General features: G+C 45.7%; 4 protein-coding genes across 9 annotated transcripts; 1 reads left to right on the top strand and 3 right to left on the bottom strand.

Moving 5' to 3' along the window:
- Positions 1-60,418: 60,418 nt before the first annotated feature.
- On the bottom strand, positions 60,419-69,180 carry LOC119977752 (homeobox protein CDX-1-like). 2 transcript variants are annotated; one of them, XM_038818961.1, is made up of 4 exons: positions 68,547-69,180; positions 67,863-67,943; positions 63,129-63,274; positions 60,419-61,892 (listed from the first exon to the last, which is right to left on the bottom strand). In XM_038818961.1, the coding sequence occupies exons 1-4, from the start codon at positions 68,971-68,973 to the stop codon at positions 61,695-61,697; spliced, it is 852 nt and encodes a 283-aa protein (XP_038674889.1). In that variant the 5' UTR covers positions 68,974-69,180; the 3' UTR covers positions 60,419-61,694. The 2 variants fall into 2 exon arrangements, with proteins under 2 accessions (XP_038674889.1, XP_038674890.1); XM_038818962.1 differs by lacking the exon at positions 67,863-67,943.
- A 12,689-nt stretch (positions 69,181-81,869) lies between these two features.
- On the bottom strand, positions 81,870-140,606 carry urad (ureidoimidazoline (2-oxo-4-hydroxy-4-carboxy-5-) decarboxylase). Of its 2 annotated transcripts, XM_038818679.1 has the most exons (3): positions 140,535-140,606; positions 131,863-131,949; positions 81,870-82,378 (listed from the first exon to the last, which is right to left on the bottom strand). In XM_038818679.1, the coding sequence occupies exons 1-3, from the start codon at positions 140,542-140,544 to the stop codon at positions 82,062-82,064; spliced, it is 414 nt and encodes a 137-aa protein (XP_038674607.1). In that variant the 5' UTR covers positions 140,545-140,606; the 3' UTR covers positions 81,870-82,061. The 2 variants fall into 2 exon arrangements, with proteins under 2 accessions (XP_038674607.1, XP_038674606.1); XM_038818678.1 differs by lacking the exon at positions 140,535-140,606 and having other exon boundaries at positions 131,863-132,232.
- A 19,298-nt stretch (positions 140,607-159,904) lies between these two features.
- On the bottom strand, positions 159,905-278,921 carry flt3 (fms related receptor tyrosine kinase 3). 3 transcript variants are annotated; one of them, XM_038819015.1, is made up of 25 exons: positions 278,127-278,921; positions 231,326-231,450; positions 228,775-228,862; positions 226,636-226,783; positions 221,481-221,596; positions 220,421-220,535; positions 215,817-215,953; positions 208,206-208,357; positions 207,957-208,107; positions 202,887-203,052; positions 193,445-193,551; positions 191,855-191,957; positions 184,691-184,875; positions 183,344-183,441; positions 181,339-181,471; positions 180,463-180,567; positions 178,464-178,574; positions 178,211-178,364; positions 175,712-175,851; positions 174,590-174,711; positions 174,380-174,502; positions 163,558-163,669; positions 163,367-163,466; positions 161,723-161,828; positions 159,905-160,351 (listed from the first exon to the last, which is right to left on the bottom strand). In XM_038819015.1, the coding sequence occupies exons 1-25, from the start codon at positions 278,176-278,178 to the stop codon at positions 160,286-160,288; spliced, it is 3,015 nt and encodes a 1,004-aa protein (XP_038674943.1). In that variant the 5' UTR covers positions 278,179-278,921; the 3' UTR covers positions 159,905-160,285. The 3 variants fall into 3 exon arrangements, with proteins under 3 accessions (XP_038674943.1, XP_038674941.1, XP_038674942.1); XM_038819013.1 differs by lacking the exon at positions 159,905-160,351 and having other exon boundaries at positions 161,165-161,828; XM_038819014.1 differs by lacking the exon at positions 159,905-160,351 and having other exon boundaries at positions 161,165-161,828; positions 175,712-175,848.
- A 59,115-nt stretch (positions 278,922-338,036) lies between these two features.
- pan3 (poly(A) specific ribonuclease subunit PAN3) lies at positions 338,037-576,266 on the top strand. 2 transcript variants are annotated; one of them, XM_038818382.1, is made up of 18 exons: positions 338,040-338,825; positions 349,720-349,838; positions 392,202-392,274; positions 419,861-419,928; positions 446,329-446,479; positions 484,149-484,396; positions 484,702-484,806; positions 499,182-499,239; positions 506,263-506,421; positions 506,871-506,987; positions 516,066-516,167; positions 520,938-521,103; positions 521,966-522,053; positions 534,083-534,222; positions 542,879-543,008; positions 552,327-552,391; positions 572,865-573,003; positions 573,228-576,266. In XM_038818382.1, the coding sequence occupies exons 1-18, from the start codon at positions 338,483-338,485 to the stop codon at positions 573,366-573,368; spliced, it is 2,412 nt and encodes an 803-aa protein (XP_038674310.1). In that variant the 5' UTR covers positions 338,040-338,482; the 3' UTR covers positions 573,369-576,266. The 2 variants fall into 2 exon arrangements, 1 of the variants encoding a protein (XP_038674310.1); XR_005463200.1 differs by lacking the exon at positions 552,327-552,391 and having other exon boundaries at positions 338,037-338,825.
- The last annotated feature ends 450 nt before the right edge of the window (positions 576,267-576,716 follow it).

Raw genomic sequence — 576,716 nt, 5'->3', positions numbered from 1 at the left:
GCATTTATTGCCTGTCCCTAATTGCCCTTGAGAAGTTGATGCTGAGCTGCCTACATAAACTGCTGCAGTCCATCCAATGCTTGTATATAAACTCACAGTGCTGCTGGCAAAGGGTGTTTCAGCATTTTGAACAATGAAGGAACAGTGATGCAGTTCCACATCAGGATGGGGTGTGCAACTCAGAGACGATGATATTCCCATGTCTCTGCTGCCCTTGTCCTTCTAAGTGGTGGAGGTCACAACTCTGAAAAGTGCTGTTGAGGGGTTCTGCTGATGGACATCTTATATATAGTATATACTGTCAGAACAATTAAAAAGTTTGTTATTTGACCAAACAAGTTGATGCAACGGTAGCATAGTGGTTAGCACTGTTGCTTCACAGCATCAGGGACCCAGGTTCGATTCCCTCTTGGATCTTGCTCGTTTTCCCCGTGTCACCATGGGTCTCCTCCAGGTGCTCCGGTTTCTTTCCACAAATCCTGAAAGATGTGCTTGTTAGGTGAATTGGACATTCTGAATTCTCCTTCTGTGTACCCGAACAGGCACTGGAGTGTGGCGACTAGGGTATTTCACAGTAACTTAATTGCAATGTTAAGGTAAGCCTACTTGTGACAATAATTACGATTATTATATATTATTATTAACATGGGAATGAATGTTTATGTGGTGGATGGGTGCCGATCTAGCGGGCTGCTTTGAGCTGCATTTATTGCCCATCCCTGAGGGGCATTGATGAGGGAAGGGCTGTAGATGTCATATACATGGACTTCAGTAAGGCATTTGATAAAGTTTCCCATGGCAGGTTGATGGAAAAAAGTGAAGTCGGATAGGGTTCAGGGTGTACTAGCTAGATGGATCAATCAACAGGAGACAGAGAGTAGTGGTGGAAGGGAGTGACTCAAAATGGAGAAAGGTGACTAGTGGTGTTCCACAGGGATCCGTGCTCGGACCACTGTTGTTTGTGATATACATAAATGATCTGGATGAAGGTATAGGTGGTCTGATGAGCAAGTTTTCAGATGATACTAAGATTGGTGGAGTTGCAGAAAGCGAGGAGGACTGTCAGAGAATACAGCAAAATATAGATAGATTAGAAGAGAGTTGGGCAGAGAAATGGCAGATGGATTTTAATCCAGGAAAATGCGAGGTGATGCATTTTGGAAGATCAAATTCAAGAGCGGACTATATGGTCAATGGTAGAGTCCTTGGTAAAATTGATGTACAGAAAGTTCTGGGAGTTCAGGTCCATTGCACCCTGAAGGTGGCAACGCAGGTCGATAGAGTGGTCAAGAAGGCATACGCATGCTTGCCTTCATCAGACGGGGTATTGAGTACAAGAGTCGACAGGTCATGTTACAGTTGTATAGGACTTTGGTTAGGCCACATTTGGAATACTGCGTGCAGTTCTGATCGCCATATTACCAGAAGGATGTGGATGCTTTAGAGAGGGTGCAGAGGAGGTTCACCAGGATGTCGCCTGGTATGGAGGGTACTAGCTATGAAGAAAGGTTGAGTAGATTAGGATTGTTTTCGTTGGAAAGATGGAGGTTGAGGGGGGACCTGATTGAAGTCTACAAAATTATGAGAGGTATGGACAGGGTGGATAGCAATAAGCTTTTTCCAAGAGTGGGGGTGTCAATTACAAGGGGTCACGATTTCAAGGTGAGAGGGGGAAAGTTTAAGGGAGATGTGCGTGGAACGTTTTTTACGCAGAGGGTGGTGGGTGCCTGGAATGCTTTGCCAGCGGAGGTGGTAGAGGCGGGCATGATAGCATAATTTAAGATGCATCTGGACAGATATATGAACGGGAGGGGAACAGAGGGAAGTAGACCTTGGAAAATAGGAGACAGGTTTAGATAAAGGATCTGGATCGGCGCAGGCTGGGAGGGCCGAAGGGCCTATTCCTGTGCTGTAATTTTCTTTGTTCTTTGTTCTTCTTTTGACATTAAGAGTTGACCACATTGCTGTGGATCTTAAGTTACATATAGATCTGGCCAGATAAAGACATCACATTTTCTTCCTCAAAGAACATTAGCGAACCAGATAGGTTTTTACAATAATCGACAATGGTTTCATGGTCATCATTAGACTTTTAATTCCAGATATTCATTGAATTCGAATTTCACCATCTGCAATGGTGGTATCCTAACGCAGGTCCCCAGAGTATTACCCTGGGTCTCTGAATTACTAGTCCAGTGACAGTACCACTACGCCACTGAGGTGGTACAGTTCAGTTTCTGGTCAATTGTACCCTCCAGGCTCTTAATAATCGGAGATTCCGTGATGGTAATGCCATCGGTTGTCAAAGGAAGATGGTTAGATTCTCTCTTGTTGGAGATGGTCATTCCCTGGCACTTGTATGGTGTAAATGTTACTTGCCACTTGTCAGCCCAAGCCTGATTGTTTCCAGATCTTGATGCATATTCATAGACTGCTTCAATATCTGAGGAGTTGTGAATGGTGCAGAATATTGTACAATCAGTCGCAAACATCCCCACTTCTGACCTTACAATAGAAGGAAGGCAATTAATGAATAGCTGAAGAAGATTGGACCAAGGCCATTGTCCTGAGGAACTCCCGCATCAAAAACTTGGGGCTGAGTGGATTGGACTCCAACAACCACAGCCATCTTCCTTTATGTTATTACTCCAACCAGTGGAGAGTTTTCCCCACGATTCCCATTGACTTCAATTTGTCACAGCTCCTTAATGACATATTCAGTCAAACGCTGCCTTGGTGTCAATGGCAGTCAAACTCACCATCTCTCTCAAGTTCAGCTTTTTTGTCCATGTTTGAACCAAGGCTTTAATGAGGTCAGGAGCTGAGTGGCCCTGGAAAAACTGCATCAGTGAGTAGGTTGTTGCTGTATAAGTGTCACTTATTCGCACTGCCAATGAAATCTCCCAACACTTTGCTGATGATCGAGAGGGGGCTGATGGGGTGGTAATTGGCTGGATTGGATTTATCCTTTTATTCCAGAAATGAAATGAAATGAAATGAAAATCACTTATTGTCACGAGTAGGCTTCAATGAAGTTACTGTGAAAAGCCCCTAGTCGCCACATTCCGGCGCCTGTCCGGGGAGGCTGGTACGGGAATCGAACCGTGCTGCTGGCCTGCTTGGTCTGCTTTAAAAGCCAGCGATTTAGCCTTGTGAGCTAAACCAGCCCCTCTCTGACCAGAGAGGCCATAGCTGGGCAATTTCCCACTCGTTGGGTAAATGCCAGTTTACCTGTACTGGAACAGCTAGGCTTGATGTTCAGCTATCCCTGGGACACAAGTCTTCAGTGCAATTGTGGCAATGGTGTCAGGGTCCATAGCCTTTGCAGTATCCAGTGCCTTCAGTATATCTTGATATCGCAGGAAGTGAATCAAATTGTCTGAAGACTAGTATCAGTGATGCTGGGGACCTCCAGGAAGAGGCCAAGATGGAATCTGCAATTGTGACTAAATTAGGCACTTTTGCACTGCTGTGCTGTTCACTCCCATCATTGAGGATAGTAAGAAGTCTGACAACACCAGGTTAAAGTCCAACAGGTTTGTTTCAAACACTAGCTTTCGGAGCACTGCTCCTTCCTCAGGTGAATTCCTTCATCTGAGGAAGGAGCAGTGCTCCGAAAGCTCGTGTCTGAAACAAACCTGTTGGACTTTAACCTGGTGTTGTCAGACTTCTTACTGTGCTCACCCCAGTCCAACGCCGGCATCTCCACATCATCATTGAGGATGTGGATGTTTGTGGAACATCCTCCGTCTCCTCCACCTATTAACTAAATAACTAAATATTAGTTATTTAATTGTCCACCGCCATTCACAACTGGATGTAGCAGGACTACAGAGTTTTGACTTGATCATTTGGTTGTGGGATGGCTTAGTTCTATCTTTCACATGACGCTCCTGCAGCTTGGCAAAAAAGGCAATCCTGTTTGTAGCTTCACCAAGTGGGCACCTCACCTTTAGTGGTTTTGCTCCTTGTATGTACTCCTACAGTCTTTTTTGAATCATAGAATTATAGAATTTACAGTGCAGGAGGCCATTCGGCCCATCAAGTCTGCACTGGACACTGTAAAGAGCACCCTACTTAAGCCCTCACCTCCATCCCATCCCTGTAGCCCAGTAACCCTACCTAACCTTTTGGACACTAACGGCAACTTAAAATGGCAAGTCCACCTAACTTTGGACTGTGGGAGGAGACCGGAGCACCCAGAGCAAACCCACACAGACCCAGGGAGAACGTGCAGACTCCACACAGTGACCCAAGCAGGGAAATTAACCTGAGACCCTGGTGCGGTGAAGCAACAGTGCTAACCAATGTGCTGCCATGCCGCCCATGGATCCCTTGGTTCGATGATAATCTTTAATCTTTTTTTTATTGTCGCAAGTAGGCTTACATTAACACTGCAATGAAGTTACTGTAATGATAGATTAAGGTATATATCACTGCATGAAGTTAGAGATTGTGTTTGAATAGCGTTCTGGCGCCTCACGGGTGACCTGGGGCTGGATTATCCAGTTCGCTAGCCCTGTGCTGCTCAGCGGCACGCTATTTGCTGGTAGCGGGATTTTGTCTTCCCAACACTTGTCAGTGGAATTTCCCATTGTAGCCACCCCATGCTGCTGGGAAACCCATGGGTGGGGATGCTCTGCGCGCGGGGAAAATGAATCAGAATGGCCAGGGAATTCCATCCCAGATTTTCAAAATTCAAAACCAGGGCATGTTGAAAAGGCTTGGCCCCATCATGGTGCATGTCATGGCAACCAATGACAGGAATCTGGGTTTGGAAAGTGGAAGGTAGAAAGTCATGTGATGACATCTCCTGGCATCTGTCCAGCTAAAGATGGCAACCCTATTAGGACATCCTTCTCAAATGTCTTCATGCACGGTCCCAAGAAGGTTATTTAAATTCATTGTAAGAATAATTTTCCACACCACATCACCTCATCACTTCCTTTTGAAGTAGACACTGGTGACAAAGATGTGCCGGAATCTCTGGCTTGTAGCCGCAAACGCTTTTCCACCAGTGATTTCTGGCTGAGAAATCACAGCGTTTAACCCATTTTGTATGTGGTGTGCAGCATGAGGATTCAGTGTGGGGATGAATATTTAGTATGATCCTGGAGTATTTGGTTAAACTCATGAGTCATTGAGTGGAATACTGGAATTCAATACCCTTCCTCCTGGAGCTGGGCTCTGAGGCGGGTAGAGGGGGTGACCTTTGTTTGATTGGGCAGGCCAGATGGGGACCCCTGGGTGAAATAGGAACAGTATTCACCAACATGACTTCACAGGCTGAGACACCAATTATAACCCAATATACTGTATGTCACCAGCCCCACCACCACTGCCCTCGCCTCACACTCTTCTTGTCACTTTTCTTCCAGAATGCCTCAACCCATTGTTAACTTCAGTACTTTAGCCAAGTGACTATTCACAAGTGACATTCAATTAGGTAGTGTTACTGGGCCATTAAGGTGTAGGATTGCCACATCCAACTATATCCTGTCTTTATCACCCTCCACTTACTGGAGGATCTTAAACTATGGTCAGTGAGTGGTTAGCATTGCTGCCTACGGCGCTGAGGACCTGGGTTCAAATTGGGTTTGCACATTCCTGGGTTTGCACATTCTCCCGTGTCTGCGTGGGTTTCGCCCCACAACCCAAAGATGTGCAGGTTAGGTGAATTGGCCACGCTAAATTGGCCCTTAATTGGAAAAATAATTGGGTACTCTAAATTTAAAAAAAAAAAAATAAATAAATAATAAAAACTATGGTCAGTGGTTCAATTGCCAAAACAAACAGAAGATGAGATAATGGACATCCCTGCTTCATACACTTATTCAATGGAAAATCCCGAACCTCAACGTATTATTGTGAACACTAGCAGTGGGGCCCTATACAGCAAACAAATCCAAGAAATTAACTTTTGCCAAAACCCAAACCTCCCAAGGATCTGAAACAGATATCCCCACTCCACCCTATCAAACACTTTTTCGGCATGGACACAATCACCTCTGGTTCGGGAACAAGAGAGGGGGAAAGAACGATATTTAACAGCCAATATATACATTGGCTGACACCTACGATCATCAACATAGCTGTCTGGTTTTCCGTGATCACCCCTGGAAGGCAGGGATCCACCGCAGTGCCATCACCTTTGCGAGCAATTTAACATCTGTATTCAGAAGTGAAGTGGGTTAAAACAACCCAAGTCCTTGTCCTTTATCAGATAAACAGAGGCCTGCATCAGTGTAGTGGGCAATGAGCCCCAGGACAAAGAGTCTTTGAACATGTCCAATTTTAACGGGATCAACTGACCTGCAAACGTCATGTAAAACCTAATGGGGAATCCACCAGGGCCGGGAGTTTTACAGATCCGCATTAACCCAATACTTTTCATAATTTCCTCTGAAGGCAACGGGAATTCCAACTCCTTCCACCTCTCCCTCTCCTCCAATGGGAAGGATAACCCATCCAAAACTCCGCCATGGTCAAACCCTCCTTGGATTGATTGGATTGGATTTTGTTTGTTGTCACGTGTACCGAGGTACAGTGAAAAGTATTTTTCTGTGAGCAGCTCAATAGATCATTAAGTACATGGAAAAAAAGGAAATAAAAGAAAATACATAATAGGCAACACAAGGTACATAATGTAACTAGATAACACCGGCATCGGGTGAAGCATAGAGGGGCATAGTGTTAATCAGGTCAGTCCACAAGAGGGTTGTTTAGGACTCTGGTAACAGTAGGGTAGAAGCTGTTTTGAGTCTGTTCTCAGACTTCTCAGACTTTTCTTCTCCTCCCCCTCCTCCAGGGCTCCGATCTATAGTGATCCCTATAGAATTTTTCGAAAGCTGCATTGACTTTATACAGGGCGGAAACCAAATACCGCCCAAGTCCTTTATCTGTGCAATCTCTTGGGAAACAGCCTGACATCTTAGTTGATGAGCTATGTCCTCCCCATGTTCATAAAATTCCCCCCTCCAGCATCGCAGCTGGCTCACTGCCTTATCTGTTGATAGCAAATCAAATTGCGTCTGTAAATTGTTTCTATTCGCAAGTACGTCCGAGGTAGGGGCAAGCGAGTACTGAGGTTCACTTCAAGGATGGAGTCCACCAGTCTCTGCGCTCCACCCTCACAGTCCTTTCCACATGTGCTTTGAAAGAAATTATCTCCCCCCCACCCCCCCCCCCCCCCCCCATATTACCACCTTAAGGGCTTCCCACAGCGTAGAAGGTGAGATATACTCACTTTTATTAAATTTGATATCCTCCCCAATGGCAGAGGATATACATCCGCTAAATTGTTTGTCTGCCAACAGCGCCATATCCACCCTCCATGGCAGCATTGAGAGGGACCTGACTCTTGGGCCAAATCCACAAAATGTAGCGCATGGTCTGAAATCACACTCGCCGACTACCCTGCCTTCTTCACCCAGGGAAGGAGAGACCTTCCCATCACAAAAAAGTCAATCCGTGAGTAAACTGTAACATGGAAAAACAAGAAAAATCTTTATGTCTTGGGTGCAAAAGCTACCACGGATCTGCCCCCCCCCCCCCCCCCCCCCCCCCCCATCCCACCATCTGCTTCATAAAAGCTACAACTGAGGGCGGCACGTGGCGCAATGGTTAGCACTGGGACTACAGCGCTGAGGACCCGGGTACAAATCCCGGCCATGGGTCACTGTCTGTGTGGAGTTTGCACATTTCGATTTGATTTGATTTGATTTATTATTGTCACATTGTATTAGTATACAGTGCAAAGTATTGTTTCTTGTATGCTGTACAAACAATGCATACCGTACATAGGGGAGGACTGCAGAATATAATGTTACAGTTATAGCAAGGTGTAGAGAAAAGATCAACTTAATACGAGGTAGGTCCATTCAAAAGTCTGACGGCAGCAGGGAAGAAGCTGTTCTTGAGTCGGTTGTTTATGTGACCTCAAAATTTGGTATCTTTTTCCTGACAGAAGAAGGTGGAAGAGAGTATGTCCGGGGTGCTTGGGGTCCTTAATTATGCTGGCTGCCTTTCCGAGGCAGCGGGATTATAGCTGGTGTCAATGGATTGGAGACTGGTTTGCGTGATGGACTGGGCTACATTCACAACCTTTTGTCATTTCCTGCGGTCTTGGGCAGAGCAGGCTCCATACCAAGCTGTGATACAACCAGAAAGAATGCTTTCTATGGGCATTCTACATAGGGCAGCACGGTAGCATGGTGGTTAGCATAAATGCTTCACAGTTCCAGGGTCCCAGGTTCGATTCCCGGCTGGGTCACTGTCTGTGTGGAGTCTGCACGTCCTCCCCGTGTGTGCGTGGGTTTCCTCCGGGTGCTCCGGTTTCCTCCCACAGTCCAAAGATGTGCGGGTTAGGTGGATTGGCCATGATAAATTGCCCGTAGTGTCCTAAAAAGTAAGGTTAAGGGGGGGGGGGGGGGTGGTTGTTGGGTTACGGGTATAGGGTGGATACGTGGGTTTGAGTAGGGTGATCATTGCTCGGCACAACATCGAGGGCCGAAGGGCCTGTTCTGTGCTGTACTGTTCTATGTAACTCTATCTATGGTGCATCTGTAGAAGTTGGTGAGAGTCGTAGCTGACATGCCATATTTCCTTGCTCTTCTGAGAAAGTAGAATTGTTGGTGGGCTTTCTTAACTATAGTGTTGGCATGGGGGACCAGGACAGGTTGTTGGTGATCTATACACCTAAAAACCTGAAGCTCTCGACCGTTTCTACTTTATTCCCATTGATGTAGACAGGGGCATGTTCTCCACTACGCTTCCTGAAGTCGATGACAATCTCCTTCGTTTTGTTGACATTGAGGGAGAGACTATTGTTGTCGCACCAGTTCACCAGATTCTCTATCTCATCCCTGTACTCTGTCTCGTCCTTGTTTGAAATCCGATCCACTACGGTGGTGTCATCAGCAAATTTGAAAATCGAGTTGGAGGGGAATTTGGCCACACAGTCATAGGTGTATAAGGAGTATAGTAGGGGACTGAGGACACAGCCTTGTGGGGCACCGTGTTGAGGACAATCGTGGAGGAGGTGTGGTTGCCTATCCTTACTGATTGTGGCCTGTGGGTTAGAAAGTTCAGGATCCAGTCGCAGAGGGAGGAGCCGAGGCCAAGGCCACGGAGTTTGGAGATGAGTTTCGTAGGAATGATGGTGTTGAAGGCTGACCTATAGTTGATAAATAGGAGTCTGACATAGGTGTCTTTGTTATCTAGGTGTTCCAGGGTAAAGTGCAGGGCCATGGAGATGGCGTCTCCTCTGGACCTGTTGGAGCCATAGGCAAAATTTGATGTTGGGGTTGGGTTTCAGGTTGCGGGGAGTTTTTGGGGTCTCTTGTAATCACGGACATTCTCCCCGTGTGATGCGCCCAAAGATGTGCAGGTTAGGTGGATTGACCATGCTAAGTTGTCCCTTAATTGGAAAAAAAAATAATTGGGTACTCTAAATTTAAAAAAATAACACCTTTGCCCCTGATGAAGCCAGCGACTTGGGCCTCGATTGATCCACATTAGGATTTAGGACACATTTTAATTCCCCCCTCAAGATTAGGTGATACGAGTCTAAGTCAGGAATGGAGGCCAGCAACTTGCTAATGAAACCCCAATTTGACACATAGACATTAACCAGGATCACCAAGGTGCCTGCCAAGGGCCCACTAACAAGTATATATCTACCATTAAGACCTGCCAAGATCTTAGTGACCAAAAATTTAACCCTTTTATTAATCAGAATTGCTGCCCCCTTGGCCCTACCAGCGAAACCCAAATTAAATACTTGTCTCACTCACCCCTTCTGCAACCTTGTTTGGTCCCTACCTGCAAATGAGTCTCCTGCAGCAACACCATATCAGCACTCAAACTTTTCAGGTGAGCAAATACTCTCGACTTTTTCACTGGGCCATTCAGCCCCCTTATGTTCTAAATGACCAGCCAATTTGGAAGCCTACCAACCCACCCTCGATCCAGTCAGCCATTTCCACCAAAATGGGTCAACCACAACTATTTAGGGAGCACAGGCACCAGCCCCATCCCAAGGTGCTACCAATCCAGCAGCAAGACAAAAGAAAGAAAAATCTGTAATCACCAAAACAAAATAAAACATGAAGCTCATTATCCAAATGTAAACTAAGATAATGAGCTGCAACTACCCCACCTCTCCGCTCTCGTTAACTTGCTTAAAATTGGGCTAGCGGGCGGCCACCCGCCCAGAGTGAAGAAAATACAGATAACAAAAAAACCACACAAAGTAGAACAAAACCCATTACAACAATGTTCTCCAACATGAGCCATATATTTCCCATAACAATGATAGCACAAAGAACAACGCCCCCATAACTTTGAGCCCCCTACCCAAATCATCCTTTGAAATTGTCATCCTACCCAAGAACAAAGACACCCCAAAAACTCCCCGCAATCTCAAACTCACCCAAACATCAAATACTTCACATAAACCCCAATCAACTCACACCCAGCCCATGATTTCTTACAAGAGTCTCAGCATCCTCTGGTGCATCAAAAAAGCTGTCTTTTGAGTCAAAAGTCACTCTGAGCTTCGCTGGGTAAACCACCCCAAATTGAACTCAACTCTTATACACGATGGCCTTGGCTTTATTAAATACTGCCCGCTTCTTCGCCAGCTCCATGACAACGTCTTGATACATCCTGATGGCGTTGACTTCCCCCTTATAATCACAATGATGTTTAGCCCATCTTGGGACAGTTCCCTTTCCTGAAAGCTATGGAATTTTACGATCACAGCTCATGGTAGTTTGTTGGGATGGGGCTTCTGCTGAAGTATCTAGTGCGCTCCATCCAGATTAGGAGGGGACATAAATCCACCCTCCCCCACATCGTCCCAAACATCATTGAAAAGTGTCCCATGGGAGTTGAGCCTTCCACTCCCTCTGACAACCTCACGATTCTGATATTCTGCCTTCTAGAATAATTTTCCAGATCGTCAACTTTCGCCTTCAGTGCTTCATTCACACTGGCCATATGCAACATCTCAGCTTCCAGAGAGGTAACCTGGTCACTATACCTCGAGAGAGAGCCACCTCCACTCCCTTCATCACTGCGCCATGTGTTTTTACCAACTCATTGGTCTTCTCCAACACCGATCGAATGGGAGCCAGGGCCTCTTCTAATGATCATCTTTTCTTCACAAATTCCCCTGCCAAGGTGCCAGTAAGCATTTCAGCAGTTAGTGGAGTGGACGGAGTCGCGGCAGCATACTCCGCCAGTTTCTCCAGCAAAGTGTCTTGAGGAGTCTCTGATTCCGACAATGAATTGTGTTCTTCAAATCTCTTTGCCCTGGGCTTTCTGCGCATTTCCCTTCTGTGGGCACCTGAGACCATCGATCAGGTGGAATTTTAACCAAAAGTACCCCCAGAAACTGGGCAAAAATGTAATACTCTGGTGGGCGCCACCTCATGTGCATCTTCCCTCTACATACCACCACCGGAAGTTGGGAGGAGATCAGACATGTTTGTATTTAATGGCAGAGTGAGCTCAAGAGGCTGAATTGCCTACTCCTGCTCCTAGTTCTTACATTCCTATGATGCGGAGATGCTGGTGTTAGACTGGGGTGGGCATATTAAGAAGTCTTACAACACCAGGTTAAAGTCCAACAAGTTTGTTTCGAATCACTTGCTTTCAGAGATCAGCTCATTCCACAGGTGAGTGAAGAGGTGGGTTCCCAGGAATCAGAAATCACCCATGGTCATCATTAACACACACAGTCCTCCTTCCATCAACCCCCCAGCCACCCCCCCCAACTAATGTTCGATGTTATCCAGTTCTTGAAAGTGCATAATGAATAATGCCCATGACTTGTAGAGCCCCTCCATCTTTCCCCTCGGTTCAAACTTAACCGTCTCAAGAGTCAGGAATTCCAACAGGTCCCCCACCACGCCAGGGCACAGGGTGGTGAGGCTGCTCTCCATCCCAACAGGATCTGCCTTCGGGCGATCAACGAGGCGAAGGCTACAACATCTGCCCCCGCACCCATTTCCAACCCAGGCTGGTCTGACACCCTAAATATGGCCTCTTGGGTGCCCGGGTCTAGTTTCAAGTGCACCACTTTAGAGATTTCCCCAAAAACTCCTTCCAGTAATCCTCCATCTTTGGACAGGACCAAAACATATGAACGTGATGTTGCTCATTATGCTCTCTCCTTAATTGGCTCTGTTTATGACGGTTAATATGGTTGCCGTCCTTAATTCTAAATATGCTTGCTCAAGAGTCACCAGGTATCTTTTCGGTACCGCCACAAGGTTCAAAACCGAATACTGATCAAAGACTCGATACACCAGTTAGTAAGTTCAAAATCAATATTCATTTATTTACACACAGTCAATTATACTCATGCACAAACTCTACTAACTAAACTATCACTACTGTACTACTAAAAGCCTATACTTAGCTTCGAGTGGCCCACTCAGTCAGAGGAACAATGGCCGTTGTCTGGTTCTGAGGCTGCTGGCATCGAACTTGTATAGAATAGTAGCTAGGAGCGTCTATCTCGTAGCGTGCGCTGACTTTGGACTTACTTGTCTGGTGCAGCTGCTAGGCAGGTCTCTCGCCGCTGAGAGCCAAGGCCAAGAATCTGGGCTGGTCTCTCGCCGCTGAGAGCCAAGGCCAAGAAGAACGATTCTTGCTAGGGGGCTTCCTTTATACCCCAAAGGGGCTTCGCGTGCTTTTGGGCGGGCCTTGAATTTGGCCCCAATTAATTGGACCATATCCTAATCATCGGTATTGATTTTCTCCAATAAAGGGGTGGCTGCCTGATCGCTGGGCGGGCCCTAAGTGACCGTTGGCCTGCTTTTGCTTTAGTCTCCTTTGGTGCCGGGGTGTCTGCTTTGGTATCGTTTGCTTAAATGTTTCTCTTTTGTCCCCGGAGATAGCTCATTAGTATGCTAATGTCTTTGCAGTATCGGTCTTGTCTGGGAGCTGCAAACTTCAATCCACAGACAAACCTTGCACCTACTTGCTTTCTTAGCATTGTCCAATTTTCCCTTCATTCTCTGCAAGTGTCCATTTTGTAATCGGAATGTGGCCACCCCAGGTGGCTACAGTGATTAGCGCCCCCCCCGCAACGGTCCCACACATCTTCTACTCCTTCAAAGAATGGGCTCATCCTCGCCCTCATTAGTGATCTATATACCACTTACAGCTGTATCAGCCCCAACCTCGCAAACGAGGTGGAGGCGTTCACTCTCCGGAGCACCTCACACCAGAACCCCTCCTCCATATCCTCTCCCAACTCTTCCTCTCACTTTGCTTTGATCCCTTCCAGTGGTGCCTTCTTCTCTTCCAAAATAGCTCCTTAAACCGCTGATACTACCCCCTTCTCCAGTCCCTCTGTCGTCAGCACCTCCTCCAGCTATGTGGAGGCCGACTCCACCGGGAAGCTCTGTACCTCCTTTCTGGCAAAATCTCGAACCTACATGTATCTAAACATTTCCCCCTGCTCCAGCCTATACTTGGTTTCCAGCTCCTTCAATCCTGCAAACCAACCCCTAAGAAACAAATCTTTTAGTGTCTTAATCCCTTTCTCCTCCCATTTCTGAAAATTTCCATCCAACTTCCCTGGCTCAAATCTGTGGTTCCCCCGAATCGGCATTTCCCATGACCCTGCCCCCAACCCGAAGTGTTGTCAAAACTGCCTCCAAATTCTCAATGAAGCTATTACTACCAGACTCCTTGAGTATTTCCCCGGGGCCATTGGGAGCGGCGCTGTTGCTAGTGCCCTCAGTCACGACTCCCTGCACAAACTCTCCTCAATTCTGACCCAGTGGGAATCAACCCCTCTGACCCAGCTCCGCACCTTCTCCACATTCACCGCCCAGTAATAATACATCAGGTTCAGAAGACCCAAACCCCCTGCCTGCCTTCCCCTCTATAGCAGCACCTTTCTAACTCTGGCCACCTTCCCTCCCCATATGAACAAAGTAATCATTCCTTCAATCTTTCTGAAAAATGCCTTTGGCAGGAAAATTGGCAGGCATTGGAAAATCAACAGAAATCACGTCAACACGTTCATTTTAACCGCCTGTACCCGACCCGCCAGTGACAGGGAGACCATCCCACCTTGCCAGATCAGCTTTCACTCTCTCCACCAAACTAGAAATGTTGTACCTACGGAGCCTCCCCCACTCCCGGGCAACCTGCACCCCCAGATACCTAAAGTGAGTCCCTGCCCTACGGAATGGCAGCCCCCCCTGCCTGACCCCCATCCCCGGCCGAGACATCACAAAATACTCACTCTTGCCTAGGTTTAGTTTGTACCCTGAGAAAGACCCAAACACCAGAAGCGGCTCCAATACTCCCCCTATCGACACACTCAGTTCCGACGTATAACAGCAAGTCATCGGCATATAAGGACACCCTATGCTCTATCCCCCCCCCCCCCCCCCCCCCCCCCGCCAGCACTATTCCTTTCTATACCCGCAAACATCTTAATGTGATGGTCAATGGCTCAATCGCGAGTGCAAACAGCGGGGGGGGGGGGCACATAGGACATCCCTGCCTATGCCCACGGTGGAGAGAAAAGTATCTCGAGCTGATGTTATTTGTGCGGACACTCGCCCTCGGCTCCTTATATAGTAGCTTTACCCAGTTCACAAATCTTGTCCAATCCCAAATCATTCCAGAACTGCCATCAAATACCCACATTCTACACGGTCAAACACCTTCTCAGCGTCCAATGCCAGAACCACCTCTGTTTCCTTCCCCTATGCCGGTGCCATAACCACATTCATAACCCTTCTAACGTTTGAAAAGAGCTGCCTCCTTCTCACGAACCCCATCTGATCTTCACTTGTCACCTTCGGGAGGCACTTCTCCAGCCTACCCGCCAGTACCTTTCGCCAATACTTTTGCGTCTACGTTTAAAAGTGATATGGGCCTATTCGACCCACACTCCAACGGATCCTTATCTTTTTTTTAGCAACAGGGAAATCGATGCCTGCCCCAAGGTTTGTGGCAACACCCCCTTCCCTATCACCTCTTCAAACATCCCCACCATCAGGGGTGCCAGCGTATCCTTGAATTTTTTATAATATTCCACCGGAAACCCATCCGGCTCCGCCACCTTCCCCGACTGCATCCTCCCAATCGCATCCTTTATCTCCTGCTCCACTATTGCTCCTTCTAATGTAGCCGTGTCTCCCTCCCCTAGCCTCGGATACTCCAGCCCATCTGGAAATTCCTGCATCTCCCAGTCTCCCCCAAATGGCTCTGACCTGTACAACCTCTCATAAAATTCCTCAAAGACCTTGTTAATCAGATCTGGAGCCACCACCAACTTCCCTGTCCTGTCCCTCACCTGAACAATTTACATTCTTATGCTATTGTAGATTTCTAAAAGATAGGTTGTGCTTGATTAATTTGATTGAATTTTTTGAGGAAGATGAAATACAATTCTGACAGATTGTCAGAAATTATTTAGATGCCGTATAAAATGCTTGTTTGTCTTATGTTCCCTGCCTGCCTTTAATTCATATGGTCGTATTACATATCATACCTTAAAAAAAATTCAGATTGGAAGGGTATGGCAGTGATGTTTCATGTGTCTGTTTTAGGACCTCTTTTCTAATCATGCAAATGATTATACACAGGCACACAAGGAAGAATATCAAAGTTTGCTAATTATACCAGATTAGGCAGACCAAATTAGGGAATTTGGTAAAACACGAGGAAGAATAAAGGAGATGACAAAAGACATTGGCAGACATTGGAGTGGTAGATGTAAATCGAGTTCAACGCAGAGAAATGTAAAGTAGAGTGAAGGAAAGCAGACTCGAAATGATATGATTCTTCACAGAATAAAGAAAAAAGTGGATTCAGATGTGCAGATTAGTGCAGATACAACAGATTATGAACGGGTCAGGTAGAGGTAAAGTCATCAGAGTCTCAGATAACCATTGGCTGCTTTCCCCATTGAGGAAGAGAGCTGACTGGTGGTGATTTAACCTGAGATCACCACACCTCAAGTGAGGGACAAGGTTGAGAAGGCGGGGCCTTCATGAATATAGGGTGCTTGAGGACAATTCTGTCCAGACCAAGGGCTGGATTCTCCGTCAGCGGGATCCTCCGCTTCGACGGCAGCGCACTCACGCCCGTGGATTTCCTGATGGTGAGGGGGTGCCCACAATAGGAAACCCCATTGGCCAGCTGCTGGGATGGAGGATCCCACTGCCGGCGGGGGTGCACCGCACCAGAAAACAGGTGCAGCGGGATGAAGAATCCCGCCCCAAATTTATTTGTCATCCATAGTTGCCCTGCGAAGGTGGAGAGGAAGCAGGAACTTGAAGCACTGCAGTCCTGGTGGTAATGGTGCTTTCATGGTGGTATTAAACACAGAGTGCAAGATTCAGCAATGACAAGCAATGGTGACACATATTTTTGGGAGGCTCTTAAGACAGCAAGAGAGATAGTAATGTTCTGAAGTAGAGTCAGATTGGACTCGAAATGTTAACTCTGTTTCTCTCTCCACAGGTGCTGAGTTTTGGTTTCAGACTTCCAGCATCCGCAGTACTTTGTTTTTATTATTGAGATAGCAAGCTAAACTGTTTGGTTAATGCTGTACATGATTGTACTGACTCACTTAGTGCTAGAGGCTTGGATGGGGCAGAGATTGTAAGGAGCATCCAGGAGGGCTTCTTGAAACAATATGTCGATAGTCCAACTAGGGAAGGGGCCGTACTGGACCTGGTATTGGGGAATGAGCCCGGCCAGGTGGTAGAAGTTTCAAAAGGGAAGCATTTCAGGAACAGTGATCAGGGGCGAAATTCTCCGACCTCCAGCAGGGTCGGAGAATCGCCTGGGGCCACCTAGAATCCCGCCCCCGCCGTGGCAGCGATTCTCCGCCACCCGGGAAGTGGAGGCGGCGGAATCTCGCCACTCCGATCGGAGAGGCCCCTGCGGTGATTCTCCGGCCCGGATGAGAAGTCCCGCCACTGGGAGGCCTCTCCCGCCGCCGAGGTTTAAACCACCTCTGGAACGGCGGGATCAGCGGAGCGAGCAGGCCCCCGGGGTCCTGGGGGGGCGGGGGGGTGATCGAACCCCGGGGGGTGACCCCACGGCGGCCTGGCCCGCGATCGGGACCCCTGCTCAGACTCCGGGCCAGTGCCCTGGCTGCACTATTTTCCTCCGCGTCCGCCACGGCCTCCACCATGGCGGAAGCGGAAGAGAACCCCACATTGCGCATGCGCCGGCAGTTTGGCGTCACTGCCGGCGCATGCGCGGACCGGCGAAAGCCTTTCGGCCAGCCCCGCTGCCGGGGGCGCCGGTTTTTTGCGCCGGTCTTCTGGTGGCAACCGCTCCGGTCGGGGCTGCCCCCAAAGGTGGGGAGAATTCCCCACCTTTGGGGAGGCGCGACCCCTGAGTGGTTGGCGCCACTCCCCTACTCCGGGACCCTCCGTCACGCCGGGTAGGGGAGAATGGCACCCCAGGTTTTTAAGGAATTCAGGACCTGTATGATCCTGTGAGGAATAATGATAAGTACGGCAAGTTTTGGGAACCTTGGATAACGAGGGATATTGTGAGCCGAGTCAAAAAAAAGGAAAGTATTTGTAAGGGCCAGAAGGCTGGGAGCAGATGAAGTCCATGAGGAATATAAGGAAAGTAGCATGGAACGCAAGGAGTCAGGAGGGCGAAAAGGGGTCATGAAAAGTCATTAGCAAACAAATTAAGGAAAATTCAAGGCTTTTTATGCATATATAAAGAGCAAGTGGGTAGCCAGGGAAAGGGTTGGCCCACTCAAGGACAGGGGAGGGAATCTATGCATGGAATCACAGGAAATGGCGAAGTACTAAATTAATACTTTGCACCAGTATTCACCAAAGAGAAGGACTTAGTGGATGATGAGTCTGGGGAAGGGTGTGTAGATAGTCTGGGTCACATTGAGATCAAAAAGGAGGTGTTGGGCACCTTGAAAAACATTAAGGTAGATAAGACCCCAGGGCCTGATGGGATTTACCCCAGAATACTGAAGGAGGCTAGAGAGGAAATTATTGAGGCCTTGACAGAAATGTTTGTTTCCTCACAGGCTGCAGGCGAGGTCCCAGAGGACTGGAGAATAGCTAATGTTGTTCCTTTGTTTAAGAAGGGAGCAAGGATAATGCAGGAAATTACAGGCTGATGAGCCTTACGTCAGTGGTAGGAAAATTATTGGATAGGATTTTTTGAGACAGGATTTACTCCCATTTGGAAGCAACTGGACATATTAGCGAGAGGCAGCATGGTTTTGTGAAGGGGAGGTCGTGTCTCACTAACTTGAACGAGTTTTTCGATGAAATGACGAAGATGATTGATGAAGATAGGGCAGTGGATGTTGTCTACATGGCCTTCAGTAAGGCCTTTGACAAGGTAACTCATGACAGACTGGTACAGAAGGTGAAGTCACACTTGATCAGATGTGAGCTGGCAAGATGGATACAGAACTGGTTCAGTCATAGAGAACAGAGGGTAGGGGTGGAAGGGTGTTTTTCTGATTGGAGGGCTGTGGCTAGTGGTGTTCGGCAGGGATCAGTGCTGGGTCCTTTGCTGTTTGCAGTATGTATAAATGATTTGGAGGAAAATGTAGCTGGCCTGATTAGTAAGTTTGCGGACGACACAAAGGTTGGTGGAATTGCAGTTAACAATGAGAACTGTCAGAGGATACAGGATACAGATTGGTTGGAGACTTCGGTTGAGAGATGGCAGATGGAGTTTAATCTCGACAAATGTGAGGTGATGCATTTTGGAAGGTCTAATACAGGTGGGAAATATGCAGTAAATGGCAGAACCCTGAAGAGTATTGACAGGCAAGGGTGGCACGTGGCACAGTGGTTAGCACTGCGGCCTATGGCGCTGAGGATCGGGGTTCAAACCCTGACCCTGTCCATGTGGCATTTGCACATTCTCCCCGTGTCTGCGTGGGTTTCACCCCCACAACCCAAAGATGTATAGCTTAGGTGGATTGGCCACGCTAAATTGGCCTAAATTTTTAAAAATAGAGTATTGACAGGCAGAGGGATCTGGATATACAGGTCCACTGGTCACTGAAAGTGGCAGTGCAGGTGGAGAAGGTAGTCAAGAAGGCATACGACATGTTTGCCTTCATTGGCCGGGGCATTGAGTATAAAAATTGGCAAGTTATGTTGCAGCTGTATAGAACCTTCGTTAGGCCACACTTGAAATATAGGGCGGGATTCTCCGACTCCCCGCCGGGTCAGAGAATCGGCGGGGGGGGGTTCGGCGGGGGCGGGAGTCGCACCGCGCCGGTTGGATGCCGCTCGCAGCGGCCCCCGGCGATTCTCCAAACCGCGATGGGTCGAAGTCCAACCCGTTCTTTGCCAATTCCGCCAGCGTAAATTAGACTAAGTCCCTTACCGGCGGGAACTGGCGGCGCAGGCGGGCTCCGGGATCCTGAGGGGGGGGGGGCGTGGGGCGATCTGGCGGTCGGGGCCCACTGATCCGTGGGTGGGCCTGTGCTGTGGGGGCACTCTTTTCCTATGCACCGGCCGTGTGGTCCTCAGCGATGGCTAGCGCGAAGGTGAATCCCCCCTGCGCATGTGCAGGGATGACGTCAGCAGCCACTGATGCTCCCGTACATGTGCGGACCCGCGTCAGCCGGCGGAGTCCCTTCGGCCCCAGCTGGTGCGGTGCCAAAGGCCTTCCACGCCAGCCGGCGGGGCGCAAACCACTCCGGCGCCAGCCTAGCCCCCGCTAGGATTCCGCACCTTTGGGGCGAGCCGATGCCGGAGTGGTTCACGCAACTCCGTCCCGCCTGGACCCCCCGCCCCACCGGGTACGGGAGAATCCTGCCCATAGTGTTCAATTCTGGTCGCCACAATACCAGAAGAATGTGGAGGCTTTGGAGAGGGTACATAAGAGGTTTACCAGGATGTTGCCTGGAATGAAGGGAATTAGCTATGATGAGAGGTTGAATAAGCTCAGTTTGCTCTCACTGAAGCGACGGAGGTTGAGGGGCGACTTGATAGAAGGTTACAAAATTATGAGGGGCATAGACAGAGTGGATAGTCAGAAGCTTTTTTCCAGGGTGGGAGAGTCAATTATTAGATGACATAGGTTTATGGTGCAAGTTGCAAAATTTAGAGGAGGTGTGCGAGGGAGGTTTTTTACACAGAGGGTAGTGGGTGCCTGGAACTTGCTGCTGGAGGAGGTGGTGGAAGCAGGTACAATAGTGACATATAAGGGGCATCTTGAAAAATGGATGGGAATGGAGGGATACGGACCCCGGAAGTGTAGAAGGTTTTAGGTTCGACGGATGGCATTGGCGGCGCAGGCTTGGAGGGCGGAAGGGCCTGTTCCTGTGCTGTACTTTTCTTTGTTCTTTGTTCTTTGCATGCCAAGGAATGTGATGTCCCCTTTAACCCCCCACAATAAGGTATAGGAATTAACAAGGATGGCAGGTGCTGATGCTCATGACGTTGGAGAGGTGCTCAGTGAACCTGGCTTGGATCATTCTAATCATATATTCTATATGTTGCACCATTTATTCCACTCATGTGTCCATTTATACTGATTTTGCACACCTGCTTCATAGATCATACAAAAGAATCAAATTCTCTCTCCACATGCTGAAAGACTATGGGCTGGATTCTCCCCTACCCAACCCGGCCGGTTATACCCCAGCCCTATATGTCACACAATACAGTTCAAGCTAAATCTGTCAACTTGGTTACAAGACATAAATTGGGAGAGAAGCAAAAGTGACACAGCAGAGCAAAATATAGCCCAGAGCAACAAACTATTTAATAATGATTGGTAAATACGTAAATACTGTGAAGTTGTTCAGTCCTTTTAAGTATTTTTATGGCGAGGAAGTCTTGTGATGCAGTGGGTAGCATCCCTGCCTCTGAGCCAGACCTTCCAGTTTCAGGTCACACCCCAAGACTTAAAGGCCAGTGAAGGTGTGTTCATAATGTGGCCAAACAGTTTGATTCTCAATCCTCCCAACATGTGACTAGGTGACAGATGGTAACAGTAGGAGAGATTCCTGGTCAGCTACCTGTAGAAAGCAGTAGGAACCCACTGCAGAACCTTGTCAAGCATAACCATGGACTAACATATGGAAGTCCGTGATTGGCAATGCCCTCTTAGGGAATGGTATCTGGAGAGATCACTTACAATGGGAGCAGTACACGACAGAGAAAACTAGCTTCAATTTACCTGTCACAGGTACCTTCCCACATCAGGGTATTTCCTGCAGGGTCAAATGTAAATGTCACCATAGCCCCAGATGACCATCGGCTGATTTCCCCTTTGAGGGGGAGAGCTGACTGGGGGCATTTTAACCAGACGGTCACCACACCTCAGGCGAGGGGCACGGTTGAGAAGGTGGGGCCTTCATGAATAACCCCAGTCGGTACAGGAATTGAAGCCGCGCTGTTGACGTCTCTTCACATCACAAAGCAGCCGTCCAGCCAACTGAGCTAAACCAAATATATATCTATGTCAGCCTTGCTACATTTCACTGTTTTTTTTCTTTTCTTACTGTCCTTGTTTCTCTTTCCCTTGTCACCTTGCTTAGGTTCCCATCCTTCTGCCGGTCTAGTTTAAACCCTCCCCAATCACACTAACAAATACTTTCTCTGGGACATCTGACCCAGTCCTGCTCAGATATAAATCATCCAGTTTGTACTGGTCCCCCTCCCGCAGAACTGGTCCCAATGTCCCAGGAATTTGAAGCCCCTCCCCTCTCGCATCTCTTCAGCTATACATGTATTTACCCAATATATCCTGCTATTTCTACTTTCACTAGCATTTGACTTGTGGATGACACCAAGGTTGGTGGAGTGGCAGATAGTTTTAAGGGTTGTCAGAGGATACAGCAGGACATAGATAGGTTGGAGACTTGGGCAGATAAATGGCAAATGGAGTTTAATCCAGACAAATGTGAAGTAATGCATTTTGGTATGTCTAACATAGAGGGGAAATATACCGTAAATGGCAAAACTCTTAGGAATATAGAAAGTCAGAGAGATCTGGGCGTGCAGGTCCACAGATCTTTGAAGGTGACAACACAAGTGGACAAGGTAGTCAAGAAATGCTTGCCTTCATTAGACGGGGCATCGGGTATAGAAACTGGCAAGTCATGCTACAGTTGTATAAAACCTTGGTAAGGCTGCACTTGGAATATTTTGCACAATTCTGGTCGCCACACTATCAGAAGGATGAGGTGCAGAGGAGGTTTACCAAGGTGTTGCCTGGTCTGGAGGGTGTTAGCTATGTGGAGAGGCTGAATAGACTCGGCCTGTTTTCATTAGAAAGACGGAGGTTGAGGGGTGATCTGATAGAGGTCTACAAGATTATAAGGGGCATGGATAGAGTGGATGGGCAGGCACTCTTTCCCAGGGTGAAGAGGGTCAGTCACCAGGGGACATAGGTTTAAGGTCCGTGGGGCAAAGTTTAGAGGAGACGTGCGAGGCAAGTGTTTTACGCAGAGGTGATGAGTGCCTGGAATGTGTTGCGAGGAGAGGTTGTGGAAGCAGATATATTAACTGTGTTCAAACGGCATCTTGACAAACACATGAATAGGATGGGTATAGAGGGATACAGCACAAGGAAGTGCTGAGGATTTTGGCAAAGGTTGGTATCATGACCAGAACTGGCTTGGAGGGCCGAATGGCCTGCCCCTGTGCTGTATTATTCTTTGTTCTTTGTGGAGCTGGTAGTAATCCTGAGACTTTGAAGTCCTACTTTTCAACTTACTTTCTAACTCCCTCTATTCTGCTTTTAAGACCTCATCTTTTTTATTAACCTATGTTATTTATTTATTTATTTTAAAAATGTTTTTAAATACCTGTCATTTATACCAATGTGTACCATGGCCACTGGCTATTTGCCTTCCCCCTCCAAAATGTCCCGTAACTGTTCTAAGACATCCTTGACACTAGCATGATACCATGCTGGAGTCTCGTTTGCAGCCACAGAAATTACCTTAATTTATTCCTTTTACAGTTGAATCCCCTATAACTATTGTATTCTCCCACTTTTTATTCCACCCCTGTGCAACAGAGACAACCATGGTGCAACAAAGCGGATGTTGCTGCTTTCCCTGAGAGGCCATTGCCCACAACAGTATCCAAAGTGTTCTATCTGTTTTGCAGGGGAATGGCCACAGGAGGTTCCTGCACTGCCTGCCAGCTCTTTTGCTCTGCCTGCAACACTTTTAGCTTGCTAGCCTCTGAAGGAAGTTTGATTGTGGAGTCACATGAAACCATAACTCATGCATTTAATGTAAGCCTACTTGTGACACTAATAAAGTTAATTATGAATTACCCATTTCTTTCCCATTCTCCCTTTATTGTATGAATGCAAAAGGGGAGGAGGTGTATAGTAAACCAAGCCTCTTATTTTACCTGATCTCGAGTTTACTGTGGAGTTATTGGATCACTTCAAAGTGAAGGGTTGGGGGAAATATGCCAGCACTTATAAAGGGGGAAATCCGAAATCAAAAACACCTTCCTGTCTACAGATGGGTAGTGAGAGGAGAAATCAGGGCTTTTTAAATTAATCCCCCTCCTGTCTACAACAGAAAGTACAAATAATCATTGCACTTTGTATTGTGCCTTTCATTACAAAAAAAATCAAAATGCTGCACCGAATAATTTACATTTTATAAGTGTTTCTTTTCAGGCAAAACTAACCATTTTTAGAAAATGAGCAGTTTTCTGATTAGTCTGGTGGAGAATTATAGGAATCAGAAGCAATATGAATTGAGACCACCACACACTTGCCCCCCTCCCCCTGGCCATTTGCTGCTGTCTCTTGAGCACTATTATTACTTTGCTCTTCCTTGTCTTACTTAGCCCTTTATACAGGTGAGGGCTCTACCCAGGTCAGTATTATACAACATACTACCACAATTTGACCTCCACTCATTAATATTTCCAAATGATTAAAGCATTGAGTTAACCCCCAAATATTTGCTTAGCTATCATACTTGTACATCACCCGTATCTGATGTATCTGATCTTTGCTGGTACATGCGCGTTATGCAAAATTACCTCTGCCATGGTTCTATCACGTTATCCATGCATTTCAACACAAACCCCACATAGCATTACAGCCCCCCTTCTCCAAACAGCTGTGCCACATTCTGCCTCTAAGAATGAGAATATCAAACTTGCAACTTTTTACTTTATTTTCTGGTCGTCATCATATGCCATGTTCTTACTGATAAAACAATATTCCCTCCTATTTATATATGCACAATGGTGCCACAGGGAGAGTCAATGCTGTTATTTTCCTCGAGGATATTGTTAAATTGTATCTGCTTTTGCTGCTATTGTTTGCCGTATCTACTGATGCGTTTGGTGAAACCGAAGGTCTGAATTCCCATAGGGATTCTCCCACTGGTCTGCCAGAATTTTAGAAATAAATCCATAAAATCCAAAAAGCAGCATAAAGACCTCAGAGTTTTTATTGCCTCCTTAATGCAGCAATAGATGATACACGGACATCCCATGATGCCCCTGTGGCTACTTGTAATTATCTTGCAACATAAAAGTAGGGAATAACGGTGACGGCACTGACAGCCGACCTTGAAGATCATTGAACATATGGGTCACAGCCTCCATACATTAATCCTCCATGAGATCAGGACAGTTGCTTGCAGAGTAGTAAGTAGTTCTGTGATTAGATTAATGTATTAATCATAAGATGTGAGGAGCAGCGGTTTGGGTGACCTCAAGTTTATGGAGGGTAAAATGTGGGAGACCAGCCGGAGTGCACTAGAATAGCCAAGTCCAGAGGTAATGAAGACATGGAAGAGGGTGTCAACAGCAGACCATGTCAAAGATTGCAGACAGATTGTGAAGGATGGGAAGGAACAATATATGTCAGTCAAAATCACAGAGGATGCTATTTGTGACTCCATTAGAGCTGTTTCAATATTGTAGTGGGGGGGAACCTTGATTAGCAGAATTCAATCATGGCATTCTGGGAAAGATAGGTATAGTTTTGGGAGGAAACAACGGGCACGATTCTCCGACCCCCACGTCGGGTGGGAGAATCGCGGGAGTGCCGGGCGAATCATGCCACGCCGCCCTGGCACCCCCCACCCTAAAATGGAGTGTCGCGTTTTGCGACAGGCCACTCGGAGAATCGGCGCTCGCCGTTTCTAACGGCGACCGGCGATTCTCCGGCCTGGATGGGCCGAGCGGCCTGCCGAACCCAACCGGTTCACGCCTTCGGCAACCACACCTGGTCGCTGCCGGCGTGAACATCGCGCTACCGCTGCAAGTGGGGCCTGTGGGGGGCGGAGGGAGGATCGAGCACCACTGGCGGCTCAGGAAGTGTCTGGCCCGCGATCGGTGCCCACCGATCGTCAGGCCGGCGTCTCTATAAGACGCACTCTTTTCCCTCCGCCGCCCTGCAAGATCAAGCCGCCATGTCTCGCAGGGCAGCAGAGGGGAAGACGGCAACCGTGCATGCGCGGGTTGGCGCCGGCCAACCTGCGCATGTGCGGGTGACATCACTTAGGCGCCGCCGGCCGCGTCATTCCGGCCGCGCCGCTTTGACACAAGCGTCAAGGCCCGGTGCGTAAATTTTGCGCACCGCCGCTCCTAGCCGTCCAGCGGGGGAGAATAGGAGGTGAGGAGCGGCCTCCGATGCCGGAGTGAAACACTCCGGGTTTCACTCCGGCGTCGGCTGTTTGTCTCCCTTTGGGAGAATTTCGCCCACCTTGTTCAAGAACTTGGGGGTTTTAAGGAAAGTTGGAGATGCAAGGACAGTGGGTCAAGGATTAGTTTTGTGAGGGGAATGGTGATGACGGAAATTTGGAAGGGAGGGGGGCATTTTCTGTCACATTATCAGCTTACATGGCAGACAAGAAGGGAAGTTGGGGGGTCAAAGTTTAGTGGAAATAATGTTGAAGGAACAGAGAGTGTATCTCATGGTCATGATCATGATCGGTGATCTTTTAATTCCGGTATCCCTAGTATCCCTGATTTTAATTGCTACATCACGTGTGACCATGCCTTCAGGTGTCAAGGCCCTACGCTCTGGAATTCACTCCTGAAGTCTTTCTGACTCTCCCTCTGTTTCCTCTTGTGAGATGCGATTTTTGTCTCCTTGTCACTGTCCGTGTGGAGTTTGCACATTCTCCTCGTGTTTGTGTGGGTCTCACCCCCACAACCCAAAGATGTGCAGGGTAGGTGGATTGGCCACGCTAAATTTCTGCTTAATTAGAAAAAAAAATTGGGTACTCTAATATTTTAAAAAAGCAAGGCTCTAATGGTCCTTATCAAAAGGAGTTTTGGGTTGTCTAAATTTCAGTACAGACGCAGGGCAGCAATAGATGTGGAAGAAAGGCCCTTATTACATTCTGACAATTTGACTTTATTTTTGCTTATCTTTTGAAAATGAACAGATAAAATATGCCTTTTCACTCCTCCAATGAATATCATCTGAGTATGGAGATTATATTTTATTGCATAATATTCCAATACAATTGAGAATAACTGAGTGGAACTGAACAAAATTGTAAACTCAAAGAGAATTATTATTGAGAGGAAATATACAATAATCACATCAGTTGTCAGACTCGCCAACTGAAAAAGGCTGTGGGGATGAGATGTTCTCATTGCACTCTTCTCCCATTAACTTTCTAACTCCTATAATTCTTCTTTGTTTGGATCGACAGCTGCTACATCTGGGGGAGACCAGATGTTGGAGAGGTGATTGTCCATCAAATGCCTTCTTCAAGAAATGCAATTGAGATCAGAAACTCAATAGTGGGAAAATAAACATAGCGATGTGTGTTTACACTGATTTACATGTTACATTCAGACTGACACACCTTCTACTTTCTCTTTCTGCAGCTAGTGTTGCACTAACGCAGTCTTTAATAAGTTTCCATAGGTGGTTATTCCTGGAACAGTTTGCCAGTCTGTCTCCAAAGATTTATAGCTTGAGGGGTGTAAATCTGCATCAACCATGGCTGATGAGGAGGCTCTTACCCCCTGCCATTGGTGTGTTGGAAGGGTTTTGCCTGTTTCACCACATTGGGAACACACCTTCCTTAGCCATCAAATCCTGAGATGGGACTTGAATCCCAGAGCATCTGGTTCAGAGGCAGGGAGATTACCTACTGCACCACAAGACCTCCAGACTGACAGGTGCAGTATGCATTACATTATTGTTTATATTGGCACGCGTAATATGTTTAGATTGACTTGTATCACATAATTTATAGCAACGTGTTTTGTAGGCCGGAATTCACCGGCCGTTGGGATTCTCAATTTCCTTTGGCAGCGCACCCTGGCCTGTGGAATCTCCGGCTGTGTGGGGTGGCTTTAATGGGAAATCCCATTTACAAACAGCGGGAAGAGAGAATCCTGCTGCCAGCGAACGGCGCACCACCGAGAAATATGCGCCTGGGGGACGGGAAAATCCGCACATAGTGCAGAATTGGAGTATTGTTGAAAACATGGAGATATGCTGTCAAAGTACTTTGTTTTGCACTCATCAGGTCAGATGCATGAATGCCAAATTTTGAAACGGAACAACAATTTATACTACATGAGAAGAGGGTGCTGATTAGTTGGCAAGTGGACTCTGATTGGTAGAGGCGTTACCATGTACAATGCACCAGGAAACAGTTAGCTACCAATCATGTTTAAATACAAACCAGGCAGGTCAACACTAATTACAAGGCCTTGCCAAGGGAATCATAGAATTTACAGTGCAGAAGGAGGCCATTCGGCCCCTCGAGCCTACACCGGAAAGAGCATTAAACTCACACCTCCACTCTATCCCCACAACCCAGTAACCCCACCTAACCTGTTTTAAACACTAAGGGCATGGCCAATCCACTTAACCTAGACATCTTTGGACTGTGGGAGGAAACTGGAGCACCCGAAGGAAACCCACACAGACAGGGGGAGAACGTTCAGACTCCGCACAGACAGTGACCCAAGCCGGGAATCGAACCTGAGACCTGGAGCTATAAAGCAACAGCGCTAACCACTGTGCTACTGTGCCGCCCCTTGGTTGTCAGTGAAAATCTTAACACAATTGGGATTATTTAGTAAACATTGTCCAATTGCAGAGTCACATTTAATCTAGGACACCAGGTTCTGAGTTTTGCAAGCGTGGGCTGCTTAAGTACACCCTTTGTGAACTGCCGAAGAGACGTGCTTAACTAGATACAGAGAAGATAGGAGTAGGAGGAGGGATTTTAGCCCTTTGAGCCTGCTCTGCCATTCATCACGATCATGGCTGATCATCCAACTCAATAGCCTAATCCTGCTTTCTCCCCAGAGCCTTTGATCTCATTCTCCCCAAGTGCTATATCCAGCCGCCTCTTGAATATATTCAAAGTTTTGGCATCAACTACTTCCTGTGGTAATTCCACAGGCTCACCACTCTTTGTGTGAAGAAATGTCTCCTTATATCTGTCCGAAATGGTTTACCCTGAATCCTCAGACTGTGGCCCTTGGTTCTGGACACACCCATCATTGGTAACATTGTCCCTGCATCTACCCTGTCTAGCCCCTTAAAATTTTATAAATCCCTATGAGATCGGCCCTCATTATTCTGAAGTCCACCGAGAACAATCCCAACCTAGTCAATCTCTCCTCATATGACAGTCCCTGGAATCAGTCTTGTAAACCTTCGCTACACTCCCACAAGAGCAAGAACATCCTTCCTCAGAGGAGACTAAAACTGCACACAATACTCCAGGTGTGGCCTCACCAAGGCCCTGTACAATTGCAGCAACACATTGCTGCTTCTATACTCAAAACCTCTCGCAATGAAGGCCACCATACCATGAGCCTTCTTTACCGCCTGCTGCACCTGCATGCTTACCTTCAGCGACTGCTGCACAAGGATACCCAGGTCCTGCTGCACACTGCCCTCTCCCAATTTACAACCATTCAGCTAGTAATCTGCCTTCCTGTTTTTGCTTCAAAGTGAATAGCCTCACACTTATCCAAATTATTCTGCATCTGTCATTGATTTGCCCACTCGCCCAACCTGTCCAGATCTTGCTGTAGGATCCTTGCATCCTCGTCACAATTCACCCTCCCGACTAACTTGGTATCATCTGCAAACTTTGAGATGTTACATTTTGTTCCCTCATCCAAATCATTAATATATATTGTGAATAGCTGGGATCCCAGCACCAATCCCTGTGGTACCCCACTAGTTACTGCCTGCCAATTTGAAAAGGACCCATTAATCCCTACTCAGGGGCTGGTTTAGCACAGTGGGCCGAATAGCTGGCTTGCAATGCAGAACAATGCTAGCAGTGCGGGTTCAATTCCCGTACTAGCGTCCCCGAACAGATGCCAGAATGTGGCGACTAGGGGCTTTTCACAGTAACTTCATTGAAGCCTACTTGTGACAATAAGCGATTATTATTATTATCTTTGTTTCCTCTCTGCCAACCAGTTTTCTATCCACCTCAATACATTTCCCCCAATCCCATGCGCTTTAATTTTGCATAATAATCTCTTATGCGGGACTTTGTCAAACGCCTTCTGAAAGTCCAAATATACCACATCAACTGGCTCCCCCTTGTCAACTGTACTGGTTACATCTTTAAAGAATTCCAACACATTTGTCAAGCATGATTTTCCCTTCATAAATCCATGCTGACTCTGACTGATCCTGCCACTGCTTTCTAAATGTTCCGCTATAAAGTCCTTGATAATGGATGCAAGCATTTCCCCCACTACCAATGTTAGGCTTACTGGTCTATAATTCCCTGCTTTCTCTCTACCTCCCTTTTTGAATATCAGAGTGACGTGAGTTACCCCCCAATCTGCAGGGACATTTTCAGAGTCTATAGAATCCCTGAAGATGACCACCAATGCATCCACTATTTCCAGAGCCACCTCCTTAAGCACTCTGGGATGCAGATTCTCAGGCCCTGGGGATTTATCCGCCTTCAATCCCATCAATTTTCCCAGCACCATTTCTCTACTAATGTTGATCTCCCTCAGTTCTTCCCTCTCACTAAACCTTTCATTCGCCAGCATTTCTGGTATCGGATTTGTTTCCTCTTTTGTGAAGACAGAACCAAAGTATCTATTCAATTGCTCAGCCATTTCTTTGTCCCTTATTATGCATTCCCCTGTTTCTGTCTGTAGGGGGGCTACATTTCTCTTTACCAATCTCTTTCTCTTCATATATCTGTAGAAACTTTTAGTGTCAGCTTTTATGCTCTCTGCAAGCTTTCTTTCATACTGTACTTTCCCCTTCTTAATCAATCCCTTTGTCCTTCTTTGCTGAATTCTAAACTGCTCCCAGTCCTCAGACCTATTGGGCGCGATTCTCCCAAAACGGGAGAAATCGTAAGGCTGGCGTCAAACCCGAGCGGGTTTGACGCCAGCGCGCCCCTTCCCGACCGGGAACCGATTCTGGTCCCCGGTCGGGGCTAGCAGCCCGACGCCGCAAGCTCCGGCATCACGGGCTTAACGAATTTCGTTAAGCCCGCTTGCCGGAGTTAGCGCCGGCTGACGCGTCATATGACGTCAGCCGCGCATGCGCGGATTGGAAGACTCCAACCCGCGCATGCGCGGATGACGTCATCGCATATTTGCGCGAAACCCACGCATGCGCGGGCCGGGATGCCCCTCAGCCGCCCCGCGAATGGATACTGCGGGGCGGCGGAAGGACAAATAGTGCGCGGGCATCGGGCCCATGGCACCCTTGTCACGGCCGTGGTACTGCCGTGCCAATTGGTGCCATGGTTATAAAAAGTGAGTTGTTCCCGCCGTTTTTACGAACGGCCAGACCAGGTCTGTTTGCCATTCGTAAAGACAGCGTAAAGGGCTGGGACTTCGGCCCATCGAACAGCTGTGAATCGCTGCCGGCCGTAAAAAAACGGCGGCAGCGATTCGTGTCGGGAGTTGGGCGGGGGGGGGGGGGGAGAATAGCGGGAGGGCGGGGAAAATGTCGGGAAGGCCCTCCCGCTAGTCTCCGACCCGTCATGGGGGTTGGAGAATTTTGCCCATTATTTTTCTTGGCCAATCTGTATGCTTCTTCCTTGGAATGGATCCTATTTCTAATTTCCTTTGTAAGCCATGGATTGGCCCTCTTATCCCCTTTGCTTTTCTGACAGATAGGAATGATGAGTTGCTGTAGTTCCACCATACTTTCCTTGAATGTTTGCCATTGTCTATCCACTGTCATCCCTTTAAGTAACTCTCCCCAATCTACTAAGATGTTGGCGTTGGACTGGGGTGAGCACAATTGAAGTTTTACAACACCAGGTTACATTCACCTGAGGAAGGAGCAGTGCTCCGAAAGCTAGTGTTTAAAACAAACCTGTTGGACTTTAACCTGGTGTTGTAAGACTTCTTACTGCAATCTACTAAGGCCAACTCATGCCTCATATCCTCATAGTTCACTTTATTAAGATTCAGCACCCTAGTCTCTGAATCAACTACTTCACTCTCCATCTTGATAAAATAATTCTCCCATGTTATGGTCACTTATCCCCAACGGGTCTCGTATTCCCAGATTGGCAATGATTCCCTTCTCATTACACAGTACCCAGTCTAAGATGGCCTGCTTTCTAGTTGGTTCCTCCACATATTGGTCAAGAAAACCATCCCGTATACACTCCAGGAATTCCTCCTCTACAGCATTGTGGCTAATTTGATTTGTCCAATCTATGTGAAGATTAAAATCACCCATGATCACCAATATTCCCTTATTACATGCATCTCTAATTTTGTGTTTAATGCCATTCCCAACCTCACCACTGCAGTTTTGGGGGTCTCTATATGACACCCACTAATGTTTTTTGTCCCTTGGTATTTCTCAACTCTATCTATACAGATTCCACATTGTCAGAGCTAATATCCTTTCTCATTACTGTGTTAATTTCCTCTTTAACTAGCAGTGCCACACCACCACCTTTTCTTTTATGCCTGTCCTTCCTAAATACTGAAAACCCTGGGACATTCTGATTGATATGATCCACCAGTCTTCGGGATGTGCGGCCTACATACCTGGCATCATGCCAACACTGAAATTCATACACTGCATTATTCATTTCTATGGTCGGCAAAACATATTTTTAGGCTTGATGGCAGGATCTTGTTGAGAATTGCACTTGTGTGGCTACTGCATTGTGGCAGTGCAAAAGGGGTAGCTTTTGCTGTTGCTCAACCAGTACGTGCTTGCAAACCTCAGAACATAGTGTCCTACATTAGATGTGATTCCATGATTGGATAACGTTTGTTAAACAACCTTGATTATGCTAAGAATTACACTAACAGCCAATTTAAGATTATCAGTCGGGCTTACGGTGTAGTTCATTTACATGCGCTATGGCCTACATATATTCAGACACAGGGCACTGTCCTTTGAAAACAGAAGGAACATGCCCTTGCATTGGGCCTTTTCAACTAAACTAAACTTTGGGGAAGGAAGGCAGCCATTCCCAGGTTCATTCCCCTTGGCAATGCTTTAACTAATCAGAATTGAGTTGCCCAGTTTGAATTTGAACAAGATTGGTAATTAACTGTTCCCTGCTGTATTCTGCATGGCATCACCTCTACAAGTATTTGCCAAACAATCAGCACCCTCTTCTCATGCAATATAAATTGTTGTTCCCTTTGAGATTTGGTGTCCTTCCATTTGTCTTGATGAGTGCAAGATGAAAAACTTCAACAGTGTCTCTTTTTTGAGGAGTACTCAATATGACTTACATTGCTACAGTGAATTATATGATTTATATTAACTTGAACTCTTATGTTTAGACAGAAATATACAGTAACAACAAAAGCGAAATAGTGTGGATGCTAAAAATCTGAAATAAAAACAGAAAATGTTGGAAAAACACAGCAGCCTGGATACACCTGTGGGGAGTGAAGCAGAGCCAATGCGATAAATTGTCTAGTCCTGCCCACCGTGGGGATTGTCACATGTGGAACAGACAATTTGACAGACCGTTAAAAGATCAGGCAGCAATTTCCAGTCTTGAGGCAGGAACAAACGTAAAATCCCACCCAATGTTTTGAAGAAAGGTCCATGAACTGAATTGTTTACACTGGGCACGATTAAGCGGACTTCAAATTATGTACAATTTTCAATGTGTGTGGCAGGTGTGCTTCTTGGCAGCTGCAGTGCTGTGATTTACCTCACAATTCACCGGCACTTTCCCGGGTTTTTGGGTCTTACGGAGTTTCTCCCTGCCAAGGCCAGGGTGACAGACTGGCAGTGCCAAAGTGCCCAGGTGCCAGGGAAAGTGTTAGGGTACTACCCTGCCCTGTTCCCAACCACCCAGGGGTCTCTAGTGGCCTCCAACGTCCCCTGAGGTGCCATTACGTCTGGTCTGCCTCTGTTGGAACCAGTGCTAAACGGCACCTGTTGAGGTTAGCTACAGCCGTTGACTCCTGGGTGAAACGGTGTCTACCCAAACAGCTGGACAGGGCCTTTGTTTACCAATCCCATCGAAAGCATACCACCTCTGATAGTGTAGCACTCCTTCTGGTCTGAAGTTTTGTACTCAAACTTTGAAGTGCGACTTGAACCTAGAACTTGTAACTCATAGAATCATAGAATCCCTACAGTCCATAAGGAGGCCATTAGGTCCATCGAGTCTGCACTGAACCTTTGAAAGAGAACACTACCTACCAAACACCCACCCTATCCCCGTAGCCCCACCTTTGGACACTTAGGAGAAATTTAACATGGCCAATCCACCTAACCTGCACATCTTTGGACTGTGGGAGGAAAGCAGAGCACCTGGAGGAAACCCACACAGACATAGGTAGAAAGTGCAAACTCCACACAGACATCACCCAAGGTTGGAATCGAACCCGGGACCCTGGTGCTGTGAGGCCACAGTGTTATATACTGACCCACTGTGCTGCCCCTAACAAATGGATCTCTGGGATCTTTTTCCTATTGTTTATTTATTTGTGCACTGGGTCATTTGCTAAAATAATCTAGAATTCCTACAATGCCGAAGGAGGCCATTCGGCCTAACAAGGCTGCACCGACCCTCTGAAAGAGCACTCCACCCAAGCCCATTCTCCTGCCCTATCCCAATAACCCCTTAACCTAACCTACACATCTTTTTTGGACACGCGGCAATTTGGTATGGCTGATTTACCTAACCTCCACATCTTTGGGCTGTGGAAGGAAACCAGAGCACCCAGAGGAAACCCACGCAGACATGGGGAGAATTTGCACACTCCACACAGACAGTGACCGAAGGCTGGAATTGAGGCAACAGTGCTAACCACTGTGCCACCGTGCCGTCGGAGAAGCAACTGAGCTGCAGCTGACACGAAAGGGAGCGGGGGAAGAAAGGAATAGAAGGGTCTGCTGATAATATAATAATAATCTTTATTCATGTTACAAATAGGTTTACATTAATACTGCAATGAGGTTACTGTGAAAATGGAGGGGAGGTTGGGGAACACCTGTTTCTGTGCTGTGAGCTCCATTTTAAAATGTTTACCATGGCCTACATTGTAAGTTTTGATTGATTTATAAATTTTAAATTGACTTGCATTGTACGTTTTTAAACTTGTGTTGTTTTATGTTTAGTTTGACCGGTATCTTCTATTTAAATTGTTGTGTATTTTACGCTTATACTGCTTTGTCCAGCAAGTTTAGATTGTCATGTACTGTGTATTTGCACTGACTTGTACTACGTGCTTACATTGAATTGTATTGTACATTTGTTCAGCATTGATAAGGCGAGGTAAATGTTTACTCCACATCCAAATGGAATTTGAAATACGCAAATGGTTTGTGGGAGGTGTTTCAATTATGGTGGAAACAAACTGCAATGATGATTTTTCCAATAGCATCCTTGCAAAATGAAGGTCAATTTCAGAAGCTCATTAATCATATGTCTTTCACAAAGTCTAGTCCATCACATGACCTGCCTCCCATTCATTGACTCCATCTAAACCCCCCGTTTCCTGGGGAAAGCGGGCAGCATAATCAAAAATCCCTCCCATCCGGCTTACTCACTCTTCCAACTTCTTCCATCGGTTAGGAGATACAAAAGTCTGAGAACACGCATGAACAGACTCAGAAACAGATTCTTTCCTGCTGTTACCAGACTCCTAAAATACCCTCTTATGGACGGACCTCATTAATACTACACCCTGTATGCTTCACCCGATACCGGTGTTATGTAGTTACATTGTGTACCATGTGTCGCCCTATTATGTATTTTATTTTCTTTTATTTTCATGTACTTAATGATCTGTTGAGCTGCTTGTAGAAAAATACTTTCACTGTACCTCGGTACACGTGACAATAAACAAACAAAACGTTCATTTTTAATTAGACCTAAAAGAAATGCATTTGGTATGTGAATACAATGAATTACAGTAAGCTTTAAGTTATGGTAAGAAAGCAAATGTAAAAAACTATTTTCTTCAGCACAAGCTTCCCGTACCAGCCTCCCCGGACAGGTGCCGGAATGTGGTGACTAGGGGCTTTTCACAGTAACTTTTTAAAAAAAATTTATAGTACCCAATTATTTTTTCCAATTAAGGGGCAATTTAGCTTGGCCAATCCGCCTATCCTGCACATCTTTGGGTTGTGGGGGCGAAACCCACGCAGACAAGGGGAGAATGTGCAAACTCCACACGGACAGTGACCCAGGGCCGGGATTCGAACCCAGGTCCTCAGCGCCGTAGGCAGCAATGCTAACCACTGTGCCACCATGCTGCCCTTTTTCACAGCAACTTAAGTGAAGCCGACTCGTGACAATAAGCGATTTTCATTTCATTTTTACATTTCATTTCAAGCTTACTCATGGAACCACTTGAGCTGGAGAGTTTCCTGTGGTTATTGGCACAGATGAAACATCAAGAACGGGAAAATGTTACAAGTGCATTTTTTTTTAAAAGTATTTTTATTAAGGTTTTGCAGAATTTTTCATAATAAAACAGTTGTAACAAAACAAACTAGAGTGAACATTAACATAGTGCAAAAAGAGAATATACAATAACAATTAAATAGACATTACCCCACGCGACCCAGTCTTCCCACACCATCCCAATGAAGCACTCCCCTGCCCCCCCCCCCACAGATTGCTACTGCTGCTGACATTTTAATTTTCCCCGAGAAAGTCGACAAACGGCTGTCACCTCTGAGAGAACCCTAGCGTAGACGGTCTCAAGGCAAACTATTATTTCTCGAGGCTGAGGAACCCAGCCATGGCTTTAACCCAAGTCTCTACACTCGGAGGCTTCGAGTCCCTCCACATTGATAAAATTTGTCTCAGGGCTACTAGGGAGGCAAAGGCCAAGACATCGGCCTCTTTCGCCTCCTGAACTCCCGGGTCTTCTGACACTCCAAAGATCGCTTTCTCTGGACTCGGCACCACCCGTGTGTTAAGCACCTTGGACATTGCCCTCACGAACCCTTGCCAGAACTCTCTAAGCTCCGGGCATGCCTAAAACATGTGGACATGGTTTGCAGGGCTGCCCTTGCAGCTCATACAACTGTCTTCTACCCCAGAAAACGTGCTCATTCTCGCTGCCGTCATGTGTGCCCGGTGGATCACCTTAAATTGAATTAGACTGAGCCTGGCACATGATGAGGAGGAATTAACCCTGCCCAGGACCTCTGCCCACAGACCCGCTTCCAACTCCTCACCTAGCTCCTCCTCCTACTTGCCCTTCAGCTCCTCCACGGGGTTTTCCTCCTCCTCCTGTAGTTCCTGGTAGATATCCAACACCTTCCCCTCCCCCACCCAGGTGCCGGAGACCACCCTGTCCTGTATCCTCAGTGGCAGCAGCATTGGAAAAGTCACTACCTGTTTTTCAGGAAGGCTCGTACTCGCAGATATTTAAAAGCGTTTCCTGGCGGCAGATTAAATTTGTCCTCTCGCGCCTTCAAACTGGAATAGCTTCTGTCTATGAACAGATCTCCCATCCTTCTGATGCCTGCCCTCTGCCAGCTCTGTCTGGAACCAACCATCCATCCTACCCGGGACAAACCTGTGATTGTTACATATCGGGGTCCAGACCGACACTCCCTCCACCTTCTTGTACCTCATCCACTGTCCCCAGATCCGCAGTGTTGCCACCACCACCAGACTTGTAGAGTAACGGGTCGGCGAGAACGGCAACGGAGCTGTTATCAAAGCTCCCAGACTAGTACCTTTACATGACGCTGCCACCAGCTGCTCCCACGCCACCCCCCACCCCCCCATTGCCCACTTCCTAATCATTGCTATATTGGCCGCCCAGTAGTAGTTGCGAAAGTTCGGCAGCGCCAACCCACTCTCCCCCTCCCCCCCCCCCCCCCCCCCACCCCACTGACTGCACTCCAACAGCGATCTCCTTACTCGCGGGGTCTTATTCGCCCACACAAAGCCCAAAATGATCCTACTCACCCACTTAAAGAAGGCCTTAGGGATGAAGATGGGGAGGCACTGAAAGACAAACAAAAATCTGGCGAGGACAGTCATTTTCACAGTCTGCACCCTCCCTGCCAGTGACAGCTGGAGCTTGTCCGTGGGCAGCACGGTAGCATTGTGGATAGCACAATCGCTTCACAGCTCCAGGGTCCCAGGTTCGATTCCGGCTTGGGTCACTGTCTGTGTGGAGTCTGCACATCCTCCCCGTGTGTGCGCGGGTTTCCTCCGGGTGCTCCGGTTTCCTCCCACGGAGATGGGACGTTTCGGCGTGGCCCATTCGGCGTAACCCTTTCGGCGGAGGAATTTTTCGGCGGCGGGACAGGCTTCAGAAAGACAGGTTAGTGCAATGAGCAGACATTTAATATTGGTCTTGCTCTTGCACATGAGCAGTGGGTGACTCCGGAAGGAGCCGGCGAGGTGAAGCGGACAGGCGGCCCAGTTCAGGGGGACAGCAGCCGGTGAGGTGAAGCGGACAGGCGCCCAGTTGAGGGGGACACCTCGCCGGCTGCTGTCCCCCTGAACTGGGCCGCCTGTCCGCTTCACCTCGCCGGCTACTGTCCCCCTGAACTGGGCCGCCTGTCCGCTTCACCTCGCCGGCTGCTGTCCCCCTGAACCAGGCCGCCTGTCCGCTTCACCTCGCCGGCTGCTGTCCCCCTGAACCAGGCCGCCTGTCCGCTTCACCTCGCCGGCTGCTGTCCCCCTGAACTGGGCCGCCTGTCCGCTTCACCTCGCCGGCTACTGTCCCCCTGAACTGGGCCGCCTGTCCGCTTCACCTCGCCGGCTGCTGTCCCCCTGAACCAGGCCGCCTGTCCGCTTCACCTCGCCTGCTGCTGTTCCCCTGAACTGGGCCGCCTGTCCGCTTCACCTCGCCGGCTGCTGTCCCCCTGAACTGGGCCGCCTGTCTGCTTCACCTCGCCGGCTGCTGTCCCCCTGAACTGGGCCGCCTGTCCGCTTCACCTCGCCGGCTGCTGTCCCCCTGAACCAGGCCGCCTGTCCGCTTCACCCCCACCCCCAAGGTTTAAAAGGTTTATTCAAAACCTTGGAACCATTTCACCTTTGCTCCTGAGAGGGGAATGGGACGTTTCGGCGTGGCCAATTCGGCGTTTTAATGAAGGTTTTTTAACTAGGTTTTTAAAATATTTTTAAAAGTGACGCCGAAATGTCCTGACGCCTAAACGGCCACGCCGAATCAGCCAATTATTTCCCTGACGCCGAATCGGCCACGCCGAATCAGCCAATTATTTCCCTGACGCCGAATCGGCCACGCCGAATCAGTCAATTATTTCCCTGACGCCGAATCGGCCACGCCGAATGGGCTACGCCGAAACGTACCAAACCCCCTCCCACAGTCCAAAGATGTGCGGGTTAGGTGGATTGGCCATGATAAATTGCCCTTAGTGTCCAAAATTGCCCTTAGCCCTTAGTGTTAGGTGGGGTTACTCAGTATGGGGATAGGGTGTTGATCTTGGGTAGGGTGCTCTTTCCAAGAGCCAGTGCAGACTTGATGGGCCGAATGGCCTCCTTCTGCACTGTAAATTCTATGTAATCTATGTCCCACCTTTTAAGGTCCCCTTCCATTTGCTCCACCAATCGGGTACAGTACTGTGCAGGGCATCCCATTTCCTGGCCACCTGCATACCCAGGTAACGAAAACTTTTCTCTACCATCCTGAGCGGCAGCTCTTTCAGTCTCTCCTCCTGCCCCTTGGCCTGGATCACAAAGAACTCGCTCTTTCCCATGTTCAGTTTGTACCCTGAAAAACTACCAAAATCCCTCAGGATCCGCAGAACCTCCCCCATCCCCTCCACAGGGTCCGAAATATACAGGAGCAAATCATCCGTGTATACCGAGACCCGATGTTTCACCCCGCCCCAGAACCAGTCCCCAGTCCCCGCCAATTCCTCTAGGCTCTCAGCGCCACAGCTAGCGGTTCTATAGCTAGGGCCTCACGGTAGCATGGTGGTTAGCATCAATGCTTCACAGCTCCAGGGTCCCAGGTTCGATTCGATTCTAATAGTAACGGGGAGAGGGGACACCCCTGCCTTGTTCCCCGGTGAAGCTTGAAGTACCCCAACCTCAGCCGGTTTGTACATACACTTGCTACAGGCACCTGGTCCAGTAATTTCACCCAGCCAATAAAGCCCTCACCAAACCCGAATCTCCCCAGCGTTTCCCAGAGATACTCCCACTCCACCCAGTCAAAGGCTTTCTCTGCGTCCATTTCTGTTACCACCTCCGCCTCCCCTCCCTCTGAGGGCATCATAATAATATTCAAACGTCTCCGGACATTGATGTTGAGTTGTCTGCCTTTAACAAACCCAGTCTGGTCTTCCTCTATCACCCCTGGGATGCAATCCTCAGTTCTTGTGGCCAGAATCTTAGCTAGCAATTTGGCATCCACGTTTAAAAGCGAAATCAGCCTGTATGACCCGCAATGTTCCGGATCCCTCCCTCGTTTAAGAATGAGTGAGATCAAAGCCTGTGACATTGTTGGGGGGAGGGTTCATTTCTCTCTACCCTCATTGAAAGTCCTCATCAGGAGTGGGCTCAATATTTCCGAAAATTTCTTATAGAATTCTACCTGGTAACCATCCGGCTCCGGGGCTTTACCCGATTGCATGCCCTCTATACCCTTGACAATCTCCTCCAATTCAATCGGGGCCCCCAGCCCCTCCACCAGTTCCTCTTCCACCTTTGGAAACCTCAACTGGTCCAAAAATTGCTTCATCCCTTCCGCTCCCGTCGGGGGCTCCGACTCATATAGTTTACTATAGAACTCCTTAAAGACTCCGTTCACCCCCCCTGGATCCAAGACCGTGTTACCCTCCTTATCCTTTACTCCCCCGATTTCTCTGGTTGCCTCCCTCTTTCGCAGTTGGTGTGCCAGCATTCTACTCGCTTTCTCCTCATACTCATAAACTGCCCCCCTTGCCTTCCTCTGCTATGCTATCACTTTCCCTGTGGTCAGCAGTTCAAACTATGCCTGCAGACTCCGCCGCTCCCTCAGTAGCCCCGCCTCGGGGGCCTCCACGTATCTCCTGTCCACTTGGAGTATCTCCTCCACTAGTCTCTCCCTCTCCGCTCTTTCTCTCTTTTCCCTATGGGATTGAATTGAGATGAACTCCCTTCTGACAACTGCCTTCAGAGCCTCCCAGACCGTTGCTGCTGCTACCTCACCCGTATCGTTTGTTTCCAGGTAATCTTAGATGTTCCTGCTAATCCACCCGCAAATATCTTCGTCCGCCAGCAGCCCCACATCCAGACTCCAGAGTGGACGCTGCCCTCTCTCCTCACTAAGCCGCAGGTCCACCCTGTGCGGGGCATGATCCGAGACTGTGATTGCTGAGTATTCTGTTCCCGCCATCTTTGGGATTAACGCCCTGCTCAAGACAAAGAAGTTTATGCAGGAATAAACCTTATGAACGTGGGAGAAGAAAGAGAACTCCTTCGCTCTCGGCCGCGCGAACCTCCAGGGATCCAGCCTCCCCCCGCCCCCATCTGCTCCATAAAACCCTTCAGTTCCTTAACCACTGCCGGTCGCTTCGCTGTCCTGGACTTCGACCGGTTATGCTCGAGGTCAATGACTGTGTTAAAGTTTCCCCCCATGATCAGGTTGTGTGACTCTAAGTCCGGGATTTTGCCTAGCACGCGTCTCATAAATTCCACATCACCCCAATTTGGAGCGCAGACGTTCACAAACACCACCCGACCCCCTCCCACTTTCCACTCACCATTATATACCTGCCCCCCTTATCTGCCATAAATTCTCCCAGCCTCGAATGCCACACCCTTACTGATCAGAATTGCTATCCCCCTGGTCTTCGAATCCAGCCCTGAATGGAACACCTGGCCAACAAATCCCTTTCTCAATCTCTTACGACCTGCAAGCTTTAAATGTGTCTCCTGAAGCATTGCTACGTCTGCCTTTCACCCCTTTAGATGCGTGAACACATGCGCTCTTTTGACTGGCCCATTCAAACCCCTCACATTCCACGTGATCAGCCTGGACGGGGGGGGGGCTAACCTCTCCCCCCCAGCCCCTCTCCCCCCACCTCTCCAGCCGACTAGCCATCGCCCTTTCTTGGCCAACCTCGAGCCCGTGCCATTTGCTTCCCTGAGCACCCCCACAGGAAGCAACCACCCCGACCCTCAATTGGTACCCTGAAATGGATACCTCCTCTGTCAGCAAAGCACCAGCCCCACGACCCAAAACTCTGCGCCAAGCACCAGCTGAGCACTTGCTCATCCCCCACTACGCTCCCGAGAGTCAGCTGGCCTATGCTGACCCCGGCAGCTCCCGCCCCTGGCGCCAATCAGGCTGTCGCCTCATTGTCCGGACCCTTCTCCCCACGTGAATAAACCAATTAAACTATCTCTCCAGCCCCAGTGAGTAAATAGTAATACGAAACGAAAAATAAACAGAAGACACTAAAATTGCCCCGCGAGGAGACACTTGTTGAACCAAGGCTCCAACTTCCCGAAAAATCGCACGAAGTACAGGGCCCCCTCCCCCCTCTGTATCTCAACTTTGCCGAAAACACTGCACCCTCCAGCCACGCAGCCACTGCCACAGCCCTTACACACACCCAACATTGTATACAATCTTATATTAGAAATGGTACCGTGTTACCCAGCCCCATCGCTGCATTCAACCAAAGTATAACTGTCCTTTAATTCGAGTCCAGTTTTTCTTGTTTGACGAATGACCACGCCTCGTCCGGCGTCTCAAAATAGTGATGCTGTTCCTTGTACGTGACCCATAGCCTCGCTGGGTGTACCATCCCAAATTTCACCCCCTTGCTGAAGAGGGTCGCCTTCACCCGGTTGAATCCAGCACACCTCTTGGCCAGCTCCACACTCACGTCCTGGTGGATGCGTATCACGCTCTTCTCCCATCTGCTGCTCCGTTCCTTTTTTGCCCACCACAAGTCAAGTTCCTTGTCCGAGCCCCCCCTTTCCCTTGTGTCGCCTGAGTTGCGATCATTTGGTCTATTGATGCCTTCATCGGGGCCAGCATGTCCTTTTAAAGATCAGCAAAGCAGCCCCTAAGGAACTCCTGTTGCACCTGTGCCCACTGCGCCCATGCACCCTGGTCTATACCGGCTGCCATGCCATGCCTCGGCGCCCGCTCTGCACACTTCTGTCTGCTGGGACTTAAACGCTTCACCCGGCCACTCCTGGTCCAGCTATCCATACAACAGAGAGGGAATCCTTTCAGCAGTGTTCGCTTCAGCAACCTGTCCCACAAGGTCCGTGAAAACTCCTGAAAAAAAGGTGCGTTCCAGACGGGAGCTGCCGAATGCCCGGCCTACTCCTCCATGGCCACCACCGGAAGTCTACAAGCGCCTATGAAAAATGTTGGAAGAACTGTATCAATTGGCACATTTATTTTCAACTCGTTGAGCTAGAACCACCCTAGCCTTAGTCAGAGATTATGGCGTAGAGTTTCTGCTTATTTCTACTGGTAATAACATGACAACCCAAGCAGAAGCAGCTAATCTTATGCAAAAGATTGGAGACTTTTAAAGATAAACAATTTACATTCAAAATCACTCGTGTTTGTGTTTTCCACAATATTTTGCATTTGCTCTGGATTCAATGGCCCAGATCTTTTGACCAGACAAAACAATCTCCACTTAACAAGTCATGTTTTTTCAGGCGACACTTCCGATTGTGGCCTCTCACACCACCCACACACCCTACCCCTCCAGGATCCTCGAACACAACAATGGAGGAAGGCCTCTATTGCAGCAATGCAGGAAGGCCTCAAGCACAGCAATGCAGGAAGGCCTCCAGTGCAACAAATGCAGGAAACTCTCCAGTGCAATAATGCAGGATTGCTTCTAGTACAGCAATGCAGGAAGGCCTCAATTGGAGCAATGCAGGAAGATCTCTAATGCTGCAATGCGGGAAGACCTCCAATGCCTTTGTAGGAAGATCTGTAATGCTGCAATGCGGGAAGACCTCCAATGCTGCAATGCGGGAAGACCTCCAATGCCTTTGTAGGAAGATCTCTAATGCTGCAATGCGGGAAGACCTCCAATGCCTTTGTAGGAAGATCTCTAATGCTGCAATGCGGGGAAACCTCCAATGCTGCAATGCGGGAAAACCTCCAATGCCTTTGTAGGAAGATCTGTAATGCTGCAATGCGGGAAGACCTCCAATGCTGCAATGCGGGAAGACCTCCAATGCAGCAATGCAGGAAGACCTCCAATGCTGCAATGCGGGAAGACCTCCAATGCTGCAATGCGGGAAGACCTCCAATGCTGCAATGCGGGGAAACCTCCAATGCTGCAATGCGGGAAGACCTCCAATGCTGCAATGCGGGAAGACCTCCAATGCTGCAATGCGGGGAAACCTCCAATGCCTTTGTAGGAAGATCTCTAATGCTGCAATGCGGGAAGATCTCCAATGCTGCAATGCGGGAAGATCTCCAATGCTGCAATGCGGGAAGACCTCCAATGCTGCAATGCGGGAAGACCTCCAATGCTGCAATGCGGGAAGACCTCCAATGCTCCAATGCGGGAAGACCTCCAATGCCTTTGTAGGAAGACCTCCAATGCTGCAATGCGGGAAGACCTCCAATGCTGCAATGCGGGAAGACCTCCAATGCTGCAATGCGGGAAGACCTCCAATGCTGCAATGCGGGGAAACCTCCAATGCCTTTGTAGGAAGACCTCCAATGCTGCAATGCGGGAAGACCTCCAATGCTGCAATGCAGGAAGACCTCCAATGCTGCAATGCGGGAAGACCTCCAATGCTGCAATGCAGGAAGACCTCCAATGCTGCAATGCGGGAAGACCTCCAATGCCTTTGTAGGAAGATCTCTAATGCTGCAATGCGGGAAGATCTCCAATGCTGCAATGCGGGAAACCCTCCAATGCTGCAATGCGGGAAGACCTCCAATGCTGCAATGCAGGAAGACCTCCAATGCCTTTGAAGGAAGACATCTAATGCTGCAATGCGGGAAGACCTCCAATGCTGCAATGTGGGAAAACCTCCAATGCTGCAATGCGGGAAGACCTCCAATGACTTTGTAGGAAGATCTCTAATGCTGCAATGTGGGAAGACCTCCAATGCTGCAATGCGGGAAGACCTCCAATGCTGCAATGCGGGAAGACCTCCAATGCTGCAATGAGGGAAGACCTCCAATGCTGCAATGCGGGAAGACCTCCAATGCTGCAATGCGGGAAGACCTCCAATGCTGCAATGCGGGAAGACCTCCAATGCTGCAATGCGGGAAGACCTCCAATGCTGCAATGCGGGAAGACGTCCAATGCTGCAATGCGGGAAGATCTCTAATGCTGCAATGCAGGAAGACCTCCAATGCTGCAATGTGGGAAGACCTCCAATGCTGCAATGCGGGAAGACCTCCAATGCTCCAATGCGGGAAGACCTCCAATGCCTTTGTAGGAAGACCTCCAATGCTGCAATGCGGGAAGACCTCCAATGCTGCAATGCGGGAAGACCTCCAATGCTGCAATGCGGGAAGACCTACAATGCTGCAATGCGGGGAAACCTCCAATGCCTTTGTAGGAAGACCTCCAATGCTGCAATGCGGGAAGACCTCCAATGCTGCAATGCAGGAAGACCTCCAATGCTGCAATGCGGGAAGACCTCCAATGCTGCAATGCAGGAAGACCTCCAATGCTGCAATGTGGGAAAACCTCCAATGCCTTTGTAGGAAGATCTCTAATGCTGCAATGCGGGAAGATCTCCAATGCTGCAATGCGGGAAACCCTCCAATGCTGCAATGCGGGAAGACCTCCAATGCTGCAATGCAGGAAGACCTCCAATGCCTTTGAAGGAAGACATCTAATGCTGCAATGCGGGAAGACCTCCAATGCTGCAATGTGGGAAAACCTCCAATGCTGCAATGCGGGAAGACCTCCAATGACTTTGTAGGAAGATCTCTAATGCTGCAATGTGGGAAGACCTCCAATGCTGCAATGTGGGAAGACCTCCAACGCTGCAATGCGGGAAGACCTCCAATGCTGCAATGCGGGAAGACCTCCAATGCTGCAATGCGGGAAGACCTCCAATGCTGCAATGCGGGAAGACCTCCAATGCTGCAATGCGGGAAGACCTCCAATGCTGCAATGCGGGAAGACCTCCAATGCTGCAATGCGGGAAGACCTCCAATGCTGCAATGCGGGAAGATCTCTAATGCTGCAATGCAGGAAGACCTCCAATGCTGCAATGCGGGAAGACCTCCAATGCTGCAATGCGGGAAGACCTCCAATGCTGCAATGCGGGAAGACGTCCAATGCTGCAATGCGGGAAGACGTCCAATGCAGCTTTCTTTCTTCCGGTGGATTTGCAGGTGACCATGGACACATCAGATGGTGATGAAGGTGTAGCACCTGAGCATCCAGAAAGGGGTTATGTGGGAGAGACAGTGTTGAATGCCTTACACCATGACGATATGGCAGCTGCAGTGGAGGAGAAAGTAGAGTGCCAAAACATGGAGGAGGAGAGGGAAATTTGAAGGTAATTGTGGTGTTGCCAAAACTTCTGTATTTTTTTAAAATCCATTTTGACAGGATGTGGGCTTCACTGGAGAGGCCAGCATTTGTTGTCCATCCCTAATTGCCCTTCAGAAGGTGGCGTTGAACTGCCTTCTTGAACCCTGCAGTCTATGAGGTGTAGGTACACCTTCTGTGCTGTTCGGGAAGAAGATCCAGGATGTTGCCCCAGTGACACTGAAGGAATAGCGATACATTTCCAAGTCAGGATGGTGAGTAACTTAGAGGGAAACCTCCAGGTGGTGGGGTTCCCACGTATCTGTTGCCCTTGTACCTCTAGATGGTAGTGGTCATGAGTTTGGAAGGTACTGCCTGAGGAGCCTTGGTGAGTTACTGCAGTGCACCCTGTAGATGGTGTACACAGCTGCTGTAGTGCACCAGTGATGGAGGGAGTGAATGTTTATGGCAGGAATATCAATCAAGCAGATTCTTTTGTCCTGGATGGTGTTGAGCTTCTTGAATGTTGATGGAGCTGCACTCATCCAGGCAAATGGAGAGTATACCATTGCACTGCTGACTTGTGCCTTGTAGATGGTGGGCAGGAGGTGAGTTACTTGCCACAGGATTCCTAGCCTCTGACCTGCTCTTTTGGCCACAATATTTCTATAGCTAGTCCAGTTTAGTTTCTGTCAATGGGAACTTCCAGGATGTGGATGGTGAGGGAAATCTAACCCCCGTTGCTGCTGCTGCTGACATTTTGCTGCTCTCCTAGAAAGTCAAGGAAAGGTTGCCACCGCCGGGAGAACCCCAGCAAGGACCCTCTCAAGGCAGACTTTATTCACTCCAGGCTGAGGAACCCCGCCATATCTCTAACCCAGGTCTCCACGCTCGGGGGTTTCGAGTCCCTCCACATTAACAAGATCCGTCTCCGGGCTACCAGGGAGGCAAAGGCCAACACTTCGGCCTCTTTCGCTTCCTGCACTCCCGGATCCTCCGACACCCCAAAGATCGCTATTCCTGGACTCGGCTTCACCCGCGTGTCCACAATCCTGGACATAGTCCTCGCAAAGCCCTGCCAGAATTCTTTAAGCGCCGGGCATGCCCAAAACATATGGACATGGTTCGTTGGACTCCCTGCACATCTCACGCACCTGTCCTCCACCCCAAAAAACTTGCTCATTCTCGCCGTCGTCATGTGAGCCCGGTTCACCACCTTAAACTGAATTAAACTGAGCCTGGCACATGATGCGGACGAATTCACCCTGCCCAAGGCATCAGCCCACAGGCCCTCCTCTAGTACCTTACCTAGCTCCTCCTCCCACTTGCCCTTCAGCTTCTCCACTGGGGCTTCCTCCGCCTCATGCAGCTCCTGATATATGTGAAAAAAAAATGAAAATCACTTATTGTCATGAGTAGGCTTCAATGAAGTTACTGTGAAAAGCCCCTAGTCGCCACATTCCGGCGCCTGTCTGGGGAGGCTGGTATGGGAATCGAACCGTGCTGCTGGCCTGCTTGGTCTGCTTTAAAAGCCAGCGTTTAGCCCTGTGAGCTAAACCAGCCCCTACCAGCCCTGTCCGACACCTTCCCCTCTCCTACCCAGATGCCAGACACAATCCTGTCCTGTATCCTTTGAGGGGGTGGCAGTGGAAATGTCCCCACCTGTTTCTTGAGAAAGTCCCGGACCTGGAGGTATCTGAATGCATTTCCCGGGGGCAGGCTGAACTTCTCCTCCAGCGCCTGCACGCTGGGGAAAGTCCCGTCTATAAACAGATCCCCCATCCTTCTAATGCCTGCCCTATACCAGCCTTGAAGCCCCCCGTCTATCCTGCCTGGAGCAAATCTATGGTTGTTCCGTATCGGGGTACAAACTGAGGCCCCCTCCTCCTTCCTGTGTCTTCTCCACTGACCCCATACCCTCAGTGCCGCCGCCACTACCGGGCTTGTGGTGTATCGTGCCGACGAGAACGGCAGCGGTGCCGTAACTAGTGCCCCTAGACTGGTGCCTTTGCATTACACCACCTCTAGCTGCCCCCGCGCCAGCCCCTCCTCCATTATCCATTTCCTTATCATGGCCACATTAGCCGCCCAGTAGTAGCTACAGAAGTTCGGCAGTTCCAATCCCCCCCCTGGCTTTGCTCCAAGAATAGTCTTTTACTCGCGGGGTTTTATTTGCCCACACAAACCCCGTGATAATCCTGTTCACCTGCTTGTAAAAGGATTTGGGGATGAAAATGGGGAAGCACTGAAAAACGAACAGGAACTGGGAAGAACGGTCATCTTCACAGTCTGCACTCTTCCTGCCAGAGAAAGCGGGAGCATGTCCCACCTTTTAAAGCCTCCCTCCATCTGCTCTATAAGCCGAGATAGGTTGAGCCTGTCTAAGGCATCCCAGTTCCTAGCCACCTGTATACCTAAATATCGAAAGCTCCTCTCCACTATCTTGAGCGGGAGCTCCCCCAGTCTCTCCTCCTGACCCCTCGCATGGATTACAAACAACTCACTTTACCCCACGTTCAACTTGTACCCTGAGAAGCTCCCAAAGTCCCTCAGGATCCGCATAACCTCCCCCATCCCCTCTCGCAGGTCCAAAATATACAACAGCAGGTCATCCGCGTAGAGGAAAACCCGGTGCTCCCCCCCCCCCGAACCAGCTCCCTCCAGTTCCTTAAAGTCCTAAGCACTATGGCCAATGGCTCAATTGCCAGGGCAAATAGTAACGGGGACAGGGGGCACCCCTGCCTCGTCCCTTGGTGTTATAATATACACCAGTATATCATGGTGCAGACACACACACTGATGGACATACAATAGGACCAATCAACATGCATAACACCGCAGCCAATCACCAGTTAGAGCACACTCACTATAAAGACAGAGGGCATCAGTTTTCCCGCTCATTCGGGATGCAGCCTTTCAGAAGCACAAGAGCTTATAGTTTACAGCACAGATTCTCACCATGTGCTGAGTGATTAGACTGGTTAGGATAGGCACAGGTCTTTAGGTTAACATTGTATTAACCCACAGTAATAGTATGTTCAGCAGTTCACAGTTTAATAAATTAGTGTTGTACTATTTTAAGTGTTGGTGGCCTGTATGTGTTTCACGGATCCAGAGCACCCAACACATCACTTGGTGCAACTTGAAATACTCCGACCTCAGCCGGTTCATGGACACACTCGCTACGGGGTCCTGATACAGTAGCTTGACCCACCCTATGAATCCCCCCCAAAATCCAAACCTACCTAACACTTCCCACAGGTACTCCCACTCCACCCTGTCAAAGGCCTTCTCCGCATCCATTGCAGCCACTACTTCTGCATCCCCTCCCTCCGAGGGCATCATAATGATATTCAGGAGTCTCCTCACATTTGTGTTCAGTTGCCTCCCCTTGACGAAACCCGCCTGGTCTTCCACGATCACTCCCGGGACACAGTCCTCTACTCTGGTGGCCAGAACTTTTGCCAGCAATTTGGCATCTACATTCAGGAGCGATATCGACCTGTAGAACCCACATTGAAGGGGATCCTTCTCCCTCTTCAAAATTAGTGGGATGAATGCCTGCGACATCGTCGGTGGGAGGGTTCTTCTCCTTTGCCTTGTTAAAGGTCCTTAGCAGGAGCGGGCCCAGTAGCTCCGAGAACTTCTGATACAATTCTATAGGAAAGCCGTCCGGACCCGGGGCCTTGCCTGACTGCATACTTGTCAGTCCCTTAACTATCTCCTCCAACTCAATCGGGGCCCCCAGTCCCTCCACCCGCTCCTCGTCCTCCCTTGGGAACCTCAATCGATCCAAAAATTGCTTCATCCCTTCACCTTCCCTCAGGGGTTCTGACTCGTACAGCTTCCCATAAAACTCCTTGAAGACTTCATTGATCCTCTCTGGGCTCAACACCGTATTACCCTCCTTATCCCTCACTCCCCCGACCTCCTTGGCCGCCTCCCTCCTGCAAAGTTGGAGCGCCAGCATCCTACTGGCTTTCTCCCCATACTCGTAGACTGCCCCTTTCACTTTCTTCAACTGTGCCTCCGCCTTCCCCGTGGTCAACAAATCAAACTCCGCCTGCAATCTCCGGCGCTCCTTTAGCAGCCCCCCCTCAGGGGCCTCCGCGTACTTCCTGTCTACCCTAAGTAACTCTCCCACCAGCCTCTCCCTCTTCTCTCTGTGGGACCTAATAGAGATTAACTCTCCCCTGATGGCCGCCTTCATAGCCTCCCAAACCGTTGCCACTGTTACCTCCCTCTGTGTCATTCGTTGTCACATAGTTCTGAATGCTCCTCCTTATCCATCCACACACCTCTTCATCCGCCAGCAGCCACACATCCAGTCACCAGAGAGGGCGCTGCCCCCGCTCCGCCCCCAGTCTCAGGTCCACCCAATGCGGGGCATGATCCGAGACCTCAATGGCCGAATACTCAACTCCCTCCACCCTGGGGATTAACGCCCTGCTCAACACAAAGAAGTCAATTCGCGAGTAGACTTTATGGACATGGGAGAAAAAGAAGAACTCCTTCGCCCTTGGCCACGAGAATCTCCACGGGTCCACGCCCCCCATCTGATCCATGAACTCCCACAGGGCCCTGGCCACCGCCAGCCTCTTTCCCGACCTGGACTTAGACCGGTCCAGCGCCGGATTCAAGACCGTTTTAAAGTCCCCCGCCCATAATCAAGTACTTGTCTCCAAGTCCAGGATTTTACCCAACATGCGCCTCATGAATTCCGCATCATCCCAGTTCGGGGCATACACGTTCACCAGCACCACCCGGGTCCGCTGTAGCTTGCCACTCACCATTATGTACCTGCTCCCCCCTTGTCCGCCACGATGCTCCCTGCTACAAACGCCACTGTTTACTAACCAGAATTGCCACCCCTCTGGTCTTCGAGTCTAGCCCCGAGTGGAACACCTGGCCCACCAATTCCCTCCTTAACCTCGTTTGGCAGCGAGTTTTAAGTGCGTCTCCTGTAGCATGGCCACGTCTGCCTTTAATCCTTTTAAGTGCGAGAACACGCAGGGCCTCTTGACCAGCCCATTCAGGCCCCTCACATTCCACGTGATCAGCCTGGACGGGGGGGGTTATCCTCCCCCCTCCTGCCGACTAGCCATCTCCCTTTATTGGCCAGCCACGTACCCGCGCCCCCCGCTCGCTCCAGCACTCCCGCCGGAGGCCCCCCAGCCGACTCTCCATCCATCCCCAACAACTGGCTCCCCTTCAGTCAGCAAAGCACCTTCAGGGAGGCCCAGGAACCCCTTCCCCCCCCCCCCCCCCAGCCCCCCGCTCCCTTCCCCCCCCTGCCAAGCACCCGCTTAGCACTGATTTCCCCCCCATTGTGCTTCCATAAGTCAGCTGACCCATGCTGACCCCGGCCGCTCCTGCCTCTATCTCCAAACCTACTATCGTCTCCTCCTTCGGGCCCCCCAGCACCCCCCTCCCCCACAGGGTAACAGGGCAAGCGCCATCCGGATCCTTCCCGTGCACTGGACAACACAACCCGGGGGTTACCCCGCCCTCTCAAACAAAAAAACAGGAAAAGAGCAAACAAACTTAAATTCTATACACAATCTTACACCAGGCCAACCCCCAATTACACATCTCCGCCAGCGTGTTTCATCCACGTGCAGCTGCCCCTTAGTTCACGTCCAGCTTTTCGTGCCGAATGAATGTCCACACCTCGTCCGGCGTATCAAAATAATGGTGCCTGTCCTGGTACGTTACCCAAAGCCTCGCCGGATGCAGGAGCCCAAACTTCATCCTTTGCTGTGGAGGGCTGCCTTAGCCCAGTTGAAACCTGCACACCTCCTCGCCAGCTCAGCTCCCAAGTCCTGGTATATGCGAATCTCACCGTTCTCCCACTTACTGCTCCGCTCCTTCTTTGCCCAACGCAGGACACGCTCCCTGTCTGTAAAGCGGTGGAACCTTATCACCATCGCCCTCGATGGTTCGTTCACTCTTAGCTTCCTGGCTAGGACCCTTTGCGCTCCGTCCAATTCCAAGGGCCGCGGGAAGGCCCCCGCGCCCATCAGCATCCCCAGCATTGCAGTCACATAGATGCTTGCGTCCACCCCCTCCGCACCTTCAGGGAGGCCCAGGATCCGCAGGTTGCGACTCCGAGACCTACATTCGAGATCATCCAGTCTCTCCTGCCATCTCTTGTGTAGGGCCTCGTGCGCCTCCACCCTGACCGCCAGGCCCAGGATCTCGTCCTCATTCTCAGACACCTTCCTCTCCACCTCCTTGATCGCCTTCTCCTGTACCTTCTGTACCTCCACCATCTTTTCCATGGAGGCCTTCATAGGGGCCAGCATTCCGTTTTTAGTTCTGCGAAGCAGCTACTCAAAAAGTCCTGTTGCTCTGTGGCCCACTGGGCCCACGCTTCTCAATCCGCGCTGACCGCCATTTTGTCCTCCCGGACCCGGTCTGCCTTCTTCCCGACAATTGCTCGTTTGACGGCCCCGATCCTGGTTCCCTCCATACAGCACGGGTGGGGGGGGAACCTCTCCAGCGTCCGTTCCCACATCGGACCCACGCTTCAAGTGCCGCTGCTGCCCCGTTTACGGCCCAAAACCCTGATCCCGGCAGGAGCTGCCGTGTATGCGATCTAGCTGGTCATGGCCCCTACCGGAAGTCATTTGAATAACATGTTATTTATTAACCCATAGAATCCCTGCAGTGCAGAAGGAGGCCATTTGGCCCATCAAGTCTACGCCCATCCTCTGAAACAGAACCCTTACTCAGCCCTATCCCTGTAACCCCACCTGACCTGCACATCCTTGAACACTAAGGGACAATTTAGCGTGGCCAATCCACCTAAACTGCACATCTTATGGCTGTGTGAGGAAAACGGTGCACCCGGAGTAAACCCATGGATACACAGGAAGAATGTACAAACTCAACACAAACAGTCACCCCAAAGCTGGAATCGAACCCCGGTCCCTGGCACTGTGAAGCAGCAGTACTAGCCACTGTGCCATCCTTAAAAGCTGACCACACATTCGCTGCGGGCAGGGTTCGAACCTGTGCAGGAAAACCCCACTCAGCCATCATAGCTGCTGCATCGTAGTTCTATTTATATTATATTTAAGCATTTATTGTTCTGATGCTGGAGTCATACATTAATGGTAGTTTTTTATAAAGTGCCCTATTTGTTTTTACATGAAATCAATGAAAAGTGTTATAAAATGTTAAATATTTGAAAAAAAATTTTGTATACCTTTTACCTTAATAGCAGACATTTGCCTTCTTTAAGCAGTAACTACCTCAAAAGATTTTCAAATGTTTGGTACTGAAATAAAGTCATTATTTTAAGTAACAATTCTGTTGTCTTACTTCTGGAGGGAGGGAGAGAGGGAGGGAGGAAGGGAGAGAGGGAGGGAGGGAGAGAGGGAGGGAGGGAGGGAGAGAGGGAGGAAGGGAGGGAGAGAGGGTGTGAGGGAGGGAGTGAGAGGGTATTTGCAATTCTCAATGTTGAAAAGCAGCAGTGGCAAAATGATTTCTGGCTACTCTGGTGTAAACTCCAACCGAGGCCTCCTCATATGCTGCAGGAGGCATCTGGATCCATGTGGCGCTTCTCCATCTCTTCCATTTTTAACATTAACTTGTCTTTGCGGTGTAGGTCCAATCCTTCCTGGAGGGCAATGAAGAACATGCTAGCATCATCTTCAATACTTTCACTGGAAAATACTGCAATATATCCTATGACCTGTCCAGGCAATGGAAACATGGCCTCAGCGTCCCTATTGTCATATCCGCCACCTGTCGTGTTGAAATTTGTGCCCAATTGTATCTTTCCTGCAATGCGCTGCTGCTGCCAGGGTGAGGTGACATCAGCCATATTCTCAACAGTAAAACATATCACTCTTTAACCATCCTGGAATCTCCATTGATGCACTCATTGTTTAGTGTAGTCTTATGTTCACCAGGATGACCGAATCATGAGCATTTCCCCAGTTATCTGCATTTACAGTGACGATCTTCAGTTGGACATCGCAAACAATTATGCAATTAAAAGAATGGAAGCCATTCCTGTTGATAAATGATAGAGGCTCATATTTTGCTGCCTTCAGTGGAAGATGTGTTCTATCTCTAGTGATAAGCACTTTTGGGAAACCAGCAATCCTGTGAAATGCTTTGGACTGTTCCCTCATTTCACAGGGGACAGGTTGAAGTTAGAAAAGTTAGATAAAGGGGAGCCAGTAGATGCAATATACTAAGATGTCCAAAAGGTGTTTGATAAGGTACCGCACAAAAGGCTACTTAATAAGATAAGGTTTTGGGGGTAGTATATTAGTATGGATAGAGGATCGGCTAACATATAGAAGACAGGGAGTTGGAATAAGAGGCATTTTCAGGATGGCAACCTGTAACTAGTGGAGTGCCACTCAACTACTATGAACACATTTACATTGACAACCTATGTCTCCTTGAAAAGGGAATGGGGCTGGAGGAGGGGCCAGGAGAGATAAGTGGTGTCATTAAGTGCACAAGTCAGATTTGGAGTTGGTCTCCTGGCGTGCTGTGAATTTCAGCAACTTTGATCCCCACTCCCCGCACCTGCTCTCAAACTAACTTGCTTCCTGACTATAATTTATCACATTCCTCCCTTTCTTTGGTACTCATGATGTGGAGATGCCGGCGTTGGACTGGGGTGAGCACAGTAAGAAGTCTTACAACACCAGGTTAAAGTCCAACAGGTTTGTTTCAAACACGAGCTTTCGGAGCACGGCTCCTTCTTCAGGTGAATGGAAAGGCTTGTTCCAGAAATGTTTATATAGACACAGTCAGAGATGCCCCGGAATGCGAGCACCTGCAGGCAATCAAATCATCAAAGATGCAGAGAGAGAGGTAACTCCAGGTTAAAGAGGTGTGAATTGTCCCAAGCCAGTTCAGTCGGTAGGCCTCTGCAAGTCCAGGCTTGTTGGTGGGGGCCGAATGTAATGCGACATGAATCCCAGATCCCGGTTTAGTCAAGGACATTCAACCTCTGATCTCCGGGTCAGCATTCTACAAGGAGGCCTTCAGGAGACGCGACAACGCAGAATTACTGAGCAAAAACTTATAGCTAAGTTCCGCACGCATGAATGCGGACTCAACCGGGATCTGGGATTCATGTCGCATTACATTCGGCCCCCACCAACAAGCCTGGACTTGCAGAGGCCTACCGACTGAACTGGCTTGGGACAATTCACACCTCTTTAACCTGGAGTTACCTCTCTCTCTGCATCTTTGATGATTTGATTGCCTGCAGGTGCTCGCATTCCGGGGCATCTCTGACTGTGTCTATATAAACATTTCTGGAACAAGCCTTTCCATTCACCTGAAGAAGGAGCCGTGCTCCGAAAGCTCGTGTTTGAAACAAACCTGTTGGACTTTAACCTGGTGTTGTAAGACTTCTTACTGTTCTTTGGTACTGTCAGAGGGTAATTCCGGTTTCTCCTTCCACAGATGCTGCCAGGCCCACTGAGTTTATCCAGCATTTTCTGTTTTCATTTCAGATGCCATGGAACTGAAGTGGAAGCAAGTCATCCACAATCATGACGAACAGCCTAATGCCAAGCAGTAGGAAACACAACAAGCAATGTGACAATGACCAGCTAATCTTGTGTTTAGTGATATTGATTGAAGTTAGATTATTGATAGTGGTATTGATTATTAATGGCTCTGGACAATGGGTTCAATTCCCCTGCTCTGCTTAAAAACACTGCTGCTGAATTTTTTATATTCAACTGAGAGAGCACATGGGACTTCGGGTTAATGTTTAATCTAAAAGACCTTAGTACTGTCCCAGAATGTTAGCTGAGATTTCTGTGCTTAATACTCTGGACTGGGACTCGAACCCACTGCTGTTTGATTGACAAGGCAGAGTGGCACCAAACGAGCCACAACCAACACCAAATCCCCAAATTGGTGAGATGGCCAACATAAATTCACTGTTTGGCAAGAAACAACACCGAACATTTAGGTGAACTGGTGTTAATAATTATCCAGGAATTACGGATAAGCAAAGATCTACCTCACCCCGGGAGGCCCACGAGATAAATACGATGCCACACTGCCACCTGTTGGGTAGAACTGACGCAGACAACTGATGGCCGGAGAGGTTTCCACCTGGGTTTAGATTAGAAAATAACGCAAACATTCAGAAGAATGTACCGCAGGTATGGAAGGGGTCCACCAAAGGAGTTGACTGAATGACCTTTTCAAACATTCCTGATGCAATCTGAACCAATATTTGTACGCTTGAATTTTATAATAATCAATACTTGAAAATTGATTACGACGCGCCCGCACCCGAAATCTTCCATGGTCCGTTAAAGTTGCATTGTAAATAATGCTTATTCCCAGGAAAGTACACAGAGAACGTTGCTGTACTGACTGTAATGCAATATTAATGAGTGTAACAGGAAGAGCAATAACTTAACGGGCTGCTGCCTTTTAAATCCTTAATGAGCCAGCTCATACTCAGTGTCATATTAACAAGTGAACCTAGATGACATTCCTGTTTCACTGAAATGAATTCTGGCACACACAAAAAATGGAAACTGTTTAAGATCTTAGCGGTCCTGTGATAAGCAACGGAATCAATATTTCCCAAAAGGAATTTGCTTCTGCGAAAAGGTCAGCAGCTTAATGTCAGGTTTAGCAAATTGTGGCATATTTCGGCCAAATAATGTCACCAGAAAGGCTCACTTACAAGCAGCTGGAAATAATGAGGTGGTGTCATTAGACAGGAGGATATTATTCGGAAAGAGCCCAAGGCCATTCATTTCCCAAAACTGCCTGGCTGGCCACGTGGTTACTGTTTTCAAGTGACCCATTACCGGAAGTAAGTTGATGCGAATGGAAGTAGGCCAAAGGGAAGCCAGACTGGAAGTTATAGTTAGGATGTTATAGTGTAACAAACAGAACATGAATTTAGATAAAAAGCAAATTACTGCGGATTCTGGAATCTGAAACAAAAACAGAAAATACTGGACAATCTCAGCAGGTCTGACAGAGTCTGGGGGGGGGTAAGAGAGCTAATGTTTTGAGTCTGGATGGCTCTTTGTCAAAACTGAATTTAGATGCATTTCGATATATCCAAACCGCACAGGGGTTTGAGAATTCTGGCCTATGCTTCCATCCCTGTCAGAAGAGCCTTCTGTGACATGGAGGCATTTTCAACACTTTGAGGAAGCCATTAGATTACTCCTGGTGTGGTTTAAAAGTGATTGTGGCATGAACCAATTTGAATAGCTAGTGAATAATCTCTCCCGTGGGCAGCACGGTGGCGCAGTGGGTTAGCCCTGCTGCCTCATGGCACCGAGGTCCCAGGTTCGATCCTGGCTCTGAGTCACTGCCCATGCGGAGTTTGCACGTCCTCCCTGTGTTTCCATGGGGTTCACCCCCACAACCCAAAGATGTGCAGGCTAGATGGATTGGCCATGCTAAATTACCCCTTAATTGGAAAATATGAATTGGGTACTCTCCATTTATAAAAAAAATATAATCTCTTCCGTGCTGGGTTAGATGAGAATACATTTTCAGCAGTCTTTATTGTTCTCTAATTCATGTCACTGAAATCTAATTTATTTACAAATCTCAATTGTGCTCACTTGCACTCCAATTCACTTCCTCCTCTCTTGCCAGGGCTTTAGTTATTCACTTTGATATTATGGTCTACAAACCTCAAACGTCAAATAGTCTGAAATGTTCCTCACGTCTATCAGAAAATGACTATGTAAACAAATCAAGTTCCAGCTGCAAATTTATTTTGTTTAGTTTAGAATAAAACTACCAAAAATTAAAAATTACAAAGGATTGCAATTGCTAATAAACAATTCAAGATTTATATACAAATACAGGAAATGCTCGATTAACTCAGCAGATCTGGCAACATCTGTGAGAGAGAAACATAGTTAATGTTTTAGATCCAAATGATCCTTCTACAGAATTTTCTGACAACAATTATATTTTAAATGCCAATATTTTGCTGACAACTTTATTTTACAAATTATTTCAAAGAAGTGGCCTCTTCAGTCGAGCCATGTCTTTATTTTCATTCATTTCCCATTTATCCTCTCTGTTCCAGTATTCTTACATTTCCCGGAAGCTGTAGAAGGATAATTTAAATCCAAAATATTAACTTTATTTATCTCCACAGATGATACCAGACGTGCTGACTTCATCCAGCATTTTCTGTTTTTATTTCAGATTTCCAGCATCTGCAGTATTCTGCTTTTTTATTCATGTACATGATTCATCCCAAGTGACAGCGTTGGCAAAGTCCACATTTGTACTTGGGAAAGTAGTACAGTAGTGAGTTGCCTTCTTGGACCACTGTAGTCCACGGATGTACAGAACCCAGTGACAATGAAGGAGGAACTATGATAAAGTTCAGAGTCAGGATGGTGGTGACCTGGAGGGGCACTTACTGCTGGTGGTATTCCCATGTGCATGTTGTCCTTGTTCTTCTAAGGGATAGAAGCGATGGGGTTAGAAGGTGCCGGCGAAGATACAATGGCAAGTTGCTGCATCTCTATATGTGAAACACATTGAGCCTGCTCTATGTCGGTGGTGGAGGCAGTTAATGTTTAAAGTAGTGGATGGTGGGGAGGGGCAATCAAACAGGTTGCTTTGTCCTGGATGGTGTTGAGCTTCTTGAGCATGTCTGGAGCTGTACTCATCCAGGCAAGTGGAGAGTATTCCAACACACTACTGACTTGCTCCTAGTAGATGGTGGACAGGCTTTGGGGAGTCAAGGAGAGCCATACTCCACAGAATATCCAGCTTCTTCGTCTGAGTATTTGGGCAGCTTATCCTGTCAGGTTTCTGGCCAATGTGACTGTTCGGGTGTTGATGGTGGACGATTTGGTGATGGCAATACCATTGAATGTCAGGGAGAGGTGCTTATATCAGCTCTCCTCAGGGATGGTGATAGCCTGGCATTGACGTGAATGAATGTCATTACCACTTAGCAGCCCAAGCTTGAATGTTTTGCTGTGTGTGGGTGGGAGAGGCAGCTATTTGATTGGGAAGCGATTGCTGCGTGAGCTATGTCAATATTTAGGGCACTTTCCCTTTATCAATTATATTTCAAATCCTAGTATTTAGCCACCATTACTTTATTATACAAATTATTCCAAACAGGTGACGTTTTGAGTAAAGCATTGTCTTTCTTTTCATTCATTTCCAGCTTGTCCTTTATGTTCCAGCATTCTTACATTTCCCTGAACTACCTTCTGACTGCAAAACTCTTAACTTTTCTGTTTCTCCGCATGGCTGGTCCTGCCTTTCAGATTTGGGATCCGCTGGATTGCTCTGTGCTATATCACTTCCGATTTTTAAAAAATCCTTTCCAGTCCCTGGCGTGTGTTGCCCAAAACTGAGCACAGGATCCTGAGGTTGTATTTGCTGGAGCTCCTAGTGAATTATAAATCTCTGCTCTCCGGGAGCAGCCAACTAACTACCCCACTTACATATATTGCCTCGCTTTTGCCTGGCTGGAACTTTCACAACTGCTCGTGGCTGGGAGAGATGTCTGTGCATGTGTGCATATTTGCAGGTGCAGAGTACCATCCCAAGAGGTGAATGTTTGGAAATGACAAGGTTCCCAAAGACTCCTACAGCGCGTTGCCGCTGAGTCAGGACGCAAACAACAAATGAACTTGCAATGCAAACGGAAGGAGCTCTTCCCATCGCCCGTGGGGGGTGGGAGGGTATTTATGCTTCTGCATTTGTGCTTCAGTATATCGCTACATTTTCTGGGTTATTTGACCAAGTTGGCAGGCCACTGAGAGTAGTGTGCCTATCATTCACTACTTTCATGCCAGGGTGTGTAAATTAATTTATTTCATCTCGCAGTATGAATCTCTTTTAATCCGTGTGAAGTTAATTTGGTGAAGCGGTTGGAATGTGTAAGGACTATAAAATGACGTTTCGTTTGGATGGAAGTGTAAAATTGGCGAAGAGCCCCGACTGACTGAATCCAGGGCCAGGTCACGTAGCCCCTCATAAACATTGAACAGGTTATCAATGGGGCAAAGGAAATGCGCTTTTTCCCCTACAGAAAAGTCTGATTTTGTTTTTAAATTTCTGGATTATTCCAATGTTTCTCAGGCGCATTCGATAAGTGGCAACAATTAGTTTTAGAAGACAAATTTGTTTAGAATTTGGTGCTTTTGAATAACATGTTTAGCTCCCAAGAACTTTTCACTGATATTTTTCAAATGTGCTGGTCTTGTATGATTACATGTATGTTCCTACATCCCGCCGTCGCACCGTATCAATTCCATTGCTTTCACTGAGGGTGCCATTTTATTTCTTCTGAATTGATCAGTAAGCGTCTCATTACTTGAGAAGAGCTCATGTTCCGCTTTATATTTCACGCTGCTGGTCTTCCAAGTACAGAAGCAGGAGTTTCACTGGCGCATATATTGTTGCCTGACTCTTTTGCAAACTTTTAATCTTCCCCAGCAGAACAATGCTGACTTTTGCCCTGTAGCCGTTGTACAAACAACCCTCTTGCTCAGGTTTGCCACCAAACACAGTTTATGGTATACCGTTTCACAGCAACGCATAGCAACGCCAGGCAACTCATCGGCAATAAGATCAATTATCTACCTCTATTTATTCGATAGCAAGTAGGAAGTATCAAAGTACGTTTTCCAGTACAATGAACAATGTGATAGGGTGACCAATTCGACCCTTGCAAACACTCACACCAATAGGCATAAAGGTTAAAGACTCAACGTGTCAATTTGTATCAAATTAAATTTTTATCCAAATCTGTATTATTAATTTATCATGAAACAATGGAAACACAAGCTAAATGCAGACTTGCAGGTTGTTGGACAAAATAACAGTTATTGTATTTATAACACAGGTGTACCGTTCATCTTTGGTATTCAATGAAAATTAAGGTTGGAGTGTAATGCTGCCAAATAATATGACAACTGGCAGGGAGGCCTCCCACATTCTACACACAGGGCTAATTGCCAGGGCATTATAACTGCAATTTTCGAAAAAGCTTCAACGCTATGGATATTTTTATGCAGTACAGATGCAGCATTAGCAGATCGTTAAGCAATTGTGGGTGAGCTCACTACTGTAAAAAAAACAATCCATTAACTTCTGTGAAAGTGCTTTTCTCTCTTTCCAAATGCGGCCAAAATGGATGATTTACTGCATCAATACCCTAGAGCCATCACAACAAGAATGTGACCACCCCACCCCCGTATAAAACAGTACTGCAAAATTACAATTAACTTCCCAACATCTCGTAAAATAAATCAGATTCTGTAATTCGGAATTCAAACGTTGAAATCTACATCGCAATAAACTAATCTGTTTCGCACTAGTGTATTAGATTTACAAAAGTGTCTTTGATAAGGAAAATATGGAATTTATATACATAGAAAGCTGGAGAGAGAAAAAAACTATTGAAACAAGGACAATCCCATTCGGGAGCATGTCTGGGGAGGAAGGGGGTTCACATTTGAAATACCGAAATATAACTGCTAGTGTTTCTGTGACCCAATAACCCAACAGTTGACAACTATGTTGAACAAAGCGTGTCTCTGTTTTATGGCCTAAAACACTCAGGGGTAAAATATCCAAGTTACAATCGGTTCACATTGTCGGTATACCCGTGGCAAATCTTCAGAATCTCATAGCTGCTTGTTGAAGTCTGGAATAAAATGTCCAAACGTTGTCAGATATTTCAAAAAAAAATGTCCAATGTTTCCATAATGTATCCTTGGAGTGCTGTAAAAAAAAGTCTTCTCCCGCACTGATGAATCCTGGAGCTCGGCGCTTGACCGGTTCACACACCCCACAACCCACCCCCTGTCTCTTTCTGCATCGGAAAGTCTGAAGGGTGATCATTGAGGGACCGTGCCGGGTAGCACCCCTCCGCTGGCAGTCAGCACACCGCCGCTGGTGACCGACAGAGAAGCGGCTGTCCCGGGAGGAACTGGGCTGAGTTGGGCTGGCCCTTGCTGAGGCTGCTGCTGCTGCTGTAACTTCTTCTTCGTCAGTTTTCGCTCTTTTGCTCTTCTGTTCTGAAACCAGATCTTCACCTGAACGAGTCAAATGAAAAATAACTCAGTTACAGTACCGTAAACTCAGTTCCCCTTCACACTGTCCCGCGGGTATACACAGGCATTAGGACGACAGAAATGACAAAAGGAACACCAACTAAATAAATGTTCCTAATTTGAAGAGCATTGTTATGTTTATGCAAATTATAATTTCTGATGTTTTTTATGACTGAACTCTTTACCTTAATAATCGAATAACGAATTAACCTTAATTTGAACCGGTCTTTATTTTTATTCGCCCAGAGAAACCTGCGCATACAATTATATTTAGTTACCTATGCTTTCTAATACTTAAATTTGAAATTGCTGTACACTTCTATAGGATAGTTTGCCCCTGATTAAATGATCCATGGGAAAGTGCACAGATCAGGGAAGTCATCGCTGAAGAAATGACACAGCGGGTGGTTGTTGCGCTCTGAAGGAATCAGGCAGTTTGGGTTTGGAAGTCAAGTGGTGTCAAAAACAAGGTGGGGAAGCAAGGACAACTGCTAGAAGTGTGATGGAATTAGATCATTTCTATTAGTTGATGCACCTCACTGGAATCTGATGGACTGTGATTCATATTTTGTTATGGATTGTATTTCTATTGGTAATGTGGCCCAGGTGTTCCCTGACACCACATTACATTTGACCAGTGACATTGCGGAATTAATCTTCGGTTGACTAAATTAGCTTTTTTAAAAAAATACTAATTGTGAAATCACAAGGGCAAATTAAAACTCGCCAGATGTGCTAGTCATGTATGACACAGGGTCTGTGATGGCAGACACTCTTTGCTGTTGATCTCCCTAAACCTTAGTGCTGGGCCCACTATGTGAAATCTCAAACACTGGCTGCCCTGATCGAGATGAAATTTACTCCCTCTTGCTGTAACTCCAAAGTTTGAAAGGGCATCCTCTGACTAACTGCCACCTGCTAAAGAAAACCGCACTTCAAGGTGTATTCGGAGACATTACAGGGCTGGACCCACCAATGAGCGTCACACTACATATTTATCATCGGAGGACATTGGTTTGGAAGAGCTCATTTTCAGACTTTCCCGCGGTTTACGGATTCATCCATCCTCTCGATCAGAAATGGAAAAGATGTGGGCCTAGATATTACTGCCACGGTGAAATATGCAAGGCACTCTGAAAATGCTGTGAACGCGACTAAGTGGTAGCTCCTTGACTTGATGCCGGGTGAAGGGGCGCGGTTTTAACTCTTGTGACTGACCTGTCTCTCAGACAGCCCCAGATTGGCTGCCAGCTCCGCTTTGCGCCGGATAGTGATGTAGCGGCTGTAATGAAACTCCTTCTCCAGCTCCAGTCTCTGGTGATCTGTATACACCACCCGATATTTGTCCTTTGTTCTCGTTTTATCTGCAAGATAAAAGGAGTAAGAAGCCCGTGTAATAAACGCTAAATAAATTATATATTACTGTGATGTCGATTCTTTCGGATTGGTGAAACAATTGGGCTGTTAATGAGGTCTAAAATAGAATACTTATTGCAGTTAATTAGGTGGTTCAGCATCAGATAAATATTATTGAAAGTGCAGTAATTTAGTTTCTCATGTTGACTTGATGACCAGCTCATCCGAAAACAATTTCCGACAAACATTGATAGCTACATGAATGTCTTCCGAAATAACTGGGTCCGTGATATTAGCATATACCACATGTAGGCTTAAATGTTTATTTTCAGAGATGCTGCATATAAAGGCGATTAATTTGAAAAGGCTCAAAAACAAAACACAAAAGAAAAAAAAACACGTCCTTGCAAATTAGATTAAAAGGTTACATGAGGTCAATCGATAGCTGAACCAAATGCATAACCAGGGCAGAAAATGCAGGAGCCGCCCCGTTTGACCTACAGAGTGCTATAAAGTTGCGAATCGCCAGGGGCCAGACCATATTCAAAGTGTGCCTGTCTGGTTTAATTGTGCAACTGAAATTATAATTCTTTTTTTCTGTCGCCTTGTGCGTCTTTACTCAACTATATTCTACTGCCCAGCACCCACTTTCTAATATGTCTACTTGAAATTGCCTTGCCCTGTATTTCTAGATCATATTTTGTCCCTGATCAAATTATCCTTAGCAGTGAAGCTATTGCATCAAATGACACCCGCCTCATTTTCTCGCAGACTTGGAAGGTGTTTAGTTCCCTGAAATCAGGACAGTTTCTAGTTAGAGATGGATCTCGACAATTTACCCCCTAGGTGCATCTTCCGGCCTGGACTTTTCCGGTTACTTGCTGGACCCTCTGACATGGTCCCTCCTTGCTTTAAAATGAAGGATATCACACCGACGGAAAACGTCGGAAAATCCCGAGTCACCATGATTAAAGGGTCTGAGGCAAGATTGGAAAGACCTTCCCCCGCTCCCCCCTCCAAATTTAAAGTATTTAAAGTCACTCAGATTGATGTATTTCACAAGTGACCATGCGATTTGACGCTCTTATTCATAAACCGACAGCGAAAGTGGAACACCACACAGGGCCAAACCTCAGCTTGAGATTTCATAGCAGAAACTGCTTGTGTTAATCAATAATCTCTGCGTGGGGGGTATGAATCCCATGTGCTTTAGGTCAAAGTCAGGCTAGTTTGAAGTAATATCAAGACCTATGTGAAAGAACTGATCAGCCAACAGCCAAGGGAAATAACGCCAAAGGTTGCCAATAATCTAGTTCATTGGTTTCATAGCAGCACGTTCATAGAATCACCCCTAAATTGCAGAAGGAGGCCATTCGGCCCATCGAGTCTGCACCGACCCTTTGGATGAGCACTTGACTATGTTCACTCCCCGTCCACCCAGCCCTATACCCGTAGCCAAACCTGCACATCCTGGGACACTAAGGGGCAATTTATCATGGCCAATCCACCTAACCTGCGCATCTTTGAACTGTGGGAGGAAACCGGAGTACCCGGAGGAAACCCATGCAGACACGGGGAGAACGTGCAGACTCCACACAGTGACCCAAGGCCGGAATTGAACCCTGCTTCCTGGCGCTGTGAGGCAACAGTGCCACCGTGCCGCCCTGTGTGTGTGGGGGGGGGGGGGGGGGGGGGTGGGGGGGGCATTGGTTCGTATGCATTTTGGTTAAATATACAAACATGTTCAAAGAAAGTAAATGCTCCTTAATCTCAACATTAAGGGAACTCCCAAAACAAAATTCTCTGCGGGAAAGGAGGCATTTGGGCCTTCGGGGAATGTTCACCTCTTGCAAAAAGCAAGTGACAGCGAGACCGCCTTCCTGAGACCTAAGGCAAGGTTCCTAACATCGAATCTTCCCAATGGCAATCCCAGTACAAGTCAAACAGGTGAACTGCTTGAGGCGCAGCAGTGCTGGTGTGTCAGGGTGGAAATTATTTAACAACACTATATAGATGCAAGTTGTTGCATTGGCGGATTACAACTAGGATTTAATAATTATGTGGGTTTATTTCTTTTGGCTGTGATTGGAGTCCGGCATCATTCCGGCTCGGTCTCTTTTCCCCCCTGTGGTTAGATGTTCACTGCTGGCAGGCTGTGGCTTTGTTCAGGTAACACGCTGCAAACCACAACAAAAGCACCCCGCAAAGAAACATGTCTGATCTGGGGAATCTGTATACAGCTGTTTAAAGGGGAACACGGCTGAAACAATGCACTACAAGGCGATCTTATCAAAGAGAATTTTTCACTGATGGAATAACAAACCCATTCTGTTTGAATTACCACTCTTGAGCAAATGGCGGCAAAAAGCTTTCATCAGCAGCCTCAGTACATTTACATTTAAAACCCCGTTCTTAAAAGAATGCTGAAGAATTTCAATGGGAACCCTTCATCAAAGATCAAGATTGGGTACTGGGGCGGGGGCGCGCATGCAGGCATTTTCAGAATGCAAAAAAAAAATGATCTGACAAATGTACTTTTAAAAAGACACATTAATCATCTAAAAACACATGACTTATCTCGGAGAGCAAGAACTACGCCAATATTCCCTAGGTACTGAATGGAAGGATCACAGAAGCCATTGGGAACTGCACCGGCTTCTGGATTATATTTTTCTTTGCCTTTTCCCAAAACTTAATTCTGTATAAACTTGATAAAAGTAAAATTTTAAAAACACACTTTAAAATATACACTATTTGGAGCTTGAACAAGTTCCAAGTTCTAAATGTGCATTGCGGGTAAGGAGGAACCTTATTCTTAGCATTTATTTTATTTTACTCAGAAGTACTTAGTAAATTGAAGACAATCTTCAATTCAAACTGTTGGAGTTTCGAAATTTTAATACCGAGTTGTGTGTCTTTTCAGAACGATTATTCTGAATTTGGATCACGAACATCTACTGGGAAATGAACAGGCACGGGATTAACAGGAGTTTGATGTGTGGATGAGGATGTGCACTCACTGACCGATTATTTTAAATAGTTTTTGATACATTTTAATTAAAGGTTAGACCTCTGTAATAGGGCAATGTTCTTTATCATTATTACTCATGCATATGTAAGTTTTAAATGAACGAGTGATGTACCCGAAATTATTACCCTGTGGACAATAAAGAGAAATTGAATTGAATTTATACCATGATTTCATAGAAATTAGGGTTTGTTTTGGAGCTCATTGACACATATGTATGTCACGGATAACACTTCGTTAGTCGGAATGAGTAACATTTATTGTTCTGTGATGGCCTGGGAACTAAATGGGGATCATGCAGAAATGTCAAAATTCTTTATTTGCTGTGAAACCCGCCACCCTTTTCCGGGAGCTGGACGGGAACAATGGGCTGGGACTGACAGAGAAAGGTGTATATCAAAGCACTCAACTTTGAAAGGCCCTGTCACATAAGAGATCAACCATCAGCCTGCAGTCTGAAGAAAGGGAAGCAGCATAAATAAATTAAAAGAGACCTGGGCTCCATGCAAGTCTTCAGGCTAAAATAAATCTACATTACAACTAAGAGCGGCGCCTGGTCGTGTCTCCTTTTACCATTTCAGTTTTCGCATTTGACCTATTCCAAGAGCCGACATCTTTCTCTTTTCCTCGACCAAGGAGACTGGGGACATTGCAAACCAAAGGTGCAATAGGCCTTCACTTCTAACCGTCGAAAATAGAGCTCGGGAAACAGCTGGCTTTGAGAAATATGGATTTTGCAATCAGTAATTTTTCTCAGAATCTATCTCGAGGTTAAATCAATGCTGTTAAATCCTCCTGCAAAGTCAGATAACTCGAATTGGACCCGCTTGGGTACTGGTTGGAGAGTTAATAAGAGCGAAGTCATTACTTTAATGTTGGTACACAAGCCGGGATAAGCGAAAACTTCGTTGATTCCGAGAGTGGCTTATAGAAATTATTTTGTGAAAATTAATGTTAATTCTTGGTGAGCGGGAGGGCTGGGCTGGGGGTGGGGAAGGCTGTGGTGCTGAGGCGGTGCAGAACCCATTCTAAATTACAGTACACTATACCAGTGGTAACTAGTGTTCAGGTCAGCTATTCATAAAAGTATACAGTTGTTTAATGCTTGAAAAATAGCGGGCACTAATAAAAGTATTTGCTTAATGACACAGAAACAATTGTCAGACGACACTACTCAGTGATTTATATGGCCGAAATTGGTTATAAAATCTTCGAATGTCGATAACAGGGTTTGGAATTATTGCAATTGAAGCATGTCTCCACATTTTAAGACCGTTATCAGGATTGTTAATGAATGAATTAAGGTGAAAGAAAGCAGACGGAATGGCAGCCACAAAACTGCGTTACAAATGTACTGTCATTCATTTCTACATTAATAATGATGCTATTACACTGATCTGTTACAACCAGTGTCCACACGAGAACGATAAGAAATGCTGCAGCACAATGCATACATGGGACTGCTCTTTCACACAGCATTATGGAAAGCATTCTAACAAGGTATCGCCTCCTCATTTATTAGTGTTTAAGCGGAATTCCCTGACACTTTGACAGCGAATAATACATACTATAAATAGATGATTGGTACATATTGTTGGTACATTGGCTGTCGACATCTGGGTCCCCTTTACGGTTCTGATGGGTGTTTCCTTAAAGGTAAGAAGGTTGTGTTTAAAACAGAATACTGCTTATTATACAAAGAATTTTAACAAGGGACGGGTTGTCTACTCTTCCCGAGTTTTACAATGAAATTGTTTCACTTGCTGAGCTTCAAAATGAAATTATTTTCCATTATTTTTGGGAATGAACCCAGAGTCAGTAATATTTATTTGTACATGTCTGTAAAAAGTAAAGAGCAATCAATTTCTCAAGACGCGGTTGAGTTTGCGGCAGTGGGGATTTTACAAGCACATTTTACCTCCGATTTCCCTCTGCACAATATAAATTAGAAGAATAATCAGACCGTCTTCCTTCATATTTTGTGTATAGAAAACAAAATGCAATATGATGACAATTCCGGAGCTAACTCTCCGTGGCCTTTGCTCTAAGGATTGGGCTATTCTCAACAACGGCAGCAAACTTAACTTCAGCTGCAAGTGAATCTTGGCAGCAGAAACGCATGCAAGCCCCGCTTTTCGCACCGTTACGCTATGGGGAGAGGTGAAGCGAGTAGGGCCGTGAAATGAACCAACTTGGCAGCACTCCCTCTATCAGCTCCAGCTTTGGGGTGGCTTTAGGACACACAATCTTACCCGTAGCTGATAGCTGTTGGTTTGGTTTCCTCATCCACTGGTAAGGGTTGCGCCTTTGGCTGTTGGGAGAATGCGGTTCCAAAAGGTTATTGTTTAAAGGCTGTATGGCAGCAGATGCCTGGGCCTGTACCGAGTTATAATCTGTAGGGGTGTAAGTCATAGTCCCCGGTGAAGTGTTGATGGCGTGGACCGAGTTGGTAGGTGCCGCGTAAGCACCCCAGTCCTCCCGGGAAGGGCCATAAGGAGAAGGCCAGGATCCTGAAGATTGCGGATGGCTGTCCAAGTTCACCCCGGGTACATGGTAACCAGTATAGTCCGCGTATTGGGGCGGGCTGACGAAATTCTGAGCCGCCAGGTTGATGCCAGAATGCCTGACGGATCCGGAGTACATGCTCATATCCTTATCCAAAAGATAGCTCACGTACATGTTGGCGGCAGGGCTCAATCGGCATACTGCTTTGGAAGAATCCAGATTTTTACTTTCTTTTTCCTGGTTTGCCCTTTAGCAGTGACTCTCCAAAGCGATCAGGACGATCCGCCCGTGTCCCACATGATTAACGATTGTTTACAACTTGTATTAGTAATGGCAAACTAAAGGCAGGTGACGTCAACTAATTCGTACTGCCAAAGATTTGCATTTAAAAAGATAAGGAGACAGGAGCGACCCGATCGAGAGCTGCATATTCAACCAAGTATTGTTTGAGAAGCTTTCTCCCCTCTATCCCAACCTTCCCGCACTTTAACCTCAATGCTCCTGATACCAAAATCATTAATCACATTCAGAAACTTTTTAAAAAAACAGCTTTTGGAAGGTTAACTGGTTCCGCAGAAATGACTCAGACAGGAATCGTGGAAGACACCTAGTCACACAAGGTTCAAAAGGCGGCAGATTTGTCCACTTACAGATACATCACAGATCTATTAAGTATCCATTTTAAACTATATCAGAGTGAGAGAGAGCAAATGATTGGCCTCAGGATCAAATCGGCCTGAACACTTTACACTAGCTTAACATTTCATTGGAAAGTATAGTCAGCTGTTTTAATGTTATATTTGTGCTGGTCAGTGTGTGTGTGGCGGGGGGGGGGGGGGGGGGGGGGGGGGGGGGTCAAAATATGGCTCAAATACCAATACAATATATTCGTGTCTTTGGAAGGAGCTGCAATCTGGAATACTAACTAATCTGCGTTGTGACATTCCAGAGTTGAGGACCATAAATTCAATGCCTCACAGGAGGACAGTACAAGAAAAATAAATGATGTTGGTAACCAGTGAATTTTCGTCAGAAATTTGCTTTAAAAAAAAGGGTGGAAATGTTACATTAATTTGCAATGTGCGCATTCCCTTTGGTAGGACAGGGAGGGGTGAATATTATTGGACAAATGAGTAATTTGAGATTGCAGGTTCGCAGGTGCCAGTTAAAGTGTCCAGCGTCCACGATTCTAATGAGGGGACGTTCATCACCCCCGTTTTACTGGAACTGAAGTAGATTTAACACACGATAATTTTAAACTACCAAATTATCGAGAGAGAGAAAAACACTTCAGAGGTGAAATTAAGATTCGGAAATGCTGGTAAGATTCTGAGCAAACGGCGAGAATGTGAGTAAAATACAGTTTGATCAGAGGGAAGGTGATCACTATTTTTTTTAGAAATATGATTTCGAGATTTTCGAGTCTTCAGTAAAATTTTATTTAGAAAGTTATGATTGCAAACACATGACAAGGGGTTGAATGTGTACTTGTGTATCTGATGCCATTTATTAAACGATTGAGGAGACAGTTTGATTACAAAAGGAATAAAAACACACGAGAACTCTCGGAAGCATTTTGCCCCAGAAACGCCTCAGTATAAACCCGACGTTTTGGTGACTTGTGCACGTTGAAACCCAGGAGTCGACGACTTTTAGAAAACTAATCGCGCCACATTGCTACATACAAGTTCAATACTTGTTATGTTTAAAACTGACCTCTCCATTTGACGCTGAATATACTCAGCAGTTACCTGCATTAGTATATAACCTCCAACTTTGAAAATGCCACCATCCAAATTATTTTTTGCGTTTTCAACCCCAAAACGTGTTTCAGCATCAGTAAACTGAGCCAATCGGTTAGGATCTCGATCGTTGTTCAAATATACTTTATAGTCTTACATACATGTGACAGCGTGAAAAGTGGATCTTCTCTCCTGATGCACTGTGCTTCGTGTCTTAACCTGTGAAAACAAATCTGAAGTATCATTCAGTGACGGACTGCAACTTCTCAATTAGGACAGCGGGAAGAAAATAAAAATAAATATATCGGTGACATAATATGTGGTATCACATGAGCTCCCACACAATTTAATGATGTGGATTATATTATTCAAATGATCATGATTTATGTTACCAACAATCGGTGTGCACCATAGTAAACTTGACGATACCAATGCTGCCAGTCCCATGATTTAAATCATGTGCAATATTATTTTCACGTCAAGCCGAATGAGGGTATCTCCACGGAGTAAGATAATACTATATAGCCTGCATTTATATATAGACCTTTGCCATGTGTAACCACAGTAGCAAATTATTTGCAAGCGTATTTTACCTTCTGGTGCAGGTTTTGACATCTTACCGCCAAAATCTCGGGGACCATAAGTACAATTTATTGACAATTAGCATCCCTAACAGTTCGATGTAGTTCTGGCAACGCCATCGAAATATTTGTACGCATGCTGATATTTTAATTACCCCAGTGACAACCGGGAACTTTTCGGTGACAATGATTGGTATATTTTTGGAACAACCAAAACTAATTTACTCGACCGAAATGAGTCAGTCCTTCGGAAGTTCTTTCACCATTAACATCTCTCCCAAAGTTATTTTGCAAAGAGTCCATCTATTCTCCAGAATTTCATTGACTTTCATTTTTGGGTCTGAGCAACCGACTTACCTTCTTTATTGTTTTTTAAGTGTAAAAGTGTCCCAAATCCAGGTCCCCACTTCCCACCCGGCCGCCGAAGTTAATGGCTAATTTTAAATCGAATTTGATGAAGCACTCAACTCAAATACAATTTTAAAAGGCGATAAAACAGACAGAAGTTGTTGTCACTTGAATTATATTGCGTGAGTGTGCTTCATAAAATTAGCTCGGAGTTGTCTGCTCTGTCTGTGAACACCATTCAGATCCTGTAATCTCAAAGTAATAAATGACCATTAACCTGGCGAGTTATGATCATGGTTATTTGTTAGTATCTCAAGTGACTCTGATCTTTGCAGCATTATCTGCTGCAATTTATTCGGTCAAAACGATGCGCTCAGTTCTTTTTCTATCCAAAACACAATTAGAACCGTACTTCTGGAATTGTGACCTTCTGGGTTTGATTTTAGCCGCCGCTTCAATCGGATTTTACTTCTGGGAGTTGAGTGGAGATTTCAGAATTCAGCGTCTGACCAAATGCAAAGATGTTTATTGTTTGGTGGGGTGAACGCTGGGGCGCGTTATATTCAATAAACAATAACCACCCACGGAAAGAAAACAAGTATTCTTACAGCAGATAAATTACTGGACATGAAGTACAAATGTGTCTATTTTATTTTGAGTGTAAAACCAAGTGAAGTCGAACAAACAAAATGATTACTAAAAATAAAAGCAGAGAACGCTGGCAGAACTCAACAGCTCTGGCAACATCTGTGCAGAGACACAGACGTTTCAATTTCAATCACCTTCTTCAGAGTCCAGTGATTGCTCGTCTCGCTGCATTTATTAGCCTCCTAAAGCGATACATTCAATTTGTGATGTTGCATTCAACATTCTACTCCAGGTTTGCACATTTCATTTAAAGAGTGATTCTGTACGAAGCATTTAATTCACTGAGCTGAGATCTCTGGCCTGGGGCGAGGCTGGTTAAACCGGCTCGGCTCTGCTCTCCCTGGGAATCGGATCTTTCCTGACCAGGCGGGGATGTCATTGCAGGATTCCTTCATTCCCTTTACGATGACAAGAGGAATCGACAGTTTCACAATAGACGTTTTAAATGTGACGAGTTTATTTTGGACATTAGTGTCAACCTTTATTTGTTTCGCCTTTCTTGCAGGTGAAATAACCAAAGACCATTGCCACCGACAAGTAAATGATGGGGTTACTGATATTTCTGAATTTATCAATTTACATATTTAATCTCGAGGAAAAAGACAACGATTGAAGCAGCTGGAACTCACAACACTTAAAAAAAGATAGATTAGAATGCGTCTTAAATGGCAAGAAGCTGGGAAATGTAAAGCAGTGAGTAGCAGCGAGACTAGTTGGCCGGAGAGAGCTTTAACCGAGTATTCAACCCAGGAATTTGGTGAGGGAAGCGATCTGTTTGCAAGACCGAGAGAGGTGAAAGAACGGGAGACAGCAAGACCTGAGGGCTGTGAGGTCCAGCGGCATTACTTAGCAGTGAGTTCCGGCAGCATTACTTTGCAGTGAGGTCCAGTGCCAATTCTTTGCAGTGAGGTCCAATGCCATTACTTTGCAGTGAGGTCCAGTGCCATTACTTTGCAGTGAGGTCCAGTGCCATTACTTTGCAGTGAGGTCCAGTGCCAATTCTTTGCAGTGAGGTCCAGTGCCATTACTTTGCAGTGAGGTCCAGTGCCATTACTTTGCAGTGAGGTCCAGTGCCATTACTTTGCAGTGAGGTCCAGTGCCATTACTTTGCAGTGAGGTCCAGTGCCATTACTTTGCAGTGAGGTCCAGTGCCAATTCTTTGCAGTGAGGTCCAATGCCATTACTTTGCAGTGAGGTCCAGTGCCAATTCTTTGCAGTGAGGTCCAATGCCATTACTTTGCAGTGAGGTCCAGTGCCATTACTTTGCAGTGAGGTCCAGTGCCAATTCTTTGCAGTGAGGTCCAGTGCCATTACTTTGCAGTGAGGTCCAGTGCCATTACTTTGCAGTGAGGTCCAGTGCCATTACTTTGCAGTGAGGTCCAGTGCCAATTCTTTGCAGTGAGGTCCAGTGCCATTACTTTGCAGTGAGGTCCAGTGCCATTACTTTGCAGTGAGGTCCAGTGCCAATTCTTTGCAGTGAGGTCCAATGCCATTACTTTGCAGTGAGGTCCAATGCCATTACTTTGCAGTGAGGTCCAGTGGCATTACTTAACAGTGCGGGTGCTGATTGATTGCTGGGTTTTATGGTTTTCTTTCCTTAAACTGGGGCTGTAGTTTCAACTAGGACTGGGGAGATACAAACACTACTTTAAATGTGTACCTTAACTAATTGGGCTATTTAATATAACTAGAAATAATCACTAAGTGACATTTCAAAACTTGAAATCCTTGTTAGTGAAACAAAATACAACAAAGGTAGGGCAGGTGAAGTGTTGCAGCTGTAGTATGTGGGACTGGTGGATGCAGGTATGATCCACAGAAACCACATGTGTAGTAAGTGGCTGCAGTTGTCACTACAGAGGATACAAAGAATTGCCCTCGACCAAGTGTTGCAGACTGGCACATTCCATTATCCGAACGACATGCTGAGGAACGCATTCAAACTTGGAGCAGCTGCTGCCAGTGTGCAATGGGGAAAGGCCAGTATGCAAGGTCTTTCTGCCAATATATACTGAGGGGCAGGTAACCATGTAAAATCCCTCAAACTGTATGCTTCATACTAACTGTATTGAAGCAGCTCAGTGTGCAACAAGACTTATGTACATGGTTGAACTGAATTTTACTCTCTGTAATAAAAACATTGACATGTCTGTAATGTTCTCATCACTGAATTGAAGCACCTCAGAGTGTATCTTGATCTCTGGAGAAAATGTGAATATCATTGCACTTTACTGTTATAACAATTTGAAATGTTTTGGAATTCTCTTTCAGATATTTTATGAATAAAGTATATTTTTGAAAAAAAGTTCCTGTAGTTCAAGGGACTTCAGCCCAGAAATGATGATCTGAAGTCTAAGCTTCACATTCTGTGATGCATCAAGGAGGGAGAAAGTTGACTGGGCATTTTATTGCCGGAAGAATTCACACCCTTTAAGTTACATACTTCATATTTGATCTGCGGTCTTGGACAAGAGGGTGTGACTATGAGTGAGGCAGGTAAGGGGAGCCAAAAGATAACACTGAAGGTGCCTCAGCCTTTGCACATGTCCATCATCGTGTTCCACAAGGGTACCAGAGGCAAAGGTAAGACTAAGAAAGAAGTTCTTCTAAGGGAGTATGAGTAGTTAGGCGCTAAATCAAAAAGCAATACCACAAAGGTAATAATCTCTGGATTACTACCTGTACTGTCAGCAAATTGCATAGGCTAAGTAAGGTCAGAGTTGAATGTGTGTTTCGGCATGGTAGCATAGTGGTTAGCACCATTGCTTCACAGTTACAGGTTCTCAGGTTCGATTCCCGATTTGGGTCATTATCTTTGCTGAGTCTGCACGTTGTCCCTGTGTCTGTGTGGGTTTCCTCCGGGTGCTCCAATTTCCTCCCACAGTCCAAAGATGTACAGTTTAGGTGGATTGGCCACGCTAAATTGCTCTTACTGTCAAAAAAAGTTTGTTGGGGTTACTGGGTTACGGGGATAAGGTGGAGGTATGGGCTTAAGAAAAGTGTCTTTCCAAGGGCTGGTGCAGACTCGATGGGCTGAATGGGTTCTTCAGCACTGTAAATTCTATAATTCTATGAATTGTGTGGGACAAATGGAATTTGATTTACGGAGCTTTGGCACCAGAACTGTGGAAATAATGGACTGTTCCATTGTTTTGGATTTTACTTGAACACTGCTGGAGCCAGTTTCCTGGTGAATTGAATAACTAAGTCTGTAGAGAGACCTATAAATTAAAGAAAAAGGAGGGGATTCACGTTAATGCGAGCAGAGAAGAAATTAGTGCAGGTTAACCACTCAGACAGTAATAACCAGTCTGTGATAGGAATGGACTGAGCAAAGAAACATTAGCGTGCACCAACAAAAATGGTCATGGAAAGAGAATATTGTAAAAGAACAGAATTCTTTATTTGAATGGAAGGTTCATTCATAACAAGGAAGATGAATTGATGGCACAAATAGAAATACATGTGATATAATAGCCATTATAGAGACAAGGTTGCAAGGTAATCAAAAGCTGGGAATTGAATATTCAGGGGCTTTGACATTTAGAAAGGACAGAAAGAAAGGAAAAGGAGGCAGGGCCAGGTTAATAAAGGATGGCATCGGTATAATGGTGAGAAATGATCCTGTCTCACAAGATCAAGGTGCAGAAGTAGTTTGGGTGGGGATAAGAAACAGCAAGGTAAAGCAGTGGGAACAGATTATAGGCCTCCGGACAATAGCCACACAATAGTGCAGAGTATAACACAGGGAATAATGGGAGCTGTAAATAAGGGTACTGCAATAATTGTGGGTGAGTCAGATTGGACAAATCAAATTGGCAAAGGTAGCCTTGAGAATGAGTTCACAACGTGTATCTGGGACCATTTCAAAGAAAAATGCATTGAACCAGGGAACAAGCTTTTTCTTTGTTCCTTCATGGGATGTGGGTGTTGCTGACAAGGTCAGCATTTGCCCCCCCCCCCCCCCATCCCTAATTGCCCTTGAACTGAGTGGCTTGCTCCGCTTCATCAGAAAGCACATCAGAGTCAGCCATATTGCAGTCACATGTTGGCCAAGCCAGGTAAGGACAGCAGATTTCCTTCCCTAAAGGACATTAGTGAAGAAGATGGGTTGTTTCTTCAGCTTTATATTCCAGATTTATTACTTCAATTTAAATTCCACCAGCTGCTGTGGTGGGATTTGAACCCTTGCCCCAGATCACTAGCCTGGGCCTCTGAATTATTAGTCCAGTGACATTAAGCCACCATCTCCCCATAAAAACTATTACCCAATGTCGGACTTGAAACAATGCCTTTGAGAGATGCAGGTTATTTTTGACATAGGAACGTGCTGTGAGAGAGGATGAATAAATGATCCAACTGAGAATGATCCATTAGACAAGAGTGAATATAACATAATCACATTTCACATTCAGTTTAAGGGTGACAAACTTGGTTTTAAAATTAATGTCTTAAACTTAAGTGAAGACAACTATAAAGTTATGGAAGCTGATTTGGCTGGAGCAGACTGGGAAAATATGTTAATAGGTAGAACAGCAGAAAGCAGTGGCAGTCATTTAAGGAGATATTTCATAATTCCCAATAAAGATATATTCCATTGAGAAAGAAAGTATCTCTGAAAAGGATAAACCATCTGCACCAACCTAAGGACATAAAAATGGTATCAAATAGAAGGAAAAAGCATACAAAGGCATGAAGGTTTTCCCAGAAGATTGGGAAAAGTTTAGAAACCAATGAAGGTTGTCAAAAATAATAAAGTACAGTAAGAAGTCTTACAACGCCAGGTTAAAGTCCAACAGGTGTGTTTCAAATCACTAGCTTTCGGAGCACTGCTCCTTCCTCAGGTAAAAGAAGAGGTGTGAATTGTCTCAAGCCAGGACAGTTGGTAGGATTTTGCAAGCCCAGGCCAGATGGTGGGGGATGAATGTAATGCAACATGAATCCAAAGTCCTGGTTGAGGCCGTACTCATGTGTGCGGAACTTGGCTATAAGTTTCTGCTTGGCGATTCTGCGTTGTCGCGCGTCCTGAAGGCTGCCTTGGAGAACGCTTACCTGAAGATCAAAGGCTGAATGCCCTTGACTATTGAAGTGCTCCCCGACTGGAATGGAACATTCCTGCCTGGCGATGTCCGTTCATCCGCTGTCGCAACGTCTGCATGTCTCGCCAATGTACCATGCTTCGGGTCATCCTTTCTTGCAGCGTATGAGGTAGACACCGTTGGCCGAGTCGCACGAGTATGTACCGTGTACCTGGTGGGTAGTGTTCTCACATGTATTGGTGGGACCCATGTCAATGATCTGGCACGTCTTGCAGAGATTGCCATGGCAGGGCTGTGTGGTGTTGTGGTCGCTGTTCTGAAGGCTGGGTAGTTTGCTGCAAGCAATGGTTTGTTTGAGGTTGCGCGGTTGGTTGAAGGTATCAAGGCATCCCAGAAATAAATGTTTCTGGAACCTACCTCTTCATTCACCTGAGGAAGGAGCAGTGCTCCGAAAGCTAGTGATTTGAAACAAACCTGTTGGGCTTTAACCTGGTGTTGTAAGACTTCTTACTGTGCTCACCCCAGTCCAATGCTGGCATCTCCACATCAAAAATGATAAAGAGGGAGAAACTAGGATTTGAGAGTAAACCAGCAAGAAATATGACAAGAGCCAGCATGAACGTCTACAAGTAAATCGATAAATAAATATTGGTTCTTTAGAGGATGTGACTGGAGGATTACCAATGGAAACAAAGGGAAAAGCAAAGACTGAATGTATTTAATATCTGTCTTCATGGTAGAAGACACTAAATGCATGGCAAGAATAGTAGATAATCAAGGGGCAGAAGGAAGGGAGGATCTTAAAACAATCACTATGACTGGAGCAAAAGAGACAATGAATGGGACTAAATGTTGACCAGTCCACTGGACCTGACAGCCTAACAACTAGGTTCTTAAAAGAAGTGGCTGCAGAGACAATGGACGCATCGTCTGTAATTGTCCAAAATTCCCTTGGCTCTTGGAAGAGCGCAGTGGTTTGGATAGCCAGAAATGGACCAACCCTGTTGAAGGAAGGAGGGCGGCAAAATCACCAACTTTATCAGCCAACTAATCGAACATCTTGACTTTGGGATAATGCTGGAGTCCATTATTAAGGAAGTAGTGGCAGGACATTTGTGAATCATAACACAATCTAGCAGAGTTGACATGGTTTTATGAAAGGCAAATTTTGTTTCACAAGTGTGTTAGAGGTAATAAGCAGGTTAAAGGGAAACCTTTGGATTTGGATTTCCAAGAGGCACTTAATGAAGTGCCCCATTAAAGTTACTACACAAGATAAGAATTCATGGTGTTGGGGTGACATAATGATATGGATGGAGGATTGGCCAACTAACAGAAAACAAGAGTCGGGATAAATGTGTAATTTTCGGGTCGGCAAACTGTAACAAGTGGGGTTAGTGCTGGGGCCTCATTTATTTAATCCAGATTAATGACTTGGATGAAGGAATTGAATGTATTGTAGCCACATTTTCTGATGATACAATAACAAACTATGGGGTGGACAAAAAGGATGTGCAGAGGGATACAGATAGGTTAACCAAGTGATCAAAAATTTGGTAGATGGGAGTATGACGTGGGAAAACATGAGGTTGTCCACTTTGACAGGAAAAATAGAGAAGCAGAATTTTATTTAAATGGAGAAAGAGTACAGAATGCTTCAGGACAGAGGGGTGTGATTGTCCCGACGCATATAACATAAAAAGTCAGCATGCAGGTACAGGTAATTAAGAAGGCAAATGGAGTGTTGGCTTTACTGCATAGAGGAATAGAGAGTGTATAGATGGTGAAATCTTGCTGGGATTACGCAGGGTTTTGCTGAGACCACACCTCGACTACTGTCTACAGTTTTGGTCTACTTATTTAAGGGGGTCAGTTTAACCTAAGGATCACCACACCTTAGGGGATTGGGCAGTTTAGCTCACTTGGCTAGACAGTGTCACTTGGATGCAGAGCAAGGCCAGCAGCATGGGTTTAATTCCTATACCGGCTGAGATTATTCATGAAAGCCCTGCCTTCTCAACCTTGCCCCTCACTTGAGGTGTGGCGAACCTCAGGTTAAATCTCCACCAGTCAGGTCTTCTCCTCAAAGGGAAAAGCTGCCTCTGGTCATTGGGACTATAGTGACTTTACCTAACTTGCAAACCTTTAAGAAGGGACATACTTACATTGGATGCAGTACAAAGAATGTGCACTAGGTTGATTCCTGGAATGAAAGGGTTGCCTTATGAGGAATTCATTGGAGTTCAGAAGAATGAGATGTGATCCTACTGATACATATAAGATTCTATGAGGGTCTTATAGGTGAATGCTGGATTTTTCCCCTTATAGGGGAATCTAGAACTGGAGGATACAGTTTCAGAATAAATTATCTCTCATTAAGGGGGAGATGAGGAGGAAGTTCTTCACTTAGAGAGTTTCTCATCTTTGAAATTCTCTAGGCCAAATATCATTGAAGGTTGAGTCATTAATGATATTCAAGGCCGTGTTAGACATAGCTTTGATTGACAAGACACTCAAGGGTTATAGGGGCAGGAGGGAAAGTGGAGTTGAGGCTTTGATCAGATCAGCACGATACTACTAGATGGCAGTGCAGGCTCAACGGTCCAAAAGGTTGCTTCTGCTCCAATTTTTATGGTCTTAGATTCTCATCAGGAGAGGTGTTTAGGAATCCCTGTATATAAACCATTAAAGTAATAGATAGATTTTGGGGCAGCAGGGTAGCATGGTGGTTAGCATAAATGCTTCACAGCTCCAGGGTCCCAGGTTCGATTCCCGGCTGGGTCACTGTCTGTGTGGAGTCTGCACGTCCTCCCCCTGTGTGCGTGGGTTTCCTCCGGGTGCTCCGGTTTCCTCCCACAGTCCAAAGATGTGCGGGTTAGGTGGATTGGCCATGCTAAATTGCCCGTAGTGTCCTAATAAAAGTAAGGTTAAGGGGGGGGGTTGTTGGGTTACGGGTATAGGGTGGATACGTGGGTTTGAGTAGGGTGATCATGGCTCGGCACAACATTGAGGGCCGAAGGGCCTGTTCTGTGCTGTACTGTTCTATGTTCTATGTTCTAGATGCATACATTATGGAATGTTGCATTTTATCACAAAGGGACTGGGTTACGTAGGTTTGTAAGTTATACTACAGTTGTATAAAACTTTGGTTAGTCCATATCTGGAGCAATTAATTCAGTTTGGGGACATTGCATCTCAGGAAACATAAATTGGTCCTGAAGTGGGTACATCACAGATTCACCATTTCGATACCAGGATCAAAAGGGTTAACTATGATGACTCAGCTTGTGGCCCCTGGAGAATAGAAGGCAAAAGGACAATCTAACTGAGGAGTGGACAATAATTAAAGAAATCCAGAACCTTAAAATTAGAGACAGGTCATTGAGGGGCGATGTGAAAATGCACCTCTTCAAGTGAATGGAAATATGAGGAGAAAATGAAAGATGTCTACAACCTCAGGGCATTCTAATACACTATTGGGATGCAGTGGTATAGTGGTGCTATCACTAGACTAATGACCCAGGGTAATGTTCTGGGGATCCGGATTCAGATCCCACCATGGCAGATGGTGGAATTTGAATTCAATAAAATTATGGAATTAAAAGGCTAACGATGCCCATGAAGCCACTGTCCTTTCACAAAAAACATCTGGTCCACTTAGGGAAGTGGAAATCTGCCGCCCTTGCCGAGTCTACATGTGACTCCAGGTCCACTGTAATCAAATGCCCTCTGAAATGGCCTAGCAAGTCACTCAGTTCAAGGGCAATTAGGAATGGGCAATCATTGGGGCAGCACGGTAGCATTGTGGATAGCACAATTGCTTCACAGCTCCAGGGTCCCAGGTTCGATTCCGGCTTGGGTCACTGTCTGTGCGGAGTCTGCACATCCTCCCCGTGTGTGCGTGGGTTTCCTCCGGGTGCTCCTGTTTCCTCCCACAGTCCAAAGATGTGCAGGATAGGTGGATTGGCCATGCTAAATTGCCCTTAGTGTCCAAAATTGCCCTTAGTGTTGGGTGGGGTTACTGGGTTATGGGGATAGGGTGGAGGTGTTGACCTTGGGTAGGGTGCTCTTTCCAAGAGAAGGTGCAGACTCGATGGGCTGAATGGCCTCCTTCTGCACTGTAAATTCTATGATTGCTGCCCCAGCCAGTGACTCCCACATCCAATGAATTAAAACAAACATTGTAGTCAATGAAATACACTTTTGAAGTGTAGTTACTCTTGTGATGTAGGGACACAGCAGCCATACGGTCCCACACACAATGTGAACCTGTCCAGAATCATTTTTTGATGTTAGTTGAGAATCATGTATTGGTTAGGACAGCCGGAGAATTCACCTATTGTTGTCATTCCATACCCAGCTGTAATGAAGAAAGGGCATCTCACTTGATCTCTAAAACGATGGCACTGGACAGCCAGCACAGATATCCATATTTGAAACTCAGGAGTAGGGTTTCAACTCGTAATCTTCTGATGCAGAAACATGAAAGACACCCAGTGAGACACAGGCAGCTGGTTTAGGGCTTGGCTTTCTGCATTTTGTACAGTCAGACCAAGGGCATCTTTGGGGACGATACGTTCATTAAATAATACCCATCCACACAAATAAAATGAGGCTGTAATATTTAGGGAAGGGTTGGAAATAATGTGCAAGAATGTTTCAATTCTTACGGGTGTCAGACAAATGAAGCTCAACAAACAGAATAAATTTTAGTTTCGCTCAATTTACTAGCCTCTTAAAGCGATACATTCAATTTGTGATGTCACATTCTACATTCTACTCGAAGTTTGCACATTTCATTTTGAGAGTGACACGCTGATTCTCCACATCATTTATTCTCTCTTGTTATTTTGAACCTCTCTGACAGGCAGCCCTTCTTAGTAAAGCTTGGTGGCCTGGGCTACTCAGCTGGAGATGTCCATAAGGCGCAGGTGGCACATTTTTTTAACCTCCTGGATAGCGATCTGGAGCTCCTGCTCCGGGCTGTTGTGGATCCTGCTGCCGAGCTGTTGGATTATAGTTTCCTTGTCACTCATCCGGACACAGATCACGAACGGGAAATTAAATCTACCCTTGTAAGAAGCATTTAATTCACTGAGCTGAGATCTCTGGCCTGCAGTGAGGCTGGTTAAGCCGGCTTGGCTCCGCTCTCGCTGGGATTCGGGTGACAGTGTTCCTCTCCCAACAAGGTCGGGGATGCACCGCAGCATTCCCTCTTTCCCTTTACAAAGACAAAGCAAGCTTTAATTACACCATAGTTATGGAACTTGTGATCAACTTTATTCGACTCTTAACACATTGGCGTTAAGGAAAACAACACATATCACTGACACTGATAATTCTTTCACAGCTATTTCTGAAATCTACACGGTCACATTGAATCTTAACATTCAATCAAGGTAGAGAAAGGGACAAGATGCAGCGAATTTCTGTGATTGAGTGAAATGTAAAAATACTACCTTTTTTGAAGTTTTCATTTCAACAAAATCTATCATGGGATGTTGACAAGGCCAGAAATTGCTGCCCATCCCTAATTGCCTTTGTGTTGAGGAGCTTGCTAGGTCATTTCAGGAGGCAGTTAGGAGTGAACCACATTGCTGTGGGCCAGACCAGCTCAGGTAGCATTGTGGATAGCACAATTGCTTCACAGCTTCAGGGTCCCAGGTTTGATTCCCGGCTTGGGTCACTGTCTGTGCGGAGTCTGCACATCCTCCCCGTGTGTGCGTGGGTTTCCTCCCGGTGCTCCGGTTTCCTCCCACAGTCCAAAGATGTTCAGGTTAGGTGGATTGGCCATGCTAAATTGCCCTTAGTGTCCAAAATTGCCCTTAGTGTTGGGTGGGGTTACTGGGTTATGGGGATAGGGTGGAGGTGTGGACCTTGGGTAGGGTGCTCTTTCCAAGAGCCGGTGCCGGCTCGATGGGCCGAATGGCCTCCTTCTGCACTGTAAATTCTATGATCTAGGCCGGCAGATTTCCTTCACCGAAGGGCATTAGTGAACCAGATGAGTTTTTCCAACAATCAATGATAGTTACCATGGCTTTATAATCCCAATTTTATTTATTTATTGAATATCTATTTTGTACCCATGATCCCCAGAGCATCTGCCTGGGCCTCTGGATTACGAGTCCAATGAATAGTCCATCACTACTATTTCTATGCATTCACATATATATAATAGATAACAACGATTTGCATTGATATAGCACCTTTAATGTTTAAAATATTTCAAGACATTTAACAGGATCAGTTATCAAATAAAATTTGACATCAAACCACATAAATGTGTCAGGATAGCTGACCAGAAGCTAGTTGAAAGAAGTGTTTTGAAGGAGAACAGAGAGCTGGAGAGGTGTGGAGGTCCAGGATGGAAATTCCAGAATTTGGGACCTAGGCAGCTGAAGCCATGGTGAAGAAAATTGGGGATGCACAAGAGACCAAAATTGGCGGAGCACAGAGATTTCAAAGTTGCAAACAATATTACCATTAAATTGTGTGAGCACATGGCTGCCCACACAAATTAAAGGGACCACATTCTGAAAATTCTTGAGGCACAACAATAAACTTGAACACGGACATTGGCTGTAGGGATGAGGGCAGAGAGTGGGGTTTACAGTGATAGGGAGCACAAAGACCACAGGGGAACTTGGAAACAAGGAGAGCTTTGGATTAGTCCAGCCTCGAGTTAATCAAGGAGTGAATGAGGATTTCAATGCAGGTGAAGTGAAGCAGTGGTGGAGACTCCTTGAGCTACAGAGGTGAAAGTAAAGGGATTTAGTGATTGAGAGGATTAAGGGATTACTATTTAAGGATAATATACATCAGGCTGAAATAGGATACCAATGTTGTGACGAGTCTAGTTAAGCCCTAACAGTGTCCAGGGAGAGGGATGGAGTCAGGAACTCGGGAATAAAGTTTGTGGTGAGAACCAATGGGTTTGTTAAAATGTAACTGGAGAAAATGTCTGCTCATTCAACACTGGATGTCCCACGAGCAGCAAATCAGAGACAATACTGGGATTGAGAGACAATGCAGTAATCCACAGAAATCCCCAAACACATTAAATCGGAAATTTGATACAACGCACAATAACTACCAGCCACACATCTCTTGAGGTGAATGCTAAAAAATAATAGTAATTAACTAGGGCAGCACGGTAGCATTGTGGATAGCACAATTACTTCACATTTCCAGGGTCCCAGGTTTGATTCCGACTTGGGTCACTGTCTGCGCGGAGTCTGCACATCTTCCCCGTGTGTGCGTGGGTTTCCTCCGGGAGCTCCGGTTTCCTCCCACAGTCCAAAGCTGTGCAGATTAGGTGAATTCGCCATGCTAAATTGCCGTTAGTGTCCAAAATTGCCCTTAGTGTTGGGTGGGGTTACTGGGTTATGGGGATAGGGTGTTGACTTTGGGTAGGTGCTCTTTCCAAGAGTCGGTGCAGACTTGATGGGCCGAATGGCCTCCTTCTGCACTGTAAAGCCTATTTAACTCTAGTTTAACTATAAACTCTAGTTTAACTAGAGTTATTAGAATAACATTCAGGTTTGCTTGTAAATATAACATTGAACAGCCTCAAAAGTTTTCCCAACTCCAGGCTGCAATAACACAGAGTTAAAATCCATGACATGCGTCAACTAAATTAGACAATGAGTGAAATCTTTATTGACAATCTATAGTATCCAACACCACTCATTCCAACCCAACATGCTTGCCCCTCATTTGAAAACAATGTGTGATATACTCCTCCAGGCTGAAATAAATGTCTGGTCCTCGCTACTTATTGGATCATTAGTTTAGTTGGTGAAATCAAAATAGGATGCATTCCCGGTGATTACATACATAGCATTGCTGACTGGAAAGGGATGTCGAATTAAGGAGATTCGCAGCGGTTTAATTTTCTTTTTGTTTCCTGTGCGAACGAAGAACAGAAGAACAGAAGACCGCCTCCAGCCGCAACTGAGTCCCGAAATCCAATCCTGCACTGCCACCTGGCGCTTGATCAGGATCACTGCCTCAACCCAAGGGAAGGGGCGGCTTTCTCAACCTCGAGACTCCAGCGTCAGTTAGAATGGTGAATTAACAGAGGGTCCAGCTTGACAGTCACAGCAGACCAGCAGCTTGAAATTCATTTCCCAGAGAGTCAATTTTAAAGGTCTGAGGACTTGGAGAGGAGGTTCTGCATTTTCAGCAGACACCGCCTCAACGTTGTATTTGCATAACCCCTTTAAGGAATAAAACTTCCTAAAACACTTCACAGATGCATTTGAAAATAAAGTATGGCACCAAGCCACACAATGAAATATTCGGGCAGATGATTGAAAGTTTGGTCAAAGAAGTAGGTGCTAATAAGAGTCTCAAAGGGGGAAATTGTGACACAGAGGGGGGAAAGTGCAGGAGAGGGATAGTTATAGGGGACTCTACAGTAAGGGGCCCAGATAGGCCTTTCTGTGGAAATGGAAGAGACTCCAGGATGGTATGTTGTCTCCCTGGTGCCAGGGTTCAGGATGTCTCTGAATGAACACAGGAGATCCCAAAGTGGGAGGGTGAACAGCCAGAGGTCATAGTGCACATAGGTACTAACGACAGAGGCAGGAAGAGTGACGAGGTCCTGCAGAAGGAGTTCAGGGAGCATTATGCTAAAATGCAGGACCTCTAGGTTGTAATCTCAGGATTACTCCCTGTGCCACATGGCAGTGAGGCTAGAAGAAAAAGACCCTGATGGGAGTTATGTACAGGCCCCCCTAGCAGTAGTCAAGATGTGGGGCAGAAAATAAATCAGGAGATAGAGAAAGCATGTACAAAAGGCAATATCACAATAATCATGGGGGACTTCAATATGCATGTGAACTGAGAAAACCAGGTTGGTAGCGGATCCCAAGAAAAGGAATTTGTGGAATGTTTAAGAGATTTTTTTTGGAGCAGCTTGTGGTAGAGCCCACTGGGGAACAGGCAATTCTGGATTTAGTGATGTGTAATGAGGCAGACTTGATTAGGGAGCTTAAGGTAAAGGAAGCCTTAGGGAGCAGTGACCACAATATGATAGAATTTACCCTGCAGTTTGAGAGGGAGAAGCTGCAATCAGATGAAACGGTATTACAATTAAATAAGGGTAACTGCAAAGACAATGAGGGAGGAGCTGGCCAGAGTTGATTAGAAAAGGAGTCTCACAAGGAAGATAGTGGAACAGCAATGGCAGGAGCTTTTGGGGGTTATTTGGGGGGCACAACAGAAATTCATCCCAAGGAGGAGGAAACATGCTAAGGGGAGGACAAGGCAGCCATGGCTGACAAGGGAAGTCAAGGACAGCATAAAAGCAAATGAAAAAGCATACAAAGTGGTGAGGATTAGTAAGAAGCCAGAGGATTGGGAAGGCTATAAAGTAAGCAGAAGACAACTAAAAAAAGCAAAAAGGGGAGAGAAGATGAAATATGAGTGCAAGCTAGCTAGTAACATAAAAGAAGTTAGGAAGAGATTTTTTTCAATGAAAGGTAAGAGAGAGGCAAAAATAGACATTGGACAACTGGAAAACATGACTAGAGAAGTAATAATAGGAAACAAAGAAGTGGCAGATGAACTGAATTGTTACTTTGTATCAGTCCTCGTGGTGGAAGACACCAGTGGGATGCCAGAGCTCCAGGTGAATCAGGGGGCAGAGGTGAATGCAGTGACCATTACTAAGGAGAAGTTTCTGGGGAAACTGAAAGATCTGAAGGCGGATAAGTCACCTGGACCGAGGGACTACACCCCAGGGTTCTAAAAGAGATAGCTGAGGAGATTGTGGAGGCATTAGTGATGATCTTTCAGGAATCACTGGAGGCAGGAAGGGTCCCAGAGGACTGGAAAGTGGCTAATGTAACACCACTGTTTAAGAAGGGAGGCAGGCAGAAGACGGGAAATTATAGGTAGGTTAGCCTGACTTTGGTCATTGGTAAGATTTAAGAGTCTGTTATTAAAGATGAGATCATGGAGTGCTTGGAAGTGCATGGTAAAATAGGACTGAGTCAGCACGGTTTTGTCAAAGGGAGGTCGTGTCTGACAAACCTGTTAGAATTCTTTGAGGAGGTAACAAGGATGTTAGACAAAGGAGAACCAGTGGACGTGATTTATTTAGATTTCCAGAAGACCTTTGACAAGGTGCCACATAGGAGATTGTTAAATAAGTTAAGAGCCCATGGTGTTAAGGGTAAGATCCTGGCATGAATAGAGGATTGGCTGACTGGCAGAAGGCAGAGAGTGGGATAAAGGGGTCTTTTTCAGGATGGCAGCTGGTGACTAGTGGTGTGCCTCAGAGGTCGGTGCTGGGACCACACTTTTCACAATATACATTAATGATCTGGAAGAAGGTACTGAAGGCACTGTTGCTAAGTTTGCAGATGATACAAAGATCTGTAGAGGGACAGGTAGTATCGAGGAAGCAAGGGGGCTGCAGAAGGATTTGGACAGGCTAGGAGAGTGGGCAATGAAGTGACAGACAAAATACAATGTGGAAAAGTGTGAGGTTATGCACTTTGGAAGGAGGAATTTAGGCATAGACTATTTTCTAAATGGGGAAATGTTTAGGAAATCAGAAGCACAAAGGGACATGGGAGTCCTTGTTCACGATTTTCTTAAGGTTGACGTGCAGGTTCAGTCAGCATTCATGTCAAGAGGGCTAGAATACAAGACCAGGGATGTACTTCTGAGGCTGTATAAAGCTCTTGTCAGACCCCATTTAAGGGGGCTGGTTTTGGAGTATTGTGAGCAGTTTTGGGCCCCGTATCTAAGGAAGGATGTGCTGGCCTTGGAAAGGGTCTAGAGGAGGTTCACAAGAATGATCCCTGGAATGAACAGCTTGTCATATGAAGAACAGTTGAGGACTCTGGGTCTGTACTCGTTGGAGTTTAGAAGGATGAGGGGGATCTTACTGAAATTTACAGGATACTGCGTGGCCTGGATAGATTGCACGTGGAGAGGATGTTTCCACTTGTAGGAAAAGCTAGAACCAGAGGACACAATCTCAGACTAATCCTTTAAAATAGAGATGAGGAGGAATTTCTTCAGCCAGAGGGTGGTGAATCTGTGGAACTCTTTGCCGCAGAAGGCTGTGGAGGCCAAATCACTGAGTGTCTTTAAGACAGAGGTAGATAGGTTCTTGATTAATAAGGGGATCAGGAGTAATGGGGAGAAGGCAGGAGAATGGGGATGAGAAAAATATCAGCCATGGTTGAATGGCGGAGCTGACTCGATGGGCCGTGTGGCCTAATTCTGCCTCTACGCCTTACGGTCATATGGTCTTATGGGGGAAGAGATTTAGTGAGGGTTTACCAGGGTTTAGGAACTTGGGCGCTGGAGGCATGGTCGCTAATGGAGAAGCAATTAAAATAGGGATGCCCGAAGTCCAACATTAGAGGTGCACAGATATCTCAGAGGGTTGCAGAGCTGAAGCAGAGGAGTGTAGAGATAGAGAGGGGCCAGTCCATAGAATAATTTGAGAGCAAGGGTGAGACATTTAAAATCAAAGTGTTTCCAAAAGTTAACACGATAACCTTCAAACCACTTTCCTTCCTCTGCAAGTGTTCTTCACACAGACTAACATGAGGAAATGTAGTAGAAATAAACTCATAATGGTCACTTTCGGAGACGACCATGGGGTGAATGGTTGCACATTTGGCACCTCCTACTTGTGGAGATGTTTTTGAACTTTATTCCCGATTAACGGGTGGCTGTTTTGATGGAAAAAGGTGCAGTAGTGGTCAGGGAAGAGTTTATTCCACCGGTGGATAAATTTGTGTACCAGGCAGTGTTTTAGGTGATAGGAGGTGTCGGAGCAAGAAGCTTTTCCTGTGACACAGGGAAAGATGGCGGAGGGTTCTACCATCTCAGTGGTCTATGGAGCAGCTGGTGGACTTCTTGTCTGAGAAGTTCACCCAACAGAGAAAGGAATCTCTGGAGGACCTGGCGAGAACGGTCGATCCGCTTAAGGCGGGGTTGACCGCGTGGAGCTGAGGTTGGAGACTCAAAGTCTGGAGATCCAGAAGGTGGAAGAGGCAGCTGCATAAGGAGCAGCTTGCTTCATTAGCAGCCAAGATGGGGGTGATGCGAGATGCCCAGACGCGGCTTGAGTAGAAGGTGGAAGATCTGGAGAACCGCTCCCGGAGACAGAATCTGAGGATTGTGGGGTTGCCAGAGGGCATTGAGGGAGCAGATGCTGGCTCTCATGTAGCGAAAATACTGGAGGCGATGCTGGGAGAGGGGGGGTCTTCAAATGGCCCCTGGAGGTGGATCGGGTCAGTGGGCGCTGATGAGGAAGCTGCAGGGTAACGAGCTGACGAGGGTCATGATGGTACGGTTGAAAATGAAATGAAAATCGCTTATTGTCCCAAATAGCTTCAAATAAAGTTACTGTGAAAAGCCCCTAGTTGCCACTTTCCGGCGCCTGTTCGGGGAGGCCGTGCTGCTGGCCTTCCTTTGTCTGCTTTCGATTTAGCCCTGTGCTTTGCACCGGTTCCTTAATAAAGAGCAGATCTTGAGGTGCGTCAGGCAGACGTGGCGATGTACCTGGGAGGGCAATGAGCTTCGGTGTACCAGGACCTGGGTGCGGAGCTGGCCAAGAGGAGAGCGGGCTTGAACAGAGTGAAGGCTGCTCTCTTTAAGAAGGGGATGATGTTCGGAATACTGTACCCGGCTCGCCTCTGGGTGACCTACAGTGGCCGGGAATATTATTTTGGGACACTGGAGGAAGCGATGGAGTTGGTGAGAGGCAATGAACTGGCAGGAGAAGGAAGGCATTGAACTTTGGAGGAGGTGTTTGGGGAGGTTGGTTCTCAGTGTCCCCCTTGCCGGGGAGGTTGGGGTTTGGGGGTGTTTCCCCCATTTTTTTTTCCTGAGGGGGGGTGGTTTGTTTGTTTTCTTTTCTTATGTGAATGTTATGGATGTACCATTCTTGCCTCCCTGTGGGTGGGAGGGTGGGGGGGGGGGGGTGATAGGGGATGTACAGACAGGGTTTGTAAGGGGAAGGCATCTGTTGGCTAACATCAGGCGGTTGTTAAATGTTCTAATGATGGAGCGACGAAGTGTGGAGGTGGTGGTCGCCATGGATGCAGAGAATGCCTTTGACCGGGTAGAGTGGGACTATTTCTGGGAGGTGCTGGACAGTTTGCGTTCGGCCTGGGGTTTGTGGATTAGGTCCGGCCGTTATATCGGGTGCCGACAGAATGAACGGGGTGAGCCCAGAGTATTTCAGGTTGCACTGTGGGACGGGGCAGGGCTGTCCACTCTCCCCATTGCTTTTTGCCTTGGTGATAGAGCCATTAGCAATGGCACTTAGAGCCTCAAGGGACTGGCAGGGGATAGTGTGGGGGGGGGGGGAGATGCGGCGTGGAGCATAGGGTCTCGCTGTAGGCTGACGATTTACGGCTCTATATACCAAACCCTTTGGAAGTTATTGGGGGAGCTATAGGCTTATTGGAAGAATCTGGTCAGTTCTCGTGGTACAAATTGAATATGGCAATGAGTGAGATTTTCCAATTCAACGAGGGAGCAGGAGAGGAGGTTAGGGAGTTGCCATTTAGAGTAGTGGAGGCGAGCTTGAGGTATTTGGGTATTCGGGTGGCGCGGAGGTGGGAGCAGCTGCACAAGCTGAATCTGGCTTGGTGGGTGGAGCAAATGAAGGGGGACTTTTGGATGTGGGATGTGCCCCCACTGTCGCTGGCGGGACGGGTGCAGTCGGTGAAGATGACGGTTCTCCCAAGGTTCTGATTCCCGATATTCATTCCAAAGAGGAAGGTGAATACACTGATATCGGGGTTTGTTGGGCGGGTAAAGTCCCACGGGTGAAAAAGGTGCTGCTGGAGCGGAGTTGAGATGGAGGTGGGTTGCCTCTTCCAAACTTGATGAATTATTATAGGGAGGCGAGTACAGCCATGGTTAGGAAGTGGGTGGTGGGGGAGGGGTTGGTATGGGAGCTGATGGAGGCAGCCTCTTGTAAGAACTCAAGTTTGGAGGCACTGTTGACGGTACCCGTGATGTTCTCGCCAGCCAGGTACTCCACAAGCCAGATAGTGGTGATGGCCCTGAGGGTGTGGGACAGTGGTGGCAGCACATGGGGCTGGAGGGGGAAGCTAGACAGGGATTTTAGGGGTGGCGGAGGGCTGGGATTGAGCATTTAGGGATCTATTCATTATGGGCAGCTTCTCGAGCTTGGAGGGGTTGGTGGAGGAATTTGAGTTGCCCGCCGGGAATGGGTTCCGGTATTTGCAGGTGAGGGATTTTGTCAGGAAACAGGTACCGTCCTTTCCCCACCTGCCACACCAGGGGCTGCAGGACAGGGTGGTGTCAAAAACAGGGGAAGGTGAGGGTCAGAAATTTACAAAGAGTTAATGGACTGGGAGGGATGCGTAAATAGGAGGAAGAGTCAGGGAGGGAGGTGGCTCTGAGGGTGGTGAATGCATTCCCTTCATGTACCTGGCCTTAATCAGTTTAAAGGGCACATATGACTGTGGCTAGGATGAGCAGATGTTTTGAGGGGTGGAGGATAGGTGTGGGTAGTGCGCAGGTGGGCCCGTGAATCATGTCCACATGTTTTGGGCTATTCAAAGCTGGAGGGATTCTAGCGGGGGTTTGCTGATGTTATGTCGGAGGTCTTGAAGGTGAAGGTGGTCCCGAGTCCAGAAGCGACGATATTTAGAGTGTCAGAAGACCAGGGAGTCCAGGGGGCGAGAGAGGCCGATGTCTTGGCCATTGCCTCCCTGGTAGTCCAGAGACAGATCTTATAGGAATGGTGGGACTCAGGACCACCGAGGCCGGGAGTTTGGGTGAGTGACCCAGCAGAGTTCCTCAGGCTGGAGAAGATAACGTTCGCCCTAAGAGGGTCTCTGCAGGGGTTTCCCTGAGATGGTAGCTGTTCATCGACATCTTCAAAAACAGTTAAAATGTCAGCAGTGGGGTGGGGAGGGGAGGGGGTGTACAAAAGGTGATAGGGGAGCCGGAGGTGGGACGGTGGGGTGTCAGATATTTATTTATTTGGATTACATGCATTCTGTTTACTTTCTTTTTTATGGCTGCGTTCAATGTATATATATAAATGCCTCAATAAAATATTTTTCAAAAACAAAGAAATAAACTCATAATGTTTGCATATCCTGAAAATGTTAACACACATTATAGTTCAGATACTGACCCCTGGGTAGGATTATTTATGACGGCAAAAAAAAAGCCTTTTACATTGTGTGATTTCTTCTCTGAGGAAGACTAGATCCCTGGTCAGTGACAGAGAACTGCTACAAATGGTAGAAATCCACCTCCAGCTTGCTGCTCTATGTGTGGAGTGAGCCTTGGACACCCTCTGTAGGCATAATGTGGGACACGGTAGGTGGAAGGAGAAGTGGCAGCCGTTTTTATCGATTCACTTTCTAAAGGCTTTTTAGCTTCTGCAAAATACATAATTTATCATTACATTTACTACAAATTCTTTCCTTGTTAGTGAAAGTTAAATTACCAATGCTTTGATAATATATCCATGCTTATCGGTCAGCTTCAGCTATTTGGCAGCAACAAACAGAGAAAAACAAGCAAAGTGATCCTGGCTCCTCTGCTCCCAGATATTCTGGCAACTGTTCACGTATTCACCGACCACCATCTTTTCCACACATTCAGCCAGCTGAGGAAAGGGATTAATAGAGAGACTATTGAATGTGCTGCAGATAATGGCTTATTTGGAGGATTAAATCATCTGCCATTACTGCTCCAGTATGAATATGTGTAAGTGCCTCACTACAATCCACCCTCAAGCCTGTGGTAACCTCCACAATGACCTGCAATGGAGGCTTCTGCATCAGAAGAAATATCTTCAGGTCAGGAAGGTGTGGATGTTACCATGGAGTCACTGACACTTTGGGGCTTGAGTGGAGTGGGTTTTCTTTCTACACTCTGTGTGTGGGTACAAAGTATATTCAAGTATCTCTTAGGGTTTCAAAGATCATGCAGGCATCTTTCTCATTACTGGCCATCTGGAACCAAGTTCCAGAATTGGTTGTCTGACATATATGTAGTTCCATGATATTATGGCCATGAACCCTCCTCTCTACCTCCCCCGGTATCTGCCAGAAAATACAGGATGTCTTTGAAGACAAGATGCAACTTGCAACAGATAGATTCAGTGAGCAGGGCCCAGAGCCCAAGACCCCTCAGCCTGAAAAGGCACTTGTGAAAAGTAACAGCCAGGAACGTCACACCCAACCATCAACAAAGGAGCACTGAGGAGAGGAGATGTAACAGCTCTGAGAGGAGATGGTACAGCTACTCCATGCAAACGCGTAACCTGATAGATGCCAAGACACAGTCTCCCTCAGGGACCTAGCACCAGCTGGTTCCCCACCCCCCAAATCTGCCCCGGCGCCACCCATCCTCCCCCCAGCGCACCTCACCACAGCCCCCGCTCCAGGACGATCCGTCCTCCCCTTGGTCCCACCCAATGAAGATGAGGTCTACACGCTCCCGGAGTTACCGGCGACCGAGCCGACGCCTGCATCGCCACCACTGCGGCGCTCACAACGGAGGATCAAGGCAACCGATCGGCTAAATTTGTTAACTTTCGCCAAAATGTTCACTTGAAAATACTCACATATATGTAATTAGTTTTTCCACCGCCCCCGCTGGACTCTTTTTTCAACAGGGGGTGAATGTGGTAGTCACCACTGTTTGTATATATCACATACATGAGATGTAATACGGTAAGGCTCCTGTACTACAGGTACGGGGATAGATCCCTGCCTGCTGGCTCCGCCCAGTAGGTAGAGTATAAATGTGTGTGCTCACCGAGCTGCAGCCATTTCAGCAGCAGCTGCAGGAGGCTACACATCTCTGCTTAATAAAGCCTCGATTACTCTCTACTCTCGTCTCGTTGTAATTGGTAGTGCATCACAGATAGAAATAAGAAATACCAGGCACTCTCAGCTCTTCCCCTCCACACACTGAAAAAGATTGCAAAATATTCCCCCAAAACCCCCATCATAACCACACCTTTTTAATTATTTTCTATTTTATTTTCCCCCTATCAAACCTCCAAACAAACAAGAGACCCCAAAAAGGAAACATTTGGGGAAACCACGAAAAAGAACAAGAGAAACACATCGCAATCAAGATATATCAACCTAAATAGGTCAAAAAAACGAAAAGAACGGATCCAAGTAAGCAGGCATCTCTCAAAGCGAGAGAGAAACAAAATAGACTTAAAAGATCTACCATGAGTCCAAGAGTCCTCAGCTCAGAGCCAGCCCTTGCTTCTTAACAAAGTCCATCGCCTCCTCAGGTTCCTCGAAATCGTGGCGCTGACTCTCATACGTAACCCACAGTCGCGCCAGAAAAGGCAGCCCGAATTTCACCTTGTTCTTGTACAAAATCTCCTTCACCTGCCTGTAGCCTCCCCTCCTCCTGGCCACCACAGTGCTCAGGTCTTGGCAAACACGCAGGGTTTGTCCCAGGTACAGCTTTGTGTGCTCTTGGCCCATTGCAGAACCCGCTCCTTGTCCAGGTACCTGTAGAACCGGACTACCATTGCTCGTGTGGGACCCCCTCATCGTGGCTGCCTCACCTGCACTCTGTGTGCCCTGTCCACCACCGGCGGGCTAGGGAACACCTCGTTCCCCAGCAGCTTCTGAAACATACCCTCCACATACGCGGTGGCATCCAGCCCCTCAGCTCCCTCCGGGAGGCCAACAATTCTTACATTCTGCCGGCGAGATCTGTTGTCCAGGTCCTCCAGCCTTTCCAGGAGCATTTTTTGCTGATCCCTCAGCCTCCGAATCTCCACGTCCGCCACCGTTTGAAAGTCTGCCTTCTCCTCCGCTGTCTTCTCCAACTGCTGGAGCTTCTCAGCCTGATCATCCAGCCTTTTTTCCAATCGACCAATCGACTTCTGGAGTGGCTCCAAATTATCGCGCTTCAGAGCTAAAAAGTCCTCCTCATGGCCTGTAGCAGCTGCTCCATTGTAGGCTGGGCTGTCAGCGCCTTGCTCTGGACACCGGCCATATTGGTCTCTCTCACAGCCTCCACCGTGCCCTTGTTTGACCACTTCTTCTGCTGTTTATGGTCCCTCCGGCTTCTTAAGCCCATACAACTCTGTATGGGTTCAGTGCCTGAGTACTATTGCTGTCCAGTTCCGCGCTCAAAAGCGCAAAAAAGTCGGGGAAAAGGTCCAAAAGTCTGACCGAAACGGGAGCCACCAAATGTGTGACCTACTCACTCATAGTCGCCATCAGAAGTCCCGATCAGAGCCTGTTTTAATGCTAAAAATGCATCCTGAGTATTTTTGGTCCATGGTAAGGGTTTAGGTTGTCATGGCACTGAGAGGTCTAAGAGTGGTCTGGCCAGCTCGGTGTAGTTAACTATTCACTGTCGACAGTAGCCTGCCAATATGAGGAAATGTTTCATTTCTTTTAGTCGCTGGCAATGGGGCTGAGCATACAGCTTCAATCCTGTCTTTGGACAATTGACAAGTGTCACAGAAGAGCTCATAGCCTAGATATCGACCCCTTTCGGCTACAAACTGTAAATTTGCTTTTGATACTTTGTGTCCCTTTTTGGCAAGGGCATGTAATAGCACTAATGAGTCTGTCTCGCAGGCCTTTTTACTGGGCGGTGCGAGGAGCAGATCATCGACATATTGGATTAGGGTGGACCCTACGGGTAATACTATGGGCGCGATTCTCCCAGAGGGGGAGAAATCGTAAGGCTGGCGTCAAATCCGGGCGGGTTTGACGCCAGCTCCCCCCTCCCCGACCGGGAACCGATTCTGGTCCCCGGTCGGGGCTAGCATGCCGCCGCCGTAAACTCCGGCATCGCGGGCTTAACGAATTTCGTCAAGCCCGCTTGCCAGAGTTTGCGCCGGCTGACGCGTCATATGACGTCAGCCGCGCATGCGCGGATTGGAAGACTCCAACCCGCGCATGCGCGGATGGCGTCATCGCGCATTTGCGCGAAACCCGCGCATGCGCGGGCCGGGATGCCCCTCAGCCGCCCCGCGAAGTGATACAGCGGGGCGGCGGAGGGACAAAGAGTGCGCGGGCATCGGACCCGCTGCCCGCGATCGGTGCCCACCGATCGCGGGCCCATGGCACTCTTGGCACGGCCGTGGTACTGCCGTGCCAATCGGTGCCATGGTTTTAAAAATCGGGACTTTATGGCCGTTTTTACGAACGGCCAGACCAGGTGTGTTTGCCGTTCGTAAAAACAGCCGTAAAGGGCTGGGAACTCGGCCCATCGGACAGCTGAGAATCGTTGCTGGCCGTAAAAAAACGGCGGCAGCGATTCGTATAGGGAGTCGGGCGTGGGGGGGGGGGGGAGAATAGCGGGAGGGGGTCGGACTAGCGTGGCCGTAAAATTTTACGAGCTACGCTATTCTCCACACCGTCGTGAGTGCGGAGAATTGCGCCCATATATCTTCCAAGTCTCTTTTTAGGCATTGGGAGAATATTGTAGGGCTCTCTGTGTATCTTGTGGTAATCTGGTCCAAGTGTACTGTAGGCCATGAAGGCAAACAGGAATTGTGAGTCCTGGTGTATGAGGACAGAGAAAAATGCCGAACATAAATCTATGACCGTGCACTAGAGTGATACCACGAGGTTGCTGGTAAGGATGGTTGCTGGGTTGGGCACTGCCAGGTAGACCAGGAATACTGATTCATGAACGACACAAAGGCCTTGTACAAGCCGCCATATGTCATTGCCGGGCTTTTGGACAGGCAGTATAAGAGTATTACATGGGCTATTCGTTGGTATTATGATGCCTTGTTCAAGCAGTGGCTTTATCACCAGTGCAATTCCTTGGTCCGCAGCCTGGGAGATTGGATGGTGTGACCTCCTTGGTAGAAGATGAGAGAGGTTAAGAGTGAGCTTCTGGGGAGGTGCAGTCAACATCTTTCCCACTTCATTGGGATGGCTGGAACACAGAGTGGATGGTATTTGGGACAGGGGATCAGTGGGGTCCTCGGGGACTGCTGGGGCCTGGAGATGCACTCGGCCTCTTTCAAATGTTCCCATGCAACTAATACATTGCTTCAACAGGACCCCATATTCCTGGTCATCTGCGAACTGCATGATTGTGTTACCCCCAGGTCTTCCATATTCAGCCTGAGGTTGTAAGCACTCAATCCTTTAAATCATTGGTCCTAAGTCCGTTGGAGTATGTCCCTTTGATACGGTTTTGGTGATGTGGGGTTTGCTTTCCTTCTCTAGGAATGAGGATTGTGCCTGTTGGAATAGTGAGACAGTCGCAGCAATGCCTTCTGGGCCCATAAAGATCTTTCTAATTTTCAACAATTATTTAGCATGTCGGTAGGGCATGTAATATTCGGATTTGGCTTGATCATTTCCTGTTTCGCCAAAGAAGGCGGTACAATGTAATTTCTCTTTCCAGGGACCGAGATGCAATTTACTCTGATAGTCTACTATGTCCTGGGGGATGCACTGAAATGGCCCTATGATACAAGTGAGTCGTGAACTAAGGCTGGCCTCAAAATTTTCCCAAGCGTACAAAATGGGATGGTTTCTGGAGTGCAGAGAGTAGATGTCACATCGATCTGCCGGGACTTGTACTTTTATACCCTCTGCTGAACATATAATTGTAGCTTTCATTTTACACAATAGATCTCTTCCACATAATAATAATAATTGCTTATTGTCACAAGTTGACGGGGGGTTCTTTGGATAGTAAAAATGTTTGTACTTCACTGTGCCCATTAATTACAACAGGCAGGGGAGCTGAAAGGGGCAGTTGTTGTGGTGTTCTGGAGACACCAGTCACTGTTATATAGTTCTTGATATATGATTTACCTACTGAATGTTCATTGCTTCACATGGAGAAGGTGGCTCCTCTGTCCACACAAAGGGAACTTCTTGATTATTGACTTTAATCATCAGGGTTGGCTCATTGTATGCATTTGTTGATACTCGGGGCATTTGATTTGGGGTGGGCCCATTTTGAGCTGTTCCTAGTCATGGATGGTATGGTCTTTCTGAACGTTGGTCCTGACTTCCCACGGGTCTCGAACCGAGTAATTGGCCTGCTGCCGTTGGACTCTTTTGTGGTAACGCTTGGGTGCTCCTTCCCCGTCCCCTCTCATTCTGCTGGTTCCAGTCTCATTGATATTGGGGTCGGGGTTGCGGGCAATCCCTTACCCAATGGCCTAGTTGTCCGCAGTTATAGCAACCTTTGTTGCCTGGTCTTCTTGATCCCCCATAACCTCTATTTCTTCCTCCAGAGCTCCTCATGTCATGGTGGTTGGTCCTGCCCCTGTGCCCTCACGGGAAACGTGGCCTCCAGGTCCTTAAAATGACACTTTAACCAAGCTTTAATGAATATTTCGCTGTGTAGGATACTTGCCTCATGGCATAGGACAATGGTCTTCAATTGATCCATTGCTTTTTCTAATTCATTTTCTGGGTTTCCCATCTCCTCAACCATCAGCCCTAATTCTGCATTGGTCCAAGGTCTATGGACTGGCATATGGTCCTCCTGGGAAATATCTCAAGGAGAACCGGCCACTTTCAGACCTCCCGTAGGGTTGTCCTGACCTGGTTGCACTTGGTTGGAGATCATTGCCACCCACTGCATTATTTATTTAATCATTTTGTTGGCCATCATCCACCATGGGGGAAGGAAGTAAGGGTAGTGGTGGGCAGAGGTCTGTGGGTGGCGGGGTTGGTGGTAGCGCAACATATGGCGGGGGAAATTCAGACCAGCTTTGTCCCGCCTCTTCCTCCTCATCTTTTGTCCATCGTGGCGCGGTTGAACTGTTTGCGATATCATTTCAGTAGGTTCCCTCGGCCTCCGTTTACCTTCCTGACAGTTTGTGATAACCAGATGTCTGGTTTGTTTGTCCCGTTGATATAATTAAAGTCGGGGTTAACACAGTTAAGAGGTCTGCTTCATTTCTGGCTGCATACTCACTTTAACGAGGTCAAAGCGTTTTGCACAAGGCCTGTGGTTTAAGATGTCAATTTATGTTTAACTGATACAGCAAATATGTTTTTCAAATGGATTGTTTCTTATTCTTGCCCTGGCAGTAGTTTTGTGGGGACATTATAATCATGGCCAAGCATCCCATCATGGATTGGCTATATTAGCCCGAAACCTACATTTCCACAGTATCTTCGCTCTTTTTCACACTCTTATGCCGTGACAGCATGCAACTATGAGGAACCTCGTCAAGGGTCAACAGTGTGGAGCATACATCCTGATAGATGGATGGCAAGAGGGAAAGTGAATAGAATAATGAGCATGCCATTGTTCATTATTCATCAAACCACTAAGTCTTGGCAGCTAACAACATGACCGCATAATATCTGCACCAGATAGTGGTGGCAAGATGAAGCCAACTCCATTGTTGTGTTTCAAAAATCCACTCCATGCTCTCAGTGGTTCTATGGAGTACACTTTGGATAGGCAGCAACAATGACAATACTTCCAAAGGGAAAGCATATGATGGACCATCCGTTCTAGGATCAGCTAACAGTTGGACAATATTTACAGCTTTGACACTCCCCTGGGGAGGCAATGGGGTCCCCTCCAAAGCACAGGGACTTCACCATTGATGATCTACCTCTAAAATGGTCCTTTCTGATGATTACACAATGATATAGACACAGATACATAGATACATAGAAGATAGGAGCAGGAGGAGGCCTTTTGGCCCTTCGAGCCTGCTCCGCCATTCATCACGGTCATGGTTGATCATCCAACTCAATAGCCTAATCCTGCTTTCTCCCCATAGCCTTTGATCCCATTCTCCCCAAGTGCTATATCTAGTCGCCTCCTGAATATATTCAATGTTTCAGCATCAACTACTTCCTGTGGTAATGACTTCCACAGGCTCACCATTCTTTGGGTGAAGAAATGTCTCCTTATATCTGTCCGAAATGGTTTACCCTGAATCCTCAGGCTGTGACCCCTGGTCCTGGACACACCCATCATTGGTAATGTCTTCCCTGCATCTACCCTGTCTAGTTCCGTTAAAATTTTAGAAATCTCTTTAAAACCCCCCCCCATCTCATTCTTCTGAACTCCAACGGGAACAATCCCAACCTAGTCAATTTCTCCTCATATGACAGTCCCGCCATCCCTGGAATCATTCCTGTAAACCTTCGCTGCACTTCCTTGAGAGCAAGAACATTCTTCCTCAGATAATGAGACCAAAACTGCTCACAATACTCCAGGTGTGGCCTCACCAAGGCCCTGTATAATTGCAGCAACACATCCCTGCTCTATACTCGAAGCCTCGTGCAATGAAGGCCAACATACCATGAGCCTTCTTTACCGCCTGCTGCACCTGCATGCTTACCTTCAGCGACTGGTGCACAAGGATACCCAGGTCCTGCTGCACACTGCCCTCTCCCAATTTACAACCACTCAGCTAGTAATCTGCCTTCCTGTTTTTGCTTCAAAGTGAATAACCTCACACTTATCCAAATTAATCTGCATCTGTCATTGATTTGCCCACTCGCCCAACCTGTCCAGATCATGCTGTAGGATCCCTGCATCCTCGTCACAATTCACCCTCCCGACTAACTTGGTATCATCTTCAAACTTTGAGATGTTACATTTTGTTCCCTCATCCAAATCATTAATATATATTGTGAATAGCTGGGATCCCAGCACTGATCCCTTTGGTACCCCACTAGTTACTGCCTGCCAATTTGAAAAGGACCCATTAATCCCTACTCTTTGTTTCCTCTCTGCCAACCAGTTTTCTATCCACCTTAATATATTTTTCCCAATCCTATGCGCTTTAATTTTGCACAATAATCTCTTATGCGGGACTTTATCAAACATGAGAACAGAAGAACTAGGAGCAGGAGTAGGCCATCTGGCCCCTCGAGCCTGCTCCGCCATTCAATGAGATCATGACTGATCTATTGTGGACTCAGCTCCACTTTCCGGCCGAACACCATAACCCTTAATCCCTTTACTCTTCAAAAAACTATCAATATCTTAAAAACATTTAATGAAGAGGCCTCAACTGCTTCACTGGGCAAGGAATTCCATAGATTCACAACCTTTTGGGTGAAGAAGTTCCTCCTAAACCCGGTCCTAAATCTACTTCCCCTTATTTTGAGGCTATGCCCCATAGTTCTGCTTTCACCCGCCAGTGGAAACAACCTGCCCGCATCTATCCAATCTATTCCCTTCATAATTTTATATGTTTCTATAAGATCCCCCTCATCCTTCTAAATTCCAACGAGTACAGTCCCAGTCTACTCAACCTCTCCTCGTAATCCAATCCCTTCAGATCTGGGATTAACCTAGTGAATCTCCTCTGCACACCCTCCAGTGCCAGTACGTCCTTTCTCAGGTAAGGAGACCAAAACTGAACACAATACCCCAGATGTGGCCTCACTAACACCTTATACAATTGCAGCATAACCTCCCTAGCCTTAAACTCCATCCATCTAGCAATGAAGGACAAAGTTCTATTTGCCTTCTTAATCACCTGTTGCACCTGTAAACCAACTTTTTGTGACTCATGCACTAGCACACCCAGGTCTCCCTGCACAGTAGCATGTTTTAAAATTTTATCATTTAAATAATAATCCCTTTTGCTGTTATTCCTACCAAAATGGATAACCTCACATTTGTCAACATTGTATTCCATCTGCCAGACCCTAGCCCATTCACTTAACCTATCCAAATCCCTCTGCAGACTTCCGGTATCCTCTACACTTTTTGCTTTACCACTCATCTTAGTGTCGTCTGCAAACTTGGACGCATTGCACTTGGTACCCAACTCCAAATCATCTATGTAAATTGTGAACAATTGTGGGCCCAACACTGATCCCTGAGGGACACCACTAGCTACCGATTGCCAACCAGAGAAACACCAATTAATCCCCACTCTTTGCTTTCTATTAATTAACCAATCCTCTATCCATGCTACTACTTTACCCTTAATGCCATGCATCTTTATCTTATGCAGCAACCTTTTGTGTGGCACCTTGTCAAAGGCTTTCTGAAAATCCAGATATACCACATCCATTGGCTCCCCATTATCTACTGCACTGGTAATGTTTTCAAAACATTCCACTAAATTAGTTAGGCACGACCTGCCCTTTATGAACCCATGCTGCATCTGCCCAATGGGACAATTTCCATTCAGATGCCTTGCTATTTCTTCCTTGATGATAGATTCCAGCCTCTTCCCTACTACTGAAGTTAAGCTCACTGGCCTATAATTACCTGCTTTCTGCCTACCTCCTTTTTTAAACAGTGGTGTCACGTTTGCCAATTTCCAATCTGCCGGGACCACCCCAGAGTCTAGTGAATTTTGGTAAATTATCACTAGTGCATTTGCAATTTCCCTAGCCATCTCTTTTAGCACTCTGGGATGCATTCCATCAGGGCCAGGAGACTTGTCTACCTTTAGTCCCATATCAAGGTCCTCACCTGTCATAGCCTCATTTCTATCAGTCACTGGTATGTTATTTGTGTCTTCCACTGTGAAGACCGACCCAAAATACCTGTTCAGTTCCACAGCCATTTCCTCATCTCCCATAATTAAATCTCCCTTCTCATCCTCTAAAGGACCAATATTTACCTTAGCCACTCTTTTTTGTTTTATATATTTGTGGAAACCTTTACTATCTATTTTTATATTCTGAGAAAGTTTACTCTCATAATCTATCTTACTCTTCTTTATAGCTTTTTTAGTAGCTTTCTGTTGCCCCCTAAATATTTCCCAGTCCTCTAGTCTCCCACTCCCACTAATCTTTGCCACTTTGTATGCTTTTTCCTTCAATTTGATACTCTCCCTTATTTCCTTAGATATACACGGTCGATTTTCCCTCTTTCTACCGTCCTTCCTTTTTATTGGTATAAATCTTTGCTGAGCACTGTGAAAAATCGCTTGGCAGGTTCTCCACTGTTCCTCAACTGTTTCACCAGAAAGTCTTTGCTCCCAGTCTAGCTTTGCCAACTCTTCTCTCATTCTATTGTAATCTCCTTTGTTTAAGCACAAAACACTCGTGTTTGATTTTACCTTCTCACCTTCCATCTATATTTTAAATTCCACCATATTGTGATCGCTCCTTCCGAGACGATCCCTAACTATGAGATCATTAATCAATCCTGTCTCAATCCACAGTACCAGATCTAGGACCGCTTGTTCCCTCGTAGGTTCCATTACATACTGTTCTAGGAAACTATAAACTCATCCTCAAGGTTGCCTTGACCGACCTGGTTAAACCAATCGACATGTAGATTAAAATCCCCCATGATATCTGCTGGACCATTTCTACATGCATCAGTTATTTCTTTGTTTATTGCCTGCCCCACCATAATGTTACTATTTGGTGGCCTATAGACTACTCCTATCAGTGACTTTTTCACCTTACTATTCCTGATTTCCACCCAAATGGATTCAACCTTATCCTCCATAGCACCGATGTCATCACTCACTATTGCCCGGATGTCATCCTTAAATAACAGAGCTACACCACCTCCCTTACCATCTACTCTGTCCTTCTGAATAGTTTGATGCCCTCGGATATTTAACTCCCAGTCTTGACCATCCTTTAACCATGTTTCAGTAATGGCCACTAAATCATAGTCATTCACAATGATTTGTGCCATCAACTCATTTACCTTATTTCGAATATTACGAGCATTCAGGTAAAGTACACTTATGTTGGCTTTTATACCTCTGTTTTGAATCTTAACACCTCGATCAGTAACCTCTCCTAAGTTATATTTCCTCTTAACATTTCTCCTAATTTTCCTTGTCGTTGAACCCATATCTTCGTGTAACAACCTGCAGCATCGCTTACCATTTACGTTTTTACTTCCCATTTTATTCCTTTTAGTATTACTGGGCCTATTCACTGAGCTCCCCTCAGTCACTGTACCTTGTACTGTTGCCCTTTTTGATTTTTGACTATTGCTTCTCTGCCTTACACTTTCCCCCTTACTGCCTTTTGTTTCTGTCCCTGTTTTGCTACCTTCCGACTTCCTGCATTGGTTCCCATCCCCCTGCCTTCTGAAAGTCCAAATATACCACATCGACTGGCTCCCCCTTGTCAACTGTGCTGGTTACATCTTCAAAGAATTCCAACAGATTTGTCAAGCATGATTTTCCCTTCATGAATTCATGCTGACTGCCTGCTCCTGCCACTGCTTTCTAAATGTTCTGCTATAAAGTCCTTGATAATGGATTCAAGTATTTTCCCCACTACCGATGTTAGGCTTACTGGTCTATAATTCCCTGCCTTCTCTCTCCCTCCCTTTATGAATATTGGAGTAACGTGAGCTACCCACCAATCTGCCGGGACAGTACCAGAGTCTATAGAATCCCGGAAGTTGACTCCCAATGCATCCACTATTTCCAGAGCCACCTCCTAAGCACCTGGGATGCAGATTCTCAGGCCTGGGGATTTATCCGCCTTCAATCCCATCAATATTCCCAGCACCATTTCTCTACTAATGTTGATCTCCCTCAGTTATTCCCTCTCACTAAACCTTTTATTCACCAATATGTCTGGTGTCTGATTTGTGTCCTCTTTTGTGAAGACAGAACCAAAGTATGTTTTCAATTGCTCAGCCATTTCTTTGTCCCTTATTATGCATTCCCCTGTTTCTGTCTGTATGGGGCCTACATTTCTCTTTACCAATCTCTTTCTCTTCACATATCTATAGAAACACTTAGCGTCAGTCTTCATGTTCCATGCAAGCTTCCTTACATACTGTACTGTCCCCTTCTTAATCAATTCCTTCGTCCTTCTTTGCTGAATTCTAAACTGCTCCCAATCCTCAGACTTATTATTTTATTGGCCAATCTGTATGCTTCTTCCTTGGATTGGATACTATTTCTAATTTCCTTTGTAAGCCATGGATTGACCCTCTTACCCCCTTTGCTTTTGTGCTAGACATGAATGAACAGTTGCTGTAGTTTCCCTATGCATTCCTTGAATGTTTGCCATTGTCTATCCACTGTCATCCCTTAAGTAATTCTCCCCAATCTATCAAGGCCAACTCACCCCTCATATCCTCATAGTTCGCTTTATTAAGATTTAGCACCCTAGTCTCCGAATCAACTACTTCACTCTCCACCTTGATAAAAAAATCATGTTATGGTTGCTTATCCCCAAGGGGTCTCATACTGCCAGATTGGCAATAATTCCCTTCTCATTACATAGTACCCAGTCTAAGGTGGCCGACCTGCTCTCTAGTTGGCTTCCTCCACATATTAGTCAAGAAAACCATCCCGTATGCACTCCAGGAATTCCTCCTCTACGTCATTGTGGCTAATTTGATATGCCCAATCTATGTGAAGATTAAAATCACCCATGATCACCAATATTCCCTTATTACATGCATCTCTAATTTCATGTTTAATGCCATTCCCAACATCAGCACTGCAGTTTGGGGATCTCTATATGACACCAACTAGTGTTTTTTGCCCCTTGGTATTTCTCAACTCAACCCACACAGATTCCACATTGTCAGAGCGAATATCTTTTCTCACTATTGTGTTAATTTCCTCTTTAACCAGCAGTGCCACGCCACCACCTTTTCTTTTATGCCTGTCCTTCCGAAACACTGAAAACCCTGGGGAATTCAGTTCCCATCCCTGGTCACCCTGCAGCCATGTCTCCGTAATCCCAATTATATCGTACCCATTTATATCTATCTGTGCGATTAGTTCATCTACTTTATTGTAAATGCTCCGTGCATTAAGGCACAGAGCCTTTATGTTTGTCTTTTTCACATTGTTTGTCTTGCTCTCAATATTTTTCTCTATTGCCCTGTTTGAATTTGCCTTTGGTTTCTCCACCTAAGACTTTTCTTATTCACTTTTCTAACTTTTGTTTTTGTCCTTGCTCCTCTTTCTCTGACTTCTTGCATAGGTTCCCACCACCCTGCCATATTAGTTTAAACCCTCCCCAACTGCTCTAGCAAATAGCCCCCTTAGGACATCAGTTCCAGTCCTGCCCAGGTCTAACCCGTCCAGTTTGTACAGACGGGCTGGTTAGATGGGGAGAATAGTGACAAATGGAATTTAACCCTGATCGGTGTGAGGTAATGCATTTTGGGAGGATTCACATGGCACGGGGATATTCAATGAATATTAGGACCTGAGGAAGTACAAATGATCTGATGACCTTGGTGCGCATGTCCGTATATCACCAAAGACACCAGGTCAGGTAGAATTTGGTGAGAGAAGAGACCTGTTTTCAAGAGAAGAGGGGTCCAAGAGAGGAAACAGGAAACAGGAAACAGCAAAACCTGAGGGCTGAGTGAGGTCCAGCGGCATTACTTAGCAGTGAGGTCCAGCTGCATTACTTAGCAGTGAGGTCCAGCGGCATTACTTAGCAGTGAGGTCCAGCGGCATTACTTAGCAGTGAGGTGCAGCGGCATTACTTAGCAGTGAGGTTCAGTGGCATTACTTAGCAGTGAGGTCCAGTGGCATTACTTAGCAGTGAGATCCAGTGGCATTACCTAGCAGTGAGGTCCAGCGGAATTACTTAGCAGTGTGAGCCAGTGGCATTACTTAGCAGTGAGGTCCAGTGGCATTACCTAGCAGTGAGGTCTAGCGGCATTACTTAGCAGTGAGGGCCAGCGGCATTACTTAGCAGTGAGGTCCAGTGGCATTACTTAGCAGTGAAGTCCAGCGGCCTTACTTAGCAGTGAAGTCCAGCGGCATTACCTAGCAGTGAGGTCCAGTGGAATTACTTAGCAGTGAGGTCCAGCGGCATTACTTAGCAGTGAGGTCCAGCGGCCTTACTTAGCAGTGAGGTCCAGCGGCCTTACTTAGCAGTGAGGTCCAGTGGAATTACTTAGCAGTGAGGTCCAGCGGCATTACTTAGCAGTGAGGTCCAGCGGCCTTACTTAGCAGTGAGGTCCAGCGGCATTACTTAGCAGTGAGGTCCAGCGGCATTACTTAGCAGTAAAGTCCAGCGGCATTACTTAGCAGTGAGAGCCAGTGGCATTACTTAGCAGTGAGGTCCAGTGGAATTACTTAGCAGTGAGAGCCAGTGGCATTACGTAGCAGTAAAGTCCAGCGGCATTACTTAGCAGTGAGGTCCAGTGGCATTAATTAGCAGTGAGGTCCAGCGGCATTACCTAGCAGTGAGGTCCAGTAGCATTACTTAGCAGTGAGGTCCAGCGACATTACTTAGCAGTGAGGTGCAGCGGCATTACTTAGCAGTGAGGTCCAGCAGCATTACTTAGCAGTGAGGTCCAGCGACATTACTTAGCAGTGAGGTCCAGCGACCTTACTTAGCAGTGAGGTCCAGCGGAATTACTTAGCAGTGAGGTCCAGCGGCCTTACTTAGCAGTGAGAGCCAGTGGCATTACTTAGCAGTGAGAGCCAGTGGCATTACCTAACAGTGAGGTCCAGCGGCATTACCTAGCAGTGAGGTCCAGCAGCATTACTTAGCAGTGAGGTCCAGCGGCATTACTTAGCAGTGAGAGCCAGCGGCATTACTTAGCAGTGAGGTCCAGCGGCATTACTTAGCAGTGAGGTCCAGCGGCATTACCTAGCAGTGAGAGCCAGTGGCCTTACTTAGCAGTGAGGTCCAGCAGCATTACTTAGCAGTGAGAGCCAGCGGCATTACTTAGCAGTGAGGTCCAGCGGCATTACTTAGCAGTGAGGTCCAGCGGCATTACCTAGCAGTGAGAGCCAATGGCCTTACTTAGCAGTGCGAGCCAGTGGCATTACCTAGCAGTGAGGTCCAGTGGCATTACTTAGCAGTGAGGTCCAGCGGCATTACTTAGCAGTGAGGTCCAGCGGCATTACCTAGCAGTGAGGTCCAGCGGCATTACTTAGCAGTGAGGTCCAGCGGCCTTACTTAGCAGTGAGAGCCAGTGGCATTACTTAGCAGCGAGGTCCAGTGGCATTACTGATCTGTGAGGTCCAGCGGCATTGCTTAGCAGTGTGAGCCAGTGGCATTACTTAGCAGTGAGGTCCAGCGGCATTACTTAGTAGTGAGGTCCAGCGGCATTACTTAGCAGTGAGGTCCAGCGGCATTACTTAGCAGTGAGGCCCAGCGGCATTACTTAGCAGTGAGGTCCAGAGGCATTACTTAGCAGTGAGAGCCAGTGGCATTACCTAGCAGTGAGAGCCAGTGGCATTACTTAGCAGTGAGGTACAGCGGAGTTACTTGGCAGTGAGGTCCAGCGGCATTACTTAGCAGTGAGAGCCAGTGGCATTACCTAGCAGTGAGAGCCAGTGGCATTACTTAGCAGTGAGGTCCAGCGGCATTACTTAGCAGTGAGGTCCAGTGACATTACTTAGCAGTGAGGTCCAGCGGAATTACTTAGCAGTGAGAGCCAGTGGCATTACTTAGCAGCGAGAGCCAGTGGCGTTACTTAGCAGTGAGAGCCAGTGGCATTACTTAGCCGTGAGGTCCAGTGGCATTACTTAGCAGTGAGGTCCAGCGGCATTGCTTAGCAGTGAGGTCCAGCGGCATTACTTAGCAGTGAGGTCCAGCGGCATTACTTAGCAGTGAGGTCCAGCGGCATTACTTAGCAGTGAGGTCCAGCGGCATTACTTAGCAGTGAGGTCCAGCGGCATTACCTAGTAGTGAGGTCCAGCGGCATTACTTAGCAGTGAGGTCCAGCGGCATTACTTAGCAGTGAGGTCCAGCGACCTTACTAAGCAGTGAGAGCCAGTGGCATTACTTAGCAGTGAGGTCCAGTGGCATTACTCATCTGTGAGGTCCAGCGGCAATACTTAGCAGTGAGAGCCAGTGGCATTACTTAGCAGTGAGGTCCAGCGGCAATACTTAGCAGTGAGAGCCAGTGGCATTACTTAGCAGTGAGGTCCAGCGGCATTACCTAGCAGTGAGGTCCAGCGGCATTACCTAGCAGTGAGGTCCAGCGGCATTACTTAGCAGTGAGGTCCAGCGGCATTACTTAGCAGTGAGGTCCAGCGACCTTACTTAGCAGTGAGAGCCAGTGGCATTACTTAGCAGTGAGGTCCAGTGGCATTACTTAGCAGTGAGGTCCAGCGGCATTACCTAGCAGTGAGGTCCAGCGGCATTACCTAGCAGTGAGGTCCAGCGGCATTACTTAGCAGTGAGGTCCAGCGGCATTACTTAGCAGTGAGGTTCAGCGGCATTACCTAGCAGTGAGGTCCAGCGGCCTTACTTAGCAGTGAGGTCCAGTGGCATTACTTAGCAGTGAGGTCCAGCGGCATTACCTAGCAGTGAGGTCCAGCGGCATTACCTAGCAGTGAGGTCCAGCGGCATTACTTAGCAGTGTGAGCCAGTGGCATTACTTAGCAGTGAGATCCAGTGACATTACCTAGCAGTGTGAGCCAGTGGCATTACCTAGCAGTGAGGTCCAGCGGCATTACTTAGCAGTGTGAGCCAGTGGCATTACTTAGCAGTGAGATCCAGTGGCATTACTTAGCAGTGAGGTCCAGCGGCATTACTTAGCAGTGAGGTCCAGCGGCATTACCTAGCAATGAGGCCCAGCGGCATTACTTAGCAGTGTGAGCCAGTGACATTACCTAGCAGTGAGGTCCAGCGGCATTACTTAGCAGTGTGGGTGCTGATTGATTGCTGCGTTTTATGGGTTGCGTTCTCTAAACTGGTTTTAACCCGGAATGGGGAGATACAAACACTGCATTAAAGTTATAGCTTAACTAATTTGGCTATTTAATATAACTAGAAATACTGTAGTCAGTGAGTGGCATTTCAAAACTTGAAACCCTTGATAGTTAAATAAAATACAACAAAGGAAGGGCCGGTGAGATGTTGCAGCCATAGTATGTGGGACTGGCGGATGCAGGTGTGACCTGTGGTAAGTGACTGCAGTTGTCACTACAGAGAGTACAAAGAATTACCCTCAACCGAGTGTTGCAGACTGGCACATTCTATTATTCAGACTATGTGCTGAGGAACGCATTCAAACTTGGGGCAGCTGCCAGCAGTGCTCAATGGGGAAAGGCCAGTATGCAAGGTCTTTCTGCCAAACTGTACTGAGGGGCTGGTAACCATGTAAAACCTCTCGGACTGTGTACTTAACACTAACTATATATAATTGTATTGAAGAAGCACTGTGTGCTACAAGACTGACCTATATAGTTTGAACTGAATTTTACTCTCTGTAGTAAAAACATTGACATGTCGTAATGTTCTCATCACTGAATTGAAGCACCTCAGATTGTATCTTGATCTCTGGAGAAAATGTGAATATCATTGCACTTTACTGGGGCGAAATTCTCCGACCCCCAGCAGGGTCGGAGAATCGCCTGGGGCTGCCGAAAATCCCGCCCCCGCCGTGGCAGAGATTCTCCGCCACCCGGGAAGTGGCGGTGGCTGGAATCTCGCCACTCCGATCGGAGAGGCCCCTGCGGTGATTCTCCGGCCCGGATGGGCTGAAGTCCCACCGCTGGGAGGCCTCTCCCGCCGCCGAGGTTTGAACCACCTCTGGAACGGCGGGATCAGCGGCGCGAGCGGGCCCCGGGGTCCTGGAGGGGGCGGGGGGGCGATCGAACCCCGGGGGGTGCCCCCACGGTGGCCTGGCCCGCGATCGGGGGCCCCCGCTCAGACTCCGGGCCAATGTCCTGGGTGCACTATTTTCCTCTGCGGCCGCCACGGCCTTCGCCATGGCGGTAGGGGAAGAGAACCCCACATCGCGCATGCGCCGGCAGTGACATCAGCGGCCAGCTGCCGCTGATGTCACTGCCGGCGCATGCGCCGACCGGCGAAAACCTTTCGGCCAGCCCCGCTGCCAGGGGCGTGGTTTTTTGCGCCAGTCTTCTGGTGCAAACCGCTCTGGCGCGGGGCTGGCCCCCAAAGGTGGGGAGAATTCCCCACCTTTGGGGAGGCGCGACCCCTGAGTGGTTGGCGCCACTCCCCTACTCCGGGACCCTCCGTCACGCCGGGTGGGGGAGAATGCCGCCCCTGTTATGACAATTTGAAATGTTTTGGAATTCTCTTTCAGATATTTTATGAATGAAGTATTTTGTTTTTACATTCCTGTAGTTCAAGGAAGGGACTGAACCAAGAAACATAAGAGTGTTCCAACAAAAATGGTATGGAAAGAAAACATTGTAAAAAGACAGAATTCGTATTTTGAATGGAAAGCTCATTCATAACAAGGAAGATTTGAGGGCAGCAGGGTAGCATGGTGGTTAGCATAAATGCTTCACAGCTCCAGGGTCCCAGGTTCGATTCCCAGCTGGGTCACTGTCTGTGTGGAGTCTGCACGTCCTCCCCCTGTGTGCGTGGGTTTCCTCCGGGTGCTCCGGTTTCCTCCCACAGTCCAAAGATGTGCGGGTTAGGTGGATTGGCCATGCTAAATTGCCCGTAGTGTCCTAATAAAAGTAAGGTTGGGGGGGGGTTGTTGGGTTACGGGTATAGGGTGGATACGTGGGTTTGAGTAGGGTGATCATGGCTCGGCACAACATTGAGGGCCGAAGGGCCTGTTCTGTGCTGTACTGTTCTATGTTCTAAGATGAATCGTTGGCAGATATAGAAATAAACATGATATAATAGCCATTATAGAGACAAGGTTGCAAGGTAATCAAAAGCTGGGAATTGAATATTCAGGGGCTTTGACATTTAGAAAGGACAGAAAGAAAGGAAAAGGAGGCAGGGCCAGGTTAATAAAGGATGGCATCGGTATAATGGTGAGAAATGATCCTGTCTCACAAGATCAAGGTGCAGAAGTAGTTTGGGTGGGGATAAGAAACAGCAAGGTAAAGCAGTGGGAACAGTTTATAGGCCCCCGAACAGTAGCCACACAATAGTGCAGAGTATAACACAGGGAATAATGGGAGCTGTAAATAAGGGTACTGCAATAATTGTGGGTGAGTCAGATTGGACAAATCAAATTGGCAAAGGTAGCCTTGAGAATGAGTTCACAACGTGTATCTGGGACCATTTCGAAGAAAAATGCATTGAACCAGGGAACAAGCTTTTTCTTTGTTCCTTCACGGGATGTGGGTGTTGCTTACAAGGTCAGCATTTGCCCCCCCCCCCCCCCATCCCTAATTGCCCTTGAACTGAGTGGCTTGCTCCGCTTCATCAGAAAGCACATCAGAGTCAGCTATATTGCAGTCACATGTTGGCCAAGCCAGGTAAGGACTGCAGATTTCCTTCCCTAAAGGACATTAGTGAAGAAGATGGGTTGTTTCTTCAGCTTTATATTCCAGATTTATTACTTCAATTTAAATTCCACCAGCTGCTGTGGTGGGATTTGAACCCTTGCCCCAGATCACTAGCCTGGGCCTCTGAATTATTAGTCCAGTGACATTAAGCCACCATCTCCCCATAAAAAACTATTACCCAATGTGGGACTTGAAACAATGCCTTTGAGAGATGCAGGTTATTTTTGACATAGGAACGTGCTGTGAGAGAGGATGAATAAATGATGCAACTGAGAATGATCCATTAGACAAGAGTGAATGTAACATGATAGCATTTCACATTCAGTTTAAGGGTGACAAACTTGGTTTTAAAATGAATGTCTTAAACTTTAGTGAAGACAATTATAAAGTTATGGAGGCTGATTTGGCTGGAGCAGACTGGGAAAATAAGTTAATCGGGAGAACAGCAGAAAAGCAGTGGCAGACATTTAAGGAGATATTTCATAATTCCCAATAAAGATATATTCCTTTGAGAAGGAAAGTATCTCTGAAAAGGATAAACCATCTGCGCCAACCTAAGGACATAAGAAATGGTATCAAATAGAAGGAAAAGGCATACAAAGGCATGAAGATTTTCCTGGAAGATTGGGAAAAGTTTAGAAACCATTGAAGGCTGACCAAAATAATAAAGAGGAAGAAATTAGGATTTGAGAGTAAACCAGCAAGAAATATGACAAGAGACAGAAAGAACTTCTACAAGTAAATCAATAAAGTAAATATTGGTCCATTAGAGGCTGTGACTGGAGGATTACCAATGTGAAACAAAGGGAAAAGCAAAGACTTTGAATGTATTTAATATCTGTCTTCATGGTAGAAGACACTAAAAACATCCCAAGAATAGCAGATAATCAAAGGGCAAAAGGAAGTGAGGAACTTAAAACAATCACTATCACTGGAGAAAAAGAGACAATGAATGGGACTAAATGTTGACGCGTCCCCTGGACCTGACAGCCTGACAATTAAGTTCTTAAAAGAAGTGGCTGCAGAGACAATGGACGCATCGTCTGTAATTGTCAAAAATTCCCTTGACTCTTGGAAGAGCGCAGTGGTTTGGATAGCCAGAAATGGACCAACCCCGTTGAAGGAAGGAGGGCGGCAAAATCACCAACTTATCAGACAACTAATCGAACATCTGGCATTGGGATAATGCTGGAGTCCTTTATTAAGGAAGTAGTGGCAGGACATTTGTGAATTATAACACAATCTAGCAGAGTTGACATGGTTTTATGAAAGGGAAAAGCAACCTATGATCATTGGGACTATGGTGACTTTACCTTACTTACAAACCTTTAAGAAGGGACGTACTTGAATTGGATGGGCTACAGAAAAGGCGCACTTGGTTGATTCCTGGAATGAAACGGTTGCCTTATGAGGAATCCATTGGAGTTCAGAGGAATGAGAAGTGATCCTATTGATACATATAAGATTCTACGAGGGCTTTACAGGTGAACATTGCATGTTTTCCCTTGTAGGGGAATCTAGAACCAGAGGACAGTTTCAGAATAAGTTATCTCTCATTAAGTGGGAGATGAGGAGGAATTTCTTCCCTCAGAGAGTTGCTAATCTTTGAAATTCTGTAGCTGAAGTATCATTGAAGGTTGCGTCATTAAATATATTCAAGGCTGTGTGAGACTGCTTTTTGATTGACAAGAGACTCAAGGGTTATGGGGGCAGGCAGGAAAGTGGAGTTGAGGCTTTGATCTGTAGCCATCTGGAATGGCCACTTTCAGAACACAAAATGGACGCTCACAGAGACTTTAGGGAAATGTGGACAATACTAAACAACAAGCAGGCACAGAGCCTGATTGTATATTTGGGAAGCAGTTACCAGATGGAATAGAAACTCTGGGTCGATTAGCATATTGATGGCCCATCGCCAAAGAACAAAGGACTAACACTCGGGTAGTTGATGCTGTCGCAGACATCCCGGCGCCAGTACCCCAACCGAAAGACACAAACAAAGCAAGGCCAACAGCCACCTAAGACACGCCCAGCCATCAGGGCACCCACCCCTTTATTGGTTTAGATCAATGACAATGATCGAGAAGCTGCCCAATTAATTGGGATAAAGTTTAAGGCCCGCCTAAAAGCACACAAAGACCCTCCAAGTATAAGAAGGAACCCCCACAAGAGATTCGCTCTCTTGGATTTGGCTCTCAAGCGGAGAGACCCATCCACCAGCATCACCAGAAGCAGTAAGTTCAAGGTCAACGCTCGCTACCAGACGGACGATCTTAGCTGTTCTCCTGTATCTCTTCGAACCCAACAGCCTCAGATCCGAACAACAGCCATTGTTCCTCTGACTAAGTGCGCACCCGAAGTTAAGTATAGGCATTAGCGTTAGAGATAGTTTAGTTTGTAGTACTGTTGTGCATCAGTAGATCTTACTGTGTGTGTAAATAAATAGTATTGACTTTGAACTAACTATAATAATGTGATGTATATAAAACAATTTAGGTAAAAGTTCCAATCCCTAGGACAGAGTAGAGTAGAGCCTGTCCTTGATTACGGGTGCTCGACTTAGGCAGAGAACAAAGAAGACTCAGTAATATGATCCTTCACGCTTCGTGTTGAGGATCACAAGGACCTCTCTTTGATCACCGCTCTTTGATCGGTATTTGGTTTGAAACTTGTTGCGGTATCGAGAGATACCTGGCGACTCTGAAAGTAAACATAATTAGGATTAAGGAAGGCGACCATATCGACCGCCATATTTATAGCAAGTAAACAGGGCAACAGATCAAATCAGCACAATACCACTGGATGGCAGTGCAGGCTAAAGGTTGCTTCTGCTCCAATTTTTATATTCTTTAGTTCCCATGAGTAGAAAATCGTCCTGCATTTGGTCCACCAGACAGGCCAGATTAAGTTTGTGTAACCACGCCACTTGGATGCCTAGATACCTAAAACTTCCCCCTACCACTCTAAACAGCAATTCCCCCAATCGCCTCTCCTGTCCCCTCACCTGGATCGCGAACATCTCGCTTTTCCCCATATTTAGTTTGTACCCCGAAAACCGGCCAAATTCCCCCAGAATCCTCCTGATTTCTTCCATCCCCCCTCCCCACTGGGTCCAACACATACAAGAGCAGGTCGTCTGCGTAAAGTGGGACTCTGTGTTCCACTCCCTCCCCCCCCCCCCCCCCCCCCGGACCAGCCCCTTCCAGCCCCTTGAGGCTCTCCGCGCAATTGCCAGTGGCTCTATAGCTAGTGCGAACAGCAGTGGGGAGAGGGGACATCCCTGCCTCGTCCCCCGGTATAGTGTAAAATAGTCCGATGTTGTCCTATTCATCCGTAAGCTCACCCCTCTGTATCTTATTTTCCCCCTTTAAAACTCTTATCAGTACCTATTTCGTTGATCAACCTTTTGATCATCTGCCCTAATGTCTCATTGTGTTTCTTGGTGCCATACTTTATTTTCAAATGCATCTGGTAAGTTTTATTCCTTAAAGGGGCTATGCAAATACAACGTTGAGGTGGTGTCTGCTGAAAATGCAGAACCTCCTCTCCAAGTCCTCAGACCTTTAAAATTGACTCTCTGGGACATGAATTTCAAGCTGCTGGTCTGCTGTGACTGTCAAGCTGGATCCTCTGTTAATTCACCATTCTAACTGACGCTGCAGTCTCGAGGTTGAGAAAGCCGCTCCTTCCCTTGGGTTGAGGCAGGAGCCTGATACAGCAACCTGACCCAGTCAATAAAGCCCCGCCCAAATCCAAACCGTCCCAGCACCTCCCAAAAATATTCCCATTCTATTCGATCAAAAGACTTCTCTGCATCCATTGCAACCACTACCTCCACCTCCCTACCTTCTGGGGGCATCATGATTGCATTTAGCAACCTTCTTACATTGGACACCACTACCTTCCCTTAACGAACCCTGTCTGGTCCTCATCAATCACGCCCGGAACACAATCTTCAATCCTAGAGGACAAAATCTGGCCAGCAGTTTGGCATCCACATTCAATAGGGATATCGGCCTGTGGGACCCAAACAGCTCCGGATCCTTATCCTGCTTCAGAATCAGCGAGATCGTGGCCTGTGACATCGTCGGGGGCAGCACCCCTCTTTCCCTTGCCTCATTGAATGTCCTCATCAACAACGGCCCCAATATCCCACAGAACCTTTTGTAGAACTCTGCTGGGTACCCATCCGGCCCCGGGGTTTTACCCGACTGCATGGCTTTCAGACCCTCCACTATCTCTTCCAATCCTGATCGGGCCCCCCAGCCCTCCTACCAGCTCCCCGTCCACCTTCGGGCAATTCAGCCCCCCGAGGAAGTGCCTCATCCCCTCTGGCCCCGGTGGGGGTTCCGACCCATACAGCCTACTATAAAAATCTTTCAACGCCTTATTCACCCCCTGCTGAGTCTCTCACCAAGTTCCTGTCTCCATCCTTTACTTTCCCTAGCTGCCTGGCTGCCTCCCTCTTTCTAAGCTGCTGTGCAAGCATTCTGTAGGCCTTCTCTCCATGCTCATAGATCGCCCCCCTCGCCTTTCTCAGCTGCTCAACCACCCTCCCTGAGGTTAACAAGCCAAACTCCGCCTGTAGCCTCCGCCTCTCCCTTAGAAGCCCTGCCTCTGGGGTCTCCGCATACCTCCTGTCGACCCGGAGTATCTCCTTTACCAGTCGGTCCGTCTCTGCCCTGTCCACCTTCTCCCTATGGGCCCGTATCGAGATCAGCTCCCCTCTAACCACTGCCTTCAATGCTTCCCAGACCACCGCTGCTGAAACTTCCCCCGTTTCATTGACCTCCAGGTAGATCTGAATACATTTCCTCAACCGCCCGCACACCTCCTCGTCCGCTAAGAGCCCCATGTCTATCCTCCAGTGCGGGCGCTGGTTACTGTCTTTACTAACCTGTAGGTCAACCCAGTGCGCGGCATGGTCTGTGATTGTGATTGCCGAGTGCCCCATGTCCACCACACCCGTCAATAAAGCCCTACTGAGAATGAAGAAATCGATCCGGGAGTACACTTTATGCATGTGTGAGTAGAAGGAGAACTCCTTTACTCTTGACTGCCCAAATCTCCATGAGTCCACCCCCCCCCCCCACCCCCCCCACCCCCACCCCCCCCACCCCCCCCCACCCCCACCCCCCCCCCCCCCCAAAACATCTGCTCCATGAACCCTTATAGTTCCTTAGCCATTGCTGGCACCTTGCCCGTTTTCGAGCTTGACCGGTCTAAACCAGGGTCAATAACTATTGAAGCCCCTCCCATGACCAGCTTTTGCGAATCCAGGTCCGGTATCTTCCCCAGCATCCTCTTTATAAACTCCACATCGTCCCAGTTTGGCACGTATACTTTACTAATACCACTTGCACCCCCTCCAATTTCACACTGACCATAATGTACCAGCCTTCCCCATCTGAAACTATTCTACCCGCCTCAAACACCACCCGCTTGTTGATTAGGATCGCGACCCCTCTGGTTTTTGAGTCCAGTCCCGAGTGGAAAACCTGTCTGACCCAACCTTTCCTTAACCTAATCTGGTCAGCTACTCTATGGTGCGTCTCCTGCAGCATTACCACGTCCGCCTTCAGTCCCCTCAGATGCTCGAACATGCGTGCCCTCTTGACCGGCCCATTCAGCCCTCTTACATTCCAGGTGATCAGCCTAGTTGGGGAGCTCATCGCCCTCCCCCCCCCCCAACCCTTCACCGATCAGCCATCCCCTCTCCGGCCAGTCACCAGCCTGCGCCCCGCGCCTCCAACGGCCCGCCTCCAGGCAGCCTCCGTCCCCGACCTCTCTGTCCCTCAGCAACAGTCCCTCCCTCATCAGTGGAACATTTTTCCCCCTCCCCCCCCTCCCAGTAACAGCACTAAATAAATCAACCCGTTTGATAAGCCTAACATCTGTTCACCCCCCACTGCGCTTCCGTAAGCGAGCCCGCCCAGCTAGCTTGTTGGCCCTCGCCCCTGGCGCCAGACAATCTCCCACCCATTGTCCCTTCCCACCCTCCCCCCACTCATATTCATACATATTCAAATGAAAAACAATCCCAACACAATTGACACCGGATATGAAAAAAAACACTAGTTGAGCTCAAACAATGGAAAAAGGTCAAGCAAAAGATCCAGCATCTGAACATGCGCACCTCCATCCCCCAACAATGCAGATACAAACTTTTACCTCACTCAGCTCTGCAGCTGGTCCCAGATCCATACAGCAGGCATTACGCATAATGTCCAGAAAAAAAAAGCACAAGAAATAAGAAACTTTTTCTTTGCAAAACATAAATGCTACAGGCAAATTCCAAGTTCAAAGTTCTCAGTCCGACACCAGTCTTTTCCTTTTTGCAAAGTCCAACACTTCCTCTGGCGACTTGAAATAGAAATGTTGTTCCTCGCATGTGACCCAGAGGCGGGCTGGTTGCAACAGCCCGAACTTCACCTTTTTCGTGAAAAGGGTCGACCTGATCTGATTGAATCCCACTTTTCTCCTGGCCACCTCCGCTCTCAGGTCTTGATAGATCCGTAGGATACTGTTGTCCCACTTGCAGCTCCGTGCCTACTTGGCCCACTGTAAAACACGGTCCTTATCCAGATATCTGTGGTATCTCACCACCATTGCTCAGGGGGTCTCCCATTCATGGCTTCCTCGCAAGTGCTCTGTGAGCCCTGTCCACCTCCAAGGGCCGGAAGAAGGCCCCATCCCCCAGCAGCTTCTCGAACATGTCTGCGATGTATGCCCCAGCGTCCGCTCCTTCGGATCCCTCTGGCAGCCCAACGATTCTCAGGTTCTGCCGGCGGGACCTGTTCTCTAGGTCCTCCACCTTCTCCAGGAGCCTTTTCTGCTGGTCTCTCAGCAACCCTACCTCCAACTCCACCGCAGTTTGCTATTCCTCCTGATCAGCCAGCGCCTTCTCTACTTTCTGGATCGCCCGATCTTGGCATCCAATCTAAGTTCCAGCCGCGAAATTGCCTCTTTAATCGGGTCCAAGCAGTCCCGTTTCTGCTTAGCGAAGCCTTCCTGGATAACTTGCATCAGCTGCTCCGTTGACCGCTGGGTCGACAAACCAGAGGTCCGGTCCTCCTCCATGCTGTCTCCCGCTGCAGCTTCAGCCCAAGCCTTCTCTGTCTTTCTGTGTCTGCCTTTACGAGCACTTCTAGTCCTTCTCTCCATGCACCAATGTGGGAATTCAGTACACAATTGTCTCTGTCATCAATTTTTCAAATCAAGTCAGGTACAAAATCGGGGGAAAGGGTCCAAAAGTCCAACCCAAGCGGGAGGCACCAAATGTGCAACTTACTCCTTCATAGCTGCCACCGGAAGTCCATCAGGCACCATTTTTAAATGTCGCCCTGATCTCCCCGATCTCTGGACCCCCTTGAACTCCGCACTGTGGCGTCTGGACTCCTCCAATGCCCAATCTACCTGTTATGGGGACCTCGAACCACCTCTTACCCACCTCATAAGGGCAGGGCACCCCTGGGCCCAATCTGTGGCAGTGCCAGGGTGCCTGGGTGGCAGTGCCAATGGCAATGTGCAAGACTGGAGGTTCACAGGTGCCAGGGGTGCCAGGGTACCATCCTGCCGAGAGCCCGACCACCTGATAGCCTCTGTTAGCCTGGGCGACACCCCAGATGGTCGCCATCTGTCTGTACCAGTGCTAAACAGCACGATGGCGAGGTCTTCCAGGAGCAGGCGTTCGATCCCGGGCCCTGAGAGAATCCAGCGCAGGCATAATTAAGTGAGCCTAACTGCTCATTTAAATATGCAAATCCAGATCCCGCCCAGTGAGGGCGAGATCCAGATCGCAATGTCTATATTAGTTTAACTAAAACTTCTGTGCTTCTCAATTCTAGCCTTCTGGAATTGAACATCAGGGTTAGCTTGCTTTTATGTGACCTTATTAAACTGTGTCACTGCTTTCGATGATCTGTGGGCCTGTACCTAACCCCCCTGATCCCTTCGTTCCTCTACTCCATTTTGACACATTTTACCAGGAGCATATTGAAGCCGTACATTGAAGCCTACGGCAGCACAGTGGCACAGTGGAGACTCTGCTGCTCACAGCGCCAGTGACCGGCGTTTGATTCTGACCTTGGGTAACTGTGTATGTGGAGTTTGCACATCCTCCCCGTGTCTGCGTGGGCTTCCTCCGACAGTCCAAAGATGTGCAAGTCGGGTGGATGGGTCACGCTAAATTGCCCCTTGGTGTCCAAAGGTCAGGTGGGGTTATGGGGATGGGGCAAGGGAGTGGGCCTGGGTAGGGTGCTCTTTCAGAGGGTCGATGCAGACTCAATGGGCAGAATGGTCTCCTTCTGTACTTTGGTATTCTATGATTCTATACGGTTTCCTTATTCTTGCTATTAAATGACACTTACATTATATACTCATACTTACTTTACCCCATACTTACAATACCGAAGTTAATTTGTCAATTACATGACAATTCTGCAATTTTAATAATGCCTTTGTGTGTTTTGTTGCAGTCCTCCTCTCTATCAACTGCATACTGAATTTGGCAGAAATTGTACTTGCAATTCAAATGTCCAAATAATTTACACTGGGAAGTCTGACTCTTCAATTAAAATTTCCCCTGATAAATGCAAGGTAATTGTGGTCAGTAATGATGTTGAAACACATACTATTTGAGATGGAACAATATTTTTTGTTTCAATTTAAGAAGCATTGCTTTCTTTCCACAATGAAACAGGAACAAATTTAAATGAGAATAAAATTAATACCTGATGCAAGTAACATTGGATTTCAAAGATAGGAGTCACCCAGCTCCTCAGCTCATTGCAGCCTTGGTCCAAACATGGGCAAAAGAACTGGATCTGTCATTACATTTACTACAAATTCTTTCCTTGTTAGTGAAAGTGAAATTACCAATGCTTTAATAATATATCCATGCTTATCGGTCAGCTCAGCTATTTGGCAGCAACAAACAGAGAAAAACAAGCAAAGTAATCCTGGCTCCTCTGCTCCCAGATATTCTGGCAACTGTCCACATATGGGGCAACACGGTAGCACAGTGGTTAGCACAGTTGCTTCTTTACTCCAGGTTCGCGGCTTGGGTCACTGTTTGTGTGGAGTCTGCACATTCTTCCCATGTCTGCGTGGGTTTCCTCCGGGTGCTCTGGTTTCCTCCCACAGGCCAAAGATGTCCGGGCTAAGTGGATTGGCCATGTTAAGTTGCCCTTAGTGTCCAAAAAGGTTAAGTGGGGTTACTGGGTTATGGGGATAGGGTGGATGCATGGGATTGAGTAGGATTCTCTTTCCAAGTGCCAGTGCAGACTCGATGGGCTGAATGGCCTCCTTCAGCACTGTAAATTCTATGAAATTCACTGACTACCACCTTTTCCACATCTTCAGCCAGCTTGGGAAAGAGGTCAGTAGGGAGGCTATTGAATGTGCTGCAGATAATGGCTTATTTGGAGGATTAAATCATCTGCCATTACTGCTCCAGTATGAATATATGTGTAAGTGCATCACTACAATCCACCCTCAAGCACGTGGTAACCTCCACAATGACCTGCAATGGAGGCTTCTGCATCAGAAGAAATATCTTCAGGTCAGGAAGGTGTGGATGTTACCATGGAGTCACTGACACTTTGGAGGCTCAAGTGGAGTGGGTTTTCTTTCTACACTCTGTGTGTGGGTACAAAGTATATTCAAGTATCTCTCAGGGTTTCAAAGATCAACTCATGTGGAATCATTCAGGCATCTTTCTCATTACTGGCCATCTGGAACCAAGTTCCAGAATTGGTTGTCTGACATATATGCAGTTCCATGATGTTATGGCCATGAACCCTCCTGTCAGCACCCCCAGGTATCTGCTTATGTATAGAAAATACAGGATGTCTTTGAAAACAAGATGCAACTTGCAACAGATACAGTTAGTGAGCAGGGCCCATAGACAAAGACCCCTCAGCCTGAAAAAGCACTTGTGAAATGTAACAGCCAGGAACATCACACCCAACCATCAACAAAGGAGCACTGAGGAGAGGGGATGTAAGGGCTTGAAATGGTACAAAACTTTAAACATCAAGGGAGCAACCTGGGGAGAAGAAAGAGAAGTGAGCTACATAGATAGCTCAACAATAGAGGTTTGGTTGAAATACATGTTATGTGCAGATGTTGGAGCTTTTGAGTTGAACCCTGGCCAACTGAGAGACATAGAAGCTAACTGTTATACTGGTTACAGTCTGTAGATGAATGTATTGTGGGTTGAGAAAGTAATGACATGGATAAAATTGTTTTGCAGTGGCAGATATGGTAGTATGAGAACTATTAAATGAGCTTGAGTATCTTTTACTTTCATCTCATACAAAGACACTGAGAGTAATGTATGTCATGAGGAGGACACAAAGAAGCTACAAAGAACATAGGAACAGGAATAGGCCATTCAGCCCATCAAGCCTGTCCTGCCATTCAATGAGATCATGGCTGATCTATGACCTAACTCCATATATCTGCCTTTGGCCCATATCCCTTAATGTTTTAACAACTAAAATCTATCGATCTCAGAATTAAAATTAACAATTGTTATAGCTTCAACTGGTGTCTGTGAGAGAGAGTTCCAAATCTCTACCACCCTTTGAGTGGAGGTTCTTCCTAACATCTTTCCTGAATGGTCCGGCCCTAATTTTTAGTCTATACTATCTTCAAGCAGTGGAAATAGTTCATCTTTATCTATCCTGTTTTTCCTTGTTAATATCTTGAATACTTTGATCAGATCACCCCTTAGCCTTCGAAAGTCTAGCAAAAACAGGTCTAATTTGAGTAATCTCTTCTTGTAACTCAATCCCTGTAATCCAGGTATAATTTTTGTAAACCTATGCTGCACTCTCTCCAAGGCCAAAATATCCTTCCCAAGGTGTGGTGCCCAGAACTGCTCACAGTACTCCAAGTGGGGTCTAACTGGGGTTTTGTATAGCTGCAGCATAACCTCTGTATATTTATATTCCAATCCTCTAGAATAAAGGCTAACATTCCATTAGCCGTTTAGATTATTTTCTGCACTTGTTCCTGGCATTTTAAGGACATTTGCACCTGAACCCCCAAGTCTCTTTGGACCTCCACTTACCTAACCTCTTTCCATTTAGAAAGTACTCTACTCTGTAGAGTAAAGTGGATAACCTGACACTTGCTTATATTAAATTCCACATGCCACAATTTTGCCCATTCACCCAGTCTGTCAATATCTCCTTGCAATTTTATGCATTTTAGGCTGTCTACAATGCCACCTAACTTTTTCTCCGTAGTAAATTTAGATATATGACTTTCTATAGCATCATCTAAATCATTAATGAACAGTGTGAATAATTGAGGCCCCAACAAGGTCCCTGTAATGCACCACTAGTCACCCGCTACCAATATGAGTAATTACCCATTGTCCCCACTCTCTGTCGCCTGACACTCAACCAGTTTCCTCACCATGTCAATAATTTGCCTTCAACTCCATGGGTTTCGACCTTATTTAACAGTCTCCTGTGTGGGATTTTATCACATGCCTTTTGGAAGTCCATATAAATAACATCCATAGACATTTCCCTGTCCACTACCTTATGTCACCTCGCAAGAGATTCAACAAGATTAGTCAGGCATGACCTTCCCTTCATGAATCCATGCTGGCTGTCCCTGATCAGCCTAAATTTTTCAAGGCGTTCAGTTACCCGATCCCTGATTATAGACTCCAGCAATTTCTCCAGGGCAGACATTAGGATAACTGGTCTGTAATTCCCTGGTTTCCCCCTTTCACCCTTCTTAAAAAGTGGAGTGGCATATGCAATTTTCCAATCCAGAGGGACTACTCCTGAATCTAGGGACTCTGGAAAGTTATAGCTAAGGCATCTACAATGAGCTCCCCTACTTCCTTTAACGTCCTCTGATGGAAACCGTCAAGTCCTGGGGATTTGCCACTCTTTAGTTCAATTAATTTCCTAGTTAGTGATGCTGTACTTACATTAATTGTTGTAGACAGGTTAAATGAACAGCCAACAAATAGCATATTGGTGTATAACGTGGGGAAGTGTGAAGCTATTCACTTTGCTGGTTAGAATAATAAAATAGAATATGTTTTTGAAGTTGTGAAACTTAAATGTTGATGTTCAGAGAGACTTGAGTCTACTCATACAAGGAGCACAGAGTTAGCATACAGGTATATCAAGCAATAGGAAGGCAATTGGTACGTTGACATTTACTACAGGAGATTGGAGTGCAAGACTAAGGAGGTTTTGCTGCAATTCTATAAGACTTTGGTGAAATAACACCTGGAGTTCTTACTGGAGTTTTGATCTCCATATTTAAGGAAGGATGTGCTTGCCTTGAGCACGTATTGCTAATATTCACTGGACTGGTTTCTGGGATGACAGACTTGTCCTTTGATGAGAGGCTGAATAAATTGGGCCCATACTCTTTGCAGTCTAGAAGGGTGAGGAGAGTTCTCATTGAATCATATCAAAATCTGAAGGGGGGTGACCATAGTAGACTCCGAGTAGTTGTTTCCCCTGGCTGGCGATAAAAGTATTGATCATTTAGGACAGAGATTAGGTGCAAGTTCTTCACTCAGTAGTTTGTGAGTCTTTGGAATTATTTACTACAGAAGATTGTGTTTGCTCCATCATTGAGCATATTCAAGGTTGGGAAAGACAGATTTTTCATCTCTTCAAAGGGCGGGATATAGGGGGCAGGTAGGAAAGTGGAGCTGAGGCAAAAGATTAGCCACGATGTACTAAATAGTGCAGCAGGTTCAATGGGCTGAATAGTCCACTCCTGCTCCTATTCCTTACATCCTTATGTTCAAAAGGATATTCTCAATGATTTCCATCTTTATTCTTTTGAAAGCCTTTCCTAATGATTTGATACAGCTGAGATGCTTGATAGGACTTTTCATGAGGGCATTTAAGTCTCAAGCACATGTGTCTGGAGTTACATGTAGTGCACAATGTGTAAGAACAGTACATTTCTAAAACTTCCGGTGGCAGCTATGAGGGAGTAAGTCGCGCATTTGGTGGCTCTCGTTCCGGTTAGACTTTTACACCTTTTCCCCTGACTTTTTGAGCTTTTGAGCGCTGGAGTGGAAAACAACAGCACTATAGATCGGGATCCATACACAGTTGTATGGAATTAAGGAGCAGAAGGGAGCAAAAAGAGGCGAAGAAGGGGCTGAACAAAGGTGGTGTGGAAGTTCAAGTGGGAGGAAAGATGGCCGACGAACGGACCACGGAACAGACGGTCCAGACAGCACTGGACAACATGCTGCAGGTCATGAAAGAGACCTTCGCAGCACTGATGCGGGATAATTTGGAACCGCTTCAGAAAGCAGTGGAGCGACTTGACCAGAGGTTGGATGCTCAGGATAAGAAGGTTCAGGCACTGGCGAAGACAGTGGAAGAGCAGGAGGATTTCCAAACGGTAGCGGATGTGGAAATTAGAAAGTTGAAGGAACAACAATCAAGGCTGATGGACAGGCTGGAGGACCTGGAAAACAGGTCTCGCCGACAGAATCTGAAAATCATTGGGCTCCCGGAGGGGACCGAGGGAGTGGATGCCACGGCATTTGTGGCAGACATGCTGCAGAAGCTGGAGGGGGATGATTTCTTCCAACGGCTGTTGGAGCTGGACAGGGCACACAGAGTGTAGGCGAGGCAGGAGCGGGTTGTACAGTGGGCCAAGTGCACGAAGAGCTGCTCATGGAACAACAGTGTCCTGCGCATCTACCAGGATCTGAGCCAGGAGGTGGCCAGAAGGAGGGCAGCCTGCAGACAAATTAAAGAGATCCTGTTCAAAAAGAAGGTCAAGTTTGGGCTACTTTTCCCGGCGCGACTTTGGGTCACATACCGGGAACAGCAACATTATTTTGACGACCCGGCGGAAGCGATGGACTTCGCTAAGGGGCATGGACTGGTGCCGAACTGAGGACCCATGGACTCAAGTTAGAGTGTATTAAGGGATGTTTGCATTTGTTCGTGGATTGCCCTTCGTGTTAGTGATGGTCAGCACGTTCTTTTATTTAAAATTTGGGGTGTTTTTGTTTTTGTCTGTTTTAAAGTTAAAGTTAAAGGGCGAGATTCTCGGCAAATGCGGAGAGTCGTAAAGGCTGCCGTGAAACTGGCCGTGTTTCACGGCAGCCTTCACGCCCATTCCCGGGACCCGATTCTCCCCCCCATCGAGGCTAGGAGCGGGACCACGGGAATCACAGTGTCGCGGCCTTAACGACCGTCGTTAAGGCTGCGCGCCAAGGTGACGCGCAGCTGGCGTCTGTATCTGGCGCATGCGCGTGTGATGTCATCACGCCATTGACGGAACCCGCGCATGCGCGGCTCCACATTTCTCCACTGCTGCCTGACTAGATGTGGCGGCTTGATCTTGTCGGGCGGCGGAGGGGAAATAGTGCGCCCCCTTTGGACGCAGGCCCGACGATCGGTGGGCACCGATCACGGGCCTGTCCCCTCCCGAGCACAACGGTGGTGCTCCCGCCCCAAACGGGCCTCTGGAGGCCCCAAACGGGTATCCAGCACCCGATTTTACGACGGCAGCAAGCAGGTGTGTTTGCTGCCGTGAAAAAATGGGTGTAAAGGCCCGGCCGCTCGGCCCATCGGCCGCGGAGAATTGTCGCTCGCCGTAAAAAACGGCGAGCGGCGATTCGCAACGTGGGTCGGGCGAGGGGGGGGAAGAATAGCGGGAGGGTGCAAAAAATGTCGGGAGGCCCTCCTGCTATTCTGCCAACCGCCGTGGGCAGTGGAGAATCGCGCCAATTTAAGTTGTTGGGTGCTGGGGAGCTGTTCGGGTTCTTTTTGCTATTTTTCTGGGAATGTTGGGAGGGGGGGTGGGTGGAAGCACCCACCTCATTACACAGATTGAATTGCACTATTGTGGGGGCGAGCTTTGTTCTTTGTTTGTTTTCTCTCTGTTTTGGTCCCAGAGCGATTGCTCGAACAGGGCTGTTCTGGGGAGGTGGTGTTGATGGGCGGGGAGGGGGCGGGGGGAGGGAGCGGGGGGACAATAGGTGGGAGACATGGTGGCGCCAGAGTTGAAAGTCACCAGGCTAGCTGGTTTGAGCTAGTCAACAGGAGCGAGGTGGGGGGTGTGCATACTGCCAGTTTATGGCAGGGGTTAGGTTACAGAGGGTTGTTTCCCGTGGGGGGAAGGGGGGAAGATGATCTGCTGACGAGGGAGGGAACTGAACCAGGTAACAGGGAAGGGGTCGGAGGTGGGAGCTGCCAAGAGGCTGACCAGGGGAGGCGCGATACATGGGCGGGGGGGTGGGCCCAAGAAGGGGGATGTCTGATTGGCGTATGGGAGGGGGGCAGGGTGCCCCCCAACCAGGCTGATCACCTGGAATGTTCAAAGGTTAAACGGGCCGGTCAAGAGGACACGTGTGTTCGCACACTTACGGGCTCTGAAGGCGGATGTAATGTTGCTGCAGGAGACACATTTGAAAGTGGTGGACCAGATTAGATTACAGAAGGGCTGGGTTAGCCAGGTCTTCCATCTGGGGCTTGACACTAAGACCAGAGGGTCGCGATCATGATTAACAAACGGGTCCAATTTAAGGCGGACAGCACAGTTACAGATGGGGGTGGCAGATTTCTCATGGTCCGGGGTAAGCTTGAGGGAATGAAGGTGGCCCTAGTGAATGTTTACGCTCCAAACTGGGATGATGTAGATTTCATCAAAAGGCTGCTGGGGAAAATTCACAACTTGGATTCGCACAAGCTGATTATGGGTGGGGACTTTAATACAGTCCTCGACCCCGACCTGGTCCGGTCGTGCTCCAGAACGGGCAGGGTCCCGGCAATGGCAAGAGAACTGAGAAGGTTCACAAAACAAATGGAAGGGGGGTAGAACCTGGAGAGTCAGTCGGCCGACGGGGAAGGAGTTCTCGTCCTATTCACATGTTCACAAGGTTTATTTTCGAATTGACTTCTTTATTATAAGCAGGGATTTTCTGGAGGGGGAGAAGGATGCAGAATACTCGGCGATCACTATTTCAGACGATACTCCACATTGGGTCGACCTGCTGGTCTGCAAAGAAAGTTACCAGCGCCCACAATGGAGGTTAGAGGTGGGATTGTTGGCAGAGGAGAGGGTGTGTGAGTGTGTGGGAAATGCATGCAGGACTACCTGCAGGTCAACGATACAGGGGAAGCCTCAGCAGCGGTGCTCTGGGAGGCGCTGAAGGCGGTGGTGAGAGGGGAACTGATCTCAATCCGAGCCCATAGGGACAGAACGGACAGGGCGGAGATGGACAGACTGGTGCAGGAGATGATACGGACAGATAGGGTATATGCAGAGTCCCTGAGGGCAGAGCTACTTAGGGAAGGACGGGGACTGCAGGCGGAGCTGGAGGCGCTATCCACTGGGAAGGCCGTAGAGCAGCTCAGAAAGGCCAGGGGCACGGTGTATGAGTATGGGGAGAAAGCCAGCAGAATGCTTGCACAGCAACTTAGGAAGAAGGAGGCGGCCAGAAAAATAGGGACTGTAGTGGACAGGGAAGGGAAACGGGTTGGAGACCAGGCAGGACTGAACAAGATATTCAGGGACTTTTACAGCAAGCTGTATACCTCGGAACCTCCCCCCCCCCCGCCCCCCTTCTTAGATGGGCTGACCTTCCCAAAGGTGGGCGGGGAATGGTAGAGGGGCTGGGGGCCCCGATTAGAGCTGAAGTAGTAATGGGGGGCCTGAAGGCTATGCAGTCGGGTAAAGCCCCGGGGCCGGACGGGTATCCAGTGGAGTTGTACAAAAACATTCTCGGGTATAGTGGGGCCGGTGCTGGTTAGGGTGTTTAACGAGGCGAGGGACAATGGGGTGCTACCCCCGACAATATCGCAAGCCAACATCTCGCTGATATTAAAACGGGATAAGGATCCGGAAGCTTGTGGGTCCTATAGGCCAATCTCCTTGATTAATGTTGACGCTAAACTGCTGGCCAAGGTACTGGCGTCCAGAATCGAAGACTGTGTACCGGACATGATTGTGGAGGACCAAACGGGGTTTGTTAAGGGCAGGCAGCTGGTAGCCAATCTAAGAAGGCTACTCAATGTGATTATGATGCCCCCGGAGGGCGGAGAGGTGGAAGTAGTGGTGGCAATGGATGCCGAGAAGGCTTTTGACCGGTTTGAGTGGGACTATTTATGGGAGGTGCTGGGATGGTTTGGGTTTGGAGAGGGCTTTGTGGACTGGGTTAAACTGCTAAATCAGGCCCCGGAGGCTAGTGTAAGGATGAACAGGACGACAATCTGAGTATTTTAGACTACACTGCGGGACAAGACAGGGATGCCCCCTCTCTCCACTGCTGTTTGCGTTGGCCATAGAATCGCTGGCAATTGCTCTGAGAGCGGAAGGGGATGGAAGGGAATGGTCGGGGGGGATAGAACACAGGGTCTCGCTCTACGCGGATGACCTACTTTTGTATGTGTCGGATCCAGTGGCAGGGATGGACGGGATTATGGAAATCCTAGGGGAATTTGGCCGGTTTTCAGGGTACAAGTTGAACATGGCAAAAAGCGAGATGTTTGTGGTGCAGGCGAGGGGTCAGGAGAATAGGCTGAGGGAGCTACCGTTTAGGCGGGTTGGGGAAAGTTTTAGGTATCTAGGGATACAAGTGGCACGTGACTGGGGTCAGATGCAGAAGTTGAACTTGTCCAGACTGGTTGAGCAAATGAGGAGCGAGTTTCGGAGATGGGATGCGCTCCCGCTGTCTCTAGCGGAGAGAGTGAAGATGGTGAAGATGACGATCCTCCCGAGATTCCTGTTTGTTTTTCAGTGTCTCCCTATTTTCATTCCATGGTCCTTCTTTAAAAGGATAAATAAAATCATCCTGGGATTTGTTTGGGCGGGGAAGTCCCCGCGGGTAAAGAGGGGGATGCTGGAACGGAACCGTAGCGAGGGGGGACTGGCGTTGCCGAACCTCAGCAACTACTACTGGGCGGCCAACATAGCCATGATAAGGAAATGGATGGTGGGTACGGGGTCGGTTTGGGAGCAGGTGGAGGCTGCTTCGTGCAGGGGCACCAGCTTGGCAGCCCTGGTCACGGCTCCTCTGCCGTTCCCGCCGGCCAGGTACTCCACCAGCCCTATAGTGGTGGCGGCTCTGCGGATTTGGGGCCAATGGAGGAAGCAAGCGGGAGAAGTAGGAGTGTCGGTCTGGTCCCCAATATGTGACAATCACCGATTTGTCCCGGGGAAAATGGACGGCGGGTTTCGAGCGTGGCAGAGGGCGGGGGTGGGAAGGATGAGCGACTTGTTCCTGGAGGGGGGCTTCTTGAGCATGAGGGCGCTGGAGGAGAAGTTCGGGCTGGCGAGGGGGAATGACTTTCGGTACTTGCAGGTGCGGGATTTCGTACGTAGACGGGTCCCGTCCTTCCCACGCCTTCCACCAAGGGGGATCCAGGACAGGGTAGTTTCCAGGGGAGAGGTAGGGAAGGGGGGAGTCTTGGATATTTATAAAGAGCTTATGGGAGCGGAGGACACAGGGACCGGGGAACTGAAACTCAAGTGGGAGTAGGAGCTTGGTGCTGAGTTGGAGGGAGGTGTATCGGCAGACGCTCTGAGGAGGGTAAATGCAATCGCAAAATGTACCAGGCTCAGCCTGATTCAGTTCAAGGTAGTTCACCGGGCCCACATGACGGTGGCCCGGATGAGTAAATTCTTTGGGCTGGAGGACAAGTGTGCTAGATGTGCGGGAGGACCAGGGAACCATGTCCACATGTTCTGGGCGTGTCCACAACTCAGAGGATACTGGCAGGGATTTGAGGACGTCATATCCCGGGTACTGAAAACAAGGGTGGCAATGAGTCCAGAGGTGGCAATTTTTGGGGTGTCGGAGGACCCGGGAGTCCAGGAGGGGATAGAGGCCGACGTTGTGGCCTTTGCATCCCTGATAGCCCAGCGACAAATACTGTTGGCCTGGAGGGACTCAAAGCCAGCAAAGACCAAAGTATGGCTGTCGGGCATGGCAAGCTTTCTCGGCTTGGAAAAAGTCAAGTTCGCCTAATGAGGATCACAATCGGGGTTTGCCCGGAGGAGGCAACCATTCATCGACTTCTTCGCGGAGAATTAATCGTCAGCGGGGGGTGAAGAGGGGTGCGTGTGGGAGGAGGAGATAGAATAGTGTAGAGTAGGGGAAAGAATAGGTGGGTCGATTTGCGAGAGCGGAGCTGTTATTTGCACTATGTTCTTGTAATTGATACTTGCACACTAATGTATATTGTTACTGTTTACAACGCCAAAAAAAACCTCAATAAAATTGTTTGTTAAAAAAAAAGAACGGTACATTTCTTTCCCCAAAAGGACATTAGTGAAGCAGTTGGGTTTGACTGCAATTCCAGGTCTATGAGATCACCATTACTGGTGCTAGCTTTTACATTAATTTGCCTAACTGATTTAAATCCCCCAGCTACCCTGGTGGGATTTGAGCTGACAATGTGTTGTGAAACAGAGTCTTCGGTTTCTGAATCATCATGTTCCAATTCACTGGGTTACAGTCCAGTAACATTCAGAAGAAAAAAGACGGGCTATCAGACTGGTTGTCCAACTGAAGATTATGCACATTTCAACTTAGTCTAAGCTGATAGTTGCTTGTTGAAATCGAGTTTTCAAATGTGTGCCAGCATATTTGTTTTCCTTACCTGACCGAGGCAGGGAATCGAGAAAATCCCCAATGTTTTTCTCCAAGGCGCTCAAACTTGAAAAGGGGCGCCCTGCCCAAACTGCAGCTGCAACGAGGGGACAGTTCTCAATCACATTCCCAAACACATCGAGAAACTGTTCACAATTCATTGAGTTAACAGTTTGCATTTCCATGATTGTTTACGGCTGTTGCAGAGAGCAGAATGTAAGGTCGGGTGGGAGGCGAGTTCTTTGGTATTTATGCTTCGTGACACAGAACGCTGGGGTCAGTGCACCTGCGTGTTAGAAACACCCCAGGCTCTGTGGCTGCAAATGTCGGTGTGGTGAATGTATTTCACCTAATGCATGAGCTGTCTATACTGTCTGTATAATGATGTGACCCATGACCTGGAAGTGATGATACGGGCTACTTCCGGGGACTGTACTGCCTCTGGCTCCACCCTCACCAGGGCCATATATAGTTTGGCCACCTGTGCATGGCACTCATTTGTACAGCCTACTCTGGCAGGCGAGTTCATGGATATAAAAGCCTAATATTCACTCGTTCTGACAGTCTCACAGTGAATTGATGGTATGACAGTCAGGCAGACAACAATTCGTGCAGCTTTTTGGGTGGGAATGGGGGATACAGGTCATCTGATTTATGTAATCGGTGGTCCCCTGGAGAGGGTGGGGGAGGGCGAAACCAGAGCTGCTGCTCTGGCTGGGTAGTGCCAAGCAGATTTTGGACTGGGCACCGTGCAGCCAGTCACCTGAAGTTTCTACCAGCTGATTTCCCAATCTTTTTCCATAACATCAACTGAATTTGTGGAGAATCACCATAAAGTATGGGAGCGGGACGGTAGCACAGTTGATTCACAGCATCAGGGTCCCAGGTTCGATTCCTGGCTTGGGTCACTGTCTGTGCGGAGTCTGCACGTTCTCCCCGTGTCTGCGTGGGTGCTCCGGTTTTCTCCTCCAAGTCGTGAAAGACGTGCTTGTTAGGTGAATTGGACATTCCGAATTCTCCCTTTGTTTTTTCTGAACAGACGCCGGAATGTGGCGATGAAGGGCATTTCACAGTAACTTCATTGCAATGTTAATGTAAGCCTACTTGTGACAATAAAGATTATTATTAAAAACAACTTGCATTCATGTAGCAGATCATACACAATTAAATGTGCCATGGTTCTCCACAGTAGCGCTGCTATCAAACAAATGTTGATACCAAGCTACTTGTGGAGGACTGTTGGAGGTAAGTTTATGAGAGAAAAAGGCTAGAAGTTATCCTTGAAGGAACAGAGACTTTAGAGGATTATTGGGCTGGGTATCGATGCAGGAAGGAGCGAGAACATGGCCGATCTTCCAAACAAATATGAAAATGATCAAATCTAGACATAGTGGGACTGAATCCAATCTGAGCACAGGGACAATGAAAGCCTGGAGCCGAGGAAGTGAAAACAGTTGTTTGCGTCAGCTCGTCAGAGCTTCCACTCTTCCGCTGTCCTTGTTACACCGTCAAAGCAGAGAATGCTCAGAGTGACACAACATGGATTTAAAAGCCTTTAAACGCTGAGAGGAGTATATGTTGTAGCATCCATGTAGGTAAGGTGGCCGCACGTTTGGTGCAGGGGTTAGCACTGCTGCCTCACGGCACCGAGGTCCCAGGTTCGATCCCGGCCCCGGGTCATTGACCGTGTAGAGTTTGCACATCCTCCCTGTGTTTTGCCCCCATAACCCAAAGGTGTGCAGGGTAGGTGGATTGGCCACGCTGGATTGCCCCTCGATTGGAAAAATGAATTGGGTACTCTAAATTTCAAAAATATACATGTAGATTAGGCATCTCACCCTTGTTGAGACCATGGGCGGCATTCTCCCCTACCCGGCGTGACGGAGGGTGCCGGAGTAGGGGAGTGGCGCCAACCATTCCGGGGTCGCGCCTCCCCAAAGGTGGGGAATTCTCCCCACCTTTGGGGCCAGCCCCGCGCCGGAGCGGTTTGCACCAGAAGACTGGCGCAAACACACGGCACCCCCGGCCGCAGGGCTGGCCGAAAGGCTTTCGCCGGTTGGCGCATGCGCCGGCAGTGACGTCAGCGACAGCTGGCCGCTGACGTCACTGCCAGCGCATGCGCGATGTGGTGATCCCTTCCGCCTCCGCCATGGTGGAGGCCGTGGCAGTCGCGGAGGAACATAGTGCACCCAGGGCACTGGCCCGGCCCCTGATCGGGGGGCCCCAATCGCGGGCCAGGCCACTGTGGGGCATCCCCTGGGGTCCGATCGCCCCCGCCCCCCCCAGGACCCCGGGGGCCTGCTCGCGCCGCTGAGCCCGCCGTTCCAGAGGTGGTTTAAACCTCGGCGGCGGGAGAGGCCTCCCAGCGGCGGGACCTCGGCCCATCCAGGCCGGAGAATCGGCGTGGGGGTCTCTCGACGGGGCGAGATTCCTGCCCCCGCCACTTCCCGTGTGGCGGAAAATCTCTGCCACGGCGGGGGCGGGATTTTAGGCACCCCCAAGCGATTCTCCGACCCTGCTGGGGGTCGGAGAATTTCGCCCCATTACTTTCCAACTGATCTACTTGCATCCATTCTGGCCAATAGTCCTGTTTCTGACGTGGGTGCCACATTCCTGACCTCCATATACTCCTGCTTACTGTTCACAGCACATCCTGTGACACTTGGAATGCAAATGTGCCAAAATAGCGGGCACAGGAGATCACCAATATTACCTGGACAATCGATGGACTTTCAAGCAGCACGGTAGCATGGTGGTTAGCATAAATGCTTCACAGCTCCAGGGTCCCAGGTTCGATTCCCGGCTGGGTTACTGTCTGTGCGGAGTCTGCACGTCCTCCCCGTGTGTGCGTGGGTTTCCTCCGGGTGCTCCGGTTTCCTCCCACAGTCCAAAGATGTGCAGGTTAGGTGGATTGGCCATGCTAAATTGCCCTTAGTGTCCTAAAAAATAAGGTTAATGGGGGTGTTGTTGGGATACTGGAATAGGATGTATACGTTGGCTTGTAGGGTGATCATTGCTCGGCACAACATCAAGGGCCGAAGGGCCTGTTCTGTGTTGTACTGTTCTATAATACCACTGAAACAGAATTGATTTTTAGGGCAGCACGGTAGCATGGTGGTTAGCATAAATGCTTCACAGCTCCAGGGTCCCAGGTTCGATTCCCGGCTGGGTCACTGTCTGTGTGGAGTCTGCACGTCCTCCCCGTGTGTGCGTGGGTTTCCTCCGGGTGCTCCGGTTTCCTCCCACAGTCCAAAGATGTGCGGGTTAGGTGGATTGGCCATGCTAAATTGCCCGTAGTGTCCTAAAGAGTAAGGTTAAGGGGGGGTTGTTGGGTTATGGGTATAGGGTGGATACGTGGGTTTGAGTAGGGTGATCATTGCTCGGCACAACATCGAGGGCCGAAGGGCCTGTTCTGTGCTGTACTGTTCTATGTTCTATGTTCTAATACCTACATCTAGGTCACTTTGTAACACTGCAGTGCAGATGAATGCCTTTCCCCCATCATTCATGCTCGAGATGTACCTGCTGCCCAGTATCACCTCATCGAGTCTGGTCATTGAGCCTCCCTTAAAGCCGAGCTTCGATGGGCAATCAAAGATACAAGGAGCATCTCAGTGCTTGAGCCTTTGAACTCTGGATTCTTATATGATAGAGCAGAGAAGGAAGTAGTCCTCTAAAGCATCACAAGTCAGCCAATAACATTGATCCTGTCGCTAGTATGTCAAGATGGACCTCAGCATGCCACCCTCATTATTACTGGTAAGAACCACCTTCATATTGTTCCCATTCCTTTTGAGCTGCCGAGTGTAAAAACACACACTGAGTTATGTACATGTGCAAGTAAATGCAGTAACCATTTTCACAATATCAGCAATGATTACGTAAGGTTTGGTGGGAAAATAAGCCAGGAATTGCTAGGAATTCACACCAGTAGAGTGCTGGCCAATTTGCATGTCCTGACTCGCTTATCGAATTACGTCTCTAACGAGAACACGGATCACACGCAATTCAATTCTGGCAGCAACACTTAAATGCCCAAACTGAGGATTTTGGCCATTGTCTGCAGACAGCTTCCTCATGTTCATTAACCCAGTTCTAGAACAGAACCACCACCTCTGTGCAATCAGACTGCCTGTCCAGAAAAGCAAAACATAGCCACTTGCATTTATATTCTGCTTCCCACAACATCTGAACATCCCATTTTACAGACAATTAAGTATTTTTGAAGTGCCATCATTCTTGTAAGGGAACAGAAATGTACTGGAAAGATCCCACAAACAGCAATGTAAGAATGACCAAATCATCTATTTTGATTAGGTTGAGGTATAAATTTTGGCTAGGACACCAGGGAGAAGTCCTCTTCAAGATAAGGCATGTGATCTTTCGCATCCACCTGAAGGGTCACGTTGTCTGTAACATCAGACACTTTTGAACAGTTTATACTAAAACACCTTTACTCCAGGCGCTCCTACTCATGAGATCAACAAAGCGCAAGAGTCGATTTCTGGTACAACCTGATATTATTAAGACCATAAGAAATAGGAGCAGAATTAGGCCATTCGGCCCATCAGGTCTGATCCACCATTCAATTATGGCTGATATGCTTCTCATCCCCATTCTCCTGCCTTCCCCCTTTAACCCCTGATCCCCTTATTATAATAAAGAACCTTATTATCAAAACACGATTTTAAAAATAACTCTTAACCCTTAATAGAACGTATTAACACACTGTACTGTCTATCTGAGACTCTGTTACTATCCATACAGTTGAAATTGGCCAGGCTGCTCCCGGGTTCGACTCTTTGTCTTTGCTGATCTCTGTTGATTCAGATGATCTTGCCTTTGAACTCAGAGTCTTTGGTTGGTCTCACACACCCTCTCCTGTCATCGCCGTGTCTTTGCTAGGTGGTTGAACCTTCTGGGGGATGGCCTTCAGATGTCTCACCTTATACCCCCTCTTCACCCACTTCTGGAAGGTTTTCTGGCTTCTGGCCAATGAGGATACTGGGCCGGGAGCGTCGCAGCACCTAATGGGATTGCTGATTCCAAACATGGAAAATGCAAGGAGCACCCTCGATGTCCATCCTCAGATGCACAGAGAGCACATAGCCCTTTGAATAAATGGTCACTGAGGTGCCAGTGAGTCTGGCCAATATATGTCCTCATTTGGTCAATGGCGAGCACCTCCGATCCCAGCTTCCAGAACAAGTCCAGACTTGCCCTTACTCGTGGCTGACCTGTGTCTGTGTCCATATTTAAACTTGGCCTGTCCAAATCCCCATCAGGCCTGGCTGCTCAAGTTGTTGGACAATTTAGATTGTCCAATTCTGTATCTGGCCTGGCATTTCAGGCCGTTGACCACTTGGCCTCAGTCATCTGAGGTTTCAGTTTAATGTCGCATCCAAAATAAGGCACCACTGGCAGTGCAGCATTCCGTCAGTATTGTACTGAAGGTTTAGCCAAGACTTTGTGTGGGATCCCTGGAGTTGGACTTAAAACGAAAAGCATCTGTGTCAGAAGTGAGGATGCTATCCACTGAGCCTTTAAATAAAAGGATCTGTGGTACAGATTCACAAAATGCTAAAAGCAGCTAGGTTAATAAGCCCATTATAAAAACAAAGAGAACACTGGGGTTCATTTCAAGAGGAATAGAATTGAAAAGCAGAGTAGTTATGTTAAACTTGTACAGAACCTTGGTTAGACCACACATGAAGTACTGTGGATTGTTCTGGTCTTCAGGTTATGGAAAAGAACAAAAGACAAGCAGTGGAGAAAATTCAAAAGAAGATGTACAAGGATACCAGAACTGACAGGTTATTGTTTTCTGTCGAAAGCAGAGTCTGAGGGTGACCTCAGACAGGTTTTAAGATTATGAAAGGGTCTTGATAGGGTAGATGTAGAGAAGATGTTTCCACTTGCTGGGAAGACTAGAACTATAAATATAAGATGGTAACCCATAAATCTTCCTGAGAGTTCAGGATAATCTTCATTACCCAAAGAGTGATTAGACTGTCTAACTCACTGCCACAAGAGAGTAGTTGAGACAGATGCGTTGAATGCGTTTAAGGGGAAGTTAGATAAACACAAGGAGGAGAAAGAAATAGAATGATATATTGATAGGGTTAGCTGAAGTGAGGTGAGCTGGGCTGATGGATATCGGCATGGACGAATTGGGCTGAGTGGCCTGTTTCTGTGTGGACATTCTATGTAATTCTGGCTTCAGTAGGTTTCAGAATTGTTTGATTTATTCATTTACAGAATTTGGGAGCTGCAATCTAGGCTAGGATTTATTGTCCATCCCTACTTGCCCCTGAGAAGGTGGTGGTGAGCTGCCATCTTGCACTGTTGCATGTGGTATAGGTACATTCACAATGCTGTTATGGAGGGAGTTCCAATATTTGACCCAGTGACAGTGAAGGAACGACGATATATTTCCAAGTCAGGATGGTGCGTGGTTTGGACGAGAACTTCCGAGTGGTGGTGTTCCTATGTGTGTGCTGCTCTTGTCCTGCTAAATGGTAACAGTCGTGGGTTTGGAAGGTGCTGCCTAAGGAGCCTTGGTGAATTCTTGCAGTGGATCTTGTTGATGGTGCATATGGCTGCCACTGTGCATCGGTGTTGGAGGGAGTGAATGTTTGTGGATAGGGTGTGAATCAAGTGGACTCCTTCATCTTGGCTGGTGTCAAGCTCCTTGAGTGTTTTTGGAGCTGCACTCATCTAGGTAAATGGAGAGTATTCCATTACACTTCTGACGTATGCCTTCTAAATGGTGGGCAGGCTTTGGGAAGTCAGGAGGTGAGTTAATCAGACCTGCTATTGTAGCCACAATATTTATATGGCTAGTCCAGTTCAGCTTCTGGTCAATGGTAAGCCCCCAGGTTGTTGATGGTGGGGGATTCAGTGATGGTGATGCCATTGAATGTCAAGGGCCAATGGTTAAATTCTCTCTTGTTGGAGATTGTCATTGCCTGGTGTTGCACAAATGATACTTGCCTTCTCCATGATTCCATTGACTCCAGTTTTTCTAGAGCTTCTTGATGCCACAATCAAATACTGCCTTGATGTCAAGGGCAGTCACTCTCACCTCGCCTTATGGAGAAGCCTAAGTGCAGGGTATCCTGTTCTACCAATCAGATGTGGCAATGCCCCATTGGGGCTGGTTTAGCACAGTGGGCAAAACAGCTGGCTTGTAATGCAGAGCAATGCCAGCAGCGCGGGTTCAATTCCCGTATCGGCCTCCCCGAACAGGCACCAGAATGTGGCGACTAGGGGCTTTTCACTGTAACTTTATTGAAGTCTACTTGTGACAATAAGTGATTATTATTAGTATTGTAGCAGCATGGCATAGGTTATTGTGTTGTGTTTCAGGACATCAACACATCCAGATTCTCTGTGTAGAAAGAACACAGGATTAGGCAGCACACGCATATTGGTATTTGGATAGAAAATACTTGGGAGGGCAACTTCAAATCCTTTTTGACAATATTTTGACTTTGCTGGTTGCGAATTGTGAATCCAACTGTGCAATTTAAGATAGTGTAGGGTATATACAAAAAAAAACCCAAATTTGTGTAAAATTGGTTTCAATTGGGCTTACCTTTGCCACGCTGCTTCCCTGTCCTTTAGGGAAGGAAATCTGTCGTCCTACCTGGTCTGGCCTACATGTGACTCCAGATCCACAGCAATGTGGTTGACCTTTAATTACCCTCTGATATGTCCCAGCAAGCCACTAGGTTAATAAGGGGTAATTAGTGATGTGCAACACATGCTGACCAGGTCAGTGACATCCACATTCCGTTGAATAATATGGGCATGATTTATCGCCCAAAAAATAGAGTCCGGTTTTGGGCACCTATAGCGGGTGTAGAACAACCCCGCTATTAAACGGGACTCTGTTGCTTTTTTTGGCCTCAGCTCGTCAGTGCAGGAAGAGATCAGGGCGCCATTTTTGAATGCCACCCCGATCTCCCTCCCCCACTTTGGACTCCCCATCGCGGCCTCTAACCCCCCTCCAAACACCCCACGTTACTTCTCACGGGGTCCTCGAGGCCCCCACTCACCCACCCCTTAAGGGTAGTGCACACCGGGCCCGATATGTGGCACAGGCAATCTGGCACCTAGGCCCTGCCAGCCTGGTGGCACTGCCAGGATGCCCAGGTGGCAGTGCCAAGGTGCCTGGGTGGCAGCAGGAGTGCCAGGGTACCAACCTGCCCAGGGCCTGATTATACTGGGAGCTCGGGTGGTCTGGGAGACTCCCCGCAGGTGCCGTTACGCCTGGTCCACGTTTATGTGGACCAGTGCTAAATGGCTCAATGGAAAAGCCAATCAGGCACGGATGTTCCACGCATTGCAAATTTCGTGAAAGTCGGGTACGACAAGGCCATTCGATCATGCCCTATATTCTTTTAAAGGTGGCATAAAGTGGAAGCCATTCACCTTCCTGCCACAGGCACTGAAACCAGAGGAAAGCTGTCTTCAAGCCACTGTCTGTTTACTCCGGGTGGCTATCTCAGAATGGCATCCATAATCAGTCCATTGCCCAGGAGGTGAAGGAAAATAATTAAATGCATTCAGAACTTTAAAAAAGTAAAATAAGTTATTAGTTCAGTATGATTAATAAGTACTGAAATTTGCTTCGGCAAAAGTGCAGAATGTACTTCTGTATATTCCTTTTTGACATACCTCTATCCATCACTCCCAGGTGTTTCCTCAGAATAATTTCTTACAACCCTCCTCGATTTAGCTGGTTACCAGAAACCTTAGTAAGTTCCTTCTTTATGTTCTCACTTTCCTCCTCAGATTTCCTCATATGCTCATGCTAACCTTTTATGAGTCACATGAATCCACCACATCCTATTGTTACAGTTCCTGACTGTCCTCTGCTATTTTAATTGTCAGCTTTTAACCTGGTTGTATTTAGCAAATCATTCACCCAGGTCTGGTAACTGTAAAGAACTCTCTTTTCCCATTCCTTTCTCTGGCATCAGTGCCTCAATTATTAGCTTTCTATGTGGATAACAACCAGCAGTCAGGGGAGTTGTAATGTGTCTTGGCTTTCCATTGGACTGAATTTAAACATTAATGGAGCAGTTTTAAATATTAATGCTGCACATCTGGGGATAAGAGACACGCTGGTGCAAAGTTTAATCTTGCTATCATCTGAAAACAGAGTGCCTGTGGGAACAAAATCACTTGCCGACTTACTGCTAGTTGAGTGTCCGTTCCAATTTTAAGATGGACACCACATTTTCAAGTTCCCCTCCAAGCACACACCATCTGACTTGGAATTATATCACCATTCTTTCACTGTCACTGGGTAGAAACCCTGGAACTCCCCACTAAATAGCACTGGGGCTGTACCTGTCGCAGATGGATTGCAGCGGTTGAAGAAGACAGTCCTCCACTACCACCTTCCCAAGGGCAATTGGGAATGGGCAATAAATGCTGGCCTAGTTAGTGAAGCTAACATCCCAGGAACAAATTAAGCCCTCACTGCCCAAACAAGAAAACCTTGGGATATATTTCTTCTGTTATATTGCAGTTCCTCGCTACTCAGACTATTTTAGCGTGCTGGCTATGGCTGTACAGGAGGATGGTTTGCTCAGTTGGCTTACATGTGGATTAGATTAATGCCAACAGCATGGAGTTCGATCCTCATTCCGACCGAGGTAAATCTGAGGCCTGCCTCAACGTCCTACCCATAGTAAAAATCACAGAACTTAGCCATAGTTCAGTGAATAAATATCAAGGACCAAAGAAGCAACTCTACAATGGTCTGAACTCTTAAAGGGCCTCAAGTATTTCTTTCTTTGTGAATTCCAATTCCACTTTGGTGAGTGGACAAGGAGCTGTGAAGCAGCAGGAGAATAAAATGAAGAGACCTACAGCTGCACAAAGACCAAATAAGAGATTTGGGGTGTGATTTAATGCAAATAAAACAGAGTCCTGTTTTGGACCCGTTTAGCGTGGCATTTCCCGGAATTTGCAGCATTGAGATCGACCCCATCATTGAATGGGACTCTGCTTCATTTTCAGGCCTTGGCAAGGAACGCCCACCAAGGCCACATTTAGATCCATTTTCTGCAAATGGTGCCCTTATCCCATGACCCCACACCACGGCCTCTGGATGGCCTTAAACGCCCTAACAGAGGCAGGGTAGGACACAAAGGCAGGACACCCTGGGCGCGATCCCCAGGATGATCAAGATGCCAGCCTGACAGTGCCACCTGGGCATCCTGACACTGCCAGGGAGGCACCCAGGTGTTACTGCCAGGGTGCCCAGGTGGCACTGCCAGGTTACCACAGTGCCTGGCTGGCATGGTATGTGTCAGGGTAACACCCTGCCCAGAAACCGACCTCTTGGGGTCCCCCAACTGCCTGGGAGACCCCCAAGTGCCATTATGCCTGGTCCATGTTTGTGGAGACCAGCGCTAAACGGCACCTAGTCAAGGCCTCTAAGGCAAGGCTGTTCATTCCCATGCATTGAGTAACTCCACGGCCGACATATTCAAGTGTGTCTATCTACTGATTTGAATATGCAAAACTGGTTCAGTACTGGTTCACATCCAGTGAGGGCACGTTCCAGATCCTGATGCCTCATGAGATCTCATTAGATCTCACGAAGCATAACAAGCGTCAGAACTCTTGTGAGATTTAACGGCCTCATCACTTCCCGAGTCAGGTATAATAACAAGGCCGTTAGATCACGCCTGTTATGTTTGCAAGAATGCTTACCCTGTGAACAGAGCTATGAGGATGCATTTCTCAGAGGAGCAGTGCTTAAGGAGGCTGCATTTCTATAGGGAGGTTGGCATAGAGTTTTCCAACTTCTGCAGTAATCTGTAACCAACCGCATGGCAAGTATTGCAGTGCCTGTAGTAGTGAAACATACTACATTGTTTCAATGGGCTGATGCCATTTCAGATCAGGCACATTCATCACTTCCCTATGAACATATGATGCAGCAGGATAAGACTCCAGACAAGGACACATAGAGGAGAATTAACGCACAATGGTGACAGTAAGCAGTAGCAGCTGAGTGGTTGGCAGCACAGTTGAGCTTCAGGTTGCCATTGTGTGTGTGTGCTTGTGTGAGAGTTAAGTACAAAGCATAAAAAGAAGCAAAAAATGCATAAATGTTCTCCTGAATTTGGCATTCAACATGGCCACATCTAATACAGTGTGCCCTTTCTCTGCCAATGATATTGATGATGTGGAAATGCCGGCGTTGGACTGGGGTGAGCACAGTAAGAAGTTTTACAACACCAGGTTAAAGTCCAACAGGTTTGTTTCAGACACTAGCATTCGGAGCACTGCTCCTTCCTCAGGTGCATTCACCAGGGAAAGGAGCAGTGTTCCGAAAGCTAGTGATTTGAAACAAACCTGTTGGACTTTAACCTGGTGTTGTAAAACTTCATACAATGATATCGATGGCTGCATCCTCCAAAGTTTGTAATGTAACTTGCTCCATTCTTGAAATCTCCAATTATATTGGAGCCAGCTTGTCCTGTAAGAAGTGAAGTGGTTTAGTGTGTGCCATACTGAAAGGTTTTGAAGATATGTTAAATAATACAACACAACATGCATGATGAAAGAGACACTGTAAGTATGTCCTCGGGACATGAACTTGGGGACAGTAGCCTCCAATCAGAGACCTGGCAGCTTAGCAGCTTTGGCAGCGTCACTGTTAGAGGTGTCCATTGCTGAGGTTGCAGGAAGGAGGGCACCTCCAAGCCAAAGACAAGGTACGTTATTTTCCTTGTCATGCTGGGGCCAGGGAGGCAGACTCAGTGAAACGCAACTTTGAGCAAATGTGACGTAGCCACGGTGTATCAGTTGTCACAGGGGCTCCTCCATGTAGCATATAGCAGCCATAAATGAGGGCTTCCTCACCCATCCCCACTTGGGTACCTGCTGGGATGCTACCAGGGTTTACCTGGCTGTCTCCCTCAAATGGAATTAGCCTCTCTTGATGGCAGCAAAATGCCAGTGGGGGCAGGAGGTGACCCTCAGTTGCCCATGTAACAGCCACAATTGGCTGCCTGGTGAATTGCCATGCGCGAACGTTCCTATCATTGGTAATATGCATCGGAGGTGGGAAGATATTGAGCTCCCATCCCATCGATTTGCCACCATTTTGATAGTTCCCTCAGCTTCCAGCCCACTGTATTTTATTGCCCATTGCACACTACATAATCCCTCCTTCAGGTGCATTATTTAAACATGTGAATTGTGCATTCAATAGTGCTGGGAAATGATCAATATCTTTCCATCAGCTTTAAACTCCAGGCATATGATTTCTACACCTAGCAATATCAAGAGGTTGATTGACACAGAGAAATATTAGTGTACACGTTCCTCAACCCACACTGTAATCTTCATTTGATAATGACAATTACTGTTGAGGAAGATAATAAAGCCCATCTTAATGCATCAATTCAAGGAAATCCCAAGCTGTCCAGTTTAGTATTAAATAGAGTCCTTTGCGCAACAGTGGGCAGCCCCCCTCATTCTTCCTACCCATCTATTCTCCAAAAGGCAGACTTGATTAGGGATCTTAAGGTGAAGGAACCCTTAGAGAGCAGTGACCACAATATGATGGAATTTAACCTGCAGTTTTGAGAGGGAAAAGCTGCAATCAGATGTAATGGCTTTACAATTAAATAAAGGTAACAACAAAGATACAAGGGAGAAGGTGGCCAGAGTTGATTGGAAGGGGAGCCTATCAGGGAAGACAGTGGAACAGCAATGGCAGGGGTTTTGCAGGATTATTTGGGAGGCAGAACAGAATTCATCCCAAGGAAGGGGGAACATGCTAAGGGGAGGACGAGGCATCCATGGCTGATGAGGAAAGTCAAGGACAGCAAAAAAGCTAAAGAAAAAGCATACAAAATGGTGAGGGTTAGGGGGAAGCCAGAGGATTGGGAAGCCTTTAAAAGCAAACAGAGGACAACTAAAAAAGCAGTAAGAGGGGAGAAGATGAAATATGAGTGTAAGCTAGCTAGTAATATAAAAGAAGATAGCAAGAGATTTTTTTCAATACATAGGAGTTAAGAGAGAGGCATGAATAGACATTGGACCACTGGAAAATGTGGCTGGAGAAACAAAGAAACTGAATAATTACTTTTCATCAGTCTTCACGGTGGAAGACACTAGTGGGATACCAGAACTTCAGGAGAATTGGGGGCAGAGGTGAGTGCAGTGGCCATCATTAAGGAGAAAGTTTTGGGGAAACTGATGGTGGATAAATCACATGGACCGGATGGACTACACCTCAGGATTCTAAACGAGATAGCTGAGGAGGTTGTGGAGGCATTGGTGGTGATCCTTCTAGGAATCACTGGAGGCAGGGTGAGTCTCAGAGGACTGGAAAATAGGCAACATAACACCCCTGTTTAAGAAGGGAAGGAGGCAGGAGATGAGAAATTATAGGCCGGTTAGCCTAACTTCCATCATTGGTAAGAGTTTAGAGTCCATTATTGCAGAGTACTTGGAAGTGCATGACAAAATAGGACTGTGTCAGCACGGCTTCATCAAGGGGAGGTCACGTCTGAAAAATCTGTTAGAGTTCTTTGAGGAAGTAACAAGGAAGTTAGACAAAGGAGAACCAGTGGACGTAATTTATTTAGATTTCCAGAAGGCCTTTGACAAGGTGCCGCATAGGAGTTGTTAAATAAGTTAAGAGCCCATGGTGGTAATGATAAGATCCTGGCATGGATAGAGGATTGGCTGACTGGCAGAAGGCGGGATGAAGGGGTCTTTTTCAGGATGGCAGCTAGTGACTAGTGGACTGTCTCGGGGTCTGTGCTGGGACCACAACTTTTCACAATATACATTAATGACCTGGAAGAACGAACTGAGGGTGCTGTTGCTAAGTTTTCAGATGATACAAAGATCTGTAAAGGGACAGGTAGTATTGAGGAAGCAGGGGGGCTGCAGAAGGGCTTGTCAGGCTAGGAGAGTGGGCAATGAAGTGACAGATGAAATACAATGTGGAAAAGTGTGAGGTTTGAAGGTAGGTAGAATAGGGGCATGGACTAGTTTCTAAATGGGCAAAGGCTTATGAAATCAGAAGCACAAAGGGACTTAGGAGTCCTAGTTCAAGATTTTCTTAAGATTAACGTATAGGTTCAGTCAGCAGTTAAGAAGGCAAAAGTAATGTTAGCATTCATGTCGAAAGGACTAGAATACAAGAGCAGGAATGTACTTCTTAGGCTGCATAAGGCTCTGGGATTAATAATAATAATTTTTATTATTGTCACAAATAGGCTTACATTTACACTGCAATAAAGTTATGTGAAAATTCCTTCATCGCCACACTACGGCGCCTTTTCGGGTGCACTGAGGGAGAATTTAGAATGTCCAATTCGCCTAACAAGCACGTCTTACGGGACTTGTGGGAGGAAATCGCAGCGACCGGAGGAAACCCACACAGACACGGGGAGAACTTGCAGACTCCGCACAGACAGTGACCCAAGCCTGGAATCAAACCTGGGACCCTGGCGCTGTGAAGCATCGGTGATAACCACTGTGCTACCGTCAGACCCCATTTGGAGTATTGTGAATAGTTTTGGGCCCTATATCTAAGGAATATAAGGGCAGCACAGTAGCACAGTGGTTCGCACAGTTGCTTCATAGCTCCAGGGTCCCAGGTTCGATTCCCGGCTTGGCTCACTCTCTGTGTGGAATCTGCATATTCTCCCCGTGTCTGCGTGGGTTTCCTCCGGGTGCTCCAGTTTCCTCCCACAGTCCAAAAATGTGCAGGTTAGGTGGATTGGCCATGATAAATTGCCCTTAGTGTCCAAAAGGTTTGGATGGGGTTACCGTGTTACGGGTTGGAATGGAGGCGTGGCCTTAATTGGGATGCTCTTTCTAAGGGCCGGTGCAGACTCGATAGGCCAAATGGTCTCCTTTTGCACTGTAAATTCTATGATGATTCTATGAATGATGAATGATTCCTGGAATTAACAGCTTGTTGCATGAGGAACGGTTGAGGACTCTGGGTCTGTACTCATTGGTGTTTAGAAGGATGAGGGGGGATATTATTGAAATATACAGGATACTGAGAGGCCGAGATAGGGTAAACATAAAGCCATAAGACATAGACCATAAGACCATAAGACATAGGAGCAGAATTAGGTCACTCGGCCCATCGAGTCTGCTCCGCCATTCAATCATGGTTGATCATTTTCCTCATCCTCATTCTCCTGCCTTCTCCCCATAACCCCTGATCCCCTTATTAATCAAGAGCGGATGTTTCCAATAGTAGGAAAAACTAGAACCAAAGGGCACAACCTCAGACTGAAGGGACAATCCTTTAAAACTGAAATGAGGAGGAATTTCTTCAGCCAGATGGTGGTGAATCTTGTGACTCTTTTCTGCAGAAGGCTGTGGAGGCCAAATGACTGAGTGTTTTTAATACAGAGATAGATAGGTTCATGATTAATAAGGGGATCAGGGGTTATGGGGAAAAAGCAGGAGAATGGGTATGAGAAATGTATCAGCCATGATTGAATGGCGGAGCAGACTCGATGGACCAAGTGGCCTAATTCTGCTCCTATGTTTTCTTATGGTTTTAAATCCATCGCACTCAACCCCCATTCCTTTCCCTAAGCTTGCCAGACCCTCCCCACCCAATACCCCAGACTTATATTACTCCAGAATCCTTTGGGCCTTCTTCACGGAACTGGTTGCAGTCCCACAGCACCTACTAATGAGCTTTTTGGCACTGCTTGAGTTGCCAACCAATCAAATCAGCCAACTCCTGAGGGCAGGCCTTCCTGTCCAGTGAGGGGTGGAAGCCCCACAACTATTGAATGGCGGGAGTAGGCTCCAGGGGCCGAACCGTCTACTCCTGTTCTTATTTTCTCCGCCAATGTAGCCCACCTGCCATGTGCTCTGGCTGCAGCGTGGGCTGATGTGCAGCGTGAAGTGAGCAGTCCGCACCCCCCATAAAACCACAGCACAATAAAGTTTCTATTCTACTGGTACCTCCTTATTGTTCAGTGACTCCCTCTCATTACAAGTCTATTTCACATTGGGATAAATATACTGTATCAATCTAGATTCATTGGTTTTGAGCTTACTCATTTGTCTCGCTCATTTGTTGTGGGTGACTGGACAAGGTCTTCATTCAGAATACTTACTATTTAATATTCATCTTCAATCTCAAGACCATTTGCGCCTTCTGCAGTTTCCATCTTCCAAATGAGTGTATTCTTACTTTGGAGTACTGAAGGACTGTTTTCATGGCTGTGCTTAACTTAGTACTTTCTCCCCAGGTTTATTTTTGAACCCCATCCCCCACCTTGGATTCCTTTAAAATGATCTTGTATTTCATTATATTCATCCCATTAAGACATTTCTCCTTCTGCTTGTGCCATTTTTCCTCCTTAAGTCAAATGTTAATTTGCGTTATCTATCTACGTGTGCTTATCCTGAATTTGGGTAGTGGGGATGTCTTTGTCCTGCATGATCAACATTGAGGGAGAAGTTCTGTAACATTCCCCCAATCTCCCTCTATAAATACGATGGAAGATCAGTAAAGATGGGTTTTAACCATTTACAACAGTTTTCTCTGAGTGACACCAATCTTTCAGCGGAGAATAACTGAATAAATGCATTAAGCTTGTTGAAAATGCTCAATATGACTTCCGGTTGCGGCTATGACCAGCTAAGTCGCACATTTGGCAGCTCCTGCGACAAAGGTGTTTAAGGGCCGATTGGAGGGCCCCGACGGTACTGTAAAGACGAATCCCGGTGGGGGAAGGCTCCCTGAGGAGAGTGAGACCAACTTTATGGTCGGTACTCGGAGTGGGGCGACAAAAAAAGCGGCAGCAGCTCCCCGAAAAAAGCGGGGGAAGAGGACCAAAATGGCGGCCGGTGGCGCACTAGAAGATTGGAGAAAATGGGCGGAGGAGCAGCAGGCCGCTCTCCTCCGGTGTTTTACGGAGCTGAAAGTGGAACTCTTAGAGTCTATGAACGCGACGACCACAAGGCTGATGGGGGCCCAGGCGACCCAAGAGGCGTCGATAAGAGAGCTGCAGCAGGAGATGACTGCAAGGGAGGAGGAGGCCACGGTCCTCGTGGGAAAGGTGGAGGTGCACGAGGCACTCCACCTGAAATGGCAGAGCCGCTTTGAGGAGCTGGACACTCGAATGAGGCGGAAGAACTTGAGGATCCTGGGCCTAGCAGAAGGCCTGGAGGGGCCTGATCTCCCGAAATATGTAGCGGAGATGCTGAGCTCCCTGATGGGAGAGGGGGCCGGTCCATCGCCCCTGGAGCTGGAAGAAGCATATCGGGTCATGGCTAGGCGGCCTAGGGCGAACGAGCCCCCGAGGGCGGTGCTGGTGCGATTCCAGCGTTTCTGTGATCGGGAGAAAGTGCTGAGGTGGGCCAAGAGGGAGAAAAGCAGCAAATGGGAGAATTCGACGGTGCGGATATATCAGGACTGGAGTGCGGAGGTGGCAAAGCGGCGGGCCCGGTTTAACCGGACGAAGGCGGTGCTGCACGCAAAGAGGATCAAGTTCGGAATGCTGCAGCCAGCGCGTTTGTGGGTCACCTACAAGGACCAGCACCATTACTTTGAGACCCCAGAGGAGGCATGGACTTTTGTTCGGGAGGAAAAGCTGGACCTGAACTAGAACTTGGGAACGCCGGCGGTCGAGGCCGCCCGAGTACCCTTGACTGATCAAGTGGCCCATGTCTTTCTTAGGCCAGGTCGGAACTTGGTTAAAGTTGATGGATCGTTTGGTTCCTTTGAAACTTGTGTTATGGGGGGTTTCTTTGTTCCTTTCTGTGTGTCTCTTCCCGTTGCCAACTTCCCTTAATTATTGTTGTTGTAGGGGGGGCTTTTTTACTGTTTTTTGATCTGTTCTTTAAGGGTTATGGTTACTGTTCTGTTCGATGGAGGGTGATGGTTAAATACGTTATTATTGGGTAGTTATTTAGTTATGCAGGCATAGTTATGTATTTATGTATTTATTTGAGATTTGTTATTTATATTGTTATATTGTTAAGTTGGGGAGGCGGGACGGGGGGGGTGCAAGTTGGTTATGCGTGTTTTCTTTTTCTCTTTTTCTTCCTCTCGTTTTAAGGGGGCTTTTTTATGGGCTTGGATGGGGACGGGGGTGGAATTGAAGATGGCGGGGTAGGGTGTGGCCGGGCGAAAGCGCGGGCTTTCCCCTGTTTCCCGCGCGCGGGACGGAGGAAGGGGGAGGAGAGAAGAGTGGGGTGTGGCCAGCAATGGCGGCTTTTCCCGCGCTGAAGCGGGGTCAGAGAGGGATGGCAAGGGGGGGGGGAGGCCCCTCCCCCCCCCACATCGGGAGGAGTTGGAGTGTGGCAGGGGCAGCCGGGTCAGCGAAAACCAGCTGACTCTCGGGAGTACGATGGTGGATACACCGCGGCTAGGAGGGGTCCTAGCCAGGGGGGGGGGGTGGGGAAGGGGGGTTAGGGGGGGATACCGGGTTGCTGCTGGAAAGGCCGAGGACGGGAAGGGAAGAACGGGAGGAGAGAGGGGGAGGGGCCATCGCCATGGGGAACGGGTCAGAAGGGGAGGGTCGACCCGGGGCGAACAGGGGACAGGACATGGCTAATAGACAGGGGAAAGGGACGGGTCGCTCCGCGACCCGGTTGATTACTTGGAACGTAAGGGGGCTGAATGGGCCGGTCAAGAGATCAAGGGTTTTTTCACACCTAAAGGGACTGCAGGCGGATGTGGCAATGTTGCAGGAGACTCACTTGAGAGTAGTAGACCAGGTACGCCTGAGAAGGGGGTGGGTGGGACAGGTGTTCCACTCAGGCTTGGACGCAAAGAACCGGGGGGTGGCGATTTTGGTGGGAAAGAGGGTGTCGTTCGTGGCGGCGCAGGTGGTAGCAGATAAGGAGGGTAGGTACGTGATGGTGAAGGGTAGGCTGCAGGGAGAGAATGTGGTGCTGGTGAATGTGTATGCCCCGAATTGGGATGACGCGGGTTTTATGAGGCGCCTGTTGGGCCTCATTCCGGGTCTGGAGGCAGGGGGCCTGATCATGGGGGGGGACTTCAATACAGTGCTCGACCCTGGGCTGGACAGATCGAGTTCCAGGACGAATAGGAGGCCGGCAGCGGCAGAGGTGCTAAGGGGGTTCATGGAGCAGATGGGGGGGGTAGACCCTTGGAGATTTGGCAGGCCAAGGGCGAGGGAGTATTCTTTTTTCTCCCACGTCCACAGGGTGTACTCCAGAATAGACTTTTTTGTACTGAGCAGGGGGCTGATTTCGAGAGTGCAGGACACGGAGTACTCGGCCATTGCGATTTCGGACCATGCACCACACTGGGTAGAGGTAGAACTGGGGGAAGCACGGGACCAGCGCCCGTTGTGGCGCCTGGATGTGGGGCTGCTGGCGGACGATGAGGTGTGCGGAAGGGTCCGGAAGGGCATTGAGAGATATCTGGGCACGAACGACACGGGCGAGGTGAAGGTGGGGATAGTCTGGGAGGCCCTGAAAGCAGTGATCAGAGGAGAGCTGATCTCCATAAGGGCACACAGAAACAGGAAGGAGAGGCAGGAGAGGGAGAGACTGGTGGGGGAACTTATAGAAGTGGACAGGAGATATGCGGAGACACCAGAGGAGGGGCTGTTGAGGGAGCGGCGCAGTTTACAGGCCCAGTTTGACCTACTGACCACTAGGAAGGCGGAGACGCAATGGAGAAGGGCACAGGGCGCGGTCTATGAGTACGGGGAAAAGGCGAGCAGGATGCTGGCACACCAGCTGCGCAAGCGAGATGCAGCCAGAGAGATTGGGGGAGTGAGAGAGAAGGGAGGGAACGTAGTGCAGAAGGGGCAAGAGGTGAACGGGGTCTTCAGGGATTTCTACAGGGAATTGTACCGGTCTGAGCCGCCCAGGAGGAGGGGGGGAATGGAGAACTTCCTCGATAGATTGAGGTTCCCAAAGGTCCAGGAGGAACGGGTGGAGGGGCTGGGGGCGCCGATAGAGCTGCAGGAGCTAGTTAAAGGGATAGGCCAGATGCAGGCGGGGAAGGCGCCGGGGCCGGATGGGTTCCCGGTGGAATTTTATAAGAAGTATGTGGACCTGGTGGGTCCAGTGCTGGTGCGAGCCTTCAATGAGGCGCGAGAGGGGGGGGTTCTGCCCCCGACAATGTCACAGGCCCTGATCTCCTTGATCCTGAAGCGGGACAAAGACCCTGTACAGTGCGGGTCCTACAGGCCTATCTCCCTCTTGAATGTAGATGCCAAACTGTTGGCAAGGTCCTGGCAACCAGAATAGAGGATTGTGTGCCAGGGGTAATCCATGAGGACCAGACGGGGTTCCTAAAGGGACGACAACTTAACACAAATGTCCGGAGACTGTTGAATGTGATTATGATGCCAGCAGTGGAGGGGGAGGCTGAGATAGTGGTAGCACTGGATGCAGAGAAGGCATTCGATAGGGTGGAGTGGGAATACCTGTGGGAGACGCTGGAACAGTTTGGGTTTGGGGAGGGATTTATCAAGTGGGTGAAGCTGCTGTATTCGGCCCCGATGGCGAGTGTGGTTACAAACGGGAGGAGGTCAGAGTATTTTGGGCTCCATCGAGGTACCAGGCAGGGATGCCCCCTATCCCCCTTACTATTTGCATTAGCGATCGAACCGTTGGCGATGGCACTGAGGGGTTCAGGGGGGGTGGAGAGGACTGACAAGGGGAGGGGAGGAACATCGGGTATCACTCTATGCGGATGATTTGTTGTTGTATGTGGCAGACCCGGAAGGGGGAATGCCGGAGGTAATGGAAATACTAGCGGAGTTTGGGGACTTTTCGGGATATAAATTAAATGTGGGTAAAAGTGAGGTCTTTGTGATACACCCGGGAGATCAGGGGGAGGGAATTGGGCGGCTCCCCTTTAAGAGAGCAGTAAAGAGCTTCAGGTACTTAGGGGTGCAGGTGGCAAGGAACTGGGGGACCCTCCACAAGCTGAACTTTTCAAGGCTGGTGGAGCAGATGGAGGAGGAGTTCAAGAGGTGGGACATGGTACCGCTGTCGCTAGCAGGGAGGGTGCAGTCAGTCAAAATGACGGTCCTCCCGAGGTTCTTGTTTCTGTTCCAGTGCTTGCCCATCTTTCTCCCCAGGGCCTTCTTCAAGAAGGTAACTAGCAGCATTATGGGCTATGTGTGGGCACATGGCACCCCTAGAGTGAGAAGGATTTTCTTGGAACGGAGTAGGGACAGTGGAGGATTAGCGCTACCCAATCTTTCCGGATACTACTGGGCGGCGAACGCATCGATGGTGCGCAAGTGGGTGATGGAGGGGGAGGGGGCAGCTTGGAAACGTATGGAGAGGGCGTCCTGCGGCAATACAAGCCTGGGGGCGCTAGTAACGGCACCATGGCCGCTCCCCCCCACAAGGTATACCACGAGTCCGGTAGTGGCGGCCACCCTTAAAATCTGGGGGCAGTGGAGGCGACACAGGGGGGAAGTGGGGGGTCTGATGGCGGCGCCACTGAGAGGGAACCACAGATTTGTCCCGGGGAACACTGGCGGGGGATTCCAGAGCTGGCACAGGGCGGGCATCAGGCAACTGAGGGACATGTTCATAGAGGGGAGGTTTGCGAGCCTGGGAGAGCTGGAGGAGAAATTTGAGCTCCCCCCGGGGAACACGTTTAGATACCTGCAGGTGAAGGCATTTGCCAGACGACAGGTGGAAGGATTTCCCTTGCTTCCCGATAGAGGGGTGAGTGATAGGGTGCTGTCAGGGGTCTGGGTCGGAGAAGGGAAGGTCTCGGACATCTATAAAATAATGCAGGAGGTGGAGGAGGTATCGATAGAGGAGCTGAAAGACAAGTGGGAAGCGGAGCTGGGAGAGCAGATAGAAGATGGGACATGGGCGGATGCCTTAGAGAGGGTCAATTCGTCGTCGTCGTGCGCAAGGTTGGGCCTCATCCAATTTAAGGTGCTGCACAGAGCCCATATGACGGGGACTAGGATGAGTCGGTTCTTCGGGGGTGAGGACAGGTGTGTTAGGTGTTCGGGAAGCCCTGCGAACCATGTACATATGTTCTGGATGTGCCCGGCACTGGAAGAGTTCTGGGAGGGGGTGGCGGGGACGGTATCGAGAGTGGTGGGAACCAGGGTCAAACCAGGGTGGGGGCTAGCGATTTTTGGGGTTGGGGTGGAGCCAGGAGTACAGGAGGCAGGGGAGGCCGGAATATTGGCCTTTGCGTCCTTGGTAGCTCGGAGAAGGATCTTGATTCAGTGGAGGGACACAAGGCCACCAAGTGTTAACACCTGGTTAAACGACATGGCAAGCTTCATCCAATTGGAAAGAATCAAATTCGCCCTGAGAGGGTCGGTACAGGGGTTCTTCCGGCGGTGGCAGCCCTTCCTTGACTTTCTGGATCAGAGATAGGAACTGGAGGCCGAAACAGCAGCAACCCGGGGAGAAAGGGGGGGGGGGGGGGGGGGGGGGGGGGGGGGGGAAGGGAGGGGGGGGGGGGGGGGATAGCAACGAAGGGAGCACGTCAGCGGGGGGTCGCGGGCAATGACTGCCCGAGGCCATCGGCAGAAAGGGAAAAACGGTTTGGTTGCTAGACTGGTAGCGCGGGGGGGGGGGGGGGGGGAGGGGGGGGGGGGGGAGGGTGGGGGGGTGCGCGCGGGGGGAGGGCGTGGGGAGGATATTCCAGGGGGGATTTGTTGTGTTATAATTTAAAATGTAGTAGGGGTAAATGTTTGTATCGAAAAATTTCAATAAAAATTATTAAAAAAAAAAAAGAAAATGCTCAATATGTTCCCTGTCTTCTACTGAAGCATTTGCCGCGATTCTCTGGAAAAAATTCCAAGTGTGGTAGCGAGCGGGAATTACTGCAAACAAAATATGTGAAGGGCAGGATGAAGAAAAATGACTATTAATTTATATTCAGTATCTTGATGGCAGGATTGTCCTTTGAGGAGAGAGTGGGTTGACTATGCCTGTATTCACTGGTGTTTCGAAGAAAGAGAGGGGATCTCATTGAAATGTATAAAATTCTGACAGGGCTGACAGACTGTATGCAGGGTTGTTGTTTCCTCTGGTTGGGGGTCAAAAACAAGGGGTCACAGTCTCAGGATATGGGGTAGACCATTGCGGACTGAGATGAGGAGAAACCTCTTCACTCAGAGTGCGGTGAACCTGTGGAATTCTCTACCACAGAAGATTGTGGAGGCTAAGACACTGAATATATTTAAGAGAGAAATAGATAGATTTCTAGACACTAAAGGTGTCAAAGGGTGTGGGGGGAGCATGGGAGCACGGCATTGAGATGGAGGATCAGCCAAGATCATAGTGAATGGTGGAGCAGGCTCGAAGGGCCGAATGTTCCTATTTTCTATGTTTCTGTGCCTTAGTATTTTGTTCACAATGGTAGCTTTGCCTCAGCAGTTGAATCATTACTTACATAGCACACTTAAAATGCTTCACACAGATAAATGCTTAACACGGATACATTCAGTCATAAAATCGCATCACAGGTTGCCATTGCATTTTTCATACAAAATTGCACTGACAAAAATAAGCTTAAAAAAGGTGTATTTAAATATGTGCTCATTAATGGTTCCTTAAAAGGTGTTTACTTTCTCTGAAGATTATAAATAAAACAAATGCATTTTACAACAGGGGCAAGACGTTTAACTTCAAATTTTATTCACTTGCAATAAAAAAGGAAGTACACTAGCAAAAATTGCAGCTTTCGGTGTCATCTCATTAGTATAAATATTATCCAGAACAATATAGGAAGGTGAAAAAACAAAGTCATGAAAAGTTACTTCTATGATATAATAGCAGTAAACACATCATGTTGCAGCATTCTAATAATTCTTGCAGCTATAATTTGTAAATAAGTATGCTTTTTACCTATCAACTAAGGAACAATTGATTAATTATTGCCCCTCTGCACACTCAGTGACAACAGCATGACATATTCCCTTAAAAGTGTGGCACAGATCAACTGCAATGTCAATGTCACTCCCTGTAATTCCAACAATGCAATCCTTCTATCTCAGTGTCCGCCCTATACCGTGCATCATTCACAGCTAAAAGGGCAACTGAGCTTCCTCTTCACAGCCACACACTAACCTGCTGTGAGAAAGTGCACGGAAGCAGCATAGGTTTGGTCTCCCTCTTTCCTTCCCCTTTCCACAGAAGAGTACTTGTTTTACACATGGCATTATTCCCCATGAACTTGCCATGTAGTTCACCAAATTAAAAATGAGGAAGTAAAAATAAGGGAAACCAGATAGAATGCTTTGCTAATCAGGATGAAGGACTAGTGGATCTAGGCTATCAGGGAACTTAATTGAAATAAATTTTGCACATGGAGCGACAACACAATTCTGGAAAGGGGTTTGAAGTTTATGGTGAGAGAGAAGGTAGAGTTTAGATCTATCAAAAAGGGAAAACATTTTGAACTTGATGGTCTTTTGCTCTTTGTATCTTTGATATTTTTAATGTAAGGGAGTCAGATGTATAAACCTGTGTCCATCGACATAACACTGCAATGTTGCTCGGCAATATACTTTCATCCCAACTGCAGAGGGACACTTGACCTGTTATCGTTTACCATTTCCGTTTTTCTAAGTTCTTCAGAATTAATAAATTAGTGACCAGCTTGGTAAAATATTGGGCTGTACAGATGATTCACATGACCCCCAACTCATTTCTAGCTGGACCATTTCGCATTCAACCCAATAATGTTTTAATTCTGTCTGCACTTATTTCTGTGCCACACTCTCACCATGTAACTGTGCATGCTGATTGACACTAGTGACATGCTACATACATGACTGGACCGGCTAAGCCCTTACATTGACGTTATCATCAAACCAGTAATATAAATACAATCTTAACCAATACAAAAATGTGGAAGCATAAATCCAAAAATTAAGAATATTGATAAATATAGCAATATTTGTTGCAGCAATGAAATATTTGTAACCAAGCATGTAATAGGCGCACTTCTGAGAAATACTATATGCTGGAGTTGATGCACTGATACAATGCTCATTTGAAGATATAAATAGCTTTTCCCAAATCACACAACAGAACTGAAAGTAGCTTTTGGAAGAGCAGCATGGTGATTATGTGCATTGATGTCCTGGAATGACAGATTGCTGTTTCACCCACTTGATTCTCCGCACAGTGCAATTCTGAAAGTAGTTGCATTATTAGATAAAGGTGCTGACTGATGTATTCCTCACAAGAAAAATGGGTAACTAGCAGGAAATAACTCTGGGATCCCTCTACCTCTCAAACTCACACAATAGCAGAGGCCTGTTCACCTGCCTGCCTTGTTAGCTCATCAATGGTAAATAGTGTCAGAAGGAGAAAAAGGTGAAAAGAGTTTACATTTTAAGGAAGTAGCCATCAAACGTAATTGATCAACATATTTTATCTTGATTTATCAAAGGCTTGAAACATCAGAATTTTGCCTTTCCCATCACTGAAGTATTATCTCAGAAAGCTTGCCAAATAAGCAGCATTCTTTCCCAGGATCACACATTATAGAGAGTTGCATTACACCAACTCTGAATGTAATCACCTGGATTAACCTGTTGCCCCCACAGTTCAGCAGCCAAACTGTTCTTGTCTGAGTGTTGCTTTTTACAAATAGACTGGTGATGAATACTTCAACATGTCTATATGTACATGTCAAGTGAACTTTTAAAAAATAAATTTAGAGTACCCAATTCATTTTTTCCAATTAAGGGGCAATTTAGTGTGTTCAATCCACGTACCTTGCACATCTTTGGGTTGTGGGGGTGAAACCCACGCAAATACGGGGAGAATGTGCAAACTCCACACGGACAGTGACCCAGAGCCAGGATCGAACCTGGGACCTTGGCGCCATGAAATGAAATGAAATGAAAATCGCTTATTGTCATAAGTAGGCTTCAAATGAAGTTACCGTGAAAAGCCCCTAGTCGCCACATTCTGGCGCCTGTTTGAGGAGGCTGGTACGGGAATTGAACCGTGCTGCTGGCCTGCCTTGGTCTGCTTTTAAAAGCCAGCTCTTTAGCCGTGTGCTAAACCAGCCCCTAGAGACTGCAGTGCTACAACTGCGCCATCGTGCTGCCCTGTCAAGTGAATTTTTAAGCTTATAGGAATATAGGGACAAGGGTAGATAATGTAAAGCCCTTCGGCCTGTTCCCCATTTAATGATATCATGGCTAATATGCGACAACTCCATATACCCACCTTCGCCCCGTGTCTGTAGAATCCCTAAAGAATCTATAGAATCCTGACAGAGCAGAAGGAGCCATTGAGCCCATAGAGTCTGAACTGACCCTCCGAAAGAGCACTTCACCTAGGCCCACTCCCCTGCCTTATCCCCGTAACCCCTTTGACCATGGCCAATTCACCTAATCTGCACATCTTTGGTTAACTTAAAATCTATCAACCTCATATTGAAAATTTTAAATTGATCTAGTATCAATTGCAATTTGTGAAAGAAATTTCCAAACTTCGACCACCCTTTGCATGTAGAAGTGTTTTCGAATTTCACTCCTGGAAGCTTTCATTTTTATGCTCCATGATCCTAGATTTTTGGACATGTTTCTATCTAACCTAAATGTTTTTCTTAATATCTTTAAAACATGGATCAAACCAACCTTAATCTGCTAAATTCCAGGGAACTCAACTGCTGTTTGTGCAATTTGTTCTTGTAATTTAAATCTTAGAGACCAGGGTATCATTCTGGTAAGTCTACATTGTACTCTTACCAAGGTAATTATAACCTTCCAAATGTGTGGTGCCCAAAACTGCTCACAGTATTCCAGATGATATAGCCAGAGCTGAAGCATGGCTCTTACTCCTGTATTCAAGTCCTCTGATATAAAGGTCAGCATGCCATTAGTCTTTTTCATTATTTTCTCCCCGAACAGGTGCCGGGATGTGGTGACTAGGGGCTTTTCACAGTAACTTCATTTGAAGCCTACTTGTGACAATAAGTGATTTTCATTTTTCATTTCAACTGTTTGTAGCATTTTGACGATCTATGTATCTGGACCCCAGGGGTCTTTGGAGCTCCACTGTTTCTGAAATCCCCATCGAGAAAATATCCTATTCTATACCTTTTATGTTCACAGTGGATGAACTCACGTGTGCCGACACTGAAATTCATTTGCCAGTTTTTCCCATTTTCAGTCATGCCATCAAAAGTAAAAGACAAGCAGGTGCACATCCTTTTCACAGTGTGGAGAAGGGAAATTTGAAGACGCATTCTGGGATTCTCCGTTGCGAGTCCGTCCCGCTAATGCTGCTAGCGAAGACAGAGAATCTGGCGCACAGCCAAATTTCTCATTCACTGCAGTGGGACCGGAGAATCTCGCTGCCGTGAATGGCTGGAGAATCCTGCCGATAATCTCCCAGAGCTACACATTGACACAACCCAGGGGTTGGCTCAGATGACTCTGTGAGTGACTGAAATTTGTCATCCTCTATGCAGTTGGAGAAGACAACTTCTTAAATTGAGCAGATACAAAAACCTGTGAGACAGCTAGACTTCACATTCCATACTTTTGTCATATTAGACATATATTAACAGTTATAAAAATGGATACTTTGCCGTGAGGTAATAACATAAGAACATTATTGGCGGCACGCTGGCACAGTGGTTAGCACTGTTGCATCACAACGCAAGGGACATGGGTTTGATTACGACTCGGGTGACTGTGTGGAGTGAGCACTTTCTCCCTGTATTTGTGTGGGTTTCTCTGGGTGCTCTGGTTTCCTCCCACAGTCCAAAGATGTGCAGATTAGGTCGAATGGCTATGCTAAATTGGCCCCAGGTGGAGTTATGGGGATAGTGTGGGATTTGAGCCTAGATAGGGTGCTCTTTCAGAGGGTTAGTGAAGAACATTAGTGAACCAGACAAGTTTGTTTTATGGCAATCCAGTGCTCACATAATCATTATTCTCTGTGCTACAAGTGGCAAAATCCTCCTGTTCTCAATTGTTGCTTGAGCCCACTAACTCTATACTCAAAATGCAAATTAAATATGCTGTTTACATTTGCATCATCCATTTTATAAAACAGGCTCTCCTTTTTTATTATAATTTTCAACACTTTTGAGCTGTTAACTCTCATAGTGAAGCAAATGGCTTAATTTCTGTACGGTTTTTAATCTACCACTTTTGAATACTCTGCATAATACAAAGGGGAAAATGTAAATTTGCGACAGCCCAGTCTTTCAGCAATGACTGAACTACAACAGAAGAAAAATCAAACTGTTTCAATTAATTGCAACCCTTTTTTTATGTTAGCAGCTTAGACAGTCATTGATTAGCTTAGTGGTGAAAAGAAAACATTCAGGGTCCAATGAGACCACTGCCTTGATGGTCAATACAGCAGAAAAATTACATTTGCACATCTTCATTCTTTGGAATACTTTCCTCCAGTGATGATACGGCAGAATGGATGCTGCTACGCTCCTAAGATCGAATACGTAGGTTTTTATAGTTTGAATTGTTTTTGCACACCTTAAAGTTATGATAAAGCTAAGTAAAAACAGAATAAAACAACAAATTAGTGATCTGTCATATATCGGAATGAGTCTCAGAGTAAGGATATATATAAAACTATATGATTATAATATATCACAGCTTGTAAATGAAAACTAAAATGTTGCTCTTGCAGAAGTGTAAAACAGAACAAGTAGTAACAGGGTGAGGTATTAGCCATGAAGTGACAGCAGTGGCTTGGTTGGTAGCCCTCTTGCCTCTGAGACAGAAATTTAGAGGTTCCACTCCAGAGGCTTTGTATTTAAACATTGCAGGGGCAGCACAGTAGCATTGTGGATAGCACAATTGCTTCACAGCTCCAGGTTCCCAGGTTCAATTCCGGCTTGGGTCACTGTCTGTGCGGAGTCTGCACATCCTCCCCGTGTATGCGTGGGTATCCTCCAGGTGCTCCGGTTTCCTCCCACAGTCCAAAGATGTGCAGGTTAGGTGGATTGGCCATGATAAATTGCCCTTAGTGTCCAAAATTGCCCTTAGTGTTGGGTGGGGTTTCCAAGAGCCGGTGCAGACTCGATAGGCCGAATGGCCTCCTTCTGCACTGTAAATTCTACGACTGGAGGCCAAAATCCAGGCTGATACTCCGATGCAGCACTGAGAAAGCACAGCGCTGTTTGCCGTCTTTCAGATGAGATGTGAAATCAGCTTCCTCAAGTGGACACAAAGAATTATATGGCATGAATTAAAGCACAAGAATTATGCCCAATGTTGTGGCCAATATTTACCCCTCGTTTGTGGGAGTTTCGTGTGCGTAGAGTGGCTGCTGTAGAAAAGACTAGTTCAAAATGAATTAATCGAGCGAGGTAATGATCAATCCATTTGTCAGATAATTGTAGCAATTTTTATAAAGTAAGTTCTTGCATCTGGACGCAATATTGTCAGCTTTGCACCTGAATCAGAAAGTTGTGTGTTCAGTTGTCACAGCACGGTTTGAGCAGGTTAATTTAGACTGACACTTCAGTAAAGGATTATGGGAGTTGTTGGAGGGTTCCTCTTACTGCCTGTGCGAATGGGCATTAAAAATCCCACTGAGCTTTTTGAAAAATTGGCAAGTGAGTTCTCTTGGTTCTCTGCTTAATATTTATCCAATATAGCTAAAAACAGGTTAACTGATGACTTATCTTATTTACTTCACGTGCGACTTTGCTGTGCACAAATTGATTGCCATGTTTGGCTACATAACAATAGTGACTCTACTCAAAAAGACACTCATTGGTTGTGAAGTGCTTTCAGATGTCTCAAAGATATAAAGAATGCTGTAAGAGATACATTCTTCCATTTCTGGACAAAAACCTTTATATCAAGCACAGTAATTATGTTATCAGTTCTTCCAGTAAGACTATGTTCACTTACAGCTACTTCAGCATCTGCAAGCTGCTTTTCAAAAATAGAGACTAGGTCTGAAAATACGAGTCTTTTTCCTGGATCAAGAGCCCAGCAGGACTGTATCACATTGTATCTGTGAAAATATAGAAATGTATATGAGGAAGTAAGAACAGTAAATAACAGAACTGCAATGAATGTTTTAGAAATAAATTCAAAAGTTCCAGATGCTTTGAAAATGATTATACATTATTGTCTGTGAATGACGACTAAGGAAGAGTGAATTAATGGGCACATAGAATCGAAAGTGTTAACATCAAACACATTTCTTCATTTCAAAGTATTTTTTTAACGTTTTGCAGGTGATTCCTGCAGCATACACCAGATCTCGCTGACAGTCAAGTCATAGACTTCTGCCACTGCAGCTGTTAATCAGATACGAGACTCACTTGGACAGCTCAACCTCTTAAATCTCCTCCTCCAAAGAATACCAGCTTCCATTTTGCACCAACCCATAGAATTTATAGTGCAGAAGGAGGCCATTCGGCCAATCGAGTCTGCACCAGCCCTTGGAAAGAGCACCCTACCTCAGCGCACACCTCCACCCGATCCCCATAACCCAGTAACACCACCTAACCTTTTTTGGACACTAAAGGCAATTTATCATGGCCAATCCACTTAACCTGCACATCTTTGGACAGTGGGAGGACACCGGAGCACCCGGAGGAAACCCATGCAGACACGGGGAGAACATGCAGACTCCACACAGACAGTGGACCAAGCCAGGAATCGAACCTGGGACCCTGGAGCTGTGAAGCAAGTGTGCTAACCACTGTGCTATCGTGCTGATTGACAACTTGCCAGAAACATCGTATGAATCCATGCCCTCCTACCAGACCGGGGACATCATATATCGGTGACTTTATTCAATTGCGTTTTGATTATTTTCTTCAGAAGATAAGTCCAAGAGCAGGTGAAATGTATATCAACAGAGTAAAACTTGCTCAATGGTTCAACCTCAGCTTTCTGGAGGAACGCAAACTGGAGGAACAACATCTCATCTTCCAGTTAGGCACGCTACAGCCTTCTGGCCTGAACATCGAATTCAACAACTTCAGATGATCAGCCCCTCCTCGACCCATTTGTTTTCATTTCATTTTAACTGTCTTTTACCATTTCTTTCTTTCTTAATATACATTTAACTTTCCCCCCCAATCTTATCCACCTTTCCTACACCTTTCTCCTCTTTGCTTCCCCCTTCCCCTCCCCCCACACCTCCAGTTCATCCTCTGATATTAGTTTCCCTGCTGTTTGACCTTTCACATCTTTTGTCCTGTCTGGGGACTGCCATTAGCGCTCTTTCCCCTTGGTTTCTGTGGCCATTAGCACCCGGTGTCCCTGGGTTTCTGTGGCTATGACTCATCTTTCATTCTCACGCCACAGTATAAATATTTCCCACTTTCTCTGTCTGTTAGCTTTGACAAAGAGTCATCGGACTCGAAACGTTAGCTCTTTTCTCTCCCTACAGACGCTGCCAGACTTGCTGAGATTTTCCAGCATTTTCTCTTTAGTTTCAGATTCCAGCATCCGGAGTAATTTGCTTTTAACCTCAGCTTTTTTTTCTTCCCCCCTCATCTTAAATTCAGACGTCAAATTGAAAGCCAGGAAACTTACATTTCTTCAGTAGCATAAAATGGCTGATCCATTTTAAATCCACTCCGAATTAGCTTGTAGAAGTTTGTATCTACTTGAATTCCAGGATATGGATTGACACCTGAGCCGATATTGAAAATATGACATTAGGCATGCAACAGAGTAGAATTAAAGGGGCAATATTTGAATTGTCATGAAAAATTAACCATTACCAAGTGAAAATATTTCCCATAATAAGATTCCATATGACCAGACATCACTACGAATTGTGTAACTGCCTTCAAACAAGCTTTCAGGTGCCATCCACTTGACAGGCAGTCGTGCCTAAATTTTATTGGGAACAAAAGTTAATAATTAAAATATATTACTTATGTATAGACTACTCTCAGTAATGTATTCTCAGTATAATGAGAGGCACTATAATGATTTTTTTCTGTGGCAGCAAATGGGAAGCTTGCCAAAGTCAATAGCCTGAATTTTCACTGTGTAAGGATGGCTTGGGTGTCCATTCCTGGCCTTTCTGATTGTCAAGAGTGCCTTTAAAGGTTGCGGGCTGGTTCCTGTTAAATGCCCGCATTCGACACTCTCGACCTGGCCGACTCCATTGTGGGGATAGGCAGCATTTCCACGATTTTCACGTAATCGGGGCAGATTTTTAAAGAGTTGTGGTTGACAACTCCTGAAGGGCCATGAACCACATCTCTTTGAAAACCTGGCCCGCTCAATGAAAATTGTGGCCCCCTCAGAGGAGTTGTGAACCTTAGTCTGCATGAGGGGACTTTTTAAAAGGCAAGTTCATAAGGTCCTCCTCATGCCCCCTATGCCAAGTTACAAATTTCAAATTAACTCGCATGGGCCCTCATACCCACCCCATGCCGAGCTCTGCCCTTCCATACACACCCTAATTCCTCTCATGCCTCCTTTGCCAAGGTATGGCACTTCCATGCCCATTAATTCACTGTACATTTTCTAGGACCATGAACTTTATGGTGTATAGTGGTATTTGTGAAAGGAAGCTTTGGAAAACGTAATTGATTCTTTTCTCCTATGTTAAAAAAGTCTGCAGTACAGCCTAACAGAAAAGGCCCTTGAAAGTTTCAAAAACCACAATCCTTTGCAACCACCTATCTGGGGTAAACAAACATTGTGAAATTGAGAGAAGAAATCACAGAGCCTAAGTTCTCAATCAAACAATATTTCCACTGGGGAGGAGGTGTATTGGTATTCTAATAGTTGTCTGGCCTCTCAGTCAAGCATGCATAATGAACTTGCAACATAGAACAAGGGAGGACAATTGTGGTAAGGCTGGGGGAGGGGGGGAAGAGTTGTTGGTGGAATTCTACAGTCAGGGTAATGGCAGTAATATTTGAAGCGTGACTGGGAGTCCTTAATGCTTACCTGGCATTAAAGATGAAGGTCAACACAGAAGTGATAGAAAATCTTCTGTTATTGGAAAAAGAGCAGCTCCAAGAAATGGTATGGATTAAAACTGACATAGAGGGTGGGGTTCTCTAACCCGCCAGTCCCGCTTTCTGGCACAGCATCTCCCTGCTGGCAGCAGGATCCATTCCAGCAACCAGCCAATGGGATCCTCCATTCCGGCAGCCAGCCAATGGGATCCTCCATTCCGGCAGCCAGCCAATGGGATCCTCCATTCCGGCAGCCAGCCAATGGGATCCTCCATTCCGGCAGCCAGCCAATGGGATCCTCCATTCTGGCAACCAGCCAATGGGATCCTCCATTCCGGCAACCAGCCAATGGGATCCTCCATTCCGGCAACCAGCCAATGGGACCCTCCATTCCGGCAGCCAGCCAATGGGGTTTCCCATTGTGGCCATCCCATGCCGTCGGGAAACCCGCGGGGTGGGTGTACTGCCGGCAAAACGGATGATCCCGCCGATGGAGAAATCCGCAACAAGTATTTTCGAGGTAGTGCAGAAAGAATTTCAAGTATTAGACACTAAATTGCAAAACAAGATCTTAAGAAAGTAATCACAATGGAACTTTTTATAATCTTGGCCAACATTCCTCCCTTTGACAACACTGCCAAAAATATTCATTGGTCACTAATTACATGACTATTTATGGGATCTTGTGTGCAAAATCAATGCTGCATTTTCCTACGTAGTATCAGTCAATGCACTTCAATGTAATCAATGGTAAACAAAATTCTTTGAAGCATCCCTGAGTGACATACTACACTACATAATTACAAGTCTTGTTTTCTACCTATAGAAGCAACGGATAATCCAGCAGAAGCGATTTGGATCAGATAACCATTCCTGTTAAGTTACATGGGGTATTTACCGTATCCTAGGAAATCAGAAGGTGATGTAAAGAGCAGAATAAGCTAAAGGACTATTGTAACGGAAGTATGGACTGGATTAATAACAAAGCTTGTGATCTGAAATTACATAAGTAATGTTATTCTCATGTTTATCCAGTAAGTGCTTCAGCATTTTGCCAGGAAGGTAAGGAAGCTATGTGCAAAGTCTGAAACTCTAACAGAAAATCAGATTCTATCCTAATCTTACTTGGAAGATGCGACAAAGTACCACTTACAAAGGAGCTGGAAGAAGCAATAAACTAAGTTAAGATGTACCTCAGGTTGAGTTTAAGAGGTCAAAATGGCTGTATAAACACCAAAAGGCAGAAAGATCCCGTTTGAGAATTACTTTTAAAAAAAGAATTAATTAAGGCTAAAGCAGACTTTGATAAACCAACTTTAGAGTTGAGAGGATAACAAGAGTGAATGTTGGACTGAGAAGGTAACTATGAAACTGAACTTAACAACGTGGACTTGTACCTCCTGGAGAGATGCAAACTTAGGGGAAATTTGGTTCAAGTTTTGAGAACCGTCAAAAAGCATGATAATCATGAAAAATAGTAGCATGTTGAACATGGTGACGTCTATTAAAAATAGAGGACACCAATGAAAACTTTGGAAGGGGAAACTAAGGTCAGATACCTGGAAGTTTTGCTTTATCTAGGGTGAGATTTGGCGACCCCCATTGCACACGGCCCGAACCAGGACGTAATAGGTGAATTGTGTGAGAGCCCCAAATTGGGCTCCGCGCTGGGACCGGGCTGATTGCGGATCACCTGACTTGCTCCTCCCGGCATGATATGGATCTCACCCTCGCTGGGCGAGATCCGGATCTACATATTTAAATGAGCTGAACAGCTCATTTAAATACCCGGACACCGGATTCACCCGGCACCCTGGACTGAACGGTCATACCTGCAAAACCTCGCATGTGCGCCATTTACTACTGGTTCACACAGAACCTTGGGGGAGGTTGCAGGCCATTGGAGACCGCCAAATGGCAGGAAACAGCACCCTAGCAGGCCCCCTGGTACTGGGTCACCTTGGTGCTGTCAGCCGAGCGCCCTGCAGTGCCACCCAGGCATCCTGGCAGAAATCGCTCTAAGTTTGGCCTTAGCGAGGAGGAAACCCCTAAGGCCAGAAAAAACAGCAAAGTGCTGTTGAATAGTGGGTTGTTTCCCAGTGCTGCAGTCATCGAGAAATACCCCACTAAACACGCCCAAAATGGAGGGTGCGATTCTGCCCCAAAATTTCTAAGTTGATTTATGGCGGGTTTTACTGGAGTTTCCTGCCGGGTCTGCTGCCGGGTTTCCCACTGCTATCCAATGACACTTTGTCACTTTTCTGGGCCCAGGGGAGTTTCTCACCGGTTTAATCCACACTTAGAATTTTTTTTAGCACTGGGGAGCTGAACTCCGGGATCGGGCTGCCAATTTGATTTCTAAGTGAGCTTGTGTGTCCCCCACTCCCCCTACCCATGCACAATATCACCCCCCACACATATGGGCACTACCCCACATTCCCCTAGTGAGGGCACCATGCTATGGGGTCCCTGGGGGGCCCCCTCTTCTGGACCCCCAAGCCCCTTACAGCATCCCCTCCCTTCTAGGACCCCCTCGCATCACCCTCCAAATCTCCTGGAGGTCCTACTTACCTGCCTTGCACTCGCCCACCCTTCAAACCCACCTTCCACCCTTGTTTCATGTACATGGCACCATTGCCCCCTGACCCTTGACAGTGCCACCCTGACACATGGGCACCCTTACACTGTGACCCTGGCACCCAGGCAGTGCTCCTGCCAGCTTGGCAGTCCCACTTGGGCACCTTGGCAGTTCCAGGGTGGCAGGGCCAAGGTGCCCACGTTCCAAGGGGGCAGGGGGCCAACCTGCACTTACCCTGACCACCCAGGGATCTCCGGTGGCCCGGGAGACCCCCCCCCCCGGGTGCTGTTCAGCCTGATCCACAGTTGTGTGGACCAACAGTGATCAGTGCCCGACTGCAGCCTCCCTGGGGAGGCCAGGGAATCGAGGGAGGCTGATAGATGCTGGGCAAATAGATCATAAGTAGGTTTACGACCTTCGTTCGTGAGCATCATTCGGACCCACCCATTTGGGGCACGGTTCTGACTCCGACTTCTCGCAGAACTCTGGATTTCCCAGGGAATTGGAGGCCCACAGGTGCATGCCTTTGAGGCAGGGTCGTACCCTGGCACTGCTGGTGCCACCCAGGCAAACTGGCACTGCCAGTCTGGTGCCCTGACAGTGCCAGCTGGGTGCCAGCCTTGCACTGATAAGGTGCTCAGATGACACTGCCAGTTGACAGAGGCACTGCCAGTGTGCCAGGTTGGCACTGCCAATGTGCCAAGCTGGCATTTTTTGTGTGCTGCCGATTGGGCTGGAGGTGTCCTGCACAGGTGTGGGGAGGTGCAGGGGTGACCGGGGCCCTCCCATAGTGCGTTGGGGCTTGAGGGGCGGTTGGGGTCGCCTCGGAGATCGGGACGCCATTTTAAAATGCCATGTGGTGCTCTCGGTGCGTTATATGGGCTATGTGCGGCCTTGGCTACGCGTTCCCCGCTGAGGCCTTTTATCTAATGCAGGTGGCATTTTGTAGCCGTGTTTCTCGGCGGGGCGAGCACTGTGAAACTCGCGGCTAAATGTGCTCGCTTTGGGACTTTGCTCCCGTATAGTTACATTGCGCGCTGTATCACTGTTAAGTCTTCCTTTACATATCCTGGCAAAAATCTGGAATTCCCCATGTGAAAAACTGTCAATACATGTTTGTGTCACACTTCTGTATTGGTAAACTAAGCCGAAAGTAATAGGTTAACAGAATAGGAACTGCTCACTATTCTCTCAGTATTACATGCTTCAAACTAGACACTGAGAGAGTGAGACATGCTTTCCTGAACATTATTTATGAGTTTGGTAACCCAAGGATTCCTAGACTTTCTTGAAGTACAAGGTGTTTCCATGTCTGCAAATTGATTACCAAATTCATCTTTACAAACTCTGTAACATTTCTATTGATAAAATTGAATACCATGTGATTTATAAAAGTGTTTGCGACATGTATAAGAATAACTGAAGTGATATTTTTCTTATTGCACCATAAATGACAGATGTAATACTTTAAAAATGGAGACTGAATTATGTCTATCTCTACCTTTCAACTGAGGTGCCTTCTCTTCCTATGTGCACTGCAGATTAACTAACATATAAAAATCTTTACAGCTTCCTATTTTTCACACCTATTACCAGTTGCCATGAATACGTTATGCTTTTGTGACATTTAATAAGATTGTGCTTGGATTCTCCACTTTGCGATGCCGGAACACAAATCACGTGCAGAGAATCACGGCGTTTCAGAAAATCGCGATTTGCACCCGGCACCGATTCCAATGCCATGCTCTGGTCCCACCCTGGGGAAGAGGATGTCCTTCCTCTCCGCACTCACATGGAGCTGACATCCACCTCGGGCTCCTGAACCGGGGTGAGGGGGTAGGTCTTCTGTGAGCCATCTTCATGGCTGCGGTGACTGTGTGATAACTGGTGCACTTAAAAACAGGTCCAGCTGTCAGGCTTTTAGACATGAATTCTGGTCCCAGTGGTTAGAATTCATGCCGGCAGAGTGCTGTCCCATTAGCATGTCCTGACTCACTTACCAAATAGCACCCCCAATGAAAGTGCGAATTGCACGATATTCAGTCCTGGCAGCAACACTTAGGGCGTGATTCAGTGGATAAATGTTAAAGTCCGCTTTGGGGCATGTTTGGCGGGGTGTTTCTCCTGGTGGTGCAGAGCCAAGAATCACCCCACTATTCAATGAAAGTTTGCATTTTGTTTGGCCTGAGCTCGCCAGCAGAAACGGCTCCTCATAGATCGGGGTGCCAATTGGAACGGCAGCTCCGATCTCCACCCTCCCCTTTCAGGCCCCCCCCCCCCCCCCCACTATATTGACTCCCACTTTACCACCCCCTCCCCCAACCTTGTTGAGGCCCCTGCAGCCCCACTAAAATGGGCAAGGCCCACCCCGGGTCCGATCCCTGGCAGTGCCACCAGGCACCTGGCACTGCCAGCTTGGCCTGGGGCAGTGCTCCAGGCACCCCAGCAGTGCCACCCTGGCCCAGCGAGGGTGGAGCGAGTCAGGTGACTTAGGAGCGGCCCGGCATTTTAAGGAGGTCCACCTTCTTTCTTCAATAGTGGGCCAGTGATGTTGAGTGCCTTTTCAGTGTGGCGCCCAGATATTATGGGTGACTATACACCATCCGGCCTGCCCATCATGGAATACTGTGCAAAATAGCAAAAAATTTTACTAAATGGCTTAGAGGTGAAACCTTAACAAATTCTGCTAAATTAAAAGTTTTCAACCAATTTTCCTGAAAACAAAATTGCACATGAACTTTAGTAACCTGTGAGATTGTCACTAGAGGTGGGAAAATGAAAAACAGGCATTATGGTAATATGCCCGCTTTGGGGCTCTGCTGGGATTCGCCCGGTGTGCCCAAATCTGTGTCGGGCACGACTTGATCGCTGATGCACGCCCTTAGTCTCCCAAACAGATATTCCAGCCATTGCTTTCTCTGAACGTTCTAAATAATTACCATAATGCCTGTTTTTCATTTTCCCACCTCTAGTGACAATCCGGGCAACATGACGGAGCCCTACAGGGGCCCGGCGCTGAGGAACATAGGCCACCCCCAGAATGAGCGCACTCGACGATCGGTAGCCCCCGATTGCGGCCTGGCCACCGTGGAGGCCCCCCCCTCCCGGAGTCGGCTCCCCCACAGCCAGAACACCGAGGCCCCGCCAGGTAGGACCATACATGAATGACGCCGGCGGGACTCGGCAGAACTCGTTGGGCACTTGGCCCGTCGAGCACGGAGAATCGCCGTGTGGACCGCTTTCAATGGCCCCCGACCGGCGCCACGGTGACTGCGCCGGCGCGATTGCAGCCAATTCTCCGGTCACCGGAGAATCGGCGGCCCAGCTTCGGAGCAGACGACTTGGCGCGGGCTCGGAGAATACCACCCAAGACATTTTCAAAGAGAGAGACGGGAAGGTCAGAGAAAGGGAAACATGGGACAGATGGAGGAAAGATTAGGATGTCGGAGAATGGGGGAGCAACATGCAGAAGGGGAGATGGAAAAATAAACAGCAACATATGAGTGAGGAGCATTATGGGAGAGACTGATTTGTGAAAGACATCGCAGAGATGGGGCAGAAGGACATTTAGACAAAGAAAAACATATATAGAGTGTAGAGAATGATATCAGAGATATGATGGACAGTGAGGGACATACATTCATGTATTCAGGATGTCTCGAAGCACTTCACAGCCCATGAAGCACTTTTGAAGTACAATCACTGTTGTAGTGCATGGAAACATGGTGGCTAATTTGAACACAAAAATCAATGTGAAAAATTGATTAATGACATGTGATAGCTGAGGGATGAACTTTGGATTCTGTGATAAATCTTCCGCTCTTGTTATATGTGCCCCTAAATGGATAGGTGAGAACAGTTTTAAAGACGCTGAGAGATAAGGGTAGTACATTAAGGGTGATACAAATCAGTGAAAGAGGCAAGAGAGCTATAAACAGCTATGTGGTTAAGAAAGAGCAATCAATGCAAAGAAAGAGAAATCAGAGAACAGGGATCAACAATATCAGAAACAATAGATCAAGTAGATAAACCACGAGGAAACAGAGACATTGAGGCAGAGGCCAAAAGATCTAGTAGAGGGAAATAAAAAGAGGAAAAAAGGGAGAGAGACAGATATATCAGAGACAGACATACCTGAGAGACAGATATATCAGAGACAGACATACCTGAGAGGCAGAGACAGACACATCTGAGAGACAGAGACAGACGTACCTGAGAGACAGAGTCAGACATACCTGAGAGACAGAGACAGACATACCTGAGAGACAGAGACAGACATACCTGAGAGACAGAGACAGACATACCTGAGAGACAGAAACAGACATACCTGAGAGACAGAAACAGATATATCTGAGAGACAGAGACAGACATACCTGAGAGACAGAAACAGATATACCTGAGAGACAGAGACAGACACATCTGAGAGACAGAGACAGACGTACCTGAGAGACAGAGACAGACATACCTGAGAGACAGAAACAGACATACCTGAGAGACAGAGACAGACATACCTGAGAGACAGAGACAGGTAGATTAGAGAAACAGATATAGCAGAGAGACAGATACAGATATACCTGAGAGTCAGAGACAGATATACCTGAGAGACAGAGACAGACGTACCTGAGAGACAGAGACAGACATACCTGAGAGACAGAAACAGACATACCTGAGAGACAGAGACAGGTAGATTAGAGAAACAGATATAGCAGAGAGACAGAGACAGGTATACCTGAGAGACAGAGACAGACATACCTGAGAGACAGAAACAGACATACCTGAGAGACAGAGACAGACATACCTGAGAGACAGAGACAGACATACCTGAGAGACAGAGACAGACATACCTGAGAGACAGAGACAGACATACCTGAGAGACAGAACAGATATATCAGAGAGTCATAGACAGACATACCAGAGAGACAGAGATATATATTAGAGAGATAGAGACAGAGATATATATTAGAGAGATAGAGACAGACATATCAGAGAGACAGAGATATATATTAGCGAGATAGAGACAGACATATCAGAGAGACAGAGAGATATATTAGAGAGATAGAGACAGACATATCAGAGAGACAGATACAGGTATATCAGAGAGTCATAGACAGACATATCAGAGAGACAGAGATATATATTAGAGAGATAGAGACAGACATATCAGAGAGACAGGGATATATATTAGAGAGATAGAGACAGATATATCAAAGAGACAGAGAGATATATTAGAGGGATAGAGACAGACATATCAGAGAGACAGAGAGAGATATCAGAGCAATAGAGACAGACATATCAAAGAGACAGAGACAGACATATCAGAGAGACAGAGAGATATATCAGAGCAATAGAGACAGACATATCAGAGAGTCATAGACAGACATATCAGAGAGACAGAGAGATATATTAGAGAGATAGAGACAGACATATCAGAGAGACAGAGAGATATATCAGAGCAATAGAGACAGACATATCTGACAGGCAGGGACAGACATATTAGAGAGATAGAGACAGACATATCAGAGAGATATATCAGAGCAATAGAGACTGACATATCAGAGAATCATAGACAGACATATCAGAGAGACAGAGAGAGATATCAGAGCAATAGAGACAGACATATCAGAGAATCATAGACAGACATATCAGAGAGACAGAGAGAGATATCAGAGCAATAGAGACAGACATATCAGAGAGACCGAGAGATATATTAGAGAGATAGAGACAGACATATCAGAGAGACAGAGACAGACATATCAGAGAATCATAGACAGACATATCAGAGAGACAGAGACAGACATATAAGAGAGACAGAGAGATATATCAGAGCAATAGAGACAGACATATCAGACAGGCAGAGACAGACATATTAGAGAGATAGAGACAGACATATCAGAGAATCATAGACAGACATATCAGAGAGACAGAGAGATATACCAGAGCAATAGAGACAGACATATCAGAGAGGCAGAGACAGACATATCAGAGAGATATATCACAGAAATAGAGACAGACATATCAGAGAGACAGTGTGAGAAACATGCAAGGGACATGGGGCAGAAAAGTCACACGTCTATGAGTAATAAAGTAAACTGTGTTCACGGCAACCATAGGTGTTTTCCTCAGCTCTGTTACCTTGAAGAGCAATTTGTTTATTTCCTTGAAAACTTGTTGACGGGTCATATTAGCAATATTATCCTGCATTTCCTTTTAGTTACTAACAGACATATTATGCATTTCCAGCAGTTTCAGTTTTTATTTCGGATTACCAACATTTATGTACTTTTTTAAAAATGTTCAATAAGAACATGTATTTGCCTTGATATATCCAGTGATCTTACCGGTCCATAGCTGGGCAAATCAGAGAGGCCAAAGATTTAAACTTCAGTTTGTGCTGAATTTGTTAATCTTAACGGAGTCAGTGACAATGATTCAATGTTACTGTTGGATTAGGGAATAGATAACTAGGGTTCCTACTTCTGATTGCTAGCCAGCAACCATTAATGGAAGGGTGTGCAAACAATTATAACCAGGGCAATAGCAGATTAGTCTGTTAAATACTTCTCCCAATTTACTTTGTCACAGTAGCATTGTGGATAGCACAATTGCTTCACAGCTCCAGGGTCCCAGGTTTGATTCCTGGCTTGGGTCACTGACTGTGTAGAGTTTGCACATCCTCCCCGTGTGTGCGTGGGTTTCCTCCGGGTGCTCGGGTTTCCTCCCACAGTCCAAAGATGTGCAGGTTAGGTGGATTGGTCATGATAAATTGCCCTTAGTGTCCAAAATTGCCCTCAGTGTTGGGTGGGGTTACTGGGTTATGGGGATAGGGTGGAGGTGTGGACCTTGGGTAGGGTGCTCTTTGCAAGAGCCGGTGCAGACTCGGGCCGGGTGGCCTCCTTCTGCACTGTAAATTCTATGAAAACAGAAAGGAGAATTGCAAGTGTTGTATAATGGATGGCTGATCTACCATTATCCATATTATGTTCAAATTACTCACAATATGTGTGGATAAATCTAGAAGGAGGTGGCAAAACATGTACATGGACTTACATTGCCTCTGACGACGTAGTTAGAGTCTTGCATGATGTCCCTGGCCAATCCAAAATCACATATTTTTGCTACTTTCCCATGTGTCACTAACACATTCCTAGCTGCCAGATCTCTGTGAATACACTAGCAAAGATCAATGATTAACTTGCATCAGTAATACAAAGCCACAACTTTGAATATTTGGTCCAAAGACTTTTCAGGTAAGCTTACACTTTGTGAAGTGAGGAATTCCATCCCTTTGGCAACTTGATAGGAAAAGCTGAGAAGATCATCAAATGTAAGAACGTGTATATCTTCATCTTCGTATCTCCTGGTATTCTGATAGTTAATTTCTATAGAAAGGTCCAAAATGAGTCATCACAGGTATCCGACATTCATGAAACCTCTTATAAAGTCCTCTATAGGTAATAATCTGCACTTTATGTTTTATTGGAATCTTTATATCGTAAGTGTTAATGGCCACAGCTATTTGTATTGAAGAGGCAAAGTTGGAGGATTACCCTGTATTAGATCATTGGATTTTTGCTTTATATTTGAACTAGAGTTAGATGATTAAGTTTGCAAATGTTAAAAAAAATGAGTATCTACAAAATAAATATCAACCTTTTGAAATGTTCTCATTGTTAGTGTAAATTTTCTGGGGTAATAAAATAAAGTAAGTAAAGTCACCGTAGTCCCAGATGGCCATAGGCTGCTTTCCTCTTTGAAGGGGAGAGCTGATTGGTGGTGATTTAACCTCAGGTGAGGGAGAAGGTTGAGGAGGCGGGGCCTTCATGAATAACCTCAGCCGGTCTGGGAATATGAACCCGCGCTATTGGCCACGTTCTGCATCACATACCAGCTGTCCAGCCAACTTAGCTAAACCGGCCCCAACAGTGACTCTATACTCGGAAATAATCTGCATATATCACTGTTTTACACCAATTATTCTCTGTGCCAGCTTTCCGAGCTCGTTTCACATATCAGTGCATCTACCTACATCTCAGACATGGAAGAAACAGCCTGATATAATGCTTCTCCCTGGTCAGTTGATATATCTGAATTGTAAATCATTACATAAAGCACGCAGATATAACATCAGATATCACATTGAGCAATAGTGGTGGCTCCCTCCTGAACTGCATAATATGCCAGAATTAACTCGCTATATTTGCAGCATACAGAGTACTAACCTCACCTATGTTTTTTTTTCCTATATGCCCAAGTAAACAAAAGATCAGTTACTATACAGTTTCTAATCACATTTGCTCTGTTTCTCAATATTTATTATTACAGTAACAGAGAATCTGTGGCTCAAGAATTGCTCTGTTTCCTGCATACAAAACTTCTCACCTGAGGTTAATGGGCATGTTAGTTCACCCTCACAGAACAGCAAATCGCAATCACTCTTTTCTGATAACATCCCAGCATCAGGCTCTCTATTCATTGGTACATAAGTTTCATTTTGCAGAAAGTTTTTAGTTTTGTAGCTGCTTTGAGAGAACAAAGATACAAAGATAACAGGTTCAATTCCCACTTTAAAAGCTTTTCCTTATAAAAATAAATATTTACATATTTATATCAGGTGACAGACTAAACATTTATTATTGCTTGTGATTATTTTTCACAATTGAGCAGTAAATCTGAAAATAAGGATGATCTTGTATGATACTGATTTAAATGTTCTGTTTCATTGACTGGTTAAAGCAGTAAATAGCTGAGTTGGACAGAAGGGGCAACAATTACAACACTATAATTGGCCTCAGCCTTTGGACATAGAGGAGAAAAAGGCCGGAATTCTCCAGCCATTGGGATTCCCTTTTTCCCATAGGCAGCGCACCCCTGCCCGTGGGTTTCCCGGCGGCATGGAGTGGGTACAATGGGAAATCCCATTGACAAGAGGCGGGAATAGAGAATCCCACCATCTGCAAACAGTGCATCACAGAGAAACGCAAGGCTAAGGACCGGAGAATCCCGCACAGGATTCCCGTTCCTGATCGCTTTCCAGAAAATTTTGCTGCAAGTGTATGTGAGTAGACATCGAGAGAGGAGATGATCAGCTGACCATGATTATTACGTCGCCTCTACACGTCTGTGTTGTAATTTCCCGCTGACACTCACAGTATAGGCTCATGTGTTAATAATTGGCAATTGGTTAAGACACACAGAGAGACAGCTGTGGTAACTTACTATAGGGTGAATACCTCCAGGAGAGAAAAGGGGAGGAGAGAAAATTGGTGGAACAGGACACGAGCAGACCCATAACACCAAGTTCCTGTCCGTTTTGCACTCAGTATTCATCTGCTCGAGTAGGTAACTAGTCAGCAACATCTTGATGACTTCCGTGGCATTTTCTAGGTATACCATCCAATGGATGTCTGTCCTGAAGACCATCAAGAGAATGCTGCAAAAAGCAGACTTCATGCCAAAGCATCACTGAGGATTTCTCCTGCTACAGGCCTCCATGACCTGCAGCAGTGCACAATTGACCACCCCAATTTGCTATGAGCATCAGTTCCCAGATGGTGTTCATTCAATATATTCAAAAGTTCTAACCCAAAAATATGAGTGGGTTCAATGAAGTTCAAGTTTGATTTGTGCAAAATGCTCACTATCTAGCTTATGCTGAGGCAAGGTGAATACCAAAAGCAGCATCTGTATGAGGGCTTATTTTGGAAAAAATAACTTTCTTGGCTTGTATTAAGCAATTTGTTTGTAATGACAAGGGATAAGTCATTCTTTCAGCTTCACTAATTATAGAAGAATATTCTTTTCAAGGCCATGATTATTGCTTTTCATTATAAATGCAAAACCTTTGTGAATCACAACTGAATGATTTTCAGCAAAATCAAACTGCATCTACTGATAACTAAAAGGTAGATCCTGAATTTATATGTTTCATGTTCTGATGATACGTTAGAGTGCTTTTGAACAGTGAAAATGAAAGTTGAACACTTGATTTTCTGACTTAGGCAAGGATTAAGACTGAACCATACCAACACTTACAAAATTTTAGTGGAAAATTTGAATCAATTAGATTATGGGCGAAATCTACCGACTGTGCTGCGCCCAACAGATTCGCTAGATCTGACTAGATCTCACAAAACGTCATGATCCGAATCCCGCCCACAATTAGCGGGACCCACTCATGCAGAGTTAAGTAAGTTTTAACGGTCACTTAACTCTACTGACGCCAGATTAAACGGCCACTCGGCATCTACCAGTCTCACTGAGGAGACAACAGTAGACAGTCATTTATCACTGGTCCCCACAAACAGGGAGCAGACGGAACGGCACTTGGGGTCTCCCAGGCGATCAGAGGCTCGACCTCCAGACAGGGTGACACCCTGGCACTGCTGGTGCCATGCGGGCACCCTAGCACTGTCAACCTGGTATTGCCACCAAGTGCCACCCTGGCACTGCCAGGGTGCCAGGCAAGCTGTAAGGGGCATTGCCAGGATGGCAGGCTGGCAGTGCCAAGGTGGCCAGGTGGCATTTTATCTGTGCTGGGGATCGGGCCTGGGGTTATGAGGGATGCCAGGATCCCCCAACAGGTGGGTTGGGATGTTGGGAAGGTCCGGGTGTCGCATTGGGAGGTCTTTCGGACCTCCTCAGTGGAGGAAACGCGACTGAGTGCAGCCTCGGTGGGGTGCTTCCCGCCAGGCCTCAAAAAAGAAACAATTTATTTTTGGTTAGATCACTCCCTATATATTGGTGAGTTTGGAAATTGGAAATAAAACATTTTGGTCATTACATCCTTATATTTGTTGATAACAAACATGATAGAAATCATAAGGACGCTGAAAAGTAATGAAAAAGACCAGTAAAATATTGGGTAAAAATATATTTTACCTGCATCGTTCATCATTGTAAAGATTATGATAGAAGCTAAAGTTGTTGTGTGCAAAGATGTCTGTCAGTGTCTTATGAAATTTCTCCCGGTTATTTCTTAAGTAATTAAGAAGATCTCCATAGCAACAATATTCAAAGATTAAGTACACTGGACCTAAAATAGTACATAATTAAAACTTTGAGTTAGCAAATGTAAATGACATGATTTAGTATTGAAGATATGTGAACAAAGGTTTAGGACATCGTTTCTTACCAGAAATTGTACAAGCTCCTAAAAGGTTCACAATATTTTCATGGCGCCCCATGTGAATCATCATTTTCAGTTCAGACATTAAGGCATCTTTTTCAGAGGGTTCATATTTTTCTGTTAAGTGGATAATAAAAGATACTAAAATCCATGTTTATTTAATTTAAATTATTATTCAAGACACGTTTTGACACTGTTAACTTGCTGAAATATTTTGTGCAGCCAGTTTAAGTTTTGGAACTCATTCTTAGGATATGGAGTTGCCCAGAGAAAGTGATGGCAACTGAGTAGCTTTCTGGACCACTTCAGAAGGCAGTTAAGAGTCAACCATTATTTGAATAAAATATGGAAAAATTACATTGCACAATGTCCATTATGTGACTATTACACAGACACCAGGTGCCAAAATAGCGGACATAAAGCATGCACCAGAATTGCATTGCCCAATATGGTGACCTCTTTTACCCATACCTGAAGTAGGTGTTAGGTATTTGCATAGAATTGTTCAAAGCACCCTAGACCAGCGGCTCCCAACCTGTGGCCCGTGAGAGTACTGCAGGCGGGCCGTGGAAAAATAATACAATTACGTGCATCTCGTAAGTATCATAATCCATGTTACATTATTATTATTCGCGAACATCCTTGTGCAATATAATTTGCAGTGTATTTGTGAGTGTGCATTATAAATCATTAGAAATAGCTGCATTTTTACATGCATTGTTATATAAATTTGACTCATGTCAGCCATAGGCTATGTAAAAAATTCTGTTTAAAAAAGCTTGCATACATTGTGGTCCGCAAAATCTTTTGATGACAAACTCTGGTCGGCAAAAAGGGAAAGGTTGGGAACCAATGCCCTAGACCTTACTGAGAATGGGCACACCCAAATTTCGAGGCAGTCGAGTTAAATTTTCAAGATGATTATTTAGTTCTAGAAATAAGGCATGGATATCCTTAAGACAGAAGATTTAACACCAGACAGTAATTCTGTCAATTAATGCAGCTTCTCAGATAGTTAAGAAATTATACTAATTAATTGAAATCATTCTTTTAGCATATTTAGTTATCATATTCTTCTGAAATTCCTGTGTTCTACTTTACTAAAGTAATTAATCTGTTTATTTAAAATGAGTTTAGACTCCGCATGCTTAAGTTGCATTTTTAGATATCCTCTCTTCCATGCTGCCAAAAGGTAGATGTTAAGATGGTTATAGTGTTGGTATCTTTCATGTTGATCTAATTTGATCCATGCTGCTTTGATGCCATGCTGTTTCCTCCACGTCCACCGTACCATTTTCATTCATCTTGGAAAATATCCTTTCCAAAATTCCAATAGTCAAATCTATGGGATGGTGCCTCATAAAAGGAATGAGTGATCGCAGAAGAAGTGAGGCTTCTTATCCTCTATTATTATCTACCTATTGTAGCCGCTAACTATCAAAGTTTCAACACTCTAACTTTGCCATTTATGAATTATCCAATCAGTTGGGCTTATTTATGCAAGCTTGAGATTGCCCTATTATTACCTAATCAATGATATCAGAATATAAGTCACAACCATTTTTTGTGTCTTATTTAAATTATCTTTTATTCCTGGTTTCTTCTGAGCACCAGTTAAAATTAGAGCTGCCATATTGAACTAAATCCATTTAGAAGTTGCAGGACCTATTCAACATACAGGCAAGGCTAATTCTGCTAATTCTGCTGAACTAAATAATAGTCTGGAAATAAAAATAATAAAAACTTGCCACGAGCAAAGCTCTATAAGAATGATTGCTGAGTTGCAGCTTTTATTTGTTATAGTAAAGCTAACAAATGAGAACTAAAATACAATTAGTAATAAATTGATTCCCTTTATAATAATTCAACTAAGTACACAATTGTATTAAAACATTGAAAAAAGCATCATTCATATTTGAATGGTTACACAAGTGTGAGTCAATATTTGCACAAAATTGGACATAAACATTCTACTTAAGATTAGTGTGGCATAAGTTGCACATACCCTTCAACATCTTCACAGCTACTTGGACAGGGACGTCTGCTTTACTAATTCCATATGCTGTAGCTTCCATTACTTTCCCAAATGCACCAGAGCCAAGTACATTCCCTGCAGTATACAAACAATTAACCACTAATAATACTAAATGTAACTACAATTTATGCACATATAGAACAAGGTTATCAAATAAGGAATTGTATCTTATTGTGGATTAAAAGGACATTTTTTAAAAATGGGATTAAATGCCAGTTACATTAATACCTAAAATGTCATTACTCATTTTCTCTTTATAGTTGATAATTGGCCTGCTGTATATTTCCAGCATTTTATGTTTTTATTTTTGATGATGCAGTCTTCAGCTTTAAGGGTAAACAATGTTTCAAAGAAAAATTAGTATTTGTGAATTATTGGGAAAGCTGATTGGTCTTCCTTTTCTTAGAAACCATTTTCCGATTAAGAAAGACTAAATACAGACCTGCATCACTCAAACTCATTTATTCAACTCTTACTCAATTGACTGTGCAGTCTCAATGGAAGAACCCATTGGTCTTTGATCATTAATCCTGTGCCATTATTTAGTGTACAAGAGACAGTACTGAATTCTCAAGTGATAATGTCAGCATTTTTGAATAATAATATTTTGAAATAAGTTGTTATTTCATTTTAATGCACTTCCTTGAAAATATCACAAAATTAATTGTGTCCCTTTAAGCACATCAGATGCAAAAAGTTAATCAGGGGCTGAGTAGCCTGTCTTATTTTGTCACTTTAGGCTCATTCATGCTATTTAGTGGAAATATTTATTCTGCATTTTCACAGTAACTTCATTGAAGCCTACTTGTGACAATAAGCGATTATTATTATTATTAGATCACCTACCCAATTCCAAGTTTTCTCGAGGAAATTCCCATTTTATGTCATAATCAATGTGGGTAAAATCGACGTAAATGTAGTCGTTCTCAGATGATCCAACCACCTGTATCATGTGGAGCTGCCTTTCATAGCCAGGTTGCTTAAATGAACACCGCAATGAAATTGGACATTAATCAACGTGAACATTTCTTATTTGCCAATAATTACAGTGCGTCATATTATAAACAACTGTACTGAAGGAGAATATGTTTGATTATTGAATCAAAAAAAATGCAGTTGGGTAACTAAGCCACAGTTAAGTCCCCGTTAGAGCTATCTGGTCTAATTCCATTTCTCATTTTACAAAGGGCACTACCTGAAAAGACATTAACATTTTAGTTTATCTCTCTTTCTTGTTTGCTGTGGCTCATGCACAACTGTATGCAATGGAAGAGATGATCTGTTCCCTACTGATGGAGCTATGAAACAGAGACTTGCAAATATATGAGAGCAAAGAGGTAATGACTGCTTGCTGATTCTTCTTTTCCCAATGTTAAGCAACATGTATATCTCCCTATCTCCAGTAACACAACTGAGATTTTACTAGGGTAGGGATCACAAAGAGTAAACTCAGATCTCACCATTCTCTCACTGCAAATCTCTGTGCTACTGTATTAAACAGACAAGTTATTGTTAAATATTAACAAGCTTTTAATGCACATATTGCATTAATTCTCCTGTTGGGTGTTTCATAGCACTATAGGATGCTGGGTCGCACACAGTTTCCCTCATATTGAGTTATTGGTTGAGTCCTCAGGGGAAATGCTGAATGGAAAACAGAAAGAAGATGAGGAAGATGGAAAGGAGGATGCTGTTGAGCAATAGACTGCCTGAGATCACAATGCCAAGAGTGATCTTCTGAATGTCCCGGACTAGAAGGGCAGTCCAGGCACGGTACCCCATCCCAGGGGAGGGCCCAGGGTCAACCCCTCACCCACAGCTCAAGACCACCCAACTCCCAGGACCGCTGAAAGACCCGCCCCCCCCCCTCCCCTTTCCAGCTGGTCGTGGCAGATTGGCACATTAGCAATGGAATAAGACTCTTGGTGCCTCCTTTTGGCTCCACCGCAAAGTGACAGTAGGGTGTCACTGCCAGGTTATAGGTGCCATGTGCCAGGGAACAGAGCACCATTGGCAGTGCCAGGGGGTAGACCTAAAGGGTGGGCTTCAGGTCATCCTTATGTGTGCATGCTGTGGGGCTGGGGGGGGGGGGGTGCCATTCCTTGATGAGGGGTTGGGTGTGCCCTCCTTGTCAGCAGGGGGGAGTGTGGTCACGGTATGCCTTGTAGGAGGGAGGGGGCCTGCCGCTGGATGCTGGGATCAGGCCCCCTGCTCAAAATGGTGGCCCGATACCAACATTTGGATAGAATCTGGTGTGCCCTCCACCACGCATAAATTTTCATGGCTAAGGACTGTGACTCGTACTTGGGCATTGCTCCTAGCACCAGTGGAGACCAGACCCAATTCTCCTCTGGTGGGAGCACTTCGGCTCCAGAATGGAGCCCAACCTATATCTATCCATTAGAGACTCAAGGGCTTTTCATTATGAACCCTCTTATCCGAATAGTTTGGAAGAAAAAAAGGGAAGGGACGACAGCTGAGACACTGGAACTTCAAAGACCACTGGGTGTGATTGAAGTTAAAATAATGCTGCCGTAGTACGAAAAATAGCAAGAAACACATAGAAATATTACGGCAAAATAGTCTCTGGAAGGTTTGAAAGTGCAGCAATTTTTCACCATTAAAAAGTTGCTTTCAAAAACAGATTTGAATAGTTGATTTAAAACATATTTCCTTTTCCAGTATATTAATAAAAAATAATAAACCAATTAATGTTAACTGAAACAAACGGTCGGTCAACCAGATTTGAGCCATTTGTGATCTGAGTAACCATTGTCAAGTGCAGGCAGGAACACATTTTTTGGCTTAGTCATGTTACATACAATAGTCATAAGGAAAGGTACTTATTTACCCTTTGATACTTGTAGAATATGAAAACTATTAACAGGAAGGTAACTGGAACAAAGATTCCAACTGTCATGTATAAAATAAATTTCCGGAATGATGTACCTGGATTAATAAAAAAAGTATATATGTGTGAAAATAACAGTGCCACCATTCTACAACCATTATGTTACAGTACCCTGGGCTAGGACACAGTCAATTCCAGCCCCACTTGACCCGGAGTCACAACACAATTTGCAACAATTAATTCTGAGGAAATAACCGCAGTCTTTGTTCTATGGCCACCCAATAACTATTGCCATCGGGGTTGTAAATTTAAACACAATTATTTTTTATTAATAGCAATAACTATAATTAAATATTCAACAAATACAACTGGTTAATTATTATCTCATTCCTATAGTTCTGTTCAGGCGGGATCAACGAGAGGAGAGGGAGGGACTGGGGAATTGTGTGTATAAGGCACGTTGGCTGGGTATGGTTGTTGGTTGGGAGGGTGTAATGCACTGATTTATATTTGTATTTTTTGTTATTATAAAATCATAAATGCCTGAATAAAATGTTTTTTAAAAACGTTGTCCCATTCCTAACCCCCTCCCCCCTTCCCCCCAGCCTCTATCCATAAATTCACAAGGCAGACAAATACACAGGGGGAAAAGGGGCATAAAGAAAGAAATAATATGAAAAACAAAAGGGGTAAAAGTCTCTTTTTAGATGTATGTCTTCCAGTACACCTTTCTTCAGTCTGGACCTTAAGTTGGAGGTTTTTGCTTTTAGTCTGTAATGGTTTTCACTGTAGATTTATTCAGGTCTCAAAATATCTCTGCAAGTTCAGAAAACAGTAGATAGGCAGCATTTCTGGAGGAACAGAGAGAGAGAGACAACACCTCACAGCTTCTTCTCTCAGCATCCAGGACATAACTGTCCCTTCCTGGGTTCTCTGAAAACCATCTAACATCGATCGTACCCAATCATCGCCTGTCGCCGGGTAGAATACTGCCTTTGGCCAATTCATTGGCTTTCAGCCAACCAATCGAACCAAATACCTCCAATTTATTGAGTGCCAGAAAGTCCCTGAGCTTTTCGGTTCAGAAGCTATACCTTAGCTCCATAGCATAGTGTAGCATTTCACAACTTTTGAGTTCCTCACTTCCTCTGTTTGACTTAAAGGTACATGTCCATTAAATATCTATTGATCAAAATGGCAACAAAGTAAAAGAAATGGGAACAAGGGAATCAACAGGAAGAGCCCTTAGAATATGCATTCCATTTCACACTACCGATCCTTGCATTATAATCAGTTCAGAATGTTGCCGCTAATGAAGTTTCAATAATTATACAACATTGACATTACCTTGCTCTGGAAGGTAGGTTTTCTTGCAGACTGAGCCTACTGCATTCCCTGCACAGCACTCTATTGAAAACCCACCCGTCATGTCGGTTGTGTCCAGCAAACTCATTACATTTTTGGATCCAAATTCTTTTCCATCTGACACGATAGTTTGAATGCCCTCAGTTACATTTTCACTTTCAACACAGCTTCATGACAACAACAAAAAAAAGGACACATTAAAAATCTGTATTTCTGATTCTCACCTGTATCAACTTCACACAACTGTTTGAGTTAAGTGGACAAATGTCATCCAATTAATATTTATTCTTGAAAACTCCCGTTATTATTTTGTTTGCTGCAGCATTTTGTTTAAAGTCTTGAGAATGTTGATAAAATTAGCTAATATTAAAAAAATTGTGCTGCAGAGGGAACCTCGGGTTGTATTTGCAATCATTTGCTTTACCCACTTATTAAAAACAGAGCAAAAGTATCAAAATACTTCACATGATTGTGCAAATATTCATTAAAAATTACATAATATTTTACGAAAACTAGCTTTCAATACAGAAGAGCATCAATATATTTGATCAATACCACGAACATTTTTCTAAGATTTATGGGCAGCACAGTAGCATAGTGGTTAGCATAGTTGCTTCACAGCTCCAGGTTCGATTCCCGGCTTGGGTCATGGTCTGTGTGGAGTCTGCGTGTTCTCTCCGTGTCTCTGTGAGTTTCCTCCGGGTGCTCTGGTTTCCAATCCACCTAATCTGCACATATTTGGACTGTGGGAGGAAACCAGAGAACGCAGAGGAAACCCTCGCAGACACAGGGAGAACATGCAGACTCCACACAGACAAGACCAGAATTGAACCCTGGTGCTGTGAGGCAGCAGTGCTAACCACTATGCTGCCCCTTCTGTTTACTCAAAGTATTCTTTGACATTTTTCAGAGTGGTAATTTGGTGCAGTTCTGTTGATACAGCCGAAAGTGGATTTATTACAAGAAGTAAGCATTATTAATGAGATTGTCTAGCTCTCCAAGTGTGAGTAACCTGACCTTTAATCACTGAAGATGGAACTATTTACTTCTGTCACTGGTGCGCACCACATGGTTTAGTAGTACATTCAATATTTTTTGATATAACATTTTTTAAAGCTTGCTTATTGGTGGGAAATTGATGTTTTTTGTAAAGCATTTTTATTGAAGTTTTTCATTGTTAACAAATAACGTCACAAAATCATAGAAATGGTACAGTTCAGCACAAAAGATAGCCTCAACACAGAGGAGAACGGGAGAACAGCAATATAATTGGCTCAGTACAATCATTAGTCTCAACTTGGTGCCTCTGTACGCACCACCAGAGAATAAGGGAGAGAAGAAATGACCATGAAAGCATGGTAAAATGATGCACACCTTCCCACACGGCGATTGCTCGCAATGACCATGTGAGTTCAGGATAAATGCTTTGCTCCGTGTTTGGCCACGCATTAGAGCATATCTCCCTCAGCTCCAGCAACACCACAGGCACCAATGACATACTGTCACCCCCTCCCTCTGGATTCCAACCCCATCTGTACTCCAGCAGGAGTAAATCACAGATTCTCAAACCCCACCATAACAGGAATAGAAAAATATAAAGAAAATATATAAGAAGCCCAATTCTAGAAGAATGTTTCACATACCACACAATTCCACATAATTCCAACTTCAGGCACAGTACATAACTATCACATTTCACATATTCACACCGAGAGGACCAGCAGCTATACATTTTGATTATGGTCAGTGTAGTCAGCGCTTTCTAACATATTAAACAAGACAGGATAAAAATGGTGTGTGTGGTAGTATGACTAGGGGTATTACGGTACCTGGAAGTGTGAGCTGCCATTGGTGCAGAGGACTCGCTGCCCATTGGCCCAGGTATGTCATGTGCCTCTCAGCCGATTGGCTGAGAGGTAGGTAGCTCCGCCTACGAGGCAGGGTATAAGAACCTGTGTTCCCCAGCAGTCTGCCATTCTTCTGTGTGTCTGCTGCCGGGTCCACTTCTTGTGTTTTAAAGCCTATTGTTCGGACTTTATCTACGTTTCGTGTCCATTGATTGTGCATCAGTGTGCTACCAGGAACAAAAGTTCTCAGGATAAAGATAACTGAGATACAACCATGAGACGGTGTTCCTCCAGACTAGCACTGTATGCCCTTGTAAGAAGGATATTAGGGGATAGGGCAGCTGTGCCTCAAAAGATACAAAACCACTGCCTCCCCATGGAAGATCTCACCATAATGAGGAGAATGTTTAGTAAAAGTAATATGTAAGACCACCGGAGGAGGGCGCCTAACTCTCCCATCAAGCCACCTCAAACCGAAGAAGGGTTCCAACAACGGCGAGACGTAGCATACAGACTCTCACTTCAACTATTCGAGCAGGGATAAACTGACCACACCCAGTATGCTCCATCACTCATTTCCCCCCATCCTAATAGCCCTAAAAACGCCAACCACAAAAAAGAATTGGAAGGAACCTAGGATACATGGATCTGCACAGGCCATCGAAGGAGACAAGTACAGATTCTCAAAATTCAAAGCAGCAACAAAAAAAAAAGCAAAATGAAAACCCAATACAATTAGCTCTAACTGCAGCTATCCTCAATCCAAGCGTCCACTAATGTAGCCCTTCTACCCACCACTACACCAACTACCCACCCATCACACGGCTGTAACTCCACTCATCTTCTCTATAAATGAGATAAGGGGTGTCTAAAATACACTCCCATCCCATGGATGCAAGGATTACAGCACAAAAAAAGACATGAAATCAACAGCATAATCACCAGGGAATGAAGCGTAGGTTATTGAAGAACTGCAGGATAGTAACTGTCTATAAATAACATTAATGTCATTTGGAAAGGCCAAGGCCATGACAGGAACATTGAATACTTGGGATGTCTCAAAGGTACCTTCAAACAAAGTGTCCAAGTCACCAGAAACCCAAGCCCTAGCCAGGGGCGATGACTCGACATGGCCAGCCGCCGCGAAACCCTCATGTCAAGCATCATGGACAAGACAGCAAAAGACCAATGGTCAGGGTCTCAACCTGACCCCAGGCCTCAAAGACCCAATACAGTGTACCCTGTTAACATTTCTCGCAAGGATACTTTGCAGTTCAAAGTGAACACCATATACCTGCACCACCGAGCTGAGATCATCATCCAGAGCATCATTTGCAATGGCAGTCATCATCCTGCTGCACACAGCACCGCCAAGGCAAAATCCCGCTCACCAGCAAAACCACCAGCGTAAGCTGGGCTCCAATCCAGCCATCTCCAACCACCCCAATCAAACAAGGATTCTCTCGGATTCAACTTTGCTCTTCACCACCAAACCCCAACCAGGATCATACAGGGACATTGCACAAGACATATAGCCTAATATATCCTCAAACTTGACAAGGGACAAAGAACATGTCGCCATTAGTGGTGATGTAAGACATCAAAGTTAAACAATTACTGGTTCAGAACCACCCAACTACCTTGCCATTAAAATTATCAGCTCCGTTCTCTAACTTCAAAGTCCTTTTTGTGCAAAGAAGAACAAGTATTAAAACATTAAGCCTTGTGCATTAAATTAGCGCAGTTTAACTTGTGATGTTTAAGCGAAGTGACTTTATTTGGCACAGTGTAACTATCTTTGAATTTGTACATTTAGAATTAAATTCTGTAATGAGCTTTTGTAACTCTGTAGTTCTTTTAAAATTTAATTTTTGTTATTGTATGTGCTGTGTTATGTTCAGCTGACCAATCACTTTCAAGCACCGATGGTATTTTATAAAGACTTAGTGTAACTTCGGTAACTTTGTAAGTTTACAGAACTATTCTCTAAGTTTAACTGGCTTATACCAAGCACTGAGAGCTATAACAAAAACATATATAGCAAAAACACATTGATATGTACTTGTTTTAATGAAGTCCCATAGATCAATTAGACATCCAATGAATCCATGTTATTAGACATCGCATGCTGTCTTATCTCAAGTAAAAGCAGACATGAAGGATATGATCTAACAGCCGCGTTGCGTCTGGCACAGACCCATGCGAGCTGGTTAGATCGCTGGAGAGGCCAAAATCAGGATCTGCGCCAGGCTCCAATCACTTTTTGATCTAACAGTCCCACTCCCGTTGGCGGGTTCTGAATTTCTCCACAACCTGCAGCATGGCAGCACAGTGGTTAGCACAGTTGCTTCGCAGCTCCAGGGTCCCAGGTTTGATTCTCGGCTTGGGTCACTGTCTGTGCGGAGTCTGCATGTTCTCCCAGTGTCTGCGTGGGTTACCTCCGGGTGCTACGGTTTCCTCCCACAGTCCAAAGATGTGCAATTTAGGTGGATTGGCCAGGCTAAATTGCACTTAGGTTATATGGGATTAGTGGGTTATGGGGATAGGGTGGAGGTGTGAGCTTACGTAGGGTGCTCTTTCCAAGAGCCGGTGCTGACTCAATCGGCCAAATGGCCTCCTTCTGTACTGTAAATTTGATGATTCTATGACCCTGGCACAGTAGTGAGACGATGTGCGGAAGACAGAGGAGGCGGGTCATGAGGCCTCGTCTGAGTAGTAGGACGAGAAAAGGCTGGACCAGGAGGGGCTGGAGGATGGGCCCGGGGAGGACTTGAAGGAGCAACCGGTCGATGGAGGGCAGGCAGCAGCGGAGAGAGACCAGCATGCCCAGAGTACCAGGGAGGTCCACATCCTTGGCCTGCTTCTCATAGAACGGGGCTTTGTCTGTCACCTTACCCCCTCTCCCCTTCCCACCCAGCCCACCTCCCCTTACCTAACCACTCCCTCACCCGTCCACCCATTCCCATTTCACTACCCCCAACTACCTTGTTCCACCCTCCCAGGGTCAGTGTAACATCACTCCAGTGCGAGGGGCCTGTTTTGGCACTGTCAACGGGTCAATATACAAGGCACGAGGGTGATGATAACCTGCTCTAGGGGCCACCTTGGGACAGAATGGCAGCTGGAGTGAGCTCCAGAGTGAGCATCATCTGGCTCTGCCAGCCCTGGTGGCTCCCCATTGTCTGTACCGTGGTGCTGACACCCTCAGCGATGTTTCTGTGCGATTGGGCCATGCTCTGGAGTGCCTCAGCATTGTCCACCTGTGCTTGGGACACATTCCTCAGCAACTGGGACACGCTTTGCAGTGCCTCTGCAATGCATACCTGAGACTGGGGCATGTTCCCCAGTGCCTTGGCAAGGTCCACCTGTGTCTGGGACAAGCTGTCGAGGGGCTCAGCCATGGCTGTCACAGACTGAGCCATGTCTTGGATACCACCACCCATGATGCTGACATTGTGCTGCAGGCTCTCTATTGTCAGCCATGGCTGCCTTGCCTTCCCCTTAGCATCTTTCCTCCTCCTTGGGATGAACCTCTGTTGTGCCTCCCATTTAACCCCTAAAACCTCCTGCCTTTGCTGTTCCACCATCTTCCCTGCCAGGCTCCTTTACCAATCAACTCTCCCTTTTTGCTCATTCAGAATTAGCATCAACTCATTTAGGCCACTTAGAATGCAATAACATCACTGATCACACTGTGGGTTGTGGCTTGGAATGAGTTAATAAGCAGAAGCTTTCACTGAACAAATTGTGCAGCAAGTGACGGAAGCAGAAGTTATAGAGAGTGAAGAGAGATCGAGTGTCAACTTCTGCCCAAGACGAAACCGGAAAGCAATAGCCTTAGTACACTATTCAAGTCCCACCCTGCCTTTAGTAGGTGTCGACAACTTATTCCCTGAAAGATTCCCTGAGTTACTTCACCAAACTGTCTCCTTTTGCCTAAATGGTTAAAACCTCAATGAACATGATTAAAATTTAAGTCCAAATAATACCTGGAGCTTACACTATTAGTACCTGGCAGAAATTTGCAATGTCACCATTGGGGCCGCTGGCCATTTCTGTCTGTGGGGCCTAATCCAAGCAAACCCAATATTGAACCAGCGTATAAGATGACAAATAATGTAGAACATGTAGTTTTGGAGGTAAATCACTTATTTTTTCACTTCACCAATCCTTTGTCCTGACTCACCCATTCTGACTTAAATGGCACAATATCACTGGAGAGGAGTGGAATTCTACCCCGTGACCCCCAATTTGAGGAAAAATATCTCCAAAATTCCTCTCCAATCCAAATGTATATTTCTCAGATAAAAATGAAGATGTGGTAAAAGTCAAACTCAAGTGGTTTAACGGGTAGATTTGTAAGGTAAATAACCACAAAAAAGAAGAATTCACCAGGGATAAAGGAACCAGCCATCAATAGCAGAGAGCCAGGTACACAACTGAACTTAGAATAACTAAAACCATGATTAAGAGTGTTAATAAAAAGTATTGCAGATGGTAGAAGCAATAATAGCATTCTTTAAAATTATGTCAGGTGATACGATGGGGGGTAAAATTCAACTTGGCAGGGCTGCAAAATAGACACTAGTGGATTGGCCCAATAAATTTACTTTAGTTGACTTGGAAAGTGCAAACAGACAGCTGATCAGTTGCCATCCAGGGCCCCTAATCTGAAATTGACTTTTACCCCTAATATGATCATGGGCTAGTTAGGTCCATTGGTAGAGTTTGCAGGGCAGGTTAGTTTATTGATCAATGTAAGGAAAGAATACTAAATGGGGTGTTTTACATTTGCTTTTACTATTGCAAATGGCCTCAAGGTTTTAAATGTGCCAAAAAGGAGTGTTCCTAAAGTCAATTCCATAGAAGTAAATGACAGAATATTTTTGCCTTGAGTTAAATCACTTGGAATTGATTGGGCTGCTGCACCAGAAAACAAATGTTCATAATCAATGGGGGGGGGGGGGGGGGGGGGGGGGGTAGGAAATCACTCCATTACAGTTATAGCAGAATCTTGTTGCTTGTTTGTTTTACTTATGATTTTCTGGGGGGTGGCACGGCGGTGCAGTGGTTAGCAATGCTGCCTGTAGCACTGAGGACCCGGGTTCAATCCCGGCCCTTGGTCACTGTCAGTGTGGACTTTGCACATTCTCACCATGTCTGCGTGGGTTTCACCCCCACAACCCAAATAAATGCATGGTAGGTGGATTGGCCACGCTAAATTGCCCCTTAATTGGGAAAAAAAATAATTGGGTACTCTAAATTTTAAAAAATAATATAAAAATAAAAAATTACTTACGAATTTCCATTGCATTTTTTCCAAGTCACTGTGGCTGATGGATGGCTTGTGGACTTGCACAAGATATTATTTTTCCTCAATGCTAGCTCTAGTGATGGTTTTTCTGTAGAAAGTACAGTTTGCAAATTTAATAGATAGTCCTCTTTGAGGCTATATGAAGAGGCAATCAGGTTCATCTAAGCTGCTAAGGCAATAAAAACAGCAATTCCACAGATGTAACTCATGTTCCCTGTATTTCAACCAGTTAATTCCAGAAATGGTCGTTTCTTACATGTGTGACTAAGTGCTCCAGCCAGCGAGAAAACGAGGGTGGTACCCTCGGAACGACCCCAACGTGCCATTGATCCTATGGCATTTGGAAATAGTTTTTTGCAGAATCGGCTTTTCCATGCCATTCTGTGGTACACCGGGGTCCACGCTGTAACTGAGAGGACAGCACCTAATCACTCTGACAGGTCCCCCACCTCTGAGATCAGAGCGCCCTTTTTAAAGGGCACTCTGATCTTAAATAGCTGCTGCAGCCCCCCCACCGGATCCCTGGCGGGGGCATCCACATCCAACCCTAATCACTGGCAAGGGCTCCCCACCCTCAGTGCGCCCCTTCAATTCCCACAGACCCCCCCACATTCCTCCCCTCATCCTCCCACACTTAACACCCCCACCTCAAAGGTTTCCACCGCTTTAAAGGGATAACTTTCACCTTGTTCTAACAGACCTTTACATTTGGCATACTATCAGACTTTAAAGAGTTCAGGGGTACAGATGAGAGCGCTTTCACTTTATTATGAGAAAACCTTACTTTTTACATACTGGCTGACTGTTTAAGGGGCTTAAAGGCTGCAGATGAGGAGAACAGCCAAATGAGCCCCATCTCAGTGAAGTCATCTAACTTGAGGCGATCCAGCCCAGCTCAAGTGCCCCTGATCCCCACGTCCCAAGAAGGACTCCCCTTGGCATCCTGGTGGCAATTGCTGGGGGTGGGGGTACTGACTGCCTTGCCACCCCTCGGACTGCAAGCCACCAGGATTAATGTTTCTCAATATTTGCACCAATTCAAGCCAGCGAGACTTTCAGCTGGGGGGGAAGCCGAGCATCCCAGCTGGCTAGTGAACGATGCATCCTGTCCTTCAATGACATGTAAAGTAGCTCTAATAAGCTGTTTGCATGGTCCTGCTGGGTTGGTGCGGGAAGCCTGACTGGGATATCAGGAAACCTGCTATTTCCTGCTATGGCCAGCGGGATGGGCATGGAGATTTGTGACGGGTCTCCTTCCGGGTGCGAATCCTGATTTTGTCTCGACGCAGGATTCTTCAGGCCATCACAGATCCTGTGTCTTGCAGGTGGTTCCAGAGGATCCCTGCCTTTCAATGGACATTCTACACCAAGGAAACCACAAGATTGTGGCTGTGTCAAATTCTGTAATCCGGAATCATTGTCCACTTAGACCTTTGGCATTCAAATTACACATTGTATTATTTTCATGAAACTTGAATAATTAACTGCACCATTTTTCTTCTCTAAGTAGAAAGTAAATTCAAATTAAATGTGCTCCTGGAAGTTTATATACTAAACTCAGTAATTCGGACTTACTTTTTATATATATAGTAACAAATCTCTGAAATTCTGTCTCCTCATTTTCTGCAAAAAATTCATAGATTCCTGGTTCATGATTATTACCACACAATGAGGCAGAATACCTAGGAAACAGCAGAAAGAATAAGAATTAGATTATTATGTAATAAACAATAAATCGTATCCTTAGCAGGGAAAATGTTGCCATGAAAACATTTAAGGCAAATTAAATGCATCAAGTACAACTTATAAATGGAATCTGAGTGTGGACTTCTTTGATCTTTCCAGGTACAATTTAGAAGTTTTCTTCTGCGTCACTCTGCCAGTGCTAAAATCAGTCCTAATATCTGACTTTACACAGAGGCAGAAGGGCTCTGCACCTGAGGCAAAATGGAACCCTGATTCAGGAGGTCCCTCCCCTGAATGTAGAATCCACTATTTTCACCAGAAGCGGATAACGGATGGTTTGAACTTCACACATCCATGGTTCACAGAGACAGCTGCACATGCAAAATGCCTTCAAACTGATCCAATTTTAATTATTGTGATTTCCAAAAAATGACTGTTGCTCTATAATAATGTTGGTGAATCACAAGCCTTCGCTTATATTGATCAAATGACCACACAACAAGTTAGTTACTTCAAAAGATGGTTTATTTACATATACAAGAGCTATCTCGACATGCAAACACAATATCTTCTACGAATTAAACAACACCTATCAGCTACAATAATCTATACTTAACCTCAGGGTGACTGGCACTGTGCAAATGGATAAGGCCTTTATCTGGGTTTCACTTGGCTGGTTCGAAGAAAGTGGCTCGGTCTCTGCTGGGCTCATCCGTCAGGTAGCGATCGTTGGTCTTAACTTGGCTGGCTGTTCCTGCTACGATTGGGTTGGCACAAGCCAGATCCAAAAGAGACAGAACACATGGCTTTGTCCTTTTTTATCCCTCTTTGGGGCGGTCCTTAACCTTGGAGCCTATAGTTCAACAGGGCTCTGATCACTGTCTTCGATTTTGGCCAATAAAGGGGCGGGTGCCTTGGTGGCTAGGCGGGTCCTAAGCGCTCATTGACCTTGGCAGTTGTGCTTTCTGAGTAAGGGGAGTGGCGCCGATCAGTCTGTGGCTGTACTGGGTGCTTGATTGGAGTTCTATTGTCCTGGGAAAATGGGCCATTAAGATGCAAACAAACGGGGGTTTCGAACAGGTCTGTTTACCTGTGTTTCAGGTACATATAGGCTCTGTATCTGTCTGAGTCCTGGGTTTGCCATAATTCCCATGGTCCTTTGCAGGTGGCCATCTTAGAGTCTACATGACTCTTGGATTTCAGACGTTTGAAAGAAAGGTGTGGTATTTGGGCAGGTAAGATCCTCTTTTAGAGAGGTAAGGTGCCCTTTGGGACAGGTCTGGTGCCCTTTGGGTGAGATCAGTTACCCTTTTGGGATTGCTAAGAGTATGCATAATAAGTGAGCATGCATAAAAAGTGGATAAGGTCTGTGGAACTGTTAAGGTGTCAAATTATTTAAACCCTTAAACCCTTTGAATTTTGAGTGGTAAAATACAGCCTGCAGTCGAAAACAAAAATGTCATTGCTGTTTCACTATTTGTTGGTGTCATAATTAGTGTTGCTTGACTGTTTCCACAACCTATCATGATCAAGTGGAGGGCCTGTACATTCACAGTTTGATTGACCTCCAAGTAGCTATAAAGGAATAGCTGTCTTTGATGTGGGGCTATGAATAGAATTGTGTCTTCAATTGGGATTAAGCACTTGAAAAATATGTTTGTTTAATTAAGGATGAAGTACTTGAAGGAATTTAAATGTTATCACTGAGAGTGTATTCTATAACATAGTGAAGTCTGCAACAAAATACCATGGTGGATACTGGGTGAATTGCATGGAGAGCATTAAGGCAGAAAATGGTGAATGGGGAGCATAGGTTTACATACGTTGCCATTATGTTGATGTAGGGACTATTAAGTGTGATGGGAAAGAGTAGGGGTCATGGGTTGGCATGGGTCTGGCACAAAGTTGGAATAGGGGCTATAAATGGCCATGGAGGGTTCGTAGAGAGGCAAAGGTTGGCATAAAGGGTGAGAGGCCACTGGGAGTGGGCAGAGAGGCAAAGGTATTGTAGAGGGCATGACTAACCTTTGGTGTGGATAGAGGGACATGGTTGGCATAAGTTGGCATAGATAGAGCATAAGGAATGTGTAGGGGATGAGGGAGTGAGAGTTAAAGAGCTGGGGGGGTCATTGTTTTTTTCTAACTAGGACAAAGACCCTGAGCACTGATGCAGGTATTTTAAACAGTCTGCACTGGCAGCTCTTGAGACAGCTTCCGAACACAGCCTGGGGGTGTCAGATCTGATTCTTGGTTGCAACTGCCAACCTGTAATTAAAATCTGAAAATTTGGGGTGCTTTCTCCTGACCCAGGTTTGTGGAATCAAGAAATTTCCCAAAGCTGCACTCCTGAATTGGGTACAAAAGTTGACCGTATTTTTGTTCACTACTATTTTCTCCTCCTATTTTTTCCCAAGACTTCATATACCTTATGCCACAACCAGGTAGGTAACCAACTTGCTTAAGTCTCTACCAATATCATGAGGTAACCAAAGGCTTATTGGCAATGGCTTGGGATGACATACGCCCTCTCACTTTCACTCTGTGCCATTACCTGATGGTGCAGCCTGAACCACTGACATTAACTTGTGTTCTGGGATAACTTGGTGCACTGTACCTGACGTCCTGCACCTTGATACTTAATACAATTCCAGTTTGTTAGAGGTGAACCTTTAAATTAGTCACCATTTTCTGCGTTAATTTTATGTATTCCTGTTCATGCAAATAAGAAATGGTTTACAATGGCAAACATTAACTTCGGAGATCTTGGGTGTATTATTAATAGCCAGTAAATTTATTGTTTCATCTGCCTGCAGCAGTTCTGCGGCCAAGGTAATTTTAACCGCCAAGCATCATTAACGTGCCACTGGTAAACTGCTCCCTGCAGGCAGTTGCCAGCCTTGAGAATATCAGCCAGACAAGAGCTGCCTGCCAGCACTCAGGTAAGTATGAAGTTCCGGTGTCGGGAGAGGAGGAGTATCCTCAGGCCTCAGAGACCTAGACGTTTTTGTGGGACTCAGAAGAGCACATCTGTCTCCTCCTGGCCTCAAAACAGAATGTTATAAAAACTTACCTGGAGAACTGTTCCAGCTTCCTGATCCGCTTCATTCTGTTCTTTATCTGGCAAGAAATCCACAATGGCTTTCCCACTCAGATCAAAGTTAAAATCGCTATCAGGGCCCTATGCCATGATTGGATCTAGATTAGCATTTGTGAATCATAACTCCACTGGAATTGGCTTGGCAGTTATTTTCCCTGTTGGGATATATCTGATGAAATTGGAATCAAAATGTCCAGGAGGGGGTTTTTGAACAGGTAAGTGACCAGGAGTATTTTATTTCCCTGCCTGTCTAGTCTCCATTGGACAGAAAGGGTAAAGTCCAACTTATCTTGATATTTCATGCACATTAAGTGGAATATATAGTACTTAATAAAGATAATTGTAAATATTTCACTGGACATCTCAGCATCATAATGGCAGTTAATGCTGTGCGTGTCCAAGGATATGCTCTCTCCAGTCAGTTTATGTGAGTATGAACTTCATTTTATCTACATTCAAACACAATTTGCCCACTTTAGGCAGTTATGTCACATAATAGGGTGGCACGGTAGCACAATGGTTAACACTGTTGCCTCACAGCGCCAGGGATACGGGTTTGATTCCCAGCTTAGGTCACTGTCTGTATGGAGTCTGCACGTTCTCCCAGTGTCTGCGTGGGTTTCCTCCGGGTGCTCCGGTTTCCTCCCATAAGTCCCAAACCCAAAAGAAGCATGTTAGGTGAATTGGACATTCTGAATTCTCCCTCAGTGTACCTGAACAGGTGCCATAGTGTGGCGACTAGGGGAGTTCCACAGTAATTTCATTGTAGTGTTAATGTAGGCCTACTTCTGACACTAATAAAGATTATACCAAAAATGGTATGTCAAGTGATGTCCCAGGAGTGTTGGAACAGTAGCAGGCCATTCAGCCCTTGAGCATGTTCCACCATTCTTTTTATCAGGGTCTTGGTTCTATAACCCTTAGTATCCATGCCTAAAGTTTCACCCTGAGAAATAAAAAGTTCACCCCTATTAAGTCAATATATTTTTTAAATGCCAAAAAGGATATCACTGAAATACATATGTTATGTTTTTTTAAAGAATCTCCAATTTATATTTACTTTCTGGATTAAAGTTTACAGCACATTATACTTCAGCAGGCACAGTGCAGCAATAAATAAACAGATGTAACAAATAACGTAAATGATGAACAACTCAAGAGAATTGCCATTTAAAATTTTTATAGTTGTAAACATTTTACATTTTTGCACAATATCATTTTATCAGCTGTTAGGAAAATAATGGTAGTTTAAGTGATTTATATTTGCATTGGTAAACATTAGAAATAAGGCATAGTTTTAAGTGGTTTTAGTTTAATGTTTCTGTGCCTGGAAGGGTAAAATCTATAGTTAGATTCATGCCGGATGAGGCTGCTTGTATATGTGGGGGTTGGTTTCAATTCCAACTGTGATTCTATTGTGCTTAGAGAAGGCTACGGTGTGAAGAGCAAATAAACCATCAGTGGTAGCTTAGCAACTGGGGCCATATAAGGTAGAGAACCTTTACATATTTAGTTCAGCTAATTTTATTGCAGTTGGATTCTCCGCTCCCCAACGCCAAAATCTCGTTCGACGACGGACTGAGAATCTGTTTTGACGACAGTATCGGGAGTGGTACCATTTTTGTATTCTCCACCTCCTGAAAAGCGGCATACTCTAGGAGTACGCCACACCGATTATCCACGCCATTGTCTGAGACCCGCCATATGATGCTCCGTCCCTGACTGGGAACCTCGCATGGCAGCTGCGGACTCAGTCCGGGGCCCCCACAGTCGGGAAAGGGCCGATTCGTGGGCAGGGGGCTTCATTTGGAGTTGGGGGCTCTTTGGGCTGGCGTTCCCGGGCGCGCGAGCGGCCGAACGGGGGCACTATTTTTATGGTCCGGGTCCGTGGGTTAAGTCCGCCAGGAAGCACGGCATGGCCGCGGCAGGCCACCGCCATGCGCATGCACGGCCACGGTACCAGAAGTGCTCAGGGCCGTATTGGCAGCTATGCTGCCTCCCTGCTAGCCCTCAGCAAAACAGAAATTGTTGGCCATTTTGCGCCAGATTTCCTGGCGTAAACAACCATCGTTTTAACGCTGGCATGGGGACTTAGTCTCCAAAATGGAGAATCCAGCCCAGGTATTGAGAGAGAAGGCAGCTCTCACAGCTCTGCAAGAAGCAGGTGGTTTTAGAAGGCTAAAGAGGGAACATCGGTCAGCTTTGCTAGAAGAAAGGCCATACTATAAATAAATAAATATAAATAAATAATCTTTACTGTTACAAGTAGGCTTACATTAACACTGCAATGAAATTACTATGAAAAGCCGCTAGTCACCACATTCCGGCGCCTATTCAGGTACACAGAGGGAGAATTCAGAATGTCCAAATTACCTAACAGCACGTCTTTTGGGATCTGAGGGAGGAAACTGGAGCATCCGGAGGAAACCCACGCAGACACAGGGAGAACGTGCAGACTTTGCACAGTGACCCAAGCCGGGAATCGAACCTGGGATCCCGGAGCTGTGAAGTAACAGTGCTAGCACCTTGCCGCCTGTAATGGTTAAGGAAACAAATGCCAGAAACCTTCTCCGAACCCCCCCCCCCCCCCCCCCCCCCCCCCCGGCCGGGTCGGAGAATCCCCAGGGAGCGGCGCGAATCCTGCCCCGCCACTCTGAAGCCGGTTGCCGTATTCTCCGGTGCCGGTTTTTGGGCGGGGGTGGGTTCATGCCACGCAGGTCAGGGTCTGTTGGAAGCGGCCCCTCCAGCAATTCTCCAGGCCCCGATGGGCCGAGCAGCCGTCGGTTTTTGGCCAGTCCCGCCAGCGTGGATTAGACATGGTCCCACACGGCGGGACCTGGCAGGTAAGTCGGCTGGGGCGGTCCTCTTGGGGGCACGGGGGGATCCGACCCCGGGGGGTCCCCACGGTGGCCTGGCCCACGATCGGGGCCCACCAATCTGCGGGCGGACCTGTGCCGTGGGGGCACTTCTTCCTTTCGCGTCGGCCCCTGTAGGGCTCCTCCATGGCCAGCGCGGAGAAGACACCCCCCTGCGCATGCGCCAGAAAACGCCAGTGGTTCCGCGCATGCACGGGATCACGCCTGCCCTCTGGCGCATGCGCAGACTCGTGCAGTCCCTTTGGCGCCAGCTGGCATGGCGCCAACCACTCCGGCGTCCACCTAGCCCCCGGAAGTGCAGAGAATTTCGCTATGCCGGAGTGGTTCGCGCCGTTTTTGACGCCGGCGTTGGGCCATCGCGCCTGTTTCGGAGAATCCCACTGCTGAAGTCCAACTAGTTAAGGAAACTAAACAAATGAAGAGAATTTACCATAAAGTCTGGAGTTAATGGACAGAGGAAACAAAACAGATTGCTGTACGGTAAAGTCACAGAGAATTGAAAAGGCATTGGATTGTGAGAGGTCCGAAAGATACCTGCAGTAGTGCTAAGGTTGTGAGAAAGTATGGTTTGGGAGACATTATTTGAAATAATTGTGGAAATTGGTGGATGGACCCCGGAGTCTGTGTAAAAGCCTTTAAGACAAAGGAAATCTCAAGGGAGAGATGTAAAATCTGAAAGTGAAACCTTGATGGAAGCAATGGAGGGGAAGTATAATTTAAAAGAAAATTTGAAAGTATGATTTTTGGAAACAGAATTCTTGTGAGGAAGCAGGACTTCAGTGAGACAAGACGGGTTCACAGTATACCAATCATCTGGGGAGTATCTGAGGAGAAAACCAGAGGTACTTGGCCTCAGAGTGGAGTGTGTGTATGAGCAGAGAATGGGCGGGATTCTCCAGCTGCGCCCACCCGGCGACCCGGAAATTCCCGCCCAAGGTCAATGGACTTTTACATGGTGCTCATCCCGCCTGTGGTGATCTTGCGGTAGGCGGAGTAGAAGAATCCAGCTATATGTGTATTTGATCACAGCCAATCTGTGTGCTTAAAAGGAGCTTTGTGTTAAAGGGACCACTGTAGCTTAAGATGTGCTTTGTAATCCATATTGATCTTAAAATCTTTCTGTATTTGTTAAGATAAGGTGGGAGGGGGGGGGGGGATTAAAGGAATATTGTATTATAATCCACATTTTGCATGTTTACTGATTTTTAAAAATCTTGTTGTTAAAACTAATTAGCGGTCCTGTGACTATGTTCCTCCATGTTTTATAAAAAAGCAAAAATTAAGCCAGAGTTCCACCCTGGAATCTTCCCGTCCAGTTATAACACCAACTGGGAAGGTAACACAGCATTTTAGGGAATATTTCTAAAATTCTGATATGAAAGGAAGATTTTTGATTGGATTCAAAATTAACAGGGAATTTCAGTCAGATTTTGAAACCCCATAACTAGGTTGCTTAAAAATTCTAGGTATAGTTGCAACATTTAATTCAAATTCAGATTCAATATTCGTTTGATAACTCTTTATGCCACTGGTACATTTAATGGCGTTTTCAGAGAATCATTCTAAACAGAAAATGCAATTAAAACAAATATTTTATATCACATCTGAAATGTGCTGCTGCTCAAGGTGACCTCAGGCATTAGGCTGATGATGTCTAATCTGATGAACTTTAAAAACTGGATATATGTGATTACATGCTTTAGTTTAATTTTATTTCAGCTTATTGATTACATTAATAGTTCAGTATTATTGCAGCAAATGGGAAGTGCAATGGTACCTTGGAATTTTGTGGTTGGGTCATGTGTACGTGTGAGGTCAACTGCACTCCATTTTAACTTTTTTGATTTGATTTGACAGGCACACACAGCTCACTGCATATAAGTGAGCTAATGGCGTAATGGTAGTGTTCCTACATCTGTCAGAGGAAGAGGCAAAGAGTTCATGCCCTGCTCCAAATGGCCTTTGTCAGTGGAGATTTTGTTTTCTTTCACACAATGTAGATTTTTTTTTCCTTTTTAATAAATTTAGAGTAACCAATTTTTTTCCCAATTAAGGGGCAATTTAATGTGGCCTATCCTGCCCATCTTTTTGGGTTGTTGAGGTGAGGCCCACGCAGACACGGGCAGAATGTGCAAACTTCACACAGGCAGTGACCTGGGACCAGGATCAAACATGGGTCCTCGGCGCCGTGAGGCAACAGTGCTAACCACTTTGCCACTGTACTGCCCTTTCACAAGATGTAGATATCACTGGCAAAGTCAGCATTCATTGCCCACCCAAATAAAATGAAAAATGAAAATGAAATGAAAATCGCTTATTGTCACAAGTAGGCTTCAAATGAAGTTACTGTGAAAAGCCCCTAGTCGCCGCCTTCCGGCACCTGTTCGGGGAGGCTAGTACGGGAATTGAACCACGCTGCTTGCTTGCCTTGGGCTGCTTTCAAAGCCAGCGATTTAGCCCTGTGCTAAACCAGCCCCTCCACCACCAATGGTGGTGGTCCCCTGTTTGTACGGAGTGGCTTGTAGGGTCATTTTACACGTGTCCAGCACATTAGTAAGTAAAGTTGCCATAGTCCCAGATGACCATAGGCTGCTCTCCCCTTTGAGGGGGAGAGCTGACTGGTGGTGATTGAACCTGAGGATCACCATGCATCAGGCAAGGGGCAAGGTTGAAAAGGCGGGGCCTTCATGAATAACCTCAGCCGGTACAGGAATTGAACCCATGGTGTTGGCCTTGCTGCGCATCACAAATCACTGTCCAGTCAACTGAGCTAAACCTACCCCCATAAATGGCATTACAGTAGGGCAGGAGTCACAGAGTAAGGACCACAGATTTCCTTCTCTAAAGGACATTCATGAACGAAATGAGTTTGTACAACAATTGATGATAGTTTCATGGTCAACATTAGAGATTAGTTTTCAATTCCAGGTTATTAATTAATCAAAGCAGCTGCTTTGGTGGGATTTGAACATGTGCCCCAAGGGCATTAGCCTGGGCCTTTGGATTACTACGTCTATTGACAATACCACTATGCCACAGTTTATTCCCTATCAGATCTTGCTTACAATTAATATTCATGACACCCATCGAAAGAGTTCGAGGGCTGTTTTAGCATTGATTACAGCTCATTTGGAAGAACTTATTTTGAAAATTAAAACTGTGAGATAGACAACAGGAAACTATCCCAATTATTCTTCCCCACTATGTGGCACAAGAGTCCAACTTGTAAGATTTGAGTTCAAGGGCAGAACATGACATGCAGTAAGGATATGGTTATAAACTCCTCTTGAAGTATTACCTTTTGCAAAAGGTTTTACATTTGTGAACTGTCCAGTAAATGCAATTCAAAAACCTGTACCTGTTTTCAGATAATTCTTTAAGCGAACAGGCCAAAGCTTTGCGGGAAAAATACCACTGGCATCTTACAAGTGGAAATGCCTTCAGTTCAACTTCAAAGCAAAAGTTCTCTGCTTCACCAATAGTATTGGTGCTGTTTGTAGTTGTTGAATTTATAAATCCTTCCTCTGTAAAAAAAAGAGTAGAGTATCATTTTACTGTAATGTTTCACCATAGCACAGTGGTTAGCACTGTTGCTTCACAGCTCCAGGATCCCAGGTTCGATTCCCTGCTGGGTCACTGTCTGCGCAGAGTCTGTACGTTCTCCCAGTGTCTGCGTGGGTTTCCTCTGGGTTCTCCGGTTTCCTCCCTCAGTCCAAAGATGTGCAGGTTAGGTGGCTTGGCCATGCTAAATCGCCCTGAGAGTCCAAAAAGATTAGGGGGGGGGGGGTTACGGGATGGGGTGGGGTGGAGGCATGGGCTTAGGGGGATGCTCTTTCCAAGGGCCGGTATAGACTTGATGAGCCGAATGATGGCCTCCTTTTGCACTGTAAATTCCACATACTACTTTAGAATGTCTCTACATTTATTCACAAATACAAACTGCATTAAATCAAATGTATCCTTTCTTTTTTAAGATTAGTAACAAATATTATATAATTCAAGTGTCCATAAATATGCACCATTCTACTTCGAGAAGAATATATTGCCCAAGCCTGGATTATTAAATTTGGTTTGAGGAAATTGTTTAAATGTTCTCGGCCCTGACTGCCATCCCTGACTGCCATCCAGTAACCACTGCTGTGCAAAGCTGTGCGCAGCTAATGGGCAGCAAGGTAGCATTGTGGATAGCACAATCGCTTCACAGCTCCAGGGTCCCAGGTTCGATTCCGGCTTGGGTCACTGTCTGTGCGGAGTCTGCACATCCTCCCCGTGTGTGCGTGGGTTTCCTCCGGGTGCTCCGGTTTCCTCCCACAGTCCAAAGATGTGCAGGTTAGGTGGATTGGCCATGATAAATTGCCCTTAGTGTCCAAAATTGCCCTTAGTGTTGGGAGGGGTTACTGGGTTATGGGGTTAGGGTGGAGGTGTTAACCTTGGGTAGGGTGCTCTTTCCAGGAGCCGGTGCAGACTCGATGGGCCGAATGGCCTCCTTCTGCACTGTAAATTCTATGTAAAAAAAAAGCCACTTGGTCCCTCAAGCTGATTCCTCTCTATATCTGTGTCAGCTTGGATGAGTGGTAGCAGTCCCGCATGAGCCAGAAATGCATGGGTTCAAGCACAACTCCAGCGATTGAATCACATAACCTAAGCTGCTATAGCACCAAAGGACTTGAAGTGTCATTCCCATCTGCCTGTTTTGGTGAAAGGAACGGATCCAATGAAAGTATTAGGAAACGAGCTGGCTAAGTTATCCTGTCAAATATTCATCCAGTATCCAACACTGCTGAAATGGATTGGCTGGTCAATTATCTCTTTACTGTGTGTGGGATCTTGCTGTGTACTAATTATTTGCCTGCAAAACAACAGTGGCTACGGGCGCGATTCAACAGAAAAAGGTTAAGGGGCTGGATTCTCCTGCCCCGCCCGCTGCAAGAAGGCCACGGTCATTGAGCAGGCGTGAATAACCGCCCTATTCAGTGGCACTTTGCCATTTCTTTTGGACTCGGAGAGCTTCTCCGCGTCGAGGCTGCACTGGCGAGCAAAGCTTGGACATTTGAAGAAAAAAAAGTTTGAAAATGTCTTCATGACCCTCTCATTCTCCCAACCACCTTGGGAAAGGATGTGAGGTGGGGGAGGTGTTTATGGTCCCTATCCTTTAGTGCTCAAAGGCCACATATTGGCCCTCCTGATTGAAAATGACCTTCGAGGTACGGGCACAGCATATGTCCCAGTTGCTGACTAGCATTTCCTGCTTCCAGTGGAATCGGGAACCGGGAACGAAAATTTTCACTGCCTCAGAATGACCATCAAGCTGTGGTAGCAGATGCAGCTCAGCATCTACAGAAACATGCTCCAGTATCCAGTTTTTAGATCCCTTCTTGGAAAGGAAGAACAGTAAATGGAGGAAATATCTATTTAAATTAGAAATCCAATGTAGACTGATGCACTATCAATTACCACAAAGACGAGAGTAGTGGAATAATCGAGGCTTTATTGAGCAAGATGTGGTGCCTCCTGTAGCTGGAACCAGAATGGCTGCAGCACCGGCGAGCACACACATTTATACGCTGCCTACTGGGCGGAGCCAGCAGGCAGGGATTTACCCATGTACCTCTACTATGCGGGCAGTACCGCAATACATGTAATATACCAGAAGTGGAGGCTACCACAGTCACTCCCGTTAAAAAAAGAGTCCAGTGGGATGGTGGAAAACCAGTTAAGTCTGTCGGCGGCCTTGACCCTCTGCGATCGCCTCAGTCCTGGTGGTGATGTGGGCACTGACTTGGTCACCTGCGACTCTGGGAGCGTGTTGTCCTCGTCTTCGTCACCCCTGAGTGGAACCAGCAGGAGGACGGATCCTACTGGGGCGGGGGCTACGGTGAGGTTCGCTGGAGGGAGGGTGAGTGGCGCAGGGGTGAATGAGGCAACCGGGGGGGGGGGGGGGGGGGGCGGTGTCAGGTCGGGGGCCGTGAGTGGAGATCCAGCGGGTGCCAGGTCCCGAAGGGAGACTGTGTCCTGGCGCCCGTCGGGGTGTGCCACGTAGGCGTACTGCAGGTTTGCATGTAGGAGGTGGACTCTTTCGACCAAGGGATCTGACTTATGTGTCCGCACACGCTTGCGAAGGAGGACGGGTCCAGGAACTGTCAGCCATGTTGAGAGCGAGACCCCAGAGGTGGACTTCCTGGGGAAGGCAAACACATGTGTATGAGGGGTCTCGTTAGTCGCGGTGCAGAGGAGCGATCAGATAGAGTGGAGCACGTCGGGGAGGACCTCCTGCCAGCGGGAGACCGGGAGATTTTTAGACCGCAGGGCCAGCAGGATGGCCTTCCAGACTGTCCTGTTCTCCCTCTCCACCTGCCCGTTTCCCCGGGGCTTCTTGCTGGTTGTCCTGCTCGAGGCAATGCCCTTGCTGAGCAGGAACTGATGCAGCTCATCGCTCATAACAGAGGATCCCTGATCGCTGTGGATATAGGTGGTGGGGAAACCGAACAAATTGAAGATGCTGTGGATGGCTTTAATAACCATGGCAGAAGTCATATCGGGGCATGGGATGGCGATAGGCAGCGGCAGACGATGAACAGCCAGACGAGCAGGGGTCCTGAGGCGCCGTCCAAAATGGCGCCGAAGATGGCGGCGCCCACAGGATGCACATGGCGGGCGGTGAAGAAGATGGCGGTGCCCACGGGCCGCATGTGTCTTGCGAAAGGGAAAATAGCGGTGTCCCTGGGTCGCACGTGGGGGGTGTAGGAACGCCGGGTCTGGAAACAGAGGCGACCGACCGGGCCTGGCAGACAGAAACAAAATGCCCCTTCTTCCCACAGCCGTTGCAGGTCGGGCCCTGCGCCGGGCAACGCTGCCTGGGGTGTTTGCTTTGCCCGCAAAAATAGCACTTGGGACCCCCAGAGTTGGCTGGCTGCCGCGTGGCGCAGGCTTGCGGTGAGCTGGAGTCGGCACTGGTGGGGCCCACGAGGGTGGCGCGTGGTCGGGGGTGTAGGATTGAGCGTTACGTGAGGCCACTTCAAATGAGTTAGCGAGCTGCCTCGTTCCCGCAAGATCAAGCGTACCTCCTTCCAGTAGCCGCTGGCGGACGTACACAGACTTCACGCCCGTAACGTAAGCATCTCGAATTTAAATTTTGGTGTGCTGGACTACCGAAACTGCCTGACAGTCACAGTTCCTACATAGGATTTGCAGGGCTCGCCAGAAATCGTCCAGAGACTCCCCGGGGAGTTGCTGTCTCGTGGTCAGGAGGTGCCTGGCGTATACTTGATTGACTGGTCTAACGTAATGTCCCTTCAGGAGCTCCATAACTTCGGAGTAGGAGGGCGCATCCCGGATGAGAGGAAAAATGTCAGGACTCACCCGTGAATAGAGGACTTGGGCCTTCTGGGAGTCTGAGGGTTCCTCTGTGGATGTTCGGAGGAAGTTTTCGAAGCAGGCTAGCCAGTGGTCGAAGGTGGACGTAGCGTTGGCTGCTTAAGGGCTCAGCTGCAGGCGATCAGACTTGATGCGGAGATCCATCGTTTTAAAAAATCTTGCTCAATAATTTGATGCACTATCAATTACCACAAAGATGAGAGTAATGGAATAATCGAGGCTTTATTGAGCAAGATGTTGTGCCTCCTGTAGCTGGAACCAGAATGGCTGCAGCACCGGTGAGCACACACATTTATACGCTGCCTACTGGGCGGAGCCAGCAGGCAGGGATTTACACATGTACCTCTACTATATGGACAGTGCCGTAATACATGTAATACGCTACAAGTGGTGACTACCACATAGGCTAAATAAGGATGAGACAGTTCAAACTTTAAGAGAGTTTAACCATGGAAATAGGGCTACTGATTTGATTATTAGCCTTTGTGGAGTTTACCTGGAACAATGAGCTGAATTTCCATTAAAGATCGTGCAGTCTGCACCCCATTTTGCAGACTACACAAACCTGTATGAAAGTTTGGTTTATGCGCAAAGGAATGTCAAATTAGGTGCAATGACTTTATTTCAAAGACTGGACAATATCACATAGACAAGAATTGAAAATATGCTTATTTAAAAAAATACATTTAAAGTACCCAGTCATTTATTTTCCAATTAAGGGGCAATGTAGCGTGCCCAATCCACCTACCCTGCACATCTTTGGGTTGTGGGGGTGAGACCCCCGCAGACACAGAGAGAATGTGCAATCTCCACATGGACAGTGACCCGGGGCCAGGATCGAGCCCGGGTCAACAGCGCCATGAGGCAGCAGTGCTAATCACTGTGCCACCGTGCCACCTTAAAAATATGATTACCACAAAACTTGGATCCATTGGTCTGTCAGGAAGAGTAAACAGGTACATATTTAGTTTTTGTATTTGAATCAAACACAAGGGAAAAATCATCTTTATGTCCCTAATTAAAAGAATGTTCAATTGTTGAAGCATAAACTTACCAAGTACTTCTAATTTGACTGTCTTGTTTGGATGGGATGTCGAACCACATGTATATGATCCACTGTGTTCCAAATGTACTGAACTAATAAACAAGAGCTTGACCCTTGTAAACTTGTTTGGAGAAATGCTTGATGCTTCATCTTCCAGGACCTGTATCATTGTTGAAACAACAAGAATTGTGTGGAAGCATATTAAGCAAAACTTAATTATCCACTTAGGTAATATGCAATCTCAAGTCAGTGCCATACCTCTGTGATATTTCCTGCCTTTGTGTCATTGATCCAGTTTATTCGAAATCTGTACGTTTCACATGAAGCAACACATCTTAACAGAAATGGATCACCAACTTTCAGAAAAACATTCCTGACTGAGCTCTCTTTGCTCGATTCAATATCAAGATCTACATCAAAAGAGAAAAATGATGTAAAATGACATGGAGTGTGCTTAATTGCAATAACTACACAATAAACAATAACAAGTAAATGAATTAATTTCAGCTTCAAGCAGAGAAATACTTTTTGCTGATTAATTTTCAGAGAAAAATGTTTGGATTGAAATTGTTAAAATATTTATGGGCAGCACGGTAGCATTGTGGATAGCACAATTGCTTCACAGCTCCAGGGTTCCAGGTTCGATTCCGGCTTGGGTCACTGTCTGTGCGGAGTCTGCACATCCTCCCCGTGTCTGCGTGGGTTTCCTCCGGGGGCTCCGGTTTCCTCCCACAGTTCAAAGATGTGCAGGTTAGGTGGATTGGTCATGATAAATTGCCCTTAGTGCCCAAAATTTCCCTTAGTGTTGGGTGGGGTTACTGGGGATAGGGTGGAGGTGTTGACCTTGGGTAGGGTGCCCTTTCCAAGAGCCGGTGCAGACTCGATGACCCAAATGGCCTCCTTCTGCACTGTAAAATCTATGATAATCCATGATAATTGCCTGAATCCGATTGGCTGGGGACTATTGGTTCTCCCATGACTCTTGGGGAGTATGAGCCCCCCCCCCCCCCCCCCCCCCCCCCCCCCCAATATGTTTGAATCTACAAACACATGCTGGATTCTTTGGGGCCCTCACAAAAGAAACAAAGTATCCTTTGTGGTGGATGTGTTGATGTCCATAAGATCAGTTCTTCACTGGTGGTTACAGTTGTAGCAGGATGAAATTGTAGGAGGCAGGCACGACTGAGGAGTAACGTGCGTGAAGTCTCACAAGGAACAGCTGAGTTGATCTCAGGAAGGGAAGCAGCGGTGTCCTTTGAGAGAGAAGTGGAGACCGTATAAGCAAAGAGAAGTGGTGGCAAGATTGCAGAGCAGCAGAGGTGATTTCACAGAGGGAAGTGATTGTGGCCTCAGAGAAGGAAGTGACGGGAAAGTTGTAGGTGGTACAGGGAAAGGGCATACAGAAGATGAGCAGGAACAGGAACTATAATCTAATTATTATGGGCTCATATGGACACTTTAAGTTAATTGTGAGCTGAACAGTAATGTAACTGTTTGAATAAAATTATAAGTTACACATCGCACTAAATTATCCTGATAAGATGGTAATTCCTTTCTATGACCAGAAGAAATGGTTTTGAGGATAAAAATTTCTGCGTGGAACAGTGTGATGTTGCGTCCCTATGTTCATTTGTTTATAATTGAGTGGTGATTTGACTTTGTATTAAATGAACTTCGGTACAACAAGGGCTTGCATAGGCCCCTTAATTTAGAATTAACTTTTCCAAATCTAATTATAGAATCATAGAATCAACAGTGCAGAAGGAGGCTACTCAGCCCATCTGGTCTGCACCGGCCCTTGGAAAGAGCACCCTATCTAAGCCCACACCCGCACCCTATCCTAGTAACCCAACCTAACCCAACCCATTTGGACACCAAGGGCAATTTAGCATGGCCAATCCACCTAAGCAGCACATTTTTGGACTGTGGGAGGAAACCGGAGCACCCGGAGGAAACCCACGCAGACACTGGGGGAACGTGCAGACTCTGCACAGTGACCGAAGCCAGGAATCGAACCTGGGACCCTGGAGCTGTGAAGCAACAGTGCTAACCACTATTCTGACCACTATGCTACCGTGCCCTCCTTATCTTTTCAGTAATATCACAGCCCAACTGTTTCTTTGGTTTTAATACAAGGGAAAAATGACTAAGGGTGCTAATGTCCGGTTTTGAAGTGATTCTGCCTGTGGAGAATCGGGACTGTGTCCCACTAGTGCTAGGAGCATTGCCGAGGAGGGAGTCTCATTGTGCACAGCGGCAAGCACACCGGTCTCCCTGCACTTACCGATCTTGGGCCGCCACTTTGAACAGGTGCCTCAATCCAGGCATCCCCCCCCCCCCCCCCTTCTCCCAACCCCCACCCACCTGGCTCCTACATTGCAAATATTGACACCTGCTGACAAGGGAAGCATCCGTAACCTCTCATCAAGGAGGGGCATCATGGGAATAATGGGTCACCCCCACACCATGCACACATGTGGGTGACCCAACCCCTCCAGGCAGCTCTCCCCCCACCCACCCCTAAGCTAAGTGTTTTCTGCAGTTAGAGGAGTGCAAGGGAAATCACTTTGCATTTTGAAGCGGCTAGCAGTTGTCAATCAGTACAAGGACATTTATAAACATTGGAGTTAAGATCAATGAGGGGTACTTAAGATGAATTAAAGTATGAAGGGGAAGATAAATAAATCAACCTCCTGTCTGCTGTGTTTTAACCATTAAGCTGTCAGCCAAAGGCTAGTTACGTGTACTGCACTGTGAAATTGAATTAATGCAAAGCATTTCAAATGATCTGAGGGGATTCAAAGCTTTTCAAGTGATATGGGCTTTCTGGGAAGGCTCAGACGCTTCAAAAAGCAGCAGTGTTACAAGCATAGGGCTACGGGAGCAGGTGTGAGGAAAGGCCAAGTCTTTGCAGCTTCCTGGCGTGCATCTTCAATTAACTGTCTGAACTGCTCATCGGTCGTCAAGAAGAGCAGTCCAGACACCTGACCCATATCCCTGGGGATGTTCCCAGGGTCAGCCCCTTATCCACAGCCCAAACCCACCCAACCCTTTTGGGGGGGCCTCCCTCAGCAGCCTTGCAGTGGGGTACATACAAAATGGATTTACATTCATGAAGCCCCCCCCCCCCCCCCCCCCCGGGGTTCATCATGCCAGGACATTTCTTGTCAATACTTGCAGCAAAGCCCAGCCGGAGGAGTTCCCTCTGCAGAGATCAGAGAATAATGGGAGATGTGGAGATTTGGGTTTCCAGCCTGGTAATTGCATTCAGATGAATGCATATCAACTGTTTGCATGTTCTCACTGGCACGGATGGGATGCCCACTATGGCTGGCTGGGTGAGGCATGACCAGAGACTGGGGATGGTCTGGCGCCCACTGCTGATCTTGTTTCTGGGCCAACGCGAAATTCTCTGCCCAATCGATACACCTGATTTTAGCGGGCAGGAGCGGAGAACCCCCCTTAAGTGTAATTTCAGTCGGGAAAACCAGTAAGGATCCCGCCAGCTGTTCTGCACAATTCCAATTGCAATTCACCCACCTGTAGCCCAAAATTCTCCGGTTGTTCATGCCAGCGGGATTCTCTGGTCCTGCGTGGGTTTCCCGGCAGTGTGGGGTGGCTTCAATGGGAATTCCCAATGGGAATTCCCATTCAAAGTCAAGTTAAGTTGAAGGTCCCCCACACACACCAACATCGCGACCTTCCACAGGCATGGGCAATATTCCCAACCCTTGATCCTGGAGGGCAAACTCCATCCCCCACGCGCATGAGTAAATGTCCACACCTGCATGCCACAGCAAAAGGCATGAGGGTGATCTGGCACCCCCCATGCATTTTCACCAGAATCACCAGAATTGCAAGTGACTGATGTCCAGCTATGGGATCACCGAGATCCCCCATTTAAGGTCCCCCCATATCATCGCTCCCTTCAGGTCCCGCCCTTCATGTCGCCCTTCAGCCCTTCCCCCCCCTCCATGCGCCTCCTCAATTCCTCCCCCCCCCCCCTTTCATGGCTATGAACCCTCTGAGGCCCCACCATTAGGTTTGGTTTCTATTTTTGGAAGCCAGTACCGTGTCAAGCCAGCCTCAGGCTGTGCTGTGAGGCCGGTGAATCCTAGAATCCGGGAGACTCCAGTTTCGAATGGGCTGAGCATATTCACATGAGCTTAAAGACTCATTTAAATATGCGAGTCTGGGGCGGCATTCTCTCCTACCCGGCGTGACGGAGGGTCCCGGAGTAGGGGAGTGGCGCCAACCACTCGGGTCGCGCATCCCCAAAGGTGGGGATTCTCCCCACCTTTGGGGGCCAGCCCCGCGCCGGATCGGTTGCCACCAGAAGACCGGCGCAAAAAACCGGCGTCCCCGGCAGCGGGGCTGGCCGAAAGGCTTTCGCCGGTCCGCACATGCGCTGGCCGCTGGCCGCTGACGTCACTGTCGGTGCATGCGCAATGTGGGGTTCTCTTCCGCCTCCGCCATGGCGGAGGCCGCGGCGGACGCGGAAGAAAATAGAGCACCCAGGGCACTGGCCCGGACTCTGGGGGGGGGCCCGATCGCGGGCCAGGCCACCGTGGGGGCACCCCCCGGGGATCGATCGCTCCCTGCCCCCCCCCCCCCAGGACCCTGGGGCCCGCTCACGCCGCTGAGCCCGCCGTTCCAGAGGTGGTTTAAACCTCGGCGGTGGGAGAGGCCTCCCAGCGGCGGGACTTCGGCCCATCCGGGCCGGAGAATCGCCGCAGGGGTCTCTCCGATCGGAGTGGCGAGATTCCTGCCCCCGCCACTTCCCGGGTGGCGGAGAATCTCTGCCACGGCGGGGGCGGGATTTTAGGCGCCCCCAGGCGATTCTCCGACCCTGCTGGGGGTCGGAGCATTTCGCCCCTGGTTCATACACAGCGAGGGCGTAGACCAAATCTCATTGGGTGCCGCAGGCCAGGGGAATTGCGTTCCATCCAGCGCCCAGTGTGAACTCCATTTAGGGGCTCTCCCACAATTCTCTGGGAATAGTGGGAGGTGTGCCCGGCACAACGAGGGGTTAGAATCACACCCCAGATTTTTATTTATATCAAAAGTGAAAAGGGGTTCATTTTAATTACTGATTTGTTAACCTGTGTTTTGAGAGTGGTGGATTTAAAGGAGAAGAGATTCTCTAAGTACAATTTGTCGTGAAACCATAGATTTTCCCTGTGGGCTTCTGAGCCTTGTTACCAGGCTGTAATGTGGGTCAGAGGCCTGCAACCTGCAGAGGCCAATTAATAGTCTGAAACCACAAAATGAGACACCTTGGGCGGGATTCTCCGTTGGCCAATGCCGAAATCGGGATTGGCGATTGGGCGGAGAATAGCTCCCGACGCCAAAATCGCAGCAAGAGCTGGTTTGACGCCGAATCGCGATGCTTCGTCCCCTCCAAAACGGCGTCATCGCGATGCACGCCATGTGCAGTCGCAACCCCGTTCGTATCTCATTAGTGGGCCCATCCACGATGCTCCTCCTCCAATGGGCCGAGTTCCTGACGGCGTAGTCCACGTGTGCTCTCAACAATCGTGTACCTGGAGTGGTGGCTGCTGAGAGAGAGACAGGGCATATGGGCAGTGTCCAGCACTGTTATACTTTGCTGAAAGTTATACCACTGGCCGGGGGGCTTCTGCCAGGGCTGGGGGGGAGCACTGGGGGGGATGGCCAGGAGGTGGGTTGTGGGGTCGGGATGGACATGTATGCTGAACAATCACCGCAGCCGTCAAGGCAGCCATACGTTTGCGCATTCTGCTGACAGCCTGCTAGAAATCAGTGCCCTTGGTCGTATAGGTGACCCCCAATGGGCATCCCCTGGGTGTCCACTGCCCCCAGCTGACCCATCAGCTGTATGGGTGGTCCAGTGCAACGTAGCCATCCTTTCGGCCCCGATCAGTGTGTGTGTGTGTAGGGTGTATCATGGACCCGGCGATTCCCCCACCGTTTTTCGTGTGTTCTACTGGTGTTCCACGCAGCGCCGGTGCTAGCCCCTCACCAATAGCGGAATTGGTGCGGATGTGGCACCGATTCCTGTGACATGGAACTCCTCCATTGGCGTCAGCACTTAGACTCAGGAATGGAGAATCCAGCCCTTTGTCTCTGGAAAATGTAACTGATTCATTCTGAGATTACCTCAATCCTAGTAAGGTTTGGGACCTTCAGAAGGCTTCAAAGGGACTGCTAGGCCCAAATTTCTAATACAACGTAGAGACTCTCCATTGTGTCAGAAGTCCCAGAAATGACTCAAAATCTGAAGTGATGCCCCCAAACACAGCATTTACTATTCTACCAGGAGTGGGACTGGAATTGGACTAGAGTTTGTGCATGAGCAGTTTACGAAGGCAGCCAGCCATATAAATCACCATCTGCTCCTCTGAAGTGGGATTTTGATAGGCCAGGAGTGTGAAGCCCAAAGTGTGCAGATTAGACCAGATAAGGGGAGGATTGAATTTGACATATTTGTTTGGTTGGCCCGGGTACCCCTTTGGAGAGGTCTGGTTCCCCTCTGTGTAAGGTTCCGTGACACCTTTGAGGGAGATAAGACACCTTTAGGAGAAGTAAGGCACAGGTTTGGAAAGGCAAGGCACCCTTTGGGAGTGGTAAGGCACCTTCGGGTTTTTTAAGAGTAAACATGATTGTGCGTAAAAAGTTCATAAACTCATTGGAACTGTCAAGCTTTTGAAGAATTGTCAAGCTGTCAGAGAACTATCAAAGTTGTCAACCTGTCAAAAAAAGCTGGCACAGAACTGTCAACCCTGTAAAAGCTGTCCAGGAACTCTCAAAGGATACCGGGTGAGGTGGCACGGAGGGCTGGAAGGTATGGGTGGGCATGCAGGGACACTAAGTTCACAAATGATCTATAAAGGGACATGTGGATGTGGAGGCATAGGAAATATAAGAGGCTGTGAGAGTGGGTAGAGGGGCATGGGTTGGCATAGGGGTATGAGGGACCATGGGTGTGTGGGTGGGAGGAATGACAAAACATAGATTGGCATAGATGGGGTATGAAGGGTGTGTGGGAGTGTTTTTCGTTTTGATCTTTTTAAAATGACCTAAACATCGTTCCGGAGCACAGAGGCAGGCCTTTCACACAGTTCAGATCTGCACTTGTTCTGGGGGTAGTGACAGTGACAGGAATGCCACCGGTAGTTGGGATTTTCCATCCGGGAGAGGGTGGGCTCGATTAGGAGTTGGGCCCACCACCCAACTCCTAATCCAGCCCACCCTCTCCCGGATGGAAAATCCCAATTACTGGTGGCCATCCTGTCACTGTTCACCTGACCTAGGAGTACAAATCTAGGCCTTAGTATGCATGGATTTTAATGAAGCATTCTCATAACATAAAAGGTGGACTTTTCAGGCTATCACAGGAAGTCACCCTGACAAACCCCTTGATGTGGAGGTGGGGGTAGAAGATTTGTCCATGTTCCTCTCTCCTCACCCCTGTCAGAATGTAAAAGGCCAGAGTATATGGGATTGCATTCCAGCATAACCGGATTCCATTCCAACTTCCAGATTCATCCATTGCAGGAATCAGGCTCTCTGGGCATCTCCAGTCCAAAGAATATGAGAGACACAGCCAGAATATTAAAAACACAGAAAGCAAGTCATAGTCCGTGCACTACAATTCTACCATGTTTTATGACACTACCTGAATTCCAACATGGAATTACTCATTTAAAAGCACTTTTTAATATCTGCTACAGATGTTGGCTTCTGATTTAGGAAATAGGAGATAGGAGCAGGAATAGGCAACCCCGCCCCTGAATCCTACTTCGCCATGGCTTATGTTCCAGCTCAATGCCATTTTCCCACACTGGCCTAATACCCCTTGGTATCGACATAATCTAGAATTGTAATTACCTTGAGTGTAAAGGCTTGAACACTCTGATCCGAGAATATTACGAGCACAGCAACATTCATTACAGTGATGGCATTTCATCTCAGAAAGGGTTCTCCTCATTCCAACAGTTACAGTGGGCTCAGCCTGACACACAGAGCTGTAATCTCAAAATATATCGTTATTGCAGCAAACTATCAAATTCTTCCAAGTTTAATTGCAGCATTTTTAAAAAACATATTAGAAAAATAAATTGTTACAATTGTGTTGCAACATTTTGCCTTTTGTAATTTCCCTCAAATGTTTATTGAACAAACACCTACACATAGCAGTAATATATATTTTGAATCACGTTATAACTCTGAGAGCCACCATGGTTCAGTTTCTGTAAGGAGAGATCCATTCAACTGGGAGGAGCAAAAAGGAATGTGTAGTGATGGCGAGTGTATGAAAGTCTCCATAGACCCAAAGGACCATAGGCTGCTCCCCCCTTTTGAAAGAGAGCTGACTGGTGGTGATTTAACCTGAGGGTCACCGCACCTCAGGCGAGGGGCAAGTTTGAGAAAGTGTGGTCTTCCTGGATAACATCAGCAGGTATAGGAAGTGCATATATTCAAAGAAATAGATACTAATCTCCTTGGCCATAACAAAGGGTGTTCTGGGGCAAAAGAGCTTCGATAAAGAGTCATTCAGGTTCAAAACATTAACTTTGTTCTCTCTCCACAGATGCTGTCAGATCTGCTGAGATTGTCCAGCATTTACTGTTTTTGTTTCTGATTCCAGCATCCGCAGTAATTTGCTTTTGTGTCAGGGTGTTCTGGGGGTTGTGTTGCCTGCTTGGTGCCAGGGTGAAAGACATATCCATGCAGCTGAAGAGAGGTTCACAGTGAAGTGCGAAGAATCCAGTTGTTGTGATCCACGTGGGAACTAATAACATGGGTAGAACTAGGAATGATGTTCCCTGGAGAGGCTTCAAGGGGTTAAGGCCCAAAGTAAAATGTAGACCATGCGTCAATTGGCAGAGGGGGCCATATTCTCCACTGGGGAGACTATGGGCTAGTTTCTCTGTGAGGCTAAGCGCCGGCACGAATGGAGAATCCGCGGGAGTTTCACGACAGGAAAATCAACGCAAACCTCACACAGATTCCGGGACCAGTGAGGGGCTAGTGCCGACATCTCGTGAAATGCCCGCGGATCGCACCAAAAATGGCCAGAGAATTGGCAGGTCCTGTTCCGTGCATGCGCAGGGCTGATAATCTGCACCGGTCGCGCAGGAAAACATGGCGCCGGCTGTGCTCGAACCCTAACATGCCAGCCGCGGCCCCACAGCCCACCCCTTGACCACTCTCCACCACTCCCCCAGCCCTAGCAGAAGCCCCACCGGCCAGCGGCACGGATCCCGGACGAGTGTGGCAGTGCTGGACACTGTCCACAGCCAGCACGCCGGGTTCCTGACTGCTGGGACCACACGTGGCCTGTGCCATTGGGAACTCGGCCCATTGGGGACAGCGCTTCGTAGTTGGGCCAGCCGATGACGTGCTAATGGCGTTGCAACGGAACGCATCCCAATGACGCCGGTTTGGAGGGGGCGGAGCATGGAAGACCATCTTCAAGGCACAAGTCAGGAATGTAATGGAATACTCTGCACTTGCCTATATAATTGCAGCTCCAATAACACTCAAGAAGCTTGACACCGTCCAGGACAAAGCAGCCTGCTTGATTGCTCCCCCTTCCACAAACATTCAAACCCTCCACTACCGACGAACAGTGGCAGCCGTGTGCACCATCTACAAGATGCACTGCAGTAACACACCAAGGTTCATTTGACAGCACCTACCAAACCCACGACCACTACCATCTAGAAGGACAAGAGCATCAAATACCTGGGGACTCCACCCCCTGAAGGTTCCCCTCCAAGTCACCCACCACCCTGGAAATATATCACCGTTCCTTCACTGTCGCTAGGGCATCATCTTGGAACTCCCTCTCTAACAGTACTGTGGGAGCACCTACACCTCAAGGACTGCAGTGGTTCAAGAAGACAACTCACCACCACCTTCTGAAGGGCAACTAGGGATGGGCAATAAATGCTGGTCTAACCAGTGATGCCCACATCCCGTAAATTAATTTTTAAAAAGATGTGAAGTCGTAAGAAAGAGTGCAGAAGAGATTCATGAGACTGGTTCCAAGGGATAAGAATTTCTGCTACATAGACAGATTGAGCAATTGGGAGTGTTTTCCTTGGAGAGGAGGGTGTTGAGAGACCATTTGGCAGAGGTATTTAAAATCATGAGGGGCCTGGGCAGAGTAGTGGGAAAAACTGTCCCCACTGGTGGAAGGATTAAAAATGGGAGCGCACAAATTTAAAGTAATTGGCAAAAGAAGAAATGGGGGCATGAGGCGAATTCTTTTCCCACAGTGAGTGGTTAGGATCTGGAATGCTCTCCCTGAGAGTGTGTTGGAGGTAGGTTCAATGAAGGCTGTTATGGTGACCATGAGGGACATGGGGATTATCAATAGATCACAGAATCATAGAATGTACAGTGCAGAAGGAGGCCATTCAGCCCATTGAGTCTGCACCGGCTCTTGGAAAGAGCACCCTACCCAAGCCCACACCGCCCTATCCCCATAACCCAGTAACCCCACACTAAGGGCAATTTTGGACACTAAGGGCAATTTATCATGGCCAATCCACCTAACCTGCACATCTTTGGACTGTGGGAGGAAACCGGAGCACCCGGAGGAAACCCACGCACACACAGGGAGAACGTGCAGACTCCGCACAGTCAGTGACCCAAGCCGGGAATCGAACCTGGGACCCTGGAGCTGTGAAGCAATTGTGCTAACCACTATGCTACCGTGCTGCCCTCCCAGATATCCCTGTGGGCTTCATGGAGTATGAACCTCCCTACTGACGGCTTGGTGAGATTATTACAAAGGCATTCAAGAGGAATTGGATTATTATCAGAAAAGGAAGAATGTGCAGGATTACAAGGAGGAGGTGGGGGAACGGCACTAAGTAAATTATTCATTTGGAGAGCCAGAGCAGACACGGCAGGCTGAATAGCCTCCGCCCGTGCTGTAACAATTCTCTGATTATAATCTTTAAATCTAATTCTCTTACTAAATTTGCTGTTAAGGCGTCGGTAGTAGCAAGTCTGAGGATTAGGAGAAACCAATGGAAGAGAGGCCAAAATATTGATAGAAAGGGGAGAAAATAGAATTAGAATAAATTAGCCAGGAATGTAAAAACAGAGTGTATGAACTTTTACATTTGTATAAAAGGGAGGAAAATAGCGAAAGTAAGTGTAGGTCCCTGAGAAATAGAGGGCGGGATTCTCCGACGCCCCCGCTGGGTTGGAGAATCTCCGGCAACGGAGATTCGGCGGGGGGGGGGGGGGGGGGGGGGGGGGGGGGAATTGCGCTGCGCCGGTCGGTTGTCGCTTGCAGCGCCCCCCCCCCCCCCCCAGGGTGATTCTCCGACCCGTAATGGGCCGAAGTCCCGCTGGTTCTTTGCAAGTCCCGCCGGCGTAGATTAGACTAGGTCCCTTACTGGCGAGACCAGGCGGCGCGGGCGGACTCCGCCCCTGGGGGAGGCGTGGGCCGATCTGGCCCCGGGGGATGCCCCCACGGTGGCCTGACGCACGATCAGGGCCCACCGATCCGCGGGCGGGCCTGTGCCATGATGGCACTCTTTTCCTATGCGTCGGCCGTGTCAGCCTCCGCGATGGCCGACACGTAGGTGAACCCTCCCTGCACATGCACGGGGATGATGTCAGCAGCCGCTGACGCTCCCGTGCATGCGCGGACACGTGCCGGCCGACGGAGTCCCTTCGGCCCCAGCTGGCGTGGCGCCAAAGGCCTTCCACTCCAGCCAGCAGGGCGCAAACCACTCCAGCGCCGGCCTAGCCCATGAAGGTGCGGAGGATTCTCTGTTCCGCCGGGATCCCCCACCCCGCCGGGTCCGGGAGAATCCCGCCCAGAGAGAGAAGAAATTATCATTGGGAATGAAGAAACGGCAGATAGGTTGAACAGATGTTTTGTGCCTGTTTGAACAGATCTTTTGTACCTGTCTTCAGAGTAGAAAATAGAAGTTAAATGCAGAAATAAAGGGTTAACAAGGGTGAGAAATAAGGGTGATTATATTGTGGAAGGCAAATGAGAGATTACATGGAACTATATCCCACCGCACTTGACTAAAACAAATTGAAAACTTATACAAACATAGAGTCCCTACAGTGCAGAAGGAGGCAATTCAGCCCATCAAGTCTGCAACGGCCCTTGGAACGAGCACCCTACTTAAGCCCATATGCCTCCACCCAACCCGTAACGCAACCTAACCTTTTGGACACGAAGGGCAATTTATTATGGCCAATCCACCTAACTTGCACTTCTTAGGACTGTAGGACGAAACCTGAGGACCCGGAGGAAAACTACGCAGACACGGGGAGACTGTACAGACTCCACACAGACAGTCACCCGAGGCAGGAATTGAACCTAGGTCCCTGGAGCTGTGAGGTGCCAGTGCTAACCACAGTGCCACCTTTCTAAAGCTGAGAAATAACACATGCCACAAGGAGATAAATGGAGGTGACAATTTGTAAAACCATAAAAATGGGAAGCATACCTTGAGCAATTAGTTAGCCAAGTTAACTCAGGAGCAGGGTAACTTTCTACTGAGCATTCAAATGATGTCGTATTTCCCTCTTTCTTCATAATCATTTTTGGTTTCTTGGGTTTTGCTGCCAAATGGAATTACGGAATATCACAGTGTTGGAAGAATTCACTCGAGTAGAAGAAACATGTAACACTGAACAGATCATATTAATGAAGTAAGTGTGCAGTTACCACTAACAATGGTTTGTGAGAGTGCCTCGTTCACTCAAATTCAAAAGCAATTTAATCTGAGCAGTGTTAAGGGATTCTAATAGTTTCTAATAATCTTAAATAGCTCTACTTTCCAGTTTTATGGAATCTAATTCTGATGTAAGCCTAATGTCAAACTTGGTTTTCTCACTTTAAAGATGAAAGAACTTGTATTGATTTAAAACTGTTCATGTCCTCACGATGTATCAACATTAATGACATAACTACTGGGTATGCAAATGCCACAATCAATTTACTGTAGCGATGTACCACATAGTTACATAGAAGATAGGAGCAGGAAGAGGACCTTTGGCCCTTCGAGCCCGCTGAACCATTTATAACAAACATGGCTGATCATCCAACTCAATAGCCTAATCTGCTTTCTCCCCACATAGTCAAACTATATAAATGACCAGTTAATCTGTTTTTTGGTGATATTTATTGATGGATATACATTGACAAGAACACTAGAAGAACTCACTGCTCTGGTTTAGATGCTGACCTTTTACATTTTAGCGAAGCACATTGAGCTTTGATTTAACATCTCACCCGAAGCCAGCACCCCTGAAAATGTAGGACTCCCTTAGTACTGCACTGAAGTCTCAGCTGAGCTTACAAATTTGAGTCCTGCTGTGGGTTCCCACAGCCTCTTTGTACAGATATTTTAGTGTGTGTGCCAGTTTGATGATATATTCTGTCACTAATGTACCCACAAATCAGGAAACAATGAGAAGAGGAACACTGTAGATGTGGGTATGTAGACAAACAGAAGCCAGTAGCTTCTCATGGACTGAAAGTTATTCTTTATTTTTAGTACTTACCTCTAACAAAAATTGGAAAGCTAATTGTATAGTTAGTGTTTTCACTTTCAACTGTGAGGGTATATATTCCAGAATGCATTTCTCTCATCCGGGAAATTGTGAAAGTAATGACTTGACTGAAAAAATGAATAAGAATCAGGTTATCAAGATATAATAAGCGCATTTCATATTAATAGTGTGATTTGTTGCTGCATTGTTCTTTATTGTTGCATTATTAATGCTTTAATCTATTTCCATTTCCATGATTGAAGTTAAGGTAAATTCAGAAAATAAGTGACATTTGATTGAAAAAGCACAATAAGCAGTACAATTGTGAATGTGGTTGACCAAGCTAGTTTACCCTTCATACTTCATAAAGGGAAGTGAAGGAACCACATATGAAATGAATATGAACCACCAAATCTGGTAAGATTAAATAAACCTAAAAGACAATAATATTATCATTGAATAAAAAGCTAATTGAACATAATCACCATAATCAGAAATTAGATTGTTTCATATCAATTGTGATATATGACAAGCTAATAAATATTGTAGCCTTTCCAAACTACACGAGCTTGCACAAGTTAAATCCTTTCCGTTTTAGAGTGGGATTTCATTTTGCATTCCTGGCACATGCTTGGTCCATGTGTCTGAAGATTGAGCTCAGAGGTTTCAATTTACACCTGCTTTTCTTTCCATTGAGTGGAAAATTAGGAAGGTTGCTTTGTGGTGCGTTATCCTCCTGTCTAATATTCTGATTTGAATTCTTAAGGGAAGAGGATGGTTTGCACCAGGAATACAATAATGGGAATTTAGCCTACTAAAACAAAATAGTTGACCAAATGAGATATTGTAAGGGGTGGGAAGAGCTAGAACAAGGGATCACAGTCTCAGGATACAGGGCAGGCTATTTAGGACTGAGATGAGGAGAAATCTCTTCATTGGGAGGGTGCTGAACCTGTAGAATTCTCTACCACAGAAGGCTGTGGAGGTCAAATCACTTATTATTTTTAAGAAGTGTTAGGAGACCGGACTAGACATTTGTTAGGATACCAGACAAGAACGGCAAACAATTTTAAAAAATTTGTTAAACTGGGTTGGCATGGTGGCACAATGGTTAGTGCTGGTGTCTCACATGCAAGGGCCCTGGGTTCAATTCTGGCCCTGGGTAACTGTGTGGAGTTTGCACTTTCTCTGCGTGGGTTTCCTCCGGGTGCTCCGGTTTCCTCGCACATTCCAAAGATGTGCAGGTTAGGTGGATTGGCCATGATAAATTGCCCCTTTGTGTTCAAACATGTGCAGATTAACTGGGATTACGGGGATAGGGCAGGGTAGTGGGTTTGCGATCTCAGACCATGCGTCGCACTGGATAGATGTGAGGTTTTGTTCAGGACAGGTACAGAGACCAGGGTGGAGGTTAGACTCGGAACTTTACGCTGATAGGTTTTGTGGGAAGGTGAGAGTGGTAATTAAGAACCATGTGGAGCTCAACCAGAATAATGAGGTGCCAGCAGCTACATTTTGGGAGGCCTTTAAGGCGGTGTCTGAGGGAAAAAATTTTGGTCAAGGCCCATAGAAATAGGATGAGGAGGGAGGAGCCCCAGCAATTATTGGATGAGATAGTTGAGGTTGACAGAAGATACTCAGTGGCCACCACAAACAAGCTGTTGGCAGAGAGGAAGAAGTTTCAAGGCAGTTTGATCGGTTGACAACGGGTAAGGTGGTGGGGCAGCTGCGGAGGGTGAGGGTGTGCAGTATGAGTATGGGGAAAAGGTGCGTCGTATGTTGGCCCACCAATTGTGGCGTCAGGCTGTGTACAAGGAAATTCTGCAGGTGAGGGCGAAAAAGAGTGAAGTGGTGTCGAAGCCGGAGAGGATAAATGAGGTGTTTAAGGTTTCCTATGAGGGGTTGTGTAGGGCTGAACCGATAGGGGAGGCACAGGATATTGGTCATTTTCTGGATGGGTTGGGGTTCCTCGAGCTGGAGGAGGGGAAGGGCAGGCATTGGAGGAGCCGTTGGGGTTAAGGGAGATGATGGAGTATATTAGTAGGGTGCAGTCGGGGAAGGGCCTGGGGCCAGATGGCTTTCCTGCGGAGTTTTACAAGCTCAGAGATGCCCCCCTCCCCCACCTGGTGGGTAGGTTTAGTGAGGCAGTGGAAAAGGGGGAGTTATGGTTATGTTAGCGCAGGCATCGATTTTGCTGATCCGGAAAAAGTGGAAGGACCATTTTGTTGCCAAACATGGACGTGAAAATCCTGGCAAAGGTGTTGCCGTGTGGATTGGAGGGGTGCACTTCAACTATCTCATCCAATAATCAGCAGTGCTCCTCCCTCATCATCCTATCCCTATGGGCCTTGAACAAAATAATTTCCCCTCGGAAACCACCTTCAAGGCCTCCCAAAATGTAGCTGATGGTTTATGAGGACCAAACGTTTTTTTTGAAGCGGAGGCAGTTCTCTAGTAACATTAGAAGGTTGCTGAATGTAAGTATGACACTCGAAAGGGACGGGGGGCAGAGGTGTTCTTGGGCGCGGAGAAGGCATTTGACCGGGTGGAGTGGAGGTCCTGTTTGAAGTTCCGGAAAGGCTTGGGAATGGATCGAAATTTGTGGCGTGGGTTCACTCGTTGTATGCATCCCCCATGACTATGTTCAAACAAATGAGATGAGTTAGGGATATTTTGGGTTGCATAGGCGGATGAAACAGGGGGCCCGCTGTTGCCGTTGATATTTTGTTATCAATTGAGCTGAGTGGCGAGGGATTATGAGGGGGGTAGGGAACACCGGGTATCACTGTATGCGGACAACCTGTTGTTGTTTGTGTTGGACCATGGATAGAGTGGACGTTTCCACTAGTAGGAAAAAACTAGAACCCAAGGGCACGGCCTCAGACTGAAGGAACGATCCTCTAAAACAGAGATGAGGAGGAATTTCTTCAGCCAGAGGGTGGTGAATCTGTGGGACGCTTTGCCGCAGAAGGCTGTAGAGGCCAAATCACTGAGGGTCTTTAAGACAGACATAGATAGGTTCATGATTAATAAGGGGATCAAGGGTTAATAGGAAAAGGCAGGAGAATTCGGATGATAAATATCAACCATGATTGAATGGCAGAGCAGTCTCGATGGGCTGAATGGCCAAATTCTGCTCCTATGTCTTATGGTCTTATGGATCCGTTGGAAAGTATGGGTAGAATTATCGGCTTGTTGAAGAGATTTGGGGATTTTTACGGCTATAAATTGAATGTAGGGAAGAGCGCGCGGTGTTCCCGGTGAATACGGTGGGGCAGTGAGCAAACCTGGAGGTTTCATAGAACGTACAGTGGAGAAGGAGACCATTCGGCCCATCGAATCTGCACCGACCCACTTAAGCCCTCACTTCCACCCTATCCCCATAACCCAATAACCCCTCCTAACCTTTTTTTTTGGTCATTAAGGGCCAAATCCATGGCCAATCCACACGGGAAGAACGTGCAGACACCGCACAGACAGTGACCCAAGCCGGGAATCGAACCTGGGAGGTGGAGGGAGGAGGGTTTGGAGCAGGTCAGCGATATGTTCTCGGAAGGAAAATTCGCTGGGTTCGATGAGCTGGGGGGGAATGAGGTTAGGTACTGGCAGGTGTGGGACTTAGTGAGTAAGGAGCTGCTGCCAACTACTGGAGAAACGCTGCTGGAGAAATTGCTGCTCCCAGATGAGATGGGGGAGGGCAGGATCGGGGACAGGTGGTTGGGAGAGCAGGGTAAGACGCTGGTGGAAAGCATTAAGCAGAAGTGAGAGAGGGAGTTGGGTAGGAAGATAGGATGAAGGCTCTGGTATGAGGCGATGTGATGAGTGAACTCAACTTCCTCCTGTGCTAGAATGAGCTTGATTCAGTTTAAAGTGGTACACGGTGCACATGACTTAGGCTCGGATGGGTGGATTCTTCCCGGGGGTAACAGATGGATGTGAGAAGTGTGGGTGGGAGCCAATGAATCATATTCACATGTTTTGGGGTTGAGAGATATAGGAGAGCTTCTTGAAGGCAGCATTTGGGACCTTATCAAGGATAGTGGGGGCTGAGGGGAAGCCGGACCCCACAGTGGTGGTCTTTGGGGTTTTGGAGGTACCGGAGCTGCTGAAGGGGAAGGGGACCAATGTTGCGGCCTTCACCTCTCTGATTGCCTGGCGACAGATGCTTTTGAATTGGAGTTTGGATACGCCATCGGGGATTGTGACTTGGCTAGGAGACCTGTACGGGTTCCCCAGGTCGGTAAAGGTTAGGTTTGACTTAACGTTTGGGCGGCACTTAGCACAGTGGTTAGCACTGTAGCTTCGCAGTGCCAGGGTCCCAGGTTCGATTCCTGCTTGGGTCATTGTCTGTGTGAAGTCTGCCAATTCTACCCGTGTCTCCGTGGGTTTCCTCCCTGGGTCTACTTGTGACAATAATAAAGATTATTATTATTAAGGGAGTCAGAAGCAGGCTACAAGGTAACGTGGAGGCCATTGATGGTGATATGTGAGGAGCTGTTCGTCGCAAGGAGATGGGGAGAGAAGGGATTAAAAGTGGGAAAATGTACAAACTGGTAACTCTGTTTTTCTGAAATGTGGTTTTGTTGTTATTGTTTACATTTGGAATAAAATATCTTTAAAAGAAAAGGTTTATGAAGCCGAGGGGGACGATAAATGGGGCAGTGTGACCTAGGTGGACTGCCTTCCATGGGCACAGGGGATCTGCATAGGTGGCATCCACGCCTCCCACCCCACTTTGTAAACACCAGCCATGCAACCAAGCCACCGAGCTACCTGCTTGGCAGGGGCCTCCCCCTGCTGTGGGTAAAATAGTAGCGGGGGCGGGATGAGGTCCTGAAGTGGCATAAATTGACAACTTAGGGGCCTCAATAGGTCCAAGATGGGGTGGTTCATCTGACACCTACTCTGCTCCCCATAAAGGTCAGCAGCTGGTAGGAAGGCCACGCATTGGATATTATACGCCCCCCCTCCCCCCCCCCCCCCCCCCCCCCCCCCCCATTCCCCACTTTCAAACCCACCAGTGGGGAAGTATAAAATGTAGCCCTTGGTGCTTGTACAACCATGACTTATTTGTCAAACACAAGTTGGCAATTTCAGTTTCGTGCACATCATAAATCAGGAATATCACTTAACGGTTTCTAATGTATCTGTAATAAAAAGAAATTACCTGTGCATGGTGCAGTAATTCACATTGCATTGAGCTCTCTCCTTAAAGATCCAGTAACAAGATATATTCCCAGAAATGTTTACGATCACGTTCAGTGTTATAGAGTCCAAAAGATTAACTTCCATTTTACTGACGTTAACCTGAAATTCTAAGTCACATTTTATATCAACTGTGTAGAAAAGAAAACAAAATGGCAAAATCTTGAAATCTAAGCGCGATCTAACGAAAAAGTTTCTTTTGTGGTGGGTTTTTCTGGGAATTTCCCACCGGCTCTGTCAGGAGTTCCCCACCACTATCTAATCATATTGGTCACTTTTCTGGGCCCTGGGGAGTTTCTCCCTGACCAAGTCCATACTTAGAATTATTTTCATCGCTGGGGACCTGAACTGGCTGGACATACCGGCTCCTCAGACAATGGACCACCATTTTGAAAGGGTGTCCCTATCTCTAAGAGGGCTTGTGGGTCCCCCACACCCCGCACCCAGTGTGTGGACCAGTACTGATCGGTACGTGGCTGGGGACTCCCTAGAGAGGCCGTTAGATGCCGAGAGCCCAGTAGATCCCAGGTGTGCATTCCTATGTGAGTTTAAAACTGACTTAGGCGTGGGAGGCCTGGTCACACCTATTGTGGGCGGGATCCTGATCGCCATGCCTTGCGAAGTCTGGGTAGATCTCGCGAGGTGCACTGTCTGCCTGGAAGCCTGAGTGAGGCTTCCCACGGCATCTACCGGCCGTATCACCCTCCCGTTCAGGAGAGACTCAGCCAGTAGATCGCACCCACAACATTTTATTTAATTAAAATCCATAATTAAAAAGTGTTAGGAAACAAAGGTAGTTTAAGGTAATTTATATTTGTATTGGTAAACATCAGAAAAAAGAGGTTTAGTTTTGGGAATGTTTAATTTAATGTTTCTGTGCCTGGAATGCTAAAACCTGTAGTTAGATTCATGCTGGACAAAGGTGTTTGTACGTGTAGGGTTTGATAAGTTCCCACTGTGTTTCTATTGTGCTTAGTGAAGAATAAATAGAAGCAAGTTGGTGCTTAGCAACTAGAGGTCACTTCCAGAAGGAAGGGCTTTCCTTTGTTTTTAGTTTTAAGTGGAAGCCAGAGCAGTTGGACCAGTTCACTGAGGAGTGAACAACTCTCAACTCTGCCAGGAGAAGCTGGGCAGGACAAGGGAGTTGCAAAGATGCAGGTTTCCTAATGAACAAGATACAGTCCAGATAACCAGGGAATTGGGACAGAAAGAGTGTTTAAGAAGTCTGGAGTTAAGTGAATAAAGACCGAAGTATTGTTCAGAGGAATTCAAGGAAGAGTAAACAAAGTGTTCTGAGTTAAAGAGACAATTGCAGTAAATAGATTTGAAGTGGGGCAATGGAGTTCAGAGGAGAATAAATGTTTGAAGTCAGTCTGGGAATCAAGAGTTAAATAATTGTGAGTAGTTTGCACAGCAGTCAAAACAATGAAATCCTAAAAGGGTCGGTGTGAAATCCTGGACTGGATTCACTGTTAAGAAGTGGAGCAGAAGCTTTGTTTTAAAAGTGTCATTTGTAAAACCTGAACTGGATTTCGGAATGTAAACCACTTAAGGAAAGCATAATTATGAGAGAAGATTTTAAAGCAAATTTTTGGGAGTGGAGTTAGAGAAATTCTTATGTGATCGTCATCTGGGGGAGGTTCTGAGGAGACACCCACAAACATTCACTTGATGTTCAGGTGATGAGTATATCTGCCCACAGTCATCTTGTGTGCTTAAAAGGGACCTTTTGTGTTAATGAGACCATTATAGCTTAAGATGTTCTTTGTTATCTATGTTAATCATTAAATCTATGTGTATTTGTTAAGATAAAGGGAGACTAAAGTATTATATAATCATCCTATTTTTCATGTTTATTAAATGTTTTTTTCTTGTTGTTCAAATTAATTAGTGTGCATGTGACTGTTCCTCCACATTTTATAAAATAAATTAAAAGTTACAATCTTTTCAGCCAGGGTTCCATTCTGGGATCTTCGTATCCAGTTGTAATACCAACTGAGATCGTAACAGAAGCACGTTTATGTCTGAGAGAAATACTAATAAATAGTTTAACATAGTAATAAAAATAAATCACTATGGAGCAGAAGTAACTTAATCATACCATTGGCTTCGTACATCAGTATTTGTCTTCTTTCCGAAGTGCTGGTGTTGATACAGAATTGCCTTTGATTTTCATCTGTGGCAAATGTCTATAAAATTAAGGTCTGAAATTGAATGCCCCATATATATTTGATTTGATTTGATTTATTATTGTCACATGTATTAGTAAAGTGTTCTCTCTTGCATGCTGTACAAACAATGCATACCGTACATAGGGAAGGAAGAAGAGACTGGAGAATATAATGTTACAGTTATTGCAAGGTGTAGAGAAAAGATCAACTTAATACGAGGTAACATTGTTAGAGAGCTTAAAAGAGTTAGAATGAAGTTTTAGAAGCATAGAACGAGAGTAAAAGATAGAATTAGATGGTGTGCTGGGCACAGCTTGTAAGAAATCGCCTCACTCCGGCGCCATCTTTCTTTCTTCATATTTTGTACTGTACGAATATAATTGATTTTAAACAGTAAAGAAAGCTGAATAACTGCTTCGCAATATGATGTCCAACCAATGGGCTGAACTTCCCATTAGGGTACTGCAACAAAAGAAGATAAGAATTTATTTAAGAAATAAATGTAGACTCCAATGGGGGAACTATAGGTGCTCCAAGATGGATGAATGTAGATGGATAGAATGGTTTTCCTCAGCCTTAATATCTTCTGATGTTGAAAGCACGGTATGCAGTATCATTTAATCATCCCTACATGCAGCTAGTTAGTACTTATCCTCGGATGCATTGAACATTAAAAATTACAGGCCGGAAAAAAACATCCAGTCCTCAAGCCTTTTAACATTCCCAATGCCTGCAGCTTCATAAGTGGTCCCTGGGGGGGGGGGCCCTATTACCAGGCTCCCTGTGGGGGGTCTACCTATTACAGTGATCCCTGTGAGGGGGGAATGGGTCACGTCTCCCCCGTATTTGGGGTTGTGGGGACCACACAGGCAATCTGGGGGTGGAGGGATGCTGTGCGGTGCGTGGAGGGGGTTCGGAGCTGATTTGCGGTGCGGGGAGGGGGTGGACGGCCGCAGGGCTCCACTATCGGGTCGCCAGCTCAAAATGGCGGCTGGATAGTGCGATTCCCTTGGGAATCCCCCATATTGTACACCATGCATAAATTTGCATGGCAAGGAGCACGCAGTTCCTTGCCGTATGTGCTCCCAGGGGATCGTAAACGAGTTGTAATTCAGCTCCAGCGGGAGGACATAGTCTCCCAAATGGAGAATCCTGCCCTTGATTTAGATAACATCCACTGAAAAGATCACTAGTCAGCAGAATCTCTGTTCTCAAGTGAACAACATTGTTTAATTCTAAATCTTAAGGTTACATGGAGCAGAGTGGCTTGGTGGCGCAGTGGTTACCACTGTTGCCTACAGTGTTAAGGACCCGGGTTCAATCCCGGCCCCGGGTCACTGTCTGTGTGGTGTTTGCACATTCACCCCGTGTCTGCGTGGGTTTCACCTGCACAACCCAAAGATGTGCAGGTTAAGTGGATTGCCCTTTAATTGGAATAAAAGTAATTGGGCACTCTATATTTATTTTTTAAAAGATTACACTGAGCTACCCTGATAGTTTGGACAATAAATGCATTGCCTTGTGTGATACTGAGCTAGATAAACCACAAAGGTCCTAGGTTTGATTAGTATAGGGTGGCACGGTAGCGCAGTGGTTAGCACTGTTGCTTCACAGCACCAGGGCCCCAGGTTCGATTCCCGCTTGAGTCACTGACTGTGCAGAGTCTGCATGTTCTCCACATGTCTGCGTGGGTTTCCTCCGGGTGCTCTGGTTTCCTCTCACAAGTCCCGAAAGACGATCTTGCCAGGTGAATTGGGCATTCTGAGTTCTCGCTCAGTGTACCCGAACAGGCATCGGAGTGTGGCGACTCTGGGATTTTCACAGTAACTTCATTGCAATGTTAATGTAAGCCTACTTGTGACAATAAAGATTATTATTATTAATTGATGGAACTTGTTCATGTTAGCTCAAGCAGTTGGGGAGATGATATACCTGGCCTCTATGCCCTTGGCTGGAGAGCCAGACACTCATGAATGTTTTCATTCTGATTGATGCCCATTGGTCCATACTACAAAATACCCAGGGCAGGCACGGTAGCACAGTGGTTAGCACAGCTCCAGGGTCCAATGTTCGATTCCGGCTTGGGTCACTGTCTGTGTAGAGTCTGCACGTTCTCCCTGTGTCTGTGTGGGTTTCCTCTGGGTGTTATGTTTCCTCCCACAAGTCCCGAAAGACGTGACATTCTGAATTCGTCCTCCGTGTACCCTAACAGGCGCCGGAATGTGGCGGCTAGGGGTTTTTTACGGTGACTTATTTGCAGTGTTATGTAAGTCTACTTGTGGCAATAAAGATTATTATTATTATGAGCATAAGATTGGAGTCCGCTGCGATGCCCCAATTATTTTACCACTGATTGACAATCATTTGAAGAATTGCCATTTTTGGGCGTTACAATAGCTTCAGCAGTGGGAAGAACTTATTTTTTTTTAACAGAAGGAGAAAAATAAATGAAATCGCAGACTAGAACAAATGATAACATACCTTATTTAATATGTGTGATGATTTGAAATTATCCAATTTGGTAAGATAGATCAAAAAATAATCAGTCTGAGAAGATCCATTGTTCACTGTTTGTTCCGGAACCACAGGGAATGCAGCATTTGTGACTGTTGGAAACAAAAATTGTTCTTTAGTACACTCCCTTTATTCAGTTGAATGTCCCGATGATCACAACTGTACAGATCAGTAGCTACATTTTTAAACTCTATTTTGGGATAAATATTCTGTTAACCAGCCAGCAGAGCCCATAAAAGATATGTGAGGAGCCATGGAATTTTACAGGTCTCATAATTTGAAAATGGCAAATTGAACATCATAGGGTGAATATTCCTTCATCTCATTTCCCGTAGAATGCACACAAAGTGCACAGGCCATTATGAGGCTGAAGCTAGAAGAGGATGGCCGATTAACTTAGATGGTTAGAGCATGGTGCTAATAACACCAAGCTCTCAGGTTCGAGCACCGTACTGGCCATGATTATGATGGTTTCCTCTGTACTGCCACACTAGCATTCTGGCAGTGCTTATGCTGGTTTTGCAGTGCCACCCAGGCACCTTGGCAGTGCTAGGGTGGCAAGGTGTCCTGTTCATGGGGGAGGACCAGGGTGCCACACAGCCTTGTTCCTGACCACCCAGTCGCCTCAGATGGCCCAGGAGACCCCTCGCCCTAGGTGCTGTTTTGCCTGGTCCAGTGGACCAGTACTGAACGGTACGTGGCTGGGGACTCCTTAGAGAGGCCGTTAGATGCCGAGAGCCCAGTAGATCCCAGGTGTGCATACCTATGTGAGTTTAAAACTGACTTCAGTGTGGGAGGTCTGGTCACACCTATTGTGGGCGGGATCCTGATCGCGACGCTTTGCGAAGTCTGGGTAGGTCTCGCGAGGTGTACTGGCTGCCGGGCAGCCTGAGTGAGGCTTCCCACGGCATCTACCGGCCGCATCGCCCTCCCATTCAGGAAAGACCCAGCCATATCGCACCCATAACATTTTATTTAATTAAATTCCTTAATTAAAAAGTGTTAGGAAACAAAGGTAGTTTAAGGGATTTGTATTGGTAAACATCAGAAATAAGAGGTGTAGTTTTAGGAATGTTTAATTTAATGTTTCTGTGCCTGGAAGGCTAAAACCTATTGTTAGATTCATGCTGGACAAAAGTGTTTGTATGTGTAGGGTTTGATAAGTTCCCACTATGTTTCTATTGTGCTTAGTGAAGAATAAATAGAAGCACTCTGTGTGGAGTCGCAATAGTATTATTCATGTTCAGCAAATTCTATGGAATCTTCTATGGAACTAAGTCAAAGTAAAGAAGTCTTGGATTTATAGCAACCATAGCCACAAATGAAAGTGTATTTTCCTCACTCTAGGAGATGCAAAGCATGAAGGAGATGAGCTGAACATCAATAAATGGTAGGTTACCCACTGACAAGAGTGGGTTACAATTCTGATAGCGGGTGAAGAGATATAATCCATATAGGCAATAAAGGATTAGAGTCTATGATGGTTGGATTTGTTTGATCTGCACCATTGGTACAGCTTGGTTCAGCGATGCCAACCAGCACCAGTATTGGGCTCTGCTTGGGGGATCCTGGTGAAAATGGTTTCCTGCTGAGAAGTCCAATTTGGAGCTGAAGTTAAGAATCCCTGAAACACAAAGTGTTGAATGATTCCCTGCAGCAGGATTCAGTTTTAAAAATTTACTGTAGGTTGGTGAGTAACATGGTGAGTTGGATGTCATTATTAGCCAAGATCTTTATTCAATACCCAGCAAGTTTGAGTCTTAGTTGGCATTTCAGTGGTGCTGATAACAGAGATCCTGACCCCAAGAGTAACTTCTCATAGAAACTGGAAGTGTGTATCTCAATGGCCCCAATGCCAAATATGCAGAGGGGTCGCTTTGCTCAACAGCATTTCTTTACTGCAGTTAATTAAGAGATACACCATGCTTAGTTCCAGGATGTTGGGACTTGACACCTGACATCGGTGCTGTGATATTGCCAACCAGAATAGAACAGAAGTGTGATAACCCTCACGAGGACCATGGTGGGTCATTGATTGATCCCCCCATGGGCTTTGTGGAATAAGGGTTCCCGTGGTGAGTGGGCGGAGGCCCGGCCACCTGGGGCTCATTAGCAGGACCTTTAAATATCGCTCCCAGACTTGGCAGTTCCAGATAGTCCTGGTTTTGTTTTGTGGACCACAGTAGCGGGTTTATTTTCAGTTTAAAATAAACCAGTTTAGCCTTTCACTCTGCAGCGCCTGGAATTATTACAAGAAGGATACTGATATACTTATTTATGAGCCATCATGACGGGATTCAAAGACCTTGCACTAATAAAAAGAAAGAATCAACTGTAGGCAACAACAAAATGCAGAAGCACAGAAACTGGTTTAAAGGAGATACGTTTTAAAGGGGAAGAGAGGGGCGGAGAAGCAAGGTAATTTAAGGAGGAAATTCTAGAACACAAGTCCTGAACAGCTAATGGAGCAGCCGCAATGGGCAGGTAAAGGAAGTGAGGATGTTGTTGCAGACCAACAACTTGCATGTGTACAAAATCCTTCAAGCAAAAAAGAAATTCAAAAGTGCATTATTGTGGTGTAAGAAAATACAATGCTGAACCACAAAAAGAGAAATTAGGGATGGTTGACCGCCGCTTGGTCAAATAGGCGAGTTTTAAGGAAGGTGTCCCGTTCACCTATCCTCCCTGCGCTCATTGACTTACAGTGGTTGTCAATACCTTGTGCCTTGATTTTAAAAGCTCCTTCCTTATTTTCCACTCCCATCATGACATTGCCTCTCCCTAACCCAATTATTTCCCCCAGCCCTCTGAGAAATTTACCCTCTGATCCTGGCCTCTCATGGACTCCTGATTTTAACTGCTCCACCATTAGTAGCCTTGTTTTCAGATGTCAAAGCTCTAAGCTTTGGGATCCCCCTCTAAATCTTTCCCCCTTGCTTTCTTTCTTTAAGATGATTTTTAAAACCTGGGCTGGATTCTCCGCAACCCCGTGCCAAAATAGCGTGTGGCGCAGGGGTGGAGAATCCACTTTCACGCCAAAACCGGGCCCGGCGCCGGTCTGGCGATTCTCTGGGACACGTGAATCGGCGTGATTGCGGGGTACGCCGTGGGGCTGCGGGCCTATTGAGAGAGGCCCGCCCAGCAATCCTCTGTTCCCAACCGGCCGAGTTCCCGACAACGTGGAACTAACCTGCTATTGCTATGGCCGCCCTGGTGGGGGTGGGGGGATCGGACACCTGTGGGGGCCTTATAGGCGGCGGGGGAGCGCTTTTGCTCGGGCGCGGCCAATCAGGGTGGTCTAATTTTTGCGTCTGGCTCCGTGATCCGAGTTCGCCGTGGAGATCAGCGTGAGGCCGCTGGAGGCCGCAGCCGTGCGCATGCGCAAACTCCAAACTGGAAGTGCGGGGGCTCATATCCACAGCTAAAGCTGCGAGGTTTACTCCGGGTCCCTGCTAGACTACTGCAGGTCATTGAATTCGCTGTACTCTTTTACAGGAATCTATGGAGTGAAACTCCAGCGTTTTTACGCCAAAATGGGGGACATAGTCCCATTTTGGGAGAATTCAGCCCCCTATCATTTTGACTGTTATTTACATTCTGCCACAGTATTTCCTTATGTGTGTTTAATCTCGCTTCTTAACGTTCCTGTGCACTACTCTGGCACAATTCATTATGTTAAAGGTATTATATAGATTTACGTTGTTGTTTCGTTACAACATACTACCAAGGTATTATAAAAAACAAAACTGCATTCCATGTACCTCCACTGCATGATTGCAAATACGAAATGACATGACATTCATAACTAAATCTACGTGTGCTCCTCAGGGGCTGGTTTAGCTCACCAAGCAGGCCAGCAGCAGGGTTTGATTCCCATACCAGCCTCCCCGGACAGGCACCGGAATGTGGCGACTAGGGGCTTTTCACAGTAACTTCGTTGAAGTCTACTCGTGACAATAAGCGATTTTCATTTCATTTTTCAGTTAGCTCCAAGAATATAATAAATCTGTGTGCCATGGTCAGAATAAACTTGACAATTTTGAGACAAATCTGTCCCTCTCAAAAATTCATGATGTAAATACAATCTCGTATGAGAGATAATAGGATACTGAGATTTACATAATCTTTGCTTGCTTTATAATTGGTTGACATCATCAGCAGAATTGATTATTATCAGTACATTTCTGAATGAAATTCTAATAACCAGGAAAACGGTAAATGGATCTCAAGGTTAGAGCCTTGAAACAGTTATTATCCAGTTCCATTTATTTGAGGAAATGTTGATATGCAGCTTGAGTTAATAGGAATGCTATTGCATTATTAGCAATTGCTCAGCTGCACAAAGTTAACAAAATGTGGTGTCCAGGCACGGCTACAAATTGCTGCTGAAAAGCATTGAGTTTAAAATTAAGTAGTAGATACAAAGATATCTTACACTGATGTACAGGAAGTAAGTTTTGAAGCATTGATTCGTGAGTTTGGATCTGGGTCAGTAGATGATCTGGTTAAAATATTGCTTGCAATGGATGGAGTCAATTGAGACAACTTAAGCTATTGCTTAGCTGAGTGCTATCTGGAACCATTTAAGAAGGACTTATAAACCCAAAGTTGACTGTTTCGTCACTAAACCCTGACATATTTGGGGATAAGTTGGTTTGCACCCATTTTCAGGTACAAATTGAAAGGTGCATATGGTGCATGAATCAACATAGTCTGGTTTATGGGCCTCATTTTAATATTGTGAGTGAGTTACCAGAGGCAGCTTGCCTCTCTAGTTATCTCACCAGCCGAAGTGGGCAGGTAAACAAGAGAGGACCAGCAGGAGCCTGCAGGAGTAGGGGCCAGGAAAGGTAAATATATTTTCAAAGCTTAAATTTTGGGTAGCGTCTCCAGCAGTTGCTATAAGAAGATGATCACTCACAACAAATTAGTTAATAGGACGCGTCCTCAAACAGATATTATGCCCCTTATTCACATATTCAAGAGATCTAAAGTAACACCTATTTGAATATAGTATCCTTTGGCTCGATTGTGTGATAGTCAGAACTGCAACAGTTTCAAGTAGATGATTCATAAAACAAAACAACCTTGAAACAATCTCCAAGCTAATGTTCCTATAAGGTTCTTCAGCTTGTGGCTGCAATACTTTGAGTAAAAAAAGGAAGGTAAAAAAGGAAGCTGTGGTGTATCAAAATAATATTTAGCACATATAAATTCAAGTTCACAATTTGCACTATATAACGTTGTGTCACTGTTCACGTAGGGAGGTTGACCCACTAAACTGCAAGTTTGTACCCTCACTTTCTGCCTGGAAAACAGACTGAGTCTGAGTTCACCCACAGGGAGTGCTGGGAAGTTGAGAAAACAACCCTTAATAAGAATGACTAATCATGGAATCCATACAATGCAGAAGGAGGCAATTCGGCCCATCGAGTCTGCTCTAAACCTCCAAAATAACACCCCAACCCAGGCCCACTCCCCCACCCTATCCCCGTAACCCTACACAATCTTTGGACACGAAGGGCAATTTATCATGGCCAATCCATTTAACTTTCACATCTTTTGACTGTGGGAGGAAACTGGAGCACCTGGAGGAAACGTACAGAGACACGCGAAGAATGTACAAACTTCACACAGTCACCCAAGGCCAGAATCAAACCTGAGTCCCTGGCGCTGTGAGGCAGCAATGCTAACCATGACTGAGTATTTGCTTTTAATGACAGTATAAATGTTAACACAGAGTATCAAATTAAAGTTAACATAGCTTTATACTGTTCAGTGACTGCTTGCTCCCACAGTGCAAGTCATTTGCAACCACACGCATCTATGATGACAAGACTTTTATTTTTAAACAGCAACAAGAAAAGACAAAGGAACCTTAAACAATCTCCAGGCTGATATTCTTGTTAGGTTCTTCAGCTAGTGGCTTGATTGCTTTTGGCTCTTCCCAACTACTACAGGCTTATTTAGGTGAGTAATTATTGTATTATGTCATTTTAATGAATAAATGTTTCCATTATCCATATCAATAAACAATGCCATGTTGTCGCTACTCATTGCAAGACACTCACTAAAGTGTCACAGCTATCCTGATGGGTGGATGAGAAGACCTAAAGACTGAAGATCAGTCCTGCACCTTCACTGACACTATGGACATTAACAGGCCCAGTCATAGCTTGTGGTCAGTCACTATGTTGAATCGTCGACCGTACACATTCTGGTTGAATTTCTTCACACTGAATATAACCACAAAGCCCTCCTTCTCAATCTGGGCATAGGTTCATTCTGCTTCAGAAGGGTCCTTGAGGCAAAGGTGCTGGAGCATTCTGAGCCATCTCCCATTTTGTGGGATAGTACAGCCCCTCTACCAGTGGCATGCAGAGGTCTGGTGATGCCCGGGGCAAATCTTGATTGTATGCCCCAAAGACTCAAGTAGCACCAACCCCCCCCCCCCCCCCCCCCCCCCCCACTTTATGCGCATGGCAATAGCACTCGTTTTAAAGCAAGGTCAGTCTTGCATTGTGTCATTATAGTTCCTCCGATGCCACACTTTGAATGCATTTCACAACGCTCTCACTGGGGCCAAGGGACAGCAAAATCCTTCAGGCAGTTACATCGGCAAACGTGTTTCCTTGTGACATGGATAACTGCACAAAATCAATTTGGTCAGAGACCGTTTAACTTTTATTAAAACCTAACCCCATATTAAGAAGCAATAAAATGCTCGAAGCCCAGCCCCCTTTTCTCTCTGTCTGTATAGAAGATAACCAGTGATGAAAGTGAAGATATTTGTTTGCAGTGGTTAATCTCCTTCCTCCCCACTCTTCCAGAAACATTGCAAAGCAAACCACCAAGGCAGCTGTGGGTGAAAGCAACCTGATTAGGCTGACAGGAAATTAAATGGAGGGATGGTGGATTACAAACTCTTCCCCGTCTAGCTCTTCATGACTTGCAAATGGAAATTGAAAGGCCGGGAACAAGCAGCGACATGCCAAACAATTCCAACAAGTACCGAGTGCAACTTTTATTTTTCATTAGTGGATGTCAGTCTTCTGCCATCCTGTGACCTTCACCCATTATTTGTTTCACGTTGATTGTATATTGGGAGCAAAATAATTGGGGAGGGATACATGACCTGTGGCTGTGGCTTCACGGTCCTGGTGTGGACAAACTCAAAGACATCTCCGGCTGGAAACTCCAGGAAGGAGAAACTTGCGGGCCTGGGGGCTGGGGTGTGGGTGGACAGGGGCTCTGATGTGATGCCTCCCAAGGCAACTAGCTAGTACCTGATGCCCAGACCCAAACGTAAGAACAATTATATTGGTGCATTATAGAAGATCACCCCCTCCCCTCCACGTGGATGAGGTTAGATGGAGGATGATTTGGGAGAGTGGTGGGGGTGGTTCAATGCAGTGCCCTGAGGAATGCCAAACCCTCCCTCTTTTCCCCGTCCCCACACCTGGGGTAAACACAGAACCTAAACCGCACTGTAAATCTGTGCCAGTGCACAGGGGGATCAAATAGCTCTGGAACAAGGGGCAGGATGAAGAGAATGTGAGAGAGAGAGAGGAGAAAGGGGGAGGGAGGAGAAAGAGGCCCAGGGGGTGGGGAGGCAGAATTAATCCAAATTCCTGCTTATTTCCTCAGACTCTTCAAAAGGTTGTTTCTCCCCAGGATTAGAAAAGGTGCCTTTATAATTCACAGCGCAGAACCCTGCCCCTCCTCCTCTTCCACACTCACTCTCTCTCCCTCCCTCCCAGCCCCGGACCTTCCAACAGGATGGTTCAAACATCAAACAACAGTTAAAACTCTCCAAGCCCCGGGCTCAGCGATGGGCACATTCTGGCCAAAAGATGATTAGGACAAAATTCACTACCCCAGGTTAAAGGAGAGAGAGAGGGAGGGGAGGCATGCGGCCGGGGAGAGAGAGAGAGAGAGGGAAAGTGAGTGAGAGAGAGAGAGAGGGAAAGTGAGAGAGAGGAGAGGGAGAAATGCACAGAAACGGATGCAAAAAAGTTTCCAAAACTTTGCCAAAAGTTTTTCCCTCTCTCTCCGCGCGTTTTTCCTGTTGTTGTGAAACTGACCTGAAACCGCAGAGGCTGAAGCAGAAATAGACAAATCCAGACACATCTCCCACCCCGGGATCCCAGCAATTCCCTCTGCATTCTAACCAGGCAATATTCCTGGGTTTAGGCAGATTGCAATATACTCACCAAAGCCCTGCTCTCAGCCAGAGGATGGACGGGACTCCCTCTCTCTGTCTCTCTCTATCTGTCTGTCCCCACAATCTCCCTCTCTCTCTCTCTCTCTCTCTCTCAAACAAAGACAAGGCAGCTGGGAGGAAGGGGAGCCTTGAGGAAGATCTGCTGATGCCCCCATCCAATGGATGCCCGGGGCCAACGCATTGTCTCTCCCCCCCCCCCCCCCCCCCCCCCCCCCCCCCCTGCACGCCACTGCCCTCTACCAGAAGGAAATGTATCACATTTCAGCACTATTGGTTCCCTGGATCAAAATGCACCGGACGGTAATGCTTGCTTCATGACTCAGAAGGCTTCTCTTTGGCGTTTTCTCCATTACCGCCATTGATTATTCCTTAATAACTGGTGTAATGGTGCCAAAGCTGTGGCTAAATTTGAAATAAACCTTCCAAATTAATTGACCATATTGAGGGAGTATTTCAACTCACCAACATTTTTGGGTTAAAAACAGGGACGTCTCGCAGGGCCTTGACCTTTTCTTCCAAGAGGTGCAAGAGGTCACATTGTAAAATCATAGGAACGTCGCTTCTGAGGTCTGAAAAATACATTTTTGTGTTTTAAGCAGACCCTGCATCACAAAACCTCTTTGATACTTCCTCTAGGCTGACCATGTTTCTTTGGGTGTAATGCCGGTGACCAGCACATCATCAAGGTAAACCATCACTTTGGAAATTCCCTGGAGGAGATTTTCCATCGTGTGCTGGAAGATACTGCAGACTGAAGCAATGCTGAATGGAAGTCTGGTAAACTGGATGTTTTGGGGTATTTATTGTAGCAAACCCAGCTCTTCCAATCTCTTTAGCTCTGCTTCAAACATCTGATGCAATGCGTATGGCACTGGTCTGGCTCTGAAGAACTTGGGCGTTGAATCCAGATTGACATACATCTTGGCTTTTATGCCCTTAATCACATCCAGTTCCTTGTGGAAAACGTTTTCATACCTCCTTCAGACTTCTTTGAGGATGCCATTAGATATTTTGAAGATTTCCAGCAAGTTCAGTCTAATTCTCTAAAAGCAGTGTTTTCCCAACAGACTGGGTCTATGTCCTTCCAGGACAGCCAAATCCAGATAAGCCTCCTGCCCTCTGTATGCCACTGGAGTACTGACTGATCCAAGGATCTTCAAAATATCCCTGGTGTATGTTGAAAGCTTTGAGTAGTACTCCTCAAGCTTAAAGATTGTGAGCGGGATTCTGCATCCCGCCTCGTGCATTTTCTGGTGGGGAAATTCTCCGTCTGGTTAGCCAGCCAATGGGGTTTCCTATTTTGGGCACCCCCATGCCATTTGGAAATCCTTGGGCATGGTGCGCTGCCGGCAAAACGGAAGATCCCGCGATGGAGAATCTAGCTGTGTGTTCCTGCACAAAGGCATTGAAAGTCTGCTCACCAATTCCGGTCACCAAAGTCCCGATGTCGACTTCCATTTTAAGAGGTCTACCATTTGCCCTGAAGACAATTTCAATTGGATCCATATTATTCAATTGGACAGCATTCAAGGGAGGTAAAGGGTGGCACAGTGGCGCAGTGGTTATCATTGCTGCCTACGGCGCTGAAGACCCCGGTTTGATCCTGGCTCCAAGTCACTGTCTGTGTGGAGTTTGCACATTCTCCCCGTGTCTGCGTGGGTCTCACTCCCACAACGCAAAGATGTGCAGAGTGGGTGGATTGGCCACACTAAATTGCCCCTTAATTGGAAAAAATAATTGGGTACTCTAAATTTATTTTTTTCAAACCATTCAACCGGTACATTGCACGCTTTTCTTCAGAGCTCTTCTTCATTATGTTCAATGGCACTGTGGGTTGCTGCTGCTGTTGTATTTTTCTTGTTTTGCATTGGCGTGCTTTTTCTCGCATAGCAACGTACTTGATTGTGGCCCCTTCAGTTGCATTGAAAGCATGCGATCTCCCAAACATGGCAGGTCTCCTGGGGATGGGCCGCCCTGCAACAAAAGTCATCCACTTGGATTTAGGTTGACGCCCAAACTCCTTCCCACTCCTTGGGTTCTGGTCTTGGCCCGAGGACCGTGTCTGGTTCTGCACTGTGCCAGTTGATTCTGCTGCAGACCTCATGGCCATATCACCCCATACCTGGTTAACCTCCCCTTCAGCCACGCTTTGAAGTTCAGTAGTGCTTTTTTTGGCACACTCCAACAGCTGAGTTTCTAGATCTAGTTTCCCAATGATAGGAAATAATTCCGACTTGCTGGAGCATCTCTACTTTCTCAACTATTCCTTCCTTCCCCCTTCGATTCATGATGATTGTCGGCTGTATTCGAAACGTTTTACCTCGTTGCCAATGTGGTAGCTTGAGACATACACTGGAAGCTTCCAGAAGTTAACAAAGGAGTTTATTGATGAAAAGCAAAAGCAGTTAAATAACAGGCACAGAAGACTATACAACAGGTCTTAACACTTCAGCTCCCTGATCCACACTGCTCGGGGCTTGCTTCCGGGGCCCGCACAAACTCCCCATTGGCCGGGGTTCACACACACCCATGCGATTGGCCCCGAACCGGTCATGTGGTCAATGGAGCCCACTTCCTTAAAGGGGCCATGCTGCTACAGCAAGTATAGCAAGTGATTAGGAAGGCAAATGGGATGTTGTTGTTTATTGCAAGGAGAATATAATATAAAAGTTGGGATGTTTTGCCGTATAAGACGCTGGTTGGACCACATTTTGAGTATTGTGTACAGTTTTGGGCTCCTTATTTAAGAAAGGAACTAAATGCGTTAGAAGCAGTTCAGAGAAGGTTCGCTCGACTGATAACTGGGGTGGGGGGGGTGTGGTGGAGGGGGGGAAGATAGTGGGTTGGGAGGGAGGGAGGGGTGTGTTATCTTATGAGGAAATGTTGGACAGGCTGGGCCTGTATCTACTCAGATGATACCAGAAGATCTTTCCTAAAAACCTATAAGAAAATGATTGCTTAAGGAAAGGTGCTTTGAAACTGAGCAACGTCATACTAACTGCATATGTGTGGTCTGAGGTTCAACAGCTAGGAACAATGCAAATCAGAGGGGCACACAAATATCTAAACTGTATGTTCTACATCACTGAAGCAGATGCTCCTGCTAATCTGGGTTCGAGCAGTTGCAACGAGCGTCTCTCAGTAAGAGATACCATGAGATGAAGGAGGAGTGTCTGAGGGTTGATGGCAGTACAATAACTGAAAAGCACCTTCTGTTCAGAAGCAATGAAGATCTGGTACAAATGTACCCAGAGTGTTTTGATGAGATAATTGGATGTTTTGAAGATTTTAACTATCACATCACTATTGAACCAGAAACAAAACCAGTGATTCATCCCTCATGTAAAGTAAAGAAACGCTGTAAAGAGAGCTCCCCAGGATGGAACAAAAGAAGGTGAAGATAAAAAGGCCAGAGTCACAGAGCGTACAGATTGGGTAAGTTCCATCATGATGAGAGAGAAAAGAACTGAATCAAGCAATAAGGAGGAATCACTATTCCTATTCCAGCACAGTAAGAGATCACAACCAACATTGACAGAGACAAAGGCTTTCTGCAAACCGATGCCAGAAATGGTTACTGGGATGTAAAGCTTGACGATGAATCTTCATTGTTGACAACATTCAGCATGCCCTGTGGATGGTACAAATTCCTTCCAATGAGCCAGGATGTGTCCCAGCAGAAAGTAGAGGTGACATACCCAGGGCACAAAGGAACTAATCCAGATTTATGGTATAGACATGAAGCCAAGAAAGGAACCAGGAAATCCGGGATCAAGTGCAGGCAAATGCACTGTCAAGGTGGCTGAATGCCAGCTCTTCAAAATGGTGTTACATACCTAATGGAGCCAAGTTGTCTTGAAAAAGATGGAATCTCCAAATGACAAGAAAGAATTGAGCAGTTTCCGTGCCTTGATCTATGTTGGATCAACAATTATAGAGGGGGCTCCTTTAAAATATTAGATAAAATATACTGGAAAATAAATGATTCTTGAAACTTATTAAATTTGTAGAAATATGAGTAAGTTATAAAATTGGCTAATCTTTTAAATACTGTCCACGACTGTCTCAAATGTAACGAATAATGTACTGCAAGTATTCTTACTGAAAGTAAGAGATATGAGGGTATATTCAACAAGTTTGAAACAATGTTGTAACTGAGACCAGACATGACGTAGGGAGTTTGAACGTGGAACAAGAGTCGTGGGAGAGATAATTAATTTGGAGTAATTGATTAATGTCTAATTAATTAATCGCCTGTTAAGTGACTGACACTTTCCTGAACAAATCAAGGGGGTCTCAGCTGGGAAGTAGAACCAATGAAACTAAGTAAGAGGCTAAAGCCAGATAAGGATCCCTTTAAGAATATGATCCATTTGACTGATTAGGGAGAGGAATATATTTTTTATTTTTTTATATAAATTTAGAGCAACCAATTATTTAATTTTTTCCAATTAAGGGGCAATTTAGCGTGGCCAATCCACCTAGCCTGCACATCTTTGGGTTGTGGGGGTGAAACCCACGCGGACACGGGGAGAATGTGCAAACTCCACACGGACAGTGGCCCAGAGCCAGGATTCGAACCCGGGTCCTCAGCTGCCGCAGTCCCAGTGCTAACCTCTGCGCCACGTGCCGCCCCAGAGAGACGAATGTTAGCTGTCGGTGAATCCTTGAAGCAGTCGTAAAAATTACTTTTAAGGCCTTTTGTTGAAATGACTTTTAATTTGTAAATGTGGAGTGTCTTTTATCTTGAAGCTTTTGCTTTCACTCGTTGGTGTCCCAAGGACATTTCCAAGCACGCAGCAAAAGTCTTTCGATTTAATTTTGTGTGAATGCACCAAAATTAGTTCTTAAAGAAATAAACATTGCTTGTATATTCAATGAACCGGACTGAGACCTTATCTATGAGCGAGAGATAAGGGGAATCTTACTAGCGAGTCAGCAGAAGAAGATAAAGGAAAAGATCCCGAATACCTGTAGGGAGTACTGGACACAGAAGATCGGACAAGGTAAGATATCTTCAAATCTGTGACCGTGTAGAAATCGCGTGACTTCTTAAGTTTTCTTTACAAACCAAATCTGTCCGGTGTGATTGAAAAATGAGGAACTTTGGTGACACGCAAGATCCAACAGAGATTCCTTTAGGAGATATATTTCAGACAGCGAAAAGTCAGCAAGAACATTGAACAGACAATTTTAAAGATACATGATGCAAAGGGACAATGGTCCCCTGATGATATTCAAACGGCTTGGAAACACATAAATAAAAGAAAGATAAACAGCAAATGAAATGGTGCTGGATTATAATGAATCAGATTCGGAGAAGGAATGAGAACATTTAGAGTACGAATTGTGACCGTGAGATTAAAAAACAGAAAGAGCAGATGCGAGTAATTTGTGAAGAATTAAACAGACATCGACCAAGGATGAGCGTTTGGAGATATTAGAAGTAAATGCAAGATTTAAAAGTAAGATAGATGGTCTAAACTTCGGGGAAAATGGGTCACGATACGAAAAAAATTAACTATTGGTGATAAATGCTGGATTCAAACTGGAGATAGCAAACCTCTTAAATACGATCTGCGAGTTACAAAGTAGAAGATTAGTAGAATGTTTGAATGGAAGAGGACATCTTTGTAATAAATCTCACACACCCACAAACCAACAGTATGTCACTTGCACAGAAACCACGCCCCTACGTGCAAGTGAAATAATTGGGACTGCCCCGGATTTAAGACATGCTGTCCCAAGAAAGAAAAAATCAGACATGTCTACAAATCCCTTTTTAATGGAATCATCGGAGTCCAATGATTTATGAAGCAGAATACAAGAGGGAAGTGCTTGTGAGACACAAAAGATTCCAAGCTAAAAAAACAGAAGATGTTCGACTAGCTCCCTTAAAGTCAAAATGGTATAAAACTGGGATAGCAGACGCAGTCACTGAAGAAGGGATCAGAAGTACAACTCGAGATTAATATAATCAACATATAGTCCATAAACCTGCTGACCCAGATAGAATTGACCGGTGGTCCAAAGAATTGCCTAACACAAAAAAAGGGGGTATGGCAACATGGGAAGGGCTCGAGAGATTGAGACAAATTTACAATCTCCATCCATTAGATGGAGTTCTAGTTCTGACTGTGATAACCACCAAACGAGAAAGTGACCAACTTTTTAAGAGAAGCCAAAACAGCATTAGGGGATGATGAACATGATAGATGGCTGGTAATCAAACAGTGGTTATTCAGATATAATCCACCGAGAACTGATTGGACTAGAATTACTGATTGTCGACAAAAGAAACCTGAGGATTTATGAAAGTGTGGACATAACACTCAGGAATGGAGTTGCCAGGGGACTGGAGTCGTGGGATGATGCTGCTTTTGAACCGTTAAAGTCTGCATTCCTTGCTGGTTTAAAAATAGATGTGTCCAATGCATTGAAACTAGTGTTTCCTGATTGGGATCACAGGGTAACAACGTATACGGCATTATTAACTCGATGTGCTCAAATTGATAGAGATTTAGATTCTAAAATCCATGTTTTTCAAACCAAGACCCAACCTAAAGGAGAAGCAGTTCAAACAATAAAACATGCCATGTATAATTCAAATGCTTCTCCAGAATCAAAAATTGGAAGAGGGAAATGTTATATTTGTGGGAAAGAAGGACACTCGGCGAGGTCATACCGAGCTAGATTACAAGAACGACAAGAACAATAAGTGCCTGCAAATTCGGCTCCTGCTCCCCAATCCACACCTGCATATCATCCACAGTTTACACTACCCCGCTCTGACGAGGAATGGGCTGAGTGGGAAGCATTAAAAAAAATCATCACAATGTAGAGCTTCAATATTGGAGATAATAAAAACCCGAAACGCCCGCCCTCAGCCCCTCCATCCCTGCCTCTCTTCACGCCTTGCTTGAAGATAGAAGAGGTGGATTATATGTATTAATAAGGGTGGGCGTGATGGAAGTAGACTGTCTCTTCGATACAGGAGCAAGTTAACATGTTTTCCGTCGAAATTTGAAAGGATATTTCCTTTGGATTACAAACAGACTGTGGCTCATGGAATAGGGGGAGATCCATTAACTATTAAAATAACTAAACCTATGTCAATAGAATTTGGTCCGTGTGAATTAATTTCTCCAGTCTGGGTAGGCGAAGTGTATCAGGCCATTCCGGGTTGGGATATTCTATCTCAACTGAATTCTTCCCTCAGCTTTGAAAATGGAAAAGTAACATGAGCAGTTAGAACATTCAGGAATGATCAGCTTTATGAACAACCGATCCGGACCAAAGATAAGAATGATTGTGGATTATTACATATGGAACCAGCGTCATTCACTGGTAGCGCTCCACAGGGAATCAAACAATACCCTATCAACCTGTCCTCAGTTGAAGAGATTTTGCCTAGAGTAAAACAGTTAGAAGTAAAAGGGGTATTGATCAAAATACACAGTTCATCAAACAGTCGAGTTTGGCCTGTGAAAAAGGCAAATGGCACATGGTGTTTGACTGTTGATTACTGAAAAGCAAATCAGTGTATTGATAAAAAAGCTCCTTTGGCAGCCGACCCCTCGACTATTTTCCATGCTCTGACACCAGAATTTGAATGGTTCTCGGTTACTGATTTGGCGCATGGCTTCTGGTCAGCACCAATAGCACAAGAAGTACAACCTTGGTTTGCATTTACTATTCAACAGCAACAGTACACCTGGACAAGATTATCACAGAGTTTTCACAACAGTCCTACTGTATTCCATTTGGCCGGACAAAACCATTTCAGGGAATTAGCTGAGGTGCCCTCTAGCATTATCCAGTATGTAGATGACATTCTGTTAGCCACTATTAAGGAAGAAGATCATGAAAAGGTTTTGCATCTGTTGTTAAACCATCTCAGTCAAAGGGGTCATAAAGCCAACATGGCAAAGCACAAATTGCTCAGAATGAAGTAATCTATTTATGTCAGATAATTTCAAAAGGCAAAAGAGAACTGACCCAAGATGGAACGGAAGCAATTCAAATTGCAAAAAACCCCGCCAATATTGAAGAGTTAAGATCATTTTTGGGGTTATGTAACTTTAATACAAATCTTATAGACTCATATACCCAGTTGGCACAATCTCTCTTTGATATATTAAAGGGAAACCGAAAATCAAAAGAGGAAATAACTCTTACAGCAGAAGATGAAAAAGCCTTTAAGGATTTAAAGCAGGCCTTGTGTTCAGCACCAGCCTGAGGCATTCCGAATAATGGAAAACCATTTCCCCTATTTGTTCATGAAAAAGAAGCATGTCTGACAACAATTTTAACACAGGATCATGGGGATCAGCAGAGACCAATTGGGTACTATTCAGGAAGACTGGACCCAGTAGCCCGTGGATGGGATAGTTGTCTGCGAGTTGTAGGAGCCACATGTAAAGCTGTAACAGCAACTACAAGCATTGTTCTGGACCAAAAATTGTTCATTAAATACCCTCACACAGTTCATGCATTACTTTCAATAAATAGAGTCAAACAAGTCACCTCAGAGATGTGGGCAAAATGGACAACAATCTTGTAAGCGGACAACCTTTATTTTCAAAACGCAAGCCCAGTAAACCCATTGTCCTTACTCCTGCTCCTTGGGGAATAAAAGGGGGATGAGGAAGAGCATGACTGTATTGAGATAACAGAGGAAATGGAGCAGGTTCTTCCTAGTAGAGGAAGAACCATTACAGAACCCAGATCTAATATTATTCATAGACAGGTCCTCTTTCGTGGAAAAGGCTATACGAAAGCAGGATGGGCAGTCTGTATACTATTAAGGCAAAAGGAAAATTACCCTCAGGAATCTCAGCCCAACAAGCTGAGTTGAAAGCCCTAGCTGAAGCATGTCAGGTGGCAAAGGATCAAGCAGCTAACATTTATACAGACTCGAGATATGTCTTTGGAGTAGCTCATGATTTTGATCAAATGTGGAAGAAAAGAGGGTTCCTCACTGCTTTAGGGACATCTATTTGAAATGGAGATGAGATACGGAATCTATTAGAAGCCATTCCAGCCAGAAAAGCTACAGCTAGCCACACAGCTAAAGTCTTATGTAAAGACTACATCCCTCGATGGGGAGTACCAGTCAGCATAGACTCCGATAAAGAAGCTCATTTCACAAAAGCTGTTTGTAAAGAAGTTTGTCGATTGCTAACCATCCAGTGGGAGCTACATTGTCCTTACCACCCACAATCATCAGGACAAGTGGAACGCATGAATCAAATCCTGAAGGAACGATTATCAAAGTATCATCAGGAGGAGAGGCCATGGCCTCAGGCTATGCCGTTGGTCCTGTGTTGCATCAGAGCAACACCAAACAGAACAACAGGCCGAGTCCATTTGACGTAATTACTGGTAGACCCATGTCCTTACCAGGAACTATTGACCTGCGTAAAGCTGATTGTCATTTAATAAGCGATGAACTACTTAAATATTGCTAAGATCCAACAAATGCCATTAGTTCTGCTTTCTTACAGCAGCATGGGGTGATCCTCCCTGTGTCAGGAATTGAAGTCTACATAAAGAAACTGCAGAAATAACCAGTGGGAGCCAAGTGGGAAGGACTCTACCAGGTGTTACTCACAACTCCAGCAGCCGTAAAGGTGCAGGGAAAGAAGTCTTGGATCCATGCATCACATGTTAAAAGAGCTCATTATGATTAAAATAACCATTTTGAAAATGTTTTTTGCTGCCTTGATTTTTGGATGTCTTTTTACTTATTTTTGCTATGTATCTTGCATTTTTGACAACCAAATGTGTCTATAAGCGAATGACAAGAAACCTTGAAATAGCAATACTTTACAAGGCACGCGAGGCTCTTTTTATTGATTCCTTATTCCTGATATTATCTACTAAATCTACTAATGTAAAGGCTTGTAACTCTTTTAAATGCTTGTCACCCATTCCAATGTTGAAGGACAGGATCCATCAAAGAACTTGTGAATGTGTTTTCCTTAGCTTATATTCCTTTTGCTTTACTGTTATTATATTGTTAATTTATTAATTGATTTATTTTATTAAGTTTAAAATAATAAAAAGGGGGGAGATGTTGGATCAACAATTATAGAGTGGGGTCCTTTAAGATATTAGCTAAAGTATACTGGAAAATAAAATGATTCTTGAAACTTATTGAATTTGTAGAAATATGAATAAGTTATAAAATTGGCTAATCTTTTGATACTGTCCATGACTGTCTCAAATGTAACGAATAATGTACGACAAGTACTCTTACTGAAAGTAAGAGATATGAGGGTACATTCAACAAGTTTGAAACAATCTCGTAACTGAGACCAGACGTGATGTAGGGAGTTTGAACATGGGACAAGAGTCGTGGGAAAGATAATTAATTTGGAGTAATTGATTAATGTCTAATTAACTAATCACCTGTTAAGTGACTGACACTTTCCTGAATGAATCAAGGGGGTCACAGCTGAGAATTAGAACCAATGAAACTCTGTAAGGGGCTAAACCCTGATAAGGATTCCCTTAAAATGTGATCTGCTTGACTGGTAGAGAGAGGAATTTTAGCCATCGGAGAATCCTTGAAGCAATCGTATAAATTACTTTTAAGGCCTTCTGTTGAAATGACTTTTAAATTGTAAATCTGGAGTGACTTTTATCTTTAAGTTTTTGCTTTCACTCGTTGGTGTCTCAAGGACGTTTCAAGGCATGCAGGAAAAGTCGTTCGATTTAATTTTGTGTGAATGTACCAAAATTAGTTCTTAAAGAAATAAACACTGCTTGTATATTCATTTAACCGGACTGAGACCTTATCTATGAGCGAGAGAAAAGGGGAATCTTACTTAGATCATAAGTTCTTTCAAATCTCACATCAAAACACAGTAAACATAGGAGAGCTGATGAAAGGAGATGTTGATTACCAGCGGTTATAGTCACAAGATAGGACTTCCAACAAATTCAATGAAGTAGTATGCAAGGAGACAAGTCTACCTTACTACAACAGAAAGAAACCTGTGATGCTGTAAATAGATACTTCGACAAATGCACTGGGAGCAGCTCTGGTAACAAGAGGGAAAACTGGTAGAATTACATTCAAAGCTCAACATCAGCTGAGACCAGATATACCAACATAGAATTAGAGATTTTGGCAGTTTGGTTGTGAGAATTTCCATACATATCTCTGTGGAAGATCATAACGGAGAGTGATCATTAGCCACTGGAGCATATAAGAACAATCTGTTTCAAGTACCAGCACAAGTCACATTTGAAGCTTAAGAGTTACGATTTCACTCTGAAATACAAACCAAGAAGAGAAATGGTGCTGGCAGATTCTCCATCTTGGTTGTCAACACAGAAGAAACTGGCAAATAAAGATCTAGGTATAAAGATCCATCACCTAGTGAATGTAACACCACCAAAACTGTGTCAAATTAGAAGTGCAATCAGCAAAGATGAAATGGTGCAGATGCTCCTTCAGCAAGTGCTCCAGGGATGGCCTGATAAGGTACAGCCAGCCGAGTCAGCAATACGGCAGTGTCAGAAATGACATCTCTTTAGCTAGCCGGAAAAAAGATGCAGGAAGAACTTCTCCAGAAGATACAAGGAGGATGCATAGGAATAGAGAGTGTAAGCTCAGAGCCGATCCAGCTGTTTGCTGGATAGGCATCTACAAAGACATTGAAAGAATAGTGTCTACATGCAATCAAGTACAGAAATACACAGCGGAAAGAGGAGGTGATAGCTACTGAAGTACCACCTCGACTATGACATACTAGGAAAGCCAATTTATTTCCACACACTCAAGAATTTTATCACATAATTGCCGTCTATTATTCAAAGTTTCCCTTTATTTAAAAGGTGAAAGATTTGAGAACTACAACAATCATTTCTGCAGTACGAGTTCTGTTTGTTGAGCAAGGAATTCCTGAAAGAATAATAAATGACAATGGAATCCAATTCACCTCCAGAGAATTAAAGGAATTTGCTGAACCGTATGGGTTCAACATCATCACTACATTACCCAGGAGAAACAAGTTTACAGAAATACATATCCATATGATCATGAGAGCCCTCATGAAATGCCAAGAGAAAAGGGAAGGCCAAAATCTTGCCTATTGTCACTGCTATGTACAACTTTTTAGGCTAATGTAAAATCACCCACAGAGCTGTTGAATGGAAGAAAGTATGAGTCAAATCTTTCAAGTAAGATACGTCCTCCAAGTGACCGTGAGGAAGTAAGACAACAACTACTAATGCGCAGGCAAGTGGAGGCCATCACTTCGACAAGCACGCCAAATCCCCGCCCGAGATTTTCCAAGGACAAACTGTATATGCACAGGATCCAATCTTGAAAACCTGGAACCCAGCAAAAGCTATTAGTCCAGAATAGACTCCAAGGTCATACATCACAGACTGAAACCAGTAAGCAAATGAGAAGGAACAGGGAGCACATTTAACCTACACCAGAATAGGAGAAGCAGGAAAGGTCATCAACAGCATCACTAACATCACTATCAGCGAGATAACATCACTAACAGGCAGTGAAACATTAATAACGTCACCAGGAAGTGGCACAAGTTAACAACATCAAGCATGACTCTTACAGCAGGAGGAACATCACACACATCGCTGTGCAATGTGTAATCTGATCAGTGAGTGATAAATGCTAAATCCTCAAAATGGAGGCACAACATCCTACTATGAAATGATCCAATTAATAAAGTGTTCAGCTTATTTATACAAATCAATTGTTGATTTCCTTTACTTTGGAAAAAATGTTAATCATTGGAACAGTTATATTGATATAGAGGCATTGTATATTTCTTGACAGAAAAAGGGATATTATGTTGTTACATTATTCATAAGGAGTTAGGAATTAATCATTATGTGAATATGTATAAGGTGCCACATTCACTGTCACACTTGCAGCCATGTGTTGAGTAACAATGGGCCAGAACTCGTGAGGCGTTGTAGTCACTGTTGGATTGCCATTCCTTTTTACTTACCTTAGTCAGGAGCATCACATTTCTCACCCAACCTTCCAATTTGGTCCTGCTCAGAAATGTGCAGCATACTGGGTCCTGAGACAGCAGGGCAGCAGCATCGGGAGAAGTGAAGCCACACACCCTTTTTTATGGCACTAACTGGATCGGGGTGGGTACACAGGTGAACGGTGGTTGGAGTGACATGTAGTTGGGGTGTGGGGAATAGTTGTGAGGGTGTGGGGATAGTCAGGGAGGTGGGGGTTAGTTGAGGAGGTGGGATGTAAATATAGTTTGTCGGGAGGATAGTTGGGAAGATGGGGAATAGTCGGGGGTGGTCGGGAGGCTGGTCAAGGACTGGGGGTCAGTAGAATAGTTACCCATGAGGTAGAAGTTGTTTAATCGTTCTAACTTTTCCTGGGTGTGTATCCTGTTAACAGAGTCAGAATCATCTGAAGTCTCCGATTTAAATTGGAATACCAGATAATTCATAGAACATACAGTGCAGAAGGAGGCCATTCGAGTCTGCACCGACCCACTTAAGCCCTCACTTCCACCCTATCCCCATAACCCAATAACCCTTCCTAACCTTTTTTGGACACCAAGGGCAATTTAGTGTGTCCAATCCACCTACCCTGCACGTCTTTGGACTGTGGGAGGAAACCGGAGCACCCGGAGGAAACAAACGCAGACACGGGGAGAACGTGCAGACTCCGCACAGACAGTGACCCAGCGGAAAATCGAACATGGGACCCTGGCGCTGTGAAGTCACAATGCTAACCACTGTACTACCGTGATTCCTAGTGCAGGGTCATTGGCAATTGGGAGTTTGAACTTCCTGGGCAATTCCCAAGCAGTCCTTACATGTGGACCTCCCGGGGGTTCCCTGGTGCCTCCTTTGGGGTACGCCTAGAGTACGGCCCTCTGGAGATCAGAAGTTAAGAACGATTGTATCAGTCCACCAGCCACATGGAGAACAGGAAGAAATACACTTGATGAAGCTCCAGCAGTTTGAGTGTAACATGTGGTTATTTCTAACTTTTGTGAACCAGAGACATTGCAGCATACAAAAATGAAAAAAGTCACAAATCGTGGGCAATGGGAGAGATACAAAATGTGAAGGGAATAAAACAGAGTATTAAAACAAACTTACAACAGATATCAAAAATCTTTTACAACTAAAATAAAAAGGGTGGTTGGGAGAATGTAGGTCCCTTGAAATTTGTATGATATTGTCAATGAAAATAAAGATATGGCTGATATGTTAACTAATTACTTTGCACCAGTATTTACATTACTGGGATAGGTAGGCATGCCAGATACCCAAGGATTTTAAAATTTATATTGATCAGGGACAGCAACCAAATGGTTTCCATCCCAAAGTTTTAAAGAAAGCAGGTGATAACACTCCAGATGCCGAACTATAATTTTCCAAAGCTCTCCCAATTCAGGAATCATTCCATTAGATTGGGAAAATTGTGCAAATCATTCTGCTTTTTAAAAATGGTGACAGAGGGAAATCTGGGTTTTTATGGACCAGTTAGCCTCACATGTGGTGTCAGGAAATTACTAGAGTTGATCATTAGAGCTAGAATGATTGAACACCTTGAAGATTTTCAGTTGATCAGCCGGGAATCGCCCAGCTAAACGTGTCCGAAATGTGACTCTGTTTCATTTCCATTAAATCGCGCCCATTGTCTCACTTGGCCTCATAACAGCCAATTGTTCAGGCTCTTGGTACTTGAATTGAAATGAAATGAAATGAAATGAAATGAAAATCACTTGTCACGAGTAGGCTTCAAATGAAGTTACTGTGAAAAGCCCCTAATCGCCACATTCCGGCGCCTATTCGGGGAGGCTGTTACGGAATTGTGGACTTTTGAAGAATAAAATCAGGATGGTACCTTTTCAGATGATGGAATTCACATTTGAGATCACGGGCGAAATTCTCTGCAGACCGTCGTAACGCCGATTTCCGGCGAGCAAAATTGGTGTAGATGACTCCGGCGTGGGGGCCTTCCTTTAGGCGGCGATTCTCCGTTCCCGGAGGGGCCAGCAGCTGACTGACGCGATACGCGTCAGTTTCACCAGCTGCGGAAGTGGTGAGACCCGGCGTTTTTTGGAGGAGGAGGAGGAGAGAGACTGACCCGGCGTTTGGGGGGGGGGGGGGGGGGGGGGAGTCTGCGGGCAATCGGGGGGGGGGGGGGGTGCGGCTCGGGGGGGGTTTTGCGGCATCGGGGGGGTGTTGCAGGCATCGGGGGGGTTTGCCGGTTCGGGGGGGTTGCGGCATCGGGGGGGGTTGCGGCATCGGGGGGGTTGCGCATCGGGGGGGGTTGCGGCATCGGGGGGGGTGCGGTCATGGGGGGGGGCTTGCGGCATCGGGGGGGGGTTTGGGGGCAGCGGCGTGCAGAGAGGGGGGGCGACGGATGCCCGGGGCCAACGCACCGTCGCCCCCCCCCTCTGTACGCCGCTGCCCCCTACCCCAACCACCCCCCCTCACCACCCCTACCTCCCTCCCCAACACCCCTACCCCCCTCCCCACCACCCCTACCTCCCTCCCCTCCACCCCTACCCCCCTCCCCACCACCCCTACCCCCCCTCCCAACCACCCCTACCCCCCCCCCCCACCACCCCTACCCCCGTCCCCACCACCCCTACCCCCCTCCAACGCCGCCCCTACCCCCCTCCCCACCACCCTACCCCCCTCCAACGCCGCCCCCCCCATCTCTCGCAACGCCGCAACCCCCCTCCCTCAACGCCGGGTCCCCCCCCTCCCCAACGCCGGTACCCACACCCCGTCCCCTCCCTCTAAAGGCCGGTACCCACACCCCCCCCCTCTCTCCTCCGCCCCCCTTCCTTCCTCCTCCCCCCCTCCTTCCTCCTCCCCCCCTTCCTTCCTCCGTTAGTGGGGGGTGGGGGGGTGCGGCGTTGGAGGGGGGTAGGGGTGGTGAGGGGAGGGGGTTGGGGTAGGGGCAGCTGCGTGCAGAGGGGGGGCGACGGTGCGTTGGCCCCGGGCTACCCCCCCCCACTAACGGAGGAAGGAAGGGGGGGAGGAGGAAGGAGGGAGGGAGGAGGAAGGAAGGGGGGGAGGAGGAGAGGGGGGGTTTGGGTACCGGCCTTCAGAGGGAGGGGGACGGGGTGTGGGTACCGGCGGGGGGGGGGGGGGTGGGGGGACCCGGCGTTGAGAGGGGGGGACCCGGCGTTGAGGGGGGGGTGACCCGGCGTTGAGAGGGGGGGGACCCGGCGTTGAGAGGGGGGGACCCGCCGTTGAGAGGGGGGGGACCCGGCGTTGAGAGGGGGGGGACCCGGCGTTGAGAGGGGGGGTTGCGGCGATGAGGGGTGGTTGCGGCGTTGAGGGTGGGGGGTTGCGGCGTTGCGAGAGATGGGGGGGCGGCGTTGGAGGGGGGTAGGGGTGGTGGGGAGGGAGTTAGGGGTGGTGGGGAGGGGGTAGGGGCGTTGGAGGGGGGTAGGGGTGGTGGGGAGGGGGGAAGGGGTGGTGGGGAGGGGGGTAGGGTGTTGGAGGGAGGTAGGGGTGGTGAGGGGGGGGTGGTTGGGGTAGGGGCAGCGGCGTACAGAGGGGGGGGTCGACGGTGCGTTGGCCCCGGGCATCCGTCGCCCCCCCTCTCTGCACGCCGCTGCCCCCAAACCCCCCCCCCCCCGAGGCCGCACCCCCCCCCCCGGATGCCGCAACCCCCCCCCCGATGCCGCAACCCACCCCCCGATGCCGCAACCCAACCCCCCGATGCCGCAACCCCCCCCCGGGCCCCCACGATGCCGCAACCCACCCCCGATGATGCGTCAACCCACCCCCCGATGCCGCAAAACCCCCCCCGATGCCCGCAACCCCCCGCCGATGCTGCCCCCCCGGATGCCGCACCCACCCCCCGATGCCGCAATCCACCCCACACCCCCGATTGGATGCCAGCAACCCACCCCCCCCGATGCCGCAACCAACCCCCCCCCGATGCCGCAACCCACCCCCCCCGACACTGAACGGCGTCAACCATCATCAATGGTTGACGCCGTTTTAAAGCAACTGTGATTTTCGCTGACGCGACCCGTGGCCACGTCGGCGGGACTTCGGCCCATCCGGGCCGGAGATTTGTGGAAACTAAAAAAAAAAATGAAATCCCGCCGGCGCCAGCTGTTTTCAGAGGCTGCCGGCGGGATTTGCACAGCGCCGGTTTTTGGCCGGTTAGAGATTTAAAAACCCTGCGGGAGCGGGATTAACGCCGCTGCCGGCCGATTCTCCGACCCTGCGTGGGTCCGGGGAATTTCGCCCCACATTTCTGTATCGAGGAGCCATCTCAACTAGCATGGAGTGTGGGCATCTGTGCATTATCATTGATACTTCCAGCTTATGGGTTCCATCTATACTGCCCTCACCTTCCAGCCAGTAAAGGTTCTTCTGCATCTGGTGTTTCATTTCCACTGGAAAACTGATAAAGGTATTTCTCCGAGCAAATGTCATCATTTCCAAACTGCAGATTGGTTTATTGGAAAGGTGTCACTTGCAGTGATCTTGCTGCATGAAATCCTGCTGGTCTTGTGACAGCCATGGGAAAAGCTGCCCCACTTGTTGAGTCTGCAAGTCATGCTACGGCAGTGAGCACGGTGCAGTCATTGCTTTTGCAGAAAAGACGGTCCCCTTCAACGTACGGCTAGAAGCAACGTGACAAACTATGATGGTTCCCTAGGTATTGATTCCGTGAAATACTGCCTGAGATGCTGCTGACTCTCCGTGTTTGACAATGTAGCACTCTGAACCGGTTTTATCTCATCAGCTTTATTAGCTGAAAGTTGAAATGCAGTGATAACTGGAAATATTACAGCAAAGGCTTGTTTTGTGAGCGGATGCCATGTACCGGTAATAAAAAGTCAAAAGTAGATAGTGGATACAGTGTGCAAAATAAAATCTCACTAGCAAAAAAAAGTAACAAATTTACAATGACTTAAACAGTGGTGACTTTACTTTGAGAATTAGGCCAAAATGAGCTAAGTCAATTGAGCCATTTTATACAGACAAAGCTTATGCTGAGGTTCGATCCTTACCCAGAAATTCAGTGTGAGATGCACTCCGAATAACTTTACTTATTTTGTTTTGCATGCCTGTGATTCTGTCTCTTTTCTGCCCCCAAAATTTCAACTTGCAAAATTTGACACACTGCAAACTGAACAATCGAGGACCTGTGTTTAAGTTTACAACCTGCACATATCAGCAGCATAGTTCTATTCCACCAGATGTCCCTCAGAAAAATGGGGGTTTACATGTTTGGACAAGGTTGAATTGTCCTTTCATTTCAACAAGTTTGGATTTGGCTTTCAACCTTCAGACAATATGGCCGCCGTCCGCCGTGCCGCCCCGAGGTTCAGGGACCACCACCTCGACATGCTGCTGGATGCGGTTGAGGAGAGGAGGGCGATCCTGTGCCCTAGACGCCACCCGGGCAGCACCATCCGGCAAACATGGAGGGAGGTGGGCAATGCCTTAAGCGCAGTGGGGCATGCCCCACGGACCGGCCAACAGTGCTGGAAAAAGATGCACGACCTGATGAGGGCAGCCAGGGTACACTGACACGTGCCCCTGGCACCACCCAACCCCTATCACCCACACATGTGAATGTAGCCCCCACAGCAGGAGGGCAAAACCCACACCTGACACACATGAGCTGCACACACCCCTGAGAGCCGCTTTGGCCGGGTGCCCGGTGCTCCCATGCCATAATCTAGCCAACATCTGCGTGACATGTGGCTAACTGCCTAACTCTGATGCTCTCCCCTCCCCCCCCCCCCCCCCAGGATAAGACTGCCCACAACCATAGGGAGTGTGAAAGAACCGGAGGGTGTCCATCCGTACTGAACCCCCTCACAGACCACGAGCAGAGGGCACTGGACCTCGTCGGCAGAACCGAGGACCGGGAGGTTGCCCCATGCCAGATCGGAGATGCACCAGCAAGTGAGACTCCCCTGCCTGGCTCACCCCACCCCCTCATACCATTCCCCCCCACCACTCCACCCCAACCTCCCCCACTCCATACCATCACCCCATCACCTCACCCCCGTCACTCCACCCCATCGCCCCCCTTCCACCCCCTCACCCCAGTCCGTGTGTCTAACGGGTGTCTACCGATACATGCTGTCTTGTGTCTTCCAGGACCTGACGCCGGTCGTCCCGGCCCATCTGGCGTACCTCGCCCATGACCAGTGCCAGGTCCAGATGACCCCAGGGACGCACGCCACGGCGGGGAGGACAAACGGCAAGGAAGACATTCCACCGACACTGGGACCCAGGACACGCACGCACAGAGCACCAACTCCTAGGACACCGACAGCCAGGACACGGAGACGCTGGACACAGATGCACATGACAGCCCGGACAGTGACACACAGAGGACAGGGACACAGTTGACAGACAGGCCGGACAGTGACCCTCAGATGGAGCCGAGACAAGGACCATCGGGCCCAGGTCGCGCAGGGGACCCTTGACTTTGGCTCCGATGAGGACATGGACTTTGCATCACTGCTGTCTCTCGCACCCTCCACCAGCACAGAGACTGTCACCTTGGTTGGGCACTTTAGTGAAGAGGCTTCTGGGGCACTCACTGGTGCGCACCACACAGCCATCCCGGTACAGCAGGTGGAGGTAGGAGCAGGCGAGGGGCAGGACGGTCGGAGGGCAGCCCAGCCCCAGCAAACAGCTGCCACCCAGACGGTTCCCAGGTTCCTGGACTTTCCAGACCCACCCACAGACATGCATTTGGATGCCCAGGGACTAGACAGCGGGATGATGGCCAGCTTCCATGGTGGCGGAGTCCATCTGCGTCCAGGAGCAGGGAGTGGTGCCGGTCGTGGCTGCCACCCAGGCCTACACCGCATGGGTGGCGTCTGCGGTGGGGCAATGGGTGCAACGGTTTTGGCCTTGGGTCAGGTTATGCAAGGCGTGGGGCATCATGTGCATCCGTCATCCATGGCCCAGGACAGGGCTGCCCTCTCACAGGCAGCCATGTGCCAGAGCCAGCTGGATATTGCAACATCTGACTGCTCCGCAGTCTGGCCGAGTCTCAGCAGGCCATGGCCCAGTCTCAGCAGGCCATCACTGAGAGCATAGATGGCCTTGCCCAGATGCTGGATGGCGTCACACAAGCCCAGAGGGAGGTGGTGCAGTCCCAGACTGGGGTGGCACACACCCTGAGCTCTATCGCTGCTAACATTCAGACCCTGGTCAACACCACAGCGGGCCTTCAGGACTGGCAGCGCCAGGTGTCGGTGGTGCCTCGGGGCCTGTCTTCGCTCGCACGCCCGCCCCATAGAGAGGCCCGGGGGCCACCGGGCACCCTTAGGGAGGAGGAGGTTCTGGGGCCCGTTCTGCTGACTCCTGCAAGGGAGGTCCCAGAACACCACGGATCCTCGGACTCCCCTCGTTCTGTTCTTGGTTCATCTGGTGGGCAGTGGGCACAACAAGGTGGCACCACGACATCCAGCACGCCCGCGGAGCAGTCTGGCCCATCCAAGCTGGGCCAGGAAACACGTGCCAATGGGGAGCCAGGTCGCAGGCAGGAGTCCACTCCTGCTGTACCATCTGGGGAAACACCGAGACGTAGTGGTAGGGCCAATAAGGTCAAGACGTTTGACACCTTGTAGGTTGGCACGGGTGCAGGGCACAGTTTAGTTATAGGGGCTAGGGCACTTGTATGTTCCCGTTCCAATTAAACTCACTCTTACACCAATGCAAGATGCTTCTGTGGTATGTCCGGTGCCTGCGGGGTTGTGTGTAGGGGACTGAGTGGCACTGTGGCCGAAGGGCGATGGAACGTTAAGCGCAGGTGTGTGAGAATCTCACCCCCCCCCCCCCCCCCCCCCCGGGGTGTCCACAGAACACCGCCGCCAGCTACTCAACATGACCACGTGATGGAGTGTCCAGGACGTCTACAGGGCCCACCCAGGTGGAGGGTGTAGCTGTGGCCATGAGTCAGACATTGGCTAACTATTTGGAGCTCACAGCTCATCGCAGAGCGGGTTGTCATCATCCCCTGTGGCATTGATCATACCCGCTTCCACAAGCAATCGTGTGAGACCAGCCTGCTGTGCCGCAGGGGGATGTGTGGTGCAGGGGTGCTGTGCATGTGCTGGTGTAGGAGCTAAGGTTGGTGGTGTGGGAAGTGAGTCTCATGGGTGTTGTGGGAGGTGGGGGTGTTGGGTGGTGAGGTGGGGTGGTACGGTGGTGCAAGTACACCTGCTCAGCGAGCCCCTACCCCCCAGTTGGTGAAACGTGCGGCGATCAACACCTTGCGTGCTCGCTGGCCAAGCTGTTGGCGTCGTGCAGCCTCCCGTCCATATCCAACCCTCATGTCACATCAATTGCCCCTCTTGTTCCCATCCTGCTCATCTGGAGAGGCATCCCCTTCCATGGGCTCTTCCTCTGCCTCCTCATCCTCCTTCAGCACATCGCCCCTCTGTTGGGCTATGTTGTGGAGGACACAGCAGACCACAACGATGCGGCCGACCCTCTCCGACTGGTACTGGAGGGCCCCTCCAAAGTGGTCCAGGCACCTGAAGTGCATCTTCAACAGGCCAAAACACCTCTCGTTCACACCCCTGGTTGCTGCATGGGCCTCATTGTATCGAGTCTCCGCATCGGTCTGTGGCCTCCGTATAGGCGTCATCAGCCAAGACCGCAACGGGTAATCCTTGTCGCCCAGAAACCAGCCGGGGGGGATGTCCCTCGAACATGGCGGGGAGGAACGACTGTACCAAGATAAATGCGTCATGTACACTGCCCGGGTACTGGGCGCAAACGTGCATAACCTTCATGCAGTAGTCACAGACCACCTGAATGTTCATGGAATGGGTGCCTCCCCCTCGTTGTTGTGGTCGTCGTCCGCACCCTGCTCCTGCGCCCATCAAGCGGGTGGCCCTGCAGCCTGAGGAGGTGCCACCTGCCCTCTGCAGCCAGTCCCTCTGCTGCAGCCACCGCTGCCTCAGCTGCTATGAGCCGCCTGCGCCGACGCTGCCACAGGGCTACATACAGAGCAGCGGCTCCTGGCACGGCGCCAACATTGTTGGCTGGTGGCCAAACATTATGATCTGCAGGGGGTGGGGGTCAAACAACATGTTTAGGGATGGCTCATGGCCCCCTCTACAGCCAGGTGCCATGGGCTACATGTCTGCCCCGGTTGGCTGGTTGCACCACAGCCACGTATGCACCCAGATCCCTGCCCACACCCTCACCCTCCGTGCTCCACCCACTATTGCCCATCCCTCCTGGTAACGCCACCTTTGGATGGCTATGCTGTCACGGGGGCTGCCATGGGTGCGGCCCTGGACCTTCCCGCTGATGGATGCCGTCGGCTGGGAGGTCCGGCCCCTGAGCGGTCCGGCACCCATGGGCATGGCCTGGAGCCTTGCAGGCAGCCAGCGCCCGGGGCTGGTGCCCATCAGCCTGGCTGCTGTAATGGCGGCCGTGGCTTTGGCACCGCCCTGCCATGGCAAGCCATTCCAGGCCAGCTGGCATGTCCTCCCCACACCCCCCACTCCAACATGGAGGCCCTCCCCCCCTCGCCCCCAGCCCCAGCACGACTGGCTGACGATTTTTATTTGCAGATTAGAATGGCGCCAGCGTGACCAGGTCTTCAGCCTTCTGGCCCGCAGAATCCACGGGAGCCCAGAGAATCGCTGAACTTACCCCCTCAGACCTTTCTCCGGGCAGCACGGCGCCGATCAAATGGCGCCGTTCTCGCTAGTTGAGAGAATGGCAGAACGGCGTCGTGTAAAATAACGGCGTGATTGCCGATTCTCTGAAGTGGCCTAGGGTGAGAGAATCCCGCCCCCAATGTCTGAACCCGAAACAACAAATGCGAATAAAGAGCAAAATTGGTCTGTCCTGAACACAGGCTGCATTGAAGAAAACAATGATCTAAGTGAAGCTTAAATGATCATGCGAACTTAGTAATCACGGGATGGGCCTCAGCTAGGATATTGTGTATAGTTCCAAGCATCAGGGGCGGGATTCTTCGGAAACTGGCGGGGCGGGCAACACCAGCGCAAAGGAGTGGCGTGGACCACTCCGGCGTCGGGCCGCCCCGAAGGTGCAGAATCCTCCGCACCTTCAGCGGCTAGGCCGGCGGCGGAGTGGTTTGCGCCATGCCAGCCGGCGCGGAAGGGGCTTGGCGCCAGGCCAACCGGCGCTGAAGGGCCTCCGCTGACCAGCGTGAGTTGACGCATCCGCGGGAGCACCAGCGTGTGCTGGCGTCAACCCAGCGCATACGCAGGGGGGTTCATCTCTGTGGACCGTTACACCGGCCGGTGCAGAGGAATAGAGTGTTCCCACGGCACAGGCCGGCCCGCGGATTGGTGGGCTCCGATAGCGGGCCAGGCCACCATGGGGGCACCCCCCCCCCCCCCCCCCTCCCCGGGCCAGATCTCCGGCAGCCGGCGAGGGCGGGATTCACACTGCCCCCCCCGGCGATTCTCCGACCCAGCGGGGGGTCGGAGAATCCCACCCCAGAAATCAGGAAAGATGTAAATGGGCCTCACGGTAGCATGGTGGTTAGCATCAATGCTTCACAGCTCCAGGGTCCCAGGTTCAGTTCCCGGCTGGGTCACTGTCTGTGCGGAGTTTGCACGTCCTCCCCGTGTGTGCGTTGGTTTCCTCCGGGTGCTCCGGTTTCCTCCCACAGTCCAAAGATGTGCAGGTTAGGTGGATTGGCCATGCTAAATTGCCCGTAGTGTAAGGTTAATGGGGGGATTGTTGGGTTACGGGTACACGGGTTACGTGGGTTTAAGTGGGGTGATCATTGCTCGGCACAACATCGAGGGCCGAAGGGCCTGTTCTGTGCTGTACTGTTCTTCTAAAGGCCAAAAGGCAAACGGGTACAGAGCAATTTTCCTAGGATATTACCAATAATGCAGGACTTCAGTTAGATTTAGATTTCCCGTATTAGCATCCCCGAACAGGCGCCGGAATGTGGCGACTAGGGGCTTTTCACAGTAACTTCATTGAAGCCTACTTGTGACAATAAGCGATTTTCATTTCATTTCATTTCATTTAGATTTATTGCCACGTGTACCAAGGAACAGTGAAAAGTATTGTTCTGTGTGCAGTCCAGGCAGATCGTTCTTAAGGAGAGGTCGCAAAAATGAGCAGTTTTGTCCTTGCAACAGAGGAGGTGAAGACGTAATAGAGGTTTTTCAAGGTGAAGACCTAATAGAGGTTTCAATAAAGCAAATAGAGAAAAAAAACTATTCCCCTGATGAATGGGTCAATAACTACATATCTTAGGTTTAAAACCTTGGGCAGAAGATCGAAAGGTGAGATGAGAAATGTTTTCACTTGTGAAGGAGTTGGAAGTATCTGGAATGTTGTACCTGAAAACGTGGTGGAAGTTGACTCCAGAATTCATTTTAAATGAGAGTTGAACAGGTTCTTGAGAATGAGGAACTTACAAAAATCAGGATGCGGAACTAAACAAGACTACTTTTTCCAAAGGGTTTGACGGCCCAGCACTAGGGACCCGGGTTTGTTTCTGGCCTTGGGTGACTGTGTGAAGTTTGCACTTTCTCCCTGTGTCTGCATGGGGTTCCTCCAGGTGCTCCAGTTGCCTCCCACAGTCCAAAGATGTGCAGGTAAGGTGAATTGGCCAAGCTAAATTGCCCCTTAGTCTCCACAGTCCAGTGGTATGCAGGTTAGGTGGATTTGCCATGAACAATGTGCAGGATTATGGGGATAGGGTGGGGGATTGGGCCTCGTTAGAGTACTCTTTCAGAGGGTCAGTGCAGATTCAATGGCCAAATGGCCGCCTTATGCACTGTAGGCATTGTATGGAAAGAGCTAGCACAGACATGATGGGTTGAATAACCTCCTCCTTGAATAACCTGTGTTTCTATTATTCTAACCAGAATTCCTTAAAGAGGTTACTGGAAGCCACCACCAATAAGATAGGTTTGTTAAAAGATGTCTATTTCATCTGCACTACGGTGCTGAGGACACTTGCTGGCTTCTGCACTGCCACCACCTGATCACCCTGCCTCCTATCCAATGGTTTCCTCCTCTCACGATTGGCCAGTCCTTCCTGACCACATCCACTCGCTGAATATTCCTCCCCACTTCCTCCAGTCACCCCTCTTCCTTACGGTTGCTTCTCCTCCTCCCAGTTCACTTCACCTGTCCTGATTATCTCCTCACTCCCAGGATCCATTTATCTGAGGACTGCTGCCTGCGATGACAGTGGCCAGAAATCCAATGCCAACATGCGATTGCAGTTTGTCCATATAATCGAGATGGGAGCTGAGACTCAACTGTTACAATCCCCGTAGAGACCAATAATTAAAAAGAAAATGAAAGTTGAACTTCTAGTTGATAGCTGGAAAGATGATACAACAAGATTTCATGTTTTAAGAATTTTCTATAATAATCTTATGCACGTTATATACAAACATATGAATCAAGAGCATAAGTAGGTTATTCGGCCCCTCAAGCCTACTCCACCATTCAATAAGATCATGGCTGATCTGATTGTGGCCTCAACTCCATATTCTAACTACCCCCAATCATCTTTGACCCTTGTTGCACATCCACCTGGCCTGCACATCTTTGGGTTGTGGGGGCGAAACCCACGCAAACACGGGGAGAATGTGCAAATTCCACACAGACAGTGACCCAGGGCCGGGATTCGAACCTGGGACCTCAGCGCCATGAGGCAACAGCACTAACCACTGCACTAACCGTGCTGCCCCGCCACCTCACTTTTTACAGAAAATGTTGAAGGCTGTACTTTGGAGTACTTGAGAACGATGTGAAATGACAACAAATATTCAAAAAGAAGTTGTTCAAAAATTAATGTGATTAAAATTAAAAGTTACCAAGAAGCATTCCAGAACAATGTGGGGGAGCTAACAAAGATAGTAACCATAGAAAAAAATATGCCAACGTGAATACAGCAAATGTTATATCCCTGTTCAAGAGGGCACATGACCTGAGCCAACACAAACCTTGCTGACCAAATTTGACCTTTAGGATGGGAAGTCTCTGACCTGGCCGACACAAACTTTGCTGACCACATCTGACCTTTAGCATAAGAAGTCTCTGACCTGAGCCGACAGAAACCATGCTGACCATACCATAGTGTCCAAAAAAGGGTTGGGTGTGGTTATTGGATTACAGGGTGGAGGTGTGGGCATAGGTAGGGTGCTCTTTCCAAGGGCCGGTGCAGACTCGATGGGCCGAATGGCGTCCTTCTGCACTGTAAATTCTATGATTCTATGATAATGTTGGCGATATGTTAGGATGGCATGGTAGCAGTGGTTAGCACAGTTGCTTCACAGCGTCTGGGACCCGGGTTCAATTCCCGGCTTGGGTCACTGTCTGTGTGGAGTCTGCACGTTCTCCTCGTGTCTGCATAGGTTTCCCCCGGGTGCTCTAGTTTACTCCCACAAATCCCGAAAGACGTGCTTTAGGTGAATTGGACATTCTGAATTCTCCCTCAGTGTACCCGAACAGGCACCATAGTGTGGCCACTGGGTATTTTTACAGTAATTTCACTGCAGTGTTAATGTAAGCCTAAAAGCAAATTATTGTGGATACAAAGGGTCATTTGGACTCGAAACATTAGCTCTTTTCTGTCCCTACAGATGCTGCCAGACCTGCTGAGATTTTCCAGCATTTTCTCTTTTGGTTAATGTAAGCTTCCTTGTGACACTAATAAAGATTATTATTATTATTAGTGGGGTAGGTTTGGATCCAGTTCAGGACAGAGTTAGGACCGCCAACCTGGGAAGCAAAGTGTAGGTGACTACGTGGGCAGCCGTGTGCCAAGGCAAGTTGGTTAAAAGGCCAATCTTGCATCTCTGAGACTTCATCCCAGTTGCATGACTGGCTTTAGGCTTTCTAGCCCTCATCTCTCACCTTCCATCCACATGCCAATTCATGCCCATGGCCCCTCTTATCCTCCATTCTAACTTATGCTCCTTCCATGCCCATTCCCTCAATAATCAAAATGTACAGAATCAATGAGTCATATAGTATCTTTTATCTGAAACCCTCAGGGCCCATTGAGTTTTGAATTTAAAATTGGTTTTTATTCATTCATGGGATGCGAGCATCATTGGCTAGGCGAGCATTTATTGCCCATCCCTAATTGAGCTGCCTTCTTGACGTGCTGCACTCCATGTGGTGTAGGCACACCTTTAGTGCTGATCTGGGGAGGGATTTTGACCAGCAACAGTGAAGGAATGGCTATATATTTCCAAGTCAGGATGTTGAATGATTTGGACGATAACTTCCCTGTGTCTGCTGTCCTGTTCCTTTTAGATGGTAGTGGTCATGGGTTTGGAAGTGCTGTCTAAGGAGCTTTGGTGAGTTCCATCAGTACATCTTGCAGGTGATACAACACTGCTGCTACTATGTGTTGTTGGGAATGAATGTTTGTGGTTGGGGTGCCAATCAGGCAAGCTGCTTGGTCCTGGATGTTAGATCCATAGAATTCCTACAGTGCAGAAAGAGGCCAATCAGCCTACCGAGTCTGTGCTAATCCTCTGAAAATACCCTCTACCTATGCCCACTGCCTATCCCATATTGATCATGGCCATTCCAACTAACCTGCACATCTTTAAGCTTCTTGGATGTTGTTGGAGCTGCACTCATCAGGGCAAGTGGAGAGTATTCCATCACACTCCTGACTTGTGTCTTGTAGATGGTGGACAGGCTTTGGGGAGTTAGAAGTTGAGCTACTTGTCACATGATTCCAGACCTCTGACCTGCTTCTGTCACCACAGTATTTATATGGCGAGTCCAGTTCAGTTTCTGGTCAATAGTAACCTCCAGGATGTTGATAGTGGGGGATTCAACAATGGCAATGCCATTGAATGTCAAGGGACGATTAGATTCTCTCTTTTTGGAGATTATCATTGTCTCACCTCACCTCTTGAGTTCAGTTCTTTTTTCCACATTTGAACCAAGGCTGTAATGAGGTCAGGAGCTGAGTGACCCTGGCAGAACCCAAACTGAGCGTCAGTGAGCAAGTTATGGCTAAGCAACAGCAGCTTAGAATACCAGATTAAAGTCCAACAGGTTTGTTTCAAACACGAACTTTCGGAGCACTGATCCTTCCTCAGGTGAATGGAGAGGTATGTTCCAGAAACATTTATATTGACAAAATCAGAGATATATATATATATATATATATATATATAAATGTTTCTGGAACATACCTCTCCATTCACCTGAGGAAGGAGCAGTGCTCCAAAAGCTTGGGCGGAATTCTCCACTCCCGCGATAAATCGGGAAGGCCGTTGTGAACTCGGCCGAGTTTCACGACGGCCTCGGAGGCCGCTCCTCTCACCTTATTCACCCCCACCTGGGAGGCTAGGAGCGGTGCTCCGTAACTCTCGGCCGCCGGGCCTTGACGCTTGCGTCAAGGCGGCGCGCTGAGAATGACGCAACGGCGGCGCCTAAGTGACGTCAGCCGCGCATGCGCAGGTTGGCCGGCTCCAACCCTCGCATGCGCGGCCGATGTCATGACGGCTGACGGCTCAAACCCGCGCATGCGCAGTTGCCGTCTTCCCCTCCGCTGCCCCACAAGACGTGGCGGCTTGACCTTGCGGGGCGGCAGAGGGGAAAGAGTGCGTCCCTTTGAGATGCCGGCCCGACGATCGGTGGGCACCGATCGCGGGCCAGGCCCCTCCCGAGCACGGCCGTGGTGCTCACTCCCCTCTCCGCCCCCCACAAGCTTCAAACCAGCTTTTGGCGCCATGTTCGCCACAGCAGCGACCAGGTGTGGTTGCCGCCGTCGTGAACCGGTCGCGAACAGCAGGCCGCTCGGCCCATCCGGGTCGGAGAATCGCCGGTCGCCGTGAAAAACGGCGAGCGCCGATTCTTCTGAGCGGGGGGTGGGAGAATCGCGGGGGGGCGTGCCGTGAGTCGCCTGGCCCTCCCGCGATGCTCCCACCCGGCGTGGGGAGCGGAGAATCGCGCCCCTTGTGTTTGAAACAAACCTGTTGGACTTTAACCTGGTGTTGTAAGACTTCTTACTGTGCTCACCCCAGTCCAACGCCGGCATCTCCACATCAGAGCAGCTTAATAGCATTGTTGATGATCCCTTCCATCACTTTACTGGTGATCAAGATAATTTAGGCATGGGTTGAACTGCTCTGAAAAGAAAGCAACCATTCACAAATCTTCTTTTGAAAAAATAACTTTCCATATAATCTTATGAAAGTGTCAATCAAACAGAATATTAAAGCATCAATAGTAGAGGCCTCAAACACTTCACGCCACTTACTCTTGTGCAAATAAGCATTAAGACGTTGTCTAGTTGTCAAAACAGAATCCCCTGCTGAGATAATCCTTTTAAAAGCCTGGGTTTTTAATCAACCAGCATAAAGATTTTTGATATATAAGGGAGTCAAGGGTAATGGAGGACAGGCAGATAAGCAAAGTTCAGGACACTATTAGATCAGCCCTGGCCTAATTGAATGGCAAGATCTGGCCTGGAGAGCCTATTTCTGCTCCATTTTTTAATGTTTTTATAATTTGTTTTTTACTTTTAAAGTATATCTCTGATTTCCTATTGAATATTATCATCAACACTGCTTCCATCACAGTTCAATGCAGAGAATGTAAAGTAGTGTATCTTGGGAAAAAGAGTAATGAAAGGCATATTTTGACAGAGTTAAGGGAGAGTAAGCTCTAAGAGTGTCAGTACGTGGATCTTTAATCGTGGGGCTGCCTGTAAAATTGCTAAAAACGAGAAATAGAATTTAAGGTTTTATAAATAAAAGGAAGGAAATGAGATTGAATTTACACAAGGAACTGGTTTGGCCACAGTTGGAGCATTGCGTGCTCTTCTGGTTGCTCCATTATAGGAAGACCATTAGGTGGAGTATGGGTAGGCTCTTCCAGAATGCCTCCAAAAATGGAAGTTATGGTATGCACTCAAAAAGCTGGCATAAAAACTAAAAATGCTTACAGCACTCAGCAGGAGAGTGAGGAGAGAAATATCGGGTTAATTAATGACCTGTTGTCAGCACGGAGTGATTGATTTTATTAGAACAGAGAATATTATGGTGGACACAATAGGAGTTTTCAAAACATCGTAACTTTTTGAAGCCAGAATAAGCTGATTATCGTCCTTGCATATTGTCATTTCTATGATTCAAGGGCCACACAACAATGTTGCCTAATCCCAGGAATCCTCCAGTAAGGCTAAATTTCACTTTGCTATGCAGTGCTGGTAAATCCACGATACCTAACTATAACCTGGGCAATGGCAGTGTCTGTTACCTTCCAGTAAACATGCATAGTTTACATATTTGCCAGGATTTATTGGGATCTTTGGGTACACCTTCTTCCCATACATCGCCCCAAATTGATGTTAGTACTGAACGGGCATGAGTAAAAGAAGTGTTTGGCCACCCACAACCACCCCCTGCACCATTGGAATTTGTCAGTGGAGTTCTCAAGATTGAGTTCAATGGCTGTGTCCACTTTTCCAAGTAAATAAAATCCTTGATTATTTGTTCCTTCACTTAAGTTATTACTTTTTAAAATCCTTACCTTTCTAAAGTCCCTACATGCACAAAAATATGGTAGGCAACATGAATCAGGTATATATGTTGGCAGAAGCAGGCACACATGCCACCCTGTCCTATATGTGGGCCCACAATGCTAGATTCAAATGACATTCCCATTTGGATTGATTGGTCAACCATCTAAACAGCCATACAAATAAATCCTAGATTGCTTCATCATTCTGCTATGTTGATTTTTAACTCCTCCTAATGGAGTAGCAAGAATGTTTCTGACTTCTATCTCATTAATTGGGTTGGTGCCCATGTAGTGTAACTATTGGTTTAGGACCCCATGCGTCACGTTTTTTTTAAACACTTGTTTAGTCGAGTTTTTCAGGTTTTTTTTTAATTTAGAGTCGCCAATTATTTTTCTTTTCCAATTAAGGAGCAATTTAGCTTGGCCAATTCACCTGACCAACACATCTTTGGGTTGTGGGGATGAAACGCATGCAAACTTGGAGAGAATGTGCAAACTCCACACTGCCAGTGACCCAGCGCCGGGATTTGAACCCGAGTCCTCTGTGTCGCAGTCCCAGTGCTAACCACTGCGCCACATGCCGCCCGAGAATTTTTCCATTTTTACACAAGTTTGCACAAAACAAGCAAAAGCAAAAAGGCAGCTACAGGTGTCAATGTACAACAGGGACAGTCCAAACCAACAATAATTACAGCGTTAGGAACTGCAAGACCAGATGACTCAGGGACAAAATCTCCAATAGTTCCCACCACGGATAAATGACCCTTCTGCTAACAAACAGGCAATAATTTGGACCTACAGCACACCCATAGCTTAAAATCAAAATGACGGAAGAATAAAACAATACCTGAGGACCCCAGTACTAAGGAGAATTTGGTTAACTCTTGCAGCCTAATTGAACTCTTCTCCAGACTCGGGCCAGAACAGGCAGCCACCCTCACACTTGAGATGGCAAAAGACATATTCAAGGAGAGGACTGGCAATACCAGACCCATGTTAACAACTCAGGGTCTCTCATAGGTAAGATAAAAAAGACCAAGAACAAGAGTTAAGAGCAAAGCACTGAGCCCCTACAACCCCATCTGCCTGCCCAGGTCCAAGGACGAAACATCATCAAAATACCAAACCACCCCCCCCCCCCCCCCCCCCCCCCCCCCAAAGGACAAAAGGCAACCTTGGGGTCAAGGCCCAAGACTCAAAAGGAAAATAGCTTGGTCTCAGTTTTAGAGACAAAGGATAAACCTGCACTAGGAGGAGTGGGAACAGTCAGAGCAGCCCCCAATCAATTCAGCCACCCAAAAACCAACAAAAATCGATATGTGCCTATCCATGCCACCAAGGCCCACCTTCCAATACTACCACCACGAGCTCGCAATCGCAACAACATCAAAACTAAGAGAAATATAGGTAACACTTTTAGCACACCATACAGTCCGACAAAAAATGAGGAAGAGCAAGAACTGTCAGAACGAACCCCTCAGATCCACCATATTACAACAAAACAAAGACCAGCCAACCAATTGTCACATGGGCTCTTCTAACCCTTAAGAGGAATTAACCAAGATTAAAGACTGGGCTCTACCTTCAAACCCCACCAGTTCAACATCTCTCCGATTGTGGATCACCACCTCAGGACCCCCATGGCACCCCCCAATTAGGTGACACCACCCGAGGAGCAACAGGTTAATGACCGCAACACCGGGCCTGGTCTAGCCCAGCGCTGTCACAAGAATAAAGACATGAAAGAATTAGCCCCGAGGACTACCATGCCCTCCCTGTCCTACGCCCCACAAAGGCTCGGCTTTCTGGTCCTGTGTGAAATACGGCACCTAAAGAAACCCTACCGATAGGGACCACCCCACCAGATATACCACCTGCCACCAAAAATAGAGGATGTTAAGGCCGACCTCACACAAAAGGTCTGACAGCAGAAGAACAGTCCTAGGAGACCAAATTCAGGATAAATGACCCACTCCCCACTAAAGGCGAGCTCACAAACCTCTGTCCTCAACAGGATAAAACGCAGTCTGCCTGGGCCCAAAGAAGAATAAGCACAGTGAAAAGAAAAGGATTAGATCTGACTACTGGGACATAGCGAGGACAAAACTAAACTTACCACCCACACTCTACATCCGTCAGCCCACTCCGGCTCTGCTCATTGTCTCCCCCGGAAACAATAGAATAAAGATGTTGTTTTGTGCACAACATCACCCCCAAAGAATTCACTTCCCTTCACCCCAGATAGAATAACAATATTAACAGACAACAGTGTGATTATCAGGGAGTAAAGTCTAGGATCACAACTGAGGAGTGAGGTAATCATCAGGATAAAACATCACTCCACCTGCGAACAAAGAAAGTAGACATCAAGGATAAAGTAGGATCTATAACAGAGAGCTTCAGGATCTTCTAAGGATTTAAACGATAGGAACACGAACTTCACTACTTCCAGCCTGCTGACTCGCTCAGTGCCAGGCAGTCAACAACCTAGGCTCCCATAGGGAGGACAGCCCAGCCGGCTCAGGCTATTCTCACCCTCTTGGCCAGCACATGGGACAGGACTGCGCAGAACCAGCGGTTGGAAAGCCACCCCAACTCCAGGCTTCGAAGACAGGATTAAATGTTCTCCATCGAATTCAAGCTGACTGTCCTCCAGTTCGAGTCTCCCGAAACATGACAGGCAATTCTCAAATTTGGCGGGGAACCTCTCCACAATCTCACTGGAGACACCAGGCTCAGCAGGGCTCCTCATTGGTTCCCCCTCGTCCTCATCCCTACCCCTCAGGATGAGCAATAGGCCATGCAATCGGACCTCAATCATGCAGATGCAGGCTTCCACCAAGGACAATGTTTTCTCTGTCATAAGAACATCCTCATGCACCGCCACTGCCTTCATAAAGTTACCTAGCAACACCTGAAACGGGGTTTGATGTCCCGCATTGCAGAGTCAAACCATTCAGACAGATTAATTTAATCGTTAGTAGCCACCATCCACCGGTGAACACTGTACCATCAGGGTGAGAATCCTCCCAAAAGCAGTTGTGCCATCAAAGACAGGGCCCCACACTAATTTCTTCCGGTCATCACAAATCAATGAGGATTAAGGCTTTTCAACTCGACTCAGTAAAGATAAAGCACCGACCAACAACTCTTGGTACGTTGCATTAAACATACAGACCAAGAAAAGACCAAAAAAATGTGCAGAAGGATTAAAATAAAGACTGAAAAATGAGCAGATCCGGAGCTCGCAAAAACGCAGATGCTTTCGCACTCACATCACGTGGTCCTCATGCATCATGTTTGAATGCTCCTATATCTACCTTTGGAATGAATCATTGCAGGGACAAGTGGGAAATGAAAGTTCCAAGTTATTTCTGTGTTTTGTACTGAATACTGTTCATCACCTGGTCTGTGGTAGATGAATTATGTTGGTTCAGGGTCTAAGCCGTGGCAGCAGCACATTGCTGTCCAGATAGACACTTATACGTGGCATGGGGGAAGGAGACCCCTATACTCCCCAACCCCAGGCGCTGAACTGATCCGACTCGGTAACACAGGAGGGTCCATGGGTCCAGCAGTACGGTGCTGTACATGAAGACCAGCTCGGCATGGAGATGGAGGGCAGGAACTAGTCTATCCCGGCAGAATGATATACAGCATATCAGCAGTGCAGCACTATGTAGAAAGGTTGTTACATGCACCTCATAGTCTCTTGCATACTCAGGCAGCATTGATTATTTCCTTCATTATCAATCCGGTTTTAGACCAAGGTAAATTCATGCTGGCCTAATGCAAGATTGGAACTCCTGATGGGATGGCGGTCATCAGCTGAGTATTCATGAGGTGCAAATGAATGCAAATGATGTTCAAGCTACCAGCCAGTGGGAAGACCAATCCGTCATTAATCCACCTTTGGGGGAATTGCAACATGATTTCACACCGGTGGATTTCCGACCTTTTTGGCTCCCGCTGGATTCTCCGCTCCTACTGTGGGTGGGATGGGACAATTCCACCCTGGATGTCTCTTTTTGTTCCTTTACCAATATGGTAGGCAGTGTATTTCCAATGCGGAATGTCTGCATGCACACCGCTCTCTATATTGAATGCTTTGGCCTCCATTTTATACAAGTAAAAAGGACACAAGGCTTCTCAGAAAGATACAGGTCTCTGATTGAACTTGTTATCAAGCATATTTAAACATCTGATGTAATGCAATCTTAGTTTTTGTAAAGATGGTTTCTTTGATATTTTCATTATGTTGAAGATGTGATTTTTAGTACTGCAGCTCAGCAGAAAAGAGTTTACATCACTGGAACTTCCAAAGAATAATTTGAACAATTTGATTAGTTTGCTTGGCTTTAAAGATATTCCAAACTGACCATTTTTGATTGATAGCTTTTTGCAAGTTTAAGATTAATGGTTTAATTTTTGTTTGCTACTTGGCAGGTTAAGTGATGTGTCAAGTTGAATTGTGATGCTCCAAATGTGACACTTAAGAACATAAGAAATAGGAATAAAAGTAGCCCATACAGCTCTTCAAACTTGTTCCATTATTCAATATGGTCATGGCTGGCCTACCTCAACTGCATATTGTTGCATTATTTCACATGCCTTGTTTTGTTTACTATTCAAATATCTATTGATTCCTGACTGGAGTATACTTAACAATTGAATATCCATGGTCCTCTGAGTAAGAGAATTCCAAAGCTTCATGGCTCTTTGAGAAAAAAAAATCCTCTTGAGTCGTAAATATTGAACCCTTATTCTGAGACTGTATTCCCCTAGCTCTAGATTCCCCAGCCAAGAGAAATATCTTTTGAATATTTACACTGTCAAGTCTCTTACGATTTGTATATGTTTCAATTAATTCACCATTCATACTTCTAAACTCTATTGAATATCGGGCTCTTCCACTCAATCTCTCCTCATTGGACAATCCTGTCATCCCAGGAATCACTGTTGTAACCTAAATTTCCCTCCTTTTAAGATAAGACCTTAGGTTGCTGTTGGCATGCAGCAAGTCTATTGGGGTGGGATAGATTCATGTGGTCAACCATTTGGTAAGGAGATTTAAACTGTGCACAGTATTCCAGGTGTGGTAATTAAGGTAAGTCTCCCTAACTCTTGTATTCCAATCTCCTTGAGATAAAGATATCATTTGCTTTCTAATAGTTTACTGAACTTGTTACCTTTCTGCAATTTGTGCCATGTGGCCTGGTGCATAAAAAGCATGGGAGCTGTAAATTTTATGTATGATGATAAGTAGTGTCAGAATCGGGTTAAAAACAGATTATTGGCCCAGTGTAGTATTGGCTCCAGGAGGCAGTGGTGGGAAAGATGTTGTCACCTACCTCCTTCTGGAATGTGTCTTTGCAAATAAAGTATGGAAGGAGATGGAGGGGTGTTTGCCAAGGTTCATCCCTAGCAGCTCTGTGATGCAGGGCTCTGTGCTCAATGGGCTATTGCAAGCGATGCATATTGAGATAAGCATTGAATGCTGATGGAGGACCATTAACTTGGTAAAAGATACACTTGTTCTGCCCAAAATGTATTGGTCTTCCAGTGCAAAGAGATGGAGGCTGGCACGTCCCAAAGTCCAGGACAAGGTGCTGAGGAGCAGCCACCACCAAAGCTCGATGAGGAAAGGACACTGTCGAAGGTCTGGAAACTGTGTCAAATTCCTTGGGGGTTATTTTATAGAATATATGTTGTAAACGTCACCTGCAATTGCAATCATATTCAGACACCTCAGAGTGAAAAGCACTTGCATTTTCATTGCATTTTCAGTAATCTTCAAATTGAACTTTTCTTTATGAATAAAGTATATTTGTGGAAAAATTAACATTGGCCTAGTATCCTGAGTACATACTCAGGCTGTGGTTTGGAAGATGCCATGTTCCCATTATATGTCCAAATTATAGAATCATAAAATTCTCAGTGCAGAATGAGGCTATTCAGCCCATCAATTCTTGGAAAGAGCACCCTACCCACACCTCCACCCTAACCCTGTAACCCCACCTAACCTAAGGGCAATTTACCTAACCTGCGCATCTTTGGACTGTGGGAGGAATCGGAGGAAACCCACGCAGACACGGGGTGAACGTGCAGACTCCACACAGACAGTGACCCAGCCAGGAATTGAACCTGGGATCCTGGTGCTATGAAGCAACTGTGCTACCGTGCAGCCCAGGACACTCAGGACACCGGGACCAAAGGTGTTTTTTTGTTTCTTTTTTTTGTCAGCAGAGCGTCCAGGATATAATTACTAGCGTGTTATGTAAAATCAAATGTTGCTTGCACTTGGTTTAGAGGATGGCAGATGTTTGCGTTCGTGGAGCGGTATCGCGATCGCGCAGTCAGGGCTCGCTTCCCTTCAGAATGAAGGATTAAAATACTGTGATTAGTTAGCAAAGGGGAAATGTGTGTGTGGGTTCGTGTGTGTGGCGAAGGTGGGCGGGGGGCACATTTTTGTTTTACTGTTTTCCGGATCACTGCACGGGCAAGGGACATTTTAAGAACCGGAGGAAAAAATGTGTCATTTGTACTTTCGAGCTTGTTTATGTCTTTCCTCTTCTGTCACGTGTTTCAATAAAGGCGGTGAAGAGCAGAGCGCTCAGACAGACGATTTGCTGAATTAGAAAAGGCTAACTGCGTCCCACATGTGCTATTCTGCACACTGGATTTCATACATTCTTTCTACAGATCTGAGGTTACTGCGACCATGAAGAATCTGCATCTACCCTCGAGTCCTGTATACACGATTCGTTTTCGGTCGTTTTGTCTATTCATTGACTGAAGTGGCAGCCCTGCCTTCACCTGAGTCCCAGATATTAGGGAGCAACTCCGTATCCGATATTAGATCCGCTATAGATTTCAGATCTAAAACCAACACAAGGCTTATTGGCAATATTGTTCCGGAAATAAATTTTAAATGCAACATGTAAATTTATACAGAAGTGAAAACATGAGCCTAAAAGTAACCGAACTGATGTCTGCAGCACTGCATGCAAAGCTCACATCTCGTGTAAAACAAGCTCTGGCGCTGGTACAGGTTTCCAAACTATTAGTCACTGGATATATTTGACATCTGCCTCATATAAGTAAAATGACCGTGTAAATGAGAATTCAGTTACTTTTACAACGCAGCAAGGCGAAAATTTCATTTCGATGTGAACGATCTTATTTTGACGTATCTCATCTTTACAAAACAAATATTAAATCCGAAGGCTCGTCCTTTCTATAAACATGCTCATCTATTGCTCTACGGAATAGAACTTGTACGTGACTTCCATCCTTCACTTAAGTTTGGAAACATGTCTCCAACCTTGTTGTGCTCTCTACTAGCTTTAATGTTGTGAAATGTTTCACTCCCACTGACTCTGAGCTGAGGCAGGAAGGTTGAGGAATCTATTGGATATGCGTTCGACATCACGAGTATAAAACAAGGCAAGTGCTAGAGAGGTATTCCCAAAAACAAATCCTCTTCGTGAAAATTAAACGGAACAGAAGATCGTATTTTTAAAAAATAACTTTTTTTGTGATATTGTGATTCTGGCTGTGATTCTGTTAAGCAGGATAAGAAACTGACCTTTCTTAAACGAAGGAGATACAATGTATGAAATAAACATGACCCGAGAAATCATAATAACAGGTGGATTAGATGCAACAAAAATGTTGTTTTGAATAAAGTGTCACCGAAATTGTTTCATGGTAAGAGATGCGTGTACATCCACACACGTGGGTTTGGTGCGTGAGTGGCCCAGATTCACGATTCAGCGGGATTACAAATGAAATAGCAACATATAAACTTGTTCATGCCGTTACGTGACCACATGCTGACGATACCTTTTCCCGCAATTGGAATTAATATATACAATTGACATTCAAACTTGTTAGCAGTACAAACTGAAATACACTCAGCAATGATTAAGATAGCATAACTGCAAATCAAATCTCCTCATGTGGCTACTCACAACACCGTCGGTCTTCCAAAGCCCATAGTTAAATACAGGTATAAGATGTACTTATACGTACTCAGAACCAGAATAAAGAGCTTGCTTGCTGTTTCAAACATGCGTTCCAACATTGTGTTTACACTTCATAAACGTTATCAAAAACAGGATATGAAAAGATACTCCACAAGTGTACTGCACCAACAATTGAAGCTGAAAGTGACTGCTGGGCTTTATTTTAACCTGTCTATACGTCACTCAACAGGAACCAGTGCAGAGAACCTTAGCCCGTCCTCTTTGGCGATGCTTGTTTATTAATTTTCAGTGAGAAAATATTAGTAAAAAACTTACTTTCTTTTTTATTTTGCTATTTGGCACCTTTTCTAAATTCGACTGTGACTTATTCAACGAAAGTGAATATTTTATTTTCACAGCGACACAAAGCAAATTTTCTGCCGACCTTTTTTAATCATGATTTTACTGGTAAATAAAATATGTAATAATCTGTTAAATGTCATGGGACGTACCCAAGCGCACTTTATTAAGTTCGTGTTGCACCATGTCAATCTATTAAACTGAACTTCTCCAGAACTCTTCAAATGGAAAAAAGGCTAGTTTTGTAATTCATCATTGCCCGTCGCTCACTGTCCTGAAAAGATGATGGAGGATCTTCGCCCTGAATCGATGGGAATGGTTTGATGGAACTGAGTACATTGCGAGGTCAGAATAAAGGGCAGTTAAGAGTCGCGGTATCAGACTAGAGGCGCATCTGGGCTATAGACTAGGTAAGGAGAAAGGTTTCCTCTTGGAAGAACATTAGTGAGCCAGCTGGGTTTTATGACAAGTGGTTACATTCACTGATACTTCCTTTTGTTTCTCTAAATAGAATTCAGACTCTCAAACTGCGATGGTGCTTTTGTCCGCAGGTTCTGTGGATCGTACCAGTCCAGTAGCAAAACCACAATGCGGCCATCGTGATGTATAATAAACGTACTCAAAGCAAATGGTCCAATTAAACTTTTTTCCAAGTATATCAAATAATTGAGAAATTTTTATTAATTGAAGTGATATCAGGGTGCCATAACTGCGGGGAGTGAAGTTGCTCAAATGAAATTCTGACTAACTATGTCTGAGGTCATAAAGTAATCTCGCACTATTTCAGCTGTTACAGTGAATGCAGAATTTGTGGTGGACTTGCATCGTTCACCTGAAAAAAACTTTCCAACTTTAGAGTTTAGAGGGGAAAATCAACTGTTTAATGTTAGTAAACAGCTGACAACCAGTTCCAGATGTTAAATGGGAGCATTACAGATGTTAAAATTTGAAATAACGTTTCAATGCTACCAAATTGAAGACTTAACAACCAGAAAACGAAGTCAATTTTGCACTACGAGCCAAACCCATCAGCTTTGCACCCATCAAAGCAGGTACCAGTGTGAGGTATGTACAGTATTAAAGTGACATAAATATTATTCATATCACGAGTGTAACCATGCAAGAGCTTAGGTATGGGGTCTGTAAACCTAATGACAAGAGGAACCATTTAAAAAAATTGAGTCAAAAACACAATATTGCAATGCTGTTCATTAATAAAACTGAAAAAACAGGACAGGCATTTATGAATTTCTATGCCATTTTACTGATACTCATAATGGAAATAGATTAATAGCAGTGAAATAAAACATTTGATTATGAACAATATTTTAAATATTTTTACTAGAAGTTACTAAGTACAATGTTAATAAAAGTACAATGTTAATAAAAAGTACAATGTTAATAAAAGTTTAAATCACCCAGACAGGCTAGTTAATTAACATCAACGGCTTCCTTAAATGAAAAACAAAACAATTTATTTAAAGCAATTTCTGCTGATGATTTTTTTGGGGGGGTTATCTGACCAGTATGCTGTTGTTTTCATTTTCACGCAGGACTGTAAACTTTCATCATTCAATTGGCTTCTTAATTTTATGAAATTAATACTTTAAGATACTTGTTCACACTGGGGCTGAATTTATATCCTCGGTCGGTTGGCTGGTGATACCTATGGTAATTTTCACTGTTCTGTCCCTCACAGTCTACGCAGTTAAAGGCATGTCTTTAAAATTTTCAATGATTATTTTAAAATATTTTAAAATCACTGCACGGCTGCTCTGAGACTTTGATAAAGCATTCTGTTACATATTCACCATTTATGAATAGTTTTCTTTGTTTCACAATCTCTTGAGCTACTACAAAATTACTAAGTAGTACTTTTCATGATTTCGCCATTTAGTGAACTTGTCCAAGATTTATCTGCCCTGCTCCTGAATTCCTGCGCTGCATTTTTATCAGGCTCGTCCAGCTGGATAACGTCCGGCGGAGGCACTGTGCCTTGAACTGAAATGCCTTTCAAGACTTTATTTCTTGGTGTTGGCGAATTTCTCACTGCAAACGAGACACACAGTGAGGCCAGCCAAATTTGGGATGAATGTGAATGAATCAGTCCATTCAACTTGAAATTCTCAATTTTCCTCTTCAATTCTTCCCTTCTTTGCAGTCGTTTTCAAAGCATCCTCAGAATAAGTTTATCCCTTCAATGATTATGTGCCTGCTTGCACACGACGCACGTGCTCACCAACACAGCCTTAGCACCACAGGGCCAGGGTGAGTGCACTCTTTTGTTCATTCATGTGCCTGCCTGCATGTACCATCAATAATTCTCATGCTACGATTGGCTCATCATCATCCTAATTGCACCCAATCGCCGAGGGCTAGCTCATTCATGCCGATCAATCAGGCTCAGAATACCCTGACCAATCAGAATATGCCATTTTGGGTAGGCTTTTGGAACAGGCCAACCAGAGGCAGGGTGAGTGTGGTGTGTGGTCGATTCATGTGCCTGTTGACCCATGTGATTGGATGGACGCCTTTTTTGATGGTGAAGCATTCAACAAGCAAGAGTTTGGATAGTTGATGAGTTTCTGCGTTGGAAACCACATTGGGAGGAACAATTTTCCGAAACCTCATTCAGTCAGTGTTTTTAAAGGGTGCGTTCATTTAGCGGTTGCGCAGGATCCGCACATCAGAACCAAGGGAGCCACAAGTTGTTGAATCTCGCTTTAGGTTAAACAAAAATATATAAAGTTGTACTTGAAGAAGACACAACAGGCCAGACTGCTATTAAAAGCACACAGTCCTTTATTGGTTGATTCTTTTAAAAAGCAGGTGGATGGATAAAAAGCAGGATTGAACGCTACAGGAATTATGATACAACATTTTGCTTTTCATAAGCACTTATGAGCATGATTTGACCTATCATTTTGGCTCATATTAAGCACTATAAATTTGGAGTTACAATTTCCAGCGGATCAGGTGAGTGGTCCAAAAATTGAACTCAAAACAAAGTTCCTGTTTGCACTTTTAATGAACAGCAACTATGGTAAACGTAAGGCATCACAGGCAAAATGTATATTTGTTTACATCTTGCACAGCTGATTTGAACATAAGCATGCTAGTCATGGTTCCCAGTCAGAAGGTTTTGGGTTCATGTACAACTCCAGGCATGTCAGCACAAAATCTAGACATTCCAGTGTGGGACCAGGTTCATGTCAGCACAAAATCTAGACATTCCAGTGTGGGACCAAATGAAGCTCTACACTGTCGGATATGCCTTTCAGGTAGGCCAAAACCCTGTTTACCATCCTAGTTAAAATATCCCATTGTACTATTTCTAATAAGTGCAGGGAAGTTCTCCTGCATTTCCTAGCCAAAACAGATTTTCTGGCCATTATGGTATTCTGTCAGTGTGACACTGTTGTGCACAAATTGACTGCCATTACAATGGTGACTACACTTACAAGTACTTAATTGGGTGCATGTAAAGTGCTTTGGAGATTTCTGAAGTCAAAAATGTCACTTTATAAAGGAAGATCTTTCTCCCCTCATCATCAGAAAAAGTCCTGATCAAATCATATAGTTCTCTTTTCGTCTGACCACAGTTTGTACACTACATTCATTTCTGTTCATAGAGACACAAAATAAATATTCAAGCACTGGCAACAGTGCAGAGAAGAGGTGACCCTAGATCTGAGTTATGTGAAGGAACTTGGGTCCAGATCTTTGCTTCTAGATTTGGTGCATAGAGAGAGGAGAATTCCCAACCTTTAAAGGTGATGGCCTGCAGTTACAATTTTAATTGGGGGGGGGGGGGGGGGGGGGTCAAGCCCACATCCCCACCATGAATGGAGAAGCTGCCGATTGTGGTGACAGACTGGGCGGAAGGCCTGCCTCTGTTTTGGCACCTTGCTAATTCAGTTTTAAAAAATGATTAAAACAAAAAACAGCTTTCCAGCCCTCATCCCCTACAACCTGAGCGATGCCCTATCCATCCCAATGTATGTCATCTCATGCCCCCACACACAACCATGTGTTGTGGTTATCATGGTTATCCCTTCTGGTAACCCATGACCACCCCTCCCGTAGCCGCTAAAATATCAATGTCCCTCTGCTTCTGATGTGTTTCAGGAGGCAAAGCAGTCACAATTGTAAGAGATATGGGAGCTAGTCAATCTTTGATGGTAAGAGATGAGGAGTTATGTAGTTTGGGAGGAATATTGCCAGAAAAGGTGGTAATATGTGGAATTCCGGGTGAGAAGAGTAGTGTTCCATTATGTAAGTAAGGTTGGAAAGTCCAGTGAAGAGTTTGTGAAGTGGTAGTCAGAGTAATAGAGAAACTATCTTGTCCAGGAATACAGTTTATTTTTGGTAATGATATAGCTGGATCGCACATGGGAGTGATGCCTACTGTGGTTGATAAGCCAGTGGAAAATCAGACAACTGAAATGTTGAAGGACGAGTATCCTGGGATTTTTCCAGATTATGTAGTAAGAAGGTCGCAAAGTCACAGGTTAAGACAAGAGGAGAAATCAAAGAGTGAAGATAAAGTTGAAGTGCAATTATCAGAAACGATTTTTGATCAGATGGTTGAAAAAGAACAAGAACAGGTGGAGGATGAGGTGGATATTTTTAATTCAGGAAAATTGGCGGAGTTACAACAGAAAGATGTAGAAATAAACCGGATGAATCAGAAAGCATACACGGAAGAGGAATCTGAGTGTATACCAGAGTGTTATTACCGTAAAAGTGATGTCTTGATGAGAAAATGGAGACCTTTACATATGCAGGTGGATGAAAAGTGGGCAGAAGTTCATCAAATAGTATTGCCGGTAGGGTATAGAAAGGAGGTGTTGTGAGTAGCACATGAGGTACCAGTGGGAGGTCATTTGGGAGTAAGGAAAACTCAAGCTCGAATACAAAAACATTTTTCTTGGCCTGGACTATATAAAGATGTAGTTAAACTTTGTCGATCACGTCACACATGTCAAGTGATAGGGAGACCTCAAGCAGTGATAAAACCCATGCCCTTAATACCCATTCCGGCATTTGAGGAACCTTTTACAAGGATCCTAATTGATTGCGTAGGACCACTTCATAAAACAAAATGCGGGAATCCATATCTTTTGACGATAATGGATGGGTCTCCTAGGTTTCCAGAAACTATTCCAGTACATAATATTACAGCTAAAAAGATTATGGAGGGGTTACTTAAATTCTTTACTGGATATGGACTACCCATAGAAATACAATCGGATCAAGGATCAAAGTTTACCTCAAAGAAGTCATGGATAGCTTAGGAATAAAACAATTTAAATCAACTGCGTACCATCCAGAATCGTAGGGAGCATTAGAAAGGTGGCATCAGACATTAAAGACAATGTTGAGGGCTGATTGTCAAGATTATCCAGAGGATTGGGATAAAGGAATTCCATTCGTATTGTTTGCAATTAGGGATGCATCTAATGAGTCAACCAAATTCAGTCCTTTTGAACGAATTTTTGGTCATGAGATAAGAGGACTGCTTAAATTGATTAAAGAAAAATTGGTGAGTGAGAAATCAGAACTTATATTATTGGATTGCGTGTCAAATTTTAGGGAATGATTAAATAGAGCAGGGGAATAAGCTAGACAACATTTAAAAGTTGCACAACATGTGATGAAACAGGTAGCGGACAAGTTTGTAGTTTTGCCTGTGGAGATAAAGTTTTAGTGTTGTTACCAGTGGTAGGTGAACCTTTAAAAGCAAGGTTTTGTGGACCTTATCAGATTGAAAGGAAACTAAGTACGGGCTGGGGCAGCACGGTAGCATGGTGGTTAGCATAAATGCTTCACAGCTCCAGGGTCCCAGGTTCGATTCCCGGCTGGGTCACTGTCTGTGCGGAGTCTGCACGTCCTCCCCGTGTGTGCGTGGGTTTCCTCCGGGTGCTCCGGTTTCCTCCCACAGTCCAAAGATGTGCGGGTTAGGTGGATTGGCCATGCTAAATTGCCCTTAGTGTCCTAAAAAATAAGGTTAATGGGGGGGGTTGTTGGGTTACGGGTATAGGGTGGATACGTTGGCTTGAGTAGGGTGATCATTGCTCAGCACAACATCGAAGGCCGAAGGCCTGTTCTGTGCTGTACTGTTCTATGTTCTATGTAAGTAAGGTAAATTATGTGCTAAGAACGCCACATAGAAGGAAAACTCACCAAGTGTGTCATGTTAATATGCTTAAAAGGTCATTTGAAAGGGAAGGAGAGAAAAAGGAGGTTTTAATGATTCTCACTCAAAGTGACGAATCAAATCCAGATGACTGTGAATTTGACATAACGTCAAATTAAATTGGAAAACGAGGGTGTTCTTAAAAATTGGGATAAATTGTTGAGTTACCTTCCAGAGGAAAAATAAACTGACCTGAAAGAGTTATTGATATCACATGGGCAAGTTTGTGGAGATAAATTGGGAAGTACTAAAATGGCTATACATGATGTAGATGTGGGAAATGCTGTTCCAATTAAACAGCATCCAAAAAGACTTAATCCTTTAAAATTGTCACAGGTTAACAAGTGTAGCCACCTGGGTTAGCCACTTCCTGACTTTAAAATGGAGATCCGCTAAGAATGCAGGGAGAAATGGCCAAACGCAGGAAAACAAGCAGGTGCAAAATCTCCTGTATATTAGAACTTGCAGAAACCCAGACAGCACTGAAACTGACAACCATCTACATATTGATGAGCGATCCCCGGAACAATTGAAACAGTTAAGATAATCGAGGCCAAGCCAGACTCCTCGGCGCCAGCGGGAGTCAAAAAAAAGGAAGGCCAACGGACACTTAGGAACCGCCCAGCGATCAGGGAACAGCTCCAGTATTGGAGAAATCGATCCAAGTGATCAGAACTCAGTCCAATCACTTGGAACCAGGTACAAGGTCCGCCCAAAAGGGCGCAAAGCCCCTGGGGACTATAAAGTTGAGTCCCCAAGTTCAAATCGTCCTTCTTGGCACTTGGCTCTCAGCGAGGAGAGACCGGCCTAACAGCTTCTTGGCAGCTCTCAAAAAACTCTTGACCGTGACTCTCAACTCGGAGAGACTTGCCTAGCAGCTGCACCAACCAGCTAAGTGTGGAGTCAACGCACGCTACGAGATAGGCGCTCCATACCAGCTGGAAGCCTGCAGACTCAGGATCGAACGAGAGGCCAATTGTTCCCCTGACCTAGTGGGTCCCTTTTCCAAAGCTAAGTATTGGCCTGTTAGCATTAGAAATAGTCCAGTGAGTAGTATTTTATGCATGAGCAGCGATTGACTGTGTATATAATAGATGTGTTTTGATTTGAACCTTACTAACTGGTGTATTGACTTATTGATCAGCACTTGAACTTGAACCTCGTGGTGGTATCATAAAGATACCTGGCGACTCTAGAGCTAGGTTATAAAACAGAGCAATTAAGTGTAAAGCACACTTAGCAACAAATTAGCAACATTTAGTGGCGACCGCTGACGGGACTCGACTTAGAAGTGGCCCCCACACTCCGAGAGAACCCAAAAATTTGAAATTAGAATCCAATTTGGAACAGAAAAAACCACAAGTGTTCAAGCAGTTCTGATCAATCCTCATAATTCGGAAGTGTGTTAATGCATGCATACTAACAGGGATTTAAGGTAAAACCGAGAGATTTTGTTGCGAAAAACTGTCGGGAGTTTGTATTCCGGAAAATAGCGAAAGCCGTACCCATGTTCACAGCACCGCCTTAGTACCCCTCGTTCCAAATTTAAAAAGAGAATACAGATAGGAAAAATGGCAATGAAGGCAATGGAACACCTTATGAACCTCCAAGAATTTGTGGTCACAGCGACCAGCAGCAGAGTAGGACAGTGTCCCGTTTGGGAAGAAGAGATAAGAAGTACCTCAAAGGGAAGGGATGGCCCCTTTGGGTGACTTTTGTTCAAATGAGGAAAGAGGTCCCGGGAGTATAGGACATACTTGGTGGGAGAACTTGAGCGAAATACATAAGAGCTTAGGGAAAGCTCGCAAGCCGATGGCAATTGTGTCCTGTCTGGCACAACTGCGAGGCACAGAGGAGGTCGTTTGGACGCTCCGCAAAGAGTTAGAAGAGAGGAATCGAATGAGCAAGGTTGACGTTAGTGAGATAGAGAGAGAGAATGTAGAATTAAGAAGGAAGTTAGCAGCAAAGGACGGAGAGGTGGATGATGCCAAGAGGGCACACCAGTCTTGTCTGGTGCATCTGAGCAGCTTCCAGACCCAATATGATAAGGCCTATCAGGACACACAACGTGCAGTCCTGGTAAGAGAAGAGACAGAGAAATAGGTAGAGGCATTGCAAAGGCAGTGCAGCGATCTCAAAGCAGCATTAAGAGCACTCCATGCTTCCACCACGGAGCAGAGACAAAGCTCAGTAGATCATGCAAAGTGCTGGAAGCAGATTGCAGAACTGCAGTCTTTGCTTTCAGTTCAAAATGGGTTTCAAATCACCTTTGGATCCCAATTAGGTGAAGAAAACGGCCCTGATTGGCAAGAACTAAACAAAACCGCACATAGATATGTGCAGGGCACATGTGCGCAAGGAAAGCCCCAAAAGAGAAAAGCACCCCAACCTCCCACAGAGCAGATAGATCAGGCACCCATGAATCCAGTCACCACCCACCGCACAGCCACATCAGACGGAGAAGCACAATTCCTCTACACGACCCCCTTAACCGTGACCCAATTACGGGACGCGTGCGACAAGATCATACCGTTCCTCCCCACCTCAGACCCCCACCAATTCTTTGCCAGAGTGAAACAGCAGGCGACCATGTACGGCCTGGATGAGCGAGAGCAAGTGAAGCTCACAGTGTTAAGTTTAGACCCTTCTGTTGTAGCAGCCCTTCCCGACCCACAGAACGTAGGAGGAGGCACCCTTGCAGAAATGCACACGGCGATCCTAGACGCGATCGGTTATAACAGAGGTGACCCAGTAGAAGGCCTGAATAAGTGCAGGCAGAAGAAAACAGAACACCCCACAGCGTTTGCTGGACGCCTGTGGATCCATTTTACAGCAGTATTCGGAAACTTAAACCGCGCCCGTTTGACCCCCGATGACACGGCCAAATGGACCCGCACCCTTATCTCTCATACCACAGAGGCAGGACAAAGAGCTTGTGCGAATTATGACCCCTCAGAAGAAGCACACAACGAAAAGGGGGTTTTAAAAAGGTTGTCCCGCGCTTAGGAGCAATCTGTCCACAATAAACCTGCGTTCAGAAAACCCGAGGAAGCACAGGCAGTGGCAGATATCCAAGCAGTTAGAGTGCACCAGAACCCCGCATGGGTAAACGAAGGCAGGAACAGCCCCCCACAGAAACCGCAGGAATGTTTTAACTGTGGACAATTAGGTCACTTTGTACGAGAGTGCAATGCCCCACAGGAAGCACAGAGAGCCCAACAGACAGGCACTCTAAATAGGAATAGGGCAAAGCCTATTTACAGTGTTAGCACCCGTTCAGACCAGGCAGACATGAACGGAACAGACTGACGGTGTTCGGGCTCCCCCACTTGGGTCTGCGACACCCTTTGGGATAGGTCCGGCCGACCGGTCATTGCAGCGAAAATACGGGGTCAGCCCATTGAATTTCTCTGGGATACAGGAGGGTCCCGCACCACAATTAATTCCTCCAACATGTTCCAAAAAGACACGTGGCCCACTACAGCCACAATCACCCTCAGCGGCTTCACAGGCCACTCATAGCAGGGACACATCACAGCCCCTGTATCCATTCAAATTGGCACCATTACAACAAAACACCCCATAGTTTTAGTCGACCTGCCCCACACAGCAGAACACATTTTGGGCATCGATTTTATGAACTTGCACAACCTGTCATTTGACCCAGTAAATCAATGTGTCTGGAAAATGGCAAAGTCAGCAAGAGCCCCCGCAACGCTCACAGTAGGTGAGTATGCTAATAAGATTAGCGCAGTCGGCGATTTTTGGTTTGACCCGACCACGATTAGCGCAGACAAACAGGTTAGGGCAGTTCTGCAGAAAAACAGGACAGCATTTACAAGTCATAAACATGACTGTGGCAGGATGGCTGGTTCGGTTCAGATTACAGTACCTGACCCTAAACCCTAAAAGCAATATGGATTTCCCCAAGAGGCAGAGGGAGAAATCTCAAAAGTTATTGAAAGTTTATTAGAGCAGGGCATACTTAGATCAGTAGCCTCTACTAATAATGCCTCGATTTGGCCAGTGAGAAAGCCCGATGGATCATGGCGACTGACCATCGATTACCGGGAGCTCAACAAAATCACCCCCGCAGCAGACCCCATGGTAGCCACAAGTCCCGAGACCATGCCCAAACAGAGACTCAACTCACGATATTTTACGGTTTTGGACATCAGTAATGGATTCTGCTCCATTCCATTGGCGAAGGCGTGCCAGTACAAATTTGCCTTCACTTTTAAAGGTCAGCAGTATACGTGGACATGCCTTCCGCAAGGATTCCACAACTGCCCCTCCATTTTCCACCGACAGCTGGCAAATGGTTTGTCTAAATTTTCTCGCCCCGAATGTCTGGTCCAGTATGTGGACGACCTATTACTGCGGACAGACACCAAGGCAGAGCACATCTCACTTCTGTCTGAACTCCTAGAACTCCTACAGCAAATTGGATGCAAAGTGAACCCCAAGAAGGCCCAAATTGTGGAAAACAAAGTGATATATTTGGGAACAATTATCACGCATGGTAAACGCGAGATCGAGCACAAAAGGATTGACTCTATTGTCAAATTGCCCCTTCCCCAGAATGTTTCAGCCCTCCGGTCGTTTTTAGGACTGGTTGGCTACTGCCGAAACCACATAGACGGCTTCACCACCAAAGCAGCGCCCCTCTCCGACCTCCTAAAGAAAGGAGCCCCTTGGGAATGGCTTCCGCAGCATATGGATGCCGTAGATGTTTTGAAAAGATCGCTCATTGCAGCCCCCGCACTACAGGTTCCAGACCCGCTTTCCCCCTAGGCTATAGAGGTAGCTAGCACAGATCGCACCCTTTCGGCCGTGTTCCTCCAGGAATGGCACGAACAATTAAGACCCGTGGCTTACACCTCCAGAGTTTTAGATCCTGTGGAGCAGGGATTTTCAGCCTGTGAAAGGCACCTGCTCGCAGGTTTCTGGGCAGTTCAATATTTTTCTTATATAACCGGACTAAACCCCATCACAATCCTCACGGAACACACCCCCACACAACGTTTACTAGACGGACGACTAAAGGACGGTACAGTAAGCCAGATCAGAGCAGCCAGATGGACCCTTCTTTTGCAGGGACGGGACATCACTGTTAAAAGGACCAAGACCCACACTTTCTTAGCTGACAACCTCCAGTACCCAGGCACCCCCCATGAATGTGACATAATCTCACAGCACCACAACATAGGCCCCTTTATCGCGAAAACATCCCCCAGAAAGATAGGTAGTTCACCCCAGAGCCCCCAGCACACAAACACATGCGCACCCCTAAGAATATATGTGGATGGTTCTTCCACTATATTAGATGGGAATCGCATTACAGGATGCGGCATTTATGTTGAGGACGCGCAGGGACGCGCCCTAGAAGAAATTTCGTTAAAACTACCAGGACACTTAGGCGCGCAGGCAGCAGAACTGGCAGCCATTGCATACATTGTAGATCACCCAGATTCCTTTCCCAGCCCAGCAGACATATACTCGGACAGCCTCTATGTCTGCAACAGCCTTACAGAATTCCTACCCCTGTGGAAAGCAAGAGGATTTGTTTCCGGGGATGGAAAACCCCTCCCTTCAGCCCCATTGCTCCATCACATTTTAGATAAAGCAAAGGACAGGACATTTGGTATTATTAAAGTATGAAGTCACCACCATTCTTCCCCACCTGGGAATGTGAAAGCTGACGCATTGGCTAAAGCAGGTTCCAGGCATGGATATTTTTGGAACCCCCCCGAAAGCGCCCCAGTAAATGCAGTTCAGGTCTCTCAGACAAATATCGACGATTTAGTGCAGACCCAGGAGCAGGATAGTATTCTCAGGGAGATTTTAAAAGGAAAATTCCCAGCCCCGTACGATAGGTTTAGAAACACACTGACCACACATGACGGTGTGGTCCTAAAAGGCACCCTTTATGTGGTTCCTGAACAGGACAGGAATCAGCTTATTTGTTTGTTCCATGATAGACATGGGCATCAGGGAATTGAGCCCACTGTAGCCCACCTCAGGCAGCTCTGTTGGTGGCCGAATTTAAAGGAAGACGTCATGCACTATATAGAAAATTGCCTTATCTGTGCCCAAAACAATCCGGACAGATATGCGAAGAAAGCTTAGCTCAGCCACACCGCCCCATTAATGGCCCCTGGACTAACCTCCAGATTGATTTTATAGGACTATTGCCCCCTTGCAGGAATGGTTACAAGTATGTGTTAGTTATAGTCACGTTTACGAAATGGGTAGAAGCATTCCCATCTAGGACAAATACAGCAAAGACCATTGCTAAGATTTTAACCCACCACGTCTTTACGAGATGGGGACTCCCCCGCAGCATTGATTCCGACCAAGGTTCCCATTTTACTGGACGTGTAATGAAAAACGTCCTCACGATATTTGGCATTACCCAAAAATTCCATATCGCATACCACCCCCAGTCAAGTGGTATCGTGGAAAGAATGAATCGGACCCTAAAAGCAACCCTCAAGAAAATGGTCCAACAAAACAACACCACTTGGGATTCAGTCCTCCCTTTTGCATTAATGTTTTTGCGTAACACCGTTTCCACTTCCACAGGTTTCACCCCACACACTCTCATGACCGGACGCCCCATGAAAGGCACAGAATTTTTATTAGGACTTGATTTGACCAGCCCCGAAGTGACAGCCCTCACCCACGAGAACGCAGTGAAACAATTGGTTGAGAATGTGAAAACGGCTCAGCTGGCAGCCGCAGTAAAATTAGGCACAAGGAAGGAACAGAGCAAGGCCTGTTTCGACAAGACAGTGCATGCGACTGAGTTTGAGGTAGGACAGCAGGTTATGCCCTCTATTTACAACCCCAGAACATTCCTGTCACCCAAGTATTTGGGTCCGTATTCGATTGTGGACAAAGTAAGCCCCTCAGTTTATAAGATTAAGTACCCCAACGGGAAGACTGCGTGGTTTCAGATAAACCAGCTCAAGGCATATGGCTCGCAGTCTAACCATGCACACCATGTCATGCTCGCCGCAGCAGAACACCACGCCCCGCCCACATCCAACGTATCCCTAGCCTCCCCCAGCACGACCGACCCATCCACGGACTCGACCTCGACTCCGCCCCCTACTCCAGACTCCGCCCCAGAATGCCCACAAGCAGCAGCAGCAGAGACAGCAACTGTGACACAGACTTCAGCCACAGCACGCCTCCCTACTATCCAACAGGCCCCACACCCGACGAATCTGAACACAACTCGAGTGATCCCTTCCTGATCACATTCCTTAACAGCCCTCACCAAAGACCACCGCCCTACAATGACGACCCCAACTCCGTTCCCACAGAATTAGACATGACATTTTGGCACCGTGACACTTCGTACAGGCTCGTCCGGAACAACGAGATGGACCCTAAGTCACACCATGCAGCTTTAGCAACCCTTATCCATATGAGGGCATGGCATCCGGGAGAAGAGGATGACATTGAGTCTGACTCCCACAACGAGAACCCCTTTGCGACCCTGTTCGCAACAGATAACTGAGGTGTCCAGATGATGTTTTAAAAAGGAACCGCTTGAGAGAGAAATGGTGTCATTTCTGATGGAACCTGCACGATATTCGTTGGATGTTTGTTTGTTTTGTGTTTGTATGTGTTCTTTGTTTCAGTTTCGACAGCTCCTACGGCCACACGCCACATTTGTCCGCAGAAACCTCTGAGAACTTGCCAGCATGCTTTTCAGCCGAAACCGCTTGCCAGATCCTTATTCGTAACTGCTCTTCTGATTTGAGGATACACTTACCAGCAGAAACCACTGAGAGCTTGCCAGATCCCAGTTCATAACTGCTCCTCTGGTTTGATGGTAGAACCTTTACAGCAACCCCCACGATGACTACATTCTTGCCCGTTCTTGTCGGTTACTCAGGCAGTGGATAAACAGCAGTGGTTCCCACCCTGTCTGAGGACGCCCCCTCTGGTCAGCCAAGCTCGGGTAGAGCACAGCCCGCCCTACCCGGGGATTCCATCCAACTCTTACACGTCGCGGCCCATACGTACCTCATTCCGGCTCTTTTGGTTCAAAAAGTTTTGGTTTGTTTTCAGGTGACCCTTCGGTTGCCACCCCTCCTGCTATTTACATCCTCAAACATTTGGATGGTAACTCGCACAGCCTGCGAGATGGCTCGCATTGTTTCAGTACTTTTTTTAAAGTATGTCTGGTCCTGAAATTCGTTTTTTTTTTTTAAATGAGGGAGTCACAGATGGTGACCAATTATAAAGGGAAATTGGCACTAAAGGACAGACATGCTAACGTACAAGATATTAACAAGGTACAGTAGTAACAGACACTATGCTTGATCCACAGAATTCTAGAAGCTCCAGGAAGAGAACAGAGGAAGAGAAGGAAGAAAAGAGAAGAAAGAAGAGAACAATGAAGACATCCTACGTGTTTTTCGTTATTATAATTTGTATACGGTTGCGCGCGAACGTGAACCCCCTCACCCCCACTCCACCGGCCGTTAATGATTCACTTCCCCATAGCACCCAGACCCCAGTGACAAGTAGCAACACACCATCATGGTGTGATAGGTTTATAACGTGGTACTCCTTCTCATATGTAATTGAATCCCTTCTTGCATTGGCGATACTCTGCAGCATTGTGCAGACTATCTGCATGAGAAAATGGCGAAGGAGAGCCTACCGCTCTCGCGTACAGGATGAGATCCCCTATTTTCAGTTTCCACCAGGCCCCCGAACCCCTTGAGATGTAATAAAGAACTTTTGTTTTGTTTGTGCGTCATTTGTAAATAAAGAAATGTGTTTCGTTTGCAACTGAAAGATTGTACAACTCTGTGCTCGACTGCCAAGCCAGAGGAAAATGTGAATGCTGTTATTTTGTACTGATAGGAAGTTAGTATGTTTGGATGATTAAAGTGAGAGTAGTTTATTGAGGACGGTTAGAGGTTCCAGTTCTTGTTCTGTAATGTATGTCCCTTTTATGACATAGCGCCACTTAGAATTGTCAGTTAAAATTTCTTGCATAGTTATGGTCAGTGTAGAGACCATGGAAGAGTGCTCGCTGGGTCAGGGAGGGAAGACGACGTAGTTCTGTGATCCTTCACGCTTCGCGTTAGGGATCACAAGGAGGGAGTGTAACCACCTGGGTGGCCACTTCCCGACTTTAAAATGGAGATCCGCTAAGAATGCAGGGAGAAATGGCTAAACGCAGGAAAACAAGCAGGTGCAAAATCTCCTGTATATTAGAACTTGCAGAAACCCAGACAGCACTGAAACTGACGACCATCTACATATTCTCATATCTCATAGAATTTACAGTGCAGAAGGAGGCCATTCAGCCCATCGAGTCTGCGCCGGCTCTTGGAAAGAGCACCCTACCCAAGGTCAACACCTCCACCCTATCCCCATAACCCAGTAACCTCACCCAACACCAAGGGCAATTTTGGACACTAAGGGCAATTTATCATGGCCAATCCACCTAACCTGCACATCTTTGGACTGTGGGAGGAAACCGGAGCACCCGTAGGAAACCCACGCACACACGGGGAGGATGTGCAGACTCCGCACAGACAGTGACCCAAGCCAGAATCGAACCTGGGACCCTAGCGCTGTGAAGCGATTGTGCTATCCACAATGCTACCATGCTGCCATATTGATGAGCGATCCCCGGGATCAATTGAAACAGTTAAGATAATCGAGGCCAAGCCAGACTCCTCGGCGCCAGCGGGAGCCAAAACAAAGGAAGGCCAACGGACACTTAGGAACCGCCCAGCGATCAGGGAACAGCTCCAGTATTGGAGAAATCAATCCAAGTGATCAGAACTCAGTCCAATCACTTGGAACCAGGTACGGGTCCTGGTTATATGGCCACAGAATAGAATACAGTATTCTATTCTGTGGCCATATTTGGTTAAATAGGGACCTGAATAAGGGTACTTCTCAGTCAACTGTGAAGTTGCATGAACAGATTCAAAAGCAGTTTCTTCCCCGCTGTTACCAGACTTCTGAGTAACCCTCTTATGGACTGAACTGATCTCTCTACGTATCTTCTCTACTGTTTAGCTACAGTTCACATGCTTCACCTGATGCCTCTGTCTATATATTTACATTGTGGATTTATCATATGTCTTATGTTTTTCATGTATGGAATGATCTGCCTGGACTGTACATAGAACAATACTTTTCACTGTATCATGGTACATGTGATAACAAAATTTAAATCTTAATGTATTACACAAGGTGAACCAGCCTTTGATTAATATGAGAACTCTACACTTTTGGTCTGGGTGCCAGATTGAACAAAGGAGATTATTTGAGCGCAAGGTGGGACAGAGAGAAGAGTGAGTGGCCATTGCCAACTGCTATTGTCTCATGGTGTCTGGCGAAGTGTGAACCCTGCAGTAATGTGATGGAAATTAACTTCTTGGGATTGCAATATTGATGGAACCATCAATTCAGCGAACACGTGTAGTTGGATCTGAACAGAGGCTTTAATACACTTACAATAGAGCCAGCCTATTCGTCGTTGAACTTCAGGTGAACTGGCAGGCTGGCTCTAAGGCACTGATCTTTATACATCGGTCCCAGGGGGAGGAGTCCTGGGCGGAGCCAAAGGAGGGCCCAGTACAAACTCTCGCGTACTCCCAGAGCAACTCCCCCTGGTGGTCGGATAGTGCAACTGCGCTTACAATGGGTTGATAACGAACATATATACATGGAGTGATATTGGCAACTATATATAGTGTGAATCACATTCACCACAAATATAATACAACCTGAAAAGCAAATGTGTGTATTAGAAACATCTGAAGTACCAGAAAACATCCAAACCGTCAGAGCTGAAAGTCTTCTTATGCAGCTGAAGTACTCCACGTGTTCCAGCTTCCATGTCCACCTGAGAACCAACTTCCTGGCTATTATTCTATATTCTATGATTCTAACAGGCTTTGAAGCTTCATGAAAATCCTTTATTTCTAAAAGTTCTTCACTCCAATTAAAGTATCAACTCAACCAAGAGACATCAAGCTTATACGAAGATCGTATAAAGGTGATATTATAAATATAATTTTTATAATTACAACTTTAAACTATCATGTGTTTGATAGTGTGTGTGAGATGAGTGATTGAAATGTTCAAGCATCAGGGGCAGGTGTAATAATAAATATTGTTCTCTTATTTTTAAAAATCACCAGAAAGCCTGCCGCTGGAATTTATTTTAAATTAAGAAAAAACACTCTAAGCATAAGGAAATGTACACATCTTGTATACAAATATCCTGATTACGGACTGGCAGGGACCATACAAATCCTGTCCAACAATTCACAGTTTTCCGTAACTTTGAATAGCCTTCAAGAATATCTTTCTTATTCATTCTTGTATGGGTAGAGGTTTTGCTATAATGCACATTTATTGAGCTCCCTCGGTAATTAGTGAAAAGAAACAAAGAAACAACTTTTCAATAATTGAATGGGCAAAGGGTTGCTACTAGCAACCCTTGTTTATGCAGTTGCTTTGACAAAGAAATAAAACTTTACATTTTCGAAACCAACTTCCTTATTTATTGGAGGGACTGCATTTTCAATGCCTGAACTGGTAATGGATCGAGGAGCTAAAACAACAACTGCAGTGTTTTTATTAACTTTCTTTCGAAAGTATTTTGTTTCACATTTTAGCAAAACTAGCGACACAGGCTGGCTAGCTCCTGGTAAAATAAGCTGATACTTTTAAAAAATACACTCATATGTATTGAAATATATACTCTGATAGCTAATACTATTTGCAGGTAATGGGTAAATTGCAAATAACTTGAAAGGCTTCACTAACCCAGGCCACTGCATTCACCTTCCTACTGCTAAGAGTGCCCATACTGTAAACAAGGCAATTATATCAGAAGTGTGAAACCCAAATTTGCAGAAGGGCTTTTTGAAATGGTGCTAAATTGTAAAAAAATAACAAATAACCAGTTGCTCAATGACACACAACATGCTTTTATTCTGCTGGTAACACAAGCCCAGTCTTTGAAAACAGCATGATGTCGACCTCTATTAAACACTCTCCCTTGTTTATTTTATTTAATCTGGTGGCATTCCCCTTGGATTGACATGACAATTGCAAATATGAAGACCCTTTTTTGAGCATGCGAACAGCAGAATTACTATTATAGGTGTAATCATTCTGAGCATTTCAGTTCTCTAGCTCATGGCAACAAGCTCAATACATTTAATAAGAAAGAGTGATTGAGCTCACAAACTCTACAGATGATAGCGGCACTAACATTTGAAGTGCTGTATACCTCCAGTTTAGATAAGTCAGAATTATTTATAGAACAAAAGAGCATTCTGAAAGATCAGGGGGGTAAATTTGTCTTGGGCCATAGCGCAAGACGAGTAATAATGAATAATCAGCAGATTTTCTTTGGAAAATCAGGCAGGATGTAGATCGGGCTGTTGATTCACTATCGACAGTTTTCTGATGTTATCCAAGACCAATGTCACACTATTGGTCTTTAATGCAGCTCCTGAAAAGATCAAACAGAATGTAAAAGAGTAGCCAATTCGTTATCATTTATTTTAGCCCAAGATGAATTTCACCACCATCTCACCAGAGGTGATCAAAAATGCACTAAATGTGGGATGTTGTTCTTCATCATATCTCAGAGAAACTGAGATGTTAGTATGTCATGAAACTCAGTTACTTCTTGTGAACCGTGTAGAAGGGGGAAAATAACATAACTATAGCAGCAAAGAACTTCAGTTTCATTATGAATTGAATGATACGAAACGGAAAACAGAAAATGATCATGAAAGATGCAATGATGTAGACTTTGACAAAATATCAAATAAGAGCCAGAAAAAGAAAATAAACATGAGGGAAAAGGAAGAATATTGAGAATACAGGAAATTTTAGTGGAACAAAACTTAATTGTCCAATCGATATGCAACATCAATATGTGAAATTCTCCTGCAATCGCTTTAATTTTGTGTAACAATGTACTGTATTTCTACAGTTGATCACCTCTAGAAATATATCTGAAGACACTATAATTTGAGGAGAACAATAGTAGGTGCTGAGCAGGAGGGAAATAGGAATAAATGAACAGTTAAGGAGGGGACTTTAAACAGAAAATGTTGAAAACACTTGCAGAGAGTTAAGGAGGGGGCTGGCCAAAGGCATAGTGAAACATAAGGAGGCGGATTATCCGTATGGGAGCCTATGGGCGTAACTCTCAGGAATCATTTCTAAGTGTGGTAGCGAGCGGGAATTGCTGTGAGCTTCCCGATGGTCAGCCCAGCAAGGACGGCAACACAATTCAATGTTAATTGGTCCACTTAATGGTGCCTCACGGGCTTCTCGTCACAAATGAAGGCTCATCAACTGATTCGTGGGGTCCGTGCTTGCCAGCAACCCCCCCCCCCCCCCCCCCCCCCCCCGCCCCACCCGCCTCGCTAAAAAGGTTGAGCAGCATTTAAGCTGCACTTGCTCAGCCAACTCCAATCAGCTCACAATAATGGTGCCCAGGAGACTGGCCCCAGCCTGGAAGGCTGCTAGGCGCCGTGGAGGAATGTCCTGTTTCCCTAAGGGTCTCGGAGAGTCAGCCACAAGGCAGCCAGTGCTGCCTGGGATGAGGTGGCAGCAGTTGTCGGCTCGGGGAGTGTGACCAGGAGATCTCCAGTGCCGGGAAAAGGTCAATCGCCTAAACCGGGCAGCATAAGTGAGTAGACACCAAGGGTTTGGTGGAATGTGGTTTGTATTGACCCATATCACTATTTAACATGGATGCTAAAGTTTGTGACCCTGTTGGAGGAGCTGTTCGTCGCAGGGGGATGGGGAGGTGGTTGATGGGGGGAGGGGGTGAAAAGGGGGAAAAATCTGTACAGACTGTATAGTGATTGTTGGGAAGTATGTTTCCCGGGGTGTTTATTTGCTGTAACTTGCTTTGATACATGTTTGTAATCAAATAACTTTTTTTTTAAATGATGCTGGAAGGGTTGAGGATGTTTAGCCATATAACAAAATCACAAAGGTGGTTGGGAGAGATCATTTGAGAGATTTGAAAGTGAGAAGCCAATGGAGTTTAAGGAGGACAGAATGTTGGGAGTGTGGGACGTCATACAGATCAAGAGACAGATTAGCAAAATTTGGGAGGTATAATTTGTGAAGGGCCAATATGATGAGGCAGCAGGGTAGCATTGTGGATAGCGCAATTGCTTCACAGCTCCAGGGTCCCAGGTTCGATTCTGGCTTGGGCCACTGTCTGTGCGGAGTCTGCACATTCTCCCCGTGTGTGTGTGGGTTTCCTCCGGGTGCTCCGGTTTCCTCCCACAGTCCAAAGATGTGCAGGTGAGGTGGATTGGCCATGATAAATTGCCCTCAGTGTCCAAAATTGCCCTTAGTGTTGGGTGGGGTTACTGGGTTATGGGGATAGGGTGGAGGCGTTGACCTTGGGTAGGGTGCTCTTTCCAAGAGCCAGTGCAGACTCGATGGGCCGAATGGCCTCCTTCTGCACTGTAAATTCTATGTAAAAAAAAACTTTATGGAAGTTAATCCATAAGTGATTAAGGCACAGACTGAGTTTTCAGCAAAATTAAGGGAAATGGTCACATTTAGGGAATTAGTACATTGTACACCAGTGGCAAATTGCATGAACTGAAAACATGCTTCTGGTTTTCTTGACATTGAGCAGAAGGAAATTTTGGCTCATTCAGATTTCACAAGTGACTGGCATTTATTTGGCACCTTCAACATTAAAGTAAAGCTTCAGAAGGAAAGCTGAACCAGGGCAGAATTTGGAGGCACGGTCAAAGTTTTGGTCAGAGTTGGGTTTTGAGTAGATTTTTTAAAAGGGAGGTGGAATGGTTTAGGGAGAGAACTGTAGAGTTGTTGCCAGGGAGAAAAAGGCTGTGATGAATAAGGGAGGCCAGTCAGAGAGACAAAATGCTTGGAGTGAAGGTATATGGATCTGGAAAAGACTGTAGAAACAGGCTAGAATTAGGACATGAAAAGTTTAATAGGAACAAGGATTTCAGATGTGCTGGGACTAAAATTTGACTTTGGCTGTGTTGCAGAGGAAGTAGTAGAAGACTGGTCATGCACTATACATCCCACTTCATTTAACTTTTTATTGGAGTCAATATGCGTGGTCTATCACAGTCACTGATCTGCTACCATTCATTTTCTGCTCAGCTGAAGTTGGACTCCTATGGCAATGTCATATGGCTATGATAATTGGTGTACAAAATCACAGCCATCTTCTTTTGGGCCAGGCTTGCCTCCCATCTCTCACCTCATCTCTGGAATGCAGTCCCTGTGTGCATGTTTGGACGAAAGCTATAATGATGTCAGGAAACAAGTTGTCCTGAAGGGACCCAAACTGAGCATCAGTAAAGAGGTTGTTATAACCTGCCTGATTACTACTGGCTGGGGACTAATGGCAATCCCACAATCCTTAGTGAGTATGAGTTTCCCCAATGAGGGGGGCAGAGAAATTATTAGCAGTCACCTGCATAAATAGAGCTGGCCAGTGTGGAACCAGCTAGAGAGGAGTGAGCAGTGATGGAGTAATGCTGTGGTTGTACATATGTAATTGTAAATAAAGTTATTTCTTTCGATTCTACAAACTCGTGCTGGATTCTTTGTGGCCCTCACAAAAGAGGTTTAAAATTTGATGCATTGAGGGAGATTGAGATAATGTAGATTGGAGAGCACAGTGGTGATGAGTGAGTAGGCCTTGGTGCAGGATGAAGTATGGACAGCGGAATTTTGATTGAGCTGAAGTTCAAGGGTGGGTGTCTGAGCAAAGTCTGTGGAATTAATGAGTTTGGAGACAACAAAAACAATCATTAGTATTGAGGTAGAGACGGGGTCATAAATATCAAATTGGAAGTCAGTGATTTTATGATGGAGGGACCACGAGGACAAAACTCAGTTCAGAGTTTGAAAGGTATAGTAAGTTTGTTAACAGTCTGAATCAGCTTGAGACGGTGGCTGGGGTGTGGGATGGAGTCATGAAGAAGGATATTCCAATATGCGGTGGAGCCAAATACAATGGTATTGTTCTTGCCAGTGTTTCACAGATGGCATTCTACGATGATATTCCAACTTGAAACGCCAGTTTTTGGGGGTGTACTGTTTGTTTTTGGAATGGTGCGAGGAGTCAAGTGGAACCCCAGTGAGAATAACCAGCCCAATCATTCTTAAAGACTATTTGTTAAATTAAAGAAAAGACAAATATACACAAACAGGACCACAATGCTCTAGGTCAGTTAAGGATATGAATCACTAAACACACAAGTTTATGTAGAATGTACCCCTTGTTCCAAACTATATATTTGATCCTTGAACTCCTTGAGACTTCCATTTCCCCAAACAACATCCAAATTAAGTAAATTTATAAGTCAAATCCAGGTTATAGTTACCACACATGTCTCAAGTCTGAGAAACATCTATCCTGGCCCAGTGAAGATATTTAAACTGCCTTTATAAATGTTTCTGCATGGCCTTGGCTCTAAGATTTAGAGGCTAGCCTAGCCTTCTGGCTGGGAACCGTGGACTGTCCTCACAGGCTGTTAGATGTCAATTCGCCCCTCAGGCTGTGGGATGAAACCTGGCCTGCCTGCTTCTGAGGGTGCTGGTAATTATACCATGTTTTCCCTTTGATTCTGCCTTCTATATATTTGGCTGTCTGAATCTCTCAAACTCTTTGACTCTAGAAATCAGCATGTATCTGTGTCCACTGATCTCTCAGTCATCTAGGTAAGCTGTTTCTACTAATAGGGCTATTTTTACCTGATTCTCTCTGGATATCTGCTAATCTTGTTGCTGGGACAGCCACATCTCATCATGCATTTTGTATGCTGGCTACTGCTAGGCAGATTTCTACCTGTTGCTGGGCAGATTGCATCCTATCCTTAGAATACCCAATTCTTTTTTTTTCCAATTAAGGGGCAATTTACCGTGGACAATTCTCCTACCATGCACATCTTTGGGTTGTGGGGGTAAGACCCACACAGACCAGGGGAGAATGTGCAAAATCCACACGGACAGTGACTGGGGGCCGGGATTGAACCTGGGTCCTTGGAGCTGTGAGACAGCAATGCTAACCACTGAACCACCGTGATGCCCTAAGATTGCATTCTATCCTGCCTTGTTAAACTTGTTTTACCACTGTTACGTCACAGACCCATGACATGAGTCAAAATCCTGGAACTCCATACCTACCAGCATCGTGGGAGCACACCACCCAACTGTTTCCTTGGACTTTACAATATATTATTGCTCTTGAAATATTTAGAGGGCAATAATAAAATGAAGCACAAGAGGCGGAATCATGTTGTGCATACTTGATTCAGTTGGAGGGATATCTCTTGCATTGATTTCACCATAAAATGGAATGTGTCCAGTCTTTTTTTTCCCTGAAATATGACCTGGTTCCTCACTCCAGGAGAAGGAGGATGCTGCTTAAAAAACGTGAAAGTCCTACACAGATTGGTAATCTTCATTTTATCTATTTCCTGAACTGTGTTCAGCTTCTCAGTAAAATTATGAATTGCATAATCAAGATGATGTGGAACCAAATGTCAGCTTAGCTCAGTGATTGCAATGTGCTCTCTGATTATAAAAATGTGAATCCTCTCTGGGTCAGCATAGTGGATTGTGGCATCTGTCTCTTTAAGACAGTACAGCAGAGAGGGTCACCTGGCTAGGGGGAAGAATGGAGAGCAAGAGCTGGTGATCACCCCAGAAGGTGGAATCCCCTCTCAGGCAGATTATAGCTGGAAGCCATGCAGTAAATATGTAGGGCCTGATCTAACCAAATGGGAACAGAGTCCCATAGCGAGCGCATTTCGTTGCATGTTTCCCGGCGCTCACAGCGCCGAGAAACACAACGCTACCTAACGTGATTCCAGTTAGATACGGAGCCTCAGCGGGGAACGCATGGCTAAGATCGCACTTAGTCCCATTTCCTGCACTGAGGAGCCCCGCTCACCGGAACTCCGGCAGGGAGAGATCAATTGGTGTCTCAATCTCTCAAACCTTTCCGGTATTGCCAGGCTGGCATTGCCAGGGTGTCAGTACCAGGATGCCAGCTTGGCACCAGCAGTGCCAGGGTGCCACCCTGCCCAGAGGGAAAGCATCTGGAACCCTCCAATCCCCTGGGGGACCCCACAAGTGCCATTCCGTCTGGATAGATTCCAACACCTCGGTTACCTCAGGGAACTGCATATTAGAGTGAGACTAGCTGTCTTGCTCTAATTTGCCAAAATGTGATGTTGTCCATAATGGGTGGGATTCACATCGCAATGTCTTGCAAGATAGTGTTAGATCCCATGAGGCTTAACAAGCTAGGTAGATCCTGGGAGCGGGGTCTCCCGTATCTACTGGTACGATGCGCCCTGACGTTTTCAGGCGCAACCTGGTTGGTAGATCACGCCCGTAAGGATTGGACCAGCCCAGAACTGTTGCTCCAGGGCAGCCAGGGCCAGCTGGCCTCAGGGCCTTTTCCCCTTGTTATCAGTAACTCCGTTTGGTTACACAAAGAGCCTCCACTGTGTTGCTTCAGGCCACCAGTTAGAAAATTGTGAATTGAAGCCTGACTCCAGCACTTCAGCAAATAATCTAAGATAACATTTCAGTGAAAAACTGAGTGAGTTTTACATTATCAGAGATAAGACATTAAACCAAAGCCTGATCTGGTGCTTCAAGTGCATATAAAAAATCCTGTTGCACTATTTGAATGACTATCTTTTGGATTACATAACCAACATTACTCTCTCAAGCAATGACACAAAAAACTGAAAAACTGGTCATTGATCTAATTCCATTTTGCAGAATCTTGCTGTGCAAATGAGCTGCTAGGCTGTGCAACATAACAACAGTAATTCATTTCAAAAGTATTTAATTGAATGTGAAACACTTTGAAATATTCTGAGGATTTGATAGGACACCAAACAAATGCAAGTACTTTATTCTTGTGATTCAAATGATTATTGAATAATCAAAGATGGGTGCAGTGCATTTTTTAAATGTGTTCTTGGGATGCGGGCCTATTTCCCACTTCTAATTGCCCTTGTCATGGTGGTGGTGAGCTCCGTTCTTAAAACACTGCAGTCCTTGTAGTTTAGGTATACCTAGTGAGCACAGTCAGGAAGGGATTTCCAGGCTTTTGACCCAGCGACAGTGAAGGAATGCTGATATCGATCTAAGTCAGGATGATGAGTGACTTGGCGGGGAACTTGCAACTGTTTCCTTGTGTCTGCTGCCCTCTAACACTGCAGTTTATTATAATTAGTACACATAAGGATGCGATTGCTCCAGTGTTGTTAACTAAAACATTTATAAAAATTTATTTACGGGATATGGACGTTGCTGGCTAGGCCAGTATCTGTATCTTCAGCAGATATCTGTTGTCACCCACGAGCCAATCACAGAGCTGGTCCAGTGAGTTGAGGGACTTGAGATGGAATCAGGATGAATGCTCAGATACCTTGAACACAATTGCAAGTGGTTCCATACCAGATGCATGTTGAATGAGTGGAATCCCTTTCCATTTAAATATAGACCAGATTGTTCTGATGGAGCCTTGATAAGAACATAGAACATAGAACAGTACAGCACAGAACAGGCCCTTCAGCCCTCGATGTTATGCCGAGCCATGATCACTCTACTCAAACCCACATATCCACCCTATACCCGTAACCCAACAACCCCCCCCCCCCTTAACCTTACTTATTTAGGACACTACGGGCAATTTAGCATGGCCAATCCACCTAACCCGCACATCTTTGGACTGTGGGAGGAAACCGGAGCACCCGGAGGAAACCCACGCACACATGGGGAGGACGTGCAGACTCCGCACAGACAGTGACCCAGCCGGGAATCGAACCTGGGACCCTGGAGCTGTGAAGCATTTATGCTAACCACCATGCTACCGTGCTGCCCAAACGTATTAAGTTTTTTAAAAATCATATTTTACAGGATGTGGGCTTCACTGCCTTGGCCAGCATTTGTTGCCCATCCCTAATTTCCCTTCAGAAGGTAGCGGTGAGTTGCCTTCTTGAACTGCTGCAGTCTCTGATGTGTAGGCACACCTACTGTGCTGTTAGGGAGGGAGTTCCAGGATTTTGACCTTGCTTCAATGAAGGAATGGTGATATATTTCTAAGTCAGGGTGGTGAGTGACTTTGAGGGGAACGTCCAAGTGGTGGGATTCCCAGGTATCTGCTGGTCTTGTCCTTCTACATGGTAGTGGTCGTGGGTTTGGAAAATGCTGCCTAAGGAAACTTGGCAAGTTACTGCAGTGCATTTTGTAGATGGTACACACAGCTGCCACTGTCTGTTGGAGGTGGAGGGAGTGAATGTTGGTGGAAGGGGTGTCAATCAAACAGGGGCTGCTTTGTCCTGGATGGTGTCGAGCTTTTTGAATGTTGCTGGAGCTGCACTCATCAAGACAAGTGGATAGTATTAAATTACACTCCTGACTTGTGCCATGTAGATGGTGGACAGGCTTTGAGGGGGTCAGGAGGTAAGTAACTCGTAACATTTCTAGCCTTTGACCTGCTCTGGTGGCCACAGATTTAAATGGCTTGCCCAGTTCAGTTTCTGGTCAATGATAACTTCAGGATGTTGATTATGAGGGACTCAGTGGTGGTTATGCCCTTAAATGTCAAGGGGCATGTCAAATGTTTGGGGGGCCTCACGGTAGCATGGTGGTTAGCATCAATGCTTCACAGCTCCAGGGTCCCAGGTTCGATTCCCGGCTGGATCACTGTCTGTGTGGAGTCTGCACGTCCTCCCCGTGTGTGCGTGGGTTTCCTCCGGGTGCTCCGGTTTCCTCCCACAGTCCAAAGATGTGCGGGTTAGGTGGATTGGCCATGCTAAATTGCCCGTAGTGTAAGGTTAATGGGGGGATTGTTGGGTTACGGGTATACGGGTTACGTGGGTTTAAGTAGGGTGATCATTGCTCGGCACAACATCGAGGGCCGAAGGGCCTGTTCTGTGCTGTACTGTTCTATGTTCTATGTTCTATGTTCTATGGGTGATGGTTAGATCCTCTCTTGTAGGAGATAGTCATTGCCTGGCAAATGTAACTTGTTACTTGTCAGCCCAAGCCTTGATATTATCCAGGTCTTGCTGCATTTGGACATGGACTGCTTCATTATCTGAGGAGTCGTGAATGGTGCTGAACATTGTGCAGTCATCTGCGAACATCCCAACTTCTGACCTTATGATGGAAGGTCATTGATGAAACAGCTGAAGATGGTTGGGCCTAAGACACTACCCTGAAGAACTCCTGCAGTGATATCCTGATGCAGAGATGATGGACTTCCAACCACTACAACCATCTTCCTTTGTGCCAGGTATGACTCCATTCAACAAAGAGTTTCCCCCTGATTTCCATTGGCTCCAGTTTTGTTAAGGCTCTTTGATGGTATACTCGGTCAAATGCGCACTCTCACCTCACCTCTGCCATTCAGCTCTTTTGTCCATGTTTGAACCAAGGTTGTAATGAAGTCCGGAGCTGAGTGACCCTGGTGGAGCCCAAACTGAGTGTCCATGAGCAGGTTATTGCTGAGTAAGTGCTGCTTGATAGCACTGTTGATGAGTTCTTCCATCCCTTTGCTGATGATGGAGAGTAGACTGATGGGCAGTAATTGGCTAGGTTGGATTTGTTCTGTTTCTTGTGTGCAGGGCACATCTGACCAATTTTCCACATTGTTGGGTCGATGCCAGTGTTGTAGCTGTACTGGAATAGCTTGGCTAGGGGTGCGGCAAGTTCTGGAGCACAAGTTTACAGTATTATTACCAGAATATTTTCAGTGCCCAATGCCTTTGAAGTATCCAGTTACTTCAGCCGTTTCTTGATATCACGTGGAGTGAATTGTATTGGCTGAAGGATGACATCTGTGATGTTGGGGACCTCCGGAGGAGACCAAGAGCGATCATCCACTTGGCACTTGTGGCTGAAGATAGTTGTGAATGCCTCAGCCTTGTGCTCGGCTCCTCCATCATTGATGATGGGGATATTTGTGGAGCCTCATCCTCCAATGAGTTGTTTAATTATCCATCACCATTTTCACAAAAGTGCCCAGCATTTACAGAATCCCAGATTAGAAAGAAAAGGAGAACTTAAAAATTAAATAATAATGTTGTCATGCATGTCAACTATGCACTCCAGAATGTTGGTGCCCATTGATCTCGGTGGCACAGTGGTTAGCACTGCTGCCTCACAGTGCCAGTGACCCGGGTTCAATTCCGACCTTGGGTAACAGTCTGTGTGGAGTTTGCACATTCTCTCTGTGTCTGTGTTGGTTTCCTCTGGATGATTGGTTTCCTCCCACAATTCAAAGATGTGCAGGATTGATTGATTGGCCGTGCTAAATTGCCGCTTTGTGTCCAAAAAAGATTAATTGGGGTTACGGGGATATGGTGAGGGTATAGGCCTAGGTAGGGTGTTCCTTTGGAGTGTCAGTGCAGTCTTGATGGGATGAATGGCCTCCTTCTGCACTGTAGGGATTCTGTGACTTCTGTGTCTTTCATGACCGCAAACATATCAACGGACACTGAAGATGCCACATGGGCGTGGAAGCTCCATGGACAAGAGGCAGACAGCCAAAGAGATCACCCCCATGGGCTGAGCTCAAGCTATGTATGACCACCTTGGCCAAGGTCAGGAACAGGTCTCTGAAAAGTTCCTCCAACATGTTCATCCTCCTCCACACTGGCTAGCAAAAGATCAGCAGCATGGGACTAAAGTGTAGTCAGAATTTGAAGAGTAGCAGTTCAAATGATGGAATATGGGCTGCAACATCTCAGTCTGAATAGATGAAACATGGACTCATTCAGGACACAATGTTTACAGGCAGTCTGGGAGTATATGAAGAGGATTAAATATCTTGTGGATTGCTTCATGCAAAAACTCTCCTGCCCATATCCAATGGTGCAGTGAAAGAGTGACGCCCCATATCTGTTTTTTGTATCATGCAAGATTTTGGAAAATGTTTCCTTTGGATGTGGATGGCTTATAATTTAGCTTATCCTTGAGTGTCCTGAGAAGATGATGGTGAGCCATTTTCTTGCACTGCTGGAAACATTTGTAGACCAATGATTCTGGGTCAACTGTACAATAATGAAGAGACCCTTATGCCCTGCTGCTGCTCCATATTGCTTTGGGAAAATATATAATGAAGTTACCATGGAAACATATGCCTAATCTTTTATATTAAAAGTGATTTACAGTGACATTGCCAATTAAAAGGTAGTGGTGCTCCTTCTTAAGGGAACACAATCACTGACTGGTAATTTTTCAAATGAAACATATCAAATCAAATAAAGATTAGGTCCCATGGTTGAGAAAGGCGGTGGATGGTAATGATGTATTGCAATCCTTCTGGCATGCACAGAGGTTTACTTTTAAACAGTCAGCAGGTTGTGGAGTCCTAGCTTTGCTTAGGCTATTTCGTTACACGTGCAAAGTATATTCCATACTCCGAGTAAAAAAATAACATGAGTGTATTTAGGGAATTCTGAGCTACATAAATTGCCTAAAATATCCCAATTCACACAATCAAACATTATAATTCAGAATTTAAGAGCAAGAACAAAGAACAATGAAAAGTACATCACAGGAACAGGCCCTTCGGCCCTCCAAGCCTGCGTCGACCATGCTGCCTATCTAAACTAAAATCTTCTACACTTCTAGTGTCCGTAGCCCTCTATTCCCATCCTATTCATGTATTTGTCAAGATGCCCCTTAAACGTACTATTGCCCGTGCATCCACCACCTCCTCCGGCAGTCCGTTCCAGGCACCCACTACCCTCTGTGTAAAAAACTTGCCTCGTACATCTCCTCTAAACCTTGCCCCTCGCACCTTAAACCTATGCCCCCTAGTAATTGACCCCTCTACCCTGGGAAAAAGTCTCTGACTATCCACTCTGTCTATGGCCTTCATCATTTTGTAGACCTCTATCAGGTCGCCCCTCAACCTCCTTCGTTCCAATGAGAACAAACCAAGATTATTCAACCTCTCCTCATAGCTAATGCCCTCCATACCAGGCAACATCCTGGTAAATCTCTTCTGCACCCTCTCTAAAGCCTCCACATCCTTCTGGTAGTGTGGTGACCAGAATTGAACCCTATACTCCAAGTGTGCCCTAACTAAGGTTCTATACAGCTGCAACATGACTTGCCAATTTTTATACTCAATGCCCGGCCAATGAAGGCAAGCATGCCCTACGCCTTCTTGACTACCTTCTCCACCTGTGTTGCCCCTTTCAGTGACCTGTGGATCTGTACACCTCTTGACTGATCTCTCTTGACTGTCAATACTCTCGAGGGTTCTACCATTCACTGTCTATTCCCTACCTTTATTAGACCTTTCAAAATGTATTACCTCACATTTGTCTGGATTAAACTCCACCTGCCATCTCTCTGCCCAAGTCTTGAAACAATCTAAATCCTGTTGTATCTGACACTCCTCATTGCTATCCGCAATTCCACCAACCTTTGTGTTGTCTGCAAACTTACAAATCAGACCAGTTACATTTTCCTCCAAATCATTTATATATACTACGAACAGCAAAGGTCCCAGCACTGAACCTGCAGAACACCACTAGTCACAGCCCTCCAATCAGAAAAGCACCTTTGCATTGCTACTCTCTGCCTTCTATGACCTAGCCAGTTCTGTATCCATCTTGCCAGCTCACTTCTGATCCCGTGTGACTTCACCTTTTGTACCAGTCTGCCATGAGGGACCTTGTCAAAGGCCTTACTGAAGCCCATATAGACAACATCCAGTGCCCTACCTGCATCAATCATCTTGGTTACCTCCTCAAAAAACTTTATCAAGTTAGTGAGACACGACCTCCCTTTCACAAAACCATGCTGCTTCTCCCTAATACGTCCATTTGCTTCCAAATGGGAGTACATCCTGTCTCGAAGAATTCTCTCCAGTAATTTCCTTACCACTGACGTAAGGCTCACCAGCCTGTAGTTCCCTGGGTTATCCTTGCTACTCTTCTTAAACAAAGGAATAACATTGGCTATTCTCCAGTCATCCGGGACATCACCTGAAGACAGTGGGGATCCAAAGATTTCTGTCAAGGCCTCAGCAATTTCTTCTCTTGCCTCCTTCAGTATTCTGGGGCAGACCCCATCAGGCCCTGCGGATTTATCCACCTTAATATTTTTCAAGACGCCCAACACCTCGTCCTTTTGGATCTCAATGTGGCCCAGGCTATTTACGAACCCATACACAGACTCAACATCCACCAATTCCTACTCTTTGGTGAATACTGACACAAAGTATTCATTTAGTTCCTCACTCATTTCCTATGGCTCCACATATAGATTCCCTCCCCTGTCCTTCAGTGGGCCAACCCTTTCTCTGGCTACCCTCTTGCTTTTTATGTACGTGTAAAAAGCCTTGGTGTTTTCCTTAACCCTCTTTGCCAATGACTTTTCGTGACCCCTTTTAGCCCTCCTGACTCCTTGCTTAAGTTCCTTCCTACTTTCCATATATTCCACACAGGCTTCGTCTGTTCCCAGCCTTCTTGATACGCGATCAATAACTACTGAAACGAAGGAGTAGTCCGAATTGAAGGCTTTAATCTATAAGATGTTTCACCAGCAGCTCGAGTACAGAAAGAAGGTTGGCTGCTGGGACACATGGGTTCTTATACCCGCCTCATTGGGCGGAGCTACCTTACGTCCCGACAAATGAAATGCAAACACTTGGGCCAATGAGCAGCGAGCCTTCTCCACCAATGGTAGCTCACAATCCCAGGTACCGTAGTACCTCCAGTCATACTACCACATTCACCCCTTGTTGAGAAAGGAAACGGGGGGGGGGGGGGGGGGGGGTGCTTGGGCATCCAGCCATGACTGTTAGTCCGGTGCGGGTGGGACAATTTACTGGTAGTATGACTAGTAATATGGGGCTATACCTCTCTCCAACGGCGCCTGCCCACTGACCTGTAACTATGTACAGAGTTGTGTTATCAACATAGCAACTATTTACAGAGACAGAGAAAAAAGTCCATTAAGAGTTCATATCGACTCGATCAGACGATCGGGGGCCTTGGACGTCCTCTGCGACCGACGGAGCTTTCTTTTTTACATAGAATTTACAGTGCAGAAGGAGGCCATTCGGCCCATCGAGTCTGCACCGGCTCTTGGAAAGAGCACCCTACCCCCTACCCAAGGTCAACACCTCCACCCTATCCCCATAACTCAGTAACCCCACCCAACACTAAAGGCAATTTTGGACACTAAGGGCAATTTATCATGGCCAATCCACCTAACCCGCACATCTTTGGACTGTGGGAGGAAACAGGAGCACCCGGAGGAAACCCACGCACACACGGGGAGGATGTGCAGACTCCGCACAGACAGTGACCCAAGCCGGAATTGAACCTGGGACCCTGGAGCTGTGAAGCGATTGTGCTATCCACAATGCTACCGTGCTTCGTCGGAGAAGTTGGAGATGCGGGCGTCCATGACTCCGGGAGTGATGATCCGGTCCTCGTGGAGGTTTCAACACCCCTAGACGGAGCTGGTGAGGGCCGGGCCGTGGGGGTGCGTCTAGTCCTCCAGGCGGCGCAGGTGAGGGGGTTGGCAGGCCAGGGAGGGGAGCGCCTGCAGGGAGCAGTTGCGGTTGGGGGATCCCGCCATAGCCTGTGGGGGGGGCTGGTGATGAGGGCGATGGCGGGGATCCGGCGGGCGCCAGGTCCCGTAGAGAGACCGTGTCTTGTCGGCCGTCGGGGTAGTACACATACACATGTTGTGGGTTAGCGTGGAGCAGCTGGACCCTCTCAACCAACGGGTCCGATTTGTGCGCCCGCACATGTTTCCGGAGCAGGATGGGCCCGGGGGCTGCCAGCCAGGTTGGGAGCGGGGTCCCTGAGGAAGACTTCCTGGGAAAGCCAAGAAGGCGTTTGTGAGGAGTTTGATTTGTAGAAGTGCAGAGTAGCGACCGGATGGAGTGGAGGGCGTCTGGGAGGACCTCCTGCCAGCGGGAGAATGGGAGATTTCTGGACCGTAGGGCCAGTAGGACGGTCTTCCAGACTGTACCGTTCTCCCTCTCGACCTGTCCGTTACCCCGGGGGTTATAACTGGTCGTCCTGCTTGAGGCAATGCCCCTGCTGAGCAGGAATTGACGCAACTCGTCTCTCATAAAGGAGGATCCCCTATCGCTGTGTATGTAAGCGGGGAATCCGAACAGGGAGAAAATGCTGGTACGTGTTGCGGTTGGTAGAGGGGAGGGGACCTTTGAAGTCCATGCTGAGGCATTCAAAGGGACGGGAAGCCTTTATCAGATGCGCTTTTTCGGGGCGGTAGAAGTGCGGCTTGCACTCCGCGCAGATGTGGCAGTTTCTGGTGACTGTCATGACCTGCTCGATGGAGTACGGCAGGTTGCGGGTCTTCACAAAATGAAAGAAGCGGGTGACCCCCGGGTGGCAGAGGTCCACGTGGAGAGCTCGGAGGCTGTCCACTTGTGTGTTGGCACAGGTGCCGCAGGACAGGGCATCGGGAGGCTCATTTAACTTCCCAGGACGATACAAGATGTCGTAGTTGTAGGTGGATAACTCGATCCTCCACCGCAAGATATTGTCATTTTTAATCTTGCCCCGCTGTGCATTGTCAAACATGAAGGCCACCGACCGTTGGTCTGTGAGGAGGGTGAACCTCTTGCCGGCCAGGTAATGCCTCCAATGTCGCACAGCTTCTACTATGGCCTGTGCTTCCTTCTCGACCGAGGAGTAGCGGATTTCGGAAGCATGGACGGTGCGGGAGAAGAAGGCCGCTTGGTTGAGGGTGGCTGCCAGAGCTACATCAGACGTGTCGCTCTAGACTTGGAAAGGGAGGGACTCGTCGATGGCACACATTGTGGCCTTTGCGATATCCGCTTTGATGCAGCTGAAGGCCTGGCGGACCCTCATCGACAGGGGGAAAGTAGTTGTTTGGATGAGAGAACGGGCTTTATCGGCATAGTTGGGGACCCACTGAGCGTAATAAAAGAAAAACCCGAGGCAGCGCTTCAGGGCCTTGGAGCAGTGGGGGAGGGGACCTCCGTCAGGGGGCGCATGCGTTCCGGTTCGGGGCCTATCACTCCATTTCGCACTACGTAGCTGAGGATGGCTAGGTGGTCGGTGCAGAACACTCATTTTTCTTTGTTATAGGTCAGATTCAGGAGTTTTGCGGTTTGGAGGAATTTCCGGAGATTGGTGTCGTGGTCCTGCTGATCGTGGCCGCAGATGGTGACATTATCGAGATATGGGAAGGTTGCCCGTAAACCGTATCGGTCGACCATTCGGTCCATCTCTCGTTGTAAGACCAAGACCCCGTTTGTGACACCGAAGGGAACCCTTGAAAAGTGGTAGAGCCACCCGTCCGCCTCGAAAGCAGTGTACTGGCGATCGCTTGTGCGGATGGGGAGCTGGTGGTAGGCCGGCTTCAGGTCGACCGTGGAAAAGACCTTGTACTGTGTGATCCTGTTGATCAGGTCGGATATATGGGAAAGAGGGTACGCGTCCAGCTGCATAAACCTGTTGATGGTCTGACTGTAGTCTTTGACCACCCTATTCTTCTCCCCGGTCTTTACCAGCAGAACTTGTGCTCGCCAGGGGCTGTTACTAGCCTCGATGACCCCTTCCTTTATAAGCCGTTGGGCCTTGGACCTGATGAAGGCCTGGTCCTGGGCACTGTATCGTCTGCTCCTGGTGGTGACACCTGGTGGCAGTCCGCGGTGAGGTTTGCAAACAAGGACGGGGGATCGACCTTGAGGATTGCGAGGCTGCAGACAGTGAGGGGAGGTATAGGGCCACCGAATTTAAAAGTTAGGCTCTGGAGGTTACACTGGAAGTCTAACCCCAGGATTGCGGCCGCGCAGAGGTGGGGGAGGACGTAGAGCACTGTAATTTTTAAACTCCCCCCGGACCGTGAGGTCGGCTATACAATACCCCGCGATCTCAACAGAATGGGAGCCAGATGCCAGGGCGATTTTTAGCTTTACGGGCTACACAGGGAGAGCGCAGCGTCTTACCGTGGCAGAGTGTACGAAACTATCCGTGCTCCCGGAGTCCAGCAGGCAGGTCGTTTCGTGCCCGTTGAGCAGGACCTTCATCGTCGCTGTAGAGAGGGTGCGGGGTCGAGACTGGTCCAAGGTGACTTAAGCGAGTCGTGGCAGAAGATCAGAGTCATCATAGGGCGTAGTCATCCGCGCCGGGGTCCTCGGAGCCGATCCAAGATGGCGGCGCCCACTGGTCGCACATGCGGGGATGGACAAAATGGCGGCGCCCGTCCCCCGCACATGGTGTCGGAAACACAGGATGGCGGCGCCCGGAGGCCGCACGTGGCGTTGGGGGATGGGGACAGAGAGGTTCGCGGGCCGCACGCACGGGGCCCTTGGAGAGGGAGGGTGTGGTGTCCCGCAGTCGCTGCCCAGGACCGCAGCGACCGCCTTGGCCTGGCAAACGGAAAGAAAAAGGCCCTTCTTCCCGCAGCCCTTACAACATGCCGATCGGGCTGGGAAATGCTGTCCGGGGTGTTTTGCCTGTCCACAAAAATAACAACAGGGCCCAGTGGGGTTTCCAGGGCGTCTTGCAGTGCAGGCCTGGGGTGATTCCGAGTCCGTAGGGGAAGCTGAATTCCATGCTGCCCAGGGGGCTGCCGCGCGGTCGGGGGCGTATAAATGGGCGTTTCTGTTCGCAACATCTAGAGAGTTCGTGAGGGCCCGTGCCTCCGTGAGGCTCAAAGTTTCCCTTTCTAACGGTCTCTGGCGGATTTGTGGAGACTACATGCCCGCAACAAAGGCGTCTCGGATAAGGAGTTCGATGTGCTCATTAGCAGAAACTTGCGGGCAGCCGCAGTTCCTCCCCAGTACAAGGAGCGCACGGTAAAAATAGTCTGACGACTCACCAGGGATCTGCTGCCTCATAGCCAGCAAGTGCCGAGCATAAACTTGATTTACCGGTCGGATGAAGTGTCCATTAAGCAGTTCCATGCCAGAGTCATAGTCGGACATGTCCTCGATGAGCGTGTAGATGGCGGTGCCGACGCACGAGTAGAGGATGTGTAGCTTCTGCTCCTTCGTCGGTACGTTTTCCACCGTGCTGAGGTAGCTATTAAAACAAGCCAGCCAATGCTTGAACGTAGCTGCTGCATTAGCTGCGTGGGAGCTGAGTCGTAGACTCTCCGGCTTGATGCGGAGCTCCATCCTTTAAAAACTTGTAGATTAAATTGATGCGCGATCAATAACTACTGAAACAAAGGAGTAGTCCGAATTGAAGGCTTTAATTTACAAGATGTTTCCCCAGAAGCTCGAGTACAGAAAGAAGGTTGGCTGCTGGGAAACATGGGTTCTTATACCCGCCTCATTGGGCGGAGCTACCTTACGTCCCACCAATGAAATGCAAACACTTGGACCAATGAGCAGCGAGCCTTCTCCACCAGTGGTAGCGCACACTCCCAGGTACTGTAGTACCTCTAGTCATACTACCACACTTCTAGTCCTGACAAATGCCTCCTTTTTTTTCGACGAGGCCTACAATATCTCTTGTTATCCAAGGTTCCTGAAATTTGCCATATTTATCCTTCTTCGTCACAGGAACATGCTGGTCCTGAATTCCTGTCAACTGACATTTGAAAGCCTCCCACATGTCAGATGTTGATTTACCCTCAAACAGCCCCCAATCTAGGTTCTTCAGTTGCCGCCTAATATTGTTATAATTAGCCTTCCCCCAATTTATTGTTGATCGAGACCGCATTATGGGATGCGATTCGACAGGTCTGTTAGTCGTAGGCGCAAATCTCGTAATGGCTGGAAAATAACGCGAGAGGCCAAAAACGAGCCAGGAAGGGCCGCTCAGCTCATCAGGGCCCGGAGAATTGCCGAAGAGGGGTGCTGCCAACGGCCCCCGACCGGCGTGGCACAAACCCCTCCCCCGCCCGAAAACCGGCACTGGTGAATATGGCAGCCAACATCGGAGAGGCGGGGCAGGATTCACGCCCCCCCCCCCCCCCCCCCCCCCACCTCCCGGGGATTCTCCGACCCGGCGGGCGGTCGGAGAATCCCGCCCAATGCTCCTGGGCCCTTTCTGATGACACAATTTGAATGAATTTTAATTCATTTTTAAAAAAAAAAAATTTATTTGGGTTTTGTACATGGTATAATTACAAATATACACACACAAAAACAAAAACAAAAGGAAGTAAAAACACATGCCGAGAAAGGGTTTCCCCCTCCCTTTTTTTCTTCTGTTTTGCAAATAGCCCTGATGCTATTTACATTTCTTGATTAGTTTTTTTATCGCTGTACAGTTGCATCAACATCGCCCATGGGTCGTTCCTTCGTCCCGTTCTTTCTTTCTGTTTTCGCCTTGCTGTGTTTGTCATAGCCGTTATCCTCCCCTGTGCTGTCCCCTCAGTTTGTGTTACCTTCTCTTATGTCTCTTCTGGTTCCCCCCTGTTGTTCCCCCCCCCCACCCCCACCCCCTCCCTCCCTGCCCCCCTTCTTCTCTGCTACCCCCTTTCTTGCTGGGTTTGGCTATCTCTTCTTATTCAGTCTGCAGCTTTGGGTGGGGCTGCTGACCGCCAGCCGAACAGCGGGTGATCAGGGAGGCAAAGACATCGGCCCTCTTCATCATGAAGAGACCTAGCTGGTCTGATAACCCTAAGACCGCCTCTTTTGGGCATGGTTTCACCCTCATCCCCACCACTTTGGACATGGCTGTCCAATATCCGGCAAGTCTGGGGCAAAACCAGAACATATGGGCGTGGTTGGCAGGGCCTCCTTAGCACTGTTCACATTTGCCCTCCACCTCCTGGAAGAACCTACCCATTTGGGTTCTGGTCATGTGGGCTCTATGTGCCGCTTTTTGTTGCGTTAGGTTGAAATTTGAAACCATTTTAATATAATTAGCGAGTTTAAAGTCGAATCTTCAGACCTCATTGAATCGTCCCATCCACCAGCATGAAGTCACATGGGCGCAAATACTACCGAAGAGGGAGGAAGGAGGTGGCCTCCCTCTCCATTGGTTGTACAAGCACAGGTCCCTCTGGCCTGATCCCAGAGGGGGTGGTTCAAGGGTGTTGGGGGGGGGGGGGGGGGGGGGGGGGGGTCGCGGTAGGTGTTAGTTGTCCTGAAGTCTGCAGGCTGTGTATTTTAAAAAGTTTTCAGAGTACATGGCAGTCTGCAGGCTATGTTCTCAGGAAATGAAAATGAGCACTGAGTTAGTCAGCTGTTAGTGGCATGGAGGCATGGGCCGTTTGTGGGTGCGGGGCTCACGAGGTGGGGGGGGGGGGGCGGTGTGGTGAGACTGAAGGAGGCCGGCCTCCCCTGTCAATGAGGGATAGGTGACTCTTGAAACAGCCTGTTAGAACCCCCAGTGATGCATATATTAAAGGAGTGGATGACCAGATGGAGGGCCACAGGGAACTCTGAGGGGCGAGGTCATAGACCGGGGCCAGTCAAGCGATAAAGTGGGAAGGGCACCAGACATGTGATGAGTGTTAGTTGCCAGATAAGATGCAAGAATGGCTGCTTCCAGGATTAGGAGGTCGAAGGGTGAGGGGAGGGTCTGATGATAACTTGCTGTACACCAACCTGACTGTCTGTCTTTTCCCCCTCTATCTCTCATCCCTCCCAGTTTTCCAAGAGATTTCGGTATGGAGCCAGTGGAACTGGAAAATCTGCTCATAACAGCGCTGGAGGAGCAGGAACTTCAGCAGGAATGAGTGGCCGCACCCAGTGGGAACTCAGCGCTAGGAGGCCGCAGAGCAGACTCAAGGGCTGGAGGCAGCACAAGCCAAAAAGGGGGCTCACAGGCAAAGAAGGGTATGAAGGTTTACAGGACTCGCCTGTCCTTCATGGAGCTGTCAGACAACATGTGCCAAAGAACACTTTGCCTCAACAGGGAGACAATGCAACACCTGTAGGACATTCTAGCCAACGTGGAGGACGGCACCTGCTTACTGTGGACGTGAAGGCAGCGGTAGTCCTCAAATTCTATGCCACAGGATCGTTCCAGGGCTCAACGGGTTTAAGGGCGGCATGGTAGCACTGTTGCTTCACAACTCCAGTGTCCCAGGTTCGATTCCCGGCTTGAATCACTGTCTGTGCGGAGTCTGCACGTTCTCCCTGTGTCTGCGTGTGTTTCCTCCGGGTGTTGCGATTTCCTCCCACTTCCAAAGACGTGCAGATTAGGTGAATTGACCATACTAAATTGCTCTTAGTGTCCAAAAAAAATGGTTGGGTGGGGTTACTGGGTTCAGGAGATAAGGTTAGAGTTAGGGTTAAGGTTAGAGGTGTGGGCTAAGTAGGGTGCTCTTTCCAAGTGCCGGTGCAGACCCGATGGGTCAAATGGCCTCCTTCTGTACTGTAAATTATATGATTCTATGAGTTATCTGTGTGGCATCTCACAATCATCCAGCCATCAATGCGGATGGGACCCTATGCAAGGCCATGGGACTATAGTAATTTTGACCTGGACAAAGCTCATCAGGATGAAAGGGCTGCAGGATCTGAGCTCATATCTGGTATGCCACAGGTCCAGTGGCCATCAATGGCACTCATGTGGCTTCATGCACCCCGTGACATCGGGGAATGGGTTCCATTCATTTAAGGTCCAGATGGTGTGTGATCACCAGATGAGGATCATGCATGTGAAACGAAAGGGAAAATGGAGCAGCTTTGACAAAGAGTCATCAGACTCGAAACGTTAGCTCTTTTCTCTCCCTGCAGATACTGCCAGACTTGCCGAGATTTTCCAGCATTTTCCCTTTCGTTTCAGATCCGCAGTCATTTTCTTTCATGCATGTGAGTGCATGTTTTCCAGGGAGCGTACATGATAGTTTCATCCTTGAGCAATCTCAAATCCCTGGCTTCAGGAATGGCTCACTGGGACAAGGGATACCCAGTGTGGGCTTGGCTGATTGTGCCAGTGGAGGGGTCTGGAATCAATGCAGAGGTTCAGTACAATGAGTCTCACAATGACACTGTGATTGAGCAGTGCATCGGGCTGCTGGGGATACACTTCTGCAGGCTCAACAGGTCTGGTGGGGCCCTGCAGTACAGTTTGCAGAGGGTCTCCCACATTGCCATGGTCTGCTGTGCCCTTCAAGATGCAGAATGGGGCAACATCCTTGTTGATGACTAGGAGCAGAATGCCTCTGATGAGGAGGTAGTCCAGGAGGGAGTGGCCGAAGAGGAGCTGGAGGATGGAGGCTAAGGCAGGGTTGGGGATTCACATGGATTGAGGATTCCCACTTCGCACAATAGCACCATTCAATTGTCCGACAGCTCTAAAACACGCCCTCCCCCCAACAAGAGCCTTGTGAAACCTCTATGAACAAGGGAGGAGGTGATGTGACCATCAATTCACAAGACACGTGATTGGAAGTGAACAGTGGTTTTAATAATCTTACAACAGAGCCTGCCTGCGACGAGATGAACAGGCAGCAGGCTCACGACTGCAGAGCTTTATACTTCCGGTTAGTGGGAGGAGCCATGGGCGGAGCCATGGGCAGAGCCACGGGTGGAGTCCAGTACAAACTCCTCATCTCCCCCTATTGGCAGAGCCGCGCAACGGCTCGTATACAGAGCTCACAAGGACACAATGGAACACTGTGTGAATTACTCGGTTTATAATTCACCACAGGAGGTCTGCATGAAAACCAGTCTTTGGGATGCAGGGCCTTGAGAGTCCTTGTGCCTATCAATGGAGAAGGGTGATGATGACCCACAATGAGGAGAGCTCTGGTGCCCCTCAACTTTTGCTTATGTCTGACTCCTGCCTGTATGCTGCCAGTATGCTCACTCTCTAGTTCATGTGCGAATGAGGTTGGGACCTGCATCGCTTTGTCCCGAAGTACTAGAGGAGGATTAGGAGTGAGGGTATCGGATTCACTGGTTAATGCCAGAGTCCTTACAGGATGTATGTTACTCTTGGTTTCAGAAGGTCTAATCATTTCCCTTACATTGAGGGCCTGTGAGAAAAGCTGTGTCCAGATGGGGCAAAGATCTATCCCAATGGGAGGTGGGTAAAAATGAGTGAAGCCTGAAGATTGTGAACAACAAGAGGTTTTAATAAGGTCACAGGTGCAAATGTGACATTTCATTATAGCCCCCAACTATAGAACATAGAACGATACAGCGCAGTACAGGCCCTTCGGCCCACGATGTTGCACCGACATGGGAAGTCAAAAACTAAAGGCCATCTAACCTACACTATGCCATTATCATCCATATGCTTATCCAATAAACTTTTAAATGCCCTCAATGTTGGCGAGTTCACTACTGTTGCAGGTAGGGCATTCCACGGCCTCACCACTCTTTGCGTAAAAAACCTACCTCTGACGTCTGTCCTATATCTATTACTCCTCAATTTAAGGCTATGTCCCCTTGTGCTAGCCACCTCCATCCGCGGGAGAAGGCTCTCACTGTCCACCCTATCTAACCCTCTGATCATTTTGTATGCCTCTATTAAGTCACCTCTTAACCTTCTTCTCTCTAACGAAAACAACCTCAAGTCCATCAGCCTTTCCTCATAAGATTTTCCTTCCATACCAGGCAACATCCTGGTAAATCTCCTCTGCACCCGTTCCAAAGCTTCCACGTCCTTCCTATAATGAGGCGACCAGAACTGTACGCAATACTCCAAATGCGGCCGTACCAGAGTTTTGTACAGCTGCAACATGACCTCATGGCTCCGGAACTCAATCCCTCTACCAATAAAGGCCAACACACCATAGGCCTTCTTCACAACCCTATCAACCTGGGTGGCAATTTTCAGGGATCTATGTACATGGACACCGAGATCCCTCTGCTCATCCACACTGCTAAGAATTTTACCATTAGCCAAATATTCTGCATTCCTGTTATTCTTTCCAAAGTGAATCACCTCACACTTCTCTACATTAAACTCCATTTGCCACCTCTCAGCCCAGCTCTGCAGCTTATCTATGTCCCTCTGTAACCTGCAACATCCTTCCACACTGTCTACAACTCCACTGACTTTAGTGTCATCTGCAAATTTACTCACCCAACCTTCTGTGCCCTCCTCTAGGTCATTTATAAAAATGACAAACAGCAACGGCCCCAGAACAGATCCTTGTGGTACGCCACTCGTAACTGAACTCCATTCTGAACATTTGCCATCAACCACCACCCTCTGTCTTCTTTCAACTAGCCAATTTCTGATCCACATTTCTAAATCACCCTATCTGTGTCTTACTTCAGCCATGCCCACTCTGTGCCCACACAATTCCTTACTTTTGTGAACCCTCCCACTACGTCTTGGTGTATTCGCAGGATGCACATCAGAAGTGAAGGTGGCCTGCTTCCTTCCACATCTTGTTGCCTGAGGTGGCCTTGGCAGGCATCCTCTGGAGGGTCAGGATCTGGTGGGCCTGGCCTACTTTCCGGTGGCATTGATGTCGCAATGTCTCCTTATTCTGCTTCGCTGCCCCCGAGATGCGCCGGTATCAAGAAGGGGGAATTCACCACGGCTGGTCCTGGGTGGAAGACCCCAGGATCCTCTGGATGTATGTGGGTCCCTGGGTTACTCCATGGGATGGAGGGCAGCTGGAGTGAGCTCCAAAAACCTCAATGTCATCTGACGCTGCCAGTCCTCAATGCCAGCCATTGTCTGCACAATGGTGTTGAACGCCTCATCCATGGTCCACAGGGAATAAAAAATGCTTTGGAGTTCTCCAGTTATGGCAGTGATGTCCTGTCCAAGGCTTTCCGCTTTGGATGACACCCTTGCAATGTTGGCCTGGGTGCCATGCACGCCGGTAACATCTCCTGCGACTGAAGGCTTTGCGATTCCTGCATTCAGCCTTGCTGTTGCAGGAACGTCACTGTCAACCCCTCCCGGTATTCCCTGCTCTGCATTTACACCTCCAGCAGCTGAGGGATGAACATGTCCAGAGGCACAGCAGCCGGCTGGGGCACAGCAGAGTCCTGGGATCCAGCAGACCTCTGACCGTCCGATCCCTGGGACCTTCCTGTTTCCATTTGATGTGCAACAGCAGCAGTGTGGTGCTCTCCAGAGGATGCTGGTGGAAGGTCGGGTGCTGTGAACTTGTGAGGAGGCACCATCTGTTCAAGGTGACATTCTGGGGGTTGACAAAAGGATAGGATGCTAAAGGGAGACAGGGGATACTTACTCTTGCAGATCTAATAGGTAACGTTTTTCTCTATATTGAACCTCTGGCCTCTTGGTCAGTCTGCTGGCACTGACCAGTGTGGCCACCGTCTCCCAGGTGGGATTTGTGACTTTGTTAGGGGGTCTCCTGACAACCCATGGGTAAATTGTGGCCCCCTCTCCTTCACAGCATCCAGTAATCGAGTGAGGGCCCTCTCTAAAAATCTGGGAGTTAGTCTTCTAGCCATCATCCTCCTGAATGAGATCAAGTGCTGTGGAGAATTTTAAATGCAGTAACCCCTTGATTGAAGATCTCAGATGACCCCCGGGGTAGGCGATCAGACGCTTTGCACCTCAGACGTGGGGTTTACATGTGGGAAAAATGTTTTCAAAATGCCGAAAGATTGTGATCCGGATCGCGCCCCCACAGGTGGCAGAATATGCACCAATGTCCGCATTGAGAATGACACTGCCATTTTTAAAAGTAAATTTAGTGTACACAAATAATTTTTTCCAATTAAGGGACAATTAGCGTTGCCAATCCACCTAGCCTGCACATCTTTGGGTTGTAGGGGCTGTTTTGTTATGCTCTTGACGTCGCATAAACTGCTTCCTTGATGTGCACTCTGACAAAGGAACACTCAGACTTGGAGATAGCTTTAACACATTTATTTAAACTGGTAACAATTCTCCTACTTGGATTCGACTCTCCTGTTAATCCTGCTATAGCTACTCAGACTGACGAACCTGTCTGCTACAATCCACGTGGTGGGGGTGATGTGTTTCAAATCAACCCTGTGTACTCACAAAGTGTCTCCACTGGAAAGAGGCTGAGCATGTGGGCTGTGTCCTTTTATATGGGTTGGTGTAATGCCCTCCTATGTGGTGTCACCTCTGTGTGTGCCGTGAATGCCCATTGGTCGTGTACTATCTTACTGACTTATTGGTTGAATGTCTATGCGTCATGCCTCTGGTGCTCCCTTTAATGTCTATCTAGTCTACGTGTATTTACATTAACCCCTTGTGTATTTACAGTGATGCATATCAAGACAGGGGTGAAACCCACGTAAACACGGGGAGAATTTACAAACTCCACATGGACAGTGACCCAGAGCCGGGATCGAACCTGGGACCTCGGCGCCGTGAAGCTGCAGGGCTAACCCACTGCGCCACCATGCTGCCCCACACTGCCATTTTCTGAGAAAGTTCCACCCATATGTTTTTTAAATAAACCTTTAAATCATATAAGTTAAATAATTAAATATATTTACTTATAGCTAACCAGTTTTACAGTTAATTCTCACTGGATCAAAACAGCATTTCCAGTAACAAATAAACTAACAATTAAGTATCATCATTATCTGATTGCAAAATTGACTTTCAAACCATTTGACATTATTTCTGAGAAAGGTAATTTGTTTTCGTTGGCATGAATGTAACTGAATTTCCTCTTGCCATGAAAGGAATTGAAAACCGTAGAATCATAAACAAATATAGTGGTACATTTTGTCTAAAGTATCTGGTATAACCGGATTGAAAAAATGGTTGATAGGAGAAAGAAATTGCTGAATTAAGCATCAGTAAAAAAATTAATGTATTTTGTTCTGTTTTTATGTTTTTAATTTTGAGTTTTATTTTACTGCTATGAGTTGCTGGCAACACTAATAATGCAGAAATTATGTTCATGTTCATGAATCTAAACCAAAGTTCACCATTGGTTTCAATGCGCCATCTAGCAGATTAACACATTACATTTCGATGGTCTGAATGGCTGAATTCTGCTCCTGTATTTTATGTTATGAACATTTCAGAAATAGTTTAATTTCAAAAAGATTGAAGCTTTAAATAATTTTGGGGTACATATTTTTAAAAAAATGAATCCACAAAATTGCATTCTTGCTTGGATTATATTAATTTGATGAAAACATCAACAATTATTTGGACAAAAATGATTTATCCAGTACCGGATTAATGTCAGCCCCTGTACAATCCTACAAAGCCACGTCGTAATCTAGTCATAGGATTGTTTTATTTATTTGTGCATTTTATGAAGTGCCACGTAACAGTTTTACAATGCTTTCTTGAGTCTATTGTATTTTTGTGTATTTTAAGATTGTGCATCTTCGTGCTCATTGAGTGTGTGTCTGTGTTTCCTTCTTTCCAATTGGCTATTTTTTGTTTTAATTGATCATATCTCGGCACCCGAAACATTTCTCTACAACTGATTTTAGGATTATTCAATCCACTCAAATTACCACAGCGAAAAAGAATATTGCTGCTGTGATTCTTAGAGAGCAACTTTAAGTAAGTGTTCCTTTAAATATAAATTCTGAGGTTTATCACATCCTCCGAGGAATAAAATGGCAGGATTTCCCAATTAAAGGCCCAACTCAGTTTCCAGTTTGCGAATGTACAGGTTCTTGGGTTTTCACAAGCATGTGACTCAATTTAAGTCGTCGGCACAATACCTTTGGCACAAGTGAACTGGAAAGAGCTACTTCAAGATTGTTAGGAATGTAGGAAATTAATGAGATTAACAGTGAATTTGAGATGAAAATAAAATAACAGACAAGTAGCAAGATTAGCAGACAACTAGACAATAATAATAATCTTTATTGTCACAAGTAGGCTTATATTAACACTGCAATGAAGTTACTGTGAAAAGCCCCTAGTCGCCACATTCCGGCACCTGTTCAGGTACACAGAGGGAGAATTCAGAATGTCTCACTTACCTAACAGCGCGTCTTTCGGGACCTGTGGGAGGAAACCGGAGCACACGGAGGAAACCCACGCAGACACTGGGAGAATGTGCAAACTCCGCACAGACAGTGACCCAAGCCGGGAATCGAACCTGGGACCTTGGCATTGTGAAGCAACAGAGAGATGCAATTTGCCGTGTAACAGGAATAGCAGGAGACTAAAGACATTGAGGCGTGAATGGTCATATCAGAAACATTGGGTGGGATTCTCCAGCCTCTCATTTCTTGACAGCGCCCCGTTCACTAGCGGCAGAATTCACTGCTCCCGTTGTTGTCAGGGCCGACTCAAGGTACCGGCAACTCGGGCAGTCCCCCGGGGCGCCATGTGCTAGGGGGCGCCATCAAGGAGTGCGGGTCCCGCGCATGCGCAGTTGGGGCGGTGCCAACCAGCGCATGCGCGGTGGCCGCCCTCCCTCAGGCCGCCCCGCACAAACATGGCGGATGGATCCTGGCTCGCCGGTGGTCACTCCGGCCCCCCCCCTCGGGTCCCCTCCGCCCCCCCCCCCCTCCGGCCCCCCCTTCCCCCCCCCCCTCCGGCACCCGCCTCCGGCCCCCCCCCCCCACAGGCCCCCCCACAGGCCCCGATCCCCCGATAGGCGCCGAAGTTCAGCTTGCCTGGGGCGCCAGCAACCCTAGGGCCGGCGCTGGTTGTTGTCAATGGAAATTCCCATTGAAGCCACCCCACACTGCATGCGAGGGGGTACACTTTCAGCGGGACCAGAACGTGGGTGTGAATGACCGGAGAATTCTGGCCATTGTTTACCAGAAATCAGGGAGGCTGCACAAATGATAACTTCTAAAGGCAAGGACATTGAAAGAGGTAGGCAGAAGAATCTACAGAGGGGGATATCAAATGGACTAACCAGTATAGCTGCTGGCACTCCCATTGGAGAGACAGGCTAGTTCTGCATCAGTCATAGTTCCATCTGAGATCCGAGCCACGGAGGTCCATTTCACCGAACATTTAGAGCCACGGCGCAGATATTCTCCTCTAAAAGACACAGTCTTGCACCATCACTGAACCAGGAGGAGACATTTTCCAAAACTTGGTCATCTGAGCAGTATTGTGTGGTAACTATTAGCTGGATTTCACTTATGGAGTTGCTAAAAATTGAATGTTGCTTGGGGAAAGTGGTGTCTCAGTAAGTTCAGGGAACATGCATATATTTTGGGAATGTTCCCTGATCCGGCAGTTCCCTTATTCCAGATAAGTATTGGCCTGTTAGTGGTAGGAATAGCCTAGTCTTTTAATTTTATATGCATAATTAGTAGATAACTGTATTATAATAAACGTGTTTTGTTTGAACTTACTAACTGGTATATTGAGTTATTGGTCTGAACTTGAACTTGAATCTTGTGGCGGTATCTTAACGATACCTGGCGACTCTAGAGCTCAGAAATAAAACAGAGCCAAATTGAGTGTAAAGCACACTCACCCAGAACGAGCATCATTTAGTGGCAGACTCTGACGGGACTCGACTAGAAGTGGCCCCCCCACTCCGAGAGAACCCAGTAATTTGATTCAGAAAACCGATTGGGAAAAGGAAAAACCACATGTATTCAAGTAGTTCAAATCAATCCTCATAATTCGGAAGTGTGTTTTTGCATGCGTAACTAACAGGGTTATAAGGTAAAACTGAGAGATTTTTGTTGCGACAAACTGTCGGGAGTTTATAATTCGGAAAATAGCGTAAGCCGTACCCGTATTTTATAGCACTGCCTTATTATCCCTCGTTCCAAATTTAAAAGAGAGCATAAGATAGGAGAGATGGCCATGCAGGCAATGGAACGCCTCATGAACCCAGAGCAGTTCGTGGTCGCAGCGACCAACAGCAGCAGAGTAGGTCAGTGTCCCATTTGGGAGCTGGAACTCAGGAAGTACCTCAAAGGGAAAGGATGGCCCCTTTGGAGTGAGTTTTGTTCGAATGAGAAGACAGGTCCCGGGAGTATAGGGCATACTTGGTGGGAGAACCTGTCTGAAATTCATAAGAAAGGTTTGAGTAAAGCACGTAAGCCGATGGCAATTGTGTCCTGCTTGGCACAATTGCGAGGCACAAAGGAGGTCGTCAGGACGCTCCGAGCAGATTTAGAGGAGAGAAATAGAATGAGCAAAGTGGATGTCAGGGACATCGAGAGAGAGAATTTAGAATTAAGGAAAAAGTTGGCAGATAAGGATAGAGAGGTGGATGATGTCAAGAGGGCACATCAGTCTCGTCTAGCCCATCTGAGCAGCTCCCAGGTACAATACGAAAAAGCCTATCAGGATGTGCAGCGTGCAGTCTTGGTAAGACAAGAATCAGAGAAGCAGGTAGAGACACTGAAGAAGCAATGTAGTGACCTGAAGGCAGCTTTAAGGGCACTCCATGCTGCCACCACTGAATAAAGACAAAGCACAGTGGACCATGCAAAATGTAGGAAGCAGATTGCGGAGCTGCAATCTCTGCTTTCTGTGCAGAATGGCTTCCACGAAACCTTTGGAACGCAATTAGAGGAAGAGAATGCACCAGATTGGCAGGAGTTAAGCGCGACAGCGCAGCGATATGTTCAGGGAACATGTGCGCTAGAAACGCAGCAGAAAAGGAAAGCGCCCCAACCCCCCACAGATCAGATAGCACCCCCACCAATGAACCCAGTCGCCACCCAACGAAAAGCAACCGCAGACGGCGCACCCAAGATCACTTACACCACCCCCTTAACCGTGATTCAACTAAGGGACGCGTGTGAGAAAATCACCCCGTTTCTCCCCACTTCAGACCCCCACCAATTATTTGCAAGAGTTAAGCAACAGGCGACCATGTACGGCCTTGATGCACGAGAGCAGGTTAAGCTCACAGTTTTGAGTTTAGACTCATCGGTAGTAGCAGCCCTCCCCGACCCACAGAACGTTGGAGGAGGCACCCTCGAAGAAATGCATACAGCTATTTTGGATGCGATAGGGTATAACAGAGGAGACCCAGTTGAAGGACTAAACAAGTGTCGGCAGAAAAAGACCGAACACCCCACAGCATTTGCAGGAAGGCTGGGGATTCACTTCACTGCAGTTTTCGGTGAATTAGACCGCACACATTTGACCGAAGATAACATGGTTAAATGGACCCGCACTATCATCTCCCACGCCACAGATGCAGGACAGAAAGTCTGCTCTAACTACGACCCCTCAGAAGAGGCCCATAATGAAAAATGGGTCTTGCAAAGATTGTCCCGCGCTTGGGAGCAATCTGTGCATAATAAGACAGCATTTAAGAAGCCCGAGGAGGCGCACACTGAGGTAGATAGCCAAGCAATAAGAGCGAACCAAAACCCCGCATGGGTAAATGAGGGACAGAACAGCCCCCCACAGAAGTCACAGGAATGTTTTAACTGCGGACAGTTAGGGCATTTTGCTAGGGAATGCAACGCCCCGCAGAAATCTCAGAGAGGCCAGCAGACAGGCACTCTGAACAGGAACAGAGCGAAGCCTATTCACAGTATAGGGACGCAGTCAGGACAGACCAATGTGGACGGAATGGACTGACGGTGTTCGGGCTCCCCCACTTGGGTCTGTGACACCCTCTGGGACAGATCCGGACGACCGGTAGTCACAGCGAAAATTCGGGGAAAGCCCATAGAATTACTCTGGGACACAGGAGGGTCCCGCACGACCATTAATTCCTCCACTATACTACAGGCAAACACGTGGCCCATTACAGCCACAATAACACTCAGCGGCTTTACAGGACACTCACAGCAAGGAACCATTACAGCCCCAGTACCAATTCAGCTAGGGAATATCTCCACCAGACACCCCATTGTTTTAGTTAATCTGCCCCGCACAGCAGAACACATACTGTGCATTGACTTTATGAATGCCCACAGCCTGTCGTTCGACCCTGTCAATCAGTGTGTCTGGCAAATGGCGAAATCAGACAGAGCACACGCAATGCTCACAGTAGGTGAGTACGAACATAGGATTAGCGCAGTAGGCGACTATTGTTTTGACCTGACCACACTCAGCATGGACAAACAGGTTAAGGCAGTTTTAAACAAGCACAGGACAGCATTTGCCAGTCACCGGCACGACTGGACAAGTTCAGGTTACAGGACCTGACCCGAGACCACAAAGACAGTATAGATTTCCCCTGGAAGCAGTGGAAGAAATCGAAAAGGTTATAGAGAGCTTATTAGAGCAGGGCGTACTAAGGACAGTAGCCTCCACTAATAATGCCCCTATTTGGCCAGTGAGAAAGCCCGACGGATCATGGCGTCTGACCATTGATTATCGGGAACTCAACAAAGTTACCCCAGAAGTAGCCACCACGGTAGCAACAAGTCCCGAGACCATGCTCAAGCAGGGACTCAACTCCAAGTATTTTACGGTGTTGGACATTAGCAATGGCTTTTGGTCAATCCCATTGGCGAAGGCGTGCCAGTAGAAATTCGCATTCACTTTTATAGGTCAGCAGTACACGTGGACATGCCTCTCACAAGGATTCCACAACTCCCCCTCCATTTTCCACCGACAGCTGGCAAATGGATTAGAAAAATTTTCCTGACCCGCATGTCTGGTACAGTATGTGGACGGCCTATTACTGCAGACAGACACCAAGGCTGAGCACATCACGCTCCTGTCTGAACTCCTACAACTCTTACAGTCAATCGGATGTAAAATAAACCCCAGAAAGGCCCAACTACTGGAGAATAAAGTGATGTATTTGGGTACAATCATCACTCACGGCAAACGTGAGATCGAGTTCAAAAGAATTGACTCGATCGTCAAATTGCCCCTTCCCCAAAATGTTTCAGCCCTCCGGTCGTTTTTAGGACTGGTTGGGTATTGTCGGAACCATATCGATGGTTTTGCGACCAAGGCAGCCCCACTTTCAGACCTCCTTAAGAAAGGAGCCCCTTGGGAATGGCTTCCGCAGATACAGAGGCCCCTGCACAACAAGTTCCAGACCCGCTCTCCACCTATGCAATTGAGGTAGCAAACACAGATCTGTCCCTCTCGGCCGTGCTCCTTCAGGAACGGCACGAGCAGCTATGATCAGTGGCTTATGCCTCCAGACTTTTAGACCCAGTAGAGCAAGGATTTTCAGCCTGCGAAAGGCACCTACTCGCAGTATTCTGGGCAGTACAGTACTTTTCGTACATTACCAGACTAAACCCCATAACGATTCTGACCGAACACACCCCCACACAGCTTCTATTGGACGGACGACTGAAAGACGGTTCAGTTAGCCAGATTAGAGCAGCTAGGTGGACACTTCTTTTACAAGGACGGGACATCACAGTGAAATGGACTAAGACACACACCTTTTTAGCAGACAACCTCCAATACCCAGGAAAACCCCATGATTGCGATATAGTAGCCCCCCTCCACAACACAGGACCCTTCATTGCAAAGACGCCCCCCAGGAAGATAGGAAGTTTAACTCAAAGCCCCCAGCACACGGACACGTGTGCCCCTTTGAAGATTTATGTGGCTGGTTCATCCATTGTTTTAAATGGTGAGCGCATTACTGGATGCGGCATCTATGTAGAGGATGTGCAGGGACGCGCATTAGAAGAGATATCGTTAAAGTTACCCGGTCACTTAGGCGCGCAGGCAGCAGAGCTCGCGGCCATAGCTTACATAGTGGACCACCCAGATTCGTTCCCCAGCCCAGCTGACAGTTTATATGTCTGCAACAGTTTAACGGATTTCCTACCCCTGTGGAAGACAAGAGGTTTTGTTTCCGCGGATGGAAAGCCCCTTCCATCAGCCCCATTGCTCCGCCATATTCTAGAACAGGCAAAGGATAGAACTTATGGCATCATTAAAGTAAGAAGTCACCATCGGTCATCCCTCCCTGGAAATGTGAAAGCTGTCGCACTGGCAAAAGCAGGTTCCAGGCATGGACATTTGTGGACACCCCCAGCTAGCGCCCCAGCTAGCGCCCCTGTGAGTTCAGTTCAGGTCTCACAGACAGACATTGAGGACCTAGTACAGGCACAAAGACAGGACAGCAATCTCAGGGAGATTAGTAGAGGAAAGTTTTTGGCCCCGTACGACAAGTTTAAACACGCTCTGACCACACACGAGGGTGTGGTTATCAAAGATAAATTGTATGTGGTTCCTGAGAAAGACAGAAATCAAATGATTGCCATATTGCAACAGTCATGGACATCAAGGGATAGACCCCACCACAGCCCACCTGAGACAGCTCTGTTGGTGGCCAGATTTGAGAGAGGATGTAACACATTACATCGAAAATTGTTTGATTTGTGCTCAGAATAACCCGGAGAGGTATTCGAAGAAGGCACAGCTCAGTCACACTCGCCCCGTTAATGGCCCCTGGACAAACCTCCAGATCGATTTTATAGGTCCATTGCCCCTTGCAGGAATGGCTATAGATACGTTTTGGTGGTCATTGATACGTTCACGAAATGGGTAGAGGCATTCCCATCTCGAACAAACACAGCCAAAACAACCGCAAAGATCCTGACCCACCACATCTTTACTAGATGGGGACTCCCCAGAAGTATTGAGTCGGACCAGGGATCTCATTTTACAGGACGGGTCATGAAGAACGTCCTGACCATATTCGGCATTAAACAAAATTTCCACATTGCGTACCACCCCCAGTCAAGCGGAATAGTGGGTGGACTCTAAAATCGACCCTTAGAAAGATGGTCCAGGAAAACAATACCACTTGGGATTCCGTGCTCCCATTCGCACTTATGTTCTTAAGGAACACTGTTTCAGCCTCAACAGGTTCCACCCCACACACACTCATGACCGGATGCCCCATGAAAGGTTCTGAATTCCTTTTAGGACTCGACATGACCAGCCCAGAAGTGACGGCCCTCACACACGAGAAAGCAGTAAAGCAATTAGTGGAAACTGTAAGATCGGCTCAGTTAGCAGCCGCAGTTAAATTGGGAAAGAAAAGGAAACAGAGCAAGGCTTGTTTCGACAGAACAGTACATTCCACAGAGTTTCAGGTTGGACAACAAGTAATGTTGTCTGTTTATAACCCCAGCACGTTTTTGGCCCCAAAATTTTCAGGTCCATACTCAATTGCGGACAAAATCAGCCCTTCAGTTTATAAGATAAAGTACCTCAACGGGAAGACTGCCTGGTTCCATATCAACCAGTTAAAGGCATATGGAACACAGTGCAACCACACACCCCATGGCCTGCTAGACGCAGCAGAACACCACGCCCCGTCCACAAGAGACACATTTCCACCCTCCCCCTCACAGACCAGCACCTCATCGGACTCGACCTCGACTCTGCCCTTGACTTCAGACCATGCCCCGAAACGCCCACAAGCTGCCACAGCAGAGACAGCGACGACAGCCACAGCACGCCTCTCTACTGCCCCGACTACAGTGATTTGGAGATCACTTACATTAAGACACCAGGCCCATACCCAGACCCACTGCCCAACTATGACGACCCCGACAACGTTCACACAAATTTGGACACGGCCATTTGGCACCGAGACAACTCTTACAGGCTCGTCCGGAATGACGAGAGAGACCCTCGGTCACACAACTCACTCATAGCATGCCTGATCCATACAAGGGTATGGGATCCGGGAGAAGACGATGACTTTAAATCTGACTCCCGACACGGCAACCCCTTTGCGACCCTGTTCGCAGAGAATGAAGAGAATTGAGGTGTCCAGATGATGTAAAAAGAGGAACCGCTTGAGAGATAAACGGTGTCCTTTTCTGATGTTTGTTTCATGTTTGTTTGTTTTATGTTTGTTTTTGGATCTGTTCAGAACAACTAGGAGGATTGGCCACAAGGCTTTCAGCTGAAAAGTTTGTGACCATCTCACATTTCGTCACTGTTCTTCTGTAGTGAAGATGTTTTGTTCCCGAGACCATTTCATAACTGCCCTTCTGATTCGACGGAAGTCTTATCAGCAGATACCTTTGAGCACTTGCAAGACACCTTATAATCTGAAATGTCTGAAACCCAGCTAAAGGCTTCTCCCTTGAATCCACTGGGAGCTCCCTAGCTCCAGTTTAATAACTGCTGTTCTGTTTGGAGGACTGAAGAGGAACCCCCATGATGACTACATTCTTGCCCGTTTGTTTCAGGTCGCTCAGGCAGTGGAGAAACGGCATTGAGGACCCGCCCTGTCTGAGGACCGCCCCACTGGTCAACAAAGCTCGGGTACAGCACAGCACGCCCTACCCGGGGATTCCACTCAAATCTTACCAGTCGCGGCCCATACGCAACTCATTCGCAAGTCTAATTTCTAAAAAGATTTTTTTGTTTCCTTTGTTTAGGTAGCCCTTTGGTTGCCATTCCAGATGCTATTTACATCCAGAAACAGTGTGATGGTAAATTGCAAAGCCTGCGAGACGGCTCGCAGTGATACAGTATTTTGAGTGTATGCCTGGTCCTAAATTTCGTTTTGAAAAAAAAAATGAGGGGAGTCACAGGGAGTGACTTGACCATTCATAAAGGGAAAAATTGGCACAAGAGGACAGATATACTATCATTCAAGGTATTAAGCAGAACACTAACGGATACTATGCTTGATCCCCTAGCTTTCGGATGCTCGAAGGAGGGATCAAAGCAGGATCAGAGCAAGATCACAGCAAGAAAAGAGAACAGAAGGAAGAGAAGAGAAGGAAAATGACAGCCGCGACTATATTTTTCTTCATCACTTTTGTATATTTGTACGCGGACACGAACCCCCTCACCCCCACTCCGGCCATTAATGTTTCAGACACAGACCACTCCAAGCCCAGTAGATGGCAACAGTACCCCGACCTGGTGTACCAGATTCATGACTTGGTACTCCTTGTCTTATGTGATAGAATCGCTTTTGGCACTAGCGATTGTCTGCATCCTAGTTCAGACACTTCGGATGAGGAAATGGCGAAGGAGAGCCTACCGCTCTCGTACCTCGCCGGTATATAGAATGAGATCCCCTATCTTCGGTTTCCATCAGTCCCCCGAACCCCTTGAAATGTGAATAAAGGATTTTCTTTTCGTTGTTGCCATGCCATGTAAATAAAAGGAACTTTTAAATGTTGTACCTCTGAGCTCAACTGCCGAGTCAGAGAAATGTGCCATGAATGCTGCTGTAAGTTTGTATTGATAGGAAGTTTAGAATGATTGAATGTAAGTGAGTGTAGTTTATTTAAGGATAGTTAGAGGTTCCCGTTGTGATTTTGATAATGCATGTCCCCTATGACATAGCGCCAAATAGAGATTGTGGTTAAAACTTTTCTGCATAGTTGAGGAAAGTGCAGAGGCCATGGAACTCGCTGAGGTCAGGGAGCAGAGACACCGTACTTAGGTGATCCTTCATGCTTTCACGTTAGGATCACAAGGAGGGAGTGTAGCCACCTGGGTTGGCCACTTCCTCACACAAAATGGAAGAACGCAAAGATTACAGGGAAAAATGGACATTGGCAAAGAAACAAGCAGTCTGCAGAGTCCCCTGTATTCTAGCTGCCACAGAAACCAGACAGAATTGTAACTAATGAGCTGCGCATATTAAGTGAGCGATTCACGGTGATTCCCAGGCACAATGGACACAACAGTTAACTGCAATTGAAACATTCTATGGAAGGTCAAACATTCCGGCGCCAGTGGAGTCTAAGACAAAGGACACCAATAAGGTGTAAGGAACCGCCCGGTGATCGAGGAACGGCCCCGTTATTGGGGAAATTCAAATCAATCGATTGGGAAGAGACCCAATCGATTGCAGGTTTAGAGAGGGTCTGCCCAGAAGGAAGCGAAGCCCCTGGGACCTATAAAAGTCAGGTCCCAGGACTGATTCGTTCTTCTTGACCAGCCTCCCAGCATTCTTCTTGACCAGCCGGCCCTCCCAACAGAACACCTTTGCAGTAGAAGAACCTTGAGGAGAGGCCTGGTCAGCAGCTACCATCAAGTGTCATACAACGCACGCTACGAGAGTAGACACTCCTGACCCCTTTAGTCCACACCAACTGGAAGCCTGCGGATCCAGGACAAAGCAAGAGGCCATTGTTCCCTGATCCGGCAGGTCCCTTATTCCAGATAAGTATTGGCCTGTTAGTGGTAGGAATAGCCTAGTGTTTTAGTTTTATATGCATAATTAGTAGATAACTGTATTATAATAAATGTGTCTTGTTTGAACTTACTAACTGGTGTATTGAGTTATTGGTCTGAACTTGAATCTTGTGGCGGTATCTTAACGATACCTGGCGATTCTAGAGCTCAGAAATAAAACAGAGCCAAATTGAGTGTAAAGCCCACTCACCCAGAACGAGCAACAGGAACAAGAAGCAACTTCAGATAAAATGGTGTGTTTAGTTATTCTTATACGTAAGTGTCATATGTACATTTGTCTTTTGTCATGTGTTTGTCTTTTCTTTTACTTAAATAACGTTTTTTTATTGTTTACACTATGACTGGATTGGTTCCTCACTGGGTTGTACATTGTTTCTCACATTATACCAAACAAAAATACACCGTTTGGTAGCACAGTGGTTAGCACAGTTGCTTCACAGCTCCAGGGTCCCAGGTTCGATTCCCACCTTGGGTCACTGTCTGTGCGGAGTCTGCATGTTTTCCCTGTGTCTGTGTGGATTTCCTCCAGGTGCTCCTGTTTCCTCCCACAGTCCAACGATGCATAGATTAGGTTGATTGACCATGCTAAACTGCCCTTAGATTAGATGGGGTTGCTGGGTTACTGGATAGGGTGGAGGTGTGGGCTTAAGTAGGGTGCTCTTTCCAAGAGCCGGTGCAGATTCGATGGGCCGAATGGCCTCCTTAGAACATAGAACAGTACAGCACAGAACAGGCCCTTCGGCCCTCAATGTTGTGCCGAGCCATGATCACCCTACTCAAACCCACGTATCCACCCTATACCCGTAACCCAACAACCCCCCCCTTAACCTTACTTTTATTAGGACACTACGGGCAATTTAGCATGGCCAATCCACCTAACCCGCACATCTTTGGACTGTGGGAGGAAACCGGAGCACCCGGAGGAAACCCACGCACACAGGGGGAGGACGTGCAGACTCCACACAGACAGTGACCCAACCGGTAATCGAACCTGGGACCCTGGAGCTGTGAAGCATTTATGCTAACCACCATGCTGCCCTGCTATCCTTCTGCACTGTAAATTGTATGATAATGTTTCAAGTTATCGTTCGGGGTTTTGAGATACTCTCGCAGCTAACACTAGTGGGTTCTTAACAAGATGTAACAGTGTTAGAGCATTGGGAGATCATCAAAGAGATAGAGTAGATTTGGAACAAAATGTTTCCAGAAAGCAAAAATGTGGATTCTCAAATCTCGATAGCCCCCAGTGACAAAGATCATACCACAGGATAAGACTGGAAAGGGAAGCTTACATGTTAGGGCCCCAGCTTTTCCTGGTATATATTAATGACCTAGACTTATGTGCACAGGGCACTATTTCTAAATGTGACACAAAACTTGGTAGTATTATGAATTGTGAGGAGGATAGTGATAAACATCAAGAAAAGTGGCATATTTAATTTAATGCTGAGATGTATGAATTGATTAATTTTCATACAAAAAATGGGGAGAAGCAATATAAAATAAAGGATAAAAAATAAAAGAGGTGCAGGAGCAGAGAGGAACGTGGAGATATAGGAAGATGACAGGGCAGGTTGATAAATGGTTAATAAAGCATATGGGATCCTGGGCCTCAGTTATATGGAAATATAGGAGATGCTGGAGCTGTTCTCCTTTGAGAAAATAAAGAGATTTGATAGAGGTGATTGAGCTAGATTAGATACGTTGTTCTTGCAAACAGCTGGAATTGATATGCCAGGCTAAATGGCTTATTTCTGTTATTTAACCATTCTATGATTCTATATCAGAAATCAAGAGTTCAATACTGCAGAAAGCCTAGTGAAGTATAATGCGCAGGGCTGAAATTAAAAAGAAAATTAGGAAACATTTAGAAGAAAAACAGTGATAAGTAAAATCAAGGAAAACCCAAGGATGTTTTAAAAATACATGAAGAACAAGAGAATAACTAAGGAAAGAACAGAGCTAAAAGAGGCAAAAACGTAATTTGTATTTGAAATGAAATAAATGAAATGAAATATCTGGCGGAAGAGGTTGAGGGCATGCATCTTAATGAGTACTTTGCATTGTTCTTTTTAAGAGGGACAATGCAATTAAACAGAAGTTTGAAATATTAGATGGTATGAAAGGGTGAGCATCTTTAAAAAACGATAAATCGCTAGCTAGTGATGAAATGCATCCTACACTTCTAAGAGGGGCAGAGGCTTTGAACATCATTTCCCAATCCTCTTTGGCAATAGGTTTCGGAATGAGAAACTGCTAATATTGTACAATGGTTTAAAAAGGGACGGAAGGATATAGACCAAGTACAGGCCCATCAGCCAAACCTTGGCGGTGGGCAAATAGTTGGACTAAATTTCAATGGATAGTACAAATTATGTAGAAAGTCATGGAACAACTAAAGAGAGTTAGCATTTCAATGGATAGTACAAATTATGTAGAAAATCAGAGAATTTACAGTGCATGAGGCCATTCGGCCCATCGAGTCTGCACCGGCTCTTGGAAAGAGCACCCTACCCAAGTCCACACCTCCACCCCATCCCCACAACCCAGTAACCCCACCCAACACTAAGGGCAATTTTGGACAATAAGTGCAATTTATCATAGCCAATCCACATAACCTGCACGTCTTTGGACTGTGGGAGGACACTGAAGCACCAGGAGGAAACCCTGGCAGACACGGGGAGAGCGTGCAGACTCAACACAGACAGTGACTCAAGCCGGGGATCGAACCTGGGACCCTGGAGTTGTGAAGCAATTGTGCTAAACACTATGCTACCGTGCTGCCCGTTTGGCATGGATCAACTAAGGACAGTCGGCATGGACTTGCGAAGAGAAGGCTGTGTCTGGCGAATGTTTGACGTTTATAAACTGGTCAGAAAATAGTCAGTGATCCAAGGGCAATTGCCAAATTAGAGTCAAAATTGTCTCAGTAGCTGGTAGCGGCTAATAATGATAAATGAATGTTTTTGTGATTGGAAGGCTCACCAGTCGTGTCCTACAGAGAGCTCAATCCCAGGTCCCTTGGGTGACCATAGGAAGGGGGTTTGCGGGGGGGAGACAGCAGACAATAAAAAGAGGGAAAGGCAAAAGAGACAACGCAGGCTGGGGTCTGCCACGGTATAGAGTGCAGTCAGCGGTTGTAACGTATCATCCGATAAATCTCACGCATAGGCCGATAAACGGTCAAAAAGGGGCAATCCTTTAAAATGCGAAGCGGGCGGCCGATACCTTTCAGATAATGGCTGGACTAGCATTGCCTCGGTTTTACCTCCCGAAAAAGAAAACTGACAAGATGAGCGGATTCTGACAGGAATGTGATCAGTAGGCGCGCACGCGCAAGTTGGACTGAGTCGGGAGGGTGAAGCTGAGAGGAAGGAGCATCAGCAGCTGACACCCGGGGCGGAGCACGGCGTCCTCCCCCCTCCCCCCACATTTGTTTTGATTCCTTGGGCGCCCAGAATGCGCCAAGGCTGCGCATGCGCACTGAGGCGCCAGCTGGCTGCTCGGCGGAGGCCGCTTCCAGCCGAAAAAAAACAAGGAGGGGGGGAAAAAAAACGTGTCGCTGCGGCTCCCACCACCGGCAGAAATAAACATCACCGCTCGGGAGCCTAACCCGATTAGCCGCCCTGCCTCCTCTCTCCCCACCCCCAACCCACTCCCGTTCGACTGACGGAGACGGGTGCACCGGGGCCTATCTATTATTTTTGGTGTGTTTTTTTTGTTGTGTTTTTTTTTATTCTCCGCCCCGCTCCTTTTCCTTCCAATGTTGTTCTCCACCTCGGCTCACGGATTTGAATTGTGGGACGAGCAGCCAGGCCGGAGCTGGAACTGCGGCTCTGCCCCCCCGGCCGTGCGTGTGGCGAGCCGCCGCCGCCGTTGAAGGTGGCTTTCTCCAGCCTCTTCCCGTCCCCGCCTGCCATGAACGGCGGTGGCGGGGCGCTGGCAGGCGGGGGCTCCAAGGTGAAGTACTGCCGTTACTACGCCAAGGACAAGACCTGCTTCTACGGCGACGAGTGTCAGTTCCTGCACGAGGATCCCAACAATGGCGCCGCTTCCGCGAGCCTCGGTCTTGTCGTCAATAACAACCACCCGGGACTGGGAGTCGGGCCGGCCGCGGCTGCGCCGGGAGGCGGCGGCGGTGGAGGAGGAGCTGCCGGCGGAGGAGGGGGCGGCGGCGGCGGCGCTGGGGGAGGATATCCACACGGAGGGCCCAAAAAAAGCGAACTCGGCAGCCTGGTGGAGCCTGGGCCGTTGCTCACCAGTGAGTGTGTTGTTGGATATATTTCAGTCCGTTTATTAAAACCAGCCCCCAACGTGTCCGCGCCTCGGGGGAGACGTTGTCGCTCGATGCAAATACACTTGGCTTCCCTTTTTCTACCACCCTCCCCCCTTACAAAGGAAACGGTAGTGTGCTTGTCAAGTGAACCCGGAAGAGTAGGTGTCTCAAAATACACACACAAAAAAAGGACAGGCTATCCTCTTTGGCCGATCTTTGCCATGAAGTGATTTTTTGGAAAAGAATGACTGTCATGGGAAGTCCATTTTTTTGAAAATAGAGTCAATAGTGACAGGTTTAACGTCTTTTTGAGAGCACACCTTGTTGACCTGGGCGAGGCAGAGGTGCCAATGAAATGCCAGGTTATAGGACTTTTTGGTGTAGCCGTTTCACATAATCGTACGCGTGCATTTGTTTATTTTTGGGATTAATGATTTATAGTACAGGAACTCGACTCCAAATATGTTGAATGGATAAAATAACTTTAATAGCTATACCTGACAGGCTTCAATATCGAGTATTTCAATTTACATTTAGACAGCGCCTTTAATGCGAAAAAATCCCTGGCGCAGCACAGAAGAAAGATTGAAATAGACTTCAAACCAAGGAACGAGATTGGTAGAAATCCCCCAAATCTGAGCTAGAGATGGGTTTTGAGGACAGGAAGTAGAGTGACATTTGCATGTACCGAATAGTCATCAATGGCGTGAAAGGAAGTGGAGGCGTACAGTGTATACACATGGCTGGAATCTGGATCAGTTTGGCATTTTTTAAATTACCTAACTTGTCTGATTATTTGGGCAATAATTCCTTTCAGAAATGAAAGATAAACTTACTGAAGAGTAACTTTTTAAAGGTATCTTTATTTCCAGCCACAGCTCTTTAAGTGTTCTTTATATAGAGTTATAGAATCCCGACAGTGCAGAAGGCCCATTGAGTCTGCACCAACTCTCCGAAAAAGACCCTCCTCAGCCCACATCCCTGCCCTATCCTCGTAACCCCACTTACCTGCACACTTAAGGGGCAATTTAGCAATTGTCCCAAAGTTTGTTTCCTTTCTCCTATTTGGTTGACCTCAAAAGAATGGCCAGTCCACCTAACCTGCACATCTTTGGACTGTGTTATGTCATGCAATTACACTATTAAGTTATATTTTCTACTTGGATGAATTTAGTATTTATTTGATAATCTGGATTTAAGTTAATTGCATTGTTTCTGTGACCAGTAGGAAATTGTAACCAAGCCTAGATGTGCCTTAAAATAACTTGGGGCATTACCTGGTCACAGAAATAAAATAAACTAAGCTGCATGATAAAGTTACTAGTCTATGTAATTGAAAGTGATTAAGACATCTGGAATATAGGAACAGAAGTAGGCTATTTATCTCTCAAGTTTGTTTCTCAACTGAATTCAATCTTGGCAACTCGAATAACTAGTTGATCCTTATACACTACATCCTTGCTCATAAAAATCTATCAGTCTTGTAAGTTTCAGTTAGTGCAGAATTCACAGGCTGAGGAGGGAGAAAATTCCATATTTCTGCTATGCTCTGGCAGCGCGGTGGCACAGTGTTTCGTACTTTTGCCTCACCGCTCCAGTGTCCCGGGTTCAATTCTGGCCTCGGCTGACTGTGTGGAATTTGCACTTTCTCCCTGTGTCTGCGTGGGTTTCCTCCCGGTGCTCTGGTTTCCTCCCACAGTCCAAAGATCTGCAGGTTACATAGAACATAGTGCCGAAGGAGGCCATTTGGCCCATCGAGTCTGCACCGACCCACTTAAACCCTCACTTCCACCCTATCCCCGTAACCCAATAACCCTTCCTAACCTTTTGGACACTAAGGGCAATTTGGCGTGGCCAATCCACCTAACCTGCACGTCTTTGAACTGTGGGAGGACACCGAAGCACCTGGAGGAAACCCACGCAGACACTGGGAGAACGTGCAGACTCTGCACAGTGACCAAGCAGGGAATCGAACCTGGGACCCTGGTGCTGTGAAGCCACAGTGCTAGCCACTTGTGCTACCGTGCTGCCCTCATCCCGTTAGGTGGATTAGTCATGCTAAATTACCCCTTAGTGTCCGAAAGGCTAGGTGGGGTTAATGGGTTACGGGGCTAGGGTGGTGGAGTGGGTTTAAGTAGGGTGCCCTTTCCAAGGGCTGATGTAGACTCGATGGGCCGAATCGCCTCCTGCACTGTAAATTCTATAATTCTTCATGGAAAATAATGCTTTATAATTTCACTCTGAATAGTGCAGCTCTAATTTTATCTTGGTGCCCATTTTTCTGGATGTCCCCACCAGAGGAACCAGATTCCCTGTACTCTATCAAATCATGAAATTCCCATACCAGCCTCCCCAAACAGGCGCCGGAATGTGGCGACTAGGGGCTTTTCACAGTAACTTCATTTGAAACCTACTTGTGACAATAAACGATTTCTCATTTTTCATCGTTTTTATGATTTTAAATATATCAGCTAGATTATCCCTCAACCTGTCACCACAGGGTGTGGTTGAAGCAAATAGTATAGCTGTATTTAAAGGGAAATTAGAGAATTATAGAAAGAGATGGGGATAGATGGTTATGATGGGAGGAGGCTTGAGTGGAGCAGAAATTGCAGCATATACTGGTTGGACTGAATGGTCTGAATCTGTACCATATATCCTGTCCTACCTTCAAAATAAGGAATGCAAGCTACAGTTATATAACCTGTCCCGCTAACTTAATTCTTAATTATGGCAAATGTGTTTCTCAAAGGCATTTCCTTCCTGAGGTTGTGCCCATACTAAATGCAGTACTCTCTCGAGGTCTGACCAAGTCTCTACAAATGAAACATACAAAATAAGAGCAGGAGTAGGTCATTCAGCCCTTTGAGTCTGCTCCACATTCAATGTGATCATGGCTGATCCTCTACCTGAATGCCATACTCCCACGTTCTCACCATATATCTTGACACCTTTAGAGTCTGGAAATTCTTGTCCTTAAATATATTCAGTGACTTGACCTCCATAGCCTTCTGTGGTAGAGAATTTCAAAGGTTCACCACCCTCTCAGTGAACAGGTTTCTCCTTATCACGGTTCTAAATGGCTCATCCCATATCCTGAGACTGTGACCCCTTGTTCGAAACCTACCCCAGCCAGGGGAAACATCATTCGTGCATCTAGTCAGGGCAGCACGGTGGCACAGTGGTTAGCATTGCTGCCTACGGCGCTGAGGACCCGGGTTCGAATCCTGGCTCTGGGTCACTGTCCGTGAGGAGTTTGCACATTCTCCCTGCGTCTGCGTGGGTTTCGCCCCCACAACCCAAAGATGTGCAGGTTAGGCGGATTGGCCACGTTAAATTGCCCCTTAATTGGAAAAAATAATTGGGTACTCTAAATTTATAAAAAAATAAATAAAAATTCATGCATCTAGTCTGTCCAGCCCTGCCAGAATTTTATATCTTTCAATGCGGTCCCCTCTCATCTTTTTAACTCCAGTGAACACAGACTTGTCGACCCAACCTCTCCTCATATGGTAATCCTATCATTCCAGGAATAAGTCTGAAAGCCTTTGGTGCACTCCCTTTATGGCAAGTATATCCTTTCTTAGGCAAGGAGACCAAAACTGCACACAGTATTCCAGGTGTATGCTGGATAAAAGAAAATTACTGCGGATGCTGGAATCTGAAACAAAAGAGAAAATGCTGGAAAATCTCAGGTCTGGCAGCATCTGTAAGGAGAGAAAAGAGCTAACATTTTGAGTCCAATGACTCTTTGTCAAAGTTGGATTCCAGGTGTACAGTTCTTTACTCGAGTCATCTTGCAACAAAGGCCAAACTACCATTTGTGTTCCTAAACGCTTGCTGCACCTACATGCTTGCTTTTAGTGATCGCTGTACAAGGACACCCAAGACCCTTTGTGAATCAACATTTTCCCAAACTATCATTATTTAAATAATACTCTGTCATTCTGTTTTTCTTACCAAAGCAGATAACTTCACACCTACTAGCATTATACTGCATCTGCTATGTATATGCCCACTCACTTAACTTGAGGCCACTTGTCCTTCTTCCCATTCATATTCCCAACTATTTCTTTGTTGCCAGCAAACTTGGAAATATTATTTTTGGTTCCCTCATCCAGATCATTGATATATATTGTGAATAACTGGGGCCCAAGTACTGATCCCTGCGGTACTCCATTAGTCACCACCTGCAACTCTTTAAAAAGAGACCTATTTATTTCTACTCTTTTTTTTTTTCCTGTCTGCTAACCAATTCTCGATACATGCCAATATATTACCCAATTCCACGTGCTTTAATTTTGGAGACTATAACCTCAAGTGGGACTTTATCAAAAACTTCTTAAAATCCAAATATGCCACATTCTTCCTTATCTGTTCTGCTGGTTACATCCTCACAAAACTCTGATAGGTTTGTTAAACATGAATTCCCTTTCTTACATCCATATTGACTTTGTCTAATCATGTTGATATTTTCTAAGTGCCCTGTTATCAGACCCTTTTTATTGGATTCTAGCATTTTCCCTGCTACTGATGTCAGGCTAATCAGTCTGTATATCCCTGTTTTCTGCCATCCTCCTTTTTTAAATACTGGTGTTTTATTTTCCCGACTGCTTTGTATTTCAGCCTCTTGAGATCGGAATTGGAGTAGGCAATTCAGCCCTTTTAACTTGCCCTGCCATTCAACCTAATCTTACATCTCAGCATTTTCCCAGACTATCCCTATATCCCTTGATGTCATTAGTATCTAGAATTTAATCTTGGTCTTGAACATGATAATGACTGAGTTTTGCAGCCCCCTGGGTAGAGAATTCCAAAGATTTGCTATTCATGAGTGAAGAAATTCCTCCTAATCTCAGTCCTAAATGGCTTGCCACTTACCCTGAAACAATGTCCCAATTGTTCAAGACCCCCCACATTCCCCCCAGCCAGGGGACACCTCCCTCATGCACCTACCCCTTCTAACCCCGTAAGAATTTTGTAGGTTTTTATGAGATCGCCTCTTGTTCTTCTAAACTCGAGATAATACAGTTTTCTCGGTCTCTCATCATAGGACAATCACATCATCCCAGAAATGAGTCCGGTGAAACTCCATCTGCCATCTCTCCACCCAAGTCTCCAAACGATCTAAATCCTGCTGTATCCTCTGACAGTCCTCATCGCTATCCGCAATTCCACCAACCTTTGTGTCATCTGCAAACTTACAAATCAGACCAGTTACATTTTCCTCCAAATCATTTATATATACTCCGAACAGCAAAGGTCCCAGCACTGATCCCTGCGGAACACCACTAGTCACAGCCCTCAAATTGAAAAAAGCACTCTTCCATATCTACTCTCTGCCTTCTATGACCTAGCCAGTTCTGTATCCACCTTGCCAGCTCACCCCTGATCCCGTGTGACTTCACCTTTTGTACCAGTCTACCATGAGGGACCTTGTCAAAGGCTTACTGAAGTCGATATAGATAACATCCACTGCCCGACCTGCATCAATCATCTTTGTGACCTCTTCGAAAAACTCTATCAAGTTAGTGAGACATGACCTCCCCTTCACAAAACCATGCTGCCTCTCACTAATACATCCATTTGCTTCCAAATGGGAGTAGATCAGGTCTCGAAGAATTCTCTCCAGTAATTTCCCTACCACTGACGTTAGGTTCACCGGCCTGTAGTTCCCTGGATTATGCTTGCTACCCTTCTTAAACAAAGGAACAACATTGGCTATTCTCCAGTCATCCGGGGCATCACCTGAAGACAGTGAGGATCCAAAGATTTTTGTCAAGGCCTCAGCAATTTCCTCTCTAGCCTCCTTCAGTATTCTGGGATAGATCCCATCAGGCCCTGGGGACTTATCTACCGTAATATTTTTCAAGACAGCCAACACCTCGTCTTTTTGGATCTCAATGTGACCCAGGCTATCTACACACCCTTCTCCAGACTCAACATCCACCAATTCCTTCTCTATGGTGTATACTGATGCAAAGTATTCTTTTAGTACCTCGCACATTTCCTCTGGCTCCACACATCGATTCCCTTGCTTGTCCTTCAGTAGGCCAACCCTTTCCCTGGCTACCCTCTTGCTTTTTAAGTACGTGTAAAAAGCCTTGGGATTTTCCTTAACCCTATTTGCCAATGACTTTTCATGACCCCTTCTAGCCCTCCTGACTCCTTGCTTAAGTTCCTTCCGACTTTCCTTATATTCCACACAGGCTTCGTCTGTTCCTAGCCTTCTAGTCCTGACAAATGCCTCCTTTTTCTTTTTGACGAGGCCTACAATATCTCTCGTTATCCAAGGTTCCTGAAATTTGCTGTATTTATCCTTCTTCCTCGCAGGAACATGCCGGTCCTGAATTCCTTTCGACACTCGGTAGCCTCCCACATGTCAGATGTTGATCTACCCTCAAACATCCGCCCCCAATCTAGGTTCTTCAGTTCCCGCCTAATATTGTTATAATTAGCCATCCCCCAATTTAGCACATTCATCCTAGGACCACTCTTTTCCTTGTCCACCAGCACTTTAAAACTTACTGAATTGTGGTCACTGTTCCCGAAATGCTCCCCACTGAAACGTCTACCACCTGGCCGGGCTCATTCCCCAATACCAGGTCCAGTACACCCCCTTCCCTAGTTGGACTGTCTACATATTGTTTTCAGAAGCCCTCCTGGATGCTCCTTACAAACTCTGCCCTGTCTAAGCCCCTAGCACTAAGTGAGTCCCAGTCAATGAAGTCTCCCATCACAACAACCTTGTTGCTTTTACTCTTTTCCAAAATCTGTCTACCTATCTGCTCCTCTATCTCCCGCTGGCTGTTGGGAGGCCTGTAGTAAACTCCTAACATTGTGACTGCACCCTTCTTATTCCTGATCTCTACCCATATAGCCTCACTGCCCTCTGAGGTGTCCTCCCGTAGTACAGCTGTGATATTCTCCCTAACCAGTAGCGCAACTCCGCCACCCCTTTTATATCCCCCTTAACCCGCCTGAAACATCTAAATCCTGGAACGTATAGCTGCCAATCCTGTCCTTCCCTCAACCAGGTCTCTGTAATGGCAGCAACATCATAGTTCCAAGTACTAACCCAAGCTCTAGGTTCATCTGCCTTACCCGTAATACTTCTTGCATTAAAACATATGCACTTCAGGCCACCAGACCCGCTGTGTTCAGCAACATTTCCCTGTCTGCTCTGCCTCAGAGCCATACTGGCCCTATTCCCTCGTTCTCCCTCAATGCTTTCACCTTCTAACCTATTGCTCCGGTGTCCACCCCCCTGCCATACTAGTTTAAACCCTCCCATGTGACACTAGCAAATCTCATGGCCAGGACATTTATGCCTCTCCAGTTTAGATGCAACCCGTCCTTATATAGGTCACACCTGCCCCGGAAGAGCTCCCTTTGCTGGACAATTACCTGTGTCTGACATCCTCCCAAAATCTGATTTAAATCAAATTCTTTGGAGGGTTCCAATTTACTGAGCAGAATAGTTACTCAGGAAAAATTAGAAAAATATTAAAACTAGTTCTAACTCCTGGGTAGCTATGCTACTGACCACCCCGACTACACTTCCCCCGATCGTCTGATTGCCCTCCCACCCCCGACTCCACCACCCAACAAATCCTCCACCTCCACAAAGCCACCAATCGATCCTACCCCTCACCCACTTACCATATATATTTACCTTCGCTCCTAACTTATCAAAGTGCTTTTAAACAAAGGGACATTTAAATTTGCCAGAATACAACAGCTAGTGCCATAACATGTTTTCCCACACATGTTTTCCCACACACTGCACTCAAGGATTCTAAGACAGCTATGCCCCACAGTTTTCAGCAGGCCCGGTTTGAAAGACTGGGCAAGAAATGTAATACTCCAGTGCAAGATAGAAAAAAGGAGCAGACTGGCAATCTGACGGTGACTGCCAATCCCTCGAAGATTCGGCGCATAATCTTTGCTTTTCTTCTTTGAGGCAGCATGGTGTCACAGTGGTTAGCACTGTTGCCTCACTCCGCCAGGGATCCAGGTTCAATTCTGGCCTTGGGTGGAATTTGTACGTTCTTCCCGTGTCTGCATGGGTTTCTTCCGGTTTTCTTCCACAGTCCAAAGATGCGCAGGTTAGGTGGCTTGGCCATGATTCATTGTCCCTTAGTGTCCAGGGATGTGTACGTTAGGTTATGTGGTTAGGGTGGGGAAGTGGGCTTGGGTGGAGTGCTCTTTCAGAGGGTCAGTGCAGACTCGATGGGCTGAGTGGCCTCCTTCTGCACTGTAGGGATTCTGATTCTAACCAAGGTTCTGTACAATTAAAGCAAGACATCTTTACTCCTGTATTCAAATCCTCTTGCGATAGAAGCCAACATACTATTTGCTTTCCTATTGCATGCTGTGTAAACGGGGCATCAGCCCTGTTTATGTTTAAAGTGGACAATCTGGGCAACCTTGGGGAAGTTATGGGTAAAGTATTTCTAGAGAATAAATTTAGAGGACCCAATTCATTTTTTCCAATTAACGGCCAATCCACCTACCCTGCACATCTTTGGGTTGTGGGGGCGAAACCCACGCAAACATGGGGAGAGTGTGCAAACTCCACACGGACAGTGACCCAGAGCCGGGATCGAATCAGGAACTTTGGTGCCATGAGACAGCAGTGCTAACCACAGTGCTGCCAAACTTGTACAGAAAACTGCGCCACGACGCCGACGCGCAATTGTCCGTGGTGCGGAGAATCGGCGCCATTTGCGCCGGCGTGTTTGGCGCAGCGCCGGCTGCGGGCTGCTGGAATCGGCGGGGCTGCCGATTTCCCGGCCCGGATGGACTGAGCCGCCGCTCCGACACGACAGAGTCCTGCTGGCGCCGTTCACCCCTGGTCGCTGCTGGCGGGAACTCTGCGGGAACGCTCGGCGGGGGGGGGGGGGGGGGGGGGGGGGGGTGGGGTGTCTGATGGGGTCTGGCCCGCGATCGGGGCCAATCGATTGGTGGCGCTCCCCACCCCCAACCCGGCCGACTTCCTTGCGTGGCCGGCCCCTGAACACCGACCCCATGGGGGGTCGGGGCTGGTGCACGTAAGAAGTTCCCCGCGCATGCGCAGGATTGAGATGGCCCAACTGCGTATGCGTGTGTGGCGCAGCGCCCATTTGGTGCTGCTTAAGGAGGCTGGAGCGGCGTGAACCGCTCCAGTGCCGTGCTGTGGGGGCCAGAATAGGTCGTGCCTGGGCCCTGTTCGCGCCGTCGTGAAACGTGATGGTGTTCACGACGGCGCGAACACTTGGCCTCGATATCGGAGAATCGCTCCCTATATCTCTCGGAAAGATTCAACAAACTGTTGATTTCACTCGAAAAGAGAAAACCAAGAATGAGACCTTCAAGGTTATGAAAGAGTTGGATAGGATAAACATAGAGAACATCTTGCTTATGGGTGAGACCAGAACTCGGGCCATAAATATAAGATTGTCACTAATAAATCCAATAGAGAGTTCAGGAGAAATTTGTGTACTCAGATAGTGATTCGAACATGGAACTGTACCAGAGGGAGTACAGGGTAGTTGAGGTGAAAAACATAAGGAGAAAGTACATGAGAGAGAAAGGAATGGAAGGATATGTTGAAAAGGTGAGATGAAATGAGATGGGAAGAGGCTTGTATAGAGCTGAAACATGGTTATTGACCTGTTGAAACAAATTACTTATTTATATTTTGCAAATGCTGTCTAATATTCTGTAATTCCATTTGCCTTTTTGCTTACCTTTTGTACCTGGGCGCTAGCTTTTGTGATTTATGTAACTTGAAAATCTCTTTGCTCCTCCTAGTTCTGAGAAAGTATAGGAAGTAGCTAAAAAAAATAATGGTATTAGCAAAACAACCTAGAGATAATTATGACAATGACGATTCCAATAACATTGCATTTCAACATAAGACATATGCAACACGATGGCACAGTGGTTTGCGTTGCTGCCTACGGCGCTGAGGACCCGGGTTCGAATCCCAGCCCTGGGTCACTGTCCGTGTGGAGTTTGCACGTTCTCCCCGTGTCTGCGTGGGTTTCACCCCCACAACCCAAAAGACGTGCAGGTTAGGTGGATTGGCCATGCTAAATTGCCCCTTAATAAAAAAGGGGCAGCACGGTATCATGGTGGTTAGCATAAATGCTTCACAACTCCAGGGTCCCAGGTTCGATTCCCGGCTGGGTCACTGTCTGTGCGGAGTCTGCACGTCCTCCCTGTGTGTGCGTGGGTTTCCTCCGGGTGCTCCGGTTTCCTCCCACAGTCCAAAGATGTGCGGGTTAGGTGGATTGGCCATGATAAATTGCCCGTAGTGTCCTAAAAAGTAAGGTTAAGGAGGGACTGTTGGGTTACGGGTATAGGGTGGATACGTGGGTTTGAGTGTGGTGATCATTGCTCGGCACAACATCGAGGGCCGAAGGGCCTGTTCTGTGCTGTACTGTTCTATGTTCTATGCTAAGAAAATGTTATCATGTCTAGAAGGGCCCACTAGTGTGGTAGCAGTAGTAGTGGAACTGGCCTGTTGTGATTTTCAGTTCACTAAATCTGGTTGCTGTGGGCTGGTACTAGATTTGTAAAAAACTGAAGTAATTTACTTTTGACCTTTATTGTAAGGGACCATACCACTTCCTACCCAGTCTGATCTACAGTCTCATATCACATAATTGACTTTTAATGCACTCTGAAGTGGCTCATCAAGGTACTCGTGTAAAAACCATTGCAATAAAGCAGACCTTTGCTTAAAGAAAGGCAATAAAAACCACATTGCCCAAATAATTAGCTCAAATTGTTTTATTTTAATATTATTTGTGCTAGTTTGCTTATTTTCTATCCTTTTATCATGGAGCGAAAAATAATTCCAAAATTTTTACGAAGTTATTTTATTTTTCAGTTCCAGGAATGGATGCAGCATTACCAGACAACCTCACCAACTCATACTTCAGCAGCAGCTTTATTGGGGTAAATGGCTTTGGAGGAGGGCCAGCTGAGCCAAAGTACCCTTTGATTCAGGTATTGGAAATTAATTGCCTCTAACTGTATATGTAATACAAATTCTTAAAATGGCTTTATTAACTAACCCAAATATTGCATCAGATGTGGTGGATGACGGGTGTTTTCACACTTGAATATAACATAGTTTAGTTTACATGTGGTTGAAAGGGGAATGCTGAAGTTCATTTGAAAAAACAGAGTACACCAGTGTAATATTAGGGTACAGTTTCCATTTTGGGTGCAAAATACTCTTGACATTGCATGGGCTAGATTATGCCTCCTGTTTCTACTGAAATTAATTTGCATAATCACAAACGCAATCTTCCATGATGCAGCGTAATCCTGCACTGTAATGGAATGTAATTTCTTTTCCATTAATAAGAATTCTTTGTTTTCAAGAGTATTAACCTGCCTGGTGCAGTTTTATTAATAAGGTTGAAATTGTGTTTTTCTTCGTTTTGTAATGCGAGTAGCACTGGCAAGGCCAGCACTTGTCAATTCATAGAATTCATAGAATTTACAGTGCAGAAGGAGGCCATTCGGCCCATCGAGTATGCATGGGCTCTTGGAAAGAGCACCCTACCCAAGGTCAACACCTCCACCCTATCCCCATAACTCATTAACCCCACCCAACACTAAGGGCAATTTTGGACACTAAGGGCAATTTAGTATGGCCAATCCACCTAACCTGCGCATCTTTGGACTGTGGGAGGAAACCGGAGGAAACTGAAGCACACACGGGAAGGATGTGCAGACTCCGCACAAACAGTGACCCAAGTCGGAATCGAACCTGGGACCCTGGAGCTGTGAAGCAATTGTGCTATCCACAATGCTACCGTGCTGCCCATCCTTAATTTCATTTGAGCCCACCGCCTTGCACTGCTGTTGTCCATGTCGTGAAGAGACACCCACCAGTGTTAATAGGGAAGCTCCAGGATTTTGACCTAATGACAATGAAGGAAAGGCAATATATTTTCAAGTTCGGATCGTTGTGGGGAAAAAACTCCACTTTCTCGCCTTCTGCCCTAAGAGACCAAAAATCTGTCTGTCTCCATTTAAGTATATTCAAAGGTGGAGCATTAACAAACTCCTGAGGTTGAGGATTCCGAAGATTCACAACCCTTTGAGTGAAAAAAATTCACCTCATCTCAGAACTAAATGATTGTTCCTTTATCCTGAGACACTGCCCCTCTTCTAGATGACATAGATTGTTAAAGCTGGAGGGAGGTTTCTGAGGACAATGATGGCCTGGGAAAATCAATGTAAAAATTGAAACACTACCAGACACTCTGAAATACTGTAAGTACAATAAGTGACTTTAACATTGCTGCCTTGCCTGCAGGCATTTCTAGCAGAGACCTATTTGAAACACCAGGTTCCTCAAGCACAGTAGAGAGCAGCACCATTGTATTAAAAAAAATAAAAACAGAAGTCCACAGCAGTTCCTTGGGTATGTGCTGTACCAGCAGCAAAAACATTGAAAAACAAATGTTTATAGTAGAGAATTCTTTCAAAAAAACTAATTCTATGGAGTTCCTCAACTAGTAAACAAAAACAGTAAGGGGGGGGGGCTGAAAATTCAGCACAAAAGACAAAAGCCAAGTTCCCGAATGTAAAGAAAGGCAAAAATGGCGCTGATCACAAGCCAGACTTGGGACGTGATCGTATCATAACGCTGATCACACACTTCAAAACAGGGAACACTGCAATTTAATTGGAACCAGACATGAAAAATAGCAATAAAATGAAACCACTTTCAAAGGGGACACTTAAAATGGGAATTTCCTGTCGGTAAAAGGACCAGGTCCTTCAAGCCTTCAACGGGCAGCACGGTAGCATTGTGGATAACACAATTACTTCACAGCTCCAGCGTCCCAGGTTCGATTCCGGCTTGGGTCACTGTCTGTGCGGAGTCTGCACATCCTCCCCGTGTGTGCGTGGGTTTCCTCCGGGTGCTCCGGTTTCCTCCCACAGTCCAAAGATGTGCAGGTTAGGTGAATTGGCCATAATAAATTGCCCTTAGTGTTGGGTGGGGTTACTGGGTTATGGGGATAGGGTGGAGATGTTGACCTTGGGTAGGGTGCTCTTTCCAAGAGCCGGTGCAGACCCGATGGGCCGAATGGCCTCCTTCTGCACTGTAAATTCTATGATAAGCCATTAAGTACTATGACTCTCACTATCCTATATTTCCGCTTCCAAATAGATTAGTTTCTAAAATGAAGATTTGTATTTATGTAGTGGTTTTCACAACCACGGGATATCCCAAAGCACTCACTACCAGTGAAGCTCTTCTGATGTATTGTAACTCAGGAAACATAGCAACCAATATGTGCACAGCTAGCTCCCATAAACAGCAGTGTGATGAGTATTGTTCAGGATGTATCTTAGTGAATCTTATTTCGTTAACTGGATTATAAACCAATTTCATATTATGTCTCAACAATTTGAGCTGCACCCAATGGTAAAATCAGAAACTTGCAACAGAACAGGGCTAAATTCAAAGATCGAATGTAATGAATGATTTAAAATTGTAACATTTCTCACAAGTGCATAAATGCCCTGATATATGGTTGACATATTGATAAGTTCACCATACCTTAGTTAATGTGTGACTTATACTTTCAAGATTTTGTCAACTGGAGACTACCTACACTTGTAGTGTCCTCATGGGCAGTCTGCCATCCTACACCCACAGTAAACTTCAGTGTATTCATAACTGCTTCCTTTATTGTAACCCACACCAACTCTCACTTGCACATCACTTCACTCTCTGCTGGCTTAGGTTGCTTTTCAGTCCTTTGCACTATATACTTGAAGTTTGTATCCTTATGTTTGAATCTTTTCCTGGCCTTACCCCATAATGCATAAGTGGATGCCTAGGATACAGAAAGGAAAGGGTAGAAATGAATAGTAAAACTTTCAAGAGGTTAGTTCTTGGAGTAAAAGCACTGCTAGTGTTGTCAAAAACAACACAAACTTGCATTTATATAATGTAGAAAAATGTCCCAAAGTACTTCGCGTAGCATAAGGTAACAAGGATATTGAGCCAAAGGAGGAGATAATAGGAAGCGTGGCCAAATTAGTCAGTAACAAGATTGGTTTTAAAGAAGATTTTTGAGATGAAAAGCTGCGAAACAGAGTTCAGGCAAAGTTGATGGGATGTTGATGCGGAGTTGGTGGTTGGTGTAGCGTACATTATAATGCTGGAGGAGGTTACAGCGCAATGAGACTGATGGCATGGCTATGAAAGGATTTAACCTTGAGAATGAGAATTTTAAATGTGGGGCATTGGGGAAAGAAAAGCTAATGCTGCTGCTTAAGAATGGGGACCAGCAGGACTTAATGTGGGATAAGATATGGGCGATAGAGTTATGGATATGTTCCAAGTGTAGTGTGGGAGGCAAGCACGGACAGTTTTTTGTTGTGTCTTGTGTTTGGGCAGCAGATGGACTGAAGAAGGATTTGTGGCAGGAGATGTTTGAAGCCCAGTGGTTAGCACCGTTTGTTCACAGCAGCAGGGTTCCATGTTCAATTGGCGGCTTGGGGTATTGTCTGTGCGGAGACTGCACGTTCTCCCCGTGTCTGCGTGGGTTTCCTCCGAGGGCTCCGGTTTCCTCGCACAAGTCCCAAAAGACATGCTTGTTAGGTGAATTGGATATTCTGAATTTTTCCTCCGTGTACCTGAACAAGCGGTGTTAGTGTGAACCTATTTGTGACAATAATAAAGATTATTATTATTAAAAGTGGGTGATTTTGTTGTGAATAGAATGGAATGATATGGATAAATAGAAATGAGGATAAGCCTGAATCTAAAGAAAAGATGTATGCAAATAACATAACTAGTAAAGGAGTAGATGCCAAGAAGGATCAGAGGATGATCGGGGATTAGATAGGGTGGACATTGAGAGCCTTTTTCCTCGGATGGTGATGTCCAGCACGAGGGGATACAGCTTTAAATTGAGGGGAGATAGATATAGGACAGATGTCAGAGGTAGGTTCTTTACTCAGAGAGTAGTAAGGGCGTGGAATGCCCTGCCTGCAACAGTAGTGGACTCGCCAACACTAAACGCATTCAAATGGCCATTGGATAGGCATATGGACGATAAGGGAATAGGGTAGAGGGACTTTAGAGGGGTTTCACAGGACGGCGCAACATCGAGGGCCGAAGGGCCTGTACTGCGCTGTTAATGTTCTATGTTCTAGGAAATAGACTAAAAAAAACAATTTGTGGAGAGTGAGGGATTGAAATATAAAATGGAAATATCAAGACGATAAAAAAATTGTAACCTATAACTATTTTATGGACACTCAAGTAACAAAAGTAAAGGGCTATTATGGGCTATGCAAGATAAACTCATGACAATGCACTGAACTGACAGGGATGCTGATTGATACTTCACTTTAATTTTCACTGAAGAGGCAATCAATGAAGAACTTCAACAGTGGAAGGCAAGTGGGATATTACAACAGTTAAAATAGAAAGGAGATATTTGACAAGCTAGTTAAGTCTAAGGAGAACAAGACCACAGGCCCAAATTAATTGCACCACGAGACCCAAAATAAACTAGGGAGGAGATAGCAAAGGCAACGGTATAATATTGAAGCATAGTAGCAAAAATATGTAACTCTTATCTACACAAAGAAAAGTCATCTTAACAGGGTCCACACAGGCAAGGTGGCACCGTGCTTGGCACTACTGGCTCACAGCGCCAGGGACCCGGGTTTGATTCTGGCCTTGGTGACTGTGGAGTTTGTACCTTTTCCCAGTAAGCGGGTGCTCCGGTTTACTCCCACAGTCTTAAAATGTGCAGGTTAGATGGATTATCATGCTAAATTGCCCCATAGTGTCCAGGGATGTGGGGGTTGGGTGGGGTTGCAAGGATAGGGGGAAGTCTGGTTAGAGTGCTCTTTTAGAGGGTCGGTGCAGACTCGATGGGCCGAATGACTCCTGCACTGTAGCAATTCTAAAAAGAAAAGGGTGGCATGGCGCAGTGGTTAGCACTGCTGCATCATTGCTCTAGGGACCCAGCTTCGAGTGACTTTCTGTGTGGAGTTTGCACTTTCTCCCCATGTCTGCGTGGGTTTCCTCCACTGCTCCAGTTTCCTCCACAGTCCAAAAATATGCAGGTTAGGTTGATTGGTCATGCTAAATTGCCCCTTTGTATCCTTAGGTTGGGCTAGGGATACGGTGGAAGATGGGCTAAATTCCAAGGACCGATGCAGACTCGATGGGCCAAATGACCACCTCCTGCACTGTGCAGATTCTATGATGATTTGGAGAAATAATCCAAGTGAAGATTAATCAACAAGTCATAAATGTGGAATGAAATTGCTTTCAAAAAAGAATGCCATGTATATTTAGTAGAAGATATATAAGTCGCATGCAGTGTAAAAATGAGCATCCCAGGTGCTCCAATAGTGCTTTCGAAGGTGTGCAACCCAGTGTTACAAAGCCCCAAACTGGTACCTGACCCCTATAAATTTAGTTGAGAAACATTTATATGCGCGCACACACCCTGTTGAGTCAACTTCATTGTTCAGTAAGGTTACGTTTGATCTTTGATCGTAACTCCGCTTTCCAACCCAATCCCCATATATCTTGATTCCGAGATTCCAAGAGTCTGCCGAAGTAACTGGGCACTCGCAACCCGGAGTGAAGACATTCTTCCCATCTCAATCCTAAATGGCTAGCCCCCTAGTTCTACACTGCCCATGCCCCCTAGTTCCAGACTGTCCAGCCTGGGGAAAATACATTTCTTCATCTACCCTGCCAAGCCTTCTCCTGAACTTATATGTTTCAATACACAAGGAATAGCGCTGGGGCCCTCAGCTATTTACAATCTATATTTGGATAAAAAACAGAATAATGTATATGTTTACTGATGATACCAAACAAGGTGGAAAGTTAAGATGTGAGGAGGACACAGAGGCTGCAAGGGATGTAGACAGGTTAAGTGAGGAGGCAACAAAATGGCAGATGGAGTATAATGTAAGGAAATGTGAAGTTATTGACTTGGTCATGAGAATAAGAAAGCAGAATATTTTTAAAAGATGAGAAACTTGTAAGTGTTGATGTTCGCAGTAACTTGGGTGTGCTCTTACAAGGAACATAGAAAGTTAACACACGGGTGTAGCAAGCAATTAGGAAGGCACATGGCGTTGTTAGCTTTTATTGCAAGGGGTCTAATGCATCCACTATCCCGATAGCCACCTCTTTTAAAACTCTTGGGTGTCAGCTGCCAGGTTTTAGTCTAATTAATTTCTCCAGTACTTTTAATTACTTTAAGTTTCTCACTCCAATTGACTTTTGGCTTCCCATTATTTCTTTGCCTTTTGTGAAGACAGACATCTCTGCTACTTCCTCAATTTTAGCCATCCAAGTCTTTAAGGAACCCGTGTGCACTTTTGCTTCTAAGGGATCCACTTTTACTTCAGTGTTTCACAATAGGCACACCAATCTTGTTTTACTAGCCAAGAGAAATGGAGATCCATTTTTAAAAAGCATTCAACCTCATGTAATCAATTATTGTTTCAACATTCTATAGATTGGTTGCTTTGCTTGTCCTGATTATTGCATTTTATAGGCCTAGAAGTGTCTTTTTTTTTATAAATTTAGATTACCCAATTTTTTTTTTTCCAATTAAGGGGCAATTTAGCGTGGCCAATCCACCTACTCTGCACATTTTTGGGTTGTGGGGGCGAAACCCACGCAGACACGGGGAGAATGTGCAAACTCCACACAGACAGTGACCCAGAGCCGGGATCGAACCTGGGACCTCAGCGCCGTGAGGCGGTTGTGCTAACCACTAGGCCACCGTGCTACCCAAGAAGTGTCTTTTTAAGATTTAACCCAGTGAACCGTTCCAATAAAGTTTTGGTTTTAATAGGACTGGGGTGTGCATTGGACTAAATTCAGGTTTTCTTTGCTGGAATCTTATCCATTCCATTCTGGATGGCAAACATCCATTGGCTAACAACAGTGATTTCAGACTGCTCTATTCAAGTTCCTGGTGGGCATAATTCTACATCACAAAGCAAGTCCATAATTTTGGATTAGCTGCCACTGTTGGAAAACCTCAAATTGTTTCAGTAAGTGGTATTTTATTCTCCATTTAACTTTACCATACTGACTCATTATTTTGTAGAGTAGGTCTGTACTAAATAAGGAAAAAGAGTGTGTAGCAGCAAATTGTAACATAAACCCATATTTTCTAGGAAGCACACCACCACATAACAAATTCACTCTATTACCATGCTTTAGAACTGCTGGTCAGAAAGTATCCCAGAAAGACATCATCTGCCTAAGAATCTCCCGAAGTGGCATATTGGTCCTTGTAGAATGTTCTGTTCTCCTTGTGCTTATTGTAGGATACTGGCATTTGAGTGTGACAGGTGTACAACAGTGGGATAGATAGGTTCTCGGCAAAGTTCCCTTATTCATAACATCCTGCATCATGCCAGGTGTGTCTCAATTGAGTAAGGAGGAGCAATTAAAATGTATAATGGCTGTATTTTATTTTATAAAATGTTGGGATTATTTGATACTGCCCCCTCTTTCCTCACCCTCCCCCCCCCCCCCCCCCACCCCCCCTTTCCTCCCCCCTCTCTTTACAACAAGGAAACATGTCCTTTGACCCAGCTTCTTCATGCCGCCCAGTTTCTATCACTAAGCTAGTCCCACAGGCCCATATCCCTCTACCCACCCTGCCCATGTAACTGTCTAACTGCTTTTAAAGGAAAAAAATTGTAACTGCCTCTACCACTCCCTCTGGCAGCTTATTCCATATGTTCACCACCCTCTGTGTGAAGAAATTTCACCTCTGATCTCTTTTGTATCTCTTCCCTCTAACCTTAAACAATGCCCTCTAGTTCTAGACCCGGCTACCTTTGGGGAAAATATGTTGACTATCTACCTTATCTAAGCCCCTTATTATTTTATAGACCTCTAGCCTACGCTCCAAGGAAAAAAGTTTCAGCCTCTCCTTATAGCTCAGACCATCAAGTCTTGGTAGCATCCTCATAATTCCCACCTGCACTCTTTCTAGTTTAACAATATCCTTCCTATAATAGGGTGACCAGAACTGAACACAGTATTCCATGTGTGGTCATACTAATGTCTTGTACAACTTCAACAAGACGTCCCAACTCCTGTATTCAGTATTCTGACCAATAAAACCTAGCATGCTGAATGCCTTCTTCACCACCCTGTTCACCTGCGACTCCAACTTAAAAGAGCTATGAACCTGTACCCCTAACTTGCTTTGTTCTCTAATCTCCCCAACTCCCTACCATTAACTGAGTATGTCCTGTCCTGATTTGATCTACCAAAATGCATCACCTCCCATTTATCCAAATTAAACTCCATCTGTCATTCATCGGCCCACCGGCCCAATTGGTCAAGATCCTGTTGCAATTTTATATAAACTTCTTCTCTATCCACTGTGCCACCAATCTTGGTGTCATCTGCAAACTTACCAACCATGCCTCCTACATTCTCATCCAAATCATTTATATATTATAGGACCCGGCACACCACTCGTCACAGGCCTCCAGTTTGAAAAACCACCCTCCACACCACCTTTGGCTTCAGTCGCCAAGCCAATTTTGTATACAATTTGCTACCTCACCCTGGATTCCGTGAGATTTAACCTTTTGAAACAACCTACCATGCGGTACCTTGTCAAACGCCTTGCTAAAGTCCATGTAGACAATGTCGACTGCACTGCCCTCATCTACCTTCTTGGTTACCCCTTCAAAAAACTGAATCAAATTGGTGAGATGTGACTTTCCCTGTACAAAGCCAGGCTGACTTTCCCTAATTAGCCCTTGCCTGTCTAAATGCCTGTAGATCCTGTCCCTCAGAATATCTTGGTAACAATTTACCCACTACAGAAGTAAGGCTAACCGGTCTGTAGTTCCCAGGCTCATCCCTACAGCCCTTCTTAAACAAGGGCACAACATTCGCTCCCCTCCAAACCTTAGGCACCTCTCCTGTGGCTGTCGATGATTCAAATATCTCAGCTAAGGGGCCGGCAATTTCCCCCTAGCCTCCCACAACGTCCTGGGATACATTTCATCAGACCCCGGGGATTTATGTACCTTGATGTGCTTTAATACCTCTAGCACCTCCTTCTCTGTAATATGTACACTCCTCAAGACTCAAGGCATCACTTTTTATTTCCCCAATTTCCATAACATTCATGCCTTTCTGAACAGTAAATACTGACTAGAAATATTCATTTAGGATCTCTCCCATCCCTTGTGAATCTGCACATAGATGACCTTGTTTATCCTTAAGAGACCCTACCCTCTCCCTAGTCACCCTTTTACCTTTTATGTATCTGTAAAAGCTCTTTGGATTTTCCTTTGCCTTGTCTGCCAAGACAATCTTGTGTCCCATTTTTGCCCTCCTGATTTTTCTCTTATCTCTACTCTGACAAGCCCTATACTATTCAAGGGATCCATTTGATCCCAGCTGCCTATGCAAGTCATATGCCTCCTTCTTCCTTTTCACCATGGCCTCAATAGCCTGAGCCATCCAGGCCCCCCCCCCCCCCCCTCCCCCCCTACGAGCCTTACCCTTCACTCTGAGAGGAATGTTCACCTTGAACCCTAGTTAACACCATTTTGAAAGATTCCCACTTACCAGCTCTCCCCTTGCCTGCAAATAGGCACCCCCAATCAAGTTTTGAAAGTTCCCACCTAATGCCCTCAAAATTGGCCTTACCCCAATTTAAAATTTAAACTTTTGGGCCAGAACTATCATTCTCCATAGCTATCTTAAAACTAATGGAATTATGGCCACTGGTCCCAAAGAGATCCCTCACTAACACTTCCGTCACGTACCCTTCCTTATTCCCCAAGAGGAGGCCAAGTTTTGCCCCCTCTCTGGTCGGGCCATCCACAGATCGAATGAGGCATTCTTCCTGAATACTCGACAAATTTCTCTCCATCCAAACCCCTAGTGCTATGGCTGTCCCCGATAATGTTGGGAAAGTTAAAGTCCCCAACTATTACCACCCTATTTTTCCGGCAGCTATCTGTAATCTCTTTACATATTTGCTCCTCAAAATCTCGCTGGCTATTTGGGGACCTATAGTACAGTCCTATCAAAGTGGTCTCACCCGTCTTATTTTTCAGTTCTACCCATATAGACTCAATGGGCGAACCCTCGGATGTATAATATATATATATATATATCAAAACCTCGGATAGTGGGTGCCTGGAACTCGCTGCTGCAGGAGGTGGCGGAGGCGGGGACGATAGTGACATTTAAGGGGCATCTTGACAAATACATGATTAGGATGGGAATAGAGGGATACGGACCCCGGAAGTGCAGAAGATTTTAGTTTAGACGGGCAGCATGGTCGACACAGGCTTGGAGGGCTGAATAGCCTGTTCCTGTGCTGTATTTTTCTTTGTTCTTTATATCCTGTCTCTGTGCTGCCGTGATACAGTCCCTAATCAAAAACACAACTCTCCCTCTTCTCTTACCCCCTGTTCTATCTTTCCTATAGCATCTGTACCCAGAAACATTGAGCTGCCAGTCCTGCCCCTCCTTCAGCCAAGTTTCAGTAATAGCTATAATATCCCAGTCCCATGTATCTGTCCATGCCCTGAGTTCATCTGTCTTGCCCGTTAGCGTCTTGCATTGAAATAAACACAGTTCAATACGATTCTCTGCCTTGCACTTTTCTCCCTACTGACTTTTGTTTCTATCCTCTCTTTACTACCCTCCAACTTCCTGCATTGGTTCCCATCCCCCTGCCGCATTAGTTTAAACCCTCCCCAACAGCGCAAACAACCCCCCCCTAGCACATTGGTTCCAGTCTTGCCCAGGTGTAGACTGCCCGATTTGTAATGGTCCCACCTCCCCCAGAACTGGTTCCAATATCCCAAAAATCTGAAACCCTCCCTCTCAAGGAAAGCATTCATCCTGTCTATCCTGTAATTTCTGTCATTCCTATTCTGACTAGCACGTGGGACTGGTAGCAATCCCGAGATTACTACCTCTGAGGTCTTGCTGTTTAGTTTCTCGCCTAACTCACTAAGTTCAGCATGTAGGACATCATCCCATTTTTTACCTACATCGTTGGTGTCTATATGCACCATGACAGCTGGCTATTCACCCTCTCCGTTTAGAATGTCCTGCAGCCGCAGGGGGAATGTTCTCCCCCCCCCCCCCCCTTCTTTCCTCCCCCCTTCTTTCTTTCCTCCCCCCTACTTTTTTTCCTCCCCCCTTCTTTCTTTCCTCCCCCTTCTTTCTTTCTTCCCCCCTTCTTTCTTTCTTCCCCCCTTCTTTCTTTCTTCCCCCCTTCTTTCTTTCCTCCCCTTCTTTCTTTCTTCCCCCCTTCTTTCTTTCATCCCCCCTTCTTTCTTTCATCCCCCTTCTTTCTTTCCTCTCCCCTTCTTTCTTTCCTCCCCCCTTCTTTCTTTCCTCCCCCCTTCTTTCTTTCCTCCCCCCTTCTTTCTTTCCTCCCCCCTTCTTTCTTCCCTCCCCCCTTCTTTCTTTCCTCCCCCCTTCTTTCTTTCCTCCCCCTTCTTTCTTTCCTCCCCCCTTCTTTCTTTCCTCCCCCCTTCTTTCTTTCCTCCCCCCTTCTTTCTTTCCTCCCCCCTTCTTTCTTTCCTCCCCCCTTCTTTCTTTCCTCCCCCCTTCTTTCTTTCCTCCCCCCTTCTTTCTTTCCTCCCCCCTTCTTTCTTTCCTCCCCCCTTCTTTCTTTCCTCCCCCTTCTTTCTTTCCTCCCCCTTCTTTCTTTCCTCCCCCCTTCTTTCTTTCCTCCCCCCTTCTTTCTTTCCTCCCCCCTTCTTTCTTTCCTCCCCCCTTCTTTCTTTCCTCCCCCCTTCTTTCTTTCCTCCCCCCTTCTTTCTTTCCTCCCCCCTTCTTTCTTTCTTCCCCCCCCTTCTTTCTTTCCTCCCCTCCCCCCTTCTTTCTTTCCTCCCCATCCCCCTTCTTTCTTCCCCCCCCCCCTTCTTTCTTTCCTCTCCCCCCCCCCCCCCCCTTTCTTTCTTTCCTCCCCCCGGCTCACAGTATCAATATGTTGATGAAAAGATCTTGATGAAAAGATTGTGCATTGGTCAGGATTATTTTGTGCACTATACTGTCGAACACTGTTGGTAGTAAATAGTTACTGTCTCTTGTTGCCCATTTAAATGTACAGTTTAGGCATCTTTTCTCTTGGTAAGGTGTCATCATTTTGTGCAACAAGCAATTTGTAAGGAGGACACGAAGCTCCTACGTTTGGCCTTGTCGGATGCTGGGAGCTTAGAAACAGGGAACTTTACTGGTTACCCCAGTATATTGAAGCAGCACTGCTTCAGCGAATGTTTAACTCTGTTTTTCAAGGATATAAAGGATATTAAAGTTGTTAGCGTTGAAAATTTTATCTGTGATTTATTTATGCCCATCAAAAAATAAGTTAAGAGATGGTGGGTCAAATTGAACGTTGTGGAAATAAATTACTTTATCCTCATGGCTTCCTAATGGATTGAAGCCCACAGGATTGAAGGAGCAGTGGGAGCGTTGATCTGAAATTGCCTAGGAAACAGAAAGCAGTGGTAATCAGTAGTAAATGGTTATTTTTCAGGTTGAAGAGAAGTATATAGTAGTGTTGCCCAGGATTTGGTATTTAGCCACTGTTCTTTTGATATATATGACTGACCTGAATTTGTGTATGAAGACTATAATCAGGAGGAGAAAGACTGGTGAAATAGGAAGATCTGCGGCAAATGGAATTTATTGCTCAGAAACAATGATGGGGTAAAGAAATGGTGAAGAGATCGAGCTAATTCCAACAGCAGACCTGTGAAAACTGACCACATGTTTCCGAACGTATTGAGGGGCAGCAGGTAGATAATGAATGAGTCAAGAGTCAACCTAACATGTTTACAATCTATATTAATGGCTTAGATGAGGGGACCGTGTGTGTTGTAGCCAAACTTGCTGACAATACAAAATAGGTGGGAAAGCCAAGTTGGGAGGAGAACTCAGAGCCTCAAAGGATGGGTTAATTGAATGGGCAAAAATTGGCAAATGGAATGTAATGTGGGAAAATGTGAAGTTAATAGTGTGAAGAAGAACAGCAGACAATTAAATGGAGAAAAAATGCAAAATACTGCGGATGCTGGAAATATGAAATAAAAACTGAAGATGCTAGAAAAACGAGAGAGAAAGAGAGTTAATGTTTAAGTCCGTTTGACTCGTTAGAGCTCTGAAGAAGAGTTATACGGACTTGAAAGATTACAGAATGTTGGGTTACAGAGGGATTTGGGTGCCCTTGTACATGGATTGCAAATATTTAGCAAGTATTTGGGAGATGATTGGAATGTTGACCTTTATTACAAGAGGGGTGGAGCATAAAGGTAGGGAAATCTTGTAACAACTGCACAGGACATTGCTGAGACCACACTATACCACTGTGTGCAGTATTGATCTCCTTAATATAACTGCAGTTCAGAGACGGTTCAAAGACCAAAGAACAATAAAGCACAGGAACAGGTCGTTTGGCACTCCAAACCTGCGCCGACCGTGGTACCTGCCGAAACTACAACCATATGCACTTGCATAGAATCATAGAATTTACAGTGCAGAAGGAGGCCATTCGGCCCATCAAGTCTGTATTTACCCTTGGAAAGAGTACCCCAACCAAGACCACACCTCCACCCTATCACCGCAACCCAGTAACCCCACCTAACCTTTTCTTTGGACACCAAGGGCAATTTAGCATGGCCAATCCACCTAACCTGCACATCTTTGGACTGTGGGAAGAAACCGGAGGAAATGCACGCAGACACGGGGAGAACGTGCAGACTCCGCAAGACAGTGACCCAAGCCGGAAATTATACCTGGGATCCTGGAGCTGTGAACATAAGAACATAAGAACATAAGAACATAAGAACTAGGAGCAGGAGTAGGCCCTCTGGCCCCTCGAGCCTGCTCCGCTATTCAATTAGATCATGGCTGATCTTTTGTGGACTCAGCTCCACTTTCCGGCCCGAACACCATAACCCTTAATCCCTTTATTCTTCAAAAAACTATCTATCTTTACCTTAAAAACATGTAATGAAGGAGCCTCAACTGCTTCACTGGGCAAGGAATTCCATAGATTCACAACCCTTTGGGTGAAGAAGTTCCTCCTAAACTCAGTCCTAAATCTACTTCCCCTTATTTTGAGGCTATGCCCCCTAGTTCTGCTGTCACCCGCCAGTGGAAACAACCTGCCCGCATCTATCCTATCTATTCCCTTCATAATTTTAAATGTTTCTATAAGATCCCCCCTCATCTTTCTAAATTCCAACGAGTACAGTCCCAGTCTACTCAACCTCTCCTCATAATCCAACCCCTTCAGCTCTGGGATTAACCTAGTGAATCTCCTCTGCACACCCTCCAGCGCCAGTACGTCCTTTCTCAAGTAAGGAGACCAAAACTGAACACAATACTCCAGGTGTGGCCGCACTAACACCTTATACAATTGCAACATAACCTCCCTAGTCTTAAACTCCATCCCTCTAGCAATGAAGGACAAAATTCCATTTGCCTTCTTAATCACATGTTGCACTTGTAATCCAACCTTCTGTGACTCATGCACTAGCACACCCAAGTCTCTCTGAACAGCGGCATGCTTTAATATTTTATCGTTTAAATAATAATCCCGTTTGCTGTTATTCCTACCAAAATGGATAACCTCACATTTGTCAACATTGTATTCCATCTGCCAGACCCGAGCCCATTCACTTAACCTATCCAAATCCCTCTGCAAACTTCCAGTATCCTCTGCACTTTTCGCTTTACCACTCATCTTAGTGTCATCTGCAAACTTGGACACATTGCCCTTGGTCCCCAACTCCAAATCATCAATGTAAATTGTGAACAATTGTGGGCCCAACACGGATCCCTGAGGGACACCACTAGCTACTGATTGCCAACCAGAGAAACACCCATTTATCCCAACTCTTTGCTTTCTATTAATTAACCAATCCTCTATCCATGCTACTACTTTACCCTTAATGCCATGCATCTTTATCTTATGCAGCAACCTTTTGTGTGGCACCTTGTCAAAGGCTTTCTGGAAATCCAGATATACCACATCCATCGGCTCCCCGTTATCTACTGCACTGGTAATGTCCTCAAAAAATTCCACTAAATTAGTTAGGCACGACCTGCCTTTTACGAACCCATGCTGCGTCTGCCCAATGGGACAATTTCTATCCAGATGCCTCGTAATTTCTTCCTTGATGATAGATTCCAGCATCTTCCCTATTACCGAAGTTAAACTCACTGGCCTATAATTTCCTGCTTTCTGCCTACCTCCTTTTTTAAACAGTGGCATCACGTTTGCTAATTTCCAATCCACCGGGACCACCCCAGAGTCTAGTGAATTTCGGTAAATTATCACTAGTGCATCTGCAATTTCCCTAGCCATCTCTTTTAGCACTCTGGGATGCATTCCATCAGGGCCAGGAGACTTGTCTACCTTTAGCCCCATTAGCTTGCCCATCACTCCCTCCTTAGTGATAACAATCCTCTCAAGGTCCTCACCTGTCATAGCCTCATTTCTATCAGTCGCTGGCATGTTATTTGTGTCTTCCACTGTAAAGACCGACCCAAAAAACCTGTTCAGTTCCTCAGCCATTTCCTCATTTCCCATTATTAAAACTCCCTTCTCATCCTCTAAAGGACCAATATTTACCTTAGCCACTCTTTTTTGTCTTATATATTTGTAAAAACTTTTACTGTCTGTTTTTATATTCTGAGCAAGTTTACTCTCATACTCTATCTTACTCTTCTTTATAGCTTTTTTAGTAGCTTTCTGTTGCCTCCTAAAGATTTCCCAGTCCTCTAATCTCCCAGCAATCTTTGCCACTTTATATGCTTTTTCCTTCAATTTGATACTCTCCCTTATTTCCTTAGATATCCACGGTCGATTTTCCCTCTTTCTTCCGTCCTTCCTTTTTGTTGGTATAAACCTTTGCTGAGCACTGTGAAAAATCGCTTGGAAGGTTCTCCACTGTTCCTCAACTGTTCCACCATAAAGTCTTAGCTCCCAGTCTACCTTAGCTAGTTCTTCTCGCATCCCCTTGTAATCTCCTTTGTTTAAACACAAAACACTAGTGCTAACCACTGGGCTACCGTGCCTTCCATTCCCACCCTATTCATATATTTGTTTAGATGCCCCTTAAATGCCGCTATCGTACATGCTCCCACCACCTCCCCAGGCACGCGTTCCATATATTTACCAACCTCTGTGTAAAAAAAGAAAAACTTGCCTCGCACATCTGTTCTAAACTTTTCCCCTCGCACTTTAAACCTATGCCCCCGAGTACTTAAGTCTCCTAGCCTAGGAAAAAGCACCCAACTATCCACTCTGTCCATGCCACTCATAAACTTTTAGACCTCCATCAGGTCGCCTCTCAACCTCCGTCGTTCTAGTGAGAACAGACCGAGTTTATATAACCTCTCCTCATAGCCCTCCATACCAGGCAACATCCTAGTAAACCGCTTCAGTACCCTCTCCAAAGCATCCATAACCTTCTGGTAGTGTGGCGACCAGAATTGCAAACACTATTCCAAATGAGGCCTAACTAAGGTCTCGTACAGCTGCAACATGACTTGCCAATTTTTATATTCAATGTCCTGACCGATGAAGGCTAGCATGTTGTATGCCTTTTTGACCACCTTATCCACATGCATGCCACTTTCGGTGGACGTGGACTCCCAGATCTCTCTGCCTGTCAGTATTCGGAAGAAATTTACCATTTATTGTGTAATTCCTACATGCATTCGACCTTCCAAAGTGCACTACCTCACACTTGTCCTGATTAAACTCCATCTGCCGTTTCTTTGCCCATCCTCTGACAATCCTCTTCGCTATCCGTAACTCCACCAATTTTTGTGTCGTCTGCGAACTTACTAATCAGACCAGCTACGTTTTCTTCCAAATCATTTGTATACACCATGAACAACAAAAGGCCCCAGAACTGATCCCTGTGGAATGCTGCTAGTCGCAGCCTTCCACTCAGAAAAGCACCCTTCTACCGCTACCCTGTCTTCTGTGCCCAATCCAGTTCTGTATCCAACTTGCCAGCCCTCCCCTGATCCCATGTGACTTCACCTTTTATACCAGTCTACCATGAGGTACCTTGTCAAAGGCTTTACTGAAGTCATGTACACAACATCTACTGCCTTTCCCGCATCGATCATCTTTATCACTTCCTCAAAAAACTCGATCAAATTTGTGATGCATGACCTCCCCTTCACAAAATCATGCTGTCCACCACTAATAAGTCCATTAAGTAAATTCTTTCTCTAAGAATCTTTTCCAATAATTTTCCTAATTTCCTGGATTATCCCTGTTGCCCTTCTTAAGTAATGGAACAACATTGGCTACTCTCCAGTCCTCTGGAAATTTACCTGTCGCCAGTGAGGATACATAGATTACTGTCAAGGCCCCAGCAATTTCCTCCCTTGCCTCCCTCAGTATTCTGGGGTAGATCCCATCAGGTCCTGGGGATTTATCTACTTCAATGCCTTTTAAGATGCCCAACGCCACCTCTTTATTAATACCAACATGACTCAGAATATCTACACACTCTACCCTATACTCCTCATCCATCAAGTCCTCTTTGGTGAATACTGAGGCAAAGTATTCATTTAGTATCTCTCCCATTTCCTCTGGTTCCATACATAGATTCCCTCCAATATCCTTGAATGGACCAACCCTTTCTCTGGCTACCCTCTTTGCTCTTTACATATGTATAAAATGCAGTAGGATTTTCCTTTAAACAGGTTTGCCAATAGTATTTCATGACCACTTTCAGCCTTCCTAACTCCTACCTTTAAGTTCCTTCCTACTTACTTTATATTCTTTAAGAGCTTCATCTGCACTAAGCCTTTTAGACCTTACAAATGCTTCCTTTTTCTTTTTGACAAGGCTCATAATATTCCTCGTTACCCAGGGTTCCCTACACTTGCCACCCTTATCTTTCATCCTCACAGGTGCACGTCATCCTGAATTCTAATCAACTGACATTTGAAAGCCTCCCACATGCCGGATGTTGATTTTCCCTCAAACAACCTTGCCCAGTCAACACACTCCAGATCCTGTCTATTGCTGTTGTAATTAGCTTTCCCCAGTCTAACACCTTCACCTGAGGACCACTCTTGTCCTTTTCCATAAGCAGCTTAAAACTTACAGAATTATGATCACTCTTCCCGAAGTGATCTCCTACTGAAACTTCAATCACCTGGCCGGGCTAATTTGCTAGGCTGATTCCTCCTTTTACGAGGAGCTGTTGAGCAGTTTGGGCCTGCACTCATTGGAGGTTAGAAGAATGAGAGATGATCGTATTGAAACATGTAAGATACATATAAGATACTCGGGGGGGGGCTTGATATGGTAGATGCTGAGAGGATGTTCCCTCTCGGGGTGGGGGTGTAAACCTAGAATTGTGGAAGAGTTTCAGAAGAGGTTTTCTTTCTAAGATGGGGATAGGTAGGAAGTTCTTCTCTACCCGAGTAGAGGCTGGGTCCCATTGAATGGATTCAAGACTGTTTGACAGATATTTGTTCTGCAGGACGGTCGACAGTTATGGTAGGACAGTCAGGAAGGTGGAATTGTGGACATGATCAGATTAACTATGGTCTTATTGAATGGGGAGCAGGATTGAGGGGATCAGATTAACTATGGTCTTATTGAATGGGGGAGCAGGCTTGAGGGGAACGATGACCTGCTTATACTTCTTATGTTACCTTGGGAAGGGAAGACATTTGTCGGTATACTGTTGTTACGATTATGATTGTAGAGATGAAAGCAGAACCAAGCCAGCACATTCCTATTTAAACCAGCATTGCTGAAGCAACATAGCTGGTCATTAACCTTTTGGTGGTTGTGAAATCTTGCTTAGCACAAATTGGCATCTGTATGTACAAATTATAACAGTAACCACTTTGAAAACAGTACTTAAATGGATGTAAAGCATCTTGGGATGTCCTGAGAACATGAAAGGCATTTTATAAATACAGGCATTTTCTTTTGAGCTGGATAGTGGACGGGAATAATATAGTCAACAGTTTTCAAGGCAATAGAGAGGGCAAGGAAGGAAAATTCACCATAGTTATGGTTGTAGAGAATGCTTTTCAGGATTTTAGCTGGGGCTGGTTTTTTTGTTGTGGGATTTCAGTTCTCTTGAGATTTGACAGGTAATTTCATGCTTATGGATGAAACATCCAGTCAGTGCCAACTACATACGAAATGGGGCATCAGTTCTTGTGGTAGTATTGGGGTAATTCTTGAAAAAGTGAAGGGGATGTTTCACCTGGAGTACTGGATGTATTGCTTTCTAATTGTGACCATTTATTGTGGGGTTTTAATAACATTGTTTTTGTCTGGAAAAAGCTAACTTTTGATATGTAATCAGTAATACACAGCATCAGGTGTATAATTATAATGTGTAACAGTCCTTGTTATTTGAGTAATGCTGTTTACAAATTTGTAACATTAAAGCAAGCTTATTTTGACTGTATTTCCTTTCCAATCAGTTTGGTCTGTTGGCCAAATAAATGACCAGATGTCACAAAATATTTAAGTGTTTGTTCTCCTGTATGAATGTTCTGTACAGAATTTAAACAATATTGATTCTGATTGTTTACGGCGGTATATAATTTCAGTTGAAAAGCAAGGATTTGAATTGTAATCTCTTAAATTGTTTAAAGTTTAGCCACCACAATGAAGAGATCTTTATACATTTTTGGCATGTTCTTCAAGATATACATATTATTAATATTCTCCATTATGGGAAGAAGGATGATGCAGCTTTTTATTAAAGGATAGAATGTTGCATCATATAGTAGGAAATGGCCGTGTTCAAATTTTATTTATATCAAGGTTTATTATATTGCAATATTGTCTGGAGTCATAGAGACAGTACTAAAGAAAGGAGGTCATTTGGCCCATGGAGTCCACACCAGCTCTCCGCTAAACAATCTCATCAGTCCCATTTGCCTGTTCTGCCTCCATAGCCCTGCAAATTTTAAATGCTCATCCAAGTTCCTTTCGAAATCATTAATCATCTCTGCTTCCGTTGAGCTCCAGGTCATTACCATTCACCTTGTAAAGATAATTCTTCCTTGCATCTCCCCTGCATCTCTTGCCCAAAACCTTAAAACATTTGCCCTCTAATCCTTTCCCATCAGCTTTTCTTTGTCTACTTTATGTAAACCTGTCAAAATCTTGTACAGCTTGAGCAGAGCTCCGATCAACCTCCTTTGCTTCAAGGAGCATTACAGAACAACTGAAACAACTCACCAAGATTACATCAGTCACACTTCCCTCTCTGTAACATCTATCACTGGAAAGGACTAAAAGAACAATACAGCACAGGAACAGGCCCATCAGCCCTCCAAGCCTGTACCGCAGTGTCATGATAACACCCGTGGCCAAAATCCTCAGCATTTCCTAGTGCCGTGTACCCTTTATTTGTCGAGATGCTTTTTTAATGCCGTTAATGTATCTGCTTCCACAACCTCCCCTGGCAGCGCGTTCCACCGTCTTGTGTTTTAAAAAAAAAACTGCCGCGCACATCCCATCTAAATTTTGCCCCATAAACCTATGCCCCTTAGTGACTGACCCCTCCACCCTGGGAAAGAGTGCCTGCACATCCACTCTATACATGCCCCTCATAATCATGTAGACCTCTATCAGGTTGCCCCTCAATCTCCGTCGTTCAAATTAAAACAGACCGAGGCTGTTCAGCCGCTCTGCATAGCTAACACCCTCCAGACCAGGCAACATCCTGGTAAATCTCCTGTGCACCCTCTCCAAAGCCTCCACATGCTTCTGGTAGTGTCGCGACCAGAATTGTCGACAATATTCCAAGTGCGGCCTTACCAAGGTTCTACATAACTGTAGCATGACTTGCCAATTTTTATACTCGATGCCCTGTCCAATGAAGGCAAGCATTCCATATGCTTTCTTGACTACCTTGTCCACTTGTGTTGCCACTTTCAAAGATCTGTGGACCAGTATGCCCAGAAATCTCTGACTTTCTATATTCCTAAAAGTTTTGCCATTTACTGTATATTTCCCCTCTATGTTAGACCTACCAAAATGCATTGCTTTGCATTTGTCCATATTAAACTCCATTTGCCATTTCTCTTCCCAAGCTGTAACCTCTGACAATCCTCAACACTGTCTGCCACTCCACCAACCTTGGTGTCATCCTCAAACTTACTAATCAGACCAGCTACATTTTCCTCCAAGCCGTTTATGTATATTACAAACAAAAGAGGCCCCAACATTGATCCATGTGGGAAGCCACTATTCACAACCTTCCATTCAGAAAAATACCCTTCTACTGCTATCCTAAACCTTCTGTGACCGAGCCAGTTGTGTATCCATCTCACTACCTCACCTCTGATCCCGTGTGACTTCACCTTTTGTCCCAGTCTACCATGAGGCACCTTGTCAAAGGCTTTACTGAAGTCCATGTAAACAACATCCACCGCCCTCCTCTCCTCAATCGTCTTTTTTACCTCCTCAAAAAGTTCAATCAAGTTAGTGAGGCCCGACCTCCCTCACAGAGCCATGCAGTCTATTGCTAATGAGTCCATTTGTTTCCAAATGGGTATAAATCCTGTCCCTGAGAATTTTCTCCAATAATTTATTTACTACCGACATGAGACTCGCCTCCTATAGTTTTCTGGATTATCCCTGCTACCTTTCTGAAACAGCGGGACCACATTAGCTGTTCTCCAGTCTCTGGGACCTCACCTGTAGCCAATGAGGATACAAAGATGTCAGTCAAGGCCCCAGCAATTTCATCCTTTGCTTCCCTCTGTATTCTGGGGTAAATCCCATTCGGCCCAGGAGACTTATCTATCTTAATGTCTTTAAAAACACCCAGTGCCTCCCTTCAGATGTCAACATGACTCAGACTATCCACACACTCTATCCAAGAATCATCTTCCACAAAGTCCTTTTCTTTGGTGAACACTGATGCAAGTACTCATTTAGTAACTCTCCCATTTCCTCCGGCTCAACACATAGATTGCCTCCACTGTCCTTAAGTTATCCAATCCTTTCTCTGGCCATCCTCTTGCTTTTTACATATGAATAAAAAGCTTTGGATTCACCTTAATCCTACTTGCCAAGGACTTTTCATGACCCTATATAGCCCTCCTAATTTCCTGCTTTAAGTACCTTCCTATTTTCTTTATACTCCTCAAGGGTTTCAATTGTCTCCACCCTTCTAGACCGTACAAAAGCCTCCTTTTTCTTTTTGATGAGGTTCACAATGTCCCTCGTTATCCAAGGCTCCCTAAACTTCCCATACTTATCCTTCATTCTCTCAGGAACATGACTTTCCTGAATCCTAATCAACTGTTGCCTGAAAGACTCCCAGATGTTCGATTTGATGTACCCTCCAACAGCTGCACCCAATCCAAATTCTTCAATTTCTATCTAATGTTATCGTAATTTGCCTTTCTCCAGTTTAGCACCTACCCTCATCCCTATCCAGAAGTACCGTAAAACGTATGGAATTGTGGTCACTACTCCCAAAATGTTCCCCTACTGAAACCTCCACCACCTGTCTAGGCTCATTCCCCAATACCAGATTCAGTACTGCTCCTTCCCTAGTTAGCTCATCTACATATTGCATCAAGAAGCCTTCCTGGATACACCGTACAAACTCTGCCCCATCCAAGCCCCTAGCATCAAGTGAGTGCCAGTCAATATAGGGGAAGTTAAAATCCCTTACCACAACAACCCTTTTACATTTGCACCTACCCAGAATCTCTCTACCTATGTGCTCCTCTATCTCTCATTGGCAATTGGGGGGGGGGGGGGGGGGGGGGGTGTGCTGTAACAAACCCACAACATTGCTCCCTTCCTGTTCCTGAGCTCGACCCAGATTGTTGCCTCATTGCATGAGCCCTCCGAGGTGTCCTCCCGCAGTACGGCTATTATATTTTCCTTAACCAGCAATGCTACTCCCCCACCTCTTTTACATCCCCCTCTATTTCCCCTGAAGTATCTCTATCCTCCAATGTTCAGCTGCCAATCCTGCCCTTCCTTTAACCACATTTCTGTACCGCCACAATATCATAGTATTAATCAGTGCTCTTAAGTTCATCTGCCTTACCTGCTATACTTCTGGCGGTGAAGCAAATATACTTCAGACCATTGCGATTGAGCAGACAGGGTGATGTTTTTGTTCTCTTATTTTTGTTCTCTGTTTCCCCATAGTTATTACAGATTCTAAGCTAATGCTTTGGTTCCCATAGTATTGACTGCACAGAAACTGGCCATTTGGCCCAACAGACCCATGCTGGTGTTCATGTCTATTTTTCTCTTTGGAGATAAATGCAAAAGATGGTCTCAATCCTTTGGAACTTAATTTTTGTGGTGCTGGAGGGGTACTCCCTCTCCTGGACTCTGAACAGAATACTGTGGGTGGCTGCTCCTCCGACTATCCCTGCCCTCATCCCAATAGACCTATTTGTGTGCCGGCTGACTTGGTAACCATGACAGCCTGTCCGTTTCTCCACTAGCCAAGAGATAGTTTTAAATGGCAGTGCATTTGGGAGTGTGCAACTCACCGGAGTCTTGCTAATGAGGCCCAATACTCAAAATTGCTTTGACTACTCCATTGGCCCAAGCTTCAGATGGCTGCTCAAAAGTCAAAATCTACTTTTTTTTTGAGACGAGGAATCCAATGTTCCTGATCTTGGCATTATGCCTTAATTTAGTTGAAGTACAAAAATACTGATGTTGGGGGAGAATTAGTGAAATAAAATCATACATTAGACAGTCTATTTTGTAGCATACTTTGATGAGGATTTTGGAGCTACTCTGTGCCACGCAGTGAATTAGTAATATTGCCTTTTGTCAACTGTTTCAGTAACCAAGTTGAACCTTTGCAGGGCATATCTGACCCAGTTTTCATGTTTGAGGTTTGATCAACAGGCTTCAAGCTAACTGGTTGGATTGTACAAAGGCAATATACTGTGGATGCTGGAATGCTTGAATTAAAAACAGAAAATGCAGTAAATTCTCAATAGGCTGCATCTTTGAGGAGAAAAACTGTTAACAGGCTGAATATTTGCTATCAAGGTGGATAGCCCACATGGGGGAACTTTTCTGAATTGGCAGACCTACCTGGATATAAAGGACCCCATCACACACAATTTTGCAGGAGCAGAATCAAGTCAATTTTGTTGACTCTGGAAGCAGATTAGAGGTGGCAGTGGGGATGGGTGAGTGCCGCAGTGGGCTGGTGAGAAAGCTTGCCTCAGTTTTCTGAGACTCTCTCCCACTTGTTTTAAAAGCTGCTAGGCCCTCTCTCCCTTAACCTCTCAGCCCCATAGCTCCTGATATCAATCATCTCAACCTCCATGCCCCCTCCTTAACAACTCATCCAGTATCCATTATGGGCAGGACTCGGGAGCTAATTGGAGATGAAAAAGAAGTTCTCGCAATCTAATAGAGCTTTCACTAACATACTTGGTACCAAAAAAAACTCATTTCTGAAATCCATTCAAAGATTTTAAATCACATACATAAGCAAACAAACCTCGATTTAGGGGAGGCGGTGGCATAATGCTATTACCACGAGACTAGTAATCCAGAGACCCAGGGTTCTGGGGATCTGGAATCAAATCCCACAGCAGATGGTGAAATTTTAATTTCAATAAAAATCTGGAATTCAAAGTCTGAACCATTGTCGATTGTTGTGAAAACCCATCTGGTTCACTGTGTCTTTAAGGGAAGGAAATCTGCCGTCCTTACCCGGTCTGGCCCACATGTGACTCCAGACCCACAGAAATGTGGTTGACTCTTGACTACCACTTAGTTCAGGGTAATTAGGGTTGGGCAACAAATGCTGATTTTTGCCAGCGTTTGTCACATCCCATGAAAGAATAAAAAAACTAACAACATCAAAAACCTTTAGTAATCTCTTGAAATTGTCAGTCAAAATGAGAACACAACCTTCTTGAAACTCAGCCAAGCATTCTCAATGGGTTTAGCTCTTATAATAATCTTTTGTAAAGTGTCAACAATCAACTCTTGAAACAGCAGAAATAGTTGGCAATTTTTTTTAAAGCTACATCAGATAGCCTGGCAATCAGTGAACTTCAGCACGTCTTTGTTTCTTTAACGCTGATTTGTAGCTGGAAACTGGTTTTTTTCATGTTTAAAACTCTGGTGATTTAAATAACTTCAAATCATGACACTTCTGACCTTGTCCACCCTTGCATCTCCATTGCTTCGTGACTCCCGTACAGCCCTTGGAGGTTTCAAAATGGGGCCTGTTGCACTCTGCACTAATTTTAAATGGTCCTCTGAGTTTGGGTTTCCCACCAGTGTAATATACTCAACTCTGTTTCCACTGTCAGCAAAAATGGGATCTGCGAAAAACTCTGCCCGCCATTTTTAAAGGCCTCTGGAGTTGGCCTTACACCACAAAAATCTGGCTCATTGTTTCTGGTCTGTTACCTTTCATCAGAATTATAGCAGAGCTAATGCCTTCAGCTGTTTACCTTTGGTTGTTTTGTTTGATGATTTTTTTCCCCCTTTACTAATGAGTACTTTGATGCTCTATGATCTTCATAGTCTGTGATCCATGTACATTCCAATTTACCAGTATCGATTTTTCTAAAATAAGCATAGAAAATTGTGGATACTGGAAAACTGAAATCTAAATTGCACTTTCTATTTTTATAACACATTTTTTCTAGTTGTCCCTTATTCAAATTATTGTTTTTAGCCTTTCAATGTATATTTTATACCAGTTGCAACATGTGATCAGGGTTTACTATCTTGTGTAATACTGAAGAGAAAAAGGCACTCTGAACTAAAATAAACCATATGTATCTGGTACAAACAATGATTCATAGCATTACAATTTTTAGCCTTTTCAAAAGCAAATAAAATATTTCTTTTCAGTTTTATGGGCCACCAGACCTCATTTAGTGAAGTATGGTGCTGAATTGGTGATTGGTATTACAGGTGCTCTCAGCATTAATTTTTAGGTGCAATTCAAGAATATGTCAGCAATGCAAAAAGTGGGCAATATTTCCAATCCTTTTCCTTCATTATTTTTGAGAGCTGGCAAAAATTCTTTGTTTCAAAGATGCAAGTGAAAGTACGTGCTCAATTGAGTCTGAAATTCAAATTTTCACAAACTACTTATACTTCAAAATCATTATTCTAGTCGTCTAGTTCTGATCTTGGGAGGGGTTGGCAAGTTTGATTGTGAAACACATTAATTTGTTTCTGCACTAAATCGGCTTCAAAAACAATAGAATTTTTAAAGAACCCTGTCCCCCTCCCCTCCCAACACACATAGCTGTTAATTTCTAAGTTGCATTTATGTAATATTTAATGTTTAGAACTTGGGCCTTTTTAGAAATGAAGCCCCTATTTATTTTAAACGGTGTATGCTTTTCACTAAGTGGATGGAATATGATCAGAACAAGCTAATCGTCACACTAATAATTACAACCACAATCTGCAGGAAGGCTGTTATAGCAATGGAAGCAGATAATGTATGCACCAAGCCAGTTGGACCTGATGTATTATGAATCTTTGAATCCTGTTTCCTGTGGTATTAAAATGTGTGTGATACTTCTTTACAAACTGGATGAAGGCCAGTCTCTGTGGCAAATTATTTTCCCAATGTCAGCCCACACTTGCCAAGTACTTTAGCAGTTAATCAACTTCTCAACGTCTCAATGTATGCATTTCAAATAGTTGGCTCTAATCTGGTATTACATGAACTATTTCAGTGGTTCTTAAACTGAGATTTGCTTTAAACCATTTTAGGGGGTCTGTGTCGCTGGGCTGGCCGGACAGGTCGACAACATGTGCAAACACTCGGCGCATTGGTCAGGAGTAAGCCAGTGACTGGTGCTCATATTGTGGTCCTGCTGTCCCCGGTCCTTTTAATGCTTTCTCCACACTCTTCTTCACCCAACCCAAATACCTGCTCTCCATGATTCCGCTTTCTCTGTATTTGCTATTCTCCTGTTCCTCTAGTGTTCTCCAGGCTTCTCTGCCTATAAGTTGTACTTCTCCAGTGCCCCTTCTCTCCCCTGTTCCACTCGTACTCTTTCTCAGCCTTCTCCTCTGTGCTCCTGTCAAAGAAAGGCAGACTGCAGCGAGTAGCAGGAACACTTATCTCCTTATAAGTAACAGTTTTCTTAAAAGCATAACTGAGCACGCTCCATGTAGTACTTGATATTAAAAATCTTGTGATGCATTTTAATTTAGTTGTGAGTTCCACAATTACAAATAATTTTGAAAAGGGGTCTTTCTTCCAAAAATTGAGAGCCACTGAATTATTCTTTCTATTATTGCAACATTTATGTAGAGCCCCTTCAATGCAATAAAATGTCCAAAGGTGTTTTCGATGGACACAATAGACACAATAATTGAGAGTTGGCTGAATTAAAGGCCAACGAGATTGGCAGATAGAGTTTTGAGTTAACTTTGGTTTTTCCATTGTTCAGTTGGAGAAAGTTTTAACTTGTGCATCATGGTTCCAAATATGCAGTTTCACACTTTAGGGAAAAACCATGGTAGAGCTTGTTGTTGTGCATGTATACGACAATGTATGTTGCAGTAGTTAATGTATCCGGACAGCATGTGAATAAGGAAAGAGTTAAGGCTGGAGTCTTAAGGTACGTGAGGTAAAGTTGTGTAGTGGAAGAAAGCATTTTTGGAGATCTGCTGGGTCGATTTGAATAAAGAAAAACTGATTCTGAAATAGTGCTCAAGTAAAGTATGGTGCAGAATGTTGGGATAGTTAGTTGACTGTTGAATGTTGCAGAGAATTTGAGGAAAACAAGGCGAATTAACAATCCATCACTGTTTTGTTTGTGGATATTGGTGTTGTTAACTCATCACAGGAAGAACTGAACTTAAATAAGCCTCATTACATAAAAGTATTTGGATACACAAGAACCTGAATCTGAGACATTGCAGGCGTTAAAGACTTGCAGAACACAATGTGCATAAATGGGGAGGAAAGAGAAGAGACGGGGGCAGAAAAGACAGATGGGTAAGGTTGGGGGATGTGAGCAGAGAGAGACATGGGGCCAGCCATGCACAGTAAAAATCAGGGGACAAACAGGTGATTACAAAAGATGAAGAGGGATGCATACAGATTTTTGCAGCAGAGGCAGATTTGAAGAAGGAAGGATGGTGATGATGCTGGGAAAGAGAAGTATGAAGATGTATAAATGACATTCAGAGCAATGGGGCCAGTAAATCACTGGTTTCTTCCTGCCTATTCTATCTATGCCCCTCATAATTTTATACATCACAATCATATCCCATCTCGGTCTCCTCTGCTCCATGGAAAACAAACCCAATCTATTCAATCTCTGTTCATAACTAAAACACTCCAGCCCAGGCAACATCCTGGTAAATTTCCGCTGTACCCTTTCCAGTACTGGCACATCCCTTCTATATTGTGGATTCCAGAACTGCGTACAATACTCGTGCTGTGGCCAAACCAACATTTTATGCAGTTCCAGCATAACCTCCCTGCTCTTAAATACTGTGCTATATGCCTTCTCAACCACTTTGTCCACCTGCCCTGCTACCTTAAGGGACCAGTGTACATGCACACCAAGATCCCTCTGATCCTTGGTGCTTCCAAAAGACCCTGCCATTCATCAGGTATTCCCTGCAATCTAAGGCTATCCTCCTCATTATTCACCACCCTATCAATTTTCATATCATTGCGAACTTACTGATTCAAACCTCCTACGTTCAAGTCTAAATCATTTATATAAATCACAAAATACAAGGGCCCCAACACTGATCCTTGTGGGACCCCAGTAGATATAGACTTCCAGTCAGAAAAACACTCCCTCAACCATCACTCACTGCTTTCTACCACTTGGCCAATTCTGGATTTAAATTTTCCAAATTTTATTGCATCCCATGGGCTCTTACCTTCACTACCAGTTTCCCGTGTGGGATCTTGTCAGAAGCTTTGCTGATGTCCAGGTAGACGATGCAAAATGCATTGCCCTCCTCTACACACCTGGTCAGCTCTTCGAAAAATTCAATCAAGTTGGTCAGACATGATCTCCCCTCAACAAACCTATGCTGACTGTTTTTGATTAATCACTGCCTCTCTAAATGCCGATTCATTTTGTCTCTCAGAATTGCTTCCAGTAGTTTCCTCACCACTGAGTTTAGACTGACTGGTCTATAGTTTCCTCGTTTATCCCTACCTCCCTTCTTGAATAATTGTACCACATTAGCTTTCCTCCATTCCTCAGGCAGCTCTCCTGCGGCCAAAGAGGAATTGAAAATTATTACCAGCGCCCCTGCTCTTGCCTCACTCAACAGCCTGGGATATATTTAATCCGACCCTGGATATTTATCTACTTTTAAGACTGCCAGACTACTCAGAACCTTCTCTCGCTCTATGTTAATTTCTTTAATTTTCTACTGTCCTTCTGCCTGATTTCTGTACTTTAATGAGCACTACTCTTTCCCAAGCTATCCTTTTACCCTTAATGTACTTGTAAAACTACGTAGGATTTACTTTTATTTTACCTGCCAGTATCCTTCTAAGAGCCCTTTATGCTCTCCTAATTTCCTTTTTTAAACCCCTCTTGCATTTTCTATACTCGTATGCCTTCTGTTGTTTTGAGCCCTCAGCATCTGCCATAAATTTCCCTTCTCTTTATCCAATGCTGTTGATCCCTCAATATCCAGGGTTCACTGGATTTGTTGGTCCCACCCTTTTTCTTTACTGGAACATGTTGGCCCTGTGCTCTCCCTATTTCCTTCTTGAATGCGTCCCACTGTTCTGACACAGAAGATTAGAAATGTCTGCTCCTAGTCCACTCCAACCAAATCATATCTGATCTTATAAAACCGGCTTTCCCCCAGTTTAGAACTTTGATTTACGGTCCATCCTTGTCCTTTTCCAAAACCATCTTGAATCTAACAGTTATGATTGATGTCTGCAAAATCTGCCCCCACTGATACTTCAGCCACCTGTCCAGCCTCGTTACCTAAAATTAAGTCCAGGACGCTCTTGTAGGACCTTCTACGTACTGGCTTAAAAAGTCTTCATAAAAGAATCACAGCGCAAAAAGAGGCCATTCTGCCCATCGTGTCTGCACCAACCCTCAAAGAGCACTCTACCTAGGCCTACGGCCCCGCTCTATCCCTGTAACTCAATAACCCCACCTAACCTTTCGGACACTAAGGGGCAATTTAGCATGGCCGGTCCATCTAACCTGCACAACTGGAGCACCTGAAGGAAACCTTTGCATACACGGGGAGAATGTATAAACTCCACAGTCACTCAAGTTCGGAATCGAACCAGGGTATGTGACCACCGTAACCACTGTGCCACCGTGTTGCCCATCTTCTGGATGCATTTTAAGGATTCCACTCCCTTTAAGGCTTTTACACTATGAATACACCTGTTAATGTTGGGAAAATTGAAATCCCCCACTATCACTACTCTATTACTTTTACACGTCTATGAAATTTGCCTGCATATCTGCTTTTCTATTTCTCCCGGACTGCTGGGGGGCCTATAGAATGCTCCCAGAAATGTAATTGCTCCTTTTTAGTTTTGAAGTTCTCCCCCTATGGCTTCATTTGAAGAGCCTTCTAAGATGTCGTCCCTCCCTACTGCTGTAATTGATTCCCTGATCAAAATAGCGACACTCCCTCCTCTTTTACCTTCTTCCCTATCTTGCCTGAAGGTCCTGTATCCTAGAATATTGAGCTACTAATCCTGCCCCTCTCTCAATCATGTCTCAGTGTGGCGCCGAGGTCCCAGGTTCTTTCCTGGCTCTGGGTCACTGTCCATGTGGAGTTTGCACATTCTCCCCTGTTTGCGTGGGTTTCGTCCCCACAACCCAAAAGATGTGCAGGTAGCTGGATTGGCCATGCTAAATTGCCCCTTAACTGGAAAAAAATGAATTGGGTGTTCAAAATTTATTTTAAAAAAACATACCTCCATGTTTTAATTTGTGGCCTCAACCCATCTGCTTTGTTTATTAGACTCCTTGCATTAAAATAAATACCATCCAATCTTGTCAAACTCCCTTGTGACTTAACTGGTCTAGATATTCAACGTCTTTCTGACTCATTTGCTGTCTCTTCTAATTTTGGCTGTACACCTCCCACTGTTGAAATTTCTCTTTGGATCCCACCCCAATGCCAAATTAGTTTCTTTTTAAAAATAAATTTAGAACACCCAGTTCATTTTTTTTCAATTGAGGGGAAATTTAGCGTGGCCAATCCACCTACCCTACACATTTTCTTTGGGTTGTGGGGATGAGACCCATGCAGACATGGGGAGACTGTGCAAACTCCACATGGACAGTGACCCAGGGCCGGGATTGAACCGGGTCCTCGCTGCCGTGAGGCAGCAGTGCTAACCACTGTGTTACTGTGCCGCCCTCGTGCCAAATTAGTTTCAACCCTCCCTAACAGCACTAACAAACCTCCCTGCAAGGACACTGGTCCCATTTTGGTTTAGGTGCAACCAGCCCTCCTTGTTTGGGTGCCACTGTTGTCCCCCCCCCCAAAAACGGTCCCAAAACTCCAGAAATCTGAACTCTCCCTCCTGCACCATCTCTCCAGCCATGCGTTCTTCTGGACTAACCTCCTGTTTCTACACTCATTAGCATTAGTGGGAGACAATTTTTGAGATTGCGACCATTATATAGTTAGATTTAGTATCATTGTGGAAAAAGCCAAAGATAGAACAGGAGTAAAAATTCTAAATTGGGAGAAGGCCAAGTTTACAAAGCTGAGTGGTGGACTGCCGAGAGCTATTAGAAGAAAAAACTGGCAAATGAATGAGACACGTTCAAAGGCACAATTCTATGTGCACAGTGCAGACATGTCCCCACAAAGGAAAAGGGTGGTACTACCAAATCTAGAGCCTCCTGGTTACCCAGAAACATAAAGACCAAGATAAAGCAGAAAAGGGACACACATGGCAGTCACAAAAAACTTAATAGTGTAGAAAGCCTAGAGGAGTATTGAAAGAACAGGGTGAAGTAAAAATGGAAATTGGGAAAGCAAAGCAAGGTTACCGAGAAATATTGGCAGGTAAAATCATAGAACACTACAGCGCAGTACGGGCCCTTCGGCCCTCGATGTTTTACAACAATCCTGAGATGTTTTACCAGTACATTAAGAGCAAGAGCAGAAATGAAAAGTTAGCACCTATCAGAAATGTACATGATAACTGTGGGTTGATGCTGAAGATGTGAACAGGGTTCTTATTGAGTTCTTTGTCTCTGCCTTCACTAAGGAGAGGGATGATGCAGATATACTAGTTACAGGGGTGACCAAATTGAAATATTAGACACAATATGTATTGTGAGAGAGGAGGCACTGCAGGGACTGGCATCTTTGAAGGTGGATAAATTACCATGGCCAGATGGATTGTAATCCAGGCTGTTGAAGCCAGAGGAGAAATAGTGGATGTTCTGAGGATCATTTTCCAAACCTTTCTAGACACGGGCAAGGACCCAGAGGACTGGAGATCTGCGAACGTTGTACCATCATTTAAAAATGGTGCAAGAGATAGGACAGAAATTATCGCCAGTCAGCCTGACTTTGGTGGGAGGTAAATTATTGGAAGCAAATCTGAGACACACCATAAATTGTGACTTTGAAAGGCCTGGTTTGATCAGGGATAGTCAGCATTGTTTTTTTTAGGAGGAAATCGTGCCTTAGTAACTTAATAGAAATGTTTGAGAAAATAACAAGAAGGATTGATGAGGCTAGTGTAGTGGTTGTTGTCTACATGGATTTTAGTAAAGCATTGGACAAGGCCCCACACGGCAGACCGGTCAGGAAAGTGAGATCTCGTGGGATGCAGGGGAAGGTGGCAAGCTGGATCCAAAATTGGTTCAGTGACAAGAAACAAAGTGTAATAATGGTCAATGGACGTTTTCGTGTGTTTTCGCGAATGGAAAACGGTTTTCAGTGGACGTTTTCGCGAATGGAAAACGGTTTTCAGTGGATGTTTTCGTGAATGGAAAACGGTTTTCAGAGGTATTCCACAGAGCTCAATGTTGGGGCCCTTGCTGTTTGTTGTATATATTAATAATTTTAATTTAAATGTGGGAAACATGATTGGGGCATTTGCAGATGACACAAAAATTGGCTATGTAGTTGATGGTGAAGAGGGATAGCTGTTGACTTCAGAAAGATATCAATAGTTTGGATGAGTGGGCGGAGAAGTGGCAAATTAGAATTCAAACCGGAAAAGTGTGAGTTAATGCATTTGGGGACAGCAATCAAAGCAAGGGAATACTCAATACATGGGGAAATATTGAGAGGGGTTGAGGAAGTGAAACACATGTCCACAGATCTTTGAAGATGGCATGACAGTTGGCAAGATGGTCAATAAAGCATATGGAATGCTTTATTCAGTGTGAGGTTTTGAAAACAAAATTCGGGATGTAATGATGGAAATGTATAAAATGCTGGTTAGACCACTGCTGGAATTTTATATACAGTTCTGTTCACCATATTGCAGGAAGACATAATTGCACTGGAGAAAGTGCAGAAGAGATTTGCAACAACGTTGCCAGGGTTTGGAAATTGCAACTATGAGGCGAGATTGGATAGGGTAAGATTGCTTTCCTTGGAACTGAGGAGGCTAAAGGGTGACCTGAGTTCTGCAAAATTATGAGGGACCTAGATGGAGTAGACAGGAAATAATTGTTTTCCCTAGCTGAGGGGTTAACTACCAGGGAGTATAGATTTAAGGTGATTTTTAAAAGGATTTGAGGAGACATTAGGAAGAACGTTTTCACCAAGAGAATGGTGGGTGTCTGGAGTTCACTGCCGAAGCTCGTGGCTGAGTTTGAAACGTTGAACCCATTTGAAAGGTACTTGAATCTGCATTCGAAGTGCTGTAACCTGCAAGGCTGTGGACCAGATACTGGAAAGTGGGATTAAAAAGAGGGGCTACTTTCTTTTTCTTTGGCCGACGCAAACACAACCCGATGGGCTGAATGGCTTCTTTCTGCACAGTAACTTTTCTATGGTTCTGTGATTCTGGAAGTATGCATCTCCATGCAGTTTCATTCAGAAAATACATTTTGTGATTACTAATCTAGTAGAGATTGCCAATATAGCAGGAGCATTCTTGGTAAAGAACAAGTATTTATGTAAATACTTGAATGACCCAAGATGTCCAAGAGTGGCTGATACTTCATTATTTAAAAGATGTAGCCACTGGTATGCAGGTCAGTCAGTGGCCCTGAAACTGATGTCCACGGAACAATGTGAACGGGACCTGTCGCTGCAATGACAGGAGTTCACAGGGTATTGGCTTTTCTTTTGATTTCATTTCCCTGCTCAAGTGGGGTTAGAACGTAAGAAATAGGAGCAAGGGAAGATGATGAGGCCCATCGAGTCTGCTCTGCCATTCAATATCACCATGGCTGATCTTGGATCTTCAACTTCACTTTCTCACCTGTTCCCTGTATCCCTCGATTCCCTGAGAGACCAAAAATGTCTACCTCGACCTTAAATATACTCGATGATGGCACATCCACTACCCTCTAGGGTAGAAAATTCCAAAGATTCATAACCCTTTGAATGAAGAACTGTTTCCCCATCTCAGTCCCAAATGATCATCCACTTATCCTAAAATTGTGGGAGGGATACTCCACACACTGTCGCTAAGATCGAGAATCCCGCGTTGGCCCAAAAACGGGTTGGAGACCCAACCCTAGTCTTGGTCCTGCACCACCGCCCATAGCGGGCTTCCCACCCCGCAGCGGTGGGGTGGCATGCTGGAGGAAGCGGAAGATCGACAGGCATCGTTAGGTGGGGATATTGATGGTGTCCAGGATGAGCCAGGCGAGGATCCGGAGCTGGCTTGACAGGCTGAGCAACGAGTCCTCCAGAGCTGTCAAACCAAGGAGAACCTGATCACCTCCCAATTCGCCGACTAGGAGGCCAAAAGACCAGCAGCTTCACCCCCGCCCACCCACGCGCACACCCTCAGTCCCTTCTATCCCATTGGCCTCCATTGCCCAAAGATTCTCGTTAGCCTTTCACCTCACTTTTTCCTTAGCCTTTCACCTCACTTTTTCCTTAGCCTTTCACCTCACTTTTTCCTTAGCCTTTCACCTCACTTTTTCCTTAGCCTTTCACCTCACTTTTTCCTTAGCCTTTCACCTCACTTTTTCCTTGGCCTTTCACCTCACTTTTTCCTTAGCCGTTCACCTCACTTTTTCCTTAGCCTTTCACCTCACTTTTTCCTTAGCCTTTCACCTCATTTTTTCCTTAGCCTTTCACCTCACTTTTTCCTTAGCCTTTCCCCTCACTTTTTCCTTAGCCTTTCCCCTCACTTTTTCCTTAGCCTTTCCCCTCACTTTTTCCTTAGCCTTTCCCCTCACTTTTTCCTTAGCCTTTCCCCTCACTTTTTCCTTAGCCTTTCCCCTCACTTGGGAAGGATGGAGCTAGGGGAGATGAAAGACTCACTTGAGATAGGACAGTTGGATAAAGTTGCATTGGACTCACAGCGCATGCTTAACTTCATGTCAGCCATAGCTCGCTCCTCTGCGAGTTCCATGGCCCTTTCTTCGAAGGGGGGGTTTAAAAAAAAAATTCATTCATGGTATGTGGGCGTAGCTGGCTGGGCCAGCATTTATTGCCCATCCCGTTGGACATTTAAGAGTCAGCCACATTGCTGTGGATCTGGAGTCACATATAGGCCAGACCAGGTAAGGACGACAGATTTTCTTCCCTTAAAGGACATTAGTGCACCAGATGGGTTTTTACGGCAATCGGCAATCGTTTCTTGGTCATAATTAGACTTTTAATTCTATATTTGTATCGAATTCAAGTTTCACCATCTGCCATGGTGGGATTCGAACCTGGGTCCCCGGAGTATGACTCTGGTCTCTGGATTACTAGTCCAGGGACATTATCATTGTGCCACTGCCTCCCCTAATAGACTCTTATCTCGGGCATGACCCAACCCGTCTTCTGATGCTCCTTTCAATTATGGCCTGCTTTATCCTTGGGGACATAGAAAGGACATGGTGAGATGCTGCTACGCAGTTTTATGGGGGATGGTAGGGGGAGATTTCTAACTGGTGGCATTTGCGGGCATGGTACATGGCCGAATAGGGCAGGTTGTGTGCTTGGATTCCGAGAGGGTGGGTCTGACAAGTTGATAGATGGAGTTTTGCTGGCATATAACAGTTAGGGGACAGTTGTCAATGGTCAAGGACAAGAGTGATACCAGGGTGTCACAGGTGGTACTCACCCAAGCTGCTCGAAGGAGGTCGTTCATCATCTTCCTGCATTGCATGCCGGCCTTCTTTGGTAAGTCTGCCAGCATCCCTGCATCTACCACCTCATCCCACAGTTAATTCATTACAATTACCTGGTGTCTCCACCCCACCCTGGGGAAGAGGGTGTCCTTCCGCTCCTCAATGCCGTCCAACATCCTGTGGATGTCCGCATCAGGGAAGCATGGTGCAGGTCTTTTTGTAGCCTCCTTCTTGGCTGGAATGAGAGTCTAGCGTAAGTGCAGCTCTTAAAAGCTCTTTCAGCTAGTGAAGCTCACAGTAGGATTCCTGACACCAGAGAATCCCATGCTTGGGTAATGAGGACTTGTGCAGGATGCATGTGGGCAGCGTGCTGACCCATTTGCATGGATGGAATTGCACCTCCCCAGCACTCTTAGCAGTAGCGCAAAAATGTTCCGATTCTCCACTGGTGGGAGCACTTCATTTCTGAAACGGAGAATCCTGCCCTGTGTCTCCTTGTTTTTAAATTCCATAGCCAGGGTAACAACCTCTTCGTATTGAACATGTCAAGCTCCTTCATAATCTTGAATGTTTCAGTGAGGTAGTCTCTTTTAAACTTCAGAGAATATGGACCCAATTTGCTCAGGCGCTCATCAAATTACAACCTGCTCATCCCAGGGATTAACCTTCCCTGTACTGCTTTCAATGCAAATATATCCTTCATTATAAATGGAGACCAAAATTGCACACAGTATCCTAGGTGTGGCCTCACCAAAGCCCTGTACAATTGTAGCTAGACTTATTCCTGTGCACTTGAAATAAAGGTCAATGTTACATTTGCTTTTCTAATTTCTTTCTGTATGTGCATGCTAACTTTTTGTGTTTCTTAAACGAGTACACCCAAGTTTCTCGGAACATCAGCATTTTCATGCTTTATCCCTAAAATATATTCCTGCTTTTTTATTCTTTTGACGAAAGTGAATAACCTAACACTTCCCCACATTATTTCCCATCTATCATCTTCTTGTCTGCTCAGTTAACCTATCTATCTCTTTGAGTCCTCACAGCTTGCATTCCCATCTAGCTTTGTATCATCAGCAAATTTAGTTAGCATACATCAATCCTTTCACCAAGTCGTTAATATAGATTGTAAATAGCTGAGGCCCCAGCACTGATCCATATAGCATTCCATTAGTCGCAGTTTGCAACTTGAACATGCCCCATTATACCTACTCTTTGCTTCTGCCTGTTAATCAACTCTCTGTCCAAACTAATATATGTAGTTAGCACTGCTGCCTTGCAGCGCTAGGGACCGGTTTGATTCCGGCCTTGGGTGACTGTGAGGCGTTTGCATTCCCCGTGTTAGTGTGGGTTTCCTCCGGGTTCTCCGGTTTCCTCCCACAGTCCAAAAATGTGCAGGTTAGGTGGATTGGCCGTGTGTCCAGGGATGCGCAAGTTAGGGTACAGATATAGGGCGGAGTGAATCGTTGCAGACTGGATGGGCTGAATAACCTCCTGCGCTGTTGGGATTCTGTGACCATATCTACTACTGTGTGGCACTTAACAAAATGCCTTTTGGAAATTCAAGAATTCCACATGTACCCCTTTACCTACTTGTTACATACTCAGCAAAATTCATAAATTTGTCAAACAGGACTTCCCTTTTCTAATAGAATGTTGACTTGTTCTAGTCATATGCTTTTCTCAGTGCATTAAGAACATAGAACATACAGTGCAGAAGGAGGCCATTCGGCCCATCGAGTCTGCACCGTCCCACTTAAGCCCTCACTTCCACCCTATCCCCGTAACCCAATAACCCCTCCTAACCTTTTTGGTCACTAAGGGCAATTTATATTGGCCAATTCCACCTAACCTGCATGTCTTTGGACTGTGGGAGGAAACCGGAGCACCCGGAGGAAACCCATGCAGACATGGGGAGAACGTGCAGACTCCGGACACAGACAGTGACCCAGCAGGGATTCGAACCTGGGATCCTGGTGCTATGAAGCCACAATGCTATCCACTTGAGCTACCATGCTGCCCATTAAGACTTCCTTAATTATAGATGCAAGTGCTTTTCTGATCAGATGTCATGGGAAAGGGCAATGGTGCACTCGTACATTGAAACAGGTTGCTCAGTGGTTAGCACTGCTGCTTCACAGTGCCAGGGACCTGGGTTCGATCTGACCTTGGGTGACTGTTTGGAGTTTGCACATTCTCCTCGTGTCTGGTGGGTTTCCACCAGGTGCTCTGATTTCCTTCCACAGTCCAAACATGTGCAGGTTAGGTGGGTTGGCCATGCTAAAATTGCCCCTTAGATTGCCCCTTAGTGTCCAAACGTTCAGTGGGGTTATGGGGATAGGGCAGGAGAGTGGGACTCGGGTGTTCTTTTGGAGGGTCCATGCAGACTCGATGGACCAAATGGTCTCCTGTACTGTAGAGATTCTGTGAAATGTTGGCAATTGATTTGAGTGGGCACTGGAACCGAAGCAATTTTCGAAACCGATATTTAACCAGATTAACGGATCGTGGACCTGAAAGAGCAGAGGCCCCAAAGACGCCAGGGATGGATTTACAGGGCAGGATTTGGGGAAGGGTAGGAAGGAACTGCCAGTTCAGCCTTCTCTGAAAATCTGAAATGACAATCTAGCTCAGTGGCTTTATATACTGAGTATGACAGCTGGGCCTATGGTTGGAGACCCGGACTGAAGCAGCGGCCTCAGTTACTGACAGGTGTCTAGATAGCAGAAATGTTGCACACCCGGCTGCATGTCCGTGATATTCCAATGCAGCCAGGCCAGTAAACAGCAGAAGGGGAGGAAAATCACTGAAACATGAGCAGCTCTATAATGAACTGGTGGGGAGTGGAGGATTATAGCTGAAACAATGTCAGTGTTTCCAACAGGAACCACCAGGCCGAATCACACTGCAGGGGGAGCAGAGCTGTGTCATGTGGTGAAGTATTTAACGGGCATGTTGTCAAATCTGCCATTAGTTCATGAAAGAATAAAAGTTTTTGCAATTATATCATGTCCATTATTATCAGATAGTCCTGGCAACATTTCATGCAAATTCCTTTGAGATGTTTGAATTGAAAGGCAACATTCATGCAATACTGCACAAATTTGGGAGAATCCATGCACATCACAGCAATGATAAAAGTACATTGCTGACCTATGTAGATGGATTGAAGGTCAGTCCATCATGGTCAGATCCAGTGTGCCTAGTCTGAGTCTGGTGTGTTTTACTTTAGAAAATGGTAGTACCTGGCCATCCAAAGTGTATAGTGAGCCCTCCCTGCTTAAAGAAGCTGTCAGTGGTTCTGGCCCATGGTTGATTCTGGTACTTTTACTGGTCCAAGTAGACTTTTAAAGTATTGTAAATTAAATTAATGGTCCATCTTGTCCATGCCAGCCCAAAGACACCCAGGTGCCCTTTCTAATCCCACTTTCCTGCACCCGGTCCATAGCCCAGTAGCTTACAGCACTTATGGTGCAGATCCAGGTACCTTTTAAAAGAGTTTAGGGTCTCTGCATCCATCACCAACTCAGGCAGCAAATTCCGATACCCACTATAATAATCTTTATAATAATCTTTCTTGTCACAAGTAGACTTACATTAACACTGCAATGAAGTTACTGTGAAAAGCCCCGAGTTGCCGCATTCCGACACCTGTACGGGTACACGGATGGAGAATTCAGAATGCCCAAATTACCTAACAACACGTCTTTTGGGAATTGTGGGAGGAAACCGGAGCACCCGGAGGAAACCCACGCAGGCACAGGGATAACATGCAGACTCCGCACAGACAGTGACCTAAACCGGGAATCGAACCTGGGGCCTTGGCGCTGTAAAGCAACAGTGCTAACCACTGTGCTACCCTGCCGCCCATGTACTACCCTCTGTGAAAAAAGTTTTTCATCATGTCTCCTCTACTCCTTCTGCCACTTATCTTGAATCTATGTGTCCTGGTTCTAGAATTCTCCACCAAGGGAAACAATTTTATCCTGTCCATTCTATCACTTCCCCTCTTAATTTTGTACACCTCAATTAATTAACTCCTTAGCCTTCTTTGTTCCAAGGAAAATAACTCCAACCGATTCAATCTCTCCTCGTAGCTACACTTTTCTAATCCTGGCAACATTCTTGTAAGCTCTTGCACTCTCTCCAGAGCAATTACATCCTTCCTGTAATGTGGTGACCAGTGTTAGAACATAAATGAGACAACTAATTGGAATGTCCCTTAACCCATTACTTAACAACCAGAACTGCACACAATACTTCAGTTGTGGCCTCACCAATACAATTCCAATATTATATCCTTATTTTTATATCCTACACCTCTGCCAATGAAGAAGAGCATTCCGTATGCTCTTTTTTTTTTTACACAACCTTGTTGACTTGAATTGCTGCCTTTAGGATCCTTTGTAATTGTATGGCAAGATCTCTCACTTCAGCTACCTCTCTAAGTATATCCCCATTTATTGTATACTCCTTAACTGTTTGATCTCTCTAATGCATGACCTCACATTTCTCTATGTTAAATTCCATCTGCCACTTCATCGCCCACTCCACCAACTCATCTATATAATTTTGGAGATTATAGCTATTCTCTATACTGTCCACCACTCGGTCAACCTTTTGTGTCATCTTCAAATTTCCCAATCGTGCCTCCCATGTTCTTGTCCAAATCGTTAATATAAAACACAAACAGTAAAGGCCCCAGCACCTAGCTCTGTGGATCACCACTTGAAACAGCTTTCCATTTTAAAAGACAACCATCGACCATTGCCCTTTGTTTCCTGTTACTAAGCCAACTTTTTATCCAGTTTTCAGCTTTGCACTGTATCCCATGGGATTTTATGTTTTGGACCAATTTGCCATGTGAGACCTTGTCAGATGTGCGGAGTCTGCACATCCTCCCCGTGTGTGCGTGGGTTTCCTCCGGGTGGTCCGGTTTCCTCCCACAGTCCAAAGATGTGCAGGTTAGGTGGATTAGCCATGATAAATTGTCCTTAGTGTCCAAAATTGCCCTTAGTGTTGGGTGGGGTTGCTGGGTTATGGGGATGGGGTGGAGGTGTTGACCTTGGGTAGGGTGCTCTTTCCAAGAGCCAGTGCAGACTCGATGGGCCGAATGGCCTCCTTCTGCACTGTAAATGCTATGATATAACTAGATGCCTTGCTAAAATCTATGCACGCAGCATCCACTGCACTACCATCATCAACTCTTCCTGTCAATTCCTCAAAGAATTCAATCAAATTTGTGGGCAAGACCTTCCTTTAACAAATCTATGCTGACTATCCCTGACTAGTCCATACCTTTCTATGTGACAGGTTAATCCTATCTTTCATGATTGATTCTACTAATTTGCTCACCACCAATGTAAGACTAACTGGCCTATAATTGTTTAGCATTTCCTTCGATCCCTTTTTAAACAATGGAACCGCGTTTGCATTTCTCCAGTCTTCCGATACTTCCCCTGTATCTAGTGAGTATTGGAAAATCATCCTCTGAGCATCTGCTATCTCCTCCCTGACCTCCTCCTGCAGCCTCGGAAACAATCCATCTGGCCCTGAAAGCGTATCAACTGTCAAAGATTCCAACCGTTAGAGTACTTCCTCTCTATGATTAGCCCATCCGATATCGCTGTGTTCCTCCTGGACTATTATATCTGCATCATCCATTTCCTTTGTAAACACGGCGACAAAATATTAATTTAAACCCCTTCCCACAGCCTCTACGTCTACACAAGTTCCCTTCTTCATCTCTGATAGGTCCCACTGTTTCCTCCACTAATCTTTTACAACTAACATATTGGTAAAACATTTTGGGGTTTTCTTTAATTTTACTTGCTAATCTTTTTTTCTGGCCTATCTGTTCCCCTTATATTGTTTGAATCTCAGTTGATATGGGATATTTAAACTCTTCTTTGTATGGTGCAGATAATACGTTTTGTGGTAGTTGTGGTGTCTGTTGGTAACCTGATGTATTTAAATAAAGGATGAAAGGCAGGTAGAATTTGTAAGGTAACATGTAGATTGATGTGTGAGAGAATGGACATCATAAAAGTCACAGTTATAATAATACTTGTTTTTGTTTACAGAGGCAAGCTAACAGCAGCAGCTCACCCAGCCTGTTGAATGATTGTGCCAAAGCTTATGCTTGTGCAGGACATGGTAAAGTATTTTATTGTAATTCAGTTGCATATTTTTATTAGAAAAAAAATAGCATATGCTATTTGTAGGTGTTTTCCATAATGTAGTTTGCTGGATGGGGTGGCTTGTACCTTTTGCCATTCAATGTTTCCCAGAAATTCAAGTTCTAGACATTTACTTAACTGGGTCGTTTTAATGTCAGGGTGTACCATGACGCAAAACAGTTTTGATGTACTCAATATTTATTTAAAAATTTATAGGATCGCTCTTATTTGACTCGTTTCTAGCTCTGATTGGAATGATCTAGGTTCACAGGATTGAAACTACCCAGGTTTTATTTTAATTTTGCACATTATGGCAAATATATTTCAATGCAGATCATTTTAGATGTGACATTGGGGATTATTTTAGGGTTATATACTTTCAGTTTGCATTAACAAAACCCATCACTCAGACAGTTAATATGCATTGACTCCTGTGAAATGATGGGACATATTTTCTCCAAAGTAATTCTTTCCCTCTATCAACAACAAAAGCAATAATCAGCAGTCCAATTAATCTACTCTTGCACAAACCTAGTCAGTAGGTTGTGGGTGGCAGAGACACAAGAAGAGATTGCATGTCCACCATTAAAATCCAAAGAAACAGGAGAAAATAATTTGTAATAGAAAGCATGTGGGAAAGATCAAGAATAGTGGGCAGGATTCTCCACCAGCGGGATGCTCCGTTTTGGCGGCGTCCTGGGGTTCCCGACGGCGTGGGGCTGCCCCACAATGGGAAACCCCATTGACCGGCTGGCGTGGTGAGGCAGAAATGTGGCGAGGCGGAGCAACCACCCAGTGAATTTATAGGAGTTATAGTTATAGGTTTGAGAATAACAAAGATTTATTGCCAACTTAATTTTGCTTTATCAATATTGATTGTGTAAATACTCTTCAAAACAATTAATTATTGCTGTGAAGATGCAATCTATGAATTGAATATCTTTTTCAAAACTAAACTGTATTTGGGATGTGATTCTTGCTGGTAAGGCTATGTTCATTTTTGATCCTTGGGAACCTTTAGAAAATGAAGGTCCTGTTCTTGTGATAATAGGAGAGAATTCCAGGCATAAGAACCTGTTGTGATGAAGGAATAATAGTATATGTCTAACTGCTGGAAAATCTCAACAAGTCTGGCAGCATCTGTAGGGAGCTAACGTTTCGAGTCCGATGACTCTTTGTCAAAGCTCAGACATAGTATATGTCTAAGTTGGGAAGGTGTCTTAACTTTAGAAAGGTGTTTGGAGGTGATGGTCTGTCTATTAACCTTGCTGTTCCAGCTCTTATGGTGGGGGTCACAGGTTGTATGGTGTTGTCAAAGTAAGCTTTAGATGTTCATAATATAATGGTGGGGTTTGATATTGAGCTCAGTTGAGGTAATGATCAAATTAACCACTGAGATTATTGAATATTGTTGCAGGTGAAAACTTCCAGGCTAGAACAAAGTGTTTAATGCACTCCTGACTTAAGCTTTGTAGATGGTGCAGAAGCTTTGAGATGTGTAAAGATGAGTCTTATTCATTACTCTGTCCTGGTTTTGTAGTGTCAGTTGTTCTAGTGGCTAGTCCATTTAAGCTTTTGGTTATCGGTGATTTGCAAACTGTTTACTGTAGGAAGCACGCTGGAGGTGCTGCTGGAGATCAGAAGTGGTAGTTGAACTTTCTTTTATTCGAGATAATCAGCACCTGGCACAACTGTTACCTGTTATTTGTCAGCCTAAGCTTGAATGTTATTCAGGTTTTTCTGTAGGATGGTATGGACTGCTTCATGACCAGAAGAGTTATCGATGGAGCTAACACTCTGGAATCATCAGTAAACAAACCAGAACTGTCCTTTTGACAGAACAAGATCTTTGATGATGCAGCTGAGGTTGGTTAGGAAGGGCACTTCCTTGAGGAGGAACTTTGCAGCAGTGTTCTGGGGCTATAATGGTCAGTGCCCAACAACCATAACCAATGTTTCAGATTCCAGCATCAGTAATTTGCTTTACCCAATGTGCGGCAAGGTGGCACAGTGATTAGCATTGCTGCATCACAGCTCCAGGGACCTGGACTCAATTCCAGTCTCAGGTGACTGTCTGTGTAGAGTTTGCGCTTTCTCCCCGTGTCTGCATGGGTTTCCTCCGGGTACTCCAGTTTCCTCCCACACAGTCCAAAGATGTGCAGGTTAGGTGGATTGGTCATGATAAATTGCCCCACCCTCAATTTGTGGATCTGTGTCCAACCTTGGACGATTTGGATTCCCAGATAGCGAAATGAGACCTGGAGGAGTAGGTCATCAGCATAGAGTGAAACTCTGTGCTCTCTATATCCTCTCTCTGGATCCCCTTCCAATTTCTCGTTGTTCTGAGGGCGATCGCCAACGGCTCAATTGCCAGAGCGAATAGAAGCGGGGACACCAGGCCTTGTGCCCCTGTTCAGCTGGATGTGTTTAGAGCTGGTGCAGTTGCTTCAGCCACTCGCCATGGGGGCGTTGTGCAGGAGTCTTACCCAGGAGATGAACCCTGTTTCTAGCCCAAACCGCTCTAGTACCTCAATTAGGTACTTCCACTCAACTCTGTTGAAGACCTTTTCTACGTCCATGGAGACGAACACCTCTGGTGTTCTCTCCCCGTATCAGGCAATTTTCACATTCAGCAGGCACCTGATGTTTGCTGTTAGCTTTGTGCCCTTGACAAAGCCCGTTTGGTCTTCTATGACCACCTCTAGTACGCAGTTCTCCAAGCGCCTAGACAGGATTTTCCCCAGTATTTTCGTGTCTCCATTGAGCATGAGATGGATCTGTAGAATCCACATTCGGTTGGGCCTTTGTCTTTCTTGGGTATCGACGGGATAGTGGCTTGTACTAGCATTGGGGGTAAGGTGCCTGTTGCTAGTGAGTCTGCAAACATCTCCCACAGGTGCGGGGTCAGTGCCCCACCAAATGTTTTGTAGAAGTCCACTGGGAACCCATCCGGTTCCAGTGCCTTCCCCGCCTGCATGGAGTTAATGCTCTCCCATGACTTCTCCGACATTCTAGTGGTGCTTCCAGCATCCTCCTCCTATCAGTTCCATTGAGGAACTGTTTCATACCCGAGTCCACTTCGGGAGTTTCAGAGGTGTTTAGTCATTTTAACACAATTTTGACACATCATTCATTGTGATTAGAAGAGAAGTATTTTAAAATTAATCACATTCTACTGCAGTCAGTTAGATCAAAATATTCTTTGCTGTGGTAACTGATTTATATTTGTTGTGTGTGATAGATATGCACACATGAGAGAGAGGCTATATTATCACAACATGCTTCTGATACCAGGTAAAGACTATAAGAGAAAAATATTTATGGGCTGCTGTTGGAAAAAAATCTATTGTGTAGTAAAGATAGTGACTTTTCAGAAGCTATGTAGTTTAGCAGCTGCATTATCCCTACTTGAGTTCCGTTAACCTAACAAAGTTTGGATTGAAATTTAGATTTTCCTCGTCTGTAGAGTGAATTTCTACAGCTGAATACTGTAATTTTGGAATGGTAAGAAATGCTTAGTGATGAAGTTATTTCATTTTGATTCAATTGAAAATTGATTGTTTTGTAATTTTAACGTAGGATACAATCCTGATCCCTGGCTATTTCAACATTGAAATAATATTTTGAGATTTGGTTTTATCTGTAACTCCCATTATTGATCTTTCAGAGCTGACTTTTTCACATGGCTTTTTCATCACTCCTTGTGATTAATGGGTTGCTCAGCATTGATCTACAGGCTATCAGAAAATCACAAAGTAATTATTGTGAGGAAAGCAAATTGGACTATTCTAATTCATCTATTCAGAAAGTCCCCATTCAACTTCCGATTGGTTATTAGATAATTGCAAGATGTCTACCTTTAATAAACTGTCTAAAAGTCTGTTTTATGTGTTGTTCACCCTTTATGAAGAAAGCTTACAGTTATCTGTCTTTAGCTTTTCTTGTTACTAGTTAGAACCTGTCATTGTGTCTTACTATTGCATTCTAATTTGACAAAGTACATAGATGTACTTCTACATATCATCTATTTTGTATATCCTTTCAAGGCTAATAAGATCAAGTTTCTTCCATATTTCCTTAAAATAGGGTGGCACGGTGGCACCTTGGTTAGCACTGCTGTTTCACAGTGCCAGGAACCCGGGTTTGATACCGACCTCGGGCGACTGTGTGGAGTTTGCACATTCTTCATGTGTCTGTGTGTGTTTCATCCGGGTGCTCCGGTTTTCTCCCACAGTCCAAAGATGTACAGGTTAGGTGGCTTAGCCATGATAAATTGCCTCTCCGTGTCCAAAAGGGTAAGGTAGGGTTACGAGGATAGGGCAGAGGATTGGGTCTAGGTCAGTGGTTCCCAACCTGTTTTTGGCCATGCCCCACCTAATCACCTCTAAAATCCTGATGCCCCCCCCATGTGGTGATATATAATTCTTATCATTTAAAAAGTGTACTCCGTTTCAGCTGAAGAAGCTTAAAACGCCAATACCTTGGTTTAAACAAGCTTCAAAATAACATGGCATCCATGAAAAAGAAAAATGAAATAAACAAAAGACAGTTAAAGTTCTGAGCAAGAAATTACTAAAAAATTGTAAAAAAAAACATTAAGTGGTATTAAAATAATAATGATAAATATGTTAATAAAAGAGTATTCACAGGTAATAAAGAGAGAGAAAATTTCTATATTAGAATATTGAAATATTTGTGGATTGTCTCATACGAAAACAGCAAATAAAGTTTCAAAACATATAATAGAGAACTGAAATGTTATACAACACGAACTAATTTGAATGGAAGCTTTTTCTGTAATACTTTGATCATTTTAATTACTGTACAATAAAGTAAAGGTACCTATCAAATGCAGAATACCATTTGAGCTCACCTCAAGATAATTAGAATAAAGTTAGTGAGACCCTTGTGCTTCATGCCTGCTGCAAAGAGATTTTATATTAGGCACTAATTTAGTCAGCTTCAGTCTCAAATCTCCTTGTTTAGTGATATCCAGTCGATTTCTTTTCTTCAGTAGCAAATCATTTACAGCACTAAAACCACATTCAGCTAAATATGAAGATGGGAACGGTAACAACAGTTTTCTTGCAAACCTGTTTGAATTTGGGTATTTAGTTTCTGTCTCATCACAAAGCCATGCCATCGCTCCTTTTATGTTGAATAAAGTTTTAACTGACTCATCATTTTGTATTTCCGAGAGTTCTTCTTGGTACTGCATTGAAACATCAGATAGATCCACTAGCACTGGCTGCATCACCCATGTTGGAAAATCAATGTTTTAAATCAGAAAATCTTTCTTTAAAATCAGAGGTCAATATTTTCAGATGATCCACAATGACAAGTACAGCAGCATCAGTTGGCTCACATTTCTTTAGCCAATGAAACTGGCCAAAATTTTTGTCAGAAATATGTTTTTGGCATAACTCGATAAATGAAATAAAGCCAAATATCTTTGCCTTTGCATCAACAAGAGTTTTATTTGTTCCTTGAAGTTGTTTATTCAACACATTCAGTTTTTCAAAAATATCTGCTAAATAACTCTCAAACGCTTTTCCATCAACGGTTAGCAGGTGCTTCATTTCAGGCTTTTCACTTAAAAAGTCACTAAGCTCATCAAATAGTTCCATGAATCTTTTCAAACAATTCCCCTTCGAAAGCCACCGTACCTCAGTGTGAAGTAAAAGTCTCACATGGTCTGCATTGTTATCTTCACAAAATTGCTTGAAAAGACACTCACATTTGGCATTAGCTTTGATAGCATTGATAGATTTTATAACTGATTTCAGTACCTCATTAAGTACAGGAGAAATATTTTTCGACACTAAGTTCTCTCTATGAATAACACAGTGCACAAGAAGCATTTCCGGATTCTCATCTTTCATCAATTTTAAGCAGCCATTTTTCTTGCCCATCATAACAGGAGCACCATCAGCTGCACAAGATGTTATGTTTTCCATTGGTATATTATTGACATCTAAGTAGTGTTTTAGTTTATTATATATATCAGTGGCGGTAGTGGTGGTCTCTAATGATTTGCAGAATAACATTTCTTCAGCAAATACACCTTTATCAATATATCTTACATAGGTTAGCACTAAGGCCTCACTGTCTCTCACAGTTGATTCATCCATTTGTACTGAGAATTTTCTTGATTTCAGCTTTTCAACAAGTTGTGTTTCAATATCTTCCCTCATTTCATCTATTCTTCTCCTAACAGTGTTGTTACTGAGTAGCATGGCTTTAACATCTTTGTCATCTTTTTCCAGAACTGTTTTAAGAAATGCTGATATTGATGGTTTAATTAAATCCTCCCCTATAGTATGATTTTTTCCAGATTTAGCAATGAGTAAAGAAATTTCATAACTAGCCTCAAGAGTACGATTGTTTGGACTGTGAATTCTCATAAAATGGATTGCTTTCCCTTGAGAGAAAACGGAGGAAATAGATATTATAAGGGTAACTTAGCAAAAGCTCTTTGAATCGCATTTCTAAATCCAATTCAATAAATAAGGTTCTCCCATGACCTCGCGCGCTTCGTGCGACGTGCATGAAGAGCGATGGTGCAGTGATTATGTAATAACTACACAATAAAGACCTTTTTTACCCCCAAAAAATTATTTACTCAAAATAACATCTGAAACATAAACTACATATGTTTACCTGATGGAAAATCCAAAAAAATAAAAATCCCAGACGCAGACCTCCTCAGTCGCGCTCAATTGCCCCCCTTAAAAATCAAATTGTCCCCCTGTGGGGCGTACGCCCCACATTGGGAACCACTGGTCTAGGTGCTCTTTCGGAGGGTCAGTACAGACTTGATGGGCTGAATGGCCTCCTTCTGCATAGTACGGATTCTATGATTCTGACCTCCAACACTATCTGCGTGCCTGTTTTCTGCATCGTATCCACCACTTAAATATCTCCCTTTTGCCATTCATGATCAGAACTGCACATGGTACTCAGTGCTGTCTGATTGGACCTTGGTACAGTTAAATCACAATTTCTTTGACTACTGTTTGTATTAAACTGTATTTTTTCTATTGACTTTGTTGGTTCCTCCCCATCATTGTTTAAACATGTTAACATTAACTCTGTTAAAAATTCTAGGTCTTGATTACCCTTCCTCCAGACCCATTTCAGCATAATTCATGGTAGTATGCATATTGGTCATTTTATTTTTCATGCCTTGTGTCTGACTTATTAGTCTACTTTATGCTTTCTTCCACAACCCCCTGCCATATTCTCCACATTTAATAATGTAACCAGTTAGACAAATATCAAATTAGAGATGGACATTTTGTTTTAGTTTCTCAATTAAGAACTGTAAAAATCTCTTCTTTTATGGTTGCAATCTCGCATTATTCTTCACATTGTTAGTGCATGAAGGGAGAGCTCTTTTTCACCGCGCATGGCCCCTCCCAATTCATGATTACTTTATGGAACATTTCGATGAAATTACTCTTCAGTTTTAACTTGTTTGTCATCAACAGATTTCTATCTCAAAACAGACTTTTTATTTTTATCCTCAACTTTGTTGATTTAAGTTCTGCATTGTAATTGTGTAGACATTTTCTTTGTTGGCCAGATCCAACATCAGAATGACCTTTGTTCTGCTATTAACACATTCTGCTAACTGACTATTATACCACGATTAACACCTACCTTAGCCTTTAACACTGTCATTCCCACTCCCTTGTGTACATGCCATCTTTGTCAAATCTCTCCTGAGCCCCGACCTATCCACAACCTTTCTTTTTGCCCCACCTTCTCCACCCCATCTTTTCAGCAGCATTAAACATATTTATCTATCTTCAGCTCTGAAGAGTCATATAATAATAATAATCATCGCTTATTATCAATGAAGTTACTGTGAAAAGCTCCTCGTCGCCACATTCCGGTGCCTGTTCGGGGAGGCTGGTACAGGAATTGAACCCGCGCTGCTGGCCTACTATGCTAAACCAGCCCCTGTATGGGCTATAAACATTAACTCTTGTTGCTCTCTTGACAGGTGCTGCCAGTTCTGCTGGGTTTTCCAGTACTTTCTATTTTTATTTCGGGAATATAAGGTGTGTTGCGTACATACACACTTTGCTACATTCCGGGCCATACCAGTCTACACTGTCTTTCATTATTGTGTATTTTTCAGAAACGGGTATAGTCCGTCCCAAATTAAACTATAGGACATAGTTTGCGTGTTTGCTGACCGCTGACTTCACCTTATCCACAAGAGAGCTCTGGAAAAAAAAAGATTTTAGAACAAGTCAGGGCCATACTCTAATGGTCTATATCTAAAAGAGGCAAAGTTACATTCTGTATTTCCTCAAAGGGACTAGGGAATTCCCCCAACCAGCAGTGCAGGGCTTTCCAGGCAGGCATTTGGACAGATTGCAGTGGGATTGGCAAAATCAAGCTATCCATCTGGAGAGGGAGAAGAGGTGGGATGGCAGCTAGTTCCAGCAGCCATCCATGCAAAGTTAATTGCATAAATCAGTGGTCCGGATCTTGCAGTTAGCACAAAAACGGAAGCGTGCCTACTTGTCTACGTTGTCGCTGACTGCAACAGGAACATGCTCTCCCGACTGCCGCATCGATCAGTTGACTGCGGAGGCCGAGTGGGGGTGGGGAATACGGCATTGTGAGGCTCATATTTGACCCTATATAGCAATATAATTTGCCAGTGAAGACCTAGAATCCCACTGGATACTTATCCAAAACTAAGATCGGAGTGAAGGATAGATGGGCAAGAAGATGCACCCCTGTCCCATCTACCAGAAGATAGCTGAGATTATTAAGGGGTGGCAATCTGGCAGTGATGGCTTCTTCTCCAATTTCCTTCTTCATTTCCACTCTACCTGAATATGGTTGAGCCCAAAAGGATGGGTTGGACGTATGATCTCAAAATTGAGCTATAATGGTCAGCACGGTGGCACAGTGGTTAGCATTGCTGCCGCCTACGGCGCTGAGGACCTGAGTTTGAATCCCGGCTCTGGGTCACTGTCCGTGTGGAGTTTGCACATTCTCCCCGTGTCTGCGTGGGTTTTCACCCCCACAACCCAAAGATGTGCAGGGCAGGTGGATTGGCCACACTAAATTGCCCCTTAATTGGAAAAAAATAACTGGGTACTCTAAATTTATTTTAAAAAATTGAGTTATAATGGACCTGTCGCATGTAAATCCATTGATTTTTCTTAATGAAAGCACATTTATCAGTGTTGAAAACTTTATCAATGACCATTTTAAGCAATCTTTATGTCAACTTTGCTTCTGACTTTATTTGAAAAACTTATCTGGATACTGAGACACATCACTAAACAATATGGCCATTAATTTAGATGTGCTGTTCGGCTCAAGGCAGATTTCAAAGGGTATACCTTCAGTTCAAGTTATCAGAGGTACAAGTCTTCACCAGAAATGTGCCATTTCACTCGGGCTCCCCAATCAACTTGCTGATTGATCTATGCTGCAGCTGGGAGATCAAGTTCCTGCTGCAATCCATGACACTGTAGGCATGTCGACACACTACCGCTTTGTCGCCGACTGCAAGATTCGGACCACTCATTTCTGCAATTAACTTTGCATGTGTGGTTGCTGGAACTTGCTCTTCGATGTCTCTGTACATAACAACACGCATTGTTAATATCACTGCTAATTCTACTGCAGAAACCAGCCCATTAGGTTTAAAGGTATGATATGAATGTAAGATGCTGATACTGGAACAAGAGTAATTGAAATAATTTGATACGGTTTGAATGTCTGTAAATATTACCCAGCAGGAGACAACTCTGCTACTGTGCTACCAGTGTCAACGTAATATCTGTTTTTAATGCTTGCTGATGTTGATCAAAGGTATTATTTGTAGACCTGTCTCCTTGCTAGTGAGAGAAAAATTACTTGACTTGGATTCTAGATGCCACTGATGCTGTGAAGGATGCAACAGATTCTTGGCCAAGAATATTGCTATTCAAAAAGAAGGCATCAAAATCCTTTTATAGCTGTTTTTTAAAGAGATGTGGGTTTGTTTTGACAAGTGCTACCTAACAATAAGGGTCTGTATTCTACGCTGTCGAAATTCTCCGTTGCGCCGGCAGCGCGGGGATTTTCCAATGGTGTGGGGCTGCCCCCATTGGCCGGCTGGCGAGAAGGAGAATCCCGGGGGCGAGCCACACCAAAAATCTGACTGAGAATCCTGCCCAAGGCCACTGTATCTGGGAACTGTGCATTGAAGAGAACTCTATTCTGGATCTATCAACATTGTTAACATTCTCCAGTTTTCCAAGCTTTTAAATTTTCTGACCGCTCATGCAGAGCTTTTAAGTAAATTATTTAGGAAGGTTTACGTTGGTTGCAGCCAAGTCATATATAATTCCTCGAACCATACAGATGTTGTGTATTTGATATTTTACGTTCTATTTCTTGTAAAACCTGTGTTCCAGAGGAAACGAAAGTTGGACATAGCGACTGAAAGATATAGACTGAGAAGGATGCACCCCTATGACACATAATGTAGAATGCAATTCAAAAAAGTTATTGCATCGTGATTTAGCCTTGTTAGGTCATCTTGGACTTGCAGTTGCTAATGGGTCTGCTGTCCAGGGGTGACGTTTATGGCGAAGAATGTGGCTAAAAATGTCAGATTTTCTTAAGCGAACACAGAAAAAGTCACGGAAAGAGTAAAACATTAGTAGGGAATTTTAAGAAATACCAGTAAAACTGTAAAGCAATCACATTCCAGAACATCTCATCCTGCTGTGGATATAGTCAGGTCTTTTAAATTAAGATGCTGTTTTGTGATTAAAGGATGCTGAACATCTCGGTTTGTGATACTTGGATCATGGAGATAGCAAGGTCACAGAAAAGAAATAAGCTTGACTAATATTCCACCTTCCTGCAACTAAATTGATATATTCTAGCAATCTCCTCAGTACTTGCAACTCAGTACTTGCTCCTGATTGTCACCTTCGGCTAACCTTTAAGTATGATGTCTACTTGGGATCGCAAGTTTCTACTGTAGATCTTCATCTGACTGAATGGGCTGATTTTTGACCCATGGATCTTTGGACTTTTGTGGGCCCGGATGCTCCATGAGGTAGTGGGATCAGGGTGCAGTTCCTCTTCTTTCCTTACCTGCCATATTCTGCTTCATCATTAGACGTTGTGATTCAAAGCTTGATGGACAAGTTCTCACCATTTTGAAAGATAGGTAGCAAATTCTTTCCAGTCATCAAGATCAATGCTACCACATTTCATGGAGAGATTTGGATGTTTTGGAGGTAATGTTTAGTTCTGGGAAGATTCTTTTTGTAAAGTTAATTAAAATGACTTGGAAATGCCAGAACAACTTAAAGAAAATGGCAGTTCAGAAGGTTACCCATCTATGTTTATGAGTGTGAGAATAGAACAGATAGAGCTGTAAAATAGCAGGTAGGCTTATTTAGCTGGAGAATTAGAAATGTGATAACTACATTGCATGCAAAGAAGTACAGACCAGAAAAATGTTTTGTTTTGGGAGAGCTAAATTATTTTAAAAGCATGTAGTGAGCCCTGCAAGCCTAAATATTATGATGATGGATGGAGCTTATGAAGGTTTTCTAGTTTCAATTTATCTGGGAGAGGGTGTACATTATAGTTTGGACCCTAGTGGCTTGCTGCTCACAGAAATGTCTTGGAAGCTGTTATCAGGCTGCAGGCGGTTAAGGCTCAGAGAAGACTCAGCCATTTATAACTTGGTTTAGATTTTGTTTATTGTCACGTGTACCAAGGTATAGTGAAAAGTATTTTTCTGTGAGCAGCTCAGCACATCATTAAGTACATGAAGATAAAATAAAATAAAATACGTAATAGGGCAACACAAGGTACACAATGTAACTACATAAACACTGGCATCAGGTGAAGCATGCAGGGGTGTCGTGTTAATGAGGTCAGTCCACAAGAGAGTCGTTTAGGACTCTGGTAACAGTGGGGAAGAAGCTGTTTTTGAGTCTGTTCTTGGCCTTTGTGTTGGCCTTTATTGGTAGAGGGATTGAGTTCCGGAGCCATGAGGTCATGTTGCAGTTGTACAAAACTCTAGTACGGCCGCATTTGGAGTATTGCGTACAGTTCTGGTCGCCTCATTATAGGAAGGACGTGGAAGCTTTGGAACGGGTGCAGAGGAGATTTACCAGGATGTTGCCTGGTATGGAGGGAAAATCTTATGAGGAAAGGCTGATGGACTTGAGGTTGTTTTCGTTAGAGAGAAGAAGGTTAAGAGGTGACTTAATAGAGGCATACAAAATGATCAGAGGGTTAGATAGGGTGGACAGCGAGAGCCTTCTCCCGCGGATGGAGGTGGCTAGCACGAGGGGACATAGCCTTAAATTGAGGGGTAATAGATATAGGACAGAGGTCAGAGGTGGGTTTTTTACGCAAAGAGTGGTGAGGCCATGGAATGCCCTACCTGCAACAGTAGTGAACTCGCCAACAATGAGGGCATTTAAAAGTTTATTGGATAAGCATATGGATGATAAGGGCATAGTGTAGGTTAGATGGCCTTTAGTTTTTTCTTCCATGTCGGTGCAACATAGAGGGCCGAAGGGCCTGTACTGCGCTGTATCGTTCTATGTTCTATGTTCTATGCATGTTCTCAGACTTTTGTACTTTCTTGCCTGATGGAAGAAGTTGGAAAAGTGAGTGAGCCGGGTGGGAGGGGTCTTTGATTATGCAGCCCGCTTTCCCCAGGCAGCGGGAGGTGTAGATGGAGTCAATAGATGGGAGGCAGGTTCGTGTGATGCGCTGGACTGTGTTCACGACTCTTTGAAGTTTCTTGCGGTCTTGGGCCGATCAGTTGCCATACCAGGCTGTGATGCAGCCAGATAGGATGCTTTCTATGTGCATCTGTAAAAGTTGGTAAGAGTTGATGTGGACATGCCGAATTACCTTAGTTTCCTGAGGAAGTATAGGCGCTGTGTGCTTTCTTTGTGGTAGCGTCGACATGGGTGGATCAGGACAGATTTTTTGGAGATGTGTACCCATAGGAATTTGAAGCTGCTAACCATTTGCTTCCTGAAGTCATCGACCAGCTCTTTAGTTTTGCTGGCATTGAGGGATAAATTGTTGTCATTATACCACTCCATGAGGTTCTCTATCTCCCTCCTGTATTCTGACTCGTCGTTATTAAAGATCCGGCCCACAATGGTCGTATTGTCAGCAAACGTGTAGATAGTCCAATTAGATAGATAGGTGCACCTCGCAGTCTGGAGTTTAGAGAAACGCAGGAGTAGTGCCAACTTGGCAATCTGTGAAAGAGTTGGAAATGTACCAGTAATTAGAGGCGGGAGTGTAACTTTTGTGATTTCTGTGGAACGCAGTCTCCACTTCAGAGGAGAGATTGAGCAATTGGGATGTGAGCAGTCGTTGAGGCAGTCCGTGTTGGAATGACTTCCAAGGGAATTCAGAAGTGAAGCGTTGAAATCCCTCATGAAGGAAACAATTTTGGGGCTGGTTTAGCATAGTGGGCTAAACAGCTGGCTTGTAATGCAGAGCAAGGCCAGCAACGTGGATTCAATTCCCGTACCGGCCTCCCCGAACAGGTGCCGGAATGTGGTGACTAGGGGCTTTTCACAGTAATTCATTGAAGCCTACTTGTGACAATAAGCGATTATTATTATTAATGAGATTTTGTGACTCTGTGACCACTAAGGTCTGACTGAGCGATAAGTCTTGATTGCATCTGTCATTTAATGTGCATTGTGGTGTGTGTGACCACAGTTTGTCTGTTAAATCATATTTGCCTCCTGTTCATTCTGAATGTTAAAGTATAAGTTAGATATTGTAGATAATTTTACTTTTTGGACTTTGTATTGTTACATTTATTTTGCTTGTTTAAAAAGGCGGAAGGTTGTGTCATTATTATCTTAGTGGGTAACAGGCATTTTACAGAATCCCTACAGTGCACAAGGAGGCTATTCGGTCCATTGAGTCTGCACCAACTTTCCAAAAGGGCACTCTACCTAGGCCTTCCCCCTGCAAACCCGTAACCTAACTTGCACATCGTTGGACATTAAGAGTCATTTTAGCATGGCCAATCCACCTAACCGTCACATCTTTGGACTGTGGGAGGAAACCCGAGCACCTGGAGGAAAGCCACACCTTCACCGGGCGAACGTGAAGGCCGGAATTGAAGCCAGTGAGCAAAGAATTAGGAAGGCACTACTGATGTCAGGCTAACAGGTCTGTCATTTGCCATTTTATCTTCCTTTGCTTTTTTAATAGTGGGGTTACTTTGCTACTTTCCAATCTGCAGGAACCATTCCAGAATCTATAGAATTTTCAAAGGTGACCATAAACTTATCCACTATCGCTACAGCTACCTCTTTCAACAGTCTGGAATGTAGATCATCAGGCCCAAAATATTGATCAACTTTCAGTCCCATTATCCCAGCCCTGGGCCACTGTCCGTGTGGAGTTTGCACATTCTCCCTGTGTTTGCGTGGGTTTCAACCCCACGATCCAAAGATGTGCAGGTTAGGTGGATTGGCCACGCTAACTTGCCCCTTAATTGGAAAAAAGATAATTGGTTACTCTAAATTTATATTAAAAAAACGTTCAGTTGCATTAATTTCTCCATTCGTACTTTTTAACAAATACTAATTTTAAGTCAGCTCCTCATTCTCGTTAGTTCCTTTCTCTGTGGTATTTCTGGAAGCTTTATTTATATCTTGTGAAGATAGATGCAAAGTATGTGTTTAGTTCCTCTGCCATTTCCTATTATAAATTCCCCTGTCTCCAACTCTAGTGATCCCACCCTTGTCTTTGCTCACCTTTTCTTTGTTACGTGCCTGTGGAAACTTTTACAGTCCGTTTTTATATGTCTCACTAGTTACTTTCATACTCCATTTTGTTTTAATTAGTTTCTTGGTTCCCTTTGCTGAATTTTAAAATGCTCCTCTGAATTACTACCTTTTCGGTAATTTTTAAAGCTACCTCCTTTGATTAAATACACTCTTGAACTTCACTTGTTCGCAATGGTTGGATCACTTTTCCTTTTGGGTTTTTGTGCCTCAACAGAATCTGAATTTGTTGCATACCATGTATTAATTGAAATGCTAGCCATTACCTGTTTACTGTCTTACCTTTAAATGCAGTTTCCAAATCTACCACAGCAAATTTACCCGTTGTACCTTCATAGTTATCTTTGTTTCAATTTAAGACCTTAGTTTTGGATTTAACTATATCACTTTCAAACTTAATATAAAATTATAATAATCTTTGTTGTCACAAGTAGGCTTGCATTAACACTGCAATGAAGTTACTGTGAAAAGCCCCATCGCCACATTCCGGCGCCAGTTCAGGTACACAGAGGGAGAATTCAGAATGCCCAAATTACCTAAAAGCACATATTTCGGGACGTGTGGGAGGAAACCGGAGCACCTGGAGAAAACCCACGCAGACACAGGGAGAACATGCAGACTCCGCACAGTGACGCAAACCGGGAATCGAACCTGGGACCCTGGAGCTGTGAGGCAACAGTGCTAACCACTGTGCTATTGTGCCGCCTGACTGTCGTATTATGGTCACTCTTCCCTAGAGGCTCCTTTGCCACAAAATTATTAATTAGCCCTTTCTCATTGCACAATACTGGAACTAAAATAGCTGGTTCTCTATTTGGTTCTTCAATATCCTGTTGTAGAAAGCCATCTTATTTATCTTCCAGGAATTTGTCCTTGGTGCTAATTAGGTTTCGTCAGTCTATATGTAGATTGAAATCCCTCATAATTACTGTAATACACTTGTAACATATAGCTCTAAGTTCCTGATTGATACTGTGCCCTACATTACCACTACTGTGCCTTTGATTATTTTCACAATCTCTAGCCTTATCTGCTGGTACACTCTTAAGTTTGTACAATTTGTCCCTTCTTAACACACACAGATTATCAATTCCCTTATTCTAACTTTGCTCTTTTGATGTGTTCCCTCTCTTTAATTTATCAAAACTTCCCTCACCTGATTCTCGTCCCCACTATTTAGTTTAAAGCTCTCCACCATCCTAGTTCTACAACTCACCAGAACATTGGTCGCAGCATGGTTCAGGTGAAGATCATTCCAACTGTACAACTCTAACTTTCCTTTGGACCTGTGCCAGTGCCCATGAATTAAAATCCATTTCTCTCCCACCAATTTTTGAACAAGCATTTAACTCACTAATTTTGTGTGCCCTACTCCAATTTGCTCATGGCACTGGCAATAATCCTAAGATTATTACTTTTGAGGTTCTATTTAATTTAGCCCCTAGCTGTTCATGCCCTCAAGCAGAACCTTGTTACTAGTCCTACCTATGTTGTTGGCACCTACAAGGACCATGACAACTGAATTACATCCCCTCCCACTGCAAGTTCTTCTTTAGCGCAGAGCAGATGTCCTGAACCTATCACCAGGCAGGCAACGTAGCCTTCTGGATTTGTGCTAGACTGCAGACAACTGTTTCTATCCTTTGATTATACTGTTCCCAACTAACAATACATTCCTATTAACTTCCCCATGCCATGGCCAGTTATTGTGCCTGATCTGGACCCCCACTTTCGACTTTACAGGCTGCACGGACCTTGAACTTATTGGACAGAATTGCAAAAGTTGAGGCACTTCCACTTATACTTTCTCAATCCCTATACCTGCCTCACTCGCAGCCACACCCTCCTGTCCCTGACCATGGACCAAATCGGATGCTCTTAACCTAAGGGGCGTGACTGCCACCTGCAACAAAGTGTTCAATTAACGTTCCTCTTCCCTGACGTGTTGCAGAGTCTATGACTGCCCCCTCCAGCTCAACAATTCTGAGTCGAAGTTCCTCTGTCAACAGGCCCTTGCTGCTGATGTGTTTGACTTGGATCACACAGATATCCATCCATGAGCTCCAACATTCTGCAGGAGCCGAACATCACCTGCCCTGCTAGCTTTATAACATTTAATTAATTATTTTGCTGATTAAATTTAAATTTTTGCCTCTAGTCCTGCCTGTGCTTATTATTTCAAAACATGTTCCACTAACGTTAATTGAAATTCCCTAGTTAATATAAATAGGAAATACCCACTTGCCAATTTAATGAGCTTTACTAATATTAGTAAACCTTACTACTGCTAATTAAACCTTACAATTAATAAAATTACCTGTGTTTTAAAAGATGAGTAAGAAAAATACTCACTAGCCTGGCACCACAGTTTGAATTTTCTTGGAACATGGTTGGTCTGCATAGGAGCCACAGGTTGAATACAACTTTCAGATGCTGCTGTGTCCTCGTCTCTCCCACTCTTTTGAATTGATGTTGCGGTTCTCTCATCGAAGGTGATTCACAAATGGATTCTACCACAAGGTTCTGGGGAATATTAATAATCTCTTATTGTCACAAGTAGGCTTCAATGAAGTTACTGTGAAAAGCCCCCAGTCGCCACATTCCGGCGCCTGTTCGGGGAGGCCAGTACGGGAATTGAACCCGCGCTGCTGGCCTTGTTCTGCATTACAAGCCAGCTGTTTAGCCCACTGTGCTAAACCATCCTGGAGAATATCAGTGTCATTGTGGATTCACAGTTGAATTGTTGAAATATTCTTTCCAGCGTTGAAAGCTGACATTGTCATCCTTGGGATGTGAAGCATCATCTTGTGAGAGAAAGGGATTTTGTCTATTTGATCTTGGTCTGTGAATGACTCTGGTTGTTTCAAAAAAGCTTTGCATGTCATATTGTTGAGTATCTTGTTGGTTCTCTGGCTTTCTCATCTCACCACATGTCCTTTATCTTTTGATTTTGTCTTTGGCAGTCACCCGTGAGCTGTTTTGATGCTGCTGCCTTATTTAAAATTAATTAATTATTTAAAAAATAAATTTAAGGTACCCAATTCTTTTTTTTTCCCCCCCAATTAAGGGGCAATTTAGAATGGCCAATCCACCTATCCTGTATATCTTTTCTGGTTGTGGGGGGAAGACCCATCAGACACTGGGAGAATGTGCAAACTCCACACGGAGAGTGACCTGAGGCTGGGATCGTACCTGGATTCTCGGCACCATGAGGCAGCAGTGCCAATCACTGCACAACCGTGCCGCCCTTGATGCTGCCTTCTTGACTTGTGATCACGGATCATTCTGCCAGGCATTGGAGGCTGCTTGTTTTGGTACTGGGTGGCCACAGATTTCAGTATAGTTTTCATTGAACCAGTACTGGTGACGATGATGCTCGAACATAATGGCCTGGACCCAGGAGTCTAGTACAGCTGCGTTTATTTGATCCCACTGTTCTGAAATCAAGTTGGATGTGTGAAGATTTTCCAGATTGGTCATGAAGCTGTGCCCGGAATTCCTCTCTTTGGTCTGGCTGCTTTCAGGCTGAGGCATTGATGATCTTCATCTTCAACTTGTGCGTCTTACTTGGTGCTAGGCAGATCACCAATCAAACAAGTCGGTGATCTGTGAATTCAGCGATACAGACGTCACTTAGATCTTTGACCTGAAGAATGGCATAATTCAGGAGGTGCAAATGATTTAATCCAGAATGCCTGTATTTGATTTTCTGTTTGTCCTTCTGGCGGAAATGGGTGTTTGTTATAATGAGATCAAGCCAAACACATTTGTCAGCAGGAGGATACTGTTTTACATTGGCTTTTCCCACCCTGTTATTCCCAAGGTTCTGCAACAGACATTGCAGTCACAGCTACCTGACGTTGAAGTCCCTGAGGGGGATGAATTTTTTTGTGTGATGGCAGTGGGGAACTTTTCCTTCACGTCAGAGTCGAAGGCCGGGGCATAAACACTGATCACAATATTATTGTTGTTGCTCTGGAGTAGTTTCAATAATTTCTCAAAAGCTGCCGGCTGTGGAACAGTCTAATTTTATTGTAATTTATTTACAATTATAAGAACACGGTACACTGACTTCAGTTGGCTGCATGTAGTTGGAAGTCTACATGCCGCCACCTGCACGAGGCACTGGTTATTGGAGTTTAATACCCGGTTCTAGGAGCAGTTTTTGAACAAGCTGTTGCAGGAAGACACCAGGAAGGTGGGGAATGTAGAAGACCAGAAAAAAGTTACCGGGAAGAAGGGAGCGAGCGAAGTTTCACTGTCATGAGTAGGTCAGCCCAGCAGCAGGAAAGATGGCAGAGGTGAGATCGCCCTTCACAGCGGAAACTCTGACCAAGGTGATGGCCAAAGAATTTGAGAGGCAGTTTACCAAAAACATGGAGGTGATGCTTAAGGAGATGGTGGCTTTGATGAAGGAGTTGGTGGAGAAGGCGATGCCCCGGTGAAGACATCGGTCGAGATGCGGGAACAAGAAGAGAAGTTGAAGGGGATGGAGAAAGCTCTGTCGCAACACAGTGACCAGTTCTCCTCGGTGGGTGAGGAGCTGCGGAGGGTGGTGGAGGCCAACAAAGAACTCCGAGCCAAGGTGGAGGACCTGGAGAATAGGTCATGGTGACATAATTTAAGAATAGTGGGCTTGCCAGAGGGGCTGGAGGGCCCGAGGCCGACTGAGTACTTTGTGAAGCTGACGGCGGAGTTTCTGGAGAAGGGGGTAGAACCCTCTCGATACGAGCTGAACAGGGCTCATCGATTGCGCAGACCCAAGCCGAAGGCAAATGAGACGTCAAGGGCAGTTATAATTTGTTTCCACAAATGTCATGTTAAGGGGATGGATCTGAGTTGGACAAAACGAAGACAGAGGTGAAGTGGGAAGGAACTGGTATTCGTATATACCAGGACTTAACTGTGGAGCTGGCGAGAAGGCGGGCGGCCTTGGGTCAGGTGAAAGTAGCACCCTTCAGCAATGGTATGAGGATCAGCGTGGTTTACCCAGCGAAGCTGAGGGTGACCTACAATTTGAGGGACTTCTACTTCGAGGTGGCGGAGGCGTTTGACTGGGTTCACACTGAAGGAACAGGAGTGAAATGTTGTGAACAGCCTTATCCCTTCTGTCAGAATGTGTATGTGTTTTGCATTTATGAGAGGAAGAGTTTGTTTTTTGGGTTGGTTGATGGGTAAGGATAGTGTACATCTGTTATGGGCTACAGTGGGGATGAGAATATTGGGCATTCGGGTTCAGGTGGTATTCTGGGGCACAGTTTTTGCACACCGGTAATGTTTGAGGGTCTTTATTTTCAGGGATTGGGGGGGGGGGGGGGTGGAGGCCATGGCAAGGACCTCCATACCAGCCAGTGAACGCGGGGGGGGGGGGGGTCATTGGAGCCTGGTCAAACGTGTTTCAATGAGTGGGAGGTGTGAAAGGTGGGGGGATGGGATCGGAACTGGGAAAGGTGTTTTCAAGAGGAAGAGGAGGGGGAATTCTGGTTGGGGGTGGGGCTTGACAGATCGAGAGAGAGATCGAGAGAGAGAGATCGAGATCCCCGGCCAGAATAGTAACGTGGGACGTTAGTGGGACTGGTGAAGAGATTGCAGATCTTTCCACATTTAAAGAGCCTAATAGCCGATGTGGTGATGCTACAGGAGACCCATTTGAGGTGAAGGACCAGCTGAGGTTTAGGAAGGGCTGGGTGAGCCAGGTTTTCCATTCAGGATATGATAGTAGGGCTCGGGGTAGCAATATTGGTGGGCAAGAGGGTGAGGTTTCTGATGGAGAAAGTGGTGGCGGACCAGGGGGGCAGGTACATTAGAAGGAGCGGGTTGGTGGTGCAGGCGGGCATATATGGCTCCAACTGGGCAATGCAAGGTTTGTGAAGAGGGTGCTGGGTGCCATCCCGGATTTGGATACCCACGAGTTAATAGGGGGTGTGGGTGATTGGAATATGGTGCAAGACCCAAAGATGGATAGGTCTCAGCCAGGCTCGCTGGTCCAGTCGGGGGGAGCAAAGATGCTGTCTGGGCTCAAGAGGGAGATGGGAGGAGTGGACCCGTGGAGGTTCCAGCACCCACGGAAATGGGAGTATTCGTTTTTCTCTCCGGTACATAAAGTGTACTCGAGAATAGATGTTTTTATGGTGGTGAAGGCATTATTGGCTGGGGTCAAAAGATCGAAGTATTCAGCGATATTGATTTCTGACGTACTTCCGGTGACGGCTATGGAGTAGGAGGTCACACATTTGGTAGCTCCCGCTCGTGACGGACCTTTTGGACTCTTTCCCCCGACTTTTTTCTAATTTGGTATGAAAAATTGGGAGTGGATGGGACAGCGAAGAATCCCACCCCAGTATATGGAGACGTGGACCAGAAGTGTTTGTACAAGAAGGAAAAATCGAGCAGAGAAGGCACATGTAAAACCCACTGCGCAGAAAAACATGGCCGAGGTGCAGGGTACTGGCTCAGTGGCCCAGTGGTCAACGGAGCAGCTGGTGAAATTTATTCAGGAGGGTTTTGCCAAGCAATAGGAGGAAGGTCTAGGCCTGATCAAGGCATCGATCGACCGGGTGGAGCAGGGGCTGGAAGCCCAAGGTCGGGCGATCCAGAAGGTTGAGGAGAAGATAGTCGAACACGTGGAACACCTAACTGAGCTGGACTGGTGGGGCTGATGAGGGATCAGCAGAAAAGGCTGCAGGAAAAGGTGGCGGATCTGGAGAACAGGTCCCGTCAACAGAATTTGAGGATCGTCTGCCTCCCTGAGCTGCGAGGGAACGGACGCAAGGGCCTATGTGGCGAATATTCTCGAAGTTAATGGATGATGGGGCGTTTGCTCGACCCTTGGATGTGTGTAGAGCACACACAACGCTTGCGAATGCACTGGTTCCTGGATAAGGAACAAATTTTGCGATGGGCCAAGCAGACACGGAGCGGCAAGTGGGAATACAGCGAGCTGCGCATCTACCAGGATCTGGGTATGTATCTGGCCAAAATCCGTTAGGGCAGGCTTCGATTTCCCTACTGTTAAAGAAGGATAAGAACCTGGTGGTGTGGGTCGTCCTGGCCCATATCCCTATTGAATGTAGATGCCAAGATATTGGCAAAGGCTTTGGCGGCAAGGTTGGGGGAGTGTCTCCCGAAGCTGATGGGAGAGGGTCAGATGGGGTTCGCGAAGGGAAGGCAGCTGCTTTCGAGCATGAGATTGCTAAATGTGATCCTGTCTTCGGCTGAGGGAAAAGAGACTGAGGTGGTGGTGGCACTGGACGCAGAGAAGGCGTTTGATCGGGTACTATCTTCAGCGGAGGGAAAAGAGACGGAGGTGGTGCTGGCACTGGACGCAGAGAAGATGTTTGATTGTGTAGAGTGGGGTTATTTGATGGTGGTATTCGAAAGATTTAGATTTGGGCCAAAGTTTGTGGCATGGGTACAGCTGTTGTACAAGGAGCCGATGACTACGTTCGCATTAATAATATGAATTTGGAGTACTTTGCTCTGCGCCGGGATACGAGGGTGGGGGGGGGGGGCAGGTGGCCAGGATTTAGGGAGGTGGACTTGCAGAGAGTGCGACAGGCGGGGGGCTAGGCCTCCCAAACTTGCTGTACTATTATTGTGCGGTGAATGCGGATAAGATGCGGGGCTGGACTAAGGAGGAGGAAAGCCGACGGGTTAAGGTGGAAGAGGGCTCGTGTCAGGTGTCGGGGCTGCAAGCGCTGGTAATGGTGCTGCTCCAAATGGCACCGGGTAAGTACTCGGTGAGTACGGTGGAGGTGGCCACTTTGAAGTTCTGGAGACATTAAGGCAACATTTTAAGCTGGGGACCGGGTCAGGGGAGAGGCCGATTAGGGACAATCAACCGGGGGGGAGTATGGATGCGAAAGTTCGGAGATGGGCCAAGAGGGGGATTAAGGAAATGAAGGATCTGTTTCTTGGGGGTTGATTTGTAAGCTTGGAGGAGCTGGGAGAGAAGTACAGGTTGGCGCAGGGGGAAGGGTTTGGATATCTGCAGCTTTGAGATTTTGCAAAGATTGTTTCCCCAACCTTCCTAATAGCGCCAGCCTCCACTGCTGTAGGCGTTTCTGTCAACGGGTTGTTGGAGAAGAGGGTTATATCAGCGATTTATGGTCGGATCTTGGAGGAGGACAGGGTGTCCATGGAGGAGATTAAGGCGAAGTGGGAGGAAGAACTGGGAGGTGATGGAAGAGGGATTTTGGTGTGCGGAGGGTAAATGCATCAATCTCGTGTGCGAGGCTGGGGCTGATACAGTTGTAGGTCGTGAATAGGGCGCACGTCACAAAATCAAAGATGAGCCAGCTGTTTGTGGCGGTGGAGGATGTCTGTGAGCTGTGTGGGAGGGGCACCGCAAGCCACGTTCATATGTTTTGGTCCTGACCGAAGCTGGAAAGGTATTGGCGGGAGGTATTTGGCACAATCTCGGGGGATTTACATCCGGATGTGAAACCCGATCCCCTGGAAATCATTTTGGGCTGTCAGACCGGCCTGAGTTGCGGACGGGTGCGGGGGTAGACGTTTTAACCTTCGCCCCGCTGATTGCTTATACAGTAGGCGGGTCCTGTTGAGGTGGAGGTCAGCTTCTCCACACTGTGCCTTGGTGTGGCGGGGGTCCTTCTGGAGTTTTTGACCCGGGAGAACATGAAGTTTAGTTGAGGGGACAAAGGAGGGGTCTGTTTATTCCGCACTTTCGGGAGTTGGTTGCCATTGAATGCTGGGGTCGGGGGAGGAGAGTGGACTGCTTTCTTTTCCATTCTATGTTGTATATTTTAGGTTTTATATTGTTGGGGTTGTTCTGTTTCTATTTCTTTGTATGGTGAAAATGATGAAAATATGGCCAAAAAAAAAAACTACACTACTCTCTGACCATGCTTACTGCCCATAAGTTCCAGATCACATGAATGTATGTCATTTCCTTCCATGACCCCAGACTGTTACAATGGTACTTAGTCAAACATACTTTTATATCTCCATAACGATGGCATATTGTTTAGCTGTAGGTGAAATGTTGGGCGGCACGCTAGCATAGTGGTTAGCACTGTTGCTTCACAGCACCATGAACCCGGGTTCGATTCCCGGTTTGGGTCAATGTCTGCGTGTGTTTCCTCCGGGTGCTCCGATTTACTCCCACGAAGTCCTGAAAGACATGCTTGTTAAGTGAATTGGGAATTCTGAATTCTCTCTGTGTACCCAAACAGGCATCGTAGTGTGGCGACTAGGGGATTTTCACTGTAACTTAATTGCAGTGTTAATGTAAGCCTACTTGTGACACTAATAAAGATTATTATTATTATTAATAATAATGAGTTCATTTTAAACTTAAGGGCAACTATGAGGGCATGTCAGTAGAGCTAGCTAAAGCGAACTGACAAATTATGTTAAGGGGATATTTCCAGAATACACAGAATAGAATATATTCCAATGAGAAAGAAAAAAGTTCCAAGGGGAAGACCCATCATTTGTGGTAAACTAAAAAAGTTGGTATCAAACTTAAAGTGAAAACATATAATTGCACAAAGATGGGTGACGGGTAGGAGATTGGACAGAATATAACCAAACAGCAAAGAAGACTGAAAGTTTAAAAAGGAGGGACAAATTAGAGTACGAGATAAAGTGAGCTAGAAATAAAAATACAGAGAAGAGGTTCTGGAATTATTTAAAAAAGAAACGAGTCAATAAATTTAGAGCTTGGTCCTATAGAAAGCAAGTCTGGGGAATTAATAATGGAAAATAGGAGACAGCAGATTAACTGAACAGATATTTTGCATTGTTTTTCACTATAGAGGACACAAGTAACATCCCAGAAGTAGCTGTACTTTAGATCATAGAATTTACAGTGCAGAAGGAGGGCATTCGCCATCGAGTCTGCACTCACCCTTGGAAAGAGCACCCCACTTAAGCACGCGCCTCCACCCTATCCCTGTAACTCTTTAACTCACTAACCCCACCCAACCTTTTTGGACACTTGAGGGCAATTTATCATGGCCAATCCACCTAACCTGCCCATCTTTGGACTGTGGGAGGAAATCAGAGCACCCGGAGGAAACCCATGCAGACACAGGGAGAACGTGCAGACTCTGCACAGACAGCGCCCAAGCCGGGAATCGAACCTGATAACCTGGAGCAGTAAAGCAAATGTGTTAACCACTGTGCTACTGTGCTGGAAGGGAGGGGATAACTACAGGAATTTTCAATTAAAGGGTAGTGGTACTGAGCAAATTGTTGGAACTGCAGGCTGACAAATCCCCGGGTTCTAATCATCCTAGGATAGAAGATTGGCTAGCTATCAAGAAACCAAAGGTTGGCAGAAATGGGTCATATTCTGGTGAGCAAGATGTAACAAGTGGAATTTGCTCACTTCTCAGCCCTACTGTTGCTTACAATCTTATAATCTGGTTGAGAACATACACAGCTGATTTCCCTGTTTGCTTGGCTCCCAGATGTCCTGCTTTCTTTACTGCACTGTTATCAGCTTGCACTTTCAGTGACTTGCACCACAAAATATTTATCAACCTAATTGCAAGAGAAACTCAACTGATGACAGGTGTCACCAAAAGAGAAAATGCTGGAAAATCTCAGCAGGTCTGGCAGCATTTATGAGGAAAGAAGAGAGCTGATGTTTCGAGTCCACAAGACCCTTTGTCAAAGCTGATGACAGGTGTTGTTAGATGCGCTGCTGAAACAATGGCTAATGAAACTCGCACAAGAAAAACAATCTAGATACAAAAGAAAAAAGGAAAGCAAAGAAATAAAAAATGGTATGCAGAAAGACTAGTCAGTAAGATAGGGAAAATCTAAATTTTATAGAAGAACATTTCAAGGCTAATACAAAAACAAAATGCTGTCGATGTTGGAAATTTGAAATAAAAATAGAAAATGCTGGTATATTCCAGAAACGGCTGAAGGGACTGAATACTGCAAATATTATAGGCCTTGACAATATCATGGCAATGGCGCAATAGAATTTGCCATGCCCCAACTAAGCTGTTCCAGTATAGGTACAACACTGGCATCAATATGGCAATGTGGAAAATTGCCTAGGTATGTCCTGTACACTAAAAGCAGGACAAATCCAACCTGGCCAATCACTGTCCCATTAGTCTACTCCCAATCATCTGTAAAGTGATGGAAGGGGTTATCAACAGTGACAATTAGGGATGGGCAATAAATGCTGGCCCAGCTTGCAATGCCCAAGTCCCATGAACAAATAAATAAATAAGTGTTGCGGCTTCAAGAACCAGTCCAGGGCTAGGAATTATGCAATGAGTAAATTCACCTCCCCTGTCCCAAATTCTACCCAGCATCTAGAAGAGGATGGGGCTGTCCACTTGGGGGTTGTGTGTGTGGGGCTGTCTTGTACAAGGCTTGGTCTGAGTTTTTTTACATAGTTAACCTGGAGTTTGAGGTGGTTTTTTTCCCTTTAACTCTTACGATCAGGGTAAAACTGGCAGAACCATGCGAAGGTAGTGATTTAAATTGTTTCTGTCAGATGGTTCCTAGCTCAGCGCAAGTTAGCACTTTTGGGCAATTGCTGGATCAACCCGTACATGGGTAGAGGGATTCCCCAGCGCATCATTGGGATAACCCCTAAATGTGACGTTGGGGAATCAGGAAGTTATGGGCTAGTTTCACTGTTTGTCACTCTCCCAAGTTTGCTATTATTGGTAATTTTTTAAATTTTACCCTGTATTTCAATACCTAAGTCCTTTAGAGATGATCGGAAAGCATTAATCCTAGCTGTGAGTCGTGGTGAACATCACTGTGTACCATATTCCTATCTGGGGAAAAAATATTTACCATAACTCATTATTTTCTACCCTTCCACCAATTATATCTAAGCTTACACTGACCGTCCTATTCCATCAGCCTCAATTTTGTTGACCAGCATATTGTGATGTTTTGTCAAATGCTTTCTTAAAATCCGTACAGACTGCTTTCCCTTCATCCAGTCTAACGTTTGTCAAGTGCAATCCATGCTGATTATCCTTTATTTATGCACAGTTCTGGGTGTCACACTATATGAAGGATGTGAACGCATTGGAGAAAGTGCGGAATAAGTTTACAATGGTTCCAGGAATGGGAAACTTCAGATATGAGGATACATTGGAGAGGTTGGGACTGTTCTCCTCGGAGTGAAGAAGGCTGAGAGGAAATTTGAAAGAAATGCTCAAAATCATGAGGGAGCTGGACAGAGTAGAGAGGGAGGCACAGATTTAAGGTGGTTTGCAAAAGTAGCAAATGTGATGTGAGGAAAAACTATTTAATACAGCGAGTGGTTTGGAATTGGAGTACACTGCTTGGAAGTCTGGTGGAGGCAGGTTTAATCAAGGCATTCAAGAGGGTATCAGATGATTACTTTAAGAGAAACAATGTACAGGGGTATGTGGAACAGGCAGGGGAATGGCACTAAGTCATGATGCTGATTTGGAGAGCTGGTGCAGACACGATGGGCCAAATGGACTTCTCCATAACAATTCTGTGATTGTGAAATTTTAGCACTCGAGTGGTTGATTAACGGTGGTGAAATTACATTGTCAAAAGGATGAGACAGATAAAGAATTACAGTTTTGTGAACATTGTGTGTAAAGGTACAAGATAGCATGCTTTGGATATTCACATTTAACCTGTGCATCTGACACTTTCCATAAGTTGCTGTACCATTTACACACACATTATGGTTAATGTCATTGTCTCACTGTTACTTATTCTTTTTTAACTTGTGAATTAATATTTATTTTGCAGATCAACTAAATTTACCTCCCTCATTGTTCAGTGAATTCTCCAGCCTCAGCATTTCTCAGCGGCGAAAGGTAGGTAGTTTGGCTACCTTTTTAACTGCAAAGTGGATGTATTTAATTTGGTATTTTCCTTGCATTTCTGCCCCTTACTGTGCAGTCATCCCAAAAGATAATTACCCCATCTCTGAGCATTTCTGGTAGAGGGGGAGAGGAATTATGAAAATGACACCCTTTCAACCAAAAAGATGAATAAGGGTTTCACCCCCACAACCCAAAGATGTGCAGGGTAGGTGGATTGGCAATGCTAAATTGCCCCTTAATTGGAAAGTAATAATTGGGTACTCTAATTTTTTTTTAAAATTAGCTAGTTGTAAGGCCAGATTGCATCGTTGCTCCAACTAACAAAGGAGAAGAAGAACCTGTAGTGTTCACTTTAAATGTCTTAAATTTCATTTGAACGTGAAGTAACATTCAAAAGATGATCTTCCTCTCGGTTTCAGTCATGGCTCAGTGGGCAGCACTCTTGTCTCTGAGTCAGAGGTTGAAGGTTCCAGTCCCCCTTCATGAGCACAAAAATATAGGCTGACACTTGAGTCCTAGGGCTGTCTTTCTATTTTATCTTACCTATTTATCATCTTTAGTTATTTCCAGTTCAACACAGACTTTGCACTTGAGTGTGAATTAGCAGTAATAAATGGAAGCTACCAATCCCCATCTGTGTGTAGGAGTGATACATGCTAATGACCAAAATGTTTCAATGGAAGGAGAAATATGGGAAGAAATTTTGAAGGTTTCTTGCAGTCTTAACATATGGTCATATTGTTTTTAGAAATCACCCCAGAGCTCATTACAACCTTAGTGCAAACCAAGACCATACATTTGATCGAATGTAGCATCAAGAGGCCCTTGTGACATTCAAGTCAGTAGGAACCAGGGGAAAAGCCTCCACTGTTTGGAGTCATATCTAGCACAAAGAAAGATATTTGCAGTTGTTGGAGGCCAATCATATCACTCCAGGAGCTCCTCAGCGTTGTAACCTCGGCCCAACACCTTCAGCTGCTTCATCAATAATCTTCCCTCCATCATAAGATCAGAAGTGGCGATGTTTGCTAATGACTGTACAGTGTTCAGATCCATTTGCAACTCCTCAGATCCTGAGACTGTCTGTGCTGCATGCCACAAGATTTGGACAACATTCAGGCTTGTGTTCATAACTGACCAGTAATACCCATGTCACACAAAGTACTGGGTAATGACCATATCCAACAAGAGAGAATCTAACCACCTCTTTGTTAAATGGTACATCATTGTTGAAACCTCCATCTACAACACCCTGGGAGTTACCATTACACTTCACTGGACAAGCCACCTAAATATTGTGGCTGCAAGAGGAGAGAGCAAATTTTTTTTTTTTCCCCATTCAGGGGCAATTTAGCATCGCCAATCCACCTACCCTGCACATCTTTAGGTTGTGGTGGTGAGACCAATGCAGACACTGGGATAATGTGCAAACTCCATACCGACAGTGGGCTGGGATCGAACCCGGGTCCTCTGCACCGTAAGGCAGCAGTACTAACCACTGTGCTACCGTGCTGCCCTGCAGGCTGGGAATTCTGCAGTGAGAACGTGCCTGGATAATTGCAATTCAACTATATCCGAGAGGCTCAATACCAGCCAAAACCAAGTAGTTATTTTACTTGGGACACTGCCCACTATCTTTAAGCTTTCATTCCCTCCATCACTTGTGCAAAGTGTTACCAGTGTTTACCATCTGTAAGATGCATTTCAGCAATTTTACAATCGTGCCAGAATTTATGAAACACCTGGGGCCTCGAGCTCTTGCCTGGCTGACCTGGTTTTCCCCATGGACAATAAATTCCAACATCATTCCAAAGAAATGGTGGAGAGCAAAAGTCATCACCATATCAAAGCCTGATAAGACCCCATACTTGCATCTGTTGTTCCTGCATAAAATCCTTGAACACCTCATCCTGTGCCATACAACCTGAAGGCTTCTCTATTCACCGGGCGGACCGCAAGGCATCTTCAGGCAAAGCGAAGGGTGGAGGGGTTTGCCTCCTCATCAACTCCTCCTGGTGCTTGGATGTGGTGACCTTGGCGACCTACTGCTCCCCAGACCTGGAATACTTGACCGTAAAGTGCCACCCATACTATCTTCCACGTGAGTTCACTTCAGCCATTATCACAGCGATCTACATCCCACCCCAGGCAGAAGTGAGGAAGGCGCTGGATGAACTGTACACAGTCATAAACAACTATGAAACAGAACACCCGGAGGCCTTGTTCATTGTGGCCGGAGACTTCAACAAAGCCAACCTCAAGAGTGTACTGCCAAAATTCCACCAGCACATCTCCTGTCCCACCAGGGGCGACAACACTCTTGACCACTGCTACTCAAAGATCAAGGGCGCCTACCGTTCCATCCCCCGACTGCACTTTGGAAAATCAGACCATAAGACTGTGCTCCTTCTCCCGGCTTACAAGCAGAAACTCAAGCGGGAGAATCCAGCTAAGAAGGTTGTGCAGTGCTGGTCTGAGGAGACAGAAGAGCTCTTACGTGACTGCTTAGAGACAGTGGATTGGTCCATATTTAAGAACTCAGCGACTAACTTAAATGAGTATGCCACCACCGTCACAGACTTCATCAGCAAATGTGTGGACGACTGCATGCTAAAGAAAGCAGTACGTACGTTCCCCAACCGGAAACCATGGCTCAACCGCGAGATTGTCTCCCTACTGAAGGACAGATCTGAGGCGTTCAAGGCAGACGACCCTGTCCTATACAAGAAATCCAGGTACGACCTCCGCAAAGCCATCCGAGATGCCAAGTGAGAATATCAAACTAAGCTAGAGTCACAGACAGACTTTCGGCGGTTGTGGCAAGGATTAAACAACATAACGGGCTACAAAGCGAAGCCGAGCAGTATCTCTGGCAGCAGCGCACCTCTCCCCGATGAACTTAATGCATTCTATGCTCGGTTTGAGCAGGTAACCAACAATTCGCTGTCGAGTGCCACAGCAGCCCATAATTCACCCATACCCACCATCACAGTTTCCAAAGTCAGATCGGCCTTCCTGAAAGTGAACCCATGGAAGGCGATGGGCCCGGACGGGATCCCTGGTCGTGCACTCAGAGCCTGCGTATACCAGCTGGCAGAGGTATTCACAGACATCTTTAACCTATCCCTACTCCACTCCGAGGTCCCCACCTGCTTCAAGAAGACCACCATCATACCGGTACCAAAGAAGAACCAGGCAACATGCCTCAATGATTACCGCCCGGTGGCCCTGACGTCAGTTGTAATGAAGTGCTTCGAGAGGCTAATCATGAAGCGCATCACCTCTATACTCCCGGAACACCTTGACCCACTTCAATTCGCATACCGTCGCAACCGGTCCACATCAGATGCCATTTCCCTGGCCCTACACTCATCCCTAGAGCATCTCGAAAACAAGGACTCCTACATCAGACTCCTATTTGTTGACTACAGCTCCGCCTTCAGCACCATAATCCCAGCCAAGCTCATATCAAAGCTCCAAAACCTAGGACTTGGATCTCCACTCTGCAACTGGATCCTTGACTTTCTGACCAACAGACCACAGTCAGTAAGAATGAACACCAACACCTCCTCCACAATAGTCCTCAATACCGGTGCCCCGCAAGGCTGCGTACTTAGCCCCCTACTCTACTCCCTGTACACACACGACTGCGTGGCAAAACTTGGTTCCAGCTCCATCTACAAGTTTGCTGACGATACGACCATAGTGGGCCGGATCTCGAATAACGACGAGTCCGAATACAGGAGGGAGATAGAGAACCTAGTGGAGTGGTGTAACAACAACAATCTCTCCCTCAATGCCAGCAAAACTAAAGAGCTGGTCATCGACTTCAGGAAGCAAAGTACTGTACACACCCCTGTCAGCATCAACGGGGCTGAGGTGGAGATGGTTAGCAGTTTCAAATTCCTAGGGGTGCACATCACCAAAAATCTGTCCTGGTTCACTCATGTCGACGCTATCACCAAGAAAGCACAACAGCGCCTATACTTCCTCAGGAAACTAAGGAAATTCGGCATGTCCACATTAACCTGTACCAACTTTTACAGATGCACTATAGAAAGCATCCTATCGGGCTGCATCACAGCCTGGTATGGCAACTGCTCGGCCCAGGACCGCAGGGAACTTCAGAGAGTCGTGAATACTGCCCAGTCCATCACACGAACCTGCCTCCCATCCATGGACTCCATCTACACCTCCCGCTGCCGGGGGAAAGCGGGCAGCATAATCAAGGATCCCTCCCACCCGGCTTACTCACTTTTCCAACTTCTTCCATCGGGCAGGAGATTCAGAAGTCTGAGAACACGCACGGACAGACTCAAAAACAGCTTCTTCCCCACTGTCACCAGACTCCTAAATGACCCTCTTATTGACTGACCTCATTAACGCTACACCCTGTATGCTTCAACCGATGCCAATGCTTATGTAGTTACATTGTATATCTTGTGTTGCCCTATTATTATGTATTCTCATGTATTTTCTTGAATTTTGTTTAATTCCCTTTTCTTCCATGTACTGAATGATCTGTTGAGCTGCTTGCAGAAAAATACTTTTCACTGTACCTCGGTACACGTGACAATAAACAAATCCAATCCAATCCAATATCCCAAATCGTAGAAGAAGTCCTTGGCGTCGACCAAGCTGATTTCCGCAAGGGCTGCACAAGGGAGCAGGTGCTGGCTCTTATCACTTAGACCCCCCACCTTGGACAGGCAAAGAGTACATCGAAAAGACAAACCAATGGATTCCCCTAGGGCTCAGTAATGGCTCCAACCCTATTCAACTTGTTCACAAATTATCTTCCAAAAATTCATATATGCCGACGACATCTGCCTTGCAACTCAAGCACCAGAGTTTGACACCTTGTACTGGATCTTAAATGAGGAATTGCCAAAACTTGGCCAATACTGCAACACATGGCGACTCCAGCCAAGTCCTTCAAAAACAGTATGCAGCTTATCTCATCTTTACAATGCAAATGCCAATAAAGAACTTAACATTCAAATGAATTTCTACAAGTTAAAGCACCACCCAACTCGTTAACCTTGGGTGACCTTTGATAGGACCTTCCCGGAACATCTAAAAAGAATTGCAACCAAGGTCAAGTGCAGAAACAACTTAATTGCCAAACTAGCTGGCTCAACCTGGGGTGCGACTACTACCACCCTCCGAACCTCAACACTTGCACTTTCATACTCAGTAGCAGAATACTGCGTCCTGTTTGGTCAAAATCATCTCTCACACACACCAAGTTGACACCCAACTTAATGCTACCATGCATATCATTACTGGAACATGATGTACAACACCACGGCCGTGGCTCCCTGTCCTGGTAAACATCACTCCTCCACATATCCGCCGACAGGCAACAACCTACAAAATGACAGAAAAAGTTCATAATACCCACCACCTGCTACTTCATCCAAGATATTATTCCCATCAAGAAGACCGATCTGGAAAAACCCTCCATACTGGACTTCAACGCAAATTCCACCTGGAAAAATGAATGGGAATGATTGGATATGATCTCAAATCCAACCCAACAGCTTCCTGATTTCAACCTTCCATGGAAAGAATGGTCCAGCTGTAACAGATTCAGGACTGGCCACGACCCCTGCTTGGCCAACCAGTATAGATGGGGCATTAGTGCCAGCCCCCTTTGTGTCTGTGGGAGAGAGAAAACTATGTGCCACATGACAGAGGAATGTACAAACCACAGAATCAACGGAGGCCTATCCGCACTCAACACAACAGGACTGAAAGAAACTGCTTGGCTTCGAGACTTTGCATTCACTAAATAAATTAATAAACACATTTGACTATCTACCTTCAATAGAAGTTGCCAAACCCTCAAACCTTTATCACCTAGACGCACAACAGATGGGAAGAAAAAGATCTGGAATATAAACCAATGGGTGACGAGCAATAAGAAGAGGTTTTAGATGAGGTGACTGATAACAGATCAAAAAGATGAATTTGAGTACTTTTTAAAGGAAAGATAAGCTTGGGAATGGAGTTCCAGAGAATATGGCAGAGACGATTAACACAAGTCGACAATGATCGGGCAAAGGTAAAACTGGTGTGCCCAGATGGTGTGAGCTCAAGGATTAGATGATATAGAGAAGTGTGTCAGCCTGGAAGAGATCACAAACAAAGTGAGTCAAAGCTATAGAAGAATTGAAATGATGCATTTCAGTTCAATACATTGTTAAATCAAAGAATTGTTATGGTGCAGAAGGAGGCCATTTGGCTCATCGTGTCTTCAGCATCACATAAGCAATCCGTGTTGTAAGGAACTTGTTAAATCCTTGTCTTTTTAATTATTGTCCTGCGCAACATTACAGCATTTTGGTTTTGAGCTGACCCCCTCCTCTGTTGCAAGCTGTCATGTGGACTGATCCAACAGATCCCTTGGATTCGGTATGTTCTGTGGTATAGCCTGTGATGACATTTTGATGGACTCGGCTACCATCCAATCACCTCAATTCCGGACATTTTCATGTTTTCACTGGTGATTGGTCAAGCACTTCAGAATGTTCTGGAGAACACAAGCAAGCCATTTTGTCAAGTAGTTTCACTTTTGGGGCTAGACCTAGAAGGCAGCACAAAGCAGATCTCTACGCTTTCAGCTTGGTGATTTAAACTTGTTCCAGCCAGGCCTGTGGAAGCCCCTCCTGTTTAAAAACCTGCAGGTAGTAATTGGGTCTGTGGGAATTTTAAATCGCTGTTTGAGAGGGCTGGTGATGTAAATCATTCTTTCTATCAGCTAAGGCTGGCATTTAAAGTGCCCTCCAGTCTGCCTGTTCCACTTTTGAGTAAAATGCTGGGGAACTGAAACTGTCTTTTCTTAACTGATGACCTGTGGTTAAAGACCTTTCTCTCTGCAGTCAGCTCGACTTGCAGAACCTAGTCCAGCGCCACCTGCAGGAAGAAGGGGATGTTTAGAAACCTAGTGAAATCCTCAGGTGAAGCGATCTAATGTTACCTCAGTGGGTCTCTGGGTTAGACTGGCAGAGGTCCTACAATTGCAAGTGATTCTCTGGAGAGAATTCTACTGCCTCCATGTTCTAGTTGAAGACAACTGTTAGGAAAGGCAAATCAACAGAAGAGTTCTACACTGCGTCTTTGGACGATCGTGGACCAAAAAATCCACAACCTCCGCAGCGAAGATTTTCAAATCTCTCATACCTCTTAATCCCTGATTTTTTTTGACCCTTTATATCCCCTCCACTGTGTGCCTGGGTGGAGGATAAGCTGGGGTTTTGGGAATAGTTAGACTAGTAGACATTGTTCCATTATTTCCAATATATATTAATCTTTTTCTTTGTTATAAATAAAGTTTTAAAAAATGTTTTACTTATAACTTTGCTACCTATAACTCATTGGAGCAGTCAAGGATTAAAAATCTCAGGAAAATGCACACATTATTGGTTAATTCACTTGTGTTGGGACTCCGGGGTCGGTGGGGCTGGAATTTGACCGTGTACTTGCCCATGGTATCATAACAATGTCGGCCAACAGGAATGGAGGATGTGAAAGTAAAATTTCCTATGGGTCAGGATACAGGTTGGCAAAACAGCATTGAAGAAATCGCATCTAGAATTGTGAATATGGGTTTCAGCAGTGATGGGTGGATGGAAACTCTTAATATTGCACAGTACGGGTCAGTAGTGCTTAGAATGTGGATTGTGGAGCTCAATTGTGGGATTAAACTAAAAGACAAGGGTTTGTGCAGTCTGGTTCAACGTGAGTTACTAGATAGAGAAGGAAATAAGACTTGGGTTGTACAATGAATTAAGAGCAGGAGTCAGCCATTTGGCTCCTCAAGCCTGCTCCTGAATTTGATAAGATTTTGGCTGATATGACTGTTGCCTCAACTCTATTTTCCTGTCTGCTTCTTATGCCCTTTGACTCTTGTCAATCAAGAATCTATCCAAGTCGCCTTTAACAATATTCAATTACCCTGCTCCCACTGCTTCCTCATAAAATTTATAGTGCCGAAGGAGGCCATTTGGCCCATTGAGTCTGCACCGGCCCTTGGAAAGAGCACACTACCCAAGCCACACTTCCACCCCATCCCCGTAACCCCAATTAAGGGCAATTTAGCATGGCCAGTCTACCTAACCCGCACATCTTTGGACTGTGGGAGGAAACACTGGGAGAATGTGCAGACTCCGCACAGACAGTGACCCAAGCCGGGAATCAAACCTGGGACCCTGGAGCTGTGAAGCAACTGTGCTAACCACTGTGCTGCCCTGGGCAAGAGAATTCCACAAACTAACCACTCTCTGAAGAAAACATTTCTTCTCTGTCTTAAACGGAGTCCCTTTATTTTTAAATTTTGTCTCCTTGTTCTACGTTTTCCCTGTCAAGTCCCTTCGACCGTGTATGTTTCAATGTGGTCCCCTCTCATTCTTCTAAAGTCCAATGGATACAAGCCCAATTTGTATAACTTTTCCTCATAAGATAATACCTGCATCCCAGGAATCAGTCAAATTAATCTTTTTTGTCCTGCTAATGCAATTCCGTAAGGAGATCAAAACTATACACAGTATTCCAGGTGTGGTCTCACCAATTCCCTTTACAACTGCAGCAAAACGTAAAAGAAAAACTTGGAATGTGAGCGTCTCTGGCAAAGCCAGACTTTGTTGCCCATCCCTAATTGCCCCAAGCCAAGTGGCATGTTCGGCCATTTCAAAGGGCAGTTAAGAGTCAACCGCTTTCCTGTTGGCCTGGAGTCACATTTAGGCCAGACAAGGTAAAAGTGGCAGTTTTCCTTCCCAAAAGGACATCGATGATAACGATGGGTTTTTAGGAAAACCAACAATGGTTTTGTGGTCACATTAGATTAGCTTTTAATTCCAGATTTTTATTAATTGAATTTAATTCCACCAGATGCCATAGTAGAATTTGAACCTTTGTCCCCAGAGCTTTAACCGTGGACCACTGGATTACTATCCAGTGACCATGCCATCACCACCTCTTCAAACGTGCCTACTTTTACCTTCCTTGCCCCCTGCTATTAATAGCAACATTCCATTTGCAGTACATGCATGCTAACATTTGTAATATATATACCATTCATGTTACCCTAATATTCAGATGGATGACGTTTTAAATTGTCAATGATTGTGGGCTGCATTATCGCCACCGATGTAGGAAATGGGAGCTGGCACAGAAGCTTGCCACGGTAGGAATCTGATCAAATTTGGACTCTAACATGGGTGAGCCCTTAATTGATCCAGAGACAGGTTTTGTCACTTTAGAACTAGTAGGGGAAGAATGGAGATGGTTCGGGTGAAATGTGAGACTCTTCTAGACACTCCAAGGGCAGCGGGTAGCACAAGTGGATAGCACTATGGCTTCACAGCGCCAGGTCCCAGGTTCGATTCCCCGTTGGGTCACTGTCTGTGCAGAGTCTGCATGTTCTCCCTGTGTCTGCATGGGTTTTCCCTCGAGTGCTCCGGTTTCCTCCCACAGTCCGAAGATGTGCAGGTTAGGTGGATTGGTCATGATAAATTGCCCTCAGTGACCAAAAAGGTTAGGAGGGGTTATTGGGTTACCGGGATAGGGTGGAAGTGAGGGCTTAAGTGGATCGGTGTAGACTCGATGGGCCGAATGTCCTCCTTCTGCACTGTATGTTCTATGTCTACGTCCAGCCATCAGTGAGACTGCTGGTTGCCTGAGAGACAACTGTGGTTTGTGCAAACTACTACTGCACCAAAAGGAAGCAGGATCATGTAGGGGAGCTTGGTGGCCTAGCACCAGTGCAGGGCAACCTTCTTTTTAATAATAATAATCTTTATTGTCACAAGAAGGCTTACATTAACACTGCAATGAAGTTACTGTGAAAAGCCCCTAGTCGCCACATTCCGGCGCCTGTTCGGGTACACGGAGGGAGAATTCAGAATGTCTAAATTACCTAACAGCATGTCTTTCGGGTCTTGTGGGAGGAAACCGGAGCATCCGGAGGAAATCCATGCAGACTCGGCACGGTGACCCAAAATGAGAATCGAACCTGGTACCCTGGTGCTATGAGCAACAGTGCCAATCACTGTCCTACCGTGCCGCTCTTAATCTTCGATTGTGATCTGGATCTAATGCTGGAGGTTCTGGGGAGGGAATTCCTCATCCTGGAGGGTGGCAGGCACAAGCCCCCTTGTCATGCACCAGGAGCACTCATAATCTCCCTCCAACTCCTCCTCATCTCTCATCCCTTTCTGCTTCTTTGAGGAGCTGTCTCCTTCCAGGGCCTCAACATCCTCGAGGCCTACAGCTCTCTGGAGGGCCATGTTATGCAGACCGTAGCAGACCACCACACTGAGCGAGTCTCTTGCAATATCTGAGGTCTCGGCACCAGAGTCGCATCTTCAGAAATCCGATGGCCTGCTCAATTATAGTCCTACTGAATAGGTGGCATCAGCTGGATCATCTTTGTGGCTCCTGTAGAGAGGTGCATAGCTATTTCTTCAAGGCATTTACCATGTTTCCTCGGATCCATCCAAGCACTTTGGGAGTTGGAAAGAAGATTTAAGGCAGCCTGGACTAGCAGACGATGAAGGAGTCATGTCAAAGTCAGGAACATTAGTGCACATGTGGAGGAAGCTCCTATTGTGATCTCAGACCCAATGGACTTTGTGCGAGTGGAAGTCGCCTTGTTGATGGATCTCATTGGCTGGTCACTGAATGCCTTTAAGGCCACGTGAGTGCAAGTTGATGAAATCCCACACCTGGGAAATCCAGTAATGGAGGCAAAACCCAATGCCTTCTGTCAGTGTCTGTCATCAAATGAATGTACAATCCAGCTCTGGCAAAGGGCATCAGTGACCAGCAAGATATGGGGATATGCAGCTGTTTTCAAATGCCACAAAGGTCCACAACTGATTCTTGGAAGAAGCTAGAAACAAAGACGTTGAAGGCTACAGTGACTTTGGCCTCTGGTAGGGCTTGGTCTTCATCAACAAGGGTACATATATCTGTAACTATCTGCATGGAGAGTTGCAGTCTCTTTTGGCACTGGCTTTTGGAAATCTAGAAGTAGCACTATTTTTGGTAATCGATTCTATGTTGGGGGTTTATGCTGCATTGCCCTCTTGCCCTTTTCTCTCCCATCCCCTTCTGATACCTGGGGTTCTGCCTTTCCAGCGAGGTTGGCCCTCATCACCACTAGGCCCATAATCTGACAGCTCTGTCCCCATTGTCATTTGGCGCCGTCTGGGCGGGTAACAGCCCATTTGTCTTTGGAAGCCTTGCTCCCTGATCTTTCAGCCCTACAGTGCCGGGGCTGTGTAGACCCCGTTCAAAGCCCGGGAGATAAGTGTCCATTCTCCCTGCCAACTGTGTAGCGTCAAGGGAACGTCCTTGTCAAATACCCAGTCCCCTTTTTTCCTTGCTTGAATCTCTTATGGAGCTAGGGTGATGCACGGGGAAGTCATAGCTGGCTTCCAACCTTGTATGTGTCTCGATCTGTTCCCCCTGATGAACTGTCAGTGAACTTTTCAACTGTGTAAACTTGGAGGAGGGAAGAATTCCTGTCACCCACCACCTCCATTCCTGCCTTTGGATTCTCTGATAATTCAGTCCTGCGTGGGACAGACAATCTGACAGAAGAAAGGTTTGCAGCTTTGACGCTATTGAGTTGGGGATAGAACTTGTCTTGCATGAGATAAATACTGACAAAGTAGGTAAGTCAAATTACCTATTTCAGCATAGCATCATTCTGAGAGTCTAGAATGATGGTGGGCTAGTTTATTACTTCTCCCCTTAAAGCATCCTTTTTCTAAAGGTCTTGCCTGGCTGTGGATCCATGTGACCTGGTTAATTCTGTAATTTCAGGTTTTTGTAGCAACTATTTTAGTTTTTCATTCAGAAGAGTACTGTAAAAATATTGCTGTTGCTCAAGGCCATCGGGAAAACTTGGCCATGTGAAAAATATTCTAGCCTGAAATCAAACTGGTAAAAATTAGGAGTTGACTCCTGAAAGAGAGAGGCTTAATCTGACAAAACAGCGACTAAAATATATGCACCGTCATTGTTTCTCATTTGCCAAGTTGCTTTGTTTTTCAGACTGGGTTAGCTTGAAAGTAAGATTTTAGTTGGCAAGTGGAATTTTGCATTTCTGCATTATTCGTGTGGGAGTCAAAATGTTTCAGAATTGATGTAGATCCATATCAAGTGCAATGGGCACTTCATGCTCTAAATAATTGAGTGCATTGGGTTTGAGAGATTATCAGTGTGTAGAAGTAGTAAAGTCTGCTGTTGATTCAACCTTTAGTTTTCTTAGTGAAAATACTGAATGAATACAAATAAAGCACTTTATGTGTCTTTAATGGGGTTTTATATTTTCCTTATCCCATGTTAATTATGTCTTGACAATTGTCTTGATTTGATTTTCTCTTTTCTTATCTCTTGCTGTTAGGGATGCAGTCTGATTATGCTTTTCTCTGGTTCGGAATTATAGAGGTGGTTGGTTGTTTTTTAAAAAAAATCAAAGCGTTAGCACTGTAGATGGTTTTATAGCACAGGTCATTTGGTCTCACTGTGCCTGTGTCAACTGTAGACTAAAGCAATCCAATCTCTCTCCATAACCCTTTAGTTGAATTATTTATCCAGTATTTTCTGTAAACGATGCCACAGCATCTGATTCAACCAATTTCATTGCAATGTTAATGTAAGCCTACTTGTGACAATGAAGATTATATAATAAAAATCCTCCCTTGATGATGCCCTAACCAAAGGAAAGATTTTCCTTTTTAACCCCAGCAAAATCCTTCACAACTTGAAAAATCTCTAAATCTGCTCGGCCATCTCTGCTTTCTGTGGTGATAGTCCCCGGATCTCAAATCTCTTTTCATAACGGGGTTCCTATCCTTGATATAATTCAAGACTCTCTATGGCTTTAATGTCCTTTCTGTAATGGAGTACCTTAAAATTTGGCCTACATACTGTTTTTACCAATTTATCATTACTTATGTGATCTATTTTTCAAAATCCAAGATGTTGTTTGTCTTTATGCGGCTTTATTCACCACTGCCTCACATAATTGTCAGCCTTGGCACAGTGGTAGTATACTTAGCTCCTAAGTTAGAAAGATGTGTATTAATATCCCACTTCAGGGACATGAGTACAAAATCCAGGTTGACAGCAGACTATGGAGGGAGTACTGCTTTATTAAGAATAGATGTTAGTCCAAGGCTGCATCTGCCCTTGGGTGGATGTAAAAAACTCTCCTTGTATTCCTGGTTGATATTTATCTTGCAGACAACATCACTAAAACAGATTACAACGCTTAACAATGAAAAAATACTGTTGTCTGTATAAGCCAAAATTACTCATTTGATTGGGCATCCTAAAGTCATAAAATCTGATTGTGCAAGATTTTTCTTTCTTTATGCTTTCATAAAAGTATGTATTTAAACCCTCAGCATTTTTTGCTTATCCTCCTCAATGGCATATTTCCTTTTCTGTCTTTCCATTGGATATATACTTCCAGACCATGTTTTCCATCCCATCATATCTATTCATCTAAATTGTATCTTAACCTGCTTATCTTTCTTATTAACATGATCTGCCGCCTTGAGCTCTTGCCAAATCTTCTATGTGCACGTTGACAGTAAATTTCAAGACTGTGTTCTTCTCCAAAAGAAAGGAAAATAATTTGAGAAGAACTAGGATGTTTGCAACTTGTGTCACTGGCTTGTTTCTGAGAGGTTTAGTTGATTTTTGTCGTCATTTGAAGTTTTTCAATAAAAAATTAATTCAAAATCGTTCCACATACATCACTTACAGGATCACTGACATTTCACTTTTGATATAAATAAAAAGGATTGATTGACGTTTGCTCATTAGAGATAGAATAGGAAGATTTTTGTTCATTCGTGGGATGTGGGTGTCGCTAGCTAGGTCAACATTTATTGCTCATTCATAATTACTTTTGGGAAGGTGGTGGTGAGCTGCCTTTTTTGAACCTCTGCTGTCGATGTGGTGTAGATACAGGCACAGTGCTTTTCAGGAGTGATTTCCAGAATTTTGACCTGCAACAGTGAAGGAATGGCAATATACTTCCAAATCGCTGAGTGGCTTGCAGGGGAATTTCCAGATGGTGGTGATCCATTTGTCTGCTGCCCTTGTCCTTCAAGATGGTATTGGTCTTGGATTTAGAAGGTGCTATCAAAGGAGCCTTCGTGAGTTCATGCCGTGTATCCTGTAATTCGTACACACTGCTGCCACTGTGCCTTGGTGTTGGAGGAATTGAATGTATATGGATGGGGTGCTAGTCAAGTGGGCTGCTTTGTCCTGGATGGTGTCAAGCTTCTTGAGTGTAAGGAGAGAGTATTCCATAACACACCTGACTTGGCCATGTGTATGGTGGGCAGACTTTGGGGAATCAGGAGATGGATTACTCGCTGCAGGATTCCTAGCCTCTGGCCTGCTCTTGTAGTCGCAGTATTTATATAGCTAATCCAGTTCAGTTTATGGTCAATGGTAACCTTCAGGCTGTTGATAGTGGGGGATTTAGTGAAGGTAATGTCAAGGGCCAATGGTTAGATTCTCTCTTGTTGGACAAGGTCATTTATTGGCACTTGAGTGGTATGAATGCTACTTGGCAGTTACCAGCCCAAGCCTGATATTGTCCAGGTTCTTGTTGAATTTGAACATGGATTGCTTCAGTGTCTGAGGAGTGGTGAATGGAACATCCCTGCGTCTGACCTTATGATGGAAGGTCAGTGATGAAGCAGCTGAAGATGGTTGAACCTTGGACACTACCCTGAGAAACTCCTTCAGTGATGTCCTAGAACTGAGATTCATTTCCAACAACCACAACCATCTTCCTTTGTTGTAGGTATGACTCCAAACCAGCAGAGTTTTCTCCGATTCCTATTAACTCCAGTTTTACTAGGGATTATTGCTGCGACAAAGTCAAATGTGACTTGATGTCAAAGGCAGTCACTCTCACCTCACCTCACTGGCATTCAGCTCTTTTGTCCATGTTTGAATCAAGGCTGTAATGAGGTCAGGAGCTGAGTGATCCTGGCGGAACCAAACTGAGTTTCAGTGAGCAGGTTATTGTTGTGCACGTGTCGCTCGATAGCACTGTTGATGGCCCCTTTCATCGCTTTTGCTGATGATCGAGGCGTAACTGATGAGGCAGTAATTGGCCGAGTTGGATTTTTCCTTGCTTTTGTGGACAGGACATACCTGGGCAATTTTTCTCAAATCCAGGCAGGTGTCAGTGTTGTAGCTGTACTAGAACAGCTTGGCTCGGGGTGCAACAAGTTCTGGAACACATTTTCCGTGCTATTGCTGGAATGTTATCAGGGCCCATAGTTATTGCAAGCATAATTAGGCTATTTAGACCCTCATGCTTATTCCACAGTTCAAGCAGATCGAGCTGAGCTTTACATTAAACACTTTACCTGCCACTGATCCATATCTATCAACGTCCTTGCCTATTAAAAAGAAACCTATTGATCTTGGTCTAGAAATCTTCATTCAGAGTCTTTGGGCGGAAAGAATTACACACTTCCCTTTGTGTGTAGAAAGTACTTGTCGAAGTGTACAGCATAGGAACAGGCCCCTCGGCCATCCAAGCCTGCACCGATCATGATGCCTATCTAATTTAGAACGTTCCGCACTTCCGGGGTTTATACCCTCTATTCCTATCCTATTCATGCATTTGTCAAGATGCCTCTTAAACGTTGCTATCGTATCTGCTTCCACCACATCCCCCTGCAGTGAATTCCAGGCACTCACCATGCTTTATGTAAAACATTTACCTCCCATCTCCTCTAAACATTCCCCCTTGCACCTTAAACCTATGTTCCCATGTAATTGGCTTTTCCACCCTGGGAAAAAGCGTCTTGACTATCCATTCTGTCCATGCCCCTCTTAATTTTGTAAACCTCTTATCAGGTCACCCCTCAACCTCCATCGTTTCAGTGAAAACAATCTGAGCTTCTCCAACCTCTCGTCGCAGCTAATACTCTCCCAGACCAGGCAATATCCTGGTATATCCCTTCTGTACCTTCTTAAAGCATCCACATCCTTCTGGTAGTGTGGCGACCAGAATTGTGGTCTATTCCAAATATGGTCTAACTAAGGTTCTGTACAGCTGCAGCATGACTTGCTAATTTTTATACTCATTGACCCGACCGATGAAGGCAAGCATGTCTTTTGCCTTCTTGACAACCTTGTCCACCTGCCTTGCCACTTTGTGATCTGTGGACCTGTACACCCAAATATCTTTGCCTGTCAAGACTCAATTTACTGTATAGTTCCCACCTGTATTAGACCTTACAAAATGCATTACCTCACATTTGTCTGGATTAAACTCCATCTGCCATTTCTTCGCCCACGTCTTCAACCGATCTATATCTTGCTGTGTCCTCTGACAATCCTCTTCACTATCCACAACGCTAGCAATCTTTGTTTCGTCTGCAAACTTACTAATCAGACCAGCTACATTTTCCTCCAAATCATTTATGTATACTACGAGCAACAGAGGCCCCAGCACTGATCCCTGCGGAACACCACTAGTCACAGCCTTCCATTCAGAAAAGCACCCTTCCATTCAGAAAAGCACCTGCTACCCTCTGCCTTCTATGATTGAGCCAGTTCCCTATCTATCTTGCCAGCTCACCTCTGATCCTGTGTGACTTCACCTTTTGTACCAGTCTACCATGAGGGACCTTGTCAAAGGCTTTACTGAAGTCCATGTAGACAGCATCCACTGCCCTTCCTTCATCACTCGTCTTCGTCGTTTCCTCAAAAAAATTCAGTGCCAATGTGATGCTAGGCATGTAGGCTGTATGCCCTAATGATTGGTGCAGCATATCTCAGCTGCTGTTCGCAATCGGCCTGGGATTGCAAAACTCAAAGCAGTGTCAACATTAGATGTGATTCTGTGATTGGATTACATTTGCTGAACAATCCTCTGTGTGCTAAGAATTATGCTGACAACCAATTTAAGATTGTCAGTTGGGCTTGCAGTGTGGGACGTTTGCATGTATTGGAAGCTTCATATATTTCACAAAACCCTATTTGCAGTCAGAACGAACATTTACACACATTGCACCTGTTTCAGTGAAACAAAGTAAGTGATGGTGATTTAAACTAGTGTGGCTTGGGGTGGGCACAGGAACAGGCCCTTCGGCCCTCCCAGCCTGCGCCGATCCAGATCCTTTATCTAAACCTGTCTCCTATTTTCCAAGGTCTACTTCCCTCTGTTCCCGCCCATTCATATACCTGTCTAAATGCTTCTTAAATGATGCTATCGTGCCCGCCTCTACCACCTCCGCTGGTAAAGCGTTCCAGGCACCCACCACCCTCTGCGTAAAAACCTTTCCACGCACATCTCCCTTAAACTTTTCCCCTCTCACCTTGAAATCGTGACCCCTTGTAACTGACACCCCCACTCTTGGGAAAAGCTTGTTGCTATCCACCCTGTCCATACCTCTCATAATTTTGTAGACCTCAATCCGGTCCCCCCTCAACCTCCGTCTTTCCAACAAAAACAATCCTAACCTACTCGACCTTTCTTCATAGCTAGCACCCTCCATACCAGGCAACATCCTGGTGAACCACCTCTGCACCCTCTCCAAGGCATCCACATCCTTCTGGTAATGTGGCGACCAGAACTGCACGCAGTATTCCAAATGTGGCCGAACCAAAGTCCTATACAACTGTAACATGACCTGCCAACTCTTGTACTCAATACCCTGTCCGATGAAGGCAAGCATGCTGCATGCCTTCTTGACCACTCTGTCAACCTGCGTTGCCACCCTTAGGGTACAATGGACCTGAACTCCCAGATCTCTCTGCACATCAATTTTCCCCAAGACCCTTCCATTGACCATATAGTCCGCTCTTGAATTTGATCTTCCAAAATGCATCACCTCGCATTTGCCCGGATTGAACTCCATCTGCCATTTCTCTGCCCAACTCTCCAATCTATCTATATTTTGTTGTATTCTCTGACAGTCCTCCTCACTATCTGCAACTCCACCAATCTTAGTATCATCTGCAAACTTGCTAATCAGACCACCTATATACCTTCCTCCAGGTCATTTATGTAGATCACAAACAACAGTGGTCCGAGCACGGATCCCTGTGGAACACCACTAGTCACCCTTCTCCATTTTGAGACACTTTCTTCCACCACTACTCTCTGTCTCCTGTTGATTTAGAACAGTACAGCACAGAACAGGCCCTTCGGCCCTCGATGTTGTGCCGAGCAATGATCACCCTACTTAAACCCACGTAACCCTTATCCCAACAATCCCCCCATTAACCTTACACTACGGGCAATTTAGCATGGCCAATCCACCTAACCCGCACATCTTTGGACTGTGGGAGGAAACCGGAGCACCCGGAGGAAACCCACGCACACACGGGGAGGACGTGCAGACTCCACACAGACAGTGACCCAGCCGGGAATCGAACCTGGGACCCTGGAGCTGTGAAGCATTGATGCTAACCACCATGCTACCGTGAGGCGTTGCCGTTGCCCAGCCAGTTCTTTATCCATCTAACTAGTACACCCTGAACCCCATATGACTTCACTTTTTCCATCAACCTGCCATGGGAAACCTTATCAAACGCCTTACTAAAGTCCACGTATACGACATCTACAGCCCTTCCCTCATCAATTAACTTTGTCACTTCCTCAAAGAATTCTATTAGGTTTGTAAGACATGACCTTCCCTGCACAAAACCATGCTACCTATCACTGATAAGTCTATTTTCTTCCAGATGTGAATAGATCCTATCCCTCAGTATCATCTCCAACAGTTTGCCTTCCACTGACGTCAAGCTCACAGGTCTATAATTCCCTGGATTATCCCTGCTACCCTTCTTAAACAAAGGGACAACATTAGCAATTCTCCAGTCCTCCTGGACCTCACCCGTGCTCAAGGATGCTGCAAAGATATCTGTTCAGGCCCCAGCTATTTCGACCCTCGCTTCCCTCAGTAACCTGGGATAGAACCCATCCGGTCCTGGGGACTTGTCCACCTTAATGTCTTTTAGAATACCCAAAACTTCCCCCTTCCGTATGACAACTTGACCGAGAATATTTAAACATCCATCCCTAGCCTCAACATCCGTCTTGTCCCTCTCCTTTGTGAATACCGATGCAAAGTACTCATTAAGAATCTCACCCATTTCCTCTGAGTCCACGCATAAATTCCCTCTTTTGTCTTTAAGTGGGCCAATCCTTTCTCTAGTTACCCTCTTGCTCCTTACATACGAATAAAATACTTTGGGATTTTCCTTAACCCTGTTAGCCAAAGATATTTCATGACCCCTTTTAGCCCTCTTTATTGCACGTTTGAGATTCGTCCTACTTTCCCGATATTCCTCCAAAGGTTCATCCGTTTTGAGTCGCCTCGATCCTATGTATGCTTCCTTTTTCATCTTAGCTAGTCTCACAATTTCACCCGTCATCCATGGTTCCCTAATCTTGCCATTTCTATCTTTCATTTTCACAGAAACATGTCTGTCCTGCACTCTAATCAACTTTTCCTTAAAAGACTTCCACATTTCAAATGTGGATTTACCCTTAAACAGCTGCTCCCAATCCACATTCCCTAGCTCCTGCCGAATTTTGTTATACTCTGCCTTTCCCCAATTTAGTACTCTTCCTTTCGGACCCCTCTTGTCCTTGTCCATGAGTATTCTAAAACTTACGGAATTGTGATTGCTATTCCCAAAGTAATCACTGACTGAAACATCAACCACCTGGCCGGGATCATTCCCCAATACCAGGTCCAGTATGGCCCCTTCCCGAGTTGGACTATTTACATACTGCTCTAAAAAAACTCTCCTGGATGCTCCTTACAAACTCTGCTCCATCTACGCCTCCAACACTACACGAATCCCACTCAATGTTAGGGAAGTTAAAATCTCCCATCACAACCACCCTATTGCTCCTACATTTTTCTATAATCTGTCTGCATATTTGTACCTCTACTTCATGCTCACTTTTGGGAGGCCTGTAGTAAAGTCCCAACAATGTTATTGCACCCTTCCTATTTCTCAGCTCAACCCATATTGCCTCAGTGCTCGAATCCTCCACCGTTAACATGGTTAAAGAAGGGACAGGACTGGCAGCTTAACATTCCGGGATATCATTGGTTTAGACAGGACAAAAGGGGAAACAAAAGAGGTGGTGGAGTTGCGTTGCTGATTAGGGAGCAGATCACAGCTGTGTTGAGGGAGGACCCATTGGAGGGATCCTGTAGTGAGGTATTATGGGTGGAGCTCAGGAATAAGAAGGGTGAAATAACAATGTTGTGATATATAGACCTCCCAACAACCCGCAGGGGACAGTTGTGTAGTCAGCTACTGAAAAGGTATGAAAAAGCAGGGTAGTTGTGATGTGCGACTTTAACTTTTCTCTCCGGAGGACTTTTTGTTACAGTATGTTGACAATTCAACTGAGGAGGGGGCCATACTAGACTTGGTATTGGGGAATGAACCAAGCCAGGTGATTGATGATTCAGTGGGGGAGCATTTTGGGCTTAGAGACCAGAATTCCATAAGATTTTGTGCAGTCGTAGATAAGGACAAGAGTGGCCATAGGGGAGGGTGATTAATCGGGGGAGGACCAATTACATCTAAATTAGTCAGGAATTGGGGAATGGATTGGGAGCAGCTAAATCCACAGCTGACATGTGGGAGGCTTTTAAAGGCCAGTTGATTGAAGTGCAGGACAGGCATGTCCCCACAAAATGAAGGATAGAAATGGTAGGATTTGGGAACCATGAATGACGAGGGAAATTGTAAGCTTAGTCAAAAGGAAAAAGGAAGGGTACGATAGGTCTAGGCATTTTAAAACTGACAAAGCCCTTGAGGAGTACAATGAAAGTAAGAGGGAATTAAGAGGGCTAATAGGGGCCATGAAATGTATTCAGCAAACATGGTCAAGGAGAATCCCAAGGCTTTTTATGCATGTATTAGGAGCAAGAGGGTAGCAAGAGAAAGAATAGGCCCACTTAAGGACAATGGAGAGAGGTTATGCGTGGAACCACAGGAAGGGGTGAAATCCTTAATGAGTACTTGGTATTGGTATTCACCAGGGAGAAGGACATGACGGATGTGGAGGTCAGGGATAGATGTGTAAACTCTCTTGAGAATGTCAATATATCAAGGGAGAAAGTGTTGAGTATCCTAAATTACACTAAGGTAGAAATGTCTCCGGGGCCAGATGTCCCAGGTTCTTGCGGGAGGAAAGGAGAGAAATAGCTGGGGCTTAACAGATATCTTCACATCCTCTTTGACCACAGGTGAGGTTGCAGAGGACTGGAGACTAGCTAATGTTGTTCCCTTGTCTAAGAAAGGAAGCATGGACAATCCAGCAAATTATAGGCTGGTGAGCCTGACATCAGTGGTGGGGAAGCTTTTGGAAAAGATACTGAGGGACAGGATATATTCACATTTGGAGGAAAATAGATTAGTTAGTAACAGGCAGCATGGTTTTGTGCGGGGAAGGTCACGTCTCACCAACTTGATTGAGATTTTTGAAGAGGTGACAGCAAAAATAATGAGGGAAGAACTGTGGAAGTAGTTTATATGGACTTTAGTAAGGCGTTTGACAAGGCCCATATGGCAGGCTGGTACAAAAACTAAAATCACATGGGATTTGGGGTGAGCTGGCTAGATGGATACAGAACCGACTTGGTAGAAGACAGAGTAGCGGTGGCAGGTTATTTTTCAGACTGGAGATCTGTAGCTGGTGGTATTCCGCAGGGGTCAGTGCTGGGACCTCTGTTGTTTATAGTATATATGATCGGGAAGAAAATGAGGGTGGTCTGATTCGTGGAGTTGCTGATTGTGCCGAGGATTATCAGAGGATACAACAGGGCATAGATAGATTGGAGACTTGGACACACAAATAGTAGATGGAGTTTAATCGGGACAACTGCAAGGTGATGCATTTTGGAGGATCAAATCTAGGTATGAAGTTTACCGTAAACGGCAGAACCCTTCGGAACATTAACATACCGAGGGATCTGGGAGTGCAGCAACATAGAACATACAGTGCAGAAGGAGGCCATTCGGCCCATCGAGTCTGCACCGACCCATCTAAGCCCTCACTTCCACCCTATCCCCGCAACCCAATAACCCCTCAACCTTTTTGGACACTAAGGCAATTTAGCATGGCCAATCCACCTAACCTGCACGTCTTTGGATTGTGGGAGGAAACTTGAGCACCCGGAGGAAACCCACGCAGATACTGAGAGAGCGTGTAGACTTCGCACAGACAGTGACCCAGTGGGGAATCTAACTTGGGACCCTGGCACTGTGAAGCCACAGTGTTATCCACTTGTGCTACCGTGCTGCCCGTAGTTCCGTAAAAGTGGCAAAACAGATGGCCAAAGTGATTAAGAAGGTATATGGCATGCTTGCATTCATTGGCCGGGTCATTGAGTACAAGAGTTGGGAAATCATGCTGCAGCTATATAAAACCTTGGTTACGTCGCATTTGGAGTATTGTGTGCAGTTCTGGTCACCACGTTATCAGAAGGAAGTGGAAGCTTTGGAGAGAGTACAAAGAAGGTTCACCAGGATGTTGCTTGGTCTTGAGGGTGTTGGCTATGAGGAGAGGTTGAATAAACTAGGATTGTTTTCATTGGAAAGATGGAGGCTGAGGGGAGACCTGATGGAGGTCTATAAAGTTATGAGAGGGTGGATAGTTAGAGCCTCTTTCCAAGGGTGGAAGTGTCAATTACAAGGGGGCACCGGTTCAAGGTGAGAGGGGGAAAGTTTAAGGGAGATGTGTGAAATAAGTTTTTCACATAGAGAGTGGTGGCAGACTGGAACGCGCTGCCAGAGGATGTGGTGGAATCCGGCACATTAGCAACATTTTAAGAGGAATCTGGATGGATACATGAATGAGGAGGAAATAGAGGCATACAGACCGAAAAGGGCGGACGTTTTTTTCTTAGTTAGGGCATCATGATCGGCACAGGCTTGGAGGGCTGAAGGGCCTGTTCCTGTGCTGTACTTTATTCACTGATTCACTTCTCAGGACAAAAGCTTGACGAACCAGAGTCAAGGTATTGGGTTTAAATTTCAAATCGTGCTTGGCAGTTACTGATTGATTGTCACATGTACTGAAGTACAGTGAAAAGTATTTTTCTGCAGCCAAGGGCGTTCACTGTCAACTGGTGCATTCCCCATACAGCACCTCTACCAACCAGAGCCCACTTGCCAACCAAGCAGCATTCTCTTTTCATGCAGTAAAAACTGTTGTTTTCCCCTTGTACTGATATTGTTGTGAAGTGTTTTGATGAGTATAAGATGAAAAACTTTGACATGTCTCTTATTTCAACAATAAGGAATTAACTTCCTTACTTTTGTCTGGTACTAGCTCTGTTTACGAGCATAGTGTATCGAAATTTAATCAGTGTGTAAGTTGAAACATAGGAGGTTGGTTTTTTTTGCAGTTCTTGCGCTTGGCTGTTCAGTTAAGTGTATTATTGACACCATTGCAAACATCATCTGCTGTCATGAGCAAATTTAGATAAGTGGCTTTCTATCCCATCATCTAAGTTATAAATATTATGTATATATGTAAATATATATATTATATGTATATGTATATATTATATGTGTGTATATTATGTGTGTATATTATATGTGTATATTATATGTGTATATTATATGTATATATTATATGTATATATGTATATATTATATATTATATATTATATGTATATATGTATATATTATATGTATATAGAACATAGGACAGTACAGCACAGAACAGGCCCTTCGGCCCTCAATGTTGTGCCGAGCAACTATCACCCTACTCAAACCCACGTATCCACCCTATACCCGTAACCCAACACCCCCCCCCCCCCCCCCCCCCCCCCCCCCCCCCCCTAACCTTACTTATTAGGACACTACGGGCAATTTAGCATGGCCAATCCACCTAACCCACGCATCTTTGGACTGTGGGAGGAAACCGGAGCACCCGGAGGAAACCCACGCACACACGGGGAGGACGTGCAGACTCCGCACAGACAGTGACCCAGCCGGGAATTGAACCTGGGCCCCTGGAGCTGTCAAGCATTTATGCTAACCACCATGCTACCGTGCTGCCCAAATATATGTATATATTATATGTATATATGTATATATTATATGTATATATGTGTATATATTATATGTATATATGTGTATATATTATATGTATATATGTGTATATATTATATGTATATATGTGTATATATTATATGTATATATATATTATATGTATATATAAATAATAGTGAATAGTTGAGGCCTTGTGGGAAACCGCTAGTCACATCCTGCCAATTAGAGTACCTGCCCATCATCACTTCTCTGTTTCCACTCCTCGACCAATTTCCCTACCAGGTCAATAACTTGCTTTCAAGTTCTGTGAATTTCAACTTTAGCTGACAGTCTCTTATAAGGTACTTTATCCAATGCCTTAAAGCAGTGTTTTTCAAAAGTTTTTCCTGGGATCCAATTTTGCCAACTAGTGGACCTTCAGCACTGGCTTTCTTCCGAATGCTTCATGCATTACGATACAAAGCCTTTAGCCTGGTCTTTTTGCCATCTTAAATCATCCTAAATTTCCTTTGTTATGTGGCCATATTCACCTCTCGCCCTTGATTACCCTGTCTACTGTTTTTGCATTTCACTGTTCTTTTATTACTGACCTTGTTTCTCTTAAACGTATCACTCTGCCTAGGTTCCCCGCCCCCTGCCATTCGAGTGGGATGGTGGAAATATTGAATTCCCTCCCCACAGCCTAATCTTAAAGCTGGGGGTTAACAGCAAATTTCCAAGCTAAAACTACTAGGTTTTGTTTAGTAAGTGTATTAATGATGATAAAACAAAGGTGAGTAGATGGAGTTACAATACAGACCAGTCATGATCTCTTTAAATGGCAGAACAGACGTGAGGAAAAATAGTTTATTTCTGTTCCTACATTCCAATTTTCCTACTCCTGGACTGAACAGGATTTCTAATTCTCACCCAGTCTGTACATGTTGCCTGTTAAAGTTCATTTTTCCATCCCCCACTTTTCGGAAATAAAAACTAAATCAGGAGGGAACGGAAACAAAGTGTCATCCTTTAGTTGAGACCATTATTCTATCACTAATGACAATTTCTGGTCCTGAACTAGAAGTTCACAACACCTCAGATTCCAGTAAATGCTGATAAATGCACTGCTCGTTGGTCTTCAGCATTGTATCATGGGATCACTTGCGACAGAACGAGCAGGTGCAGTTGTGACTAGGTTCAAACCCAAAATCCTGTCACAATTACTTTTCAAATAAAGCTGTTGGCTGCATGAAAACACAGCAGTTAGAATTCCTGCTTAACCACGAGGAAAGCTAGGGAGGTATTTACAAAACAAAATCCTTCAACTAAAACTTTACCTTAAATTCTCTCTTGAGACCTGAGCAGGAGAACAGCGTGCTCCTAACACAGGAAACGGGAAGAACCTGGAAATCCGACACTGAGACCGGACACACAAATACCGCGACCCTTAGCTCAGCGACCCTTCCGATGCCCGCCCTCGATTCACCCACTGGTCACAACCCACACTTTGAAAAACCCTGCCTTACAGAAATCCATAGACATTCCCCTGTTGTAATCCCCTTGGGTCACCTCTTCAAAAAATTTCAATCAGTTTTTTCAGGCATGACCTCACTTTATAATTCCATGCTGGCTGTCTCTGATTAGCTGAAAGATTTTAAGGTGTTCAGTCACCTTATCCTGAATTATAGTCTCGCAATTTCCTAATAATAGTTGTTATGATGCTCTGATTTCCCTCTGTCACCCTTCTTAATTGATGCTTAAACCCTTTGCTTTAACCTTTTTATAACCTGTCGGTTCTCAAGTGTTTTTGGTGTGAATATGTGCAGGAATGAAAATCCCCATTGATCAATGAATCATAAAATCCCTACCGTGCAGAAGGAGACCATGCGGCCCATTGTGTCTGTAATGACCCTCTGAAAGAGCACCGTACCATGTTCCACTTCACTACTTTATCCCCGCAATCCCATCCAACCTGCACATTTTTGGACTGTGGGAGGAAACCGGAATACCCAGAGGAAACCCATGCAGAGACTGGGAGAATGTGCAGACTCCACACAGTCACCTGAGGCCGGAAGTGAACCTGGAACCCTTGTGTTGTCAGGCAGAAGTGCTAACCACTGTGCTACCGTGCCACCCGTTCAGGTGATGGGTTCCCCCCTTTTTTTCTTCAGGTTTTACATTTTGGGTCTCCAGAGTGTGTGCTTTCCCTCTTGATACAATTTTTGAAACTGTAAAATGTGAACTTGAGGTGAAGTGCCATTTAATGAACTTGGGTCATTATGTGAATAATTGCCTAGAATATTATTTTATCGCCAGACACCGAATCCAGCTGCAAATGAATTCATCCCTAAAGGAGGATCAACCCCTCGGCTAAGTTCTGTATCCCAGTCGAACATGTCAGCCTTTTCACCAGCCTTGTTCTCTCATCCGTCCTTGGGCAGTCCATCGGCAGCTGGGTTAGCCCCAGGTAAGTTATTAGTGATTCAGTAAGTGCTAGTAAAATCTCTTGTGTATTTTGTCTTATGTTGCAGGGATGGGTATGAACGAAAGCAGTCTACTTGGTTTAATACCACTTATAAATTATTTTAAAGAATAAAGAGTGGAAGACGTTATTGAGGTGAAGGTCCTCAGTCCATTAACACATTGAAGGGGAAAATATTGCTGAAAATGCCCCTTCTTGAAGATAGGAAGAATTTTGTTTACCTAGTGTGAAAACAGCTTGTGGAATATGCCTGTTAAATTCTTCAGGTCGAAAAAACCCTCATAGGGAGCTTAAGTGTATTGAGACCCAGCTACCATTTTATCTTGCATTGACATTTACTTGGGATAAATGTCCAAGGCTGGAACAGATGTTGATCTCTGCTCTGACCTGTAGTGGTTGGCTAGAATAGGATCTATCAAAACCGTAGTCAAGCATGCAATTTTTCATTTGGAGATCTAATGATGATTAGAACACAACTTCTACATCATATAAGTGGACCACTGTCCCACCGCCCTATTCTCAGCGTTTTTTTCTATGCTGGAGGATGGGGTGGGGGAGCTGGGGTCGTACATGGAGTTTGCTTAAGATTCCTCCTACCTGTATGGAACTTTTCATTTATGAATATTTGAAGACAGATCAAACTTGCTTGTGAAATTGTCTGCTGTTAAGTAGGTCTCTGATATTTATGACCAGGCTTATCCATAAAGTGTAGCAGATTTGGTAAGGTACCAGTTGGCAACTGACGCCTGTAGAATTCTCCCAGCAAAGAATCAGTGCCTTGAGTTTTAAAATTCTTATGCTTGTATTCAAATGTATTCATTGCCCTGCACCTCCCTATTTCTGTAACTACTACAACCCTCCAAGAACATAAAGGATTCTGATGATCAGACACCTATTGATGAAAAATCTACTTAAATCAACCTTGAATATTTATAACTCAGCCTCTATTGCTCTGTGGGAAAGAAAATCACAAAACCTAAAAAACCTCTGAGAAAGAATTCCTCCTCCTCCTCTCCATCTTAAATGGGAGAAGACTTATTTTTAAACTGTGCTACCTGGTTCTAGGGTCCTCTACAATTGGAACACCCTCAGAATCTTGTATGTCTCAATAAGATCATCTCTCAATCTTCTTAACTTCAATGAGTGTTCGACCACCTGCTCAACTTTTCCTTTTAAAACAACTCCTCTATCCGAGAAACAACTGAGAGAACCGTCTCTCAACGGTTTCCAATTCAGTTAAATCCCTTAAGGAAGAAGACCAAAAATATACACAGTACACAAGTTGCAGTCTCACAAAGGCACTGTTCAGCTGTAGCAACACTTCCTTATTCTTATACTCAATTCTTCTCCCAATAAAGGCCAGCGTTCCATTTGCCTTCTCAATCACGGGTGGCATAGCGGTTAACACTGCTGCCCTCGCAACATCAGAGACCCAGGTTCAGTTGCGGTCTTGGGTGACTGTCTGTGTGGTAGAGTTTGCACTTTCTCCCCATGTCGACATGGATTTCCTCCAGGCTCCTGTTTCCTCCCACAGTCCAAAGATGTGCAGGTTATGTGGAATGCCCATGTGAAATTGCCCCTTAGTGTCCAAAGATGTGCAGGATAGGTGGGGTTAAGCGGATAGGGTAGGGGAGTGGTGCTAGGTAGGGCACTCTTTCAGAGGGTTGTTGCAGACCCAATGGGCCAAACGGCCTCCTTCTGCACTGTAGGGATTCTATGATCGCTTGCTACTCATTCGTTTCTTTGTGATTCATGTACCAGGACACCCAGGTCCCATGTACCACAGATCTCTGCTGTTTCTCTTCATTTGAATAATATTCTGGTTTCTATTCTTACTATCAAAGTGACAAGTTCACATTTTCCCCTTATACTCCACCTGTCAATTGTTTGCCCACTCACTTAACCTATCTATATCCCTTTCCAGACTCCTGTCCTCTTCTCGATTTGCTTGCATCCAAGTCATTAATTTAGATTGTAAATAGGTGGGGCCCTGTGCTGATCCCTGTGGCACTCTACTAGTTTCAGTCTGACAACTTGAAAATGACCCATTTATCTTGACTTCCTATTAGCTGTCGAATCCCGTATCCATATGTTACCCCAACATCATGAGCTATTGTCTTGTGTAATAACCTTGTTATGTGACACCTTATCAAATATCTTTTGAAAATCTACATACCAAGCATCTGCTGGTTCTCCAATTTTCATCCTGCTTATTACTTCATCAAGAACTCTGATAAATTTGTCAAACATAGTTTTGCTTTCACAAAATCATTTTGGCGCTATTTGATTGTGATATAATTTTCTAAATGTCCTGCTATTACCTCCTGAATAATAGATTTGAGCATTGTTCTGGGTAATAGGCTTAATTGACCTACAGTCCCCTGCTTTCTGTCTCCCTCCTTTTCATGGATAGTGGTTACATTTGTGGTTTTCCAATTCGCTGGGTTATTTCCAGAATCTAGGGAATTTTGTAGCCGCTTTTAAGACCCGAGTATGCAGAGCCTCGTTGCTCCTTTTAAACAATCCTTAAAACCAGCCTCTTTTGGTCACCTGTCCTAATATTTCCTCCTTTAGCTGATTGTCAAATCTTTGATTCATTATGCTCCTGCGGGATGCCTTTAAATGCTTTATTACTTTAAAGTGTTTTATGATTGCAAGTTATTGTCCATGGGAGAATGGAGGAAAATTGGGGAGGATCGAAATGACAGTACTCCAGTGGAATGAGAAAAGAGAAATTTTGACCGATCCCGCATATTTCGATTGAAAATCTATAGCCATCTCAAAACCTGAAAGAAACTGTAAAGTTCATAATATTTGTGCTCCAGTTAGCATAAGAACTCCGAGTCTACTCCCTGCTTAATAGTATCGGCCGAGTAACTGGACTGGCAGATGTGTCATTGGGAAGCCATATGTACTGCTTCCCACAAGACGCACTTTTACTGCAAAGATTTATCTTCCTTTTGATTAAAAGAGATTCAAATTTACGTTGCTATATTTACAAAAATCGATTTGACTTCTTTCTGGGATGTGGTTCTTCCCATGTCACCAGTAGATAAGTATGAGTATTGACAGTCGATCTGATCAAGGGTGAGTCAATAATTAGAAGCTGAGCTGAGGCCTATTTGTAACATCCTTTTTGTAATCCTGGATGAATCCAAAACTGCATAGACTGCGGGTTGAGTCTGGGTCCTTCTTACTGGCTTAGATACACACTGGATGTTCAGGTGCCATACTTCACATTTCTCTACATGTACACAGGATTCAGACAAAGAAAATGACTTGGATCAAGGCTGTGTTACAAAATAGTCTGGCCTTCTCCAGTTCTTTGATTTACAATTGGTATGCTAAACATTGAAAAATATTTAGTCTTGATTTTATATGTTGTAGAAAATGTTTGGATGTCGTATACTAGCACCATTTATTTGAAGTCTGAATTTTTAATTTGCTCCTGAATAGTATATATTTCTTCACTTGCATGGTTTAAATGGGTAGATTGAGCTTTCTTTGTCTTGGTTCAATTAACCTTCTTTAGACACCCTTATATCCAGACTCAAAATCTCTCATGATTTTTGTGGTTGTTTCCTAGTCATACAGCCAGTGGTGTAATTGCAGTTTTAGAAAAAGATATGTTTACACCTGGGAAGTTCTCAGGGCATGCTTCATCTTCTACGCACATTTAGCATTGTGAAGGAGACTTTATTACATTCTTTGTCAAATACAGATCCACTAAGCTAAACAGAAAACAATTAAAGTTAAAGAACAAAAATATATTTGCGTTTTGATTTCAAGCTAATACTTGATACTCTCTTGGTTTCAAGATTATATTGCTGAAAAACAATTAATTTGTAAAACAAATTGGCCACCTAAACAAACCAACCTTGTTTTTTTTCTTTAAATAGCTATTGGCCGGAATCCTGGAGGTTTCCCTGGGGTGTGGGGTGGCTTCAATGGGAATTCCCATTGATAGCGGTGGGGCAGCAGTGAATCCCAGCGCCTGCAAGTGGTAAGCCGCTGAGAAACATGTGGCTGGGAGGCTGGAGAATCCTGCCTACTGTCTCTTTTCAATCACCAGTTGACGCAGTATGCAACAGTTATCTGAACTATGTATTTTCTCACATCTTAAATATACTGACCAGTAAAGATTTTGCTGAAGGTAACAATTTATATGCTTTCCATTTTAGTATCCAGTAACTATATAGGTCTTTGCTCCATATCCCTTACCATTCTTAACAAAATACCGTTAGATTTGACAATTCGAATTGACCCAGCATCCAGAATATCTGGGGAGCAAATTCCTGACTGCCACTATACTACTTGTGGAAAACACTTGTCACAACCATCATAAGTGTCTTTTGTCTTTCGTTCAAACAGCTGACTAGTATCAGAGTTAGACTCTGCCATTAAACCAGTCCCAGATCTCTCTGCCAAGTTCTTCTCGCATTGAAGACTTGCATTATGAAGGAAGCAGCAGCAGGCTGATGAACTTTATCTCTTAGCTGCGATTCTGTTTGAACCTGGTAAAATGCAATGATCTTTCTGGTGAAACTGATTTAAGGAGTATTAAAAATTATTAGGCATCAATACATACTTAAAAAAATATTGGTAATCTTGTGATAGTCAACATAGATTGGTAAGCGGCAGGCCATACTTTAGTAAATTTAATTCTTAGAAGCAGAGTCAGGAAAAATTATCATCGGGAAATGGCAGCGTCGTTGACCAGGAATTTGCAGCCTCCCCTGCAGTGGGTTTTCCAGAGGCTGCTTGCCATTGGCTGCAAATGTTCTCTTACGGTCCCGCCAAAGACTATGATGTTTTGCATAGCTTGCCACCCCGCCGCCAGGGATCCCAAGGCAGGGGCCGAATTCGGTAGGGCTGGAAAATCCCATCCATTGAACAAATATTTTTGTCTGTCTTCAGAGTAAAGGACACAAGTTACAGCAGAAATGGAGGTGAAAAAAATGTGAAGACATTTGAGTAATTGATACCAGCAGAGAAAAAGTATTGGAGAAGCATGAGTGACGTGAGTGCCAGGGCAGCATGGTGGCACAGTGATTAGCAGCAGAGACTCAGGTTCGATTCCAGCCTTGGGTGCCTGTCTGCGTGGAGTTTGCATGTTCTCCCCGTGTCTGTGTGGACTTATTCCGGGTGCTCCGGTTTCCTGCCACTATCCAAAGATGTGCAGGTTAGGTGGATTGGCCATGCTAAATTACCCCCAAGTGTCCAACGTTTAGATGGGGTTATGGGGATAGGGCAGGTGAGGGGCCTAGGTAGGATGCTCTTAGAGGGTCGGTGCAGAATTGATGGGCCAAATGGCCACCTTTTGCACTGCAGCATCAAGATTGACCTCACTTTTCAACGGCACTTTGCCATTTAGTTGGGCTTTGGGGAGTTTCTCCCTGGTGAAGCCACAGTTAAGCACTTTACATGCACTGGGGAGCCGAGCTCGCCAAAGAATTAGCTCCTTGCAGATCAGGGCATCATTTTAAATGGCTGCCTCTTTCAGAACGTCTCCCCCAACCTGTTATTGGCTCCTCGAACCCCCCCCCCCCCCCCCCCCCCCCCCCCCCAAAACCACCCATGGGCAAGCCTGGCCCCGGTAGTGCCAACCTGATACTTGGTCCCCCTGCCAAGTGGTGCTGCCAGGCTGATAATGCCAAGTGGCCTGGGTGCCACCAACCTGTGCTAAATGGTGCCTGGTTGAGATCTCGCAGGAGCGACCGTTGACTCCTGGACACCCCGTGCATACGGCATGCGTGTATTTAAATGAGCCTTATTTAAATCTTCTTATCTGGATCACACCCAAAGAGGCGGTGATTCAGATCGCACCGGGCGGAGCGAGTCAGGTGACTTTGTGATCGGCCCCGGGGTAGAGCCCCGCGGGAGCAACGAGGTGGCTGAAATCACGCCAATAGAAATCTCTCTAAATCTTGTAGTTTTTTCCCCCACTCATTAACTCACAGAAACATTTGGGTTTCTAACTTTTGTGGTGATTTTTAATTTATAATTAATTTACATCCCTACTTCTGCTTTGAGCGTTATCAGTATCGCAGTGGTAGAGCATTCCACAAAGCTTTTCATCACTTGTAGTTCTATGCCTAGACTCCCTACAATTCTTACAATTAGAAGTTTAAACGAATATGCTGCAATATCACTGATATATAATTACATTATAATGACTATTGATATAAAATATGCATTACATTGCATTACAACTATTCAGGCCTTAAATAGTGGCTGCAATTATTTTTTCAATTCGTTATTAGATCAATATAAAGGAATTTGAAACTGAACTTAGGTTGCTTGTCTAGCACGAGACTCGGCTGGTTATTGTAGTATACAATATTGAACTGCTGTACATGTATAATGCTGCTTTTAAAATATAAATTTACTGCTAAAATCACCATTTACTTTAAATTAATCTCCTGGACATTACTGTGAGCACTGCATGAAAAACATCATTAGGCCATTTAGAAATTTTTCTTTTTACATTTTCATTCATGGAACAGTACAGCACAGAACAGGCCCTTCGGCCCTCGATGTTGTGCCGAGCAATGATCACCCTACTCAAACCCACGTATCCACTCTATACCCGTAACCCAACAACCCCCCCCAACCTTACTTTTTAGGACACTACGGGCAATTTAGCATGGCCAATCCACCTAACCCGCACATCTTTGGACTGTGGGAGGAAACCGGAGCACCCGGAGGAAACCCACGCACACACTGGGAGGACGTGCAGACTCCGCACAGACAGTGACCCAGCCGGGAATCGAACCTGGGACCCTGGAGCTGTGAAGCATTTATGCTAACCACCATGCTACCGTGCTGCCATTCGCTAGTTATAAAAGTATGGGTGATGGAAGAAAAAGCTGTTTGACCTCCGAGGTGATTGGAGGAGGCACATCGCATGGTGAAATTTCCAGGGATACATTCAACCAAAGTTGGAAATCCAACACCAGAATTGTATCTCCCGAGACTAATGCAAGGAGAATGTAGTCACTGACATTACAATGGCATTAGGTCCATGAATAAAAAAAATGCAATTTAGCCAATAAAAAAAAAGGCAGATGGAATAAATTTCACTTTGTTTATGTGGATTTGTGAGACAGATGGGACTCCAGAACTATGTGTGGAAAAACCTGTTTTGTTGAATCGAGAGCACTAACTTCCTGTTTCTATTGTTAATCAGGTTTCTAAATGGCCACTGTTTCCTGCCTTATGGTGTAAAGCCACAGAAAACAACTACATTTATAGCACACACTGTAAGGACAAAAGGCACAACATAATGCATCACATAAATAAGAGTTTCAAGTTTATTTGTTTCCAGCATTTGGGAACATGGAATTATAAGGTATGAAACTGCAAAACATGATCAAAATGATTTGTTTGGTGCATGATAATTCAGGTCAAATATGCAATTGTGTTTTCAGATAGTGGGCACTTATCCTTCAACAATAGCAACAACTTGCGTTGATAAAGCTCCTTTAATGTAATTAAATGTTCTGAGGTGCTGCGCCGGAGTATTATAAAACAAAGCAAGATACCAGGCCACAAAATGAGCTTTTAGGTCTTCATCAAATAGGTGGATTTGAAGGAGTGTTTTAAAGGAGGAAAGCAAGGCAGAGAGGTGTAGGCAGGGTATTCCAGATCTTGAGGTCTTGGCAACTGAAAGTGAGGCTACCAATGCTAGAACAATTAAAATTGGGATGCACAAAAAAAAGGATTAGAGAAACGCAGATATCTCAAAGGGTGGCAGTGGTGGAAGAGGTTACAGATATAGGGAGTGGCAAAGCCATGGTGGGACTTGCAAACAAGGATGAGAATTGCAAAATCAACATATTGCTTGATTGGGAGCCATATAGGCCAGTGAGCGCAGGTGATCGGGGCAGTACTTGCTGCGTATTAAGACAGGACAGCAGAATTTTGGATGATCTTAAGTTTACAAAAGATGGAATGTGAGAGACCAGAATGGAAGCATTGGAATAGTTGAGTCCAGAGATAACGAAGGCATAACTGAGGGCTTTGGCAGTAGATGAGCTGAGACAGTGTCGAAGTCGGGTCATGTTACAGAGATGGACGTCGGCAGCCTTAGTGATAGCGCAAATATGAGATCAGAATCTCATCTCGGATTCAAATGTGACACCAAGGTTGTGAACAGACCTGCTTAATCTCAGACTGTTGTCGGGGAGAAGGATGGATTCAGTAGCTAGGAAATGAAGTTTGAGCAGGCACTGGAAACAATGCCATCAATTATCCCACTTTTAATTGGAGGAAATTTCTACTCATCCAGTGCTGGGTGTCGTATAAGCTGTCTGATAATTTAGCAAGATTGGAGTGGAGAGAGGTGGTGATATAGAATTGTTTGTCATCAGTATAGATGTGAAAACTGAAGCAGTTCCTTTTCGGTGACTCCACCGAGGGCAGCATGTAAATTAGAAATAGGAGGGGACCAAAGGTCGATACTTAGGGTTACCATAAGTAAGGGTGCAGCAGTCGAACGAGAAGCCATTTTCAGCAAGAAAATTCCCCTCCCTTATTGTAATCTGTATTTGTGCATGCTTCAGTTTTTTTCCTATGCCATCCGCATTTATTTAAAATTCGCAAACATTAAACTTGACTCCAGGTGTCTCGAGTTGTATTCTAACAAATATTACTTTTTTGGATATGTTTTGCATTCTATGTTAGCTTTTGTTTTGGCTTTTGCCTTGTGATAGATGTAATCAAGTATACCATAACATCTTTTAATTACATTTTTTGTGAGCTGCAAGTTATTATTGAAGAAAAGGTAAAATTACAGAGTCCAGGCCTGGCCTATTAGAACAAAATACCTAAACAATTGAACTAAAAGACAGATATGGGAAAACAATGAAACTTCTGCAGAAGAGATCCTTCCTAATTTGGGGATACATCAAAAATACTTCTCCAGGAAGAAGGTCTGCACCCTCCTCAAGGTAGCCCTACCTTATCCCGAGTTAATTAGTTTGGCTTGGGAAATGAAGCTATTAATTGCTCAATCAGATGGATATATTCAATTTCTATGAGTTTATGGCTTTCACCAAAAATCATTGTGTTAAAATGTAGTAAAAGATAACAATTTGAATTGTCATGAATGATATCTCAATTTAACTTCCCATTAAGTTGATCTTCGTAGAGAAATTGTTCTTGGCAGCTGAAGTCTTGGCTACTGACTCAGAGCAGTTTGCTTATTTGAGGCTTGAGATTACCTTCCCTTACTTCAACAATAGATATTGTCCCGTAGAATTTGCAACTTGAACCTGAAAACAGCTTAAATACAGAACTGAAACTGGCTCTTTAGCCAATCAAGTCTACATTTTTTGTCTCAAGTCACAAACCTCATTTCTTTCCATTCTCATTACTGCCTGTAACTTTTGAGAATACATTTCGATGAGCCAGTGTCTAGTTCCCTTTTGGGGGAACTACTCACTACTCCACTACGTTGGTGAAAGGGCTATAAAAACTCTGGAAAATGGTGTAAAGAATTAGATCAAGCATAGAGCACACAAACAGGCCATTCAGCTCAATTAGTCTGCTGGTTTTTAATGCTCTACACAAGTCTCTTAGCCCAACCCCTAGCCCCTCCCTCCCTGTGTAGTTCTACATTCTTATCAATCTCTGATTAATGAAATTAATCTTTATTTCACTATTGAATTTATGGAGAATTATCTTGTATTTATGAACCCTCGCTTTAAATTCTTCCACAAATGGAATTTTCTCTGCCTTTATCCTATACAACCCATTTATCATTTTAAGGACCCCTCTCGGGTCACCTCTAAGTTTTTTCTTAAAAATAAAAGTCCTAATCTGTTAATGAGTTCTGTCATGGACAGAATGTATGTGTTCTCTTATTCCTCGTGATCAGTATGTTTTGTATGAAAATGGTGTGTCTTTTAAATTTTTTTTAGAGTACCCAATTATTTTTTTTCCAATTAAGGGGCAATTTAGTGTGGTCAAGCCACCTAACCTGTACATCTTTGGGTTGTGGAGGTGAAACAAAAGCAGACACGGAGAGAATGTGCAAACTCCACATGGACAGTGACCCAGGGCCGGAATTCAAACCCGGGTCCTCTGCACCATAGGCTGCAGTGCGAACCACTGTGCCACTTCTGCCTCTCGGTGTCTCTTTTTTTTAAACCTTGAACATTAACATTTTTTTGAGAGTTTAAAATAAAGGTTATTTTTTTCTCACACACATATCCCAAATTGACGCAATATTACTGACTCGCTGACTTGCCCTCCCTCACGCCCACTCTTCGAACCATCCTCACGCATACCTGCCCGCCCACCCTCGTGCTCACCCACCTGCCCTTGCGCCTGCCCTCGTGCCCACCATCCCTCCTGGCTACCCCGCCCCGTCCCCTCACTGTCTCACCCGCCCCCTCGCTCTCACTCGCCCTGACCTTGCCCCCACCCGCTCACATGATGGGATACAGGTGAAGATAATGTACTTTTACAAATTATAGTTTTCTCAGTCTCTAATTTACCATCTCCAGTCTCCCAATGGCAGGCCTGTTCTGAGATGGTTTTGATGACTTAAAGTTGACGTGACGGTCTTATAAAGCGAAGGGTTCACAGCAAGTTGTGAGGCTTCATTGTAATTGATTAGCTATAAGGTTGGTTCTTAGATGAATTTGCAACTGGAACAGGTTATGTCTTCTGGTTGCCTGATGTCTTGCAGCTTGTTCCAAGTCTGGTTCACAGACTGGCTAAGCTGATGGTTCATTAGCTTTTGGCAGAACTGCCTGCATACAGCTCTAGCTGTCTCGCCAGTTTCTAATTTCCAAGTCCATTTCAAATAAAGTAGTGCTGTTCATGTTAATTACAGACTCACTTGTGGTCTTGCATCTCGTGAGGTTTGGGACAGACAATGTCTTTGTTTTCGAATGTTCTATTCATTCTGATGGTACTCTCTTAATTTGTTTAAGGGAAGGGCATTGACTTGCATCAGTTTGGAATGCTCTTTGTTCCCTCTTGAGACCGGGAAGCAGTTCGCATCCACAAAATAAGTCAGGTGACCCTTGGGCAACCAGCCTTTGTGTCCACATTTTAAAATATAAAATTTAGTTTGAAGGTCAGATTCAGACAAGCTGGCATTGGGAAATTGGCAGTGGGAAAGCCAATTGAAATTCACTTGCAATCAGAAGTTAAGTATATACACTAAAGGATAACATTGAAGTAATTTCATATTCTATACCATAAATATGGCTTTCCAGATGATTTGTTTAGTCAATTGGTTGAATTCTGGACTTGTCATAGAGAGGGGAGAGATAGGTAAACTACACTGATTTCCCCATATCACCAAAAGGTATATTAAATTATTTCTTTAGTATGTGGTGGCCTGGTTTCCCAATCCCCCAGTTTGTTTGCTCCAATTAACTAATAATTTACAGAAAACTCGTATTAAGATTGACTCAGACGGTTATTTCACACGTTCGTACACACACTCATCTCATTCACTTACAATCAAGGGATAGGGACAGAAACTAAACTAAATTGTGTGTTGTGTGTATGAAACTAGCATGAAACAGTTGGAAATAAGGAAGGTAAATGGAATTTTGGCCTTTATAGCTAAAGGAATACAGTATAAAGTTAGGGAGGTGTGGCTGCAATTCTACAAGGCACTGGTGTGACCGCACTTGGAGTACTGTGTACAGTTTTGGTCCCCTTGTCTGAGGAGGGATGTAGTTGCATCAGGCAATTCGAAGGAGCTTCACTGGATTGATTCGAGAGATGAGAGATTTGTCTTATGAAGAGAGATTGTGTAGTTTAGTCCTATACTTGAGTTCAGAAGAATGAGAGGAGATCTAATTGAGGTATGTAAAATGATGAAAGATATTGACAAAGTAGAGGTGACATACCATCAGTTAAGAAAATAATTGTTTTGATCTGAAACCCCTGGGAGTAGCACCCAGGCAAAAGACCAATCCTGTGCTGACTTATAGCAGCCATTTGTTTTTGGTTCAGCAGTAAGTCCTTTGTTTTTAAAAAAAGCAATAGGAATAAAGTTTGGAATTTCTTTTAATGTCCCAAGGACACCAACTGTTCTTTCGCACTCTGAAGGAAAAAAGGAATTCAATTTTTTTAATGTCTTGCAAAAGAACAAAAGAAGTAATTCTCTTATTCATATAGGAAAGTCAAATACTGAGCTATCAGGAGCAATGCCAGTTTGCTGCTCTTTTTCTAGGTTTAAAGTCTGGATAAGGGGTTGGCAATTACATTGCCCTTTCCTTCAGTGTGGGTAATGCTTAGGTGACCTGGGAGATTCAAAATCTGTCTTTATTAGAGAAGGACTATTTAGGGATTGGAGCTCTGAATGTTTCTTTTGGGGGTAAGTATTGATTTCAGAACTCTCTGCCAGTTCAAATCCTGGTTATCTATTTTATAAAGGATTTTACATGGTGGTCCTGGTTGTTAATGACAGCCAAGCTGTTCTGGGTTATTGGCAGGGGTATTCTGTGTGTCTCACTCTGCAAGTACAATGTAGTTTGATTGTAAGGTTGAGCAGCTCTTGTCAAGCTTAATTCTTCCTGTCCATTTTGTAACCTTTGAAATCAGTTGCTCAGAGCAAGGCACTGTTTCCAAGCTGATTTCAGGAGAGACATACAAACTACGAGGAGGAATCACAAAGATCATGCCTAACCCCGGTTACCTTTTACCCCCTTGTTTATCAATAATTTATCTACCTTTGCTTCCACAGACTTTTGAGGAAAGGAGTTCCATTACCCTCAGAGATTGGGAGATGATGTAATGTATTTTGGCCTTCATCAGGGATTCTAGTTGAACCTCTGGCTTGTGCGCAAGCACAGCTGGGATGTTCTAGTTGCTGTTACTGGCTCCCTTGGTTGGTACTGCAACGTCTTATCCCCATCTTGGGCCAGCATTTCTAGACATGGATGATAGGGATGTTGGCTTATCGAAGGGGTCACAAGTAGGCTTACATCAACACTGCAACAAAGTTACTGTGAAAATTCCCTAGTTGCCACACTCCGGCACCTGCTCCGGTACACAGAGGGAGAATTCAGAATGTCCAATTCTGTTCAAACCCCATGTAGATCTGTATAGGTTTCTTACAAGTGTTTTGAAATTACGACTGATTTCCCCCTAAGCCTTGCGACTGATTTCCCCCTAAGCCTAACTCCTGGGCACTAAGGACGACAGCCTCGGTCTGTTTTGTAATTAATGAACACGTCCTGTATCAGCATGGAGTAGACCTCTTGGCTTTCCCAATAGGTGTCCCTGAATTCAGAAAGTCAAGGGGCCGGATTCTGCCAGCCCTAGGCTGGGCCGGAGAATCCCCGTGACTGGGCCACGCCGCCCCGACGTCGGCACGCGATTCCCCGCAGAGCGGAGAATCGGTGCCATTGGCGCTGGCTTGGTTGGCGTGGTGCCGGTCACGGGCCACTCTACGAGGCAGGCCCGCCGATTCACTGGCCCGGATGGGCAGACCGGCGTAAGAGAAGAACCGAGTCCCGCCGGCGCCATTCTAACCTGCTCTTAGCCAGCGGGACCTTGGCATGGAAGGGTCGGGTGGGGCGGAGGGGGGATCCGACCCGGGGAGGGGGCTCCAATGTGGCCTGGCCCGTGATCGGGGCCCACCAATCGGCAGGCCATTCTCTCTAGTGAGGGGCCTCCTTTCCTAAACGCCGGCTCCTGTAGCCCTGCGCCATGTTGTGTCAGGGCAGGTGCTTTGAAAGAGGACACTGCGCATGCGGGCATTGGCGCCAGCGCCACTGCACATGACATGCACGGATCCGGCAGCGCACAGTTCACGCCGGGATCGGCAGCTGGAGCGGCGCAAACCACTCCAGCGCGTGCTGGCCCCCTGTAGGGGCCAGAATTACTCTTGGCAGCGGCCCATTCACGTTGTCGTAAAACGTGACAGCGTTTACGACGCCGTGGACACTCTGCCGCGGGATGGGAGAATCCCGCCCAATATATCTGAAGGCCATTGTAACTGTCCCGTTTCTTTCTCAAAAGTGGCAAAAAGGGATTTCATGTCACTCTCTTCAAATTTGGGAATGGCTAGCATACTTAAGGGCCTTGGAGATTGTTTCTGGGATAGGGAGAAAGGGACTTATCAGGTAGAGAGGTTTGTCCTTGCTGCTTCCAGCTTTCTGGTTTCTCTCTCCCTTTGATCTAACTTAATTTCCAATATTGGAGCTGAAATTCTTATCTCTCCTTTCTCTCTCTTTCCCTCGCCTTTACTCAGTCTCCCATCCCTCTCTCCCGCTCCCTTTCCAGAGCTCCTCTCTTCTTTCCCGAACTTTATCTCATTCCCTTTCCTAAGGTTCTCTTTCTCTCTCTTAAAACTCTAACTGCATTCTTGAGTTTTTCCAGCTCAAATTTGACTCTGGGGAAGAGGTTCGGAATCAGGATTTGAACCCCTCAACTGGATTGGATTGGATTTGTTTATTGTCACGTGTACCGAGGTACAGTGAAAAGTATTTTTCTGCAAGCAGCTCAACAGATCATTCAGTACATGGGAAGAAAAGGGAATTAAACAGAATTCAAGAAAATACATGAGAATACATAATAGGGCAACACAAGATATACAATGTAACTACATAAGCATTGGCACTACCTGCTCTGGTTTATAAATGAGATCCAAATGTTGAACCAGCAACTGGATCAATTTACTTCTTTTCACCTTAGTGGGTAGTTTCAACTGTACATCCCTAGCTACAGCTTTTTGTTGTTCTGTGCTTATGAATGCTTATGTATCATTGTTTAAGTTTCCTTGCTGTATCCACATCTGCGCATCTAAATTTGCCATTTTCTTAGTGTTAGGGGAAAGGAATTTGCTGTGGCAATTTTCTTGTGTTTTAACAATTGTTCCAGACACACACTTATTCTCTCTTTGTTTCTTTTTATATCAGATTCAGCCTGTGTCTTATATTTGGACTCAGGACAAAATGTTTCATTGGATTCTCTTGTTTGATCCACTTTTAGTTTGAATGAATAGTTCTGGACCCGAGCTCCCAATTTCTGCTATGGACAGGAGAGAGAAAGGGAAACAACACTGATTTTATGTAACCACCTGTCCATATGCAGAACAAGTTTTGAATTATTTCTTTGGTATGTGGTGGTGTGGTATCCCAATCTGAGTTTGTGTGCCAATTTATTAATAATTCGCAGAAAACCCATGTTATGATTAACTCAGGGAGTTAGTTTATTTCACATTCAAAAAGCAGGAGGATGGGTGTCAGCACATACGTACAGACACGTGCACGCACAGTGATTGTAATGGGGTGGGGAGATTTAAAAATAAGTGTACAGCTATAGATATTAACAGTACAAGGACCACAGAAATGAATATTAGTTGGTGATTTCCAGAGTCCAATGAGGAATTCTTTCATGTAGGAGTTGGAGTTCAGATGGCTGAAGCAGGACTTGTCAGGTTCACTTTGCAGTCGGTGTGCATACCAAAGGTGAAGCAAACTCAATTAGTTCTGCAGGCGATGGTAGGAAATCTTCCAGTAGAGGCAGGCTTGGAGGAGCAGAGTGATGGTAACCAACTGCTTGCTCCAGGTTACTGGAGTCCTTCTCAGTTGGTGTTAAAACAGCAGATTCTGTTTCTCTCATCTCTCGAGGGCAAATATAGATTTAAAAATGGTCATTCGAGTCGTGACCTTCTTTCTCCACAATGGTTTCCGATAGGGATGTTTATTCAATGTCTGCGATTGGCTTTGATTTCAGGGCTGATGATGATAAACATAAGTTTCGCCGTTTGAGTTTCCTGGTTTTCGTGATTACAACGGGTCTTTATAATAAGTTGTGAGATATCACCTGGGAAAATAATTATTTTGCCCTTGTTACTCCTAGGTAAAGGGTTAACCCTGTGATCACATGATTTACAGCAGCCTGTTATTAGTGCAGCTGAAAGTCCTCTTTTAAAAAAAACAATAAAGAATAAACTTCTGGATTTCTTTTCATGTCCCAGAAACCCAAAAACAGCGTGTTCTCTTTCATGCCTCTGTCTGTAGTTCCCATTCTGCTATTTCCTTCTCTTCCAGGCTGATATCCCAGCCTTTCCCCTAATTCTTTCTTTTTTGCACGTGCCCCATGTGCCTACTTTTCTCTCGTAGCCTCATATTTCCTTTTTCCTGTGTTTCATCACTATACTTCATTTTTCAATCCCATTGTATATCTTTATCACTCTTTTCTTGTTTGGCTGTCCCTCTTGCCTACCTGTTACTCTTTCTCCATTAGTTCCAAGCACTTCTGTTCCTCCCCCTCTTCATTTGCCTGTTGACCAAACCTTTTGAGCCGCAGAACCCCATGTGACCTCCCAACTGCATCAGGGTGTCAACATAATGTCGGCACCCGTTTTTTGCCATAAAATTAGGTGTGAGCACAGAAATGAAAATATAAATAAGTCTTTTGTAGCTATACCTCTGCGTATATTAGGAATTGGGAAGAGGCACTCAGTCACAAATACATTTGGCAGCTACATGGCCTCCTCACATTAACCCCTGGCCAAGCCAACCTCCCATGAACCCTTAACAACTCTTGGAAGTAGTACCCACTGTAAGAGTGGGTAATCTAAAAAGTTATCCTTTTTAAAAAAAAAGTTTGTCATTTTTAATGGGAGGAATGATGCTGGAAATTTTTTTTTTAACAAACCATTTTATTGGGGTACTTTTCGGCATTGTAAACAGTTACAGACATCAACAAAAAGAAAGCAAAAAAGGCAAAAATGTGCAAACATCAACGTTGAATCAATACTTCAATCGTACCATACTGCACAAGCCCAAGCCCATGCTAATAGTATTCGTCGCCAGGCTATCGGGGAAGCAAAGGCCAAAACATCGGCCTCGTTCTCACCCTGGACTCCCGGGTCCTCCGAAACCCCAAAAATTGCCACCCCTGGACCCATCACCACCCTTGTTTTTAGCACCCGGGACATGATCCCCGCAAATCCCTCCCAGTACCCCCTAAGCATCGGACATGCCCAGAACATGTGTACGTGGTTCACTGGTCCTCCTGCGCACCTAGCGCACTTGTCCTCTACCCCAAAGAATTTGCTCATCCGAGCCATCATCATGTGGGCCCGGTGAACGACCTTAAATTGAATCAGGCCGAGCCTGGCACATGTTGCGGTCGAGTTTACCCTACTCAGGGCTTCTGCCCACAGCCCGTCCTCCATTTCCCTGCCTAGCTCCTCCTCCCATTTGAGTTTCAGTTCCTCCGTCTGGGACTTTTTCCCCTCCATGAGCACCTTGTAAATATCTGAGACTCTACCCTCTCCTCCTTCCCCTCTCGAGACTATTCTGTCTTGGATCCCCATTGGCGGAAGGCGTGGGAAGGATGGGACCCGTCTACGGACAAAGTCCCACAACTAGAGGTACCTGAAATCGTTTCCCCTTACCAGACCAAATTTCTCCTCCAAGCCCCTCAGACTCGCAAAGCTCCCCTCCAGGAACATATCGCCCACCCCCGCCCGCTGCCATGCTCGGAACCCCCCATCCATGCTCCCGGGGGCAAACCGATGGTTGTCACATATTGGTGCCCAGACAGACGCACCCACCTCCCCTTTATACCTTCTCCACTGGCCCCATATCCGCAGGGCCGCTCTCACTACCGAGCTGGTGGAGTACCTGGTCGGCGGCAGCGGTAGGGGAGCCGTGACCAGGGCTGCCAAACTGATGCCCCTGCACGAAGCCGCCTCCACCCGCTCCCAGATAGACTCCGTACCCACCATCCACTTCCTTATCATGGCAATGTTAGCCGCCCAGTAACAGTTGATCAGACTCGGCAATGCCAGCCCTCTCTTGCTGCGGCTCCTCTCGAGCATCGCCTTCTTCACCCGCGGGGATTTTCCCGACCAGACAAAGCTCATGATAATCTTGCCAATCCTTCTGACGAAGGACTGTGGGATAAAGATCAGGAGCATTGAAAAATGAACAGGAATTGTCATCCTCGGCACCCTCCCCGCCAGCGACAGTGGGAGTGCATCCCATCTCCGAGACTCCCTCTTCATTTGTTCCACCACCCTGGTCAAATTTAACTTGTGCAGCCTGCCCCAGTCTCATGCCGCCTGTATCCCCAAGTACCGGAAACGTTCCTCAACCAGCCTAAATGGCAGCCCCTTCCGTCTGTTCTCCTGGCCCCTTGCCTGCACCACAAACATCTCACTCTTGGCCATATTTAATTTGTACCCTGCAAACTGGCCGAACTTCCTCAGTGTTTCCAGTATACTTTCCATCCCGGCCAATGGGTCCGACACGTGCAGGAGCAGGTCGTCCGCATAGAGAGAGACCCTATGTTCCACCCCACTCCTAACCATCCCCTTCCATCCCTTTGCGATTCTCAACGCCATCACCAACGGCTCTATGGCCAGCGCAAACAGCAACGGGGAGAGTGGGCAACCCTGTCTGGTCCCGCGATATAGTCTGAAATACTCTGACACTACTCTGTTCGTCCTGACGCTGGCTTTTGGGGCCTGATACAGTAGTCTGATCCAATTCACCAGCCCCTCCTCGAACCCAAACCGTCCGAGCACCTCCCATAGATAGCCCCACTCCACCCGATTGAAGGCCTTCTCGGTGTCCATTGCCACCACTACCTCCTTGCCTGTCGGGGGCATCATGATCACATTGAGTAATCTTCTCAAGTTGGCCGACAGCTGCCTGCCTTTCACGAACCCAGTTTGGTCATCCTCAATTCTAATCGCCAGGAGCTTGGCATCTACATTGATCAGGGAGATTGGCCTGTATGACCCGCACGCTTCCGGGTCCTTGCCCCGCTTCAATATCAGCGAGATGGTGGCTTGCGACATCGTCGGCGGCAGGATCCCTCTGTCCCTTGCCTCATTAAAAACCCTAACCAAGACCGGTCCCACTAACTCAGAGAACTTCTTGTAAAACTCTGCTTGGTATCCATTGGCCCCGGGGCTTTCCCCGACTGCATGGCCTTCAGGCACCCCAATACCTCCTCCACTCTAATCGGGGCCCCCAGCCCATCTACTCGCCCCCCACTTACTGTTGGGAATGTTAGCCCGTCCAGAAACCTTTTCATCTCCTCCGGCTCTTCCGGGGACTCCGAAGTGTACAGCTTGCTATAGAAGTCCCGGAATACCTTATTCACTCCTGCCGGGTCCTCCACTCTGCTCCCCTCTCCATCGATCACTCTATTTATTTCCCTGGCCGCCTCCCAATCTGCTTGCTTTCTCCCCATGCTCATACACCACTCCCCTCGCCTTCCTAAACTGTTTACCTGTAGTCTCCGCCTCTCCCTGAGTAGGTCCTCCCCCGGGGACTCCGCGAGTTCCTCGTCTATCCGATACATTTCCCTAACCAATCTGTCCATTTCTGCTCTGTCCGCCGTGGCCCTGTGGGCCCCAATTGAGATCAGCTCTCCCCGCACCACTGCCTTCAGCGCATCCCACAGGGTCGCCGCTGAGACCTCCCCCGTATCGTTAACCTGCAAGTAGTTTTGCATACACTTCCGAAGTCTCTCACATATCCCCTCCTCCGACAACAGTCCTACGTCTAGCCTCCATTGTGGGCGTTGGTAATTCGCCCCTCCGACCTACAGGCCTATCCAGTGCGGGGCATGGTCCGAGATAGTAATTGCCGAATATTCCGTATTCTTTACCTCCCCTATACAGTCCCTGCTCAGGATAAAAAAGTCTATCCTAGAGTATACTTTATGAACATGCGAGTAAAACGAGTAGCCCCTTCCCGTCGGCTGTCTGGCTCTCTAGGGGTCTACTGCCCCCATTTGCTCCATAAACCCTTTCAGCTCCCTAGCCATTGCTGGGAGTCTACCCATTCTGGGACACGACCGATCCAGCCCCGGATCAAGGGCCGTGTTAAAGTCCCCACCCATTATCAAACCTACGAGAGTCCAGGTCCGGGATCTTCCCCACCACTCTTTTAATAAAGTCCACGTCGTCCCAGGTCGGGGCATATATATTCACCAGCACCACTCTTCTCCCCTCCAGTCTGCCCCTTACCATCAGGTATCTGCCCCCCCCTGTCTGCGGCTATGCCCTCCGCTTCAAATTGCACCTGCTTATTGATCATAATTGCCACCCCCCTGGACTTCGAATCCAAGTCCGAGTGGAAAACTTGGCTAATCCAGCCCTTCCTTAGCCTAGTCTGGTCAAACACTTTCAGATGTGTCTCCTGCAACATAATTACGTCCGCCTTCAGAGCCCGCAAGTGCACGAGCACCCGTGCCCTTTTAACCGGCCCATTTAGTCCCCTGACATTCCAGGTGAACAGCCTGGTTGGCCCGCCTCTTGGCTGCCTCCACCCTCGACCTCCTTTCCACTGCCTACTTCAGATCCCTCCCACGTCAGCAGAATAACCCCACCCCTGCCATCCATTGGCTGTATTTCTCGCTCTCTCTCTTCTCCCCCCCCCCCGCCCCCACCTGACTCCCTTGACTAACCAATCTGCTAGCCCGGTGACTCATCACTTCGGCGCCCACCTGTCTCATTCCCATTGTTTCCCCGTCCTCATCCCCACCCCCCAGCGCACCCTCCCCCCCTCCAACCCGCTGGAGCAAACTCACTGGCACAGGAAGGCTTAAAATAAAACAAAACACCCCAACACACGCCTTTAACCCCCCTCGCTGACCGGCCACCCCTTAGTTGCAATACCGGCTCCAGTGCACTCAGCGAGCCCCACAAAACGTACCCATCACCACAGAAAGACCCAGAAAAGAAACTATAAAGTGAAAGCAACAAAACAACTAAAAAAAAAAGACCGTACCGGGGGGGGGGGGGGGGGGGGGGGGGGGGGGGGGAAAGGGGGAAAGGGGAAGGAAGGACTCCCCTCCCCCCACACCCCCCAGGCAACAATGGTCCACACAGAAGAAAAGAAAACAACAACCAAAAACAAAGGGAAGAGTCCCAAATGTTCCACATGGCACCTTTAAAACAGTAAACAGTCGACCAGCAGTCTAGGCACAATCGGCGTCCTTTCAAACGATAGTTCTCGGGCCCTAGTTTGCGTCCGTGGGACCTCTTTTTGGGTCCAGCCCCTGATCCCTCGCAAAGTCCATCGCTTCTTCGGGCTCGGAGAAGTAGTGGTGTTAACCCTGATGCGTCACCCAAAGACGGGCCTGGAACAGCATACCAAACTTCACATGTTTCTTGAACAATACCTCCTTGACTTGTTTAAAGGCTGCTCGCCGCCAAGTCACCTCCTGGCTTAGGTCCTGGAATATGCGAAGAACACTGTTATTCCACGTGCTGCTCCTGGCGCTCTTCGCCCACCGCAGCACCCGCTCCTTGTCCATGAACCTGTGGAACCTGATCACCATCAGACAGGGGGGTCCCCCCGGACGCACCTGCCTCGCCGAATGTGCGGCTCACCCGGTCATTGCCGCAACCGGAAGTCCGTGATGCTGGAAATTTGATATATCCATCCCCCGCCCCATCTCTCTTGCACACTTTTACCCCCACCACACATACCCACCCCCTCTCTCACGCACACTCACCCACCTCTCTCACGCACACTCACCCCCATCTCTCACGCACACTCACCCCCCCTCTCACGCACACTCACTACCCCTCTCTCACGCACACTCACCCCTCTCTCACGCACACTCACCCCCTCTCTCACGCACACTCACCCCCCTCTCTCACGCACACTCACCCCCCCCCCCCTCTCACGCACACTCACCCCCCCCTCTCATGCACACTCACTCACCCCTCATTTTCTTTCTCACGCTCCAGTGCCTGTGTGTGCTTGTCTTGCCACAGACCCCTTGGGAGGCTCCTGCTGCCCAGTTTTAGAACTCCTGACCTCTGCTTTGTTCCCTCTTCACTTTAAACTACCTCTTCCACTTCCCCATTTTACTCCCTTTGTTTATTCCTTTGCTCATTGCTCATCCTCACCCATTCTCTCCCCAACCTTCATAATATACAGATGCCAGTGTGATTGACACAGTAAGCTTTTTCACTGTAAATTACAGGAAAATAACATGCAAGTTGCTTCTATCATACATCTACATATTAAAATCTGTAGGTATATCTGCTGCATGCAATTCCAGAACGATTTGAAAATGTTTGCCGTAACCTTCCAATTGAAAATATGAAAACTTGGATCAACAGATTTAGTTAAGTAAGGGTACTCGGGAGTAAGGAACCAAAATGTGTAAGTGGAATTAAGGTACAAATCAGCCATCCTAATTAAATGGTCTACTCCTGTTCCTGTGTTCCATCTCTGTGAGAAAATTCATTGTAAAAGTCTCTCTATTTACCAGTATGTTAAACCATTAGGTGGTGCTATGATAGCTGGTACAATGCTAGATCATATAACATTGGATTGCAAAGCATTTCTTTGAAAGACATCATTCGTTTTCACACCAAAACCAATTAGCTTTGCAGCATTGGATTGAAGCAGACTATCATGACTGAGCAGGAGAGAAAATTCATTAATCTTTTAGTATTCTGGGACCGTAGTAGTTTACAGTACTGAAGGAGGTCATTCAGCCCATCTTGTTACTCGCTCTGCAGTAGAATAAACAAGAATTGAATCCACTGCCTTCTTGATCTGTTTCAAATATTTTTCCAGTTTTTCTTTGAAGATGAGTTCCCTCTGCTTTAATTGTTGCCTGTGACAAAAGAGTCCATTATCAAAGATTTCTGTTTGAAATGGCTGCTCAAGTGAGTAATAGTTGGAAATGGTAGGAGTGTGTATTATAAATATATATATATATGCGCATTTATATATATGTGCATGTAAATATATGAAAGACCGGATTAATAAGGATCACAGGTTCATACACTCGTGAGGAAAAATTGAGATGAAGATTGAAATCACTGAGGAGGACCTCGATCATTGCAGAAGTAGAGAGAGGCTATCTAGGTGATAAGCTTGGGATTGGAATGGGTGCACAATGAACATAGTCATTAAAGAAGTCTGAAGGGTGAAATGTTCAAAGGAGAAGCTATGAAAGTATAGGTATCAACCAAGGTGTGATTTTCTGATGAGTGCCATTCTTCCAATATTGAGGTTTGGAGAGGGTAGATGGTGAAATGTAAGACCAAGTAGAGAAGGGAGTAAGCAGCAAGAGTCGCCATCCATGAACTAATTTTCCGTAAAATTGATGTAAATGAAATTATCCACATTAAGACTGATCATAGAATTTGCAGCGCAGAATGAGGCCATTCAGCCCATCAAGTCCACACCGGCCCTTGAAAAGAGCACCCTACTTAAGCCCCATGCCTCTACCCTATCCCAGTTATCCCCAGTAACCCAGGAGATGCACCTAACTTTTTTTGACACTAAGGGCAATTTAGCATGACCAATCCACCTTACCTGCACATCTTTGGACTGTGGGAGGAAACCGGAGCACCTGGAAGAAACCCACGCAGACACGAGGAGTATGTGCAGACTCCGCACAGACAGCGACTCAAGCCGTGAATCGAACCTGGGACCCTGGAGTTGTGAAACAACTGTGCTAACCACTGTGCTTCACCATGGGCTTCATCCATGAAAAGGAAATGCAGAATAAGCCAGTGATTATTAATCTGCTGGCAGATCGGAAAGCTGAGAGTGGGATGAGAAGAAGGTTGACCAGCTTAACCTCTAGGGGTCATCTTGTGCAAGAGGATCAGCAACAGAAGAGGATGGGACAGTTGGGGTTGCTGCTCATGAGGAGGCAACGGCACATGCCTCAGTGACCCTTCTGAGAATACCAAAAGAAGCGCAAAGATCACTTGTGGGCTTATCCAAAGATGCCTCTAGCCAGGAAATCCCTCGGGCAAGTAGGAATGTTGAGAAATGAAAGAAAAAAATACTTCATACAATGCATTTCACCACCATCAGGCATCTCAAAGTGCTTTCTGGCCAATTAATTACTTTTAAACAGCAGTCAATGTTGTAATGTAGGATATGCAGCAGCCAAATTGCAAACAGCAAATATCACAAATGACAGTGATAATGACCAAAGAACCTTCTTCTTTTGAGTGATTTTGATTGAGGAAGAAATATTGACCAGGACCTCGGGATAACAAAATGGTGCCATGGGATTTTTACATTCACTCAAGGAAGCAGATGTAACTTTGCTTTAATGTCGCATTCAAAAGAACATGCCTCCAACAGTGCAAGACTTGATTTTTGTGCACAGGCCCTGGAATGGGATTTGAACATAGAATCCGTTTTGAAAGCAGTGAGAGTGCTACCAACTGAGCCACAGCCTGCACACAAAACTAGTAATATGTTGAGGTAGAATTGGGGGGGGGGGGGGGGGGGGGGGGGAATCTGGAGGGAAAGTAATAGAGCAGCGAGAAGTGAAATTTGATGTGATTGGGTGTCAAGGAAAAGGCGGCAACAGGATAATTGGGATCAAAAAAGAAAAAAGGAGTTGGAGTGAATGAGCTTCGATCTGGAGTGGCTGTTAGAATGCACAAAGATGTAGACAATGAGGGAATTAGGGCAATGAACTAAAAAAAATGGTGACCCAAATTTCTGAAATTTAATTGAACTGTTTTGTCATAATTCAGTGAAATAATTTATGCACTTTTGGAAATTGTAGTGAAAAAGAGGCAGTTCAAAGTCTGATTCTTGGAGAGAGATGTGATTCTTGTCTGTGTTGCACTGAGTTGAACAATACCACATTTTTACTGGGCGTGCTTGTTTGGTTTAATGGAAAAACCCCAGTGGTGACCGAGTAATGACATTCAGATGAATGTATGGCATGATGTATGACACATGCTTAAAATGAGTTTTCACTGTTCCCTTTTGAATTAAAAAATGTTTAAATTTTTTGGATTTTGCTTTTTTGGCTTGCATTCTAGCACCTCTACTTTACAGAAATAGTTATAAAATTACAAGATATTACCATGTCATTACATAAAAATTTCACATCAATGACTGGTAAATTACAACTGTTTGAAAACCTTTACATGTTTTACATACATTGTTTATGTAAGTGTTAAATAAGTAGGAAATATTAGCGGCATTGTCCTATTTGTGTTGTGTTCATCCATCTGCAAAGGACAGCCTGAACCAAAATCATTTTAACAGCTTCTGAAACTGGTAAATTGGTCGTTAGACATAAATCTCTGAAGAGATATCTGCCTATAATACACGGGGGATTCCCTGAGGACAATGGTGCTAAACTGCAGAAAATGAACAGATGTTCCGATAATTTTTAAAAATGTATTTACTGTTCTGAGGTTGACGACTTGTTTTAGAATGTATGTCAGGCAAATATTTTGAAATTATATGAAATTAATCTAGTGTAGACTCAGATTTTGGGGAACCTTCTTGAGATCTGATATCCCCAGTTCATCTTTAAATGTATATGATGCCACCTTTCATCTCCAACAGGTGTGAGGAGTTCATGGGCTACTTGTCATGAAGACTGTAACTATCACTGCCTCTGCTGTATTTCTCCTTTTCCCCCTTCTTGAGCCCCAGGCCAAAGCTCCTCCTCCCTACCCTAGCCCTGAAATCACATTTTCCTTATAGCTCTCTTCTAACTCCCCATCTGAGTTCACTTTATCCGTGCGGTCCACACCCTTTTAATCATATACCTACTAAACTGCTGGCCACAATCAAATCGGCTGTCATTGTTCCCTTCTAAAAAAACAAAAACAACCCTGAACCCTGTACTCTTGAAAACTAATGTCCCATCTCCACTCTCCTTTTCTTCAAAGCCATTGAATATGGTGTTACCCCCTAAATCTGTGTTGCCGCTTTTTCCACTACTCGATAAACAAATGAGCCAGCATAGGCTATTGGGCTCCTTGTGCTTGTTCCTTCATTCAGTTTCATCATGGATTATCTGTATTCTAACACCATTTACCTACTTCAGTTCTTTGTCCCTCAATACCCTCAACTAACCTGATGAGAGAATTACTTGAGGAGCAGAACTGGAAACAAACAGGAGTACCAGGGAGAAGATAAATTGAGGCCTATCGTTTATCTGAAAATCGCTTATTGTCACAAGTAGGCTTCAAATGAAGTTACTGTGAAAAGCCCCTAGTCGCCACATTCCGCCGCCTGTTTGGGGAGGCTGGTACGGGAATTGAACCGTGCTGCTGGCCTGCCTTGGTCTACTTTCAAAGCCAGCGATTTAGCCCTGTGCTAAACCAGCTCTGAGGAGAGAACCAGGAGCTGGTGGACCTGGGTGTGCCAGAGTATAAAAAGAAAATCAAATTCTGGCATTATGGGAAAGTTTGTTGAGTTGATTGGCTGGTGAGTATTGCTGCTGTGTTTCCTTTCTGGAGTCAGTAAGCAGCTGGGAAATTAAAATTATTTTTCTAAAAAGGGTTAAGCTCAGTTTTCCTGTATTTCAGTGATGTCACTTGAGGGAAGTGATTAGCTGGTGAATATTTGTTCTTTTAAGTAGCAAAGCTCATTAGTGGTGCCAAGGTTTATTACCTAATAGCAGGGTAGCTCTGACCTCGCATGCATATCCTGGGAACCGCAGGGTGCTTCAGGTGCCCTGGATAACCATGTGTGCAGGAAGTCCGTTTCAGCAGCTCATGCGCCAGGTTTTGGAGCTTGAACAGCAAATAGTTTAACTGTAGCGCAATGTGAATTGAGATCTTCATAGCTAGCATGTTTATAGATGTGGCTAACAACTTAATAATAATAATCGCTCATTGTCACAAGTAGGCTTCAATGAAGTTACTGCGTAAAGCCCCTAGTCACCACATTCCGGCTCCTGTTCGGGGAGGCCTGTACGGGAATTGAACCCACACTGCTGCCATTGTTCTGCATTACAAGCCAGCTGTTTAGCCCACTGTGCTAAATCAGCCCTTAAGAGTATTTAGGGGGAGAGGGAATGGGTGACCACCAGACAATCAAGATGAAGCAGGCAGGTAACCAGTGAGGTTCCAAGGGATCAGTCAATTGTTTACAATTTATGTTAATGACTTGGAGGAAGGAAGCGAGTGTACTCTAGCCAAATTTGAAGATGACACAAAAATAGGTGGAAAGACAAGTTGCAAGAACGATACAGTTCAGATATTGATCGAATAAGTAAGTTGGCAAATGGTGTATAATGTGGGAAAATGTCAAATTGTTTGTTTTGGAAGGGAGAACAAAAGAACAGTATTATTTAATTGGCGAAAAACTGCAGAGTTGCAATATAGAGGGACTTAGGGAAGGTACTTGTGCATGAAACACAAAGCTAGCACTCAGGTTCAGCAGTAATCAGGGCAGCTAATGTAATGTTTGGTCCTTATTTCAAGGGGGCTGGAGTGTAAAAGTAAGGGCATCTTGCTGTAACTACAAGGAAGGTACTGGTGAGATCACATCTGGAGTACTGAGAGCAGTTTTGTTCCCCTTATTTAAGGAAAGATATTATTTCATTGAAGGCAATTAAGAGAAGATTCACAAGGATGATCCTCGGTATGGATAATCATAGAATCCATATAGTGCAGAAGGGGTCCATCGTGTCTGCACTGACCCTACCTAGACCCAATCCCCGCCCTATTCCTGCAACCCCACCATAAGGGGCAATTTAGCATGACCAAACCACCTCACCTGAACATCTTTGGGCCGTAGGAGGAAACCTACACAGACATGGGGGAGAAAGTGCAAACTCCACACAGTCACCCGTGGTTAGAATCGAACCTGGGTCCCTAGCACTGTGGGGCAGCATTCCTCACCACTGCCATTGTGCCGTATGGGCAAAGGTAAACAGGTTGTGACTCTACTCATTGGAATTTAGAAGAATGAGAGGTGATCCCATTGAAATATATAGGGTTATTAAAGCGCTTGACAGGGTAAATCTAAGAGGATATTTCCCCTCATGGGAAAGTGTAGCTCCAGAGGGAATGGTTTTGAATAAAGCAATTTCAATTTAAGACCTAGGAGGAGGAATTTATTTTCTGAGTGTTGAGAGTCTTTGGAACTCCTTGCCACAGAGAGCTGTGGGGGCAGAGTCCTTGTGTATATTTGAGGCTGAGATAGATTCTTGATCAGTAAGGGAATCAAGTGTTTGGGGAAAGGGCAGTAAAGTGGACATGAGGAATGTTCCATCAGCCATGATCCTATTGAATGGCAGAGCATGCTCGAGGGACCGAACGGCCTTCTCCTATTCCTAGTTCTTATCTTAAAATCAGTCAAGTTTGTAACATGGACATTTATGTTTGCTGGAAGTGACATACATTCATGTACAGGAACCTGTTCTCTGCAAACAAAGGGAATATGTTCGAGCCTTGCACCTTTGTTGAAATACCTGTGAGATTGGAGATTCTATAGTTCCTGTTGCTTTCCCCATGCAACTCCTCTGCCGATCAGACTTGAGGAAAACAAAGATCGTTTTAAAGAATTTCTGTTTGTATTGGTAAACATTAGAAATAAGCTATAGTTGGGACTTCCAGTAGCGGCAATGAACAGCTGAGCCGCACGTTCGGCGGCTCCCGATATCAACGGACTTCGGGGCTTTTTTAAAGGCCCCCAACGGACCTGAGGAGGCAAATCCCGACGGGGGAAGAGGCCAGGAGTCGCCCCAGTGGCCCCATGGTGCAGACCAGGAGCGGGGCAGGGAGAGAATCGGGAGAAAAAACACTTAGAAAAAATCGGGACCCGAAGGACAAAATGGCGGCCGGCGAAAGTTTCGAGGAGCTGAAGAAGTGGGTCCAGGAGCAGCAGACGACTCTGCTGCGCTGCTTCCAGGATTTGAAAGTGGAGCTGCTGGAGTACATCAAGGTAACCAACAGGGAACTGATGGAGACGCAGACAGCCCAGGGGGCTGCAATCTGGAAGCTGCAGCAACAGGCCGCTGAAAGGGAGGACGAGGTCGCAGCCGTGGTGGGGAAGGTGGAGGTGCACGAGGCGCTACATAAAAGATGGCAGGAGCGGTTCGAGAAGTTGGACAACCGGTCGAGGAGGAAGAATTTACGGATCCTGGGCCTCACGGAGGGGCTGGAGGGGGCGGACCTAGCGGCCTATGTGGTGGTGATGCTGAACTCGCTGATGGGGGCTGGGTCCTTCCAGGGGCCCCTGAAGTTGGAGGGGGCCCACAGAATTCTGGCTAGGAGGCCCAAGCCGAACGAGCCGCCGCGGGCGGTGTTGGTGAGGTTCCACCGGTTCGTGGATCGTGAATGTGTGCTCCGGTGGGGCAAGAAGGAGCGGAGCAGCAAATGGGAGCACACGGAGGTGCGGATCTTTCAGGACTGGAGTGCGGAAGTGGCGAGGCGGAGGGCCGGGTTTAACCAGACGAAGGCGGTGCTCCACAGACGGACGGTGAAGTTTGGAATGCTGCAGCCGGCGCGTCCGTGGGTCACCTATAAGGATCGACACCACTACTTTGAGTCCCCGGGGGAGGCGTGGGCCTTCGTGCAGGCCAAGAAACTGGACTCAAACTGAGGGTCCCCCGGAGGGGGGATGCTGTAGAATACTGTATTTATTTATACTGTATGTGTATTTGTGGGGTTTAGGGTAAGATGTGGGGTGGCCTTAGGGTGGGTGGGGTGATGTCGTACGGGTGTTTTTTTTAATGGGTTTTCAAGCAGGAGTTGGGTGGACGGGTTTGGACTGAGGGGTAAACGGGGTGTTCGGGGAGCTGGTGGGGGGAGTGACAATGGGAGTAGCCCTGGAGGAGAGGGGCCCGGCAGGGCGAAAGCGCGGGCTTTCTGCGGGGTTCCCGCGCTGGGAGAGGGAGGGGCGGGTTTTTTTCTTTTCCTGCCCAGGAGCGGGGGAGGGTGGACTGGTTGATGGGCACAATGGAGGAGGGGCAGTCCCACGTTGGGAGGAGCCGAAAGTAGGGCGGGAGCCGCCGGGGTCAGCAGAAGATAGCTGGCTCACGGGAGTGTTGTAGAGGGGGGGGCGCGGTTAGGAGGGGTCCTAGCCTGGGGTGGGGGGGGGGGGAGATACCGGGTTGCTGCTGAAACGGTCAGGAAGGAGCTGGAGGACGCAGGGGGTGCTGGACGGGGGGGGAGTTGCCGCCGTGGGGAACTGGCAGAGCGTGGGACGCTGGCCGGGGGTGGGCAAGGGATGGGGTATGGCTAATCGGCAGGGGAAGGGGGCAGGGAGCCCTCTGATCCGGCTGATAACCTGGAATGTGAGGGGGCTGAATGGGCCGGTCAAAAGGGCCCGAGTAGTTGCACACCTGAAGGGACTGAAGGCGGATGTGGCCATGCTCCAGGAGACACACCTGAGAGTGGTGGACCAGGTCCGGCTGAGAAAGGGGTGGGTGGGCCAAGTATTCCACTCGGGGCTGGATGAGAGGAGTAAGGGGGTGGCGATCCTGGTGGGGAAGGTGGTGACGTTTGAGGCGTTGAAGGTGGTGGCTGACAGTGGTGGGAGGTACGCGATGGTGAGTGGCAAGCTGGAGGGGGAGCGGGTAGTGTTGGTGAATGTTTATGCCCCAAATTGGGACGACGCCGCGTTCATGCGGCGTATGTTGGGCCGCATTCCGGACCTGGAGGCGGGGGGCCTGATCATGGGGGGAGACTTTAACACAGTACTGGATCCCCCATTGGATCGATCCAAGTCCCGGACGGGTAGGAGGTCGGCGGCGGCTAAGGTGTTGAGGGGATTTATGGACCAGATGGGTGGGGTGGACCCTTGGAGGTTTGCGAGGCCAAAGGCCAGGGAATACTCGTTTTTCTCCCATGTACATAAGGCCTACTCAAGGATTGATTTTTTTGTCCTGAGCAGGGGGCTGGTGTCGAGGGTGGAGGAAGTGGAATACTCCGCCATTGCCATTTCGGATCATGCCCCGCACTGGGTGGATCTCGGGCTGGGGGAAGAGAGGGACCAACGTCCGCTCTGGCGCATGGAGGTGGGGCTGCTGGCAGATGAGGAGGTGGCAGGAAGGGTCCGGGGGTGTATTGAGAGATACCTCGAGGCCAATGATAACGGGGAGGTTCGGGTGGGGACGGTCTGGGAGGCATTGAAGGCGGTGATGAGGGGGGAATTGATCTCCATCCGAACCCATAGGGAGAGGGGGGAGCAGAGGGAAAAGGAAAGACTGATAGGGGAGATGGTGCAGGTGGATAGGAGATATGCGGAGGCCCCGGAGGAGGGATTGCTGGGGGAGAGGCGTAGCCTTCAGGCCAGATTTGATCTACTGACGACCAGAAAGGCGGAAGCCCAGTGGAGGAAAACACAGGGGGCGGTGCACGAACGCACCAGCTCCTGAAGCGAGATGCGGCCTGGGAGATTGGGGGAGTGACGGATAGAGCTGGGAAGGTGGTGCGGAGGGGGGTAGAGGTCAATGGGGTCTTCAGGGACTTCTATGGGGAACTGTACCGGTCTGAACCCCCGGTGGAGGAGGGTGGAATGGGGCGCTTCCTGGACAAGTTGCGATTCCCGAGGGTGGAAGAGGAGCGGGTGGAGGGACTAGGGGCGCCGATCGAGTTGGAGGAGGTGGTCAAAGGGATAGGGAGCATGCAGTCGGGGAAGGCGCCGGGGCCGGACGGGTTTCTGGCCTAATTCTATAAAAAGTATTTGGACCTGTTGGGCCCCCTGTTGGTCCGGACCTTCAACGAGGCAGGGGGGGGGCTCTGCCCCCAACTATGTCACGGGCGCTGATTTCCTTGATCCTGAAGCGGGACAAGGACCCTCTGCAGTGTGGATCATACAGGCCGATTTCGCTGTTGAACGCCAATGCTAAGCTGCTGGCAAAGATCCTGGCCACTAGAATAGAGGATTGTGTGCCGGGGGCCATACATGAGGACCAGACGGGGTTTGTGAAGGGAAGGCAGCTGAACACAAATGTGCGAAGACTCCTCAATGTCATTATGACGCCGGCGGTGGAAGGGGAGGCGGAGATAGTGGTGGCGTTGGACGCGGAGAAGGTCTTCGATAGGGTTGAGTGGGAGTACTCATGGGAGGTGTTGGAGAGGTTTGGGTTTGGGGAGGGGTTTGGGTTTGGGGAGGGGTTTATCCGGTGGGTGAGGCTGCTCTACGAGGCCCCGATGGCAAGTGTAGCCACCAATAGGAGGAGGTCGGAGTACTTTTGACTGCATCGGGGGACGAGACAGGGTGCCCCCTGTCCCCCTTGCTCTTCGCGTTGGCGATTGAGCCCCTGGCCATGGCACTGAGGGGGTCAGGGAACTGGAGGGGCCTGGTGCGGGGTGGGGAGGAGCATAGAGTGTCGCTGTACGCGGACGACCTGTTGCTATATGTGGCAGACCCGGTGGGGGGGATGCCGGAGGTGATGAGGATTCTTGGGGAATTCGGGGGTTTCTCTGGGTATAAGCTGAACCTGGGCAAGAGTGAGGTGTTTGTGGTGCATCCGGGGGATCAAGAGGAGGGGATTGGTAGGCTCCCATTGAAGCAGGCAGGGAAGAGTTTTAGGTACCTAGGGGTCCAGGTGGCAGGGAGCTGGGGGGCCCTGCACAAGCTCAACCTCACAAGATTGGTGGAGCAGATGGAGGAGGAGTTTAAGAGATGGGATATGTTACCGCTGTCACTGGCGGGGAGGGTGCAGTCCGTCAAGATGACGGTGCTCCCGAGGTTTTTGTTCTTGTTCCAGTGCCTCCCCATCCTTATCCCGAAGGCCTTTTTCAGGAGGGTCAACAGCAGTATCACGGGATTTGTGTGGGCGCAGGGGACTCCGAGGGTTCGAAGAGTGTTCCTGGAGCGAGGTAGGGATAGGGGGGGGGCTGGCGTTGCCCAACCTCTGTGGGTACTACTGGGCGGCCAACGCAGCAATGGTGCGTAAGTGGGCAATGGACGAGGAGGGGGCAGCGTGGAAGAGGATGGAAGCAGCGTCTTGTGTGGGCACGAGCCTGGAAGCGCTAGTAACGACGCCGTTGCCGCTCCCTCCAACGAGGTATACCACGAGCCCGGTGGTGGCGGCTACCCTCAAAAATTGGGGGCAATGGAGACGGCACAGGGGAGAAATGGGGGACTCAATGGAGGCCACGATACGGGGGAACCATCGGTTTGTCCCAGGGAGGATTGATGGCGGATTTCTGGGCTGGCACAGGGCTGGGGTTAGGAGGTTGAGGGACCTGTTTGTGGAGGGGAGGTTCGCGAGCTTGGGGGAGTTGGAGGGGAAGTTTGGGCTCCCCCCGGGGAACTTGTTTAGGTACATCCAGGTGAGGGCGTTTGCCAGGCAGCAGGTGGAGGGGTTCCCCTTGCTGCCCCCGCGAGGGGTGCGGGATAGGGTGCTCTCGGGGCTGTGGGTCGGAGCAGGGAGGATCTCGGACATATACCGGGTAATGCAGGAGGTAGACGAGGAGGAAGTGGGAAGAGGAGCTGGGGGAGGAGATTGAGAGGGGACGTGGGCGGATGCCCTGGAGAGAGTGAATTCCTCCTGTTCCTGTGCGAGGCTTAGCCTCATACAGTTCAAGGTGCTGCATAGGGCCCACATGACTGGGACGAGGATGAGTAGGTTTTTCGGGGGCGAGGTCAGGTGTGCTAGGTGCTCGGGGAGCTCAGCGAACCACGCCCATATGTTTTGGGCGTGCCCAGCATTGGGGGAGTTTTGGAAGGGGGTGGTAAAGACGGTGTTGAGGGTGGTGGGATCCAGGGTCGAGCCAGGCTGGGGACTCGCAATTTTTGGGGTTGCAGTGGAGCCGGGAGTGCAGGAGGCGATAGAGGCCGGGGTCCTGGCCTTTGCGTCCCTAGTAGCCCGGCGGAGGATCTTGCTCCAGTGGAAGGATGCGAGTCCCCCAAGCGTGGAGGCCTGGATCTCGGATATGGCGGGGTTCATTAAATTGGAGCGGGTGAAATTTGGCCTGAGGGGATCAGTACAAGGGTTTTTCAGGCGGTGGCAGCCTTTTCTGGAGTTCCTGGCGGAACGGTAGGAAAAGAGGCCGACAGCAGCAGCAACCCAGGGAGGGGGGGGGGGGGGGGGGGGCTGTGCACATGGGTTTGTGGAGGGTGCTATCTCTCTTTTTTGGTTTTTCTCTTTGTTCTTTTTCTTTGTTGTTCTTTTTTTTTTGCTTTTTGTTCTGTTTGAAGTTGCTCTTGAAGCTGGGGGGGGGGGGGGGATTGTTCATGGGGTGTTACCGCGGTTGTATGTTAATAGAGCTAAGATGTTTATATTTTGTATTTTGTAAAAATTTCAATAAAAATTATTTTAAAAAAAGAGAAGAAATAAGCTATAGTTTCAAGTGGGTTTAATTTAATATTTACGGTTAGATTCATGCTGTATAATTGGGGATTGGTTCAGTTCCAACTGTTTCTATTGTGCTTCGAGCGGGTTACTGTGTGATGAAAGGTAAGCCAGCAGAAGTAAGGTTTAAAGAAAAAGCTGTAAACTTTTGATTAAGCTGAATTTGATTGCAATTGGAGACGAGACACCAGGGAGTGAACATCTCTCAACTCTGCCAGGAGGTGCTGGACAGGGTAAGGGAGTTGCAAAGGATCAGGCTTCCAAGGAACTAGTTATCATCCAGATAATAAGGGAATTAAGACAGGAAGAATGATTTAAGACAACTGAATAGAACAGAGAATTCAAGGAAGAGCAAACAAAGTGTTCTGCGTTAGAGACAATTGCAATAACCAGATTTAAATTGGGAAAGCAGACTTCAGGAGTAAATGCAAAGTTTGATGCCATTTTAAGAGTCTGGGAATCGAAAGTTAAATCAATTGTTAACAGTTTATACAACAGTTAAGACAAAGAAATCCTAAAGTGGGTGGTGAAAAACCTGGAGTTGCTGTTAAAATTGGAGGGGAAGGTTTGTTTAAGATAGTAATTTGAAACACTTGGACTGGATTTTGGAATCAAAGTGCTAATAGAATGCATTATGGTGAAATAAAATTTTAGTGCGTTTTTGGGAGTGGAAACTCGTGTGGCAATCATCAGAGGAGATTCTAAGGAGAAATGCACAGACACTAACTTGGGTTCAGAGCAGTGTGTATTGGACTAGAGCCAATCTGTGTGCCTAAAGGGATTGCACTCGTGGGGGTCTGTCAGGGGTTCGGAGTCCCCCAGCTGCATGTGCTTTTGGGCAGGGTGGTCCCCGGCACTACCAAGGTGCCCAAGTGCACACACTGCCAGGTGCCATGTTGGCACTGCCAGGGTGCCAAGCTGCCGTTTTTTGCATGCGTGTGATCGGGCCAGTGTTGCCCGGAGTTGGGGTGGGGGTGCCGGAGGAGGGCCGGGGACCCTCCCATATGGCGTTTTGGACTGGGAGGGGAGGCCAGGCATTTTTTAAATGGTGTCCTGATCTCTCATTACAATGGGGAGTTCCGGCGAGTGGAGCTCCCCATTGTACCAGACTATGTGTGACCTCGGCTGTGCATTCCCCATTCACGCTGCTTATTCAACGTGTTGAATAACCACGTGACTGCCGAGACACACGTGGCTAAATGCGCTCACTGGGGGCCTTTGTTCCCTTTTGTTGAATTGCGCCTGTGGTGTTCAAGAGACCATCGTAGCTTAAGATTTCCTTTGTAATCTGTATTAATAAAATTTGTGAACAATTGTTGAGCCAAGGGGGTAGTTAAAGATTATTGTATCATGGTCCAATTTTTTTCACGTTTAATAAATGCCTTTTTCCTGTTAAAACAAATTAGCAGTCCTATGATTCTGTACCTCCATGCTTTATAAAAGAAAAAGAAAAGTTAGTCTTTTGAAACAGGGTTCCATTCTAGGATCTTCCTGTCCAGTTACAACAGCAATTGGGGTCGTTACAGAGTTGAATTGCTAGCCAATCATCATCCTTTTCCTCTGGAGTATAACTTGTTGGGATTGTTTGAAATTTGACATTCTTGCGTTTATCCTGGTGATTGCGTAATGAAAGACTTTGGCAACATGTTTCTCTTTTCAGCAGTGTTCACAGTTATGTTCTGTGAATTTTGATACATCTAAAAAGTACTTCATTTGAAAGGCTGAAGGAAGTGATACAATTGGTTGAAGCAATACGTCTAAAAAACACTGTTCCACGTCAAGAATAGACACCCCCCCACAGCACAGCATGATTCAATAAACCCATACTTTTTATAAAAATAATGCTATCTGAGGCAAAATAAATGTCTTTTGATGAAGCATTACAAAGGTTGCATTTCTGCCTTCTGGACTTGAATCATTTTACCTGTCCTCTAATCTTAGAATATTAGACCAAAGAAAGCAGCCATAAGATCTGTAGCTGGCTCTCTGAAAGAGCTATCCACTTAAGTTGTATTTCTGTGCCCTTTGAACATACCCATTGAATTATTTATTTTAAAAATATTTATCCTTTCTGTTCAAAACTTCTCTGAATTCTGCATCCATCACTGTTTTATGCAGGCAATTCCATGAAGTAACAACCCCCTGGTTTTTAAAAAAGTAACCACATGGTGGTTACAATGCAGAAGGCAGCCATCTGACCTGAAGTGTTTATGCTGGCTCTCTGAAAGAGCAATTCATCTAGTACCACTCACCTTTTCCTTGTAGTTCTGGACATTCCTTCTTTTTCTTATGTATTTGTTCACAGGATGCAGGCGTGGCTAAGCCGTCATTTATTTCCCATCCTTGAGACCTTGGCGGTGATATGCCTTCTTAAATTGCCACAGCCCATGTGGTGGAGTTACACCCACAGTGCTCCATTAGGAAGGTAGTTGCAGGATTCTGATCAATGACAGTGAAGGAATGGCAATATAGTTACAAGTCAGGATGTAGTGTGGCGTGAACGGTAATTTATAGGTGTTGGTGTTCCCATGCATCTGCTGCCCTTGTCCTTCTAGTTGGTAGAGTTCATGGGTTTGGAAGATGGTTTCAAAGGAACGTTGGCAAGTTGATGCAGTACATCTTGTGGGTGGTCCATGTGATGATATGCATTAATGATGTGAGGTACTCGGCAGAGCAAGAGTTAACATGGGACCGGAGAGTGGCACCATCCACAGTGTGATGTATGTTGTCACATGGTCAGAGAACCATGTAGAAACAACTCTGTAAGCTGCTATCCTGCATGGCGGAAGCTACACTGCAAGATCATACTTGAAACTGTAGATGGTTAAAACCTAAAGGTTATTATGTTTAAACACAAAAGCTTCAAGCTCTCACCAATGAGCCACCACCACTGCAACATAAAGAACATATTACATACATAATATGACATAGTGTCAAAATGGGATTTGGGGATTTTAAAAAATGGTGGTAAATGAATGTAGGGAAGCAGAACAGTATCCCAAGGTATGGGACACTGAAGCCTAAATAGAGAGACATGCACCTAAGAAGAGACATTGCCAGACCCTGAGTAATGTACAGTTGGTGAGCAACAGAGAGAATATGGCCAGACCCATGGGTTGGGATTCACAAGAAGAGTGAGCGAAATACAGAAAAGTACCTGTATTGTAGACTAGCAGGTGACCCGGGCAAGACCACGGTTAAAAAGTTTAAAGGGGTATATGAGGTAAATCAAAAGTAGACATTGGGTTAGGTTTTTGAAGTTTGAGGCTATGGGCCAAGTGGTGGTAAATGGGATTAGGAAGTTAGGTCAGATGTTTTCATTCCATCGGGGGAGAGGTGGTGGTGGGGGGGCGGGGGGGGGGGGGGGGGGGGGGGGGGATAAATCAACTCCTGTCATCTCATCATGCTCCATGTGTATATGTGATATTTCTGTTTTGAACGTAGCCTGCGGAACTGAAAGGGAAAGGTAAAGACAATGTCATAATGCATTCAGTGCAAACAGTAATAAGCATTTGTGAAATATTTAGTCCTTGCAAAAACTCAAACATTGATTTGTCAGTATTGACTACTTGTTTCTGTCTGTTGTTTAGTAAAATAGTAGTGTTGAAGGTATGTTCCTAACTAAGCTGTTGAACTTTTCTAGGAATGTCCTTATCAGCTGGATCATCTCCTCTGCACTCTCCAAAAATAACTCCCCATACGTCGCCTGCTCCTCGAAGGAGGAGTCATACTCCAAATCCAGCAAATTTCATGGTACCTACTAGTGCCTCTACACCAGTATCTGATGCAGTCTCTCAGTCTCCATCTTCTGGTCAGGTGATACAAAAAGAAACTGTGGGAGGGACAACTTACTTCTATACTGACACAACTCCAGGACCTCTTCCAGGAATGGTGTGTAGATACTATTTTTTGTTAATTACTGCGAATAAAGTGTTTGCCCTGCAGGAGAAAATTAACTTGGAATGGGGTAATGGAACAATGTAAGCTAACTGCTCATTTCATTTATTCTGTAGAGCAAGTGTTATGTGAGTGAGTGCATAAAATATACAAATAATTACAAGGTTATTGAACAAATACTTTATACTATACGTTCTGTCATTAATGCAAACTGCTCAATATGTTTACTGTATTCAAAATTTTGCTTTACATGAGTAGTAAAGTTCTGCAATTGATTTTCAAGTTTTCTTGTTTCCCAGGTATTTCCAACTTATCATATTTATCCTTCATCCGCACCCCATGTTGCTTATATGCAGCCTAAAGCAAATGCACCTTCTTTTTTTATGTCCGATGAACTCAGACAGGTAAATTGAACATTAATTTTCACTTTTCTTCATGAAGTTTTTGTAAGTACAGGTACATTTTGTTAATATGTATATAATACTACTTGATGTCACCATGTTGAAGGATCTTGTTAGCCTTCATGAAGACCTAAACCCAGTGGTGGCCTTACTGACAATAGGAACATTATTCTGGGAAAGTCAAAAGGAAAGCCAATCAAATAGCTGGTCACCTTCATGAAACTGATGATCCCACCGTGGTGAAACTGATTTCCATAGCCCTATTTAATGTTACACAACGAAGCAGAGAATACTACAAGGTTCTGGCATTGCTGATAGCATTCAACAGTTCAACACCATTTTGCTTTGCTTTTGAACGATTAATTGAAGGACACGAATAGAGATGGCTTGGTTAGTCCATTTTGTCATCTTTGTTCCTTCATAGAAATCCTTTGTCGATGTGTAATTGAAAAGGTTGGGAGTCGGTGTGCACTTATGTATGTAGTATCCCAATAATAAAGTACTGGGCTATATTCTAAACTGTCAGTGAGTTTGATAAATCTAGTCTTAGAATGTGAGTAGGTCAACAAACATACAATCTTGTTAGCCTTGAAAGCTCTAACCTTTTCATTGCAATTTCTTGATGTTTCTCCATATCCTTTAATACTTCTCATCTGCAACCCTTCCAAATATGAAGACAGAGAACAAAACCAATCTGTAATTCTTAACTTTGCAAATGAGTGAGAGAACAGCAGTACACTCTTGACTAATCACAAATGAGCATTGATACTCTTGTAAAAAAAATTGCCAAGTGAGGAAAGATATAACTTCCAAATTGAAGGTTGAAATATTAAGTTTTTTTTTTACAATGAAGTCCAGAGCGAGTATGATACTCTAGTTTCAAGATTTTGGAATTCATTGTAAAATTTGTTTTGTGTTTGGTTAGGAAAATTGGAATATTTTGTTTTCTTGCCTATTGTGCTGTATGAAATTCAATTTCACTACAACACTACATTTTAACATTGCATTTCAAAAATGTTTGTAGTTGCAAGCTGAAGTTGTCAACATAAATTCATGATCCACTATTATCACAGTAGGTGTAATTTGGGATGATGCGGTAATCGTATTAACAATGAGGAACTTTCCAATTGCTTGTCAACTTTTATGTTGAATAGGAGAGTCATAAATGCCATGCGATCTTCATCTCGATCCCTGGTCTGTAAAGTTTGTTGAGAAGTTTGTAACCTACTCTGTCAGGTGCAGCTGTGTGGTCACCATCAAATTTAGTCCTGGTATCCTTATTCTTTTAATAGCTTTCTGACATTCATGGAGGTTCAAACATCAATCTGACAATTATCATAGGATAACCATGAGATTGTCCGGGGGAGATTGTCGGGGGGGGGGGGGGGGGGGGGGGGGGGGGGGGTTGTCAGAGGGGTTGACGGGGGGGAGATTGTCAGGGGGTATCAGGAGGGGAAAAGGTTTGGAGACAAATGAAGGGAATGGATGAAGACCTGAAGACCTCACTGGACAGCATATGAAAAACTTTACACTTCTGAGATCAGGAGTAGGCTATTTAGCCCATCATATTGATGCAGCTATCTCAAAAGCAACTTTGCTGGTCCCTTTTCCCTTGTCCTTTGCAACTATTTTTCTTCAGGTGCTTATCCAATTATTTTCTGAAAGCCCAGATTTGCCTCCACCATACTCAGCCAAACATTCCAGATCCTAATCACTCGCTGTGTAAAAATGATTTTCTCATGAACCCTCTGGGTCTTTTGCCTGTAACTTTAAATTGGTGTCCACTGGTTCTCAACCCTTTATTTTTAATATAAATTTAAAGTACCCAATTCTTTTTTTCCCAATTAAGGGGCAACTTAGCATGGCCAATCCACCTACCTTGCACATCATTAGGTTGTGGGGGTGAGACCCACGCAGACACTGGGAGAATGTGCTAACACCACACGGACAGTGACTCGGCGTGGGATCGAATTCGGGTTTTCGACGCCGTGAGGCAGCAGTGCTAACCACTGCACCACCATGCCTCCCCGACCCTTTCTTTCCTCTCTATCAACTCTCTCCAGACACCTTGTGATTTTGAACACTTCAATCCAATCTCTTTTCAAACTTCTCTGAGAAGAACATTCCCAGTTTGTCTCGTCTATCCATGTAACAGAAGCCCCTCATCAAAAATGAAACCATTTTTGTAAATCTTTTCTGCACCCTCTTTGATTCCTTACACCATTTCTAAAGTGCGGTGCCCAAAATTGGGTGCACAACTCGGTTGAGGCTGAACCATTTTTAAAATAAAGGTTCATCGTAATTTTCTTCCTTTTGTACTTTGTCTCTATGTATAAAGCCTAGAGTCCTGTGTGCGTTTTCTTAAACGGCCTGCCACCTTCAATGATTTGTGACATGGCCAGCATTTGTGCCCATCCTTAATTTGCCACTGAACTAAGTGGCCTGTTAATCCATTTCAATGGGTCAGTACATTGCTGTGGGTCTGGAGTCACATTTAGGCCAGATCAGGTACAGAAGGATCTTTGCTAAAAGACATTGATGATCTAGATTGTTTTTATAACAATTGATATTTGTCATGGTTACCATTATTGATACAAGCTTTATATTTAGATTTATTAATTGAATTTAAATGCCACCCGCTGCAATGGTGGGATTTGAACCCATATATCCAGAGCATTAACCTGGATTTTGGGATTACTAATCCAACGATATTATCACTACGTCACCATTTCCCTCTAGCTAAGATTATTGGAATATTATGGATCAGTACCTCCTGGTGACTCATAAACTTCTTATGTCTAGCCGTTCTAATAGCACCCCTTTTTCAATTTGTAGCTCATTCAACGTTTTGACTACCTCTTAAACGATGCTTTTGGCGGCATCTCTTTTGATGGTTAAAAAAAATGCAAAGTACTCACTCAGTACCTCAGCCATATCCCCTAACTTGTTGATCCCTAATTAGCCCCATAACTGGTCTCTCATCAGACTGTCCACAAATTGCAGTTGTCTGAAAATTGGACATTTAAAAAATATCATACTTCAATTTTAGTTGAGTAAAAAAAATAAACATCTTGCTGTGACAATTCGACTAAGTGCTGCATTATCATAGTGTGGTTACCCCCTTCGTTGCTTGCGCACCGGTCTATTCTTACATTCCAACTGGCCATTGATTCCATTCGGCAAGAAATATGGCAAGGTCTGGAATCCAGCTCAGCCTCGGTCCAGAGGTTGCCCAATTTGAGACCTTGACCTGTACAATACAATTCCGTTTAAAAGCGACAAATTCCAGTCCCAAGCAAAAATCTTTTAGAATAATCACTGGTTTGCCCTGGGAAGTATGGATGGGGGGTTCCGGATATGGCGGAGAGCAGGGATTGAGAGGATAGGGGATATGTTTATGAGGGGAGCTTTCAGAGTATGAGGGCACTGGAGGAGAAGTTTGGGTTGGCGACGGGAAACTAATTCAGGTATCTGCAGCTGCGGCACTTCCTATGTAAACAGGTGTCAACCTTCCCGCTCCTACCGCTAAGGGGGATTCAGGACAGGGTAGTTTCCAGAGGGTGGGTAGGAGAAGGGAGTGTCTCGGACATTTACAAGGAACATATGGAGTCAGAGGAGACACAGACCGAGGAGCTGAAGCGCAAGTGGGAAGAGGAGCTGGGGGAAGTGGTCTATGGGCGGGGACGCATTGAGTAGCGTCAACGCGTCCACAACATGTGCCAGGCTCAGCCTGATACAGTTTAAGGTCTTTCATTGGGCTCACATGACAGTGGCCCAGATGAGCAGATTCTTTGGGGTGGAAGACAGGTATGCAAAATGTGTAGGAGGACCAGCGAACCATGTCCACATGTTCTGGGCATGTTGGAAGCTTAGGGGATTTTGGCAAGTGTTTGCAGATGTCATGTCCATGGTGTTAAAAACAAGGGTGGCGTTGAGTCCAGAGATGGCGATTTTCGGGGTGTCGGAAGACCCGGGAATCCAGGAGGAGAAAGAGGCAGACGTTCTGGCCTTTGCTTCCCTGGTAGCTCGGAGACGGATATTCTTAGCTTGGAGGGATTCAAAGCCCCCGAAGTCGGAGACCTGGCTATCGGACATGTCTAGCTTTCTCTGTTTGGAGAAAATCAAGTTTGCCTTGAGAGAGTCACTGTTGGGGTTCGCCTGGAAGTGGCAAACGTTCGTCGACTTCTTCGCGGAAAATTAATAGTTAGCAGAAGGGGGGGGGGGGGGGGGTTAGTTTAGCTTAGAGTAGGGGGTTAATAAAGGTGGGACCTCCCTCGCGGGGAGAGCCCAGACGATCAAAATGAACGTACTGCCCAGGTTCCTCTTCCTGTTTAGATCCATTCCGATCTACATCCCCAAGGCCTTTTTCAAAGTGCTGGACAAACTTATCATGACGTTCGTATTGGGGGGGGGGGGGGGGGTAAAAATGCTAGGATCCCAAAGAAGGTCCTACAAAAAACAAAATCCAGGGGGGGAGGGCTAGCCCTCCCGAATCTACAATTCTACCACTGGGCGGCAACAGCCGAGCGAGTAAGGGGATGGATCCAGGAGCCAGAAGCCGAGTGGGTGGGTGTGGAGGAGGCCTCCTGCATGGGGACCTCCCTCCGGGCCCTCGCCACGGCAGCACTCCCATCCCCACCCAAAAAACACTCCAGCAGCCCAGTGGTGACAGCCACCCTCCAATCCTGGAACCAACTGTGGCAGCAATTTGGCCTGACCAAAATGTTGGACAAGGCTCCCATTTGCAACAACCATAGGTTCACACCAGCACTGACTGACGCCACCTTCAAAAGGTGGAGGCAGGACGGGGGGGACACTGACAGTCAGGGACCTATACACGGACGACAGGATCGCAACACTGGACGAACTGACAGAGAAATTTCGGCTAGCTGGGGGGAACGAGCTACGGTACCTGCAGCTCAAAAACTTCCTACGAAAGGAGACAAGGACGTACCCACAACCGCCACGACAGACACTACTGGAAGACCTACTGGACGCAAGTATCCTAGAGAAAGGGAACTGTAGCGACATGTATGACCGACTGGTAGAAAGGGACGACACCGTACTGGACGCAACAAGAATTAAATGGGAGGACGACTTGGGGATTGAGATAGGGTGGGGACTCTGGAGCGAAGCACTGCATAGGGTCAACTCCACCTCCACGTGCGCCAAGCCCAGCCTAACGCAACTAAAAGTGGTACATAGAGCCCACTTAACAAGAAACCGTATGAGTAGGTTCTTCCCGGAGGTGGAGGACAGATGTTAACGGTGCCAAAGAGGCCCGGCCAACCACGCCCACATGTTCTGGTCTTGCCCCACACTTGTGGAGTACTGGACAGCCTTCTTCGAGGCTATGTCCAAAGTGGTGGGGGTGAGGGTGGAGCCATGCCCGATAGTGGCGGTCTTCAGGGTTTCAGACCAGCCAGATCTATTCCTGGGGAGGAGGGCGGACGCCCTTGCCTTTGCCTGCCTGATCGCCCGCCGTAGAATCCTGTTTGGCTGGCGGTCAGCAGCACCGCCCAGAGCTGCAGACTGGCTGTCCGACCTCTCGGAATCTCTCCAAATGGAGAAAATCAAATTCGCCATCCGAGAGTCAGACGACGGCTTCCACAGAACGTGGGAGCCATTAATGCAATTGTTCCGGGACCTGTTTGTGGCCAACGTACAAGAGGAAGAATAGTCGGGTGGCCATGAATCAGGGGAAAATGGACGGGAATCGGGGGAAGGTAGCCGGGGGGCTACGGGTTCGTTATGGGGGTTTGATGGCTAGCTAAGGCCCAAAACCAAACTCTAAATAAATGCCTATAAACATGTGCCTCGGCCATATTGGGGAATGTAAAATATTTATGCCGGCTAAAGGGGGCGGCCACAGTTGTTATTATGAAGATGCTTACCTGTAAATATACATGTTAATTTTTGCGTTTTTTTTTCTTTCTTCTTTTTTCTTTTTCTCTCTCTAATAATTTGTAATTTGTTGGATATAAAATATGAAAACTCAATAAAAAACATGTATAAAAAAAAAATAAAGGTGGGACCTGTAAGGGAGGCTTTTGCACTAAGTTTATAGTTATAATACCAAAAAATATCTCAATAAAATGTTTATTAAAAAAATATATATGTCTTTGAGGAGAGATGATTAAGGTTGATTGGGTAAATAGAATAAAAAGTGTGAAGGTAAATAAACAGTTCAAAATGTTCAAAAAAACATTTCTCGTATGAAAAATAACTCAGCAAGAAAGTGCCATCTGTCAGTTGCGAGGGAAACCAGTAAAGGGTGACAAAAAGTTGAAAAAATAGAATCAGCATGAACTAGCCAGGAAAATAACCCAGTTTATAAGAGCTTTTACAAGTATACAAAAAGGAAAAGAGCAGCTAAAGAAAATAGTGGTTACTTGGAGGCAGATACAGAAGAAATTAACCTGGAGAATAATGAAATGGCAAATGTTTTGTGTTTCTCAGCAAATTCCATACCAGAAATGGGGAGGGTTGGGGTATTCAAAGAGGTAATAAGAGGGAGGAAGTTAATGTAATAAGTATCAGCAGAAAAAAATATTGGCGAAACATCGGAGAAATGCTATCAAAGCTTTTCGTCTTGCACTCATCAGGATGGCTTGCAACAATTTTCCAGCAGTAACGGGAACAGCAATTTCGGGTCCACTTGCCAACCCATCAGCATGCTCTTCTCATGCAGTGTAAGTTATTGTTCTGTTACTGTTAGAAAACTCTTGCGAGCATTCCTGATGAGGGCAAGACAAAAAGCTTCGATAGCATGCCTATTTTTTCCTGAAATATTCAAGTTTTGTACAAGCAAACAACTATTCAACTTGAGAGACTAAAAGTTTACAAATCTCTTTTTATTTAATAATCTTTATTATTGTCACAAGTAAGCTTACATTAACACTGCAATGAAGTTATTGTGAAAATCCCCTAGTCGCCATACTCCGGCGCCAGTATGGGTACACAGGGAGAATTCAGAATGTCCAGTTCACCTAACTAGTTCATCTTTCGGGACTTGTGGGAAGAAACCGGAGCACCTGGAGAAAACCCACGCAGACACTGGGAGAATGTGCAGATTCCACGTCGACGGTGATAAAAGCAGGAATCTAACCCGGGACCCTGGCACTGTGAAGCAGCAGTGTGAAGCACTATGCTACCGTGCCACTAATGGCTTGCACCCAATGGTTGTCAAAGAGGAAGCTACAATGTAGTGGATGCAGTGATTATTACTTTCTGAGCTTCCTCTCTTCTGGAACTGTCCCAGCAGACTGAATGTTGGCATATGTAACTCTAATGTTAAGAAAGGAGGGAGAGCGACAACAGGGAACTACAGGCCAATTACCTTGATATCAGTCATCCAGAAAACACTGGAATCTATTATTGAGGAAATCTGATCAAAGTTAACAGACAAAGAGAAATTGTGTCTGGCCAATAGTTTTTTGAGGATGTAACTAATAGTGCAGATGAAGGTGAGCTAGTAGATGTAGTATAATTGGATTTCCAAAATCCATTTGGTTAGATGCCACGCAAAATATTAATGTGCAAGATAAGGGCTCATTCATTTTGGGGGTAATATATTAGTATGGAAGGAGAAATGGTTAATGGACAATAAGCAGAGAGTACAAATAAACAGGGCGTTTTCAAGTTTTGGACTGTAACTAGTGGAGTGCTGCTGCAACTATTTACAATTTATATGAATGACTTAAGCAATGCAATTAAGAATAACATATCTAAATTTGCTAATGATACAAAGCTAGGTGGGAATACGAGCTGTGAGAGGGACATAGAGCCTGCAAAAAGATATAGACAGGTTAAATGAATGGGCAACAATGTAGCATATGGAGTATAATGTGGGGAAATGTGAAGTTATTCACTTTCATAGTAAGGATAGAACAGAATATTTTTAAAAACATGAAACTTTTAAATGATGTTGTTCAGCAGGACTTGGGTGTACTTATATAGGGAATACAAAATTAGCATGCAGGTATAGCAAGCAATTAAGAAGACAAATGGCATGTTGGCACTTATTGCAAAGAAAGCAGAGCCCAAGAATAGGAAGTGTTACTACAATTCTATAGGGTTTTGGTGTGACTACAACGAGAGTATTGTGCACTGTTTTAGTTTCCATAACTAAGGAAGGATATACTTGAAAGCAGTAGTGAAGGTTCGTTCACTAGATTGGTTCCTGTGAAGACATCTTGAGTTAATTGTATCTATATTCTCTGGAGTTTAGAAGAGGTGATTTTTATTAAAGCAGACTTGAAGAGACTTCACAGGGTAGGCATTTAGAAGTTATGAATCTTTGGAATTGTTTATCCTGAGAGTTGTGGATGCTTCATTGTTAGGTATAATTCCACACTGAAATCAATAGATTTTTGTTCTCGGAATCAAGAAATATGGGGAGATCGCAGGAAAGTGCAGTTGATGTAGAAAATTAGCCATGACAAAATTGAATGACAGGAGAAGGTTTGAGGGACTAGATGGTCTACTCCTCCTATTTCTTGAGTTCTTTTCACTGATTTACTATTTACATGCTTACAAAAAACTTCAGATTCCCTTTCATGTTAACTGCGAGTCTTTTCTCATACTCTCTTTGTACATCTCTGATTTCCTTTATCACTTCCCCTTTGAGCTTTTAATATTCAAACTTTTTTTTTAATAAACAATTTTATTGAGGTAGTTTTGGGCTTTGTAAACAGTTACAGACATCAACAGAAAGAAAGCAAAAAAGGCAAAAATGTGCAAACATCCACGTACTTTCAATACTTCAATCGTAACATACTGCACAAGCCCGCTCCTCTCCCACAGGCCATTTTATCCCTCCTACTCTACTCTACCCCCACCACCTGCTGACGCTCACTCTCCCGCAAAGAAGTCAATAAATGGTTGCCACTTCTGGGCGAACCCCTGTACAGATCCCCTCAAGGCGAACTTAATTTTTTCCATACCCAGGAAACTCGACATGTCCGCAAGCCACAACTCAGTCTTCGGGGGCTTTGAGTCCCTCCACGCCAATAGTATTCGTCGCCGGGCTATCCGGGAAGCAAAGGCCAAAACATCGGCCTCTTTCTCCCCCTGGACTCCCGGGTCTTCCGAAACCCCAAAAATTGCCACCCCTGGACCCATCGCCACCCTTGTTTTTAGCACCCGGGACATGACACCCGCAAATCCCTCCCAGTACCCCTTAAGCTTGGGGCATGCCCAAAACATGTGAACGTGGTTTGTTGGTCCTCCCGCGCACCTAGCGCATTTGTCCTCTATCCCAAAGAATTTGCTCATCCGAGCCACCGTCATGTGGGCCCGGTGAACGACCTTAAATTGAATCAGCCCAAGCCTGGCACATGTCGCGGTCAAATTTACCCTACTCAGGGCCTCTGCCCACAGCCCGTCCTCCATTTCCCCGCCTAGCTCCTCCTCCCATTTAAGTTTCAGTTCCTCCGTCTGGGACCCTTCCTCCCTCATGAGCACCTTATAAATATCAGAGACTCTACCCTCCCCTTCTTCCCCCCTGGAGACTATTCTGTCTTGGATCCCCATTGGCGGGAGGCGTGGGAAAGATGGGACCTGTCTACGAACAAAGTCCCGCAACTGTAGGTACCTAAAATCATTTCCCCTTACCAGCCCAAATTTCTCCTCCAAGCTCCTCAAACTCGCAAAGCTCCCTTCCAGGAACATATCGCCCACCCTTCCCACCCCCGCCCGCCTCCTTACTCGAAACCCCCCATCCATACTCCCGGGGGCAAACCGATGGTTGTCGCAGATTGGCGCCCAAACCGATGCCCCCGTCTCCCCTACATGCCTCCTCCACTGGCCCCATATCCGCAGGGTCGCCACCACTACTGGGCTGGTGGAGTACCTGGCCGGAGGCAGCGGTAGAGGAGCCGTGACCAGGGCTGCCAAGCTGGAGCCCCTGCACGAAGCCACCTCCACCCGCTCCCAGATAGACCCTGTACCCACCATCCACTTCCTTATCATAGTGATGTTGGCCGCCCAGTAATAATTAATCAGACTCGGCAAAGCCAGCCCTCCCTCGCTGCGGTTCCTCTCCAGCATCGCCTTCTTCACCCGCGGGGATTTTCCCGCCCAGACAAAGCTCATGATCATCCTGTTAACTCTTTTGAAGAAGGACTGTGGGATTAATATTCAAACTTGTATTATCAGTCTTGCATCAGTTATATGCACCCTTTTTCTGCTTTACTGGACTCTCTATCTTTTCTGTCATGCAGGCAGCCCTGCCGTTGGTTGCACCGACTACCCCTTGTGTGGAAATTTATCTCAACTATGCCAAATCATCTCTTTAAAGACAGCCCAATTTTCTGTTATAGTTTTGTCTGGAAATCTTTGAATCCAATTTATCTGGGTGTATCTGTTCTCACCCCACTGTGAAAAGCCTTCCTCCAATTTAGTATTTTTACTTTAGATTGCTTCTTGTCGTTTTCCATGGCTGACTTAAATCTTGAATTTTTTGACATTCAACATTCTCCTCCCCATGAGAGTACAGTCAACCTTGATTTAAGTCTTTAGCTATTTCAAATGCTGAGCAGCTTCATTAAAATATTTTGAGTTTGCAGATAGGTAGATCGATCTGCATGTGGTGACCAACCCCAGTTTCATAGAATTTATTTACAGTGCAGAAGGAGGCCATTCGGCCCATCGCGTCTGCACCGGCTCTTGGAAAAGCTATGAAGCTATTACAACGCTTTATTTCTCCTTGGGTAGTGGTCATTTGCTCTTCCCTCCAAACTTTTTACAGAAATTGCTTAGGTTAGATTAGATAGCTAGGAATATATTAAATGTTTTGTTATTTAACAGAACATCATGAAGGCTTCAACCCTTTATCAAATCATTCCAAGGACTCCTTAGCCAAGTGCTCATGCACAACAAAGGACTATTGGCATGGTGACATTAACCTGCAAAGAATTCTACTCAAATCAAGGGTAGATTCCCAACCGATCTAAGCAGATAATTCTCAGTTTCATAACATGGGAATTCCCTCTGATGCAGATCTCTCAGCTCAGAATGATAATGCTGCTTTGGACTGTATCATAGAATAAATTGTGGTGGTTACCGGCAATAGATACTTTTCTAAATAGTCAAGCATAAGTAAAATTATCCAACTCGGTGGGGTCTCTAATCATAGCTGTACAAAATATTTCTAGTGAGCTACTTATTACTTGGAAGTTGCAAGTCTACGTGGGGTAGAGAAACAGTGGGATCTCAGAGTACATATATACATATTTCTAGACATTGTGCTGCAGGTTAACATGGCCATAAGGAAAGCAAACACTAAGCTGGGAGGATGCTTGAGTGGAGCACGACCTGTTTCCATGTATCCTGTGTAATCAGATGTAATGCTGTGGAATCTAAGGGCCATGGTTAAAAATTCCCTGAGGATGCATTTATGAATTTTACCTCCAAATGTGGAAGCGTGTGCAATGTTTAGCTTGCCTGAATCTTCAATGCATTGGGTGCAGATTTCTTAATCTTAGAATTGAGCCTTTCTTACAGATGTTGTGAAGGTCATATTGGTTATTTTCATGCAATTCCTTATTAGTTCAACTTTCTGGGTGAGGGTCTTGGTATTTAAATGATGAAATCTAACCCTAAAATAATCTTTGGATTTTCCCAGCCACTTGACAGCACTTTGACTACTGTTTCATGGCCATAGTTGTTATTTCACTGGAAAGCCATTGCAATACATGAAAGATGCTTCAACCAATAGACAAGATCAGCTGACAAATTTAATAGCAAAAGAAAGGCCTTGCATATATCATCTTCCATGATTCTGAATGTCGAAAGACACTTAACAGTCAATGTAGTCAGTGTTGTAACGTTGAAAAATTATGCAACCATTTAGCATATAGCAAGGTTCTACAAGCAGCATTGTGATAAATGATCAGATACATAGATTGGTAATGTTGGTTGAAGGATAAATGTTGACTAGCAGACTGAAGGACCTTCCTTGCCCTTTCCATGGGATATTTTATTGGGACTTGGCTTTGTGTCATCTTGAAAGATGACATTTCCACCAGTGCAGCACTTCCTCATGAATTCACTGAATGATCAGCCTAGATTATACACTCGAGCCTTTGGAGTGGGAATTGAATCCATGACTTTCTAACTTGTAGATGAGAATATTACCACTGAACCAAGGCTGACGCTAATCTACCGTAGGAGGGGAAACCAGAACTTCTGTCATCAATTGTAAAAGTGGCAGTTGTGTCAGCAAGTGGATTCTATTTGTATTTTCTTCCCTTCTGAAGTCTTTGTGTCACTGAATTATTAACCTACTTTGTACGAGCAATACATTTTTAAATTGTAGGGTGGCAAATTGTTTTTTTAAAAAAAAATAATAATTGAGACATAAAGGTGCAGATTCTCTGTTTCAAATCTGCCCCGCTACCACTGGTAGCGAGGACGGAAAATTTGGTGTGCCGTTTGCTGGTGGCAGGATTCTCTGCTCCCACTGCTTGTCAGTGGGATTTCCCATTGAAACCACCCTACTCCACTGGGAAGCCCAAGGCAGGGAGGTGCTGCCTGCAGGCCCAGAGACCCCGCCCCCAATGAACGGCCGAGGAATCCCGTCCATAATTGAGATAACATGGCATACGGCAAGGTCTATTGGGCAGGTTTTATTTACCAGAATGTGTAACTCCATGCAGTGGCTAATAAACATCAAGATTTATTTCTCAAGTTGTTTGGTACTGCTGATCAAGGACAAGGAAGTTGTGTCTGTATTTATGGCTTTCACTGTGGTTCACTGAATCATATGGATGTATTCAGTGCCATTCATTTTTTTTTTTTTAATTTAGATTAGCCAATTATTTTTTCCAATTAAGGGGCAATTTAGCGTGGCCAATCCACCTACTCTGCACATTTTTGGGTTGTGGGGGCGAAACCCACGCAGACACGGGGAGAACGTGCAAACTCCACACGGACAGTGACCCAGAGCCGGGATCGAACCTGGGACCTCAGCGCCGTGAGGCGGTTGTGCTAACCACTAGGCCACCGTGCTGCCCTATTCAGTGCCATTCATAGTACCACACAATCAATGAATGGTTACAGTTCAGAGGAGGACATTTGACCTTTCATCTGTAAGCTTATGTTGGCTGTCTGCAAGATCAGTTTAGTTGGTCCCAGTACCCCTCCCTTTCCCCGTAGTCCTGCAAATGTTTTCCCTTCAGTTGCTTATCCAATTCCCTTTTGAAAGACAGAATTGAATCTTGAACCTGTCTTCACCAAATAGGAGCCATGGCAGTAGATATCGCAACTATGCTTGAAAGAAACTCTTGAATTATTTCATGAAAACCCAGAAAACCATAATTTACGTTATGTCTGGAATGGCTGTGGAAAAGAAAACTCCCTTCAAGATCCCACCTCACTCAATCGATAGTCTGTAACAAAGCTTGACTCAACTGCAGTTTTTCAATATATGAATGACATTCTGAAGCTTTGTGTCCTAGAATGTCTCACGATACAATGATTCTATTCATGCTAGAAAGTGCTTTACAAAATTATGAAGATGAAAGGAGAGGAAAGGAATAGATGGGATGAAGTTTGATGGCAGGCTGGCAAGATTGGATGGCAAGTGAGGCTTTTTAGCAGGATCCTAAAAGCAGAAGCGATGCAGGTTCCAGAAAGTTAAGTGGCTGAAATATTAGTCACCAATATTGGAGTGGAAAGGATAAGGAACAAACAGTAGACCAATATTTGAGAAGTGAAAGGTACAGACCAATGTCATTTAGTGGAAGACAGTCTGAGGTGGAGTGGAATGTAGGCAGATCACAGGCTCTTATCAAATAGAAAATGAGACATGCAGTTGCCATACAACAATACTTTGAGGACTTTGAGAGGAAGAAAAAATTGAGATAGAGCAGCAGTTGCAGAGCATGGGGGTTCGGGTTAACCCTAACCGTAACTCTAATTTAATGTTTTTCTTATGCATGGGAGGCACTAGCATTTTGAAGGCGTTGGGACAATGCTGGATGCTGTATATGGTAATGTTGGCAAGGAGGGTATTGAGGAGGGGAAGTTCAGTGATCAGTGTTGAGAACAGGTCGTGTACCTCATGAAATCGGTGAGTGTGGAGTGGAACTTTGCAATTAGGATTGGGTTGGTGAGGGATGGTGGTGATGAAAAGGTGAATGAACAAGGAAATGGAAGCCAGCATGCCTGAAGTGCATAAGTTCCTTGAATTTAAAATGTAAAGATTTGACTGAGGGAGTGGAGGGTCTTGCGATAATATACTACATGCCATTTCATAGTGCAGGATGGTGGTGAATCAGCCTGTTGTCATTGTTTATACGTTTGCTCTTAACTGGAGTGGATAAAGTTATAAATGATGAAACCACTCTGTGTAATTTATTAACATTTCTTTGTAGGAGTTGATCCACAAGCATTTAATAACAATGGCACAGATTGACCAAACCGAAAATCCAGGTAAGATGGGTCTTACGCAATTGACAGTAGCTTTGCGGAATTCAGCAAGTGTCTATCATTACAACGTGCTTTTATTTATTTGCAACATATGCCGATCTACCTTTTTACTGCACCTAAACTACTTTTTAGTTATGCCAAAATAATTTGGAGTTATACTTTCCAAAGTCTTCTCTACTAGATGTGAAAATGAGCTTTTATTTTAATAGAAAATGATGTATTGCAACTAAAACAATAGTTGCTGAAAAGTTTTTTTTTTTGTCTTGCATCAAGACAGATTTGCAAGAATACCAAATACAATCAAAGCCCACTTGCCAACCAGTCAGCACTATCTTTGCCTGTAGCATGAATGCTGTTCCCTTTGAGATTTGGTTTTCTTGTGACTCTGTCCTGGTGAGTACAAGCCGAGAAACTTGACAGCATGCTTTTTTTTCAGTGATTTTTTTTTTTTTATAAATTTAGATTACCCAATTATTTTTTCCAATTAAGGGGCAATTTTGCGTGGCCAATCCACCTACTCTGCACATTTTTGGGTTGTGGGGGCGAAACCCACGCAAACACGGGGAGAATGTGCAAACTCCACACGGACAGTGACCCAGAGCCGGGATCGAACCTGGGACCTCAGCGCCGTGAGGCGGTTGTGCTAACCACTAGGCCACCGTGCTGCCCTCCTTTTTTTCAGTGATACTTGAGTTCTGTACTACCAAGCTACAATAAAATTATAATTATGAAGTATAGTTGGAGTTTGTCAATAAATACGTAGTTCTCAAAATCATAACAAAAACTGAAGATTTTTGTTTAGACTACAATGCCCACATAATTCATAGTTTTAGTAATGCTGCAGATCCCAATGTTAATTATACAAATCCAGGATTTTAAGTTACTTAATGTTTTTGATTTTAATTTTCCACAGTTCATGTTCTGATTATCTTTAGGGCATCATTGGACGCTAATAAGAGAATGGTAGTCATTTTAGCTAATACATTGGTCTAGTTAAAGAAAAAGTGAGATGTATTCATTTTTAGTGTAGTGATGTATGCCACCCTTGGGCTTTGCAACATCAGTAAGCATTTGGCCTCTGTGGCTGGTGGCATGTAACAGAGTAGAGACCACCACTCATCAATGCAAATTGAGTATTATTAACATTATCACTGTTCAGTCATAGAATCTTTTGTTCAAATGTAGTCATGTGTTTGGCTTCAGTAGGATTTTATTAGCCTCTATAAACACACATAATATATGCATCTTCAATGCAGAATAACATCCCAAAGTGCTTCAGAATCACAACATGGACTTCAAGCCAAAGAAGGTGATATTAAATGGGGTCATGGTCAAAGAGGTAGCATTTAAGGGAAGTTTTAAAAGTAGAAAAAGGGGCAGGAGGTGAATTCTCGAATGTAGGCTCCAGGTGACCAAAGGCACAGAACAAAGAGTTTGGAGGGGTGCAATGTAAATTAGGCCCCGAGTCAGAGAAGTATGGGGCAATTGTACTTCTGGACAAGGTTGTCAGGGTGCTAAAGAAGGCCATGAAATGAACACTGGGTGGCGAATTCTAATTCAAAGGGCAGAGATAATGGGTGAGTGGTAAGATGCATGATAGGGTATCGGCAGTCGGTTGAAATTTATGGAGGGTGAAGGGGGGCCTTTAAGGAGAGCATTGGAATAGTAAATCTGAAGAAGACAGTTGCAGATGACAGTATTAACAGAAGATAGGTTGAGGTGCAGGAAGTCCTTAATAGCTTCTGATCCCACGGGGTGGCTTTTATGTTCAGAAATTGAATTTCAATGCTGATGCTTTGCCAGTTATGTAAGACGTACGTCCTAACGATTGGCGGATTGTATCAAGAAGCACATCCCTTCACCTTTTTGAAACAGGCAAATTACTGACTGTTCCCAGCCAGCCTGTACTCAAATCATAGCGCCAACATTGATTCCGTAATTGGACAACGTTTGCTAAACAATCCTGATTGTGCCACGGATTATACTGAAAACCAATTTAAGATTGTCAGGCTTGCAGTGTGGTTCACTTACACATGCCAAAAACATATATTCATACACACAGCCCTGTTCTTTGCAGACAGAAGAAATATGTCCAAACTGTTTTTTTTTCAACTAAACAAAAGTCCAGGTAACAGTTATTCCCTGCTTCGTATACTCCAGGGCAATACCTTGACCAATCAGAGCTGACATGCCCGACTTGAATTTAAAAACTGGAAAGCTAACTGTTCCATGCTGCATTCTCCATGGCAATGCCTCCACCAGTCAGAGTCTGCTTGCCAACCATTCAGCACTCTCTTTTCATGCAGTATAAATTGTTGTTTCTCCTGTTACCTTTGGTAATTTCTTGAGAGCTATCCTGATGAATGCAAGACGAAAAGCTTAGATAGCATATGTCTTTTTCAGCAATGCTAACGCTGTATTATGGTATTTTGGCATTTAAAAGAGATGCCAATGACTAAAGACTTTTAAAGTTTTAATAATACATATAAATTAAGATTTTTCATCTTTATGCGTATACTGTTGTTGCTCTATTGATCTGGTTCGAAATATGGCGGTCAGTATGGTCGTCTTCCTTAATCCTGATTATGTTTGCTCTAGAGTCGCCAGGTATCTTTCGATACCGCCGCAAGGTTCAAACCCAAATACTGATCAAAGAACCAATGCACCAGTTAGTTAGTTCAAAGTCAATACTATTTATTTACACACACACTAATCTATACACATGCACAAATGCCACAAACTAAACTATCTCTAATGCTAACGCCTATACTTAACTTCGGGTGGCCACTCAGTCAGAGGAACAATGGCCGTTGTTCGGATCTGAGGCTGTTGGGTGCGAAGGTGTAACAGGAGAACAGCTAAGGTCGTCCATCTGATGGCGAGCGTTGACCTTGTACTTACTTGCTTCTGGTGGACGGGTCTCTCTGCTTCGAGAGCCGAGTCCAAGAGAGCAATTCTCTCTCGGGGGCTTCTTCTTATACCCAAAGGGGGCTTCGTGCGCTTTTGGGCGAGCCTTGAACTTGGCCCCAATTAATTGGACTGCATCTTGATCATAGGGTAGGTGCCCTGATGGCTGGGCGTGTCTTAGGTGGCCATTGGCCTTGCTTTGTTTGTGTCTTTTCTGGCGCCGGGGTGTCTGCCTTAGTGTCGGTTACTTGAATGTTATTCCTTTGTTCCCGGAGATGGGCCATCAGTATGCTAATTGACCTACAGTTTCAGTCTCGTCTGGGAGTTGCCTTCTCAATATGCATCCAGGCTCTGTGCCTGCCTGCTTTCTTAGCACTGTTCATGTTTCTCTATAGACTTTGCAAACATCCATTTTGTGTTCTGGAAGTAGCCATCCCAGATGGCTACACTGTGCAATTTAATGATAAGCCTGTACACAAATATGTTAATGAAGTGACGTCTGAAAGGGAGTTTTTTCATTCATGGAATGTAGTTGTTGCTGACATGCTCAACATTTGTTACCCATCCTAATTGCTCTTGAGAACGTGGTGAACTGTGTTCTTGAACCACTATAGTCTATGTGATGAAGGTACCCCCTCTGTGCTCTTGTGGAGGAAGTTCCAAGATTTAACTGAGCGACAATGAAGGCGTAGCAGTATGGCTTGGAGGGAAGTTTGAAGACCGGTGTTCCCATGCATTTGCTGCTCTGGCACTTGTGTGGCGCAGATGCTCCTTTCCACTTATCATCCCAAACCGGATTGCTGCTCAGGCGTTGCTGCGTGTGGGTATGGATAGCTTAATTAACTGAGGTGCTGCGAGTGGAATTGAACACTGCAATGTTCAGCAAAAATCCTACTTGCGATGAAGCTGCTGAAAATGGACCTGGGACACTGCCCTGAGGAACCCCCACAGTGATGTCCTGGAGCTGAGATGATAGGTTTCCATCAACCGCAGCCATCTTCCTTTGTGTGACTCCAACCCTTGGAGAATTTCCCCACCATTCACGTTGACTTCAGTTTTGCTGTGACTTTGATGCCACAGTATTAAATGCTGAGCATAATCCACCGGCTGCGTTGCGCTCTCGCTCGAGTGTGGTGCGACTGGTGGATGCTGGGAGTGGCCTCTCGCAGGTTTCCCGGCAGTCTTCAGTCCTCACGGGATCCACCCTAGTTTTGCTAAGCACCCTGAGGGAAAACCCAAATGGCGCTCGCCAAAGATGGTTTTAAACTGACTCCGGCGAACTCACCCAAAATCCACCGGCCTCCCTAGAGAGGCTGCAGTCGGGCACCGTTTAGCACTGGTCCACACAAATATGGACCAGGCGGAATGGCAAGTGGGGTGGGGGGGTTCTCCTTGGCCATCGGGGACCCCTGGGTGGTCAGTGATAGTGCCCCTCCCCTGGGACATGGGCACCCTAGCACTGCCCAGCTGGCACCTTGTCACCATCAACCTGGCACTACCAAGATGCCTGGGTGGCATTGCCAAGCTGACAGGTGCACTGCCCGGATGCCAGGGTGGTAGTGCAAGGGCGCCCAGTTGCCAGGTTGACACTGCCAAGGGTCCAGGCCTGAGGCGGGCCATGCCATGAAAGGAGGTTGGAGGAAAGGTTTGAACGTTGGCGATGTGCAGTGTAGGTAAATAGGGGCACCTGGGAGGTTGGGCCGGGTTGCGTGGGGTGGTCCTGGAAGGAGAGGGGACTGAAGAGGGGAGGAGGAGGAGGGGGGGGGCACACCTCCATAGGGGTGTGTGTGTGTTCGTTCTAACACGCTACTTCTGCTGTTAAGTATGCATTACAGTCTTTGAGAAGCTTCATCAAGTTCTAGGTATGCCTGTTGCTGCTCCACTGCACTCCTCACTGAACCAAGGGTGGTTTCCTGGTTTGATGGTAAGGGGTATATCAGGTTCTGAGACTGCAGATTGTGATGAAATATAATTCTGGTTTTGATTGGCCACACCACCTCATAGATGCCCTGTTGGCCCATGTTTGACCTAATGCCACAAGGTCTGGTGTCAGTGTTGAAGACTCCCAAGGCCACCACCGTGCTGCCAACATCTGTGCAGTCTGTTCTGCTAGTGGGACAGGACATAACCAAGGTTGGCAGTAAAGAATGTTGATTCTGTGAGTAGGACAGTGTCAGGCTGATGGTTAACTTGTCTGTGGGACAGCTTTTGCAATTTTGGCATGTTCTCATGTTAGAAGGATTATGCAGATTTGACAGGATTGATTATACCTTAGTTTTTGCTGTATCCAGTGCTTTACGTTGATCTGGCATTCTAGTTTTCTGTAGTGGTTTGGTATAACTGAATGGTTTGCTAGGCCATTTCAGAGGGCAGGTTAGAGTCAGCCACCATGCTATGGCTCTGTAGTCACATATCACTCAGATTGGGTGAGAATGGACGATTTCCTTCCTGAAAGAACATTTAGTGAACCAGATAGAACTTTATAACAATATGATAGGTTCATGGTCACCATTACTATTATAATATATATTTAACTGAATTTACTTTTCCCAGCTGCTGCAATTGGATTTGAGCTCATGCCTGATCATTGGTCCAACTCTGGATTTCTAGTCCAGTGACATGACCATTATGTTAACAGAACTGCATTCATCTGTATTGAAGGTGTATTGAGCCATGCCTTCTGTTATGTGGATTTGTACCACTTTGTTGCTAGATACATTGCTGCAGACCACTGAGGGTCATCAGACTAGTGATTTTCTTTGCTCTCAAGCACAATCTGAAAGTAGCACCTTTTTTCCCCCTGGGCTGTGGAGCAAATACAATAAAATTACTGATTGATAATTTGTACTAAAGTGGTAAACCTTTTTTTTGAGCTAGTAATTTTTGCTGACTTACCATATAAATCATATTAATCAGCTTTGAAAAGACTTGGAAGTACCTCACACCACATGTTGAAACCAAAGTAAGCTGTGAAATTCTGAATACAATAAGCAGTCAGCTGATTTGCTTTATATGAAATAACATGTTTCCTATTTCTTCAAGCTTGATTAATTTTTGACATTATTTGTTAAATTGGACTATCAAATTTATTTTCTCCTGAGATGCACAGTATTGTTTTCATTTATTGAATTATGTAATCCTTTTTATTTCTTTTACCCCTTTTTTCTTTTAAAAAAAAAATAAAAATTTTTCATTGGTTTTCACATTTTATATTACATATTCTTAGTTTGAACGTTGAATTACAGGTGCCGTACCCGCGTGTCGGGTTTTATAAGAGCGGTCAAGGTGTGGTTCTGGTTTATACAAGAGATAAAGTTTGAAAAGTCAGCCAAAGTACGAACCGAGGAGGCTCGCTATACATATTTACATTTGCCTGCTTCATCTCCCTATGGTGGCTGTGGGCCTTATTGGCCGGTCTGCCTCAGCTGCCCTGCCTGTTGGCCCTAGCTTCTGCCTTCCTACTTGCTGCTGCTCCCTCTGGCCCTCCCTTTCCCCTTGGGTCTGTGCCCCTTGTGTTTCGCTTACTCCTTTTTTCTGACCGTTTCAGCCTCCCCTGCTTCAAAAAGTGTTGATTCTTTGCTGAGGTACTGCTTCATGCATACTGGGTAATCCTTAGTATCTCGTTTAACCAACTATTCTTCATGCGTGCGCCTAAACACAAGTCGTCTGCTTTCTTTCTTAATCTTCCAGCAGCATTTGGAAGTGGGGACAATGGCAGCTTTTTTTCCCCCTTTCTGACCTGGGGTTTTGTTCCTTTGACACCCAGGGATCTCAGCCCAATTATACTCAACTATTATTTGGCTGGGATTAACTAATTCAGTGCAGTTCAAGAATCTAATCGGGAAATCTCCTGGTCCATAAGACTCTGTTACTTATTGAGTTAACTAATCTGAGCCTTTGGAGGCATTTCATTTTATCTATTTAAGTATTATCGATTAAAGAATTAAGATTGCAAAATTGTAAAGCTTTCTGAAATGGATTTACTAAGAATCTTATAATATGTAATTAGTATATGTTAATCTACTTAATGGGAAAGGGGAGAAAGCTTTTAGCCCATTTTGTATGGGCTAGTGTCTTGTTTTCTGCTTATTATAATAAAGCCTGGATTGTCTGCTATAGGGTTTCCAACAGAGGTAGACAACTACCACAGTCTTTTTCCTTTGGAGCCTCCACCAGCTAATCGGCTACAAAAAACAAGTAATTTTGGTTTCATTACATCCTGTTATAAAGCTATCAATAGCAAAGATGACCTCCCATACTGCCTTCGCAGAATACATGGTAAGGAAATTCAGACTTGTAGTTATCCTATATTAGCTGCTTGTCATTGTCCTGTTAAGATTGCTTTAAGTAACTGCACTGTAGATTTTTTTTTTCATTTAAGTATTTTTATGCTCTAGGCCAGAGATACAGGTAATGTGAAGTTGCTCATTTTTAACTTTGGGTCATTTTTAACTTTGGGAACCCAGTGTCATCATTTTATACTCTCTAGTTAGGTAAATACAAACTTGAAACTTGAATACACTGCAATGATATCAGAAGCCCATTCTTTTATAATTGTGCATTTTTCATTTACCATAACTGTTCCAATAGTCTAAGCCATTCTGTGCACCAAGAAGCAAGTTCAAAATGTTCAAATTTCACATGAACCCTTGCAATCAACTTTCTACTGGACCAGACCCTAGAGATAAAAGAACACCGTTTTAACTGTACTTTGGGTATTTTTCCAGGCTTTCGTCTTGTAAATACTAAGTGTATGGTCTTAGTGGACATGTGGAAGAAGATACAACATTCAAATACTGTAACACTTCGAGAAGTATTCACCACCAAAGCATTTGGAGAACACTGTGAGTAGTAATTTCTATTCCCTCTGTAACAACCAGCATAAGTAGTATAGGGTACATTTTCTAGCAGGAAGTTGTTGAAAGTCTTGGCAGTTGTTATTTGGTGAAACAAATATATTTTGGGTCATTTTCCCAATTAATCAACTTGATATTACTGGTTTTGAGTAGCATCTGTAATTTTTGTGGTGTACGAGTACAACATAACTGTTGTACAGATCATCTGCAGAATGAGTTTCCCTTTTTATCCTTTCTGAACTGTTATAAATGTGTCCTTAATAAGCCTAAAGGATGAGGCAAATGCATTGCATATATTTCTTGATTAAAGCATAATGGCAATCCTTCATCTGAAAGAAGAGCCATCGTCTGCTCAGTTTCAAGAGTTGTATATTTTGGCAAACTCAAAAGGGTGGAGGATTAAAGAACAATTTGTAGTCTGATGCAGTGGGCAGGGAGAACTACAAATGATGGAGAAGTGAGCTGAGAAAAATTACTGAGTTTGACATTCTGAAAGAGCTGAACCGATGCCATGTCATAACAAGGGGCATGGGGAAGAAGCAGGTTCCAAAAACTGCCTCAACTGGAGCAGGGTTTGATCCCAAGCCGTTGGTGTTGTTAAGCACACCCTCAAACCTTGTTAATACTGACCCTTTTATTCTTCCTTTCACATTTACCTTCATCTTCATTCCCTCTTGCGTAATAATAAAAGCACAGCCATATAATGATAAAACGATAACCAAATGCCAGAGGATTGTAAAATTGCAAATGTTACACCTTTGTTTAAAAATGGTTGTACAGCTAGCCCCAGCCATTATAGGCCGGTCGGTTTAACATCTGTGGTGGGCAAGCATCACAGTTATTAGAAACAGTTATTTGGGATAGAATTAGTCATCAAATGGAAAAATGTGGGCTGATTAGGAAGAGCCAGCATTAATTTCTAAAGGATAAATCATATGTAACTAACTTTCTCGGATTTTCTGAGTAGGTAACAGAAAGAGTCAATGAGGGTAATGCTATTGATGTGGTGTACTTGGATTTTCAGAAGGCATATGCAATACAGTGCCTCACAACAGATTTGTGAGAATAGTTGTAGCTCATGAAGCGACGTGGATACAAAATTGACTGAATAATAGGAAGCAGAGACTATTGGTCAGTAAGTTTTTTTCAGGCTGGAGGAAGGTTGTAGTTGTGTTCCCCAGGGTCAGTATTGCAACCCTTACTGTTCCTGATATATATTAATGATTAGATCTTGGTGTGCATGGAACAATTTCAAAGTTTGCAGATTACACGAAACTTGGAAATATCATAACCTATGAAGAGGACATTGCAGCACTTCAACAGGACATAAACACGTTCGTGGAGTGGGCACAGAGGTGGTAGATGATGTTTGATGCGAAAAAGTGTAGGAAGAACATTGAAAGATAATTTATTGGGGGATGCAGGATGGCTGTAAATGTTCATCAATCCTTGAAGATAGCTGGAGAGCAGTTAATAAAGCATATAGTATTCTGGGCCTTATTGATAGAGGCATAAAGAACAAAGCAAGGAGATTATACAGGCTCATACAAGACACTAGTTAGACCTTACTTGGAATATTATGTACTGTTCTGGGTGCTACAATATAAGGAAGCATGCAAATACATTGGGAAGAGTGCAGAAGAGGTTTACAAGAATTGCTCCATGGATGAGAAACTTCAATTATTAGGGTAGATTGGAGAGAAGTAGGCTAGGAGAAGATTGGATAGAGATGTTCAAAATCATGAGTGGAGTTAGGCATAGTGGATAGGGAGAAACTGTTCCGCTGTTTAAAGGATCAAGAACAAGACGACACAGATTTAAAGAAGCAAATGTGATGTGGGTAAAAATGTATTCACACGAGTAGTTCGGGTCTGGAATGCACTGCCTGGAAATATAGTGGAGGTCCGTTCAATCGAGGCATTCAAGAGGGTATTAGATGGGCGACATGGTAGCATAGAGATTAGCAATGTTGCTTCACAGCATCAGGGAACCGAGTTCGATTCACGGCTTGGGTCGCTGTCTGTACAGAGTCTGCACGTTCTCCCCGTGTCTGCGTGGGTTTCCTCCGGGTGCTCCGGTTTCCTCCCACAAAAGTCCCGAAAGATGTGATTGTTAACTGGATTGGACATTTTGAATTTTCCCTCTGTGTACCCGAACAGATGCCATAGTGTAGGGGATTTTCACAGTAACTTCATTGCAGTGTTAATGTAAGCCTACTTGTGACACGAATAAAGATTATTAATATTAAATGATTACTTGAATAGAAATAATGTGTACGAGTAATGGCACTAAGTCATGATATTCGCTGGGCGAGCTGGTGCAGACACAATGGGCTAAATGGGTGCCTCCTGTGCAGTAACAATTCTGTGATATACCTCGGGAACAAATTTGATAAACTTTTCTCCACAATTGCTTTGTGTTTTTTCCAATAACCATTCTATATTAGTATACTCACAAAAGCATAATGCTCGCAAGCAAGCATCATGTTCCAGTTTTTCCAAAACACGCATTATCAGCTTCATGTCAGAAAATAAAAACAGGAAAAGCTGGAAATATTCACATTGGACATTTCTCTATGGAGAGAGAAATAATTCGGATTTCAGGTCTGTGACTTTCATCAGAACAGATGGCAGGTTACACACACAAAATGTTAACTCTATTTTTATCTCTACAGAAGCTGTCTGACTTGCTGGTATTTCCTGCATTTTTCTGTTCTTCCGATTTCCAGCACCTGCATTACTTTTCTTTTTTGTATTTTTTCAGGAAATTCTTTCTTTATTTTAATGGAACTTGTTAATTGGTCCCTGATATCCTGTACAATTGTAATTGCAATAATACTTAGCCCCCCCAAAACTGGAGTAAGCACTTTAGTGATTGAAGTCAAATAAACACCATCTTCCAATTTTCAGGAAAATCCTTTACAGAGCAGGTGGAGAAGGTATTTTGGTCTCTTAAGAGGAAACATTATGACTGGTTTAGTGAAAATGACCAAGAGATACAAGAACTAATCATGCATAAATGCAAAATGATAATTGACTGGAAACTTTACCTAAGCTCAGGAGAAAAGCAGTAGTTCTACATATTGCTGAAGGCATAAAACCCACGGCATAAAGAATAAATGATGGGTAGAAAGAGCGTGGGACATCCAACAATTCTTAGGCACATTACCTTCACGGTTTCTTTAGTGCTGTCAAGACAATGTATTGACTCAAGGGCCCACCCCATTGGGAGTCAAACATGGAGGGAAGCTCATCAAGGACAGGGAGATGGTGTTGTGGACACCGGGTCAGTTCTCAACTGTGGCTAAGATACTGGTCCAGAGCAGCAACTTTTTAAAGTTTTACGGCAGCGCAGAAAGATTGATTCGTTCCAGGGGTGGTATCATAAGAAATGGGACTTGGTTATTTTATGAAACAAGCTTTATTTCAACAAAAAGAAACAATATTTAAAATTTTAAACTTCAACCTTAACAATAACAGATTACATGTAGTTTCTTAACTTTAACGCGCAAATTTCCATTAAATGGCACTTTAAATGAATATGCAGCTCCCATTCCACTTTCGGCATTTACAAAGCAATTTTTCTTCTGTTAGGGAAGTTCTTTCAGAATCCTTTTCCAAAGCCTACCTCGGTGGCAACTTTCATGACTTCTCTTAGTCACTTTTCAAAGCATTCTCCTCGAACCCGTTTAAAACAGGATTCTCTCTCTCTCTCTCTCTCGCTCTAAGCTCTGTCCAGCCCCTCAACAAAGACTCTCCTGGGGTTTCCAGATTTGAACCCATCATTGTTATCTTGGCTGTCTGATTGCCCACTACCGTTTATACAAACGAGTAGAGCCATGCTATTAATGGCAACTAACCTCCAATTAACGGAGAAAGAGGCCATCAGACTCTGTAATGGGCTAATTGTTGGTCAGACAGGAGTATCCCGAAGGACAATGGATCTGGGGCATCCTATGTATTCCCACTAACCAGTTTAAGCCTGACTGGGACAATGTAACCCAGGCCAGGTATGGGCATATCACCCTGACTCCTGCTAGCAGTTGTTTTCCCTCAGTCTGTTTAATCCCTAAATTTCCTACTACATCTTTGATCTCATTTCTGCACCCAATTTCCTAATAACTCCCTCTTGTAACAAACGATCAGTGCTGGGTGGAGAGAAAAGATAAACTTCTGTTATCGATTTGAATATCCGCAGCAGTCTCGCAGCTATCTCGGTCCAGAGAAAAGTTAAAAAAGAAATTTGACTGAAAAACAAAATGACTCTGGAATCATTGCTGAAATTCAGAAATATGACTGAGATGCACTCCTGTGCAGTTCCACAACCTCATACCTCTCACTGATTGTACCAATATTTGAGAAGGGAGCTATGTTTTGTTGCGCTAACTATAGAGGAGTCTCCCTGTTGTCTGCCACAGAGAAGATCATTGCAAGGATCCTCCTCAGCTGCCTCCTTCCAGTGGCCAAGGAACTCTTCCCCGAATCACAATACAGTTACTGATAGTCACTGGATGTTGGATTTGTTTACTGTCACGTGTACCGGGGTACAGTGAAAAGTATGTTCTGCGTGTAGCTTAGACAGATCATTCTGTACATGAAATTAAAATACATAATAGGGAAAACATAAAATACTGTCACTGTGTGACAGACTGAAGAACAGTGCAGGGAACAGCACCATACACTGTACATGGTCTTTTGCAACCTCGCGTATGCCTTTAATTCTATCGACCACAAAGGCTTAAGAGTATCCTTCTCAAATTTGGCCTTTCACTAAACACTGGAGAAGTAAGGTCCTCTTACAACCAGCCCCATAGCAAAATACCTCCACCTGTTGACTGATCCATTGCAAGATCATGGAAAAGGTGGACCATCTATTGTATCTTGGGAGCCTCTTTACGAAAGTGGATGCAGACGATAAAATTTGTCTTCTCCTTCAGTATGGCAGCTCAACCTGAGGAAAAGAATATTTGAGCACCAGGATCAGAAAGCTGCAGGAAAGAGCAAGACCAGGGCAGGGATATGAATAGCATAGAGAAGGCAAGAGTTCAGTTGGTATGCAGCGGGACTGGGCAAGACCAGGAACTGAGATATAAAAGGCTGTCTGCCAACACCTGTAACCAGGAACCAGTCAGAGCCCACATTCAGAAAGAAAAATCAAGGCGTGACATTACAGGGAAGCAGGTAGATGATTAGCTGGTGAGTATTTCCTATTTATTTGAGCTAAACTAGGGAATAAACTGGTGCGTCTTGTCTTTCTTTTTTTAAGGTAAGATTAATTACTACTGGTAAGGTGTATTCAGCATTACTGGGGTTTATCAGTATTAATAAAGGTTATTAGTATTTGTACAGTTTATGAATAGTGAGATTTATTAGTATTGATAAAGGTTTATTAGCAGCAGTAAAAGTTACTAGTAGCAAAATAATTAACGAAGAGAAATGGCAGGGATGATCCCAACCTTGAGTGCACATCATGTGCTATGTGGGGACACCAGAACGTTTCCTGTTACCTGGATAACCATTTGTGCAGGAGATATTGTCAGTTACAGACGTTGAGCTCCAGGTTCCAGAACTTAAGTGGCAGACGTAACTGTAATGCATCCATGAGGTTGACCGCTTCATAGATAGCACGTTTATAGATATAGCAGCTTAAGAAAATGCAAGAGAAAGGAAATTGGTGACCAGCAGACAATCGAGTAGAAACAGGCAGGAATCCCCTGAGTTTTTCCCACTTTGCAACCAGTAATAAGTCCTGAATACAGAAATATGTGATGGTGCATCTGGGGAATGCAACCAGAGCCAAGTCCATGGCTGTAAAGGGAGGTACAAGGAAGAATGGAAGAGCATAAGTGATGGATGATTTGAGTTATGTGCAGACTTTAAATCGTCAAAGATGCTGGCCTAAATATGATTGGGGTTTTTTCTGGCATATTGGGTATGTTCTCCATCAGTAAGCAAAATAAATATTCTTTCCAAGTTTTTACATTTACCATAATTTAGTTTTTTAAATTCATTTATAAGATGAGGGCGTTGCTGGTTAAGTCAGTATTTATTGCCCTTCAGAAGGTAGTGGTGAGTTGCCTTCTTGAACCGCTGCGGTCCTTAAGGTATAGGTACACCCATTGTCCTGTTAAGGAGGGATTTCCAAGATTTTGTCCAGCGACAGTGAAGGAACAGTGATATATTTCCAAGTCAGGGTGGTGAGTGGCTTGGAGGAGAACCTCCAGGTGGTGGGGTTCCCAGGTATCTGCTGCTCTTGTCCTGGATGGTAGTGGTCGTGGGTTTGTAAGGCACTGTCTAAGAAACCTTGGTGAGTTCCTGCAGTGCTTCTTGTCGGGAGTACACATGGCTGCCACTGTTCTTCGATGGTGGAGGGTTTGAATGTTTGTGGAAGGGGGAGCAAACAAGTAGGCTGTTTTGTCCTGGATGGTGTTGAGCTTCTTGTGTGTTGTTGGAGCTACACTCATCCAGGCAAGTGGAGGCTATTCCATTACGCTCCTGACTTGTGTCTTGTAGATAGTGGACAGGCTTCGGGGGTCAGGAGGTGAGTTAGTCACCATAGGATACCTAGCTTTTGACTTGCCCTGGTAGCCAGAGTATTAATGTGGCTAGTCCAGTTCATGATCAGTGGTAACCCCCAGGATGTTGATTGTGGGGGTTCAGCGATGGTAATGCCATTGAATGTCAAGAGACAATGGTTAGACCCTTTCTTGTAGAAGATGATCATTGCCTGGCACTTTGTGGCGCAAATGTAACTTGCCACTCATAAGCCTGCATTTGGACTGCTTCATTATCTGAGGAGTCACGAATGGTGCTGAACATTGTGCATGCATCCGCAAACATCCCCACTTCTGACCTTATGATGGAAGGGAAGTCATTGATTAAGCAGCTGAAGATGGTTGGGCCTTGGACACTACCCTGAGGAACTCCTGCAGTGATGTCCTAGAGCTGAGATGATTGACTTCCAACCACCACAACCATCTCTCTTTGTGCCAGGTATGACTCCAACCAATGGAGAGTTTGCCCCCTGATTGCCATTGATCCAGTTTAGCTAGGGCTCCTTGATGCCATAGTCAGTCAAATGCTTCCTTGATGTCAAGGGCAGTCGCTCTCACAGCATTCAGCTCTTTTGTCCATGTTTGAACCAAGGCTGTAATGAGGTCTGGAGCTGTGTGACCCTAGCAAACCCAAACTGAGTGTCCGTGAGCAGGTTATTGCTGAGTAAGTGCCGCTTGATGGCACCGTTGATGACTTCCATCACTTTGCTGATGATGGAGAGTAGACTAATGGGCAGGAATTGGCTACGTTGGATTTGTCCAGTTTCTTGTTTACAGGACATACCTGGGCAATTTTCCACATTGCCGGGTAGATGCCAGTGTTGTTGCTGTACTGGAACAGCTTGGCTAGGGGTGCAGTCAGTTCTGGAGCACAAGTCTTCAATACTACTACCGTGATATTGTCAGGGCCCATAGCCTTTGCAGTGTCCAGTGCCTTCATCCGTTTCTTGGTATCACGTGGAGTGAATCGTATTGGCTGAAGACTGACATATGTAATGCTGGGGACCTCTGGAGGAGATCGAGATGGATCATCCACTCGGCACTTCTGGCTTCAGATTGTTGCAAATGCCTCAGCCTTGTCTTTTACACATCTGTGCTGTGCAATCGCTTAGTTCTGTCTATTACTTGCTGCTTATGTTGTTGGCACACAAGTAGTCCTGTGTTGTCGCTTCACCAGGTTGACCACTGGCATGGTGGTAATGGGGATACCATTACCACTTGGTGGTAATTGGTGGGGATATACCGGGACATGAGTTTGCAGATTGTGGTTGAATCCAATTCTGCTGCTGCTGATGGCCCCCAGCGCCTCATGGATGTCCAGTTTTGAGTTGCTAGATCTGTTTAGCGCAGTGGAGGTTATCCTCAATGTGAAGACAAGACGTCGTCTCCACAAGGCCTGTGCGGTGGTCACTTCTACCGATACTATCATAGACAGATGCATCTACAGCTGGCAAATTGGTGAGGATGAGTATGTTTTTCCCTCTTGGTTCCCTCACCACCTGCAGTCCCAGTATAGCAGCTATGTCCTTTAGGACCCAGCCAGCTGGGTCTGTGGTGGCACTATCGAGCCACTCTTGCTGATAGACATTGAAATCCCCATCCAGAGCATATTCTGCGCTCTTGCTTCCTCCAATGGTGTTCAGCATGGAGGAGTACTGATTCATCAGCTGATGGTGGCCGATACGTGGTAAACAGGAAGTTTCTGTGTTTAACCTGAAGCCATGAGACTTCATTATGGTCCAGAGTCGATGTTGAGGACTCCCGGGGCAACTCCCTCCCGACTGTATACCACTGTGCCGCCACCTCTGCTGGGTTTGTCCTGAATACCATGTAGGCCAGACCAGGTAAGGATGACAGATTTCCTTCCCTAAAGGACATTATTGAACCAGATGGGTTTTAACGATAATCAACAATGGTTTCATGGTCATCGTTAGACTTTTAATTCCAGATATTTTATTGAGTTTAAATTCCATCATGGGATTCTAACCGGATTCCCAGATCATTACCCTGGGTCTCTGGATTACTAGTGCAGCGATTAAACCAATATGCCACCGCCTCCCCATAGTATGCAAACTACCTTGAAGAAATTATTGTGTTTCAAATCAATAAAGCATATAGGATTGATGATTTTTTTTTCTCCTTGAGGCTTCTTGACCTAATTATTTGTGGTTTTTCCCATCAAATATGATCTCTCAGCCAAATAAAAGCCTTACAACACCTGGTTAAAGTCTAACAGGTTTGCTTGGAATCACTAGCTTTCGGAGCTCAGCTCCTTCATCAGGTGAGTGAACTACGTTCCGAAAGCTAGTGATTCCAAATAAACCTGTTGGACTTTAACTTGGTGTTGTAACTGTGTTCTTACTAACCAACACCGGCATCTCCACATCCGAAATAAAAGCAACAGGGGATTTTTTTTCTTGATGCTATATTACTGTAATATTAGTGTCACATAGGTTTACAATGAACTGCAGGTTCAATTTTGATGTTGATTTTATTGGTTGCTTTGTCTACAGCACTTGTATTTGCTTATGACTTCCATGCTGGTGCAGAAACGATGATGAACAGGCATTTCAATGATCCCGGTGCTGACGCCTATTTCACGAAAAGAAAATGGGGTAAGCAAAAATAAATTTTAATTGAAAATATCTCTATTGAGTGATTACTGTATTAATGGCTACAGCAATAACGTGTATTTATGTAATGCTTTTAACGTAATGTAATCTCTCAAGGTGCCTCATAGGAGCATTATAAAACAAGATAGAAATAGACAGTCTTAGTGATTCAATGTGTATGAGTTTGAAAGGTCATTTCGGGGTCAAATATGACACCAAGATTGTGAACTGACTTGTCAAGGAAGGAGATAGGGCTGGATGTTGTGTCCACACAGGCTGTATTTTCAGTTGGTGGGGGGGAGGCACGTAAAATAGGTCAAGTGGCAAGCTCACCACAGTACTGACAACCATAATATGCTAGGTACGTGAATGCCGAGATTGGAAAACTGTCCGCCAGAGTAAATATATAAAGATCACTTGGGCATTTCAGCAAGCCTGTTGACAAGAATAATACACTGTCCATGCCAAAATATGGCTGTCTTGGGCAGGCTGCCTTTAAGGCCAAGATAATGGGAAAGGGTGGGAATGTGGGGGGATTGGCTTCTTATTCAGGAGCAGGAGTAGATCAATCAGCCCTACGAGCCTGCTCAGCCATTCATTGTGTTCATGGCTGATCATCCAACTCAGTGACATGTTTGCGCTTTCCCCCCATTCCCTTTGATTCCTTTTGAGTTATGTCTAACTCCGTCTTGAAAAGATACAATATATTGGCCTCAACTGCTTTCTGTGGTAGCGAATACCATAGGCTCAACACTCTCTGGTTGAAAAAATTTCTCATCGTCTCAATCATAGAATTTACAGTGCAGAAGGAGGCCATTCGGCCCATTGAGTCTGCACCAGCTCTTGGAAAGAGCACTCTACTTAAGCCCACACCTCCACCCTATCCCAGTAACCTCAGCTGACTTTTTTTGGACACTAAGGGCAATTTATCATGGCCAATCCACCTAACCTACACATTATTTGACTGTGGGAGGAAACCGCAGCACCCGGAGGAAACCTACGCAAACACGGTAGCATGGTGGTTAGCATAAATGCTTCACAGCTCCAGGGTCCCAGGTTCGGTTCCCGGCTGGGTCACTGTCTGTGCGGAGTCTGCACGTCCTCCCCGTGTGTGCGTGGGTTTCCTCCGGGTGCTCCGGTTTCCTCCCACAGTCCAAAGATGTGCGGGTTAGGTGGATTGGCCATGCTAAATTGCCCGTGGTGCCCTTAAAAAAAGTAAGGTTGGGGGGGGGGGGTTGGGTTACGGGTATGGGGGGGGGGGGGGTGGGTTATGGGTATGGGGGGGGGGTTGGGTTACGGGTATAGGGTGGATACGTGGGTTTGAGTAGGGTGATCATTGCTCGGCACAACATCGAGGGCCGAAGGGCCTGTTCTGTGCTGTACTGTTCTATGTTAAACACGGGGAGAACGTGCAGGTTCCGCACAGTGACCCAAGCTGTGAATCAAACCTGGGATTTGGAGCTGTGAAGCAACTGTGCTAACCACTGTGCTGCCCTTCTAAATGGTTTGCTCCTTAGACTGTGACCGCTGGCTCTGGACTCCCACTGCCATCGGGAACATCCTTCTTGCATCTATTCTCTCTAATCCTGTCAGAATGTTATAGATTGCTGTGATTTTCCCCCTCATTCTTCTAAACTCTAGCTTATATACTCCTAACTGACTCGGTCTCTCCTCATACGTCAGTCCTGCCATCCCAGGAATCCGTCTAATAAACCTTCGGTGCACTTCTTCTATAGCAAGAACATCTGTTTTCAGATAAGGAGACCAAAACTGCACACAATATTCCAGGTGTGGTTTCACCAAGGCCCTGTATAATTACAGCAAGGAATCCCTTCTCATGTACTTGAATCCTCTTGCTATGAAGGCCAACATACCATTTGCCTTTTTTTTACCGCCTGCTGCATCTACTTGCTTACTTTCAGTGACTGATGTATGAGGATACTCGGGTCTCGTTGCATATTCCCCTCTCTCAATCGATAGCTATTCAGGTAATAATCTGCCTTCCAGTTTTTGCTGCCTCACATTTATCCACATGCTGCATCTGACATGCATTTGCCACTCACTCGACTTGTCCAAATCACACAAAAGCATCTCTGCATCCCTCTCACAGCTGAGGGTCCCACCCAGCTTCCTGTGATCTGCAAATTTAGAGACAGTACAGTTAGTTCCCCCATCTAAATCATTGATATATGTGAATAGCTGGGGTCCCAGCAATGGTTCCTGTGAGTCCCAAGCTCAACCAATTTAGGTTGGGTTTGTTCTCTCTGCGTTGGCTTGTGGCTGACTTACCTTCAGGGGGCTGTTGAGCAGTCTGCTACCCCAACCCCTATAAAATGGAATCCATGGAGTTGGTAGCTGGGGAATGGTCCCAATACTTTATTAGAAGGAATTTCTACTCATCTAGTACTAAGATCCAATGAGTGGAGGAGTTGAGAGAGAGAGCTAGGTGTCATTGGCATACATGTGAAGATTAATACTATACCTTCGAGTGATGTGAACGAGTGGCAGCATGTAGATGAGAAATAGGAGGGGGCTAAGGAGCGATCCTTGGGAGACACTGGAGGTAATGTTTCAGGAGCAAGAAGAGAAGCCGTTGTAAGTGAATATTTTTCTCAATTAGATAGATAAGAATGGAACCAGGTTAGAGCAGTACCATCCAGCTGTTCGACCTTAGAGAGAAGTTGGAGAGGGGTGGTGTGTCAGTCTCAGTCTCAGCCTCAGTTTTTTAAAAGGATGAGAACATAGCATTTACATTTGTCACAGTGCATAGAATGTCATTTGCAACTTAGATGAGATCTGTTTCAGTCCTGTGGCAGTGGCGACAACCTCTTTGAAGGGATTCACATATGGAGTTCTGGTAGAGATGGGGACGGATTTGGGAGGTGACTATGTATTCAAGAACTTTGGAGGGGAAAAAGGGTTGGAAATAGAACAATAGTTTGCAAGGCTGGTGTGGTCAGAAGCACTGTTATTTTGAGAAGGTGAGTGATGATGATAGATTTAAAGGAGAGAGGGAGATCTGAAAAGAGAAAACTGTTCGGAATATCTGCTAACATGGAATCAGAAGGGAAAGTTGGGAATCGGCATTTTAGTGAGAATATGATCGAAGGACCAGGATGTGTGTCTCGTGACCAAGATAAGCTCAAGAGAGGGCATGAGGGAAGGTAAGGAGAGAAACTAAAGGAAGATGCGAGTCAAGAGCTAGGGCAGGAGGTAGTATTTCAGGAAGTTTGACCATGTAGGCTAGTAGAAGAGAGGAATGCGATAAAAGTGCTTGAATGGATTGTCTCAATCTTGGGTGGTAAAATCTTTCAATTTCCTGCTAACAAAAAAGTAGCCTACCAGGGGAAGCATTGAGAAATCTTCTATGTGACGGTCAGCTACGTTGTTTTCTCAAGCTAACTCTGGCAGCACCTTATTATTGCTTGTGGCTAACCTTTCTGGAATTAAGTAAGTGAAGTGTGCGCACAAGCAGTGGGAGGGAATAAATGTGTATTTCATATCAGCTAAAGAAAAATTAGTTGTGTATCTCTCAGGATTTTAATTCGCATCTCTTAAATTTGGTGGTTGGTTTCTACATTGATGAATAGCTGAATTATGAAGAAAAAGGTTTTCCACTGGTTTCATGTCAATATTTAGTAACTCAGTTTTATGGACATTTTTGCAGTTGTATTAGGTTGTACATTTTTAATAAATGAGCTGAGAATTGTTGCAGGAAGGATGGTAGAAGTGTGTAGAATCTACAGTATACAAAGTGTCATGTATCCAAAGTTTCATTCGTCCTGGGAAATTACTTTACCCAAAAAACATCTAACCTTTGTGCGAAGTCTTGTGGTAAGTGTCGCTGCTTATCATTGCAAAATGAAATGTGGGTAAGCCACAAGGAAATAGAAACAAAACTACAAACAGGGAATTAAATCTGCAAGGTACATGTCACCCGTTGCTCTGTTTTGTCAAAAGATGTAGTTGACAGTTGAGAATTCCGATTCATGGTTAAGTGGTTAAGTCACATGGTCCTTGGGTCAGACGCTGTGTGCAGTAAAAGTGTCTTTATCTTATCAAGCCATCTGCTGTCCTTGTCCATGAATTTCATTTGTCAGGGATGTGGTAGCAAATTTTCTCCCAGTTTAACAAATGACCAATACGTTGCTGCAGCTTCAAGCTGATTCTCATTTCGAACACCTGCATATAGCTAACATTGTGGCTGCCTTGAACACCACCTGAAACGGAAATGCTAAAAACACAAGTATAGATTTCCATCTTGCATAGTAATGCTCTTTATTCTACTTCAATGTTATTCCACTTCACAATTAATAATGTGCTACTTTTGCTCTGCTTTTCATTGCTTTTTCTTTTAAGTTTCTGTTTGCAGCTCGAGCTGCTATAATGATTCCTGCTTCAAGACGCATATAAGAATCAGAATTACATTTATGTATAAGTTTGCACTTTATTGGTGGGCTGGCTTAATACAAAGGTTTCTGAATTTTAAGAAAAATAATTTTGTGGGATGTGGGCATCGCTGGCAAGGCCAGTATTTGTTGTCCATCCCTAATTTCCCTTGAGAAGGTGGTGGTGAGAAGAATTTTGGAAAATCTCTTAAGTGCTATCCATTCAAAAGTTCAAGATTCTTTAAAAGACTTGCTATCTCTCAGTTCAATGCACAAAAGTCCTGACCTGTCTCCAGCTTCTCACATGAATGACATCTTCCTGACATTTCATGTTGCCGCTTCTCTTTAATAGTTAAAATACCAACGGTACTCTTGTTTATTCTAGGCCAGCATGATGGACCTCTGCCTCGCCAACATGCAGGATTACTGCCAGAATCACTTATTTGGGCCTACATTGTCCAACTGAGCTCAGCATTGCGGACCATTCATACAGCAGGACTGGCCTGTCGTGCCATGGATCCAACCAAGATTCTTATAACTGGTAAAACCAGGTAAAATTCTGAAACAAAATACTTTAGTCCAGACATTTTTTTGTTCAAAATTTTCATACTTTTTCAAAGGTTTCGATTTGCTTAAATATTTGAGACATTGACAACAAGCTTATATGTATTTATTTATTTATTTATTGACTTGCAAATTATTATTTTTTGTATTCTGTTGCTTACATTTATGAAGCAGCACAGAAAAATGAATCCAGTTGTAATACAATATAGAATTCTTTCTGTAATTTCTTTTTAGTTTGAAATGAATTTATGGCTTGATTTTATTAAATGAAACTCAATTATAATGTGTCACATAAGAAGTCAAATTCTGTTAGCCTATTATTTAGTTTTGTGTTAATTTTAAGAAAGTCATTTTTTCAGGACAGAATTGTTATTAAAACATTTTTAATCCTATGAAACTTGGTGTTCACTCATTTGCGCATTGTAAGATACCGTTAGACATCAGCATGTAACCCCGACCTTCCTTATCCTCCGTAAAACTTTATTGATTTCATTCATTGATTTTTGTCTGTGTTGTACAAATTTTGATTTTCTTTCTATTCTCTTCAGACTTTTGTACATTTTTATCTTTAACTGTATGCCAAATTCTAACTCTCACGTTGTCAGTGACTTAACTGCCTGTAATTAATTCCACACTACCTTCATTATTTAACTATCATTATTTAAATCATCAAAATCTTGGTCTATGTAGTTTTGATATTCTTTTATATTAGTACTTTACAGATACGTTTTAACAAGACAAAAGTTGAAAGGGTAACATTTAAGTTCAGGTTCAAATACAAGTCTGAAGCTGTGAAAAATTGTATTTGTTATGGAAATGTTTCTGAATTCATGTTTTTGACTTTGCAAGGTTACGTGTCAATTGTGTTGGAATTTTTGATGCCTTAACATTTGACAGTAGTCAAAATAATCCACTGGGAATGATGCCTCAGTATCAGGTGAGTACAATTTTTAAATTGGATTCGAACATTAATGAAAATGGGTACCCAGACCCAAACCATCCCTGTCTCCCCATCCTACAAAGTGGTCGGATAACCCTCCCCCAAATCCTCAGAACTTATCATCAACACTTCTCCCTGGCCTGGCAGCTGTCAATTTTAAGGGGACCAGGTTTATGGCAGCTAGTGCCATAGAAAAGGGGCCTGTTTTTCTTCAGTTCAACAGATCTGGATTTGAACGCTGGGCCTCAAGGACTGCTGGGCTGCCTGTCTCACCCAGCCTGAGTCGGAAGGTCGGGCGAGACAGGCACGGAAAAAAGTTTGCGTTATTTTTCTCGGAATGGCAATTATAAACTGATTGCCGGTTCTAGGAAGTTACGGTCTCAAAGATCGAACCCATCCATGTAACTGCTTCCTTTCCCTCTTAATCTTGAACTTCCAATCATTTTAGCCAAAAGTCTCGGCACTTTACTGTACCTCACTCAGTTCCCTCTTGTTTTTCTGAAACAAATCTCTGATATTTTTCTTGTTTTGAAATCCCCTTCCCCAGATAACTCAGAATCATCAAGCTACCATTTCTGGCTTTCAAATTAGTTCACAGGTATTGAATGAAATCTGCAGCAGTGGTCTTTTATTCATTCTATCTGTCTTCTGTAATTGCATTCACATTTGTAACCTCGTTTTCTTCACTAAGATTCTTGAGTTTATGATTCCAACTCTATGTGCATCTCGCCAGAAACTCATCGCAAAATCTGGTTTCTGTCCCTCACACAACACTCAAATCTTCAAACTGAGACCTTCCTGTGGCATTGACAATTGCACCTGCAATTTATCTTTTTGTTCTTGCTTTTTCTAAGGCATTTAATGCTTTATTTCACCCTGTCCTCCACTGCTGCTCTTGTTGCTCACTTCCATTCTTTCTCATTCTACACCAACATCTACCACCTCCTGGGTATTTCAATTGCTTCACATAATTCCTAAATATAGTGTTATCTATTAATTTTCACCTGCAGGCACATTTATTCCATTTGGCCTCCATAAGTTCAAAATGCGGCTGTTACTACACTAGGCCGCAGTCATCCATTGTTCCCGCATTCGCCATCATACACCACCTTCCTGCACAGTTTCACTTCATCTTTCCTCTATAACTTATTTGACTTTGATTCATGCCTTTTGACCTTTCAACTTTGGTACCCTGAATATCTTTTGCTCACTCTAATGATGGGTCTTTTGGCCACCTGGGTCCTCCTCTCTAGAATTCTATGCTGGGCTACTGTATCTTTCTCACATTTTACAAACCTGTCTTTTCACCCAAACTCAGTGTTCCTGTTCCTCTTGCTATTTCGCTGCAAAGTGCCTTGGGTTGTTCCGTCTAAAAAATCTATATGTGTGCAGCTACAGGTCCTTTGATTAGCTTTTATGATATAAACACATCTTTTTTATCTTTGTGCACTTTTTGTGAGCTTTGTTAGTTAATAGTATCTAATTGTATCTACCATTGGAGATCTCAGAATTTTCTGGGTTTTCATAGAATAAAACAGAGCTATATGATAATATGAATTGGTATGATCATTTAAATCATTGTGTTTTTGACCTTAAAAAAAACAAAGTAATAACCATAGTTTGGAAACAACTGTCCTATGTTGTATGTCCTGCACAAGTGCGAACTTTTAATTTGCCCAAACAGCTGCAAAAAGCATTGGTCTACAGATTTGTTTGCATCTTATGCAACTGATGAAGCATATTCAAAGTGTGATGAATGTTGGCTCACTTGGACCACAGCCTGGCAGCTGGCAGGGCTTAAGTTCTGCTCTTTTCAGTCGTTTTCTGAAATGTCAGTCTGGAATGCTGTATTAGTAAAACATAACTGTTAAACCAGCTTACTGGAATCGGTAAATATCGGGAAAAAAAACATACTTTTCTCATAGAATTTACAGTGCAGAAGGAGGCCATTCGGCCCATCAAGTCTTGGAAAGAGCACCCTACCCAAGGTCAACACCACCACCCTATCCCCATAACCCAGTAACCCCACCCAACACTAAGGGCAATTTTGGACACTAAGGGCAATTTAGCATGGCCAATCCACCTAACCTGCACATCTTTGGACTGTGGGGGGAAACCGGAGCACCCGGAGGAAACCCACGCACACACGGGGAGGATGTGCAGACTCCGCACAGACAGTGACCCAAGCCGGAATCGAACCTGGGACTCTGGAACTGTGAAGCAGTTTGGGAAACTGGGGAAGTTCCCCAAACTTTTGGGGAAGAGAAACCTATATTTAATAAACTGACAAATTAAAATTTAGGATAATCTGGTTGTTTGAAATTTAAGAATAGTTACACAATAGTAGCAAACTAGATTTTAACATTGCATCATTAAGTCCTTTTAATCAACAGTATAAACAATTAATTCCATCGCAGTCTATAACCATCATGTCCCTCACTCTACCATTGTCATCAAGCCAGGAGCCAACTCTGGTTCTATGAGGAATGTAGAACAGCATCCAGGAGCAAGACTAGTAATATATGCAGATGAGATGTCAACCTAACGAGTTACAATAATTAACGCTAAATATTAAAGCAGCATGCTAGAGACGTACTAAATCAATCCCAAAGCCATTGTAACAAAGCTCCGTTCCTGCCAAATCCAGTCATAAATGGTGATGGACAAATGGACATTTGAGAAAGAGATTCCATTAACATTCCCCACCCTCTTTGGTGGTAGAGCTCAGCACATCAGTGCTAAAGGTAAAGCTGAAACATTTGCAGTCATCTCCAGCCAGATGTGCTGAGCAAATGATTCATCTCGGCCTCCTCTAGAAGTTTCCAACATCACAGAAGGCTGTCTTGACCCAGTTCAATTCATTGCACGTTTACAATAATAATCTTTATTCATGTCACAATTAGGCTTACATTAACACTACAATGAAGTTACTGTCAGATTCCCCGAGTCGCCACACTACGGCGTCTGTTCGGGTTCACTGAGGGAGAATTCAGAATGTCCAATTCACCTAACAAGCATGTCTTTCGGGACTTCAAAGGATTGAGCACACTGATTGATCAAAGGCTATGGGCACTGGCAGCACTTCCTGATTCCATAACATCAGCTGTCTAGACAGACAAAGGCAGCAGGTGCATGGGAACGCTGCTAACTGCTAGTTTCCCTTTCGTTCATACACCATTCTGATTTGGAACTATATCGCTTTTTCTTCATTGCTGGGTAAAAATTCTGGGACTCTATCTAAAATTGCAATGGGGAGTACACTGATCACAGAGGTTCATCACCTTCTCAAGATCAGTTAGGCATGGGTATTAAGTGCTGACCTGGCCAGCATGCCCACTTCCATAAATGAATAAAAAATGTGATAAACGTTTAATACACCTCGGAGGTACATATTCACTTTTTGAAAATATGATTCAAAATTTCGGATGGGGAAATTTGGATGGGGATACTTTAAAATTCATTTATGGGATGTAGATGTCACCGGCTAGGCCAGCATTGATTGCCGTTGAAGGTGGTAGTGAACCGTTGCCTTTGAACCAATTCAATCCCTGAGGTTTACCTACACCCACAGTGCCATTAGGGAGGAAATTACAGGATTCTGTCCCATCGACAGTGAAGGAACGGTGCTATATTTCCAAGTCAGGATGCTGAGGTACTTGGAGGGGACCCTCTGGGTTGTGGTGTTCCCAGATATTTGCTGCCCTTGTCCTTCTACTTGGTAGTGAAATGAAAATGAAATGAAATGAAAATGAAATGAAAATGAAATGAAAATTGCTTATTGTCACGAGTAGGCTTCAATGAAGTTACTGTGAAAAGCCCCTAGTCACCACATTCCGGCGCCTGTCCGGGGAGGCTGGTACGTGGGTCGAGGGTCTGGAAGATGCTGCCTCAGGACCTTGGTGTGTTCTTGTAGTGCACCCTATAGATGATGCACATGGCTGCCACTGTCCGTCGGTGATGGGCGGATTGAATGTTTGTGGAAGGAGTAGCAATCGAAGTGCTTTGTGCTGGATGGTGTCGAACTTCTTGAGTGTCGGAGTTGCACTCATCCAGGCAAGTGGGGAGGGAATTTCATTACTCTCTTGACTTGCGCCTTGTAGATAGTGGCCGGGCTTTTGGAAGGGGGGGGGGGTGGTAGTAAGGAGGCAAATTACTCACTATAGGATTTCCAGTCTCTTACCTGCTCTTGTGGCCACTCCAGTTCAGTTTCTGGTCAATGGTAACCTCCCCAGAATGTTGATAGTGGGGGTTTCAGCAATGGTAGTGCCATTGAGTGTCAAGGGGGCAATGGTTGGATCCTCTCTCGTTGGTGATGGTCATTGTCCGGCACTTGTGTGGTGCAAATCTAACTTGCCATTTGTCAGCCCAAGCATAGATATTGTCTAGGTCTTGCTGTATTTGGACATAACTGCTTTAGTTATGTCCAAGTCGCGAGTCATGCTTAACATTGTGCAGTCATCTGTAAATGTCCCCACTTATGACATTATGATGGAAGGAAGGTCATTGATAAAGCAGCTGAAGATGGTTGGGCTTAGGACACTACCCTGGGAAACTCTTGCAGTGATGTCCTGGCGCTGAGTTGATTGACCTCCAACCACCGCAAACTAGCTTCCTTTATGCCAAATATGACTCCAACCAGTGGAGAGTTTCCCTCATGATTCCCACTGACTCCAGTTTAGCTAGGGCTCCTTGATGCGATACTCGGGCAAATGCTGCCTTGATGTCAAGGGCAGTCACTCTCATCTCACCGCTGGTATTCCGTTCTTTTGTTCATGTTTGCCCCAAGGCTGTAATGAGGTCAGGAATTGAGCAATCCAAACTAGGCGTCCACGAGCAGGTTGTTGCTGAGTAAATGCTGCTTGATAGCACTGTTGATGATCCCTTCCATCACTTTCCTGATGATCAAGAGTATCATCACTCTCGATTGATGATCGAGATTGGGCGGGTTGGATTTATCCTGTTTCTTATGAACAGGACATAACTGGGCAGTTTTAGCACATTGCTGGGTAGATGCCAGTGCTGTAGCTGTGCTGAAACAGCGGCAAGGTCCAGATCACGAGACTTCAGGACTATTGGTGGAATATTGTCAAGGCCCATACAAATTTAAGTATCCAGTGCCTTCAGCGGTGTCTTTATATCACGTGGAGTGAATTAAATTGACTGAAGACTGACATCTGTGATGCTGGGGACCTCCAGAGGAAGCCGAGATGGATCATTCATTCGGCACTTCTGACTGAAGATTGTTCCGAGTGTTTCAGCCTAATCTTTTGCATAGATGTGCTGGGCTTCTCCATCGTTGACGATGGGAATATTTGTGGAGCCGCCTCCTCCAGTGAATTGTTTAATTGTCCACCACCATTCATGGCAGGACGTGGTAGGACTGCAGAACTTTGATCTGATTCGTTGGATGTGGAATTGCTTAGCTCTGTCTCTTGTTGCTTATGCTGTTTGGCACCCGGTGTTGTAGCTTCACCAGGTTGGCGCCTCATTTTTAGGTATGTCTGGTGTTGCTCCTGGCATGCCCTCCTGCACTTTTCATTGAACATGGTTGATCCCCTGACTTGGTTCTAATGGTAAAGTGGAGGGTATACCAGGCCATGAGGTTTTAGATTGTTGTTCAGTACAATTCTGTTGCTGCTGATGGCCTACAGTGCTTCATCGTGCCCAGTCTTGAGTTGGTAGATGTTTAAAGTTTGGCACACGATGGAGGGTATCCTCAATGTGAAGCTGGGACTTTGTCTCCGCAAGGACTGTGCGGTGGTCACATAACAGCTATAGATACTGTCATGGATAGATGCATCCGCAGTGGGCAGGTTGGTGGGGGTGAGGTCAAGTAAGTCATTCCCTGTTTCTGATTCCCTCACCACAAATCAGTCTAGCAGCTATGTCCTTTAGGACCCGACCAGCTCGGTCTGTGGTCTGTGATGGTTCTACTGAAATACTCTTGGTGATGGTTCCCCACCCAGCGTACATTCTGAACCCTTGCCACCCTCAGTGCTTCCTCCAATTGGTGTTCAGCATGGAGGAGTACTGATTCATCAGCTATGGAGGGGGAAGGTACGTGGTAATCGGCAGGAGGTTTCCTTGACCTGGTGCCATGAGACTTCATGGGGTCCAGAATCGATGCTGAGGACTCCCAGGCCAACTTCCTCCTGACGGTATACCACTGTGCCGTCACCTCTGCTGGGTCTGTCCTGCCAGGATAAGACGTAACAAGAGTGGTGTTTGTGGTGTCTGGATCAACATATGTATGATTCAATGAGTATGACTGTCAGGCTGTTGCTCAACTATTCAGCTCTCACCATTTTGGCTCAAGCCCCCAGATGCTGGTAAGGAGGACTTTGCTGGTCTGGGTTTTCCATTGTTGTTTCCTGTGCCTAAGTTGATGCTGGATGGTCTGTCTGGTTTAATTCCTTTGTGTTTTCTTTGTAGCGGTTAAATACAACTGAGTGGCTAGCTAGGCCATTTCAGACAGCATTTAAGAGTCAACCATATTGTTGTGGGTCTGGAGTCATTGACCACCCTGGTGAGTTCCTCCTATGCAGGGTTGGTCACATGGCTCAGCCTCTTGAGTGCAGGACATTCCTCTTGACCTCCACTGCATCGAACAGCATATCGCAGGAAACATCACTGAATCTGGATGCTGGAGCTCATTGGGATCACTGGGTCATCTTATCATTCCATGGTGGATTTGTGGCAAAGTAGATGAAAGAGCACCTTTTAAATATGGCGCTCAGATATCTCGGCAGGATGTTCATCATTCAGCTTGCCCCGCTGTGCAATATGTTGGGAAACTCCAACCATGTAATTAATGAGCCCAGCACCACGCGATTCAGCGTAATTTTTTTCCTAACTCCATGGTGGGAAACACTCCCGATTCCTGTCTCCACCATGGGACTTAGGCCCGGAATGAAAAATCCCAGTCAACATTATGAAGTTGAGAGGATGTCATAAAATATGAATGAGAGCATTGAGAAAAAATTGATCTTGATGTCACAAGTGATCCTGAGATGAGCTTCCGACCTCCTATTCATACCATCACCAAGGCTGTCATTTGGTACGTGTGTAACATCACTCAACTTCACCCTGGTCTCCGCTCATCTGCTGGACTTTGTCATCTCTAGATTTGACTATCTCAAGGCTCTCCTGGCTAGCCTCCTACAACTGTCCTGCATAAACTGGAGGTCATACAAAATCTGTTGCTCGTTTCTTAACTCACAGTTAACTCCCATTCCCCTCGGCTTTCTGATGCCATGTTCCTCAATCAGACACTGAGTGCCTTCCCTCAGTTTGCTTTGCAGGCTTCTGGCATCCCGCGTGGCGACTGCCTTGCTCGCAGGTGATATTCAACCAGCAGCAAAATGGGGTCCATAAGCGGGCATTAATTGGTGGGATGTGTTGCTCGTTATGCTTTCCCTTAATTTGCTCTGTTTTAATTACCTTTGCTCAAGAGTCGGCAGGTATCTTTCTGATACCACCACAGAGTTCAAAGCCGAATACTGATCAATGACTCGATACGCCAGTTAGTAAGTTTGAAATCCATGCACATTTATTTATACACACAGTCAATTATTACTCATGCACATACTCTACTCACTAAACAACTACTACGAAAAGCCTACACTTAGCTTCGAGTGCCCACTCAGAGGAACAATGGCCGTTGTCTGGTTCTGATACTGCTGGCTTTGAACTGGTATAGAATAGTAGCTAGGAGCGTCTATCTCGTAGCGTGCGTTGACCTTAGACTTACTTGGCTGGTGCTTGGCGGGCCTCTCGTCGCTGAGAGCCAAATGCCAAGGTGAAGATGGAGAAAGTAAGAGTTCTTAAGTCTTAAGAGCGAACTGACCTTGGGGACTCTGTTTTATACCCCATGGGGTTTTGCGCCCTTCTGAGCGGACCCTGGACTTGGTCCCAATTAATTGGACCATGGCCCAATCGTTTATATCTATTCTCTCCAATAACGGGGTCGTTCCCTGATCATTGGGCGGGCTCTAGGGTAACCGTTGGCCTGCCTTTGTTTGAGCCTCCACTGGCGCCGGGGTGTCTGTCCTGGTACCGATTGTTTCAATGTTTCTTTTTGTCCCCAGGGATAGCTCATTACTATGCTAATGGCTTGTAGTTTCAGTTCTGTCTGGGTTCTGCACGTTCCAATCCACAGGAAACCTTACACCTGCTTGTTTTTCTAGTGCTGTCCACTTTTCCCTGCACTCTTTGCGATTATCCATTTTGGAATCTGGACGTGGCCACCCAGGTGGCTACAGGTGGTGTAAAGGCTGTTCACGAGGTTTTCTGCTCCAGGTCATAATCAGGGAAAGGAAGGCGTCCACACTAAATTCCCCCCGCGATTAAATATCCCACTCCTGCCTCCAAATGTGCCATGCAAAGATCATTAAATTCTGCCCAATGCCTACACAAGCACAATGGGTAGTAATCTAAAATGGGATGTTGGGCTGGTTTTCCATCCCTATCCTAATTGATTGAAATATTTTGTAGTATCCTAATGGCTGTCCTGGCTGAGATCAATTAATTCAGTACATGCTTGGAATTGGAGGTGTTATTCAAATGGAATATCAAACTAAGTTGTTTGTGTTGAGATCTCCTTGTCTATATCACAATGTTTATATCCATTAGGCCACTGCTATGGACGCTCAATGTATTAGCTTCTATGTGTTATGATTTACAAACATGAGGATTATTGGAAAGAATGTAAAATGTCAATTTGTGAAGGTAATGTCAAACCAGATAATTAGAAGTAAAGTGACAGAAGAGAATTTGATGGCTAAGCTCTATGATACTATATAATGTGTATGCCAACTCAGAAAATATGCTTGTTCAAATAAAGGTTGGTATTGCTAACTTGCCTCTGGGAATCAGACATGTGGGGCGGAATTCTCCGCTCCCGGGAAAAATCGGGAGGGCAGTCGTGAACTCAGCCAAGTTTCACGACGGCCTTGGAGGCCGCTCCTCGCCCCCTATTCTCTCCTCCCAGTGGGGCTTGGGGCGGCGCTCTGTAACTCTCGGCCGCGGGGGCATCGCGCCAAGAATGACGCGGCCGGTGGGCCTAATGACGTCAGCCGCGCATGCGCATGTTGGCCAGCTCCAACCCGCGCATGCGCGGCTGACGTCATGACGCTGACGGCACGAACCCGCGCATGCGCGGTGGCCGTCTTTCCCCTCGGCCGCCCCACAAGACGTGGCGGCTTGATCTTGCGGGGGGGCAGAGGGGAAATAGGTCGTCCGATTTGGACGCCGGCCCGACGAATGGTGGGCACCGATCGCGGGCCTGTCCCCACCCAAGCACAGTCGTGGTGCTCTTTCCTTTCTAGGCCACCTACAAGTCCCAAACGGGCTTCTCTCTCCCGTTTCACGACAGCAGCGACCAGGTGTGTTTGCCGCCGTCGTGAAACGGCCGCGAACGGCAGGCCGCTCGGCCCATCCGGGTCGGAGTGAAAAACGGCGAGCGGCGATTCTTCCGAGCCGGGGGCGGGGGGGGGGGGGGGCGTGTGAAATTTGTCGGGGGGCCCTCCTGCGATTCTCCCACCCGGCGTGGGGTGCGGAGAATCGTGCCCGTGGATTGTTTGAGGCACAGTTATTTCTGCATAATGAATTCCGGTCAGCAACAAGAAGAAGTTGCATTTATATCATGTCCTTAACATTGTCAATGATCAGCTATGTAAGATCAGAGTGATGGGAGGTTAAGTCAGGGTTTTTAAAAATTCATTCACTGGATGTGGGCATTGCTGGCTGGGCCCATCTCTGATTGCCCTCAAACTGCGTGGTGATTTAAGAGTCAACCACATTGACGTGAGTCTGAAGCCACATGTAGGCCAGACCAGGTAAGAATGGCAAATTTACTCCCTTAAAGGACATTAGTGAACCAGATGGATTTTAATGACAATAGTTTCATGGTCCTCATTAAACTTTTAATTCCAGTTGGTTTTTTTATTGAGTTTAAATTCCACTATCTTCTGAACCCAGGTTCCCAGTTGATTACCCTGGGTCTCTGGGTTACTAATCCAGCGACAATGCCATTGCCTCCCCTAACTGGAATCTTGTACTTTTACTTTGAGCTTCTATTGAGTTTACTTGAACTCAAAATCAATTCAAACAGGTAACAATACCTGCTATGCCATCAGGAATGTTGTTGCATGAAATAATTATATGGTTTCAGCCGTTGAACAGTTGAAAGGCAGAAGCAAGTATACATGGGGGGGGGGGGGGGTTTATTCTTTTCTTGATATTTTTTGTTATTGATATTTTGTGAAAATTTGAATAATAATTATTTTTTAAAAAAAAGGTACAAGCATGTAGTGATGAGCCACTCGATTACCCAATTTCTCCATTTCCAAAATTCTACTGCGTTCTGAGACTTGGTTGAAGCACAATAAGTGTAAGGCTTGGTGTTATATTTCATATGTGGTGGCATCTGAATGAAGCACACCAATATTAATGCACAAATAGGCCAGTAACATGTAGCAAGGAAGAGATATCCTGGAATTGCAAATTGGCAACAATTGCCAATTTGCACTGCTCAATTAGTTTTGTGAAAATGGCATCTTACAATTAACCATATCCTTATTTTCATGAAGTTACTACATTTGCAAATTCATAGTATCATAGAATTTACAGTGCAGCAGGAGGCCATTCGACCCATCGAGTCTGCACCAGCTCTTGGAAAGAGCACCCTACCCAAGGTCAACACCTCCACCCTATCCCCATAACCCAGTAACCCCACCCAACACCAAGGGCAATTTATCATGGCCAATTCACCTAACCTGCACATCTTTGGACTGTGGGAGGAAACCGGAGCACCCGGATGAAACCCACGCACGGGGAGGATGTGCAGACTCCGCACAGACAGTAGCCCAAGCCAGAATCGAACCTGGGACCCTGGAGCTGTGAAGCAATTATGCTATCCACAATGCTACCGTGCTGCCCTATTAAATTAGCCATTAAACTTGCACCATTAAACTTTGAAACATGCAACGTGATGATTGTTAATGACTGCTAATCACGCCGTTTTGCCCAAAGTAAACAGTTACAATTATGAACTCTGTCCTTCAGGTTATGAATTGTTTCAAGCTATTTTCAAGATGTCAAATGTTTTTTTTTAAAAACTACTTTCCCCTTTGTCGTCTTTTCTCTCTCTGTCTCCCCTGCATACTTCCCATCCAATCTTTCTTTCCACCCTCTCTCTTTGCATGATTTGGCATTGAATTCACCACATTTGTTCCTTTGTTCACCTACGTCCCATTTGCCCTGTTTCCCTCACTATACCGTTGTTGGCTTGCACGTCCATCAATTTGTAGACGAAAATTTGCAAAAGGTGAACTTTTTTTTAAACCCTAAATGTGCGCAAGCAGTTCTGACTAACCAGGGCAGGACGTATTGAAGCTACTCAGCTGGCATGACAGCATCTATGGAGAAGCTGCCAAACATGCTAAGTATTTCCAGCATTTTTGGTTTTTATTTTAGATTTCCAGCGTCTATTTTATTTTTCTCTGTCCAAACAATGAAGCTTGTCCCATTCCAACAAAACTTGTCCCATTTTTTTTTGGAAAGCAGTCATTGATTGCATATGATGTTTAGTGCCTTTCTGTATGTTGTTCGCAATGAGGTCATTTCTTTTGCATGTGAACCTGAGTTGCATTCTGGCAAGCTGGTGCAACAATACTAGTCCAGAATGAGAACAATATGCAAGACAATCTTTTCCATATTCAAATATAACTTAGTTATCCTTGAGTCATTCCATTAACAGTGTGTTCGTGGCTGTTTAGCAGGAAGCAGACCCTTTTGCGAGCAGCAAGTTTGAATGCAGGAAGAAGCAGCTTGCTACTCAGTCGGTCCATAAGGAAATAAATAGTTTGAACTTCATCTATGCAAATGAAAATCCATGTGAGGTTTTGTATCAAAAAGGTTTACACAAAGCAGCAAGCATGGACACATAAACCAATGTTTTTGTAGTGAACCTGATGTTGATAATCATGATGTACTTTCAATTCCCAATTTGTGTTTTCTTGCACCAGCAAGCAGATCTGATCTCTCTAGGAAAAGTGGTTTTGGCCTTAGCTTGCAACTCTGTGGCAGGAATCCAGCGAGAGAATTTACAAAAGGCTATGGAGCTGGTGTCCCTCAATTATTCTTCAGATCTTAAAAACCTAATTCTGTAAGTTATTTCGCAAAGCTGTTCCTTAATTAGTGTAAGTTTCTATTTTGATTGAAATATTCTAAGCTGCGGTTATGTGTTCTGCCAACAGCATGTTTTCTTCCTGTGTCAGCACCTGTCAGCTATGGCTCAGTCGGTAGAAATCTTGAGTCAGAATCATGTGGGTTTAGAAGCTCCACTCCTGAGACTGAGCACAAAAATCTGGGCTGACACTTCAGCCTGGAACAGAGAGAGTTGCACTGTCAGAGGTGTTGTTTCTTGGATGAAGCATTAAACCGAGGCATTATCTCCTCTCTCAGGTGAATGTAAAAGATCCCTTGACATTATTTTGAAGAAAAACATGGGGAGTTTTCCTCTGTGTCCAGACCAATATATATCTTTCAACACGATAAACTTAGATTAGCTGGCCGTTAACTTATTGCTGTTTGTGGGAACTTGCAGAGCAATGTTGGCTGCTGTCTTTCCGAAATTACAGCAGTGATGACATTTCAAAAGTACCTTATTGGCAGTCAAGTGATTCAGGATGTTCTGAGGGCATAAAAGACACTCAATAGATGCTAGTCTTTTATTGCCTCCTTTCATAAACAAAAGAAGGAGAAAAAGGTTCTTCAGATTACAGAGAAATGCAGTTCACTGGAGCAAGGATAACTTTTAAAATTGAGATAATCTAGAACATAGAACATAAACATACAGTGCAGAAGGAGGCCATTCGGCCCATCAAGTCTGCACTGACCCACTTAAGCCCTCACTTCCACCCTATCCCCTTAACCCAATAACCCATCCTGGCCATTTTTGGTCACTTAGGGCAATTTATCATGGCCAATCCACCTAGCCTGCACGTCTTTGGACTGTGGGAGGAAACCAGCGCACCTGGAGGAAACCCACGCAGACACGGGGAGAACGTGCAGACTCCGCACAGACAGTGATCCAGCAGAGAACCGAACCTGGGACCCTGGCGCTGTGAAGCCACAGTGCTAATCACTTGTGCTACCGTGCTTCCCAATCTCTTTTCACGTAAACTACTGATCTGTTTGTTACTCAGCAGTTCAACTTAAATCAATGTTTAGTAGATGAGTGCTCTTTATTTTGAACATCATGGTCATTTATTTTCCTTTCTATTGAATGTTTGGTCATTAGTTCAAAGTATTAATTCTATATCTTTTGTTTTAATTTTAATATGGATTTTTCATTTAATCAGCCACTACATACAAATTGGGAATTTCCTCTATCCTACTGAAGAATCTGCAATATTTTCCGAATTTACATTTCACACTTCAAATCGGATCACCCAGGTCTGCTGACCCTATGGGCAGAATTTTATTAGAGGGCAGGTATTGCTGCCACTGGGAGCGAAACTGGACCCGAGTCCATGCAGGTGGATGGTGGTACCCTGGAGAGCATTTTACCAGTGATAGCCTTGGACCATTGTCCAGTTGAGGATGATGACCCACACTCCAGAGCTGGCTCACTCAAAGGCCAAACAATACAGCAGCCTTGGGCAATACCACCAATTGAGATGGCCGCTCCTTAAGGAAGGAGCGGCAACTCCACATTGAGGCACCATTGTAGCCAAGGTCAAGTTTCCTTTTTACCATGCTGTGGCCAGCCAGACCCCAGAAATCAGGGGCAGGGGTTCACTGCCACCAATGCTGCCAGGGTGGTCATTGTTGCTAGCAATACCTTCATGGTCCAATGGAGGGCTGCATATCTTCTGGAAACTGGCGAGGAGGCCGCAGGGTTTATCTGGCTGGCAACCCCCCCACACAGTGGCAGCCCCCCCCCCCAACACAGTGGCAGCCCCCCCCCCAACACAGTGGCAGCCCCCCCCCCACACAGTGGCAGCCCCCCCCCCCCACACAGTGGCAGCCCCCCCCCCCCCACACAATGGAGGCCCCCCCCCACACAGTGGAGGCCCCCCCCACACAGTGGAGGCCCCCCCCACACAGTGGAGGCCCCCCCCACACAGTGGAGGCCCCCCCCACACAGTGGAGGCCCCCCCCACACAGTGGAGGCCCCCCCCACACAGTGGAGGCCCCCCCCCACACAGTGGAGGCCCCTCCCACACAGTGGAGGCCCCCCCCCACACAGTGGAGGCCCCCCCACACACACTGGAGGCCCCCCCCACACAGTGGAGGCCCCCCCCCACCCACACAGTGGAGGCCCCCCCACACACTGGAGCCCCCCCCCCCCCCACACACTGGAGGCCCCCCCCCCCCACACACTGGAGGCCCCCCCCCCACACACACTGGAGGCCCCCCCCCCACACACACTGGAGGCCCCCCCCCCACACACACTGGAGGCCCCCCCCCACACAGTGGAGGCCCCCCCCCACACAGTGGAGGCCCCCCCCCACACAGTGGAGGCCCCCCCCCACACAGGGGAGGCCCCCCCCCCCCCACCACACAGTGGAAGCCCCCCCCCCACACAGTGGAGGCCCCCCCCCACACAGTGGAGGCCCCCCCCACACAGTGGAGGCCCCCCCCCCACACAGTGGAGGCCCCCCCCACACAGTGGAGGCCCCCCCCCACACACAGTGAAGCCCCCCCCCCCCCCACACACAGTGGAGCCCCCTCCCCCCACACACTTTGGAGGCCCCCCCCACACACTTTGGAGGCCCCCCCACACACTTTGGAGGCCCCCCCCCACACACTTTGGAGGCCCCCCCCCACACACTTTGGAGGCCCCCCCCCACACACTTTGGAGGCCCCCCCCCACACACTTTGGAGGCCCCCCCCCACACACTTTGGAGGCCCCCCCCCCCCACACACTTTGGAGGCCCCCCCCCACACACTTTGGAGGCCCCCCCCCACACACTTTGGAGGCCCCCCCCCCACACACTTTGGAGGCCCCCCCCCCCCCACACACTTTGGAGGCCCCCCCCCACACACTTTGGAGGCCCCCCCCCACACACTTTGGAGGCCCCCCCCACACACTTTGGAGGCCCCCCCCCCACACTTTGGAGGCCCCCCCCCCACACTTTGGAGGCCCCCCCCCACACTTTGGAGGCCCCCCCCCCACACTTTGGAGGCCCCCCCCCCACACTTTGGAGGCCCCCCCCCACACACTTTGGAGGCCCCCCCCACACACTTTGGAGGCCCCCCCCACACACAGTGGAGGCCCCCCCCACACCCCCACACACAGTGGAAGCCCCCCCCCCAACACAGTGGAGGCCCCCCCACACAGTGGAGGCCCCCCCCCACACACTGGAGGCCCCCCCACACAGTGGAGGCCCCCCCCCCCCCCACACTGGAGGCCCCCCCCCCACACACTGGAGGCCCCCCCCCCACACACACTGGAGGCCCCCCCCCCACACACACTGGAGGCCCCCCCCCACACACACTGGAGGCCCCCCCCCACACACTGGAGGCCCCCCCCCACACACTGGAGGCCCCCCCCCACACACACTGGAGCCCCCCCCCACACACTGGAGGCCCCCCCCCACACACTGGAGGCCCCCCCCACACACTGGAGGCCCCCCCCCACACAGTGGAGGCCCCCCCACACAGTGGAGGCCCCCCCCCACACAGTGGAGGCCCCCCCCCCCACAGTGGAGGCCCCCCCCACACAGTGGAGGCCCCCCCCACACAGTGGAGGCCCCCCCCACACAGTGGAGGCCCCCCCCACACAGTGGAGGCCCCCCCACACACAGTGGAGGGCCCCCCACACACAGTGAAGCCCCCCCCCCCACACACACAGTGGAGCCCCCTCCCCCCACACACTTTGGAGGCCCCCCCCCACACACTTTGGAGGCCCCCCCCCCAACACACTTTGGAGGCCCCCCCCCACACACTTTGGAGGCCCCCCCCCACACACTTTGGAGGCCCCCCCCACACACTTTGGAGGCCCCCCCCACACACTTTGGAGGCCCCCCCCACACACTTTGGAGGCCCCCCCCCACACACTTTGGAGGCCCCCCCCACACACTTTGGAGGCCCCCCCCCACACTTTGGAGGCCCCCCCCACACACTTTGGAGGCCCCCCCCACACACTTTGGAGGCCCCCCCCACACACTTTGGAGGCCCCCCCCCCACACACTTTGGAGGCCCCCCCCACACACTTTGGAGGCCCCCCCCACACACTTTGGAGGCCCCCCCCACACACTTTGGAGGCCCCCCCCACACACTTTGGAGGCCCCCCCCACACACAGTGGAGGCCCCCCCCCACACCCCCACACACAGTGGAAGCCCCCCCCCCACACACAGTGGAGGCCCCCCCCCCCCCCACACACAGTGGAGGCCCCCCCCCCCACACACAGTGGAGGCCCCCCCCCCCACACACAGTGGAGCCCCCCCCCCACACACACAGTGGAGGCCCCCCACACACAGTGGAGCCCCTCCCCCCAAAACACCGTGGCAGCCCCTCCACGTGTCAGTAAAATGCCAGCGGATGTAGGAAGTAGCCTTTAATTGATTACCCACCTTATTGGCGGGCATCCATGCCAATTGGATCTCACCTTGCGTATGTTCTGCGCCAGCAGGAAAGACATGGAGTTCTCCTCCCGATGTCTTCCTCTGTCATTTTACGAGGGCTTCCTCCTCCTAGCCCTGAGACTAATTCAACAGCATAATTTTGTTCCAGCACTTCAATTTTCACTCATGCACCCAAAATTAAAGACAAAATTTGTTTTTCTTAGGTCTTATTTTTTTTTCTATTATCACACCACCCGTCATTCATGTCGGGTTTTTGAATGTTTGAAACTCTCATCGCAACTGATTTGCTCTGGTTCTTTTTGGAAGAACGTACCATACATGCTCTGGAGACTGATTTCAATTTTGCAAACATCTTTTCCTCTGAAGACTTTACTTCCTAGTTTATGAAAAGTTGCTTTTAGAATATATTTAGCCAGTTAAGGTGCAGGTATGGGTCCTCATGTTTGGTTTGTTCCATGTGGCCACAATTTCAGGACCAGCCAAAGATGCAAAAAGTTTCAAATTCAGTTTTTGTGTGATCAGAGCTTGGGCAGAGCATCTGACTGGGAATGCAAGTGAATATGTTTCACTTCCTGACCCTTCCCCCCCCCCCCCCCCCCCCCCCCCCCCAAAATACACAATGGAGAGTATTCTTATTTTGTATATAAAAGTTAAACTTCATCCACATATAAAGTAGACTCTACACATCACTGGATTCGGTTAAACCTAACTCCTAACAAGTATTATTGACATGGTCTCAGTTTTATGAGTTGACTTGTCCATGATTCAGTTTTGCGAATGCTTTTGCTTCCTTTCTGAAGTTCAGCGATAATAAAATAGAAATCAATTTGATTGTTGTACCAGTTTCTTGAACTAAATGGAAGAAAAGAAACAATGGACTGAATAAAGTTTCATAGGCTCTTGCAAATACCTGTATGTTTACCTATCTATTACAGAGCTATAACCCATAAACACATTAGTTTCATTTTTTATAATAGCGTATATTCAAAGCTTGTAGCCTTAAGGTTTTTTTCTCCACAGAACTTAATTTCTTCTTAATTGTGCAATGATACAGTTTATCTTTTAAAATAGCACCATGTTGCACTCTATTCAAGGAAGGCCTTAAATTTACAAAAAATTGAGTTTACAGCTCGGAGGGGGCAGCTTGAATCAGCCACTAGACCCAAAGAGCATCATCTAAGTTGATACAACTATTTATTTATGCTAAATCTATTTAAAAATCTAGTTCGGCCTCAGTTGGATTATTATATCTAATTGTGAGCACAACACTTTAGAAAGAATGTGAAGACCTTGGAGATGGTACAAAATAAATTGACTAGAATGGTTCAAGGCATGATGGATTGTAGTTAATAATACAGTTGAGTGAGTAGACTGGAGAAACTGGAGCTGTTCTTCCCCGAGCAAAGATGGTTAAGAGGTGTTTTACATCATTTGGATAGAGATTAAAGGGAAATTGGCTGAATGGTCAATAACCAGAGGACACTGGTTTAAAACAATTGTTTTAAAAGAAGTGAACAGGAATGTTTCATGCAGTGAGTGGTTAAGATTTGGAATGTGCTACTTGATAGGATGGTGCAAACAGATTCAATAGTAGCTTTTAAAAGGACATTAGATAAGTGCTTTAAAGGAGGAAAAAATTGCTGGGATATCAGGAAAGAGCAGGAGAGTAGGACTAACTGACTTGCTCTTTGAAAGAGTCATGTCGGACTCCATGGGTTAAATGACCTCCTGCTTTCTGTTAGTTTATGATTCTGCACTGAGTAGCAACATATTGTCTGCCTTGCTTGTTATTTCTGATTCCTTTTTTCTTTCTTTCATTGATTTCATTTCACACATATCAAGCCACAGCTCAGTAGGAGATAAAGATGTAAGTCAGCTTTATGGCTCTTAAATCAGAGCTTGGTGCTCATTCAACTCTCCCAGCCTTACTGAATATCTGCCACTTCTGCTCCATGCAAAGATATACAGAGGGACAGGTAGTATCGAGGAAGCATGGGGGCTGCAGAAGGACTTGGCCAGGCTAGGAGATTGGACAAAGAATTGGCAGATGGAATACAATGTGAAAAAGTGTGAGGTTATGCACTTTGGTAGGAAGAATGGACACATAGACTATTTTCTAAATGGGAAAAGGCTTAGGAAATCAAAAGCACAAAGGGACTTGGGAGACCTAGAGCAAGATTCTCTTAAGGTTAATGTGCAGGTTCAGTCGGTAGTTAGGAAGGTAAATGCAATGTTAGCATTCATGTCAAGAGGGCTGGAATATAAGGCCAGGGATGTACTTCTGAGACTGTGTACGGCTCGGGTCAGACCCCATTTGGAGTATTGTGAGCAGTTTTGGGCCCCTTATCTACAGAAGGATGGGCTGGCTTTGGAAAGGGTCCAGCGGAGCTTCACAAGAATGATCCCTGGAACAAAAAGCTTATCACATGAGGAGCGGTTGAGGACTCCGGGTCTGTACACATTGGAGTTTAGAAGGATGAGGGGGAATCTTATTGAAATTTACAAGATATTGAGAGGCCTAGATAGAGTGGACATGGAGAGGATGTTTCCACTTGTAGGAAAAACTAGAACCAGAGGACACGGCCTCAGCCAGAGGGTGGTGAATCTGTGGAACACATCGCCACAGAAGGCTGTGGAGGCCAAATCACTGTCTTTAATACAGAGCTAGGTGATTAATATGGGGATCAGGGGTTATGGGGAGAAGGCAGGAGAATTGGGATGAGAAACATGATTGAATGGCAGGAGCAAACTCGATGGGCCGAATGGCCTAATTCTGCTCCTATGTCTTATGATCTTGTGCAGAATTCCCTTCTCTTCTATATCACTAACTCATCACTTTCATTGCCCCCTCTACCCATTCAAACCACATCCTCTGTCTAGTATTCAACCCTGCATTTTGTACTCACTTCCTCGTGCTCATTCTTCTAGCCTCTCTGCTTGCTTCTACTGCCTTCCCTTTGCTCACAACTCTGGTTCATTTTCCTATGATTACCTCTTCCAAGTTTCAATCTCTCCCTTACTTCCAAGCACCTAGCCCTCCTCTTACACTTTCTATTATGCACTTCACCCGGCCCTTTATCCAAATCCTGAATACCCACACCTCTGTTATCACTCTGAATCCAAAGGTAATTTCAAAGCTTTAAGCTGCAAAACCATCTTTAAAGAACAAATGGCTAGGTTCATGAATTAATGCTGGAAATCCGTACAGAATTAGGAGACCATGGAACCAGCAGCTGGCCCATTAGCATGTATTGAGCACTATTGGATGACTATTGTACAAGGCCTAAGAGCCAGAAGCAACAAGATGTGGTGGTGGTCAGTACAGTGGAGTAGTGGGTGGGTCATATCCTACTATAGAAGTATATGGCTAGACAAGCATCAAGAACAATGAAAATGGACAAATATACTCCGAATGAGACAAAAAGCAGGTAGAAAGAGAGAGGACCTTTGAGGCACCCAGTGGTAGAAAATGGGAAGCAGAGGCAAAACAAGTGAAGTGATTAGCAGCGTGGAGCACAGTGCCACCCAGAGTTGCATTACAAATTATTTAAGATCTTGGTACTAAGAGTATTTGTACCTCTACAAATCAGCGCACCCACTCCAGTCTAATCTATTAAGACACAAGTAAAATTCATAGTAAAATACATGAAGGAAGTGACCAGTGAAATGTTTGCAAATTACAGTAGCCATACACTATGCTCAAATGAAACAGTTACCTGGAGGGTTCCCCATTTGAGTGCAATGCCTGGACATAAGCCCGAGTCCAAACCAACCCTGGTGCTACTTAGTTTTTGGAGGACAGAAAGGTGAGTAAAAATTGGTTGCTAAAAGTGAAGAAGGAATTACAGGCATTAGTCTTTGAGATAGCGAAATTGTGAAACTGGAAATAAGTGTGAAACGGAAAATAATTTGGATTCAAAATGATCAAAATACTGAAGACTTATGCAAGGATTTTTGCTCTGAAAATAGGCATTATGACCACAAAGCATTCAGACTTGATTCTGAGAAATGAATGTACTCGAAGGAAACAGTCATTTCCAGTTGCAAAGTATATTTTTGGAACCTTTCCTTACCAAGTACATTTATTGCTGGTAGGAAAACTATTAGGAAAGAACGGGCAGTTATTGGTATGGAGAAGAAAGCGGGGGGAGAAGTTGTTGAGGAATGTGGCATACACTGTAGATCAAAGTATAAAATCTTAATTTATTCTTAAATCTTTAATCTAGATATTTGCTGACTGACCAAAACCGGCTACGCAGTGTAAATGATATTATGCCGATGATTGGCGCACGTTTTTACACGCAATTGGATGCTGCACAGATGAGAAATGATGTAATAGAAGATGATCTGATGAAGGTAAAAAAATTAAACTAGGTTACATGTACATTGATTAGGAATAAGGTGCTGGTACCAGATTTAAATACAGATTTTCTTTGAAAATGTACATTGTAAATGTTATCATAGAATTTACAGTGCAGAAGGAGGCCATTCGGCCCATCGAGTCTGCACCGGCTCTTGGAAAGAGCACCATACCCAAGGTTAACGCCTCCACCCTATCCCCATAACACAGTAACCCCACCCAACACTAAGGGCAATTTTCTGGACACCTAAGGGCAATTTATCATGGCCAATCCACCTAACCTGCACATCTTTGGACTGTGGGAGGAAACCGGAGCACCCGGATGAAACCCACGCACACATGGGGAGGATGTGCAGACTCCGCACAGACAGTGACCCAAGCCGGAATCAAACCTGGGACCCTGGGGCTGTAAACTAATTGTGCTATCCACAATGCTACCGTGCTGTTCTTTTGTGAAGTTACCTAACATTTCTTGTTGTTGTTTCCAAGTAATGCCACTAAAATATTTTAATTTTTTATCATCTCAATACCGCATCAAAGCACACCCATGCAGTCAGGAAATTATATAAAATTTTGGCCGAAATCTTCTGGCCTACGGATTGTTGGAAGATCTGCGTCAAGACCCCACAGAAATCCTGTGTGCGCACACACACTGTAATTGCCCAGGAAGTTTAAACATCCCAATAGACTGATTTGTGCTGACTAGGGCGATTCGCAAAAATCACTAAACCCAAGTTCAGGCCAAAGACTTGGGGTAGATATGCAGGACTTACCTGCGAGCCTACCCTGAAAACGTTACACCTTTTAATACCTGGTCTAATTCAGTGGTCAGCCAGTGTAACTAAACTGAGCACTACAATTAACACTCCCATCACCCCTCCAAGCCAATCCGACTATGGACCAAGCTATCCTCCTGACTATCCAACTATCTCCCCATCCCGATCCCACCCTACTAACCACATCACCAAACAACTACACACCCGACCCGTCTATCCACTCACTGACTAACCTATCCATTTCAATGACCTACACATCTCATCCACTCACCTTTTCAGTAGTGCACTCACTTACTGAAAGACTTGGACCTTCAAGACCTCACTTGAATACGCTATGTTAATCCTCTTGTGAAAAGAGGATATGACTCCCTTCTTCCATCTCTCTTTGCACTACATGATTTTCCCTGGAGATTCTTACGCTCACTGTTTGATGTTTTAGCTGGAATGGGAAATCCTGGCTGAAAACCAAGAGTTAGGTTGTAGAAATCTTCACACACACAGTATATTCAACATCAGTGCTATCCAGAAGATCTGGGTCTTTATCCCTTTTCAGTGACATGGGCTGAAATCTGTTTGACTTTCCCCACGTACGCACCTGCATTGCAAGGTATTCTTTCTCGTTCCTAAATGAATCATCTTCAGTAGTTTGTGTAAACTGGTCTTGGATTTATTAACACACGTCTAATATCAGGAAAGCAGACTCTTCTCCCCGGAGAACTTAATTTAAAATTCATGTTCGGTTCTAGATTCAAAATCTTTCAACACAGGCCATTGTTTCCTTCATGAGCTAGACAAGTATAGGAAGCGCTCTCACAATGAAAATTTTGATCATAACAATGAGTCCACTCGAGTTAAATTCTTGATGGCCATATTCCAGTAAAAGACAGCTTAATCTTGATGTAATTTATATCAATGTGATGTTTTTGGCAGAATATTTTCCTCCCGAGGCATCTGGTATAGGTGCAAAGCTAGCTCTCTGCACTGATTTCCTTAATTCGGCATTGCAGACATATCACTTACTATTCCGGATAGCTTTCGCTGAACTCCCTGTAATTCACTTGTTTCCTGCATGATATATGTCACTTTCAGTTTATTATCAAAACACCTATTTCTGGTGCCGTCACTATCAAGCATTTTCAAATTTCTGCATTACCTCAGTGATTGCATTTCAAAAGTGTTTCATTGTCTATAAAGTACTTAAGCATGCCTGCTGGTTATGAAAGAGGCTATTTAAATCCTTTAAAGGAACTAAGTTTTTACACTAAAACCAGAAAGCCAGAAAAGGAATCTAGCCATTGTTTTGAAGTTCAGTTGGACAACCAGCAGACAACAACCAAATGAAAAATATTGCAAATTTCAGCTGCTTTAAATTTAATGAAGATCCTCCATTACCTACAGTTTAACATAGTTTAATTTGGATGAGTCACCTTTGCAAATACTAAAGTAACGAAAGTAAACGTTGGTCCCTTCGATGCAGAGATAGGAAGAATTATCAAGGGAAAATGAGGAACTGGCAAAAACATTGAACAAATTCTGCCTCACAGCTGAAGACAAATTACGTATGAGAAATGGAGGCTAAATAAGGGACAATAAGTATAAGGAACTTTAAGGAATTAATAGGAAGAGAGGAAAAGGTATTAGAGAAACTAAACGGCCTAAAAGCCAACAAATCCTAAAACCTGACGGCCTCCTTCCTCGGACTCTAAAAAAGATAGCCGCAGAGATAATGGATGCATGGTGCACAGTGGTTAGCACTGTTGCTTCATAGCGGAGTCTGCACGTTCTCCCGGTGTCTTCGTGGGTTTCCTTCGGGTGCCCCGGTTTCCTCCCACAACTCCCGAAATACGTGCTATTAGGTAATTTGGACATTCTGAATTCTCCCTCCGTGTACCCGAACAGGCGCCGGAGTGTGGCGACTAGGGGATTTTCACAGTAACTTCATTGCAATGTTAATGTAGCCTACTTTGTGGCAATAATAATTATTATTATTACTGGTTATGACGGGCAGCACAGTAGCACAGTGGTTAGCACCGTTGCTTCACAGCTCCAGGGTCCCAGGTTCAATTCCTGCTTGGAGCACTGTCTGTGCCGAGTCTGCACGTTCTCCCTGTATCTGCGTGGGTTTCCTTCGGGTGCTCCGGTTTCCTCCCACAGTCCAAAGATGTGCAGGTTAGGTGGACTGGCCATGCTAAATTTGCCCTTAGTGTTCAAAAAGGTGGGGTGGGGTTCCGGAGATGGGGTGGAGGTGTGGGATTGGGTGGGATGCTCTTTCCAACGGCTGGTGCAGACTCGATGGGCCGAATGGCCTCCTTCTGCACTATAAATTCTATGATTTTTCAGAATTTCTTATGGTCGAGAACGGTTCCAATAGATTTAAAGTCAGAACTGTACCACTATTTAAGAAAAGAGGGTGAGAGAGAAAAGAGGGAACTACAGGCCAGTTAGTCTGACATCAGTTATTGGGAAACTGTAATATATTATTGAGGAAGTCTTAACAAGGCACTTTGAACATTAAATTATGATCAAACGGAGTCAGCATGGTTTTACAAAATGGAGATCATGTTTGACAAATTTATTAAAGTTATTTGGAGGAAATAACCAACAGGGTAGATAAAAAGGGAGCCAGGAGATAGAGTATGCTTAGAATGCCTTTTGGAAATCCACGAGGTGCCACTCAAAAGGATAATAGGCAAGATAAGGGTCATGAAGTTTGAGATGATATATATGCATGGATGGAGGATTGGTTAGCAGAGGGAAGAAATAGATGGGGCATTTTCAAGTTGACAGGTTGCAGATAATGAAGTACAACAAGGATCAGCACTGGGACCTTGATTATTTGCAACCTATATTAATGACTTCTGCTTACAATACAAACCTTGGTGGGAATGTATTGTAAGCTGTGAGGAGGACACAAAGGGGCTGCAAAGGGATATAGACTGATTAAGTAAGTGGGCAACAAGACTGATATATAATGTTTTAACATGCAGGTACAGCAAACAATCAGGAAGGGACATACCATGTTGGTCTTTGGGGAATTGGAGTATTGTAACTTAGTTGTGGTTGCATTCCTGGTTGTCACTTAATTTATTTAGCTGAAATAGGCACAGCGTGTGTACTTTTTCTTTCTGTCTACAAAGAACAGGTCCCCATATATTAATATATGTAGTTTCCAGTATACATGAATGCATGTTGAGAGCAGCCAAGTAAGCAGTCAAGTCTGTATAAGTGCATTAAAAAGTTGGCTTCAAGGGGTGGCATGTGGAGCAGTGGTTAGCACTGCTGCCTACAGCACTGAGGACCCGAGTTCGAATCCCGGCCCTGAGTCACTGTCTGTGGAGTTTGCACATTCTCCCTGTGTCTGCCTGGGTTTCACCCGACAACCCAAAGATGTGCAGGGTAGATGGATTGACCACGCTAAATTGCATTACATTGGGATGTAATTGGGAAAAAAAAAATAATTGGGCACTCTAAATTTAAAAAAAAAATTTTTTTACGTTGGCTTGCATACAAGGACCCATAAACCCCCCAATTTGACCTCACAACTGCTAATCTGAGAGGTTGCCTAAATTGAAATTATAGAAATGTATTAAAAACTTACATATCTTACAAAATAGTTCCCACATTCATGCAGCTGGGTAAAACCCATCAGTTGCTGAACCCCAGCTGCCTCGCAGAAAATCAGAAAACTTACTGGAGACAGGCTCTTAATGAGCCTGTCACACTCTCAATGGGGTTGTTAATATCAGTGGGATTGTTCAAGGTTCACTCCCACTCCTGCCCTTGAGAAAATGGCAGAGGGTAGAAACTCTGGCAGGATTTTCAGCCATGCCCCTTGGCTGTCATTTTGTTTGCTGCCCTCCATCCATTCCTGTCACGAAACTGCAGGCCGGTTAACTTAACATCTGTCATAGGAAAAATGTTAGAAGCTATAATAATATGTTAATAATCAGCATGATTCTGTGAAAAGGAAATAATGTTTAACCAATTTAGTGGAATTCTTTGAAGAAGTAGCATGCTGTGAATGGATGTACTTCTGCTTAGATTTCCAGAAGGCATTTGATAAGGTGCCACATCAAAGGTTATTGTGAAAATAAAACTCATGGTGTAGGGGTTATTTCGGGGGGGGGGGGGGGGGGGAAGCTCATGGTGTAGGGGGTAACATGTTTGCATGGATAATAAGATTGGATAGTTAACAGGAAACAGGGTATGCATAAATGGGTCATTTTCTGGTCGGCAAGATGTAATGAGTGATCTGTCACAGGAATCGGGGCAGGGGCCTCAACCTTTTACAATTTATATAAATTACTTCGATGAAGGGACTGAAGTTATGTTTGCTAAATTTGCTGATGACACAAAAGGGAGGAAAGTAAGTTGTGAAGAGGATGCAAGGAAGCTACACTCCCTCCCTCCTTTCAATTCTGACGAAGAGTCTATGGCGCAAAATATTAACTCTGTTTCTCTCTTGAAAGATGCTGTCAGGCCTGCAGAGTTTTTCAAGCGTCCTCTGTTCTTGTCTTAGATTCCAGCATCCAGAGTATTTTGTTTATTTTGTAAAAATATATAGATAGGTTAAGTGAGTAGGTAAAAATCTGGCAAATGGAATATAATGTGGGAAGATGTGAAATTGTCCATTTTGGGGGTAAGAAAAAAAGCATTATTATCTAAATGGTGTGAGACTGCAGAGCTCCGCAATACAGTGGGATCAGGGTGTTCTCGTGCATGAATCACAACAGTTTTGTATGCAGGTCAGCAACTAACTAGGAAAACTAATAGATTGTTGTAATTTATTGCAAGGGGAATTGAATACATAAATAGGGCGGGAGAATCTAGATCGAGGGATTACAGTTTAAAAATAAGCAGTCTCCCATTTAAGACTGGGATGAAATGTTTTTTCTGAGGGTTGTGCGACTTTAGAATTCCTAATCTTAGGAACATACGAACAGGAGTAGGCCATTCAACCCTCGAGCCTGTCCTGCCATTCAATTAGATCATGGCTGATCTGTGACCGAACTCCACATACCTGCCTTTGGCCTATATCCCTTAATATCTTTTCTTTAGAAAAATCTATCTATCTCAGATTTAAAATTAACAACTGGCCTAGCTTCGACTGTCTGTGTGAGAGAGTTCCAAACCTGTCCCACCCTTTGAGTGAAGAGCTTCTTCCTAAAATCTCTCCTGAACAGTCTCGCCCTAATTTTTAACTATGCCCCCCTAGTTTTAGAATTTCCAACGAGTGAAAATAGTTTATCTTTCCCTGTTAATATCTTGAATACTTTGATCAGATCACCCCTTAACCTTATAAATTCTAGTGAAAACAGTTCTAATTTGAGTAATCTGTCCTTGTAACTCAACCCCTGTAAGCCAGGTATCATTTTCCTCAAAAAGCGGCAGCAACAGTCTTTCAATATTTTTAAAGTAGAATAGGTGGATTCTTGATAAGCAATGGGATGAAGGTTATCAGGGGTAGGCAGAAATGTGGAGTTGATCAGCCATGGTCTTATTGAATGGCCAAACATTTTGCTCCTGATTTGTATGTTCGATTTGGGGCAGGAGAATTCTGGCCCAAGAGTCTAATGTGACTGAGGAACTTCAAGTAATTAGTGTCAGTAAGGGAAAAGCACAGAGAAAGTAATGGAGCTAAAAACTGACAAATCTCCTGAGCCAGTTGGCCTACATTCTTGGCTTCTAAATGACATGGCTGCAGGCACAGTTTATGCATTAGTGGTAATCTTCCAAAATTCCTTAGATTCCGGAACGGTGAATTGTAAGATAGCAAATGTGACTATGCTGGTCAAGAAACAAGTGATAAAAAAGACACGGAACCACAAGCCAGTTAGCCTGATATCGGTTGTTGGGAAATTGCTGGAATCTCTTATTAAGGAAACAGTAATAGGGATCTGAGAAAATCGGCCTAAAATCTACATGGTCTTATGAAAGAGAAATTTATGAAAAGTTTTTTGAGGATATAACTAGATAAAAAGGTAGCTGGATGTCGAATATTTAAATTTCAAAAGGCATTTATTATAGCACCACGGAATAGGTTGTTACATATAGATAAAGGCTCATGGACCTGTGGGTACTATGATTATGGATTGGTTAAAGGAGGAAAACAATGCAGGAATGAGAGAGTTGTCCTCATGTGGAGAGATTGAGTAGAATGGGCCTCTACATGAGTGTAGAAAAATTAGAAGTGATCTCAATGAAACAAGTGGTTCTGATAAAGTTTAACACGGTGGGGCAGAGAGGCTATTTACCCTGGCTAGAAAGTCTAGAACTGGAGGGCATGAGGTGGGATTGTCATTACCAAGGCAGATAGCTCGGGTCGGGAGATTTCCTGGCTCAGCCAGCCTGCCATTAAACAACGGGCCCTGTTACACTCAATTTTAACTCTGGAGGCTCACTCTGGTTCGCTGAGACTGTGTCCTAGTTGGTTTAGAAGCTGGTCAGGACTCTAATGCTCATCCCTCATCCCCCTCACACTTCCATCCATTCCTGTGCCCTTTACATGCCAATCCATACTCATAATACCTCCATAGCTACTCATCCACTATCCACCATGGACAGACCTCAGGAGTCATGTGTAGATGAAAAAAAAATTGAACTTCCAACAGTACTACAGAGATCCCATTCATAGATTATGCTTTAAAAAATTCCCATACATGAGGCCATTCAAACATTTTAAATCACCAAGTGTTCAATCTGTTCTAAACAAAGTTCTGTTCAGTAACCGTATCAATATGGCCATCTCTTTAAACTGTCGATTAAAATGCGAACTCCAAAGCCACCACTAAGATGAATGCTTTTGGAGCCAAGCATTTATATTGACCTCGACTGTAATAACAGCACTCGGAAAATGTCAACAAAGAATCTGTTGAAATTGCAGGAAGACATGATAATCATTTTTTCTAACTTGCACCAAATGGCCTGTGAGTCCAAGCAAACTTGACACTAATTTCAAATGGCCGTGCTGAGTTAGGGTTCCTCACTTGTGTGATTCAAGGCCCACCGCTTCCCCCACTGGCAAAAATTTGATCTGTCTGAAATAATGGCAGGACTCCAGGATCCGAGTCTAGCCCGTCATCTTTAAAGATCCCCGGACTAGCCCAACTGCGGAAATTGTGTCTATAGTCTCAGGATAAGGAGGCATTCATTTTGGATTGAGGTGAAGCAAAATCTCTTCACTGAGGGCTGCAATTCTTTGAAATCCTCTATCCCAAAGGGCTGTGAATGCCTAGTCACTGAATATATTCAAGGTAGAGAATTAAGAGAATTGCACTTAAGAGAATTAAGGGATATGGGGATAAGGTGGGGGTGTCAGTTTGAGATTGACGTTCAGTCATCTTTTATGGTGGAGCAAATATGAAGGGCTTTATGGCCTACGCCTACTTATGGTGATATGTAACTGGAGGGGAACTTGGAAGTGGTCATGTTTCCGTGTGCTTTCTTCCTTTGTGCTTCTAGATGGTAGAACTCACAGGCTTGGGAGATGCTGTTGAAGTCTTGGCAAATGCGAAAGCACATATTGTAGGTAGTACACACTGTAGCCATGGTGCACTGATAATGGAGGGAGTGAATGTTTAAGCTGATGAATGGGATACTGGTCAAGCAGGCTGTTTTGTCCTCTGGTGTTGAGTTTCTTGAGTACTGTTGGAGCTGCACTCATTGAGACGAGTGGAAAATATTCCATCAAACCCCTCACTTTTGCCTTGTAAGTGGTGGACAAGCTTCAGGAGATGGGAGGGGAATTGCCCATTGCAGAATAACCAGTCTCTAATTTGTTTCTGTAGCCATGGTATTTAGTTGACTGGTGCAGTTAAGTTTTAGATCAATGGTGATCTCCCAGATTGATGTTGGTAGGGGGTTTTGAAGACTATTGAATGTTGAAAGGAACAAGTCTATTGAATGTTGAAAGGAGGTGGTTGTATTTTCTCATGTTGGAAATGATCATTGCCTGCCACTTGTCTGGCACATATGTTACTTGCCATTTATCAGCTCAAACATGAATGTTGTCCTGATCTTGCCGCTTCATTATCAGCGGACCTATGAATGGAACTGAACACTGCAATAATAAAAGAGCATCCACACTTCTGCCTTTCTACTGGAAGGGAGGACATTGAAGCAGCTGAAAATAATTGGAATTAGGAGACTACGCCGAAGAGCTCCTACAATAATGTGATGCCCTGTGGCTGAGATGAATGGTCTCTGATTATTGCAGCCACCTTTTCTTTGTGCTAGGTTATGACTCCAACCAATGGAAAATGTTACCGATCCCTTGACTTCAGTTTTACTGGAGCTCCTTAATGCCACACTTAATGAATGCTGCCAAGCTGTCAATGGTAGCTACTCTCGCCTCGTTATTGGAATTTAGCTCTTTTGACCATGTTTGGATGAAGGTTATAATGAAGTCTGTAGCCAGAAAGCCTAGTGGAACTGAAACTGAGCATCGATTGCATCTTGACAGTATCTTGAACAGGCATATGGTTTGGCTGTACATTGATACTGTTCTGTTTTAATCTGTGTGTGTTTTCTGTCTTGCAGGAGGTGCAAAATGGAAGGCTGTTTAGGCTACTAGCAAAACTGGGAACCATCAATGAGAGGCCAGAGTAAGCTTTATTTACAGAAACTCACATTAGAAAATGAAGCTGCAGGCTTAATCTTCCAATCTCTGTACACTACCCCTCCCTTTCCATTTTTTTCATTCTGAATATGATATTTCATTTTGTTTAGGCCAGATTGGATAAGCTCAGTAATTAGGCAGGTGGAATTAAATTACATCTTGTAGGCATTCACAAAATTTAGTTTAGAACTTGTTTTTCATGATGAGAACATGAAAAAGTTCTCCTACCATCGTCACAGTAGTTTGACTGTCAGGCACCTCTGATACACAAATGGACAACCATCTGATTTGTTCTTACTTGCATATTCTTACTTGGTCATATTTTTTTGAAGAAAGTCAATGTAGCCCTTTATCATGCAGCAATGGTATTTATGCGCTCAACAGTTTGAGCCATTTCTTGTAACCAGTTTCTATCAGAACCTATGCTCTTGGGATGTGGTCATTGCTGACGAGACTAAAATTTATTGGCCATCCCTCATTGCGTTTGAGAAGCTAGTGGTGAGCTGCCGCATTATGCACATCACAGTACTGTTAAGCAGGGAGTTCCAAGATTTTGGCTCGGTGACAATGAAGGTACGTCTATATAATTCTAATTCAGGATGGTGAGTGACTTAATGGGGAAATTGTAAGTGGTGTTCCCATGTGTCTGTTATTCTTCGCCTTTTTGGTGATTGAAGTCGAGGCTTTGGAAGGTGCTGCTGAAGGAGCCTTGGCGAGTTGTTCCAGTGTATCTGATGGATGGTATACAGAGCTGCCACTGTGTGCCAGTGATGGAGGGAGTGAATGTTTAAGGTGATTTGATTTATTAATGGCAACATTAATTTGGAATTATTAAATAGTAGCTGTATTTTAGTGCAGGAAGCATTGAAAATACTTAGAGGTTGACCATTTAGATGTGAATCATATTACAGACTTGCTGCGCACCTCCTAAACTATTTTCTGCCAGAAGAACAAAAGTGAATTCTTCAATGGTTGAGAGCAGAATAAGCAATATTTGATTGCTCATGCATTTTAGCTATGTAAGTTAGGAAAAAGGAAAGTTAAGTGGCAGGACCCATACTTCCTAGAATATGGAGGGAGATGAGGAAAGAATTTGCTGAGGTCCAATAAATTATATTTCACAGCTGTGACGTGTGTAAATGTGAACTGGAGGATTGGAATGTGATAAATGCATTATCCAACTAATTTGGGTTACCTTAACACCTGTGGCATGGAAAATTTTAGGAATCATTAAGATTGAAATTATTTATTATATGGAAAAAAGAGAATGTGGGTAGAAGCAACCAGCATAAATGTCATAAGGGCCAATTGTATTTGAGCAGCCTCATTGAAATGTTTTGAGGTGGTAGCAAACTTAAGTGTGTGGAGAATGAAATATGAAAATGCTAAAAATGCTCAGCCTGTCTGGCAGCTTCTTGCGGGGAGAGAAGCAGTTAATTTTCCAAGTCAGTGATCTTTCCTCAGAACTGGAAGAAGTTGGAAATGTGACTATTTCTATGTAAGTCGAAAGGTTGAGGACTGGGTGGACAGAGAAGGGAAGAATGATCAAAAGGCTTTAATAGAGTGGAAAGCATGAGTGCTTAAATAATAAAAATTATGGTCACAGGCCAAAAAGGAGTGGCAATGGTACAGGTAAAGAAAAAAGAAAGTGATTTTAGAAGATTTGTAAATGGCAGAAAACAACAGAAATATTAGCAGCACGGGCTTCCTGGAAAATTTAAAATACTCATTATGATCTGAAACTGTTAAAATCAGAGAAGGATCCATCCCGATTCATGTAAAATGGTTAATGAAGATATGAGGTGCGTGCTGTTTCCTGAGCTTCCATTGACCTTCATTACAACAGTGCAGGAGACTGAGGACAAGGTCAATGGAACTGAGAATTAAAATGACAAATGGCCGGAATATGTAAGTCATTCTTGTCGATTGAGTGTAGGTGTTTAGCAAAGCAGTCACCCAAACTAATATGTCTTGTCAATGTAGAAAAGCCCATTTAATATACAGCATATTAAATTGAACAGGTATGTTACACCAAGACCGAATTACCTGAATGTTTGGGGTTTTGAATGATGGAAAGGATCGACCATAAGACATAGGAGCAGATTTAGGCCACTGAGCCCATCGAGTCTGCTCCACCATTCAATCATGGCTGATTATTTTCTCATCCCCATTCTCCTGCCTTCTCCCCATAACCCCTGATCCCCTTAATAATCAAGAACCTATGTATCTCTGTCTTAGGCCTTGATTTGGCCTCCACAGCCTTCTGCGGCAAAGAGTTCCACAGATTCACCACCCTCTGGCTGAAGAAATTCCTCCTCATCTTTGTTTTAAAGGATCGCCCCTTTAGCCTGAGATGGTGCCCTCTGGTCCTAGTTTTTCCTACAAGTGGAAACGTTCTCTCCACGTCCACTCTATCCAGGCCTCGCAGTATCTTGTAAGTTTCAATAAGATCACCTCTCATCCTTCTAAACTCCAACGAGTACAGACCCAGAGTCCTCAAACGACAAGTTCTTCATTCCAGGGATCATTCTTGTGAACCTCCTCTGGACCCTTTCCATGGCCAGCACATCCTTCCTTAGATATTGGGCCCAAAACTGCTCACAGTACTCCAAATGGGGTCTGACCAGTATCTTATACAGCCTCAGAAGTACATCCCTGGTCTTATATTCTAGCCCTATTGACATGAATGCTAACATTGCATTTGCCTTCTTAACTGCTGACTGAACCTGCACATTAACCTTAAGAGAATAGTGAACAAGGACTCCCAAGTCCCTTTGTGCTTCTGATTTCCTAAGCATTTCCCCATTTTGAAAATAGTCTATGCCTAAATTCCTCCTTCCAAAGTGAATAACCTCGCACGTTTCCACATTGTATTTAATTTGCCACTTCATTGCCCACTCTCCTAGCTTGTCCAAGTCCTTCTGCAGCCCCCTTGCTTCCTCAATACTACCTGTCCCTCTACATATCTTTGTATCATCAGCAAACTTAGCAACAGTGTCTTCAGTACCATCTTCCAGATCATTAATGTATATTGTGAAAAGTTGTGGTCCGAGCACAGACCCCTGAGGCACACATCTAGTCACCGGCTGCCATCCTGAAAAACACCCCTTTATCCCCACTCTCTGCCTTCTGCCAGTCAGCCAATCCTCTATTCATGCCAGGATCTTATCCTTAACACCGTGGGCTTTTAACTTATTTAACAGTCTCCTATATGGCACCTTGTCAAAGGCCTTCTGGAAATCTAAATAAATCACGTCCACTGGTTCTCCTTTGTCTAACTTCCTTGTTACCTCCTCAAAGAACTCCAACAGATTTGTCAGACACGACCTCCCTTTGACAAAGCCGTGCTGACCCAGTCCTATTTTACCATATACTTCCAAGTACTTCGCGATCTCATCTTTAATAACAGACTCTCAAATCTTGCCAATGACTGAAGTCAGGCTAACCGGCCTATAATTTCCCGTCTTCTGTCTCCCTCCCTTGTTAAACAGTGGTGTTACATAAGACACTTTCCAGTCCTCTGGGACCCTTCCTGCCTCCAGTGATTCCTGAAAGATCATCACTAATGCCTCCACAATTTCCTCAGCTATCTCTTTTAGGACCCTGGGGTGTAGTCCATCCAATTCAGGTGACTTATCCACATTCAGACCTTTCAGTTTCCCCAGAACCTTCTCCTTAGTAATGGTCACTGGACTCACCTCTGCTCCCTGGTTCTCCTGGAGCTCTGGCAGCCCACTGGTGTCTTCCACCTTGAAGACTGATGTAAAGTAACTATTAAGTTTGTCTGCCATTTCTTTGTTTCCTATTATTACTTCTCCAGCCACATTTTCCTGTGGTCCGATATCTATTTTTGCTTCTCTCTTACCTTTTATATATTGAAAAAATCTCTTCCTATCTTCCTTTATATTACTAGCTAGTTTGCACTCATACTTCATCTTCTCCCCCTTATTGCTTTTATGTTGTCCTCTGCTTGCTTTTAACGGTTTCACAGTCCTCTGGTTTCCCACTAATCCTCACCACTTTGTATGCTTTTTCTTTAGCTTTTATGCTGTCCTTGACATCCCTCGTCAGCCATGGATGCCTTGTCCTCCCCTTACCATGTTTCCTCCTCCTCGGGGTGAATTTCTGTTGTGCCTCCCTGATAACCCCCAAAAACTTCTGCCATTGCTGTTTCACTCTCTTCCCTGCTCGGCTCCTTTTCCAATCAACTGTGACCAGCTCCTCCCTCATGTCTTTGTAGTTACCCTTATTTAATTGTAATACTGTTACATCTGATTGCAGCTTCTTCCTCTCAAACTGCATGGTAAATTCTATCATATTGTGGTCACTGCTCCCTAATGGTTCCTTCACCTTAAGTTCCCTCACGAAAGGACAAATGTTGCATCTCCTGTGCTTTCAAAAGAAGGTAATATGGAAGCGGAGCGAATGTTTTATTGAATGGTAGAATATACAAATATGTTGCAGAGGGAAGATTTCTTCAGAATGATAAAAGGAAAGGGAAAAATGTGTTTTAGCATATAGCATTGCAATTCAGGTGGTAGAAATGTTGGTGGAAGATATGCTGAATGTGGTGGCTAGTGGAGTGGAAGGTGAAGATGAGGTGGATTCTGTTTTGCTTCTGAGAGGGAGGGGATGGTCTGAGCAAGAACTGGGAAATGGGACAAACATGATCAAGGGCCCTGTCAATCACAGTGGAGGGGAATCCTTTGTTGAGGAAAAAGAGGTACACCTGATACACGGTTGTAGAATGTTGCATCATCAGAACAGATATGATGGAGATAGAGAAATTGTCTTATTCGAGCTGAGATTTTTAATCCATAAACTATCTCAAAGGTCAGTTCTGATTAAAGGTTATCTTGACCTGGAGCATTAATTGTATTTCTTTCCACAGATGCTGTCTGACCTGGTTATTTCCAACACTTTTATTTTTATATCACAATGGTGATATAGTGTGAGGGGGAGGGTTTCTGATTCCTGGGACATTATCAGCAGTACTGCGGCAGGTGGGACCAATAAAAACTGGACAGTTTACACCTGGGCAGGACCAGAACTGATGTCCTGGGGGACTATTTGCTCGAATGGTTGGGAAAGGTTTACCCTAAAATGCTGCGGGATGGGAACCTATGCAAGGAGATAAAGGAGGAGAATCAAGGACAAGAATAGAAGACTGAGAGGAGAATAAGATAAGTGACAGAGAAATCAAGGTGAGAATTAAACAGAGCCACAGTGAAAAATAATGGGAATGGGACAAGGAGTATTAAAAAGACAAGTCGTAAGTCTTTGTGCCTTAATGTGTGGAGCAATCACAATAAAGTGGATGAATTAATCATGCAAATAGATTTAAATGGGTATGTTAAAGTCGGGATTGCAGAGACCTGACTGCAGAGTGACCAGGGATGGGAATGGAACATTCAGCAGTAGGCAATATTTAGGAAGGACAGACAAAAAGGAAAAGTTGGTGGAGTTGCATGTGGAGTTGGTTGAAGAGGAAATTAACGCAATAGTAAGGAAAGATATTAGCTCCGACGATGTGGAATCTGTATGGGTAGAGCTGAGAAACACTAAGGGGCAGAAAAGACATTAGTGGGGGTTGTATATAAACCCCCAAACTGTAATGTTGATGTTGGGGATGGCATTAAACAAAAAAATTAAAGATGCATATGATAAGAGAACATCTGTAATTATGGGCGACTTTAATTTTTATATAGGTTGGGAAATCATTAGTCATTATACGGGATGGTTTTTTGAACCAATACATTAAGGAACTAACTAGAGAACAGGCCTAGACTGGGTATTGTGTAATGAGAAAGGAATAATTGGCAATCTAGTTTTGTGAGAGCCATTGGTGTGAGTGACCATGTTATAGAATGTTTCATCAAGATGGAGAGTGACATAGTTGACTCTGTGACATGGGTCCTGAATCTTAGTAAAGGAAACTACAATGATATGAGGTGCGAGTTGGCAATGATGGATTGAGAAACGTTATTCAAAGGGATGACAGTTGATAGACAATGACAAACTTTGAAAGAGCGCATTGGTGGACTGCAAAATTGTTCATACCTGTGTGGCTTGAAAGTAAAACGGAAAGGTGGCCAATTTTTGGCTTAAACGGGGAATTAGAGTTGGAACTAGTTCCAAAGAAGAGGGATTACATTGGCCATAAAAGAACAGACCTGAGGATTGGGAAAGTTTAGAAGTCAGCAAAGGAGGACCAAAGGATTGATTAAGAAGAGGAATATATATTCGAGTACGAAAGTAAGCTTGCGGGGAACATAAAAACTGACTGTAAGCTTCTATAGGTATGTGAAGAGAAAAGTATTGCTGAAGACAAATGCAGGTCCCTTACAGTCAGAAACAGGCAAATTAGGCAAATTTATAATGAGGAACAAAAAATTGATAAGCAGCTAAATGCATACTTTGGTCCTGTCTCCACAAAGGAGAACACAAATAACGTACCAGAAATATTGGGGAACACCGGATGTAGTGAGAGGGAGAAACTGAAGGAAATCAGCATTCATAGGGAAATACTGTTGGGGAAATTGATCCTTCTTCAGGTTCACCTGAAGAAGGAGCCGTGCTCCGAAAGCTCGTGTTTGAAACAAACCTGTTGGACTTTAACCTGGTGTTGTAAGACTTCTTACTGTGCTCACCCCAGTCCAACGCCGGCATCTCCACATCGGGGAAATTGATGGAATTGAAGGCTGATAAATCCCCAGGGCCTGATCATCTACATCAATGTGTACTTAAGGAAGTGCCCCAGAAATTGTGGATGCATCGGTGGTCATCTTCTAGAATTTTATAGACCCAGGAACAGTTCCTATAGATTGGAGGGTAGCTATTGTAATCCCAATATTTATAAAGGGAGGTCAAGAGAAAACGGGGATTATAGACCAGTCAGCCTGACATCGGTAGTGGGGAAATTCTAGAATTCATTATCAAAGGTTGTGACACTTACTTGTTGGCGGCTGCTGTCCAGACCTCTCCTCCTCGAGGTTCTTCTGCTGCAACGGTGTTCTGCTGGGAGGGCTGGCTGGTCAAGGAGAGGCTGGAAGAGAGAGAGAGAGCTGGGGTCGCAGTCTCTGTCTTATACTCTCAGGGTCTTGCGCCCACCTGGGTGGACCCTCTATACACTCTCAATCGATTGCGTCTCTTCCCAATCGATTGATTTGAATTCCCCAATAACGGGGAAGTTCCTCGATCACTGGGGCGGTTCTTGGGACTTATTGTTTTGGACTTCTTTGGCGCCGAGAAGTCTGGCCTTCCATTCAATGTATCGATTTGTGTTTAACTTGTTTCCATTGTACCTGGAGATCGCCCGGTATCGCCTCATTAGTATGCTAACTGGTTTCTTTTCACAGTGCTGTCTGGTTTCTGCAGCAGTCAGAACTGGTTTCTGCAGTAGTCTGAATATACAAGCGCTTTGCAAGCTGCTTGCTTTTACAACATGTCCAATTTCCCTGCATTCCTTGCAATCTTCCATTTTGTGTTGGGCAGTGGTCAGTCCAGGTGGCTACACTCCCTCCTTGTGATCCTCATGAGAAATCATGAAGGATCACCCAAGGTCAGTGTCTTTGTGTTCCCTGATCTCAGCGAGTCCCATGGCCTCTATACTTTCCTCAATTATGGCACAAATTATTATCTAACAGTCTCTGGTTGGCGCTATGTCAAAGGGGACATGCATTACTAGGGAACCTCTAACTATCCTTTGTAAACTACACTCCCTTACCCATTTAAACATTCTAACTTTCTATCCTTAAACATTATCATTATTACATTCCATTTCTGACTCGGCAGTCGAGCTCAGAACATTACGAAACATCAGAAAAGGTCTTTATTTACAACATCAAATCAAATTATAGCCTTCATCACACATCAAGGGTTTGTGGGGATTGGTGGAAGCCGAAAATAGGGGATTGTACTCTGTATATGGTCGAGGCGCAAGAGCGGGAGGCTCTCCTCCATTTTCTTAACCTGAGTGTCTGCACTACGATGTAGAGAGCTGCTATCACCAAAAGTGATTCAATAACATACGAAAGGGAGTACCAGTTCATAAATGTTGTGCACCAGGTCTGGTCATTGCTGTTCATTACTGGGCTTTGAGAAGTTGGTGTCTGGGAAACATTAACGGCGGGGGTCATAGGGGGGTTTGCGTCCGCGCGCAAAAATACAAAAACAATAACTGAAAACATATAGTTCTTCATCACGGTCTTCTTTCTCCTCTTCCTTCTGTCCTTTTGTGTTGCTGATCTTGCTCTGATCACTCCTTCGAACGTCTGAAAGCTGTGGGATCAAGCATAGTATCTGTCAATAATTCGTTTAATACCTTTAATGTTAGTGTATCTGTCTTCTCATTCCAATTGTCCCTTAAATGAATGGCCAAGTCACACCGTGAGACTCCCCTCATTTTTTTTTTCAAAAGCAAATTTAGTACCAGACATACACTTAACAACTGTGCCACTGTGAGTCGTCTCGCAGGTTTTGCGATTTACCATCCGAATGTTCCTGGATGTAAATAACATAAGGAATGGCAGCCGAAGGGCTACCTCAAACAAAAAAATGAAACCAAACTTCAGAAATGAGATATCCGAATGAGTTGCGTATGGACCGCGACGGGTAAGATTTGAATGGGATCCCCGGGTAGAGCGTGCTGTGCTGTACCCGAGCTTAGCTGACCAGAGAGGGGGTCCTCAGACAGGGTGGGTCCTCGATGCCGTTTCTCAAAAACAGACTCAAAAACAGCTTCTTCCCCACTGTCACCAGACTCCTAAACGACCCTTTTATGGACTGTCCTCATTAATACTACACCCTGTCTGCTTCATCCGATGCCAATGCTTATGTAGTTACATTGTATATATTGTGTAGCCCTATTATGTATTCTCATGTACTTTCTTGAATTCTGTTCAATTCCCTTTCTTCCAATGTACTGAATGATCTGTTGAGCTGCTTGCAGAAAAATACTTTTCACTGTACCTCGGTACACGTGACAATAAACAAATCCAAATCCAAATCCACTGCCTGAGCAACCTGGAACGAACGGGCATGAATGTGTTCATTGTGAATTTGCAGCCTCTATTCCCAGAATAGAGGGGACCCTAAAAAAAGGGGGAGCCAAGATGCTCCTAGTGGGGTGAAGGGTGAAGCCTTAAGTTGGGCTCCAGACATTGCAGCTGAGTCAAGTTCTCAGATATTTCTGCGGACAAACTTAACGTTCATGTGAGGTGGTCACAAGCTTTTCAGTTGAAAACCGAGTGGCCAATCTCCATATCAAACATTTAACATACAAACAAACATCACCAACATGCGTGCAGGTTCCATCAGAAAGGACACCGTTTATCTCTCAAGCGGTTCCTCTTTTTACATCATCTGGATACGTCAATAATCTTCATTCTCTGCGAACATGGTCGCAAAGGGGTTGCCGTGTCGGGAATCAGACTCAGAGTCATCCTCTTCTCCCGGATCCCATACCCTTGTATGGATCAGGCATGCAATTTTAGCGTTGTGTGACCGGGGGTCACTCTTGTCATTTCGGACAAGTGTCCAAGAATTGTCCCTGTGCCAAATCGTGGGGTCTAAATTTGAATGAACGTTTTCGGGGTCGTCATAGTTGGGCAGTGGGTTTGGGTGTGGGTCTGGAGTTTTAATATAAGTGATCTTTAAATCACTGTAGTCGGGGTCGTAGTTGATGTGTGTGGGGTCTGTTGTATCAGGACAGTAGAGAGGCGTGCTGTGGCTGTCGTCAAAGTCACAGTCGCTGTCTCTGCTGTGGCAGCTTATGAGCGTTTTGGGGCGTGGTCTGAAGTCAATGGGTGGAGTCGAGGTCGAGTCCGATGAGGAACTGGTCTGTGAGGGGGAGGGTGGAAATGTGTCTCTTGTGTGTGGGGTGTCGTGTTCTGCTGCGTCTAGCAGGACATGGTATGAGTGGTTGGACTGTGTTCCATAAGCCTTTAACTGGTTAATGTGGAACCACGCAGTCTTCCCATTTGGGTACTTGATCCTATATACTGACGGGCTGACTTTGTCCGAAATTGAGTACGGGCCGGAAAACTTTGGGGCCAAAAACGTGCTGGGGTTATACATAGATAACATTACCTGTTGTCCAACCTGAAATTCTGTGGTATGGACAGTCCTGTTGAAACAAGCCTTGCTCTGTTTCCGTTTCTTACCCAATTTAACTGCGGCTGCTAACTGAGCCGACCTGACAGTTAAACTAATTGTTTTACTGCTTTCCCATGTGTGAGGGCCGTCACTTCTGGTCATGTCGAGTCCTAAAACGAATTCAGATCCTTTCATAGGGCGTCCGGTCATGAGTGTGTCTGGGGTGAAACCTGTTGATGCTGAAACAGTGTCTCGTATAAACATAAGTGCGAATGGGAGCACTGAATCCCAAGTTGAATTGTTTTCCTGTACCATCTTTCTAAGGGTCGATTTTAGAGTCTGATTCATGCGTTCCACTATTCCGCTTGACTAGGAGTGATACGTAATGTGGAAATTTTGTTTAATGCCGAATATGGTCAGGACGTTCTTCATGACCCGTCCTGTAAAATGAGATCCCTGGTCTGATTCAATACTTCTGGGGAGTCCCCATCTAGTAAAGATGTGGTGGGTTAGGATCTTTGCGGCTGTGTTTGTACAAGATGGGAATGCCTCTACCCATTTCGTAAACGTGTCTATGACCACCAGAACATATTTATAACCATTCCTGCAAGGGGGCAATGGACCTATAAAATCGATCTGGAGGTTAGTCCAGGAGCCATTAACGGGGCGAGTTGGCTGAGTTGTGCCTTCCTTGAATACCTCTCCGGGTTATTCTGTGCACAAAACCGTAGGGCAGCACGGTAGCATTGTGGATAGCACAATCGCTTCACAGCTCCAGGGTCCCAGGTTCGAATCCGGCTTGGGTCACTGTCTGTGCGGAGTCTGCACGTCCTCCCCGTGTCTGTGTGGGTTTCCTCCCGGGTGCTCCGGTTTCCTCCCATAGTTCAAAGATGTGCAAGTTATGTGGATTGGACATGATAAATTGCCCTTAGTGTCCAAAATTGCCCTTAGTGTTGGGTTGGGTTATGGGGATAGGGTGGAGTTGTTGACCTTGGGTAGGGTGCTCTTTCCAGGAGCCGGTGCAGACTCGATGGGCCGAATAGCCTCCTTCCGCACTGTAAATTCTATGATTAAATCAAACAGTTCTCAATGTAGTGCGTTACATCGTCTCTTAAATTGGGCCACCAACAGAGCTGCCTAAGGTGGGCTGTGGTAGGGTCGATCCCTTGGTGTCCATGACCATCATGGAATAAGGCAATCATTTGATTCCTGTCTTTCTCAGGAACCACATACAACTTGTCTTTGATAATCACACCCTCATGTGTGGTCAAAGCGTGTTTGAATTTGTCGTACTGGGCCACAAAGTTTCCTTTTAAAATCTCCTGGAGATTTTTGTCCTGCTTCTGTGCCTGTACTAAATCCTCTATATCTGTCTGTGAGACCTGAACTGAACTCACGGGCGCTAGCTGGTGCGATAACTGGGGGTGTCCAAAAATGACCTCGCCTGGAACCTGCTTTAGCCAGTGCGTCGGCTTTCACATTTCCAGGGGGGGGGGGGGGGGGGGGGGGGTGATAATCGATGGTGACTTCTAACCTTAATAATGCCATATGTCCTATCCTTTGCCTTCTCTAGGATATGGCGGAGTAATGGGGCTGATGGAAGGGGCTTCACGCCCGTGGAGACAAAACCTCTTGTCCTCCACAGGGGTAGAAAATCTGTGAGGCTGTTACAGACATATAGACTGTCCGAATATATGTCTGCTGGGCTGGGGAACGAATCTGGGTGGTCCACTATGTATGCTATGGCCGCAAGCTCTGCTGCCTGCGCGCCTAAGTGTCTGGGTAACTTTAATGATATCTCCTCTAGTGCGCGTCCTTGCGCATCCTCCACATAAATTCCGCATCCTGTAATGCGTTCGCCATCTAAAACTGTGGATGAACCGTCCACATAGATCCGTAGGGGTGCACACGTGTCTGTGCGCTGGGGGCTCTGGCTTGAATTCCCTATCTTCCTGGGGGGCGTCTTAGCAATGAAGGGTCCTGTGTTGTGGAGGGGTGCTACTATTTCGCATTCATGGGGGTGTCCTGGGTACTGGAGGTTGTCCGCTAAAAATGTGTGTCTTGGTCCGTTTAACTGTTATGTCCCGTCCTTGTAACAGAAGTGTCCATCTAGCTGCTCTTATCTGGCTCACTGAACCGTCCTTCAGTCGTCCGTCTAAAAGTAACTGTGTGGGGGTGTGTTCGGTCAGAATGGTGATGGGGTTGAGTCCGGTAATGTAAGAAAAGTATTGTACTGCCCAGAACACCGCGAGCAGGTGCCTCTCGCAGGCTGAGAAACCTTGCTCCACGGGGTCTAAAAGTCGTGAGGCATAAGCCACTGGTCGTAGCTGCTCATGCCGTTCCTGAAGGAGCACGGCCAAGAGGGTCAGATCTGTGCTCGCTACCTCAATTGCATAGAGGGAGAGCGAGTCTGGAACTTGTAGCGCGGGTGCTGCGCTAAGGGCTTTCTTTAACTCTTCCACAGCCTCTGTATGCTGCGGAAGCCATTCCCTAGGGGCTCCTTTCTTAAGGAGGTCTGATAGTGGGGCTACCTTGGTCACAAAACCATCGATATGGTTCCGACAATACCCAACCAGTCCTAAAAATGACCGGAGGGCTGAAACATTTTGGGGAAGGGGCAATTTGACAATCGAGTCAATTCTTTTGAACTCGATCTCGCGTTTGCCGTGTGTGATGACTGTACCCAAATACATCACTTTCTTCTCCAATAGTTGGGCCTTTCTGGGGTTGACTTTACATCCGATTGAGTTCAGAAGTTCCAGGAGTTCAGACAGAAGCGTGGTGTGCTCTGCCTTGGTGTCTGTCTGTAGTAATAGGTCGTCCACATACTGTACCAGACATTCGGGTCGGGAAAATTTTGCTAGTCCTTTTGCCAGCTGTCGGTGGAAAATGGAGGGGAAATTGTGGAATCCTTGTGGGAGGCATGTCCACGTATACTGCTGTCCTTTGAATGTGAAGGCAAATTTGTACTGGCACGCCTTTGCCAATGGGATTGACGAAAAGCCATTGCTAATGTCCAATACCGTGAAATATTTTGAGTTGAGTCCCTGCGTGAGCATGGTCTCAGGACTTGTTGCTATCGTGGGGGCTACTGCTGAGCTAACTTTGTTGAGTTCCCGATAATCAATGGTCAGACGCCATGATCCGTCGGGCTTCCTCACTGGCCAAATAGGGGCATTATTAGTTGAGGCTACTGTCCCAAGTACACCCTGCTCTAATAAGCTGTCTATAACCTTTCCAATTTCTCCCTCTGCTTCTAGGGGAAATCTGTACTGTCTCTGTGGTCTCGGGTCAGGTCCTGTAATTTGAACTTGTACAGTCATTCTGCCGCATTCGTGCCGGTGACTGGCAAATGCTGTCCTGTGCTTGTTCAATACTGCCCTAACCTGTTTGTCCGTGCTAAGCGTGGTCGAGTCAAAACAATAGTCGCCTACTGCGCTAATCCTGTTTGCGTACTCGCCTACTGTGAGCGTTGCGGGTGCTCTGTCTGATTTTGCCATTCGCCAGACACACTGATTGACAGGGTCGAACGACAGGCTGTGGGCATTCATAAAGTCAATGCCCAGTATGTGTTCTGCTGTGCGGGGCAGATTAACTAAAACAACGGGGTGTCTGGTGGAGATATTCCCTAGTTAGATTGATACAGGGGCTGTAATGTGTCCCTGCTGCGAGTGGCCTGTAAAGCCGCTGAGGGTTATTGTGGCTGTAGTGGGCCACGTGTCTGCCTGTGGTGTACTGGAGGAATTAATGGTCGTGCAGGACCCTCCTGTGTCCCAGAGTAATTCTATGGGCTTTCCCCGAATTTTCGCTGTGACCACTGGTCATCCGGATGTGTCCCAGAGGGTGTCACAGACCCAAGTGGGGGAGCCCGAACACCGTCAGTCCGTTCCGTTCACATTGGTCTGTCCTGACTGCGTCCCTATACTGTGGATAGGCTTACTTTGTTCCTGTTTAGAGTGTCTGTCTGCTGGCCTCTGAGATTTCTGGGGGGCATTGCATTCCCTAGCAAAATGCCCTAACTGTCCGCAGTTATAACATTCCTGTGACTTCTGTGGGGGCTGTTCTTTCCCTCATTTACCCATGCGAGGTTTTGGTGTGCTCTCCCTGCTTGGATATCTGCTGCAGCCTGAGCTTCTTCGGGGTTCTTTACTGTTACCTTAGAACATAGAACAGTACAGCACAGAACAGGCCCTTCGGCCCTCGATGTTGTGCCGAGCAATGATCACCCTACTCAAACCCACGTATCCACCCTTTACCCGCAAACCAAAAACTCCCCCGCCCCCTTAACCTTACTATTAGGACACTACGGGCAATTTAGAATGGCCAATCCACCTAACCCGCACATCTTTGGACTGTGGGAAGAAACCGGAGCACCCGGAGGAAACCCATGCACACACGGGGAGGACGTGCAGACTCCACACAGACAGTGACCCAGCCGGGAATCGAACCTGGAACCCTGGAGCTGCGAAGCAGTTATGCTAACCACCATGCTACCGTGCTGCCCAGTGGACCTTGCCATGGACAGATTGCTCCCAAGCGCGGGACAATCTTTTCAATACCCATTTTTCATTATGGGCCTCTTCTGAGGGGTCATAATTGGAGCAGACATTCTGTCCTGCATCTGTGGCGTGGGAGATGATGGTGCGGGTCCATTTAACCATATTATCTCGGGTCAAATGTGCGCGGTCTAAATCACCGAAAACTGCAGTGAAATGAATCCACAGCCTTCCTACGAATGCTGTGGGGTGCTCGGTCCTTTTCTGACTACACTTATTTAGGCCTTCGACTGGGTCTCCTCTGTTGTACCCTATCGCGTCTAAAATAGCTGTATGCATCTCTTCGAGGGTGCCTCCTCCAACGTTCTGTGGGTCGGGGAGGGCTGCTACAACTGATGAGTCTAAACGCAAAACTGTGAGCTTAACCTGCTCTCGCTCATCCAGGCCGTACATGGTCGCTTGATGTTTCACTCATGCAAAGAATTGGTGGGGGTCTGAAGTGGGGAGGAACGGGGTGATTTTCTCATGCGCGTCCCTTAGTTGTGTCACGGTTAAGGGGGTGGTGTACGTAATCTCGGGTGCGCCTTCTACGGTTTAATTTTCGTTGGGTGGTGACTGGGTTCATTGGTGTGGGTGCTATCTGATCTGTGGGGGGTTGGGACGCTTTCCTTTTCTGCTGCGCTGCTAGCGCACATGTTCCCTGAACATATCGCTGCGTTGTTTCACTTAATTCCTGCCAATCTGGGGCATTTTCTTCTTCTAACTGTGTTCCAAATGTCTCTTGGAAGCCATTCTGCACAGAAAGCAGAGATTGCAGCTGCGCAATCTGCTTTCTACATTTAGCGTGGTCTACGGTGCTTTGCCTTTGCTCAGTGGTGGCAGCATGGAGTGCCCTTAAAGCTGCCTTTAGGTCGCTACACTGCTTCTTCAGTGTCTCTACCTGTTTTTCTGCTTCTTTTATCAAGACTGCACGCTGCACATCCTGATAGGCTTTTTCATACTGGACTTGAGAGCTGCTCAGATGGGCTAGACAAGACTGATGTGCCCTCTTGGCGTCATCCACCTCTCTATCCTTATCTGCCAGTCGTTGTCTTAATCCTATATTCTCCTTTTCGATGTCCCTGACATCCACTTTGCTCATTCTGTTTTTCTCCTCTAACTCTGCTTGGAGCGTCCTGACGACCTCCTCTGTGCCTCGCAATTGTGCCAAGCAGGACACAATTGCCATCGGCTTACGTGCTTTACCTAAACTCTTCTTGTGAATTCCAGATCGGTTCTCCCACCAAGTATGTCCTATACTCCCGGGACCTGTCTCCTCATTCACTCAAAACTCACTCCAATGGGGCCATCCTTTCCCTTTGAGGTACTTCCTGAGTTCCATCTCCCAAATGGGACACTGATCTACTCTGCTGCTGTTGGTCGCTGCGACCACGAACTGCTCTGGGTTCATGAGGCGTTCCATTGCGTGCATGGCCATTTCTTTTTCTCCTATGCGCTCTTAAATTTGGAACAAGGGATAGTAAGGCAATGCTTATAAAATGCGGGTACGGCTTTCGCTATGTTCCGAATTATAAAACTCCCGACAGTTTGTCGCAACACAAATCTCTCGGTTTTACCTTACAACCCTGTTAGTTACGCATGCAAAAACACACTTCCGAATTATGAGTATTGATTTGAACTACTTGAACACTTGTGGTTTTTCCTTTTCCCAATTAGATTTCAGATTCAAATTTCTGGGTTCTCTCAGAGTGGGGGGGGGGCCACTACTAATCGAGTCCCGTCGGATGTCGCCACTAAATGTTGCTCGTTCTGGGTGAGTGTGCTTAACACTCAATTTGGCTCTGTTTTGTTCCTAAGCTCTAGAGTCGCCAGGTATCGTTAAGATACCGCTTCAAGTTCAAAGCAATAAATCCATACACCAGTTAGTAAGTTCAAACAAGACACATTTATTATATTACAGTAATCTACTAATCATGCATATAAAACTATAAGACTAGGCTAATCCTACCACTAATAGGCCAAATACTTATCTGGATAAGGGGACTGCCGGATCAAGGAACAACGGCCTCTAGCTTTGTCCTGGGTCCGCAGGCTTCCAGTAGTTATGGACTAAAGGGGGTCAGGAGTGTCTACTCTCGTAGCGTGCGTTGTGACACTTACTTGTTGGCGTCTGCTGTCCAGACCCCTCCTCCTCAAGGTTCTTCTGCTGCAACGGTGTTCTGCTGGGAGGGCTGGCTGGTCAAGGACAGGCTGGCAGAGAGAGAGAGAGAGCTGGGGTCGCGGTCTCTGTCTTATACTCTCAGGGTCTTGCGCCCACCTGGGCGGACCCTCTATACACTCGCAATCGATTGCGTCTCTTCCCAATCGATTGATTTGAATTCCCCAATAACGGGGCAGTTCCTCGATCACTGGGGCGGTTCTTGGGACTTATTGTTTTGGACTTCTTTGGCGCCGAGAAGTCTGGCCTTCCATTCAATGTATCGATTTGTGTTTAACTTGTTTCCATTGTACCTGGGGATCACCTGGTATCACCTCATTAGTATGCTAACTGGTTTCTTTTCACAGTGCTGTCTGGTTTCTGCAGCAGTCAGAACTGGTTTCTGCAGTAGTCTGAATATACAAGCGCTTTGCAAGCTGCTTGCTTTTACAACATGTCCAATTTCCCTGCATTCCTTGCAATCTTCCATTTTGTGTTGGGCAGTGGTCATCCCAGGTGGCTACAAGAGTGACTGCCCTTGACATCGAGGCAGCGTTTGATCCTTATTGCATCAAGGACCCCTGGCTAAACTGGAGACAATGGGAAACGGAGAAAACACTCCGCTGGTTGGAGTCAGACCTAGCACAAAGGAAAATGGTTGTGGTGGTTGGAGGTTAGTCATCTCAGTCCCAGAACATCACTGTAGGAGTTCCTCAGGATAGTGTCCTTGGCCCAACCATCTTCAGTTACCTCAATGACCTTCCTTCCAAAATAAGATCAGATATAGGCATGTTTGCTGATGACTGCACAATGTTGAGCATTAATTGTGATTCCTGTCACTGAAGCAGTCTGCATGCAAGCACAGAAAGGCCTAGACAATATTCAGGCTTGGAATGACAAGTGGCAAATAACATTCGCACCAGATAAATGGCAGACAATGACCATCTCCAATAAGAAAGAATCAAACCATCACCCCTTGACATTCAGTGGCATTATTATCACTGATTTTCCCCACTATCAACATCCTGGGGGTTACCATTGACCAGAAAATGAACTGGTCTAACCATATAAATACTGTGGCTACAAGAGCAGATCAGAGGCTGGGAATCCTACAGCGAGCAACTCACCTCCTGACTCCCCAAAGACTGTCTACCACCTACAAGGCACAAATCAGAGTGTGATGGAATACTCCCCACTTGCCTGGATGAGTGCAGTGCCAACAATACTCAAGCACCTCGAGAATATCCAGGACAAAGCAGTGGTTTGATTGGCACCCCTTCCACAAATATTCACTCCCTCCATCCCCGATGCACAGTAGCAGCTGTGTGTACCATCTACATGATGCACTGCAGGAACTCACTAAGGTTCCTTAGGCAGAACTTCCAAACCCACGACCACTACTATCTAGGACAAGAGCAGCAGGCACCTGGGAACACAACTGCCTTGAAGCTGCCCACAGATCACTCACTATCCTGACTTGGAAATATATTGCCATTCCTTCACTGTCGTTGGGTCAAAATCCTGGAACTCCCTAACAGATACAGTGGATGTATCTATCCCCCAGAGACTGCAGCAGTTCAAGAAGGCAGCTCACCACCACCTTCTTGAGCAATTAGGAATGTGTAACAAATGCTGGTTTAGCCAGTGAAACCCACATCCCATCAAAAGCGATTTAAAAAAAAATACTTGTAGTTTATGCACCTTAACGTATAGAGAACGCCAGAAAAATGTGAAAGTAGCCTAAATTGTAACTGAGGAAATTGTAACTAGTGACAGCCCCAACAGCTTGCTCCTGTTATTACAATCGGCCCAAGATCCAATTTGTGTCGGGTATGACTCTCCTGGTTCAGGTATGTCTAAAAACTCCTTAAACTCCATAACCAATTTCAAACTCTCAGTATCTGTATTTTATGTCTCCGTTTGACTTGATGGGCTCCGCAACACAAATCTAGGCTGACATTTCATTGCAGTCCTGCTGGACTAGTGCTGCATTATTCAAAGATATGTAAGATCCCATGCTACCTTTTAGCGTTAGAATGGAAATTTCTTAGCGCATGAAGGCTACCAGACATTCCTTTACATAGATTAACTATTTAGATAACTCCCGTTTGTGGGAACTTGCCTTGCACGGATAGGCTGCTGAATTTACCTACAAACAGTGGCTTAAAAAGTGATTAATTGGCTGCAAAATATTTTGCAACAACCTAACAATGTGAAAGGTGAGTTAGTTATTTTACTAATTTTCTTTTTCTCTGTCTCAGAGGCAGAAGTGCAGTCAATTGAGTCAAGTTAACTTTTCTTTCACTTTGTAATTGTAAAGTTTTACTGCTGTCTACATTTGCTGAAATGAAGTGGAAGAAGGTCTGTAAGGCAAAACAATAGGATTCTTGCAGTTAGAATATAACACCTCTGAAGAAGGCATTACCTCTGACTTTTTTTTTCTTCATTTGGATGAGTCCAACGTGAAGGTATGTGGGAGAATGAAGAGGACTTTACCAAAGATAGGTAAATTGCATATCTGTGTTCTGCCTTGTTCCATCAACTTGATTCTGCTGTTGGCTCCTTCTTAAAAAAAACCAAAGACACAGCCACTGAAAGGGGCCTTTGTACAGCAAAGGCTTTTGGGAAATGCCATGAACACATGGTTACTGACAAGTGTTTTATAGTTTTCTCAATTGAATAAATGTGTTAATATGGACGTGGAGGTTGAACTGCATTCAAAGAATAAGGTAAATCATACTGAAGGTCAGTTATCTAAGATTTTCAGTTTAACTGAAATAAAATTTGTGCTATTTCACGTTAGTTTAACCATTTGTTTTCTAAATATTTATCCAATCTGCACCTTAATGCCTAACACCAGACTATTATGACAATTATTAATGAAATCAAGCATCTTTATAGTTTTTGCTGTTTTCTACATGATGTGGTAAGACCAGGCGTACAATCTTTCCGATAATTGTGCATTTAACTACTTTAAATGGTGAAAAAGCAAACAAACAAAGCACATTTTTTGTGATCAAATTCAGTCCATAGAAATGGTGACTTTTTACAAATATAACTATTTATTTAATCAGAGAATATTAAATCCATTATTTTGAGGAGCTATTATTGCATAATAAACATCATAACTGTAAAAAAAAAATGTATATTGCCTCAATAAAGATATTATAAAATAGCTGCTTGAAATATTGATTCCAGAATTATGTTCATGGTAATACTGGAAAGAGATCAACTCACTAAAAGATTCACCTCCCACAAAAAAGTAAAAACATGTAGTGATTAAGATATTTAATTCTTTAGTAAGCATGTCAATCCTGCAGCTGTGACCAAGAATGAGTAGCTTTCGTGTTTTGCCTTCACCAAGCCTTGAAATCAGTCATAAAGTTGGAAGATTAATTGTCGTATACATAATTGTAATCCCTAAGTAGATTACAATGAATCAACACACATTTAAGTATAAAACTACTTCCTATTTGCTTTTGGATTGCCATTTCAAGAAGATGAAATGCATCTCTCTTTAAAATTCAGCATCACATCATGCTATAACATGTTGCTGTTTCTAAGGATGTGTAGATCTTAAAACTGATGTGTGCCATTCTGTAATTGGAAACGTAAAGCCTAAGTATTAAATAGATTTGCTGCATCCATGTTGTGCAAATTTATTTTTCCAGGTTCCAAAAGGATCCAACCTGGTCAGAGACAGGTGATCGATATCTATTAAAGCTATTCAGAGATCATCTTTTCCACCAGTTGACTGAAGCGGGCACTCCATGGGTTGACCTCAGTCACATAGTCTCCTGTTTGAACAAGGTAATGGAACATAGGCAGAGTGATCATATAGCAGGTACTGTCATGATATTTTGGAACATTGTAGACACAATATTATTTATTTGAAAGAAAATTTCACAATTTCCTTTAGTTACTCCAAAGCATACAACTGACTCAACTAAGTACACAATTTCATGTATTTAATTTTTGTGCTTTCTAATGTTTGAAAATTGATCAATGTTTGTTAACTTTTTATTTGTTTGCAGTTGGATGCTGGTGTACCGGAAAAAATAAGTCTCGTTTCTAGAGACGAAAAGAGTGTTCTTGTGGTGACATATGCTGATCTGAAGCGTTGTTTTGAAAGCGCTTTCTCAGAACTTCTAGCAGCTTCTAATGGACAGTTGTAGTACTCGCTGTGCTCGGGCAAAACATTGCCGAAGAACAATATAAAGAGCTAATTGCACTACAACTGTATTAATGCCACCTCATTTCACATTTAAAAGACAAATGTAAATGAGCAGCGCTGCTTGCACTTCGGTCAGGTACACTGTTACTTGAAGGAAAAACGTCCATATTACAGGAGCCTAGAACTGCCATGAGAGGTTGTTTCTGTGAAGACTGTTTTTAAATTGGGGAGCGGCATCAGATGCATGATGATCCCAGTTTTATTTTTTCACATGTTCATGCACTAATTTTAAGTTCAAGACTTGTGATCTTTAAGGATTTACCACACGTAATTTTGATAAGGGAAAATCGTTATCATTAGAATTACTTTCTGGGTAACAGCATATGCCCCTTTGGAAGATGTTGGAGTGATTGAACTGCACCCAAGCAAGGACTAGGTGGAAATGCCATTGGATATGCTATTTGGTGAACTAAATTCCGATGAGTTATATTTCTGGCAAAAGACACGCTGGACTTCAGACTGACTGCCATGTGCTATCACTTAGAAAACCAAACTACAGAAAGCATATTTTTATGGAAATCAGGTGGAATATTATATGGACGCTATTCTTCTAGGAACTAAACAGCTCCTGTGTGTCAGTGTTGATGGCATCTATGTGAACTGTCACAGCTACACATCTTTCATAACAAAATTAAAAAGTAGCTTTTTTGCTTCATACAGTTACCAGCGCCTTTTTTAAAAACAAATTCCGTGTAATTGGAACAGGTAAGATGCCTCTACATTTATGCAAGCTTTTTTTATAGGAGACTAATTTTTAAATTGGGTTCAATACCTGAAATGTCAGGAGTGGATTAGGTTTTGTTATGTATCATTTAATTTTGTATAAAGTTCTATTATTTGAACAGCAGCTTTAATAGGGTACTTTACACTGGATAAGGAAACAAATAAGAACTTTGTCAAGTACACTTGCACAAAAACACAGCAGTTGTTTCACAGTGGTGACCTGTGCAATTTTGGAAGGATTGTGGGCTGCTGTGCCTTTAAAATACTGTTGCCCCAAAGTTGGCTTTGCAATTAGTCATCCTAATTATAGATATGTGGAACTACCTAAAGTGTGATGTTTCAGTTTCTTAAGGTTAGAAACTATATCACTTTTTTGGGGAAATTCTTTCATTTGCAGAATCAGATTCTAAATGTGTTGTCAAGTATTGAAACTGAACCATTTGGGAAATAAGAGGAACATATCAAAATTCAATGCAGACTTGTTCAACCAAACAATCATATACGACTGCCAAATCCATTGGGCCAAAATGTAGAAGTGAATATAAAGAAAGTGAATTCAGTGTAATGACTGTGATGTGTGTCTTTCCTTCCCAGCATTAAATGTTTTATAGTACTGGCTGCTTTGTGGGCAGACTGCCCTCCGCAATTCTGAAACTTAAAGCAATACAGCCTTTACAATTAAAAGTTCTTTCCCATTAATCCAGTTTTATAAGCTTAAAATTCTGTATTCTGGATTTGTTTCAGTATTGGCAACACCATTCATGTAAAAGTTTTGGAAGGTAAACTTGTTTGGCGACCACAACAAGGTTCACTTGGTAGCAGCAGTTAAAATTAATGGGGAAAGACTACATATATTTGTGATTATGACACATTTGTATGCATCCTGTGCGAATTGGCCTATGAACAGGCTGTAGAAGCAATCGCAATGTTTCCCTCATTTTAGTTGGAAAGGAATTGAGGAAACTCTGCTATATTCTTTCGTGGATAATGTCCTGAGTAAAGTTGTGTCAATAGCTCATCTGTTTGACAGAGAAGCAGCTGTTTTTTGTATGTTTTGGGGAAAAAAATGCATTCTTTTTTATAAAATCATAAAAAACAAAAAAATGGTATTCTGACATAATGAGGAGAAATACTGTATTTATATCATTCTGTGCACTTCAAAAGGTTCTTGTTTCCACATTGTTTGTGAATAATTGCAGAAAGGGGATCATCTATGGGTATCAAGGGTTCGGAGTGCTTGGCCTCCTCATTCTCAGTATGGACCAATATTTGGGTAACAGGCAGAGGTAAACGGGCTTAAATTTTGATGTTTACTCAACCAGCACACTGCCTCTGGATTATCAAAAGCAAAAAAGATTCCTGAATTTGAAAAAATTCTGATTCCTCTGTTCTTACCTCTAGTGTGATGTTATGGTGAGGTAGCTAAATGCCTGCAAATTCATTTGAATGTATTTATGATCCAGCCCAAGTTAGCAATTGCACATCAGATTGTACATTCTTTGCTCCTTTGTTACCATATTTAACATCTCAAGTCACCATGAGATTTTAGGTCAAGATCCATAAAAATTTACCCATATACGTATATTTCAAAGTGTTCCAAATGTGCTAAACTGTTTCCAGTTCATGCAGTTATAGAATATTTACAGTTGGGCTTTGAAGTTGGGATTGTTTTCTTAAAATCTTGGACACCTGTACTTTAAAATTAATGCATCAAATGTGCTCCCTTTTGATGATCCAGTGCCAGCCCTTGAAATCACATGGTGACTTCAACTTTTGAAATCATGTATTCTTTGAAAATTCTTTTCAATTATATACAGGGTTTTCAGTTGGCTAATGCTGTTTGAAACAATCCACATATGTATTACTAAAAAATAGTTTTTATATATTCTATACGTAACAGTTTTTTTCTAAGAAAACCTTGTAAGCATATCCTGCGCATGTTCCACTTTGGCCTTATTTTGTTTATTTGTGAAGAAAGAAAATCCTTAAACCAGCTCCTACAAAAGAATCGATCAGTTTTGTCTGTTACGATCCCTCCTCCATGTTAAATGTTTCCATCTCTGATTTAAACTTTTGTGTGTACAGCAGTATTTTAATAAAGAATACCAGAATTCAAGTCTAGCCTATATGTTGTTTGTGAAAGTAACTGTTAAATTGAGAATCCAGAAATCCACATTTATGTGAAATTAACTTCCCATATTCAAGAAATTACCAGGTATTATTATGTTTATACAACATTTAAGGCAGTACGTTCGGTGGGGAAAAAAATAATTGCACAAGTAGTGGCGAGATGAATGTCTCAAAAATAGAAAATTCACTATGTCTGCCAGGTGCTTAAATGTAATGCATTTATGGAATATTGAGCTGTTGTCAGATGGTCCGTATGAAGTGAATTGATTCCAGGCATTATCTGCAACCAGAGTTAGAATTTAGGATCATGTGCAACTTTTATCATTCACAATTTTACACCTTGGTTCGCTGGGTCTTTAAAATAATAATGGACCATAGGTTAATATGATGCAGAAGGAGGCCAGTCTGCCCTTCTTGACTGTGCCAGCTATTTGTT

The sequence above is a fragment of the Scyliorhinus canicula genome, chromosome 14 (genome assembly GCF_902713615.1).
Source record: "Scyliorhinus canicula chromosome 14, sScyCan1.1, whole genome shotgun sequence".
Lineage (NCBI taxonomy): Eukaryota > Metazoa > Chordata > Chondrichthyes > Carcharhiniformes > Scyliorhinidae > Scyliorhinus > Scyliorhinus canicula.
The sequence above is the reverse complement of the archived record's forward strand: the minus strand, read 5'-3'. Positions and strand labels throughout refer to the sequence as shown.

Bases quoted from the DNA above. Each gene is read 5' to 3' on its own strand.
- LOC119977752 (XM_038818961.1), bottom strand. From the start codon at position 68,973: ATGTACGTGAGCTATCTTTTGGATAAGGATATGAGCATGTACTCCGGA. The intron at 67,944-68,546 runs GTAAGATTGTGT...CTTACCTTTAAG, and splicing joins CCAACAGCTATCAGCTACGG to GAAACACCCATCAGAACCGT. The intron at 61,893-63,128 runs GTCAGTCACAAG...TGACTCGTTCAG, and splicing joins TGGGGCTGTCTGAGAGACAG to GTGAAGATCTGGTTTCAGAA.
- urad (XM_038818678.1), bottom strand. From the start codon at position 132,037: ATGGAAATGCAAACTGTTAACTCAATGAATTGTGAACAGTTTCTCGAT. The intron at 82,379-131,862 runs GTAAGGAAAACA...GTCTTTGTAAAG, and splicing joins CGATTCCCTGCCTCGGTCAG to GGAAAGAGGGAATGCTGCGG.
- flt3 (XM_038819013.1), bottom strand. From the start codon at position 278,178: ATGTTGGAACGCATGTTTGAAACAGCAAGCAAGCTCTTTATTCTGGTT. The intron at 208,108-208,205 runs GTATGGCACTGA...ACAATGATACAG, and splicing joins AGGCAGGAAATATCACAGAG to GTCCTGGAAGATGAAGCATC. The intron at 184,876-191,854 runs GTAAGTAATTTT...GTTGTCATGAAG, and splicing joins AAAAAATGCAATGGAAATTC to CTGTGTTGAAAGTGAAAATG.
- pan3 (XM_038818382.1), top strand. From the start codon at position 338,483: ATGAACGGCGGTGGCGGGGCGCTGGCAGGCGGGGGCTCCAAGGTGAAG. The intron at 338,826-349,719 runs GTGAGTGTGTTG...TTTATTTTTCAG, and splicing joins GCCTGGGCCGTTGCTCACCA to TTCCAGGAATGGATGCAGCA. The intron at 419,929-446,328 runs GTAGGTAGTTTG...TTTTATCGCCAG, and splicing joins GCATTTCTCAGCGGCGAAAG to ACACCGAATCCAGCTGCAAA.